The 487,750-nt window shown below is 39.2% G+C and overlaps 1 protein-coding gene and 1 pseudogene across 1 annotated transcript; one reads left to right on the top strand and one right to left on the bottom strand.

The window, feature by feature from the left end:
* Positions 1–12,314: 12,314 nt before the first annotated feature.
* Positions 12,315–12,414, bottom strand: LOC123644220 (annotated as a pseudogene).
* Positions 12,415–74,721: 62,307 nt separating this feature from the next.
* MYO3B (myosin IIIB) lies at positions 74,722–447,974 on the top strand. Its single transcript, XM_045560289.1, has 35 exons — positions 74,722–74,794; positions 75,231–75,445; positions 76,445–76,579; positions 85,256–85,360; positions 85,613–85,712; positions 88,585–88,661; positions 105,490–105,635; positions 180,156–180,221; positions 219,048–219,203; positions 231,207–231,303; positions 232,247–232,363; positions 233,286–233,390; positions 235,781–235,864; positions 236,680–236,882; positions 241,178–241,276; positions 241,628–241,742; positions 248,162–248,288; positions 249,064–249,274; positions 250,137–250,284; positions 251,562–251,715; positions 252,929–253,017; positions 254,764–254,893; positions 289,973–290,052; positions 299,705–299,782; positions 301,854–302,059; positions 327,096–327,207; positions 328,155–328,317; positions 330,205–330,285; positions 343,619–343,720; positions 347,884–347,986; positions 368,451–368,511; positions 369,444–369,540; positions 444,728–444,834; positions 445,209–445,255; positions 446,079–447,974. The coding sequence occupies exons 1-35, from the start codon at positions 74,722–74,724 to the stop codon at positions 446,215–446,217; spliced, it is 4,128 nt and encodes a 1,375-aa protein (XP_045416245.1). The 3' UTR covers positions 446,218–447,974.
* Positions 447,975–487,750: the final 39,776 nt, after the last annotated feature.

Genomic DNA, 487,750 nt, shown 5'->3' with positions numbered 1-487,750 from the left:
GGGAGAAGGAAATGATTGTGTAGATTTGAGAGACACTGCTATGGTCTCTGCTCTTTTCTGAAAGTTCCCAGCTAGACTTCAGAAATTGAAAGTGCTTTATCACGTTTATTTTGAGTTGTCCGTGGTCTTGTTTGAATTGACAGTCCCTACCTCTACCCCTCTATCTCCCCATCCTGTAGCTCACCAGCCATTTATCATCTAGCAGTGCATTTCCATTCTCAGACCTTTCCTTCTGTTTTATGTATTGTAGTATTTATTAATTTCTGTGACTTAGAAAAGATGCTGACTGAAAGCTTAGAGGTAACAACAGTATGGGAAGATATGAGGCCTAAGACTCTGTTGGCTTGTAATTTGGAGGTCATGTCGTGAAAAAACAAAAACAAAAAGCCTGATTTTAACCACTAGAACCAAATCACCAAGGCAAGGTGGGCATTTACTGGTGGGTGTACCTGATAATTGACTGTTATGGGAGAGCAGGTGACTTGTGACTGTTTTTCAGTCCCATTCATAGGACATAGTTCTTTCCTTTGCCTTATGATCTGGGTGGACAATGTTAAGCACTACTAAGTTCAGCAGGGATGAGCTGGAGTGGGCAGAATGACAACATAATCACTTCTTTATTTATGGTACTCCAAGCTCCCTATTAATCAGGCACATCAAATATGGAAGAGCTATTACCTGCCATCTTAGTGCATAGTAGTCACCTAGCAATGGAATGAGTGTGACTCCATCTGATGCAACACAATGAAAAGGCACAATGGGATCTTGTGTAGAGCTGCCTTTGTGTGAGTTAAATTAATGTAAGAGGTAACGATACCAAACTGATGAGGCAGAGCCCAAGACCAGAAGGAATGGGGTCAATAGCATAGATAAGGGTTTCAGCTTAAGGAGAAAGAAAAGATGCAAGAGGAAAGAAAGTCTGGAACAAAGTGAGAGGATTATTATCTGATTTTCTCTTATCTTGGTGACAGAGGAACACAATGTCAACTGAGCAGGCCTAGCATATCTGGGAGCTTAAGTAAGAGGTAAAAGTTTAGACATATACTAAGAGAGAAAATAAGCCAGAAATAAAGAGAAGCACCACAAAAGTCATACTGAGAGAGCCCAGTGAGATTAGAAGCCGTAAGTTTAATGGAGCCGTTTAGAAAGGTTCTGTGACTTCATGGAGCCCCTGAGATCAGCAGTCTAGGACCTGAAGGATAGAAATTAGACTACTAAATTAATTCATGGCTTGGGGATTAGAGAGATGTGTGCAGTATATAAGGGTACAATATAAGTTAAGAGAATTAGGGGTGATGGTTGAATGGGGTTCATGCTGGATTTGTAGGATAAATTGATGGGTGTAGGATTGGAAGTCACAATAAGATTTAATGAGCAGATTTAATGGGACCTTTCAAGGTTTTCTTTTGGAATTATGATAAATTGCTTCAATATTGAAGCATTTAAATTCATTTATTTAGTAAGTATTGAGCTGCTTCTGTGTGCCAAGCATGGTAATAAATATTGGAAATACAATGGAAAAGAAGTCAGATAGTCCTTTCTCTCACATAGCTTCCTGTGTGATTAATGCTACAGATGATGTATGTGTTTAGGGGAGAAGGGGAGTAGAGTAGAAGGTGCTATAGAAGAACCCTCTAAACCAGACTTGGGGAGTATGAGGAGGCTTCCACGGAGTAGAGATGTCTAAAATGATCTCCAGATACTGTGTAGGCATTATATAGGTGAAAGAGGAAGAGTAGGGAGTAACATTTCAGGCAGGCATAGGGAATACCATTTGCAAAATGTTGAGAGAGCACTTGTGGTTGTGGACCTGAAAAGGACTCATTCTGACTGTAAGCATAGGTGATTTTGAGAGATAAGTAAAATCTAAATTACAAAGAGTTTTGTGAACCATTCTAAGGTTTTAGGCTTTTTTCAGAGAGCAGTGGGAAACCATTTTTAGTGTTTTAAACAATGAAGTGAAATGATCAGATTTGCATTTTAGAAAAGTCAGTCTGGCTACAATGTGGAGAAAAATCCAGAGTAGGGAGATTTGCCCAGGTATCTGTTGAAAGAGACCAGACACAACATGGTGTTTGGCTCAAATAAGGGAGTTGTAGCAGGAACAGAGAGATGCGGACAGTATTAAATGAAACTTGACGGAATTAAGTAGAGTGAGAAAAGAGGGAAGAAACGGAGAAACCTAACGAGACTCCAAGGCCACTGTCTGCTTGAATGTGTGCCTGCTCCGACCCCTTTGCAGTGTACTATCTTCTGCTTGCTTTGGGGAGTGGGTTTGCTAAATAAAACTTTCTGCTTATGCTTCACTAAGGAAAAAAAAAATAGGGTGAGAGAGAGTGCAAAGAATATTGATTAAGTACCTGGTGCATGCCAGATACTAAGCTAAGTGCTGGGGATACCGCATTGAACAAGACAGAAAGGGTCAGTGTCTGCTTACAGTGTAGTGGAAAACAACACTGATAATGTAATTGTAGCTCAACTGAATGTTATCAGCAAGTGAGGCTATGGGAACCAATGGACTCATTTAATTTGGGGAGTTCACAGAAGGCTACATGGAAGAAGTGATGTTTAAGCTGAGACCTGAAAAAAGGGTAGAGGTAAGTTAAATGGAGGAGGGCTTTCTAAAAGATGCAGCACACAGACCCTGAAATAAGAGTGAGGAGGTTGCACTCAAGAAACTGAAGAAGTGCAGTATGGTTGAAGCATAGAAAGAAGAAGGGAGTGTGACAAGAGGTGATGCAGGAAAGATAGGAGGAATCAGATCATGGCTTCTTGAGTCATGGTATAGATTTTGGTCTTTATGGCTTTTATTTTGATTATGGCCTCAGTTTAGAGCAGAGGTCAGCAAACCTTTTCTATAAAGGGCCAGATGGTTTCTATCACAGGTGTTCACCTCGGCCATTGTAATGCAAAACATCACAGACATATAAGTGAGTGGACATGGCTGTGTTCTAATCAAATGTAATTTACAAAAGCAGGTTGCAGGCCATAGTTTGCCACCTCTTGGTGTAGAGAATGAGAGGAGTGGAACAGGAAGATTTGAAAAAACCATTGAGGAGGGTAATTCAGTAGCCTGAGGAGAGATGAAGATGGTTATACTAGGGCAGTGACTGAAACAACTTATGTTCTGGCCTGATAGTTGGTAGTGTTATTTCATGAGTTAGGAAGCAGTAGAGGAGGATCAGGCATAAAGTTAAGAGTGATGTTTACAGATTTTTTCATGTTCAGTGTGAGGGTATGTGACAATTGATGGATTTGAAGGGCAGGCACTCAGGATGAAGTTCTGGATGAAGTTCTAGATTGGGGAGTCATCACCCATGATTTGTAACTAAAGTTAGGGAAATAGATACCATTCAGAGAGACAGGGCCTGTGGTAATACCTGAAATAGCATCTTCATTTAAGGGAAGCATCTTCATTTAAGGGAAGCAGAAGATGGTTGAGCCTAAGGACAAGATTGATAAGGAAGGAGGTAGATAGGGAGGGAGGAAAATGGAAATGTGAAATCCTAGAAGGAAGGATATCCTAAGAAAAAGATTTAAGTCAACAAAGTGCTGTGGATTGGTTAAGTAAGATAAGAGCTGAAAAGGTATTCATTAGATTTTATGACAAAGGAAACAATTGATATCCTTGATGAGGATAGTTTTGGTGAAGTGATAGGAGTAGAAGCAGAACATAGCTCCTGGAGGTAAGGAAGTAGAAAATTTTGACAGTAAAGTGGTGGAATAGAGCATGATTTTTGAACTCTCCCTAGCATGGCCAGGACTTATTCCTGTCTGCAGGACACCTGGCCATGTTTGCATCAAAACCTCCTTGCAATTAGATTTAGTGTTTATTTGGGTGGTATTGTTTGCTATCTGAGTCTAGGGCTGGAAGTCAGCAGACCTGGGTTTGAGTTCCCTCTCCTTATGCCAGTATATTAGTTGGGAAACTGCCCTGTTTCAAGCAACAGAAAACCTGACTAAGCAATAGCTTGCAGAAGTAAAGGGTTTATTCATTTCAGGCAAAAGGAAGTCTGAAGGCAGACATACCAAGAAGGGGCAGCTGCTGAAGGAATCATGAATCTAGGATCCTATTTTCCTTTTCTGCATCGTTAGATTATTGGTTTTATCCTCTTGTTGCAAGATGGCTGCTAATCTCCAGGCTGCTGTGAGGATGAAAGCAAGATGGTAGCTAACTTTGTTTTCTAGGCAGGATAAAGACAAAGGCCAAAAGCCTTTTCCTAAGGCTTCGTCCTTTGCTCAGCAAGAGAAGCCCTTTTCCAGCACACTTTTACATACTGGCCACCACTAAATGTAAGAAATCTGGGAAGGTGAGTATTTTAGCTTTTAAGCCCCCATGCTAGAGAAATACAAGGGGAAAAAAAAGATTGTGAGTAGCTCTTTGGTGGCTAATTCAAAATCTGCCACACTGTTTCTCATCTATGCAATGGAAACAGTAGCTAATGTGATGATTTAATGAACATAGACACTTTTGTTTTCTAGTAATAGATTAATTGATTCAGACTCTGTTATCTATTGCTGTGTAATGAGTTACCCTAAAACTTAGTGCCATAAAACAATATACATGACATCGTAGTTTGTGTGGATTAGGAATCCCGGAGCAGCTTAGCTGTGTGGCTGCTGTTAAGGTGTTAGCCAGGGCAGCAGTCATCAGAGGTTTAACTGGGGCTGGAGGATCTTGCAAACTCACTCGTGGCCATTGGCCAGAGATGTCAGTTTCTTGCCACGGAGGCCTCTCCATAGAGCTGCTAAAAACACAGCAGCTGATTTTCCACAAAACAGCGATCCAAGAGAGGGAGAGGGATTGACAGAATACACAAAAAAGGATGCCTAAAATGAAAGCCCTAGTGTCTTATAACCTGATCTTGAAAGTGGTATATTAATGCTTCCAAACATACCAACCCTGGGACCATATGAGAGCAGGGGGTTACACGTGAGTGTAAATACTAGGAGGTAGGGATCATTAGGGGCCCATCTTACTGAAGAAAACTTAAAATGCCAAATGAGGGGACAAAAATTGAAGAAGAGCCAGGATTTGCCTAGTTCAAGTTATGTCCCTCAAGATATATATTAATTACAAAGGGAAAAATAGTAACTTTACAGTAACTTCAAATTTCCTTTAACAAAATGATTAAAATTGATTATTACCAGTAAAAACTTCATGAACCCCTTAAATGATTCACTGAGAAGTACACATTATTTTTGTAATATAACTGCAAAGTTTGCATATCTTCATTCCAATCATGTAAAAACATCAGACAAACCCAACTAAAGGACATTTCTATAAAATAACTTACAGTACTCTTCAAAAGTGTCAAGGTGAAAGATAAGGAAAAACTGAAGAATTCCATGAGTTCGAGGCCAGCCTGGGCAACATAGTAAGACCCCATCTCAACAAAAATAAAAATAATTAGGTGGGCATGGTGGGGTGCACCTGTGGTCCCAGCTACCCAGGAGACTTAAGGCAGGAGGATCACTTGAGCCCAGGAGTTTGAGGTTATGATAAACTATGATTATGCCAATGCACTTCAGCCAGGACAACAGAGCGAGACCCTGCCTCTTAAAAAAAAATGCTAAACATATACTCTGAAAGTATTAATTCATATTACAATTCTACAGCCTATATTTTGACAAATCCTGCCAGGTAATATGGTAGAAAAAATATAAGCATTAGAGACAAGCAGATCTGGTTTCAAATTCAGCCCACCACTTAATGGCTATGTGATCCTGGGAAAGTCAGTCTCACTGAAATCAGTTTCCTCATCCGTATAATCATGATAATACTTCACTTTAGGCTTATGAAGATAGGTGTAATATGTAGAAAATTATTTGTGAAGATCTCAGACAGCTGGATCCTCTGAAATGAACCGAAACCGAAACATCAATATGTGAAGAAGATTGATGTAGTAACTATCTCTACAATAAGCTTATAAAATATTTAGTTTATAATACTTATAAATACATGACATTTGCATAATGAAAAGTAGTGGTCTGAACTTGGAAGATCTGGAGACTCTTCAAAAGAAAAATGGAGTTGGCTTGGATTTAAGCTCTTCAGGACTGGAGACTATGCTACTCATCTTTTTAGCCATGTTGCTTTTTACTTCACCTGATACATGGAGATGCTCCATACATATTAAATGAAAAAAGAAGGTTAATATTAAACCTTGGAAAGTTGATTTCTTGGACAATTTTTAATAAAATCTTTCAAATAGAGTAGAAAGAGCATAAAACTTCCAAACTAATGTGGGAGTAGAAAATGGAATAATAAAAATCAATCTGAAATAAGGAGTGAAAAAGAAATGTAGCAAATAAAGAAAACTGTAAGTACATAAGAAGATGGTGACTTAAGTCCATACTTACCAGTAATTAGATTACATTGCAACTGGTCTGAATTCCCACTTAAAAGACAAAGGATGTCAGACTAGATTAAATAGAAAACCAACATATGCCGTTTATAAGAGATACATCTAAAATAATAATGGCTATATTTTTAAAGAGTACTTTTCTAGAAAGACACAGTGACATATATATGGAAGTAATAATAAAATGGCCTTTGCTTTAAATAATCTCGGGTGAGGGTGAGAAACAGGGAAATAGGAGTATACATGAAAGAAGGTTGACCATGTACTGTTAATTAGTGAAGCTGGAAGATAGGTACATGGGAGTTTTTATATTATTCTCTTAAGTTTCACGTGTGTTCAAAATTTTCCATAATAAACTGTGACCAAGTTTGGACTTGTCTCTCAAATAATGGAAAGATGGTTTAACATTAAATTGACAATAAATTTGCCACATTGACATATTAAGGAGAAACATCTTAGGATCATTTAATAAATGCAAAAGTGATTAACGTGAATTCATAGTTAAAAATTCTAACAAATTAGGAATAGAAGGCAGTTTCCTTGATTTGATAAAGGTTAGCTACTCAGAAAACTATAGCAAATATATATTTAATGGTGAAAAACTGAAAGCTTTTCTTTGAGATTGGGAACAAGATAAGATGTTCTTCATAACTACTCTGTTCAAATTGTACTAGATGTCCAGTTCAATATGGCAAGCAAAAGAGATATAATGATTGAAAATGAACAAATAAAACTCATTTTTCAATGATGACGTAATTGTGTATACATGATTAAGTACACAGAAAATGCAAAAGAATCTACAGATAAACTTCTAATTAGAGTTGATGTAGGTTACTGGAAATAAAGTCAATATGTAAAAATCAATTATTTCTATTTACCAAAAATGAAAAAATTTTAAAAATACTATCTACAAAAGCATACAAGTATCAAATACCTGAGTAATAAAAGATTTACAAAACTTCTTCAGATAAAATAACAAAATTAACGAGAAGAATCAAAGAGGACCTAATTAAACAGAGATTTACAGATTATAAATTGGTAGACTTGTTATTTGTGAAGATGTTATTTTTTTCTTAAATTCATCTATAATCAGTGCCAATGCAGTCAAAATTCAAAGATATAAAAATCAAAGATTATTCTAAATTTTATATGGAAATATGGAGGTCAAAGTTAAGCCAAGACATTCTGTCTGTTATCAAAACTTATTATAATTCAAAAGAAATTAAGGTAATGTGCAAGCTGGGTGAAGTGGCATGCACCTGTAGTCTTAGTTACTTAGAAGGCTAAGGCAGGAGGATTGCTTGAGCTCAGAAGTGCTGGGATTACAGGTCTGATCCACTGTATGTGGTCACCACTCATCTTTTTTAAAAAATGTGCACACAGTATATTTGTTTGATTCTTTTACTATATTTATATATCACCATATTTGAAGTGAGTTTCTTAGAAATAGTTGGGGCATTTAAAAAAATTAATTCTGACAATCTTTAACTGGTATATTTAGACCATTTACATTTAATGTAATAATATGTTTATATTTAGGGCTATAATTTTAGTATTTATTTTCTGTTTATGAATATTTATTTCTATTTTTAGGCTTGTGAAATCCTGAGCAGAGAACCCAGTGAGTCCTGCCCAGACTTCTGACTTACAAAACTGTGAGATAATAGATCTGTGTGGTTTTAAGCTGCTGATTTTGTGGTATTTTATTACACAGCAGTAGACAATTAATACATGTCCCTTCCCACATTAAATCAGTGCTGGCCTATGTGATCAAAACAATATGGAGGAAGTGACAATGTTTGACTCTGAAGGCTGCATCACACAAGTATCATGACAGCTTGTGAAAAGGCTGATATGGAAAGGAACTAAATTCTTCTACCAACAGCCAGTGTCATCTTCCAACCATATGAGTGAGCCACCTTGGAGGTAGATCCTCCAGCCCCAAACAAGTAAGTCTTTAGATGTGTGTAAGTCAAACATCCAACTAAAACTTCATGAGAGACCCTTGGCCAGAACTTCCTAGCCAAGAAATTCCTGACCACAGAAACAGTAAGAGATAGTAAATAACTATTGTTTAAGCCACTACATTTTGGGATACTTTTTAATGCAACATAAGATAACTCATAGATGGGCCTATTGTATGTCTACATGATAGAGATATGGCAATGAATACAGTCAAGTGCCTATGTCATGCAGTTTTTATTCTACTTTAAGGGAAGAGATAGAAACTACACAAATAGTTAAACATATACTTTGTCCGATGGAAATAAGTGCTAAGAGAAAAATTAGAGTAAGAAGTTGAAAAGTGATAGTGGGGTTTCTATAAGATAGCCAAGGAACACCTCTTTAATAAATAAAAATTTGAGTAGTGACCTGAAGTGAAGAATCAAGCCACTCACATATTTTGGAGGAGAACATTCTAGCAGAGGGAGCTTCAAGTATAAAAACCATGAGGTGAGAGTTTCCTTAGTGAGTATGAGGAACTGCCAAAGATGAAGTTTTCTATGTTGAGTTTTAATTGATATACTTCTAGAATGTTTGAGATGAATGTCAGATTACATACAGGATGCCCTTTTAAATCTGAATTTCAAATAAACAATTTTTTAGTATGTTTCAAATATTATAGGAGAATATTTGCTAAAAATTATTTATCTTAAATTCAAATTTAACTAGTCATCTTGTAATTTTATTTGGTAAAGTAAGATGATTACAGAAATGGAAAACATATCTTTTGGAGGAATGGTAAGGGAGTTAATATGTATATTCTGGAAAAGAGAAGGCTAAGAAGATGCTTCCATCTCCACCCCCAAATTAAAGCAACACAGTAGAATTAAAAATGCACTGTATGGGGCAATAATCTAGGCCATTACCTCCTAGACAGCTTCCTTCAGATGTGTTGCAGGAACTGGAAACAAAAACCCACTAAATATGTGCATATCTTGGGGCAAGCATCCTCATAGGTAAAATATAGGGGTACTGCCTGATAATATCTGCAATCTCTTTTGGCTCTAAACTCTGTGATTCAATGAAGGGTTAGAAATCTCCCACTAACTTCTTGTTTTTCCATCTCTACAGAGAATAGAGCAAGAGTTGATGAGTCTTGCAATGAGAGAATTGATTAAATGTTTAAGGAAAAACTTCTTAACTGAAGGACAATTAAACACTGGAATGGCTTTGCATGGGAGGCTGCAGAATCTTGCTCCATTGTGATCTTTGAAAAGAAGCAGGAGCAGTTATGGGCAACATAGACTCACAGAATGCTATCCTGTAGTAGGAGGATTGAACCAGATGGACTTTTGAGGGTCCAGATTCTGGGGATAACTCCTTTTTGGTCAACAGCAGTGGAGGGAACTCCTTTTAGGAGTTGGTTCCAGTTCTCTAAGACTTTGTTATTATGTTGATATAGCCCTAAAACAGTCTTTTTAAAGTGTCTCCTTAATACCTGAATTGAAATTACCTAGAATGACTGCTTAAAATGCAGATTCCTGAGCCCTACCCAAGATCTACTGAATCTGGAAGAGGAGGCTAGGAATACCATGCACTTTATCAAGTTCCCCAGGTGGTCCTTACGCACACTACAGTTTGAGAACCGTGGTCATTGAGAAATGAGAGGCTTTCTTCCGTGCCTAGGCATGGACCTGTAATGACCGTGTAGTCTTACATGTGGTGACTAAGGGCCCCTACCCAAGCTTACTTCCTGCAGGGAAGGTACCTGTGGTAAGAACGGAATGGGAGAAGGGAGATGCTAGAGGATTTAAAAAGAAGTTTTTGATCAAGATGTTCTAGGCCAGGTGGAGGAGAGAGAAAGAAACTTGGATCTACTGCTTCCTACCCATTGCCAAACACTCCTATTACAATTTTATTGTTCTTATGTCCTGAAACCATTTCTCTCCCTCTTTGTTTTATCTTCTTAAAGTTTTCTACCAGTTTCTTTTTAATTGAATGGTGCCTTTATTACGCAAAAATGAAGGATTTTTTCTATTCCACACAAAAAAATAAGGGAAGAGCTCAGGGTCAGCTAGGAAGCAATTCAGTGTCGTTTAATATCACAAAAGGTACCCAAAGGCACCCAGTGTTCCAAACTTCCATTTTGACCCTGTATTTTAAGAGTTGTTGTTGTGAAAGTCCTTGATAAGGAAGAGCTGTGAAGGAAGGACTGTTGAGAATATTTCAGACGTCCCCTCCAAGGTCACTGGAGATCATGCTGGAGCAGTTCCCTCCAGCTGATTTTATGGGTTATACCTCACTTTTGGGTTCCTCTCAAGATTTCTGCCAAGCCTTGGGTTGCCTGTCCCTGTCCTCCTATCAGCACTTACATGTCTGTTTCACTCTTTCTTCAAATGACCTCCTGCTGGTGTGTGACGCTTTCATCACAGATATCCCATGCCTCAAACTCCTCTTACCCTCCTCAGGCATTTTTGCCTCCTTTGAAGTTGATGCAGGATAGGAAACTGGCTTCCTTGACCTTTGTCTCCTCTGTCTTAGACACAGACTGCTGACCCTGTCTCTGTGTGTGGCAGTCAACTTGGGGTCAGGAAAATAGCCTGCTTCTTGCAAACTGTGAACTCTGAAACATGGGGAGTTTACTGTTTGAGCACATCAATAAGCCATGTCAGCTCGAATGGGGTAAACCCCTCTTTAAGCCCAGACCCATGAAACTTGCCCCAGAGAAAGCTACAGCCAGTCTTTGCTGATGGTGATTCCAAACTGGTTCTAAAAGTTGCTTCCAGTAGATTGACACAAAACAAATTTTTCCCCTGGCAGAGCAGCTGGGTTTGATTTGGGTTATTTGACTACAAAAGCCCTAAGGCCAAGCATTTATTTAGAAATGTTAGGAATCAGCAGCACAAATGAGATTGAGTTATTGTGAAAAGTTAAAGATTTCTCATTTAGGGAGGGAGTTCACAAAAGTCCCCATTAGCCAAGCCACACCAGTAATTAGTATGATTTCTCAGGCAAAAGGCAGGCTAATTGTCTGCCATCCATTCCAAAAGACAGAGACACTTTATAATGTACCACCCATTAAAAAATATCCTTGGAGAATTTTCTGCTGTGTCTGCAGTCTTTTCCATTAACTAAATGTTCAAACTCAGATCAATATATGAATTTGTGAACTGAACTGATTACAGCAGGGCATTGTTTGTTTACTGAATTGGACTTGGGGTGGGGTCATATCTGGAGTTTGTCCTCTTTAAAGCCTTGTTCTGAGCCTGATGTTGGCCAAAACCAAACCGTGGGCCAAGCTTGCCTATCTTCACGCCCCAACCCTGCCTTGGGCCCTCCTCAGTCCATGAGGCCCAGTGGCCCCCAAAGTGGTTGCTGTCATGGAGCATCTGCTTCAGAATTATAGGCAAGTTCAAATTATTTCCCAGCTCATAACACTTTATAAGCCTGAGTAGCTTCACAGAGACACGGCCTCATAGCGTCTTTGCCCTGGTTCAGGAGGTTCAGACTTGAAAAATATATGAGAATTGGCATAACTGTGCTATATTTTCGTACTTTTTATTTCAACAATAACTTCAAACTTACAACAAAGCTTCAAAAATAAAAATAGCAGAAGGAGCACCTCTATTGTCATCATTACTCCACTTGCTTTATTATTTGCATGTTTCTCACATGCTCCACATACAGACATATATAATGTAATTTGTTTGGAACCATTTGAGGGTGAGTTACATGCTTCCTGGCCCTTTACTCCTACATTTTCAGTGTGTATTTCCTAAGAAGAGGGATATTCTAATACATACCCATAATACTTGACAAAGTACTTTATCTAATCTACCCTCCATATATCACTTCTGTTAATTAACTTATTAATTGTCTTTATAATATTTTTCCACCTTCAGCACAGGATTCAGTGCAGGGTCAGGTATTGCATTTTGTTGTCATGTCTCTTTCGCCACATTTAATCTGGCTTTTATGGTGTTGATCCCCCACCAGCCCACCCCATGCCATTCTTTGTTCTTCATGAATTTGTGTGTCATCTTTGTGCAGGAGCAATGTTAATCTTCTCTTATCACATCAGTTTTAGTGCTGCCAAAGTGAGCACTACACACCATTTTTTGTTTGAATAGCATATTCCTCATTATGTGTTTATCTGATGTTTCCTCGTGGTTAGACTGAGGTTATGCAATCTCAGCCCGGATACTGTCCGGGTGATGTGTGTTCTATCTAAGGTATGACATCAGGAGACACATTATGTCATCTGTGCTGCAGAAATGAGGTTTATTTTGATCACCTGGTCAAAGTGTTGTGCAATTTCTCCATTGTTTGGTTACTCCTTTTGTTTTTTTCTCCCTTGCAACTAATAAGCAGCCAATAGGGAGTCACTTTAGGACTATGCAAATATCTTAACAGCAACTACTGTAAGAGCACCTTTCCTGTGCCAAGCATTGTGCATTACAGATGTGGCCTCTTTTCATCCTAGGAAAGCTCCTTCCATTTCTCATGACCATAAACCCGTCTTCTCTTGGCCTGAAGCCCTCTTTTGGGTACATTGTGCAGAAGCAGGATCAGATCTGAGGTTGCTAATGTTGTGATTAGGAAGATGTAGATGGAACTGGAGCAGAGAAAAAGAGGGAAGAAGAAATGTTAATTGAGGGGTCCCATAGAGATGGGAAACTGCCTCCAGAAGCTCAGCTCTGCTCCAAGAAAGGGAGAAACAGATTGGAGGGCTGGGACATTAGGGAAGTTGTAGTCACTGAGTCACACTACTGAAGCTTGGCTTTGTTCTGGGAAGCTGAGCTCCTGCCTTCCCACACTTGGTGGGCTCAGCAGCCTGGGCACTGTCTTTGCAGGGTTCTCAGTGGGCAGCAGCATCCCAGGACATCTGAGGAAGGATGCCCTCTAGAGTGCAGCCAACAGCTGCCAAGCCTTTTTTAAAAAGACTACAAAATCCAACAGCCCCAAGACAAAGAAGAACAAGCCACGACTTTCTTTAATTGCTTCAGAGCCCCAGAGGAGCCATTTGAACTCCTGTCCAGAGCCCAGACTGTGCACAGTCGTTCCAGGACCAAGTGGATGCCAAGGGGCCTGACAGAACTGAGCTGTGTAGAAACACAAAACTGTTCAACCATTCACTAAGAAATTCTACCCAGGACCCAGGGAGCCAGGTTTTCATCCAACTCTTCTGCAAGACAAAGCAAAGAAGCAAATAGAAGAGTATTCATTATTAAATTCTATTATGTGAACCCCAGATAGGCTTAAGAGATGCCCCTTTGATAGGTCCCTGAAGAAGAGCTGCCAAGAAGCACTGTGAGGGTTCTCTGCCAAGCTGGGAAGGTGCCCTGGAGGGCAACAATGCAGAGACATTTTTTGTCCATCCATCCATCCATCCATCCATCCATTCTGTCATTCATCCAACCAATTAATATTTCTTTTTTTGAGACAGAGTCTCACTCTCTTGCCTGGGCCAGAGTGCTGTGGCATCAGCCTAGCTTACAGCAACCCCAAACTCCTGGGCTCAAGTGATCCTCCTGCCTCAGCCTCCCGAGTAGCTAGGACTACTGGCATGCGCCATGATGCCCGGCTAATTTTTTCTATTTTTAGTTGTTTCCCTAATTTCTTTTTATTTATTTATTTTTTTTTTTATAGTAGAGACGGGGTCTCGTTCTTGTTCGGGCTGGTCTCGAACTGCTGAGCTCAAGCAATCCTCCCGCCTCGGCCTCCCAGAGTGCTAGGATTACAGGCGTGAGCCACCGCGCCCAGCCCAATGAATATTTCTTAAGTAGCTCCTATGTGCCTAGAGACCCAGGACACTAAGCTGGAAATGGAGAGGGGAGAAAACTCCCCAATAATAAAAGGGAAATAGTCTGTCTGGATAGGATGAACAAGGAAAATCTTTACTTTTCCTGTCATTAAGAAAATGTATAGCCTCTAATGATATTTATAAATATAGAATCTAGAATGTGCTGAAAGAAAAGAGCTTTCTTTTCTTTTACTCTAGGAAAAGAAAAATAAAGAAACAGAAGCTGACGGCTCATTTGAATTGACCACACATCTGTAAGGTGTGGGGCTGCTAAAAAGGTGGTATTTCGCTTTGACATTGAGCTTTATGACTAGGACGCAACACAGACCCTAGAGGGGTTCAACGCTTTTCTATGCCCTGTCTCTTGAGTTTGTAGAAACAGGTTATGTCAACCTGAGCAGCCCAGAAGGAAAAGGCTGGAAAGAAGCTCACAGGCCATCCTGTCTGGGGAGCAGAGGGTAAGGACACGAGTGCTGCAGGGTAAGAGCACCTGCATCTCCAGAAGCCCCTCCACAGCCTGGGGAGGGACATTTGCCTGGGCAATGCCCTGGTGCCAGGGATGGCCCAGTGTCTCAGCAGTCTTATGCTGGGGGGATTTTGGGGGAATAGAAGCAGCAGGGCTCTTTCTGAGCTAGTGCACAGACTGCTGCGAACAGTTGAGATTTCTGCTGTTTAAGGAATTAAATGGTTGGAATCTCACTCACCCATTGAAAATGCTCCCCAGGATGATACTGAAATGTTGGGTAGGGGTTTTCTCCTGGTACAGAAAATTTCAGGGGCTGGATGGTCCACTGCAGGGAGAGGCAGCAGAGGAAGAAGCCCTGCTTGGGAGCCATTTCTGCAGGATGGAAGTGTGGTGTCAGACAGCCTGAGATCCCCTCGTGGGCAATGGGCCCACTCAAAGTCAAACCTAGAAAACAAAGTTCCCTTAGGGCTGGGGCAGACCTCCGGCTCTTAGTAATTCTTTGTAAGCAATGAGGAATCGTTGTGAGGGCCCCTTCTTCTGCACCCCCCACCTCTTCCTCCTCCAGACTTTCTGCCTCCCGCTGCAATCATTGGCAAGTCTTTCCCTGAGATTTTTGGATCAGTCGCTAACCCAAGTAACTGGTTATATTTCCAACCAAGCCGATGCCCCTGACGATATGGCCAGAGCAAAGCACACCTGAAACCTGTGGCCTGCCGTCCTTACCAGTGTAGCATACTGACTCACAGAGAAAGAAAGGCAAAATAAACCAATAAAGCACCTAAGAAGACAGAATTGATGCCAAAAAAAGTTTCATTTGTTTTATTTATTTATACCCAACCAATTTTTTAAAAAACATGAGAGTAACTTTAGTTTATTCACGTGTAAAATCTCTCAGGACTCCATTTGGAACCCATTTACACTAACTTTATACACAATTCTAACAAATTGTCTAAGCTGTCAGATATAAAAAGCAGCAAATAATTAAATGTGGGAGAAGCTACTACAGATAGGTAAACTGATAACAGCAGGAAATGATAGACGCCAACAAGAGGGGAGACAGAAAAACTGCTGTATTAATGGTGAGTATATGTGGTGTACAATACAAGAAAAAAAAGAAAAAATAGAGAAAAACTGCTGTAATAGTCCCAAGAACTTAAAAGCAACTATCTAGGCCCATTTAGTGTGGGTTTAATAACCCTTGGGGTCTTAAATCTATTCTATACTGAGCCATTTATTGATATTTTTATTGATGAGTTTCTAAGAGAAGGTAAAATTATGTTCACTTTAAGGAAGTTGGAATGTATTTCTTTAGAAAGATTTTTGTCTCAAATCACTAAAATTTTTAAGATTTACATTTAAATGATTAAATTTCCAAGTACTTAGAGACTTATTCATTTAGAATGACTCAGCACAAGGTTCAGACAAGCCTGGGCAGCAAGTTTTCAGCTCGAACACAGGTGTATCTGGGGTTTAAATCAGTCTACTCTTGATACAAATTATACTTCCCATCTTGAAAGGTGTAATTTGGGGCTCCACACAGACCTTTGCAAATAGCATTAATATGATTCATACAGCAATGAATCAGAACCACAAGAACCAATTTTTCACCTGGAATCCATGTGAACTTGCAAACAAATAACCAAATGGATTTGGTGTCCTCCCCGCCCCCCCCCCCAAATTAAAAAGAGAATTTAGAAATATGATTCAAGGTGTTTACCTAAATACCATTATTCAGAACCATGATATTTTTGGTTTGGTTGGTTATGTTCTAGGTCCCCTGGAATCGGCTGGCCCGGCCACCCAGGCCACTTGTCTTTGGCTGCTATGAGTCCAGTCCATCTTGTTACTTGGAGGGAATCCTGGTGGAAAGCTGGGCTTTCCTCTCACGAGAAGCCAGAGGGGCCCAAGCATCTCTCCTAGTCCTGATAGAATGTGGACATGTGACCCAGATTGGCCTTGGCCTTTGAGTCTACAGGGAGTGGTAATCATAAGTGAAATCTATACTTTTTTTAATAAGATAGGTAGAGAGTGTTAAGGTATGGGGAATGACTACCCTTGGGGGAAAAAAAGCAAGGTAACCTGCAGGATAGTCTGTGATGTGTGTTTGATGTGTATGTGGCATGTTTGTATGGTATGTGGTATGTGTGTATGTGTTTGTGTGTGTGTGCATGTGTGTGCTTGACAGAAGGATTCCTAGCATTGTTTCTTGGGGTATGGGTGATGATGAGCCAAAGAAAATGGAGACAGTAGGACCAGAGAGGGACTCTAGATCTGCTCTAACATTTGTATATGTAGGGCAAGACAAGGGATGAGTCTAGTGATGCAAAAGGCAAATATATTTAATAATGATAATATTAATAAAAATATATTTTTTGAATGCTTAATATATGCTGAGTTCTGTGCTAAAGAATTAGCATAAATTATCTCATTTAACACATAGGTGGTATAGCCTGTTCATATACCCATTTTACAACATCAGTCATGACTGCTATATTGCTAAATCTAGGGGTCATTTTTAAGTTCTCATTTTGATGCTTAGTGGTATAAAATCTATTCACCGCTCTCTTCTTTGGAAGTTTGCTTACTTTGTTTTCTAGGGCACCATATTCTTTTTGTTCCTGCTTTCTAGCCACTGCCCTATTTCCTTTGTGGTCTACTCCATTTTTGCTCTCATCTCTTATATGAGTGTCTTCTATCGGGTTCCATCCTATGCCTTCACACTCTGTAAATTATCCCATAATTTATAGTACTACCTATACATTGACAGTACTTAAGAATAATAACTGACATTTGTTGAGTGGTTTCTATGTTCCAGATTCTTTTTTAAGTAGTTTACATGTAGTAATTCATTTAATGCCCAACACCATGAGATAGGTCCTATTATCATTCTGGTTTTATAGATGAAGAAACTGAGGTACTGAGGCTGCTCAAGGCCACAGTGGTAGTAAGTAGTGGAGGCAGAATCCTAACCCAAGTGGTTCAGGTCAAGAGCTTGAGTATGGGACTGGAGATTTGGCATCCTCTTTAAGAAAAAGAATGCAGCCCGGGTGCAGTGGCTCACGCCTATAATCCTAGCACTTGGGAGGCCAAGGCAGGTGGATTGTTTGAGCTCAGGAGTTCGAGACCAGCAAGAACGAGACCCCATCCCTACTAAAAGAATAGAAAGAAATTAGCTGGACAACTAAAAATATATAGAAAAAATTAGGGGGGCATGGTGGCGCATGCCTGTTGTCCTAGCTGCTCGGGAGGCTGAGGCAGGAGGATTGCTTGAGCTCAGGAGTTTGAGGTTGCTGTCAGCTAGGCTGATGCCACGGCATTCTAGCCCAGGCAGCAGAGTGAGACTTTGTCTCAAAAAAAAAAAAAAAAAAGAAAGAAAGAAAGAAAAAGAATGCAAAATTACGTATGAAAATGAAATAAATAAGTGAATATTAAGAATGAGAAAAGAAATCATAAGAAATTATAAGTTTGAAAGAGCTGACAGAGGCTTCCACTCTTGACTAAGATGGAGTAACAGAGACCACACTTATTTCTTACCTGAAACAACCAACACCACCACCAAAAAAGTGGACAAAATATATGAAACAATGATTTTTCAAGACAGTGGATATCAAGTAACAAAGGAGCATTATCCCTAAGAAATGGGAAACAAATAAAGTAAATTTTATCTGTCTTAGTCTTTTTGTGTTTCTAAAAAGGAATACCCAAGGCTGGGTAATTTATAAAGAAAAGAGGTTTATTTGGCTCATGGGTCTGCAGCTATATAAGAAGAATAGCACCAGCATCTGCATCTGGTGAGGGTAAAGGAAGTTAGAAATATTTTACCCCAAAATATGTTTCTTTGACATATTTTGAGATAGCTGCCACAGAAGTAATGCCCTATCTTTTGTGGGGGGAAATTTACATCTGTAGAGAATCTCATTTAATGCAGCCAGTTCTTTCCTTATCCAGTTTAGGAAAGATTATATGACAGTCTAGCATCTTTAAATGTCTGAAAAGAAACACTTACCATCTATTCTCTCTGAGGGCTGCTACCTATAAGGTTTCATTACAAAAAAAGACCACCTTGGCTAGCTAGCCAAGCCTCTTCCTGTCTCCCTCCCAAAACCTGTTTTATTGCTTCCAAGCCCCCATTCTTTAGAAACCTCTGTATCTCACTGAGAGTTCAATCTTCATTCTAACGGTTCCCATGTATACATGTTAAATAAATTTGTATCTTTTTCTTCCTATTGGTCAATCTGCCTCATGTCAGTGATTTTTTAGTGAACCTTGAGGGGCAAGACCTTTGCTCCCTGCAAGGGCCACAGGCTGCTTCCACTTGTGGTCAAAGGTGAAGGGGAACTGGTGTGTACAGAGACCACAAGGCAAGAGAGGAAGCAAGAGAGAGTAGGGAAGGCTCTTTTTAACAACCAGCACTTGTGGGAACTAATAGAGCAAGAACTCATTACCATGAGGATGGTACCAAGTCATTCATGAGGCATCTGCCCCCATGACCCAAACACCTTCCATTAGGCCCCACCTTCAACACAGGGAATAAAATTTCAACATGAAGTTTTCAGGAGTCAAATATCCCAACCATGGCATTATAATTGCCCTCACTTACTCATTGAGCATTTCCAGGCTGTAATGCAAAGAAGGGAAATCCAAGTGAAATGTGGTGGACTCCCTGAATTGAGCAGGGTGAGTTGAGAGTTAGCCAAGACCAAGGCAGCTAAAGTGCTACACAGACAATTCCAGAGAACTTCAGAGGGCTCCTCATAAGTATTTGGCAGAGTACTCATCAGTGCAGTGCATGTATATAAGGCTGGAGAAAGAATCACCCAAAAGGATCAGAAGACAATGCCTAGTGTTTGCATAAGACCAAGAACAGTACCTGTTTCTACCAGCCAGACTGGAAATCTTCAGAATTCTCAAAGCATTAGATAAGATATTCATGAGAGCATAGTCTCAGTGGTGGGAAATAATTAGCTCTAGACCAAAGACTGGTCTGGCCTCACCTAAAAAAATCTTAAAAACAAGATGAAAAAGGACCAAATGTCTCCTAACTGCATCCCAGAACAAAGCCAAGAATACTTACAGCAATACAAAATTACCCAGCAGAAAACAAGAAAAATTCAAAATGACTGGCATCCAATAAAAGATTATTAGGTATACAAAAAAGCAGGCAAATATGATCCATAGTAAGGAGAAAATCAATTAAAATCGGACCAGAACTCACACAGATGTTAGAATTGGTAGGCAAAGACATAAAACAGTTATTATAACTGTGTTACATATGTTCACAACAGTAAATAGAAACATGAAAGATATTTTAAAAAGATGCAAATTGAATCTCTACAGACAAGAACTCTCATTTCTTTTTTTTATCTGCAATAAAAAATACATTGGAGAGAATTAATGGTAGATTAGATATTGCAGAAGAAAAGATGCATGGTGACTATACCACTGCATCTACTTGGAAAGAGAATCACCACATCCCTCCCAACTGGCACACTAAGACTCAACTGCAGGTGATAGTTTTTCTTTACAAAAGCCACTCTAGAAAGTTTGGAGGAGGCAATTTTTCCTCCAGATGCACAGACATCAGTGCAGGCACAGAAGAAATATGAAAAAGCAAGGAAATATGACACCACCAAAGGAACATCATCAATCTCTAGCAACAGACCCCAATGAAAAGGATATCAACAAATTGCCAGAAAAAGGAATTCAAAATAATGATCTTAAGGAAACTCAATGAGATATGAGAAAATACAGATATGCAATTCAATGAAATTAAAGAAAATTCACAATATGAACAAGAATTTCAACCAAGAGTTATATATCAGAGAAAAAAACCCAAACAAACAGAAATCCTGCAGCTGAAGAATTCTATAAATGAAATAAAAATACAATAGAAAGCTTCAAAATCAGACTTAATCAAGCAGGAGAAAGAATCTCTGACTTGAAAGTAGATCATCTGAAATTACCCAGTTAAGAGAAAAAAAATAAATAAGAATGAAAAAGAGTTAAGAAAGCCTGCAAGCTTTATGGGACACCATTAAGTGAACAAATGTTCATAGTATGGGAATTTCAGAAGGAGAAGAGATGGAAAAAGGCATAGAAAGCCTATTAATGAAATAATAGCTGAAAGCTTCCCAAATGTGGGGAGAGATATGGACATCTAGATCCATGAAGCTAAAAAGTCCCCATATAGATTCAACCAAAAAAAGTCACATTATTGTTGAATTATCAAAAGTCAAAGACAGGGAATTCTAAAGACAGCAAGAGAAAAGTGCCAGGTCACTATAAGGGAATCCCCATTAAACTAACAGCAGATTTTTTGGAAGAAACTTTACAAACCAGGAGATAATGAGATGATATATTCAAAAGTGCTGAAAGTAAAAACTGGCAGCCAAGTATACTATACCCAGCAAATCTATCCTTCAGAAATGAAGGGAAAATAAAATCTTTCCCAGGCAAACAAAAGCTGAGGGAACTCATCACCCATAGACTGGCCTTACAAGAAATGTTCAAGAAAGCCCTGCATCTGGAAGCAAAAAGATAATCACCATTATGAAAACACACAAAAGTATAAAACTCACTGGTAGACCAGATACACTATGGAGAAAGAGAAACTAATCAAAACTTATCACTATGGAAAACCACCAAACTTCAATGGTAAGCAATAACAGAGGAAGAAAGGAACAAAGGACATATAAAACAACCAGAAAACAATTAACAAAATGACAGCTCTAAATCCTCACCTGTCAATAACAGCCTCAAATGTAAACATATTAAATTACTCACTAAAAATATATAGACTAGCTGAATGGCTAAAAACATGCTCCTGAATGACCAATGGGTCAATAAAGAAATTAAGAAGAAAATTTAAAATTTTCTTGAAATGAATAAATGGATAAAGAAAATGTGGCACATATACACAATGAAATATTATTCATCCATAGAAAAGAATGAAATTCTGTCATTTGCAGCAACATGAATGGAAGTGGAGGTCATTATGTTAGGTGAAACAAGCCAGGCATAGAGAGATAAATATCGCATGTTCTCACTCATATGTGGGAGCTAAATAAGTGGATCTTATGGAGGTAGAGAGCAAAATGATGGTTACCAGAGGCTGGGGAGAGTGTAGAGGGAATGAAGAGAGGTTGTTTAATGGGTACAACAATACAGTTAAACAGAAGAAAAAAAGTGTTTGATAGATCAGTAGAGTGACTATTGTTAATAATTTATTGTATGTTTCAAAATAGCTAGAAGAGAACATTTGAAATGTTCCCAACACAAAGACATGATAAATGTTTAAGGTGATGTGCCTCCTACTTACCCTGACTTGATTATTACACATCATATGCATGTATCAAAAGATCACATGTACTCCATAAATATGTAAATTATTATGTATCAATAAAAAGAATATCATTTCCTAAAGATGAAGAAGTCAATTCTTTGAGAGAACATAAAAATCCTAAATGTTTGTGAGCCTAATAACAAAGCTTTAAAATATGAAAAATGAAAAGTAATATAACTGCAAAGAGAAATGGACAAATCTCCAATTATAGCAGAAGATTTTAAAAACCCTAACTCAATAATCAATAGAATAAGTAGAGAAAATAAGAAAATCAGTGAGTATATACAGATTTGATCAACCAACTTGACCTGATTCCAGGTCACCTGGAATCCATTCCACCTAATTAACAGCAGTCTACACATTTTTTATAGTCCATTTGCCAAGATAAACTATATTCCACAGCATAAAACAAGTTTCAGTAAATTTAAAAGTGTTCAAGTTGCACAAAGCATGTTCTCTGACCATAATGGAATTAGATAAATCCACAAAAGAAAGATTTCTGGAAAATCTCCAAAACTTTGGAAACTAAAGAACATACCACTAAATGGGTCAAAGAAGAAATCAAAAGGAAAATTAGAAAGAATTTTATGCCTTTATCAGTTTGGGGACTCTCAAAAAAAAGAAAGAAAGAAAGAAAGAAAGAAAGACTTGTAGGCCAAATGAAAGTGAAGCCACACCCTATCAAAGAGCAGGTAAGGAAGGTTACAAACGGTTATGAAGAGTCCCAAAGAAAGATTTGAGGTGACGACTGCATTCATTATTTTCTTGATGATGTGGTTAACTCTCTTGATGGTGAGAATTTCATGGGTTTATAGAAATGTCAAAACTTATCAAATTGTGCACTCAAAATGTCTACAGTTTATTGTATGTCACTCATACCTCAACAAAGTCAATAAGGCATTTTAAAAAGCTGACAGATACTACAAAAGTAAAATCATTCAGAAAAATAAGGTAATATTCTTCTTAATTAACCTCTGAAATATTTCTAAAGTACTTTTCCTAAATATTTTTATTGAATACTCTTTAGTTGCCTTTCCCTATGACAAAAGTTTTGAAACATTATTTTCTATAGAGAGAATAGAAAGAATTCAGCATTTCTTTTATCATTGTTCATCAAAGTTGGGGTTTTTATTATTTATATTTCAGGAAAATTTCAAAGTGTTTTGCTCCATTGGTGGCAATTGTGGATTTTGCTTTCGTATCATCAGATGTCATCAGGATAACGTGAGTCAGATATACTGAAATATGATTTTTCTCAGATGCAAAATCATATGTTTTCATCTACAGATACACTTGCTATTTTTAATGCTGCTCCAGCATTGTGCCCTGCCAACACAGAAATGTTAGTAAATTCTATTTTGTGCTATTCCAATTGTATATGCTGCATTTTTAAGTCTAATTTCTGAGGGCTTATAGGCACCAGGCACTCTTCTAAGTGCTTGAGGTATAGCAGTGAATGAGATAGGCAAAAATCCTTGTCCTCTGTATGAAGAATTGACTCTCAGGGAGCCCACATTTTAATGGCAGGAGACAGAAAATACACTAACAAAAATCATAATACATAGTATGATATATTGTTGGGTGCAATGGTGAAAAATACAGTAGAATGAGGATGGTAGTTCAGTTTTACACAGTGTGGCTTGAGGAAGCCTCACTGAGTAGGAGAAAAGATCTGAAGAATCTAAGGGAGTGAGCCATGGGACTGTCTGGAGGAGAATGTTTCATATAGACGATGTCACGTGCACAGGCCTGAGGCTGGGGTGTGCGTGGAGTGCTGAGGGAGAGCAGCTTCAGTGGCACGAGAAACACGAGAGCGGCAGGAGGTAATCAGAGAGGCGAGATGGCTGGATTGTGAAGGAGTATAGATTTTACTCAGGGCGAGATGGGAATCTGTGGAAGATTTTGACCAGAGCGGTGGCATGATCTGATTTGTGTTTTAACACGATCACTGTCATGGGTTGAAGAGTGGCCCCTAAAAGATATGTCCAAGTCTTAACCTCCAGTGTCTGTGAATGTGACATTATTTGGAAATAGGGTCTTTGCAGATATAAGTAAGTTAAGGATGACAAGATGAGATCATACTGGATTTAGGGTATGCCCTAAATCTAAAGACTTGTGTTTTTTATAAGAAGAGGAGTAGACACAGAAACACTCAGCAACACAGAGAAGAAGACAATGTGAAGATGGAGGCTGACGTTGGAGTGATGCATCTATAAAGCCAAGAGATTCCAAGGATTGCCGGCAACCACCAGAAGCCAGGTGAGAGGCATGGAATATTTTGAGATTTTTCTCTCAAGAGCCTCCAGAAGGAACCAACCCTGCCAACACCTTGATTTCAGACTTCTGGCCTCCAGAACTGTTAGAGAATGAATGAATTTCTGTTGTTTTAATCCACCACGTTTGTGGTAATTTGTTATGGCAGCCCTCGTTAGCTAATGCAATCATGTTGGCTTCTGTATGAAGCAAAGGAACCCTCTGAGCCTATTGGGTAATCCAGGTGAGACCTAGAGCTCAGACCAGGATGGTGCAGTGGAGTGGGGAGAAGTAGTAAAACCCTGGAAATATTTTAAAGGTATAACAGTCGAGAGGACTTGTTGGCATGTTGGAGGTGGGGCTTGAGAAAAAGAAGTATTGCAGAAAGGTGCGCGGGAGGTGGGCTGTGCTGGTTCTTAAGTTCATGTTTCCCAGCCAATGTCTGTCTTCAAACGACCCTCAGCTTTGCCAGCTAGCTCTGTGTTCAGCTCTGCTGAAAGGAGGTGCTGGAGGAAGATACAAGGCTAGGAGGGAAAAATGACATGTGCCATGTGTCAATTTCCTGTTCCTGTCAGTCAGTGACACCACCACAGTAGCTGGTTCCAATTTCCAGCTCCTCCCCACACTCCCAGAACCAGGCTCGCTGGGCCCCCTCAGAGGTCCTAGCACCCACTGGCTGTGGCTCCTTCCTCAGAGGCCTGGTGTAGCTCCGTGGGCCCCTCCTCAAGACTACAGGTTCTGATGACCCCAACTCTTCTCCCTGCTCCCCCAGCCCTCGGGGTGGAGGCTGCTTCCTGCAGTTACAACCTCTGTGCTGTCTCAGGGGTCCTCTTTTGCCTGTCGGATCTCTAATACCTGGTTAACAATTATTTTTATTAAGCTCTCTCTGTTAGAGAGAAACTAACTAACAGGGGTTTCTAGTTCCCAAACAGACTTTGAGCAACGAAGAAAGCACAGATAATTCTAAGAAAAACCTGAGCAACAGGAAGCATGGAGTTGCCTTTGATTGAGATGGATACAGTGTGGGAAGAGCAGGTTTGGGGGCTGGGTTTGGACACATTATGTTTCGATGCCTATCAGACATCACGCAATGTGCAAGACAGATGTCAAGTAGGCTGTTGGGTGTGTGAGTTTTGAGTTCATAGGAGAAGCCTGGGCTGGAGACAGCAGTGTGGAGGCCACTGACAGACAGGTATTCGGTGCCACAGGACCGCAAGGGATGCCTGGAGACATTCTGGCATGTCTGTATTTCTTTTTAGTCCCAGTGTCTTAGCACAGGTCTTGGCACATAAATGTGTGCTGAGGAAAGGACACATGGATAGGAGAATCAGTGAATGGTGTTAATTGAGTTACCATGCTTGCCACGGTAAACTGTTTCGAAAATAAGAAGGAAGTTTCCTAGGGACAGATGGACTCCCCAGAACTGACTTGCATGTCAAACCAGATGCAGAAACCAGGGTGACCAGTCTCCAAAAAGGGCATTTTCCCTAATAGAAAGTGTCCCTTTGGAATTTGGGGGCACCCAAGGCCTGGTTTTTCTCAATCCAAAACTAGTATTTGGAAACAGAGGCTCAGTTCCCAGCATATGAACATGAACCTCCCCCTTCTCAGCTTTCTTAGGAATAAAACTTCACCTTTTCCATTTAGTGTTTGTTTTATTCACCCAGACCTCACACTTGCCTTCCGCCTCAAGTTCTGGTGAATTATTAATTATTCATCTCTTCTAGTCCTTTTCTTGGGAGCAGGACTTCCCCAGGTTTAGTCTCATCTTCGGCTGGGTTGAACAATGGCAGGTAAGGCCCTTCCTCCCCTGGCCAGGAGCTGAGTGAGTGAAAAATAATGCCTGGACTCCGGCATCTCCCGCGGCCCCAGCAGGCTGGCAGCGGGGCCTCAGGTGTCAGGTGGCTGTCACGATTCTGCCTTTTTGCTTGTCGTTGCAGCAGCATTGGACGTGAGCAGCGAAGCCGCTGAAGGTGACAAAACAAGGTAAGAGGAAGAATTCCCAAAGCCACTCCTTCTACCTTGCAAAACTAGACTGCAGGCCCGTCTGATGTGCAGAAGTTAGGCTGGTCTTTCTGTCATAAATTGTTTGTTATCATCCTGGAGAATTTTCCTTTTTCAAACATAACAGCTACACCTGCTAGTCATATGGCAACACAAGAAGAGTTAAAATTAGTGAATTTTCAGAAAATTGGACTTAAAATACTATTGAAAACTACTTGCTGTGTACCACCCCCCACACATTTTTTTGTGTAACGTATTCTTGTCAGAAAAATAATGTTCAGCAACAGCTGTGGATTTTAGTGCAATGATGTGTGGCAGTAAACATTCGATTTTCACCTCCGAACCAGGCCTTTTGGTGAAAGAGTGTATGTTGTGCCCTCTTCTCGGGCCTCACCTGCTTTCTCTGTGGGGACCCTTGCAGTTCCCGGCGGTTCCCTTCTCCTAAGAGGAAGGTGTGAGACCTTCCTGTCCCAGAGTAGCCCAGAGTAGCCGTGTCCAAAGGGAGCCACAGACATATCCTGCTTAGCGGGACACTGGCAGCAGGCAGCCCACCGAATGCCTGGACCCCTGGGTGCTCTTGCTCTTTCTCAGGGCTTCGATGAAATAATCTACCTGTTTTTTCCCTTATAGTCCAAAAATTTTAGCATGCAGTCAGTCCCGTGATACGTTTTGAGGAAAAGCTTCAGAGTTCCAAGCACTGGGGTCTTATTCTCTTTTCTGCTCCTGGTGGGCCGGGCTTGCCTGCCCCTTTCCCCAGCGCCAGGGCAGAGGGACAGCTGACCAAAGGCCAGTCGGTGTCAGCGGGAGATAAGATCACAAGGTTTAGGATGGTGGAGAGAGAACACCGGCGTGTGTTGCCTTCCTTACCCTTCTTATAATCCCTGCTCTAAAACTGATTTATGCCAGTGTGTTGGCTGAGAAGCCAGCCGGGGAGTGCTGTCGCTGGCAGTCTGTCTTCAGAAGGGAGGAGAGTAAGGGAGATCGGAGAAGAGGTAATCAGGAAGCATTTAAAGAAAATTCCTTGCCCTGCCAGAGTCATGTTTTAAGGCTTACACAGTGCACTGATGGACACTGTTTGCCGTTTTTGAGAGTTATGATTTTTAAATGACTGCAGGGCATATGATCACAGGTGCGTCAAGTGCTCCGTGTATTCCTCTTGGTAAAGCTGAGCAGCAAAGCTGGTGGTTGGCAGGACCTCGCTCCTCATGACTAGGCAGAGATAGGGCTGAGACAGCACGTTTCCTTCAGCAGCCATGGCTTTGTGAGGGCCGGGAGCACTGCTGGCTCCCACGGCTGCAGGGCTCACTAGGCCGGGGCTGCTTGCCAGGAGCGGCTGTTCCGGGCAGATGTTCCTTCTGGGGCAAAGGAACCTAATGCTTTCGTCGTCGTCTTCCCTACTACCCCAGGTGACCCACAGACCCTGTGAGTCCCCTTTCGAGAGTTTTGCTGGCTGCTCAGTGGCGGTTACTGTCTGCTTTGGAGAAATACCTGGTGTTGTCAAGCCCTCAGTTGGGAACGTAAAGAATGCTTTCCAGGTGGCTGTCAGCATAGTCAGGGGACCCCTTGATGGACAGCGTCGAAGACTTTGCTTTCCTTTTTTAACCAGAATGAAAACATAGGCATTGTCTACTTAACATCAAAACTCCCACATAAAAAGTGAGAAACAAATTGTTATCTGACAATTTTGCTTGGAAAAGACCAGGCATTTAGGTATCTTGGTGCTGATACATGGCCTGGTTGTATTTTTCAATCAAAAAACACTTGCTCTAGTGTGTTTGAATACCTTCAATCCGCTTTTCTACAGTGATGACCTTGGGCTTAGCCAGAATCTTATACCGGGTTGTAAATAGCCATTTTCTTTGCCCTTTTGCCAAATAAACTCTTTTAATGTCAAAACAGGAGGTGACGTGACAAGTTAATCAGATATCAAGGTATAAGCATAAAGAAAAGCAAAATAAATAAAATAAATAAAATGTGGCGTTGAAAATTTATGATAGAAGATGTTCATATTTTTCTATACCTCTATAGGCTGTTAAACCCATAAATCTTTACAAATTTTAAAAAGAATGTTTTTAAAACCAGTAGTCAGGAAACAGCATTGTGTTTTACTGTGAGTAGGCCCTGTGCAATTGTTGGTGGCCTTGGGCTTGTGGGCAGGAGGTTACTGCAAGGTTGGATTAGCTTCTAGGTGCAAGTGTGCTTGGAAAGGGAAGTGGGATAAAGGCTTTTGGCTTATTAATTGGCTGCCCATGACCCATGACCCTGAGACTGGCTGATCATCCCAGTGAGGAAGAAGACCTACATTGATTTAAGGACACTCTGCCAGCGTTTTCTCTCTCTGCCCCCCCCCCCTTGCCTCTCCCCTCTCTCTACCTCTTTCTCTGCTTCAGGCACTATTCTTCCTGCTCTGTTTCTCTCTTCTTTGTTCTTTCTTGTACCTGCTCTCTCCACCAATAAACTTTACAAAATAGTACGTGTAATTGTGTATACATTGAAAAAGTTCTGGAAAGGTATGTCCTCCCCCTAACCCTCCAACGCTTTAACAACAATTATCTCTGAGAGGATTATGCATGACTTTACTTTTCTCCTTCATATATGTCAATATTTTTCAATTTTTTCAGTGAATATATTTTTCATACTCAGAAATTTTTAAGAAAAATGAGGAAAAGGATGCTGAGTCTCACACAAGACGAAGGTGGAAGTGGAATGTGAAAAAGCAATTTGCACAGTAGTCTCCTCGCTCGACTGTAAGATTGGCTGGGGGGCAGGGACGGTGTCTTGTGCACTGTGACCTCCCCGGGCCCAGGAGAGGGAGAGCGGCTTTCACAGAGTGCTGCTTTGATGCATGTTTATGGAATGAATAATTAGAGAAGGAACTACTGTGAATTTTGGAGGAGGCAATTGTTTGATTTTCAAATGATTGCTATCAAAGATTCAGTCTATTTGACATTAAGTGCAAAGCACAATGGATTAGAACTAAAAAGGCTCTGATTTGATATAACAGTCAGGATCTAAAAAATTCATTTTAAACCGTAGTAATCTTTTATGAGAGACAATATTATAGATAAGGGTCTAGAAGTAGCTGTCTCTATGGAAAAATTAATCTGGCAGATATTTTTTAACCAAGAGAGGCCTCTGTGGGAATCCTAAATCCTAAATCCTTATATCTGTGGTATTTGGTCACTTGCTAAAAATATTTATAGAAGCAATTGTGGGTTGTGGGGGAAGCTCCATTTTCTCTGTGTTTAACAAGCCTGTTTCTCTCAAGGAGAAATATTAATGTATTTCCCTAGTGCTCGAACCTGCTTATGGAAGGAGAAGAGTGACCTTACTGTCTGCCTACTCTACATAATCTGGTGTTCAGCCAGCCAGTGCAGATGGGCCAGGACGCCAGGCATCTGCCTGGCTCAGCAACACGCCCTTGTAAGCAGCTTCCAACCTCCCTGGAAGCATCCACCTGCAAGTATCCCGTCTGAAGACTATAAAAGTTTTATGAATTAGTAAAATGCTAAGCTGCTTCAACCAGGACATTCATCTAGCTATTGCCTTGATAGGTGGCTTTAAAGTTCTCCTAAAGGAATCTTTCTAGAAATTCCATCTCTAAAGCAAAGCACTCTGGGACTTTAGTGGTGGAGAATCCACCACACCCTTATTCTTTTCCCCCGAATCACTTGTCTAACTAGCATGTCTCCTCAGCACTCTATTATATCACTCTGATGTGTTTAGAATATTTTCTGCTGAATGAGTTTCTTAGGGGAAAAAAAAAGGAGATGCAATCAGTAATAGCTCACAGAATTTGTGTTAGTAATGATCATTTAAGGGCTTAAGGTGCAATTTCTGCCTTTTGAATAGTCACTGTATTTACTTGGCAGGATGAAAACAATATTGTGAGAAAGTAATTGGTCTAATAAAAGGACCCTGGAATTTTTTTTTTTTTTTTTTGAGAGAGAGAGAGAGAGAGGTGCCCCGAAAATGTATTTTTATTTTATTTTATTTTATTTTATTTTGAGACAGAGTCTTACTCTGTTGCCCAGGCTAGAGTGCCATGGAGTTAGCCTAGCTCACAGCAACCTCAAACCCTGGGCTCAAGTGATCCTCCTGCCTCAGCCTCCTGAGTAGTTGAGACTACAGGCATGTGCCACAACGTCCAGCTAATTTTTTCTATTTTAAGTTGCCTGGCTAATTTTTTTTTTCTATTTTTTAGTAGAGACGGGGTCTCACTCTTGCTTGGGCTGGTTTCAGACTCCTGACCTCAAGCAATCCTCTCGCCTCAGCCTCCCAGAGTGCTAGGATTATAGGCATGAGCCACTATGCTCGGCCCCCAAAATACATTTTTTTAAATGTCAAAATAATATGAAAAATGAAATCTCAACAAGGAAATTTCTCAAGCACATTTTATGCTCCGCATCAACTAAAATGTGTTTCTTTTATGTGGGCAATCTATAGATTGCTATAAGTCTATAAGCTATTGTGTCTAAGATCTCACTAGCATTCATGGAAATATCATTGCGAATGGCCTTTCTCCTAGAAGGCCTGGTATGGATGGGTGACCCTGCATGTCCCTGCTATCATCCCCGTGTGCTTACTGCATCCTTCTCTTCAGCCTCTGGGGCCCATTAGAAAGACCAGAGCCCCAGAATAAAGACAAATGACTCCAGGAATGCCCTGATCTTTGAAAGCCTTTGTGGGCACTGCGGGCCAGCTGCCAACTCAGAAAAGACATCTGCTCATCTTCCCTGCCTCCTACACCCCCTCTGTTTCTCCTCATTCAAGTATAAATTCGCTAAACTGGTTAAAGAGTAAGTTAACCAAGTAAAAGCAGTACTGCTTCCTGTGCAGATATTACATGCTTGTTTTGATGAGGGCCATTTATTTATTAGATGGTTTGCTGCATGTTATATTGTCTTTTCAGTCTGCTGAGCCACCGTGATTGGATGCTAGGAGGAAATTATTTGTTAATGTAATTTTATGCTTAATTTATAGATTTAATGCCTATGTTTTTATCATTATTTCTGCTAGCCTTTAAAACTCTATTAATACTTTAATTATGAGTTTTCTTTGTTTTTATAGCCTAAGGCTATTTGATGAGCAGGCAAATTTTTATAAATTAAATATGGAGATATGGTTCACTTGCAGAGAAAAAGAAGAAAATAATCAGAGAAAGTAAACTATTTGGGGGAATGACTATAATCAGTTTCCTAATTTAAATAAAGATCGGCCCTCAGCACAGAGCTTCGAGGATTGACTAGACCAGCACTTCCTGAAATAATGGAGCCTCCCCCACCAGCCCGCACTGCTTTTGCTCAGACACAGGAAAGCTTTCAACCATCATGTGAAAAAAAAATAAGATACTGCAGAAACCTGACAAAACTGTGAATGCTAGTCTTGACTCTTACTAATTGGCTACGTGAACTTGGGCAAGTTACTTACTTTCTCTGAGCCTCAATTTCCACATGCCTAAAAGTGCTAATAATAATGTCTGTATTTCCTGCCTTTGTAGGGCTTTTATCCTGGAGAAATGACATAGTGGATGTAAAACTGCTTGTTAAACTGTGAAGTGTTGTGCAGATATAAGGCAGAGGCCACCTGCTGGCAGCTCCTGGGCCAAATACTGCACACATATTTTATTTGGCCTGCACCATAGTTTTGAAAACAGAGCTAACATTTAATAATAGTACAATTTACATAACATTTTGGATTTCTGACTTCTCTTGTAAAACCAAGCAATGTGGCAACCTGGGCTCCACTTCTGTGTGGCAACAGTTGGCCTGAGTTGAAATGTAGCAGCCCCTTTCCTATTCCCAGGATCTGCCCCCTTCCCTGATAGCTCTCTGACCATGTGAGTCCTCTCTTTTGCTGTTCATGCAACTTGTCTGGCTCCTGTGTACGTTTGAATTTCTGGTACTTGAGTAAGGTATTAGATAGCCTACTTTAATGTTGTGGCAAAACCCTTTGGATTTGTGAAGGTCAGAGCTAAAGTCCCAGCTCTGGCACTTTTTAGCGGGGGAACTTGGTCAAGTCATTTCACCTTTTCGAAACTTTTTCCTTCTGTGTAAAATGGAAATATGATAACTACCTCATAAGGTTGTATATAGTTTATACAAGATAAGGAGCTCATCTTATGAATAAGAACAAGCAACATACCTATGTATGTATTAGTAGATGTATAGTTATTTATTGCTATAATGATGTTTTATGTAACTACCAGAAAACCTCAGTGGCCTATAGCAATAAACTTATTTTTGCTTATGAATTTATAGGTTGGGGGGGGTGGCATGCTGATCTTGGTTGGGCTGTCTCATACATCTGGGGTCCTTGGCTGGGACAACTGTGCCGACTCAGCTCTGTTCCATGTGTCTCATCCTCCAGCAGGTTGGTCTGGGCTTGTTCTCATGGCAAAGTTAGAGGAACAAAAGAGGGAAAGCAAAAATGTGCAAGTGCTTTTTCAATTCTTTGCTTGTGTTATATTTGCTAATATGGCATTGACCACAGTAGGTCACATGGCTGAACCCAGAGTCAAGGGTTAGGACGGGAAAGCTCATCCACAATGGGAAGGTATTGCAAAGTTACATGGACAAGAGGTCCAGGGAGGGGGCAGGATTTGGGGCCATGTCTGTTGTCAATCTACCATAGTAGGGCAGGCTACACTGCTGAAACAAATACATTCCAAAGCACATAATGGCTGAGGTACACTAGAAGTTCATTTCTTTTCATTTAACCTGGTTGGTGGGTGGCTGGTCCCTTCCATTTTTAGCTCCGTCATCACCCAGGTCCCATTACTGTCTATATCAGGGGTTCCCAATCTTCTTCAAGGGATAGGTAGTAAATATTTTAGGCTTTGAGGGCCATATGGTCTTTCTTGCAACTACTCAATGCTTCCCTCGTAGTACAAAAGCGGCCATAGAGAATATGTGAATAAATAGGCATGGCTGTGTTCCAAGGGTCATGCTTCTCCATCTTGGCATCTGTGGCTTAATCTTTTCAGTACAAAGTAATTATTTGTGTCCTTTGGATTCTGTAACTGGTGTGTTACAATTATGCACATGCCCTCTTTGACTTTTAGAGACCTAGGGGAAGAGAATTAAACATTTGGATTGCCCATTTTACTTAAGTAATTAACTCATTCATCTTGTCACTTAAACGTGCAAGTCAATGGGAAGGAACAAGCAAGAAACAATATAAGAGCAACTGGAGCACAACCTCCTATGCATATAGGGCAGAGCTGTTAGAATCATCTCACAGAATAGTGAGAGAGCATGCCCCACCCTCTCTGCCTTTAAAGTATATCTAAATGGACTTTATTAAGGTCACTTTCATCATAAGACTGTGACATAATTCCACATGGTGCTCTCCAGGTGCTGCCTGTGTCTGGCTGAGGAGGAGGACTCCACACAGTTCTCTCTCTGGCCACACACATTGCACCTCTCTGCTAGGTCACCTCTCACCACCCTCTGCTGTTTTGGTGACTGCGTGGGGCTGTTCCATGTTGGAATCTCAAGATATCCTGGCATCTTCACCATTGAGGACAGTATTAAGGGCCCAGTGGCTGAGGGAGAAATCCTTGTCACAATACTGGACACAATTAATACAGGGAGGGAAGAGAAGGCTGGAGCTCATGGCTGCCACCCTACCTCACTCAGAAGGTGAAGGACAGAGGATGAATAGAGAGACATATTGGTGGAACTCAAAATGATGGGGAATGGGCCCCGGTACCTGCTTTGGGGCCCTGTGTAGCTGCAGGGCTGGTTCAGGCCTGCCCCAGTATACCTAGCAGACTGAGGGGCTGAACTACTATCTTAACCTGACTTTTTCTCTTGGAGTGACTTCCAGTGGTGGGTGTATATAGTCTATTAGACACAGCGAGGACTAAGCAATGATGAAGGATGCCAAGGCTGGGATTCCCAGCAGTGACCTGTGGTCACTTTCTGAAACAGTACCATGGGTACTACCTATAAGTAGGGTATGAGGGTCTAGAGAGAACTGGAAAATAAACACTTTTTAAAAAACCCAATTTCTGAATTATATTGAATCTGGCAAAAATAATATAAAACCCATCTAATTACTTGGGATAAATGGTCTAGGAAAGAATTTAATATTTGTCAATCTTGTAGAGTAAGAGAAAATTTATTTTGTAGCATTTTGATACTCTGGCATTTTGGATTGAGTTGCAATAATGGGCCACAGGCTCCTTTTTATTCCATTCCATTCCATTATATCTTTTTCCATTTTATATTAATTCATACTTAACATTTCATAGTATACTTGTGGTTCACCACTTCAAGTGTAATATCGGTTAAGTTGTAATCACTACAGAAACCACTGGGGAAAAAATTATACAAAGAGATATAGTAAGAAAACAAAATGAATAAATTCAAGTGGAATACTCAAAACTGTTTAAATAATCCAAAAGAAGGCAGGAAAGAGGAAACTAACTCTAGCTAATACTGGAGGCAGTATTAATTAAAGTCAGAGATGATCAAATGGATTAAAATAAAAAAAGATCCAACTAAGAAATAAAAATTAGAACACACAAAAAATAAATAATAAAATGGTAGGTAGATTTAAATCCAAACTTATCAATAATTATATTAAATGTAAATGGTCTAAACACACCAACTATTTGCTATCTATAAGAAATTCATTTCAAATATAGTCTTACAGGTAGGGGATGGGAAAATATTGTACTGTATTAGTTTTCTTTGGTGTTTAACAGATTACTCCAAACAGTGGCTTAAAACAACACACATTTATCATCTAACCGTCCCTGTAGGTCAGAAGTCTGGGTGTGGCTTAGCTGGGTTCTCTACTTCAGGGTTTCACCATGTTGCAATTGGGGTATTGTCTAAAGCTGTGATCTCATCAGAAGCTCAACAGGGGTAAAATCTGATTCCAAGCTTCCTCAAGTTGTTGACAGGATTTATTTCCTCTGGGTGCAGGACTGAAACATTGGTTTCTTATTCATATAAACTTGTTAACTTAGATGAAATTGACCAGTTTCTCAGAAAGCAAGAAACTACCAAACCTAACCCAAGATGAAATAGATAACCTGAATAGTCTTATAACTATCAAAAAATTGAATCCATAGTCAAAACCTTCAAAAACCAGATAGTTTCACTAAGTGCATCAAATATTTAAAGAAGAAATCCATCCTATACAATTTCTTTCAGAAAACAGAAGAGAAAGAAATACTTCTCAACTGAGGCCAGTATTACCCTGAAAACAAAACTAAGCAAAGGCAGTACAAGAAAAGAAAACTACAGACCAGTATCTTTATGGCTATAGATACAAAATCCCCAACAAAATATTAGAATATCAAATCCAGCAATATGACAAAAAAGAACACTACACCTTGACCAAGGGGAGCTTATCCTGGGAATGCAAGACTGGTTCTGTGTGTGAAAATCAATCAGTGTAATCCACCCTATTAACAGTCTAAAGGAAAAAAAAAACAAGTACATGATCATATCAGTTGATGCAGAAGAAGCATTTGAAAAAATTCAACATTTATTCACAATAGAAACTCATAGCAAACTAGGAGTAGAAAGAAAATTCCTCAATTTGATATAAAAGACACCTACAAAAGCCTTGAATGTGGCAAAACCAATGACAAGTATTCATATGCTGGGCAACATTGCACAGGACGATTGCTTTCCTTGTCCTAGCATGGTCATTCCAGCAATAAAATCTCAGGCAACACCATTTTCCAAATTGTGCTTATTTTTCCTAACAATCTAGCAACCAGCAGCAAAAGTGTGCTCTGGTTCTTTATTGAGTGGCACTGGCATCAGGACTGCACACTGTGTGTCTTACTGTGACAACATCGTGTAGGAACTGGGTGGTGAAAGAACATTAAGTTGGTGGCGAAGCAGTTTGCTGAACAAGGATACAGGCTCTGATAACAAGGCTGTGCGGCAGGAAGCTGGCAGTTAATCTGAGCTTGGGCACCTCCTGGGAATCAGAGCCAGCAATCGGCATCAGGCAGGAAAACAGCAGGGAGCTGGAAATGAGATTTCTGAAAGCCAGGAAGCTGGCAGTTGAGTCAGAGCCGCAGAACCAGCTGGAAGGAGAACCGTTAGCTATCAGCACCAAGTAACAAAGCAGCAAGGAAGAGCTCGCTAAAGAGTCCAGGGAGATTTTTTTTTTCCAAAATGAAGGGACTCAGAATAAAACGTTTTGCTTAATTATTGTTACAGCCTGCCAGAGATTTGAAATAGCAAAGTCATAAAGAGAAATGTCTCATGAAGGTTATTCTCTCATGCTGATGAGTACACTTGAGTCTGTAGTCAGGCCCTGCTGCTTTTGAGTTTATTTCTGTCAACAAGACTTCCCACATTTTCTTCTTAATGACCTGGAACTTCTGATTGCCCCCAAACTCTTTCATGAGAAGTTGGGTCTCTCAGTCTTCAAGTAGGAGAAAATGAAAAGTTCAACATTGAACAGTTATAAGTATAATTTTAGGGGTGCTAATCTTCAGCACACACTCAACTATGGGTATATGATATCTTTTTCTTCCCCAGCCTCTACTGGAATTGCTAATAGAATACTTCAGTTTAACTGCTCAAAGAATGTGTCAGCTAAAACTAAGCTTAAAAGTTGTTCTGAAGTTGAGCTGCTCTGTTTTTTAAGGTGTCCTAAGCAAAGAAAAGTGTAAAATTTTGCAGAGGAAAAGAAGTGATACAGCAAAGTCTCTGAAACAAGCCAGCTATTCCTGGAAAGAAAAATCACTGGAGCTCTCAGTGGTCAATAGAAGAACCCCAAGTTTTTATTTGAGACTCACAGCTTTCAAGGCAGTGTGTGTGATGGAGAGCGCCTGGTCTGGGTGTCTGATGACCTGGGTTCACGCCCACATCTGCCCCTATGGGGTAGTGGTTACGGTGGACTCTTGATGCAAGCAGTCTGGATTCAAAGGGTAAATCTGATATTTTCTTGTGTGTCCTTGAACAACTTAGTTCACCTCTCTGTGCCTTGTTTTCCTCATCTATAAAAAGAGATGATAACCATATCTACCTTGTAGAGTTGTGAAGGTTAAATGAATTACTACTGCATGTGTAAAACATCTGAAACCATACCTGGCTCATAATAAGTGCTATACAAATGTCTGCTGTTATGATATACTAACTAGGTCCTAGGGTAATTTACCTCTCTGGTTTCAGCTTCCTCATCTATAAAGCTAGAGGCTGGTTCAGGCCCTGTTTCTCAAAATGTGGTCTGGAGACCTCTAGCATCAAAATAATTTAAATAAAATAACTTAGAGTGGGCCCTGGAAAAGGGCTTGTAAAAATGCTTTCAAAGTGATTCTTGCGCACATTTATTTAATTATAGCAAACGCATATAATTACCTGAATAACAGATGGCACTGAGCTGTTTTGGAAGGAAGAGAAATTATGCCCTGAGAGACACAAGGACCGACCCTCTCAACACTGCATGGGAGGCAGGGTCACAGCTGGAGACAGGCTGTGTCTGTACTAGCAGTGAGTGGAAATTATGGCCTGGAGATAGATGAGCTGTCTTCTTCACAAATGCCTATAGACTAGTCATGAAATTACCCAAAAAAAGTCCCCTTCCCAGTTGTATAGACTCAGGGTGAGCCCTTGAATCTTTGTGACAATGTGTATTTTTTAAAAAGTCACTTGTTGGAAGTCAGAACTAACTGCTTTGTCTTCTGTGCTCCCATTCACATTATTTCTATCCTATTAGAATTTGCATCCTACTGTATCACAGTAAGTACCATGTGTGTCTCCTCTGGAAATGATGAGCTTCTTAAAGTTAGGGTGAATGCTTTATTCATCTTGGTATTCCCCTCTCTTTCTCCTCCCTTGCCCTAGCATTTAGCACAATGATTTGCATGTGGTCATCCTTTCATAAGTGTTTGTTGAATGAATCTGCAGACGACCCCGTTTGAACTGAGTCCGTGGAATGGCATTTACAATTCTGTGATCCCAGACAATGTACGCTGTAATCGATGAGACCCATGGAAACAAAGGCAGTGGAAAAATCCTGCCTCCACCACAAAGACCTTTGCAATATTAATACAGTGGAAGATACAAATCTTAATTAGTAGCAGTAAAAAGTGATGATGTATCAAGGTTCTCAAAATGTCAGCTGGTGGCTGGTCAATCAATTCATTTATAGCCACTAACCATTGCATTGTGATACTGAAACCAATACTGCTAATTAAAGGTGTAATGACAGTCAGCCAGCTCACTGTTAGTTGATTCTTAATACTTCAATTACTTGTTTTTATGCCAGTTGAATTTAATCAAAAGGGGTCAGAGAGTCATACAAGGCTTAAAATTTTTAAATGATTTGCATATATTAACTTCAAAATCCAAGTGAAGGAATACCTGTATTTGCATTTACTTTACTTGATCATTAAAGCTTTTGGAAAATGAAGGTAATTCTTGATGTCAAATAGATATAAATATTTCAACAAGAGGGAAATTTTATTGCACCTCAGACTTTGGTTCCGTATTCTATTTCTTTATCCTCTGCTGGAAAACAACCCCAGGATTTTTTCTAACTTAAGAAAAACTTGCAGTTGATCATGTGGCCCCACCCTCCATCATCTTATTTTACCCTCTTTGTCCTTGACAAATTTTGGGGAAAAAGTGGTTTACAGCTCCTCTATTCATCGCACCTGCAGTATGGCTTCTGCCTCCATTGCACATTTGAAAGTGGTTTAGCCTTTACCAGTCTAAGTCAAATGGCCTTTGCATGGTCCTTAGTCTTCCTGCAGCCTTTAATACACTGACTACTTTTTCTCTGAAACTCTGCCCTCCTTGGCTAGGATCCCTACTAACCTCTCTGCCAGAAATATTTTCAGAAGGGGGTTAACGTAGCCTGCAAGACAGGCAGAGAACGTGAGCATGGGGGCCTACTGGGCTGAAGGGGGTAAGGAAACCCCTGGGACAGAAGTGGTGGTCCCCTCCCAGGGAACGGGCAGTGGCCAGCAGCTCAGAATACTCAGACCAAAACGGAATGGAAAATTCTAGTCCAATTCTGGGCCGATGTCCATATTTAAGGGGGCAGGATGGAAGCAAATCTCTGGGAGGCTGATGTGTAAATTCTTGATGTAGAACCAGTCAAGTCCTTTAGAGATGAGGAGAGGATCACCAGTAAAACAGCCCAGCCTTGGAAACAGGATTGGCAGAAAGAAGAGAAAGCAGGGCCCCAAGTGGCTGCCGGGGGTACAGCCCTGGGCTCTTCCCCAGTGGTGGACATGGGATGGCCCCTATGGGAAGTTGACTGGAGAGCCCCATGTCAGGTAGGCTGTGTGGACAAAGCCATTGCTGTCAAATTCCTCTTTTGACTTTTGGATGTTTTAAGAAAACCACTGCTTGCCAGCTTATAATCACAGTTTGCAGATGGTGGCTATGACTATAGGAAGCTGGGGCAGGGTGGACACCCACGTGTTCCCTCTTGGTCTCTTTTCCCCAAACCTACAGTCCTCATCTGCTCTGTTCCCCCCAACTCTGACATCTCCAGCGTGGTCCTTATCTGTCCATAGCTCCAGCTGAGGAGGCCACAAGCTGTGGGGATCGAAGGCTTTGGACCAAAATCTCCAGCTATGAACTTATCTCCAAGCTCTGGGTCCCATACCTCCAGGGGCTTGCAGACACTGAATGGAACTTTCTCCTTGCCAGACACTGTGCTAGACCCTTAGTTTACGTCATCTCAGTTACATAAAAGTAGCAATCATTCTCATTAGAGACGAAGAAAGAGAAGAGAGAGATGTGTAAGTTGCCCAAAAGTCACACAGCTAGATTCAAACCCAAGTTTGTCTGACTTCAAGGAGCTCATACTTTTGGGGTCAAAATTTGGACTTACCTTCCCTGATCAGACCTGCTTCCCTCCAGGGGAAGCATAAAAATAAAAAAATTCTGAGTTCCTTTTGACTTTTCTTATCACTGCTAGCCCCACTCCCTTGCCCTCCTCACTGACCCATATCCAACCAGTCATTGTTTTCTTCTGTTCATTCTTCCTCCAGTGTCCCTCTCCTCTCCTTCCACCCTCACCATGACTCAGCACTCAGCCCCTGGGTGGGGACTTCCAATCTGGTTCCAGGAAGCACATTCCAACCTGGTCATCTTTGGAGGGCTTTACGCAGCAGTGGTGAGCGGGACAGCCCCGTGAGCATGACTGCTGGTTGCAAGTCCTGGCTCCAACCCTTAGTAGTGGTGTGGCCGTAGGCAAGTTACTGTAACCGCTCTGTGAGTCAGCCTCCTAACATCTACCTCAAAGGGCTGTCATAGGGATGAACCAAGCTGATCTTTAAAAAATACTTGGAATAGCATCTGGAGCATAGTAAGCAATATATAAAAATAAATCAATTGCAGCCAGACCAGTCGTTCTAAAATGAGGATTTCATTTGGGATTCTCTTAAGAAACTTTGAAATCCTGAAGAATTGAAAGCCAGGGTTATGCCAAAATATTCACCCAGCCTGATCCCACTGCTCCCCCAGAGAGATCCTCTGCTGCTTCTCACAGGTGCTTTCCAGATCTAAGCCCCCTGTGTCTGGTGTGAGACACATTTCTGTCACTTATCATTTTTTTAACACTCAGTTGGTACCAAACTGTCACTTATAAACAATGTCCTGACTAATCCGCTCCTCATTTTATAATGAGGACACTGAGCCCCAGAGCCATGAAGTGTCTGCAGTAGCCTCCTAATTAGAATTCTTGCCACCACATTGGAATTGCTCCCTTTCTGCTTTCAACCCACCATTCTCCCTTTCTCTGTGATGCCAGAGTGACCTTTCTAAACCACATGTATGATTGTCTTATTAAGCTCTTTAAGATAACTCTTTGATGACTCCAGTTGCTGATGGTGAATGCAGCTGAGGCTTCCCAGCATGGCACGTGGAGCCTTCACAGTCGGGTCTATGGCCCACACTCCTGCCTCTGCTTCTCCTTGATCTTTATACTCCAGCTATTCTAAAACACTTGGGGCTCCCCATGCATGCCAGGCCATTTAAAACTTCCTTGTTTTGCCACCTAGAATTCCCTCTGTCTGGAATGTTCTTCATGTTCTATGCTAACTTTGAACTTTTTATTTGTTCTCCAAAATTAACCCAATTAAAAAAAATCAACCCAGTCATCATTCTTCTCCCTGAAGGGGCTTAGAAACTAATCTTAATTCAAATGACTTCCCTGAGATGACTCAGCCAGTAACCAGGAGCAGAACCCAAATCTCCCAACTTCCAGCCCAGTGCTCTCCTTATGCCCCATGATGGATTTGATCTGGAAAAGGTCTGCTGGGCCCTAATTCTGCTCTGTTTACAAAAGCACAGCAGTCACACTAAGTCTGTACCATTCTTATTCCCCACCCTGGTATGTGAATGGCAACAGCAGACTTCATTGTACAGAGTTATCAACGTGTCAACAATTATGTGCTATCTTTCAGGTTATGCTAATAGCATAAAATGCACAATGCTGATCATTTTTCTCTAATCTGTTCATATATAGTGCTAGCTCCCGGCTATAAGCATCTGGCCTGTTAACTGCATAGTAAACAATAGTAAACATATTTGTATGAAGTCATTTCTGTATAATCAAGATACTATTGTTATCAATAATAACAGCCATTGCGGACAGGTGCCTGGGCCTCATTCTAGCCCTATGAAATAAGAATCACTGAGGGTGAAGCCAGGCTTCATGTTTTTAAAAGCTCCTGTGGTGATTCCAATGTGGGCCAGGGTTGAGAACCACTGGGCTTGTCTGTTCCTCCTTGACGGAGGTTTGGGCAGGATTTACAAAAGTTTTGAGCTATGGACAAAAATAAGGTCATAAGGGAAAGACATGACTTATATAAATCAACTTCTCTTGATTTATGATGATATTTTAATGAGAAACATATGAAAATGAAGAAAACAGTGGAGACATTTAGCTTTAACAATTAAAAAGGCACTGGGTGTGGTGGCTGAAGCCTATAATCCTAGCACTCTGGGAAGCTGAGGAGGGAGGATCGCTTGAGGCCAGGAGTTCAAGATCAGGCTGAGCAAGAGCCAGACCCCATCTCTACTAAAAACAGAAAAAATTAGCTGGGCATGGTGGTGCATGCCTGTTGTCCCAGCTACTTGGGAGGCCAAGGCAGGAGAATCACTTGAGCCCAAGAGTTTGCAGTTACAGTAAGCTATGATTGCATCACTGCACTCCAGCCTGGTGACAGAGTGAGATCCTGTCTGAAAACAAACAAAACAATAACAACAACAAAACAGAAAAACAATTAAAAGGAAATATATTTTATAACTCCATAACTCTTTTAGAATAAGTCACATTTTCCCCTTATTATCTTATATTTTTGTCCATAGCTCAAAACTTTTATAAATCCTGCCCAGACCTCTCTAATGGGTACAGATATATAATTTGATAGAAAAAGTAAGACTTAGTGTTTGATAGATCAGTAGGGTGACTATAGTTTATAACAATCTATTGTACATTTCAAAATAGCTAAGAGAAAATAATTTGAATTTCTGGCACAAAGACAAGACAAATAGTTTAGGCGATGGGTATACCAATACACTGATTTGGTCTTTACAAATTATAGGAATGCATTAAATTATCACATGTACCCTCCCAAAAAGATATCATCATAAAGTGCTGCCTTATTGCTAGGGTGATGGGGAGGGTTCACCTAGTAGGTTTAAGGTTTCCTGAAGACATGATTCTACTTGATCACACTTTGTGTTCTTGGTTCTCCTCATTCCTGCAGTGGGAAGAATCAAAAACTCCATAAAAGGGTCTTTTAGCATCTTCTTCCACTTTCCTTTGTCTCTCCAAGGTCTCATTGGTCTGTGCACTCTTATCTAAAAGTATTAACTGAGCCCATTTTGTTTTTACATCTAACTCCTCCTAGGTAACAGATTTCTCCTCTAGTTAAAACACCCTGTACAATATTTAAAATTTAAAAAGCAGTTTAAAAAAAAAATCCTTGTTTGGTTTTGCTTTGTGTCTGGTATACACAGCATCAGGCTCAGGGTACTCAGAATCTTTACTTGTCTTGACAAATGGCACCAGGGCTTTCCTGGCTTTGGGGCCCGCATATGGAAAACCAAACTCCTAAGAGCTGCTTCTGTGCTTCTGAATGTTGTTCTATTGGTTTACCCTCTCTCTGTAAACATACTGCAAGTCTTAATGAACTGCTTGTATAAAATCATCTTTCCTTTCATCTGGGAGTAGAAGTCTCATTTCGTATGGCGAACCCATTCCATGTGGCTTGAGTGGGGCAGACCCTGCTCCCACCTCGAAGGAGGAGGTATTGACTCAGACCTGGTCAATCAGAGAGCTCCATTTCCCAGTCATAGTGATCTCTGTGATTCATAGAGAACTCAGATCATTATGATTCATAGGGAACTCAGGTTTCTGAGTTTCCTTTGTCCACCTGTCCATTTTTCTCTTGCATGTTCTGTTCCCGCACTTCCCACCATGGATCTCAGTGCCCAAGCCACGGCAGTATGTAAAAGGGACGACAAATCTATGCATTCCTCTAGAATGAGTTGTGAATGAAATAAAACACACAGCCCTTTATATTTCTAGTATCTGTAAAGAACAAAACAGAAGTTCATTTTAAAGTGTTACTAAATTCATAGTAGTTTGTGATTATATGTTTTGCAACACCAGGTATTGAAAGTACAGTTTCTGTTATGGTAGGAGGTAAGGTGAAAAATTCATGACGTTTTTGGCTTTGGGAGTGTTTCTCTGGAAGTGGTGGGAACCATTGTTGTGCATCAAGACACTGGTACAATGGTGCTCCTCTCACCCTCACTTCCCTGCTGTTTCTGTTCTCTTATTCATACTCTATGATCACCAAAATGGTGAGCTGAGAACAGGGCTTCTGAGTTTGAGGGTTGCAACTCACATCCCTCAAACACAAGGGCTCATCACTGTGGTGATCCTCAACCAGCACTGCGTGTGCTCCCAGGGGGAACAACGGGGATCTGGGGCAAGGGAGCCTGGGACACTGGGGTAAGTGTATATGGCTGAGAAAGAACCACAATGGTAATGTTTATGGTCTCTACTCCTGTCCAGAATGTTGAGGAATGTGATTTGAGAGTTGAAGAGTAATTGCTACTTAAAGTCAGAGCCAAAGTCAGTAAAACAGCTCAGGTAATGATGTTTAGTTCCTGCTCCTCTTTTTGCCTAACCTACCATTCATTCCTTCATTTATTCACCAAAGTCTCCCTGAGTGCCTCTAATGTGCCAGATACTGAACTAGGCAATGGGGTTACAAAGGGAGCAAGACAGACAAGGTAAATATCAAACAGAAAAGGTCTTGCAGTATGGAGAATTGTTGGGAATGGAGAGTCCTGAGAAAGCTCTTTTGAACAAGAGAGTGCCTTCAGTGCTGGCTGTTGTAGCCAGGTCAATAATGTGTGTTTTCCAGGAACCACTACCACTTCCTCCAGATGGCTTTTTTTTGTAAATTTTCTCCCAATCCTGCCCTTTCTTTTTATCCTTGAGGATAAAAGAATTTTACTTGCAATGGTAAAAAGAAAAATGGTCTTGGGATTATTTCCACCTCAAATAGAATTTGCTCTCACAATACAAAATAGTTTTTAAAAATAGTTTAAAATATTTGAAATTATGTTAAATTATAAAGTACTTCAAACTTATAGAAAAGAACATACAGTTTAAATAAAAAATGGAAGGCGATTCAATGACCCATCAATTCTAGATATTTATCCAAGAGAAAGAAAAACATATGTCCACCAAAAAAGCTCTGTACAAAACTGCTCATAGCAGCTCTATTCACAATAGCCCCAAACTGGAAACAAGTCAGATGTCCATCAACAGGAGAATGGACAAGCTCTGACAGATCCATAAAAGGAATACTACTCAGCAAAACAAACAACAACAACAAAAGAGCTACTGTAAATGCAGCAACACGAATGAATATCAAGATATGCTGAATGAAAGAAGCCTATTGTGAAAAAAAAATACATACCATAAGATTCCATTTATATGACATTTTGGGACTGGTGAAATTAACCTATGGTGATAGAAATCTGATCATTAGTAGCTTTTGAAAGGGGTGAGAATTGACTGCGAATGGGCACAAGGGAATTTTCTGGGGTGGTGGAAGTGTTTTGACTCTTGGCATGTATTTGACGAAATTAGATTGAACAGTACATATTAAGATCTGAGCATTTCACTGTAAGTAAATTATACTTTAAAAAATAAAAAAATTAGAGAGATTTTGTAAATATCATATATTTCTGCCCCTTTCCCCATTAGCTTGAGAGCTCCTTGAGGGGAAGCAACAGAGTCTTACTCCTATTTTATGCATTTTTTATTTCAACATCCATCACAGAGTAAAGATAAAATAAATGTTTGTCGAATGAATAAGGAATAATAATATCCTATACTGATAGAGTGCTTCCACATTTATTGTCTTGTTTAATCCCTGTAGTAACCCTGTGAGTTTAGAGGTGAGGCCTGGAGGGGTAATGTGAACCACCGGAGGTCACATGGGCAGCGGTGGTGGTGGTGGTTGTGGTGAGGATGGTGGTATAGGTAGGACTTGAACTGGTTCTTCTATCACAATCATCTAACTGTAAATCTCATGCTATTTCCATGACATCCCAACTTATAACATTTGAATAATTATCCGTATTTTTTTTCGTAAGTCAATCTTGTCAACTTAACATATATTATGTGTCTATGACTTCTAAATTTTAAAAAACATAACAATTCTTTAGAGGTAGAAACTTGGTATTGTTTAATATGAATTCCACCACAATGTATCATTTTCTTTAGACTTCACACATGATTTGGTAGCTCCTGGCTATAAGTATCTCACCTGGGAGGTAACTGAGAATCAGAGATAAAGGGAAATCCTTTCTATTGTCTTGAATCAGGTTGCTATTTGAGCTACTGACTAGAGCAGCTTCTGCTAATGTTCAGTGGTGTTGGCTGACAAAGAAAGCCTGCTAGTCTACTGTCCATCTTTAACTTCCTGGGCCAGAGAAATCCTCGCTTCACTGAATAGAATGGTATTTAACCCTATGTCAATATAATAAAAATCAGCATGTAGTTGGAATTAATGCTACTGTACTCTTTAATGTATAGGTGTGGGGAATTGACTCACATTTATTCAACACCTACTATGAGTGTATGTTTGTTCTCTCCTTTAACCCTTACAACGCCAAAATGAAGTAGGTACTGTGGCCTCATTTTACAGGTAAAAAAACCCTGAGACTTAAAGAGTTTGAGTATATTGGCTAAGCTCACATAGCTAGTAAGTGGCCAAAACCAGGATTCAAATACTGGTCTCCCTCACTCCCCAAATGTGTTCTACCTACCCCTTCTGTGCTGCCTCTTTAGGATACTACACACTGCTAAATGCCAACCACAGTTTCAGAAGGTGTGGTAGGCAGAATAATGGCCCCCAAAGGTATCCACGTCCTAATCCCTGGAATCTGTATGTTACCTTACATGGCAAAAGAGTCTTTGCAGATGTGATTGAATTAAAGATCTTGAGACAGGGAGAGCACCCTGACTGAGAGAGGAGAGTCAGGGGTCAGAGTCAGAGAAAGATTTAAAGATGCTCTGCTGATGACTTTGAAGATGGAGAAGGGGCCACAAACAAGGGATGTTAGTAGCCTCTAGAAGCTGGAAAAGGCAAGGATACAGATTCTCCACTAGAGCCTCCAGAAGGAATGCAGCCTTGGCAACACCTTGAATTTAGGCCAGTAAGACCCATTTCAGATATCTGAACTTCAGAACTGTAAGGTAATACATTTGTGTTGCTTTAAGCTATGAATTTTGTGTTAATTTAAAGCAGCAATAAGAAACTAATACAGGAGGGATAACAGTTAACTGATATATAAATTGTCTTTTTTCTGGGATTTTAAAGAAGCAAATTAAATATTCTCTTTTAATAGCTTGTGTCTTGACTAGGAATCCTTACAGCCAATACTAAATTAAAATATGCTTATATTATAGGAGTCTCAGTGTTATAGGAGAAATTCTACCTTTTCAAGGCTTTTCTATAGAAATGACAATAACAAGGTAGCATTAAAATTCATAGAGTACCCAAATAATTTGGTAATCTGTTACTTTCCCTCCTAGTATTGTGGACATTATCTAAGTTGCCATCTTAATTCACAATATTTATTATATTTATTCATCATTCATTTAACAGTGATCAGGTGCTTACCATGCAGCAATAATCATATGGGTATATGTGTAGGGATGTACATAAGCTGGTAGATAAATAGGCACATCATAAATTCTGTAGTGCCTTAATTTTTGACAGACAGATTTTCATTTTCAGTATTGGTTCACTTACCGTCTCTGAATTAGGTAGATGTATAAATGTTTAAAAGTTTATCAGGTATCTGATTACAAGAGAATATAAATAATTCAATACAGAAAATTACCCCTTTAGAGTTGACAGAAGTGGCAAGTAATATAAATTTAATATAATATAAATGAGAAATTTCGATCTTATACTAAGTTGCTTTGGTGATTAATCATTTTTGAAAAAAAGAATTAGAATTCCTGCCAGAGAAAGAACACTCTGACATCTATTAGATCTTATAAAAGTTTGATTTATTTCTTTTCTATCAGAGTTAATTTTGAAAGTTAGGAAAAAAGTCTTGATGCTAAAAGATATGGAAAATCATTTGGTGCAATATAATGACCCAGTCAGAATTCATTCTCAATCAAATTGCAAAGAGGGCCCCTTCTTCATCTTACCATTAGAGTTGCTTAGCCAGGAATCTAAGGGTTGCTCCTGTACGGTGTGTGAGGGGCTGTTTAGGGCCTAGATTAAAGGTAAAACTAAATTTATATCTTACTTGGCCTAAGAGTGCTATTCTAAGACCCCGGTAATCTAGATGACCTCTCTGAGCCTCTTTTCTCTGATTAAATGAGGACATGTTCTCTGAATTCTCTTCAATTGCTAAGATGTTATTTGTTCCCAAATGAATGAATCATAGTTCTGCTGGGACTACCCCCTTCCTCATAGTAGTCTTAATATAATTATCAATTAACAATCTAGTCACTCAATCTAGTTAATGTGTGTTGATGGAGCACTTCACATTTTTAAGGACTTTGCTACATTTGGTTGAGGAATATGAATAAACATAAACACATAAGACTTGTCCAGTGCTTGTGTGTGAATTATGAAAGGCTGTACAACTTGGTGAGCAATGGTGCCTTTGTTATCATTAGAAAAAGTTGTCCTTTTCTCTGGGCAGATGAAGCCCCACACTGGGACACACATGTTGGTGAACAGAGCCTGGGCTAGATTGCAGCTTCTGCTCCTCTCCTTGGCTGGGTGGCTCTAGGCAGTGTACAGCCTCTCCAGCTGATCTCAGCAACCCAGTCCCCATTTTGTAATCTAGTTGGGGAAATAACACATCTACTCTATTTTAAGTTCTTACAAGTTACTTCTAATGGTGCACTGTTGATTCCTCTAATAAAATCAGAAGAACTAAGATATTTTTCATTCTTAACTGTTTTGAGGAAACCACCATATGGCTGTTTGCAAACTGTTTTGCCAAGTTTATTTTTAAATGTTGAACGTGCCTATGAATTTCACAAGTCTTGCACACATGATGGAGGTTACTAAATTTTGTCTATTCATCTAGCAAACATGTTTTGAGAACTGTTGCCAGGCACTGGGAGATTAGGAGTTGATTGTAAACAGATAGCCACCATCCCTGCCTGCCTGGAGAAATGTGGGGAGGAAATAGTAAAATAGGGACACTCTGGATCCTGATAAAGAAGTCGTGTTCTTTGTTAATATCAGGGCTTACTGAGCAGGAGGAGTTGGGGCAGTGAAGCAGATGGTTGCCAAGGAAACCTTTCCCAGTTGAAAAATAACAGGTGTGGGCCTGGGTGTGCAGACGTGCGTATCCTCATGCTTAGCTTTTCTACCCTGACTTGGAAAGAAAAGGAAACTGAGACTTCACCTTGAAGAGACTGGATAGGCAGTTAGAGAGTACCAGGAGTACTTAGGAGAATTAAGAAGCCTAATTAATTGGTCTCCCTGAACCGGCATAGCATCTGTGAAGCTGCAGCAAAGGTTGTTGCTAGCACTTCCCTGGGAGCAGTGTGTACAAGGAACCTGGAGTGTCTGACATCAAAGTAAGGAAAAGAAAGGCCGTGGTTGTCTTCTATCCAGAAGAATCAGTGATTGAAAACAGCTCATTCAGTGTGAAAAATATTCTTAATATATTCAAGGGTTTTTATTTATTTTGATCATTCTCTAGTCTATGCCATATCTTTTCCTCAAAGAGTTATTCATAAGCCTTAAAAATATTCAAATCCTTTTGCCCAGCAATTCTATATTCAGGACTTTAACCTAAAACCATTAGATATGTACACATGAATGTTAAGATGTTGATTATAGTAGTTCTTAAACATAGTAAAATTGGAAACAATAAAATGTTCATTGGGAATCAGTTACCTAAGTTTCAGTGTACCCACATAAGCGAAACAGTAATGGTCAGTCACAATCTCATGTAGACTAGCAGTTTGCATATGAGAGGCGCATGGTGTTCTTCCCCATCTGTACAGCCCCAACCCACCAAGAAGTCTTAATCTGAGGGTAGATGGAGGAGGGATGTAGCTTGGGAAGGAAGGTGCAATTTTTAAAATGCCTCTGGGTGATTCTGATACTCTGAGAGTGGGCATACTCCCTTTTAAGAATCATGATTGTAGTTAAATGATGTAGAAACCTACTAATGTAATATATTTTTTAAATCAACTATCCAACAGTAGGTAGTCAACATTGGTAAAAAATACACACCCATCCATACATACCCCCACACCAACCCACACGCATTTAAAAAAAGTCTGAAGGAAGGATACCAAAATATTGAGAGTGATTAGTTTTGGAGGCAGGATTATAGGTGATTTTATTTGATTTGTATCCCGTCTGTATTTTCCAACGTCCTGCCTACAAACCATGTGCTACTTTATAATCAAAGAAAAGAAACCAATACGTTCTTGAATTTAAAAGAATGCAAAAGTTAAAATAGTAGTCAGTCTTTTCTGAATAGTATTAATTTTGACAGAAAAAAATAAATTCTTGAATTGTGTATTATACTCGTGCTGTCTCTGTTATCCAGAGTTGGCCCAGCCTCTTGGCTTATGGTAGAACCAAACCCAAACATTACTGCCTCCTCACTGAAGCTACCCAAATTTCAGGACTACGGCCTAAGAAAGTCATCTAGAGTGTAGTAACAAACACCTGAGTTCTCTTCCAAATCAACTTTACACTCTGATTGAATTTCTGGAGAGTCAAATAGTTGTCCAAAGATAGCCAGGGCCCCCTGGAACAATCTCTGGTGACATATGTACAAATGCTACAGGCAGGTGTATATGTTACCATTCTATGTGGAGAGCTGGTTTTCCCTTTCTTTCTTTTTCTCTCAGCACTTTGAAGACAATTTTCTAGGGGACTGCACTTTTCCATTTCGGTGTAGGAGTAAAAGTTTGAGGGTAATGAGTTGTAGTAGAAGATGACAGGACCAGTATTATCAAAACTGCAAGGGGGTTTTGGCCTGGGTCCAGTTGCTTGTCTCACAAAGATCCAATTATTGAGACAACGAGGATTGCGAAGGAAGAAAGGAATTTTTAAATACAACAGACGTCTTGTTGGAAGAATGGGAGAAGCTGCCTCAAATCTATCTCCCTCACTAACAGAGATCATGGACTTTTAAAGGAGGGGCCCCGTGCCTTGGGACAGGCCGTGGTGTACCTAACAAGGGGCTACGTGCACTGGGGACAGGTTGTGGGGGATAGTGAGTCTTGGCATTAAGAAGTCTGCCCAGGGACTCCTTTGTCTTACAGAAAATCCACCATTTCTGGAAAACAACTCAAAATGTCAAATGGTTAGTTAAGGGAGAGGATTATAAAAAACATATAGGGGTCATTGAAATTTATTCATAGAGCCAGTTACACCAGAAGGCTGATGCTGGCAGAATGAAGACAGCAGTGCCAGCCCTTTTTGTGTTTCAGGATTTCTTTAAGAATTGGATGAGATAAGGTTTGTAAAAGTATCATGAAAGCTACAAAATGTTACATCTGCATAGAGTGTTATTACTTTTTAATAAGCCAGCCTGGATTTTTAATAAAATGAGAATTAAGGGGCCTCTTGATTGGACAATACTGCTGTGGCAAATCCTTGTGAAGAGCAGCAGCCTCTCTTGCTTCTCAGAGTCATTTTCTCCTTAGTCAAAACCACACAGGGCAGGACCAGGTTTTGTGTGCACGTATCATTTGGCCTTGACTTGCATGACTCTCTCTGCTCCCTAAATTCTGGCCATACCACAAATCTTTCAGCTCCAGAAATGCCTGCTTGTCCTGGTGCTGTCTCTACTCTGGACCTTCACACACGCTTCTCTCTGTTGGGGACACTCCCTCTGTCTCCTATCCCTTCAGCTCACTTCCTCACCTTACCACCTGGAGCAGTGCGTCTCCAAGTGTGGTCCCACATCACCTGGGAACTTGTTAGAAATGCACATTCTGGGGCCCCTTTCCCACAGCTAAGGTCAGAAACTCTGGGTCTGGGGCCCAGCAGTCTGTTGTTAGAAGCCCTCTAGCGGATTCCAATACATACTAAAGTTTGGGAACCACTGCCCTATAGCAATGCTTCGCACACTTTGCTGCTCCATCTGAAAAGCTTTAAAAACTGCTGGTGCTCAGAGCCATACTCCAGACCAATAAAAATCAGAATTTTCAGGGGTGGGTAGGACCCAGGAATCTGTATTTTTAAATCTCCCCAGGTGATTCCAATGTGCAACTAAGTTGGAGAACCACCCCAGAGACTGAATTTCTGCTTTCATGGGCTCCCAGAGCATCTTGTACTTCTCTTCTGTAACCCTCATGCTATAAGCCCAACTGGGACAAGGAGTTTGTTTTGTCACCAGGCCCTGCCACACCATAGGCACCACTGAATGTTGACAGAATGAATCACACTGTGCTTTGACTAGAGGGTATGTTAGAAGGATTAATTTAAAAATACTAATACCAAAAAGATTTTAACATGGCATTACCCAAAATTAGATTGGGGAAGTATTATGGCAAGATCATAGTAGTTTCACAGTATTCAGGATGAAGGAAGATGATCCTTTACATAGAGAGAAGTATAAAAATGTATACCACAGCCTGTCCCAAGGCACGTGGCCTCTCCTTTAAAAGCCCATGATCTCTGTTAGTCAGGGAGATGAATTTGAGACAGCTTCTCCCATTGTCCCAACAAGACATCTGTTGTATTAAAAAATTCCTGTCTTCCTTGGTGATCCTCGTTGTCTCAATAATAGGATCTTTGTGAGAGAAAAACCCTCTAGGGAGCATGGCCCACATCAAAGCCACAGTCCTCAGTCTTTGCCCCTCACTCTTCACTCATTCTTTCGTGTCTTTTCAGACACTGGTGAGCTCTGTGTGCGCCCAGTGGCACATGTGTGTTTGTATGTCATAAAGCAGGTGAATTCCATATTCACATTTTAAAATCCTCCACACATTTTTAAAATATGAAATTGGACCCATTGTTTGCCCTGTTTTTCAGTGGCTACTCCATTCAGGGCAGACTTAAGATCCAGAGATTCTCTTTTTACCATTAAGATTTTTTTTTTTTTTAAAGTACCAGCTGATGACTTTGGTTAAGTTCTCATTTGACTTAGAATGTCATTTGGAATTGAGGGATAAAACCCATGACATGAAAATGTGGATATTAAAATAGAGCAGAAAATGGATTATTTGGTCCTGCCAAAAATGCATCTCTTTAGACTAAAACTTAATAGGATGTCTCTGGGAAAATGATTCAGGGGAAGAAACCCAAGCATTAGCTCTTTTTTTCCTTTTCTGCAGTTCTTTAGCCACTAAGTGTAGTGCCTGGCACTCCATAAATGAATGGAGAAGACTAAAAGGTTAACCTGCAGTAATTCATTTAAAAATGTTATTAAATGCTTTGCTATTTTTGAAATGTTTCTGCTATAATAAAGAATTTAAGACTTAAAGTCATTTCTTTTTGAAGTAGTTCCTTTCTGGAGGTGTTTTTACTTGAGGAGGGTGCTTGTATGTCCGTACATACATGTGGGTATATATGCTTATGAATGAACATAATCATGAAATTCTTGTTCTTTCTAGCTCTTTGGGAAAATAAATATTATGCATATATTTATTTCTTAGGTATATTAATTGCCTTTGTTTGGCAAAGAAATCACATTTACTCATTCATCTAATCGGTCATTTCTTTCAACAGCCTATAGCCACATGCCAGGCCCTGTGTTAGGCATGGGGTATATAATGATAGACCTGAGAGGCATAGTCCCTGTCTTCTTGCTGACTGTGTAGTGGTTTCAGGATTTGCAAAAGTTAACGATGAGATTATTTTGCTTCTGGGTTCTTGTGTCATTCCTGACTTGATATGTGTATGTATGTTATGTATGTATGTGTGTGTGTATCTTATTCTTAATACCAATTACTGTTTTTTTCTAACACCTTTAGATGACCTTTTTTTTTTTTTTTTTTTTTTTTAAGAGAGAGTCTCACTCTGCTGCCCAGGCTAGAGTGCCGTGGCGTTAGCCTAGCTCACAGCAACCTCAAACTCCTGGGCTCAAGCAATTCTTCTGCCTTAGCCTCTCAGGTAGCTGGGACTACAGGCATGTGCCACCATGCCCAGCTAATTTTTCTAAATATTTTCAGATGTCTGGCTAATTTCTTTCTATTTATAGTAGAGATGGGGTCTTGCTCTTACTCAGGGTGGTCTCGAACTCCTGACCTCGAGTGATCCGCCCACCTTGGCCTCCCAGAGTGCTAGGATTACAGGCGTGAGCCACTGCAACCAGCTTTAGATGAACTTTCTAAAGATGCTACCTTCCAACCTTATCAGTACATCTCAAAACAAGTGGACATCTCAGTATAAGTTGGTGATTCTATAGTGACACAAATTAAGTGTCCATTTCCCAAAATGGCTCACTGGAGAGAATGAATACTACATAATTCCTCAATTTAAAATCTTGCATGTTCTCACTAATATGTGGGAGCTAAATATTTTTTTTTTTTTTTGAGACAGAGTCTCACTTTGTTGCCCAGGCTAGAGTGAGTGCTGTGGCGTCAGCCTAGCTCACAGCAACCTCAGACTCCGGGGCTTAAGTGATCCTCCTGCCTCAGCCTCCCGAGTAGCTGGGACTACAGGCATGCACCACCATGCCCAGCTAATTTTTCTATATGTATTTTTAGTTGTCCAGATAATTTATTTCTATTTTTAGTAGAGACAGGGTCTCACTCAGGCTGGTCTCGAACTCCTGACCTCAAGCGATCCACCCGGCTCGGCCTCCCGGAAGGCTAAGATTACAGGCATGAGCCACCGCGCCCGGCCCTGTGGGAGCTAAATATTAAAAACAATTTATATCATGGAGACAGACAGTAGAATGATGGTTACCATAGGCTGGGGAGGGCACTGAGGAGGGAGAAATAAAGTAGGGACAGTTAACAGGTACAAAAATATAGTTAGATAGTTAGATAGAATGAACAATATTTGATAGAACAATAAAGTGACTATAATCAACAATAAGTTAGAGTATACTTTAAAATATTTAAAAGAGTGAAACTGAAATATTCCTGACACAAAGAAATGATAAATGCCTGAGATGATGAATACCCCAATTACCCTGTTTTGGTTAATTCACACTGTATGCCTTTATCAAAGCATCATATGTACTCCATAAATATATACAACTATTATGTCCCTATAATAATTAAAAGTAAAAAATAAAATTAAAAAAATTAATAAAATCTTATGGTGCTTTAGTGGTTAGCTTCATTAAAGATAGCAGCTCAAGCAAATTTAAAACTAATAGATTCAATCTAGTTTGCCTATTGTTATTTTTGAATTTGTTACAGAACAGAAATTATGCAAATGGCTGTCAAGCTCTCACTGCTGCACTCACACTGGGAATGCATTATATTAAATGACTCTGTTCTTGGATGGAAACGCTTATCGGGAGCAGATCGAGCTCTCAGGCATTTGCAGGAGCGTGTCCCTTCCTTCAGAGGGTCCATTTTGAGCTAATAAATACAGTCAGGGTTGAGATGGGGAGTGGGACTGTGGGGACGGTAAGTAGGATAAATTACTGGGGCCCTATAGTCTGGAGGGGCCCGGGGCAAATCTCTTGTAAAGACAGGTTAGCCAGTCCTCCTTTGCTGAGGCATCTGTATTTTCCCCATCAGCCCTGAGCAGGCTGTCAATGACTGCCCAGACTGCATAGCACTTAACTCCTTGTTGCAGTGGGATCCTGCTGGGCTTCCTGTTCTGCATTTTCCTGCAAAAATCTGCCAGGACAATCTTTCTCAAAGAAAATTTCCAATGTCACTCCACTGCTTAATAGCCTGGTGTGGCTCTCTGTCACCTCTGAGATAAAATTTCAACCCTCTCAGCTTCCTGAAAACTCTGTCATCAACTGACTCCTGTACACAGATCCTTCTACTAGAACCAGGCTTGTCTTTTTAATAACCTGTTCATTTATTCATTAATTTATTCATTTCAGCAAATAGATGGGATGTCCAGTAAGTTCAGTTCAACTATAAGATTCTGTAATTCTATGAGGTATAATGCATCTATTATTTGCAAATAATGTAGGGAATACAGGAATACAGGACACATTATCACCATTCTTAGATTCTTATGGCAGTAAATGGAAACACAAAAGGCCATTATTGACCAGTGGCAGTAAGACCTTCATTCTCTAAACCACATTCTTATTATCTGTGTTTTCTGCAGGTTGTTTCCTGGCTCTGGATTTCTCTCCTGCCTCATCTACACTATTCCTTTTCACTTCTCCCTTCAAAACTGTACCTAGATTTACCTGCTCCAGGAGGCATTCCTACCTGAGTCTTGGTCCTAGGTTGATTTGACTCTTCCTCAGAATTTATAGATACAGCAAATCCAGAGTTATTTGGTGCCTGCTGTCTGCTGCTTTGCACAGTCTTCAGCTATTTCACATGGGCCTGTGGTCATGTCCGCTGGCCAGAAAAGACGTGTCCTGCAGACAGGCAGGCCCTACCTTCCTGTCCCTCACTTCCCCTCTCTCCTCTTAACGTAGTGCTCGGCACACAGCCCACGGCATGCTGCTGAATGCTGTTGAACAGTCATTTTTCCTTTCTCAGGAATTCAGATTCAGAAACTCATGGCATTTCCCCTGGGTGCATCTGCAGTTCAGAAAAGTGAACCTGACTCCATGCCTTGACTAAGCCTTTTGCTCCCAAAAAGATGATTGGTTTTGACTGTGTAGCATCTGGAATGAAAGGGCATCGCAACTTGAAGTTGGAGGAATACAAAATCAGAACCATTAAATGACATGCACATGGGACCAAGGAGAATAGTTTCGATTCTGCTCTGTGTGCTGGTAGGAGACACTAAATAGATCAGGTTCACTACCAATTAACATCATGTTAATCTTGGCTAATAGTGAAGCACAGTCACTAAGGATTTGGTGGATTTATCAGCTCCTCCCACAATAGTCCTCTGAGGCTAACACCTCTTGGAATCTGGGTGGAAAGAAAGTCCTTTGGTAACAATTTGTCATACATTCTGGTCCATACACTCTTCAAAGACACCATTTTCTGGGCCTGAAGCATTCTGCTGTTTTTTGGAGGAATGAGAATCCAATCTCACATAAGCCGGATTCAGAAAATAGGTCATCGATGTGAGTTGCAGTTATTTTCCTTCCAGCTTTCTTTTGTGCTTGCTTTAGATTGCTTTCCTGCAAAGGGTAGATGCAGCTGCCCTGGCTAGTGGGCAGTTAAGGGGGGTAACAGCCACTCTGGCCTTGGGTCCCTGTCAGATATCACCCAGATTCCTGGTTCCTTGCAGCTAGCATCTGCCTTTTGTCTGGGCTGTTAAATTCCCATTGAAGGAGCAGGAGAAATGCCCTCCTTGAGTATTGATTTTTACACACACACACACACACACACACACACACACACACACGGAGCATAGTTCACAGTCACTTGATTTGCCACCTGCAGTTTATAATAGAACGAACCTGTGGGTTTATAAACCACTTTATTTGTGCACAGAATTTCTCAGCTTGAGGCCAAATTGAAGGGCATTAGTCATCAGTAATTTGCAGTTGTTTTTAATGTTTTTCACTCAGGTTTAAGGCAGCTAAAGCTAAGATTAATTTCCCCATGCTTTGGTGAGGAAATGAAAAATCTGATCATTTAGTGAATAATTTGTAAGAGCTATGAGCATGTAGTGTTCCTTAGTGACTGCAACATCATGACAGATTTGTGAATTTGCTAACGTGACAATTTGAACAATATTAGATACATTCCATTATGCCATTTCTCTCTTAATATTTTTATGTTTAATGTTTAAAATTCATAGAACATCAGAGAAAGGAACTTAGAGATCAACTCAGAGATCACTGGACTCATGTACGAAGCTCTGTCAGACACCAATTCCTGGGTCTCTCCCCTGAATCCCTGGAGGTTTGGGGTCAGGTCCGAACAAGCACAGTGAGGGGGTACCTGGAGCAAACTTTGAGAAACAGTAATTGGATAAACCACCTCACTTTTCAGATGAGGAAACTGAAGCACAAAGAGATGAAGGGACTTAGTGATTTGTCAGGATCTCAGAAATACAGGCCTGCCCCTCAAGGCCAGGTCTCTGGCTTTCAGCTCAGGGCATTTCCCACCGCCCTGCCCAAGAGTTGAACCTCGGTTTTCCGGCTGGAGGGAGCCTAGGGCCGCGCGGCCACCAGCCCCGTCGGCAGCAGCTGAGACCCATTTCCTTTCCCGGCCTTCCTCAGACGCCAAAAGGAGGCCTCAGTCCTCCTTCGCGTTAGGACTGGGGCCTCCTCCTGGCTTTATTGCCTCACTTGTCTGAGGGGGCCTTGAAGTGCCACTTCCTGTCCTCTTGCCCCAACGGGGTGACTTTCTGCCCAGCAGGCCTAGGGTAGGAATCAACTGCTGAAAAGCAGCAACAACCCATGGCTCACTTTATTCTCTGCTGCTGGACGCCACAGGCTGTCCCGCCCCTCGGCTAGGGCGCCTCTGGAAGCCCGACTCCGTGCTCGGGCGGCGGGTTCCTCGGGCGGCGGTGCCCTCACGCCTGTTCCGACCTCCTGGAACCTGGTACTTCTGATGGGGAACCCTGACCGGACCCCAGGCGTCCCGCACACTCACTCTCACCCCAGTCCTTGTCCGCGATAAACAAGACGGTTGCAGCAGTCTCCTCAGAGGACGGCGTACGTGAGCAGAGAGCTGAACCCTGAGGAGGTTGTTTCAGAGCTCTGGCGCGATGGCGTGGCCTGGTGTGCGGCCGAGACGGCGCCTGCAGCGGAGCGAAGAGGACGGGGACAGAGAGGGAGAAAGCGGCCAGGTCTGCAGGGTCTCGCGGGCCATGGTGGGAGAAGGTCGGATCCTGCTGTAAATATTGTGGCATTTTATAGGACTTTCAAAAAGATCCCTCTTGCAGCTGTGTGGAGAGGCCATGGCTGTAATCCAGGTGGGAGACGTGGGTGGTTTGCACCAGGTGACCGGTGGCGGTGGCGGGGCTGCCGTCACGTCCCCCGGGCTCTGCCTGCCGGCGTGCACCTAGCCAGGCTGACGTCAGGGATGCCTTTTTAGAGTAGAGCTGACAGGAATTATTGTCCACAAGAAGTGTTAATTAATTATTAATTAACGTCATATTTGTGACGTAATGTGGAACTTGTTGGAATTAGGAAATCGTATACATTTAAAAGATTTCCTTCCCATCATTATAGAGCCTTCAACGATCAAATCACGACGTTGTTTTCTATTTTTATCTATGATGTAACTTGGTGACTGTTCACCCTGGAGCATAAGATTTCACCACAGAAGAACAGAATTATTTCTCTAAGTAAAAGCAAGGATTTAACAGAATGTGCTCTATTTATTAATACTTTTTCAGTTACTCTGGTTTTATAAAGTTTGGTCACTTCCACAAATGAAAAAATTTTTTTAAGTAGCTAAATGAGATTTTTGTCTCTAAAAACTATTTAGAAAAAGAGGCCAAAGTGACACATGACTTTATCACCAGCCCGTGAAAACTATGACTTTTATCTGATTTTTCTATAAGTCTTTAAAAAAATGTTCAGCGCATACCCATTTGTCTTTCCCCACCAGCTCTGTGAGCCCCGGAGGCCCCACAGCTCAGAGCCATCTGCAGACTGAGTGACTGCGTGCTGGGCTGGCAGGTCTGTGGACAGGGTTGGCCACGCTGCCCAGGTAACGTTTAGGAATCCTTGCTTCTGGGTGACAGCTGGTGTGGTTCAAATCCTGCCCATTCTCTCCACCCTCACCAGGAGGCCTCTGTTCTTAAGGAGCTCCCTGTGGAACCAGTATGTGAACAAATAAATGTCAGGCAATGTGATAACTGCTAGAAAAGAGTACATAAAGGGACCATAAAGGAAAGGTCGTGTCTAGTGGGAAAATTAGGAAAGGCCTCCTACAAGAGATGACATTTGAGCTGTACTTGAACAGGCCCTACCTCCTGTGTGCAGATAGGTTGTTTGTGAAGAAGCCAGTTCTTACTCTTATGTCTTTACCATTGCTATGGTTTAAATATCTCCTCCAAAACTCATGTTATAATTTAATTACCACTGTGATAGTGATGCTGTTATTGTGGGAGTGGGCTTCTGATAAAAGGGTAAGTTCAGCCCCCTTTTCCTCTCTGTCTCGGACACTCTAGCTCTCTCGCCCTCTCTCGCCCTCTCTCGCCCTCTCTCACTATGTAATGACTTCCACTATGTTACTCAGCAAGAAGGCCCTCACCAGGTGTGGCCCCTTGTTCTTGAACTTCCCAGCCTTCAGAACTGTGAGACACATCAACTTCTATTGTTTATAAATTGCCCAGTCTGTGGTATCCTGTTACAATAGCAGAAGATGGACTAAGAAACCATCCTATTATGCACTTGTTTATATGTTAATTTGGAATTATTTTCTAATATGTTCATGCTTGTATGGTATGTGTTTTCTCATTTTGTGTATCTCTGAGTATTTATTATATTTAATATTTGTGCAAATTTCCTCTGAATTTTCACTGTTCAGATTTTTTATTTCTTTTTTCTAAAAGCTATTCTCTAGGTTTGAAATCATTCTTCTATGATTTGTGATTAATATATAACATTCTAGAACATCTAGGAAAAGTATTCTGAATGGCATACTCAGCAATGGGAATTTTCATCATGAATTTTTTCATGAGTATAAAATGTTGCTGGGCAAGTTTCTATTTAAATCATACTTGATAGGCTTGACTAACTGCACAGGTTCACAGGGCGCATGCTACAGGTTGCTTTACTTTCAACAAGGTAAGGCTGCACCTCCATTAGGGACTAATTCAGGGTATTCAGCAAGGGTTCAGGCCAGCCTCATCTGGGGTTGTTACAGAACTAAAACCAGCTCAAGAGAAACTCAGATCAGCTCACGAAAAGAGGGGATTCTTAGAAGAATGCAGTAGGAAATTTCACGGACCCAAGGACAGACAACAAAGCTCGAACATAGAATTCATAGTGAATCCTCTGTCTTACTCTCTCAAGCATTGTTGTTTTCGGTTTCTTCTGTTTTTCTTCTCAGGGTGGGCTTCTCCTGCTTCACATGGTTTCTGCTCTCCCATGACCTCAGCACACATCTTCTCCAGAATAATTTCCTCTGTAGAGCTCTCTTATTTGTTTTAAAAAAGATATATTTAAAAAAAATAAAATAATGTATGCACTAGTAAAAAATATGACTATAGAAAGGCATAATATTTTTAAAAAATATACAAATTTCTCCCTTTTCCAACCTCTCTGACTCCTGGTACCTCTCCCTAAAGTTTGTTTCTTGTGTAGCCTTCTGGAAAAAAAAATCTAAAGATATACACATACATAGATATGCACATATAATTATACACATAAAATGAGTTATCATCTCTATATACAATTTAACATTTTTTAAAAAAAGGCCTCAGTTATATATTTGGCATTCTTTCCATATCAGTTAATACAAAATTTACCTTTTTTCTTTTTAGTAGTTACATGTGGCTAGATGGTATTTCATTTTATGTAACTATTATGATTTATTAGATAATCTCTCCATGATGATGGACCTTTAGGTTATACCTGGTTTTCTACTGAAAATAATGTTACAATGAATGATTAATCTAAACTTAAGTTTTATATGTGATGTAAGGATGGAGATTCTTTTTTCTTTTTTGCATATTGTTATACAATTGTCTCAGCACTGTTTCTTGAAAAGTTTTCCTTTCTAGTATATAGAAATACAGTTGATTTTTAAATATAGATCTTGTATTCTGTAATTCTGATAAACTCACTAGTTCTAGTTTTTTGTAAATTCTGTGAGATTTTTAGATCATGTCATCTGCAAATAAAGTACATTTAACTTCTTCCTCTGTAATCTGGATGCTTTTAAATTCTTTTTCTTGCCTTATTGTACTGTCTTCATAATATTGAATAAAAATGATGAGAACAGACATCCTTGCCTTGTTCCTCATCTTAAGGTGACAGCATTCAGTTTTTCACCATTAAATGTGATGTTAGCTCTAGGTTTTTCCTAGATGCCTATATCAGATTGAAGAAGTCCCTTCTACTGCTAGTCTGTTGGGAGGTTTTTTAAAAACGTTCTTAAGGAATGTTGAATTTTTTCAAGTGCTTTTTCTGTATCTATTGAGATGATCAAATGGTTTTTCTTTTACGATCTGTCAATATGATGAACCTAAGTGTGCTTTTTTGATTATATACTTAAGGTAAATGCCTACCAGATTACAGAGACAAAGGGTATGGGTATTTGATAGATTTTGACTAATTAATCCTCAAAAAGATTGTGCCACTCTCACTCATGTTGTCTCAGAGTGCTTATTTGTCCAGATTCTTCTGAACACTAAGAATTATCATGCTTTTAAAAATCTTGTTAGTCTAGTAGGAGATAAATGGTATCTCATTATTTTGATTTGCACTTTAAAATTTATGAGTGAGACTTTAGTATCTTTTCTATGTCTATGACACATTTGAATTTCTTTTTCTATGGGTTGTTCCTTTTCTTATTGTGTATACCCTTGATAAAATAAGAAAATTAGCTTGTGATGAAAATAATTTTTCTGTTTAGTTTTTGGACAAATATTAGTACTTGAAACTTTGGTTATAGAGAAGCTTTTTACTTATATGCAATTATATTTATCAATTTTTTTCCTTATGGCTTTTGGGTTTTATATTCTGCTTGGAAAGATTTGTTGCCTATGTTAGGATTATATTTACCTACTTTTTAAAAAATATTTGAGCTGTTGTAATCTATTTTGGTGACAGAAATGAAGTAGGGTTCTGGCTTAACTTTGTTTCTAAACAAGTTAGCCAGCAAGTTAAGCCAGCACTACTTATTGAATAATATTATTTAGTCCATTTTTTGCCCATTGATTTGAAATGTGATCTTTATCATAAATCGTATTTTCTTATGTATTTGAGTGTACTTTTGGGTTCTTTTCTAACTACCTTTATATTTATATCTACTCCTGTTTGATTACTGTAGCTGTATAACATGTTTTAATATCTGGTCAGATTATGTTCCCTAATTCTTCTTTTTAAGAATTTTCATGTTTTTACTTGTTTAATTTTCTAGATGAACTTTAATAACATTTTGTCAAATTAAAAATAAACTTACAGTATTTACTTTCAGGATAAATTTAGGAAGAATTGACATCCTCACAGTAAAGTTTCCTATCCCAAAATTAGGCATATGTTTTTTCATTTATTTAAGTCTCTTTTCACTTAATCCCATGATTTTTAAGATTTTACTTTGAATACATTCTGCTCTATTCTTGTTAGGTTTGACTTTGAGCATATTCATTTTTCATTCCTATTATAATGATATTTATTATATTTTCTGACTGATTAATTTTTATATATAGAAAAATATATTTTGAAATGTTATTTCTGTATAGTAATTTTATACTCATACCCTCAATGAATTAACTTAATTTCTTCTAGTTAAACTGATTTTCCAGGATTCAGTCATTTCAACTATTGGTTTTTTTGGCTATCTTCTCAGTGTTTATTTCTTTTTTTTTTTCTTTCTTTCTTTTTTTTTTTTTTTGAGACAGAGTCTCACTTTGTTACCCGGGCTAGAGTGAGTGCCGTGGCGTCAGCTTAGCTCACAGCAACCTCAAACTCCTGGGCTTAAGCCATCCCACTGCCTCAGCCTCCTGAGTAGCTGGGACTACAGGCATGCACCACCATGCCCGGCTAATTTTTTCTATATATATTTTTAGTTGTCCAGATAATTTATTTCTATTTTTAGTGGAGACGGGGGTCTTGCTCAGGCTGGTCTCGAACTCCTGACCTCGAGCAATCCACCCGCCTCGGCCTCCCAGAGTGCTAGAATTACATGCGTGAGCCACCACGCCCGGCCCTCAGTGTTTATTTCTATTGTTTTTGTGTGTATGTTTGTCTAATTGCAGTGGTTAATACTTTCAAAACAATTCAATAATACAGTGACTGTGGGAAATCCCTGTCTTTTTTCCCCGACTTTGTTAGTGATGGTTCTAGAAATCCACCATTAAGATGTTGACTTTTGGTTTGAGAGATATGTTTTTATGCTTTTTAAATGCTATAAAGGAATAAACCTATTTCAATTTTTATAATGGTCTAAAAAATTGAGATAGATATTGAAATTTATCAAAGTCATTTTGAGTATCCATTTGTTCATGGGGTTTTGTACTTTGAAATATTAATGAGAAAATCATGGTAATATATTCCCTAATGTTGAATTCTATTGGCTGATTTTTAATTTTTAGGATTTTTATATGGGTATTCTTAAGTGAGGTTTATTGTAGCTTTATTTTTCTGTGCTATTTTTATCTGGTTTTGGTGAGAGTGTTTTGCTATTTTACTCTAAGTGATTTGAAGTTTTTCTTCTTTCTCCATGTCCTGGAAAAGTACAAATAGTATTGTAATTATCTTCTTTGAAGGTCTGAAACAATTTATTTATTTATTTTTTGTTTGGCCCACTGTTTTTATGCTGAGAGAATTTATTATTAAAACCATCTGAGCCTGTGGCTTTTTGGGGGCTAGCTCTTTTTTTTAATATTCTGAATTTCTTCCATTGCTATATGTCTACTTAAGTTTTTTGTTTCTTTTGGGTTCAATTTTTGTCATTTATATTTACCTAAGAAAGCATCCAGGCCATAGTTTATTTATAACAAATATTTATAATTTATTTATTTAGAGATTTGTTTTAGAATAGTCTCATAAATTTTAAATTTCTTATGCATATGTTGCTTTTTGGTTTTATTTCTAATTTTATTTGTGCTTTTTTCTCTTTTTCTTAATGAAGCTATTTTATTATTATCTATTTTATTGTTTTTTCCCCAGAGAACTCTACCTTTAATTAGTTGTATTTTCTATTGCTTTTCTGTTTTCTAATTCATCAATTTCTGCTATTTTTAATTATACTTTCCTTATGCTTGTTTTGTTGATATGTCTCTACCATCTTGAATAGAATATTTTTAAAATTTGTTTTTATTATCATTTGCTTGGTTAAATGTTTAATGCTACAAAGTTTTATCTTTACTCCAGCTTTTTACCCCAAGTTTTTTACTAGGTACTATCTTCAATATTGTTATTTTTTATATATTCTGTAATTTTAGTTTTGACTTTTTCCTTTGTATCAAGATCTGAAAGAGTTTTAAAATTTTCAGATGGCTGTTCCTTCTTTTTATTATTAATACTTAGTTTTATCATAGTGTATTCAGGGAAGATTGTTCTGATTCCATTTTGTACTGAGGCTTTACTTTGTGGCCTAATTATTCTTTATTTTTAAAATTTAAATATCCCATCAGTAATTGAAAAGAAGTTTTATATTAGATATATACTTTGATATACATCTACTGGGTTAACTTTGATTGAATTAAACATTTTTTATTGTCCCCTTGTTCTGTCATAGCTGACAATGTCTGTTACTATTGTGTTTTACTAATTTCTTCTAGCAGCTTATGCTTTTATGAATTTTTACACTTTGCTTTTGGTGCTGAAAGATTTATAACACTTGTAAGCTCATTATGGATTTAAACTGTGGTCCTAACAGTGTGTAATATAGCACTTGATGCCTAGTGATTGCTCAATTATTATTGTTGACTGTAAATTAATCTTTATATTCCCTTTACATTCTTTAATAGTTTTTGACTTGAATTTTTCTAATATATATACATTTCTAGACATATATACATGTTTTTAGAGAAGGGATCTTGCTCTGTCACCCAATCTGGCGAGCATTGGTTTTCTGATATTATTAATAATATGATTCTTTTTGTTTTGTTACTGTTTACCTGGTTTATATTTGACTTTATTTATTTACTTTTAACCTTTCTGAGTCATAAAGAGACTCTTCGAGAGTTTGTTTTAGATATGAATATCTATAGATTTGGTTTTTTCTATTTTGTTTGTTTCTTTGTGGAGACAGGGTCTCACTTTGTTGCCCAGGCTGGAGTGCAGTGGTATCAACATAGCTCACTGCAACGTCAAACTCCTGGGCTCAGGTCCTCCTCCTGCCTCTGCCTCCCAAGTAGCTGGGACTACAGGTGCATGCCAGCGCTCCTGGATAATTTCCCTATTCTTTGTAGAGACAGGGTCTTGCTCTTGCTCAGGCTGGTCTTGAACTCTTGGCCTCAAGCAATCCTCCCACCTTGGCTCCTAAAGTGCTAGGATTATAAGCGTGAGCTACCACACCTGGCCCCAGTTTTTTCTATATTTTGACCTTATTAAAGAACACTATATTTATTGGTATAATAGGTATTTTGGTCTTCCTACTTTTTAATTTACTTTATATTTTCTGTTTTTAATGATTTTTCCCTCTCCCTTTCCCTCCTTCCCCATCTCTTCCCCATTGGATTGTATTTTGTTTGGTGTACATATGTGTGTTTAAATGAGTCAGTGTGGTTTTCTTGTGATAATGTCAAAGATTTATAGTCTATTTTTAGGTCTTTTAGAGATTTCCTTGATAATTTTATATAGTGGTTTTAGCCTCTTTATCAATTTCTCAATTAGCTATTGAATACTTACCGAGATGGGTGAGAAAATTAACATATGTATTTTCTCCTTATGTTAATATTGTCATTTGGCTTGGTTAACTTAATAATTTCAAATAGGATAGTTAAATCTCAATTTCTTGATTTATCATCCTTAAGAAGTAAGAAATATTAGGAAATTCTACTCTCAGTTTTTCTCTGTCTCCTCAAACTGTTGAATTTGGTTTATTTGTTTTTATTGTTGAAATGTATAACAGTTCCCTTCTGTAAACATAGTTCACACTGGTGATTAACTTTATTCTAAATATAAATAGATTCAGTTCTTCCTGAATCTTCCTATCAGACTTTTTACTAGAGCTGCACATTTATCTCTTGGTTTGTTGGATTTGGGACTTAAGTGATTCTTTTTTTAAGGAAGGACTCCTGGAGTCACTGAGCCCTTGCATGTCTGAAAGTGTCTGTTGTTGTCTTCGTACTTGAACAACAATTTGGCTGAATATAAAAATACTTGCTTACACTTTTTTCTTCCCTCAGAACTTTGTACATGTGACTTACATATTTTTCTGATTTTGATCATTAATGTCGAGAGAAACCTGAGCTTTTATTATGTTTTATGTGCTCCTATTTGGTTTTGAGGTGTGTGTGTATATGCGTCATATATATCTTTCTCTGCCTTGACATTCAGTAATTTTATCAGGCACTATCTGTCTTTCTGAGAGCTGTTCATTTTCTCCTCAGATCTGTGGGTTCTGGGCATTAGGGACAATTACCGTTGATGTGTATCAGCTTTGCTCTTCTTTTTGCAATGTCATTTAAAATGGTGTGCTGGGTCTTTCCTCCTGGTAGTAGGCAACTCCTACTGCATGGCTTTGGAGATAATTCTTCTACTTTCTTTTATGAGCCTGGTATTGAGTAATGCATTTGAAAGATTCTTAATAAATTTCTATTAAATGTATAAAATGAGCCTGGGCTCATTTTCCTACAGCTTATTCACCCTGTCTACTTCTCTCTAAATAGGGAGTGTTGCTGAGATTAGATTTTCCAGAATATTTTCCCTTCATCGCCTCCCAAACCAAACCATACTCTGGGAGAAGAGAGTGAGAGCTGGTTTGACAACAGCAGTGATTCCTGGGATCATTTCTCTCTCACTTTCCTTGAATGCTACTTTTCGAAGATTATGGCATGAAGTCATGTTGCTTCTTTTGTTTGATTACTGCTAGCATATTTTGTTTTGTTTGCTGGATTTCAAGTTTTTATTACTAATGTTGTTCATTCATTTGGCTTTAGGGAAAGGAGGTACCTGACTAAACTTTGCCATCTCATCAAGATACCTAACTAAACTTTGCCAGAGTCATAAAGATTTTCTAAACAGATCTGGAACCTCGAGAGAACTCAGTTTCTTCTTCCTCATTGTATTTCTTGTGGAACCTAGCATAGCTTGAATATAATTGGCATTTAATAACTACTTACTGAATGCATAAATAACTTAATGGTAATTTTGGCTAATTTATGACCTGTTGTTGAAAGAAGGGTAGATGGAGTACAAACACCTTGGAACAAGTATGTTTGTTGATTAATCCTAAAATCTGATGGGCAATGCAGCAAGGAAAGAGCAGTGAGACATGGAAGAGTCAGCCCCAGGTCAGAATGGGTATGTTTATTGTTTACTGCAACCCTGGAAGAATAGAGCTCATCTGTTGCTTTTGACCCAGTGTTGGAGGTCAGCTCCTAGGGCCTCTAAAAAGACACAGGTGAATAAGCAGGAAATTTATCAGGAGTGCTTTTCTCCTTTGAGTTAGTTTTTTTCCTTCTTCACTAAACACATCAGTTTTAAGGGCACCACAGGAAATTTGTTTCTTGGATTCCTTTTATTGCTAAAGTCAAGGCTCACCTGAGACTATTCTTCATTTTCCCTCCAGGCCTTTCACTGAATGCTTAAGACAGTCCACCCAGCTAGTTAATGAATGTTTCTTTTTTCTTTTAGATGACTCTGTGTTTAACCTTGGGCAAATTCACCTTGATGCTAGGGGGCAGTTTCTTTTCAAGGACAAGATGAAAAAGATTACAGAGCTTTGTAGTGATGAGTGTTTTGTTCGTCTCAGTTTCTGCGTGTTAATATTCTTTCTCTTTTCCTCCTTCAGGAGGAAAGAACAAGAATTAAATGGGCAGAAGAAAGTCACTTGCATTCTTCTGACTATTGATTTTCCTTGTGCCATTTAGTGTTTCAGTAGTTTTTTCTAACTACAGTTCTGCATTTAGCAGCAGTTTGGCCTAGGCCATCAGCCACAGTGGGGGACTGACTGTGTCTCAGTAACTGAGAGGTGGATTGGGAAGGTGACTTTCCAACAATATGAACGTGGGTGCTGTAAAGTTTTCTTTTCACTCAAATTCTCTAACACAGAATGAGAGTGAAAAAGAATACCAGAAATAGGAGTCAAATGCCTGGGTGTTTTTTGTTGGTTTTACTGTTTCCTACACAAGTAAAGTGCTCACCCACATAGACTTTGAGGCTTCTTAGGATAGTCTCAGGGTAGTGGTAGGGAAATGCTTCAGGGAGGTAAGACTCACCATGTGTATGAATAACAAAATATACACTGTTATACCTTAACTACGCAGATTTAAAAAAACTTTTTGTTATAGAAATTGAAAAGCATGCAAAAGTAAACAGAATATAATCATGCAACCCCATGTACTCAGCTTCAATAATGATCCCCCCATAGCCAATCTCATTTCATGTATGCCCCTTCTTATTTTCTCCTCTCCTCTATATTATTTCACCCATAAATAGTTCAGTGTGTATTGCTAAAAGATAAGGACCCTTTTAAAAAACAATCACAAATACAGCTATTACAACTAAAACATAATTAGCAATGCTTCCTTAATATCATCAAGTAACTAGTCAATGTTCTAATGATCTCATAAATGTTATAGTTTTTTTAGCTTGTTTGTGTGAATCCACACTTTATTTCACATTTGATATGTATTTTAAGCTTCTTTTAATCCCAAGGTCATCTCTTTCAATTTTTGCAATTTATTTGTTGAAGAAAAGTGTCATTTGTCTAGGAGAGTTTCTTACAGTCTGGATTTTGCTCATTGTGCCTCCGTGGTGTTACTTAACACTGCAGTCCCCAACTCCTGGGCTGAGGACTGTAACAGTCCATGGCCTGTGGCCTGTTGGGGGCTGGGCTGTGCGGTGGGAGGTGAGCGCCAGGCAAGCGAGGCTTCATCAGTGTTTGCAGCCGTTCCCCATTGTATCACTGCATAAGCTCTGCCTCCTGCCAGATCAGTGGTGGCATTGGATTCTCAATAGGAGCATGAACCCTACTATAAACTGCGCATGCGAGGGATCTGGATTGTGCTCCTTGTGCGAGTCTGGTGCCTGATGATCTGGGGTGGAGCTAGGGCAGTGGTACTGGCGCTGGGGAGCACTTGCAAGCGCAGATTGTCACTGGCAGAGACGTTTGACTGCACAATGAATGTGGTGCGCTTGGGTCATCCTGGGACCATCATTCCCACCCCATCTGTGGAAGGATTGTCTTCCATGAAACCCGTCCCTGGTGCCAAAAAGGTGGGGGACTGCTGGATGTCACTGTGTCCTTTGTTACTCCTGCTAATTGGTTGTCTAGAAGCTTGATCAGATTCAGGTTTAATTTTTTTGGCAACAGTTTCTTAAGTAGGGGGTATTTTTCCATCAGAAAGCATAATGTCTTTCTCTTTTTTTCTGCGATGCTGGAAATCTACAGTTAGAAATCTCTATAGCACAATATTTGGCAAAAACCTAGCCATAGGCTATTTCATGACTTTTTTTTTTTTTAAAAGTATGTCCTCTACTGACAATTGAATAAAACCACTATGGAAGTATTTAGATATTCAATCCTGATAAGATAAAGCTGTGGCTGGGCTATTAGCTTACAGCCATATGTGAAACAGCTCAGCACAGTATGATGTTTAATAGTAGGCGAGTCACCGCTCTCTTGTGTTCCTGGGGATCTGGAGCTGAGCTGTTCTCTGATGGTGCAAGACCAGCCCCCCTTGCTATTAATTGCAAAGAGGTCATTCATGTTCAGTGCATTTGTTCTTGCCAACAGAAAGATTATAGAGAACCTGCTTTCTCAACCACCATAAGCCTTTGCCCTTTAGGAGTTTGCCTTCTAAAATGAAAGAAAGAAAGAAAAAAGATAAGAAAAAGACAGTTGTTTTTAACTTCCAAGATAGTGTGTTACCACAAGGATAAAGTATTTTATTAATTAAATACCTATCTGTCTATCAAGACAGTGACTCAAGTAATGAGAAGTTTGAGTATTTCCTAGGTATTTGGTTAACGATGTGTAGGCAGATAGGAAAATATTCCTTTAATACCTATGTTACCCTTATTTACTAAACAGAAATATCTTTCCTAGGTGATGTCCTCTTTGCCTTCCTAACAACTTGGCTCTCTCTGGTAGTGGAAGGGTTTGGATGCCACAGGAATATGGGAGACATGAGAATCTGGTTCTGAGAGAGTAGTGACTTTGATGAGAAATCTGTTTGTGGCATTGACTTATGTAATACTACATACAAAAACAAAGAGTATTCATCAAATCTTCATTTTAGAGCAGCTGCACACACAGACACCTCCAGGTCAGCTGAGCTTCTGCTTAGTTTGTTAACTGTGTGAGCTTCCCCCACACTGACAAGTGCCATCACCTACCTCTCCTGGATAGGCCTTGTCCTTCTATGTCTTTCAATGAATGTAGCTTGTGTAACCTAAAATTTCTAGCCTCCTGAGGTCATTCTTTCATTTCATGTCCAAATAAATGCATGGAGCCCCCATTTCTGGGACTGTAAGAAGCCCGGGTGCCTCTTCAGGGACTTCTCAGGGTTCTGTAGAGTTCTTAGGTTTCTAGGTATTGTCCCTGTCACTCCAAACTGCTCCTAGCCCTTTCTTTGGTCAACCTTGGCTATTGCCATGAGGCCCCAGCTAGGCCATGCCCCAAACACAGATATAGGCAGAAGTGCATTCTGCCATTAAGATTGGCATTCTGGCTGGGAGGAGCTTTTTGGCTATCAGAAGGGCTGCTTCAGCTGCCTCCCAGGACCTGATTATCACTACCCTTATCGGGCTGTGTAAGTGGCCACTGTTTGGGTTGACTGTTTAATCAGTTGTCAGAGAGTTTATAGAGTAAAGTATTGATTTTAAAGACAGAAGACAGGCAACACTGTTAATAGTGCACCTGTTCTGTTGCACTTTTATTTAACCTTGTCTGTGGATGCCCATAGAGTACATGAGAGACATTGAGGTGGAATTTGATTGGTCTGGCTTCTGTTCACCAGACGCTTCTGGCGCCAATGTAGATGAATCCTCTGGGTCAGTTCTTCTCGTTTTAGGGGGAGCAAAGATTGTTGTTCATTAGGTTCATGGGGCACTTAGTCTCTATGTGATTGTGGTATTTCCCCCACAGAACTTTTTAATATTTGGTACAGTGGGTTAGAATGAATGAACCATTGTTAACCAGCTGACTTTCTTTATTGTATTGTGTAGAACAAAGGTCACGGGATTGGGCTTAGGGAAGCCTGAATTCCCATTCCTGCACTGCCCCTAAATAGTTGTGTCACCAATCTGAGCTTCAGTTTCTTTACCTGTAAAATGGGGGTATATTGGTTAGCTAGGGCTGCCATAACTAAGTACCACAGACTGGGTGGCTTAAACAACAGAAACAGAAATCTCCACAGTTCTGGAGGCTGGAAGTCCAAGATTAAGGTGTCAGCAGGGTTGATTTCCTTCTGAGGCCTTTCCTTGGCTTGTAGAGGGCTGTCTTCTCCCTGTGACTTCACATGATCTTCCCTCTGTGTCTGTGCCCTAATCTCTTCTTATAAGGACCAGTCATATTGAATTGGGCCCCCCCATATGATCTCATTTTACGTTAATTGCCTTTTTTTTTTTTTTTTGAGACAGAGTCTCACTCTGTTGCCCAGGCTAGAGTGCCATGGCGTCAGCCTAGCTCACAGCAACCTCAAACTCCTGGGCTCAAGCAATCCTTCTGCCTCAGCCTCCCGAGTAGCTGGGATTACAGGCATGTGCCACCATGCCTGGCTAATTTTTTCTACATATATTTTTAGTTCAGCTAATTTCTTTCTATTTTTAGTAGAGACGGGGGTCTTGCTCATGCTCAGGCTGGTCTTGAACTCCTGAGCTCAAACGATCCACCCACCTCGGCCTCGCAGAGTACTAGGATTACAGGTGTGAGCCACTGCGCCCAGCCTCTCTTTAAAGGCTTTATCTCCAAATGCGGTCACATTCTGATGTATTGGGGGTTAGGACTTCAAAATAGGAATTATGGGTGGGCACAGTTCAGCCCATAGCAGGGATGATGTGGTGGTTGGAGTACTCAATCAATAGTTTTCTAATAATGCTCTGAGTAGGTGTATGTCCTTGGAGGGCTCTAGAGGGTAGGGTGGCAAGTTGTCCTAGTTTACCCTCTTATGAGAGTTTCCCAGGATGTGAGATTTCCAGTACTAATACAGAGGCAGTCGCAGGCAAGCAGGATGGTCAATTACCTCATCAGCCTCCCATGGGGGCACAGGGCAGGTGCTTAGTTCACCAGCCAACCTCAGCCGGAACTGTGCCACTTCCTTCAGCTTATACGTCAGCATCCTAAGTGAGATGAATTTAACAGAATAATTTATAGCCAGAAATCATTAGAAAACCATTTGATTTGAAGTCCTCCAAGGTCCTCTCTTGCTGCCACATTCTATGATTTAAATTCATTTGTACACACTTGAATGAATTTCATTTGTACACACTGAATGAATTTCATTTGCACACATTGGAATTCAGGGGGTGAATTCAGAAAAATTCAGTCATTTGTTTGAAACTAATAACTGATTGGAGCAAAACTCATTTAGTTCTCATTTAGTTTGTTGTTAATAGTGAGATAAAACAAAATGGGGAAGTGTTTGTTAAGCCTTGCCTATTCTGAGGCAGATCTTGGTGCGGTGCTGTTGTGATGACAGATGACACGTGCTGAGCTCTCACTATGCTCACTGTATTCTGTTATCTCCTAATCCTAATAGCTGCTCTGTGAAGTAGTAGGCATCACTAACAGCAGCTGCTGCCCCATGATGCAAGTGAAGAAACTGAGGCACAGGGAAGGAGTAACTAGCCCAAGTCTCATGGCTGGTCTGGGCAGGGCCAGGATTGTGCAGGCAGTTTGACTTGAGTGCTGCTATGTCCCAGTGCTAAGCCCAGATGCAGGTGTCCCTGCTAATGGGGAACAGGGCCACACTAGTAAGTGTAAGGTAATGACATTTAGGTTGATGGACTGTCATCTCAGTGCCCTCCTCTGCCTCTCTGGCCTTGACTAGCACCCCAAGCTGGGCTTCTTTTTTGCTCTTACAGAAGCCAAGCCTAGAGCAATGTTCTCAGGTGTCAAGAGGTTTTGAGGATCTTGCAGTAAAGAACACTGAGTCATATCATGACAAAATTATTCCCTTTCTAATTAATTTTCTTTCTGGTCTTCTAATGACATCAAGGGAAAAGTTTGTACCAGCCTTTAGTTCCTTTCAATCATTAGATGATCTCCATTTTCAAGACAAAGAGCAGCCTTAGGCCAGAGCCCAGGGCCAACAATATCTGGATGGACTTGAACAACACTCTATTGTTTGTAGTGTAATCATCTTTTTGTGGTTAATTTTTATATATGGCAAATGATACTGGTTTTGCATTTAGGGTAGTACTATAAAGTGCCTTTAAAAGACATTTAAGTGAAAAAGCAAGTAATTTAAAAGTAGCTAGTAACTAATAGCACAGATGATGTACAGATATGGCAACATTGTGAAGCATGTGGTAAGAAAGATTGGTTTTGTGAGTCACTGGATAGGAGGAAAGTTTACAATTCCTGAGAATCTTGAAACCAGCACATGAAAGGGAAGAGTTGTTTGACTAGCCAAACTTCCAGGATCAGTGCCTCAGCGCAGGGTGGGATTTGCCTGGGCCCTCAAGGTACTATACTGGTTCCAGGCTCCTTTGCTGATTTCTTTGTTTGTTTGTAATGGTTTTGAAATGCTCCCAATCAGACAGGCTTAGGAAAAAAAGTGAATTTTTGTCCTAGGTCAAAAGGCTTTGTGTTGGGAGAATGCAGTCTAGAAAATAATTAGAATTAAAAGTGCAAATTGGAATGCCCAGCAGGAGGCAAAAGTGCTCACCCTGGGTGGACACTAAGCCACAGTATGGGGATCAGATGCCATGGCTCTTGCTGTTGGAGCCTGATAGTCCCTCCCCTGGGCTTTAGAATCAGACCAGAGTTGGGACCCCTCATGTAGCCTGAGAGCAATTGCAATTGAAGGGGCTTTTTCATGGCATCAGTCTTGGGTGACTTTGACTGCCAAGCTTGCTGTTAGTACTTAAACTACCCAGAGCTATGTCCTTATTAAATAGAGTACTAACTAAAGCCAAGTGAGTTTGCAGCTCCTGGTTAATCTTTTAATGTGATTCCCATACTAGGCTATTGCTGTATGGATGGGGTCTGAGCATGGCTAATCTTTGCAGCGCCAAGACCTGTGCAGCAGTGGATGCGTTCTTTGATTGATGCTTGCTGCATGCACCAAATTCTCCTTATTGGCAGTCTACACTTTGTACACAAAGGTTGGGGATTGGTTTCCAGTGGCCATCAGGGAGCCCTGGTCAAGGTTACCATAACCTGGGGGCAAAGGTTTTATAATAGATTTAACCATTGTCAGTCACCCTCCCTGGCAGCAGCCACAGCAGCCTCCATGCAGCAGTCTACCGAGACGATTGTCCAGTCATGACCAGAACATCCTCTTTGGCCCTTTTACTCCCTCTTGCAGTGTGTATATAATCTTCACTTTTAGAATCATGTTTTTAGAATGTTTCAGAGTCATATTACTTCTCCATTCTGTTTTCTATTACCATATCTTAGGAAGGCATTAAGTTCTTTTTGTATAATAAAAAATCTATTTGATAAGAGGAGGAAAATAAAAAGAAAAAGTAACACAAGGTTGCTGGTTAAGAAACGAAAATAATTTTGTTTCAAAATTTCTGCCCCTAATCCTGTGATGAGTTGTGTGTACCAAACTTTTTTCCCCCACCAGGAAACATCTGTATGGATTATTTCACTGCAATCCTATGATGCTTGGACTGGAATCGCTTCCAGATCCCACAGACACCTGGGAAATTATAGAGACCATTGGTAAAGGCACCTATGGCAAGGTCTACAAGGTAACTAACAAGAGAGATGGGAGCCTGGCTGCTGTGAAAATTCTGGATCCAATCAGTGTAAGTAACAGTAGTTAATTGTAACCACAACCCAGTGGTTCATGCACATTGAGTTTTTAACTTCTTTTCTTGATTTTAGGGATTAATTTCTTGAAACCTGTTATGAAATCTCAAAATGAGTTATGATTTGTCATCTTCCCTGAATAGACTCCACTTGGAGTTAAAACTTTCCTTTTGTTTTGTTTTGGTTTTGGGACCTCTGAGCTCTTCAAAAGTTATTCTCTTGGAAAGAGTGTTATATTTTACTATCTGGTCTCCCTGTAAGTTACAAAATGACTCAGACTTGGGGTATTTGATTATCTTTTTTTGTGTGTGTGTGACAGGGTCTCGCTCTGTTGCCGGGGCTAGAGTGCAGTGGCATCATCATAGCTCATTGCAACCTCAAACTTCTGGGTTCAAGCGATTCTCCTGCCTCAGCCTACTGAGTAGCTGGGACTAAAGGCATGTGCCACCACACTCAGCTAATTTTTCTATTTTTTATAGAGATGGGGTCTCATTCTTGCTCAAGCTGATCTCCAACTCCTGGTCTCAAGAAATCCTTCTGCCTTGGCCTCCCAAGGTTCTAGGATTACAGGTTTGAGCCACAGCGTCCAACCAATATTTGATTATCTTAAGCTGACATCTTATTTCACAGCACTGAGGTTATAATGCTGTATGTTATTTTGCACAGTGAGGTTGTATGTGCTCTATCCTATGTTGGGTCCCTTTGAGCTACTTCTCCTTAACTGCTTTGAAAACTTAGATATTTTTTAATAAAAAAGATTTTTATGATAGTATTATTAAAGAAAAAATATCATAAACAAATTTTATTGATATAATAATTAAGAGGTTTAAATTGAGATCTGAATGTCTACTGTTAGGTATTTTGAAGATATGGTAATGATGACATTAAAAATACATAGTAAATATGATTAAGTGATTACTTGAATATGTTATCATATCTGTACCCTTCTTTACAGAGTAAACTTAACCCAGCATGCCTTTTTCTACTCTGTTTAGGATATGGATGAAGAAATTGAGGCAGAATACAACATTTTGCAATTCCTTCCTAATCATCCCAATGTTGTAAAGTTTTATGGGATGTTTTACAAAGCGGATCACTGTGTCGGGGGACAGCTATGGCTGGTCCTGGAGGTAAGAGGCCCCCATTGATTGGATGACCTGTGATTTGCACAGAGGGCCAGTGGCAGGCAGATGTTTTGTTGTCTAAATAGTTTTTTTTTTAAAGAGGGTAGAACTCATGTTAATAAATAGTGTTTTAAGATACACATTTGAGGAGTAGGTCCCTCCTTCGTGTCACAAGTACCTTACCAGGTGTGAAGTTCTCTGCAGGTTCTTACGGGTAGGCCATATGCTGAAAATATTCTTATTCCTCTGCTTCAAAAGTTTAATAATCTTTTCTTCTAATACAGAGTGAATATAGGAATACAATTGGAAACATTTATTTTCTTCACTAAACTGGGAACATTTCATAGTAAACATGTTCCAATTGATTGCAACTCATTTTCAAAAATTGTTAACCCAAGGTTTTCTTGGCTTGACAAGTTTGGATTTGCCCACTCGTGTTCATTAGTCCTCATCTTAGATTAAGTTTCCTGAAAACTGACTCTGAGAGTTGTGTATGGAAGTTTTATTGGAGAGTTCTTGCCAGAGATAGAACTGGAAGAAAGTGTGGAAGGCAAGATCAGGTAAGGAGGCATTGAACAGCAATATGGTTGCAGCAGAGGCTTCAGCTGATCCTTTGGGGAAATGGAGAGCTGGGAAGCTTTTTTAAAGTTGTTCTGAATTGTATCGCCATATGAGCCAAGCGGTGTCTGTGCCATCCCAGGAGGGAGCATGGCCTTGGGGGAGGCAGTTCCCTGTAGTGGAGGGCAATTTTGAGTGAGGTGTGCAGCTGGGAGCTGGGAGCAGGGAGCAGTCGATACTCCTAGCAGCATCCACTCTGAAGAGGGGATCTGAAGGGAACATCACTGTATCCACCGTAGTCCTGCATGTTTTCTTCCTTAATAATGGGAATGAATGTGTGCATCTCAGTGCAAAAGAGTCAATTGCCCACAAATAGAATTCAATAACAAGGACAGTAATGACAATATATAAATTAGTATATTAGGACAAGTCTATTGCCACGTTCTCTCTCAGTCTATCCTCCTTTGTTCTGGACTCTGCCCCTCTGAAGCAGCTCTTGCCTCCATGCCTGAGGTCACATAGGTGATCCAGGAACAGGTAGACACAAGTGGACGCCTTAAGAGAGAAGTACCAAGAGGACAGGACAGTCCTCACTTCACCATCCGGTGCCCGAGCATAGGATAATATGTACTGGCTGCCATGGCAACCATGTATGGGGAGTTCATTTGTTATATTCAAATGGGATAATCTGTAGGGAAACTGGTTTGAATACATTAGTTGCCTTCCTCAGAATATAAAAATGTAAGGGATTTTGGTTTTCAGGAATTATCTTTGTCCCTTTAGTTGCCTGGCTAAGTCGTATAACACATTCTCATATTATCATCTTTTTGGTTTTATTAACTCCCTGCCTCTCCCTCCACACCAAGAATATTAGGATTTTATCTTGCCAGTGAAGCTCTTTAGCACTGTTGCTATATTTATCCTCAGCTCTGTAAGTTCTCTGTGTTTTAAACCTCATTGTAACTTAGTAATAGAAGTATAGTGACCAGGAAATCTCAGTTTCTGCTCATTTTCCCTCCTAACTCAAAAAGACTCTGCATTTAGACATAGAGAACTAGATTTTTCAGCAATTTTCCAGGGTCTAAAAAGGGGCCTTCCCTCTGTGCAACCAGGCAGGCAGGAGGGCTGCTCATACCTAAGGCCACCTGATGAGTGAATGCTCTTCCTGATGAGGAGTGGCCCTCAGGCACAGCACCTCAGTAATGGCCAAGGCAGCCAGAAGGGTACACGTGGCTTGAAAGATGAGAGGGAGCCCAGAGCTATGAACTGAGCCTCGTACTGATACTCAACTGCCAATTGTCTCTTGCTTTTTCAGAGTCACCCCAGGCAGATAATGAGGCTGCCCTGAGACATTGAATTATTCATACCTCAGCAATACAGTGCCGGCACTTATGACTTTTGCTGGCCATTTTGGCCCATGCCAAAGTTGATGGTATGGGATGCTGGCTGTCCTCAGTCTTTTCTGTCCCAGGCTGTGCCATCTAAACCAGTCTACTGGATGGTTATGTACATTCAGTGCCTCCAATAGTCTTATAGAAACACAGGGATTCCTGGACTCCTAATACTGACAGAAGCCTGTCAGTTCAGTCCCCTAGTGTTCCATTGAGGGACAGAGGCCCAGAGAGGGTAGTAACATGCCTAAGGTCACATAACCTGTTACATGGCAGAACTGGAGGGATAACCATGCTTCAGCCTTTTCTGTCATCATGTGCTGCTACTGCCTGTGACGCTATCTGTTGAATCATGGAAACACTGATGTGCAGTTCCTAGCTGGGATTGCAGCACTTCCTGATAACCCCCCCCCCCCAACACACACACAGCTGGATGACAATGACAATCCATGTGGCACCCGGACTATTTTGCTGCCTCTGCAGTTTTTTTAGCCATGCTTTAGGAGACTCACACCATAAAATTACGATCTGTTTAATATTGTTCTCCTCATTCTGTATATTGAGATTAAATTTATGTTGCTTTTGCTCTTTACTTGCCTAACTTGATAAAAGGGCTAGTGAGAAGCTATTCCACAGAGCAATTCTAGAGGGTAGAAAAAATGTTATTAATATTCTACTTAAATCATTACAACTCTGAAAACAAAAGCAAGTAAAAATGTCATTTCTGAAATTCATTACTGTTAGTAGAAAGCAAACAAATAGACACCTACTATATTAGAAAGATATGGAGTGAAAACACTCATATGTGATAATGTTTTGGAAAATTTGTGAATATATTTTATTTTAAGTGAATATTAAATTTTTAAAAATCTAAAAGTCCTATCTCTCACATAAATTAAATATGTATAATAAGAAATTAGACCTTTAAGAAAAATAATACTCAGAAAAGATACCTAATATGTGCTAAGACATGGGCTAGTTTTTCTTTTTCCTTTAAGTGTAAAACCTTCAGCAAGTAGAAACTATTAATTTCAGCATGAACTAAGTATTTTACTTACAAGAAATGGTTTAGAGTACTTACAAATGAGGCCGTGAACAAAGTAAAACAAAACAAAACAACCCTTCAAAAAACAAAACCCCAAAACAAAACCCAAAAATCTTTGTTTTTAAACAAGGCAAAAGAATTAGTTTTTCTAAAATCCTTTTTTTCCTCCGAGAGAGACAGAGAAAGACAGAGAGAGACCTCCATCCACTTTTTGCTTTTACTCAAGGCCCTGGAAAGTACAGTCTGTGCCTAAATATTAGTATCGTTGAAAATGTTATATGTCAAACCATTTTCACCCATTGCTGTTATAGCATGCATTAAATTTACCAGGTTAACAAATCATGGTCTTGGCCAGACTCTGATGGTCTGGAACATAGGACTGGTAGGTTTTGATTGACCAGAGATGGTTAGAAAGCACTGGAGCATTGAATACTGACGTGGACAGTGTGAGAGATACTGGAGTGCTGGGAGTCAGGTTGAAGGTATAGAACACTAGGACTGGAGAGAAGGGAAGAACTTTGAAACGCAACAGAGTTACATCCCGCATGCATGTGCTATGTGTTTAGCAAAAGAGAGTGAGTTAAGCTGAGGAATGGAAGTGATTCTGACCACCCACGGCTCAATAAGAACACGCCCTGGAGAGAAACTGAGGTGGGAGGTAGGAGTCTCATGGCGTGGTGTGAGCATCTTTCCACTCCGACTGAAGATCTAGGATTTCACAAGTGACAAAGCTTTCATCCATCTAGTAAGCTAGTGACTTTACCTGGTATTCAGTAAAATAAGTATGATCTGTCCCAACACAGGAAGAAAAATGGGCTGCTCTGGACTTACTGAGAGGTGGACAGTATTCAACATGATGCCTCCTAAGGGATTTTGACTATCCTTGAGTTTTGCTTTATGTTCTAGAGAACCTAACACCCTTCAAAGACAAAGGATTGATCAAAAGGGCATTGAAAAGAAATTCCTCTTAATTCTGTAATTTGACTAGATCAAATCAATATGCTGGTATAGAATCTACTTGAAAGTTGGAGCCTAGGCTAGAATAAAGGTCTGGTGATTGTGTTGCATGCACCATTCTTTAATAATGTAGAAGAAAGTTGATGGCTTTTTGAGCAAGGAACATTTTATTGCTTGAAATTATGACTGTCTTAGCAAATGCACATACTGTGATTGAATCAATATTCAGCAATGTTAGAAAATAGATGAGGAATGTAAATGATTTTTCTATTTTTCTTGGTTTAGAGCAAAATGCTCATTAAATTCTAGAGGCATCCAGCTGCCACATTTCATGGATGCTGAGGGTGTGGGGAGGAACTGCAGGGATGGAGACACACCTCTCTATTTGAGTCTGATGGTTGGCACAGTCAGTGGGAATAAAGGGTTGATGTGCCAACCCTCAGGGTTGGGGTAGGAGGCTTGGTTGCCTTCTTACAACTCTAAGGGATTATTTTATTTGGTGCATTTAAATATAATTCCTTGTCATGCTTTTAAAATGTTCAACACATTTCACTGAACATTTACTCAGGGTAGACAATTGTCAGTGTGTACCTGCTTTCTTTTTTTATATCCAAGTGCCCAGAGTCTTTTTTCTATAACCCACAGGCTGCCCTTTAAAACCTTGCTGGTGGGCTTATCAACTTCACAGGACAGCTTCCTTTAAAGGTGCCCCAAGCAGTTTAATTATATGTTTCTATGAATCCTGGGAAGTCAGACAGCTCTTAAACTCTGACATTTGGTGAACAAAAGGTACCGACTGAGTAAGATCCCTTTGTTGTTTTTAAATCCATAGTTGAGTTTTGATCCTGCTGACAAATAGCTACTCTTAATCCCTTCGTAGGTTCTAGAGTTACGAAGAAAGTTTGAGTTGGCTAGCTATATAAAATATCCCTGAAGAGGCCCTTGTTGCGAAATTGGCCACACTCAAAGTAGGGCAGGAGAGAGACCAAAATGAGGTGTCAGGGGAAAATTCCAGGGTTGCATTCTCTTGGATCATCACCCAGCATTTAATTTAAATTTTCTGTCGGTAGAATTTTAATAGCATCCTTGCAATTCAAGAAAGCATGTGCCTCCCTGAGATGTGAGCCAGGCTGGGGGAGCAGACCTGATGAAGGTGCTATCATGCCTTTTATTCCTATTACTGCTTTTGTTTTAGAGGAATAAAGAACTGTATCGATATTTTCCTAATTCTCAGTTTCCCTAGATTGTCTCTTCTTCACCTTCCACATCCAGATGGTCAGAAATTTCTATCAATTCTATCTCATAAAAGCCTCCCAAATCTGTCTCCTCCTTTCATCCTCACAGCTCTTGACTTTTTGACCCTGCCTCCCTTGATCACCTCAGCATCTCCTAATGGATGCCTCAATTCCTGGTGTTGTCTTCTGTCCATCCTCCAATCTGCTGCCCAAATCATTTTTCTAGAATGCAAATCAGAACATCAAGACCTCTGCCTTAAATCTGTTGATAGCTTATTTTCCTTATCTAATTTTATATCATGGTTTTATAATGTACATAATGTAGAATAATAAAGCCCATACTTCTTAGCAGGGCATACCTGTCATTCCCTGTCCCCCACCTTCCTTACCCATCTCCCTGCCCTAGGATCCTGGCATCCTTTGTCCCAAAAGTAGCACAGTGTTTAGAACTCTCTCTGTCTCTCTCTCATACACACACACCCCTCCCTCAGTCTTTCATGGTCTGTTTCATTCCACACAATGTCCTCATGTTCCTTTTCCCAAGATGTCCTTCCCCTTCTTGTCCTCCTAACCAAAACCCATTTGTCCTTCATACTCATAGTAAATGTTATGTCCTCTGGGAAGATTTCCTAGACTGTCTGTTCCTTTTCACCTTCCCTCAGCAGAGTTCACCCTTCCCTCTTCCGTGCCACCACATTCCCTGAGGCGTATCCCTGCTTCCACATTCCATACTGTAATTATTCGTGTCCATTTCTGAGGGATGAGCTCTTTGAGGCTAGGGATTGTGTCATAGTCATGATTATTACCTGAGTCAAAGGTAATAAACCAGACAGTCTCAAACTATTGAGAACAGAGAGATGACTTTCTTTTCAATAACTGAACTCAACTTTATTCTTGAGCCCCCAGGCTAACTAGAGGAGACAACTGATTCTAACCCATTTTGTTAAACTTAAGTCCAGTTGGGTGGCTTCTTTGGGAAAGGTCAAATTCCAGTGTTTGTATCCTATTTGCACAGTCTAGTTCAAAGCTCAGTCATTTGGATAAGTACTCAGTTTTTTAGGGTTTCTTTTCTCCCTTGTTCCTCTGCCTTCTCTCTGGGTGGCATGTGGATCTGGGTACAAGCAGATGCCTACATAAAGCCATAGCAGTGAGGGTGGGGGGCTCTGAACCATTTAGTGACCACCAAGTCCTTGTGATGATAAAACTGTACTGTCTGTCTTTGGTATCTTCGAGGTTCCTGGTCCCTGACGCTCACTCCTATCATGAGGTTCTCACTCTTCCTCCTTATTTAAACTTTAACTTTACCCCGGTCCCCAAATGGAACATAAAGTTCTGAATCTCTTACAAGCTGTGAGCAGGCTGTAAGGAATGGTTATTGTAATCTCAGGCGTGGTCTGCCTCACCATGTTAGCTGCCATTTCACTTGACATAGACACTCTTGCTGTTTTGAGGTCTCCCCTTAGGTTTCTGAATGGGGAGAGGGTCATAAGAAACTGAGTTTCTATTATTATTACCCCCTTCCACATACACCCCCCTCCCAGAAGGAGCATCGTCACTCTAATCTCTTCTTTTTCTTGTGGGGTGAGAACTTCCCTTATGCCAAGTCCTGGCTTCTTCCCTGGTCATCAGTTCTGTGGCCAATTCTCCCATTTTTGTTTCTTGATACATAAAATCTAGTTTGGGAAGTTCTAAGAACAGTATTTTATGTTTCTCAAAAGCCTAGCTTTTAAGACTGTTCTACAAATTATGGCACCAAAAGTGCATTCACTGCTCAAGAGGGTATTAGATTGAACATTGAATGTTATTTTTATTTTCAGGTCACGTAAGCTATAGTTAGAATCAAAAGAATATGGAATCTTTTGGAAGACATTATGCTGGCACTCAGCGTTAGGGCCATCAGAGCCATGGTGTTGAGTTGCAAGTTAAACCTGAAGTTGGCGGACAGTGGATTTTAAGGTCATTTAATATAGTCCCAAACTTATGGAATCATATACTTCAATGCATTTCACTTGCTTTTAGGGTCCCTAATGCTTTTAGGGTCCCTCCTAAGTCATTCCTGAGAGATAGTAATTTTATGCTAGTTTTAAAGATTCCCTAATTTTATGTTAAATTTTTAGTCACATGCTGTCACTTTTGAACAATTTAAATGATAAAATCATGGGCAGATTCATTTCTAGGCTATCTTGATTATTATGCATACAAGGTACTGTCAAATATATAGTAGAGAATGATACACATATCTAATAAAAACATCTGCTCACCTTTTATTAAAATGTTGCAGTGTTCCTAATTAGAGTCAACTAGATCCTAATGTGTTATTATCTTGATAAAAGGTTGTCTTCTTTTCAGAAAGCTGTTAATCTGTACTCCCTTAGGTTTCCTTGCTTAAGAAAAGCCAGTTGACTTAAGCATCCATAACCCAGGGGACCCCCTGCTGTTCACTGATTAACTCTTTCCCAAATTTCAAAGTGTCCAGAGGAAAACTAGGTCTTTAAAGTAGGGATTTTACCTTTCTAAGGTCAAGATGACTCTTAGACTATGATGGAAGCTCTGAATTTTCTCCCCAGAAAAATGCAAGATGCATATACAACATGCTGCCTACAATTTCAGGGTATTTACATACCCTGCTCAAAACAGTTAAGAACGCTTGATTTAAGATGGTTTGTAGCAAACCCAAACCTGCACATTGACTTCTGCAGTTAGGAAAAATTATCTTTGGAAATCCTTAAATAGCTGAGAAAGTATCGCGTACTTGCTGTATGTACTCAGACTTCAGTAATGTACAAAGATCAAATATACAAAATATAACTTTGCAGTGTTACTAATTACAGAAAAAAAGAGAGAGAAGAACATAAACTTGCTGAGAGCCTAGAATTGAATATGAAAAGGTGAAATGCACACACAATGCAACTCCATTCCATAAACTTCACCTGCAATGACAACTCTAGTAAAAGCTGCTGGTTGGGCTCCTAATGCCTGCAGTACTAGCACTGGAGGCAGGAAGGTTTGAAATCACTGAAGTGTCTTTTTTCTCATGCATCAAGGGCATCCATCTTGTTGCTTCTGGTCCTTTCTTATCCTTGAAATGCACATTTGAAAAAAATAGACAATATTTATGTAAAGTGAAAGCTATCCAATAAGTCAATATGAAAAATATGCTTTTTCTTTCAAATTTATAAATAATAACTTGTGCTATTATATTTCACTTGGCAATTAAAAAGTCAGCTTTTTGGAATGTGCACTTTCACTCATAAATCATCACCTCAAATAAAGAACACACATACAGACACACAAAGAACTAGATTTGATTGGGTAATAGAAGTTTGAAGTCTAATTATTCCAAGCTAGAGTCTTGCAACCTGGAAGTTAATTTTACTATATTGAGTCGAATTTACTTTATTGAGTCGTAATCAATGGGCTTTTTTTCTTAATTTCTTTTTTTTTTTCTTTTTGTATGTGGTCTCCTGCTCTCTGTGTCTGGAACCTCTTCTCACAGCTGTGTAATGGGGGCTCAGTCACGGAGCTTGTCAAAGGTCTACTCAGATGTGGCCAGCGCTTGGATGAAGCAATGATCTCATACATCTTGTATGGGGCCCTCTTGGTAAGAATGTCCATCAAGCTGGGGATGACAGCAGAGGGGACAATTTGTCCATTGCTTGCATCCTCATTGCATAGTAACAATGGGGAAACTGCCCTGTGATAAGCAAGGATTATTAATAGCAGGAAGGTGTAGCCAACTGTGGACTTTGATGAGACTTTTTAATAGTAGAGTAATTGCTTTAAAATAAGCATGTAAATTTCCAATTTCCCGTTTCTCTTTCCTGTTGTTTGGCGGTGGTGGGACGCCATGCAGGGCCTTCAGCATTTGCACAACAACCGAATCATCCACCGTGATGTGAAAGGGAATAACATTCTTCTGACAACAGAAGGAGGAGTTAAGCTCGTTGACTTTGGTAATGACTGCTTGTCGTTTGTTTTCTTGATGTGTGTAGTTTAGCCAAAGGGAACAATTTATTACAATCTCAGAAGACTGGGGCCTCTCTGTTACACCATAGGCTGCAGGACTTTTCCAGTCAAAGGCAGGCTGGAGAGAGGGGGTTTTACCAGATGGATCACCCTGGGAGATGCTGTTTGTTAATCTATTTTCAGCTTCAGAAGCAATTTTATTAAAGATAGAAAAGAAAAGTGTTTCAAAAGGAGAACTTGATAGGAAAACTTTCTGGTTTTCTAGTAAGAATTTCAAATCTCAGGGCAATTGTCTACAATTTACATTTTGTCATTTCTTCTTTTGCATATGAAAAGAGAGAGCAGTTTCATTTTTTAAATGACTTTCACTAGCCTTAGGCATACTTACTCCCAGTGAGCAGAAGGTAAAAATAGTCCTGTGGGCCTGGGAGCTAACATCCCTTTAAATTGTGATTATTGCTGCTACACACGTGAGGCTGGTTGAACTGGAAACATTAACGGGAAGTGGACATGTGCAAAGAAATGCAGGGCAATTTCACCTAAGGCCAGAGAACTAGTAAATATTTCCTTACAATACTTGTGTTGATATTCACAAAACAACAAACATTTGGTTTTCCTTTTTAGATTTATTAAATGGTTTAATCATCTAAATAAGTTCAACAATGGGTCATTGTTACAAAAATGAGAAAATATTTAGAGAAACATTTTAAAAAATGTTATCAATATCATCATAGTAAAAAATAAGATTGATAATTTCTTTTATTGGTAAGAAAGAATTCAGTGGAAAAATGTGTCAGTGAATAATTTTCTCAGAAGACATTACTTAAAAATAAATGAAGCCGCTTTAGGTATATTGGTCTGTTACTAAAGAGCAAGCAAAGGAAAATAGCAGAGGAAGCACTTTGTTCAAGTCTTATGCTCCTCTCTCTATATAAGGAATGATCTAACTCCAACAATATGCTGCATGTTTAGCATTAGAATGTATTTTCCACACGATCCTGGGGGCAGTAAATATGTTGTGAGGGAAACAACTTAGAAGGATGAGGATGAGATGGGAATTGATAATAATTTATCTATTCACCAGCTTCATGATTTGGCATGAGGGTAAATGTTCCTAATCTTGCCAGCAGAAAGTTCTGAATTTCTAGTTGCTGCAAAACAAATTTTTAAAAACTAAAACCAGAAAGGTATAGTTGTTTTTACCAAAATTGTAGTGGAAGACTTGGTAAAATGGGAAATTATCCATGGCCAATAGAATTTAAAGAGCTCTCTTTGGCTTTCTAATAGAGACTGCAAGCAGCACACACAACCATCACCCCCCAAAAACAACCTGGGGATCCTTGGCAAATTTGCACCTGATATCCTCAAAGGTGTGGTCTTTGCTAATGAACACACAGTAGTCAGGTTTCTAAGTTCTTATCATCAATGACGTTGTGGCAACCCTTGTAATTCTCTTAAGGTTAAGACCTGAACTCCCTGATAGTTACCAGCGAGGGTTCTTAAAGGCAGGAGTGCATTTCAGGAAAGCAGAAGTTATACATTGGTTTGGTGCATGGGTATGACTTTCTCTAGGCCCCTTGGGGAGTTTAGAGCAAAGACTGATGGTCAGAGTTCAATCCTCAGTTCCCCCTTCTCTGAGGGCTAGGTGATAGTGGGTCACTTTTTCTATCTGGTGCAGGTTTTTGAACAACAGCTCAAGAACATATAAGATGTTATCTTTTAGTTTCTTTAGTGAACCAAAATACCTTGCAACTCTGGCTTGCTTGGGAGACTATTGTTACTATCTTTTGGCTTATTAGGTTAATCATTTACTTTTCAAGGCTAGTGAGGTGCTTGGAATTTCCCTTGAAGAGACTCAAGATTTTTCCTTTATTTCCATGATTGGGGGGACCTGGCAGGCCCTTAAGAGCAGACCCTGCTTTGTATCCCTATCATTATCCCCATTTCGAAGATAAAGAAACTGAGGCTCAAAGGTGAGGCAGTCACATAATTAGTAAACGGCATAATTGAGATGGAAAACATTGACTCTTAATCCGGTATACCTTTACTTCTACTTTGTTCCACATAGTATAAAGAAGAGATCTGATTAAAGGACATTGGAATTATTTTAAATTCAGATCCTCCACATTGAACTCTAGATAAGATTATTAGTCAATTTCTTATTCCATTTGACAAACATAGCTTTCTTGCCAGGTTCGCAGGCTTATAGGCAAGAAAAGGCACTGAAATCTTTTTACGTCTACACTGATGCTCTATTATAGATAATACATGCCAATCTTCTTTCTCCATAAGATGAAGCACCTTATTAAGAAAGAAATCACTTGAAATAATTTGGAAATATAAAAGGAAGATATTTTGGGTTGATCCTAGTTGTTGATATTTTTCTTTCATTCCAACTTTGCAGCATTGTGGACAGGAATGTTCATTAGGAAAAAAATATCATAATGATTTAGATGGAATGATACATGTTCCAGCACACAGGCTGGCAAACTGTATAGCTCATGGGCCAAATATGACCCACCTATTTTTGTAGGGCCCATGAGCTAGAAATGGTTTTTATATTTTTAAATGATTGGAAAAAAACCAAAGTCATATTTTGTAACGTGAAAATTATATGAAATTCAAATTTCAGCATCCATAAATAAAGTTTTATTGGAATGCACCCACTCTCATTCATTTATGTATTTTCTATGGCTGCTTTTGCACTATGACAGCAGAGTTGAGTGGTTGTGACAGAGACCAAATGGCCCACAAAGCCTGAAATATTTTCTATTTGGCCCTTTATAGAAAAAGTTTGTCAACCACTGGTCTAGCACCATCCTCTGCTCACAGCCGAATTCTGATACCCTTTTCTTGTAGGCGTTTCAGCTCAACTCACCAGTACACGTCTACGGAGAAACACATCAGTTGGCACCCCATTCTGGATGGCCCCTGAGGTAAGCAGGAACATCTAGTTCTTTGCACTTTTGAGTGCCTTGGTACTATGCCTTTTTATGGGTAAGTCATATGCTGTCCCTAATTTTCGGGGAGGAGAAAATCTTTTATATTCATTGAACTGTGAGAGTTCTAATTTGTGAGTGATCCTGATGAGACTTAATCTCAGAAAAGCAAGATTGAGTCACAGCTAGCCCACGTGGTGAAATTAGAAAAATGTATTCCCTCCAAAAGATGCAGCCCTCTTTAAGGGTCATGACTTGGCAAGTTCATCCAGCCTTTGTATAAATTAGAAAAAGTCAACTTAGCAGGATAGGTACAGCCCCTGAGATATATAGACCTGGTGAAGAGCCAGGTTTCATCTCCAACTGTCCCACAGAACTATATGCAATGGTCCTGGTTGTTTTTTGTTACCATGTACATAACAACTTCTCTTGTGTACTTTGTTGGCTCTCTGTAGTAAAACATGGGATTTGGTCCTAATTTAGTTCTGGCATCATCATAGGACTCTCTGGGAAATGATGCATGTTGAAATTTGAGGAACCTTCTGGCCAGATAAGGCATGCGCTGAAACACCAGTGCAGTTTTGCTTGTCAGGTCAGCATTCAGTTACACAGTATGCTGACCTTTGCTTGAGAGCAGCTCTCTGGGATTAAGCAAATGGGTTCTTTTTATAAGAAGACTCAGGTGGTCACTTGCTTAGATGTCTTTCCATCTCTAGTCTGTCAGCATGGAGGTCTTTGCTCTGTGTGACTGCCAAAGTGGTCTCCTAACAGAGTAACTGGCTCATACCAATCTCTGCTCAGATTTCTTCAGTGACTCCCCATCGTCTATGACCCTCCCTTTCTTACTCGGGTAATAGACCCCTTTTAAAGAAAAAGAAAAACCCTACAGATTCTAGTGTTTACTTAAATCTTAAAAGTGTTTTTAAAATAGGTTTTAAGAAACATGAAACTATATATAAACTCCTTGTCATTCACATTTGTAGAACTATAAAACCAAAAGGAAAAACATGTATTAGGCTATTAAATATGAAATGTCTGATTTCCTTAAGTACTAAGTTTGATAGTTGATATCTCTGACATTTCACTTTGACACTTATTGTTTTATTTTTATTGTGAAGGTACATCCTTATTCTTTTAAAAGTACAGTTTGGCTTGTGATTATCTTTCAAACTTTTTTAGAGGAATTTTTGTGAAACCATGGATAAATAAAAAATGTGAGTTATTTTCAAATATGAGTTCCATTGTGGAGCCAATGCAGTGCAGACAGCTCAAAATATCAACCAAGTGTTTGGGAAGGATGTGGCTAATGAATGCACAGTACGTTGATGGTTTGAGAAGTAGCATTCTGGTGATTTTAATCTTGAAAATGAGCCACATGGGTGACCTGAGACCAAGGTGGATAATGATGAGCTAAAAGCTGTAGTGAAAGTGAATCCATCTCAACCTACATTTGAATTAGCAGCAGGGTTTGACATACAACAATACTGGACCATTTGAGACAAACAGCAAGATAAAGAAGCTGGATAGACGGTCCCGCATGAATTAAATGAGCGTCAGAAGAGAAATTGTCTTGAAGCTTGCCTTTGTTTGCTATCACTACAGAAGGGTGAACAATTTCTACATCATATTGTTACATGTGATGAAAAATGGATTCTTTTTGACAATTGCAAGCATTTGGCACAATGGTTGGATAAAGATTAAGTGCTGAAACACAGTCCAAAACTGAATATTCATTAAAAAAAAGCTGATGGTGTCTGTTTGGTGGTTCAGTGCTGGTATTATCCACTACAGCTTCATGAAATCTGGTCAGTTGATTACAGGGGATGTCTGTTGCAACCAACTGGATGAAATGGTGAGGAATTTTGTGGTTAAGCAGCTGAGATTGGTCAACAGAGACAGGCCAATCCTTTTGCAAGACAATGCTCGAGCACATGTCACACAAACAATGTTGCTCAATCTACACAGGCTGGATTTGGAAACTCTCTGTCATCCACCATATTCACCAGACCTTCCACCAACTGACTACCACTTCTTCCAGGCTTTAGAGCACTTCTTCTTGCAAGTAAAAATATTCAATTCTCAACAAGCTGTGGAAAACGCCTTTTGTGATTTCATCACCACTTGCTCTCCATGCTTCTTTTCTGCTGGCATAAACAAGCTACTGTTAAGATGGCAAAACTGTGTCCGTAGTTTAGGTGCATACTTTGATTAATTGTACTGCCCCTTGTTTGAGATGTAATAAACTACACTTTGATTCAAAATCAGAAATTTCATATTTAATGACCTAATATTATGAAAAAACTATTACAAAGCCAGGAACATTCAAGTAAGGAGCTTTAATTTAGTGAAACAAATGATACTGTTTTGTGGATCTCAGTTGTCCTTTGCAATGTGATTATGTTTCAGATCACAGTAGCACGGATTATTTTGAGTTGGGCATAACTATTCCCATGTACCCTGTGGTGACTCAGCTCTACGGCTTTACTCTATTTCAGCTAGCTTGATCTCTTTGTTCAAATAGCATTTCCTTTGACCGCCAACTGTTACATCTCTATATTGGCTTGGTGCTAACTTAATAGCAAACATAATATTGACACTAAAATTGTGTGGCAAATGGTCATCCGGATAATCTGGAAGATGTTTTTTACTCCTCCTTCCCCCATTATTGTTTTTATAATTATTAATATAATTATCATTAAAACAAAAGCAAAGAAAAAGTTTTCATAGAGACTTTGTGAACTCCACTTTAAGAAACACTGCAGGATAAAGTCCAAACTCCTTTGGATTGTGAATAAAGCCCTTCATATTCCAGCCCCTATCTATCTATCCAGCCTCATTTCAGATTATTTTCCCCCAACTTATTTGTTTTTAATGCTCCAACAGTAGTGAGACATAGCCCTACAGATATGTCATTCGTTTAAACCCCTAGTGTACTGGTATAGCATCCAGAATGGCCCTCAGAGCTCTGGAAAATTCCTTCTTTATCTTCAATTCTCAAATGCTAGCTCTCCTAGGAAATCTTCCCTAATCACTTGCTGACATTGAGGTTGCTATTCCTATATTTCCACTGCAGCCTTATAGCCTTCAGTAGCACACTTTGACCCCTGCATAGTAATTGCTGGCAGACAAGTCTCCCAACTGGATTCTAAGCTCTGGCAGGGACTTGGGATGCCCAGCTCTTAGTGTAGTGTTTAATACAGAATAGGTGCTCAAAAAATATCTGTTGGATGAATGAATGTGTTGGTAAAAAAAGCCAAAGGAATATGACGAATTTGGAGGGCAGTTTGAGGAGGGCTTTACAACCATTGGTATTAGCAAATTTGTCTGTAGATTTTGATTGAGCTGTTCTGAAAGGAAAGTGTAACTGAGGTCCTCCAACTCATATTTGGGTTGTCATAACATGGAAGATGGTGTTCTTGTTCTAAAACATAGCAAACTGGTATTTTTAGAATCAAAAAACATAATTAAGAGAAACCTGCCCTTGGCTTTATACACTTATTAGAGGTATTTCTGACTTTCCAACTTCAGATGGGTTGAATAAAGTATGTGGAGTGTTTCTATAGGGGACAGTTTAGTGGTCTATGGTGAGCACCTATTGCCTGGATTCCCTGGAACTGATTCTGCTCTCAGCAGGGTAAAGCCAGCACTGCATCCTGCCTGTTGCTGTGGGTGAATTGAGGAGTAGGCAGTTTAAGGCGTGGAGACCTTGACAGCACCTTTCAGGAACAAATGTCTGACTGCTCAGTGCAGAATTCTCACAGGACGTGTGCTCATGTCCAATATGCTCCAGGACCCAGGCTGTAGTTCTTGGGACTCAGGCCGGCACCATCCTCATACTTTTATTTTCCAAATGGAGAATTACCTTTTCTAGCAAAGCCTCTTTTTGCTCCATAATCCTCCATAGGAATGTCCAAAAGAACAACCTTCCATTTGTCAGTTCAATTGAACAAACATTTATACTGTCCACTGTGAGCAATGCTTTGGGTCAAGAGCAGTTCTTGAAAGTATAATCAGTAATGGTTCAAATTAACACTGTCTTCATATGATGGCCTACATAGAATATTAATCTTAACATGCTTTCACTTCTATTTATGTGAATAAGTGGTATTTAGATTAAATATGACAACATTGCATGCAACTCCAATGCCAGTAGAATAAAACCATTGCAGATGACTTGTGCTTTTATTTTTTAAATGCAATGGAAAGATCCTTGATCCTATTTTATTTTTGAGAAGTTGAACCAAATTATAATTTTGCCATTTTTATTACCATTTTTATTTCACAAGCTTGAGTAACTGTAATATTTAATTCAAATAGTCTATACTATGAGCTAGGTAGCTAATGGAATGTGACCATACCACAGTCAAATGTTGATAAGCAGTCAAGACACACAGTTCATTGGGGCAGCTCAGAGCTGCAGCATGAATTGACTATCATATTGTCAACCCTCTCTACTAATTTCCTCTCACTGCCTCATTTGGACACTGCTAAAGTTGAAAAATATTGGTAGAGCAGTATCAACTCAGCAATGTAGGAGAAGAATTGTAGGGGGTACCCTTAGTGTGTTAGTACTTAGAAACAATACTACTGGGGAGATAATTGCCTGGCATAGTGAAAGGTTAATCTAAGAATCAAGATCAGTACAATTTTTTTCCTTTTTAGGGATGGGGGGCTCACTATGTTGTCCAGGCTGGTCTCAAAGTCCTGGGCTCAAGTGATCCTCTTGCCTTAGCCTCCTGAGTTGCTGGGACTATAGGCACATGCCACCATGTCTGGCTTAAGATCAGTACAATTTTTTATAAACTACCATGCATGTGGGTAGCATACTGTGACTACAGGAACAATTATCTTAAAAGGGAAAGAAAAAAGTTCAACATAGAAACTATGTATCCTGAGCAAAACAATTTAAACAATAGAAAATTAAGTTTCTCATATAATAAGAACAGAGGTAGGTAATTCCAGAGCTTGTTGATTCAGCAACTTAATAAAGTCATCAAAAACCCAGATTCTTAAATCTCTCTGGCTATGAACACTGCCAGCATGACTTCGTTGTTCAGGGACTGGCTTTGGGGTGGTTATGACAACATTGCCTGTAAGTATTTGAGGGACAGTAGTGGCTACAGCCTTCCAGCAGTCACTGGTGAAAGAGCCCATGGTACAAACAGAATCTTCCTTTTATAACTGTGGGGCTGCTCTCACAGCCAACCAAGAAGTTGAAGTGTGTTCTCTTCCTATCTTGAGGTTGAAGACTTGTCCAGCACTATATTTATTTCCTAGGTTTGCTATAATCAAGTACTACAAACTGGGTGGCTTACAACAGCAGACATATCCTACAGTTCTGGGGTCTAGAAACCTAACACCAAGATGTCAGTTGGGCTGTGCTTCCTCTGAAGCCTCTAGGGGAGGATCCTGCCTTGTCTCTTACTAGCTACTGGAGGTTTGCTGACAATCCTCGGTGCTCCCTGGCTTGCAGCTGCATAACTCCAGTCTCTGTCTTTGTAGTCCCATGGTGTTTTCCTCGTGTATCTCTGTCTTCATATGGCCATCTTCTTATAAGGATACTGGTCACATTGGGTTAGGGGCCCAACCTACTCCAGTAAGACCTCATCTTAACTAATTATATCTGCAATGACTCTGTTTCTAAATAAGTTCTGTTTCTAAATAAGTATTAAATTGTTTTCATTCTGGTTGGTAAATGGCTGCTGTCCAGAACCCCTGAGTTCCCCTCAGTCACAAGAGGTGCCCCGTTTCTTTCCCTAAGACACTCCTGACTTCCTAATGATCCAGCAACTACAGGGGGAAAGTTGTGTCTGACAAGGGAGGAACCTCCAGGACCAGTTCCAGCTCATCTACCTTCTACTGGCCAGTGCCATCTGCTAACTGATCGTCAGGTATTTTGAACACTGTGCTTGCTAAGCAAGTGTATAGAGAGAAGGAAATTTTACTTACTGAGAAGTGACTAATATGCCAGGAATTGTATAAGTGGCTTTTAAAATATATTATTTGATTTCATTCTCATAACAGCTGTCAGTAGTAGATATTATTTCCCCCATTTAACAACCAAGGAAAGTGAGGCTTAAAGAGCTGTAGGAGGTACCATGCCCAAATTTACATACCTAGTAAGTGTTGAAGCAGCTGGGCTTTTCAGAGAGCATAGGAACACAAGTCCCATTTTACAGATGAAGAAACCAAGGCAGGGAGAGGATATTTGTATTCTTTTACTTTACAATGTATTTATATGGGGTACTCAGTGTGGAAAATATGTACCAGCTGAGACAACTCATACAACAAAGATAAGCAGAGATATGGTGAAAGGATACTCTGAAATTGGAGTGTGAGACACATCATTTTAAAAGATGATGTATGTGAAGGCCCTATCGTCTGTAATTGACACTGCACTTTGCAATCCCACCAATGCAAGAAGCAGTCCATGTATTAAGGATCCAGTATACTCAGCATCTTCCTAAAACAGCTAAAGGTCTCTTTCTGTATTGGAAAACAGACTTGTGGATAAAATAAACGTTTGCTTCTTTTTAGAAAATTTTTTCCCCATTTTACTTCCATCTGCTCGTTGTTGCAAACAAGAGCTAATCAACTGAGCAGAGAAACAGATGTGCTGTGAGGGCTCCAAAAATGGGTCTCTTTCTGCCTGGCAAAGGGTGGTTGATGGGACCGTTGCCATAACAACCAGCTTACACCAATGCAGAAATATCACAGGCTTTTTGCAATCACTCTTGTCTTCATTAATTATGTGGTTCCTAGCTAAATCATACAATAATGCTATTTCCTTTGGCATTGCCAGGCCTAGAGATGACAAATGAGATATTTTGTGTTGAAGAGCTAAGAAAACCATAAAACACTATAGAACTGAAATATTATTATCGTCATTGCTACCATTTTGTTCCCTAAGCTCTAGCTAATGGGTTTGGTTCCCAAATAGGAGTTAGTATTTATTGAGTACTTACTATATGCCAGGCCCTAAGTGCTTTATGTTTATTAACTCATTTATAATTCTCACAATAATGCTAAAAAGTCAGTACTATTACTAGTCCAGTGATTTATATAAAGCAGGTAAGTCACAGAAAGTAACCATTCTTGTCCTTAGACAATTTATTAGGTGATGCCACTCGAATTTGAACCCAGATATTTGGCTCCAAATTCCTCACTCTTAACCACTACATTACAACAAACTATTTGTGACCACCAGTGTATAAGATATGAATCTTGGTTTTTTTTAATTTTTCAATTATGTTAGATAAGAATTATCCTTCCTAATATGTTAAGGAAAATATAATATTTTGACATGACATTAGAAGTCAATGTAATTAATGACCAAAGGGAAGAATCTGGAAAAGTAAAATAAAGTGCTTCAGGATTGAATTAGGAGATTTGAATTTTAGTTTTACTTCTGCCACTCATTTTCTAAAAAGTGTTTGTGGTACAGTTATTTTAATATGGGTTCAATGTGGGTAAAGAAAGCACAGATTTTGGAGTCAGATCTAAGAACAAATCATAGATACTTGTTTACCCACTTAACCACTACCTCAGGCAAGTTACTATATATTTCTGAGTAAAATGGGGAGAAGTTAAAAGAGGTAACTGGCTCAAAAGTCAGAATGAAATAATGTACTGAAAGCATTTGGGGCAGTACCTGGCATGGTAAGTGCTTTACAACTTGGTGGCATAGATTGCGCCTACCCCTACCTCTGCCTAGCCTGTTCTCAACTGTAAAAAGAAGAGATTGGCTTAGGTAGTCTCTTCCTCCAAGCCTTTCTATATTACAGAGAACTTCTGCAGTTTTTAGAGGGAAGGGCCTCTTCCTACTTTCATATTCCGTGGCTCTGGTGTTCCACGAACAATGAAGTTGGGATCTCACCAAGCTCTTAGCATGGGTGAACTGATGATGGCGACGTGGTCTGTTTTACCTGGCTGTCTTTTAAGAGACTGGGAATTCTTGGGACCCCTAACTGCCAGTCTTATCACCACAAGGAATGCAGGATTTGGGAGCTCAGGAGGGTCAAGTGAGAAGTTTAGAACTTTAGCTCATTGGATGGAAGACCTGTGTGCTTTCCCCAGAAACATTTATCTCTGAGATTCTGTAGCCTTTTGCTGGTCCCTGGTTTCCCCCGGGTGTTGTGTGTTAGCCTCTAAGAAACAGATTCTTTCCCTTCTTGTTCTGGGGCTGACCCTGCCTACATTTGCAGTGTGCTCCTGCCTTCTAAGGCTCTGAGGCACGACCCAGGGCTCAGGGCTTCGGAAGGTGAAGGGCCCAAGGCAAGGGTGAAATGACTGGGTGTATCACCAGCTTTTCACTCAGCTCCAGCAATAGCTCCCTCTCAGCTGGAGCTCTGTGGGGAGGTTGAGTCATATGTCATGCATCAGTGTGGAGGTGGGGGGCTGGCCCTGGAGGCGGTGGTGACATGTCATCACTCTCTTCCTGGTGGGTCTAAGTATAGGACCTCATCTGAGGGCTTCAGGTCCCAGATGTGCAGAAGCACATGATGCCCAGAACAGAGGCCTCACATCCCCTCCCCTCAGTGCTAAGCAAGAAGTATCAAAGGAATAGCCAACAGGAACATTTGGAACTTTTCAGGCTGTCCCCACCCCCTTCTGGGGAGGTGAGAAGGGTTAAGGCATCTGCTGTTTCTCCTTCTTCATCCACCAAAGGGGAAGAACTGATTCTGTTACTGCAGAGGCAGAAGTGTTTGCTGAAGGAATGTTAGAGTTGACCTTGGTTCTTCCTGAGCTCTGAGTCTCAAATTACCAGGTGACTGACCTATCAATGCCTCTGCGGTCCTGTCCAGAGTACAGAGGCTCAGCACATGAAAGGGAACTCACCCCAAGCCAAACGGAAGATGGGCAGTCAACATTAGGAATAGGACCCCAGAGGAACCTTGAGTAGGATGAAGCAGGAGCAAGTGGAGGTGGGTAGACTAGTATTTATCGTGCTGTATTATGTCCCAGGTATTTTCTATACCTTTTTTAGTTTTAGAAAGTTAAACAGAATCACAGATAGAAACATATGACATTCCCAAGGACATCCTGATTTGCATGGTGCTATCAAGAGACTACTTGCAGAGAAAGGGGTATGAACAAGTAGGAACTTTCAGATACTCTGATTTGCTTCCCTTCCTATTTTTCAGATGCATCACAGAGGAGAAAAACATTCTTTTTTTTTTTCCCCTCACTAGTTTCTTATTGTGAGCTCATGCTTCAATTCTATTACCTACTAGCTGTGTGACCTTGGGCAGGTCTCTTAACCTTTCTGAATCTATTTCCTGGCCTGGGGTAATAATACCTGCACTAAGAAGCTGTAAAATGGACTGAATTGTAGAGCTCCCCTTCACTCTGTCCTTAGCTGTGCTCTGTGGAAGTAGAGCACTAACTGGCAAAGGAAAGGGGCAAGAAAGAGGGGAGCGTGAGGGGACAGGGAAGTGAGATGCGGCAAGAACTCCATCTGCTGAATGCTTAGGTGATGTGCTTACGTGCTCATAGTGTGAAGTTACTGTGGCTGCGGTTTACTGAATACAGAATCTGTTTGGCAGCAGCTCAGCATGCTCCATGTTGTAAGGATTCCCAGGAGATGCCTCACTCAGGCAGGTAGTGGGGAACCATGGAGTTTGCTCTTGGTTTGGCCACAAACCAGCTGCGTGACTTCAGACAAGTCAACTAACTCTCCCCCTAGGGACCTCAGTTTTCTCTTTTGTAAAATAAGGGGGTTGAATGAGTGAATCCCAAAGTCCTTTCAGCGTCTGTCTCCATCTGAGGCAGCTGCTGGAGCAGGGAAGGACAGTGGGATTGCGCTGGACCTCCAAGCAAATGTGCTCCTGCAGGAGCCTCTTGAGGACTAAGAACACACAAACTTTGGGCGGGTTTACCTTTCATAGGGGAATTCTGGGGATATTGGTCCTGAGTGTGTGTGGGGGGACTTACCATGCAAATAAGAATAACTGACATCTACCTAGGGCTTTGATGGAATTTAAGTGTAAAAATCAGTGTTCTATGCTGGCCTCAAATCCAAAACTAGTTCTCTTCCACCCTCCACTAGCCATGGAGGGAAGTTGGTTGTTATGCAAGTATGCTCTGTGTGTTTTAAATTTGAACCTGGTTTTATTTCTCTAAAGGCTGAATATTACAATCCTTGCAGAAGATACTTGTAGAACATTACATTTTAATTAGAGACCCTTCTGAAGTTCTTAAGAATAGTCTAATTTAAATTATTTCTGGCAGTTTCTCGGTATATAAGATATAGATTCAATTCTAGCCTTAGTTTGAGTTTTATAATATGAAAGACCCCTCCCCCAAATACATCAATTTCAGTTCATCTAGTCCATATCTCCTTTACAAAAAAACCCCTTAAATCTCAAATATATCCTGCCTTGAAATTATATTTAATCCTAGGGAAGAGACTTCATTTGTTTATTTCTGAATCTCAACTTGTAACACTTTAAAATGTTTGCAAAACTGTTGAAAAATATTTGCCACTGGAATATTTATACTGTAACAGCAATTTCCGATTCCCGCAAAGTTCCATTTTAGAAATCTTTACAATCAATAACATTTACCAATTATGCTGCATGAATTGTGTAAGCAAAATTAAGAATCCTGTTTGCCTTTCTACCTCTCAGCCCATCTTATTTGCCAGTCTATTGCCTGCATTTTTGGGCTCAAGGTTAGCCAAGGATTAATAGCTTTAGATCTGTTTGCCTTGCCTCTTATTTAGTTGAATTTAGCTCTTGAGATAACAGCATTTCGCCTGTGTACTTGAGTGAAATTTTAATCTTGACCTTTGGTTATAATTTTGAATTGGATGATCAGTTCTAGTGAGGCAAAAAATCAGAACATAGAAGACAAACCTAATTACATTTTTAATGACATTTTAAAATATTAGTGGAAAAATAAAATAGTCTGAATAATATCTATTGTTAAGTATGATAAATTATTTTTATGAAAGCAAAACATTATAATATTATTTGCTGGAAAGCATTGGTTAAGATCACATTATTGAAAGATATTTTGGCTCAGCAGCTCTTTGATATGTAATTTGATAAATTGTTCAAGTTAAATATCTGGAGAAATCTAGGTTTTCTGAATCCAGGAGCTCATATGTTGAGTGTTTTAATTTCCTTTATATGCAGTCTAATTAATGTAGACACTCTTTTAAGATGAGGAGAGGCTGTTCCCTCCGGTTCTTATATAGCTCAAGTGTTTCTGCAAAAGGCAGAGGGTGAATCTTACTTGTATCTTGGGAGCCTTATCAATAAGCCACACTCTTGGTTCAGATTGAAATGAAACTATTAATATAATCCTGGGGTGTTTCCTGGATCAGGGTGACCTGAGAAAGTGAAAGTACTACCTAAACCTTGTGCTTGCAATAGAAAGGGATATAGTTGGGAAGGGAATTTCTTTCATTCTTCTTGTATTAATCTCATGGGGACCTAGTTTTATAATGTGACAACTTGTTGATAAAGAATCCCAACAGTCAACAAATACCTGGGAAGAAGGAACCACACCTTTGAAAGTTAAGGCAAACTTTTGAATATTTAATAACACTTTCAAGACACAAAACAAAAAACTTGCTCCTTTCTATTATAGAAATAATTCATGCTCCCTATAAACATTTTGGAAAATGCAAATAAAAAATATTATGTATGCATGCATCAATGACCCAATCGTATCTACCGTCAGTGTTTCTGTATCTTAGAAAAAGCTGAATAACTAGCATTTTCGTAAACAGTAGTTCAGATGAAACCCATAAAAAGGGCGTGAGGTGCAGGGAGATTAAATATTTTGCCAAAATCACCCAGTGAGGGGGTGGCAAAACCAAAATAAAGATGTCAGGCTCTGGGATTTTCTGGTATCAGCCAGAGGTGCAAGTCTCTCCACAACCCAAGAGCTGCTGACAGTTGTTATTTGTCTGCCATTCTCTGGTTGGTAGCTGAGGAAAGGCGCAGCCATTTTCAACAGAACTCTGTTGACCATGCCCAAGGTTGGATGAGAGGATAAATATGTGTCAAAGTGGTTGTGCTATCAAGTTGTGGGTGTGGTTTCACTCCCTAAACTCCTGCAGGAGAGAGGAGGAGGTGCTGCCTCTGGAGTGACTAAGGATGGATTTAAGAAGCCTGGAAATGGGGAACTTGTTAGTGTAAGGAAGGCTAAAGAGAGCTGCCCCACCAATCAAAGAAAACTAACTGCTGCGTTTTCTCCCAAGACCAGTTGAGCTAAAACATTGGTGAAAATTTGTTTCTTATTCTTAATACCCCCCAGAAAGAAAAGCTTTTGACCGTCAAAGAGATAACAACCAAGATTTGGGAGGCTGAGGCCCACTGCTCGGTAAAATAGCTGTTGGCATTGGGCACTAAGGCTGCCAATGCATAGATATTGCTAGTAATCCTGACATTAGTGTTTTTCCTCTTCCTGAAATAAGCAGCACTGTAGTCTAAGTGTACCAGAAAAGCCATAAGTTGGTATTTCAAGGTAGGAATGTGGACATGCTCCATTAACCAGCATCCAAACAATTGCTCTGTCGCTGAAGCTCATCTTCCTTAACGTAGGCATTATCACAGCAACTGGCATATTTTCACAGATCTTAAGATCTTCTATAAAATATTGGCAATAAAATCCCCTCAAGGTTCCAGCCATCCTGTTCACACCCCAGAATAATGTACTGTTTACTCTAGCTAATTTGCAAGGGAATGTTAGCAATCCTAACCCAAGATCACTTATTTGGAAATAGTGAAGTCATAGAATATTAGAGATAGAAAGGATAGTATAGGTCATTCATTCCCACCTTGCCATTTTATAGATCAAGAGAGGACTTGATAGCATAAGCGATTTGTTTACGCCTGGTTAAAGGCAGCACTCAGACCCAATGTGAACTTGTTATATTGCCTAGCAAACTGATTTCTCCTTCTGATTTTCCTATTTTTGTAAATCATTCTTCTGGTCACCCAGGATCAAAATGTCAGTCTTCCTTGATGTATCCCTCTCCCTACCCTTCCATTTTAAATCCCTTGAACTCTCTCTCACATCTATTCTACCCGCCCCATCCCATGGCCACCATCATCATTGATAGTCCTGTGATTGAAGCCAAGACTCTAAGTAAAGGAGATTAAACACTTGCCTTGGGCATGTCTACTCCTTGAGGCAGTAAAGGTGAGGTGAAGGAGTGTGAGAGGGTGAGGTGTTTGGGGTCCCGGGCCTGTGTCAAAAACCATCTCAACCCATTTTTCTCCCCCCTTAATATGACTTACAGAATCTGGAAAACCCGGTCTCAAAGCAGTGCACCTACTTGCCACTGCCACTCTCCTTTCTTAATAGAGCATCATAACAACTGATTCAGAGAGTTCTTTGTGAGGTCGCTTTATCCTGGGGGCAAGAGAACCAAAGATTATTTGATCATCCAAGCATCCTTAACTCAGCTTTATTTTACCTAGGGACAAGGAGAATGCTGAGCTAAGGGGAATGATATTACTCTTTTCTTCTAAAGAAACAGTTAACAGACTTTGGTGTTATGTTGATAGGGAATCCAGTTATAGCACATGTTGAGCATCAGTTGGGACTCATTCTCTTAAGACTGCTTCTTCAAATCCCATCACACGTGTAACCCACATAAAGGGCTGTTTCCTCCTGTTAAGGAGCAATCCTGAAAGAGAGGCCCTCTGAGAAGATGGAGTTTAGGTGACTAAACCTCAAAAAACCTGGTTAGTTTAGTCAAAATCTGAGTGCAGAAGCTGCTAATTTTAACTGAATATAAACTTTATTATATATAGCACTTATCATATGGCAATGATTTGTTTACTTATCTTTCTCCGTGCCTGGATTCAAATTCTGTCCCTGACAATTACTGGCCACATGATGCTGGGTAAGCTGTTTAACTGCACTATCCTCAGTTTCCACATCTACAAAAGGTGATAATAGCACCTACTTCACAGAATTACTATGAAGATTAAATGCAGTGTGTATTTGACTTTCTCTCACCAGGGCCCACTACCATGCCTGGCTCAATAATGGGTACTCAATAATTATTTGTAAGTTATTTTATTAGCGTAATTTTCTGTAAACTTCCTTGAAAGGCTGAGCTTAAAGAATTTCTTCGTTATGTGATGAATTGACTTTTGGGAAGAGAATAATTTGGCCAAGAGACGCTTTTCTATTAATTGGAATGAGCTGAAGATATCATCTGTTTGTAAAGAGAAATAGAAACCAGATAAAAGTTTTGAATATTTTATGGCAGTACTTGAGAAACGTTAGGATATCTCCATTCCCACATTTGGATGTATTCTTGGAATTGCCTTCTGTGTCCCATCCAAGATGGCTAGAAGTTGATTCGAATTTCTCCTTGGAAGTTGGAGACTATGGGCACTAGATACTTTTTATTTTCTTGCTTAGCCAGCAGTGGTCTCCCTCTAATATCCTAAGCATTTGGAACCCATATCCTTTATTGGACACATTAGTACACATTGTCTGAGGACATTTGTAGTTGTCATGGTTTATCATTTCATTATAATATGTTCACTTTATATTGTCAATTGGTCCTAGCTCCTGTGGGGGAAGCATAGAGTCTTATTTCTCATTCCTTCACAGGGCCCAGCACAACATCATGAAGAATGGTGAACTATTTGCTGATTGATAGGTCTAAAATTATGTTTGCTCCACACTTTTGAAAATGTCATTTCTGAAAGGGAAGGTGTCGAATAGCCTTCTCTAGGGATCTTTAAAAATAGTGTAGGTTCTCACCTGATTGAGATGAGGAAAGTGAGGTCTTTGAGGGCAATGAAATGGCCTCTGGTTCTGACATTGGAATTATCTAAACTTTAGTTTGAATGCATGTTTGAAAATAACGTGTTAAAAGTGAGACAGGATATTCTATGAAGGATATTCTATTTAGAAGATAGGGCTGGACCAGGCCAAGGATGTGGGATTATGGAAAATGTTCTCCAGTTTAGAACCCAGAGGAGAAGGGTAGAGGGCAATTATGGGAGCAAGAGCACAAGGTCTAGGGCAAGGTGGTTGGCACATTTTGCCAGGTCCCGCAAGTATCACTGCCATCAATACCACAAATTCAGTGGCTTAAAACAACACGTTTTTTATTGCCTTAGTCTATTTGTGCTGCTGTAACAGAATACCTGAGACAGGGTAATTTATAAAGAGCAAAAATTTATTCTCTCACAGTTCTAGGGGCTTGGAAGTCTAAGATCAAGGTGTTGGCATCTTGTGTGGACATCCTTATTGCGTCCTCACATGGCAGAAGAAAGCAAAACCCACTCCTGCAAGCCCTTTTTATAGTGGGTAGAACCCTCGTGACCTAAACACCTCCCAAAAGGCCCCACCTCCCGGCGTTGCTGCATTGGGGATTAAATTTCCAACACATGAATTTTGGGGGACACATTCAGATCATTCCAGTTATCTTATGATTCTCTAAGTCAGAAGTCCAGTGTGACTCTTGCCAGGATAAAATCGACCTCTCCATTTGGAAGTCTCCCAGGCATCTGAGACTTCCTCTATCCTAAATGGAGCTCTAGCTTTTCACCCCATGTCTGTTTCTGCTACTGTCTTCCCCATCTCAGTAAATACCAATTCAATTCTGACAGTTTCTCAGGTCAAAAACTTTGAGTTGTGCTCAACTCCTTTTTCTTATAAGCCCCATTCAGCAAATCCAGTTGGCTCAATCTTCAAAATTATATCTAGAATCTGATTATTGCTCACCATCTCTCATGTGGATTCCTGCAGTAGCATTTTTAACTGGTTTTGTTTTTTCTACTCATATCCCATTTCAATTTATCCTCAGCATAGTAGCCAGAGTGATCTTGCTAAAACAAGCCAGATCTGTCACTCCTCTGTTCACTATAGTCAGTTGTCCCATCTTATTCAGAGTAAAAGCTAAAGACATTTTGATGGCCTAGAAGGGCAGCCCTGTCACTCTGGTTTCTGTGTGTTAACCATCAGCACTACTTGTTTGCCTCATAGGTGTTTGGATCACCAGACATCAAAGTTTCCCACCTGCCCATAGCCATGGTTCATCCTGGCAGGCAGATTTCAGGTCAAACAGGGGTACCTGGTCCTTCCACATCCTTCCACCCCTTACTTCTGCCCTCCCCACTGTGATAATCATCAGGGTCTGAGTGTAGAGGCTTTTCCTGCCTGACTCAAAAAGTTGATAGAAACAGATTTCTCTACAGGGTCCCATGCTCTCCAGAGCAATGACAAGCCCAGGGTCATTTTCTGGTTCTGCTGCTCTTGTACCCAGTCAGGCCAATAGTTGAGTAGCAGCTCCTGCTATAATGCAAACCAGTTGTTGGGGTTTGAGGAGGGGGCAAATGTTCTTGGAAAAAGGGAATGGGGATTGGGGTGGTTCCTATTTTATGTTAACCACATCAGTCTTCCAATATCTTTCCCTTCAATTCGTGACACTCCTGGGGATTTTGTGCAATAGACAAGCATCTTTGAGAACAACTGTTCTTTGTTGCTGAATTCAGTAGCTGGTGATGAGGTGAAGGATGTAGACAAAGGCTTTCCTTAAAGGATGACAGGGTGGGGACAGTGTGTTATTTACCATTGTGCTTCCCCTTGGGCTCTTCTTGGTACTTAGAAATTTCAATGCATGTTTTTTTGAGCTGAACTGAAACATTTTTAAAAGTTAACGAACATATCAGGTGATAAATTAGTCACACATAAATAAGGCCTAGAATTCATGCATCTTATTATTACTGGAATTTAATATCACTGTGGCCAAGGGAACTGAGAAGGGGGCTAAGATTGGCCAAGGGCCTTTTTAGGATATCTGAGGTCAGTGGAATTGATGTGTTCTGCTTTTGTCTAATAGGTCATTGCTTGTGAGCAGCAGTATGACTCTTCCTATGACGCTCGCTGTGACGTCTGGTCCTTGGGGATCACAGCTATTGAACTGGGAGATGGAGACCCTCCCCTCTTTGACATGCATCCTGTGAAAACACTCTTTAAGATTCCAAGGTAGGCCACAAGATGGCGCTCTTGACTCATCAGTTCTTTGTGAAAGGGCTACTAATCATAAGCAATTTCTCTCCAAACATGACAAAGCCTGTTTGTAAAATATATTTCCTTTGGAAAAAACAAGGGGTAGGGGCACGGAGAGAGGATGTTCCTGAAAGATAACATACCCCAAGGAATAATAGGATCATGTTGGAACAATTGCATATTTTCAGCATTTTGTTTTTTTATTCATTTTTTTTTGTGCTTTGCATGATAAGACGACAAACACAATTTTGGATTAAGTCATCTGTCTAAATACTGGTATTTTCTTTTTAATTATATACTTTCTCTAGTATTCAGGAAAATTTGGGGGTAAAAAAATATGTGTGTCATACTACTCTATTCACTCAGACCAGCACTGAAATGTATCACAAAAATGTTGTATCAGAGATGTGTCTTACTTTCCATCTCAATGAGAATTTTGCTGAAAGAAAGAAGTCTGTTTGGAAGGTATTTAAATGCAAGTATACGAGTATTTTCTACTCTATGGATGCATTAGGGGGTTTGTACAAAGAGGTTTGGTTGGTTGTCTTTCATTGAAATCGGGCTGATATATGACCAGCTCAAGGCTCTAGTTACGGAAGAAGAAGCTATCTGGGGACTCCTTCCTGGCCAGGGTGCAGATTGATAGATAATTTGTACCTTCCAAATGTCTCTTTCAAAGGAAGGCTCTGGGGCAGGCTGGGAGCCATTTAACTGCTTTAACAATACAAGTGTTGACCTTTCCTTATCTGCACAATCACACAGCTATCACAGCCTTTAAAAATTTCTCATGATTGCAATTTGCATTTCTGATTAGCTCTATTTATATGCAGATGAGGCACTCCAGTGTTCATCATCATAATGTTATCGTTTTATACCTAATCCAGATGTGAACAACCACCAACCACTATTCCAAAAATGATTCTCACCCAAATCAGGGTTAGTCTTTCTGCCTTTTCCAAAATATAAAAATAGGTCATGATGATTAGAGGAGCAGATGAAGCTCCTGGCTTTTTTAAATTAATAGTCTAGTGAGTGTTCAAAAGGATATGAGGATTCAGGAACCAAAAGCAGCATTGTGTACAGTAACATGTCAGAAAATGAGAAATGGTATCTAGAATGTTTTGTGTGTGTGCTTTGATTTTTTACAAATGATTTACCCCTCATCATTTGTTTATTGTGGCAACATAATTTCCCAAAAATCAAGATTAAGATGTGGCTTCTGATTAGCAAGGTAAATGTACTTTTGATAAGAGATCATCTAGCTTGGTATATTTTTTCTTTTCTCTTTTTAGTATGCATTTGCATATAGACCAACTGTTCAAAAATTTCATAAGGTGATAAATGTTAGGCAGCTGAGAAGTGTGTGCATGTATATGTGTGAGTGCGTGTGTGCTAAATAGACCCTTCATCTCCAATGACTCTACTTAGCTTGCTTCTGTGTCCAGCCAAGCCTCTGATCTCTAACAATCTCTGTACTCTCACTCCACTCACTTGTGCCTGAGGACAGAGCAGATCCTCCGAAACAGGGCAGTTGCTAGAAGAGGATCCTTATCCTAACCTAGAGGCTTTGTTTCTCTCCTCCTAGTGTAACTTCCTGCCCTTTTACTGTCTTTTGGTTCCTGTGTAAGTGGTGAACGAAATCAAGGTAGGGAACACCAACATTAACAGGTCAGCAGATTCCCGATGTGATTATGTGTGCTCATGGGTGCTAAACACTTGCCATTGTCACAGCCTTAACAGCTGACTTGACACTCCTGGACACGAATGAGAGAGACATTTTTAAAAAATCTTAGCATATTGGCACATATTAAACAGCTTTTCTCTTCCTGAAACTAGGGAAAATATGTTGGCTTTATATTCACCAAGTTATTTACTTAAAAATTATCCTGTCAATTAGAATTGCGCAGTTCTTACTGAAGGGTTGTGGATTGACCAAGTGTATGTGTGTGCACATGCATACGTGTGTGAATGTGCACGTGTGAGTGTGTATACTATCTTGATTTTGAGTGCTAAAAATGTTTACTTTCCTCAGAAAAGCTCTGTGATGAAGAGTGGAGAAATTTACATATTAAGCATTTACATATTTTTAAAAGGCACTTCAATTATTTACCTGTGTGTTTCATGGGGATCCATCTCACTTTCCCCTTCCCCATCCAGTGGAGAAAAGCAAGTGACAAATAATGATGAAAATCCTTTGAATCCATTTGACTTCAGAATTATTTTTTTTTCTATTTGAATGTGAGTATTTTTAGCTTTCTGGAATTCTCTTCAATTAAACAAGAAAGTCCATTTCAGGGTACTCTGGGATCCAGAATACTGTGTGTGGCTGCTTCTGGTTTTCCTCACTGGCCTCTTCCTTGCAGGGAAGGGTTGCAGCCCTTTCCTTACTGGAAATATATTGAGTAAATTACCAAGTAATGGAAGAAAAGAAAACCTTGATTGAGTCAGGGAAGAAGTGACTTTCACAATTTGCAAAGGACCTTTGAGTTAATGAAGTGCTGGTTACCTGTGAGCCTCAGATATCAACAAAGCAGATAATTACGAAGGTTCCCTGGGCACTGTCAGAAAATGTGAAGCCAGACCTGCCTGGATGATTTGCCTGCACACAGGTCTCCTTGCTCTTCCCTTTTCTGCCTTTACCCATCATCTTCTTTTTCTTGACCTTCACATTAGAAGATGACACACGGGGTAATCGTGACCTATCTTTGAAATGCTGCGTGACTCACAATCTTTCCTACATTGCAAACACAGAAATTATCTGCTGATTGGCAGAGCATCCACTGTTTGCTGAACCTGTCAGCATGTGTCATCTCGTCTAATGCCTTTGCTCCAAAAAAGTCACCCTTCTCTGACTGTTACTGCTCTGTCTGCTGCTATTTTTCTCCGGGAGTAAGAAGAGAGGAAAAGAACGAAAACCGTTTCTCTGAACATCAGTGGATTGAGCTCTCTCTCCCAACTCTTTCCTGAGGACTCCTTTAAAATTCCAAAGGCTTAGAAGAATCTTGCAGATGACCTGGAAACAGTTTTCACTTTGAAGGAGATCTGTTTTATAGATACAATTGCAAGAATCAATAGAATTAGGGGAAATATATAATTTTGTTAGTTTCTTGGTAACCAGGTATCTTTCCTTACCTTAGAGTCTTTGGCTAATGACTCCTTCGACCTCCACGGAGAGGAGTGAGGAAGGCAGTGGGGACCAGTGTGGGTGTGTTTACTGGACAAGCACTGAGAGCTGTGTTGCCTGCCCATTGATTTGGGGCCAGGTAATAGCTGACTCTGTCCAGTATCTCATTGCATATTGAGTACTTCCATTTTATTGCTGTGGGAAAATGCAGAATGTTTTCAAGATTCCCAGCAGAAATGTCCTTGGCTGGAAATGGATGGGACAGACTGGCCTGAATATTCCAATCTCTGAAGCTAGTGATTATCCCTTCATAAAGAGAACTTTCCCTGAAGTACACAATTCGAGAAAAGGAGAACTCGTGATAATTACCAATTTATATTTCGGCTTATTTCCCTCACTAAAATCTAGGTTGTTCCAAAGTCATCTGTGCCCAACTGTATAAGTTTCTTAGGGATGCCACAACAATTTACCATAAACTTGGTGGCTTAAAACAACAGAAAGGTATTCTCTCACAGTTCTGGAGGCCAGAAGTCCAAAATCAATGAGTCAGCAGGGCTACACTCCCTTTGAAGACTCTAGGAAAGAATCCTTCCTTTCCTCTGCCAGCTTTGGGTGGCTCCCGGCTTTCCTTGGCTTGTGGCAGCATGACTCCAATCTCTGGCTCCATCTTCACATGGCCTTCTTCCCTTTGTTTCTGGGTCTTTTCTGTCTATAAGGACATTGGATTTAGGGCCCATCCTAATCCGGCGTGATCTCATCTTGAGACCCTTGCCTTAATTATATCTGCAAAAATCCTTATTCCAAATGAGGTCACATTCTCAGGTTTTGAGTAGAGGTATCTTTTGGGGGCCACAATGCAACCTATTGTACCAGCCAGCTTTTATGTTTACCAGCTTCTCGAGGAAACTAATACAAGACAATTAGCTAAATGATGATGGAAAAGATAATAATGGCTGAGATTTATCAAGTGCTATGTGGCAGGCATAGTGCTCTATGTTTGACAAGTATAAATGCAATAATCCCACAGCAACTCTGTGAAGTAGGTACTATCACAACCCCTTTTTTCCAGATGAGAAAACTAGAAATGCAGGGAGGTTAAGCAGCTTGCCATGGTCATGAACCATGGGGAGGAAAAATGATTTGAATCTGAGAAGTTTGACTCCAAAGCCCACACATTTTGTTGCTACATTGAGAAGTTAAATTTCTTACTTAAATCTTATTTATTTGTTGGTGAATTAAGTCGTGAGCACTGAGGAGACTGGGTTATATAGAAATGACTAGAACATGGTCCTAGCCTTTAAGAAGCTTACAATCCAGCATCCTTACTCCTGCTTCCAGTTTTAAACTGACATTGTCAACCTGAAATCTCTCCCTTCTCCAAATTCCCCTTCAAGCAACTGCCTTTTATTTCCTAATTTGAAACACTTAAGACAAGTGTTTAAACCAAAGAATTGTAGACTATATGCTATGTAAAAGCAGAGATACTTCAGGATATCACTGGTGGTACCCAGAGGTTTTTGTCCTATCTCACCTTCCTTGTAAACCTGCATCTGCCAGGGGTCAGGGCTATTTTTTGGTAGGGCCAACATCTCTCCCCTTGCTTTCCTCATATTTTTTCTCTTCTACCCACTTGCTTTCCTCGTATTTTTTCTCTTCTCTTTTATTTTTTTCAGTAGGAAAAGCTCGATGAGATATGCTTGGTTCTGGGGGAAATGGAAATCTGTTTCTGGCATCCTGAAGTGAAACACATTTTCTGATGAAAACAGTATTTTAAATGGTTATTTAGGAAGAAGCAATATAATAGCTGAAGTTCTCTACTTTGGGTGCATTATTAGATTTTTGTGGCTAAATAGAGTTTTATGGCCTCCTCTGAGGACTTAGACTCCCTCTAGAACTTCATGCTTGTGGAAGTTCATGCTTTTCAAGTTCTAAACTACCAATTTGCAAAAGTGCTTTAGCACACAATCCACTGGGAATTTGGGAATGCCTATGTCTTCTGCCCTAGGACACCTTTTCACTTTGTTCATCCAAACTTAGGCTTAAGTGGGGTGCTTGAGTTGCAAAGATGAACATGACAGAGTTTTTGCTCTCAAGGAGCACGTAGTTTCTCTGCCTTCTTCTCATTCATTGGTAAAGGTGAAATAGGCAGAATTCAGATAACAAAAGGGAGGAAAATCTGACTGGGAATCTAGTCTGGATTCTCTCGCACTGCCTGGATGCTGTGGGTCGTGGGGCGTGGAGGGGCATGTCACCACTTGAAACATTTGTGAGTCTGTTTGAAAGGTCTCCTTAAGGACTCAATGCCTGCAATTGACTGTTGTCCTGAAATAGAATCCTTAGGCTGAATTTTCATCTTACATAGGCATTTTTTTCAAAGATAAAGATTCCTTTTGACTCTGACTTTCCTATTCACAAACCAGTTGTTCCTACATGGGAAGCAGCAGTCCCTGCATGCTCTTCATCTGCGAGATGCAGAGGCAGCAGGGAGCCCTGAGTCACCAGTAATTGTCTTACTATTATAGAATTGTCACAAGACATTTTCCCTTAGGGCTGTGAAATATAAGGAAAAGAAATTAAAACTAAACTATTGTTGTTGAAGTGTAATGAGTGAGGATGGTGGGTGTTTAATGGCACAGTAAGGCTGGATTTGCCCCGGGGTGGGGTTTTGGTTTCTCTTCACCAACCTAGGTCACTTAGCTATTGGCCTTTTAAGCAATGAACCCTCACAATCCCAGCTTCACTCATAAAACAAGAAGTGCTAGAAGAATTAGCCATCATTTAGCATTTATTGAGTGCCTAATAGCAAAAAAAGTTTTGAAATACTCCAATAGAAAAACAATTATCTTTTATGAGTCTTTTTGTTTCTTTGGGGAGATTTCCAGTACCATTTTTAGTGGATTGTTGTCCACATTCCTCAGGATGTCTAGAGTGTGCTCCTCTCTTCTCCCCCTGGGATATCCTTGGCCCAGTACTTGACACTTCATTTCCTTGGGAACTTAGTAGCTGGAGGCAGCTGGCAGAAATGCCCCAGAAGGCTTTCACTCTGTGGAACATGTTTCCAAATTCTTTTAAAATTTGAGTTGAGCAGCTGGGGCTGTTGGTTCCTGTAGAGGTATTGCGCCCCTGAGTCCTGGCAGGCAGGAACTTTGCAAGGTTTCATTGGGGGATCAGGTGGCAAAGCAGGAGCCTGCCTTCAGGGAGTGCTGGTTCCCATCCTGGCTGAGAAGGGAAAGGCCAGGATGCAAGGTGTTGACCTACAGTGCTATCTGTGCTTTATCTTCTCATTACCCTTGTGTCATTATTTTGGCACCACTCACTTTGGCTAATTCCAGTGTTGCTCCTTAAATGATGGAGAGATGGGCAAAGAGGGTAGAGAAGGAAACAGAGCTCAAAATAGTACTAAAGAGTTGAGGCACCCTAGTTTCTTCTCAACTCCAGAAAAAACTAAGGAATAAAGTTGGGGAATAGTTAAAACTGCCTTCATAGGTTGGCGTAGTGGTAGGGCAGGGGCAAGACAGGGATGAAGAGAGATGAAGTGGTAGTCTAGAACTGTGGTGCCCAATCCCCAGGCCGTGGACTGGTACCGGTGTGTGGCCTGTTAGGGACCAGGCTGCAGGGCTCTGCTGCCCCCCAACCCCCATGGAAAAATTGTCTTCCATGAAAGTACCGGGTGGTGGTGGGGGGGGCCGCACAGCAGGAGGTGAGCGGCAGGCGAGCGAGCAAAGCTTCATCTGTATTTACAGCCGCTCCCCGTGGCTCGCATCACCTCTTGAGCTTGGCCTCCGTGCCTCTCTTCCTCCCAGTCTGTGGAAAACTTGTCTTCCATGAAACTAGTCCTTGGCACCAAAAAGATAGGGGACTGCTGGCCTAGAGGAAGGATCTTCACAGCTGGAGCTGTCTATTCCTGAGAATTCTAGAGTCAGGTGAAGCCAGTATCATTAGAAGGAAAATACACAGTAGTGGTCAAACCTGGGTATTTGCATAAGTTATCTACTGGTATGTAACAAACCACCCCCAAACTTAGTTTTTTAAAACAACAAACACTTATTATTTATCTTGAGTCTGTGGGTTCTCTGGTGATTCTGCAGATCTTGGCTGGACTTGCTTATGCATGTGTGGTCAGCTGAGGATTTGGCTGGGGCTGGCTGGTCCAGGATGGCTTTGGCTAGGATGATTTGGCTTTGTTCCATGTGGTTTCTTATCCTCCAGCAGGCTAGCCAGAGTTGTTCTCACATTGGTGACAGGTTTCCAAGCATAGATACAGGAAGGAATAGAAAATTAGACCAGTTTTGCAATCAAATTACTGTAGTGTTCTACAATCAATCTGCATGGGTTCAACTAGCAGCTCCACCACCTTCTAGCTGTGTGACCAAATTACATCATGTCTCCGTGTCTCAGTGTCCTCCCTTATAAAATGGGGATATGAATAGAATCAGCCTCATAGAGTTGTTGCGAGGAGTTAATGAATATAAAGTCCTTAGAATAGTACATAGTAAACATTTGATTCAGGCAGGGTGCTGCCAAAGAAAAGATCTCAAGGGCATATTGATATGATAAGGAATTTTCTTTCCCTTGTATCTCTAGAACTGAAAGATTCCATTCAAAAAGAGCCACCCATGAGATCAGTCACTTGAAAGTTTAGCTAATGGATTGATTGATAATTGTATAGGGAATTGAGAGATGATGAAGGCTAATTTTTCAACACATCCTTACTATTTACATCTCATCTGTTTGAAGGGCTCTGCCATTAGTATCCACAATGGATACTAACAACCCCTTTATTAATAGACACATGTCTAAGAAGTATGGTCACCACCCTATCCGTACATGAATGTTGTGACAGGAACTGCCCACTGGGAAGCAGGGCTGGCCTTAGTCTCCACTCCCATTTTGTCTGCACTCATTACGTCTACAATGAGTGGTGATGCTGTCATCCTCTGAAGAGCACTGAGGCCACAGTGCTTTTCCTTTGCTATCAATTCCATCTTTTGTCGTGGCTTTGTGCTTTGTTGAGGAGTTACATGATTGGGGCTTGGCTATTTCTCTCTATAAGGTCCCTTTATCTCCCTTGGTGAGTTCAATCTTCCCCAAGGTTCTAGAAATATCTTGTCTGCAGGTAAAGGGACAATAGCAGGAGTCCTAGACACAGGATCACTGACTTGAAATTGAGTCTCATTTTACTTCCATTTCTCTTCCAAAGAGAATGATTTTTTTTTCCAGTCTATCCTGGAAAGGCTAAAAACATTGGCAAAGGGAGGCAGAAACAGAAGCCAGGTGAGGGGATTGTAAGGAGAGCACCTAGTTGTTCCAGATGAGTTCAGGTTTCTTTGGCTGGGAAGAGTGATACCCCAGGCATTGAGGGAATATACAAGTGAGACTGGCGACCAACTGTCAGTGATCTTAGAAGAATTCTGGAGAACAGGAATAGTGTTAGAGGAGTGGAAAAGGGAGAATGAGCTTCAATTCCTCAAAAAGGGGAAGAAGGCAGAGTCTGCAAACTATCATCTGGTGAGTTGGACTTGTATCCTGGGCTAATTACTAAGATTCCTTTTTTTCCACCTTGAATAGTTTGTGGGTTCTTAAAAGAAAAAGCTGTAATCACTAGGAATTAGTATGGCTTCACTATAAAAAAGCCACGTCAGATTAATTTCCTATTTGGTGTTATTGTGAGACTGGTATAAATGGGGACTGTTTTAGATATACTATATTTGGGTTTTTGGCCTTAGGTAAAAGCTGTTGTGATACCTTAGTGGCCAAGATGGAGAAAAATAGGCTGGAGAATGATGATAGTGATGGATCCATAACCCAGGAAGGATTGTGTCGAGGAGTACTGCATAATTGTGTCAGTGTGAACATACTGGGTAGGCAAAGTCCTGGAGGCCTGAGGCAGGACTCTGCTGACCATCCTGCTGGCTGAACATTTAAAAATGTTTGATGAGTTGGAGGACTTTGGCAGCCTATCACGTGTAACGAAGGGGTGGCTGTTATGCTGGATGACAGACTTGGAATCCCAAAAGATCTTAGTTGTCAAAGGCAATGGGAAGCTCTCACAAGCAAATAGAACCCTCAGAAACTCTGGCAAACTGTATAGGCTGAGAGAGCCATGGTTTAATAGCCCATGGTGAAAAATGAATTTAACTGGGGCTGTAAGCCCAATAGGGGTCAAACAGTAAGACAATCTTACATGGTTAATATGAGGTTTGATAGAGCACATATTATAGTGCCCGGGTACCACTCCTAGAGATTTCAATTTAATTAGTTTGGGTCAAATTCAACATTTATATAAGTATATAATTAATTTTACAAATAAATATTTGTAATAACATACATAATGTTTTATATTTTCAAGTTCCCCAGATGATTCTAACGTGTAACCAGAGTTGAGAAAAATCCTTCCCTGAAATGACTATCAAACCATTGTTTGTTTTTTGTTGATATCTTAAAACTGCAGCTTCTCCTAGAAATTTTTCTTCCTGCCTTCCCCATGCTCACCCCATGGTTAAGAATTGATAAATTAGAGTTGATACTGATGGCCATGTGTTGTACATTATGAAGAATGTAAAAGCAGAGAAAAGGATTCCAGCAGAATAGTCAGTGGTGACTGCTATGGGCTGAATTATAGTGTGTTCCCCACAAAAAGATATGTTGAACTTCTAACCTGCAGTACCTCAGAATGTGACCTTGCTTGGAAATAGGGTCATTGCAGATATAATTAGACAAGTTAAGATGAGGTTATACTGAAGTAGAGTGTATCCTCAATCCAATGTGACTGGTATCCTTAAAAGAACAGGAAAATGAGGACATAGACAAAGGAGAACATCATATGAAGACAGACACGCAGGAAGATGGCCACACTGGAAGAGGCAAGGCAGGATCCTCTGCTAGAGGCTTCAGTGGGAGCATAGCCCTAGGGACACTTTGATTTTGGACTTCTGGCCTCTAGAATAAATTTATGTTGTTTTAAGCCACCAGTTTGTTGTACTTTCTTATGGAAGCCATGGGAAACTAATACAGAGACTGTCTAGTTTGTAGCCTGTTGCTTCTGGCAGCATCCTAGGGGCTGCCCAGGGTGTGATTAGAACTGGGGCAGTTGGGGGTGGGAGAGAAGTACTTTTTCTAGAAGAATCCTAGGGTTTGGGGGTGAGTTTCAATGGGCCAGCCTTCTACTCCTTCAAGCCCTAAGTGGCATTTCTGTAGAAATCAAGATGCTCTTACACAGCCTGGCTGGTCTCAGTCTGCCTCTAGATAGGAAGTGGGTATGTGAGAGATTCCTCCTCTCCCTTGCTTTAGGCTGCTAAGCCAAAAACTTCTTTCCCTATCCAGGCTCTTCTGCAGTGTTTGGGTTGCAGAAGGGAGCTCTACATTCCTTCTCCGAGTTCTTCCCAGACTCAGTACTTCCAGAGTGGAGCACAGAATGAAAAGACATGGCTGCTAACATTCAGCCTTTCCCTCTCAGAACAAAGTAGCATTTGGGACGCTGAGAAGCAGCTGTTGTGACCCTTCTGGGACAGGTGCTTTGAGGCTTGTGAAGCTTTCTCAGAAGATCCAGGTGTCTACCTGGACAGGGACCAAGCACTTGTGTAGCATGTTCCAAGGGGCAGCACCACCTACTTTCCTTGTCCCAAAGGGCTTTAAAACCTGCAGAGAGCAAGTGGGCATCCTGGCATCATGACTCATCCTGGTCAAGGGAAATGGACATTGACTTCTACCAGGCCTCATCCAGGTTTTGTTCTTTATCTTGACACTAAGTAAGTGGCCCATTCAGGGTGTCTTAGTCCATTTGGGCTGCAGTTCTGAAAGTGAGAAGTCTGAAATGGGTCTCTCTGGGCTAAAATCAAGGCATCGCAGAGTTGTATTCCTTTCTGAAGGCTCTAAGAGAGCATCTGCTTTCTTGCCTTTCCTAGCTTCTAGAAGCTGCCTGCATTCCTTGGCTTGTGGCCCCCTTCCATCTTCAAAGTCATCAATGGCTGGTCTTGTTTTCTCATATTGTATCACTTTGACACCGACTCTTCTACCTCCTTCTGTACCCTTTTAAGGGCTCTTGTGATTATACTGGTACTCCAAGATGATCGTCCTATTTTAAGGTCAGCTGATATTAATTATAATTCCATCTTCAAACTTAATGCTCCCTTGCTGTGTAAACTAACGTATTCACAGGTTCTGGGTATTAGGACGTAGACATCTTTGGGGGCCTTTTATTCTGCCTGCACGTCCCAGAGTATTCCCCAGGAATTCTCAGAAATCTCCTCAAGTGTGCTCCTACGTGCCCACAGCCATTGTGAGCTACCATCATTATGTGGCCTCTGCCCTGTTATTTCTCTCTCATATGGCTCTTCTTTGGCCACATGTACTGCTCACTTATCCACCATCAGAACACCCATGCCTTTGGGGGCTGCTGATCCTGATTACTCCCAAAGCCTCTAGTCCTGGATATCAGAGTACTGGGTTCCACCCAGAGGAAGGAAGTTAGCCATACCTGAGCTCTGAGCCACACTCTGCCACTTAGGTCCTTGAGCAACTAACTCTGTTTGTGCCTCACCATTTGGTCAGCTTCTGGCCCTCCTCTTTTGACAAAGTAGCATCAAATCCCTCTATAAAAAAGCCCCTTCTATTTTTATCCTCATTCTTTTCATTAGTCCAAGGAGCCAGAGAGGAAACAAACTCATACCACACCACTGCCTCCACCTTCCTCCATACTTCCTCTGCCTGAAACCTAACCCTTTTGTCTTTAGCAGTTTCGTAACATATGTTCCTACTCATATCAACATATACTTAAGGGAGAAGAGGAATAAGGGAGAGGTGCTGACTATTCCTGTGGTCTCCAAAGTGTGAGCATCAGAACCACCCTTCTGGGTGCAGAGAGAAAAATGAGGACTTTTTTACCTATGTATTTTTAATCTAAAAAATAAGAAATTATGCTTTCCTATTACTAGGTATAAAGATTGACACTGCTGCCTTCACTCAGTCCAAACATAAAATGGTCCTTTTTGGTTTGGTTTACAGATGAATCATGAGAAAGTGCCACAGCAAAGGGGCTGAAAAAGCCCCACTTGTGGGTTCAATTTTAGAGTTCTGAAAAGCACTGTCATTTAAGGATTCCTTGTTAAGTGGCTATGGCAAATGTCATTGAGTTTCAACTAAATAAACCTTCACAAAATGGACAAAGTAGCTTTAAAAGATTCCTGCAAAGAAACCTCAGACTGAATCTAATTCTACTAACATAAGCACAAGTGAGCAAAAGAAAACAATGGCTGAGATGATGACGTTTCTCCTCCCAGGGCAAGCTCTTCATCAGCCATGTGAGGTTAAGAAAAATGATGAGCTAATCATATCTGCTAAGAAATCATTAAAAAAATGAGAATTACCATAAATACTATTTTAAATATGGATTTATATCCACTGTTATGAACGATGAGCCCTCTTCCTAAGTGTACTTTGTGCATGAGGTTATTAGTGTGACACCATCAAGATTAGTCAGCATTCAGAACAGAAAGATAAACCTCTGCAATTTAACTACAAAATATTTTGGGGGTACTATTAAAACATGTTATTTCATCTGATTCATTTTTAAATTTAGTAACACTTATACATAATTGATAAGAAAGAAAATAATTATTGGAATATGCACTCAAAGTTTTCTACTGATAAAGCATACAATCAAAAAAGTTTGGAGACTGCTGTTCTAAACCAATAGCTTTGGTACCCAGTTTAGCCATGGTAAATAGCTCTTTTATAATGGCTTGTCCTTTCACAATTTACATTTACTGTCCTATGCACAATTTCTTTCAATCTGCACTGCAACTCTGATGGGTAGGGTTTCTTCATGTTAGAGTTCAGAGGATTCAGTGCTCAGATTCATGGTTTGCTCAAGACACACATTTTTAACGAAAGCTAATAAGTGGCAGAGGGTGAGCTTTAAGAGTTCTGTAAATTCCCCAAGATTCAATGCAAAATTCACCATTTTTAGGAAAATGGTTGTTATGAGTTGAATTGCATTCCTCAAAAAAGACACATTGAAGTCCTAACCCTCACTATCTTAGAATATGATCTTATTTGGAAATAGAGTCTTTACAGAAGAAGTAATCTTCTTCTACAAAAGAAGTAATGAAGGTAAAATGAGGTCATTAGTGTGTGCCCTAATTCAGTATGACTGGTGTCCTTATGAAAGGGGTTAATTTAGACACAGAGACAGACATATACAGAGGGAAGATGGTGATGTCACAGGCCAAGAAACACCTGAGCTACCAGAAGCTAGAAGAGGCAAAGAAAGATCCTTCCCCTACAGGTTTCAGAAGGCAAATGGCCCTGCTGACCCCTTGACTTTGGACTTCTAGCCTCCAGAACTGCAAGACATTGCATTTCTGTTGTTCTAAGCCATCAGGTTTGTGGTACTTTGTTACGGCAGCTCCAGGGAACTTGATACAGGTGTCCATAGCACTAAAGTGGCCCCGGACCCCAAAACATTTAAAACCACTGATATAATCCATTGCAGCTGTAAACAGAGGAGGAAACCCAGAGACTGGAAGTGAGTTTTCCTAGGTGATATGGCTAGAGAGATCCATGGCTGCGTCCCACACATTCTGACTCCTAAGTTCAACTTTAAGGCCACGAGAAGTGAATGTGGGGAAATGGGCTTGTCTCCTTGATCACTAGATTTGGTGTTGGCCTTGTGGTCAACCTTGATGTGGCACAGCACACCATTCTTCCAGTGACTTCAAAGGAACAAATGGAAAGCGGGTTGCATCTTTGCCTTAATGATGATGCACTTACCTGGAGATCATAGTCCTCTTCCTGGCTCCACCCTTCATTCCCTTCCTTCCCAAAGTTCACATGTTAACATTTCATTGTTAAAGGAAAAAAAATTCCCAATTATAACTAAGTATGTGCATCAACAAGGAAATAGTTCATTGGCTTGGTAATAATATGTCCTTCAACTGGAAAGGGATTAAAAAAAAATCAATGCACCTGGCACAAAATTACAAATATGGCCAGAATGACCACAGGGGAAAAAAGTTGCCAAGTGAGTTTGGCAGAATGCAAGAAATTCCTGATTAAAACAATTTTAATTCTTTAGGAGCATGTGTGTGAATAGTGACCTACTTACAAGTAGACTGTAAGTTGATGCTTGGAACTAATTTATCCAATGATTTGTTAAATATTTTTGAGTATTTACTATGGTTAGGCACTGTATAAAGCACAGCAGTAAACAAAACAGTCCCTGTCCTCATGGAGCTTACATATTTGAGGGAGGAAAAAATAGTAAACAAAAAGTATATAATATACTAGGTGGTATATAATATACTGAGGAAAAATAAAGTGGGATAAGGGGAACAGAAAGTGGGATTGCTACTAGATAAGGTCCTGTGAAGGCTTCTCTTCATAGGTAAAGAGGTAAAGAGAAAAGTCCCAGGGGAGTAAGGGAGCAGCAAGCCATGGCTGGGAAAAGCCTGAGTGCAAAGGCCCTGAGGTAGGGACATGTGGGCACATTTTAGGAATAGCAAGGAGACCAAGGCAACTAGAACACAAGTGTGAGCATGGAAGAGTGGTAGGAGATGATGCCAAAGAGAGCTGGGGACAGATGATGTAGGGCCTTTTTAGGTCACTGGAATGATTTTGGATTTTTCTGTGAATAAGATGGGAAGCCATTAGCGTTTAGAGCAGAAAAGTAACATAAAATGATTTCTGCTTAAAGGATTCTTTTGGATGCTACATGAAGAATGGAATGTTAGGGAAGGGGGCAGTAGGAGTGGAGGCAGAAAGTCAAGGTTGTAACAAGCAAGTCAGCACAGGGCAGAGGGAAGGGACAATGTGGAACGAGGTGGCTGTGTGGACTTGGTGACTGATTGCGGGGCAGGGTCTGTGGACCAGGAAGAAATCAAGGCTGATCCTTGTCCACATACTGGTGGATATGCTTCCACCAACTGTGCACGGAAGCTACTCCCTAAATCTGGGGTCCCAGTGAAAACCCTGGGCCTGCGCTCTTCCCCGATCATGTTCCCATGCCAGCACCCATCTTTGCATGCTCCTTTGTGTAGCGGGGCCATTTGTCTGTTTGATTATCTGTCTCCCCAGAATAAAGGGCCTTTGAGGGCTAGGAATATATCCTTCTGAATCTTTATATCTGTCATAGCACCTAGCACCACATTTTATGCCTACTATATGCTCAAAATGTTTTCAAATTTAAAAATTATTTTGAGATAACTGAGGATCATTGTGTCATTAAATAAGTCTTAAAATATGGAAGGATAGATTGGTTTGGTAGAAATTAGTGAGGAGATGGTAAAAATGCTAAGTGGCAGGGGCTTTTAGAATCAGATGCTGGTTATTTATGGCTGTGTAACAAACAACCCTAACACTTAGTGGCTTAAGCAACAATTGATGGTTTATGATGACACTGTGGGTCAGGAATTCAGGCAGGGCTTGGAGAGATGGTTTTTCTTCTCCGCATAGTGAGTGTCAGCTGGAGACATCAACTTGGCTGCTGCAATTCAGCTAGCAATTGGGCTGGGCTGGAAGGATCAAGAAGCCTGTGCTCTTCCACATGGCTTCGTCTCTCTGCCTGGTTCCCTCACAGCACAGTGGTCTCAGGGTGGTTGGACTGCCTATGTGGCAGTGGGCTTCCAAGCAGGAGCTGTCCCCGTGCAGGAAGGCAGAGCTGCAGATCTTGTAAGGCCCAGCGTGGAAGTTACATGTATCACTTCTGCCACATTCTCCTGGTCAGAACAAATCACAGGCCCAGCCCAGATTCAAGGGGAGGAAAACAAACTCCACCTCTCCAAGGGAGGAGTGGCAAAGAATTTGCAGCCATCTTTAATCTACTACGCAGGCATTCCTGGATTTGAATCTTGCTTCTACCACTTGCTGGTTGTGTGATATTGGGTAAGGTAAGTTACATGAATTCTCCCAGCTGACAATATCAATGTTATTGGGAAAAAGTGGTATGGCAAAGTGCCCTGGCATGTAGTATGTGCTCAACAATGCGCTTAAAGGATAAATACAATGAAAATTGGAAAGAGTGTGTTTGTTGGATTTGACATTTAAGAGACCTTTGGTGACTGCTTAGTTTTGGAAGAGAGCAGTAGCAGGGTGAGGAGCGAAAGCTAGTGGCAAAAGTTAAGCCGTAAATGGATTTGAGGGTGGTGAGTGCAGCTTGTCAGTGAAAGGGGAAAGCCTGCTGTCATGTGAGGAAATCAGGTTAAGCCAAAGGGGCAAGTATGAAGGTGGAAAACAAAGACAAGTGAGAGGAGATAATTGATGAGGGCAGGGTTTTAAAAAGGATGCTTAAGATTTTACAGAATTTATATTTAGAATGCTGTGATGATGAACCAGAAAGCTGTTGGGATTGGCTTTCATAGCAGGACTCTGTCTCTTTATCTCTTCTTGCCTCCTGACAGAGGGCTTTCTTGTCCTCACCTTCCAAAGTCTCCCTCTGGTTGGAGACAGACACTTAAAGAATATGTAGCACCTCTAGATTTTTAACTCTTGGCCTCAATTTCAGAGCACCATGAATCCTTAGCTTATAAATCACACTGCTAGAGGTTCCAAGACTCTGAAAATGTTCATATGTTCAAAAAGGTTCCAAAAGAAAGCACTTTTCTATATAAGTTGGAAGGTAAATGTAATAAAAATCTCTATCATACATGAGTTTGGGAGTAATTATAGCATGGCTGGGACCAGAATCAGGTAATCAGAGATGTTAGGAGCATACACTGGAACCCAGTTCCCATGCCAAGGTGTGGGTGGACACAGAGACAGAGGCAGGTGTGCTCAGGCTAGGCAGGGGTCAAGGCATGTGGCAGGCAGGGGCTAGGACACAAAGTGAAGGAATTGTCAGGTCAGAGGGATGTCAAAACCAGGAGCTTTGAGATAGGCAGAGATATGGAAGTCAAACGATGTTAGTCCCCTACTTTCATTACAGTCCAGTTAATGACAGATTTTGTTGCTCGAAGAAAGTTTGAGGTCCTACTGATAATTTGTGTTTAGCTTCCACTCTTACACTTTGATTTTTCTCTTTTCTCTAGTTAGGTGTACATTTCTCCATCACTTAGCTCATCCAGAAAGTAGTTAAGGCCATTTGCAAAAATATTTAAGGCCATTTACAAAAATACAGACTATGCAACAAGATGAAACATGTGAGAGAAGGAATTTTGCATGAATAGAAAACAAAGATAGGAAAAAGAAGATTAAGCCAAGGAGAGACTGGTAAACAAAACACGCACAGTACTTTCCTATGTATTTGACAACACACTTACTTCTGAGCTTCCTAGCTTCCGAGACAAAAAGAAAAATATCGGTTACACATTTGCAGTATTCAGAAGACTAAACACAAGCGGAGTGCTCAAGATGAGTAAAATTGTATACCATGTCTTCACTATAATCTTTATGGTAAGTCCAGTAACAGTTTTTCAGTATAGATTGATATCATGATTATAAAGAAAAATTCAATTGAAATTGATAAAACAATGCAGCCCTGCATGTATAGTTCTCTGGTGGCATGGCCTAATACAAAATTAATATTTGGATTTTGTAGAGTAATGGATTGAGTGCCTGCCTTGGCCACAAAACAAAAACTTATCTAAACTCAATAAAGCATTAATTTCTAAACTAGCTTTAATTTATTTCATTTCCTGGTATGCTCCCTGAGTTGAAAAAATGAATTTCTAGGTAACTTATCAAGGTGGCTTATTGTTGGTTATAAGCTCGTTATATTTTTGTGGGATATCTGCCAGAAATTATGACTCTGGTTGTGGAATACTCTTAAGTCATTTTTTTCTACAGCGCATCTATTTCTTAACAGTTTGTGTCAAAAAGGTCAGTGCTCTACATATATTATTGAAATGTGTTCATTATCCTTTTCTTTGTCAAGCAGGGGAATGGGAGGACTCTGATGTAAGTGAGAGAAAGAAGTCCCAGGTTCCATGTAAGCATCACAACAACTTGGGGTCTATAGTGAGTTCATACCTCTTAGTTCATGACAGATTCTCATCCATGGGGTCAAAAGTTGATGGAAAGTCAATAAAAACTGTAAATAGTCCCATGTCATTCCTAAGTGGTTTCTCTGATGGCAATAGAATAAAAACAGTAGATAATGGCAAATGACCATGGTTGGCATCCTTTGCTCTTCTTGGGTAATATCAGCAGAAAATGACCACACTTGCAGTTTTCCAGAAAGGTAACTCATATATATATATTATTATTTTTTAAAACCTTTAAACTGTATACAAGTAATTAGAATACATACATAAGCCCAAAGAAGAAAAAGCAAAAAGCCCACCATCTGGTTAACATCTTGGTGTATATTTTCTTAGATATTTTTCTAGGGTATATTTCCATATTAGTTAGAGTCAGGAAAGCTAGCTAGAAATCTCCCAACCTTAGAGGCTCAACAGATGAAAGTTTATTTTTTGTTCACAGAAAGCTCAAATAGCTGCAGGGGGTGGGGCGAGGAGTGGGCTCCGCCTCACACAGTCTTTGGGGGACCCAGGCTGATAGAGGCTCTGCCATATTTAACAAGTGGACCTGCCATCTCCTAGGGCCTCTTCCTGCTCTGCTAGATGCTCTGTATTGGGCTGGCAGACAGGTAGAAAGAAAATACAGGATTGCACAAGAGTGGCATCCATTCTTTATGACCACATTCCATTGGCCAACACTCAGTCCCATGATGACACCAAATTATAAGGCTGGGAAATGTAATCCAGCTCTGTGTGCAGGAAGAAAGGGAATTGGTGTGGTGGACAACGAGTCTGCACTAGTTGTCCTACTCCCATACACATGTATATTCTTTCAGAAAAATAGTATCATGCTATATATACAGTTATATATCTGCTTTTACCGTAAGGATAAGATATTAAATAAATATCATTATTCCCACTAGATGTGGAGATCAGGTCCTTTTGCCAGTCTTCAGCCCTGTAGAGTTATCCATTCCAAAGGCTTGTGTCAACTAGTCAGGAAAATTCTCACTTTTCCTGTCTTTGGAAAGTTCTTCTAGAAACTTTCTTTCTATGTTGCTATCTGACAGAAGCAAAGTTGTAGATATAATAATAATCTGTGCTAATATTTATTTCAAGGACACAGACGATGGAATTTGAAGATTTAGTCTGGAGACCTAGAGTATATTAGCATCCCAGAAAATCTGGCATGTAGGTGCATAGTTGTAAAAGAGCTTAGGCTTGGAGAGAATCTATGTTGGAGGAAAAACGGATAAAGAAACTGAAGGAACAAAGGTGGCCTGAGGGACCTGAATGGGATGTGATACATAAAAGAGGAATTTGGGGGTGATTTCTAGAGAAAAGGGTACACTCCACTAAATTAGGATCTTGTTGGCTATGATGAAAAGATGAAATAGTTGAGAAAATGACAGAATGACTAGACCTAGTTTTTATGGGTACCGACGTAGTGTGGACACAAGAAAGGATGAACTAAAAAGAAGGGTTTGACCCAAAGAATCCAATTGTAAAATCTTATAGGACTGAGTTATTGAAATAATGATCCTAGTGGAAACTGGCCAGAGTATTAAATTAAATATTGAGTAATATAAGGGTATGTACTTAAAAATTTGATTTTCTATATAGTCATTTATTCAATTTATTGAACATTTTTGCCTACGTGTAACTCTACTACAAACTTGGGTGCTGGGTGAGATGAGGAGATAAAATTTAAAAATCTAATACCATTTACTGCCCTTAAATTTTATAATTATTTAGTTGGAAAGACATATGAAACATAAATAATGTGAATATATAAAAGAGTACCAAATTAGCAACACTCAGACGGAAAGAAAATATGTGCAACACATAAAAAGTTAGTATCCATAATATATAAAGAACTCTTTAAAATAAGTAAGAAAAAGTCCAACTGAAAAAAAATACAAAGGATAGAAATTAGCATTCCACAGAAAAAACCTACAAGTGCCCATTCAAAACATGAAAAAGTGTTTAAATGGTCAAATCACTATACACAAAAATCAAGAAAATGTGAAATAAAATAATAGGACATGCCTTAGCTGCATGATAGGTGCACTTCTATTACCTGGGTCCAGGTTGTTCGAGGGATCAGCATGGGGCAATTCTGCCCAAGTGAAGGTGAGATGCCAGCTGGGAACCTGCTTTCGCACAGGTGGTTGTGCGTTTCACAGGATGCCTCTTAATGTGAGGGGTTCCTGCTATAAAGAGTGTGAGTCTGGTGTTTAAAGATTGTACTTTATCATATGACAATGCCCCCAAACATTTCATATATTTTTTCCTAGCTCCAGAGATAGCCTAGGGAAAAATCTGGCTGGGTTGTACATATTTGGAGTGTGTTGGTCACCGAAGTGGCATATTTCTAAGAGATCTTCAAAGGTAATTTTGACTATAAAGTATGTGGTTTTCACCTTACCACTTTAGAACTTAATCCCCCCTTCTCCTGTAACTGTAATTTTACTCGACTGGTTTTTTTTTTTTTCCCCAACCATCAGATTAGCAAAACTTGGAAAGACTGCTAATTACAAGTATTGGTGAGAATGTGGGGAAATAAGGACTACAACTCTGAATGGAAATATCAGTAAAGGCTTTCAGAGGGTGATTTGGCAGTATCTTTTGAAATTTGAATAAAAATACACTTTGGCACAGCAATTCTATTCTTAGGAATCCATCTATAGGCATACCACGTAAGTTCATTGAGGTAAATATACCAGAATGTTCATTGCAGCACTTTTTTGTGTGTGTCAGGAAGAACTAACCAAAAGTATGGGAATAGCTAAATGATTATAACATGTACATTCCCTGGAATATTATGCATCCATTAGAAAGAATGTGGTAGATCTGTATGTCTTGACATGGAAAGATGTGTATGTTTTGACATGTTTTAAAAACAGGTTCTCAAACTTTAGTGTTCATCCGAATCACCGATAGGGCTTGTTAAAACAGATCAGTGGGCTCCATTCCCAGAGTTTCTGATTCAGTAGGTCTGGTAGGGGGAGAGCAAGAAGAATTTGTATTTCCAAATAAGTATCAGGTGATAATGATACTGCTGGTCTGGGGTCCGCATGTTGAGAACAACTGTTCCACACCATAGTGTTTAATGAAAAAAATGAAGTTTCAGATTATTATGTACAGTATGGTCCTAGTTGCCATGTCTCTGCATATTTGAATGGACATAAACTCATGGAAAAGGGCTCACAGGGTCTATATCAAACCATTAAGGGTACTTCCCTCTGAGGAGGGGCAGTCCTTTTGCTTTTTCTACACTGCGGTATTATTTAAATGTTTTACACTGAGGATATATTTATAAATTACTTGTACTAAAAAGAAAAATCACAAAGAGAAACAGGAAGAGTACAAATCCATTTTGCTCCACCCTCAGAACTAGAAAGTCTATCCAGTAGTTGTAAGAGAAACAAGACTAGAGCTTGGATGAGAAAGAACTGATAATGATAGGGCATAGAACAATATAATTAAAAGTTTCACTTTGAAGTTTTCTCATCTCTCAGACTCTGGACACTTAGCTGGCTTAGATCTGAGATATTTACTTTTCTCTGAGCCTCTTCTCTCAGATTTTAGATTTGACTTTTCTAGTTCTTGGCTTTAATCTTATGTTGTTTAAACCTGTAGTATCTCCCAACTTGTAGAGTTTAGGTTCCTGCCCTGGCCTGTGTAGACAGCCTCTATAGCATGACAGTCACTGCTACAGCATTCATTGACCATTTTGTCTTGCCTCCAGTGGTGACAAGGTCATTGGAATGGTAGTCTAGGGTGGGACTTACTGGGGTTTTCAGGGGTTGGAGCTGTGATCTTAGGGAAGGAAAGTACTCACCAAGGGAGCTACAACTCATGGTTAGCCATTGCATCAATTTAGACATTTGGTACCTTTCATTGTTTATTTAGTCAGCCCTTCTTTAGTTGAAATTGTATGGTAAATGTGAGAGAAGAGAAAGAAAAGTATTTTACTTCAGCTGCCACTACTGCCAGTTCCACAACCATGAAGTTGTGTAACAATTCACCATTTACACAGCATATCCACATGTATTATCTCAGATAATTCTCAGACCCTGAAAGGAAGTGTTTGTTGTACATATTTGCCAGACGTGGAAACTGAAGCCTATAAGGATTGCTACTAAGTCGCAACTTTGGAAGCCACATCCAGGTTTTAACCTCAAGTCTGATTTCCAAGAGTTTATCATTTCTAAACTTTTAGAAATTGGACTTGAGGTTCTTCCTTTTCTTTTCAGGTATTGTTTTAGTATTTGTTAATGGGGTAGAGAAATAAATGGGGTACAAGGAATGCAAAAGTGGTGAACATGTGTTAGCTCTAAAGCCTCTAATTGGAAAGTGGCATAATCTTAGAATACACGTTATTTTGTTTCTCAGTAATGCACATATTTCCTTCAACAAAATGGAATCATATAGGTAGCTCATAAATCTCTTGAATAGGGGCCTCTGGTGCCTACAGATAAAGATAAATCACGCTGAGAGGATGCTGAACCATGAAATGATTCTGCTAACATGTCATCAGTCTAGAATATATTTTCAAATCCCCAACAGAAGAGTGTAAATTATGAAGGGAGGTGGCCTAGCAAAGTTGATACTTTGATATTTGATACTTTTAACCTCCTCCATCTGCTGCCTGTACCTAAGTGTGGAGTCTGGCCCAGCGTGTAAAGTATAATATGCCCTGATGCTGAGTTAGCCATTTTAACATGCAGTGAACCCAGAAACTCCTTAAGCTGTGCTATCTTGTAATGTATCAGTGCTACTCGTCTGGTCTTACTAAGAAATTTTAAAAATTGCAAATAGTCATAATGACAAATTTAAATACCAAGAAGCCAAATTTATTGAGTTTTTGCTTTAAGCCCAGTGCTGACTCTGATACTACAATGGACTTTGGAAACTCCCTACAATGGCTTTTGTTTTTAAGTTGCTTTGAACGTGGTCTCAGAATTCGAGGTGGGGACTAGAAAGTTTTAGTGGTCTGTTTGCACTCAGACTTCAGTATATGATAATGTGAAAATAGCTCTTTGTGTCTAGTAGCCTTGCAAGTGCCAGCTGACTGGTGAGGGACTGCTATGTTTTTACATTTTATCTGAATGCCCCTAGACAAAGTGACAACACTTTCTTTAAATGGGGACAGAGAGAAGCACTTTATTTTTCACTTGGCCCATGGAAACAGGCTACTCCACTGGTTCTCAAAGGTTGGTCCCTGAACCAATATCATCAACATCACTTGAAAACATGTTTAAAGTGCAAATTCTCAGGCTCTATCTCAGACTTACTAAATCAGAAACTCTGGGGGTGGGACCCAGTGACCTGTGTTTCACATCACTGTCAGCCCTCTTAATGAAATAGCAATTTTGTCTTGCCCCCAGTGGAATACTCAACACTCTAGAGGGAGCCTAAGTTTTCCCCTTTTACTCACTCACAAGGAGTCGGCCGAAGCAGGGGATGTGATAGGCTACAGTAGGGATAGAGCATGGAGGGGTGGGAGTGGTAACTGCTATGGTTTGAATGTGTCCAGCAAAAAGCATGTGTTGAAAACTTCATCTCCAGGGCAAGTGTTGGGAGGCAGGGTATAACAAGAAGTGATCAGGCCATCAGGGTGAGTGAATGAATTAGTTGTTATTTCAGGAGGGTTCCTTATAAAAGGACAAGTTTATCCCCTTTCTGTCTCTCTCTTTCACCCTGTCTGTACCCTTCTGTCATGGGATGATGCAGCAAGACGGCCTTTGCCAGATGCTGTCCCCTTGATCTCGGACTTTTCATCCTCTGTGAGCCAATACATTTCTGTTCATCATAAATTACCCAGTCTGTGGTATTCTGTTATAGCAGCACAAAACAGTCTAAGACAGTAACCATTATGGGAAAGGGAGTATTGGGTAATGTGCTCTTTCTCCCTTTTCTTTTAGATGGGGGTGGTGGTGGTGGTGTATATATGTTTTCCTGAGGACCAACGTTGTAAGCCATCTGAGACTTAAGATCAAGAGGGCCAAGATTCAAAAGTGGGTCTCTAGAAAGGATCCAAAGACTACTCAGTCTGCTTTTGTTGTATGCCTGAGGGCTGCCAGCAGCCAAGGCAGAAGGGATCCTCTGCACTCTCTGAAGTCTGGCCCATCTCACCCAATGACCATGAGGTGGTTTGGGGGCAAAGCCTCAGCTAATAATTAAGAGTGATTTAACCTGAAGCATCTCATCTGCATTTCTCTCGTGGGAACTGGAGGCAAAGGTAGGGATCTGAGACTTCTGAGACCCTAGGTCCTTGCTGTATGTTATCCCAACAGGTTTGGGATCTTCCTTTTGCCTCACACCAGAGTGACACACAAGTGTCCAAAGGATGAAGTCCAAATCTCTTGTTATATCCTATAAGGCCTTTCACACTCTAGTTCCTGCGTATTTTTTTTTGACACTGTCTGAATGTATCTTGCTCTCCATCCATATCAAATTAAGTTCTCTAAAGAAGACATACTCTTTGATGGTTCTTTGTTTTTCACATACCATATCCTCAGCCTGGAGTGCTCATTCCCTCTTTTCTTTCACATAATTCATCTTCCACATTCCCCTTGGGCCCTGCTACTATTTACATGATGATCATCCTTCAAAATCCAGCTATATGTCACCTCCTCTGTGAAACCTTCCTCAAACCCATCAGGCAGGATTGGACTCTTGTGTGCATTTATCATATAATGTTGGTCTAATAAATGTTTTGTGATAATTGCCTATTCCTGGAATAAGACATTCCCAGACTCAAAATGACCCCAATTTCCTAGGTCATAGACATTAATAAGAGGCCTGGAACCCCATTTTGAATGCAGAAGGCAGCTGAGGAAGCCACAGATTGTGGAGCTGGACCAATCAGATTTCCCTTCTTGGGAATTTTAACTGGGACATAGAGGTCCAATTGGTGGTATGTGTATGAATTGGAAGGTTGGAAAGCGTTTGAGCTGGGGTGGTCATATTGGACATATATCAAAATGGATAAGGGGGGTGAGGGGAGAGAGAGAGAGAGTGGGAGTGTGAGCAAGCACCAAGCTGCCTTTAGAAATTGGTGAGACAATATGGCCCAGGGATGTGATCCACGTTTCCTGCCTTTCCTCTTTTCTGTTCCCAGCCTTGTTCACTTGAAGCCTATCTGAATGTTATTTTGTGTTCTCAGATTCATTGGAATGTTGTATCCTTTGTATCCTTAAAAAAAACTCCTTTTACTCAAGCTATTTGAAGCAGTTTTATTTTCAGTGCAACCAGAAGAGCTTTGACTAGCACATCTCTGGGAGTTTTCCGAGGAAAGACACAAGGCTTCTACGCTTTGTATCCTCAGTTGCATTTAGGACAGTGCCTGGTACTAGTAGGCACTCAATGAATATTGAATGAGTGAACTAACAGTAGGCACTGAGGATGCTGCAGAGTACCCAGGAAATTATTCTGTGCAATCAAAACCTGAAAGGCACAGGGGTGTGTGGGGAGGAAAGGGAACTGACTACAGAGGGACATGAGGCAACTGTTTGTAGTGATGGAAATGTTCTATATCTTGATTCTGGTGGCGATTCCTTGACTATATTCTTATCAAAATGCACAGAACTATATACCTAAGAGTGACTTTTACTGTATATAAATTATAACTTAATAAACTTAACCTAAAAAAGAGTCAATTGAAAAGAAAAAAGGCAAAGAGCAAAGTAAAATAAGATTTTCTCAACAACGTATTAATTTCCTAATTAAGAATCTCAACACTTTTTTTTTTACGTAGTTTTACCAAATTCTCTTTTTTTCTGTGACCACAGAATCCAGATGATAGGAAAGTTGGTTGTAGAACATGATATTCCTTTTTGACATGCTTGACATTTTTCAAAATGTTGCCAAAATAGAAGATAGTATTTCTCTACTTTCTAGTTTTGAGTACTGGTAAAAAACAAAAGATTAATTTCAAAAAGAAATAAGCCCATATTTCTGACCTTCAGCTTCTGCTAGGCCCTCATTTAATGTTACTGCCAAACTATTAACTATTTTATTTGAGAGCTTTAAACAATATTGATTATACTACCCTAAGCAGGCATCTCCCAGACTTAAATACCGGTTCTTGGCTGTTTAAATAGGGTAACTGAAAATAAGAACAACAATGACAACTTATGAAGGGTGCATTTTCCAAGTGCATTTGGGAAATTCTCGTTCATACAAAGTAAGCAGGTTTCTTTATTTCAGGACTTGCTGATGTCTCAGAATAGACATCAAGCTTCATCCACAATTTCTAGGGTTGCCATTTCTTTCTCACACCTTTGGAATTTGATTTAATGGAATCGTTACTGTTACTGTGGCATTTTTATGTGTACTATGTCCTAAATACTGTATGGTTGCATTAATTTTATTTTATTTTAGAAATACATAAAGCTAGGGCCCCTTGAACTTCTTATTCATATTTATGCCAAACAACACAAATGTTAGCTGAATACTAGCTTATTTTAAAAATGAATCTCTGGCACTGGTAAGGAATATTCATTGCCAGGGCATGAATGGTTTTTCTTCCTTTAGTTTTGACTTCTAAGGCATTTTTCTTTATTAAAGAGTTGTTTCATGCTTTGCAAAAGACATATAGTATCATAAAACCAGTAAAGTCTGTGCAGAAAAAAATTCAAAACAAAATAAATAAACAGATTTAAACTAGTTATTTGGCATTCTGTGGAGGTAAAGGAAGAAATTTTCACCTTAAATAATGGTGTTTACATTTTGTTCACACAGGAAATAAAAAACAAAAATAAGCATCTCTGAGTGATTCTGCATATAGTTATAGTGATTGTGGACCTTTAAATACTGTCCATTATTTATGGGTTTTTTAAACAGGAGAATTTTGTAACCTTTACTAAATCCAAACTATTCTCTCTGCAATGACAGAGGACATTGGAGATACAGTTCTGTACTTTTCCGTGCCAGCCAGAGTTGTCTCCTGGAAGGGATCATTCATAGATCACTTATGACTTTTATTCCTAGAATAGTGATGGTCACTTTAGACAAATGAAATCATGCAAAGAGCTAGTATAGATTTCCCACCTATACCCACTGCCGTTAGAGGAGACTTTCACTCAAGTCAGGAGTGGGCAATGTGGAAACTGGCGTGGGCATGAGTTCAAGTCCTGAGTGAATTATTCCTTGTATGGCCCATTGAAATGGCAAATAAATGAGTCACTTAGAGAATCTTTGAGTGATATGAATGAGTCCTCTTTTATTTATAGACTGCTTATTCATAAAACCCAAGCTATATTAATTCTAGTCTCATGATGCACTAGAGCTTTCTAGTATAGAACCCACAGTCTCTTATCCAAGAGCTTCCAAAAATCCACTTTGGTAAAATGAGGCAACATTTTATGTGGTATGCAAATCCTGTATTCTAACAGTTCTGCCATCTTAATTGTATAGTTTGCTGCTATTAGGTTGTAAGTTTGAAGATAGGCACACCTTGCCAATTATTGGAAGCACAAAAATAAATCATTAAATCAGTATTAGAGCCTAAAGTGATAATATAAATGCAGGTAGAAGTATTTAGCATTCAGTCTTTCACAGGTAGATAATGTACTGCTTGCCCAATATAACCAATTACATTTCTTGTGAATGTAATTCTTTGATCTCTATTCCCTTTTATAGCAGCAATTTCCTATGTCAATTTCACCAGCAGAGAAAGAATCAGGACCCTGTGATATAAAGGGGCTGTGTTATTTGCTTTATAATTTATTTATTTAGATCATCATTTTTGTTTCTGGTTTCTGTATATTCTAGTATAAAAGATGAGTATTGTTCAGTGAGGAACCCCCTGCCAGATGTGGGCCATTTTATGGATTATATACCAAATAGGCTCTGAAAGTAAATTGTTACTATTCAAAACCAGCTGGTCAGGCAGGCAAGGCAGCTGAAATACAGTGAGCACCAGCTCTGTTTTGCTCTAGTGGAAAATGTCATGCTGACAAGGTCAGTGCTGGGAGCCAGTGTCATCAAGCAGCAGGCATGCAGCACCGTGGGGAAGGCAGGGCTGGGAGGCCCTTGCTCTGTTTGCTGCTGGTCAAGTGAGTGCCTGAAACGCAGAGTTCCAGCTGCACATGTAAGCCCAGGCTTAGCAGTGGGTTTGGGGGCTCACATACTATACTAATGACTGTTATTGTTAATCACATCATTACTAGTATGGTTTTAGAGCATATTATGCTTTAAATAGGATTTTCCCAGAAGCTAAAATGTAATGGTATTTTTCATTGACCACAGCTATCTTGTGGCAATCTCTTGACAGTCAACATCTATGTCTGGCATAAAATGTCATTAAATCAAAATACATCAATTGCTGGTTTTCAAAGATAGCCTTGATTTTTGCATAATGTAACTTATATAAGGGTAACTAAATTGTGGCTGAGTGTGATTACTCAAAGAACTCACTGGGCAATGCTTTTACAAATGAAAGGAGGTCAGAGGGAAATTTGTCCTTTATAAATGGCTTCATCTATTCATTCGACTTAGTAAACCATTTCTTCTAGGCTGGTGATTTAAGGATAGCATTGCTGAGGACTAGGAATTTGTTTTTACCTGTACTGTTTTATCTGATTACAAAAGTAACATATGTTGACTGAAAAAAATAAAATATTACACAAATGTTTGTCTTATAGAGAATGAAAGCCTGCTGAAATCCTACCTCTCAGACAGTACCACTGCCAACAGTTTGCTGTATATCTTTCAGCTATTTTCCATGCAGAATACATACACATACATTTCTGCAATTTGCTTTTCCCCCTTAGCATTTAAGGAGACATGTATTTTAGAAGGAAATTTTCTGATATATCATAATAGAAACTAACTTTTCTATATATTAGCTTTTTCAAATTATGTTTGTGCACCTGGAATAGGTTAAGATAGAGGCTTTTTCAATGCCCATTTATCTCCGTTATTATCCAAAGCCCTGAGAGGCCATGGATGGTTTATTAGATAGAGTTAGAAAGAATAACAGCAGTACTAAGCTTTTTGCTACAGAGTGGGCTTCCAATGCACAAAGCATTACAATTATTTGGAGACAATCTGTAGCCTAGGAAACAATATGGCAGTAGTGACATCAGCAGCAATTATGTGTAATTTTTATCCTCAGTTTATCACCAAGGTAACCAGAGCAGGTTTCCCTGCTTGAAATTTTAAAAATGTCGTAGTCCTAAATACAGCAAGGATGTAGGAAAAGATTATACTCAGAATCCCTTCTACAATTCATTCTATTTCCCTTATAAAACAGCTCTTTGGAATTCAAATAGCACACATCTATTTTTGGCAACAGCTGCAAGTTTTTGAAGCTATTAAATATAATTCCAAATATCCTAAATACTAAAAAGAATTCATTACAGTATTTAAATTTCTAATTTTTTATTGATGCACATTATTTGTATTAATACATATTTTGAGGGTACATGTTATGTACATGTATTAATACATATTTTGAGGGTACAATGATATTTCATTTCATGTATAAAATGTATAATGCTCAAGTCAGGATGTTTAAGATATCAGTCACCACAAGCATTTATCATTTCTATGCGTGGAGAACATTTCAAGTCCTCACTTCTAGCTATTTTGAAAGGTACAATACATTGCTATAAACTATAGTCGCTCTACTGTTGAACATTAGAACATCTTCTGTCTATCTAACTGATGTTTGTATCCATTAACCAACCTCCCTTCATCCCCAGCCCCCATTCACATCCTTCCCAGACTCTAGTAACTGTCATCCTACTCTCTACTTCCAACTTTTTAGCTCTCACATGTAAGTGAGTACATGCAATATTTGTCTTTTGGTGTCTGGCTTATTTCACTTAACATAATGATCTCCAGTTTCATCCGTATTGCTGCAAATGATATGATTTCACTTGTTTTTATGGTCAAATAGTATTTCATGGTGTAAATGTATCACATATTCTTTGTCCATTCATCTGCTAATGGACACTTAGGTTGATTTCATATCTTTGCTATTGTGAATAATACTGCAATAAACATGGCATGAAGATATCTCTTTAATATACTGATTTTCTTTCTTTTGGATATATACTCAGCAGTGGGATTACCAAATCATATGGTAGATCTATTTTTAGTTTATTGAGGAACTTCCCTACTGTTTTCCATAGTGGCTGTCCTAATTTACATTTCTACCAACAGTGTATGAGAGTTCCCTTTTCTCCACATGCTTGCCAGCATCTACTACTTTTTCTTTTTTATAATAGCCATTCTAACTGGGCTTTGATTTACATTTCCTTGATGATTAGTGATGTTGAGCATTTTTTCATATATCTGATGGTTATCTGTAGGTCTTCTTTTGAGAAATATCTATTTAGATCTGTTGCCTACTTTTTAATGGGATTGTTTGTATTTTCACTATTGAGTTGTTTGAGTTCCTTGTATATTCTGGATATTAGTCCCTTATCAGATGAATTTTTTGCAAATACTTTCTTCCGTTCATCAGGTTGTCTTTTCAGTCTGTTAATTATTTCCTTTGCTGTGCAAAAGCTTTTTAGTTTAATATAGTCCCATTTGTCTATATTTTTGTTGTTGTCGTTTCCTGTGCTTTTGGGGTCTTTGCCATAAAATCTTTGCCTAGACCAGTGTCCTGGAGTGTTTCCCCTGTGTTTTCTTCTAATGGTTTAATAGCTTCAGGTCTTATATTTAAGTCTTTAATCCATTTTCAGTTGACTTTTGCATATGGTGAGAGATAGGAGTCTAGTTTCATTCTTCTGCATATGGATATCCAGTTCTCCCAGCACCATTTATTGAAAAGGGTGTCTTTTTTCCAGTGTATGTTCTTGGTGCATTTGTTGAAAGTAAGTTGCCTGTCAATACATGGGTTTATTTCTGGGTTCTCTATTTAGTTCCATTGGTCTATGTGTCTATTTTTATACCAAAAACTATGCTGTTTTGGTTACTATAGCCTTGTAATATATTTTGAAGTCAAGTAGTATGATGCTTCCAGGTTTGTTGTTTTGCTCAAGATTGCTTTGGCTATTTGGGCTGTTTTTCAGAATTTCTATCTGTGAAAAATGTCATTGGTATTTTGATAGGGATTGCATTGAACTGTAGAACAATCTTGGTAGTATGCTCATTTTCTCAATATTAATCTTCCAAGCCATGAGCATCAGATGTCTTTCTGTTTGTGTCTTCTTCAATTTCTTTCACCAGTGTTTTTATAGCTTTCCTTTCACCTCCTTGGTTAAATTAATTCCTAGAATTTTTTTTTTTTTTTTTTTTGTAGCTATTGTAAATAGCCCCAGGTAGGCAGATTTCAGGCTCTGGGGAATATGTGCTTGTGTTCCTGGTGGCAGCAGTGGCTGCAGTGCCTGGTGAGGAAAGCCTGTCCTTACCATGTGTGTAAGTACATGGCATTCCTATGCCTGGGGGTGGGGTGGGGTTGTTGTCAGTGACAGTGTCCCCAGGAAGGTGGGTTTCAGGATCTGGGGAGCTGTACTTCAGCTCTGTTTGTCCTGGGGACAGCCTTCCTGGTGCACTGTACCACCCTTTCCCCACAGGACACTGTGTGGGCTGGAGTGCTGGGGACCTTGCCGCTCTGTTGGGTACAGCTGGAGTTTCATCACTGCAGCCCTCCAGCTGGACATGGGGGGATGTCAATGGGGTACTCCATGTGGAGATGCAGGGGCTGTTGAGTTTTCGGGCAGGATGTAGTCTGGTAGGGGCTGGGCTCTCAAAATGGTACTGTTCTGCAACTTCCTGGGACTGGGGAGGGGATGTGAGGGGATGTATGGGACCCAGTGTGAACTCCCTCTCTGGAGCTGTGCCATCGCATGGACTCCAGGGAGCTCCCTATGCTGGTCTCAGGGCCTGCGGAGGTCAAGAGACTCTCCCATGGCTAGGATTACATGGGAGAGTCTGCAGTGGGATTGTGGACTGCTGCAGTTGGATCTCTCATCTTTTCCTTGCCCTGGGGAGCTTATCCAGGCTTCTGGCCTCAGTTGGGATGTCCCTCTTGCCTTCGTCTCCTGCAGTGCCTCAGGTGTTTCTTGTCACTTCTCTGCTTGAATTCCAGGTTCTCTCTTAGATATTCTATTTGAAGTGTGATTATCTACTTACTATTTTGGGGTTTTTTTGTGGAGGATTTGTGCGTCTAGTCAACCATCTTGAACCTTTAACCTCTAGTGTTTAAATTTTATGATGATCTTCCCTGTTAGAATATCTCCTCTTGCTTTGAATAGCAATTATGGGACTTACCCTTTTATAGAAACAGAAGAAAGGAGACAAGTGGAACATTCTTTGGTCCTTCATAAAAGTCACACAAACTGGCTCCTTGCTGAAACCAATTGCCCTAAAGCTATAAGCCACTAATAACAATCATAATTGCCTCTTCATGGATTGAAAGGTTCTGGTCAGTTCTCTGTGTGGGGTTAAATGTCAGAAGGCTGGAGGGGGGCAGTGGTGCCTTTAGTTGAAAATGGCAGTTAAACTGGCACATTTTATTTGAATTCTTTGGTTGTTCCTGATGAGTTTGGATAAGCTGTGTACTGATTCTGAATGAATGAATAAGTGGATGAATGAATGAAAAGATGCATAGATATGCATCATGGCACATTATTGCAGAAGTACCCTGGTTCCTCAGTTTTTAAAGAATCCCTTTTCCCCACATCTGAGCAGTTCTCGTGAATTCTTCATTCACATATGCTACTTCTTGTCCCTCCCATAAGTAGAACTCCATGGAACAAAGATCATAGCAATGACCACTCCACAGTTCCTTGCTGATCTAGGGTAGAAAATGTTGTGCCTATATCCATCCTTTTAAATACAAGGGGAAAAGACTGAGGGAGAGGTGCAGAGGAAATGCCTAGTGTTATGGGATCAATTTAATTCAAATGACCACTGAGCATGCTACACATGCCAACTCCTGTAAAAGGCAGTGAATCAAACATGGACATTCGAGGGGCCCAGAGTAAGGTAGGAAAGACAAATATGTAAATATAATTATCAGTTGAACATATTCAACTGTTTTGACCTATAAAAAGCAGCAATTTCTGTGTTTCAGCCTGGTACCTGTCAGTATGATAGCTAACACAGTGGAGGTGTGTGTGCAAGCAGCAGGAGTTCAGAAAAGGGAGGGGAGAGAGGCAAGGAGAGTGAGGAGTCTGGGAATTTTTTCAGAGGAGTTGAGGCCTATAAAGTATTTTGGTGAATGACAGGGAAGATGGGGAGAAGAGGAAAGAAAAATAAAGAGACCTTTAAGAAAGATGTTTATGTAGAAGAAGTTACTCCCTGAGAAGAGTGGCCTACATTATTAAATTTGATTTTGTTTTTATGTTAAATATTTAAAACATACCAAAAAGCTTTAAAAATAATACGACTTCTCACATATTTGAAATAATGTCTGAACTGCCTACATTTGCTTAAATTCTTTTTTATTCATGAGTAAAATATAATAAAGGTAAAGTACTCCTATTCATCTCATTTGTCTCTCTGCTTTCCTAGAGAGAACTGTCACACTGAAATTAGTGTGTATCTTTCGCATACATCTTTAAAAACTTCTATTGCATATCATATATTCATAACATAAAGCATGGTTTAATTGTTTTAAAATGTTACAGAAACAGTCTCATACTGTGCATATCCAATTGCAGCTTGCTTTTGTGTTGCTAAACATCGTATTTTGAAGATTTATCCATGTTGATGCATACAGATCTAGTTTGTGCATTTTACTTGCTGCATAGTATCCCATTAATGGCCTATATCATACTTTATCTTGCTAAGTCCTCATAGATGACCATCTACATTGTTATTACAAACAATATTATACTTGTCTTCTTGTGAACATGTATGAGGATTTCTCTGGAGGGCATATCTAGAAGTAGAATTGCTATGTCAACTTAATCAGATATTACCAACTTGCATTCCCAAGGATTTTTTTTTGTCTTTGTTAATTTATAGGAACATCTTATATACTCTGTATACTAATCTTTTTTTATGTTTTTCAAATATCTTCACTCAGTTTGTGGCCTGTTTTTTAACTTTGTTTATGATCTTTATTGTTGTGCAGAAGCTTTTAACTTTAGTCAAATTCTTCAATCTTTTTGTTTTTGGTTATGCTTTTTGTATTGTAGAAATCATTACCCACATTAAAGTCATGAAGTTATTCTCTTTTTAAAGTTTTGCTTTTCTCATTCAAGGTCTTTAATTAATCTAGAACTTTAAATTTTTGTGTATGATATGAGGGAGAGACCAAAGTCCTTTTTTATATGAAAAGCCAATTGTTCCAATATCATTTATTGATTAATGTTTTATCTACTGATTTATATCATATTTACCATATATCTAGATTTAATCTATATGTAGGTCTGTTTTTGGACTCTATATTTCATTCCACTATTCTGTTTGATGATCCCCTGTGTGAATACCACACAATTTGAATTATCATGGTTTAATAATAATTTATGATATTTCAAGGCAAGCTCCTTTTCATAAGCCATATCATGGAGTCTGGTCCAGGTTTGAGGATGGATAAGCAGAACTTCCAGAATACCTAACAAGCAATGCAAAGGAAATGGCTATGTCTCTCCATTGTTCTCTTTTATCTCATTGAATTACATCTCAAGTTCAAAATCTTGGTAGCCCCAGCAGAGTGAGATGCCGTCTAGATCTGATGAACCTAAAACTGGAGGCATGAATATATGTCAGTAATCCCTCTATGCTAGCCATGGGGTCTTACTGGTCAGTTCTGGGGCAATTTGTCTCTCTCTGTACCAGAGCTGTATGGTCTAGGATGTTTCCCATTTATGTCTACTTAGAAGCTTTTCCTGGACAGATCTAGTCATGGTCGCTATATTCTTTCTCCTTTTCCTTTTCCTTCTCAGAAATTATTGTGGCTATTTTTGGCTTTTTACTTTTTCATATGAAATTTAGGAACAGGATGTCAAGTTATGTCCTATTTGGAGTTTATTTGGAATGGCATAAAGAATGATTCAGGAAGAATCAACTTCTTTGAGGTATTAGCTTTCAAAAATGGCATAGCCTTTCTTCAGTTTGGGTTTTCTTTTATGTCCTCCAGTGAAGTGTTATACTTTTTCCGTAATTTTTTTGTATGTTAAAAAGATTTATGTTTAGATACTTATTTTTGTTGTTACTATTATAAATGGTATTTTTGCTTGTTCTAATATTTATTTGTTCTTATTAGTTCTAATGCTTATTTCTTGTATTATGTTGAATAAAGTGGTGATAGTGGGCATCTGTCTTGCTTCCCATTTTAAGAGAATGGTTTTATAAATTGTTTTGGTGGTAATACTTTGTCAGGTTATAAATCTTTATAGGGTTGCATTTACAGCCTCTTCTCTCTATGCAATCTCCATGGTAGTATCTGATTTCCTTCATCCTTCCAACCATGAATCTGGGGATTTATTTAAAATGCACTGCTATACACTTTCTATGACTGTACTTGTGTCTGGGGCCAAGTGGCTGGAGGATAGAAAGAAAAAATTAATAGGGGTTCACTGCATCTTTTGGGACCACAGCTTCTCTGATTGGTGGGAAAAGTTCCCTTTCTTCACATTCTAAGTGCCAGTTGGTACTGTACTTGGAAGCCCCTTTCTTGCCTCTGGAACCTAAACTAGAGATATTCTGTGGGAGCTTCTCTGTCCATGCCAATATCCACTTCTAGGTTTCAGCCTGCCTTGGGACCAGGCTGGAGGATATGGAAAAAAAAATGATACATTCACCACTATTTGGGTAATTCTTACAATTCTGGTCTTTCCCCCCAATTTACCTGCTCTCATTTACTTTTCAGAATCCTCAAATGAATGCTCCATGCATTCTGTCCAAAATTTGTAGCTGCATTCAGTGAGAGAGACAAGGCAGAATTTGTTTAATCATCTTACCTAGAACCAGAACCTATTGATCTTTTTAAAGAAATAGCTTTTGGTTTGATTGATTCTATTAATTTTTTTGTTTCTATTTTATTCAATTTCTGTGCTTAAAAACAAACTTCCCTACATACTATCTTCTTTGGGCTTATCTTGCTATTCTCCCAACCGCACCAGCAATCTTGAGTTGTAGACAGCCCAATTTTTCTTTTTTCCTCTTATAATATATATATGTATATATAGAAGTAATATTACAAAATTTCTTCTAAAACTGATTTTGGATATGTTTATTTTCATTGTAAATCAGTTCTAAATAGTTCCTAGTTTCTATTTTTATAGTTTTCTTTGACTCATAAATTATTTATAGCTTATTATACTCTTTGAAGCAAATAGTTTGCTATATTTTTGAAAATTGACTGCTAGTTTTATTTTACTATGGCTATATACACTGTGGTTTGTGTGAATTAATTTTCATATTATTTATTGAAAAAGTGTGACCCAGTTCATGTTCAATTTTTGAATTCATGTATGTTGGAAAAGAATGTATGCCCTTTACGAATGGCAAGATCCTATAATATCGCCATCAAATTAAGCTTGTTAAAAATTCTTGCACTGAGTGAAACTACCCTGTGTGATACTATAATGGAGAATACATGTCATTATAAATTTGTCCAAACCCATAGAATGCGTAACACCAAGAGTGCTTTGGGTAATAATGATGTGTTAACGTAGGTTCAATTGTGCCACTCTGGTGGGGGATGTTGATAATGGGGAGAGGCTCTACGTATGTGGAGCCTTTTATATGTGACATCTCTGTAGCTTCTGCTCGATTTTTCTGTGAAGCTAAAAAATGAAATCTATTAAAAAATTCTCACCAGACTGATCGTGGATTAATTGATTTCTCCTTGTAACTCTTTCAATTTTTATTAGTACAGAACTATTATTTATTACTATTATTTATTACTTTGTCATTATGTAATCTCATATTAATTTTGCTATACCAACTCAATTTTGTTGGTATTTTTCTTGTATCTTATTAAACCCCCCTCCTTTCAACTTTGTTGTGTCACTGTGCTTCAAGTATTTCTTATAAATAATGTATAGTTGGATTTTTAAAAAAATTTAATCTGACACTCTTTAATTGGCTAGTTTATTCTGTTTATACTAATGATTTCTGACATCTTTGGATTTATTTCTACCATTTAATTTTATTTCCTATTTATAATGGTTTTCTTTTTTGTATACATTCTATTGTATTGATTGAGTTTCTTTATTGCTTCCATTTTCCCTCTCCCTGTCATTTGGCAAGTGTATATTAGATTTATATTATTTTAGTGGATTCCCTTAAATTCTTAACATACTATATTGACTTAACAAGGTCTCAAGATGATCTGTATTGTTACCTATTTCCTAAAGCATAGATGGAACTTAAAAAGCTTTAACTCTATAAATCTCTCAATTCTTCTGTGTACTCTACTTATATCTTATATTTAACATTCCCTGACCCCAAATTAGTCATTACTATTATCATTTGAAACAAATTTATCCATGTTTAACCAAATATCTTTGTTCAATATGGTTTCTTGTATCCTATTTTTTTCATTTAAGATCAAAGTACAACCTTAAATAGTTCTCTAAGAGTCTTTGGATAATAAACTCTCTAAGTCTTTGCCTTTCTAAAAATACGTTTATTTCTTCTTTGTTATAAAACAACTTCATGTTTGAAAAATAAACTTAGCTGGGTATGGAATCCCATGTTGAGAATTATTTTCTCTTAGTATGTTGAAGATGGTATTCCACAGAATGCTGGCTGTCTGCTCCAAGTCTTCTCTATATAAAACCCACTCTGAACCTTCTAAGCCAATGGACTTCACCATTTTCAGGGGTCCTGAACCCGTGGGAGCCTGCTGAAAATCATATAATCTTCTCCCTTAAAAAATGGATAAAATGTTACCTATTAACTTAAGAGTTATGGATTCTCTGAAGCTCGTCCTAGGCTTTGGCTTAAGAATGCTTGTAATAGGTCCTCCAAAAGTGGGAGGTCTCTCCAAGTGAGAGGCAGGTCCCATATCTTTCTGTGTAGAAATTTGGCCCTAAAGCTCCTACCTTGATGGACAGTGTTGCTGGACCGTGTAAGAGAGCCTCTTTTGTCTTTCTAGCCTAATGCTTAGCTGAAAGAGACATTAGTAGAGAAAACAAGCTCATCCAATGTGAAATAAATTGCTAAAGGACTATCCATGTAGAAGCTGAAGGTGAAACATGAGTTGCTAAGATATTAATAGTCTGTCTGTATAACCACTAGTAGTTAATGGTACAGTTACACCCACATGGTACACCTCAAGAGGGATGTTCAAAAGGACTTTCCAGTAGGAATTACTTAGATGTCTTCATTTCAGTGTAGCCAATAGACATTGGAAACTACAAAATGGCATTGCGTGGGATAAGAAGAAGGCTACAGAACTGAGCAGAGCCCTATAATGGGGAGATAAGGGAGTCTTTATTGGCCACAAGCCTGCTCTGTATAAGCCCAAAGGAGAGCAAAACCTTTTCATCAATTGATCCCCTTCACACGTTAAATAAGATTATTAATAGGAGGGAGCCATGGGGGAAATTCACAATAAAATGTGCAATTTCTTTGTCATTTTCATCTTCAACAAAGTTTTATCTAACATCCATTGTGACCAAGGTATGTCATTAGGTGCTGGATTAACCTTAGCAAAACATTTTTTTCTCCACTCCTCCTCCCATATTTTATAGGCCTGAGAAACAAAACAGCCCTCCCCACCAACTACCACCCCCTCCCCTGCTGCCGTGCACACACATCACATTGTTGCCACAGACAGTTAAGAATGGGCGGGTGGGTGTTCTCCTTATACCTTGTAAAATGAATTGAGCTAAATTATAGCTTCCCATTTATAAAACAGTGGTAGTCTAAAGCTGCAGAGTGCAAAATTCAGAGATTGCCATAGTAACTTTGCTTTTCCCAGGAAGTAATTGCAAAAAGGCACTTTTTATAAAAATAGAATATTGATGTTCATATCTATAAAGGAATTAATTTACTGACTGATAGAGAGGAAAGAAGAAAGATGAGCCATTGAGCTGCATTTTAATGTGATTGTGATTATCCCCAGGGTGGCAAGCAGCTTAAACTTGTTCTTTTATTTTTGCAGCAAAGAGTGCTTTTCTTTTCAGCTTGGTTTGTATGTAGAAATAGTTTCCAGAAATATATAGAGTAATAAAGAATTAGAGAGCACATTTGGTAAAACACTGAAAAGCTCCAATTTGTTTCTTGTCATTATCAGTTTGATGAATGTTAAAATTGCTTGCAGGATATTTAATCGCTGTTCATGATTAGTGTAGCAGCCATACTAAAGGAATAGCTGAGAATGTGCCATTAGCAATTAGGGAACTCTAGCCTATCACAGGTGCCATCATGAGACCGAAGACACAAATATATGAAGGAAAAATGATTAGGCTAGTAAATAATAATGATGATAATCATGTTCTAGAAATACTATTTGGAGGGTTGATAGAATTTTGATGAAGGCTTATATATGTGTATATTTATATATGTGTGGTATAAATATATACCATATATATTCCAGGGCCTGTTCCCTGGAAATTTTCTTCCAGAGAATTAGAATCATTCTCAAAGTAATTTGTTTTATTTTCAAATCAGGCTCCAAGCTGGCTAAAAAATGCTCCAAATGAATGGATCTCAGATGGTGAAATATTAGGCGCTATGGCAGGAATGGGGAGGAGAGTTTGAGGATATGACCCTCCCTAGAGACCAGTGAGATCACACCCTTGGTAAAGTTGGTCCTAGTTGGCAGGAAGTGGGAATAATGTGGTTTTTCTCTTAGGACTATTTTAATTTTAATAAGAGAGAGAAATTCTTAAACTAGAGGATCAGAACTTTAGATAGAATCTCAGGGATAGATAACCTGGTGTGGGAGTTTTGGATGGATGGTGACTAGGGGCTGCATTGGGCTCTACTTAGGATTTTTATGTACAGCCATACACCACATAACGATGTTTCAGTCAGTGATGGACTGTATAGATGATGGTGTTCCCATAAGATTATAATACCATATTTTTACTGTACCTTTTCTATGTTTAGATATTGTGTTACAATTGCCTGCAGTATTCTGTACAGAAACATGATGTGCAGGTTTGTAGCCTAGGAGCAATAGGTTATACCATATAGCCTAGGTATGTAGTAGGCTAGACCATCTAAGTTTGTGTAAGTGCACTCTCTGATATTCACACACTGACAAAATCACCTAACGATCCATTTCTCAGAATGTATTCTCATTGTTAAGTGACACATGACTATATTATGACGTTTCTTGTACTCTAAAGCAACAGTACTATTATTCATTTATGTATGTGCTTCCTTTACTAGAATATAGCTCACAAAGGAGAGAAGGATAGTGTCTTAATTACCTATAGAATCACAGGCCTAGCACACTTCCTGAAATAGAGTGGTAAATAAATGCCTCCTTGATTGATTGACTGATTAAATGAATGGATTCACTGAAGCAGGCTCGCATGCAATTCTCTAAGGCCATTCTTGCTCCCTGGACATTGCCACTGGCTTGTCTGACATCATAGTTACCTTTACTGCTACCATGGCCCTTAAGAGAACTTTTCAGTAAATTTTTTTTTTCTAAAAGAAAAGAGCCAATATTTACTGAATACTTGCTATGAGCTAGGCAATGGGCTGAGTACTTTACATATTACTATGTACATTTAATCTTTTCAAAAACCCTGGGAGGGGTAGGTGTTGTTAATATTCCTACTTTTCAGAGAATGAAACCAAGGTCCAGAAAGAATAAGTAACTTGTCTAAGATTTTGTAACTAGCAAATGGCAGGATTAGAATCAGAAATCAAACAGTCTACCTTCCATTTTTTCCCGTTTATTCCCAGAGCACTGAGTATAAATGGAAATAAGCCCAATTCTTGGATCTTAGAAATTGGGGTAAAGATCTTTTAATTGTGGGCAAGAGCAGTAAGGAAAATAGGTGCATTGCTAGATCACAGGAAGAATTATGTCAGGTCTTTGATGAGATCTGAAGACCAAGGAAGCATTTTCTAAATAACAGAAAACAATTGTGCTTACATTGTTGGGATTAGATTGTAGCTTCTTAGTGTGGGAAAGGCCACAATATTCTCAGTGGTGTGGTACTCAATAAAATAAATCACTGTTGTCTAGGGCTTGTGGTTTTTAAAAGCACTTTCATATCTTGTTTTATTTGATCTTTACACCCTCTGAGGTACGCAGTGCAGATGTGGCAGTCATTAGAGCTGCTCAGTATTCTGGTTCCCTTCTTTGGGTACAGGGTAGATTGCACTTACCTGCTTCTTTTAAGTTGAATATGACCATATGAGCTGCTTTGGCCAAGAAAATGTGAGTGGAAATAACACATGACATTTCTGGGTGGAAGCCTTTGAAAGGTGATTTGCCATGTTTTCTTTCCCCTGCCACGATGATGGGCAGTGTTGTCCTATATTAAAATAGTGGAGTAACAATCTGCATATCAACGCCTCCTGTATTTTCTACCTTACCAGGTGCCAAAGGGCCACTAGAGAAGACTCATTTCTAGCCCTCAATCTAAGGCTATGTCATTTCCTAAATCCTTATCATATTGCATATTTTATCCCAGTTCCTGCCCCCAAACATGTCCCTCCAGGAACTAACGTGGATAGTGCTGGTCTCCCTGGGAAGCTGGTAATCAGGCATGAGGGCACTCGGTGCCTGGACCAGGATGGCAGAATTAGGCACTTAGTGCTATAGATGTAAGAATACCTATTTTTACTTTTCATGTTTGGGATTTGGAAAATGGAGGTTCAAGCATTTTAGGAAATAATAAGTGTCCAACTTAGAGTTCCTGCTGGCTGTTTTTACCTTGGCACATCCAGTCTGCAACCAGCTTCAATGAGTGCTCATGAAACAGAATATTTTCCTACTTTTGAAAATCTCCCACACTACATCTTCAGTGACTTATTTGGTAAGACTTAGATTTAGGATTTGTTTTTGTTTTTATTGTTCCCCATCTCAAAATTAGCTAAGTGTGAAGATGAAACAGATTTCTGTGTGCAAGATATCTTGGAGATTGAAATCAAATCTCAGGAAGAGGTGCTGAATTACAAAGAGAGTTTATTTAGTTAGTTGACAAACCATGGTGGTTGCTGGTATGTAGGCAGTTTAGATTTTATAGGCTACATCTGCACACACTGCCTATCAAAAAGGCATCCCAGCCTAGGAAAGATCCTCCAACAGGAAGGGGAACTGGACTGTAACTGGATGGCAATGGGAGTAATTTCCTTGAATGTTAAACCAATCTCCTTATCAGTGTATGATGATCACTCAGCTGAACTGTAAAGACCATAGGACCCTTAGTTATCTGTACCAGCTGCTCAACTAGGTTTTATTTTGGGGATTGAAATCCTAGTTTAATGTGTCGTAGTTGACTAATGAAGACAATATATTCAAATGTCAAGTTTAGGCATGTCGATATTTTAGGTTACTTTATACATCAAATGATTTATCTGAAATCAGGAAACAACTACTAAGAGTCATAGTACCTCAAATTGAGTTGATCACTCGAGTTTTATACGTTTCTGGGGCACAAAACACAGTCAAAATAAGATGGCATATTACTAAGAAAATGCTCTGCCTTCAAACTCTTATTTAAAATGGCCAGAAGATGATAGAGGCAGAATCCTTTAAGGAGAATGTCCTTAGTTAGAATCTCAGCTTCCATCAAGCGAAACAAAACAACGGCTGGGAGTTGCTGGGGTGGTTTAATGACTAATCTTCAATAGTATATGTGCAATAACAAATGATAGTTATCATGAGTAATTGTTTCCTGATTGTGTGATACATAATCATGTGGACGGTGGCAGTGAGGACACATGGCCCAGTATTTCAGGGCCATTTTGTGTGTAAGGATCTGTGCAAGATGAGAATGCCTATAGGAAACAAGCAACATAGAGCTGCCATATAGGCAAAGTAGAGGCAGGAGGCTGGATTTCCCCTCTCAGGCACTGGCTAGATAATTAGAGCCAGCAGCAGGAGGCAAATTAAAACCTTATTGGGAAATTCTAAGTAGATAGGTGTTTGTGGGTTTTGGATACTTCTCCAAAGCCCTGGAGCAAGACTAAGTGTGGGAGCAGGCATCAGCAAGTCTTCCCACCAAGCTGGATATATCCTTTAGCAGCTCTCAAAGTTCCTAAAAACCATAATGCTGCCATAGTGAATGAGGTCTGCATGACTTCTTATTTTAAAAAGGAATAGGCACAATGAATAACAATAGTTGATGTTGAAATTCTATGAATAAGATTCCTTTGTATGTGGTCTTGTATTTCTTTAACTCTTACTCCACAAGGCATTTTCTCTTAGAGTTAATACATAAATGTACAGAATTTTCTTATGCACGTACTAATATGTGTTATTTGCACACATTCATTTGTTAATTTGCTTTTTTACCAAAATATGATCATACCATTTGTGTTTTACTTTTTTTCACTTAGCAATTTTATCAAACATATTTTTCCTTATCAGTATTTATAAATATCTACCTTATTCTTTTAAAATGGCTGTGTTATATTCTATAGCAGAGGTCCCCAACCTTTTTGGCACCAGTGACTGGTTTCATGGAAGACAATTTTTCTATGGACTTGGTGGGGGGGATCAGTTCAGGATGATTCAAGCACATTACATTTATTGTGCACTTTATTTCTATTATTATTACATTGCAATATATAATGAAATAATTATGCCAACCTTTCTGCTAATGATAATCCGTATTTTTAGCTACTTCCCAGTGCTAGCTTTACCACCTCAGCTTCACCTGAGATCATCACATGTTAGGTTCTCATAAGGAGCATGCAACCTAGATCTCCCACGTGAGCAGTTTACAGTAGGGTTCATGCTCCTATGAAAATCTAACACTCATACCGATCTGTGGCCCAGGGGTTGGGGACCACAGTTCTATAGTATAAAGGTTTCATAATGTATCTAACTATTCCCCTGTAGATGAGCATTTTGATTGTTTACCTTTTTTGTTGCTATTATAAACAAAGCTTTAATGAGTATTATTGTGTGTATATTTGTGCATCTGTTTATTGGTGTGAGCATTTCTATAGGCTAGTTAGTAAAAAATAGAATCTATGAATCAAAAGAAATACTCATTTTTAATATTGATACATATTACCAAGTTCTAAAAAGTGATTATAGCAATTTATATTTTCCTCCAACAGTGTATGAGAACTCCTATTTTCCTACATTTTTATCAAAACTGGTTATTCCTAATAATCAAAATTTTTTCCAATATGGTAGGTAAAATTATATCTTATTTTCATTACTTTGATTATTGGTGGAGTTGAATATAATTCTGTGTGTTTTTGGTTATTTGCACTTCTAAGTGAATTGCTTGTTCATGTTTTTTATCCATTTTTCTATTGTGGTTTTCTATATTTTCTTAGTAATATATTATGGCTCTTAACCCTTTGAATATTATATGTTGCAGGTGTTTTTTTCTCCCCGGTTTTCTTTTGGCCTTTTAATTTTGTTTAATGTAGGTTTTTTTTCTGTAAGGATTTGAAATTTTAGTACATTTAAATCTGTTCATTTTTCCCTTTATGGCTTTTGAATTTTGTATCATGCTCATAAATCACTTTTTTCTCAAGATTTTAAAAGTATTCTTTATCATTTGAAATTTTATATTAAGATAATATAAATATTTAGGTTTTTAGTCCATCTGAACTTATTTTTTGATTGATTCAAGTAAGAATGTAATTAGACATTAAAATATGAATAACCTATTTTCCCAATAGCATAGGACACATGCTGCATTTACTATCTCTATATAGAATAGTTTATCCCTTCCCAATGATTTGAAATATCTATTTATCTCACAATAAAATCTCTCATATACCTGGATCTGTTTCTGTACTTTTTATTGAGTTCTGTGATTAAAACACTACCATACTATTTTAGTTACTTTAAGCTGTATTTTCTTATCTGAGGGGATGAGTCCTCGTTTCTTTTTTCAAAATGTTTCTGTGTATTTTTCCATATTTACTCTTTCAAAGGCTATTCACTTTAGAATATTGCACTGATAATCACAGAGGCAGTTTCCTTGGGGCTAGACTTGAAGATTATTTAGTCTTGGTCCAACCCTCGCACTTCTAGTTTCCTAAGCTTTCCCCAAGCATTATCATGTCTTGAATAATAATAGAGCAAAAGAGATATAGACTTCCCTCTGTCTGCTAATTAATACCTTCTGAGGACACTTTTCCCTGTGCCTATCATTCGAATAGTTCTAGCCCTGAGATCCGGTAAGCTTTTGTTCTAAATGTCTATTGCTACATGCCAAACCACCCCAAACTGTAGTGGGATAAAACAATAAACATTTTATTACATTTCATGATTTGAGGGTCAGGAATTTGGGCAGAGCTCAGCTTTTATATTATATGATATGAACAGGGGTAACCTAGTGCTAATCTGCTGGTAATTTGTCCAGTCTAGAGGATCCAAGGTAGCTTTACTCATGTGCCTGGTGTCTTTCGTGGCTGCAATGGCTGGAAGCTTGGGTTCAGCTGGACCCCTCTACCTATGCTTATGGTTTCTCTAACAGGATAATTGGACACACATATCTGTTCAATGCTCCAAGAGTAGGCATTCCAAGAGACAGGACGTGGAGGGTGCCATTCTATTAAGATCTGACTTCCCAAACTGGCACTACATCACTTCTGCAAGATTCTGTTGGTCAAAGCAGTTACAGAGCCTGCCTGGATTCAAGGAGTGAGGGTGTAGACCCCACCTCTCAATGGGAAGAGCATCAGAGAATTTGCATGTGGCAGTTTCTAATGATCATTTTGGGCACGCTTCCATAGTGTTTAGAAGCTAAAGTCAGAGCCATGTGATGGCTTTCTTCATTGTTTTATGAACTCCATAAATATACATATACAATTTATGTGAGTGTGTGTGGGTGGTGATATGGGGAAATTTGAATTCAAACAACCTGATCCTTGAAGATAATTCATTGTCATATAGTTACTGGTGACTGGCCGTTAATTTGACTTGCCGTTTTCAAAAATATCCTTGTCAAATAGAATTCAGTTGGCTGGAGCACTGTGCCTGTGAGCTCAAAATCAGTTGTCAGTCCCCATGTCAGACCAGAAAACTTCTGTAGTTCTGGCCCCAAGCTAGCCCATCTGCCATTGCATGTGTGAGTATCCAAGGGGCAAAATGGATAGATGACCATTTTGGGGAAAAACAAGCCCAGGTTCTTCTGAAACTGGGTCTGTGAAGTCATATTAGTGCTTTTATAAAAGCCATTTCTTGTGAATATTTGAGTATTTTGTACATGTGAATAATCTAGTAGAAAACTGTTTTAATTATTTTTTTTGCAAGTAGCTTTGTGTGTTCTCAGGTAAATGGAAATGGGGGACACTTTTTTTTCTACTTTTTGTTCTCATTCACCGAAAAGTGCTATATAATCTTCCTTCATTTCAAAATCTCTGTGATTCATCAGTTTGTTTACTTTAGGTTGATCATAACATTCTCTGTGTTTCTCTTTCCCATTGGCTTAAAAAGTCATGTACTTTCACCACAGAACAGGGTTCTCAGAAACAGGTGGTGAATTGTGCCTATAACCTGAAAAAATTAAAATACTTTGTTCAGTGAGTTGAAATGTTTCTTCTCAATGCTACCTTCCTTGTTATTATCAATACGATGGAGAATGTATTGCATATTAGTGGTATATGTGACCCTCTTAAGCTGTTAAATCCGTTTTAGCTTAGGTTACCCATCCTCCCGTTTGGTGTTGAAGTAGGAAGGCAAGACCCTTTGTGTCACAGATGAAAGTAATGATTTGTCTCAGCGGAGAATAAGAAATCATTCTTTTCTGTGTCTTCATGTCTAGCCTGCTCTGGCTCATAGTAAGTACTCAATAAATATTTATTGAGTGAATGGCCAGGGCAATGATTTGAATGTACTGGTCTCCTATTTCCAGCCTTTTGTTTGCCCTATTGAACCCCATTGTCTCAGAACATGCTGTGATAATAGACTACTCTCAGTTTCTGAGAAAAGGCGAATGTTCTGTTCTAGCAACATGGCAATGGGATGTTGTAATTGCTGTAGGCAGTGCTCTTTGGAGGCCTTTCTGGCATGCAGAAGCCTGAAAGCAAAAATCAAAGAAAAGATTGCTTCCTGTAATTATTTTTGTAGCCATGTTGCTGAGAGAGTGTGACACATGCACCTCCCTTCTCTTTCTCTGTAGAAAGGCACCTCCCTGGGCCTGGTGGGTATAGACTGCAATATACCCACCCAGGACTTACGTTAATGGATGTGCAAAAATCACTGCTTCCATAGCAATAGTGACTTATGTAAAGGTAATGCTGCCTCCTCCTTGATCACAGATAAGAGTCTTTAGTGCTGGGCATATTCCAGGTATATATGGGTCTCTGTGCTTTAAGTCCAAGGGGACTGGTTTCAGATACTCATGTTTAGTTTCTCACTCATCTCTCATGAATCCTTTTATTTCTTGATACATTGGAAATATTACCTTTATTTTATATTATAGGTAATGAATCTCTTCTTATATTCCTACATACCTTTCCCCATTTGACTTTCCCACCTTCCTCCTTCCCAGTCTTCAAGAAAGACAATACCACGAGCTAATCAAACATTTGCTGATATACTTTTTACTTTGAAAGGGGGCACAAATTTAAATGTAGTCAGAGGCCAAGCAAAAAATGAAAATGAAGGAACATCTAGGTGTAAAATAAGGCAATGAAGCAGGTTGGGGCTAGACTGGAGAGATTCTGCCCTCTCTAAAGACATTCAGAATCTTTTGTTTTTAAGGCTATGTGGGCCAGTCAAAATAGGTCTTGTGGCTGAATCTGGTCCATTTGCCAAAGAGTCACTGTCTCTATTGAATCTATAGAGCACTGGATATTCTCAAGGGGAACCTCTTGAGACCTTCAAAATCCTGTATACCACCATGGCATACAATTTCCCCCATAAAATTCCACAAAATATATGAAAATTTTAAATGAACCGTTCAACACTGAATGAAAATATGATAGAACAACAAGGTTGGCTAAGGCCACTCAGCCTCACAATTTGATTGTTATCTCTACAAAATTGTAAATTACTGTTTATAATAAACCAGTGGATTGGTTGCAGATAGTCAAAGCTATTACTGATAAATCTTTCAAATACCAAGGAGGTACTGGCTTCCTTTTTACCTCTGCCACTGGATCTTTGCGCATATTGTTTCCATTGAATGGGATATTCTCCCCACCACTGCCCCAAACCCTCCTTAACTGCTTCATTTATTAACTCTAACTTATTTTGCCTATCTCAGCTAATTTTTACATCTTAGGGAGACCTTCCTTGATTCTCTCAGTCTAAAACCATATCTCACTCTGTCATTCATGCTGGAGAATCTTAGCTCATCATAGCCTCGAATTTCTGGGCTCAAGTGATCGTCCTGCCTCAGCCTCCTAAGTAGCTGAGACTATAGGGGCACACCACTATGCCTGGCTAATTTTTTAATGTTTTGTAGAGATGGAGTCTTGCTATGTTACTTAGGCTGGTCTCGAACTCCTGATCTCAAATGATCCTCCTGCCTCCCAAAGTGCTGGGATTACAGGTGTGAGCCACTGTGCCAAGCCTGGACATTTCAAATAAATGGAATAATATTATACATGGCCTTTTATATCTGGCTTTTTTCATTCAGCATAATGTTTTTAAAGTTTATCCACATTGTAGCATGCATCAGTACTTTAATCCTTTTTAAGACTGAATGATATTCCATTGTATTTATAAACCACAATTTGTTTATCCATTCATCTGTTGATGGACACTTGGGCTGTTTCTACCTTTTGGCTGTTGCAAATAGTGCTGCTATGAACATGCATGTATGTGTATTTCAGTACTTGTTTTCAGTTCTTTTGGTTATGTATCTAGGAGTGGGATTACTAGGTAATTCTATGTTTAAATTTTGAGGAACTGCCAAACCATTTTCCACAGTAACTACACTATTTTACATTCCCACCAGCAATGTATAAGGATTCCAGTTTCTCCACATTCTCTTCAACAATTGATATTTTCTATTTTAAAAAAAGCTGTGACTGGCCAGGCATGGTGACTCATGCCTGTAATCCTAACATTTTGGGAGGCTGAGTGGCTTAAGCTCAGCTTTTGAGACCAGCCTGAGCAAGAATGAGACCCCATCTCTACCAAAAATAGGAAAAAATTAGGCAGGGGTGGTGGTATGGATCTGTAGTCCCAGCTACTCAGAAGGCTGAGGCAGGAGGACCACTTGAGCCCAGGAGATGGAGGTTGCAGTGAGCTACAATGACGCCACTGCACTCCACCCCGGGTGACAGAGTGAGACTCTATCTCAAAAAAAATAAAATAAAATAAAGTAAAAGCTATAGCCATCCTAGTGGGTGTGAAGTGGTATTCATTTTGGTTTTGATTTGCATTTCTCTAATGACTAATGATGTTGAATATCTTTTCATGTGCTTTTTGGCCATTTGGATATCTTCCTTGGAAAAATGTCTTTTCATGTTCTTTGCCCTGTAGGGGCTGAGGAGTTCCCCTTGGTCTTCTGACATTTTGCTGAAAATTCAACTCATAAAAGGCAGATTAATTGGGGAAAGGGGATACAAATTGATTTAACATGTATACATGGAAGCTTTCGGACTGAAGACCCAACACCCTAATGGGGTGCAGAAGCTTATATATGATCTTGAGGTTATAGAAAGAATGGGGGCTTGGATCCTGGCAAAACATGTTATGGGAATGGGAGAGAAGAGGATTCTGTTGAGGGGCAATAAATTATTACTAGGGAGTATTCAATGGGCTTGAAGAACATACAGTGGTCTGGGGCAAAGTCTGTTGGGCCCATAAAGTAGACAACTGTTTCTGACAAGTCTGTCCAGGTTTGTTGATAGACTTTAGTCTTCCTTCCTTGTGATACGTCAATAAAAACTTAGGGAGGGACCAGAGGTAATTATTTTCTTCTTTGTTAGGTCTGGACTTCAGGCAGATAAGGGAACTTCAGAGACCCTATGCTTTGAAAGAGATGGTAAGAGGTAGGGGTGAGGGGGAGATCAGAGGGACCTTGGGGCTTCTTCAGTTCAGCATTTCAAAATGTCATATTTTGGGGTATCGGTTTCTAAGCCCTAATGCACATCTTTAAATTTAACTTTTTGTCTTTTTGTTGTTGAGTTGTAAGAGTTATTAAAATGTATTGGATACTAGACCCTTATCAGATATCTGATTTGTAAATATTTTCTCCCATTCTGTTGGTTGTCATTTTGCTTTCCTGATAGTATCCTTTGAAACAAAAGTTTTCACTTTTGATAATGTCCAATCTACTTTTTCTTTTGTTGCTTATGCTTTTGGTGTCATACCTAAGAATCGATTGCCGAATCCATGGTCATGAAAATTTACTGTTATGTTTTCTTCTAAGAGTTTTATGGTTTTAGCTCTTATATTTAGATTGTCAATTCATTCTGAGTTAATTTTATATTTGGTATAAGGCACGGGTCCAACTTAATCTTTTGCATGTAGGTATGCAGTTTTCCTATCACCATTTTTTGAAAAGACTATTCTTTCTCCATTGAATGGTCTTGGCACCCTTGTTGAAAATCAGACATAGATATATGAGTTTATTTCTGGACTCTCAATTCTATTCCATTGATCTATATGTCTATTCTTATGCCACTACTACCACACTGCTCTGATTGCTATTGCTTTGTAGTAAGTTTTAAAATCAGAAAGTGTGAGTTCTCAAACTATGTTCTTATTTTTCAATATTGTTTTGGCACTGGGTAATTTTTTCTTTGCAGCTGACAATGTCTTATTCCTTTGCACACCCTCTTCTCTTTCCATTTTACCACTCACACAGCCAAATGTCCTAAGATGCACATTTCTTCAGGTGTTTATCTTTTCTTACAGTCACAAATGTTTCCATGGAGTAGTTCAGGTTTGCTGTGATTTCATGGCATGACGACTAGTCTGGGATAGGATGAATTTATAGTAGGGGGCTGAAATTTAACACAAGCATCGTTTTATGATCCATCTAGCTGACCCAGACAGCATTTTTAAATGGACCATTACTTATCTGTGAGCAGAGTGTGAGGATGCACCCCTAATATTTAATATAGCTCCTGGCTTTCACTAGGGGCTTACTGTGCCTATTTAGTGTGTTGCTGAACAAAGAAATCCCTGACCAGATGTGTGTAAGTGTTATTTCGTGCCAAGGGAAGGGTTCCAGCCTCACTGGCAAAGGAATTGCTGCTGGCGATTAATGGACCAGTTCTTAAATTATGGTCTAAATGTGATCTAAACCAAGACGCAAATGCCATCAAAGCAATCCTGCATAGAAGACTGATGAGAAGGAGTGGAAATGTTTATTTTGCAATTAGCTAAGGATAAAGGAGACTCTTCTGATTATTTTGCTCGGCGGCTCTGCAGACCACTGTGCTAACCACCTTTACCCTAAAGGTTGGAGGCCTGTTTAAATCACTTCCATTTCTTAGCCAGGGAAATCACACCTGCCTACAATTTGGGGGGCATGTTTACCTACAGTTGTTGTTTGAGTTCTGGTTGCACTTAAAGCTGGTGAGTTTTTCAGTGCTTTAAATGGAGTGAGGATTTCTACCCATATACCTACAAATGTTTCTAAGTTACACTTAGAGGAGCTATCTATATTTTATTTGTGATGTAATCATGGTGTTTTATTTTCTTAACCATTATGGAATTGCAGGACCTAGACTTTTGCTTTGACATGCCGTTTCAAAAACAGTAATGATTGGATAAGACATCATGGACACATTGCATTTAGCTTGGAGGGTGACCATTAGCAAGTCAAGAGGTATTTGTCCTTCTCTCCCTTCTGCTTTACTCATAGTTTTTTTGTGATCCAGAGCTATCTGGATTGTCTAAAGGAAGCTGGAGACAAAGTAGGAATAAATGGTTCTTGGTGAGGCTCTAATGAAACCTCACACCTGCCAATTAGGCCTGTGACTCATAAACTGCATGCACTTCAATTTGTCAGGAAAAAGGTCAGATGGGCCAGCTACTCCAAAGCAGGGTGTTTGTTTTGTTTTAATCATTTTCTTTTCTATTTTCCTGCATGGGAGGCTAAGGTGTAATTCTGCTAGGAGATATTCGAGGCACATTAAGGAAGGTTTGTGAGGTATCCCAAAGTCTGAGAAATGTATGACAATTGTTATACCTTGATTCCTGAAGACCTGGTTTGTTTTAGGCTGTCTGTCTCACTGAACAAGCTACATCTAAAGATATACCTGTGTCTTCATATATTTGAAAGGCTCCCCCTTGCAAAGACATTGTGCGAATGAGATCATAGAGGACACTCATGTTCCATAACCAAAGTGCCCTTGCCACCTTTTTGAAAACTCTTCAAGCTATAGGAGCAGAATTGCTGGTGTCTAGGATGAATGCATGTGGGAATGTAAAAACAATAGAGTCAGAGCTGTCTAAGGCAACCCAGGAAGCAGATTGAGTTTATCTTTGCAGCTCATCTTGGCCATTATTTCTGGAGACCTGCTCTACTTGTGACTATCCACTGAGCTCCTCATGCAATTCCTGCCCTTGTCTTTCTGTGCCCCAACTAGGCCATTTTCCTGGAACCATACCTTATGCACTGGGCTTTTCTTGTCCTTATGCACCTGTCCCTGTGTCCCACACAGGCCAGCTAATCCTCGATAATGGAATAATAGATTCAGCAATAGGTTCCAGTGGCCTGTGAGATAGTATTTCAGAGAACCACAGAATCTTGTGACCAGACGTAGGCTCAGCATAGTACTGTGGGTGGGAAACACACTTTGAAGTCAGTCTGTCTGGTTCGCTCACCCCTTGAGAGAATTATTTCACCTTTCTAAACATCGCTTTCCTCCTCTATAAAATGAAGGTTATGACCTTTCCCTTGAAGGGAAGTAGTGTGGATTATATGAGATATCATGCATGGCCTAGGGCCAAGCATATAGTGCTCAGTAAGTAAATGAAAGCACCCCCCCCATAGTAAAAAAAGGGTGGGGTAGAGTGGAAGGGAATCTAGAAATCATCTCACCTAACCTCTTTGAGATTAGATAGAACAGGAACAGATTGGCTTTAACCTAGAAAAGTGGTTCTAGACAGAGGGAGGGAGAAACCTGCAGCTGAGCCCTTTGATTCAGAGCTGGGGGCTGCAGCCATCCTCAGGGTCAGCCTTGGTCCAAGTCTGATCTTGCCGCTGTATGATCCAGTGACAGCATCTTGGATTTGAATACTCAAAATGTTCCTGAAAGGGACCTACTTCATACAGCTGTGCAACCAGCCACCTGGACCCCAGATTCAGTTTTAATGTCAGCAACCCTGATCTTTTAAAATGCTCCTTTGAGAGTGTACTGAATTCATTTTGTGTTGTTTCCCCCTCTCCTGACAGGGCCTCTCTGCCTCTCTCCACGCCCACCTCTTGGCCGCCCTCTCATCCTGGCAGCTGCAGGCAAGATTTCTCTCCAGCTGTCCATCAAGTCTTCAAAAGCTAGCCAGAATGTAATTGTAATCTATTTTCTACCCTTCAATAGTAGTGGGTGAAACACGCACACACACATACACACAGCTCAAAATTGCAAGGAGACGGGAGCCAGAGCTGCCTCATGACTCACACAGAGTCCCGCTTGGATAATTACTGCCATTCATTACTGACCCAGGAAAGAAAGCAAGGGTCCGATTGGGTTTTAGTGAACCAGAAGCCTGCCGAGTAAGAAGTGGAAGGAGGGGGCTGTGCTCCCTCTCTGCTGCCCCCCTTTACCCATTTGCCATTTCCAGAAAAGTAACATCCTGATGGCCATTCTCCTTCCTGCTCACATTTTTTATTATGCTTCTTTAACATGCAGTTTAAAATCCGTACTGTGGCCAGATTCTACTAAGCACCTCTCCCCAGAAGGCCTAGATAACCTTGAGCCAGGACCTAATTTGCCTATTTTCCTTCATGAGGGTAAAATAGGCTTTGTTTCATTGATTCATGTATGCGCTTAATCCACAGTTGTCATGAATTCACAGCAACGAGCGAGATTCGTGGGAAATGTCAAAGTTGCATTCATCCCAATGAAGTGTATGTGCTTCCCTCCCCACTGTAACCCTTGCCTACTAACATCTCTTGAAGCCAGGCTAGGGTGCCATTTACTGGGTCATCCTGCTCAAAGCATTTGCTCCCTGCTCTGAATTCCCTTGGTTGTGCTTTCTCTTTTATCACCTTTCATTACATCTTTAACTTGTTGAGGACAGAAAACACTGAAAAGAAAGGGGAAGTATATACAAAAATACATCAAATTAGCTCTCAGCCACAGAGTTTTGTATGTTGTTTGTAGGTTGTTCAGTTAAGCAGTACTGAATGAATGAATGTTCAAGTAAGGAACTACATATTTTAAGCTAAATGTCTTGGAATGGCTATGGTAGGAGGCAAGTTCTAATGGAAGAGTAAGATTTGGGTTAGTTGACAGAGATGGGAAGTCCTTCTAGAATGGGAAATGTTGGAAGAAAAGCATCTTGTGCTGGTACTGGGAGTGAGTCTCTGGAATTAGAATACACAAAAGAATACACTAAGGCTGTATCACTAAACATTGTATTACTCAGCATTACCCAATTTTGTCCCTACTATGCCCCTCAAGGATGGTGGATCAGCATCCATGTATTTCATTTGGCATCAGCCTTCTTTGCAGGAGCTCATTAACGGTATGGAGTTTGTATTGGGTGGTTAAGGCCCTGACTGATAGTTTAAGGACTGTCAAGTTTTGCTTCACATCACAGGCGTCTTGTTCTTAGTATTTTGTTATTTTTGGGTTCTCAAAAAACAGCGCACAATTCCCTATTTCTTTTCCTTTCTTATGATTCCTGGGAGTCTGCTTTACTTTGCAGACTGATTTCTTGTAAATTTATCATACAGTGTCAGGGACAATCTAGAGAAATAGTGAGAGTGAAGAGACTCATGATTTACTTATAATTCTTAATAATGGGGGCAATTTTAACTGTCACTTATTGAATGTTTACTTCATGCTTGACAGTGCTTAATGCTTTACATGAATCATTTTATTTAACACTCATTTGGTTTCTATAATATATGTATCATTGCTATCCTGTTTTACATATGATGAAACTGAGGCGTAGAGGGGTTAAGAAATGAAGATGGTAAGCAGTGAAACTGTGATTTGAACACAGGCAATCTGACTTCAGAGCCCACACTCTGTAGGCTCTCATAGCCATGGCTTCTCTCTGTGTCTGGAACCCTCATCCTGACAGATATCTGGAAAGATCACATTCTTTATCTCTTAGGATCTAGGCAGATCAGTGCAAATGTGTCCTCAAAATGACAGATGTCTGAGCTATTTCAGAGATGATTCCAAAGTTGATTTAATGGATTTTTTAATGCACAGGATTATTGATTGTTATTGAATATTTAGGTGAAATAATTTGCCAAGTGTTCCATACTTACATTTCCCACAATGTTATAATCTTCAAAATTTCAGTCATAGATACATATGTGTGTTTATGAATGATGTATCTGATTTAAACAGCTAATTATTTTAATTATTTTAGCTGTACCTATTCACTAAGCTCTTTCCAAGTTACTGTGAAACTAAGGTATTCCTAGGAAAATCAACTGAAGTTCTTCAAATGATCTCTAAATGAATCATTTGCTCTTCCAAAGAGCTTTTCTTTGTTGTTGTTGTTCCCAAGAATGATTTTCTCTAGCTGCATCTTCTGAATACTTGTAAAATCTTCATTATAAACTTGAAAAGGTCATCTTGTCTACTCACCTATGCCTGGGCAGGAAATCTTAGATCATATTTCAGTTTTGATGACCTACAGAGAGAACCATGTGGCCTATTTTGGCAACTTATTGCCATTCCTAGGTAGTCAGTAGGTACTTCCTGATGTGCAACCCAAATCTCTCCTGCTTCCTTTTCTCATTCCATTTGATTGTCATGAGATTGCTGTTATCTTATTCATGGTCCTTTTCCCAAGCCAGGAAACCATAGCATTTATAACTGAGTTAGTAGTTATGGCCACATTCTCATTTCCTTAAGTGCCTCCATCTTGAACAGCCTTCTGAGTCTCAGTTTTTGTAATGTGGCTGAGGAGCTGTGAGAATGCCATCTGTTTGCAAGAATGAGCCATTGATGGCTGCACACTTGACTGTGGAAAATGGTACTACTCTTCCAAATCAAGATTTGGGACCTAAAGAAGCTGGCCTTGGACACCTAGGTTGACTCTCACTTTGTAGATAAATATGGCCATTTGAGGGTAATTGGATGGAAACATGAGCCTGGAGTGGCATTTATGTAGCATTTTTGTTTATTGAGTATAACTGCTGTACTAAGCTTTGTATAAAGCATGGGAATAATAGGATTGAATTAAGAAAATCTACTTAGATGGAATAGCTGGGAAGTTTCCCTAATGAAGAGATCTGATAGACCATGGAATAGTCTTCCCCAGGAAGGCTGGTCTCCTTGAGATGTGGTTATTTACCGAGGAACAAAATAGTCCTTCACTGGATGCATCTTGGGCCATTTTCATTTTGGTTTGTGACTTTGATTTAATTGGAAAAGTATCTCACATCTGTTGTCAACTACCTACGGCTATGTTTTTCAAATTCTAATCATGTCAGAATCAGTAAGCTTGTTAAAATGTAGATCCCTGGGCCCTATCCCCAGAGATTCTGTTTTATGAGGTCTGCTATAGTCTGGGAATCTTCATGTTCACCACTTTTCCTGGATGATTCTAAGGCAGATGGCTGTAAACTCTATTTTGGAAAACTGAGTTAGGGCCACTTCAGGAAGATTCCAGATCTTATATAGTAAGTATATCTATGTATTTTTCTTTGTCCCTTATCCGCATCATAATAGCCTACTTTGCTCCATCATCAGAGTCCCCTTCCACTTGCAGACAGGAGGAAATGTTTGGTGAAAGGCTGGAGGCTCCTGAGAGAAGAGTGCTCCTTCAAGGAGCCCCTGTCCTTACTCAACCTGACATTCTCTGTGCCTCCTGTGAAGCACCTTGTGTAGGGTAGCATGACATATTAACAGTTATTTGAAAAAAGGGAGTTTCCTCATCAGATAAGTGTGAGAAACACTGTGGAAAACAAAGGTAACCAGATTCCTTTACTGCAGGGTTTCCCAGAGTCTTTGTCAGGATAAAATCTTCACCATGTCTCAAACTTTTTATTCACAGAATTTCTCATGGGACTACTGATTCATGGGACACATTGAAAAGCTCCATGAGTTGAAAGCAAGAAAAATTAGTTTGTAACCTCAACTTTTCACCAAAATAGCTAAGTGAACTTGGATATGTCTTTTATTTCTTTGAGCTTGTTTCGTCATCTGTGAAATAAGAGTATGCCACCATACCTAGGTCACAGAGTTATTGCGAGGATTGAATGAAATACATTTGTGACAGTGCTTTGCAAAATGTAAAGTGTCATTAGTTATCATTGGCGAACTTACAAGTTGCATACAGGTTTGGAGAGTGGAGAGTGAGCACTGGACAATTTGTATTCATCTTTGCTTAGACTTTCCTTAGATTGACCAAATGGGACTGAAAAATCTTGTCTGCTTGATTCACCAGAATTTGTCTTAATGCCATGTTAATGGTTAATTAGAAATTTTCAGAACAATGCTTTCTAAATCATTCCACAGATACATTGATTTGACCAAATATTATAGTCCTGGATACTTTGCAGTCAGTGTAGAACCAGTACTAGAAAGTGATGGTTCATGGTGAAGAAGATGTTCAGGGCCATGAGCCAACAGGATAGGGAAAGCTGGACCTGGGAAGAACTGGAACCTGGGGTGCTGATGTGGTTATTGGACTATTCCCCATGAGATGAATGGTCCCAGGCCAAATTCCATTGTCTCAAGGAGTTTGGCCAAACTTGAACTCAAATAGGTAAGAGTCATATATAAGAGGTCCAATATGGTGGGTAGCAAAGGCAGAGCAGCAGGTACTGCAATGGTACTTGCTATGATTCTGAGTTGTTAGTATGGGTTGGAGCTTGATGACAACTAGCATCTAAAAGCATGAAAATCAATGTCTAGGCCTTCTGGAAATGAGACCAGAAACATCTGTGCCATGTATCAAAGTTCTCACCAAGTGAGCTGAACATTAACCCTAGTGGTGTAACAATAGTATAATTTAGAGAAACAATAGGGAAACCCAAATATACCTATGGAAGAAACATACTGGAATTTAAGAAGAAAGGCTGAAGGGGGTCACATTTATAGGGTTAATCTCTCATATACCAGATCTCTGGTTTGGGGTACAAAACTAATTTCAGACCATATCTGCTAGTGATGACCAACTTCCACATCAGCAGTAATAATAATAATAATATTTATTTATTTATTTATTTATTTATTTATTTGAGACAGAGTCTCACTCTGTTGCCAGGGTTAGAGTGCTGTGGCATCAGCCTACCTCACAGCAACCTCAAACTCCTGGGCTCAAGCAATCCTACTGCCTCAGCCTCCCGAGTAGCTGGGACTACAGGCATGCGCCACCACGCCTGGTTAATTTTTTTAATATATTTTTAGTTATCCAAATAATTTCTTTCTGTTTTTTTAGTAGAGACGGGGTCTCGCTCTTGCTCAGGCTGGTCTTGAACTCCTGAGCTCAAATGATCTCCCCGCCTCGGCCTCCCAGAGTGCTAGGATTGCAGGCATGAGCCTCTGCACCCAGCCAACGGTAATAATAATAGCAAAGAGTTATTCAGTATTAACTTTAAGGCAGACTCTATTCTAAACACTTTATATATTATCTCAATTAATTCTCAAACTGCACTGTGAGTTAGGCACTTTTAGTATTCTTATTTTATAAATGAGAAATTTGAGGGGGAGAGAAACCAGATAAATTGTTTTGGTTCACACAGCTAATAAATGGTGATATGTAGGTCTGAATTCATGAAACTGGACTCCAGAGCTCTCTTTTTCACTATGCTAGGCTGCTTCCATCCCACCAGAATGACAGAAAGGTATAATTGTTGAAATGAAAAAAGTTGCTATAAAGCTCAGCAGATTTGAGATGGTAAAAGAAAGAATTAGTGAACCTAAAGATAGATTTATAGAAATTAGCCAATCTGAAGAACATAGAGGAAAAAAAGACACTGGAGAAAAATACACAGAAGCACAAAGACCTGTGGAACATCATAATGCATTACAACATATAGGTAAAGGAACTCCCAGAACAAGACCAGAGAGGTAAATGTTCATAAAAAATGTTTTGAAAAAATAATGGGTGAAAACATTCCAAATTTGATGAAAAACATGAGTCTATGCAACTGAAAAGGTCAGTAAATCCAAAGTAGGATAAATACAAAGAGATTGACACCTACACATGTCATAGTCCAACTGTTGAAAGACAAAGAGAAAATCTTGAAATCAGCAAGGGAAAAACAATCGGTCATGTACAGGGGAGCATGGGTATGATTAATGGCCAAGTTTCATCTGAAAAATGGAAGTCTGAGGCAGTGGGATGACATATTCAAAGTGCTGAAAAAATTGTCAATCAAGAAATGTATATCTAGGAAACTATCCTTCAAAAAATGAAGTTAAAGAAAATCTCAGATAAACGAAGATTGAGAGAACTTGTTGTTAGCTGACCTGCCTTTTAAGAAATTCTAAAGATTGTCTTTCAGATTGAATGGAAATAACAAATGGTAACTGAAGTTTGCAGTAAGAAATAAAGAACACGGGAAATGGTAAAGATGTGGGTTAACATGAAAGATTCCTTAAATATATTTTTCTCATTTTCTCTTTAATTTCTTTAGAAAATATTGGATTTTATAAAGCAATAATTATAACATTAAGTTCTTAATATTAGGCAGTGTTGAATTCAGGACCAAAAGCATTACATTAGTTCAAGAAGGCACTTTTTAATAGGTGCTATTTTATAATGAAGATGTAAGAAGTATATTTATTTATGGCATTGCATTCATAAATCAGAAACTACAGAAAGTACAAGGAGATATCCATTGGTCACAGAATTTATGTAATGAACTTCTCTCATTCTATGAGAAATGGATTTTTAAAAAAAGATAGATTAAAAAAATAAGCAACAACAGTATATGTTTTTGTGAATGTTTCATGAGCACTTGAAAAGAAATGTTCCTTAATTTTGAGGGTGGGATTTGAGATACCTATATATCTATATATACTTGTTTTTAAATATAATTATATACTTATATATTTATTAAGTTATATTATGTGTATTATATATAAATATAATACATATGCTTATTTTATACCTGTTACAAAGGCTACAAAGACATTCTCAAAATTCAGAAATATAAATAACACTGACAACATTCTCTGATCTCAGTGAACTAAAAATAAAAATAGATAGACAGACATAGAAAACAAAAAGCTTCCACCACTTGGGTATGAAGAAACAAAACCATCTTTAACAGCTCAAGTTAAAAAGAAAATAGAAATGGAAATGACAGAATACATAGAAAATGATAATCATCAAAATACTGCATATTAAAGCTGGATGTGGTGGCACACACTTATAGTCCCAGCTACGTGAGAGACTGAGGCAGGAGGTTCACTTCAGTCACATAGTTCAAGGCTGTAGTGCACTATGAGTGTGCCTGTGAACAGCCACTGAACTCCAGCCTGGGCAACATAGCAAGACCCTGTCTCTAAAATAAGTAAAATACTGCATTTCAGAATTAATGAGAAATAGTTAAAGCAGGGATTAGAGGCAAATTCATAGTTCTAAATACTTAACATTAATAACCAAGAAAGCATGAATATAAATGAATTAAGCTTTCAACCCAAGAAATTAGAATTTTTTGCCCAAGTAAAGCAGAAGGAAGGATTTAATAAAATAGAAGTAGAAATTAATGAAGCAGAATATAGAGAAACAGTAGAACTAGTATATAAATCACGAGCTTTTTTTGACAAAAATAATAAAATAGATGAATTATTAACTAACCTAATTAATAAAAAAGAAAATTTAAATATACAAAATAAAAAATAGAACAAGGGAAGTAATTATAGACACAGAAGAAATTACAAGAATCATGGGAGAGTACTTAGCCAATTCCTTGCAAATGAACTTGAACACCTGAATTAAATGGGTACTTTCCATAGGGAAATACAATTTAGTGAAAAGATGTATACCAGACAGACATGAATGCAGCATTGTTCACTAGTCATTCACAACTAGGATGAAGTGAGAGAGATTATAGGTTCCCCTTGGGCATGGTGTGAGAATTCTTGAGAGAGGATGGTAAAATGGGCACTATATATACTCAATATGTTTCTGATGACTTGATGTTGATATATTTATTTTTCATCAATTAATATGCAATACCAGTGATATACTTCCTCATTTGCTGAAAATGCTTATGTATTAATAGATACAATTGTTGGCATTATATATTCTATTCTCCCTAGAAGAATAGCAGGACTATAATATAGCACAGCCCTTTCACGACCACCCCACCCCTACACCAGGAAGTGACAACAGATTGGTTTTTGAAAAGGTATCTATGAAATAAACACAAATTCACTTATCTGTATGTGTCCAGTATCCCTCTCCCAAATTTCTGTCTCTTCAAAAGGCTGCTATGCATCCAGGTGGAAAAAATGGCTAAAGCCTTTGTAAAGAGAAGATATGTTTACAATGTTAGAAAAATAAATGTGGACTTCCTCACTTGGGCCCCCTTTACGAACTGCCTGGACTTGTGGCATAATCTGTTCAGTAGCAATTATCACAATTAATCTTGAGGTTAGTGAAAACAATTGGCCATATTCTGGCTCAATGGAGACATGACCCAAGCCATCCAGGTGTGAGAGGGTATGCTGCTTTGGTGTCTTTTGCCCTTGAAAGGGGACAAATATTCAATAGTTCCTGCTGGGGCTTATTTCTCTGCCTAAGTCTGTGTGATTCCATTCTTGCAGTTAGTACAGTCTCTATAAAGCCTCCTTAGAGCTCACTGTTATTAACACCCAGTCTTCCTTAGGAACTGCTGCTACGTCTCCTCTGGCATTTCATATATCCACTTGATTTTAAATGGAGCCTGCCTGCCTATGCTTCTGTGGGCATTGGCATGTGTGTTGTCTCTGGTGACTCAGGCTCAGATTGCTCTAAGGAACTACATAGCCTTCGTACCTGGTGTGTGTGCCAGGGTCTGATCATGGTGACAGGTGTTGATGTTCAGCTGCTAATTTCTCCCATTAGAGACAATGTGGTAGGATCTGATGATACAATCTGTTCATCTGTGGTCTGGCCTGATTTTTCCTGTCTAGAATATATTGCCAACTTTATGGAAACAATAAAAGAAGGAGTAGATGCATAATCTGCCCTTTAAATGGTTTTGCTTTGCTGAGGAGAAAAAATCCATAGCAGTCAATTTCTTCTTGTCTATTATAAATTTATTAACAGTGTGTTGTAATTAGGTGCATGGCTTTGCCTTAGAGGACAAATGGTGCTTGTTGAACTGTGACGTTGGTCTGATTGTGGTAAAATGACCCATTTGGTTTTACCAGCTGTGACTTTGGAGGGAGCTAAATGATAGAAAACACATAAAACTCAACAGATGAAAACGTTCTCAGCTCATACTTCCTATCACTGATCATTTTGCATTCCAAACAGAATGTCTTTTGAATTTGCTTGCTAATGTCTTATGATCTGAAAAATACTATGCTTAAGTTGATAGGATGTCAGAAGGGCAACTGGCTTATCAGATCAGGCCCATTTTCCTCATTAATATGACATAAATTGCTCAGGCAGAATCTAAAAATCTAAAGATGTGGTATCTCATTAACCAAAAGTAATTCCCAAGTGGGGAAGCAGTTGTAGCAGTTGCAATTGTGGACTTCAGAGTCAGACTGCATTTGAAGGCTGGCCACCCATTAGCAGCTTCTGAACTTCTCTAAGCCTTGGTTTCCTTATCTCTAAAACAGGGAATTATATATCTACCTCATAGGGTTTAGGTGAGGATTAAGTGAGTGAATTTTTAGCATGGTGCTTACACATATTAAGCTCTCAAGAAATGTTAGCTATTTTTTTTTTTTTTTTGCTACAGAGTCTTGCTCTGTTGCCCCAGCTAGAGTGCAGTGGCATCATCATAATTCACTGAAACCTTTCGCTCCCGAGCTCATATGATCCACCCACCTCGGTTTCCCAGAGTGCTAGGATTACAGGCATGAGCCACCACGCCTGGCCTGCTATTGTTTTTACTATTATGAATGATTCAGACTCCAGAAATAATATTAGAGTCTGCAGAACAATGGTCTAGCTTACAGGAAAGTCTTGGGTTCCTGACTGGGCCTAAGAGAGTAAGGGGAGGAACCATTAATCAGCTCCCCTCAGCCTACTCCCTGAGCAGCACGTGTAACTGAGTTGGTGGGAAATTGGGGTCCAGAAGAAAAAGGAGTTCCCCTTCTATAGCCTTGATCCTAGCAAAAGAGTTTTGAACCACATTGACTTTCATTGATTTCTTTTCTTTTCTATGTTGGGAGAAATCTTAGAGGCAGAGGGACAGGGAAGAGTCAGAAGAGGTTCCATGCTACCCGACTCGACTTTTCACTTTTCAGCTCACACAAAGTTAAAACCATAGGAATGGAAAAAACACAAAGAGATTAAGTCTGTGTTTGTGGTCCTGTCCTCTCACTGGTCCCTGTGCTGGATCCCTTTTCCTAAGTTTTTATTCATGACTGTCATTTATTCCAAAGAAAGTTTTGGCCAATAAAGGTTTACAAAAGGATGCCTCCCAGAACATTCCCATTTCAATAAGGAACTTCTGGGATGGAAAACAATGAGTCTTAATGAGGAAATTTCATGCCCCATGACAAGACAGATTTTTTTTAAATGGGAAAAGGGCTTCTATTATCTCTTCATTACCTCTCAAATAAATTCAGCAAGTGCTCCTAATGTCAGAGGAGACTGGACTCATTCAGTTGATGATAACTTGAAGTTGCCTATTGCAAGCCCCAAATTGGAATTTCTTAAAAGCTGATATTTCATTTTTTTAAAGAAAGAGAATTATAACACTCCTGGCCTTTCTCTGTTCTCTCATTCACTTCATTTGTGCCTCAGTTATCAAGTTATTGTCATTCTACTCTGCTTTGTGATACTGGAGTGGACTCGGTAAACATTTCTCCTTTGTCATGTGGCAAGTGTTAAGCTTTGTCGGTAGAGGGCACTGGAAGGCCACTGCAGGAGGAAAGGACCCTCTTCTGGTTTCAGTGTGCTTTTCCCTTCCCGTTTCTGCGGCCTTTGGCTCCAAGTGGCATTTGGGCCCTCCTGTGGTGCTTGCCCTCTAGCGAGTTCTACCAGCATCTAACCCAGAGGCTTCCCAGTGAGTCTCAAAGGCACCCCACCAAGTGGTCTCCTGTTTGCCAGCCCTGGCTTATGTCACCTCATAAAACTTTACCACCGAGGGCCATAGTCACATCCTTTCCCTTGAGGTTTGAATCTCAGTCTTGGGTTTGGGGGCAGGGGCTCTTTCAAATTTGTTTCTTCTTGGGTACTCTGTCTCCGCTAGAGGTCATAGCTGCTTTCAATATCTGCTATCTGTATTCTTCAGCGTTCTCTTTATTCTTCAGTATTTAATCCTCTTTTACAAATTAATAATTGTTTATATCAAATTTTCCCTGTTCAAATTTCTGATGTGGTTTCTTTCTGTCTTTTGATTGGACCCAAACCGATAGATCCTAGAGGATCAGAGTGCAAATAGTGAGTTTGGGGAGGAACTGGACATGCATAGCCCAGTTTTTTTCCATTCTCCTTTCTCTTGGGAGTCAGCTTGCCTGCTTGATTGTTTTCAACATAGTAAGCTCAGTGGCCAATGCTCTGCCCTGAACGAGGGGCCTGTGGTGTTCCAGCCCGATGCCAAGACTGATCACATAAGTCTAATTCTGCCTGTCAGTTTCAGAAAACCCACAGCCTGCAAATGAAAGCTACATTCTCTAAGATCAGTTCTATCAGTAATAATGGTGTTATTTGGACCCTATCTACTGACTATTTCATCTTGATTCTCAGTTAGTTCAGAACCCAGACAGGGAGAAGTTCTGTTTTTTATTACTCCCTACCCTTTCCCTAATGATTTTCATAGAAAACTCTTTTAAATAACTTACTCCCAGAAAAAGTAATTGATCTTCTAGGATAGCACAACATGTGTAACCCATGGCTTTGCCTATACCCTGACCCTCAACCATATCAGTGTGATTTTTACCCCACTGCATATATACAGCTATTTTTTCCTTAAAATGCTAATCTAATTGGGGAGTGATTCTATATCTCTAAAATACTTAGCTATGCCATAATGATCACCTTCAAAGACTATAATCCCAAAGAACACACATCAACCATCCAGAATTTGATAATGGGAAAACATTTAGAGAACAACATGATCTATTTGAAACACATCCTTTTAAAATCATGAATTAAAAAAAAAATCCTGTATTTAAATATGTGTATGAAAAAGAACAGTCTTGTGGTTTCCATTCTGTGTGTGAAGGACCACCTAGGAAAGGGTCATTAGCCAGCCCTGGGGCAAGGTCTACTTCCCTGACACACTGGACATTAACAGTTGGAATTGATGGTATTGCTGAGTTCTCCTGGAAGGAGGAAATTAAGGAACTGATGTCAGCAAATTACCACATTGGCTCAGACAGCGAGCTACACACCCACTCGTCCCCTCCATCATCTCTACTGACATGGCACCTTCTATTGTCCTTGACTTTCTCCTGCATTCTGCTCACATGGCTGAATTGCTTATGTGTCCTGTGTGTTTGCATAGGAGAGTACAGCAGAGGGAAATATACCCCAACGTGCTTTAGAGAGAATGAGAAAATGCGATTCATGCCTTTTGTGAGCATTTGAAATGTTGGGGTAGTGGCCAAGGATTAATAGAGCTTTGCGACACCCCTCATCTTAAGCATGGGCCTGGGTAATAATACCTGACGTGGGGAACGTGTTGTAATCTTCAGATTCTGAGATGACCTTTGAAGCAGATTCGTGCCGGGCTGAAAAGCCAGAAGTGAACACTTTGTCACTTACTGACTCTAAATGGTTAGGAATGAGTTTATTATGAGCCATGTGATTTGATGTAGTAACTTTACATTTTAATGATTATAGCCTACCATTGCAAATGGCATTATTTAAGGGACAGAATCAAATAGGTTATTAAGAATCAGAATCAAAGAATCAATAGGTTTGAAATTTAAATACGAGTCTTTGCTTTTCTCCTTACTTGGTAATTTCTTCAGTTATTGTGGAATAAAGTATCCTAGTTATTAATCATAAAAGCTCCACTTTCTTAGACAGTGGTGATCTAAGGCTGAGATGTGACTTAGATGCATTTTGTCTTTGCTTCCTTCTAGACACTTCTCCATCTAGTGTTCTCCTTACAAACCTCTTCTTCTGCTTTTCCCTACTTGAAAGGATTGACCTTGATTAGGAGATGCCTTTGTGGTGGACTTAGCACTTAGCATGGATATCTTTTCCAACCTGGACCAATCTTTCACATTTAATGAGTGTATAGTTATAGCATTGTGATACTGATTTCTGTGACTTTTCATATCATCCATTTTCTGATTTTAAAGAAATGTCTTCAGTCATTTCTTTAACTTTTTCAAATGTTTCCTCTTTAGCAGAATTCTAGCATATGTATATTTTGAATAGATTTTGGTCTGTGCCAAGTATATCATGGTCATTATCTAGAGCTACCCACCACTGGAACTACGTAGCAGATTCTTGTAAGCAGATTCTTGTAATAGGGTTCAAAATTTGACACTGGTAGAGTTGAATAACTCAAGGTCACTATTCACAGTGTGTTTGACAGAGCTATGGCCCAGGGAGCACTATTCACAACCCTTTGGGACTATTTGCTGGTTGCTTCCTCCTCGGCTCTGTTGCCCTCACTGCTCTGGAATTGCTCACTGAGCCACACTTAGAAGATGAGGCAATCAGTGTCTACTTTCTCTGCATTTAAGTTACTTGGCAGGATCCTAAGAGTGCACCAGCAAGAACTATTTGCCACCTAAGAAACCTTTTAAAAGTTAGAAATCACAAAGGACATGTGGCATGTGTAAGCCATTTTAGCCTTCTTTCTAATAGTGAGAAAAATAGAAACAACCCAGATGTCTACCAATAAAGTGAATGACTAAATAAACTATTGTATACCCACACTGTGGAATAGCATTTAGGTATGAAGTTCACATGGGATGATCTTTAAGCTGTATTACTGAATGGAAAAAGTAAGTACCGGGACACCTATGTGTAGTGTACAATCCCCTTTCTACTGCCCTCAACTATAAGTATATTATAAATGTTAATATATTATAAAATTTATATTGTATCTATTATATACTTGTAGCACAGAAAAATAGTGTCTGTGTATATATATATTTTATTTTTATTTTTTTTGAGATAGGTTCTTTCTCTGTAGTCCGGGCTAGAGTGCAGTGGCATCATCATAGCTCACTGTAACTTCAAGCTCCTGGGCTCAAGTGATCCTCCCACCTCAGCCTCCTGAGTAGCTGGGACTACAGGCATGTGCCACCATGCCTGGCTAATTTTCTATTTTTTGTAGAGATGGGGTCTCACTCTTGCTCAGGCTAGTCTTGAACTCCTGGCCTCAAGTAATCTTCCCATTTGTGACTCCCAGAGTGCTAAAATTACAGGTGTGAGCCATTGCACCTGGTCTATATACATAAATAAATATTTAGAGCAGATATAACAAATACATATAAAACATCTGAAAGAATATAAGCCTTAGTGATATGGGGAGGAGACTAGAATCAGGGGTTGCAGTGAAGAGGAATTTTGCCTTTTACTCTCTATGTCCCTGTCCTGGGGAATTTTTTACACTGAGATGAATCATGTATTACAAATAAATGTAAACATTTTAAAATTAATTAATTTTGAATAGGTAAGATGCAGCTTAGAGAGAAAAACAATTTTGACTAGGGTTAGGGCATGATACTGAAGGGAGAGACACAGGCACATGCCTAGCTATTCAACTTCATTAATGGGATCTACCAATTGTATCAGAATGGCAGCTCTGTTGCTATAGTTAATAGTCTCAGAACAGTTAATTACATTCAAATGTCTTGCTTTCTTGCTTTTATGAGTAAATAAATAGAATACCTTTTGAACACATTCCTAAGTTTTTAACTATATGTTAACAATTATTAATTAATTATTATACTTCAGTCTTTACATCTTCCCCTCTCTATATCCTCCCTCTCCTTCTCTAACACTCTCCTCCCCTTGTCAACTGGTTTATGTCCCCTCTGTTCTGGACCTGTCGCAAAATTCATAACTTCCAGGAAGCCTTTCTTAATTAACTCAGCCTCATTGAGAAATCTTTTACTTAGCATCTCTGTGGTGAGTGTGCTTTAATATTTGAGGACTTCATTTTGCACCTTGAGGCATTGCTTGCTAATTGGTTTTCTGTCATTTTTTTGCATATATGTTCTCTTAATTCGTCTTCCAAAGTAATGGACTCTTCATGAGATAATATACAGAAAACAATGAGGTATGTGGGCATTGGAGACAGAAATACCTAATTTAAAACCTGACTCTTCCAATTTTTGCTGAATGTTTTTGCAAAAATTTCTTAAGCTGCATTTCCCCCACCTGAAACTGGAATAATAATTCCTGTTTTATGGGAGTGTTGCACTGTTCATGTGACCTATCTGTGAAGCACCTAGCATGAAGCTTTGTAGTAGTGAGCACTAAACATGTGATAGTTACTGATATTCATCTCCTAGTGTCTCCATCCCACCATGTATGGATATATAATGGTCCTGATATCAGATGCTATCTATAATGAGGTTTAACATGATTTATTTGCTCCTTTTGGTTATATATATTCAGGGACCTGGGGATATTTGGGCTTCATAAGTAGAGGGATGAGGCTTATATTGTCAAATCTAACTCAAGTCCACACTCCTTTGTTCTTCAAACCTACTTGCTGTGAATAATTTGTGATATCCAAAGAACTATTCCATATATTTTTAATTTTTATGCTGCTTTGGGGACCAAGTCATATTTTGTCCTGGAACCATTTCTTGATGTACTTACAACAAATGTATATTTGTGTACATTCATTTATGCAGTCACTTATTCAGCAAAAATTTACTAAGGGCTGCTTGCTGAGCACTATAGATACATATGAAGCATGAATAGGAGCATGCCAGGTGGACAAATTGGGGAGAGAACTCTAAACCTAAGGTACAGCATGTACAAAGGCCCTGAGGCATGAAAGAACAGGACCTTTCTTTGGAGCTACAAGTACTGTACGGTACAGTGATATAGCATTGGATCTGTGTGGGGAAGTGGTTTGAGATGAGATTGATTAGACAGACAGGCAAGACCATTTGTATATCATGCAAAGGGGTTAATATTTTATCATGTTGGCAGTGTGGGTCCAAAGAAGAATTTTGAACAAGGAAATAACAAGTTCAGATTTGTATATTACAAAGGAATTCTAACTATCACATGCAAGATGGATTGAGGTAGATGAGGTAGAGGGAGGGAGAAAAATAAGAAGGCTATTGGAGTAGGATGGGTATGAGAGAATGAGTGACCAAACTGGGATGTGAAAGAGGGGATAGGGTGATGTGTAAGGGCCTTAGGAGGTAGAATTGGCAGGACTTGGTGCTTGATTGCTGTATTATTGATAGTTTTCTATTGCTGTCATAACAAATCACCACAAATGTAGCAGCTTCCAACAACACAAATTTATTGTTTTATAGTTCTCAAGATTAGAAATATGGCATGAGTCTCACTGGGCTAAAATCAGAGTGTCAGCAAGACTGTACCCCTTTCTTAAGGCTGAGGGGAAAATTTATTTTCTTGCTTATTCAGGTTATTGGCAGAATTTACTTTCTTGGATTTGTAGAATTGAGGTCCCTATTTCTTTGCTAAGTATCAGCTGAAGCCCGTTCCTGTCTTCCAGACGCTACCTGTATTCCTTGGCTCAGGGCCCACTTCCCCCATCTTCAAAGGCAGCAATGAGAGTGAGGTCTCTTTCATTCTTTGAATCTCTTCTGCCTCTTCTTTTTTCTCTCTATTATCCTTTGCCACTTTAAAAGACTCATGTGATTAAATTGGGCCCATCCAGATAATCCAAGACAACCTCCCATCTCTGGGTCCTTTACCTTAATCAAATCAGCAACATTCCTCTTCCTATATAGAGTAACCTATTAATAAGGTTCTGAGGATTAGAATGTGATCATCTCTAGGGAAATAATTATTCTTCCTTCTCCAGTTGGATGTGGAGTTAAGGGAGAATGTAGAATCCAGGTTTCTGACTTCAACAACCAAATGGAATGCAGCCTTAAGAAAGGAACATGTTTGGTTTTGAACATGTTGACCATAAGATGTTGCTAGGAAATCAAAATGGCACCATCTAGTAAGTAGTTAGATACACCAGCCAAATGGCAGGTGAGAAATCAAGGCAGGTTAGGAAGCTGTTAACATATAGTGAGCCCTCAGTGAATATACAGAATGGAAAGAGAATAGGGATAAGAACAAAATCCTAGGGCCAGTAATATTCTGGGTACAACAGAGGGAGAAGCACTCACAAATGAAACTAAAGAAAACCTAATTTCCCTTTACTGTGTCTCTGTCTCTTTTGTCACATCTCTTCCTTTCCCCTCCACCTAGCATACTTTCTCATTTCCTTGGTATTTGCCTACTCATAGTTTCTGCTTTCTAAAACTTCAGCTTGCACGTGTGCACTGTGGCCTCTCTAGTCTGCCTCATCACTGTGGATCTTTCAGCTTCAACTCCCATTACTAAATTGCCTTATTTTCTTAATATTTCTCAGTTCAAGGTTAAAAAAAAAACTGAAAAGAATTGAGTTTATTCACTTTATCATGTTGAATCATGCTGTGGCACAGGTCACCAGAATAAATTAGGATTGGCTGTCTTGAGGCCAGGTGCCCACACTGGTGCAATCAGCTGCTTCTCTATTTCAGGGACTAGAGTAAATCCAGTATTACTATTCAGCAAATCATTTTGTTCCACAGAGGCTTTGGGGGAAGAAGGTTAACTTTATCTCCATGTATTTACTGGACCCAGGATTATGATGTCAAAAATGGGCATATGATAGGTTCAGGCTTCTCTTCACCATTTACGCCGCACTCCTAGCTTCATGTAGCCCTAATGCTGCCTGTGAGCAGGGGATCATCTTTATAGAAATTGAATTTGGGGTCCAAACTACAGGAGTAAAGTCCAGGCAGGGAATATTCAAACTGAATATAGTCATTTTCCTTCACTGACCAATCTGTATTCTATATTGCCTTGGTATTTTATAAATAGTATCCAAATGAGAGCTAGTTATTCAGATTCATGGGCCTTCCAGCCACTCACCATTCATCGATTCTGCAGGCTCTCAGCATACATATAATGAGCGATGCCTGCATGTCTCTGGCTGCCATGCACTGACTTTTCTGTCACACTGAGTAGGCAGCATCTCATCTCTTAAAGAGAGACCCTCTGGGCAGGGTTGCAGCTTGTGTCAGTAGCACTGAGAAGAGCTGAAAAAGTAACACTGTTAGTATTTGGTGTTTTTCCTGGATTGTGAAAGGACTAGAATTTATATTGCCAGTCCAAACACAGTACTATAAAGTCTTCAAATTCCTTTGCATTTTAATTATACACAGATAATTCTCTTTCACAAGATCTCAATTTACTGAACCAAAGTATGATGGTCCCCAGGAAAGTCAGGGCATCTGTAAGATTAAGTGCACTTCTCTAAAACCAAATTCCTATAAAGCCAAGCTTCAAAGAAGATGTTTCCTTGTGTGGGGTTCATGTGAGGCCACAGAAGGTTGGTGATGGCCCGGGTGAGCAATGGTCTGCAGCTGTTCTCCTCAGGCCAACAACTAAGCAGCAACCCCTGTCCATATTTCCTGCTGAGAAAGAGACTGAAAACAGGAAGGCACATTGTTGTCTACACTATAGTGGACCCTCACCATCTGTTTCTCACTGGACACTTGCCAGGTCATTCTCTACTTGTGGCAGAGGGATGCTCTAGTCCTGCTTGTCTAGCCAGTGTTGAACCTGCTAGTGTTGTGTCAATCAAGTCTGTTCACTCTGTCTACAAATGACTTCTTTGTCATGGTGAACTGTGTTGGGGATGGATTAAATCTATTAGACAACAGATTGCTTAAGCAGCTCTTCTTTGTGGAACTGACCATAGTGAGAACAGAATGAGCAGGAAACCTGAGAAGATCAAGGAAAGTTCAAGTCCTGGAAAGGGCCATAGAGATGATATAGGATAACCTACGTGTTCACTGAAAGATACAGCACCAAGGCTGCCCACAGAGATGAGCTGGGCGGGCATGTGGTTGTAAAACCTCAGATAGCTGGAGCCAATAAGAAAGATCACCCAAACTAGGATTGAAGCTGAAGTTATGTGATGGTACTCTTACTGTTTTTTTTAAATGCAAGGGAAAGATGAAGGCAAATATTGTTGAATGGAATGAATGAGATAAATAGGCAGCCTCCAAAATAACTGAAGGGCAACCTTCAACTGCCACTCTTTCTAGTACACAGATAATTTACTGGTTTTTGAATCAGAAGATGTGAAGGGTAACTGAATTCTTATGCAAAACAGGTAAATCATGTTCTTCCTCTCTTATGATTCTTCCTTCTAACCTTGTCCTTCCCTCCTACTCTCTCTCTTCAGACCCAAAGGGTCATATAGTCTAGCCTCAAAAAATTACTCAGGTCCTTTAGACCTATCAGACTTTTTACACCACTTTGACTTGGTATGTGTTGTTTTCTTTGCCTGAAATGGCTTCTCTCACCTTCTGTATCTTGAAAAATCCAACCTAATCTTCAGGAGCCAGCTCAAATTCATCTTCTTTATAAAATATTCTGGGACTCCCCAGATTCGGTAAGTAGTACCTTAATTATGCTCCCATACATCTTTGTGCTTGTGTTCCTATTATATCACTTACCAAATTACATCCTAATCATGTGATAGGATAATACTCTGAAATATCTGACTCAGGATTAGGCTCAGCTGCATATAACAGTGGCTTAAAGAAGATGGAAGTTTATTTCTCTCTCCTATTAAGGAAGACTAGAGGGACGAAGTCTAGAGCTGGTGTGGCAGCTTTGTAGTGTCATCATGAATCCAGTTTCCTATCTATCTACTTTGACATACTCAGTTCATAGCTTTCATTTTCAAGTTTATCTGATGTCTATAATGGCTGCTCAAGCTCCAGCCATCACATCCATGCTCCAGGAAGCAGGAAGGGGGAAGAAGAATGGCATGACTCCTCTTTTTAAAGGAGATTTTCTGGAAATACCATATAACAATTCTCCTTCTATGTCATTGGCTAGAAATCAGTCATGTAACCACATCTAGCTGTAAGGAACTCAGGAAATTGTAGACTTTCTTATGGCAGCTCTGTCCTAAAATAAAAATTATACCATAAGAAGTGAGAAGAGAATGGTTATTGAAAGGCAATTTGCGATCATTATCTGATACATTTTTTACTTCTGATAATTCTTGCTGCTTCCCATTCCTCTGCCTATTGAAGCTGAGCAATCTATGGCTTTATGAAGCATTAAGAAACCAGGTGAAAACAAAGATCACATGTAATGTGTTTAAAATTTATAGTCATAATTCATGTGTGCAGAAATGTTACTTTCTTCATTTACTGAACTTGACTTGCCCACAAGCCCCTATTTCCATTTATGGCTAGGGGGAAAAAGACTCATTTATTAAAGGTAATGTCATCACTTCTGTTTTAAAATTAAATCTCTTTGGGGTAAATATTCAGTTAAATTCGAGACTCTTCTCTTCCCCTTTTTCCTGCCTTCTCCCCAGGAGGTGGTCTGGTTACCTAAGGGTCTTTCTGCTGTTCTCTTATTCTCTTGGACTTCTAATAATTAGGTACAATGTATGTCTATCTCCTTCTCTACCCAGGAACGTCTTGGAATTTGTGACATTGTTTTGACTGTTTTATATTCTCCAGTGCCTATTACTGAAGTGGAGACATGGGAAATAGTTAAAAATGTGACTGATGAATTTATGAGTATACTTAAAATGCATCATATAATTAATTCAAATGGTGCCATAATGATCTGAAAATTCTGTACAATTAAAACTCTATTTCTCTAACCCCCCTAGCACTATGTTTATAGCTTTCTTATGGCACTAATAATCCTCAGCTCTCAGTTATACTGGTTTGTGTGCTTGCCTCACCCCTTGTTAGAGCGTCTGCTTCCTGAAGAATATTCCTGAACTGTGTAGCTTTCACAGGTCCTGAGAAGGGCAGGGACATAGTAGGTATTCAGCCAATGAAAATGAATCACTACAGAAATAGGGGCTGGAACTTTATAATTTATCACTAATGAATGACTCCTACCAGGGAAAAAACAGAATAGATTTTTTTTATTAAAGCATTTATTATATCAATAAAGATAAGTTGATAGTTTGTCTTTAACAAAATTCTTTCTAAAGAAAAAAATTGCTTGTTTTTCAGAAATCCTCCACCAACTTTACTTTACCCAGAAAAATGGTGTGAGGAATTCAACCACTTTATTTCACAGTGAGTATTTCTACCACTGAAAATTGCTTATCTAGCAAGGCCTTGAACAGTGATTGGAGAAATCCAATCTATGGAATTTACTTGGCACTAGAAGTTGTTATGCCTACTAGCACATAGTGACACAGGGTTTGTTCCAGTAAATGACAGAAAGTGCCTCTGCAGGACGTGAAAAATAAGGAGTTCCATTTGACTCTTGGTTATAATCAGTCCTCCTGATCCTATGGCTCACATTTATCTTAGAACTGACTCTGTCCTTAGACAAATATTGCCAACTTGTGTTGTTTCATAAGGGAGAAGACTCAACATCTAAAAACCTAGTGCCCACACTGGGACCAGAGAGAAGACAGAAGGTAACAGCCTCCAGCAGAGGTTTTGCAGCTTGGCAGTTGGGCTTTGCTCTAGGATCTGTAACTGACTCCATAAACAAATTTCAAGGACCCCTATATGTTTTTTTATAATCCTCTCCCTTAAGCAACTACTTGACCTTTTGTTTCCCAGAAATGATGGATTTTCTCCAAGACAAAGGAGTCGAGATTCTGAAGGCCCCAGAGCAAACTTCCTGATGCCAAGATTTACCATGCCCCATAACCTGCTCCCCAATACATGTAGCCCCTTCCTGGTTATGCTACAACCTGTCCCAAGGCATGTGGCCCCTCCTTTAAAAGCCCATAATCTCTGTTAGTTGGAGAGATGAATTTGAGGCAGGTTCACATGTTCTGCTGACAAGACATCTATCATGTTAAAAAATTCCTTTCTTCCTTGGCAATCCTTGTTGCCTCACTAATTAGATCTTTGTGTAGTGAGCAACTGGACCTAGACTGAACCCCCCTTGCAGTTTTGACAACAATTATGGGGGCTCATCTGGGATGGTGTTGCTCATGGTTGGATGGCTGTGGAGCAAGGAGAGATCAAAAGTTTCCCTTAGCAGCTGTCTGGCTGCATTTGCCACAGGATGGCTTTGGACTCTTCCTGCCAGCTTGGCCATTACCGGCCTCCATCACATTGGTGATTGCCTCCTGATTGCCTCTGAAGAAAGGAACTCTGGATTTGGATTTTGACATTTGCATCCAGTTGGGTGAGTGCCATTTAAAGGTACTGCGCAATGGGGGATGCTCCTCTCTATTTGGGGAATTTAGGGAATTCCTGTTTGTTTGGGGTTAGATAAGCCCCCAGCCATTTGTGAGAGTGGGAGCTAACCTGTTTTGATTTAGCACTCCCAGGACTTATTAGTTGAACTACAGTTCATTCATTTAGAACCCTTTAAATTTCTCTTTATATTGAGCATTTATCAGTATTGGTGTGTATTATATAAATGTACAGTCTGTTAAATTCTCTGTTTCTATTATATTTTCTGTCTACTTAGAATTTGCTGTTGATGGTATAACAAGAGTAGTCCAAGGTCTTGGAGGTTAAAAGACACCTCAATTGTTTGTTCCTCTTGTGGCAGGTTCTAAGACCTCTCAGGTCTAAAGTCTAAGAGGTCTAAGAACCTCTTAGAACCTTAGCACCTCCGTCCTAAGGTTTGGGAGATGAAAAGACATCTCTGTCCTAAGGTCTAGGAGATTAAAAGACATCTCTGTCCATGGCAGCAACCTGGCTGAGATGCAGGGGTGCCCACTGTTGGAAAGTGAAAGAGAGGAATGGAAACATAATGTATACAGATTTATATAGAACTTTAGGAGAGCTCATGGCTAGAGTTCTGAGATGAAAGCTATTGAAACTTTGTGTGTGTGCATATATGTTTAGGTGTATTTTATGTATTTACATATATGTTATGTCTACATGATAGCAAAATTGGCTTATAAATTAAGGGAGCTCTCACAAATAAGTAAATAAGCCTGAAGGCTTTTCAAGTTCACATGAATTTAATAATTAATAGTAAATATGCTGGTTTTTAAAAAATTATTGGAAAAATAGAAATGTCTTCAAAATTGTCAGCATACATTTTTGCCTGGGGTTAGTGGTCATTTTCATATTTGAAGGTTAGTTAGGTTGACGCAAGCTATAAAACTGTAAACTCAGCCAAAACAAAACGATCTATGTGTGATTTTTGGTAAGTTGGTATAATGAAAACAGCTAAATCTCCTGAGTTAATGACAAAGTTACCCATGTGTTTAACTTTAAGATTCTTGCTTAGATAAAAAGTAGACATGCCTAAACAAAAATAATTGTTGGTATTAAAATGGAACTCTAAATAAGTGATAGGATAAGAACAGAAACGTATGGTCAAAGGTTTATAAAGATATTTTGGTTTTAGTCTCTTAATTCTAGTAATTGATGCAGGTTCTTCCGTTGACTTTACTGTCTGTGGGAAGGGACACACAAATATGTTTAAATCAAATTGAAGGCTTCCCTTTGGTCTGGTTCACTTTTGATTTGTTCTGAGTACTGGTTGTAAGACAGTCTGTTATATATATATTGTATTGCTATAGCAAAGGCCTCTTGCCTAAAAAAAATTTTTTTAAATCCCTGAACTGTTAATTTTTGTATAATAATTATTTTTAAAATCCAAAGAGAATCTCAAAACAATCTTACTTTTTGGAAGTATTACATCTACTTGAATTTACACTTAAGTAGAAAAATTGTTTGAGACCATTTAGATTGCTTTTAAAATAACTTGATCTTGATCCTCATATAAAAATATTATGACTTTGTGACATTATGTTATGGAAAATTCGGCACTTGTCCCCAAGGCCAAATCAGTGAGAACGAAGAACAAGGACAAGTGGTTTGAGGAGAAGGAAAGAGAATTTATTAATTTGCCAAAAAGAAAGAGAAGTTTATTAATTTGCTGGCAAATGAGGGCAGTGGACTAGCGTCACAAAGACTGCCATCCTCCTTTAAGCAGAAAGACAGGGCTTTTTAAAAGCGGAGGTTTTGTGGTTGGGGCTATTGTTGTTTAACTGTAATTAGTTGAGCTTGTCTCCAGCGATGACTAGCTCCTGACCCTTATCCAGACAATTTTGTCAAGCCATCTCCTGTGGTTTAAGACACCAGAAAACAAACAGCAAGGAACATTTTTCTTTGGCCTCAGGGAAGGAATGCAGGTTTTAATTCCCCCAAAGGGTAGGGGTTTTAGAGAAACAACTTGTGAAATATTTCATTGCCCTTTTACCGACCTTTACCTCTGTTACAATTATTTGAGATGCTAAGGATTGATGTTAAAGGTTTATTCCATCTATAGTTAGGTGATATCATGTCAATAAATTTTAAGATGTTGACATTTTTAAAAAATATAATTACTTAACCTCTTTAAGCAAGATGTGTTCTAAAACTTCTACTGTATTTATAAAACTTAAAGATGTTACATTATTCAGAATAGCAAGTCTTACTAGATTACCTATGTTTATTACCTTGATAGGTTTTTAAAATTTAAAAGCAGTAACTCAGACTATATTTTGTGATTATATCTCAGTATATATTTTAAAATTCTTTTCCTTATCTTTCCCCTAATTTTATTTAAGAAAATATGTTTAGATGTTAAATTTGTCTAGATATTGAAAGACTCTGTTGAGGACACAATCACTTTGGTTGTATATTTAATATTCACAGGCTATAAAAATGGTTAACAGAAAATAACTTGAAATGCTGATGGACATCTAAGTATTCTGCCTCCCAGCTGTACTGCTGCTAAAATTATATGCTTTCTTTACCCTGTTCCTTTAAGGGGCTTTACCCTAAAGCCAGTAGCCTAATTAAGAAACAAGCTAAATTGAAAAGGCTACCTATCAAATTAAATATCTACAGTTAACTCTTTGTAAAAAAATTTTTTAAAATCTCCATATGTAAAGGCATCTCCCCCTCTGTACCTAAACCACTAAAAACTTTTAGGATAAAAAGGACAATGGCTCAAAGTTTACATAACAAACCTCATCTTTGTTTAAGTCTAAGTTCTGTGCCTTGAGATGTAAATTTTCTACCTGGTGTGTCTGCACTAAGTTCAGCATCAATATGTTGACCTCAAAGAATTAAAATATTTTTTTTATGACTGCTTATTTAAAACATTACTGATTTTTTTTACTTTGTTTTCCAGAGTCAAGACAAATATTAAGTAAATAGCAAAGTTTACTTGCTATCTCCAGAATTTAGAAACTATTCCATTGCCAATGCTCTGCTGCTAAACTACAAATATCCTTCCTCTAGGCCCAGGGACTATCATGGAAGAGAGGGGACATGTGAGATTATCAAGGCCAATTTCGAGGAATAGGATTAGTTCAGACCCTATCCAGATGAAGGATGGACACATAGATGCCTAAATAGCTGGCAAAATGAGAGACTTTGTCTTTTTGGGCCACATGGTCAAGACATCCATCCCAATCATAAAGAATTTCCTGTTTTCCATAGACTTAAAAAAAAATTACAGAGAGAATATCAAGATACCTGGTGACAGAGCTTCCTGGATATAGTTATTCTCAGTTATGAAGTTTATGCAAATAGACATGTAATAAAAACTTTATTGGGTACCTTAGGACAAATTCTTAAAGCAACTGCAAAAAAGTATTGCTGTACAATAAGTCTCTAAATTCATTATCTTAAATGGTTAACAATGTTTATGTTTTATATAACAAGTTGTTGTAAGTCTGTAACTAAAGCCAAGATTACAATAGCTCAATGCTTATAGATAAATTAATTTTATAACCTGCTTTTGACATTTGGTTTTTTACTCTTACATTGTAAAAGCTGATAAATGCCTGTCCACCTCCATTCCCATCTGGCCTAGAACATTTAGTTGGCTAGAAGTCTTTTGACTTTAAGTCCCTTGGCCATGAAGTTCCCACTGAGGGACAGGATGGAGCCAGGACAGGTAGCCACACCACCCTGGCAATGATGGTACAAAATAAGTTTAGCCATTAATTCTGCCTCTGGTAAATCTTGGCCAAAAGACAGGAAATGTAACCTAGACACCCCCTGGACCCACCTTCCCACCATATAGACCCCCTCTTGGCCAAGGAGAACAAACAAACCTTACAACTGAGTTCCTAGCCATGAAGGGAAGGGAAGTTAGGCATGCTTACTGGTTTCTTTGATACGTAAGGGCAATAAACCAAATAATGGGGTATATTCATCTCCTTACCACTTTATCTAAAAATTTTGCCTGGTTTTCAGCAATAGATTTAAAAGACACTTTCTTTTATGTTCCTCTTCCCCCTGAATCCCAAGAACTATTTGCTTTTAAATGGGAAGAGTTAAAGTCTAAAGCTAAATGCCAGTACTGCTAGACTGTCCTTCCTCAGGGGTTTAAAAACTTCCCAACAATCTTTGAAAGAATTCTGGCCAGAGATTTGAGGAAAGTAGTTTTAGGCGAGGAAATGATTTTACAATATATAGATGATACCCTCATAGCCTAAAGCTAAATCAAGACAACATGCTATAATTATATTAAGTTACTGACAATGGATATAAAGCATCTCAGAAAAAAGCTGAGATCTCACTTCCCACTGTCAAATACTTGGAATTTGAATTGTCTTTTGGAACTTAGAACCTCCTCCTAGATTGGAGAGAGGGTATAAATTAAATAACAGTCCCTACCACCCACAAACAGTTGCAAAGATTCTTGGATATGGCTGGGTTTTGCTAGATTTAGATTCCTAACTTCAGGCTAATAGCAAAACGCCTCAATAAATCCTTAAACGGGGAGTGGACCTATTTAGTTGGACCAGGGAATGCCACAGGGCTTTCTCAAGTATTAAAAAATTAATGACTGCCCCTGAATTGGGCCCCTCAGACTTATATAAGCCTTTTGATTTGTTCATTCAAGAAAGACAAGAAATTAGATTCCGGGTCTAATCATAAACGACCTGTACCTTATTTGTCTAAGCGTTTAGGTGTGGTAACAAAAGGATGGCCCACTTGTCTGAGAATAGTGGCTGCTACTTATGATATTTTACAGGAAGCTGAGAAGTTTACCCTTAGGCAACTGGTGACTGTTTACACCATATATTATATATTACCTCTGCTAGAACAAAAGGGAGGCTTTTGGTTAATGGCCAGTGGTTAAATGGATAAATATTAGGCTGCTTTGTGAGATAATCCTAATGTAACTAGAAAGGTTATGTCCACTTTAAATCCAGCCACCTTGCTGCCTATGGACTCCTGTTGCCATTTCTATGATTACATTCAGGTTATTGATCAAGTGTGTTCTAGTTTCCCGAATTTGACTGAGCAGCCCCTGTTGGACCCAGATGAGGAGCTCTTTATAGATGCAAACAGCCGTATGAAACAGGACAATACAAAGCTGGGTATAGGTGGTCACTGGCCAACAGATAATTGAGCCACAAGCCCCACTCCCCAGGATATCTGCCCAGAAAAATAAATTAACTAACTAGACTAATTCTAAATATTCCTTAATGCTGGTACATGTTTATAAAACTATTTAGGAAAAATAAGGGTACCTTACCTCTAAAAACAAGAAAATCAAGTATGGACCACAACTTCTTGAGTTATTAAAAGCCATTTTTACTGCCCATGGAGGTAGCCATCATACACTACTGGGGACATCAGAGAACTGTCTGTGGCAGACTTGAAGGCCAAAAGAACAGTGCAACAATTGTCCAACCAATTGACCTTAATCCCCTCCCTCCGATTGGATAGCAAGGGGACCCCTATTTGTGCAATAGTATGCCAGCAAATAATGTTCCCCCAACTTCTGGGGAAATTAATTACATACCGGCTCTCAGAGGGACAGGCAAATAGGAGCAAGTACTGTTGGTGCACCCTCTGGGTGTGTTTTTGTCTGTGGGGTCAGTGGAAAAGAACGCCTTGGGCCTGTGATTGTCTAAACACCTGGTTAATGGGCAATACTTACTTGTTGGGAATGCTTACCACCCACTTTTCGGTCCATAACAGGTCAAAAGATGCTCATTAAACTAGCTCCCTAAAACTGTTTTCATAAAATAACTAAGGAAATTTTAGATAAAAATTCCACCTGTGGGACACTGGTCCAATATTTCCCAAGAGAGATCCCAGAGGGAAATTTCTTTTGAAATACTTTACTACTTTAGTGGAGAGAGGGTGGCAATTCAACAATATATATTAAAAAGTTTCAGTTACAGGCCCAACACTTTTGTTCTTCCTCATACCTCAACCACCTCCATTTCAGCAGAAAATAGCCAGGTAAATCGACGTCCTGATACATAAGAAAAGAATAAACTAAAACAAACGGGGGAATTGTAACTGGCTCCATAAACAAATTTCAATGACCCCTATATTTTTTTATAATCCTCTCCTTAACCAACAACTTGATCTTTTGAGTTTTCTTCCCGGAAATGATGGATTTTCTACAGGACAAAGGAGTTGAGATTCTGAAGGCCCCAGGGCAGACCTCCTGATGCCAAGATTCGCCATCCCCCACAACTTGTCCCCAACACACATAGCCCCTTATTAGTTATACTACAACCAGCCCCAAGGCACATGGTCCCTCCTTTAAAAGCTTATGATCTCCATTAGTCAGAGAGACAGATCTGAGGCAGCTTCTCCCATTCTCTGGACAAGACATCAGATATATTAAAAAATTCCTTTCTTCCTTGGCAATCCTCATTGTCTCAATAATTAGATCTTTGTGTGACAAGCGGTCAGACCTAGAACAAAACCCCTTTGCAGTCTTAAAAACAAATCTGTGGTGTGGGAACAGAGCTTCAGTTTCCAAGATGATTGAGGGGAAATGTAGGATCTCCGGCCTGGGGCACCAAGATAAGGTGTCCAAGCCAAGGCTCAAGGTATAGAGAACAAGATGAAAACACAGCTGATAGTGTGGCATACCTGGTGAGAGCTATGCCACCAGGTAAGATGTAAAAATACTAAGACAGGAGCAGAACCAACAGCAAAACCAATAGGGTGGCTCAGTGCTGGGATCATGGGCTTTGGCCTGGGCCCTAGCAGAGTACTACACTGGTCTCAAATCTAGGGAAGATGCTTAGTCTGTTGGAGGGGGCTACAAGGCCCCAAGCCAGGGACCTGGTGAATTGTGGGGGCAGAAATCTAGAGCAGGCATTACAAACCATACCCAGGCACAGGAGCTGGGAAGAGGCGTCCCCAACATCTAGTACATCAAAGAAAGTGTTCAGCAGTCAGGGGAGGAGTGCTGGTAATCCTCAAGAATTGACCAAAATAGCTGATAATCAGGAAGCAGGGAAGGGTCAACACAAATTTTTCTAATTTATTGCTCTGTGCAGACCTAGCTTCCACAAAGAAGCCAGGCAATGAAGCAACTGAGTCTCTTGCTTATCTTCTTTAATTAGTCATAATACAGATCAACAATCCCTTATCCACAATTCCAAAATCCAAAGATCTCTGAAATATAAAAATTCTTTTATAGTTGAGTCATGTAGCAGCAAGACTTGACCTTACATGAACTGATTTGGTGGTAACACATGACTTGAACTGATGTGAAACTATTTATAGTTGTTATTTATCTTACTTAATGTGAATATTCATGTGTTTTGCTGCAGATATATTACTGTTTGATTAGTGTACTTCACCAGATCCTGTTGGGGATATTACATAATATACAGTAAATGCACCAATTTACCTTTCTAAAATTTGATAAAATTCTGAACTCCAAAATATATTTGGCCCCAATGCATTTGTATAAAAAGCTGTGAACCTGTATTTCATTTTCATTTCAAATCCAGTATAGTTCAGGGTCTTTGAAATTATTTTCTTGTCCAGTCCCTCCCGGACTAGTGCCATATTCCTCAGGAAAGGGAAGTGGAAAAGAACTCAAAGAACTCTACTAAGAAAGGATGTGTTGGAATGTGACCATGAAATTGAAGGCCAGGGGGTGGAGGTATCTCCTTGACCCTTCAAGTCCACTTTGACATTTTTGCCCTGATTGCAGAATGCACCAGGAGCAGCTGTAAGTCAAAGGTGATAGTTTCAGGCCATGCTGAGAGGAAAAACAGATACTTGCAGGAGGGATGATGCTCACATAAGAGAAGAGAAAGCCACTTCCTGAGGTTTGAGACCCAAAGGAGGAGGTAGAGGGAATTGGAGAGCTGAAGATACCCTGGTAACTAGGCACTACATTTCAGACTGCCCAAGGAAAGAAATCTGGGAACTAAGGTTCCAGTGATTTTTCTGGCAAAGACTGTATTCAAAGATTTTACCTTTTCATTTCATTGCTACACACAGATACCCTTGATTGACCTTGTCTAAGCTGTTGGCCTAGAAAAAGCCATTATATATTCACTAATACACATTCCCATGCCAAGCTCTCCTGATGCCACTAAAATGTGATTTGACTCACAATAGTCTGGCTTATGTATACTTTTTTAAGAATATGTTTGTGTTCTTAAACCAATCACAGTATTGCTTGGCTGGATTTGAGAATGAAAGTATATAATTGATGACAGAGTTTGGACTTCTAGGGTTACACATGAAAAGAGCTCAGGAAATTTTACCCCAAAATATGACTCTGTTTTATAAAGAATATCTTTAATTAAAGGCCATTGAAGATCAAAAAGCATTGGAGGAGGCTTTCCCTCTATCTGCATAAACCAGACCAACCAATCAAAGATCAAAGGGGAATTAACTTCCCTTCCTCTCCCTGTTATCTCAATATATTGCAGGAAAGAAGATCAGGGATGCAACCAGACCTGACCCAAATAATTTAAATATAATACCTGTCTCTCAGGTTAATTTAATTTGCAAAGAGAATCATTTACAAGTCAATCTGTTTCCCCCATCCATTTGTCCTCCCTAGGATCATTTGTTGCCCCTAAACCAAATTACCTGTACTCCTTGTCTGCCCCTCCTCTCCAAAAGGACAGATATAAAAATATCTGAAGTTCATTGGGATATTGAGTAATCACTCTGTGATTCTCCCCATGCACATGGTAAATAAACCTTTCCCTTATTAATTGGCCTTAATTGTGAGTTGATCTTTCAGCAAACTTTCAGGGTGAAGGGGCAGTTTCCCCTCACCCCTAAAACACACTACAGTTTACACTTGAACAATGCAGGGGTTAAGGGCATCAACTCCCTGCACAGTTGCAGAATCACTTATAACTTTTAATACCCCAAAAACATAACTACTGTTAGCCTAGTGTTGCCTGGAAGCCTTACTGATAACATAAACAGTCTTTTAACACGTATTTTTACCAAAAGTTTGGCACTTGTTTCTGAGGCTGCATCAGAAGCATGAGAACAAGTAATCTGGGGAAAAGGAAAGAGAAGTTTATTAAATTACTGGCAAATGAGGAGGATGGCAGACTGTGTTCTTAAAATACCATAGTCCTGTCTATAAGCAAAATACAGAGCTTTTAAAGGGTATTTTCAGCTTCAGGCTATTGCTGTTTAACTGTAGCATCTGAGGTGAAGATAATCTCATGACCTCTGCCCAGACAATTCCGTTGAGCCATCTTCTGTGGTACAAAGAACAAAGGACACGCCCCTGCCCCTCTGATTTCTGGCCTCAGGCAGGGATGCAGATTTTACTTCCCAAAAAGAGTTGGGGGGGTGGTTTCAAAGAGACAATTTATAAAACATTTTGCCCTTTTTCAGGCCATTCCCTCTGTTACAATATCTTATATGTTATATGTATTAACACTACATTCTTATAATAAAGTAAACTAGAGAAAAGGAAATGTTATTAAGAAAAACATAAGGAAGAAAGAATATATTTATCATTCATAGGTGGAAGTGGATCATCATAAAGGTCCTTATCTTCGTCTCCATGTTGAGTAGGCCGAGGAGGAGGAAAAGAAGGGGTGGCAGAAGCAAAAGAAAGTCCACACATGAGTGGACCTACACAGTTCAAACCCATGTTGTTCAAGGGTCCACTGTATAGAAATTCCTTCCTATCATTGATATTTCCTTATGGCAAATCCTATTATATACCAGTGCAAATCTGCTATGTTTTCCCCAACTCTGAGAATTCCAGATGCATTTTCAGTTGCTTTAGACTTGGAAAGGTTTTCAATACTAAAATGGAGGGCTAAACACCAAAAACAATACTTTTGAGTATGCATATTATCAGAGCAAAGCAAAAAGCATCTTGTTGAAATTGTAGGGGAGGGAGAGACTGGAAAGTTTCTAATGAACCAAGGAAGGTAAATAGAAATTAAGTGATTATGTGCTTTATTATTAATTTTAGATATGGAAATATGTCATTAATCATCTCTTTGTTTAATGAGTTGTCTTTATTGGTTTTTATTAATGAAAAAATTATATATTATAGGTGTTCATAGATTCTTGACCTTAGCCCCCAATCCTGTTTTCCCCATGACATCTTAGATTCTTCAACCATGAATTCTACTTCTGCAATAGTTTTAGGAATATTTTTCAAGATTAGAGATTGATTATTATATTTTACATCTTGAAATAGAAACCTGCCCAGTATTCCCAAATAATATCCTTTGGTTCTGTATGTGAGACTGCCTACCCTAGTCTGCCATTACTTAGCCTACCAAATACAGTTTGACCAAACACTATTTCATTATTTATTCAAATCTTTAATTAAATATAAACAATGATACTCACTGGTTTTGAAATGTCAATTTAAATAGAGAGCCTTAGTTTGTTTTTATACTTATCTTGCTTGTATTAGAGGGAAGGGAAAGAAGGATGGAGGATTAATACCTTCAGATCATAAGCTTTTCATTATTGGAAGGACTGAGGTGAAGAAGATGATTATCTGGTAATTTTAGGAAAAGTGTTTCTAACCTGAATTATTCAGATAATTGTTTCAATTCCCTTTGCAGATCAAGACACAATGTATTGTATTAAAGTAAATGAAACTGTTTCTCTCTAAAGAATAGGTAGAACTAGAAATTCCTTAACGGCTTTAAAACCTTTAATACCCTGTCCTCATGTGGCTGCTGAACCATAGCAGAGTTAGTTCAGTACTTTAAGTCTTTCTTAGTCCATGCTGGTCCCTATTCACCAAAAGACCTGTATGACGTCTCATTGGCTTCTCCAGGGGTCTGAACAATTTGATCTGGCTGCAATCTAGTGATCACAGCTGTGTAGACAGGGTACAGATGTGTGTATGCACGTGCACATACATGTGCAGAGGGCCAAGGAGAAAACCATGAGCACTGGGATGTGGATTAGTGTTTGTCAGGTTTTTTCCCAGCTTCTTTAATTTGGAGACAGTAGGAGAGATTTTTAAAAAGATCTAAAATCTAAAATCCTATTAGTAAACCTGTTTTGGGGTTTAAAAAAACTCATAAGCCTGTTTGCTTCTGAACCTTTGGTCGTTAGTGATAATTGACTCATTTATATGTGTTAGTTATGCATTTGTCAAAGCATGACTCCTGACAGCTTAGTTATGATAAATTAAACACGATGCTCACATAAATTCTTCACTGCTTTTTATCCATATGCTAGGACCCTGCCTGATGTTTTCTTGTCACCTCTATAATGTGTGGTTGGCTTTGTAGTGATTTCATTATCAGCCTTTTCCCGTATGACTAAAGCTATTTGCATAACAAGTTTATCTGGTTCAAGTACCAGCCAGGCTTCTGCTTTGTTGGGAGGCTCAATTCAGAAGTAGCCTTTTGATAAGATAAAAATAATTTTCATTTTGCCAACTTCACTTCACTTTGGTCCTAATGGATGTCACCTTTTTTTTGTACATTGAAACTAATTTCAGGTCTTTGGAAGAAACTACAAAAATACTTTCCCAACAATTGGGCAAAAGGTATTTGTGAGCTATACTTTTTCATTTTGCTTCTAAAACTTTGGGGCTTTTATTAGGAATTAGATTTAGACTTCAGCATGAATGGCTCTTGAGCTGATTAGTGAAACAATAAAGATGGATTTCCTTTGGTCAATGGCCAGTCCACCAAGGACATTACAGCTGCTGAGCTTTGGATGTAATGGTGACTTAAACTATGTGGTTCACTCACACATAAACTGTGCTTTCTTTTTTTTTTTTTAATTTATTTTTTCAACCCCCACTCTCCCCCCGCCTGCAAACTGTGCTTTCTTCAGGTGGCTGACTTGGACAGTATAGGGGAGAAAAAGTAATATCTTTTCTTCACCCATTGCAAGGTTTATGGGCTGATACTCGTATAATAAAAGACCGATTAACAAGAGAAAAAGCACAACAAAGTTTTTTAATATAAGTTTTATGTAGGCCAGGCGCAGTGGCTCACGCCTGTAATCCTAGCACTCTGGGAGGCTGAGGCAGGTGGATCGCTCGAGGTCAGGAGTTCGAGACCAGCCTGAGGGAGACCCTGTCTCTACTAAAAATAGAAATAAAAATTATCTGGCCAACTAAAAATATATATGGAAAAAATTAGCCGGGCATGGTAGCGCATGCCTGTAGTCCCAGCTACTCGGGAGGCTGAGGCAGTAGGATCGCTTAAGCCCAGGAGTTTGAGGTTGCCGTGAGCTAGGCTGACGCCATGGCGCTGACTCCAACCTGGGCAACAGAGCGAGACTCTGTCTCAAAAAAAAAAAAAAAAAAAGTTTTATGTGACATGGGAGCCTTCAGAAATGAAGGTCCAAAGACTTATGAAAAATTATTTTTATGCTTAGGTTTGACAAAGAATGGACAGTTGTGCAGAAGTATGATGGGACAAAAAAGGGAGTATGATCTAATGGTAACAAACTGGGAAAAACTTAGCAAGGCCTCAGATGCTTCTCAGCCTCTCTGTGTAACGTTCTTTCCCTCTGGGTATGGGACAGGACACCTGTCACAAGAAAGTTTTCAAGAGAGATGGGGTGGGAGAAAGTCAGAGAGGCCTTTCTGCTTCTGTGGTTTTCTTAATGTCCATCAGCTTTAAATACTCAGTGTGCCGAGGGGCCATATTTTGGTGTAGCATTTCCTGCACCCCATCAAGGGCTAGTGTGCTGGCGTTGTCTATTTCTCAGAGTGAGCATCATGGCTGAGCCCTGCCATTTAGTTATGAAATGTTTGAGGTGGCCTTTCCTGTCTCTCCAAATGACATTCAAATGGGTATAAGCAGTTGCACTGAATGTTAACCAGATGAGAACACTCTGAGCCATAAAATGACTAAAAGTAGTGGGCATTTGCATATGTTTATTTCTAAAAAATTAGAACTCAGATCTGGAACATTTGCTTTCACTGTAGGCCTGAATGTTGATAAAGCTAACCATTTTGGGGTGGTTGTTTCCTTGACATTGATTGTATTTCCCTCAAGGCAACGATTCTCAGCTCTTTGCCTCTCTCCATTTTGTGTTTCAAGGCTGCTTAATTCCACATGGCTTTATAATGTCAATTAACAACACACTTGCAATGATAAATATCCTAACTCAGTGATTAAGTTCCACAAATATTCTTGGCTTTTAAGTCTTGTTGGATTCTCAGGAGGCCGTGCAAAGGGTTAATACTTCCTGGCGTAGAAGGATACAATAACCTTTATTTACGTTACTTCACAAATTGGTAATTTTAATTAAAATGAGCAGTGGTATCTCCAGTGACAGACTCTCTCCATTTTAGATTTATTTAGCCAATGATTAGCTATTATGGCTTCTTGAATTAATTAGCATCTCTTGAGCTACAGGGAATTAGTGAATTAATAAAAACTCATGGAGAAGCTGAAAATAAAAAAAAATTAAGTTAAAACCTCCCCAATTCTCCTCTCCCTTCTTAACATATATTGATCAATATACTTATAAATGCAGCCTAACTCCTTTCTCATTTTGAAAAATTGGGATTTTTGTTTTCCCTTCATAAGAAGAACAAATAAAGCTATGAGTTTCAAGGTTATACCTCCCTGAAGAGTGTCTGATTTAGATTACCTAATAGATCATCTAAAGACACCAAGGACCTGATTTGATTTCACTTATACCCTACTTATAAACTCAGCCAATAAAATATGATTTTCTCATGGTGTAAACCAAGAAGTGGCTCAGTGTGACCTGAAATTTGAAACAGGGTGCAGTATCCACATATACCCAGAATATACTATATTGTCTTCCTAGGACAATGGCAGTGCAAGAGAAATGAGGCTGTTAGCCTCATTCAAGATAAGAAAAAGGCATAGTAAAGTGGGTAATCCAGACTGTAGTCAGCATATTCTGTTTATTTCCTGACAGATGCTGGGTTTAGATCTTGTGAGAAACCAGATCTGTGGCATATGTCATAAATTTTACATTAGTGCTCATGGCACATCATGTTAACTGACTTCTGTGGCTGTGCTGTGGATTTGTTTAAATGATATGTATCTTTTTCTCCATATTGGCTTTTCTTTCTGCTTTTAAAAAAATATATACTTTTTTTTAATAATGTAAATCAGAAAGAGTCTGCAACTGAAATAAATGGAAGTGATAGTAAGCTCTGCATTGTCTGTGTGTGCATGTGTGCAGGGATGGCGGCTCACATGTTTTCCCCGCCCCGAAATGCCACCTGGATCATCATCAGGTAGAGGCAGCTGTGGAAGAGCAGTGCTATGGGTGTGTGTCACTTACTGGCTGTGCAATCTTGGGAAAGATATTTAACTTCGCTGACTCTCCGTCTTCATTTGTCAAATTGGGTCTGAGAATAGGATCACTATGAGGATTAAATTATAAAATGTACGTGTAGAACTTGGCAAATATAATAATAGTGATAACTAACACATGCAACTGTTACACTAGGCATTGTTCTCTACATGTCATATGATTCACTTACTCCTCATAAGCCTATGAGGTAGTTCTAATATTATCCTCATTTTACAAAAATTGAGGTAGAAAGAGGGCAAGAGTCCCCAAGACCACGGTTTGTAAATGGTGGAGCTGGGATTTGAACGTGAGAGTACTTACTTCAGAGTTCATACTTAACCAGCAGTAATGATTATTTTTATTACCCTTTGCATTTGGTCCATGCCATTATTCTGAAACTGCTTTCTGAAGGTGGAAAGGACTTTCTCATCCTTGACACCTCTGCACTATTTTAATCTATTGTCCACTTTTTATTTAGACTTCACTGACTTCCACAGTCCAGGGCTCGCACGTGCACACACATACACACACACACAAATACACACACATTCTCTCCCACTCCCTTCTCAACAGCAGCAGGATCACTTCCTCAATAGGAGTCAAGACAGAGCAATGCCTGGGGTGCAGATTCACCTTTACTTCTTTGCTCTGCAAGCAATTCTACCTCCCCTACCGCCCAGGGCACACCTTTTCGAAGCTGAGCACTTCTCTCCCTGCTGTTAGCCAGACACACAGGCTTCTCCATGGCAAAGGAACAGTGGAAAGAAAAATATTAATAGATGCTAGGACCCTGGGAGGCAGAACCCACAGTGCTTGGCAATTAAATATGGGAGGAGACAGGAACTATAGAGAGGGAAGAGTTTCCCAGTGTTTTCAGCATGGGAAAGGGGCTTTTTAGAAAATATTTAAATGTCAGCGACATTAAGAGTACAAGATCTGAAGTCAGATTGTATTCTAGCACTGCCACTTAGATTTTTGGCCTTGAACAAGTCACTTAACTTTTCTGAACCCCAGTTTCCTCATCTGCAAAATGAGAATAATAATAACTCTGTAATAATAAACACTTGGGATTAAGATCATGTCTGTATGTGATAGAAAACTCCAAAAAGCTGTGGCTTTAAAAAGGTAGACTTTTATTCTTCTCTCACATAAAGCTGGGAGTTAGGCCACACATGTACTGCTGGTGTCGCAGGGCCACATGGCAGCCAAGTAGGCTCATGCCTGCATGCAGCCCCACTAAAGTATGATTTCCATTTCCAAAGGCACCTCGTGGGCCAGGATGGCTGCTGGAGCTCCAACATTTACATGCTTATTTCAGTTAGAGGGAAAGAGAGAAAAAATGCAAGTCTCCTTACTTTAAAACTCTCTGGCAGTTTCACACAGCATATCATTAGCTACAACTACATCACATGGTCATAGCTAGCTGTGAAGGAAGCTAAAATATGTAATCTTTGAAGTGAGCAGCAATGGGCCCCGGTCACTGCCAGGGCTCTATCCCTAAGTAAAGTGGAGGGTGTATAGGCAGATAGTAGACTGCGTCATGCTACTTAAGGTTGCAGGAATTGAGTTACAGAGTGAGAGCTCAATAAATGTTAATGAATATTATATCATTGCATGAATATTATCAAATGATAATGGTGAATACTATAACTCACAATAGTGTGCCCTCCAAAGAAATGTGAGAGTCAGGAAGAAGAGCCTGTAGGTCCCACTGGGTGATGAGTCAAAACGAAGAGGATCTTGAGGAGTGGCAGTCATGATCCCCACCAAGGCTGATCTGTGGCCTGGGAGAGATGGGGAAAGTAAGGACAAGGTGGGAGCAGAGGAATGGCCATGCTGACATCCCTCCTGGGTCTTTTTCTAAAACTGGTGATGTCCTCCTGGTTCAGTGCAAACCCCTGCTTCCAGCCTGCTCTTCCATTCCATGGATGCTGTAGTTTCCAAGGCTGCTTCCACAGGCTCTGGTGCAGAAGAAAATCTGGCTCTGGATCAGTTAGAATTTTAATTAAACATGGAAATGCAGGCTCATGTCACCAGTACTACATTCTTCCAGCCCACTGATGATTACTGGCAGGGATAAAAATAACAGACATAACCCTTTGGCAATAATGAAGAAAAGGCTATGTGATTTTTTTTTAACGAATTCAAAATTTATAATAGCATTTTTAAATACAATATGAATAAGTTGTCATAGATTCTCTTGGTCTTCCATGTGCTTTTGGGTATGTGTGCAGCTTCCATTGATTTCTTAGTATTTTAATTCAGAACTTCCTAAGGTCATTAAATGCAAGATATTTAGCTATTATACTAGGTTAATGAGTGGGGGAAAGAAATCTCATAATTGATTTTGGTATGAAGAGCTATTGGATGTTTTTCTGAAAGAAGAATTTTATTTAAAAGGCTATATTTTAGCAAATAAAGGGATTCTTTTCTTTAAGAGAGGCCCAAAGATTGAACCCTCAGTCTCAAGCTATGCTCCATACACAGATACAGAAAGCTTGGCCTAGATCCCTCGTGTTATGGGTTGAATTGTGCCCCTCAAAATTCATGTTGAAGTTCTAATCCTCAGTATCTCAGAATATGATCTCTTTTGGAAATGGGGCCATTGAAGATGTAATTAATTAAGAAGAGGTCATATTGGAATAGAGTGGGCCTGTAATCCACTATAACTAGTATCTTTATTAAAAGGGATAGTTTGGACACAGACACACAGAGAGGACATCATCTGAAGACTGGAGTGATGCTGTTTCAAGCCAAGGAACTACCAGAAGCTAGGAGAGAGGCCTGGAACAGATCCTTCCTTAGCACTTTGAGAGGGAGCATAGTGCTGCCAACATCTTGATCTTGAACTTTTAGCCCCCGGACTGTGAGACAGTAAATGTCTATTTTTTTATGTAACTCAATTTCTGATACTTTATTATGGTAGCCCTAGGAAATTAATACACTGCATGAATGGGTAGTTACAGTACCTTAAGTCATTTGATCTTCCAAGCCTTTGTTTCTCAAGCTATGGGATAGCAATATTCACCCATCTGCCAGTGAGGATCAAGTGTACCCTTGAATACCATAGTGCATCATTAGAATGCTAAGTATTAATATTACACTATAAAGCCATGGTGTATTTTCTTTCCTTCCTTCCTCTTTTCCTCTCTCTTCTCTCCTTTTCTTCCTTCCTTCCCCCCCCCCCTTCTTTTCTTTTCTTTGTTCAAATACATATCAAATGTTAAGAGTTTATGTTAAATTCCTTCTCCTAAACCTACTGCACAATAGTAAAAGTGAGGAATTTCTGTATTGATTTTCTGGCCTTTACAAAGGACTTAAGGAACTAAATATATGCTCTGCATTAAGATGTCTTTCTTGGTCGCGTGTACCTCTCCAAGAGGAACAAATTGTCATAGAAAGAGATGGCAAATTTGTGTCATCTTGCATCCCAACACTGACCAACTAATCACCTCCTAGCATGTTGTGTTGAGAAGGATTTTGAGGCTGTATCTAGGATAGAGCATCATGATCACTTAGTGATATTTGCTATGGGCCTGAACTGGAGTAGTTGTAGCTCATACCTTTGTGGACCTAGAGTTTACATTTCTTTTTAATTTCAACTAAGTTCTCTATTATGTGAAAGTCTTTGTTCATGGCAAAACTTAGCCAAAAACAGCAAATTAGCTTACATTAAACTATTAATAAAGTAAGTATAGCCTAAAAATATCTGAGAGCTAAAATAAAATTAGTTGAATAAATTTGGAGCTGTCTGTGTGAGGAGTATAGGTAATAATATTAACAGTAAGATTTATTTAAAGCTTACTGTCAGATGTTGTGCATGTGACATGGTGAAACATACTTAACTTTCATGATTTCAGTGAATTGTCAGTGCTACCATATAAGGCAGGTTACTACTCAAATGGGACACTGAGCCTCTTAGAAGTTAGGTGATGGGCTTTAGGCCTTACAGCTAGAAATTGGCAGAGCTGGAATTTAAACCCAGGTCTGTGTCATATTCCAATATATGTTCTTATGCTCATGATGCTGGAGTGTGAGTGTGTGTGTCTGTGTGTATGTGTATTGAAGTGAAATTCAAAAAATGTTACCAAACCAAACTGGGGTCCACTCACCTGGCACAGTAAAGCCAGGCACTGAAGCCGAGAGTTGTAGCAGGAGAAAGAGGCTTTACTGTAGGGTACCGTGCAAGGAGTACTGGCAGCTAATGCTTAAGAACCAGCCTCACCAATGGCTTTCAAGCCATGGTTTTCAAAGGCAGGGATACATTTTAGGCAGGCAAAATTGTAAATCCAATACATGGAGGTTATACATTGGCCTGGCCCAAAAGCCAGGATATCCTGAAGTGGGGGTGGGAGGGATTTGGGGGGGTAATAGGTAGATTTAGAGATTCTTGGATTAAACAGAAGGAATGTTAAGATGAGTGTGAGTGGGCCCCCTCAGGGAGAAATTTAGACCAAAGAATGGTAGTCAGAGTTGACTCCATCAGTTCCCCATTATCTGCCTTTTCCATCAAGAAAAACAATTCGAGAATCTATGTTAAGGTACCATCTTTTAGTTTCCATAGGGAACTAAAATACCTCATGACTCTGGCTTGCCTGGAGGGCCATTGTTCTCATCAGGTTGCACATTTATTTTTCAAGGCTAGTCAGGTACCCAGAAATCCCCCTGAAGGGACTCAAGATTTTCCTATATTTCCATGCTTATGGGGCCCAGCAGGCCCCTAAGAGGTTTCCCTCCTCCATCTCAATAATATTAATATATTAACCATTTTAAAGTGAAGAGTTCAGTGGCATTTAGTATATTCACAATGTTGTGCAACCACCTTTTTGATCTAGTTCCAAAATGTTTTCATCACCCGATAAGGAAACCTTATACCTATTCAGCAGTTACTCCTCATTTCCTTTTCTCCTGTAGCCCCTGACAACCAGAAATCTGCTTTCTGTCTCTATGGATTTTGGATATTTAGTATAAAAGAAATCATACACCAAGTGATTTTTATGTTTGGCTCCTTTCTCATCCATGTTTTTTTTTCTTTCTTTTTTTTTTTTTTTACCGGGAGCCACACCCAAGAAACCTTGAGCAAGTGGACTTCCATCCATGTTGTAATATATATCAATACTTCATTCCTTTTTATGGCTGAATAATATTGTGTATGTGCTTTTGAGGCAGAATGTCAGCGATCACCCCATGCTGTCTCTTCCACCTGGAGATATGAAGAGAATCCAAGTCTGGCTACTCAGATACCTCCCCCGTTCCCCCTGTCATTCCCCACATGGTGCCATGGGTGACAAGACAGCTAAAATAACAGGTGTTCTCCCTCTCCCCCTATGCCCACAAAGTAAGGAGTGTTTGGACATGGTCAAATCATTCAGAGGCTTTAGAAGTAGAAGCCCTGGCTATAGCCTAGTATATGTGATTTCCCTAATTCACTCCCAATTTGGGGTGGTAGTTTTGTTATCTGGCTTCTTCTGGGTGCCCAGAACATCCCATTTTATAAGTCTCTGGTGATTTTGGGTGGTGATTTGGATCTCTGCTCCAACTAGAGTGACAGCTTCCACAATACTCTCTCTGGCTCTACAGCTGCAGTCATTGCAAACCATCCTGCATACAACAGTCAGCATGATCTTTCTTAATCCCCAACTGGATCAAATCAGGCCATACTCATAATCATTCTGTGGCTCTCCAGTGCTTATAGGATACACTAAAACTCTTTAATATATAAGGTTATAAGGGATCTGGCCTCTGTCTATGCAATATTGTTCTCTCCTCCATACTCCCTGCATATTCTAGCAAAATTGAACAAAAGGTACTTCCCTGACTGCAAGGAAGACGTGGAGGCCCCTCCCCTCATGCTTTTATGTCAGCCTGGTGCCTTTTACAGAACTTCATAATAAGAGGGGAGAGGGGTGCAGGCAAAACATCCTGAAATTATTTTTTTGTTTGTCTGTGTCCCCAAATTGTGAGTTCCTTGAGAGCGGAGAGTATATCTTGGGTGTTAGAACTCATGATCTTTGGATAGTATCTCCTAACCATAAATATAATACTAAGGAAGAAAATGAGGGATGGAAAAAGTGATCAGATACACCCCTCTCCCCAATATATATACACTTTCTCAGAGCAAAAACAAAATTTTAACTGTAAGAAACTGATAGCATTGTTAAAAATGAATGATGATAGTTACATGGTTAGCTGTGGATTCTTTTTTAGTTGCTTTGAAAATATGAAATGATGTCAAAGCAAATGTTCTCTGGCAATCTCAGTGGTTATTCCTCTCTAAAACTCTCTGCCCGTCCCTCTTCATCTCCTCCACTTCCCTTATTTCCCACCACCACCTCCGCTATCCCCTGGTTTAGAATTCCATGGAAGGGTTGAAGGGGAGCCTCTTCTGAACTGGAGATTAAAAGGAACAGCTATGTTCTCATGGCCCATGGTGTTTCAGGACTGTGGTCAGTGACATGACATTCTACAGAGATGGTGATTTCCTAATTTAAACATTACCATACCAAGGCTGCCTTAGGGGAATATGTAGGAGTGGTGGATGAAAATCAAGGTGTGGAGAAGTTCAAGTCCTGTGACCTCAACTTTGCTTCCTTACTATAAAATAAAATAAGGTTAAAATCAAAGTGTTGGGAGGAAAAAAAATTAGGGACACCTCTCCCAGATATTAATCTTAGATATGCATTAATAGCTTGATACAGTCTCCACCAATAGATGTTACTAAACAAAAATAATTTGGGATGGAAGTAAGCAGAAGAAATTATTGGATAAATTCGAATTTGAAGGATTTTTGCCTATAGATGTTTCCATGGAAGAGATTTTCTGTCAGGGTGACTCTTTAAGTTTATACTTTCCCCAACACATAACATTGATAGGCCACATATAAAAAGAAAAGGCCAAAAATATATTGTTAAGGCAGGGAAGAGGGGGAAGGGAAGGGAAGGGGGGAGGGAGGAAGGAAGGTGTGTGTGCTGGTGTCAGGAGCAGTGGTGGCTGGAAGTTTGCTGTTGTATAAAAGGACTAAGAGGGCTCCAAGCAAGACAGGATCCAGAGTTGGACTCCTGCTTCAATCCGGTGTCTGCGGTGGCTTTTCTAGGCTGATAAAAAGAGGCGTGGGAAAAGAATGGAATAGAGGGATTATGTGATTCTGTGCTGTAGCTATAGCAATTTCTTCCATGTTGTTCTCCATCACCTGGGATGATACTGACCATCACAGTCACGACTGTGACTTTTAGCCACCTTCTGGCTGAGGGTGGGAGAGGATATATAAGCTACTAGGCCTCCTGCTGCCACAGTGAGAGGCTCTTCCATATACCCAATTAAACCATGAGACAAGAGCACAAAATGCCATTCTAAAAATTGGCTGTGGGCTAGAGGCCCAGAAAGCCAAGCAGACATAACCATGAAATTATTAGAGTAGGAGAGTGGGGACAGAGGAAGTGAGAGGGAGAGGAAAAACAAAATCCTGTTCCTCCTCAAAGTGAGCCTGCCAACTGAAATTTCAAAACACATGAATAGATCTAAGGCTAAGAAAGGCAACTCACTAAAACAGGAAGTGAAGCATAAACTCATTTGAAATAAAATTAATTTCATGGAACACTCTGAAGGAGTAAAATAAGTAACTATTAACTGTAAGGAGGAAAACAATTTTGGATAAAATGTGTAAAAACTATAAATAATCATAAAATTGGGGCGGGGCAGTGTTCAATGTGTGGTTTAGGCATGCATAGGTTTTTGTACTTGGGATAGAATGACTGAAAAATTTATAATTAAGTAAATATGTTAAACTAATTTATAGTTAAGCAAATATGTAAAACTATAGAAAAACAATATCTAGTTTCTAAACCAGTAGAAGAAAAAAAGGTCTATAGAAAATTTTATCAATCCAACAGAAGGCAGGAAATGAGGGAAAAAAGCATTAGAGGAAAAGAGTGGCAAAAAGAGATTTCTATCCATATGACAGTGCTTTTTGAATTATCAGTTTTTATCAGTCAGTTTTTCCCAAAATTTCTAGTACATAAGCAGTGGTATGCTGGTTAAATGTTTTTTTTTTTTTTTTTTTTGAGACAGAGTGTCACTTTGTTGCCTGGGCTAGAGTGAGTGCCGTGGCATCAGTCTAGCTCACAGCAACCTCAGACTCCTGGGCTTAAGCGATCCTACTGCCTCAGCCTCCCTAGTAGCTGGGACTACAGGCATGAGCCACCATGCCCGGCTAATTTTTTTGTATATATATTTTTTAGTTGGCCAGATAATTTCTTTCTATTTTTAGTAGAGACGGGGGGTCTCACTCTTGCTCAGGCTGGTCTCGAACTCCTGACCTCGAGCGATCCACCCGCCTCGGCCTCCCAGAGCTAGGATTACAGGCGTGAGCCACCGCGCCCGGCTACTGGTAAATGTTTAACAACCGTCTGGGTGAGGATGAAGTTAGGGCTGATTTGCAGTGTTTACTGATGTTTGTGGTATAAATATTCTCACCATGACCAATTTCAAGCTACCAATGTGACATCAACCAGTTCACAAAATTCCTCAAAATGTAACAGCAATGTCTAGGGAGCTTGTGGGTACTGGTTCCAGAAAACTATTATTTGTTTGGGGTAGACAGGATTTCCTCCATGGTCTTCATACTACATATAGCTTTTTTTTTTTTTTTTTTTTTTGAGACAGAGTCTCACTTTGTTGCCCGGGCTAGAGTGAGTGCCATGGCGTCAGCCTAGCTCACAGCAACCTCAAACTCCTGGGCTTAAGCCATCCTACTGCCTCAGCCTCCCGAGTAGCTGGGATTACAGGCATGCGCTACCATGCCCGGCTAATTTTTTCTATATATATATTCTTAGTTGTCCAGATAATTTATTTCTATTTTTAGTAGAGATGGGGTCTCGCTCAGGCTGGTCTCGAACTCCTGACCTCGAGCGATCCACCCGCCTCAGCCTCCCAGAGGGCTAGGATTACAGGCGTGAGCCACCATGCCCGGCCTACATATAGCTTTTGACAATAAACTAAAAGATTCAACAATGACATACCTGTATACACCTAATGGAATGAACAAAATCTGGGACACTGACAGTACCAAATGCTAGCAAGCATCAGGAACTCTCATTCAAAATGAGAGTTGTTCCTGTTGCAAAATGGTGCAGTCACCTTGGAAGACAGTTTGGCAGTTTCTTACAAAACTAAACATACTCTTACCATATGATCCAGCAACTACCCTCCTTGGTGTTTACTCAAAGAAATTGAAAACTTATGTCCACACAAAAATCTGCACATAGATTTTTATAACAGGTTTATTTATAATTGGCAACACTTGGAAGTAACCAAGAAGTCCTTAAGTAGGTGATTGAATAAGTAAACTGTGGTACATTCTGACAGTGGAATATTATTCAGTGCTAAAAAGAAATGAGCAATCAAACCATGAAAAGATGAATCTTAAATGCATATTACTAAGTGAAAGGGGCCAATCTGAAAAGGCTACATACTGTGTGATTTCAACTATATGACATTTTGGGACAGGCAAAACTATAGAGACTATAAAAGGATCAGTGGTTGTCAGGAGTTGGGTGGTTGGGTGAGGGGGAAGGGATGAATAGGCAGAACACAGAGGATTCTTAGGGCAGTGAAAATAATCTGTATACTACTATAAGGATGGATACATGTCATTAATTTATCCAGACTCATAGAATGTACAATAACAAGAGTGAATCCTAAGGTAAACTATAGATGTTAGGTAATTATGATGTGTCAGTGTATGTTCATCATTTGTAACAAATATACCACTCTGGTGGGGATGTTGATAACATGCTTGTGTGGGGGCAGGGATTATACAGGAAATCTCTGTATCTTCCTCTCAATTTTACTGTGAACTTAAAACTGCTCTAAAAAATAAAGTCTTTAATAAAATGAAATAAAACAAATTCTCTGCATGCCACTCTTCTAACTGAAACTGTAAGGGGATTTATTGGGAAAGCGGGAGTTGGTGGCATTCTGTTATTAGAGTATTTATCGTACGGTTATGGAAGGCTAGTAATTTATGATCCTTGCTAGGAAAGCCAGATCAATACAGAGATAAATGTCTTCAGCACAATAGAATTTATATCATCCACATGATAATTGACCACTGTGTCATACATTCAATCATTCATCTCATTATCTGATGTAACTAGCAGGAAGGCTAATATGTATGTGATTTATTAACACACAACAGTGTGAAACCCATGACCCATCTAACCTGTTACCTGTCTTTGGCACAATAGTGTACAGTTGTCTACCTCCAGTAATAGGATCCCACAGAAAGAATCAAACAAAGTTGTTTAATGCTAGGTATTTCCTGTTGAATTAGAAGATATCTGAAAAATGCCCAAGCTGGTGTTACTCCCTCTGTTCCTTTCACTTCTCTTCCCTTTTTCCCAGTTGTGTGTTCTTTTTTTTCCCTCCCAGAGCACAAGTGGCTTGTCCTTGAGCAGAGGTGGGTAGGTAAATGGCCCTAAAAGAGACTTTCATGTCACTGATTTGCTGCTGTGAGTATATTTTGTGACACAGTCATTCCACATCACCTATCTATGTGTGTTACTGAGTTACAGAGTCTTAAAGTTCAGGACACACCACAATACCAGAGCAAGGAAGCAGCATGTTCCCTGGGGAAAGACAATGGAGAAAATGACAAAGGAAAACAGAAAGCTAGCCATAACTCTAGCTATGCATAGAGTTAGTTCCCTAACAATAGGAATAGAAACTGTTCCAAACTGTCCCCCCTCCCCCTTCTTTCTCAACCTCTTGGGGACATTTGTTGCCTGCAATGTCTGTGCTTTGCTTTGCAAGGGTTAATTAGATGGCCTATTATTCAGCAAATTAAAGGCTTGGTTGCCTGAGAGTTCCTTTCAGAAAGGATTAGAGTCTCTGATGAGGCTTTGGTATAATAGATGGAGCTGTTCTGCTCCATCATGTTAATGGAGGAGTTTTAAGGACTCCCCAGACTCTCTTTGGCACTCAGTGTCTTTATTCATTCCCTTGCCTAGAAAAGAAAAATATTTTATCTTATGAAAATTTAGTGTGTGAACAAGGCAGTAGATTGACATCCCGGGGGTGGGGGAGCACAGAGTGAAGTGTTCATTTCTTGGTCTAAAAGCACAGAGAAGCAGCGCTTCCTGGCTTCCTTGGGTGGCTGCTTCCTCTGGAAGAACCATCTGGAAGAGCAGCAGAAGCAATAATTTGAGCCTGTAGTTCATTGTCCTTTGAAGCTTTTTTGCTCAGAAGTTGCATGGAAGAGATGGCAGGCGACAGGCATTGTAGTAGTTTGTGTCCTCAGGAACATGAACCAAGGCAGCCAATAACTGCAAAATTCTGATTTGCATAAAACATTTACAACTACATATTATCAGACAAGATTTTTTCCAGACTTTTTAGTAGTGGTCAGGTTCTTATGAAAACGTGGCTTAGTTCATTTTCCTCTATTTGATATTCATACTATCAATAATATTCATATAATTGGCAATCAGCCAAAGAAGTGTTTGGTCTTGACTTAACACAAAAGAATACACATTTAAGGGAAAGGCACAAAATGTGGGTAAACACAATGTCAGCAAGACTTTTGCAGCTCTAGGTCATTATCTTGCCTCTTTATCTAATCCCCCTGATCCCCCTATGTATTATGGCCTGATATTTTAGGTAGAACCATTTTTGTCATCATTTAGGAGACAAATTCAACTGTCCTATTGTTTTCAACACCCACTTGTGTGATGCTCCAGTCCTCTACACCTACTCTTCCCCAGCTTTCACCATTGGGATTTATTGCTCCCTCCTTTGAGTTGCTTTTCATTCATGGGCTCAACTTTTTCAGCAATCTTCTTTCCATTCTTTGCAGTTAATAACACATGGTAGCTTGGCATTGCCTTTTCTTTACTTGATTGATGCCAACATCTGAGCACTCAACATGTTAGGAATCAAGGGGCCTGATCCTATAAAAATTCACCAAGTCATCGGTACATTTAGCCCTGGATTAAGATCAGAGAGTTACGGGCCTCTTTGTATTGGTCACCCAGGGAGAATTTTGTTTTACTAGATAATACAAGGCTTCAGTTGGGATTGAAGAGTGTTGTAAGAAACAGCCCTGTGAAACTCATGGCTATGATTACTGGAAGGTAATAGTATTCATTACATTATGTGGAGTCATTTCTGTGAAAACCCAGGAAAGCTATATTGTTAGTATTATTACCAATCGTCATCACATCAAAGTTCTCCAAGCAGCTGGTCTGTTTTTATATCATGAATTTTAAGAAATATAGAACAGATTACATTTTCTCTTCTACATTGTCTGCTAAAAAGTGCAGACCCAAATTTGTGGCCATGTCTGACAAAGTCATTTATTTGGTATTCTAATTCTTATTTTTCTTCCTTAATTTCCCCTTTGTTTCATTTTCCTCTTCTGCTTATAATTATTTTTTGTCTCATCTTATTGCCTATACTTTTATTTATTTAAGTATGTGTTGTTGTAACTAAGAAGCCTTAAATTATTTCTGAAACAAGATGAAATATTAAAAATCAATTACATGCACTGCTGGTGATAATGTAAAATGATGTAGCCACTATGGAAAACAGTCTGGTAGTTCCTCAAATAGATAAACATAAAGTTACCATATGATCCAGCAGTTCTATTCCAGGAGAAATAAAAACACGTGTCCACAGAAAAAATTGTGCAGAAATGTTCATAGTAGCATTAATTCATAATAGCTTAAAAGTGAAAACAATTCAAATGTCTACCAACTGTTAAGTGGATAAACAAAATGTAATATATCCATATAATGGAAAATAATTTGACAATAAATCAGAATGAAATATTAATATATGTTGTAACATGCATGAACCTTGAAAACATGTTAAGTGAAAGAAGCCAGTCACAGGAGACTATACATATTATATGAAATGTCCATTTAGACAAATCCATAGAGACAGAGAGTAGATTAGTAGTTGCTTAGGACTGAGGAAGTTGAGGGGAAATGGGGAGTGAATGCAAATGAATGCAGAGCTTCTTTTTGGGGTAATGAAAATGTCCTAAAATTGATTGTGGTAATTGTTGCACAAATGTGTGAATATACTAAAAATCTTTGAATTGTAGATTTTAAATGGGTGAACTGATCAAAGCTGTTATAAGAAATTATTTGCAGTAATTAAGCAGTTGTAAATTTTATGGAGTAATTTCACTGGTTTTCTTATATTAATACTTTTGATTTTTACTTAATGCCAGATATGCACATTATAGTTAACCCACTTATTATCGCAGAATCTACAGACTTGTTTGGAATTGTACTTCTACAAGTATGGGGATGGCCCTCTCTGTAGTATGCAAACTCCGTCTATATTAGTTAATTTACTTCATTTGATCCACTAGACAAAGTCAGTCGTTGTTCAGGAGCAAATTCTAAGCCTGGGTGCATAAATGCTGTCAGTTCTATTTCACTACTCTTTATTTTTGCATACCCCATCTCCTCTGTCTGTGTCATTTTATTCTACCTGGTGATGAAAATAAATGAGCAAGAGTGGTCAGAAAAGTAAGAGAATAACTAAGAGATGTAGCATCAGTTCAGACAAGGAAAGAGAATGTTTCAAGAAGGCAGGGCAGGTCAATAGTGGTCATTAGTGACAGCTTGAACAGAGAGGTGAGGGACAATGAAAACTAAAAAAGAGGTCACAGAATCAGTAACTTAGAGGCCTCTGGGGTCCTTTGAGAGAAGTTTCAGTTGGGTAGTGAAGGTAAAAGTTAGACTTTTATGTTCACAAAGATTTAGCCTACATGTCCATCTAATAAACTTAAGTTTGCTTAAGATTCCATTGGTGGCCCCTTCTCTTTTCTTTCTATGCTTTTGACTTGTCTTCAAGTTCCAGGGCTACAACCATCATCTTTCCCTTCCCATTTTCTGAATTCAGACTCTGTACTTCCTAAATGGACCCCTCTAATATACTCTCTAATGTGGTACCAGTTCACTTTCTAAATCAAAGAACTAAACTGGGCATGCTGGCTCACGCCTTTAATCCCAGCACTTTGGGAGGCGAAGGTGGGAAGATTGCTTGAGCCCAGGAGTTTGAGGTTGCAGTGAGCTATGGTGACACCACTGCACTCTAGCCTGGGCAACAGAGTGAGACCCTATCAATAAATAAATAAATAGATAGATAAATAATAATCAGTAAATTATCTAACTATATTATATCGCTGCTCAAGAACCCCAGTTCAATGTGGCTAAGAAAGCAAGCCGAACTTCACTAACAAGACCTTCTAGGTTCTGAAAAGATGTTCCCAGCCAGATTCTCACCCCCATCACTATTACAACTGCATTATTCTATTCTACTCATATCCCATATGAGCCTTGCATTTTCTACCAGTGTGCTTCCCCAAGGGGCAAGCAGTACCTTCCACTTGGAATGCCTCTCCCCTGCACTTCCTGTCAATATCCCTGTCCTTTAAGATTCAAGTGTCATCTTGTTCCAATTCTCCAGAACACTTGTTCTCCTAGCTAGAATTGTTTACTTCATCTGAGCTATTCTAGTACTTATATTTTTTAGCCTTGAATTATCATTATTTATGTCCATGTCTATTCTACTACTTCTTTCTAAATTCTATGTAAGCAAATATCTCATTCCAGATATCTTTTCCCCCAAGCACTTGGTGTTGTGCCATTCACAGTAAATACTTAGTAAGTTTTTTTTTAATGAATCAATGAATTCAATCTCACCTAGTTCTCTAAATATTTCATATGTGTAAGTCTGATATTACCCCAGAAGCTAATACATTTCTTATGGATGAATATAGCATCTTTTGTTTGTTTTGCACTCTCCTAGCCCCCGCCCCAGTCCTGGGGTAGTCCTGATCATGTAATGGTCATGCACTGTGGAACTGGTTGTTCCTTTCTTATAGGGGATGGCTGCGTACTATTCATTCCTTCCTCTTAAATGCAAAATGCATACAAAGGAGAATTGTGGATTTAATTCAGGGCAGGGTGGCAAGTAGGATCAAGGGAAGGAATACAATTCATATGTCCCTGGGCACGTAAGCCCAGACTAAGAAGCAGACCATGACTGTTTGTCAAAATGGAAATTGATTTTTGAATCAAAGAAATGAGCCATACATTCAAAAACAAGAGTACCCAAAGGCTCAAACTTGAAAATACCAAAGTTCTTTGTTTTTGTTGAATTGTCAGACGCTAAAAGTTTTCTTCCCCCCAGAACTTTGAAAATTCTGATCAAGACATCTTCTATCAAATAGGAATTTTGTCCTCAGTTGTAGGAATCATATTGCGAAAAAGTAGCTAATTAATAGGTACAGTATTATTCAAATCTAACTCAAGGGGCCATTGTGCATTAACATTTCCTTGTTGCTGTGGTTTGACTGTGTCCCCTCTGAAATTCAGGTGTTGCCAATGTGATAATATTAAGAAGTGGGGCCTTTCAGATGTAATTAGGCCACGAGGGCTCCTCTCTTGTGAATGGGATTAGGTGCCCTTATAAAAGGACTTGAAGGAGGGAGTTTGTCCCTTCTTGCCCGTCAGCCTTCTGCCATGTGAGTACACAGCGTTCCTCCCCTTTGGAGGAACCATCTTGGAAGCAGAGAGCAGCCCTCACCAGCCAACTGAACCTGCCAATGCTTCCATCTTGGACTTCCCATCCTCCTAAACTGTGAGAAAATAAATTTCTGTTCTTTATAAATTACCCAGTCTCAGGTCTTCTGTTATAGCAGCACAAAACAGAGTAAGACACTTGTGTAGCACTCATCCTGCTAATTAGATGTGCCACAGCTCTCTTCCTCCAATGGACGTATTTACTGTATCTCCAGCAACTAGTACAGGGGCTAGCCCATACAGCTGGCATTCAATGAGTGCTCACTGTGTACCAAACACTATACATGGATTATCTCATTTACTTCCCACAACAACCTTTCTGACCATTTTATAGATTAAAAACTGAAACTCAGAGAATTTAATTAAAACTTGCATACCATCACATATCTATAAGAGTTAAAGTTAGGTTTAACCCCAATACCTGGCTCTTCAAGTTTATATATTACTGCCCCAGTATTAGGCACCAAATATTTTTTTAAATGAATGAATACACGGGTCTTACTTAGGAGAATAATGGGTTTGGTGATTATGTTGTTGTTTAAATATATCAGCAGACTCATTTAAAGATGGTATTTCTGCAAAACAAAAAAGTCTTTAAAAATGGATTTGCCAACTTCTGGATTATCTTGCCCTGACTCATACACATTTTCTACAACCACTGCCTTCTGGATTCAGCCATCTCCTGTTTCAGGTGAGGATCCCACTTCCCCAACCCAGATGTGAAGCTGGATTACAATTTCAGTTCTCACCAGGGAGACTTTAAAATACCACCACATGCGTGATTTGTAGACTTCAGGAAAACTGAAGTGCAGTTCAATATTCCACCAAACAGGGAGGTGATGTTTCACAAAAATAACATCACAATGTCAAGTTTCTCAGCCTGCCTTCTTTTGAGACATTAGTCATTTTGGGAAAATGCCTGTGTTTGTCATAGTCTTGTCTTCCAGAATGGAAATTTTTTTCCAAAACAGAGCACTATGGGCTCTGATATTTTACCTATAATTAGTATATCCTCTGGAGGATTTTCTCCTCTTGATGTAAAGGCCTCTTTGTCAGTCAGGCTTCTGTGTGAGGATGATAGGAACCGCTGGGCAGCACAGTGAATCATGGGGCAGGGAAATGTTTGCTCAGATCAAAAACGTTTAGATATTCTGTGGCAACAGGAACACTTAACAATCTAAGTAGCAAGCCTATGAGGAAATAGCAAGCAGTATAAAAGGCAGAATGTTTATAAAGAAATGAGAAGAGACGTAAATCCCGAGTTTTGATCTAGTTTTTGCCCCAATGTGTAGAATGAGATTGCTTACCCTCACATTTTTCTCACCAAGTTCACCAGTATTTTTAGTTTTTGCCTTTTCAGCTGCTCTATATCCAGTGCTTTATTCATTGGTAAACATCCATCTGAGGCTCTTGATGAATGGCTCCCTCTTGCAGGCATCTGGTTTTTTTGTTAAGAAACGGCAGTTTACAAGGACAGAGTGGCTGTGTCGCGATAGCATTATTGTCACAGAGCACAGGGTGCACAGGCACTGCCAGCTCCAGAGCCTGACCTTGCTTCTTGCTAAGAAATGTCTCCTTTTTGCCTGTTTTTGGCAGAAGCCAGGCTGGGAGATGGCTGCAAATGGCTGCAACAACCTGTGTTTAATGTGGTGACACTAATGGATTCTGAGAATTAATCTTCAGCCAAGAAAGCATGATGGAAGGTAGTAGAATTTCAAATTAGATAATGGATTGATTTCCTTCAAGGCTGAGATTTGCTTCCTTTTTCTTCTGGTGGACTTTTCTATCATATTCAAACCACCCACCATAGCCTTGTAAATCCAGAGTCTCTTATGTATGTCTCATGGTGTAAATAAATTTTTTATTCTGTTGTTTTGCCTCTTAGCACAGAAAAACCACATCTAAATCCAAATTTTAAAGAAAAAAAAAAGATTAAAACTCCAGGAATGAAAGAAAGAATTATTTAGGATTTTGCGGGGGAGAGGGGGCAGTATTTTCCCTAAATCTAGTGTTTGTTTAATTTCTTTTCTCTAAAGTAAAAGACTCTGGGAAGAATTGAGCTTGGGAATGTGTTTCCCCAGTTCAAAACACTGTCTTTTGCAGAAAAGGTAGCCCAGAGGTGTCTCAGATGGGGTGACAATTAGGGGCTCCAAGAGTCTCCCTCAGTCCATTTTTCTCCCATTCTGAAAGCATAGTACTAATTGCTTATAACAGCTTCCAAGACTGTCATATTTGGGGCCCATACAGAAAAGATCTGTGACCAAGTTTGGAGTCGTGGACTCAAACAAATTAGCTGTTTTCTCTACCCTGGTACTCGTAGGAACCTTTGATATGCTTGCGTGCATTATGAAGTTCCAAACTTACTTGGTTTAGAGAATCACCAATGTTTTCTAGTCTCTCTTTTGACTAGGAAACTAGTTTCTTTTTTTGGTGGAATGAATGCTTATGTGTCTAGTGCTTCCCCCAATGCACCTCACACTGGCTGGCCCCCATCTCCCCGACAGAGACAGAGTTCAACATTTTATGCATCATTTCGTAAAAACTGCTCAGTCCTTGGCTGGGGAAGATATTCTGCATCTAGAATTTGCAATCCCTGGTTTAATAAGCTATCATGAAATGAATATGTATAGTAGAACTTCCTTAGTTTTACATGTTCATTCTCCAGATCAGGTTAGAAAATTCTGTCTTGCTTTTTCAAAGGGCATGGAGGCTGTCAGGAGTTTTAAGGATCCTGGCCTTCGGTTTCATCTTCATCCACTAATCCCTGCCAACAGGGGTGGAAGTGATGAGCTGGCAAACTTAAACAGTGACAGTTTGGGAGACCAAACTGCAGAGTCTTAAGCAATAACAATTATATCCTAGTTAATGTTGATGAAGGGACTAGAGCCCCTAATTGTTCTCGGGCATTCAAAATAGATAGCTTAGGAAGGTCAGTGTTCTGGTGGCCTCATGAGTTATTGGCTACACAGCTTGCCTACTCTTGCTTCTTGCATTACCAATCCAGTTCCCTGATCTTAAATTCCTTCTACCATTTCTCCACCCATCTATAATAGTTCAATTTAGTTCCCAAACTTCCTACAAGACCTACCTACCTCAACTTTTACCAGCTCCAGGAAGTCTTCCCTGATGGGCCCCCAGTATTTTGTACATTGTAGCTGTGCCATTTTTAACAACACAGAGTGGAGTAGGAAGGGTTCTCCTGTGGGAGTTGGGGAATTGACCTCATCACTATCAAGACTTGACCTCAGTTTCCTTATCTCTTAAGAGAGGGGGTTAGAATAGACAATCTTGGTCCTGGGGGCTCTAAAATCCTATGCTTTTTTGTTATTATTTCTTATCCTAAATATATAAGCAAACACTGGCTTTTGCTGTTTCCTATGTTTCTCTTGTCATTCCATTTTTCTTTTTTTCTTTCTTTCTTTCTTTCTTTTTTTTTTTTTAGACAGAGTCTCACTCTGTTGCCCTGAATAGAGTACCATGGCATCAGCCTAGCTCACAGCAACCTCAAACTCCTGGACCCAAGCAATCCTCCCACCTCAGCCTCCCGAGTAGCTGGGACTATAGGCGTGTTCCACCATACCGAACTAATTTTTTCTATTAGAAATGGGGTCTCACTCTTGCTCAGGTGATCCTCCCATCTTGGCCTCCCAGAGTGCTAGGATTACAAGCATCAGTCACTCCTCCCGGCCTCCATTTTTCCAAATAGATTGTAGATCCTTGAGGAAAATGGTCATAATTTTTTGTGAGTTAATTTATTTCAGTTAATTCTGGTACTGTGTAATAAATGTTCACTGAGTAAATGAAATGATATGATGCCAATCAATGCCCTGATATCTAGTAATGCAGGACTTTCAGGTATATCTGCTCCTAAGGGAGAACTGTCCTTCATTTATCTGTAAAATATGAATTCCATTTCAGACTGGCTCTTTGCTCCCCATGAGAAAAAAAGAGTACAGCAGTGTAGAATAAGGCTATACCATCAAGGTCTTCATGCCCTTCCCCTAAAAATCCTCCAATACAGTTGCATATTTCACAACTCTGCTTAGCATTCTTCCCATATACACTGACTTTCAGTTTTGCTGATTGCAGTGGTATGACATTCAGCCCACTCCAGTCTTATTGAGAGCACTAACAAATCCTCTTGATCATTGCTTCCAGAGAGTGGAATGCCCACCATCTTCATTTTTTTTTGACCTTTAAGAAACAACAGATTTACTTGTTTGTTTCTTCTTTGTTTCTCTCCATTATTCACTGATTTCTCTTACTCCCTCTGTGATGTAGAGAGAGACCCTCTCAAACATACCAAATGGTCTTGCAACCTTGCTAGAAGCCTCGCTTCTCCAGTGGATGCTAAAATTGTGAAACAGTGTATATCATCTTTAATTGCAGACCTAGACTCCAACAGAGACCTATTTTTATAAGACTGGAGTACGGGTTTCCTAGACTTTCTCAAACCCTATTCAAGGAGATTTACTTACTGAAATCCTGGAAGGACTGTGTTTTCAATCCTCCCCTGGAGCACTGTCCTGAGGCACCTATCCCAAGGGGGAAGAATGAAGCTCCAGCCCACTTTTCTTTTCACATGCTATGAATTTTGTTTTTATTAATTGCCACTCCTCCCACCTTCCCCCCTAGCCTTCTGAGTTTACTCATGTGACGTGTTGGGACTAGTCAACAGAGCATTCTTGACATAAGTGACTTCATCTTAGAAAAAGATGCCATAATAATTATGTTTCAGAAGGCATCATGCCAACAGGGACCAGATGTTCACCTAATATTAATAAATAAACACTACACCCAATCAGATAGGGGTATAAGCCTTTACTATCTGTCCTCACCAGTGGACTCAAGGGCCATAAAAAGAGCAGGACTTTACCAGCTAGACATGGCCACCTCCATAGACACTGTCTTGCTGTCACTTGAGATCAGCACCCGGCATCTGCACCAAAGACTCTGCCCAAATCAAGGCTTCTTTCTTGTAAGACATTGACAACCATCTGAATCTCCCAGGACAGTTTCCTTGTCCATGTTGCTCTTCTTAGACATTGTTCATTGACCCCTTTTTCTATCCCCCTTTCTCGTTTTTTGAAAAATTTTTATATTTTTGTTTTTGTAAATTTCAGAATTTACAGGAGTACAAACATTTTGGTAACATGTCTTGATTTTGTACAGTTTGAATCAATGTTATAAGTGTGCCCATCATCCAGATGGTATGCATTGTGCCTGTTAGTAGGAATTTACTCAACCCCTCCTCCCCCTCCCACCTGCTTGATTTCTGTTGAGTTTTACTTCTATATGTAAAAATTGGAATTGTTGATCAAAAATAATCAAAAAATTATTGTTGATCAATTAGTTGGAGTTTAAAAGTGAGCACATGTGGTGTCTGTGTTTCCATTCTTGCAATACTTCACTTAGAAGAATGGTCTCCAGTTCCATCCAGGTTATTACAAAAGGTATTAGTTCCCCATTTTTTATGGCTGAGTAGTACTCCCTGGTATATCCCCCTTTCTCTTGATGTTAAATGTTACTCTGTTGTGAAAATTTTAATCTATAACATTTATGTATCGATTAAGTATATTACTATGTATGGTTTGCAATATTGACTGACTTGTGAATAGTCTCGAGCCTGTGTGCCTGTAGCTCTGACTGCCCAGTGAACAGGTAGTACGAAGGAGAATTGCCTCCTTGGGAATTCCATTTAGCTCGTGGCTTTTATGATTGCGTATGCATCAGTAAAAGTCTGACCTTGTGGAAAGACCCAAATGTTTGTGGACTTGGTTATGTCTGACCTTGTGCTGCTGACCACAGTGCCCTAAGTCCTTTTGTTCTTTCTTCCTTTTTCAGTGAACACCTACTAGTAGTCAGATGAAGCTTCAACAGTTAATGCAGGAAGCAAGAAAAAAAGGGGGGGGTGGAATATTATATAGGGAAACAAGAAATCTCTCTCCCCATGTTTGGAAAATATTTTGCTACAGGTATGCTTGTTTGGTGATGACAGACATAACGTGACCTGTTCAAGATCACTGGGCAAGCTTAGCTACGGGACCCAGCAGTTTCTCAACTTCCATCCTACTCATTCCCTCTAAGGCTCTAAGGGGTGTGCCAAAGCCACCAGGTCCATTTAAGTAGGAGCTCTCAGAGGACATGGAGACTGTGTTTATTTTAGGAGTTTTCATATAGCATCCTATAAGCCAGGAGGACTGGGCCATACACCTGTATTTCTGACTACCTCTTGGTTCCTTCTTTTTCGTATAACTACCTCCTGGGTTCCTTCTTTTTTTCAGGTAACATGGTTATTAGTATTTATTTTCCTTTTAAAGTCACATATAGAGGTGAATATACATGGAATCAAGGGAAGACTGCTGATGTAAAGACATGAACATAGTCTTTTTAAGCATGTACACTGATTTTTTATTTTTTCATGGGAAATATAATAGATTACACAAAAGGCCCTGAACCTATAAAAGTCAAATGATTGATTTCTTCCATGGCAAGGCAGAGGTGGTATTTATAGTTCTGCAGGCAGCAGAATGGAGATAATTTAGGTTCTGTTGGCTTTTCTAGCTGAAAGCTCCAGTTCCAATAGATAGGGAATCCCCTGAATCAATTCTAAAATGGACTGGCGGGGAAATTTACTGAATATCTTTTCAGGACTAGAAGGTAAAGGATGTGAAAGTGTTTTGAAGTGAAAACTGCAAAGGTTAAAGCTTTTTTTTTTTTTTTTTTGGTAAATCTAACTGTTGAGGATTTCAGGAACTCTGCTTAAATGTTCTGAAAAGATGTTCAAGGTGAGGCTGAACTTTTTACCATTTGTCAGTGTATTTCATTATTTAAAATATGTTGTGTTTTAGATGTTGCTGGCATGCCACTGTTCAGAAAACTAAAGACATTTATTTTATGGAGTGGGCAGAAATGCGTTCATTTATCCTAAGCCTCCGGTGTGAGCTAAAGACTGATAGCTTAAAAGAGTGGATGCTGAAATTTCTTTCTCTCACAGAGGACAGCTACAAAGACTAGAAATGCAATGCTAATTGGAGAGGTATTCATCAGATTCAATTTCAGAGGAAATTTCTTTGTATCAAAATCATCTTAAATAACAGAGCATATAGCAAAATGTACTAAATCATTGTTTTCTTTGAAAAGGTTGTCGAATCTGAAACCATGTAGTTATACCAGTACGGTTTTAAAAATTAACTGCAGAGGAGTTTAAATGCAACCTGATTTTTATCATTTTGAGTGGACTTTTTGTTCCCCATTTGCATAATTCTATCCCAATTCATCTGAATTATATTGTAGTCACTCCCTGTTCTGAGGTTTCTCTGTTTCTTCAGAAGACGTTAGAAATCAAGCTGCTGAACTTCTCTGTGAAGGTTTCTCTCTGATTATTTCCTTTCCTTGCAAACTCTGAAATGCATTTTCTCTACCATCAAATAATGGACATTACACATATTAGGATTTAATTGAAGTGATAGTATTTAAATTCTATATGCTTCTCAAATACATAGACTAATCAACTTGATTCCATTGAAAACATTTTTCTGTGGTGAAAGTTCAGACAGAAAATTGTCTGACTAGCCTATTTTTTCAATGTTTTGAGTACTTCAAATTGATAGTGAAAATGAATTGTGTTAAACTTAAATAGATTTCTGATGTTTTGATTAATTCAACTAATAGAGAATTAGAATTTTTTCCTGTTTTCTGATACATATTAATAAAGAAAGAGCTATGTAAGGTTAATGATCCAGTTTTATAAATGAGCTTTCTCATCTTCTCTCTCCCATATTCACAAGGGAACAGGAAGTCTAAGATTGTACCCTTGATTGTTGATTTTTGGAAACAGGTGTCTTATTAAGGATTTTGAAAAGCGGCCTTCTGTCACACAGCTCCTCTACCACCCATTTATTAAAGGAGCCCACGGAAAGGTTTTGTTTCTGCAAAAACAGCTGGCCAAGGTCCTCCAAGACCAGAAGCACCTACACCCTGTTGCTAAAACCAGGTACAGTACTCAGTGTCTTTCTGCTTTCTCCCTCCGGTTATTTATGAAAATGGCATGCCAAATGCTTTGATTTGCCCAGCGTTATTACTGGTAATTACCCCATCCCTGCATTTTTGAGAGTTTCATTTACATGACATTAAGTACTCCATGCCCAGTGGATGAGAGCAGGAGAGCTTCAGAAAGAACTGCCCGTTTGTGCTCTTACGGCTAATTTCTCTCAGGTGGCCAAAATCTCACTCTGCCCTCATGTTCAGTTAGCTCTAGTTAAAAAACAACAAATATATATGTTTACATTAATATAAATTTGGATTTTTTTTTTTAACAATAAAGGTAACTGTATTAAAGCAGCTACTGCTGAGATTGTGTGAAAAATCTTTACTTGGCTGTTGCAGACTGGAGAGCAGAAATATACCCTATAAAGTGATTTTAGAGAGATTATGAGTTAACACATCGACTGCCACACTAGGAAAAAAAAATCTTTCTTGGAGCCACAGTGTTTTATTAGGAAAACAGAATAAAAACTTCAAAAACAAAATCATCCTTTCTAATTTAATGAAAATTTTGTTTTTTAAGTTGTTTTCTGTGCATGAATTATGTGCAACTTGAAAAATAGTTCTCGTGGCTCCCAAGGTGAAGAGACATAAGTTACATATGCTTCATAAGGTCCTGGGCTCAAAACTAGCATGAGTTAAATACAACTCACATGGCAGTTAATGTGTTAAACACTGGAGGCTTTTTCTGTAATGCGCTCTGGGACCATTTCCTCTTTAGTTAAAAATTTCTTTAGAGTAAACTTATTATTTTTAAATAATTTTTTTCATATATTTTCTGTGCTATCTAAAGCAATGTTTTTATATAGGGCAGATTTTTAAAAAAAATGTTTATTTTCAGGGGCAAATGCTTAAAATAGTATTCTCTGGTAGATCTCTAAGAAATAGATCTTTTGTTTCTGTCCAGAGGGTGGCAGAATTTCTCTTAAAAAAAAAATTAAATGCAAATAAACCTGCTTCCTCTGCTCAGCAATTATTTGCTTTTATAAAACTGGCCAGGATGTACATAAGCTCCAGTCTATTATTATTAAAGGAACATTCAAAGTACTAAGGGTAAAAAATAAAATATCATAATGCACAAGTTCTGGAAATATTCATGTATTCTGCAGAAAACTGTTTACAAATCAAAAACCCAAACATTGGCACCAGAACTCTTGGAGCTGGAGACATAGTTCCAAGGTGACTGTATCCTTTTGGATATCTCAAAATGGATTTTTGCCTACTTTTTCCCCTTTTCCACTGCCTTTTCTGTCTCTATGGATTGCCTATGGGGTAGAGAAATGCAGAGAAATTCTTGTCACTTGGTGTCTTTTTTGAAGCAGTGGGTGTTTAACCACCCCCCCCCAACTGAAATCCCTTTTCTTCCCCTGCTTTTGTTCCTATACACCAGCCAGTGCCCCCCCACCTTCACATTCACACACACACACACACACACACACACACACACACACACACACACACATCACTACCACCAAAAATGAAGATGAAATAAAATAAGATGTAAACTAAGCAAAAAACAAACCCAGCATTTAAATGCTGTAAATCAAATCTGGTGTCTCCTCCTTGTCTCATTGTTCTGGGATCTGCCGCAGAATGATTTCTGAGACTTAGTTTGCCAAGTTATCCAGCTTTTCACATTTGCCTGACTTCACTTCTCCAGATCTAGGTTCTCCCTTTAAAAACTTTTCTCCTTTTACCATAAGGAAATTGCAACTCTGGGCTCTCTCATCTCCTTTCTCTAATTTCTCTTTATCTTTGTTAACTCCTTTGATGTCAAAAGCCTCATACAGTGGCAAAGGCTTCTCACAGGGTCTTTGTAATCTTGAGTTTCACTCAACAGTTTGTGTTTCTTTGAACTATCACTTAAAAAAAATACAACCTCACAAATAGGTATCAAAACTTTAAACAGCCATTTCCTTAGGATGTAGGAAAATTAATTCTAAAGGTAACACAATGGATGTAATTAACACTTAACCTGCCACCTATCCCACACTATTACTTCCTCTTAGCAAGGAGCTGGCTACATAGATGTTTTTTAAGCCCACCAGGAAAAATTCTCAAACATTTTTTGATGCTGGTAAGTCAATATATTTAGAGTTGTGAGTTTCCAAGTTAAGGTGGAAAAAACAAAGAAAAATTAAGGCAAATATCCACTCACCATTTTTATGCACAATGAGGGCCACACAGTAGGCAGTACAATGTGGTGGTTAAAAGCACTGGCTCTGCTGCATTTGGATCCCAGCTCAGCCACTTATTGGATAAGTTATTTAATTTTTCTATTCCAAAGTGTTTTCTATAAAATAGGGATTGTTTTGAGGGTTGAGTCAGTATATGTTAATACACAGTGCTTAGGCTAGTCTTCCACACGGTTAACCCTCCATAAATATTAGTAGTAGTGGTAGAAGTAGTGTACATGGTCTATTTAATTCAGAGTCTCTCATTTCTTTTTAACACTAACTACCTCTTGCCCTTAATCTGTGCAAATTCATCTTTTTACTTACTGTACAAGATCATGAAAATAAAGAGTACTGAAGTACTGAATGTTAAAAATATCCATTTTAATCTCTTATTCAACATCTAATTTATTCATTTATTCATTCAAGAGACATTCATGTGTGTGTATGTGTCAGGTCGTGTGCTCAACAGAGGGACTACAAAGGCAAATCAGATGCAGTTCCTGATAAAGAGCTAACAGTCTGGTGTGTGATACAGACAAGAATCAGATGAGAACAGCTCAGCATGAAAAGTACCTGGATAAAAGAATGCCTAGGGTATCTCTCAGAGCACCTGGGAAAGAAAGCCGACCTGGGGTTGGGATGGTTGAGAAAGAAGACCCTTTGGAACTGGTGGGAAGATGATCCTTGAACTGTCCTGAAGAACAAATAGAAGACAGTAGGGGAAGGAGGTTATTCCAGGTAATGGGGGAAGAATGAGTAATGAGCAAAGGGCAAGGCACAAGGGCTGGAAAGAGCTTGGGAAATCTGATGAACAATTAGTTGGCATGGTGGAAGCTCAGTGTGGGGTAGGTAGGAGGGAGAGATGAAGTAGGCAGGGGCCAGGTCATAATGGGCCTAAGGAGCTTGAATTTGTTCCTTAAGCACTAGGAAGCCACTGCAGAGTTCCAGAAGATTGTTTTGATTGCAGTATGGAGATTGGAATGGAGCTAGGGAAGAGAGTGAGCAGATCATACCAATTAAAAATTGCAGAATATATCGAGATAATGGTATTGTTAGGATTTAGTTTGATGGTTTGATTGAGGGAGATGGGGGAAAAAGAGAAGTATGTCAGTGGCTACCCAAATTGGGCTGCCTCCTTGCTCTGGTTCACACTGCAATCAAATAGAAATTGCAAGACACTAAGAGACAGAGACCCGTCAAAAGATTACTCCCTCTTCCTATCCTATCAAATGTAATACCAAGAACTTCCAGATATTACACGAGACTTCTAGCTTTCTGCCCAAAGTAGCGTTCTTCAATGGTTCAAACAGTTCTGGGCTCCCCATCTGGAGCAACTCTTTTGGATTTGAGAGCTGATACAGAGGAACGAGGCCTATAGCCTGTACTGTTCTGCTGTTCCTGCAAAGGCAAGGAAGGTTCTGTCTACTTTGGTACTTTCCCCAGGGGAGAGAGAAGTCGGTAGCTTGAGGGGGCTGCAGAGAAGAAGGCAGGTTCTTAAATGATGGTGAAAACTTAGATAGGTGAAGGGGAAGGATCTTATGTAGAAGGAGATATTGAAGATACAAGGGAGAGGAGGTAATAGAAGAAGCAAGAGGGAGTGGATCAGGGCCTAAGAGGAAGCTTGGCTTTAGAGAGAAAGAACCTCTAAGTTGGGAAAGACACAGAGAGGTTAGTTGAAAATACTCAGAAAATTTGAGGGGAAGAGGAGGTACCATGAGAAAACTCATGTTGAATGGCCTTTATCTTTCCAACAAACTAAGCAAGGTGGTCTCAGAGTTGGGAGTGGGCTGTGAACTCCAGAGGAGCGTTAAATCATTGAAATAGCCACTATAAGGAATATGATAAAGGATCAATTAAAGATAGACATAATGATTGCACAATAACCTAGAAAACCCAGGTAGGATGTAACTGAATAACATCTGGTTGTAGTGAAGTTAGTTAGTGTTTAAGATAATGCATGTAGAGCATTCAAGACAGCATTTGGCACTGGAAACTCTCAGAAAGTGTATCATCATCACTACCACATTTCCCATCTGTTATCTCAGGTAATTCTTAGTAACAAGGAGTAAGAGTAGAGGAAGCATATACTGTGGTCTTCTTCAGGCTGGAGACTGGCTTCAGTGGACATGATGGGTGGATAAGGGTGCTAGGGAATCAAGGTTAGTGGGAGAGTATCCCTGAGGTCTTTTGGGAGTAGGGAAGAAAGTGAAGCCAGAGTGGCTTACTGACTTTGAGGCTGAGTCTAGTCAGAGCATTGGCAGTTGAAGATGCAGAGCAGATTCAGTGAAAGGATGGTGAGAAAAGGGATTGCTGAACTGAGATCATGGGAACTTTTGAGAGATAATTAGGAACTAGGCATAGCTGAGCTTGTGGTCAACTTCGGAAGAGTAGAAATAAATGTTTTTAAATGTTGACAAGTTGAAGAACCCTGAGATTAAAATTTGAGGAGACTTAATGAAGTGATTGGTGGGATATGGGAAAACCAAAGACTGATATGTGGAGAAGGGGTAGAGAAAAAGGAAAATGAGGGGTCAAGTGCTAGAGAGGATGATAGAAGAGCATGATATGAACTTTTAAAAAGGAGACATTGGTTAGGGAAAGCAATGATTGAGAAAAGGCAGAGGGGAGCAGGGAGGATACACAGTCCCTTTACCCCGTCACAGTAAGTAGATGAAAGGTGGTGCTGGGACAAGAGCATTATGGGGAAGTGGTCCACCTCAGCTGTGATGAGTAGACAAGAATATTCAAGAGCAAGGCCAGGAATCATGGGGAGCCTGTTCACAATAGAGCGAGCTGTACTGTGCATGGAGGGCTTTCGTTGTAAGGCCCCCATCTCACCACTCCTGGGTCTAAGGTGTAACTGAGGTCAAGCTCATACCACTTGCCATGGGACAGCCAATAAGTTGAGAGGCAGGGTGTTGGGGCAAGGAAAGCAACTTTTATTCGAAGAGCCAGCAAACCAAGAAGATGGCCAACTAATGTCCCAAAGAACCATCTTAAGTTAATATGCGTTTTAGGCTCTTTTTTATCTTAAGGGAAGGGAAAAGAGGGGGAGTTGGGTTGCAAGAGGGAATTGAGGACTGTCAGGGAGAATCTGAGGAGGTTGTAAAACTTTGCTCTTGGTCAGTTACCTTTGGAGGATGCAGGTCAGGATGTTCCTAAAAATCTCTAACGTAGCATTGTTACTCTGTATGTATGCTTTCCTTATCTCCCTGGAAGTTAGTTTTGGAAAAGGCATGGTTTTCACCTTTCTCCTAGCCTACATGCAAAGCTAAGCAGAAGTTTTTAACCTAAACAATATGACTACAGGAGGTCAGAAGCAAAATGGAGCTAGTTATGCTAAGCCTCCCTTCCAGTGTTACATAAGCATTCTAGCTTCTCCGATTGCTGCAGTTTTTGGAAAGCCTGGCTGTGATCCATTCCCGTTTCACTATATATACACTATGGATAGATAGTTACAGATACAGCTACAGGATTCCAGAGGCCCCTGTGGAGAGGCAACATTGTGCTGTTTGAGATTTGATAGATACCATTATCTGATGCTGATTACAATGTATGCATGACACCATTGGAATTTAAGTTTTTCCAGTAATTTATAATTTTGCCATAGCATATATTCGATTTAGGTACAATAGAGCAGTCATGAATCCAAGGCTTACTCTCTTAAAGGAGTTAAAAAAGTCCTAAAATTATGTGAATAATAGTTTGAGGCCACATCATTACTTAATGTGGCAGAGGTGCTTTTAAACAATTTGTTCATTTTCTTTGTATCAGCTCCCATTTCCTTGACCTTGAAAAAGGACTTTTTCCCCAAATCAATTTACAAATTCCTGAATTCATTAACATCATCTGGTATGTTGTTTCATCATTAAAGTTCAGAGAAGTAGACTTAAAAACGTGCTTTTTATCACTTTACAAGGGCTATTGAGAGAAGAGCAAAATCACTCTCTAGAATGTGAATGGAGGCAGGGAAGGCACTAGGTTGGCTGCACCATGACTGTGAACTCAGCTATGAGCCTCAGTAAAATGACAAGATCCAGCATGTCATGCCCCTGCAGATGGCTTAGAACGAGCTGAAACCACAAATGTTAAACCTTCAAATGCCAAGGGTCTACTCTAAGTATTACTTGGTAGAAGAATTAAGTTGCTGGGTTTTTTCTGCTCCATTTAATGGATTTTGATTCTGCCCTTATGATTTGCCTGAGGCTGATTAAAACAATGACTTTAGCTTTTCTGATTTCTTTTCAATCTGCAGCAATGACCTTTAAAAACAGATTTCTCACAGTTTAACTGCAGAGCTTTCTCGGGTCCGTCTTGCTCACTCCCTCCCTCTTCTACCTGTAAACACATACATACCATATTACATCTACTCATGGGTTTCCAGGTTCTTGTATAAATGAATGACTCCTGAATAATTACTTCATAATGTGCTGAAAATGTTTGACACATAGGAGGTTAAAGATCCTCCTATACCCCTGACAGAGAAGAAACAAGTCTGTATCTTGATATAAGTAGTATCTGCTATCTATTAATATATACCTATATCTATGTAACTGAGTGAATGAATTAATATTTAATTTTCTACTGGTGTCACTGATTCTTACCGATTAGAGAAGTTACATATATCAAATACTGTTTAGTATGATTGATGATAAAGATTGCTGATTTATTGGGATTCTGGCCAAAACCGTGCTTAGATGAAAAACAGGCAGATACTATAGGATTATTAATAATTTCTACCCAAACAATTCTGTTTTTTGTTTGTTTGTTTGTTTGCCTTTTTTTTTTTTTTTTTTTGAGACAGGGCCTCACTCTCTCACCCCAGATAGAGTGCAGTGGCATCATCGTAGCTCACTGCAACCTCAAACTCCTGGGCTCAAGGGATCCTCCTGCCTCAGCCTCCCAAGTAGCTGGGACTACAGGCATGCTCTGCCACACCTGACTAATTGTTTTTTAATCTATGTAGTGTAGTGTATGTTTGATTGATATAACCTTAAGTTCACACCCAAGATAAAGCTCACATAGTTAAAGGTATCTTGGTGGCATCTTTGTCCATATTTGACTCTCAGTAAAATAGTGCCACTTCTAGATGGTGTGCTATTGTTTTTCTCATTCTAGCTCCAGGATTATGTGTTTTTGTCAAATAAAAGTTTCTCTTTCATCACCCCTGTTATCAAAGATTATATTGAAATGGAAATAATGATTTAGAAGAAATATTCAACATCACTGACTTTGGTATAGTAACAGTACTCTATCCTCAGTTTTCAGTAATGTTTTCCTTGTTCCATGGAATGTAGAGATAAGTCCATGGCCACAAAGGCCTTTGTCATAAACTCTTGAGGACCACCATCTTTGGTCCTGGATTTTTCCCCTCATTCTCTCTCTATCTCCTTTTTCCTCCACCTCCAACAAATTTTATTTCCCTTTATTTATGGAATCTGGTGGGAGAGTCAGTCATTCTCCACTGCTTCCAGTTCCACTCTTGGATGGAGGGGAGGGCCCTGATCCTGGGTATGGAAGAGCAGAGGCAGAGATGATCTTCACAATGGTCCTGCCACATGGTGACTGTCTAAGAGGCCATCAGGCATTTCTCAGGATGGAGACAAACGTCTCACTAGCATAGTGCTTGTAATTATTAGGCTAAAAGAGTTTATTTCCTTCCCATCCCTGAGTTATGATTTAGAACACTTTCTTCCATTGCTTTGTTCTTTGTCATAGTTGGGGAGTGAAGGGAAGAACACATCCTGCCACACCTACATGGAGCTCCTCCAACCCTGTCTGTACCTACCTGCATGGAAGTCTCCACTTCCACAGGCATAATTAGTTGGCAGGTAGGAAGAGGCTAAGGTATTAAGGAGTCACTTTTGGGCAAAATATGTATTTGTCAATATTGGTCATAGGACTTGCAGCTCAAAGAAGTTGGCAGGCCCAGTGATGGGATATTAAAGAGCATTCACACAGTAATGATTTTAACCATGATGCAGGCATAGAGATTAAACTATAGTGAAAGCAGCAACACTTTAGGAATTTATTTCATGAGAACAATTCCTCTAGTATCTGAACTAGTTTGGTTCTAAAGCTCCTTTCCCACTCACTGGATGGCCCAAAAACATTCCAAAAAAACCCTTCATCCTCTGCCTCATCTATGCCCACTGTCGTCTTAAGGGGAACTCCCAGCCTTCACCTCTGGCTTTGTCTCACCCACTCTTCAAATCCTGTTCTTACTCTCTGCCTATTTCCATAGACTTGATGTTTCAGGCTTGCCCTCATTTCCACCTTACTTGAGCCCTGGATTCAGATACCAGTTGCCTGTTTTCCTGATCCCTGAAACCTAAGGCAAACCCTACTGTCTACATCCTCCTCGTCAACTACCACACCAAACCCAAATTCCAGAACCAATCCAAGCCAGAGCTTCCACTTAAGCTCCAACCCTCAAACTCTATTTGTCTGAGAAGGCAGGCTTGGTAGCCAAGATACTTAGAGCCCCATGAAAACAAGTAGGAAATCTAGCAAAAGGCAGTATAGACTTTGCTGGAATTTGAAAATGTCTTCTGAGCCATTAAAACTGTAATACTTTACCATATTCTCTTGATTAAATAGAATGTCTTTGCTGTTTGTCTATTCGTTTATTTATCTCTCCATTCTTCTAAGCTTTGGAATACTCAGTCCAAGTACCTTTTAGTTGAAGATTTGTAATTTTCACATTAAACAAAGAATTCTTCAGCAAAAATTAATAATAGATGCTATTCTCAAGTAAGGCACTAGGTGGAGCTTGTGAATTTGAAGGAAATTTTAAGTCTGTAGTTACTAGTGACAAATCATTTAACTCAAGAAAATGGAAAAATATTTAAGCCAAATTTATTTTCATTAATTTAAACTAAAAATAGGGAAACATAAGACAATATAATGCCTTTTATAAGTATATATAAAGTCTAGAATAATTTTTTAAAAAGAGATAAAAATTGAAGTAAATAATATTTTTTCTCTTCAACCGACCCTCCAGACCCCATAGCCAAAGGAGGAAAATGAAGCAGGAAGCAGTTTCAGAAGAATACTAGCTGGGGAAGGCCAAGATAGGGCTGCAGGTTTTTATTTTTATTTTTTTTTACTGATTGGGAAAATTAAGTGTTTTTTGGAGGCAGAGTCTTGCTTTGTCGCCCCAGCTAGAATGCAGTGTCATCATCGTAGCTCACTGCAACCTCAAACTCCTGGACTCAAGCAATCCTCCTGCCTCAGCCTCCTGAGTAGCTGGGACTATAGGTGCTTGCCACCACTCCGAGCTAACTTTTCTATTTTTCGTAGAGATCGGATCTCTCGCTCTTGCTCAGACTGGTCTTGAACTCCTGACCTCAAGCCATCCTCCTACCTCACCTCCCAGAGTGCTAGGATTACAGGCCACCAAGCCTGGCCCGAAGTGGTCTATCAGAGTGCAAATACCTTGTATCTATAATACATCAACTTCTAGATTGCCTACTTCAATTTTTGGAGCAAATAATTCTAAAGAATTTGATTGCTTGTAAGCAGGGGAAGAGGTCACACATTGCTAATAACAGCAGGTAAAATCTTTTAAAAGTTGTTTTTTTGTTAATAAAATATTTGGAAAAGCTTTTTTTATGAGAATCAGCTTAGATTTACAGACAGCATCTGCATGATTCTTGGAAGTCAAATCTGTGAGATAGATAGACAGATTGGCATACCATATAGACAACATGCTGCAGGCTCAGAAGATAGAATTCTGATACTGGTGATGATGTATTGTGTATGTTCACACTGAAAATCACAACTTTCTACTAGAGTGTATCTATTTGTGAGACTGTAAGTGAAGTATTATCAGTGCTTCCATTTTTAGTTGGCTATAAAAATGTCCTCCAAAATGAAGCTTGACCTCTTTGTACGTAGTTCAAGCGGCCTTTAAGTCCAGGTCAGGAGTTACAGGAAGAAAAAAACCCTGGACAACTCACCATTGGTTTAGCGGTATTGTGAATTCCGATTTCCTTCTCCAATCTGCCTGTTTCTATTTACTTTTCAGAGTCCTGAGATATCTGCTCCATGCATTCTGTCCAGGGTATTTGGTTGCATTCACTGGAGAAACAAGAGCAGAGATTATCCATCTTAACTGGAACCAGATCTATGGATAATTTTTTAAATCCTGATTTTCTTTGTCAAGTGATAAGTAGAATGAACTCTGGCTTAGCTTATTTCACAAAATTATAAGAATTTAGGAAAGAGATAAACTAGCTGAATTTAATATGAGAATTTAATTACTTCATAAAAATGTATTGCAGTATTTTTATGATGAACTTCAAGGAAAATAATTCATAGGTTTTATGTGAAGAAGATTTTGATTAGAAATATACACCCTTTTACTGTTTTATTTTCCAAAATGATTAGCTAGAAGCAGGCAGCATCTCTGAGTCTTAGAAAAAATTGTTATTACAAACCAATTGATTTCTCTTTGACATCACCAATATGTAAAGACACAGATGAAATAATTGTTCTGTTTAGTAATAATAAATGTTTAGGTTATAAATTATTTTTTATTAAATAAAATTAAGCTTCTTCTATTTTGGAACTTTATATGAATTAGCAGCAAAACTAGTTCTAGCACTGGAGATGACTACACAGCGTGCTTCAAATATCCCTTTTTCAAATCTATCATTGATGGGGACTGGAAAGTAAGATTTCATTTAATAGGCTAGAAAGAGAAAAAAAGTTACTGTTTTGTTTTATTTGCTCATTTCTATTGTGTAATACATTTAAACTTAGTATGTAGAGCTAATATGTTTACTTCTTCCTCTTTACCTACTTTTGTAAAATGCATGTAGCAAGAGGTAGGGTGTACATCAAGATTCCATGACTTCTACATGGTACTCACAGCAAAACTTTCAGTCAAAGCCAGCTTCTGGGACCTGACTAGGTAGGATAGTACCAGTGGGTGACATCCTTGTAAGCTGTGGTGATGGCAGGCATAAAAAATGACAAGGGTCCAGGCACAGTGGCTCACACCTGTAAGCCCAACACTTTGGGAGGCTGAGGCAGGAGGATTGCTAGAGGGCAGGGGGATTGCTAGATGCCAGGAGTTCAAGACCAGCCTGAGCAATATAGCAAGACCCCATCTCTACAAAAAATAGAAAAATTAGCCAGAAATAAAAAAAATCATGGGGTATACCGGTAGTCCCAGCTACTAGGGAGGTTGAAGTAGGAGGATTGCTTGAGCCCAGGACTTTGAGGCTGCAATGAGCTATAATGACATTACTGCATTCTAGCCTGGGCAACAGAGCAAGACTCTATCTCAAAAACAAAAAAAAAGTGACAGGGAAGAGCCAAGCAGTGATGCTTCTCTGCTGGTGAATTTATAGTACGTAGGAGGACATTTTACATGTGATTTTGTTTAGTTAACGGTATTCTGAGTAATGTGTGGAGTTATGGAAATTATTGATTCCAAATTTTGACAAGGATGTAACAATAGTACGTAGTACATTTTTTCAATATTCTTACATTTCTGCATCCATTACTGTATGTGCTTTCACAGCCACCTGTGAGATATATAGATCAGTCATGAGTCATTCTTTTTATTGATGAAGAAAACTGAGATAATAGATGTTAAGGGATTTGCTCTAATTTCCTTCTGGTACCTCTACTGGACTTGCTTTTCCTATCCCTGTCTCTGAAGTCTCTGAATATGTAATAAGATTGTGAATGAGCCATCCTCATTGCCTACTTTCTGCTACATTATTTGCTGTCTTGATGGTAATACTCTCTTGTTAAATTTCTAGGCATGAGAGGATGCATACTAGAAGGCCCTATCGTGTGGAGGATGCTGAAAAATACTGCCTTGAGGATGATTTGGTCAATCTAGAGGTTCTGGATGAGGTACTAAGTATTTAGCAGACAATTCTCATTGATGGCATTTGTTTCATGTGAATGGTCTGACCTTTCTCTTGTAGACCATGTTCTCCTAAGGTCATTTGAAAATTTAATTGTTTGCATAGCTGTGGGGTGAAGCTCAGGGAGCATTCAGTTGCTGTGACTATGATCCTGTCTATGATCATTTATAGTTCCTAGAATGATGAAGAGAAAAGGATTTGGATTTTTCCAATAAAGCCTTTTACATTGTAAGCCTAAAAGATAGATTTTATCAGCTAAGATTATTTTCTGTTTAATAAAAATTGCAATTAACCCTTAAGTTAATATAGTTCTTCATAAAGAGGTGCTTCATTTAGGGAAATAGTGGAGTTAATATAGCTTGAATTCTAAATTTGAAAACTGTGATAATCCCATTTAAAATATGCATGTTTAATAGAGCTGTTAATTGCACTGGATCTGTTTATACTGAGTCCAACTCTGGGGATTTTTAGTTTCAATGCCTGAATCACTAAAGTTTAATAAAAACTGTTCTATTATGTATTCCTACCACCTAGCTTTTACATGTAATGCTTTGAGAAATGAAGTTACCATTTTGTCAGTGTTGTTTATCAATAGGAATGACCTATTATATAAAATTCCAAATACAACATTTTGATTGGTTAAGTTTTTTTCATATAACTGTGTTGGATACCTCAATGCCTTTTAGCAAGTCCTTAGTAGGCCTAATTCCTTCAGTATATTCCTATATTCCTATTTTCTCTTCTTTCAAGGTAAATATTGGCATCATTTTAATGATTTAGGATCATTATGGTAACTGTATGATTTAAATGGACTACTTTCATCTTTTAGAGAAAGATATTCTTGTAAAAATAAATTTATTGTCATTTTTAGAATCTCTCTTATGATTGGAAACAACTTTTACTCTCAATATCATTTATCCTCTTCTTAGGATACAATTATCCATCAGTTGCAGAAACGTTATGCAGATTTGCTGATTTACACATATGTTGGAGACATCTTAATTGCCTTAAACCCCTTCCAGAATCTAAGCATATACTCTCCACAGGTAAGGGATGTTTTAAGAGCAGATTACTCCTTAATTAAAGAAAATTAAAAATCATAAAGGCAAATGAAAAGAAGGAAAAAGTAAGAATAAAAATATGCTACCCTAGAGATGTATACCACAAACTGCAGATAATAATGCAATACAAACTGAATTCTTATACTTTGGGGGTAACTTTTTATTTTATTTTATTTTTTTAAATTTTTAATAAAGTCCATTCTCCTTTTTTTTTTTTTTGAGACAGAGTCTCGCTCTGTTGCCCGGGCTAGAGTGAGTGCTGTGGCATCAGCCTAGCTCACAGCAACCTTAAACTCCTGGGCTTAAGCGATCCTCCTGCCTCAGCCTCCTGAGTAGCTGGGACTACAGGCATGCACCACCATGCCCGGCTAATTTTTTCTATATATATATTTTTAGTTGGCCAGATAATTTCTTTCTATTTTTAGTAGAGACAGGGTCTCACTCTTGCTCAGGCTAGTCTCGAACTCCTGACCTCGAGCGATCCACCTGCCTCGGCCTCCCAGAGGGCTAGGATTACAGGCGCGAGCCACCGCACCCATCCGGGGGTAACTTTTTAAAACAAGCTGTAACAATAGCTAATATTTATTGAATGCTTACTGCATGCCAAGCACTGAGTCACTTTACTTATTTCTCACAACCCCATGGGACAGGTATTGTTATTAAGCCTAGTTGGCAGATGAGGAGACTTACCATAGGGTGAACTCCCTTATACAAGCCCACAAATCCAGTCAGTACAGGAGCAGGATTTGAACTCAGGCCTGCAGACTGCAGTGCCTGTGCTCTACAGACTTCCTGGTGCAGCAAGTCCCCTAATAAGTGACAAAGTCTTGGGTAACAAGTAATGAAACACCAGATGGTCCAGTGGAGCATTAGAAGTTTCTTTTAAATTAATTATTTTTTTCTTCAGTTTTCCAGACTTTATCATGGAGTGAAACGTGCCTCAAATCCCCCCCACATATTTGCATCAGCAGATGCTGCTTACCAGTGCATGGTTACTTTCAGCAAAGATCAGGTAAGAACTCACCTTTCTTTCCTTCCAGTCATGTCCTAGCTTCCTCTTCAGCTTATAAGTCTTTCTGAAACCTTTCCATTCTGGTTGCTGATACTGACCCAAAGAAATAGAAAATGAAATAGCAGTACAGTGGAACTGGAACACTGATAAAGCCATAGTAGCAGGAAAATGTGAAAACCCTTTTCAAGAAAAATGAAACATGCACATAAAGAGCACTCATTTTCTCTGATAAAATGTAATAAAGATATTTCTAATATGAATATAATGAGAACATAGTGCAAACATAATCTGATTACATGGCAATGATTGTAATAAAAACAGGACATAGAATGGCATAAGTGAAATTCTTTCCTATTAAGGTCTCAGAATTTTCATGATCTGGTGCTTTTTGTGTGAAATATTGCACAGATTGACAGTGATCATGCACCACACCATTTAGCTGCTGAGAAATTATGATGGATTGGGTAAAGACCGAAAAAACTTTAAACTCAATGCTAGTTAAACCCAAATTTTCCTCATACATTTTACCTTTCTAGACTTCTAATTCACAGTGGTGACATATCCAACTTTTGACCCCGCCTTTACTTTCAATAGATGGGCATATTTTCTTTTGTTTCTTTATTCAGTTTGAAATAGAAGTAATCTAATCTGGCAAGCAAATTTTATGAGCAAATAACTGTGTGTACTTCCTGATTCTTGTAAAGTCCCAGTTTTGGGGTTTATTTGTGGAATAGATGAGATTATAACAGTGCAAGTTATAAAATGGAATACGTGAATTCACCGTAGGTTAGAAACTTGGCTTCTTCAAATTCTTACCTTTCCCAGAGACTTGTGAAGTGTCCATAGATTTCATAAAGAGGAAGTAAATGGAAAGAAATATATGTGGTTTTCAAGTTAAAAAGTTGCTGCACTGTGTTGCCTTTTTTCTAACACCACTTCTGACATCAAATGTGTCTTTTTCAACACCAACCAATTCTCTGACACTAACTGGGTGTCCAACAATTCAATTCAGTTCTGACACTAACTATCTGGAGTTGGTGCGGACTCTACAGATTAGGTGATCAGTCCTACAAAACTCTTCCCACTTTAGATACCAGCTGCAAATGGTGTACCCAGTCTTCCCACACTTCTATCCAGCCAAATACAAATTCAGGGGTTCCCACAACATCCCTCAGGTTTGATAATTCACTAGAATGACTCATAGAACGCAAGAAAACAGCTTATTTATGTTCACTGGTTTATTAAAAGGGTACAACTCAGGAAAAGCCAAAAGGAAGAGATGCATAGGGCTGTCTATACGGGGTGGAGGGACATGGCACACAGCTTCCATGCTTTTTCTGGGGACAGTCCCCTCCCAGGACCTCAATGTCTTTACCAACTGGGAAGTTCTCTGAATCTTTTTGTTTAAGAATTTTTATAACTCCATCTCTAAGCGTCCTCCCCTTTCTGAAATAAGGAGGTGGAGCTGAAAGTTCCCACCCTCTAATGACATATTTGGTCTTTCTAGTGACCAGCCCCCATTCTGATGCTGTCTAGAAGCCCTACCTTGAACCCTCTTGTTATCAATAAATAAACTGAGGTATGGTTGAAAGGAACTCCTTGTGAGTAACAAAAGATACTCCTATCATTCCTATCACTCAGGAAATTCCAAGGATTTTAGGAGCTTTATGCCAGGAACCAGGGACAAAGACCTAATATATAATTTTATTATGCCATACTCACTAATTTCCTTCTAAGTTCCTACAAATGAATGATGAAAAGATCAACAATACAATAAAAAATAAACAAAGGATATGGATGGGTCACAAAAAAGAAAAGCTTCTTAAGCATATGGAAAGAGGCTCAACCTCACTCATAATTTTAAAAATACAGATTAAAACGGTACTGAAATGCCATTTTTTACCTACCAGATTGGCAAAAGTCCACCATACTCTATTGGTGAGGCTGTAGGAGAGCAGGCACTCTCCTATATTGGTATAGTCCTTAGGGGAACAATTTAGTAGTGTCTATCAAATTTACAAAAGTATTAGCTTTTGATACAGCATCACCATTTCTAGGAATGTATTCTGCAAACCTGCATATAAATATGACTTATATATAAGGTTATTCACTACAATATTGTTTGTAATAAAAAAATAAAAAACCTCAAGTGTCCATCAATATGGGTCTGGTTAAATAAATTATAATATATCTGTATGATGGAACAACAAGTAGCAATATAAAAGGTTGAAGCAGCTCTCCCTGTACTGAAATGGGAAGATTCCTAAGATATATTTCTCAGTGAAAAATTAAGGTGTGCTGTAGTAGATGTTATATGAAAACCATAGCTAAACACACAAGTTGTTTCTGTGCTGTGAATGCTTCATTTGACACTCCATTTTCTGTGTCAGTGCATTGTCATCAGTGGAGAAAGTGGATCCGGGAAGACAGAAAGTGCCCACCTGATTGTTCAGCATTTGACTTTCTTGGGAAAGGTATTGACTAACCTGCTTTATGTATCAAGTTCCTACAGAGTAACTGCATATTTTACAAATGATGAAGGTACTGGGTTTTTTTTTATTAGGGGTTACATAAAAACATTCCATCATTGTTATGTTTGCCTCCTGGTAGTGAGGCCTCTTACGATGTCAGCATGCTCTCCTTCTTTCACGTAGGGAGGAGAATAATGCCAGCATGAATTTACTAGTTTATTGGCAATTAATTTTCATGTTTTCAGTGTAATAGAAACATTTAGCCATTAAATAGTAAAAGTGGTTAAGCACTAGGAACAAGATCAGGGAGAGCCACTCCAGTGATTAAAGGGATGGAAAATAGAAATCTTTGAGCAAAAGTTGAGGGAAATGAAAATTTTTAGCTTAGTGAAATGGACATTGAAGGAATGACTTCAAAAGTAGTCTAGTAGTTACTTATACTCAGAATTAGTGTAGTAGGTGACTAAGAATTTATGGAATTGTCTTATAGATAAGGTTTATTGAATATTATAATAGATGACTGAGAAAAGTTAGGGGATCTGTTTAAAATTCTGTCTAAGGATTTTCATCTGTCAAGGATTTTAAATGAAGTGTTGTTGAATTTAAAATGCTGTTCTATTGAGCTTCATCTGGTTCATATGCACCTGGGGAGGTGCTCACCTGAGAAAACGATGCTGGCGGTTGATGCTAATTTCTCCCAAATGGAGCTCTTCGTAAAAGAACAATGTGAATTTTGGTGGGCAAGGGAGGGGTGCCTGGCAACTTTGCAGGAGTAATGTTTCCAGGGGTTCCTCTTGACTGTTCTCTGTTTGGCGCAGGCCAATAATCAGACCTTGAGAGAGAAAATTCTACAAGTCAACTCCCTGGTGGAAGCCTTTGGGAATGCATGCACTGCCATCAATGACAACTCGAGCCGTTTTGGAAAATATCTGGAAATGATGTTTACACCAACTGGAGTTGTGATGGGAGCAAGAATCTCTGAATATCTTCTTGAAAAATCCAGAGTTATAAAACAGGCAGTGTAGGTGAACTACTTTATCACTCTGTTTTTGCTCTGCAATATAAACTGGGCAGCTTTGGGAATTTCAATGGTTCAATTTTTCACCCCTGTCCTTAGCATTTCCCAACTTCCCCAAGAGCAAGGAATTATTTAAGCAAAGGATCAGTGGTAGTCTTTGACCTAAAAAATGTTATGGTGTTAAGGGGCAGAGTACGAAGGGGCAGGGTGGGTGTGCTTTTGGGATAGGTATGCCTGTTTCTCCTGAGTTGGCTGTGTCAGGTAGAATTTAGCAGTATTGCAGACACTTTTAAAAATCATTAGGGCCCTTAAAATTGAATTTGTCTATTTAAAAAAGCGCTGAGAATACTCCACATGCTAATTATTTCCCTAGATTGAGAGAAAGAGAGAGAAAAAACCCAATTATTCTATTTTTAAGGAAAGCAGTATGGTAATAGTAATCAATAGCATGGACTTTGCTGTGGGTTCAGATGCTGGCTCTGATACTTACCTTGGACATTTCACTAACTTTCTCTGTGCCTTATCTGTGAAATGGAGATGCTGCTAGTACTGACCTTGTGGATTTGTTGTGAGAATTAATGAGTTCATTTATATAAAATTACCTGAAAGAATGCCAGATATGGTACATGCTATCGGAGTATTAGCCACTCTTCCTATTATCATTATAATAATAATTACTATTATTGCCAGACATCAGAGTTCCTCAGGAGCGTGGTTCTATACATACATATCAGTGCATTATTGAATGCCTGCTGTATGTCAGTGCTGTACTTTCTGCTGAGGTTGCAAGAGTAAGCAAAATAAAAAAGATTTCTGTTTTCATGGAGCTTGGAGTGTGTGGTGTATGGGGGAGGAATGGGGGAGGATCGTAGGCATTAAACAAATAAACTGAAATGTGGAACAATTGTGATAAGTACCAGGAAGCAACGTAGGTGCTACAAAGATGAAACAGGAGAAAGGAAGGGCAAGTAACCTAGTCCAGGAAGAAAGAGGAGCTCCCTGTGTATGAGACATTTAATCTGACATCTGAGGATCACTGGGAGTTAGGCAACAAGGTGGGGATAGGGTGGGGAGGGAGAGGGTGGCAAAGATGAGACTGAGGCCAGATGATGTAGGTCTTTGGAACCAGTCTGAGGATTTTGAACCTTTTTCTAAGGGCAACAGGAAGTCGCTGAATGTTTTCAAGCAGGGAGGTCACCGAACCCAACTTGCATTTTGAAATGATCACACTAGCTTCAGAGGGCAAATGGATTGGAGGAGATGTAAGAGGAATTGTGTTGATACTGTTAGGAGGTTGATGCCAAATCCACATGAGAGAGAATGTTGGCCTGCACTAAGGTGGTAGCCGTGGAGATGGAGAGAAGTTGAGCAGTCTGAGAGATACTGTGCAAGTGGAATCCACAGGACTTGTTCTAAGTTGAGAACTCAAACCTCTCTCTCTGTCACGCCCTTGCAGTTTCCTCACACAGTAGGGACTGGTGTGAACATTAAACAAACAAACAAAAAGGTAGAGTGAGAGTCATTTAAGCTTCCCTGTGGCTTCTTGATTAATTTTTATGAGGTCCTCCAATTCTTTCTCCCCAAATTAGGATGATTTTAAAGTTTAGGGAGCTACCTCTGACAGAATGAAAAGAATAGTGTTCTGTGTTAAAATGTAAAATGATCTTTTACAAAGATGTGAGGTCGATTCCACTCACAGCTATGTCACTTGTGATATGTCGATAATTAACATAAATATCCTCATACTTTGCTTTTCTCATATGCAGTATGGACATAATGATGCCAACCTCACAAGACTGTTATGGGAATTAAATGAGATAAAGAGAATATGGGCCTGTGCAAGTCCTGTTCATCTGACCTTTGTGGGTCAGCCCACTTCTGGGCACACTATAGATTCCCCCTTAGGGCTGGGTGTGGTCATGTGACCAGTGCTGGCAAATGGGCAGGTAATGACAACTCCAGAGTCTGGCAAAGTGTAAGGTGGTGGCTGTCCCATCCGTGACTACAGTGAGCACAGCCCCACTGCTGAGCCCCCAGGACATGTACTCTGAGCAAGAAGTAAGACTTTGTTGAGTTAAGCCACTAAGATCCTGGGACATTTGTTACTGCAACAAGACCAAGCCAAGCCAATCCTGATAGATAAAGGGATGAAAATCAAATTGAATTTATCCTAGGGATGGATGTTGGCAGGAAAAGCATGGAAGAATTGAAAAGTAGAAGTATCTGCAGAAAAACTATAGGAAGGTCAGACCAAGACGAGTCAGCCAAAGCCTGCACATTTAATGAAGGTTCAAGAACCAGTGATACTCATCCCAGGCATACTGGTTCCTGTCTCAGTAAATGGTGCTAGCATCACTAGATGCTCAAGTTAGAAACCTGGGAGCCAGACTCCAAGTCCCTCTCCTTCACCATCCTCAAGCTGCTATACTTTCTCAGCTAGACCTCCTAATTGGTCTCTGTGTATACATCTTGACTTCTTATAATCTAGTCTTCCATCCTGCACCTGGAGAGTACATTTTCTAACACAAGTCTATTCATGTCACACACTTATAGTGCAACCCGGCTCCAGTTTAAAACTTCAAAGAATTCCAATTGCTTAATCAAAAAAATCCTAATTATAGCCTAAAAAGGCCTTGTGTGGGCTGGCCCTGCCTGCCTGTCCACCCCCTTCTCACTAGCATTGTTTGGTCCACCTACCATACGTGGGTATTGTGCTCAGAGCCTTTTTGTCTGTGCTGCTCCCTCTGTGTGGAATGCTTTTCTTCCTTCTCCTTGTACCTCCTTCCAGCTCATTCTCATGCTTCAGGGTTTCACTTAAGTGTTATATTTTTAGAGAGTCCTTCCCCTGACTTGACACAAGTAACCTACCCTTATTCCCCAACATGATTCTTTATCTCAGCCCCTTGCTTATTTCTTTCAAATTCAACAAATCTTGTTGTTTCAACTAAATGCATCCCTAGAAGGGATGCTCCAAGAGGACATGAAACCTCTTAGTCCTGTATCCCTAGCCCCTGGCTTAGTGCCTGCCATGACTGGCACTCAAGACATTTATTAGTTGAATAGTCAGCTTTTTACTATCTATATGTATCCCATAACATCATGTGGTATTCCTCAAATATACCCAATAAAATTTATTTTAAAAAATAAAGATGAATAAAAAAATACAAATAAATTTATTAGTTAAGTGAACAACTGAATGAGAAATGGCAAGTAAAGGCATCTAGAATGCAGGGCAGGGATTAAAATGCACCAGAAGAGCTTTGACAAAATAAACAACCAAAGGAAGACGAAGATGCCCAGCAGAGGCTGAAGATGGAGGCCATGTCACAGATGGGGACGAGGGGGAGAAGGGAGACAAGATTCCTTTCCGCAGAGCTAGATTGCCCAAGGAGAGATTTGCCAAAATTCAAGGGTATCAGTGGAAGAGACTGTCCTCCTCCAGAGGAAAGAAAAGGATCTGGAGCAGTGCTTTTCAAACTCTCTGTGCTGAAGGACCAGTTTTTTTTGTTTGTTTGTTTGTTTTTTTAATCCCCAATCCATTGTGAACCTTTCTAAAATACAATGAAAATTATTCATCAGAAAAATTATCATGCTCTTAGATGTCATCACAATACCACTTTCTATAAAATGTCTGGGCATGTATTTTCTGGTTCCTTCTATTGTTATAAGCTGATGTCTGTCCACAGACCATGCTTAGAGTAGCACCTATCTAAAAGGACTCTGGCCAGAGTGGCTTAAAAGAGGTAGATGGCAGGAGACCAGGGGGACTCATGAATGACATTTTGAATGGTATTTGAAAGAAGACCAATTTGGAAGAGTGGAGACCTCAGTTTTGGGACCATTGCTGCTCCCTAATCTGCTGTATGACTGACTAGCTACTTCCTGTCTGGGGCTCCAATAAAGTAGGGGATTTGGCTGATCTTTCTATGCTGGACCTCACTGTCTCTGAAACAACAGGGGCTACAAACAGAAGGCATGTGGCACAGATGCGTAGATGTTTTGGCTGAAATGGAAAGATGTCAACATGTGTAACCTGAGCTGTTTCCTGTAAATGTCCTATTCTCTAAAACCTCTTTCTGCTTATAGTAAAGTTAAGTGTGCTTAATAATGCAGCATTGTGACAATTACCATAGTAATCCCGTTACTATTACTATTCTGTAATTAGGAGGTAGCTTATTTAATTGCCTGAAAATGTGAACTTGCTATGGTATAATATTTTGCACAGAAAGAAAATGGTGTAAATTACTTGGGATGGGGAAGCACAGAATAGGTTATTAATAAAGTTCCTTTTTTTTCAGGGGAGAGAAAAATTTTCACATATTTTACTATATTTATGCTGGTCTTTATCACCAAAAGAAACTTTCTGAGTTTAGGCTTCCTGAAGAGAAGCCTCCTAGGTAAGTGTCAGGGGTTTTGATTGTTCATGTTTAATAAATATATGATTAGCAATTGACAAACTTGGAAGTAAATGGTGCTATTTTCCTAACTGGAAACTCACAGTATATTTAAGTGAAATAGTCAGAACAAGGTGGCAGGGACTGCATCTCACCATTTGCGTATTCTAGAAAGTTAAAAAACTCAACTGTAGCCATTTTACTCAGCCCTCCATACCATATTCAGAGGCAGTATTAGACTATAAAGGAAATGCCCTTGCAAAGAAGAGGCTCAAGTGGCACCTGCCCTGGCATTTGAGGTGCCATTTTCCAAGTCAGTGCTCATTCTGCTTGTTCATGCTTCACTTTATTTAGGTACATAGCTGATGAAACTGGAAGGGTAATGCATGACATAACTTCCAAGGAGTCTTACAGAAGACAATTTGAAGCTATTCAACATTGCTTCAGAATTATAGGGTTCACTGACAAGGTAAGTGATCATCAAGAGAAAAAGAAACTCAAGCGTTAATATTCTTAGATGAATGTGAGTGAAGATGTAGATGTTCTAACTTGGGGTAGGATACTTGCTTTTCAGATACCATGGTGGTCTTGCTACTCCAGGTGTGGTCCAAAGACCAGAAACATCGTCATCATCTGAGAGCTTGTTAGAAATGTAGACTCTTAGGTCCATGTAAGAATGACTGAATCAGAATATACATTTTAGCAAGATGTTCAGGGGAACATCAAAATAGGTGAAGTACTGTTGTGAGGACCATGTGCCAATGAATTGTTATCATTGTCTTCAATTTACTATGCCGGTAATAACAAATACCAAAGCAACACTGCTTTTTCCTGAGTTGAGGGTTGTTCCAACCATTAAAGTGAATTGTGAATAGGAGTACAGAAATATGTAGGTTACACCCAAGCCACAGAAATATATTTATGCAGATAGCTTCTTGGACACCAAGACAAATTAATTATAACCCTTTCAACTTTCTTGCCGTTGCTTCCTTCTCCATGGTACACAGTTGCACATTATTAACTGTAGCTCTAAGTACTGTACTACTCTTATCATCCTAGATACAGGCTGTCTCTATTAAATATATGCTAGGGGTGACAGACAATATTTATACCCCTTGGCTCAAATATTATTCTGTGATACATTATGTCATAGTTTCTGGGCTTCATGCCATCAATTTTGCAAAATATATAGATTCTTTTGCTTTTCCAACAAAGGGGGTGAATGATTAGGAGGTAGGTGAGAGTGTTAAATCTTAAGGGATTAGATTACAAGACACTCCAGTTACCCTGGGACAGCCACTCCAGATAAAGGATTGCTTCTGTAATCCAATGAGTTTGGCTAGCCCTTCCCTCCCCTGCATGGTTGATTTCAGTCATAATAACACCTTTTTTTTCCCCCTAGCCAGCTGTTAATTTTCTCTGTCAGCCTCCCACAGACTTTAAGCTGACAGACAGTGGAAAATCCCAAAGGTCAGATAAAAATAAAAATATATTTCCCTTGGCTCCTTAGAGGAGAGCAATTAAACAGGTTCCAGCATTGTTAAAGGACCTTTATGCTTATTAACTTATAGACCTGCTTTTTATCAAAGAAGAGTCAAAGCATGGTAGAGATGGCAATAGAGCAATTTAAAATCACCTGGGTCATGCCAGAGTGTTTGGAGGCATACTTCCTTAAAAGGGTACAGGAACCATAGAGAAGTCAGGGTTAATAGTAATTATTAATAGGGTTAATATTTTGCTTTTGGTGAATACAGAGATGGTTACAGAATACTATGAAGAGATTGGTCCTAGCTCTAAAAGAAAGTATATAATGGTGCTGTTCTAATAATAGAAATGTACTGCTAATAATAATAAAACAGATGCTGTTTTAGGATAAACAACATTAAAAACTGTTAAAATCTATTTTATGATAACAACATTAAAAGCAACATTAAAAACAAGAAATTAAGTATGTTCAGCATATGTCCTTGAAGTACGCCATGGCTAACCTCTGTGGGAAAAAGGTACAATAGAAATGAATGAATGATTGTATGAATGAATATGAAAAGAAAGAAAAATAACAATGGTGAGCATTCTTAATTTGTGCATGGGCTGGACTGTTCTGAATAACCAGAATGTAATGGTAGGGGTGTGTGTGTGTATCTTTCTGTCTTCACCATATCCCATATTATTATAATTCATACTGAAAGTAAAGCAATTTATGTCAGTTAGCAACCTTGGAAATGAAGGGAAGAGGCTGGATCTTGTTTCTCTGACCCTGAATTCTGTGGTTCTATCTCTACAGACAACCTGTTTTGCTTACTTTATGTTGTTCAGCTTACTTTATGTTTATAAAATCAAAGTACTGTGAATAAATTCAGAAAGATTCTTTGAATGCAGTCAGGCAGCAGAGGCCAAATGGCTGATGTAACAGAACTTCCTCTTAGGTTTTTCTGGCAGACATCTCTAGATAGAGCTTAAATGAACTGGTCAATTTGTTAAAATTATGGTTCTTGTCTTTTCTTATAATGTCACTAGTTCCCTGCAGGAATTCCTTCTGTTTTTCCCAAACCCTTACAGCAAAATTATGAGTAGCAAACCTTAGTGTGGACTCAGGAGCATGAATTTTAATTCTGGGACACCAGCCAAAAGTATCTGGAAGAACATTTGACCCTGAGTTTATTGTAAAGAAACTTCCCTGGTGGAGGAGTTTTCCACTAATGATGATGGCTCCTTGCACAGAGGTTTGGGGGATTATACCTGAAATCCTATTGTGAAGATTGTAGTTTTCAACTGTTATTTCAGAAGCCAAACCATACTATTTTTGTTCATACTTGTCTTGCTGGTAGGAATTATCATAACATGTTAGATAAATTGAGTTTTAGATGTGTTTATATTTGATGTTAGTTGAAAACTTTTTGGACAGATGATCTATATGATGGTCAAGATTGAACATATATTGCAGATCTCTGGATGCAGAGGTTAGGGAGAAGCCTTTAAGACCAAGGCAAAATTTCTTCCCTCTCTTCAAAATAGATTATGAATTGAGAGAGTACTGCTGGAGAGAGATTGAAGGGTTATGTGTTAAAGTATAACTTGGGAGTCTTGAGGATTTCCAATGTCTTGATGACAGATAATATGATACCTCTGAGTTTTAAGAAGCCAAATGTTGTGAGCTTCTGCAAAGGAGACTGAGTAAAGGCATTGGAATATAGCCCATAGGGAGAAGGCCCTTCAGCTTATTCTATTACAATGCTTATGGCAGAACTGGTGAAAAACTAAAGAGACTTACAAAAAAAAAAAAAAAAAAGACAGTAAAGAGAGACTGGGAGGGAAAGTAAATTCCTAGGGAGACACCAGAGAAACAGTGATCTGCCATGCTGGTCAGCCAGGCAAGGGTGATTTCCTGAAATCAGCACCAGCCTAGCAAAGAAAACCAAGGTTCTTTTCAACTTGCAACTTAACCTCAACTCTATTTAGGGACTACCTGTGTCAGTGAAGGAAATGTCTTCTGAGAAAAAGAGATGTAGCTAAGACCATATATCCTACAATGGGGCTTTGATGGAGAAATGCTTTCTCTTCTCCACTTTTGCTGGTTGAGGGAAACTGAATTCATACTCATCAATGATAGATTGAGAAACCCAGTTGGAGGACTTGTTAGTCTTCTTGAGTGAGGGTATCCCATTTTATCACAGAAAGTTGGAAATTCGTAGAAAGAAAAAGAGGTAGCTGCATAGCAAGATTCTGTAGGAAAGGCAGAGATGTCAGGGAAGGCTGCATAGCAGATGAGGCAAGAGAAAATGGGCAAGGCAAAGAAGGCAAAAAAGCCTTCCCAGGCTGTCTGTGGGGAGAAAAGGAGAGAGATATGATCAAGAAGTTTCAGGGAAGGGATGAGTAATCCCACAGATGGACATACAACTGATTGAATTCTACCATGACTATATATAGGTGATGTTTTGACCTGAGCACAGAGGTGGATATAAGTTCCTAGGTCAGAAACGAAAAACTAATTAACCCAAGGTTAGGAGTAAAGGAGTCAAGGAGGTGGAATAGTCCAGAAATATAGCATAAGGAGCACCCTAAGGCTAGTAACTCCTTAATATATTGAACATTGGATACCCCTCTGTAATTCCCTTTACTAAACCAAGGACGGAGACCCAATCTACCATTAACTTCAGTGATTCACATGGTATTTGAACATAAAAGTTTTTGCTCAAGGTCATAGGTAGTTTTCTACTTTAAATGACTGTCTAGGCATTATGCTGAAGAGGACATTGCCAGAGAAGCAACAGGGTGAGATGCTGGTCTCAAGGATGTGGTCTTTGATAGTCATTTTCTTTGGTGATGATCATCCCAGGGGTGAAATGCCTGAAGGCCTTATGTTGGGAGGTTCTGTGGCTCGTACTGTAATACGTGGTGTATGTGTGTGTGTGTGTGTGTGTGTGTGTGTGTGTTAATTAGAGGAAATACATTTGTTTTCTAAGAGTACTGAGAGTTTTACATAACCTCTTGAGATAACTGGATATAGAAATAGAAGATGTAGAACTAATTGCAAAAGAGTGTCTGTTTTACCCTCTGGGACCTGCCTCCATGGGAAGTCACTGTATGTATTCAGCAAAACTCACACTGTATTGATCAAGGTAATTTGGTGCTGTCATGTTAAATCCAAGGAAGTCCCAGAAAACCCATTTAATAGGTGTTTTCCTTAGCCACTCTTAAGCTGTGTGGTTAAACAGTGATTCTTGAAGTAAAAACATGACATCTTGCCTTTGATTTAGAAGCTGAAAGAAAAACATTTATCTCTAGTAGAAGCCTGGTTTAAAAATCATTTGTCTCTGTAGCATTATCAGGTATCCAGCAGATGTCACTATTACAGTCTGTGTTCCTTTTTCTTTTTTTTTTTTTGACTTTACTAATGTTTACAGGAAGGCTCAATTTGGGGGGCAATATTTTATCAGTGGTCTAATGACAGTTCCTATTAGTTTCCTGCTACGTATAGTACTAACTCAAATTATCTGCCTGAGTGTTTTATGTATAAGTATTTTTTTATCTATCTATAAGCATAACATGCACAAATTTCATGGCTATGTATTTTATTGTTTCACATACAGAAAATGTAATTTTTAAATAAATAAATATGCTTTTTTTTTTACCATTAATGGTATTCAACTTTCAATACAAAAATATGAATTAGATAATCTCAACTTTTTAAATTCATATTTCTGACACCAAATAAGTGGGGTTTTCTTTTATACACCAACAAACACCAGCTGGGTGTCCTACTGTTCAATTCAATTCTAACACTACTTACCTGGATTTCGCATCAGATCCCAGAAGTTAAAGGCTCAGTCCCGCAAGACTGCCCAGACTTCAGACACCAATCACAAGCCCCACACCTCCCGTACTTCTGACTGACTGGCTAATAAATTGGGAGTTCCTACAACCCCTTCTTCGGGTTTGCTAAAATGGCTCACAGAACTCAGGAAAACACTTTACTTATTATTACTGGTTTATTATAAAGGATACAACTCAGGAATAGCCAAATGAAAAAATGCATAAGGCAAGGTATGTGGGAAAGAGTGCAGAGCTTCCGTGCCCTGTGAGCACACCACTCTCCCAGCACCTTCAATATGTCCACCAACCTGGAAGCTCTCTGAATCCCACTGTTTAGGGATTTTTAGGGAGGTTTCATTACATACTCATGATTGATTAATCCTTGGCCATTGGTCATTATCTTAATTTCTGCCCTTCTTTCCTCCCCAGAGGTTGGGGAAAGGGGGACCTGAAAGTTCTAACCCTCTAATCACATGATTGGTTCCTCTGGCAACCAGCTCTCCATCCTGGAGCTATCTAGAGTCCCATCAAGAGTCACCTGATCAGCATAAACTCAGGGATGGCTGAAAGGGGCTTGTTGCAAATAACGAAAGACTCCTAACACCCCTATCACTCAATTATAAGGATTTTAGAAGCTGTTATGCCAGAAACTGAGGACAAAGACCAAATACAGTCCTTTGGTCTACATGAGGGATTGGTTCCAGGATACCCCATTCCCCCTATATACCAAAATCTGAGCATACTCAAGTGCACAGTTGGCCCTGTGGAACCCACATATATGAAAAGTCAGCCCTCCATATATGCAGGTTTTGTATCCCGTGAATGCTGTATGTTTGATCTCCATTTGGTTGTATAAGTGGATCTGTGCAGTTCAAACTCATGTTGTTCAAGAGTCATCTGTATATATTTTTGTCATATAACAATATAATTTCACAGATAATTTCTAGTGAGTCTTTCAAAATATTTCCTGACTTCATAACTATGTACTCCATCCTTTAACTTCAAAATGTTCTAGTAAGCCATCAATGAATGCCCTCCCAACGATTCCATAAAAACTATATTCAAAAGAGGTTAAAGTCAAAAGAGATCTCTTGCTTTAGACAAAAGAGTGAATTTAGAAGCTGGTATTGGTTAGGGTAAAAGTCTAAAAGTGGCTTAAAGAGAAAAGAACATCAGTTCTCTTTTACATAATCATTGCAAGGTAAGGGATTCAGGTTGCAGAACAACTCCATTCCATGTGATTGTTGGTGTAAAGCATCCTTGTCAACAGCATGGCTGAGGCTGGGTTGCTGGGAATTTCACACAGCAATGAGAAAGAAAGCGTGGAGGAGGCATTCTCATTCCTGTAAGGCCTGGGCCCAGAAGTGGCCCACATCATTCTGTTGGCTTCATTGTTAAAATTTAGTTACATGGCCAACTCTTACTACAAAGAAGGTTGGGAAATTTGTCTAACTTTGTGCCCAGGAAAAGGGAGAGAATGGACTTAGGTAGACCACTAGCAGTTTCCACCACAGGATTGATTCATTGGTTTGATTGGCAATGACCTTCATACATGGCTCTTGATGTCCTTTTCAGGAGGTGTACTCAGTGTACAGAATTTTGGCTGGGATTTTGAATATTGGGAACATTGAGTTTGCAGCCATTTCCTCTCAACATCAAACAGATAAAAGTGAGGTGCCCAATGCTGAAGCTTTGGAAAATGGTAATTATTTGATGCTACTTTAATAGTTTTTCAAGACTCTGTAAAATATAATGCAGGTCTTGCTGGTGCTTCTACGACTCTGGATGTTTTCCACTAGTCAGTATTTTCCCCAGGGATGTCCTATGGAACATCAGTGTTCCTTCTATTAGCTGCAAATGATGTTCTGCAGGAAAGAATTCCATGGCAGGTAAATTTGGGCAGTGGGTCTTAACCTTGGCTGCTTTTGAAAGTCATCTACAAACTTTGAATAAAATACAAGAGGTTGGGCCCCACTCTGAATCCACTTACTCAGCATCTGCAGGAGAGAAAGCAGGCATCTATTTGTTTTTAAAGTTCTGCTACAGGCAATTATGGTGACACAAGGAAGGAAAATCCTCACTTATAAAAAACAAAAACTGATTGAAGTAAAATAAAATCTTTTTGTGTTAAATGACAGCACATTTTATAGCCTTTAATATACTGATGTATTTTGTGAGTCTCTAAGGGGAGAAGATAGTCTGCAGCTATTCCTACAACTTATTTGACAAAAAACCATTTCCCCCCTCCTTTTTTTTTTTTTTTTTTTTCATCAGATGCCAGTGAAGAGCTTTCAGAACTGTGTCAGTCTGGATGTTTGTTGGGGTTAAGGACATAGCATTTTTATCTTTGACTCTGAAGTCCTAGGATAGAGCCTGGCACATAGTGAATGTTGAATAAATGCTAATAGACTGAATGAAGAATGAATGAATGAAGGTCTGCCCACATTTCCTAGTGTCATCCTTATTCCTTGTTCCAGCTGCCTCCGTTCTCTGTATTAGCCCTGAAGAGCTCCAGGAGGCCCTCACTTCCCACTGTGTGGTCACCCGGGGTGAGACCATCGTCCGTGCCAACACTGTTGACAGGGCTGCGGATGTCCGAGACGCCATGTCAAAAGCCCTGTATGGGAGGCTCTTCAGCTGGATTGTGAATCGCATTGATACGCTGCTGCAGCCAGACAAAAACATATGGCAAGTTCCCCGGGGAGCAGAGGCCTGGAGAGAGCTGTCACTGCCCCCAGTGTCGCGGCAGTGTCGCTTAGATTTTGCAAGTGGAAGTGTTTGGTCCTCTCTGGGGGTTTTCTTTAGCAAAGCTCTGAAGCCTTCTCCTTTAAAAGACACAGTGAGATCCAGGAGAGCTGAAGTGTTTATACCTGAGAGGTGAATGATTGATGGAGCCATTAAGTGTAGAGTTTAAGAGAACAGGCTTGGCGGGGAGCTGTACAAACTAGGTCCACACTCAATCTTTACAGCTTAATCAGCTGCATGTTCTAAGTCACGGTTTTCTCATCTGTAAAATGAGGATAATAATACTCTCCTCATAGTGTTGTTTTTAGAATCAAATGAGACTTTTCATGAAAAGTTTTAAAGCACAGTATCTTACGTTATTATTACTATTACTTCTATTATACTACTTTTTCTTTCCTAAGCATTAGTGGTTTCCTACATTGTAGAAGAATTGACAACGTCAAATTGGGAAGAGCACTGCTCCAATTAAGCTTTGTGGGTAAATAGGTGGGAGAATAAATAAGCAGCAGCTGCAGCCCCTTCAAACAGAGTGGCTCCTCTTTAATCTGTTTTGTATATGGAGCTTCTGAGTAAGATTTTAAAGGATTCTATAGGTAAAAAAAAAAAGTAGTTGGAAATACTGTTGAAAGATGGAAAGAATAAATTGTTTAAGACACAAACTGTTTCTTCCCTTAGGGGTGGCAAGATGCTGCTTCCCACATGTGGGTGGGTAGATGTGTTGATGAACACTCAGGCACATATATTCTCATCATCTTGAGATGGTTATTTCCTCCCCTAAAGAGCTTTATTCTTCTCTTTCATGCAGTCGTGCAGATGACAGAATGAATGTAGGTATCTTGGATATTTTTGGATTCGAGAATTTTCAGAGAAATTCATTTGAGCAGCTCTGCATAAACATCGCCAATGAGCAAATCCAGTACTACTTCAATCAGCGGGTGTTTGCTCTTGAGCAGGTAATAGTGAACTCTGAAGTAACTAAACCTGCTGGGGGGAAGGTGTCTCCAAGCTGCCCCCAATTTGAAGCAGAAACCCTGTTAGGCTAACAGCTGAAAGATTCTAGAGAAAAAATAGGATGAGAAAAAATAGGTGTCTAAATAAATAAGCAATCTAAATGTAGTCTAAAAAAAGTCTTGATTTCTGTGGAAAGGTACATTTCCTCATGAATGGAGCTGATGACAAGCCAATTATTTAAATCCTGCTTCAAAACTCTTTCATGCATATTTCCCCAAATGCTGCATTCTCTTCTATTTTATTTAGCTGAAAATATCTATGATTGTGTCCAGAATGACACAGGATGATCTTGAATTCAGGACATAGGTTCTTAACTCCTAAGCTAGCCATCTCTATTCCCCATCTTCTATGTACCAAATCCCACAGGAACCGGAGGGGTGTTTCCAGGGAGGAGTAAGATATGTTCTTGGCTTTCTAGAAACAGAAGTCTTTCCCTGATGAGCTTAGTGGTAAATAAAACTAGTGGACCCAAGGATGGGGGCCCTTTTCCTGCAGCAACAGCCTGTGTAGCAGAGACTGCCCACCCAAACCCTTACTTAACCCCCAAGATTCTCTTCTATATGAAATAGTTACAATAACAAAACATTCTTACCAAGCCTCTTGGATGCAGGGACAATTGTTTTAATTCAGGAGTGAGGACACACAAACTATACTGTGATTAGATAAACACAAACTTATTTGAGTAAAAATACCAGCATTGGTTGTATCAGTGGAGCTGGATAAATCTGAATAGCACTCCTCTCCCCACCCACCTCGCACAAAACTTGACCTTGTTTCAGTTCAGGGTCCTTTCATTTATTTTTCCTTGGGAAATCTGGGATTTTTCTAGTTTTCCAGGCATAGGTGACTCCCTTACAGAATCCCTGAAGAAGAGAAGTCTGTTTTCTTCCTGGTTTAAACCATATTCACCAAACTAAATCTTTTTTCAGCTTTATTTCCTTTCTGCGTTAGTTTCTGAATTAGGGGTTACTAAATCTGTGTTTGAGAGACAGCTTTTGGCAGCTTTAGCTGCCTGCCATGGGCCACCTGTAAGTCAGATTAAAACACACAGCTTCAACAGTGTTATATGCAGAAGAGTCCTTTACCACACACATAAAACACACTATTTTCCACATATACATTCAATGTTGCCACACCTAGAAAGTCCATGCCCAAGTATCTGGGTGGTACCAAGCCCGGTTTTGGTGCCAGGAGAGATTCACAGTCCATTTCCCTCCAGATGGAATATCAGAATGAGGGCATTGATGCTGTACTGGTGGAGTATGAGGACAATCGCCCGCTCTTGGACATGTTCCTCCAGAAACCCCTGGGACTGCTTGCGCTTTTGGATGAGGAGAGTCGGTTTCCCCAAGCAACTGACCAGACCCTGGTTGGTAAGTACCTTTTGGAAGAAAGGCGTATGCACTTAGAACAGAACTTGACTCATGTCATCAAATGAGTATACTTTAATGAATTTACCCTATATAGTTTGGCTACCTGGTGGGTTGTAAGAGTATAGACCCTGTTTTTAATGGAATTGAAGTGTGCTGGTAGAATTTGCATATTGAAGCAAACCTATCACCATCCTTAAAGCCTCCTCATTGTCTAATTCCTGCCAAAACAAATACTGTTACCCTATGTTGATATCATTTTTACACCTTCCTTTCCTTTATTTCCCATAACCAGTATTTGCTTTCCCTCCTTTTCGTGTGCTCACCTCATATCTTTGCCTGGACCCTCATCCATCCCTAGTCTGAGTTAGTGCAGAGGCCCTTCTAGCCTCCTGGCTTCCAGGCTCCCACTTTCCGCCTCTACCCTGGACACCTCAGCTAGTTTAGTCTTTCTAAAGCCACTTTCTCATTAGGTTATTGTTATCTACGGATAAAGATAGGGCACTCCTCCTGGCATCGAAGGCCCTGTATTTTTTTACCCCTGTTCCTCTTGAACTCTCCTTCTTCATCTTGCATCTTTAGAGTTTTACATGAGCTTTGTTTCTCACTTAGATTGTGAGATGTTGGGGGACAGTGAAGCCCCAAATCTTGCATCCCTTTAGTGTTTAGCATAGTTCCTCACACATAGTAGCCTCTTAACCATAATAACAGCAATAGTAAAAATTGTTTGTTGAGAGAGGAACAGAAAGTTTCAAGCCTTTTCCCCAGATGGAAAACTGACTTGTGGCAGAGATTCACTTCTAGGAGTTGAAATTGTTACCCTCAGTGGTTTCTTTTTATCTATATTGTCACAAGTTGCCAAAATGAGTTTAAACTAGGGTTATTTGCCTTATGTAGGATATTCTCATGGTTTTGAAGCTAATTGGCAAGGCTGCTGGTATCATCAGTGTCTGTGCTAGGAGTTCTTAGAAACAGCAGGATAACATGCAATCTTAGAGCGCAGCCTGAGACTCAAGACAATACTTAACAACTAAACAAGGATCCAATCATAAATCCCACCATATGACCAATCTTTCTCCACCTTTGTACATACAATGAAAATATCCTACTGGTCTGAGAGCCCTTGTTCTGATTCACTCATGGATGGAGGAGCATGTTTTTGTATGAAAGAACAAGCAATTCATATTGTAACTTTCCAATATGAAAATCCACACAGATAAATTTGAAGATAATCTACGATGCAAGTACTTCTGGAGGCCCAAAGGAGTGGAGCTGTGCTTTGGCATTCAGCACTATGCTGGAAAGGTGAGACACGTGTGGCAGTTATTAGACCTGAATTTGACAAAGGGTAAGCGTTCATATTACCCTGTCTGTGCTGCTCATGAAATTGCTTGCAGATTTCTTTCTTCTTTTAATTCTACTTGAACACCTAATAATAATTCTCAAACTTTCTCAGTGGTGCTGCTCACAGAAAGTTGCCCCTGGCATAGAAGCAATTTCTCGCTGGGGTGGCCCACAGAGTTGCCATCTGCTTCTCACCTGAGGTCTGGCCTAGAACTGACAGCTCTCCAGAGAGCTAACATATTACAGCTTTTTGCAGTGTTTAGTGGTGAATGTTCACATTCTAAAGTCATTTAGAGATGTGTAGGTAATGGAGGAGGGCTAATATCACAGTGGGGCTCAATTTTTAGTACTTTAATCATATGTCTAAGGCCCCCAAAAACGTCCAGATGAAAAGGAAAAAAATCACATCATTATCCAGATGTTAAGTTTTTACAACATTAACTGAAATTTCCACTTCTCATACATTATGCCTCAGTCTCAATTTCAAGTTCCTGAAGCAGATTAGTGACTGATTCAGGAAATTCTCCAGTCCTATAGCCAAAAACTTGTTGCTCATGTTACTCCCAAAGGAGCCATTTGAATTATGGCTAATTGGTTCCTGTGGGGTCTGCTGAGGCCCTAGGTCCAGAAAATGGGTAGGAGTTCAATAAAAGGCATTTTGTATTATTTTGTTGATTTAAGATGTATCAAAATTATCTTTCATGTTTTTATCATGACATTGAAACTAATTTTGCCTGAATAAATGTTGGCTGAAAGGCAATTCTTATACAAGGAAAAGGGATTGTTTTTCTCTACACATAGTACTTTATGGCATCTATTTTGGATCTTTTTTAGAAATTGCAATTCAATTTTTGTCTTTAAATACTTCATTTATCTTAGCATTGATGTCTGACTGCATATTAATGTCCTCCTCTAAGTCTGGGATACCAGAATCTACCCTTTTCCCCTCCCCATTCTTCTCTTCTGTATCATATTCTTGTCCCGTTCCTCTCACCTCTTCTTCCGTCTCTCTGTCCTTTTATACCTATCTCTTACTCACCTCTCTTCTTCCTTCTTTATCCCCTATCCCCTTTCTTGATTTTAGGAGGGGAGGAAAGGACTTTTTTCTCTCTGTGCTCTGTGTCTTTTGCTGAATTTATTTGCCATTCAAAGATTATTTGGTAGACAAGGGATTCTCTGAACTAGATCCTCTCTGTTCTGAGACCCAAGAACTGCTTAGCATCTTTGAGTGATCACTCAGATCTTGTGAGTACCTTCGGAGGCAGTGAGAGTACAGTGGTTATGAGCATGGAGTCAAACTGCCTGGGTTTTGTTGCCTGCCTACCACTTGTGAAATGTGTGACCGTGGCACGTTATTTAGCCTCTTTTTAAGACCCTGTTTGCCCACCAGTAAAATGAAGATAATATTGTTTACCTCATAGGATAGATGCTTTGTACATAATGAGTGTCTAATATATTTTAATAATTCTTCTTTTGTGACATCTTTGATAGGACTCTATTTGTCAAAGAGCAACTGGACAAGAAGTTAAGATAAACTGATCTGCCAAAATTATAATTTTTTCCCCTTATCTGCTGCTCTGGATTTAAAAGCATGGCTATATCAAGATAAATTCTATGTAGAGGTCAATTAGCGACTGACCAGACAACTTGCCAGTGTCACCAGTGATGAACATTTGGCTAACTTGCTATTTGCTATTTATATTGCAGGTATTATATGATGCTTCTGGGGTTCTTGAGAAAAACAGAGATACTCTTCCTGTCGATATTGTTGTAGTCCTGAGAACGTCAGAAAACAAGCTTCTTCAGCAACTCTTCTCAATCCCTTTGACTAAAACAGGTACCCTGGGAATGCCCTGACAGCCCTGGTTCTGATGCTTGTATAAGATCAGCTGGCATTTTCTAGTATTTCTAAATACTGCCAGGGCTTCACTACTAACATCAAACTTCTTTAAGCAGTGGTCAGGTCTTGGTTCAAGAAAAGGAAAGTGATTGAATTGCACAGCATCAGTATATATGTAGAAATATGTACACACACACATGCACTTGCATACACGCATATACTTTCCATAACATCAACTCTTAGACTTCTCACTTGCTCTATCACTTTTCATCCTTCCATTTATAAAACCATATGACATCATTAATTCATGCTAAGCACTCTCGAGTAGTCTCAGTTTACCTAGACTTACTAGGAAGATTACTTCTATTCACGTATGATTCCAAGTAAAAGGAATGTGGTGAATCAAAGGTCGTCTGATCATGGGATCCTCAAAGGTCACCTGGTCCAACTTCTCACTCTGTCATTGACCCATCCTACCACTCTGCTAACCAACTTGGAACAGGTCTGTCACTGGCCTACATACATGGCCTTTGCCTACTTACAGTCAACTTCTATTTAGTTGCTCCGTCAGTCCTCATGCCAGAAGCAGGAAACTAGGGCCGAAGAACAGAACTTCCAGGTCTCTGCTGTTTTGCCAAATGCATCCTAACTGGGTCAAGCTCCTTTGATTTACCTGTGATTCTGCTGCTTTTGGCTGGGCAGCCAACTCAATCTTCTCACAGTTCTATTCTCAAGGGCTTTATGTTTTTGAGGCTATGTCTGGAAACAGCAGTGGTGTGCTTTTAATAAAAGACGGGAAAGTCAGAAGCAGTGGCATGTGCCTGTAGTCCCACCTACTTGGGAGGCTTGAGGTGGGATGATCACTTGAGCCCAGGTGTTTGAGACCAGCCTGGGTAACATAGTGAGCCCCTACCTCAAAACAAAACAGGAGGAGAAACCTCTTTATTAATCTCTCTTCTTTTCATTATTTTCTGTTCTTCCCACATCCCTCTTGAAATCATTGGCACCTGTAGCTAGCATGGGACCTTTGCATGCTAAAAGAGAGTGGCTGCCAGGTCTGATTTTTAGCAGTTTGCAGAGGAATGAAAAGCCTAGCTAAGAAAAAAATCCATAGTCTACAACTTTTGTTTCATCTTAACTTGGAAGGCTCTTAACTTTCTTCAAACATGCTCCTATAAATAAAACTAGTAGCAAGGTGTGTATCAGAAGGCTGCCCTCCAGCTTCCTTTCCAGACCTTCCTTGGGGCAGCCAGAATTTAATTCATTATGGATGAATTAACGCTGGGGAGCAGGTGTGGGCAGGGCTAGCTGGTGTTTCCTCACCAGAGACTCAGGAATGTAGACTCCTTATCAGATGACTTCTGTGCAGAGGCGAAGAGACGGCCATTATTAATAGGGGATATACTCTCTGGGAAAAAAAATAAATCCAAATAACTCTTCAGCTGTCATTTACACCCTCCCATAAAAATGAGTAACAACTTGTGAAATCTGTTTACAACTTTGGAATTTCCAATTTTTCCACCTTTGGCAAAATAAAAACAATTTCGTGGCTCAGACCACTAGGTGGCGCCGTGCAGAAGGTAAGCTCTGCAGCAGCGTGGGGGAGGAACAGAAACAAAGAGCCGCCGCCGCTGCGCTGCAGCTTTTCTTTTTTCTTTTCTCTTTTGCTTTTTTTCCCAAAGAGCTTTTCTCCTGTTTTGTAGCTCTTTCTGAATCTTGTCTTAAAACTGCACACCACACCACCTGATGGAAACAAAAGGGGTAAAATAAAATAAGACTAGAAACAAACGTGCTGTGCTGACAAGCTTGCTTGTATTCCTGAGTTGTACATTATATATAATCATTTCTTTGGAAATCCTAAGCTTGATTTTATTCACATTTTGAGTATAATTAAAAAGCCACAGGTAAACATCAGAACTAATAAGCATGATTCTATTTTCTTTTTCGGGAATTATTTATGTAAAAATGCATTCAGTCAACAAATGTTTATAGAACAGCTTCTAGTAATAAGGCACTATTTAGGCTACCAGGGGTATGTGGAAGCAAAGGTAATACGGCTTTGCCATAAAACAACTAGAACTTTCTTTTACCTTCATGTTCTGTCTAGAATTGGGCACTAATTATCTTCTTACGACAATACCTGCCCTGAAACTTCAATTCTAAAGTGATTGTGCATCCTGTGTTGAATGTCAGAATATTAATAAGCTTCTAAATTTTAAAAATATCGACATTCTATATTTTTTGGTTTTATTGTATTACAACCTTTGAAGATGGGAAAACCTCACTGGGCAGAAATAGATTATGCTGTTAATTGCAAATACTTGTTTCAGGCATGTGCCCCTTTTGAAAAGGGAAGTGGCTATACATCTTGGCATTCCCACTGGAAACAAGGTCACACACATCCTGGCATTTTGGAAAAGAATAGACTAATATTGTCAGTGTACGAGAAACTATTTTCTTATCATTTTTATTTTTATTTACCCTGAATCAAAGCCTTAAATAATTGTTTTATTAAAATTAAATGGAGCACTAGTTCAGTGAGCATAAATATTATGGGCAATTACTTTACAAATCTCTTTTGGGAGATGAACTATGGGGAGGAAGGATAAAGATCAAAGCTGGGGAGCCGGAGGCTGTTAGCCACAAACTTAAGAAGAGGGCCATTGTTGGACTCCTCAGTTTCAAGAGGAGAGGGCATTTGTTAAGAAGACCCCTAAGGGATGTTGACAGTGCTCTGGCTCCTGATCTTGATGGTGGTTACATGGATGTTTGCTTTATAATATTCATTATGTTGTCCATTTGTTTTACGTACTTTTCTGTATGTGCATTCTATTTCATAGTAATTTTCCCTCAAAAAGATAAAGAAAACCCCTTAAAATGCAAATAAAATCTTTAATTTCTTTATCAAAGGATTCCTTACAGTTAAGTTAAGGTTTCCTGGTAGCTACACTGCTGCTGTCTTTGCTTTCAAAAGCAGGCGTCAGAGAGCTCCAGGCTGACTTTCCTGTCCTTTCAAGTTAGCCTCCTCCCTGGGCTGCTGGGCAGGTAACAGTCTCTTCATAGTGGATATCAAAAAGAAGTACAATCATGTGTCAGATAATGATGGGGATACTTTCTGAGAAATGCGTCATTAGGTGATTTTGTCATTGTGCAAACATCACTGAGTGTACTTACACAAAGCTAGATGGTATAGCCTACTACACAACTAGGCTATATGGTATGGCCTATTGCTCCTAGGCTACAAAATTGCACAGCATGTTACTGTAGTGAATACTGTAGGCTACTGTAACACAGTGATAAGTATTTCTGCATCTAAATGTATCTCAACATAGAGAAGGTACCGTGAAAATATATTATTGTAATGTTATGGGACTACTACCATTGTATATGTGGTCTGTCGTTGACCAAAATATTGTTATGAAGCACATGATTGTATTGGGCTTGGTTTAATTTCTTATCAAGGTTGAGAGGATCAACCTCTGTGTGTGTGTGTGTGTGTGTGTGTGTGTGTGTATGTGTAACCATAATATAAAATCGGAGATGGTAAGATGATAATCGAATTGGTATTTCCTATTTCCACCCCCCTGCTTTCCTGTTCATGTACATGAGTACTGAAGAGATTAAAAACCATGGGGAGTGAAATCAGGAGGCCCAGGGTTGCTGGGAGACAGGACTCCTCCCAGGTTTCTGTAGCCCCCATACCCAGCGGCCCCTTCTGCCGACACAGATGCATTTGGTGGCAGAAGTGTCTGTGCCTGAAGGGCACACTCTTGTCCCAAGGTTTTCAGTGGTGATCAGGTAAAGGGAGGCTGATCAGTCAGTATGGATTCTCTCTGTTCTCTTACGCTTATACAACCACCCTTTTGCCTACAAATGGCCTACTTCAGACGTGATGAACTTTTCTTTGTAATCCTTCCTATTGACAGGAAATACTCTGAAGATTTTATGCCTGAAAATATGATGTGGCAGCAACACTGCTTTCTAACCCCTCAGCTGGGACTTTTCAAACTGAATGATTGAGGTAGAAAAAACATTAAAAGGAAAGATGTTATAACAGGGATTCATGGCATATTTTCCTGTTTGGGAAGTGTTCTGCTTGCTACTAGGAAGCTGAGAGAAAAGTTCAAAAGGCTGAGGGGAAGAAAGAGAAAAGGTTTCAAAAAGAACTTGAAAAAGTCACTTGTGTCTTTAAATAATGAATTCTGACTTCCAAAGAGTAGTTTGGGGTTTTTGAAGGAGTTAGGAACTTGGGAGAAACTAGAAAAAATTAGAGTAGCACCAGAGGGAACATTCTCTGAACCTCAAAGTCTAATTTGTTTCAGAACCTAGAACTGAGTTTTGCCTCCATTACCACCTTCTGTCAGAACGCTTAGGTCTCTCCCTCAGGATTTTATTTTCAGTGAAAATCAACAGTAAAGTCTGTCTTTGACTTCCATTTGTTCCTCTTTCTATTTGGATAATGGGACAAGATGAGCTCCCACATTATAATATCTGCAAAGAATTACAACGTCACTGCTGAAATTCTTGCTGTCAATGATCTGATTCCTGATTCTCTAACTCCCAAAATGAATGGCATTAAGCTCTTAAGAGAATGCCTTTTGATAACCATTTCTCAGTTTCCATTTTCCACTTATGGCTACCCCTCTATCCTGACAGTTTAGCCAAAGGGTCTGGCAGATGAACTCAATGTAAGTGACAAAATTTCAGGGCTACAGACATGGACAGTGCCCAGCTCTTCTTAAAACAGAGGCTCTGATGAGCCGGCCCCATCAAGAAGCCCTGGGGAGTGAGTTCCTCCTCACACAGAGACCTGCCTCTTTCTATTTAAGAGTGTATTTCAGTCAATAGATAATTATACATTTAGAGTCTGTCTAGATATGGTGCTATGCACAGGTACTTTCTAAAAGGAATAGAAGGAAGTCCCAGCCAGAATGGGCAGAGACAAACAGTGCCAAATCCCCAAATGTATAAAGGATGCACAAAAAGTGTAAATTCTCAGAGGTGTGTAAATCAGTAAGTGAGGTACTATAAACACATATTTTTAGAAGTAAAAATAGAAGGAAAAGTCAGGGAAATATCATGGATTAAGATGGGGACAAGACTTCTTTTACCTAAGAAAGACTTCTTAAAATAGATTTTTAAAAAAATAGGAGACCGGAGAAAATTGGGTAGTCTGGGAGTAATGAGGCAATCTAAACCAGAGTCTACAGCACTGGAAAGAGAGGGAGGTGGAAGTGGGATAATTAAGTGAGTAAGACACTGAGGAATGAACTCCTAAGGCAGGGGGAGGGTGTGAGGAGGAAAAGGATGGGAAAGTGATGCAGGCTGCTGAGTGAAGGGTAGCTCCTGATGCTGATCTGAAATGCTATGGGTGGTCAGGTTGGGCTCCTGAAGAGCACAGCTTTGGGGTGAGAAAGGAAACCTTGAGAAGCATGTTAAAGACAGATTAGTGAGAGCCAAGGAGTCTATGTGTAGCTGTGTGTAAATAGGTGTCCAAGAAATACTTTTATATTCTAGATTTAGATCTAGGATGTTTGGGTTAATTTTTATATAAGATGGGAGATTGAGGTTCATTTTTTTTCATAAATATATCCAGTGGTTCCGAAACCATTTGTTGAAATTACTGTCCTTTCTCTCTAAATTGCTTTTGCACCATTGTCAAAAATCAATTGATTATATACGTATGGATCTTTTTCATTGATCCAGGTATCTGTCTCTTTACCAATGCCACACTGTCTTGACTATTGCAACTTTGCAGTAAGTCTTAAAATCAGGTTGTGTGATTCTTCCAACTTTATTCCTCTTTTTCAAAATTGTTTTGGTTATTCCAGTTTCTTTGCCTTTGCATATAAATTTCAAATGCAGCTTGTCTATGTCTACAAAAAATATTGCTGGGATTTTGAGTGGACTTGCACAAAATCTACAAATCAATTTAGGGAGAATTGGCATCTTTGCTATGTTGAATCTTCCAATCCATGAATGTGGTATGTCTGTTTATTTGGCTCTTCTTTGATTTCTTTAATCAGTATTTTGTTTTTATCAGCATGCAGATCCTGAACATGTTTTGTTAGATTCATACCTAAGTATTTCAATTTTTGGGACTAGTATAAATTTTAAATTTGATTTTCAATTGTTTTTTGCTAATATGCAGAAATACAGTTGATTTTTGTGTATTGACCTTGTCTCCTACAACTTTGCTAAACTCACTTATTAGATCTAGAAGTTTTTTGTTTTATTCTCTTTTTTTTTGTAAATTCCTTGGGATTTTCTACATAGACAACATATTGTATGTGAATGAGAACCTTTTTTATTTCTTCCTTTCCAACCTTATGCTTTTTATTTCTTTTTGTTGCCTTATTCACTGGCTAGAATTCCAGTATAATGTTGGATACAATAGAAGTAGTGAGAGAAGATATCCTTGCTTTGTTCCTGATCTTGGGGGAAACATATTCTTTCACCATTATTCCTTCTCTCTTCTGCATGTCTCTTTATTCCTCTCAATTTGATCATTTTCATCAACATAGTGTCGTTCATCTTTTTGCCCCCTTTTATGGGTTGAATTGAGTCCCCTCCAAAAAAAAAAAAAATACATTCAAGTCCTAACCCATAATGCCTCAGATTATGATTTTATTTGGAAATAGGGTATTCACAGAGGTAATCAAGTTAAAATGAGACCATTGGAGTGTGCCCCTAATCCAATTTGATCTTATAAAATCCAATCCAATTGGTGTCTTTACAAAAAGGGAAAATTTGAACACAGAGACACACAAAGGGAGAACATTATGTTAAGATGAAAGCAAAGTTCAGAGTGATGCAGCTATAGCATCTCTCACCTGAACCCCCTAAGTGGATTCTACTTCTCTTCTTGCCTCATATGGTTTAACAGCTAAACTGCAGTCTTTTAAAAAGTACAAATCAGATCATATCACTCCTGTGTTTAAAGCTTTCAGTGGATCCTCATCACATCTAGAATAAAATCCAAACTTCTTTTCTTACCTGCAAACTCCTACATGATCTATCCCTGCTTGCCTCTCTGCCACTACCTTCTTAAAGTCTTTTGTTCACTCTGTCTTTATTCTGTTCTTTAGATATTCCAAGCCTTTTTCTACCCCTGCTCCAGCTGCTTATTCTACCTGGAACATTCTTTCCTCAGATCTTTATAGGTCCATCTCTATCTTGTGATCCATAATTTAGCTCAAATGTTACCTCCAAAGAGAAGCTTTTTCTGTCTACCCAATGGAAAGTAGCCCTACGCTTTCCCACTCACTCTATCACATCACCTGTTTAACTGTCTCCATCAGGAGCTGACATACGTCTATCTCTATCTCTCCCCCATCTCCAATGCTAGCCTGTGAGCAGCTTGAGGATAGAGCCCTTATTGGTCCTATTTACTCTATATAGTCATGACTCAGAGCAGTGCCCAGTGCATAGAAAGTACTCAACAAATATTTTCTAAATAACTTAGGAACTACTAAAAGTTGGAAACTAAAGCTAAAATACAAGTCTTGACTCCAAATCTAAGGCTCTGTATTAGTTTGCTAGGGCTGCCATATCAAAGAACTACAAACTCAGTGACTTAAACAATAGAAATGTATTATCTTGGTTCTGAAGGCTAAAAGTGCACAATCTAGGTAAAGGTGAGGTTGGTCCTTCTGGATGACTGAGGGAGAGTTTGTGCCAGGCCTTTCTCCTAGTTTCCAGTGGCATTCCTTGGCTTCTGCACCACCCCTCTCTCTGCCCTCACCTTCACAAGGTGTTCTTCTTGTGTGTGTCTCTGTCCATGTCAAAGTTTCCCCTTTTTATAATGACACCAGTAATAATGGATTAGGGGTCTACCCTAGTCTAGTATTACCTCATCTAAATTTATTACATCTGCGAAGACCCTATTTCTAAATAAGGTCACATTCTGAAGCACTTAAGGGTTAAGACTTTAACATATGAAATTTGGAGGTGAGACAATTCAACCCATAACAGGCTCTTTCTGAGTTGGGGAGAAGGCTTGGGAAAGTTTAAGGTCCTGGGTAATGAGGCATCGCCAAGAAAGAGAAAGTGGGGCTGCCAGGCCCTAGGCCTGAGTGAGGTTTGAATGGCCCAGGCATGAGGGGGTACTGTAGCCTTCAGTGAGGCTAGTCCCTAGTTTGACCTTCATGTTAAGGTCAGGGTATTGCCCCCAGAGAATTGAAATTGCCGTTATTTAGGCCAAAAGAGCGAGGGAGTCCCAGTTTCCTTGGCTGGGGGACCTGTGTGTCTGGCTTGCAGGGCAGGGGAGGGTCCATGCTCCCGATACTTCCCTTGGTCTCTTGTGTTACTTTTGAGTCTGGTAATGAAACATGGTTGGTTTGTTTTTTTTAAGTAAGTGTGCCATGGGAATGCATCTTTTCATTACCAGAGACATTATTGTATTAATATCATCACTGTTACTAACTTTTGTCTTTGCAATACTAGAATTTTGCACTGGATTCTGGGGTGGTGCAATTTCCCTGGAAAATAATTCCCTAGACCTCTTGATTTGTGAAAAATTCATCACTAGATCTTTGCAAAAGATCTAAAGATCTGGAAAATACAAGAGCTCTCTTTAGACCCTTCACAACAGTGAGTGTGTACAATAGGATAGAGTCAGGTGCTTTGTCCTGTCCTATTTTCCTGGAAATAAGGCCCATGGGTGAGAACAACAGTTCCTGCACCCCACATCCTAAGTTCAGAGAAGGTCCAGGAGTTGTTGCAAGTTACCTCCATCCTCTGACCCTGGGCCTCATGGGGCAAAGGAAAAGTACACTTTTACTACCCCCATGTTAGGGGAAGGACAGAGTTCCCAAAATAATAACTTGTGAAATTGGGAGGCAATTATTTTCTTAAAAAGATACTGACACTTTTGTCCCCTAATTGGATGACTGCCTAGCTAGCAATATGTGTAGCCTTTCCCTTCATAGGGGAAAGATAACTGGAGAGTGAGAGATTGTCATGACGGGGAACTGCCCCCCTTTGTGTTTTCAGTTCTTCAGAAAAATGGAAGACTCCTTTATGAGCCCACAGCCCCACCATTGTCTGAGGACACAGAAGAAATTGAGGGCTACTATCTCGTTAGGAATCAGGTAGCACAGGGCCAAGAGATGGACACATCAGATGAATGCAGTGTGTGTGCTGAGCTCAGGGGGTCAGCCAGAAGATGTGGCCTAATCTGTCAAGGGGGGTCATGTTACAGTTTGTTAGAGCTGCTGTAATAAATTAACATAGACTAGGTGGTTTAAACAATAGAGTGTTTTTTCTCATAGTTCTGGAAGCTAGAAGTCCAAGAACAAGGTGATAGCATGTTTGGTTACTTCTGAGGCCTCTCTCTTTAGCTTGCAGATGGCTTTCTTCTCATTGTGTCCTCACATGGTCACCCCTTGGTCTGTGTGTATGTTGTCTGTGACCTAATATCCTCTTCTTATAGGTACACAAGTCAGATTGGATTAGGTCCCACCCTAATAGCCTCATTTCAACTTACCATGTTTAAAGGCCCTGTCTCCAAACACTGTCACATTCTGAGGTACTGGGGTTAGGGCTTCAACATAGGAATTTTGGAGAGAATACAGCTCAGCCCATGACAGATCACTAAGAACTGGGGTAGCTGTTGCCTGTGAGCTCCTTAACTCGGGGGCTTCTGGAGGCTATCACTCCCCCCATAAAGCCCAAGGACCATTATGACCAGCCAGAAAGGGTCTGCAGCATCACCTAGTCAGGGAAGGAGAGCTCTGTCCTCTCGTCCTTCCCTCACGCCCTCACCCACACCCAAGGAGCTAGCCCAGAGATGTGTGTCAAAGAAGAACGCCCCAAGCCATGAAAGCCACACATCCAGCCTGGGGGGAGCAGGAGTGGAAAAAAAAAGCTTTGAGTTGATATGATATTATGGGTTAAAAATAAACAAGAGTGGATCATCAAAACCATAAATAATATTTGATAACGGAGAATCTATGAAATGGGGCTGAGAAACAGTTAAGGAACTGCCATCCTCATAGAAAGCTGGATCGGCAGGGGTGGGGGGAAGTTAGAGGGAAAAGGCAAACTGTTTTTTGCTTATTCTCAGTGAACTGAGATGCCTCAATACACTGATTCCATGCCTAAGATGCAAGCAGAGAACCACAAAGCTTTCTGCAGACTTGGTCCTGGGAGACTGGCAGGTTTTATCACTATCTGGGGATTCCTCCCAGCTCCAGCCTGGAGTGGATGACAATCAGATTCTTATCTCGGGGGAAAAGGGCAATGACACTGAGAGTCACTTGCAAATAATAGAAATAGTAAATGTTAATTACATGGACTCCTCATCTCCAACAATGTACAATCGAAGCTGTACAATTCAGCGCCTGGATCCACCCAGCTGTGCAATTCTGTCTCATGTGACCATCTTGTCTGCCTGACAAGATCTTAAGCTCCATGAGAAAAGAAACCAGGTCTTCTGTTTTGTTTATATACAGAACTTATCGTCATATTACTAGTCATATTACTCACAGCTCCATACTAACTCTGCTTTCTAGAATTACTTCTGTTCCTCACCCCACCCCTCATCACCACACCTTCCATCCCTGCCCCTCCCCTGCCTCCCAAATCTCTTTTTCTTCAAAATTCAGTCCTAGCATCAGCTCCTCCAGGAGGTTTCTATCAGGGTTGGGTGAAATTCCTAGCACCACTAGAATATAAGTTCCATGATGATGGGGATTTTGTCCCATTAGTTGGCTCCTCTTTTAGCTCCTAGAGAGGAGCCTGGCACACAGGAGGTGTTCAGGCAGAGGGTGTGATTTGTGAATAGAATTTTCTAGTAGTCCTGACAGCATTTGAAGCACATCACAGATGTGAATCGTCCTGTGATTTATGGTGCTGGCTGGAAGCCCACCAGAGTCTGAGATCTATTTTAACAAGTTGTGAAATTCAGAAGAAGCAGCTCCATTGAGAACGCCATATTCTGAATGTAGAACGATGGGTATGAAGGCTTTATTAGGATTCATGTGCAGAGGAGTGCAGATGCGATTGTATTTACTTCTGGCATCTGAAACTGATTGCTGGCTGCCTTCCTGGGGTGGAGTGAGTGGGTGGGGTGGGGGCTTTCCCAGAAGCAAACAGCATACTCGTGACTCAAGTACAGACTGTGCTGGGAAGCCACGTACTCCCTTCACATCACATCCTCTCTGAAATGTGCCTGCTCTGGGGGCCCCTCCCATCCTTCCCCACCATGCTGGCTCTGGGTGGATGTGTGAGTTCATGTCCCACCTTACTGCTACAGCTTGCTGGGAGGACCAGTGGGGAGGCCTCTGCTGCATCTGTGAGATTCTGTGAGGGCCGTGTCTTCCTCTGCCCTTGAACAGGCTGGAGGAGGTGGCAGAGGGTCTTGGCATCAGCTGGACAGCCCCAGGAGAAACTTCACATAATCCTGGCTCTTCTCGTGTTAATGGTTTTCAGCCCTTGTCTAGAAGAGTCTGATTTTCTTTGTAAAGCTTATTGAGGGCAAAATTTATGCGTGGTGTGGTTGTGGAGTGGAAAGAGCATCTCTTGAAATTCTTTTTGCTTTTTTTCCCATCCCTCAAAGGTTGTAGATTTTGAATTTGTATTCTCCAATTGCTGTTTTCTTTTTGTTCAAATGTAAGCAGCTTAAGTGTTTCTTTCTTTTTTTAAATTCTGCCTGCAGTTTCTTCTAGCCTATCAGCTATGGTGGAATAAAGAGCCCTGGACTATAAGTCAAGAGACAGGCTGAGAGCTACCTGAACTGTGCTTTGCATCTGGCAGGTTTGATTCAAAGCTCTGACCAGCTTCCACATCTGCAAAGTGAGGGGTTTGCAATAAGAAGAGCCTTCAGATTAGACGGGACCTTAAGGTCGAGCAGACCAACCCCTAAAAATCTCTAGCCCGAATGTTCAGTCTTGCATTTCTCTGGTTTGAAAGTTCTCACTTGGCTCTCTTTAGAGAACCTTATAGGACAGCGCTATCCAGTGTAGTAATATAAAATGTTCTATTAGCCACACTTTTTTATTAGCCACATTTTAAAAAGTAAAAATTAAGAGGTGAAATTAATTTTAATAATATATTCCCTTTAACTCATATATCAAAAATATTATCAGTTAACATGTAATTAATATAAAAATAATTGAAATATTTTATTTTTCTTGTGCTAAGTCTTCAAAATCTAGTGTGTGCCCTTGTGGCACATCTCAATTAGACTGGCCACATTTCATGTGCTCAGTAGCCATCATATTGAATAGTGTGGCTACAAAGAATCGCTGCCCTGGCCACAGAAGTACCTCATTCCTGCCCTCAAAGAGAAATCAAAAATGCCAAGGAGCCCTTCTTGTTGGTCCTCTCAAAGAAAATAAGGTCAGGTAAAACAGGACAGAATGGCGGTGCAGATTCATTTCTTCATAAAATATTTTACTGTGTACAGACTTGACTTCAGACTGTCTGCCAATGTATAAGAGAAGTTATTGTTCTGGATTTGCAGAGATGGAAATGTTTCATATTATCAGTATTGAGCAATGTTTTCAGAAACACTAGGTTTGTGGGATGTGAAGAGTTGTGAGCTGAATAAGAGATTTCCATGGTCAAAAAGTGTGGGGAATATTGATTAGGAAAATCCAATAGGTATCTTTAGTGCAGAAATACCAAGAGATGCTCCGTGTATGGGAAGGACTTCTGAAACTAGTAAGATCCTTTTTGTGAAAAGTACCTTGAGGGTCAAGAATCTTGTGGGACCCACTAAGGCAATGCTGATCAGAGGATTATCTCCCTGAATCTTTCTTTTTCAGGGCACCTTTCCAGTGTGGGTCTTAAATCCATTTCTGAAAGTTCCTCCTGCTATCCTAGCTCTAGAGGTCTTGTTGCTGCTAAGTCTCCGAAAAAGAAAAACTAAAAGAAACTTCAATATTGAGTTTTGATAATGACTCTAATATTGTGGAAGTTAGTATCTGCTGTGAATCAGGTTCACTATCTTTCCCTAACACATTGTAGTAGTTCTTTCATAGCTCCTAAATAAGACAGTGAATGTACATTTTTATTAAGTGGCAGTTCAATTTAGAGCCATTTTGTTTTATTTCTTTAATGATCCTGTCAAGTATAGCAAATATAGCAGCTTTGATTTTTCAAATGGTCAGAATATAAGAAAAATAAATTCTGCTGCTTTCTGCCAGTATTCTTCTCACTGATTGAAAAGGAAAAATGGTTCCCATTTAAGATTAAAGGTTCTATACTTTTATTTCCATATTTATTTCATATTTCAATAGCTCATGTTGGAGAAAAAGTCTCAAAGCTATTTACAGTTTATTAATTCATCCCTCTATTAAATTTCTTTATAATGGGGCTTTTGGGTCATTTCCTTCCCTTAGTAAAAGATACCTTCTGGCATTTTAAATCAAATAAATGGAAACAAAGCCATTATAATTATCATCTCTCTACTTAGAGATGGATCAAAACTTAACATTTTTCCTCCCAGGAATTTAGGTCATGTTAATAGAAACTGTACTTTTCTCTTCAGAACACAAGACCAGCTTCTAACAGTCTGGTCCATATGTTAGAAGCATATAAAGTTAATCGTTTTGCTTTGGTGCCAACGTGTTGTGAGAGAAGAGAGGCTGTAAACCACAGCTGTATGGAGTAACAATTGTGAACTTTACTGACTCGCACATGTGAGACATCAGTAAACTAAATTAAATGTTGTTTAACTGAACTTAAGAGTTGGAGGTTGGGGGAGAGGACTGCTACAATTTTATTAAGGCTTAAATTTAGTAAAGTGGTTCCATTCTTTGCATTTCACAAAGGTAGTTTAAGTTATACAAAAACCAAATCAACTTGTTTCCAGATGATTAGGTTTGGCTTAGCCATAACAATAGTGATTGCTGGGTAATCAAAAGACTGCTGTTCAGTTGACCTGGTTTGGTGCATAAATGACCAAAAAAAATCTAGACATCATCTAAAATCAATTGGGCTCAACCAGTTTGACCAGGCAGCAATCCCCTCAACTACTCAGTGGTCTTCCTCGAATAAGATCAAAATCCATGAAATGACCACGATGTAATTAGTGCATCTTTGATGGGCTCTCTCAGTGTTACTGCTCAGTCCTCTGACCCTGGGCAAGAGACTTGAATACTCTTGCCTCAGTTTTCTTTCTGTGTGGACTGGTGACTTGCTGTAAACACTTATTATAGCACAGTATCTACTATATTGCAAACTCTTAATAAATGTTAGTATTTAAGTGTTAACTCTTTTCTGACCTGGAACAGAGTGAAAAATACAGGGCAAAAAAGTGGATTTTTATATTTACTTCCTTAATCTTCAATGGATTTTTTTTATATACAGTAGATAACATTATACTATAGTATGGGTTAGTTCTCTCTCTGTCTCTCTCTGTTGAGAGTTTGATATTTCTGTGTTTTAAGAATAATACCTTAAGAAGATAAACAAGAGAGAATAAAATAAATTCCCAAACCTTAAATCCTCAATTTATTTACTTTCTTTCCTAGTCATTCAACCCAACATTTAGTGGGGCTCTAGGCAATAGAAAATTGGATAGTCTGTAAAACTCTGATTAACCAAACCCTCCTCTAATTGATGGCATTTTTGTAAATCTCACGATATATGCTGAACCCCATAAATAAGTACAACTATTGTGTCAATTATAAATAAAAAATAAACTTAAAAATATACATGTGTATATATATGCTGAAGAGATTGTCACTAAGCTGAACCAAATGATTTAGCTTAAACTATTAATAAAATCTGTTGGCCAACTAGGACCTCTAGAAGTTCCATGTGACTCCAATCAAATCTCCTGCACCACCAACATCTGCATCTTCACTCACCACTGAAACCATGTTAATTATAAATTTAACAGGAACACGTTATATTCCCTAAGCTCAGTAAACATTCATTCAGCCCTCTGCATAATGAAACCAAGATACTAAAGACAAGTAAGTCATCCAAGCTCTCCTAACAAGAAAGTGGCAAAACTAAGACAAACTCTAGGCAGTTTGACTCCAGAACTCACATTCTTAACCACTGTTCCTCTGAAATCCACGTATCAAAGAGCTTGAGTGAAGAGTCTGAAATATGAAAGGATCATGGTATGGCCAGAGAGTTCATGGTACATGGAGGGCAGTGAGGTGAGCTGGGGCCTGCTCCTAGAGGGCTTTTGATGTTATGCCAGAATTTAGTGCCACACAATTCATTCATTCATTTACTCATTCATTCACAAATAATTATTGAATGCTTACTGTCTGCTAGGTATATTGTGGTAAGCACTAGGTATATGTTGGTAAATAGAATAGATTTAGTGTCTTTCCTCATGCAGCTCAGAATCCAATGGGGAGTCACAAGGCACACTGTTAATTATTAATAAATTCATGGGTACCTTTCAGTGTGGCACCATTAATGAACATCTTTGGCTTTGGTGAGATGTTCTGTAGAAATATTTAAACCATAAATCTATTTCATTCAGTTTTATTATTCCTCCATAGTGCTACACAAACTCTGCAAAATGGTTCACAGTCAACTGCTTATCTCCTCAGGATAATGAGCTATAAGTGTTCTTGGATGGCTGAAAGAAGAATCTGTGATACTGAAGTGTGCCAAGAGATGGTAGATATAATCCATCTTTAGGAGGCAAGAGTAGACATATGCTAAATTGTTATTCTCACGCCTTGTAATCTTTTCAAGAAACTTTTTTTCTAGTATCTATGCAAGGGCATAGACAAAGGATACTTTACAAGTCTTACAGGTGATAAAGAAATATTTTTTGAATTAATCAATGGGAATAGAAATAGATACTTGGTGTCTGGCTTCAAAGAGCTCGTAACCTCTATAAGGAATTGAATCATTTCTAAAGATTAATCCTAATGTAAGATAGCATATTTGCGTTAACTTGAAAGGACTCAGACACAAGTGTACTGACTAGCTGTAGCCACTAGAATTAGTGTAGAGTTGTGATGCTTGTAGAGTTCCTTCATCAGATAAATAATCTTTCTTGGCCTTTATTCTCAATGGGTTCTAATCTTTTTTTAAAAAAATCAGTAATTAGTTGTATCACCAGTCTGTAGGATAAGACTAATTTAGAAAGTTTTTTGAAATCAATCAGTTATTTTTGATATAGTATTACAGTTCCACAAAGTTAAGTTCTCAAAAAAACAATGACTATACTTAATAAATTAGTTACATTAACTTTATTCTTCAATACACTATGACACATATAAGGTTCAGAAGCCTTTCTGGGCACTGACATTTTATGAATTGGAGATACACACACACACATAAAAATAAGTGTGTGTACATAAGTGTCCAGAAACCTTATGGCAGTGTAACTTAGATATGAGTAATGCTAGCCAATTAGGCATGTTGCAAGTTTTGTTTCCTGTAGAATACTGCCTTTCTCAGTGTGCCTCTCCTTATTTATGGATTCTCAAGTTGCTATAGTTTTTCTCAAGGATATGCATATGGATGTTCAGACTAAGTCCTTTTATGAAGGAACTAGTGATAGGGAATTGTCATTCCTTGAAATAAAGCAAAAATAATTGATAAATGTGAAAATTAGACTTGGATACCTGCAGATCAAAAGCTAACCTTGGGTGCTTTCAGAGACCCAGTAGAAAGAAGGTTCCTATAAGTGATGATTGCCTTCACATTAGAACCCAATTTTTCAAAAAGGCCTGTATTTGCCAACATGAAAGGTGAAAGGAGCATAATTTTTTACTAGGAGAATACATACTATGTTGAAGATGAGCCTCTTGAATTCATTAATCTTAAAAACATTGTTGAGAGGGAGCAAAAAACTATACTTCTGTCCTCTCCCTCATGTGCTAAGGAACAAGATTGATATAAAAATTAGAGAACTGAATAGGCTCACTTTAACCACAATAGCAAAGTGAAGGAGAAGGAATAGTTGAAGAGATCATAGCAACAGAGCCATTGCTGTTGCTCATGATCAGCTCTAAAGTGAGCACTGGCAAATCAAATATCTCAGTAAAACCATTATCTAAGCTTCCTCCATTTATCTAAGCCATGCTATCATCAAAACCTCCTCCCCCTTCTACTGCCTACCAAATTGCTAAGAAATACATTTTGTAGGTTTAGTTTTATCTTCTTTATTTTGTTCTTTCTTATTTCCCTGACCTCAGAGGTCTTTTAGGATGTATTTCACAACAACAGAATTCCAGAGCTGGATGGAAGCCCAACACTGCTCAACTTTTTAAACTCTAATTGGCATCCACAGTTACTACACGGACTCATTTGCATGATGTTGATTTTTGAACAATACTGCTTATGGCCCTGACTAGCTCTCTAATTTACAGCTCAGGTAAAGCTCTCACATGGTCTGGCCACAGATGTCACACGTTCTTTGTTTTTGGACCAGTTTGACATTACACTATTCCTTGTAGTTCTCTATCACAGAAGTTTCCATCCCTGTCTATACCTCATGCCTGATATGGATCTAGATGAAGCTGCATGGTCACAAAAAGTGTGCACCATGGGTGCCATGGCACAGTGCTGTGGCACACAAAGTGCAAGATCACTGATCTGCTCAAGCTTCTCATTTGACATATAATACAAGTGAGTCATAGAGAGTAGATGTGATCTCCTTAAGTCAATGGCAGGACTGGGGTAAGAATCCAGGTATCTCAATTTCAGGTTTAGTGTCCTTTTTATTGCTTCCATGCTGAAGGGGGAGACTCAGAATGGTGTTTTTCGTTCCAAGCACCGAATCATCATCCCACACAATAGGAAGTTAACAGCATCTTGTTTTCTGAAGCCTTGTATGGCTTTCTCAGACTTAATTAAAAACACAAGGAATCATAGGTGTTGTAGGAAATCACATGACTGAATCAATAGATAAGGTGTGTTGAGCAGATCTAGGCAGAGAGTTTTAAATCTGCAGTAATCAGTTTATTCTCTCCTGCCTGAGCATTTTATTTAGGCTTCTACTCTTAAACTATGGAATATCACTTCTCAGTGTACAACGACCTGCCCCATATGAGATTTTGCTCAAGATTTTGGCCTCATTAGCACTGTGTGCTAACTGGAATGAGTCTCTGTGTTAGTCCATTTGGATTGCTATACAGAAAATACCTGAGTCTGGGTAATTTACAAAGAAGAGAGGTTTATTTTGCTCACGGTTCTACAGACTGTACAAGAAGCATTGCACCAACATCTGCTTCTGGTGGGGGCTTCAGGGAGCTTCCAATTAAGGTGTGTCACATGGTGAGAGAAGGAGCAAAGAGAGAGAGGAGGTGGTGCCAGGCTCTTTTAAAACAGCCAGATTTCATGTGAACTAATAAAGCGGGAACTTATTCATTATCACCAGGAGGGCACCAAGCCACTCATGAGAGATCTGGCCCCATGACCCAAACACCTCCCACCAGGCCCCACATTCAAAACTGAAGATCAAAGTTCAACATGAGATTTGGAGGGGGCCAAACATCCAAATCATATTAGTCTCCTAGTAGCTTGTATCCAACCCATCCACCTTTGGCCATGTGGATGGGCACCCTACCTGAAGGCCACGGGAAGAACACAACAGTGACTTATGATGCCTTAACAAAGCCTTCTTTTCCCGTGATTTCTTCTTCCTAAAATTGTCCCCATAGTTAGTATTTCCACTGATAGGGAGTGACAAGTAACTTGTTTTTATGCTTGCAAGGATAAAATAGCAACTTTTAATGTTATTATTAAGTATCTGATTTAAAAATGAGAAGCTTCCTTCAAGTTTGCCTTACAGACTTGTTCTCTGGAACTTTCAGGTTCACATTCTGTCTGTCTTGCTCATGGCTTCCAGATACAGTCCTTTCCATTTCCTGTCAAACTCCTGTTAAGCTGTCAAAGTCTAGCTCATTTATTGGCTACTGTTCAGGGTTTTTTTTTCCTTATTCTCTCAAGAAAACTTAGTATTCTGTCCTCTCATCACTTTATTCAGAAATTTATCATAACACTTTCCAGTCTAAATTTCAATGAATTGTTTATATGTCAGTCTTTCCTCCTCCCCCAACATCTTCTGTGAGCTATCCTCTTTTTAAGACAAGGAATTATACAGTTGACCCTTGAACAGCACAGGTTCGAACTGTGCAGGTCCGCTTATATGCAGACTTTTTTCAACTAAATGTGGATTGAAAATACAGTATTTGCTGGGCGTGATGGCTTGTGCCTCTAGTCCTAGCTCTTGGGAGGCTAAGGCGGGAGGATCGCCTGAGCCCAGGAGTTGGAGGTTGCAGTGAGCTATGATTGCACCACTACACTCCAGCCTGGGTGTAGTGAGAACTTATCTCTAAAAAAAAAAGAAAAAGGAAGGAAAGAAAAGAAAATACAGTATTGGGGGGGATATAAAACCCACATATATGGAGGGCTGACTTTTCTTATGTGTATTCCTGAGGGATGACTGCAGGTCTTGAGTATGTGTGGATTTTGGTATAGGTGGGAGTTGTGGAAACGATCCCATATATACCAAGGGAGGACTGTACTTTTTTTTTTTTTTTTGAGGTAAAATATACATGTATAATTTATCATCTTTACCATTTATAAGTATACAGTTCAGTGGTAATAAGTACATTTATATTTTTTCCCATTCATCCCTCCTCCTCTCACCACTTCCTGGCCTCTGGTAACCACCCATCTACTCTCCCATCCAAGTATTAACCAGGCCGAACCCTGCTTAGCTTCTGAGACCGGGCGTGGTCAGGGTGTACTAGACACACTATAGACACACCCATCTACACTCTGGCTTCACAAGATCCACTTTTTTAGCTCCCACATATGAGTGAGACCATGTGATGTTTGTCTTTCCGTGCTTGGCTTATCTTGCTTTTCTTTGTCTATTCATCTGTTGATGGGCACTTTGTTTTATGCCATTATTTTGCCTGTTGTGAATTGTGCTGCAGTAACCATGGGAGTGCAGATATCTCTTTGATACATTGATTTCCTTTGTTTTGGATACATACACAGTAGTTGTATTGCTGGATTATATGGTAGTTCTACATTTTGTTTTTGGAGAACCTCTATACTGTTCTCCATAGTGGCTGTACTAATGTACATTCCCACCAACAGGGTACAAGCGTTCCCCTGTCTTCACATCCTTGCTGGCATCTTTTCTTGCCTGTCATTTTGCTAGAAGCCATTTTAACTGGAGTGAGATATCTCATTGTGGTTTTGGTTTACATTTCTCTGATGATTAGTGATGTTTAGTATTTTTTCATATTCCAGTTGGCCATTTGTATGTCTTCTTTTGAAGAATATCTGTTCAGATCTCTTGCCCATTTTTAATTGGATTATTTGGTTTTTTTGCTCTTGAGTTATTTGAGCTCCTTTTATATTTTGATTATTAATCCTTTGTCAGTTGGAAAGTTCGCAAATATTTTCTCCCATTCTGTGGGCTTTCTCTTCACTTTGTTAGTTGTCTCCTTTGCTGTGCAGAAGGTTTTTTTTTTATCTCGATACAATCCTAATTGTCTATTTTTACTTTGGTTGCCTGTGCTTTTGAGGTCTAACACAAAAAATCTTTGCCCAGATCAATGTCCTAGAGCATGTCCCCAATGTTTTCTTCTAGTAGCTTCATAGCTTTAGGTCTTTGATTTAAGCCTTTAATCCATTTTGATTTGTTTTTGTGTATGGTGAAAGATAGGGGTCCCGTTTCATTCTTCTACATATAGTTATCCACTTTTCCCAACACCATTTATTGAGAAGACTGTCCTTTCCCCATTGTATTTTCTTGGTGCCTTTTGTTGAAGATGAGTTGATTGTAAATGCATAGTTTTATATTTGGGTTCTCTCTTCTGTTCCATTGATCTCTGTGTCTGTTTTTATGCCAGTACCAGGCTATTTAGGTTACTATAGCTTTGTAGTAAATTTTAAAGTCTAGTAGTGGGTTGCCTCCAGACTTGTTCTTTCTTCACTGGATTGCTTTGGCTATTCTGTGTCTTTTGTGGTTCCATATAAATTTTAGAATTTTTTTTTTTCTATTTCTGTGAAGAATGTCATTGGTATTTTGATAGAGATTATGTTGAGTCTGTAAATGGCCTTGGGTAGTATTGTCATTTTAACACTATTAATTCTTCTAGTCCGTGAATGTAGAATATCATTCTATTTTGTGTATGTGTTCTCTTCTATTTCTTTCATCAGAGTTTTATAGTTTTCCTTGTATAGATCTTTCACCTCTTTGGTTAGATTGATTCCTGGGTATTTTATATTTTTTTGTAGCTATTGTAAGTGGGATTGCTTTCTTGATTTCTTTTTCAGATTATTTGCTGTTAGCATATATAAATGCTAATGATTTTTGTATGTCATTTTGTGTCCTATAACTTTACTGGGTTTGTTTATCAGTTCTAACAGTTTTTTTAGTAAAGTCTTTATGTTTTACTAGGCATAAGATCATGTTCCTTGTGAACAAGGCTAATTTGAGTTCTTTGTTTCCAATTTGGATGCCTTTTATTTCTTTCTCTTGCCTAATTTCTCTGGCCGGGACTTCCAGCATTACATTGAATAATAGTGGTGAAAGTGGGCCATCCTAGTCTTGTTTCAGTCCTTAGAAAAAAGGCCTTCAATTTTTCCCTGTTTAGTACAGTGTTCGTCGTGGGTTTGTCATATATGGCCTTTATTGTTTTGAGATATGTTCCTTCTACACCCATTTTGATAAAGGTTTTTATCCATAAAGTAGTGTTGAATTTTATCAAATGCTTTTTAGGCATCCATTGAAATGATCATATGGTTTTTGTGCTTGATTCTGTTAATGTGACTTGTGATATTTATTGATTTACAAATGTTGAACCATCCTTGCATCCCTGGGATGAATCCCTCTTGATCATGGTAAATGATCTTTTTAATGTGCTGTTAAATTGTGTTTGCTACTATTTTGCTGAGGATTTTTGCATCTGTATTCATCAGGGATATTGGCCTATAGTTTTCTTTTTTTGTTGTGTCCCTGTCTGGATTTGGTATCAGGGTAATGTTGGCCTCATAGAATGAGTGTGGAAGGATTTTCTCTTCTTCCTTTTAATACCAATGGGATTGGTATTAATTCTTCTTTAAATGTTTGGTAGAGTTCAGCAGTGAATCCATCAGATCCTGGGATTTTCTTTGATGGAAGACTTTTAATTACAGCTTCACTCTCATTACTTTTCATTGGTTTGTTGAGGTTTTCTATTTCTTCATGGTATAACCTTGGTAGGTTTGTATGTGTCCAGGAATTTATCCATTTCTTCTAGGTTTTCCTATTTCTTGACATACAGTTGTTCATAATAGTCTCTAATGATTCTTTGTATTTCTGAGGTCCCAGTTGTTATATCTCCTTTTTCATTTCTGATTTTATTAATTTGGGTCTTCTTTCTTTTTTTCTTAGCTAGTCTAGCTAAAGGTTTGTCAATTTTGTCTATCTTTTCAAAAAATCACTTTTCATTTTGATCTTCTGTATTTTTTTTTAGTCTCAATTTCATTTCTCCTCTGACTTTATTATTTCTTTCCTTCTGCTAATTTTGGGTTTGGTTTGTTCTTGCCTTTCTAGTTCCTTGAAGTGCATCATTAGGTTGTTTATTTAAAGTCTTTTTACTTTTTTGATATAGGCATTCATTGCTATAAAATTCCCTCTTAGTACTGCTTTTTCCAAATCTCATAGATTTTGCTATGTTGTATTTCTATTTTCATTTGTTTCAAGAAATTTTTAAATTTCCCTCTTAATTTCTTCATTGATCCATTGTTCATTCAGGAGCATAGTGTTTAATTTCCATGTGTTTGTGTATTTTCCAAGTTTCCTCATGTTATTGTCTTATTTCTTTATCCATTCAGCCACTTTATGCATTTTAATTGGAGAATTGAGAACATTTACATTTGGCATTAGCATTGATAAGTAAGGACTCACTACTGCCATTTTGTTACCAGTTTTCTGGTTGTTTTGAGACTCTTTCTTTCTTCTTTTGTTACTGTCCTCCTTTGTGGTGAGGTGATTATCTCCAGTAGTATGTTTTAATTTTTGCTTTTTATTTTTAGTGATTCTATTATAGGTTTTTATGCTGTGGTTACTGTGAGGTTTACAAAAAACATCTTATAAGTGTAACAAGTTATTTTAAAGAGATGACAACTTATCTTAGAACACAAATAAAAGAATAGAATCAAACAAAGGCAAAAAACACACACAAAAAACTCCATCCCTCCTCCATTTTGACTTTTAGTTGTTTTCATTTACATATTTTTATATTACCTATTCCTTAACAGGTTGCTGGAAATATTGTTTTTGATAGATTTGTCTTTTGAGTTTTATACTAGTTATGAGTGGATTGCACATCACAAACATATTTACTTTTTTGTAGTTTGAAAAATTTTGTTTTGCATGTTAGTGTTTTTTTCCTTTCAGATTGAAGAACTTCCTTTAGTACTTCTTAGAAGATGGGTCTAGTGGTGGTGAATTCTCTAAGCTTTTATTTTTCTAGAAAAGACTTTATCTCTCCTTAATAGTTGAATGATAATTTTGCTGAATACAATATTCTTGGAAAGCAGTTTTTTTTTTTTCCTTGAGCACTTTGAAAAAGTCATTCCACTTCCCCTGACCTATATGATTTCTGTTGAGAAGTCTATTGTCAGACAAACTGGAGCTCCTTTATATGTTGTTTGCTTCCTTTCTCTTGCTGCTTTTAGGACCCTTTCTTTTTCCTTGACCTTTGAGAATTTAACTATTCTATGCCTTGGGGTAGTCTCATTCGGTTTGAATCTGTTTCAAGTTCTAAGACCTTCCTGTACCTGGATATTTATACCTTTCTCAAGTTTTGGAAAGTTGTCTGTGATTATCTCTTTAAATAAGCTTTCTACCCATTGCTCTTGCTCAGCTCCCTTTTGAAGACCAATAACACTTAGATTTGATCTTCTGGGGTAATTTTCTACACATCATAGGCAGTTTTCATTCCTTTTTCTTTTTCTTCTCTGACTTTGTATTTTCAAATGTCTGGTCTTCGAGCTCACTCACCCTTCCTTTGCTTGGTTCATTCTGCTGTTGAGATCCTCTAAAGAGTTCTTCAGGTTGGCAAATGTATTTCTCGGTGCCAAGATTTCTGTTTGGTTTATTTTTTATTATTTCAATCTCTTTGTTAAATTTCTCTGATAAATTTCTGAATTGCTTTTCTGTGTTATCTTGGAGATCAACTGAGTTTCTTTAAAACTGCTATTTTGAATTCTTGGTTAGAAAGCTCGTAATTGCTATTTTGTTAGGGTCAGTCATTGGATTTTTGCTGTGTCCTTGTGGGGAGGTAACAGTTCCCTGTTTGCTCTTGTTTCTTGTGGGTATATGTTTGTGTCTGCATGAAAGGATTAGTTATTTATTCTGGTTTTCTCTGTCTGGTTTGATTTGGGTTTTTTTGTTTATGCTTTTGTTTTTTGAGATGGGGTTTTACTCTGTCACCCAGGCTGGAGTGCAGTGAAGTGATCATGGTTCACTGCAGCCTTGAAATGCTGGGCTCAAGCAATCTTCTTGCCTCAGCCTCCCACGTACCACCATGCCCAGCTATTTTTTTTGTTTTGGTAGAGATGGGGGCGTCTCACTATATTGCCCAGGCTGGTCTTGAACTCCTGGCCTCAAGTGATATTCTCACCTTGGCCTCCCAAAGTGCTGGGATTATAGGTGGGAGCCACCATACCCAGTCTTTTTGTTTGTTTGTTTGAGACAGGGTCCCATTCTGTCATCCAAGCTGGAGTGTAGTGGTGTGGTCATAACTCACTCTAGCCTCAAACTCCTAGGCTCAAATGATCCTCTTGCCTCAGCCTCCTGAGTTGCTAGAACTACAGGTGTGTGCCACCATACTCAGCTAATTTTTTAATTTTTATTTTTTGTAGGGACAAGTCCTTGCTATGTTGCCCAGGCTGATCTCAAACTTCTGGTCTCAAGCAATCCTCCCACCTTGGCCTCCCAAAGTGCTGGGATTGCAATGTCAGCCACCATGCCCAGTCTGTTTGGGTTTTTATTGAATATATTTGTTTGGTAAATCTTTGCTGCTGGGTCACTGCCTCCTTTTCTGCTCTAGGTGGTGCCTTAAGCCTAGGTTTGCCTTGGCTCTAGTAAATGGTTGGTGCACTACCTGTCCCAAATGGGGGAGGTCTCAAAGGGATGACACCAGTAGTGTGGGAAGGCTGGCTACGGGTTTGTGCCTAGGAGACCTGCAGAACATACCTCCTACAGTGGGGTGGTGCTGAATAGCTGCTCTGATTTAACATCTCCTTTGTCTGAGTTACAAAGCAGTTTCCAGGGCTGGGGATAGGAGTTCCATTTCCCCCCTTCGTCTCTGACTGTCCTCAGGGATATTTCTCCTTTCAGGCAGTCATGATACTTTCCATGGGTTAAGAGAAAACCAGTCTCCTGCCAGGGAACCCAAGAAGGTAGGGAAGCTGGTTGACCACCTCAATTTCACTTTCTCCCATGTAGAAACTGTGAGTTGGGGTAGATTTTCTGCATGGTTGGTGCTGGGCAGAATGGGGGAAGGGGTGTTGTGGATGTGGAAATCCAATTCTTCTATCATTTGCTCAGCATTTTTCTACTTCTCTGTGGCTCTGGGAAATGTCTCATCCTCATACTTGAATTCTGAGTTGTTGCTGGTGAAAATCTCTAAGTTGTATATTTGTTTTTTTGGTTCTCAGTTGAGGGGAGGAAATCCAGCTTGCCTCTATGCTGTCATTTTGGAACCAGAAGTTCCAGGACAACTGTATTTCATTCATCGCTGTAAGACCCATAGAAGGGCCTTAATGTATTATTTCAAAATATGAATAACTTCAGCATTATTAAATGGAAGTTCCCCTGTTTCAATACTATCCCTCTTACCTGGACACTACATCATCTGTAGGTACTCAACATTCCCATCAGTAGAATCATTCCATAAAAATTTTGTTTCTAGAAAGTTTTCCGTGCCATACAAACATTTCACCTAAGTGAAGTAATACATTTATCTATCCATTAACAAATTATACCTGGATTAACTGTCAGAGGAGAATAGTACCCTGAAGGTTTAGAACAAAGACAAAAAGAGGTTTGATGGGAATGTGCAGGAAGGTGTGTACTGCATGGAAACATTCAAGGGTGGGACAAAGAAGTAGGGGGAATTTGTTGTCAGGATAGGGAGGAGACAGCATTAAAGCCATGTTGTACCTTCAGAAGTGAAAATAGGGAAGTGAAAAGGGGTGTGGGGAACTTGAATACATCCTTTGCCTAAATTGCAATTTTTCCCAGGACTTGCCCTAGTTGGACAGAAAACCATTGTGCTATGTGGTTGGAGATTGGAATAAGCCATTCTCACACCTCAGTGACAAATGCCTGTTGACAGACATGTGTATGTAGGTTTTTTTGTTTTTTGTTTTTTGTTTTTTGATTGGGTCAAGTCTTCTTAGGTAGTTGTTGGGTAAATGTCAACAGTTTAGGCTGGCTAGTATTTTGTGAAAACATGCCATGTCATATGTCAACCATGTTATTTCCAAGCAACTCCACCAAAAAATATATGGAGGAGCTTTCTACAATCGGCTTTATTTTTGGAAATTTTTGTTTGGCAATTTCTACCAATGTCACAAGAAAATGCAGGAAACAGAGTACAACTTCACCATTGACTATGTTAGGAAAGAGAAGCCTTGTTAGCTATTTGAAGCAGTCTAGGATTCTGCACAGTTGTTTGCTAGGCTGACATCCTGTTTATAAGTTTTAAAGCTTAAGGAACGGGGAGGGAGTTACTATTTTTTCCCAAGCTCTACAATTTGAGATCTCTGGGTCACAAATCTTTAAAGCTGTAGTTTACATTCTAAATAAAAATTAAACAGGTCAGTGAAAACGTTGATTTGGCTTCCTTCAAGCAGATAGTCTAGAAATGTTAATTATCTAGAAATTCCTTAAAATACCAGACAATTGCCAATTAAAAGTCAATACAGAAATTGGGAAGGGGTTTCTTTTGGGCTTTGAATTTCTCACTTGCACAATAAGGGCAAAGTTGTGTATTCAGAAAAAGAGTGAATTTATTATCTGTGCTTATCTTTTTTCAATAAAAAAGGTGGTAGGACAGGCTGGTCTCTTAGTCCCGATTTCTTCACTCCACAAAACTACAACCCTTTCTATATATAGTCATGCACAAGATAATAACATTTCAGTCAATTACAGACCACATAAATGACTGTGGTCCCATAGATTATAATGGAGCTGAAAAAATTCCTATTGCCTAGGGATGTCATAGCCTTTGTAAAGCATTACTCATGTGTTTGTGGTGAGGCTGGTCTAAGCAAATCTACTGTGTTGCCAGTTGTATAAAAATATAGTACATACAATTATGCATAGTACGTAATTCTGGATAATGATAATAAATGACTATGTTACTGGTCCATGTATTTAGTATACTGTATTTTTATTGTTATTTTAATATGTGCTCCTAATTATTAAAAAACACAAAGTTAACTGTAAAACAGCCTCAAGCAGGGCCTTCAGGATATATTCCAGAAGAAGGTATTATTATCATGGGAAATGACAGCTCCATGTGTTATTGTCCCTACAGACCTTCCAGTGGGACAAGGTGTGGAGGTAGAAGACAATGATGTTGATGATCCTGGCCCTGTGTAGGCCTAGGCTAAAGCGTGTGTTTGTGTCTTAGGTTTTAACAGAAATAGTTTAAAAAGTAAAAAATAAAAGATTTTTAAAATTAAATAAAAGCATATAAAATAAGGATATAAAGAAAAAAATTTTGTACAGCTGTACAATGTGTTTGTATTATTACAAAAGAGTCAAAAAGTTTTTAAAAATTTAAAACTTTATGAAGTAAAAAAGTTACAGTAAGCTAAGGTTAATTATTGAAGAAAGAAAAATATTTTAAAATAACTTTAGTGTAGCCCAACTTTACAGTGTTTATAAAGTCTGCAGTAGTGTACAGTAATGTCCTAGGCCTTCGCGTTCACTCACCACTCACTCACTGACTCACCCAGAGCAACTTCCAGTCCTATACGCTCCATTCATGGTAAATGCCTTATACAGGTATACCATTGTTTTAATCTTTTGTGCCATATTTTACTATATCTTTTCTATGTTTAGATATGTGTAGATACACAAATACCATTGTGTCACAAGTGCCTACAGTATCCAGCACAGTAACATGCCATACAGGTTTGTAGCCTAAGAAGCAATAGGCTATACCATATAGCCTAGTTGTTGTCAACCTAAAGAAAAACATAGTAGACAAAATTATCTCTAAATATCTTGGGTTAATTTGGGAATAGAAATAAGGATTATAATCTGGAATATATGAAATGGCAAGCCCCAGTGCACTGGGTGAGGGGAGTTTTTATTAGCAAAAAGAGATTTATATAAGCTGCTTAGAAACAGAGTTCATTGCTACCAGAAGTTCAAAGCTGGAGGTGTTGTCAGTTAATTGGTGAAGATACTGTTACTGGGCAAGGATTCTTCTGAGAACATCTTAATTGAATTATTGTGGTCCTAAAGAATGTCTAGTGATAAGCCTTATCAAAGGAGGAGATGAGTGAAATATGCAAAAGGATTTCTTGTGGGGTTTTTAGAAAGCCCTTGGAAACAGTTCTTATCTCAGATATGTAAGCATGAGCTTCCTCTCCTTCAGGCCTTCCTGGGCACTATTTTGTTTGGGTTTGAAAAGTGATTTCATCCTGGTATCTACAACTTTCACAGTGTGTAGGCTATACTATCTAAGTTTGTGTAAGTACACTCTGTGATGTTCCCACAATGATGAAATCATCAAATATGCATTTCTCTGAATACATCCCTGTCATTAAGCAGCACATGACTGTATATATTAATAAATTATCCATGTTCTTTTTATAAGAGATTAGGCCATGTCCAAGTGGCCTGAGAATACTTACAACCTACTCTGCCCATTTATTGATATTAACCCTTAAAGCCATAGATAAACACCAGGGGAGAAAGTAAAAACTGCAGAACAAAATTTAACATCACACATGATCTCCCTTTTCTTGGCTTCCTACAGCTGTGTCATATTTTGTGGCTATCTTAAGTTATCTCAATGTATCAAATCTAAAATAAGTCCCAGAGATAGATGGCTATGTAAAGACAAACTAAGTTTTTTTTTTTAGCATACAAAATACTATAGTATGCTTTTATACAACTATGTCCTGAACTTAATTCCTTGCATTTGATTAGCTACAGTTTTGTGACTGAAATTAGAACATTTTAATCACTGCAAGTATCACACTAGCATAGGTCTGTCCCAAGCTAGCTCCCCAAATGTTTCTAACACAACCATTTTTAAGACAAAGTGCAGTTTATTGCTTACTGTGGTAAGGGAGAACACCACCTCTTAAAGCTTTGGTGATGGGAAGCCAAGGTCAGAGTTTGTTGAGAAATCAAGTTTGAGTTAAGGCAGGTCTTTCAACATGAGGGCCCTTGATTAGCATTGGGTAAGGATCACAGTACAACAGGATTGGTGGAAACAGCAAGGGGAGGATTTTAAAAGGAGGGATTCATAGAGTTACAGAAAGTGTTACAGCAGGTGGTCCGGAGGACAAACCGAGCGGCACACGGAGAGTCGGAGAATCAAAGTTTATTCGCCGGCGGGCTCAGAGGGGTCTCACCACCACAATTCTGTCACTGTCTACCTGATTTTTCCCACCTTTATTAAGTTGGGGTGGTCCGAGGGGTGGGGTCTCAAGTGGCTAGGGTAATAAGTTAGTTAGTATGATGCTGAGGTGGGTCTTCCATGAAGGGTGGGGGTCTCAGGTGGCTGATGGAGGTTTTCCTTATCAATAGAATCGTAGAGTATGAACTGTCAGTTGTTACTTTCCGTGGAAGAGTTGATGGGTCTTTAAAGAAGTTCCTGTAATGAGCAAACCATTTGCTTGGGCAGGAGACTCCTGGAAAAAGAGTCAGGCTGATAGAGACAGGAATTGCACAGTCTTTGTAATGTAGACAGTAAGATGTGGTTTCAGTTCTCAGTATCCAAGCTGACTGTGGGGTTTCAGTTCTTAGGTCCACTAAGATAACTCAGTCTTGTAACAGATGAACTGAAGCATTTGATTTTTTATTTACAGCTCCTTATGTTTGTAGCAATTTGACACAAACAGCTTTTTACATTTCAGCATTGCTTTGCAATCATTTCTCAGTTTACTAGTCTATTTCTTGTGTTTGGAGGGAAAATCAAAAGAGAAAAACATCCCAAATAAATGTCCTTTAAATCCAGAGGCGGAAGCAGAGGGAGACTGAATGCTATGCTTGATTATTTAAAACAACAACCCATCATTTGGGGCAACTTTTTAAAGGTTGAAGATGAAATCATTGGTGCTGGGTACTTTCCAAGTAGATGAAAATCCTCTGAAGCAGGTGGAAAATTACCATCTTTTAAACGTTCCAGCACTGTCTTCAGACCACTTGTCTTTCCCTTTAAATTGGAAGCAGGGAAATTGTCTGAGATCATTGCAAGCTCCAGTTCAGATTCTCTCTTAACCCAGTTACAGAACAGGTTATACATTCCATTAGATGCCTGCAACTTCCGTTTTCTCTCTCAGAGATGGGACTCTTAGGACACAGTTGGTAGTCACAGTTCTGAGAAGCAGGAGGTTGTTCTGAAGCAATGAGGGATACTTAGCTGAAAAGAGGCTGTCTAGGGGTGAAGCACTAAGGATACTTAACATTTGAAAGAAGTGTGAACACTGTATTTACATTTAAATTAAAATGGAAACTTTGTATAGGTTATGTTTCTGAAAGGTGTGTGTGGCACATCTGCTGAGGTCTATTGTTTATTCATGCTGTAAATCCTTTGAAATGTGTTAAAATGCTTCCCACTCATTAGAAAGCTCCTGCCACCCCTGGATTAGGACTTTGATGTCACCAATCCTGCTTCAAAGGGTTCTTTCTGGGCTATTAATCACAGTTTAGCTTCTGAAGATATCGCCAGAGAAAACATTTGGACATCTTTGTGCTAGACTTGCTAAAACTTTGAAATCTTGAGTGTCTTGCATATGCACAAATTACAGCACTTCCTTTCATTGACAACTTTTTATTTTGCTACAGAATCAAATGACACTGTAGATAAAAATGCAAACAAATCTCTTCACACACTTAGTTTGGGGGGCAGGGGATAAGAGAGGTGGTGAAGGGTGAGTGGGTAGAGAGGAGGGGAGAAGAGAATCTGAACAGGCCACTCAGACCCTTCAAAGGTAAAAAGGGATAGGAATCGAGTGACTAAGAGTTGCCTTATTTTTTCTTACCTTATATATATATATATATATTTTTTTTTTTTTTTTTTTTTTTTACTAACCAGTGCTCACATAGAGAATTGGTGAGATTCCTTGGTCATCTCTTGCCTTCTACTCTCTGCTTTGAGACCTATGTGAACTGTTCACAGCAAATAACAATAATAATAAAATATTAGTTAATGTTAAGTAAGTACTTGCTTTGTACCAATCTTGTGTGGACAGTGCTTTTTGTGAATTATCTCACTGAATCCCCATAACAATGCTGAGAAGTAGGTAGTACTGTCTTCTTATTATAGACAAGGAAACTGAAGCTCTGAGAAGTTAACTTGTTCAAGATCACGCCTCTGGAAAATGCAAAGCCCTCAAAGCTCCTTTAGCCCCCAGCAATCAGAGGCTGCTTCCTCCCACTTCCTACTCCACTGGTTCACTGGGAGTGGCCAGGTTCCTCCCTATGTGCTGAGGGATTGGTGGGATTCAGGACTCACTATCCCAAAGTATAGTATAAGACCTTCGTGTGAGAGGTGCCATCCAGATACCCAGATGAAAGTAGTGTCCTTATCTCTGAAGACACAGGAACATGGAGAAGAATCTGAACAAACAAGACTTGCCATGTTTCCCCAGTTTATTACCATTAAATCATATTCTTTTTCCTATCATATTTCTCCGTTACACTCCCCTTTATTTCCTTATGAAGGCTCACTTGTCACCTAAAACTTACATTAAATAAATTTGTGTGCTTTTGTTTTATTAATCTGTCTTTTGTTATAGGGGCCTCAGCCATGAACCTAGGATGGGTAGAGGAAAAAACACTTTCTCTCCCTTACAGGATCCTTACTGTCTGATCTGCCTATCAGTGTCTATGTCTCTTGTTCTCTGTCAATCCAACTTCTTTTTCAGGAAAACTCCCTTCAGCATCTTTTTTCTTCCATATTCATCTCTGTGAATGACTAGCAGTACCCTAATTGGACTATTTGATGTTAATGTAGTGAAAGAGACATAACAGGAAATCTATCTTCTGAACAAAATTTGTGTATAATACAGTGTCATTAACTATGTGTATGTTGTTGTACAGCAGATCTCTAGAACTTTTTCATCTTGCGTAACTAAAACTCTATACCTACCAAGCAGCAGCTCCCCATTTTCTCCTGCCCCCTGCCACTGGCAGTTACTGTTCTACTCTCTGCTTTTGAGTTTGACTACTTTAGACACCTCGTGTAAGTGGAATCATGAAGTATTGTGTGCCTCTCTGACTGGCTCATTTCACTTAGCATAGTGTCCTATAGCTTCATCCTTGTTGTAGCATATGACAGGATTTTCTTCTTTTTTAAAGGCTGAATATTCCATTGTGTACATATACCACATTTTCTTTGTCCATTCCTCTGTCCATGGACATTTAGTTTGTTTCTACCTGTTGACTATTGTAATAATGGAGAATGACTATTTCTTTGAGATCCTTTTTTCAATTCTTTTGGATAAATACTCAGAAGTGGGATTGCTGGATCACATGGTAGATCTAGTTTTAATTTTTAAGGGGACTTTCATATGTTTTCCACAGCAGCTGCACCATTTTATATGCTACCAACATTGCAAAGGGTTCCAATTTCTCCACGTTCTCTTCAACACTTGTTATTTTCTGTTGAGTTTTTTTTTTTTTTTTTTTTTGATGGCAATCCTAACAGGTATGAGGTGATATCTCATCTCATTGTGGTTTTGATTTTCATTTCATTTCCCTGATGATTAGGGATACTGAGTATCTGCACATTTACCCATTAACCATTTGTATGCCTTCTTTGGAGATATGTCTATTCAAATCCTTTGCCATTTTAAAATCAGATTACTTGCTTTTTTTGCTATTGAGTTGTAGGAGTTGTTTATACATTCTGGATATTAATTCCTTATTAGATATACGGTTTGCAGATATTTTCTCCAATTCTATAGGTTGTCTCTTCACTCTGTTGATTGTTTCCTTGGCTGCACAGAAGTTTTAGTTTTATGTAGTCTCATTTGTCTGTTTTTGCTTTTGTTGCCTGTGCTTTTGGTGTCATATCCAAACAATCATTGCTAAGACTGTTATGAAGCTTTTCTCCTATGTTTTCTCCTAGAGTTTTATAGTTTCAGGTCTTACTTTAAGTTGGCTTGTGTATAATACAAGATAAGAGTTCAATTTCGTTCTTTTGCATGTGAATATCCACTTTTCCTAACACCATTTGTTGAAGAGATTATTTTTGCCCATTATATAGTCTTGGCACTGTTGTCAAAGATCACTTGATCATATATATATGAGTTTATTTCTGGGCACTCTGTTCTGTTTCATTGGGCTATATGTCTGTCTTTATTTCAGTACCATACTGTTTTGATTACTGTAGCTTTGTAAGATGTTTTGAAGTCAGGAAATGTGAGACTTTCTTGAGCTTTGATCTTCTTTCTCTAGATTGTTACAGCTATTCTGAGTCTTTAGTGGTTCCATATGGATTTTAGGATTGTTTTCCACTTCTGGAAAAGATGTCATTGGGATTGTGGTAGAAATTGCATTGAATCTGTAGATCACTTTGGGTTGTATGGACATTTTAACAATATTAAGTCTTCCATTCCATGAATAGTGATGTTCTTCCATTTATTTGTGCCTTCCTTAATTTCTTTCAGCAATATCTTGTAGTTTTTATTATATATGTCTTTTGCCTCCTTGGTTAAATTTATTCCTATTTTATTTTTGATTCTATTGTAAATGGAATTGTTTTCTTAATTGCTTTTTTGAATAGTTCATTGTTAGTATATAGAAGTGTAACTGATTTTTGTGTGTTGATTTTTATGTCCTGCAACTTTACTGAAGTTAGTTCTAACATTTATTAGTTCTAACAATATTTTTTTATATGGGCTCTTCAGAGTTTTCTACATATAAGATGTCATCTATGAACAGAGATAATTTTACTTCTTCCTTTCTGATTTAGATGCCTTTTATTTCTTTTTCTTACCTAATTGCTCTAGCTAGGATTTCCAATACTGTGTTGAATAGAAGTGATGAGTGTGTGCATCATTTGAAGGAAAATTAGAAATATTTAACACAAAAATGTATTTCTTTGACATGTTTTTGAGATAGAAGTAACACTGCAAAACTGACTTTTGGGGGGAGGGGGGAGTTTACATCGGTAGAAAATGCGGCCAAGTCTGTCCTTTGCCAATCTAGACACCTTTATAGGTGTGGGGGGAAAAAACATTTACCATCTATACTATCTATTCTCTCTAAGGGTTGCTACCTGTAAGGTTTCATTTACATAACAAGACCAGCTTTGCTAGTTAAGCCTCTTCCTCTTTCCCTCCCTGTTTTTCTGCTTTCAAGCCCCTGTTGTTTAAAAACCTCTGAACTTCACTGAGGAGTAGAATCTTCATTCTGAGGGTTCCTGTGTATGAACATTAAAATAAATTTGTAACTTTTTCCTCCTGTTAATCAATCTGCCTCATGTCAGTGATTTTTCAGTGAACCTTAGCAGGGCAAGAGCCTTTGCTCCCTACATCCTGTTCCTGATCTTAGAGAAAAACTTTCAGGTTTTCACTGTTGAGTATAATGTTAGCTGTGGGCTTTTCATATATGGCCTCTATTACGTTGAGGAAATTTCCTTCTATTTCTGATTTGTTCAGTGAATTTAATAGTTGTATGCTGTTTCTTTTTGTTTATAAAACTAATATAAATTTTATTTTATTTATAATTTTTAAATAAACTATTTAAAACTTATAATTATTATAATTTATATCATTGAAGTTTCAAAATTCAAAATTTTCCAATTTTTTCAAATTCAGAGCAGATTATTTGGAAAATTCAAAAAAATACAAGGACACAAGGGGAAAGTTCCTGGTGATCCTATTCCTTAACCTTTCCTTCAATTTAAGTTCATGTCTTTTTTTCCTCAGGTAATTTGGCCCAGACAAGAGCCAGGATAACAGTGGCCTCAAGATCTTTGCCTCCACATTTCAGTGCTGGGAGAACCAAGGTGAGTAACAGAATTGCACCAAAAATGTTATGGGCCAGGGGGGTACTCCTGCCCCAGAGATGATCCTAGGGTGGGCAGCATTAGTTCCCTTCATCCAGCCCACTTGCCTGGACATTCTGGTAACGAAGTGGAAGGTGTTTAGGAATTCAGGGATTAGGATATTTGAAATAACATCAAGGAATACTTACAAACCTGATTCTCAGAAAGACCACTTAAGATAATGCACAATGCCACCTGATAATAAAGTCCATCTAAGAAGAGATAAAGCATTTTCCTTGAAGCTGTCACCAGCCTACACCAATAACAGGGACAAATGGAATCAGCAGGAAAGAAACTAGACTGTTTCCTACTGCTCTGCTTTGCCCCCTGAAGAATGAGTTGTATACACTTGTCTGTGCAAGGGGGATGTTAGAAGGGTTTATAAATATCCACATGTAAAATAATGTTTTTAACTGTTCTACCCTTCTCGCTAAAGCTTAGCAAGGGTCTCAAGGACTGCTTGGGTAATATTCATTGTATATTCTAACACCAAAAAGAATTATCTTGAAGTAATGGAATGATAACCGGGTCACATCTGTGAATTTTCTTACGTTTTTCTTTACAATGAATATTAATTTACTTAATAAAGAATAAGTAATTAGCCATCCATTAATACTGTTGAATATTATCCCCAAATTGATGCAGACATACCCATTTATACTTACTTACCCTGAGAAGAAAAGACTTACTTGCGCATAGTAGGAACTCAAATCATTTTTGTTAACAATAATTTTTACACCAGATTGCTATTATAACTCACTATATGCCCTACTTTTCAACCTTGCTAATTTATAGCAAGATATTGGGACTATTAAACATGGACTATATAGGCCTCTATAGGAGATTTACATACGAGTTTCAATGGTTCTGAGAGCCACTTGATATTACATGTAAAATTTTATTTGTATTAAATACAGTTGATTCTCATTATTTGTAAATTATGTTCTACAAAGTCACCTCCAGCTCTGAATCAGCAAATACTGAAACATTTTGGTCCTAGGGTAAATATGGGGTTAGGATCCCGTGACACTCTGGTCTCAATATTTTTGTCAACCGGTCAATACATAACCTCATTTTATGTGTACTTCTGTTTAAAAAGAACTTATTTAATATATTCCTTCCACATAATTAATTATATTCAGTATTTCTTTATATAAAACAGCATTTTAATTGCAGCATTTGTGTTGTTGACTCACAACCAACAAATCTTATCTAATGTACATGTTTTAGGAATAGGACGGTTCCATGAACTCCAGTTCCATGGGCCCATCACAACCTTCTTGTGCTTAGGAACAGCAGACAGCACTTCATCACTATACTTGGGGGACCATTTAAACAGCAAAATTACCAACAAAAAACACAAAAATACAAAAAATGTGGCACTTAAATAGACCTCAAAAAGAATACCATGTTTATAGCATTAGAGCTAAAACAAGAAGACAGAGCATCACATGTTTGACCTCAGCTGGAACCATGTGCCTCAGGGGACTCAAATTTTTCTGCCCTCTATGCTTGTCTGTGAATGACCATGACTTTGGGGTAACAAAAAATTTTAGCAAGTAGCAAGTATCCACAAATAATAAGGATGGACTGTATGTGTGTCTTTTGGAGTCATTGGCTTCCACCAGATTCTAAAAGGGACAATGACACAAAAAGATTAAAGACCCCCATCTTTAATAGTAGTACTTCCTGTCAGCTCACATGCCCACATTCCTCTCCTTTCCTCAGTTTGTTTTTTGACTACTGGTGCCTGCCAGAGCCTGTTCCTCTATCTTCCATACTTACACAGTATTGCCTGTCTCCCTGCACTGTCTACCATTGTTCAGACACCACCCACATGAAGAACGTGCCTTCTAGTATGTGGCATATATTTAGATCATTAAAATAATAATAATTTGTGTGGGTAAGATGAAAATGACTAGAGATTTGTTTTCACTTAGAAAGGAGATGAGAGTTGAAAGTTCTAATTAAGGCATCCAAAAATATGAAGGGCAACAACAGCAATAAAAAACAAAACAAAATAAACAAGTAAAAAAACTAACTCCAGCTACTCTCTACCTTACCCAGTGTAAAATAACAGGAGTGCCCCTGGATCGAGCTGAGCTCTGTAAGGGAGAAAAAGTAGTATCTTTTCCTCACCTATCATGAGGTTTATGGCTGAGACCCCTATAGTGAAAGACAGATTAATAAGAGAAACGTGGCCAGGCACAGTGGCTCACGCCTGTAATCCTAGCACTCTGGGAGGCCGAGGAGGGAGGATTGCTCGAGGTCAGGAGTTCAAGACCAGCCTGAGCAAGAACAAGACCCCCGTCTCTACTAAAAAAAATAGAAAGAAATTACCTGGACAGCTAAAAATATATAGAAAAAAATTAGCCGGGCATGGTGGCACAAGCCTGTAGTCCCAGCTACTTGGGAGGCTGAGGCAGGAGGATTGCATGAGCCCAGGAGTTTGAGGTTGCTGTGAACTAGGCTGACACCGCGGCACTCTAGCCTGGGCAACAGAGTGAGACTCTGTCCGGGAAAAAAAAAAATTATAAATAAAGAAACGTATACAAATTTAGATGACATGGGAACCTTCAAAAATTAAGGCCCAAAGAAATAGGGCAATCTGTATTTTTATGGTCAGTCATGCAGAAATATGATTAGAGAACAAAAAGGTATGATCTAATGATAATAAACTAGGGCTACTTAGCAAGGCCTGTTTGTTCAGATTCTTCTTGGTGTCCCTGTGTGATATTCCTAACCCATAGGTATAGGTCAAGATATCTGTCACATAAGGGTCTTCAGAGGAGAAGGGAGGTAAACGGTTTTACAGCCTGCTTCAGAGAAGAAGGGCAAGGGGAAGGTGAGAATGACCTTTCTGCTTCTGCTGTTTTCTCAAGTGCCAAGGTCCCGTATTTTGGGTTAGTGTGTCCTGAACCCTTTCAGCTCTAGCACATTGAGCAGCACTGCACAGGGCCAGTTTTCAGTGCCAGTCTCGCCTTCCCATTCAGCACTATAGAGGCTTTTGAGAGGGGTGATGCAGTTCGTGGTTTTGTTTTTTTTTTTACTTAAGAAATGGATGTATCACTTGATAACAGTAAAAATTCTTGACAAAAGGCCCTGTCGAGAAGATAATAAATATACACACCCCTGAGATTTCAGGATGCAAATAATGAGTACTTACAGAGACCAGGAGAAAAATTCTTCAGTTTTTCATTTATTGCTGTTTTATAGATGGTTTATGGGACTTTGGGGAGTCTATGTCTTTATCCAAGAGTAAATTTAGCTGACAGATAAGGCAAATTTTTTATTATGATAAAGGAATTAGTTTATTAAGAAGACATAACAATTTTAAATCTTTATACATCTAATAACAGATCTTCAATATACTGACAGAACTGCAAGTATAAACAGACAAATATGCAATTATAGTCATAGATATTAATATCTCTCTAATACTTGATAGGAAAATAAACAGATTTGATAAAGACTCAAAAATGTTAAGATAAAAATTTTATCCAAATATATTTATAGATTCAGTGCATTCCCAGTCAGAATTCTAGCAACCTTGTGTGTATGTGTGTGTATGTAAATAGAAAAACTGATTCTAAAATTTATGTGGAAATGCAAAGGACCTAGGATAGCCCAAACTTCTTTGAAAAAGAAGAATAAAGTTGGAGAACTTAAAAGACCTGAGTTTGAGGCTTAATATAAGTCTGTGTATTCAAGACAGCATGGTGATTGTGGTAATGGTTTCCCAGGTGTATACATATGTTAAAACTAATCAAAATTGTATACTTTAAAATATGTCCAAATTATTATATCCCAATTATACCTCAATAAAGCTGTTAAAAATTATTACTGCTAAGAAATCATGAATTTTAAGTAATATCAATGCAAGAAAAAAGCAAACACCAAAATATGACAGAACTACACTTCTCCTACTCTCAGTAAAAATCTATTGTTACACACAGTAAGGTTAAAAACAGTAAGCTAATAAAGTAAAAAAATTAGTAGGCTGAAAAATAATTTCTAGGAAACTGTATGATATGTGGTTTGAAGACACAGTTATTAATACATCACATTCTGTTTATTTTGCCTTGAGTTTTTTTAACATTTTAAATTTTTAATTATTAAACGTACATAATAGTTGTATACATTTATAGGATACATGTCATATTTTGATACAGACAATAATGTGAATTAATCAAATCAGGGTAATTGCCATATCCATCACCTCAGGCGTTTATCATTTCTTTATGTTAGAAACATTCCAATTCCATTCTTTTACTTATTTTAAAGTATACCATAACTTATGTTGATTATATAGTAACTTTGTTATTGCTATCAAATACTGTTCATTCTAACTATATAACTATATTTTTGCACGCATTAACCATCCCCACTTTATCCCCCCTCCCTGCTATACTTCCCAGCCTAGTGGTCTCCATGAGATCAATTGTTTTTAATATTTAGCTCCCACATATGAATAAAAACATGTGAAATTTGTCTTTCTGTGCTTGGCTTATTTCTCTTACCATAATGTTCTCCAGTTCCATCCACATTGTTGCAAATGGCAGGATTTCATTCTTTTTGTGGCTATGTAATGTTCCATTGTGTATATGTATCACAATTTCTTTATCCGTTTTTCTGTTGATGGACACTTAACTTGATTCCAAATCTTGGCTATTGTGAATAGTGCTACAATAAACTTCGGAGTGTAGATATCTTTTCAATATAATAAATTCCCTTGTTTTGGATATATACCTAGCAGTGGGATTGCTGGGTCATATGGTAATTCTATGTTTAGTTTTTTGAGGAACCTCTGTACCATTCTCCATCGTGGTGGCACTAATTTATATTCCCACCAACAGTGTATGAGGGTTCTCCTTTCTTCTTATCCTTGCCAGTGTTCATTATTGCCTGTATTTTGATAAAAGCCATTTTAACTGGAGTAAGGTAATATCTATTGTAGTTTTGATTTGCATTTCTCTGATGGCTAATGATGTTGAGCATTTTTTCATGTACCTGTTGGCGATTTATATATCCTCTTTCGAAAAAAGTCTATTCAGAGTTTTTGCCCATTTTTTAATCAGATTATTTGATTTTTTCCTATTAAGGTGTTGGAGCTCCGTATATATTCTAGTTATTTATCCCTTGTCAGATAGGTAGTTTGAAAATATTTTCTCCCATTCTGTGGGTTGTCTCTTTCCTTTGTTGATTGTTTCCTTTGCTGTGCATCAGAAGTTTTTTAGTTTGATGTGAATTTGTTGAATTGTGCTTTGGCTGCCTGTGTTTTGAGGGTATTGCTCAAGTAGTCCTTGTCCAGACCAATGTCCTGAAGCATTTCCCTATGTTTTCTTTTAGTAGTTGCACAGTTTCAATCTTAGATTAGTCTTTAATCCATTTTTATTTGATTTTTCTATAGGTGAGAGATATAGGTCTAGTTTCATTCTTCTACATATGGATATCTAGTTTTCCCAGCACCATTTATTGATGAGACTGTCTTTTCCCAACTGTATGTTCTTGGCACCTTTGTCAAAAATGAGGTCACTACAGATGTGTGGATTTATTCTGTTCCATTAGTCTGTGTGTTTGTTTTTATGTCAGTACCATGATGTTTTGGTTACTACACCTCTGTAGTATAATTTGAAGTCAGGTAATGTGATTCCTCCAGTTTTGTTCTTTTTGCTCAGCATGGCTTTGGGTCTTTTGTGGTTTCATATAAATTTTAAGATTATTTTTTCTATTTTGTGAATAATGTCATGGACTGGAAAGTTGTTCTGGATGAGTCAGTGAGTAAATGTGAAGGCCTAGGACATTACTGTATACTACTGTAGACTTTATAAATACAGTCCCCCTAAGCTGTACTAAATTTATCAAAAAAAATTTTCTTTCCTCAATAATAAGTTAACCTTATTTACTGCAACTTTTAAACTTTATAAACCTTTAATTTTTTAAAAAACTTTTTGATTCTTTTATAATAACATTTTGCTTAAAACACAAACATACTATACAGCCAGACGAAAATATTTTCTTTCTTTATATCTTTTTTCTGTAAATTTTTTTTTTTTTTACTTTTTAAACTTTTTTGTTAAAAACTAAGACACCAACACACACATTAGCCTAGGCCTACACAGGGTCAGGATCATCAATATCACTGTCTTCCACCTCCACACCTTGTCCCACTGAAAGGTCTTCAGGGGCAATAACACACATGCCTTCTACTGGAATACCTCCGGAAGGACCTGCCTGAGGCTGTTTCACAGTTAACTGGTTTTTTTTTTCAGTGTAAGTAGAAGGGTACACTCTAAAATAATGATTAAAAAAAGTATAGCATAGTAAATACATAAACCAGTAACACAGTTGTTTACTATCATTACCCAGCATTATATACTGTATGTGATTGTGCTACATGTGCTATACTTTTATATGACTGGCAGCACAATAGGTTTGTTTACATCAATATCACCACAACATGTGTGTAATTTGTTGCACCATGGTGTTATGACAGCCACAACATCATTAGGCAATAGAAATTTTTTGGCTACATTCTAATCTTATGGGACCACCCTCATGCATGCAGTCATTGACTGAACTCTTGTTATGCAGTGCATGACGGTAACAAGTCCAAGGCCACACAGCTACCAAGTAGAGGAGCCAGAATTTGAACCACCTATGTCTGATTCTGTCACTCCCTGAGCCTAGGAAAGTTTTTCTAGTTTTTTTTTTTTTTTTTTTTTTTCCTGACTGAGGTAAAAACATATAAGATACTTTGGAGAGGTCTTTTGAAATCCCCATTTTGGGGAAGAAGTATTTGCTAGATGATGCTCCTAATAGAATCCACTGACTGGTTGTTTCTAAGAGACTTTTTAAAAATTAAATGATACTACTGTTATCTAAATGAACTCAGGAAGACAAATTCTTAGATTAGACAGCAGTCTTCTCAGTCCTTTTTGGGCTGGCTTTGGAGTTCTCTGGGAGGCCTGGTGCAGACAGAGATCTAGTTTAAAGGGTTGAGAGAGGCAACTTCTGGTTTGTTGTGTCTCTGAAATTCTCTCTTTTAGATCCATACCAAGTTCAGGAGAACCTTGTGACTATGCAAATATATAAGAGACCCTTGACCAAACCCAAGACCTTTCTAAATTCTTAAATTAGACAGTACCCCAATAGCATATCATTTATTCTGTCAAATACAGTCAGTACTAACAGACAAGCATTAGCATGTTGAGGTTTTGTATAACAAAGAATAGGTTTTTACTTACATACCAAGCTGTATATGAGTGCAAGGACAGGACTATGTTATATTGAAACACAGATTCTGGGTGGTTAGACAGGGGCTCCCTCCTGCCCATACAGCCTTATAACTTTTGGAGTGCAAATTGGCACTTCATTCTGTATTTGTCCAATTTGCTGGAGGGGACGGGTACTGATCTTGAAAATAATGCTGATTCGTTTAAATTATGTCTCAGCTGCAATAATACACATCAAGGATTTTCTGGTCACTAAACTGTTACATTCTGAAATACCAAGGGTCTGCTGTGTGTTCTGAGGGAGGGTAATAGGTCAATTCATCAATACCTACTAATAGAGAAATATGGATGAGCTATTCAGTTGCTCTTTCAAGGTACCTGTGGGGCTGGTGCTCACTGGCTAATTTGAATAAAAAGGGAGGGAATGAAGGAGGAAAAGCAAAGTTCAAAGTAAGAGGTGCTTTTTCAGGGAGGATCCCTGAATAAAAGAAAGTAGTAGAGAAATTCTCAAAAGTTTTCTGTGTGTGTGTGTGTTTGGAGGTCAGGTGGTGGGGTAGAGTGTGGAAGAAGAAAATAAGAAGAAAAAAGTTGAAGAAAACTCTTAGAATTTACAATTCAGCCAAAGTCCAATCCTAGCCAAGATCTTTCCTTCAGTCCTGATTAGCTTACCTCCAAACCTCACCAGCTCTGAGCTCTGTCCTCAAATGGGGATGAAAAGGGGTAAGAAACATCCCAAGTATACCCATCTCATGACCTTGGAGAGAATGCAACACCATCTGAGCAGGTGGGGCGGGTATGTTGTGTTTGTCTTCCCTTTTCTTCATTAGAGCAACCTTCATTCTAAACACAGAAGCTTTCCTTTCCTCCTTTCTTGCTAAAAAAATTGTTTTTTGTTTTTTTTAGAGACAAAGTATCACTCTGTTGCCTAGGCAGAGTACAATGGCACAATCATATCTCACTGCAGCCTTGAACTCCTGGGCTCAAGAGATCTTCCTGTTTCAGCCTCCCAAGTAGCTAGGACTACAGGCCCACACCACCATGCCTGTCTAAATTTTTTTTTTTTTTTGGTAGAAACAGGGTCTCATTATATTGCCCAGGCTGGTCTTGAACTCCTGGCCTCAAGCAATTCTCCTGCCTTGGTCTCCAATCATTAAAGAAAGTAAAAAGTCAAACCTATCGGTGGTTGTATCATTGTTTCAGCTGCATATGAATGGACTGATGGCATCCAAAGTGCAGCCCATAAAAAGAAAGCTGCACTATCCCTCATATGTCATATTCCTGCTCACTGTTTAGGTTGCCTTCTAGTTTTTGATAACATAACTCCATGGTTTGTCCCCTTCTTAAATAAACCTGTTTTTTCTAAATCCAATTGAAATATTTCCTTTCATTTTGCACACAATCTCATAAATATCCCTCCAGGTAAGCCTCATTATTTCCCTTCTCCCTGTGCCCCCACCCCTTACCGCAGCCCAGGTCCGGCCCCTTTTAGCACCCATTTTTCATTTTCACTGAAGAAGGAGGCAGGCATCCTTACCCTATGGGGAAATTGCTGCCTGGACAACAGTACACCAAGTCAAAGCCATGTGCTGACAGCAGCATCTTCCAGTTCAGACATTCCTACTTCATACCCTTGCCACCTGTTCAAAGTAGATGGAAAGCTGCCACAGCAAGGCTGGTGCTAAATGCCACTCATGTCTTCTGTAAACCAAAGCAGAGTTTTTGTTGTTGAGTTACCATACTGAATCACAGGCTGCTTGCATTCGATCCCTGTAACTGTTTTCATCCATAAATTCCTTCTAGTCAGCCCAGGTAGTTGGGATAGATGATTGGGAACATGTATATCCCACTAGGTTCCTGAGTATTTGGTACCTTAGCTCGTCTGCAGTGAGCATGTGGGAACTATAGGAGGCAAGGGGAGTGTTACAGCATCAGGATCTCATGGCATGGAAGGCAACCGGTGCTGGCCTCATTCCCTGCAGTACAACCTGGGCTTTAGGTCTATCATGTTTTTATAAATGCTCAGCCTCATGGGCCTTTGCCCAGTTTTCCTTTAAGACATAGGTGGTCTCATGTGACATTACTGGAAAATTTAACAGGTGCCCGTTAAAAGATGGAGAAATATAGAAATAGCATTAATAGGAGTTTACACTGAGACCATATGGTACTTCACAGAATGCAGTGGTATTGTCAAATGAATAGAACAGTGCACATTACTTTTTTTGTCTTTTATATGGTTTTAAAAATTCTCCCCACAGTGTACATTATTGTGTCCATGGTCCCTCAGATGTTTGACCAAACAGTCTTTCAGATTTTGGAAAACCTGGAGAAGAATTAAGTGTTTACATCCTCAAACCAATTCCTTCTACCTATGCTTCCAGGTAGACACTCTGGAGGTGATACGGCATCCAGAAGAAACCACCAACATGAAGAGGCAAACCATGGCTTCTTACTTCCGGGTATGGAGTCTTCTTGATCTCTATTCTGCCTCCTTCCAGAAAGGACTCTCCAAGCCTTCTATGAGAGGCCCAGATAGGAAAGAGTCATTAAAACAAGGGCAAAATACAGGAGCCAGTTAAGGAAGGTAGGGGGAGGGGGAAGCATGGCAGGGAGAGACCACTGGGCACACAGTCTTGTCCATTGAATGTGGTGATTCTCTTAGCATTTGAGTTGCTTCTTGGCCTTAAAGCTGTTGGAGTCAGCCACTTTTCCAGCGTACTGAATAATAGTTAATAAAATTCCAGAAGGTGGGTTATCAAGTTCAGATACTGAGAGAATCTTAGCATTGACTTTATTTTCCTAGATTGAATTGACCTATTATAAAACCCATTACTTGGGCTGTATTATTTCCCGTTTCTGCCACCTCGATTTCTATTTCATCTAGTACAATGTCTCCTTTGGGCAAAAACATTGTCTCTGGAAGGGCTCTGTTAAATGTACGTTACATAGCAAAGATAAGACACATGCATTCTTGTAAAAATTTGCACAGATTTGCTTATCTTCAAATTATAAAGCATTGGAGTTAGAAACCCTTTAGAGATCATGTGCCACGGGGAGCTAAGGTCCAGGTAGCATCGTGGTAGAAATGCTGTTTGGACAGAGTTGGAACTGATCTTAGGGAGAGCAGAATAAGGTGGTAAGATGAGGCTGGCACAGGAAGGGACTTGGCAGGGATAAGAGGTCAGCAGGAAGCTGGAGGAGCGAAGCAGGTTGAAGGGTAGGACCTGGAACCCAGCGCTGTGGATAGGAGGCACCATGGAAAGCTAGTGATGCCAAGAAGGATCTAAAGGGAAGCAGTCCAGCTTAGCCAACTGTGCTTCAGAGGCAGACTAAAATTGGGCTCAGGGTATGAATTGCAGAGGCCCCAGACCTTTGGGTCCAGTACTCCATCCATGCAGTGTTTCCTGCTATAGCATCTCTGGCAGGTGGGCATTCTGCCCCTGTCTCATCATTCTAATGTCTGGACATTTCTACTTGTTACTTGTTTCTTGAGACCCACCTGGTCCTGCCCCATTTGGTAGCTCTATCTTCATCCTCATCCTCCTGGTAACCCTTGGGGTGTGTGTGTGTGTGTGTGTGTATGTGTTTTACCATGGGATTTGTAGGCTATACTGACTCTGTGAGATTATCTTCAAGATTCTAGGGCCGCCTCTATCAGTAGAGAAGCCTCTGGCTTATAGTTTTTCAGAAACATACCCATGACAGCTCATTTGGTGTCCTCAAAATACCAGTTTCCAAATGCTAAACCTGAAAAATAAGGTGCCTTGATAAGCTAGGTTACACCAATTTTGATCAGTAGGAGGAATGATTATGAAATAATGGAACTGATTTTCTGTGTAGCTTGTAATTGCCCATGAAGGCATGCCCAAAAGAGGACCTCCAACAATGAATGTCCCTGAGGAGCAACTGAGGCTTCTGTGCACAAGCACCCTTCTGGTTTTCCATGTCCTTTCCTCTTCTTTCTGTGAGATCCCTGTACCAGCTGGTTGGTATATGTTTGTTGATTTTCATTATAATCTTCCTTTTTTCCAATTGTCTTGTTTTATTTGCCTTCTTTTTCTATCTTTCTTTTTTGTTCCATTACCTCATTAGCAATAGTATCAGTAGGATTTGCTTAAATTTTCTGATGGTTCTGAGGTTAAAGAAGCAATTAATTCCTTCCCCCGAAGCTGGACATTTTAAATTACAGTTACAGATTGTGGAGTATTGGCTTGGCATACCAGAGACAAGCATTCTGCTTCTGGCAATGGAGTTACAGGGTAACCTAGAGTATGTTCTTAGCTAAAGTTCTGCCATGTAGGAATATTGCTTGGTGCTAGGTAATGTTTAAAGAATGCTTTTGAATCTGCAGGCAGCTATAAGTAGAACTTATATTATCATCTCCGTTTGCTAATTTCATGTTCTGTCTCAAAAAGGTCCATGAGTCGTTCACAAGCCTCAAACTGCTCTGGAGGCCCCTGCAGACCTGTGTTGTAATTATCTGTTACATTACTGGTAGCTTCATTTCATGTGCGTTTTTCTCCCCTGTAGTATTCTCTGATGGATCTGCTCTCCAAAATGGTGGTTGGACAGCCCCACTTTGTGCGCTGCATTAAGCCTAATGATGACCGAGAGGCCCTGCAGTTTTCCCGAGAGAGGGTGTTGGCCCAGCTCCGCTCCACGGGGATCTTGGAGACAGTCAGCATCCGCCGGCAGGGCTATTCCCACCGTATCCTCTTTGAAGAGTTTGTGAAAAGGTCAGACCAGCATCTTTGGAAATACGTTATTGTAAATGTAGCTCTACCCTGGCCGTCTCTGTCCCTTGGGGTTACTCCTCCTGCCCCCTTCCCTCCAAACATGCAATTGGCTAATTACCAGCTACCACTTACTTGCTTAAATGTTGCATTTTTATTGTGATCCAACTAAACTGCAGTGATCCAGGGGACAGGTTAAGCTTCCTTCTGATTGTATTTTTTTAAATGTCCACAGGCATTTGTACGTTATAAATCGTTAGTTCTCAAATTCTCCGGATATTTAATTGTTATGATGAAAATACTCTCCATAAGTGGGTCCAGGATTCTGGTGAATTTGAATGTACTCAAGCACCCACTCCTCTTCTAGACTCTGGCATAATATAATACGGTAATTAACACATACATAGCACCTAAACACACTTACACAGTGCAGGACATTTTAGGGCACTGTCCTAAAATGTATAATCTCATTTGATCCATAGACCAACCCCATAAGCTAGGCTCTATTATTATCCCCATTTTTATCCCCATTATTATCCCCATTTCTGGTGAGAAAATTGGGGCACAATGAAATTAAGTGAGTTTCCTAAAGTCTCATGCTGGTAGACGGTAGAGCCAGGATTTGAACCCAGGCAGTCTGGTTTCTGCATCCACGCTTTTAATCTCCTCAGTCCACTGCATTCAATCAATTTTTTTGAAATAAATTGCATGGAGCTTTCGAAATCCAGAAACTGACTTGTAAGAATGAAATGCTGCTCTTTTCTGCACAGCTGCCGTAGGAATGCCTTATATACGCATGGGATCACAGGTAGAATTGTCACAGAATTTCCTGTGAAGAAATAAAGAAAACAATAACAACAACCAAAAAACCCACCTCTGAGAAGCACTGCTATCTGAAGATACTCAGTGAAGAATATTATTATAAAATCCATCATAGAATCTGTCTCACCCCAATAGCCATCGTTAGTATCTTTTTACCTCTATTCTGAAACATGTACCCAAGGTCATTTTTCCAACTTTTTCTCAGGAAAGAATGGATCCTAAATACAGTAGCTTGCTTCATAAAGTCTTTCAAAGTGCTAAATTCCATGGAAAAGAAAAGCAAAAACAAGTTCCTTGTGGTGAAAATTTTTAAATTAAAAATAAGAACGAAATGGCTTCTATTTTTTAAAAAAAAGTATCTTTGTGCTTCTTTTCTTCCTCTTAAATTTGAGGGTAGAAGAAGAAAAAAAGATTATTTTAGTTCATGAATGTGACTAGTCAAGTATTTTTAGCAATGAAGTGTTTGAATACATAAAAATATTTAAGAAAACAGGTCACCTGCTAAACAGATTGGCACTTCTTTGTTCGTAATCATAAAGCCATTAGGCAAGTATGAACAAGAGTTTCAAAATGTCAGTAAATCTGAGGATATCAAAGATTTCTGAGCCAGCAAGTTAATTGGTATTTTGATCCTTTTGAGCAACTTAACAAAATGGATGAGCTTGCAGTTTTCCCCCTTGATGTTATTCAACAAATAGGTGCGCTTCTTATCTTCCTGTTCAAGAGTGTTGTTTTGTAAACTCTTAGCTGGAAATATGTAGACAAAACAATCAAAGGCAGGGAGCAGAGCCATTCAGGGTTTATCAAGTGGAGGTAAATAAAAGACACAGACTCATTTAATGTTACTTTTTACATTTTTTTAATATATTCTGGCATTCAGGACTGAAACCCTGACACCTAAAAGGTGGTGTTCTTGGGATTATGTTGTTGGGTTCCAGAAAGGGGAAGGACTTCCCAAACCCCATATTGCCCAAGTCTACAGACTTGACAAAACCAAAAATGCTTCCTTGCCCCATCATCATTGAATTTTCTAGCAAAATGACTTAGAAGTACCCTTACTTATCCTCTAATCATAGAGCCTTTGAGGAAGCAGGTGTCCCCAACACCATCTCACCAATGGAGCCAAGTGAGTTAGAAACCTTTATGCTCTGTAAGGGCCGAGGGCATGGCCCACTGAAGGTTCACGGAAAAATCAACTTGCAAAAGGCAGATTAATTAGAGAAGAGGCACTTAATGTGTATACGTGAGAACCTTCAGAATGAAAATGCAAAAATACAGGGGAAATTGTCCATTTTTATGTTAAGGTTCAATAAAGTAAGGACAGCCATGTAGTAACATGATTGGGGAAAAAGGGTATGATCTAATGCTAATAGTCTGAGTGGGGAAACCCAGGAAGGCCTGTCTGTCTAGATTCTTCTTGGCCTCTCTGAGCATGCATTCCTTCTTTCTGGGTATAGGGCAGGGCCCTCTCTGGAATGGGGGTCTTATAGCCTACAGTCAAACAAGGTAGGTCAGATAATTTCTTTATGGCCAGTTTTTACACAGAAAGGCAAAGGGAAAGTTAGAGTAATATTTTTAGGTTTTATGGTTGGCTTTGGGGAAAAGGGGTTCTGGTTTCTATGACCCTTCTCGGGGAATAGGATTTTAGTTTCTATGGCTAGTCTTGGGAAAGACTGAGACTGAGAGATAGAAAGGCAGGAGAAAGTCAGAGAAAAACTTTTGCTTCTGAGGATATTTCTGAGGCCTTCATTTGGGGTATTGTTTTCTGAGCCTCAACAGTTCTTAGCTAATCATGAAAGAGGCTACCTGGAAATGCTGGGCATGTACATAGTTGAAATCTCCTTAAAGTCATGCTGTTGAAGGACGTCACAAAAAACCACTGTGAATATTGATTGTCTTCATGGTCAATGCACTCTTGAAGTATAGTATCTCACAAGGTCTATACTGGACAAACACATGACTGCATGTGCTGGGATATGTTCTGGAAAGTGTCTAAAGGATAGGGCTGAGTCTAATGTTTTGTTTATTAAACTGTTACAGTAAATAGTACCATTTAATAAGGAGACCTGAGTTCTAGTCTCCTTTTAGACGTAATATTTGGCAAATAACCCAACATTTATGTGAAGGATGTTTCCTCATCTGCATGACAAGAAGGCAGGAATACCCAGAGCCCACCCACAACCTGAAGATTTTCAGGGATTGCTTGCAGATGCCTGGGCATTACTTAGTCTGTCATTCTTCCAGGGTTGCTCACCTTCGCCCAGATGAGCTCACTGGGTGGGAGACCTTTATCTACCAGGACCTAATTCATGACAGTTGTTATATCATTGTTTGTTGAGCAACATGAAGCTCTTCCCTCTTCTCCTTCATTGTCATCTTCTATTTCTTCTCATGATGGCATGGAGAGCTGTGGTACCCTGGTGTCTCCTTCATCTCATCCTCCCTTCTATTCCTCCTCTCCCTTTCCTCTAGAAACTAGAAGTGATCTTTGACTTCTCTCCTCCTCACTTCCTTTAAACAATCCAAAGCCCTGCTGGCTTAACTTGCTGAAGTTTCTCAATAAGGTTCCTTTGGGAGTCTCTTGTCCCTTCTCCCGAGGCTTTAGTCCAGGCCTTTTGTTGTAATTATTATTAACAGCTTAATTAAGATATAATTCACATATGGTAAAAGCTAAGTTTTAAAGGACAAAATTCAATGGTTTTTAGTATATTCGTAGAGTTGTGCAACCATTACCATCTAATCCTAGAACATTTCAGTATCTAAAAAGAAAGCCCATACCCATTAGCCATCCTCCCTTTTTCACCAACCCCACCAGACCTAGGCAACCAATGATCTAATTTCTGTCCTGTGGATTTCCCTATTTTAGACATTTCATATAAGTGGAATCATACTACATGTGGCCTTTTATGTCTGGCTTCTTTCACTTAGCGTACTGTTTTCAATGTTCATCCATGTTGTACTATGTATTAGTATTTTATTCCTTCTTATGGATGAATAATATTCCGTTGTATGGATATATCACATTTTATTTACTCATTTATCAGTTGATGGACTTTTGCACTGTTACCGCTTTTTGGCTGTTATGAATAATGCTTCTTTGAACATTCATGTACAACTTTTAATGTGGACCTATGTTTTCTTTTGGGTATACAGCTATGAGTAGAATTTCTGGGTCATATGGTAACCCTATGTTCCAAGTGACTGTACCTGTTTATCTTCCCACCAGCAATGTTGTGAGAGTTCCAATTTTGCTCACCCTCTTGTCAGTTTCCTAAATGTGCTTTCTGTTTTTCAAAGAGCCATGAGAATAGGATTTATCTAAAATTCCTATCTGAGCATGTTGCTTCCTTGATTAAAATGTTGATCCAGACATCCACTGCATGAGCTTTAGCTCCCCTGCTTGGTATAGGGAGTCTACTTGATTTGGCTCCGGCCCACTTTTCTAGCCTCTTCTCTCTCATGTCCCCACCTCTCAGCTTACACTCCAGAAAAAAGGAACCACTTATACCTTCCTCACACAGCATAAATATATCTTATGATAGCACTATTCTGTAAAAGGAGGCTGGTTACTTGGTATATTAGTCAGGAATCTCTCAATAACAAGTGACCTAAACTCAACTCAAAATAGTTGAAGCAAGAATTAAAAGGGGGTGATATATCAGCTTATAAAACTGGGAAGTTGAAAAGATATGTCTGAATCCAGAGAATCAAACAATTTTACCAAGCCACTGTCCTTTTCCTTTCATCAAGTTTGTTTTCCCCTCTTTTGAGTCTCTTATCAGCCAAGCAGGCTCTACTTACATGTTGGCAAAGATGGTCCCTGGAGTCTTCTATGGGCTTAGCAACATCAGCAGCAAGAGAGTTTCTGAGAGTTCTTACACAAGGAACTCTGTGATGGTCCCAGCTTGAATCACATGCCCACTCCTGAACCAACCACTATACCCAGGGACATGATTGGCAGGGCCTCAGGTCAAATGCCAGGGATGGAGTCAGCCCCACTTAAACCATAGCCTAAACGGCTCTGTTAAAGGAAGGAGAGAGGGGTATGGATAGGCTAAAACAATAGGCATCCATTACACTTTGTTTTGACCATTCTGTTTCCTAGAAGCAACTGTAACAATGCAGAAAGGTCCACCCCAGCCCAGGTATCTACCTATCTGTAGGAGCCCTTTAATTCAGAATTTTCTGAGAACAAAAATTTTGTTGACAATAACTGAATTTAACCTTAGAATAAGAATTATGTATAGTTATTATAGCTTTAAGTTAAGCATATTTTGTTTTGTTTTTATAGAACTTCACATACAATATAGTGGGCTATTGAAAACAGTTTCCAGCTCCACTTCACTAAGGGGTTAGAGAGAACCCAGTCTATTCTGGCCCAATTTGGATTCATCTTCTTGCATTTGACACATTTCTCTGATCCTTTCAGTGTGGTCCATTATGTTCTTGTCCCACATAGGACCATGCGGGATATCACTCCACTTTGTCAAGGTCTCTTCTCCCAGCCTTTGTACTTTACGTATAGTCTTTAGTAATTGCTTTGCTCAAGAAGGCTGCTTTTTCCTGTCCATACTGGAAAATTCTTATCATTATTTCTTATCCTCTTGACAAAAGTGTCTTTCTGTTTGTTTGGGTCTGTAGATTTTCCTTCTTCCTGTACAATCTCTGCCTTAAGTTGTTGGCCAGCTGCCTTTGGCTTCTGAATTTACCTGCTGCTTTCTGCCTCTTTGGGGCATTAAAAGGAGACCCCCTCTATTCCTTTTGGCAGCATGTATAATGTCCTAATGGGGTACAAGCTGAATCAGATTCCCCTTCTGTGCAGAATTAGGGTCTTAGTAGCACTCCCATGACATTCTCCCTGGGTGTAGCAGCTCAATCACAGCATTGATGACCAGCTACCCAGATGAATACAAAGATTCTCAAATGTTGATTCAATGAACAGATTTATGTTTAGCCTCAGAAAAATTCTAATAGGCCAGTCTTCTGCATAGATTTAGGTACCAGGGTTCTAGGAGTCCAGTGGCAGAAGAGAGCTGGAAGTCTCAACATTCAGTATGTAAAAGCATTCACTTGCTTTTCCGTTTTTGGCTCAGTACCACTCAGTTCTGGCTGATTACAGGCAGAATTTTCTAGAAAATCTGGCTCTAGAGTTGGGGAGGAAAATCTGGGGATTTGACTGCTGCTTAAGTATTAGGTTATTAAGTATGAAATGTCTGATTTCCTTAAGTACTAAGTTAGTTGATATCACTGACATTTCACTTTGACACTTCTTGTTTTATTTTTATTGTGAAGGTACATTCTCATTCTTTCAACCACACGTTTTGGCTTGTGATTCTCTTTCAGATTTTTTTAGGGCAATTTTTGTGAAATCATGGATAAGTCAAAACTGCATGTTATTTTCAAATATGAGTTCCATTGTGGAACCAATGCTGCTCAGACCGCTCTAAATATCAACAAAGTGTTTGGAAAGGATGTGGCTAATGAACACACAGTATGTCGATGATTTGAGAACTTCTGTTCTAGTGATTTTAATCTTAAAAATGAGCCACATGGGTAACCTGAGACCAAGGTGGATAATGATGAGCTGAAATCTGTAGTGGAAGTGAATCCATCTCAATGTACGTGTGAATTAGCAGCAAGGTTTGATGTTACTATTCCAACAATATTAGATCATTTGAAACAAATCGGCAAGGTAAAGAAGCTGGATAGATGGGTTCTGCATGAATTAAATGAGCTTTAAAAGAGAAATCGTCTTGAAGCTTGCCTTTCTTTGCTGTCACAACATAAAGGCAAACCATTTCTATACCATATTATTACATGTGGTGAAAAATGGACTGTTTTTGACAATTGCAAGTGTTTGGCACAATGGTTGGATAAAGATGGAAGTGCCAAAACACAGTACAAAACTGAATATTCATCAAAAAAAGCTAATGCTTTCTGTTTAGTGGTCCAGTGCTGGTATTATCCACTACAGCTTCATGAAACCTGGTCAATTGATTACAGTGGATGTCTCCTGCAACCAAATGGACAAAATGAGAAGGATACTTGCGATTAAGCAGCTGAGATTGGTCAATAGAGATAGGCCAATCTTCTTGCAAGACAACGCTCGACCATATGTTGCACAAACAACACTGCTCAAAGTACAGAGGCTGGACTTGGAAACTCTCTGTCATCCACCATATTCACCAGACCTTGCACCAACTGACTACCACTTCTTCCAGGCTTTGGACCACTTCTTACAAGGAAAAATATTTATTCTCAACAAGCTGTGGAAAAACGCCTTCTGCAGTTTCATTGCCACTCACTCTCCAGGCTTCTTTGCTCCTGGCATAAACAAGCTACCATTAAGACGGCAAAACTGTGTTGATAGTTTAGGCACATACTTTGATTAATTGTACTGCTTCTTGTTTGACATATAATAAACTTTTGATTTGAAATTAGGCATTTCATATTTAATGACCTAATAACTTATAAGAAATTCACCTGTTTTAGATCTTCCCTTACCCACATTTTCAGAGCTTTCTGGGCCTGTCAATTTCTGAGTCTTTGCAGAGGGGTAGAGGGTTGGTATAAATCAGATTCCTTCTCATTTTTCCCCGTTGTAATTTAGGATTTAGCTTTCTCAGTTCTGCTAAATCTGTTACCATTTTTCCTCCTGCTTTCCTGTTATCAAAATCTTTTTGTGCTTATCTTCTCTCTCTTCCTTATCTCCTTTTCTCTTTCTTCACAAAACATTTATGCCTTTAAAAAAAATCCCCTTGCTGTCATTTTATTGGAGTTTCAGGAGGGAGAAAAAGTAAATGTACGTATTCAATCCACCATTTTTACCTCGTTGTCCTTTTCATATATTACCTGCTTATAGTATAAATGAATAAAAATAAGAAATAAGAAAAAATAAAATAAGTACAAAAAATAAATTCATTAATGTATATCATCTTTCTTGTACTGTATATCCGATTTTCTTTTAAAATTTATTTTTACTTCCCTGACCCAGGACATCGTAGTTGTGCATATAATGTAGGAAATTTCCAGCAAGAAAGATAGCTTCTCTTTTTAAAGACAAGGCCTTGCTCTGTTGCCAGGATAGAGTGCAGTAGTGTCATAATAGCTCATTGCAGCCTCAAACTCCTCAGCTCAAGTGATCCTCCTGCCTGAGTCTTTGGAGTTGCTGGGACTACAGGCGTGTGCCACTATACCCAGAGAATTTTTCTATTTTTTGTAGAGATGAGGTCTCACTATGTTGCTTAGGCTGTACTTCACTATTATGTGGGATTTTGTGTACTGTAATCTGGGACTATATGAGATCTACCCAATGTGAATAACACCTTAAATTTTCTGTTTTTCAGATCTTCCCTTTCCATAGTGTAATATTTCTGATTACTATTTTCCTATATCTTCCCATTGTGATTAAAATGAAATTAATGAAGGGTTGTAAATTTGTAGAATTCCCTGGCAGTGTCAGAGAGAACATACAGCTGCATAAAAGAATTAGAGTCTAAATGCATACATGGCATAATGGAATGGACACTAGATTTTCATATTCTTTGAGGTTGGGGTTGGTCCTCTCAACAGCTTCAGAAATTATTTGTTCCAACAATCCTCTGTTGCTCACAATATTTCATATTTGGAGCTTCCTTCAGACCTCAGCACACAATTATCTTATTTGACTTATAGGAACACCTAGTTTGATCACCTTTTCTATTAGACTTAGCATTGAATTAATCTTGGCTATTTTCAACAACTAACACACAACAAAAATTTACCAACTTTGAAGGTAATTTTTAAATAGAAGCTCAGATACTGATTCTTAAAATGAGATCCCAAAATGTTTGTGGCAATAAGAGCATTTTTAAGGCTGTACTTTCCTGGGGAGTTGGGGAGAGAATGACATTTGGAAAGGAACCAAATTTACTGGACATATTAGTTCTGTTGTGATCTTTTTGTCAGTTGGGTAACCTGATTTTATAGCCACCTTCTGAGTAGCAAGGTCTCTAGCAGCTACAGGAAGCCATGTGAATCCCAGGGATTATGGACACAACTGTTGCTGTTTAACATTTGTGAAGAACCAAAGTGTCCTCACAAGATATGTCTCCTAAAAAGATATGTATACACCTCTGCCTTTAAGTGTGTGTACTCATCTCTAATAAAGTCCTTGCACACAATAGGTGCTCAAAAAAAAGTGGAATGAATGATTCTATCTCCTTACCCTCCAACTAAGGTACTTTATTATTGATGCTTTTATCTATTTATACTCTAAGGGAGAAGATCCACAAAACTCCTCGTTGAGGTCATCCCCAGAGTTGACCAGTTGACTTTCTTGGATTCTAGAGTAATCCTTTGAGATTCAGATATTCTTGCCAGTGGAGGGCCTGGAATGACTCTAGACATCCAGACATTCTTAGAAGTGACCACTATTTTCAAGTCTTTCCTATTTGGACTCTAATCCTTGAATTCATGTTACTAAGGCTCATCCCAGGTTGATCCTTGGATGAATCCAAGAAGCAAGTATGCCTGTGTCATTACTGAGTCAAGCCAGCAACCCACAGGCCCTGTTAGTTCTTCATTATCGACAAAGCCTCCCTGTTGTCAAGAGAAAAATGTGTAATGATGACCTAGCAATATGGCGAGCTCTGTCCTGAGATGCTGAGAACACAAATATAGAGAAGGCACATTCTTGCCTTCAGCATAGTTGACTTAATAGTACACATGGAATGGACTACAAAGGAACATGACAAAGAGTATCCTAAACATTTATTCTCTCTTTTTGACTATTTCCTGCCATACTTTCAGAATACTGATTTTAGTCTCTCAATGAATTTTTGCCTAGACTTTGAATATGTCTTCCTAACTCTAGTCTTTGCTGACCTCATATGATTCTTTACACCAGAGTTATGTTTATAAAATGTCAAGATGATCATGTCACTCTCATGAATACAAATCTGTGCCTGTTCCTCATTGCCTATAGGACAAAATCCAAAGCTTTTAGTGCAGCAGGCAAGTCTTTTCATAATTGGCCCAAACTAACTATTCTCATTTTTTTGCCCACCATTTCCCCTCACACATCCTAGACTGCTGCCAGCCTGACATTGTCCTAGGCTTATGCATGATGGTTGGTCTTTGTACCTCCTCTTCTCCATGGTTAAAAGCCTTCATCACCTGGTAGTCTCCTCCTCACCTTTCAATCCCCAGCCCAGGTGCTTCCTCTTTGAAGCCTGCCTGGCCTCTGCCAAGCTGGTGGTTGCTCCATCCTCTTGCTCCCACAACTGGATGTTATTATCTCTTTATAAGAAGCTATGCTCTCATTTTTATGCTAGCAGTGCTGTCTGACCTGCTAGACTGTGAACTTTTGAGGGGATGGCATGAACCTTACTCATTTTTGTATCCCTAGCTTGTCACATGATATGATGTCTGGCTCATGGAGTGTGTTCAGTGTTTCCTGAATGAAGGACTCTATTAGTCAGAAATGCATTTGATTATGAATAGCAAATACATAAACATGTTTAGTGGCTTAACCCAGAGTTTTTCAGCCTCTACATTATTGACATTTTGGACCAGATAAAGCCTTGTTGTGAGAAGCTGTCCTATGCCTTGTAAGATGTTCAGCAGCATCTTCCCTGGCTTCTACTTACTAGATGCCAACACCGGCTCCCTAGATACTGTCAAATGTCTCCTGAGGTGCGGGGGAATGGCCTAAGTTGAGAACCACTGACAAATAGATCGTTTGTTCGTTCTCACATAGAAAGAAATTGAGAGGTAAGCTATTTCTAGCATTAGCTCAGCTGTTCAATGATGTCATCAAGGACCTGGACACCTTCTGACCTTCTGTATCACTTTTCACTATCGTTAATGTGTGAGATGGCTTATATTACCATGATCGTGAGATAGCAGCTGCCCCTCCAGCTACATCTGCACCACTTTTATCAGGAAAGAAAACATTTTTCTGAAGCCACTTCACATATAATTCATTGGCCTGACCTAGATCCCATTTCTAGCTGCAGGGAGGTTCTTAGAACTGGGGAATAGGACTAGGGCTGGGTACATTATCATTCAAGGAAAAATCGGTGTTCAGTTAGCCAGGGAGAAGTGAGTGTGGAAGTGGGAGAGACAGCTAATCATGTTTCTCACAGAGAAGAAATCTAATATTTATTAATTAAATGGGGGAGTGACTGAATGAATATTAAATAAATACTTCTAGTTCCTCACAACCCATTCATTTCTTACTCCTTGCTACCTGGCTTCTTCCTCAACATTGTCGTTTAAGCATTAAGAGGTGTAGAAGTGCCTGAAGAGAAGCAGGTGAGATTCTGGGAACCTTCTAATTCCGTGGCCATGGAAAAGATGTGTTTGCAGTTTTAAGCCTATAACACATTCTTTAACTTTTGCAAAATAAACTGAATAGCAGCAGTTATCACTGTGAAAAGTGCCTATGAGGACATAGTCCCCAATATTCCCTTACAGAACCCCAAGGTTGGTGCTGGTGGATAGGGCAGGGTTGAGAGAGAAATCAGCAGTACGGAAGAATCTAGATCTGAAGAAAGGCTGAGACTCAAACTTCCATTTTGAATGAATAAAAGCCTCTACTTTTTTTCACTGGGTAGTCAACAGTGAATAAAAAACAAGAAACAAAAAACCTCCAGGACATCACTGGATTTTTCTTTTCACCTGTAACTATATAGGTGAGAGTCTGATATAAATAGATCTTAATGTGTCATTCAGGTGAGCTAGTATATCTGCAGCAAAGTGAACAGCATCCTCAATTCCCTGGAAATCGATTTACATGGTAGTAAGGGACATGTTAAGAGACAATAGGGAGGATAATGGGCAATTTCAACATTATGAGTAAAATATATTGCATGCCTGTGTGCACAATTTCCACATGTACCTTCTAGGGGCAGCAGTTGCATGGTGGTGGTCTCTGGGAGGGGATCTCTAACAAGTGCTATCCTTGCATACTGTCATTCCCACCCATTTTTCCTTGTTTAGCTGAGAGAATGAGTTGCTCCCGCCTCCCCAACTATGGGTGTGTGTGTTGGTGCCTTTTAGGTAGTTTCTGCATTAGAATATTAGGGAGGTGAAACCTTGGATGACTTCTTTTCTCTCTTAACTCTTACATTACCATTATAACATTGGTTAGTGCAATAAACAAAAAAAAAAACTTTTAAAAAGTGCCTTTTACAATATCATTGAAAGACTCTGAGAGATGGCTTGATCTGATTTCCTCATTTACAGGTGAAGAGTCTGAGGCCAGAGAGGTGAAATAGCTTCCCCAAGGTCCCATCTCTAAGAATTGGCAATATCAGTCTCTCTAGGTTGTTGTAGACTGAAGAGAATTTCTTAGGGGCAGGATGGGTTTAAGTTGATATTGCAGGCTGAGGAGGCTTCCTAATTTGCCTAAGGCAATTGAGACAAAATCCCAAAACTAATTCTTTTAAGGCTCTGCCTTTCTCATGAAGCCCACACTGCTGTCAACTGCGTTTCACATATTCAGTTATCATAAAAATCATTTCTGTAGTTGCTAGCTATGCAAATTTATCCAGGTAGCTATGGTGGTGATTTGAAAAGTAGATACAGGGGGTAATATCAATCACACTGTTCTGCAAAGATACCGAATGGTGGCAATAATAAGTCCAGGCTATATTTCCTGATTTCCCTAATGTTCGCTGTTATGTGCATCCTCATGAGATAATTGAGTCATAGGGTAGAAGAAATAACAAAGGAAAACAAGAAGAAAAATGTTATGAAGGTGTTAGACAATTTCTGGCCATTTGGGTTGGCTTCCCAGCTTACCCTGTGGAAATCAATGACTGAATTAAAACTCTATGTCCTTGCTTGGGGATTCCTTAAAACAAATATTGATGGGGCTAACTTATGTTGGAAAATGATAATAATGAAGATGCACAAAGAAAAAAGAATGAAGAAAATAATGAACAACATGGAGAAAAAGGGGAAGAGGAGAAGTGGAAGAAGGAAACCTCCCAACACAGGGATGGCAAATCCATGGCCTGTGAGCACTACATCACTCTCCAGTCCCAGCTGCAGACCTGGCTCCTCAATCAAGGCATGTCTCCTTCACAGGCTGGATGTGACCTCAGAATTCCTCCCAACACAGTGCTTCACGAAACCACTGCCCTGTCCATGAGCTGACCCCCAGTTGACCTCTTAGCCATTCTTGTAGCATATTCTAGCTACTTTATAGTAAATACCTGCCTATCCTTGAGCACCAGGGTTTAGATTTGACTCAGAGAAAAGATTCCTATCTACTTTCCTCACACATTTGGTTGGGAGAAGAGAAAAATAGATTTTTCTCAAAGAAAGGAAAGGAAGAAGGGAGAGATGGACGTTTATTTATTGAGCACCTGCCTATGGCAGGCTTCATGCTAGGTTTTTACCAATATCATCTCACTTAACGCTGGTAATAGCCGCCTCATAATAGATGATATTATTCTGCTTTTACAAATGAGGAAATTGGCTCAAAGTCACACAGAGAGTATGTGGTTGGTACAGTCAGGATATAAAATGAGGGTCTATCTGTTTTCAAAGCCCATCCTCAAAATAAATAAATGAGACAGTTGAACACATCTGAATATTCATTGTGAAATCAATCTGTAGAATTCAGTCAGAAAAAAATCCATTAATAATTTTCTTAATTGTAAAATAGAATAATCAGTTCTAAGTTTAGCTTTTATTACAAATTAATTTGTGAATAAATTCATCCTCAATTTCCAAGTCCCAGTGTCATTGAGTTTTTTCCCCTTTAGAAAGGCCTCTTATTTAAAGTTTATGAAGGGGCAGCATCAGCAGCCTCGGAAACATTTATTAAGCACCCATTATGTGCAGAATGCTGTAGTGAGTAATACTGCATCAGAAGGAATTTATAATTTCAGGACTTTTGCAACCTAATAATAGTACAGATCAATGTGATTTCTTATCCCAAGGCCCAAATTTAGGAGTCTTCCTAAGGATATAATGAATATAATGGCTTTTTTTTTCTGGCAGCAGATGGTGGCCAGCTGTTCTCTCTCTTTACTCAAAGCGAAACACGAAGGGAAAAAATTGAAGTAAGGGGGCTTATAGTAAATATAAGAGAGACTTAATAAATTAAATCTGGATTTTTATACACACAAAGGGAAATGGGCAATTGGGAGTAATTATCATATTATCCAAGCCAAAATAGCTCTGCTACTTCCATTATCTACATAAGAGAAAATTATTTATGTGGATTGAATTGTTCAGATAATTGTCCAGTAATTTGGGTGTCTGAATAGATAGTCTGGGTTGTCATTGATGTAGATTGAGGGTTCCTCAAGGAATATTTTAAAATAGGAAAAGTGTTGATGCTCTTTGCCATATGACTAGAGATGTTTCTACTTAGGTGTAAGTAATATTGATCAAATTAGTAGATCCATGATACTTTGACCAGATTTGGGCCCATTTTAATTAAACCATATGGATTTTGACCTAATGTTTAAAATTAATTTTTAGTTGCAAAAATAATGTATGAGTACCTTTTCCTCTAAAATTTTTAAGTATTACATATGAGGTTAAAATCTTTTTGTTCTACATCCCTAATTCCATTTCCCAGCATCTGCCCAACCATGGCCCCTTTCTAAAGAATAAAGGCACTGTTATTCTTTCGGTAGTTTTATCCTTTCAGAATACACACACACACACACACACACACACACACACACACACACACACACGTGTGCACAGCTAGAGAAGGAGGGGGGATTTGCATTTTTAGCTTAAGGTGAATCGTATTTTTTTTTTTTTACCAGTTGGCAACTGCTTTTCTGTTTAACAATATGTATTAGAGATAAATCCATGTTGTTCCATAGCTCTAACAACTTTTTTTAACCTCCTCATTGGAATTGTGATATTTATTTAGCCATTTCTCTACTGGTAAATACTGAAATTATTTATAATGGTTTGCTAGCAACTCTCAGTAAACAATCCTAAATATTAAACACGTGTGAGGACTTCTTTAGGGTAGATTCTGAGCAATTGACCTTTTCCAAGGGAAAATGATGTGCTCCAGAAACGCTGTAAGTCATTTGGCCCTAAGATGACAGACGGACATGGGAGCCAGTTTCTTTACTCAGATAGACTGTGTCACTGGATAGAAGTCACTTCACTTCCCTGGGATTCTGTTTCTCTGTTCTGTTTCTCCTGAAGGGCTTGTTAAAATGCAGATCGCTGGGCCCCCACCCTCAGAGTTTCTGATTCAGCAAGAGAGAGAATATGTGTGTGTGTGTGTGTGTGTGTGTGTGTGTGTGTGTGTGTGTGTGTGTGTGAGAGAGAGAGAGAGAGAGACAGGGAGACAGAGAGGGAGAGAATTTGCATTTTAAAGAAGTATCCAGGCGATGCTGCTGCTGCTGCTGCTGCTGACCAGTATGCTACACTGAAAGCCCCTGTTTTAGGTGTATGTTGAGGACAGTATCCTATGAAAGATATCATAGTTGAAATTCTGAGAGCCCTAACAGACTATCTAGGGAAATTTGAGGAGTCTTCCAACTTATTATCCAAATATAAGACAGTAACCCAAGATTTGTCACAGTAACAATATTGAAATAATTATAAACCCAGTTTTAAAATCACAGAAGCAATTCTTTTATTCCAAGGAAGAAGTCCACATAGCATCTTTGTTAGAAGGAATCTTAAAGGGCCATCCAGTCCAACTACCTGGCTAGAATTTCTTCAACACCATTCTTGATTTTGTCAACAAACTTCCTGTTGAACAGTTCCAAAGTCTAAGAATTCACTCCCTGGCTCCCGGGGAAGCCCCTTCTGTGTTTATAGATGTCTACTCACCACCATGTCCTTTCTAACTCTGACCAAAACCATCCTTCAGAAACTTCTAAGCATCCATCCCAGTTCTACCTTGTGGGCCTTACTGAACAAACTGTCTCTCTTCTCCACTTGATGGCAGTGAATTATCATGTTCCCCTAAGTCAGTGTTTCTCATACTATACAGCATGTCAAAATTGCTATAGGGGCTTATTAAAATATGGATTCCTAAAGCCCAAGCCCAGAGATTCTATGTCTGGAGGGTGACCCAGGAATCCACATCTTTTATGAAATCTCCAGGTGATTCATTCTTTCTTTCTTTCCTTTCTTTTCTTTCTTTCTTTTCTTTCACAGAGTCTCACTTCATTGCCCTGAATAGAGTATTGTGTGGCATCAGCCCAGCTCACAGCAACCTCAAAATCCTGGGTTCAAGGGATCCTCCTGCCTCAGCCTCCCTAGTAGCTGGTACTACAGGTGCACACCGCCACACCTGGCTAATTTTTCTATTTTTAGTAGAGATGGGGTCTCATTCAGGCTAGTCTTGAACTCCTGACCTCAAGTGATCCTGCAGCCTTGGCCTCCCAGAGTGCTAGGATTACAGGGGTGAGCCACCTCTCCTGGACTCCAGGTGATTCTTATGCAGATCGTTTGCACGTGGTAGTTTAAGAGACCTTGCTAAGTCTTTTTGTTTCTAAGCTCAATGCTCCCTGCCACTTCAGCAGTTTCTCATATGACATGGCTTAAATTTCCTCACTATCCTTGTTGCTTAAAGCTGCCTGCCAAAATACACTTCCAAAATATACTCACTGACCCCCTCATTTTTCTTTATAGCACTTATCCCTATCCAGAATCATGTCCTTCATATTTTTGTTTAATGTTAGTCCTCCCCACTAGAATATAAGCTTCATGAGGGCAAGGAAATTGTCTGCACTGCTCACTCATGTCACTCAGCACTTCTCCCATGCCTGGCACATCGGTAGATCCTACATAAAGTTTTATTTTATGAACAAATAAATGGAGATGAAAAGCTGATTTAATTTAGAAAGTGAAGAATGGGGACAGCATGGTTATACCAAAGCCCTGAAACTATACAGAATAAATGATCTATTCTAAAAGAAGAAATTTGCTTAAAGTTTTTAGAAATAAAAAAATGTTTCAGTCCATATAATGAACCTTGAAAAAAAGTTTTCACTATTGACTTAGGTCTGTGCAAATTTCTATGCAGAGGTACAGATGTTTTGTATTCCTTTGAGTGCAAAACTCAAATTGGAGGGATGAATCAAAGCAGAGCTCATTCATTATAAGAAGGGATTTCAAACCCATCTTTAGAATATATGAATCCTTTCCTAATGTAAAAATACAGGAGCAGATGAGAAGTGCAAATTTATAATGTAAGGGGTTACAAAAATATAAGCAATCTCCAAGGCTAATACAATTTTTATCTAAAATGAGTGACTCTTCTCCCCTCCAGTAATAAAAGTAATCATCAGAAAAAAACAGAGGAATTAAATTTATTCTATATATTGTTCATTGTCAGAGAACATTACTGAAAATAAAAGTCCAGCCCCTTACATTAAGGAAATGAAAATTAAAACCACAGTTGAGTACCGTTTTATACCTATTTTGGTGATAATCAATAAGTCTCATAATTCCTTATATTGTCATGGATAGAGTAAGACTTTCATACTCTAATGGTGAGGTTATAAATCAGTGTAATACTCTAATCTCTTCGGAAAACAGTTTGAGTTTCTTAGTAAAGTCTAACCTGAACATATTCCAGGAATATTTCCACTTCAAAGGTTGTAAGTAGAAAAATGGCAGTATTTTTGAGCCTACTAGGCCTTTTAGGACTGCTTGGTAGCGTTATGTCTACCTACGTATGAATTCTTCCTGCCTCAAAACCTGCCCATATGTGTGTGCCCCTTTGGGTCAAACCTCTATAGTATAGATTTTTGTACTTCTTTCTTTCTCTTGTTAAAAGATAATGTTCAGAAGAAGATAACATCATGACATGAATGTGTTAAAAGAATTTATTTTACGAGATATGAGGGAACCAGGCAGATGTTATAAGTTCAAAGGAAAAGTCAAAATAGCACAGCTTATGTGAAATAAAGGAATGTTGAGATAAATTGCAAATGGAGATAAAACTGGTTTTCCACAGTGGGGAGGAAGTCAATTAAAATCATCACCAGACTGGATAGAATTTATGTATCTATCAGTTGCCTGGAATTTAGAAAGAGTTGCAAAGAGGATGAACAGGACTAGAATCTGATAACCCAGAAGGGTATATCAAAGATGATATATAGAGCTTTCTACTGAAACACAAATGTCTTACCAACACACTAGTCCAAATAGAATATTCTTTGGATCTCTCACACATCTATCAAAGAGAGCTTGACAGCTGGTGCTCAGATATAAGAAATGGACACTTCTAAATCAAAAGTCTAATCAGATCCCTATAGACACCTGCAAGTTCCAATGAGGTGAAAGGTGCTGGAGCAAATTTATTTATTAAGTCATGTTTTATGACCAAGAATATGGTCTATCACGGTAAATGTTTCATGTACACTTGAGAACAGTATGCATTCTGTTGTTGTTGATTGCAATGTTCTATAAATGTGCGTTAAGTCAAATTGGTTGTTGAAGACTTCTGTGTTCTTGATGATTTTTCTGCTTACTTGTTCTGTCAATTATTGGAAAGAATATTGAAATCTTGGACTATAATTGTGGATTTGTCTATTTCTCCTTGCAGTCCCATCAGTTTTAGCTTCATGTATTTTCAAGCTCTGTTATTAGTTGCAAAAATGTTTAGGATTTCTTAGATCCTCTTGATGAATTGAACTCTTTATCACTGTAGTAGTTTCTTATTTTTTATATCCCTGGTAGTTTTGGTTTTTTCCTCTGAAATCTACTTCGATATTAATACAGGTGGTCCAGTTTTCATTTGGCTAGCGTTAGAATGATATATCTTTTACTTTTGACTTATTTGTGTCTATATATGTGCATGTTGGGTAAGTAGCTTATAGTTGCATTTCACTTTTTTTTACCTTGTCTGAAATTTTCTGCCTTTAAATTAGAATGTTTTGACCATTTACATTTCACATAATTATTCATATGATTAGGTTGAATATATCATTAGGCTATTTATTTCCTATTAGTCTCATCTGATCCTTGTTTCCTCCTCCTCTTCTTGTTCCTCCTCCTTCTCTCTCTTTTCTTCTTTTTCAGGATTTATTGAGTATTTTGTGTAATTTCATTTTATCTTCTTTGCTGACCTATTAGCGTAGCTCTTTGCTTTGTTATTTTAGGAGTTGCTTTATGATTTATAGCATACGTCTTTACCTTATCTTAGCCTACCTTCAAACGATATTATACCACTTCACATACAGTATGAGAATCTTACAGTAGTCTACTTCAATTTCTTTTCTCCTGACCTTTATACTGTTGTTGTCATACATTTAATTTATCTATATGTTATAAACCTCATAATACATTATATTTTTGTTCAGTCAAGTATATTTTAAACAGATTTAAATAATAAGAAAAACATCTTATATATTTACTGACATAGTTTCCCTAAGTTACCCTTCATTCCTTTATGTAGATCCACATTTTCATCTGGTATTATTTTCTTTCTGCATGAAGGACTTTCTTTAACATTTCTTATAGTGCAAGTCTTCTGGTGATATATTCTTTCAGCTTTTGTATGTTTGAAAAAGTCTTTATACTGCCTTTATGTTTGAAAGATATTTTTACTGGATATAGAATTATTTATATTTCACTACTTTAAAGATTTAGCTCTACTGTCTTTTCATTTGCATTGTTTCTGCTGAGAACTCTGATGTCGTATTTATCTTTAGCCATCTAAATGTAACTTGTCTTTTTTCTTTGATTGCTTTTTAAGATTTTCTCTTTATCATTTGTTTTGAACAAATTTGATTTGATGCCCTTTGGTGTAGTTATCTTCAAGGTTTTTTGTGGTTGGAATTTATTGAGTTTCTTGGATCTGTTGGTTTTTCCTTTTCAACAAATTTGGAAATTTTTAAGTCATTATTTCTTCAAATAATATTTTTGTCCCCTTCTTTTTCCTCCGTTCCTCCAGGGACTCCAATTACATGTATTAAGGCCCCACAGTTCATGGATGGTCTTTTATATTTTTTAAATTATTTTTTCTCAGTGTTTCATTTTCTATGGTTCCTACTGTTGTGTCCTCTCTGCCTTCTCTTTAAGGTCCTGCTGCTTCTGGAGGAAAGTCTGGAAGTTTTGGGGAGACCTGACAGTCTTTGTTTCTTTTTCCATGTTGGAAAGCCAATTTGGTCATTACAGTTTCTTAGACTTAATGTTGGTCATTCTGAGTGGAACCATGAATATGACCAAAAAACCTTCCTCTTGCTGAGATAGACCAGGTTTCATAGGACAACTTTGGTGCATTTATACCAAATGTCTCTTTCTCTACTTTGTCTTACCAAAGACTTTCTTCATTTTGCACTAAAGAGCACAAGAAAGAAGTGTGAAGAGAAGTAAAAGCTCCTGTCTTCCTCAAAGGTAATATTTATTCTTCAAGTTAAATGAGTTATATTTAACTTGAGGCTTTGAGGGTCAGTGGAGAAATTTACCACTATTAATTGGGTGAGAGATGCATGCACATTCCAAACAATAGTATTTTGTTGGGACCTTTCTATAAAGAGCACAATAAAGGGTAATATGGAAAAACCATAAAAGTCTGGGAAGTTCTTGCATCTAAGCAGACAATGTATCTAAACAGACAATGAAGTTAAAAAAAGGTCAATTATTCCCAAATTTTCAGATTTTTGTCATGTAGAAAAATTTTTATTTTTATGTAGGCAAATTCATCAATTGTTTCTTTTCTGGTGAGAAGTAGCATTTAACTTTACTCTTTTTTGTTTCTTTCCCTTGCATCAAAAATTAAACTTCATTGGCAGGAGTCATATCAGTTTTTAAAAAAGAAAAATTAATGAATGACCTGGAAGTCAACTTAAATAATAATTTTAGCCTTTGTCATTTACTTTTTATCATCTTGGATAAGTCATTTTATGTCACTGAGAGTGGTTTTCTTCATCAGTAGAAAGGAGACTTAATAACCTAAAGAGATCTTTTGTTTTAAAATAAGTCCACAAATTATTTGATACTCCCTCCCTTCAAGAGATGGAACTTAAATCCTCTTCCATTGAATGTGATTGGGACTTAGTGACTTGCTTCTAACAAATAGAAGAATATGGAAGTAATGATGGTGTGTCATTTCTAAGCCTAAGTCATAAAAGGCATAGCAAATTCCTCAATGCCCTCTCTCTCCCGGCCCCCCCACCCCCCGCCGTCTCTCTGTGATCCCTTGTTCTGAGGGGATCCATATTCTATGTCATGAAGCAGTTCAAGCAGTCGTCTGTTTTGTGTTTGTGTGTGTGTGTGTGTGTGTGTGTGTGTGTGTGTGTGTATGTTTTGAGACAGAGTCTTGCTCTGGGGCCCTGGGTAGAATGTAGTGGCATCATCATAGCTCACTGCAACCTCAAATTTCTTGGCTCAGGTGATCCTCCTGCCTCAGCCTCCCAAGTAGCTAGAACTACAGGCAGGCACCAGGACTCCTGGCTAATTTTTCTATTTTTAGTAAAGACAGGTTCTCACTCTTGCTCAGCCTGGTTTCCAACTCTTGAGCTCAAGCAATCCTCCTGCCTCAGCCTTCCAGAGTGCTAGGATTACAAACATGAGCCACCATGCCCGGCCTTCAAGCAGTCTTCTGGAGAAGCCTGTGTGGCAAGGAGCTGAGGCCTCCTTCCAACAGCCAGTGAGGAACTGAGGCTTCCTACCAACAGTCATATGAGTGAGTCATCTTGGAAATGGATCCCCAGTGCCATTCAAGCTTTCGGATGACTGCAGCCATGGCTGACATCTTGACTGTCATCTCATAGGAGACCCTGGGCCAGAACTGCCTAAATAAGCTGCTCCTGAATTCCTGACCCTCAGAAACTTTGAGATGATAAGTGTCTGTTTTTTAGGCATTAAATTTTGAGGTGATTTGTCATGCAGCAATAGAAAATGAACATATCCTAGAACCTTATAGATCCTTCCATTTTATGAGTCTATAATTTAAATGCAGAAGGATGAATCTCCAGTTGCCTGTTACTTTTACTAATACTTCCCAAATTGCTTTGCCTGGTATATTTAAAAAGTCTTCCTTGAACAGCCTACATTCCATACAACAAAACATTTTAGCAAAAAAACTTAGTGACTTTTTTCAAATAGAGATGTTTTTCAACTGGGTATTTACTATTTTGAGAGTTTTTATATTTTAATAAAATGAGACCTTGGGAAATTTATCACCTTCCATAGAGTTCTGGAACAGGAAGGGCTCTTAGGTCCTTGGAGGGCCATCAGGAGCTATGTGGATCCCTTGACATGTACGCAATGTGTTGTAATAGAAGCATTTTCTAAGATAGAACGTGTATAACTTTTACCAGATTTTCATTGAGTCTTGAGCCCCATGTCTCCCCCACAGAAAGAGTTAAGAATTACTTGTCTGGTTCCTGTTCCCACCTGTAGGAATTCAGGCACAGAGAGGCGAGTGACCTACCCACAGTTAGAGGCAGAGATCTTCTGACTGTTAACTCAGTGCTCAGACTCCAATCTGTGAGATAAATTCTACCTACAAGAGGCAGCTCAGGGAAGAACTGTTTTTGCAATGCCCTCCCATGTCCAGACCCTCAAGACAAACTTTTACATTGATTATTTTGCTATTGCATTATTTCCTGTTTGTTTAACTCATCAAGCTGCTTCAGAAAGGAGATGGAATGAGTCTCTCCGAAAAGATCTCCCCTCCTGGCAGATCTCTTGGCTTGGTTCCTTTCAGTTTCACCTTTATATTGAAGCATACAGGAGCTCAGTCAAAGTGATTTTTCACCATGGTACCTGCTGGAATCTAAAATTACTCCATGAAGGAAACACATGCTTCTCTGACTTGATTACTATAGATATGTCACATATGTTTCTTCAGTATATTTTGAAACCTTCACTTCTTTGCAGTGCTGTTACCCATCTCTTTCTGAATTAAGCTAGATATGATGATGATCATCATCATATTAATAAATTAAGAGATTTGGGTTGATGGACTAAAAATCAAAGTTATGTTCTAATATTTATATTCATTCAGAATACATTCTGCCTATTTAGAGATTAGCAGGTGTTAAGAAATACCCACAGATGCCTGAAACATAAGTATAAATCTTTGGAGGTGAGAATATACCTTGTATTCCTCTTATATCTTGCAAGGTGCTGGTCATTCCTTGGGTTCCTTTTAACTACTCCATCACCAATAGCATTGAGCATTAAGCATGAACATGCCTGCGCTGCTTAAAGCCAATAGAGCCATATTATCAATGGCTGGGCCTAAAAGTATAAGAAGTTCTTGTTTTACCACTGACTTTTCTATTTTAAGCTATCTGTACTTCAGCTTCCCCATAGACACTCACCCCATATAGATTTGTCAGCTATTCCCACCATCCCTGTGTACTCCAGGACCCAATCTTTTTGCTGTGGCCAAGGCCAAGTCAGAGAAACCATGACTAAAACTACAGTCGTGGAGAACATGGGGCTGAAGAATCTGTGCTGACACTATCAACTGCCCAGAAAGGCCTAAACTTAACTCCTGGCTGTCCATCCTCCCACTTGGCTCCAGAAGATAGCCTCTGTGAACAGGTTTCTAGGTTTGGTCAAATGATCTAGCATCATCTGGTCCACTGTTCAGGTTCAGAGAGCAACTGCCAAAGGTGGAAACAGACTCAGAGCCTTGGAAACAGTCCCAGGATTTCTAAATGCAAATGTTTCCATCAAATCCAGCATTATATCCTAACTTGTAAAACAATCTTACAGCAAGAAGATAAAGTTAAATGACTCAAGTACTGATCAGGTATGTTTATTTTTCCATAAACAGAAAGATATGGGTATAATTGGCAGGAGGAAGGGACATATTTCATATTTTGGTGATTTTTTTTGAAAAAGAAAAAACAGCTCTATATTTGAAAGTAATTTCACAATAGCACATTAGCCTTGTCTGAGGAATGGCAGAAAAACCCTTTGACAAAGAATAAGTTTATTTTTAAGCTTCCAAGGGGTTGAATTTAATTATAGATGGCAGCAAAGAGCAGAGAAAAGATCCTTGAAGTTTTCTAAAGAAAACTTAAGGTGAGATTTCATAAAAGGATAATATGTTCAACAAGTTATATTTTTTAAAAAAACAGAAGAAAAAAGAAGAAAGGAAAGGGTTGTAATGAAGAAAGGAAATGAAGTTCAGGACACATTACCCCAAAATGTGGCACCATGGCATTTGAGAAAATAGCAGAGGGAGGAAGGTCACTCTCACCTTCCCCTGCTCTCCCGAAAGCAGGTCATAAGACCCAGGAAGGATTTTCTGACCTTCCCCTGAAGCAAGACATAAAATCCTCATGTGAGGAGTACCCTCCCTATACTCAGAGAAAAGGAACATTCTTATCCTTAAGGACAAAGGACACAGAGAAGAATCTGAACAGGCTTTGCTAAATTCCCGCAGTTTATTACCATTAGATCATACTCTTTGTCCAATGCTATTTCTCCATGACTATCTATTTCTTCGTCAAAGCTGGCATAAAAATACAGAAGTTTAATTGCTACTTTGAGTCTTTATTCCCTTATGAAGGCTCCTGTGTCACCTAAAACTTATGTTAAATACATTTGTATGCTTCTTTCTTGTTAATCTGTCTTTTGTCATAGGGGCCTCAGCTGTGAATCTAGGATGAATGAGAAAAAGATATTTTTCTTCCCTTGCAGTGGTCCTCTTTGCATCTACCCAGAAACTCTTTCATCTGAAAGTTTGGAAGTACACTAAAATGATGTAATTTAAGAAAACAAATATAGTTTTGGTGATTGTATCAACACACCTACTCTATACCTTGAGTAAGACACATGGCTCAGCAGAGAGAATCAGCAGTGATAAACTATAATCATTTCTGCTGTCTACAGATGGCTTCAGATGGGATTTTGCAAAGCAGATTCAAAATATGTACAATGGGATTTTAATTATTTTTATAATAGTAATATTAACATTTAAAAATTTTTGACTTTTACTAGGAGAGCTTTCTAAATTTCAGCTTTCCAAAAGGATTAGATATTTTGATTTTGCATTCACAAGATGCAAGTATGCATTGAATATGATCTACAAAACAATATTAAAAGGGAAATATACACATTTTGCAGAAAATATGAAAGTACATAAGAGCCAAGTTAAGTATAAACTATGTATCTTTTACTACCTAGTATGCTACTATTGGTGCTTGAGAAATATTTACTATTAAAAACAAGGCGTGTCAATGGTTTCCAGAGCAATTCTGCTATACAGAATCAAATGATGATGAAAAATGCTTCATTTTACTCTTTTATTTTATAGGTATTACTACTTGGCATTCAGAGCACATCAAACACCTCCTGCTAGCAAAGAGAGCTGTGTCTCTATCTTGGAAAAGTCCAGATTAGATCACTGGGTGCTGGGAAAAACAAAGGTAGTTCTTTATTTATTGTTCAAATTGTCACCTGTGATGCTCTACTGCCTGCCTTTGTTTCTTGTCAGTGATAGCACCAGCATGAATGGCTCTGTAACTTGTGTAGCTTAGCAAAAAAGACCCCAACCTAACAATGGTCTTTGCTGGTCTCGAGTTGGGGGTCCAGGGACCTCAGGGACCAGAGGAAGAAGGTTTGCCTCCTGTTCTGAATGTAATTGGAGAGCATTTAGCATTTCTAGAATGAGCTAGAAATCTTTGAGCTCATTTTAAAATGTCCCCTTTTTCAATGCTACTTATTCCAGTATCACATGTAAATACAAAAATCATACTAATGGCAGTGATGAGTTTCTTTTACAGTTTTTTGTTTTTTCATTAGTCTCATGTTATGTTATATACTGGGCACCTTGATTATTAGTGTCATCTGTGTGGCTTTTCATTTGGGAAAACATCACATCCCTTTAGGATCCCACGTTTTTATGGTCCATTCTGATTGCCCACAAAGCCAGCTTATCCCGAGTGTTGATGGCAACACCACGGCTCCTCAGCCGAAATTAGATAATGTGGATCACCCAGGTCCCTCTCCTTCCAGACTTCCACTGTAGGTCAGTCCTGCTGGTTAGCACTGTCATCAGTGGCTGTGGGGAAACAGAGTAGAGCTCAAGCTGAGAATGAAACTCCTGGCTGACATGAGACAGGCCTGATATCACTGGGATCACCTACAATCCTGTTAACTTCATCATCTGTTTACATCAATAATCAAATATTGTCTCATCCTTAGAAGGGGGATTGCATTTGTCCCCAAGAAGTCAGTAATATGAGCATAAATCAATCACTATAAACTTTATTTAGATAGTGGTTTTTAATATTTTCATTAAGAATATGTTGCGGTTGAGTGAATTTCTGTTAAGGAGCCCATATGTAATGCTAAAACTAATGTCTCATTCCAGGTTTTTCTCAAATATTACCATGTTGAGCAATTAAATTTGCTACTGCAAGAAGTCATAGGCAGAGTGGTTGTGCTGCAGGCATATACCAAAGGGTGGCTTGGAGCTAGGAGATACAAAAGAGTCAGAGAGAAGAGAGAGAAGGGAGCTGTTACCATCCAGTCAGGTAAATGGTTCAGTTCTCATAATACTGCCCCACATCTTGGCATTTCTTTAAACACTGGGGCCTACTCACTTGTTACTTTTTTCAGTGGCTTCTTCTCTTTCTCTTTCCCCTCCAACCTTCCCTCCTTTCTTCCTTCCTTTCTTTCCTTCCTCCTTGCTTCAGCAAATATTTATCAAGTGCCTACTATAGGTTAGGCCCTGTGCGAGGTGCTGAAATAAAGCCATGAGCAAGGCTGTGTAAGGACAAAAGGAACTTTCTTTCCTTGTCCTGAAAGTTCAATAATTTCAGTCTACAAAACAAATTGACAATAGACAGAAAAGGCATGCAAATTTTATTAACGTACAAGCACATAGGAGTCACACAAAGTATGAAGGGCTAGGTAGTTGAAGCTTAAATACCGTGTTCATAGGGGAGACGGAAGTGGAGGATGTTGGCAATTGTAGAGGAAGATTAAAAGATTTTTAGGGGAGATCAATGGGCCCCCAAAATAGACAATAGCGTGGGACAGAGTTTGTGTGGGCTCTGGGTGTGGTGTCAGCTCTAGTCTTCCTGAGCTATGCATCCGTTTCCTCCAGTGAAAGTGATTCACAACAATTTAATATCTTCTGGAGGATGCAGCCTTTAGGTAGACAGAGAACTTTAGAGAAAGCCCTTCCCTGCATTTGCTACTGCACAGGTACTCTCAATTTGAAGAACATTATTTGAGCCCCAACAACCACCATGATTCCTGAGCTTGCAAATAAGCAAACAAGTCTTCACAACATACTATGTCAAGATAGAGGCAGTATGAGTGGGCCAATGATGTAAAACCCCACTGGCACAGACACGGTGCCACATCTCCCAGAATGATTGAGATAATATATACTTCGGGTCCAGGTTTTCAGCATCAGAGTTACTAATGCTGTTTCCAGAAGGCTTTTCTAGCCCAGATGATACTTGTAAACCAAAAGACCAAATTGCTAGACTCTCTCATACTGCTCTTTGTATACATGTATGTGCCATTTGTGTTACAAACAGTATTGGAGCTCCTGTGCTATGGATGAGTGGTTGTGAAAGCACCAGATCTTGAACAGGGTGGACGATTTCCTCTGTGCTTCCATAACCCAGCATCATAGTGTACCTTAGTCCACTTTGGACTTTTTGAGCTCACCCAGCAACTTGGAGGGTTGTGATGTTCAGACTGAGGTGGGAGGAACAAAGAGAAGACACTTGTGCTCCTGGTGGGTGGCTTAATGCCCCAGTTCTGAATCTAAAGGACTTACCAGCCCCACTCCAGAGAGTCCCTTCCTCTTTTCTCTCCTTCTCCTCACCTGTCTTCCCTGCTTTTCCCCTTCCCATTGCACATTTCCCTCTCCCTCGGCACAGCTCTTGGCACAGAGTCCGCATCACAACAAATCTAGTGTTGTGCTACTTATTATTTCCCCTGACTGCTCTCTTTATCTTCCTCATCTTCGACTTTCATGTTTATATTTTTCTCCCAAATAAAAAAATATTGAAAGGGTCAGGCTATTCCAGTTCGCTCCCACCGTCCCTCGAAGCCCCTTTCGGCTACACCATATCACCAAGTCCTGAAGACACGGCTTCCCCCAAGGATTGGAATGACAGGGAAACATCTCACCTGGGTTAGGGGTCCCACGTGATTCATCAGTGGAATATAGAGTATTCTGGAAACTCATTGCCTGAACATCTTTGGAGCCAAGCCCTGAGCACAGAGAGGCCCTTCCTTCTTCCCCACCGTAGCTCACGTAGCTCTGCTTATTTTGTTCAGTGAGAAAGCAGAAGGGAGGAGGAGAGGGGTAATAGATTGGAGGGGGAAACAGCTTATATCAATTCTCTGGCGCGTTCTTAAATTAATGTCATTCCTTGCACATGGTTTTATATTTTTAGCCTGGAGAGGATATGATGCTCGGAAGAAATTTAAGAAAATAAGCAACAGAAGAAGTGAGTCTGCTGTTCATATTCAAGCAGGTAATTAAAACATCGTTTTCACAGTGTCCACTTGAAAATATTCTGTGACTAAGATCCTATGAGTTTAGAAAAACTGAAAGGTTAATAATTCAGGAGCTCTGGGATGAGTTGAGAGTTCTTTCTAGTGGGGGGGTCCTGGTGCTTGTTCTGGCACCCACTTTGTGATAACGATGAGACTAATAGTGAGCATTTGTTGCATGCCATACATGGCCAAGGGTGCTCTGAGAGGTACTCTAATATTACCGATTTTATAGAAAAGGAAGCCATGGCACAGAAGTGAAGTGATGTGTCCACAGTCACACAGCTCATTAGTGGCAGAGCCAGCAGTTGAACACAGGCAGTTTGGATAGAGTCAACTTTGCATACTGCCAACTGAACAAATCTCTTTCCCTCTTCACACGTCCCTCATCTGTGAAATGAGAGTACTGGTTAAAAAGGTCTGGAAAGTGCCTTCCAACCTTGAAATTCTCCTACTATATGCAAGACCTCTCAGCGTAACAGAGGAGGAATAACTCAAGGACTTTCCCAGCAAACTGACTTTCCCAAATCCAGGCCTGTATGTGGCTAACATGGTCCTCTGGGCCCCACAGCGTGAGCATACCATGGCTCTAATGGCTCATCTTGCCCTTGGCAGCTTGAGAGCGGGGAGCTCTGGTTACTGGCTCATCTGTCCCCTCCCTGGCTCTCAGGTCACTCTGCTCCTCTGCAAATGTCAGTGTCCACTGTGGCTGCCTGGCCTGGCTCCCACCCTCATTGAAATTGTGTATTCCTAATTGAGGCTCTGGAAGAGACAGGCCCCTGAGCATGCCAGGAGCTCCAGGAACTGCAAGAAATCGGAGATAGAACAATTGGAGATAGAACGAGAGAGAAGTAGCTAGGCCAGTGGACGCAGCAGCAAGGAGATAGGGTTTCACGTGCTGCTGAGCTTGAAGCAAACGCTTAAATAAAACAGCTGCGACCTTTTCAAGGAGGTCTTTCCCCAGAACCTGATGTCTTCATTCAAAACTAAAATATTTGGGAGGAAGGGGTCCCATTTAAATGCAAATGTTAATTTTTAACACCAGGCCCCTAGGAATTCTAAGCTCTACAACTTCAAAGCCTCGGGATGAGGCTGAAATTCTTGTTGCAGCTTAAGAAAGACAACTCAAAGTGCATCATTGGCGCCCCACTTGCCGCCTTTCAACACACACACACACACACACACACACACACACACACACACACACACACACACAGAGGCACACATGCGGTCTCCCATTAAAAGAGGATTTTGGACTGATTTCTGATCTTGCAGTTTAGTCCAAAGCCAAACATGCATCATGCATTTTAAAATATAAACTTTGAGCTTGTATATTATTGACCCACTGAATCCAGTATATAGGAATCATAAATCCAATTTTCCCTACCTGAAAATCATCTTTAGAGAGCTCCCTGTTTTGCACTCTGTTGCTGCCAAGGGAACACTGTAGTGAAACAGAGATAGGTCTGCTTCATCATCATGGTATCAGGATAGTAATGAGTACATCTTTTCAGTGGAGCACTTATGGGGTAGGTGCCATGAAAGGATGATTTTGCTTAGTAGAACTAGAGAGAACACATTTCTTTAAGGTGTCTCCTGCTTATATCCTTACAAGCAACCCACCTTCCTTAAGCTTTGCAGCCAAAGTGTTCCCACCTATCAAGTGGTGTTGGAAACTTTCACTAACCAAGTCTGCAGGGGCTTAGGCAGGCATGAAGGTGGCACTAGAGCCCTCTCTGCCATCTTAGAAGTAGAGGGTGGCAGCCAGAGCAAAAGCAGACAGAATCTCCTTTGCCTTTCAGTCAACCCCATGGACAGGAATGGACATGCTGGTTTTGTGCTGGTGTTAAAGATGCACAGAAAGGGGAACGAGATTTGAAGGCACAGTTGTGTTTATCTAAAAAGCAAAGCAACTCATTCTGACTTTTCCTATTTGGGGTTGTAATCTTTCCATTACAAACTCCTCTTCGAGCCACTAGGACATTTCCAAGTAGAACAAGACCCAGAAACAGAGGTTCCCTTGCTTTAGAAACCTATAGGAAGTGGCTTAGGGATGTTATCTTAGCACAACCATTTCTGATTGTTTCTTAGGTTATTCTCTAATTTATTATTTTTTAAACAAATCATTTCATTTGAAATTTAGATTCTGTGGAATGCATTTGTTTGTATTTCTAGTTCTGGCCCATAGTCTTTTTTTACATGGTGTTGCTAAGATATGTTATATATTTTTTTAAAAAGAGCAGACCTTGAAATTTAGGAAGCATTTGGCCTACATGTTGCTACAGAGCAGTGCATATTGAAATTTGTTTTCCTTTCATCTCCTTCCCAATAAAAGCAGCCGCTTGGCTTATCCCTTTAGCTTCCTCAGAACTTCCTTTCAGAATTCCCGATCTATTACGGCACATTCACATGCCAGAAACAAGATGCCTTTTCATGCTGTCAACCTTTTTCATCTGAAATGTAAATTAATTCTTGCTGGTATGCCTTGACAGAGATCAAAGTCAGGGTATTAACCTTTCTGGGCTTTCTCCTCATAAGGACTGGTCAGCCCCTGTTAGGACCGGGTGTCCTTGTTATGTTATCGGGGCCCTCCTCCAGGCAGCCCTCAGTCTAGGAGCCACCATTTCAAAGGCTCAGAGTCCTTTTGGAAATGTCCTCATCATTACTTTAAACTGGGTGAGAAATGATCTGCCTGGTTAATTCTGGAGAGATAAGCATGTTCATTTTAATTGTGGGCCCTTCACTCAGATTCTAGGAGCTGGTTTAAGTGGTTCTGACAGCAAGTGATCTTGGTGTGATCAAGGGAGGGTCAGGGCTCCAGATTGGAAACCTCTCTGCTCTATGCAGTGGGTCATTTCTTGCCTGTCAGTCTTTGAGGGAGGCCACATTTGCATTTTCAAAATAAACAGATGCCTTTCAAATACATGAGCTGGTGGTCTAGAGATCTCTGTGGGCCCAAACAGTTCACCAGCCAGTGATCAAATGCTGAAAGAGAAAACAAACAGAAAAAAATACCCTAGGTACACAAGGATACATTTCCTATGTGTATAACATTACATAGTCAATAAGGGGCCTTTATGAGATGCGGGGAGGTAAGGGGAGAGGGGGTGTGGGATCCTGAGCAAAGGGGTTTTTTTGTGGGGGTGGGGGGAACAAGTTTGAATGTCACCTTAGTGAGAAGTGCCATGTTTTATTGTTTTTATTATTGATTGATTCTGATAATGGGTTCTTGCCATAGGAAAACACATTCCTTTATATGCCAAAGAATTAAAAATATGTACTTTTTTAAATCAGAAAAATATAATTGCATGTATTAGTGTCCAGATAGATGGAATATTCTCAATAAAAACTAACAGTTACCCTAGTACTCTGGGAGGCCGAGGTGGGCGGATTGTTTGAGCTCAGGAGTTCAAGACCAGCCTGAGCAAGAGCGAGACCTCGTCTCTACCAAAAAAATAGAAAGAAATTGTATGGACAGCTAAAAATATATATAGAAAAATTAGCTGGGCATGGTGGCGTATGCCTGTAGTCCCAGCTACTTGGGAGGCTGAGGCAGGAGGATTGCTTGAGCCCAGAAGTTTGAGGTTGCTATGAGCTAGGCTAACACCATGGCACTCTAGCCAGCGCAACAGAGTGAGACTCTGTCTCAAAAAAAAAAAAAAAAAAATTAACAGTTACATTTATTCCATTACTAATCTATTATATTTAAAAATTAACTCAAGTTTCAGAATATAGACCGAACTAGACTTATTCAACTATAAAATATATCCCTCAGTGAATATATTATCAAAACAAACAAACTGCAGGGAATTTTTAAAAGATCTATGGTGTCTCTCTGTTAATTTTTTTGAAAGCACTGGCTTTAAACTGCACCTCTAATTCAGGATTTTTTTTAAATGGGAGCAAAGTTGTAGGCCTCCCTGTCTCAAAGGGGAAAAGCCCTCCACATAGGTGATAGCCCCTAGGGGATGGAAACAGAATTTCAGAGCATCTCCCAGGAGGAACTGGTCTTCCAGCACCACCTCCCTACCCCGACCCCATACATACACACAGGAGCAGGGAGAGCCCAGTGGTTTACAGCACAGTTTCATCTAATTGCTGCAGTGCTATGGAAATTGTTTTTACTTTCTGTCTGTTCTCTGATCAGCTTCCTACTTCCTCCCCTCCTTGGCCTTACCAACAACACAGATGTTATCAGAAGATAACAATAGTGCTAACAATGATGGCCATTTCTCCTCTGATGCTCTTTGGGGAGAGTGCTTTTCAGAGTGTCAGCAGGGACTCTGCCAAGGCTGCTGGGACACCTTCCTTGAGCCTGCAAACAGGCATTTTACACCGCTGTGGCTGGAAACCAACTGGGTGTATCATGTGACACCCACAAAGTGGAGCTGCTTTAAAGGCTGCTTCCAGAAGGGAAAGTAGGCATTGCATCCAGACAGGCTGACCCTACACTGTAACAGAACCAAGTTTTTAGTGTTTAAAACTGCCTGAACTTTTGTGTTTTTTTTTTTTGATCCTGAAACTTTAGAAGGAATGCCTGAACTTTTAAACCTTTTCAGGGTAAGGGTTTCTCCTAGCATTTTCTAACTTTAAAAGGCTGTTTCCTTTAGCATTATTGGTGGGTTGGCAATGACTAGGGGGCTGCAACAATTTCTGGAACTAAATTTCCAGAAATACCCTGTAACTATATTTAAATTGGAGATATTTCTTTCATTCATTCACTTAACTACGATTAGGTCATTAAATATGAGATGTCCGATTTTGAATCAAAAGTTTAGTTTATTATATCTCAAACAAGAAGCAATATGATTAATCAAAGTATGCACCTAAACTATCAATACAATTTTGCCATCTTAACAGTAGCTTGCTTATGCCAGCAGCGAAGAAGCCTGGAGAGTGAATGGTGATGAAATCGTGAAAGAGTTGTTTTCCACAGCTTGTTGAGAATTGAATATTTTTCCTTACAAGAAGTGGTCCAAAGCCTGCAAGAAGTGGTAGTAAGTTGGTGCAAGGTCTGGTGAATACGGTGGATGACACAGAGTTTCCAAGTCCAGCTTCTGTAGTTTGAGCAGTGTTATTTGTGCAACATGTGGTCGAGCATTGTCTTGCTAGAGGATTGACCTGCCTCTATTGACCAGTCTTGGCTGCTTAATCACAAGCATCTTCATCATTTCATCCAATTGCATGCAGTAGATATCTGCTGTAATCAACTGACCAGGTTTCATGAAGCTATAGTGGATAATACCAGCACTGGACCACTAAACAGACAGCATTAGCTTTTTTTGATAAATATTCAGTTCTGGACTGTGTTTCAGCACTTCATCTTTATCCAACCATTGTGCCGAACGCTTGCAGTTGTCAAAAAGAATCCATTTTTCATCACACATAACAATATGATGTAGAAATTATTCACCTTTAAGTAGTGACGTCAAAGAAAGGAAAGCTTTGAGACAAGTTCTCTTCTGATGCACATTTAATTCATGTGGTACCCATCTATCCAGCTTCTTTACCTTCCCGATTTGTTTCAAATGGTCTAATATTGTTGGAATAGTAACATCAAACCTTGCTGCTAATTCACTAAGTTAAGATGGATTCACTTCCACTACAGCTTTCAGCTGATATTCACCTTGGTCTCAGGTCACCCACGTGGCTCATTTTCAAGACTAAAATCACCAGAATGAAACTTCTCAAACCATCGACATACTGTGCATTCATTAGCCACATCCATCCCAAACACATTGTTGATATTTTGAGCTGTCTGCACTGCATTTTTTCCATGATGGAACTCATACTCAAAAATAACTCGAATTTTTTACTTATCCATGATTTCACAAAAATTGCTCTAAAAAATATTCTGAAAGATAATCATAAGCCAAAACATGTGTTCAAAAGAATGAGGATGTACCTTCATAATAAAAAAAAAAAAAAAAAGGCCGGGCCGGGCGCGGTGGCTCACGCCTGTAGTCCTAGCCCTCTGGGAGGCCGAGGCGGGTGGATCGCTCGAGGTCAGGAGTTCAAGACCAGCCTGAGCGAGACCCCGTCTCTACTAAAAATAGAAATAAAAATTATCTGGACAACTAAAAATATATATAGAAAAAATTAGCCGGGCATGGTGGCGCATGCCTGTAGTCCCAGCTACTCGGGAGGCTGAGGCAGTAGGATCGCTTAAGCCCAGGAGTTTGAGGTTGCTGTGAGCTAGGCTGACGCCACGGCACTCACTCTAGCCCGGGCAACAAAGTGAGACTCTGTATCAAAAAAAAAAAACAAAAAACCCAAGACGTATCAAAGTGAAATGTCAGAGATATCAACTGTCAAAATTTAGTACTTAAGGAAATTGGACATTCCGTACTTAATAACCTAATATTTGTTAAGCAACTACTTTATGCTGGGGCTACCATGGTAAACAATGAGATTTAATTTGGAGCTTCAAATTCTCGCACTCCAATACAGGGGGCTCTAAAATATGCTCTCCATCAAGGGGATACTGTCTGAATAAACCAGGTACTCTATATTAGACCAACACTCATTGAAAAGGAGCTCTATAAAATCTAAAACAATACAAAGAGTAAAAATCATTGTAAAACACAGCCAAGGGTATGCATTGAGATGACCCATGCTTCTTGAAGGTAAAAATGACCACAGTAGATATTTTTCATAATGATAAAGCTGTACGTAGGTAGATTGTTGATCACAAGCCAAACAGGAGAGTTTCAGTGACTACACCATTGAGAGAAAAGGTCCACTGTGAACAAACAGAAGGAAAACAAACATGCCCTCTGTCACTCCTTTATTTGTTGTTCTCCTTTGATTCCACTTTTTCTTCACTCCATTTCTATTTCTTTGAAAGATCCCTAGTCATTTCAAATAAAAGCTTGATTCCTCAAAGTGAGTCTTTGTCAGAGGAAGTACAGGTGTGAGAAGAATGTTCCAAACTCTTCTTGGCCCTACGGCAGGAGCCAGCTGCCTCTCTTTTTCTGGTGTTTTAGGCCATGTCCACACCATAGCAAAGAAACATCTAAGGAAAGAACTACCTGGTGCACCTGAGCTTGAGTTGAGTTCTGAACTGCAAACTAGTTCCCCTGTCTTCTAAACCTCTGTTTGATGGAAGACAGAGTGCCCTTCAGACTTAGGCAAGGGGTCAGTCCACTCTCATGCTATCTTGGTTTCTGTAGCTCTCTGTAAGTAAAGAGCTGGCGCTGTTTCTGAGAGCTATAGGCTTAACATTTTGGAGGGGAAAATGTTTGGGCAGCAAGCATTATGATTTACTTTGGGAAAACTTGCCTTGTCTGTGATAGGCTTAGAGCAAGTGGTTTATAGCAGAGAGAAGAGCGTCCTGTGGCTTCAAGGTTTCTGTCAAGAAATGAGCTCTGCCAAACCTCTCTTTGGCACAAACAATAGAATTCTTGTCATGGCATAGCTTAGAATGCAGAGAAATGTCCTTTGCTGTGGAATAAAATTATTGACCATGTTATGATTAAACAAGCTAGAGTGCAGGTACTGTTTACCTAATGCACAGAGAGGAAGCTACAAAGTCAATGTGGGTTTGAGGTCCACTGGTGACTGATGTCGTATTGACATGGCATGGAAATATGGTTAAGACAAAACTTTGGTGCAGCAGTTGAACTCCACTCCCACCCAGGACTCAAAATTAAAACTTCAGAGAAAGCCCATGGTCAGAGCCTCTTCAGTTTGGAATCAGTTTTCTCCATTGTGGTCCTCATATAGAGCTCTAGAATGTGGCCACAAAGAGGTAGTGCCTGAAATGGTATCTTAACTACCTCAACGTTGAATAGAGCAACATTATTGTGATTGATAACACACCCGAGTTGCCTTTATGTCTTTAAATTTAAAATATTTTTCATGTAGAATCATAAAATGTTATGACATATTATAACTTTTATTAGTTGTTTAGACAGTAACCACATAATATTATAGTAAAGAAACATAGGCTGGGCAAGGTGGCTCATGCCTGTAATCCTAGCACTCTGGGAGGCCGAGGCAGGATGATAGCTTGATCTCAGGAGTTCAAGACCAGCCTGAGCAACAGGAGTTCAATACCAGCCTGAGCAAGAGAGCAAGAGTGAGACCCCGTCTCTACTAATAGTAGAAAAAATTAGCTGGGCTTAGTGGCACGTGCCTGTAGTCCCAGCTACTTGGGAAGCTGAGGCAGGAGGATCACTTGGGCCGTCCTAAGCATGTGGAGAGTCAAAGAGTTTAGAGTCAGAACAATGGACTTTAAATCCTGGCTATGCCATCATTTGCCATGTAGTTTGGAGAAAATTATTTAACTTCTGAGCCTTAATTTTCTCAGCTGTAAAATGAGACTCATTAAGGCTTAATTCTCAGGACTGTTGTGAAGATGATAGTAGGTAATATATGCAAAGCATCCTGCATAGTACCTGGCACATAGTTGGTATTCAGTCAATGAAACATTAGTTACCTCTCTCTGCCCCCTTCCTTAATGTGAACTTCACTGGAAAAAACAAAAAGTCTGTGAAATACTCTTCTACGGTGAGCGTAATAATGTTGTAACTTCAAAAAGATGAAACAATTTCACTTTTGGAGAAAAATAGTACCTGTCAGATCTCAAATATGGTTATAATAAAATCTTTATAAAAAAGAGAATTTTCTAAATCTTAACTTATGTCATGTTTGACAGGGAAAAATTAGAATACAACAATAACATGTGAAAGATTTCAAGTGGTTTTGGTTTTGTTTCCAATTTTCCAAAGAACTGTGCTCTATCATGCTGAGAGCTTGACTCATTTGCGTAGATAAATTTTTCAGGGACCTCACAGTTGTTAAGACTTAGGTGATGTGCTACTGACACCATTTCCCCCCCTCACTGATTTGAGACCTTTTTGTAACTTATTCTGAAAGATAGCGAGTCTCCCCCTTACCCACTTTCATGAAGCCAGAGATTCTAAAATCCAGGAGCTAAATATCACCCAGATTTGTTGCCCGCTGGTGTGGAAAGTGAGTGGCCTTTTAGATGTCTGAATAGTTGGAAGATCTTGGTGTGTCTATCATGTTTAACCCACAGTGACGGGTGATTGGCAGCATAACAGCTGAGCGACAGCCATTTGGCCAGGAGTTCAAACCCCAACACGATGAGCCATAGCAGGATCACAGTTTGATTTGCTGTGGCCATGAAGTCTGAATCACCAAATACAGAGACAGAGGCAAGGGTGACAGCTGGTAGCCATTCTCGTCAATAAAATTGTGATGGTTGAGATGCACAAGTAACCAGAGCCTGCTAATTTCGTAGACTTTGAGCCAAGTGCTTAGTGTCAAAACCAGCTATGGTCAATGATGCAAATGGTTGTGAAGGGTCCCTTGTCAACAGCAAGGCTCACCCATCAGACTCTGTCCTCCTAATGGATTAGAAGCAGATTGGATCCTGCTTTCCAGGAATAGATCCAGTTTGAAGAGGAGGCCTTATTTTTTAAAATTCTAGTAACTTCTTAAAAGTGAGATTTATTAAGGTATAATTTACATGAAGTTCAAACAGTTTGATAAAATTGGACAAACACATACAATCAGATAATCCCCTCCACAACCAAGATAAAGAACATTTCCAAAAATTCCCTTGTTACCTTTTTGTTATCCATCCCTCCTTCACCCTCAGACCCTGGTGACCACTAATGGAGTTTCTGTCCCTATGGTTTTACCTTTTCCAGGGTGTCCTATAAATGGAATTTTACAGTATGCTAACTTTTGGGTTTGGCTTCTTGCACTTAGCATAATGTTTTTGAGATTCATCTGCACTGTTGCGTTTATCAGTAATTTGTTGATTTTCCTTGCTGAGCAGAATTCCAGTGTATGAATGGCCACAATTTTATTCCTCTACCAGCCAAAGGACATTTGGGTTGTTTCCAGTTCTTGGTGATTGTGAATAAAGCTGCTATAAACATACAGAGCTTTATCTTTCCAAGAAAAATTTCTAAGAAAGTAAATAACCTTGCTTCATAGGAAACCAGAACTGTATGAGCAGGAATGATCCTACAGGTGGAAATTGTTTCCTTTTTGATTAGAGGACGGACATCCTTATTTTCCTAACATCTTATACTTTTGTATAGCAAGTTACAGTTTATACAAAGCACTTTCACTCACCTTACTTCCTGCAATTGTCATTATAGTAACCCTGAGAGGTAGGCTCGCAATCTTTCCTCATTTTACAGATGGAAACTAGGAAGTCTCCTGGAATCCAGACTTCCGAATCCTGATCTGCTGTCCTCCTTCCCAGACATTTTCTCAACATCCTGTCTGTGCAGAACATTCTGCTAGGTTCTTTGGAGAGGGTCACAAAAACAATGTAAAAAAATGTTTTTATTCCCATCAAGAGAGGACAGTCTCATAAGGAACCAGGACCAACACTCCTGGCCCAAGCTTGAGAGAAGTACTAAACTAGGCCATCTAAGGCAGCCACAAGAAGCAAACAGTCTATGAAGTTACCTCCAGTCATTTTTGGAAGCAGTCAGGGCATAGATTATAAGAGATAAATCCAACCTGAAGCTGACGGGAATCAGAAGACAATAGAGTGACAGTTGCTAGGTGCTTGGAGGGAAGGAGAATTCCCCAGACAATGATGTTCCAGGGCAGGCAAAACACTGATTTCTAGGATCATGGAAAACCTCCCTCCTTGGCTTCCAAGTTGGGGAAAGCAGTTACCAAGCAGGACTTTCCTTGAACTCGGTCAAAGTTTAACTCATATAATGATTGGAATTAAGTGCTGGAGAATCAAAGTGGAAAATGTTTTCATAGACCTGAAATTACTGGGCTTGTTTTGTGTAGTAGAGATGGAGGCCAGGATTTTTGATGGGGCTGTAGAACAAGAAAAGTGTCAATTCTTTAAGAAAACGATTTGACTTTTTGAGTGCTGCTTTTGGTGGCGTTTCCCTGTCAAACCTCCCACAAGTTGGCCTTTTTATTCTTTATATTCTGATAAGATGGCTGATGACCAGCTGTCACTCCAGCCAGAAACCACACTGGCTCCTTGTGAAACCTGCCAGCTGCGGGTAGGAGGCGAAGGCTGGGCTTTTGTGCCTCATCTATATGCACCTTCTGTGCCAGATACAGTGGGTGCCCTTTGCCAGGCCCATTATGAGGGCAGGAAAGTTTACCCAGCCTAGATTACCAACCAGGAAATCTACCCGGACAGTGTTTCTGTCCTCTGGGTGGGTCACCAAACGCCCGGCCAAGCCAGAGCCTCTTTCCACAGCAGCTGATCTGCGGGACCCTTAGAGACCCAGGCATCTGAAAGAATGTGGGAAGGTCTGAATTTTTGTTTCTATTTATTAAAAGAAAAAAAAGAGAATAAGGATTATGATTTTTAAATGTTTAAATAAATGGGGCCACACCATGTAATATTTAGGGACTCAGACTAAAGGACAAAACTGCTTAGGTTGGAACCCTGGTTCTTCCACTCTCCAGCTGTGTGACTGTAGGCTAGTCATTTAACCTCCCTTTGTCTCAATTTCCTCAGCTGTAAAATAGGAATAATAATTTTCTCTACCTTTTAGGGTTACTATGAGGACTCAATGAGTTAATTTTTGTAAAGGGCTTAGAACAATGCCTAGAACATAATGATTGTGTTTGTTAAATAAAAATAATGGAGCTTTTTTTATGTCCTCTTCCTAAATTTTCTTCCTCCCCCCCAGCCAAATGAAGCTGAATGTACATACTTGATCTTTTCCTTATCTTTCTTCTTGTGATTTCAATCCTTAACATCTGACATGCCCCTCCACCTCCCCACCCCAAATTAGAGTTCCAGGGATGCCATAATAAATTACCACAAACTTTGCGGAAATCTACTCTCTCTCAGTTCTGGAAGCTAGAGGTCCAAAATCAAGGTGTCGGCAATGTTGGTTTCTACTGGAGGTTCTGAAGGAAAATCTGTTCCATGTCTCTCTCCTAGTTTCTGGTGGTTCCTGGCAATCCTTGGCATTCCTTGGCTTGTAGTCCCATCACTCCACTCTCAGTTCCCACTGTCACGTGCATTCTCTCTGGGTCTGTCTGTGTCTTTACATGGCCTTCTTGTAAGGACATCAGTCATTGGCTTTAGGACCCGCCTTAATCTAGTATGACCTCATCTTTAATTAACTAATCACACCTTCAAAGACCCTATTTCCAATAAGGTCACGTTCTGAGGTTCCAGGTAGATGTGAATTTTGGGATGACACTGGTCAACCCAGTACACCCCCTTAAAAGTTTCAGGGTGCTTTCATATCTTTTATCTCTTTTTATTCTTACTCCCTAATTAGAATGATGCTTGTTGAGGGTAGGGCCTGTGTCTCTTTAAGTTTAATATGAGGCAGCTGGTGTTACTTAACATGGGAATGTTTACTGGGCCACCTTAAAGGAATGGAAAGACTGGAGTGACACCAACCTGGGTGTGGGAAAGTGATGCCTGGGATAGGGGAGGCAACCAGAAGGAGGGAGAAAGGCAGGATTTTAAAAATCCCATCTGAGCAAATAAGAAAGGAGAAAGGTCAGAGATCCCAAATATTCTAATGTGGTACATCTGGAAGTATGCTGGCAGAATTAGAAACATCCAGAGCCAAAAGGAAGGTGCATGAAGAGCAAGAGCAAGGTCCAGGTCACAGACCAGGAAGGAAGGAGGTGGGGGCGGAGTTAGGGTTGACTGCCTCGGGGCAGAGCCTGAAGACTATCTCTTCTGTGAGGAGGTGAGGCCCTGCTGCCAGTATGGTTTCCATTGAAAACGAAGAGATCCAATTGAAAGAACCCACCCCCTCTAGATAGCTGAGCTAGAAGTTGTTGGAACATCTTCAGCCCCTTGTGACTTTGAGGTCATGGAGAATGGAAGAAGAAATGTGACAGCTGGGAAAATCCCTTTGGTATTTTTCCAATGGAGCCATTATGTTGGGGAATCCAACAGGAAGTAAGCTGACTGGACAGTGAAAAGCTGCAGTGGGATAGTCCTCAGCTGAATAGTCCTCAGTAGTGTGTAGCCTGTCTTTTCCCTGACAGCACAAGAAAGGTTGGTTGTCCACCCACAATGGTCTGTGATCAGGGCTGCAAGATCAAAGGAAGGGAAGGGCACTCCTGAGAGGGAGAGATGTGGAGGAGAGAAAAGAGCAGCTTCTTAGGAGAGACCTAGCTCCTTTTTTTACCTCTCTGGTAGTGGCAACTGAGGGACAGCAGGAAGGCCATCCAGTGGTCAAGCCAGGAGTCCTGTCTCAAACCATTAAAAAAGTGTGTGTTTCCCTAGCCAAATGTTATCACCCAGGTTGGTAATTCATCTAGGTGTGCGAGCATAATCTTGAGAAATTCTTCTTTTGTTTCATTCCTCAGGGGACACTTCAGACCAAAGCAGTGATCTACATCCCACTGTTGCAGGGAGCAGCAGTAGAAGTACCAAGGCTCAAGACTGCAGAGAGCTTGGTGACCATAAAGGTGGTGTCATTAGAGGTTTGGGATGGGTGTTCCCTATTCAGGGGCATTCTGGATAAGTTTCCAAAGCTGGAAATGATCACCTATTATATAAGGACCTTCTGTCTGCCACTCTAACTTTTTTCCTACAAGTGGCAGCTGATTAAATTCAGGGACAACCTTGCCAGGGGCCCTGAAAGGTGATTTCACAGAAGGGAAAAGAGTGGACAGAAATTAGCTCAGCTCCTTTGCAGCTGCCCCTCTGCCTCCTTAGGAGACTGGTCTAGGTGCAGCTCTCCTTACCAGCTGCTTCTCTTCAACCCATCCTCTTGGGGAAGACCCTGGCATGTCTATATAAAATTTACCTTAAGACTTAGGAAAGTTTAGCTTCTTAGGAGAATCTTTCTATGACCCAGACATTGATGCAAAGACCTCAAACTCATTGAGAACAGTCATGGAGGAAGGAGCACTATGGACAAGAAATTAAAACTTGGGCTTCTAGTCTCAGCCCTCCATCAACTGACATCCTTAAGCTTCAATCATGGCAAAATGAGAGAATTGGATTAAATCAGTGTTTTTCAAACATAAAAAATATTGGAGTCTCACCCTTTTGAAGTTCGAAGGTCCCTGGACCTCTGCCTGAAGAAGCAGCTATAATTATTGAAATATGGCCTTTAACGCCAACACCTGCATTTCATGAAAAGTGAGGATAAGTTGCCCAGATTTTGCAGTGGAGTTTACAGTTAGTTTCTCTACTAGGCCCAGTGCCACTGCCCAGAGCATAGGAAGAGAGACTGGGCACTTCAGAATCCTTTGCAACCTCTCACTAGACCTATGTTTCAAGGAAATACAGAACTGGGGCTTCACCTTGGGGCAAAGAGGTTAGGGAGTAGGAGAGAAGAGAAGCAGCAGGAAGCAAGGGAGCAGCAGTTCTTGAACTTGAGGAGCCTTGAGGGAGGAGACAGACAATGAGAGAATTTTCATTTTCAAAAGAAGCGTGTCTATCTTCTACTGATCTAGGGTCTAGACCACCTTTTTCCCGTAAAAATCACAAATAGGAGGTCCTCTGGTGTAGGAGGTCACAAATAGGAGGTCCCTAGCAGATGTTTTATGTTTGGCCAGGCACAGTGTTTTTAAAAAAAATTTGAATGTGAATGTCTCTAAGTGGGGCATGCCTCTCTGGCTCATCACAAACCCCAGCACTCCCCACTCTCTTGGCCTGATGCTCCACACATTTATGTTACCTAGGTGGTCCCAAAGGCATTTACCTTGCCAACACCTGCTAATTGTATTTTCATTTTTTTCCCCTGACAGTCAAAAACTTTCCCATCTTATTTCAAAATGATCTAGTAAAGACTTGGCTCAATTTCCCTGAAAAATATGAATGGCTCAATCAGATTGTGGAAGGACTCAGTTCCTCCAGAACCACTCCCAGTGTTGCTTTCCTTCATTACGCCAGAAACTACTGGGGACCTTCCCTGAGGAAAGGTGACCCATCTCTGGAGCTTTATTGGCCACACCTGCACATTCCCCAAGTTTGGCATTTTATGAACATTTCTGCTATTCAAGTTTGTATTTTATTTTTCAACCATGTCATTGGTCTAATTCCTTTAACTCAACCTAGTGACTTAAAATGAGTCACCTTATTTCTCTCTCTCTCTCTCTTTTTTTCTTCCCTCCATCCCCATGTCTCCATTTCTCTAATGTTGCTCAGCAATTAATTTGCCGGAAAAATGCCAGGTGATTCCAACTATCACCAGGATATACCTTAAAATATTTGGCCATTTTGGATCCTGCTTTGAACTCAATGGTTTGATAATCTTAACTTATTTAAGTTTGTCTTTTTGGTCTGACCCAAAACCTTCTCCTGGATTTTCAGGCAAAGCTGGAGGATATGAGAGCAGACTTCATCTAAGCTTTATTAAGAATATTCTGTAAATTTCTGTTTGGTTTTTGTACTTCAAATAACTCTTGAAATCAATATTTTGATGACTGAAGTGTAAATGAATAAGAAACATGGAATAAGTTTTCCCTTCAATCACAGGAACAGAAATTCTATGGGTTTTTATTGAAAACCCAGGCAAAGTAACTGGGGGTATTTGCTGAGCCACATTAAAGATGTTACTTGCTCTCTTTCTGATCTTGGACATAGCACCTTTGAAAGGAGAGTCCCAAACCAAAAGGGATTTTATGTTTTTTTTTTTTTTTTTCTGGATTTCCTTGTGCTTTTTTCCTGTTTGGATTGTTTTTAAATTGCTCCTTTTTTTACTAAGGACCTCAAAATAGGTGCAGTCAAAAGCTTGCAATCTCAGCTTTCCACACGGGCAATACCACTGGGGCTTTGATCAGTGGTAGCTTTTGGTGCTGTTGAATTGGGCCAGAAAACAAGATTAAAAATTATTTGTGCTAATTTCCCTTCTTAATAGGGAAATAGAAAGATATTTGTGTCCCTGAAGTAGGCTCCTCTTTTTTCTTTTTATGTCAATTCTTGCTTTTATGTTGCTTATCACAGTATTACAAGTGAGCCTGGACCAAACGGTGTTTTAGAATCTATCCAAGAGGGAAAAAACCTGCCGGGTGCTCTAACTGGAGAAGTTTATCTATCAAGAAAAGGCAGGAGAGTGAGGAGCAGGAAACCAGTTAATGAAATTCTAAAAAGCTGTGAATATTTTTTTTTATTTCTTTTTTTTTTTTTTCTTCTTCTTTCAATATTGTTTCACTGTGTGGTCAAAATTTTGGGGGGAATAATAAAAATGTAATAATGTCTCATTTAAATTTTCTCTTTATCCTTTTGGTGTTTATAACAATAATAATAACAACAACAGATGGTTTTATCTACCACTATAGCTCAAAGAATTGCATTACCTCTACACGAGAGGAAATGTATAAGGAACCAAACTAATGATTTAAAATCAGAACATACTCTCTCCAGAACAGACAACACGAAAACAATTGATTTCTATGTTTCTGTCTTTTTCTACACTCCATCTCTGTCATATGTTCTATCATTATAACATCAACTATTTCTATTCTATGCATCTTCCACAATATGTCACAATTGCCAAATTCATAAATTATCTTTTTTGGTTATATTTCGTTTTGGATGCTCCTAGATTATCTAAAATAAGGATGGCAAATAGGTGCAAAGTCTCTTTCCAATCCTAACTGAGTGGTAGTGGCTACTTGGAGCCCTGGTTCTCAGCTCTGGCCACACATTAAAATTATCTGGGGAGCTTTTAATAATTGATGCAACCTCCACCCCAGATAACTTTCAGAATCTCTAGGGACTGGGCCCAGGCACGTTTAAAATCTTCCCAGGTGTTTCTAATGTACAGCCAGGATTAAAAATCATTGATCTGGAAGCAGTGTCTCTTAAATTTCAACATAGATCAGGATCACCTGCAGAGTTTGCTAAAAACACAGATTGCCAGGCCCTATCTCCAGATTTTCTGATTCACTAGGTCTGGGGTGGGACCTAAGTATTTTCATTTCTAATGAGTTTCCAAGTGGTGATGATGCTGGGGGGCGGGGTTCCACACTTTGAGAATCACTGATATGAAGCTGGTGAAGTTGAATTAAGGTTCAGTGGAAAAGAGGGCTGTGATTGGTTAGTCAATGGCTGCCATGGGCACAGGAAGGAGGAATTGTGTTATATTTGTTGCCTTTACTCATCAGTAAACTGTTCTCAATCAAAATGTAGAAATAGGTTACTTCCAGTTAATCCTACCCACATTGTATTTTGTTCCCTGACCTACTCTCCACATCAGCAGACAGCCCAGCCAGGCCTGGGAGCTGGTCTGCTAACTCTGTCTGGCACAGGGCCATTCCAGCTGTTGTACACTGCTTCTCCTAGGACCTACCTGACCTGGAGGCTTTGAATCTCTGTCCACTATTTATATCTATTGCCAGAGAGAGATGGCTTGTTTTCCTGTAAATGAAAACTATAAAGCATGAGTTATTTTATCCAATTTGCTGGCTGGGACCTAGCACCAGGCAAGACCTGTAGTCCCAGAACAGGTCAGTTTTAATGACATCTCTTAGAAAAAGAGATGACCACCCAAAGTCAAAGAGATGCATGAGGGCAGGGAGAAAGGAGCTGCAGAGAATGTAGATGGGCACCAAAACCTAGTCCTGCCTACTTCTGAGTTTATCCTTAGACCTCTAAGTACTCGTTTCTTTTCTCTCAGTTCTGAAGGGCTCTGTAGATCATAAGAGCCATCCACAAGCAGAATCCAACAATGGCCATTCAGAGACTTCAAGCAACTCTTCTACTGTGACTGAAAAAAATGGGTGAGTCTCACTCATAAGGGTTCCCTCAGGTGCTCTGTTCCAATGGACAATGTTTCTACCACTTTGGTATTTTGATGAGTTGGAGAGAGTGGAACCAAAAAGTATTTTCTATCAGATTCTCCCATGTCAGAGGTCATTACCCTGTGGGCAGAAGTCTTTATTCTAGAGTAACTGGAACACAATCCTGCTTTTTGGATTCTCTTCTAAAACCTGTTTGTGGCCTCATTAGGTTAAAGCAGTGGTTCTCAACTAGGGGCAATTTTTCCCCCTCCAGATATTTGGCAACATCTGGAAACATTTTTGGTTGTCACAACTTTCGGGGAAGGGTTGTGCTACTGGCATCTAGTGGATAGAAGCCAGTGATGCTGCTAAACATCCTACATTACATGGCACGGCCTCCCCACAACAAAGAATTGTCCAGCCCAAAATGTCAACAGACCCAAAGTTGAGAACCCCTACAGCCAGGCATGGTGGTGCACACTTATAGTCCTAGATACTCAGAAGGCTGAGGTGGGAGGATCCCTTGAGCCCAGGAGTTCAAGTCCAGCCAGGGCAGGCAACATAGCAAGACTCTCATCTCTAAAACAAAATAATTTGAGAACCCCTAGATTTAAGCTAAATCAGAAAGGCAGTATCATTTCTTGTTTGCCTACAGGTTTTAGTGAAATATAATTCAAAGACAATAGAGCAGAGTTTGCCTTTCAATGGACATCTGAGCTGCTCAAGGTCTGCAGCGCCTGTTGTTACCCTGGCTAAATGGGGGCTCAAGTCACTTTAAGCCAGGCCAGGCCATGACACCAAGGGCTGGAGGCTCAAGGACCTCCCAGGCCTGTTCTTCAGGGAAACCTTCATAATCTGCCTTCTCTAAGAAAAGGTTTCCAGGACCATCACCCATATCACTAGAAGGAGGACACAGCTACAGGAAGGAGTGGACCATGCAAAAGGAAGGTCTTAATAGAATGAAGCTTGATTTCCCCCCAAATTGATTGTGGGGAACTTAATTAAAAGTTTAGTCAGGGATTTGGAGAAAGGTCATTAGATGGTTTTTTGAAATTTTTCCTCTGGAAAAAAGGGCAGTCTTGATTTGTCATTTTAAAAAATAATTCTTAATATTTTGAGACTTCCTAATATTTTTGAGACTTGAAAAATTCTCAATATGTCTGCAGTGGTCTCAAAGTGCCATTGGACTACTTTTAAGTAGACTACTTTAGACTACTTGCCTAAATGGTCAGAATAGCTCATTTAAAGATACTTAAGGAAAAGATCTATTACAATATCTCAGAAAACAAAGTTTACAATTTCTGATGTGGCAAAAAGATCACTGAGCTTGGCAGGTGGAAGACTTGCGTTCTGGTCCTTGTGCTAACGTTTTCCGACTGTTTGACCTTGGACAATTCTGTGACCCAGTTTGGAAAATGACTTCAACCCCAGAGTAGTTCCCCTTAACCTTAGCTGATGAAGGACTTTGCTGAGAATGTTAGGACAGTGCTCTGAACTCTTCCACTGCCCTTCTCTCCACCTTAGAATCTCTCCTTATCTTCAGCTGTCCTTTCCTCCTTTGCTCCCATCTCCCAGACCGCAGATCCTCTTCCTTGCACAGTGTTCCTACCCTCCAGGCCCTATCCCTATTAATTAGCACCGTGTTCTCCCCCACTTTGCTTTCCCATCTTTCCCACTCTACTATCTCTTTCCCTTTTGCTTATGTCTCTCCCTGTTCCAACAAAAGGCTTACCTTGTCCCTGTCCCTCCCTCTTCTTACTTTTCCCACCAGCCTTCTCAGACCTGACATCAAGGGTTGTTGCCTCATCTTCATCCTTTCACCAAACCAACCCCTTTACCATTAATACTGCAATCTGATTTGTGCCCTCACCATGTCCCTAAAACTATCCTTGGGAAGCTCAGCTCGTAGTTGCTGGAGCCTCATCTTCAATAGATGCTTTGCAGGATTTAGTTCCAGGGGCCATGCATGCTTTCTTCGAAGAGCCCTCTTCCACGGGTGTCTGTAATACTGCATTCTTCAAGTTCTTCCCCAGAGATATACTCAGTCTCTGTTTTCTCTGGCTCCATTTTTCTTCTTTTTCACCCACCATTAAAATGAAGGCAATTTTCCAAGTCTTGACTTTCTTCTTTCTCTAATTCTCAGCTAGTTGATAGCATTTCTCACTGTATATTCTGATGTCAACTCTCAGCTGTGTGAGCACGAGTCCCACATCTTTGCTCCGTGCTCCTCACTCCTCCACCCAACTCCTGCTGGACATATATTCCAGTATAACACACCAGAATCTCAACAGAAAATCCCCCATTAAAGGACCTCTTCCACCAGACCTTAAATGGCACAAACATTATCTTGTGACTTGGCTTTGGAACCTGGCACAGTCATTCTTGATTCCTACCTCTCACTTAACCCCGCCTCCAATCATCTGCTATGTATCCTTCCCTGGTCCAGGCCTGCCATTATCTCTTCCTCTTTATCCTTCTCTCTTTACAGACCAGCTTTCATTTTTGACATCTGATCAATTGTCCTACAACATATTCTGACTTGTTTAAAAACCTTTAATGGCTTCCTATTTTAGACCAAAAGAGGTTCAAACTTCTCAATCTGCTGTTCCACGCCTCTCCCTAGCTTGCTTTAGTTTGTCCTCCAGGCTCACCTCTGCTTTGTCCCTATATACACTCTGTGGCTAACCAAAATCAAACTTCCTATTGTTCTACCAATGTACCTACTTCTCTTCTTTCTGCCCATTCCTCTCTGTTCGATTCTCACATTTTGTCAAGATACATTGTCATATCTCTTTCCTCCATGAAGACATTGATTCTTTTTATTACTCCTCGAACCATAGCCCATGTGTAACTGTACTACTCAAGGTGCTATTTCACAACAAGATTATAAACTTGTGCCCAAATATGGATCAACTCAACTGCTTTCTTCATCAAGAAAATCTTGCTACTAAAAAAAAATCAGCTGAACTAAACAAGGTACTTGGTGATGAGTTGATTTACATTGTGGCACAAACTCCTTATGTCATTGTGAGTGGTAACAGTTCACAGACCGGGTCCTCACACCACACCCTGGTGCTTTTCATGTTTTGCCTGGTGTCATGGCTGACCGTGTGCTAGCTAGTTAGCTTTTCAGGTGTAAAGACTGAGTCTTACTCTTTCTTGTATCTAATACACACAATAGGTACTCAATAAGTTTATTCAGCTAATTTCCAAGGCCACTTCTCAGCACTCAGATTTTTATGAGAGAAATGTTCTTCCTGCTCAGTCTTTGGGCGGTGGCAGCAATAAGAGGATCCAGAATAATTTATCAGATGTGTGTTGGGGCATCCCTCCTCCAGGGGGCTGGGGTCCCATTTTCCCCTTTGTGTTTGTCAACTCACTGTTCTGTGAATCAACACAAGGGTTTATAGGAGGGCAGTCTTGGGGAGGGGATTGGGATGCATAGAATAAGAAGAGAGCTGGGTCGTGCCAATGGTGATGTTCTCAGTGCCAAGTAACAGACCCCCAACCAATAGATTCAAGTATCCCTCAGGAAGAGAGGTTCAATGACAGAAGTTCCAGAGCTGGGTCAGCTATTCAGGGACATCATCAAGGACACAGGCCCCTTGTATCTCTTTGCTTTGATACTCTCAGCATGTCAGCGATGCCCCCATTTATGGTCACAAGGTAGCTAAAGCAACACTAAGCATCACTTCCTCACATGGCAATGTCCGAAGCAGGAAGGAGGAAGTGGATGGAAAGGGGGCTTGCCTCAGGAGTCTCCCTTCGTCTGTTAGGTGGGAAACCTCTCCCAGAAGCTCTCCAAGAGACTCCCCTTGCTTCTCTTTGGTCAGAATCTGCACTGGTAACTGCAGGGAAGCTGCAAAGGAGACTGGGAAAGTGAGCATCAGCATTTTCAGCCTCTACAGGAGAGAGCAGGCAAAGAAAAAAAGGATTGGGAAAACAACCAACAAGGTGTGCCACAGGAGTCCTTGAGGGGCAATGATGGGAGTAGATAGGTACCAGGGAAAGATGAAGGGAAGGCAAAGTCAGAGGGAAGAGTTCGTAAGGAAGACCCAGACATGACAAGAAATAGTGCTGAGAGTAAGAACAACAGGGAAGTGGTGAGGTCATTATTCAGATTCACCCAACATTTATTGCTATGCCGGGTCATTTCCAGCACATTATCTCATGTAATTCTCACATCAGCCTTTTGGGTTGGTGTTACTCATGTCATGTCACAGATGTGTAAACCAGACAGGGGAAGGCTAAGACAAGTAGCTCACAAATGCTATCTCAGAGACCACTGCTGGGTGGGATGTATCAGATTTACCTACTTCTGCCCCCCATCAGCAAGTCTTGGAATCGCTGGGTCATATAGTGTCACACAGAGAATAAATGGCAAGTCTGAGGTTTGAATCCAGATCTTCTGTCTCTAACAATAATAGCAACAGTTAACATTTAACATTCATTAACAACTCCTTGGGTGCTGTGCTAAGTGTTTTATGTGCATTGTCCTATTCAATCTATGGTAGAAGTACACATCTTATAATTTCCGACATTGAGAGACTACAAGTAACTTGCCAATGTTACTTAGTAAAGTGACAGAGTTAGGATCTGAACACAGGCCTCTGACTCCAGTACCCATTAACTGGTACATTCTACCACCTCTCTAAACTCTGGACTCCAATTAGTCCAGGGCTTTTTTTGCTTTATCCATGTTGTTTCTATACCTGTCATTGCTTAAATCTTAAATCAAAACCAGTTAAGGAATACACCCTGATTGGTATAAAACTGTCCCCCTGTGATTGATGGAGAAAATTCCAGCATCTGGTTCTTGGGAGAAAGCCTAAAAGCCTCATGGGAAATGTGCTCCCATCTGTGCATGACAGGATGGGATGGGGTTAACTTGGCTGGGGAGAGAAGCCTCAGGTTAGGGTGATGCTTCTCTTCTTCACTCCCGATATGAGCCTGTAACCGTGTACAGTGAATGGCAGAATGGAAATAGTCTTTAATGTTGTGGGGCTTTGTTCCCATGATAGTAATCCTCCATTTTAATGCTGATAAGTACAATGGTGAGGATTATGCCCCTTAATTTAATTTGGTCTGCATATGGCAAAGCCCTCACAAGGCTTTTATGTGACATTCTTTAGCATAGCTAGTCTGTTGTCGTGTAAAAGGAACCCGTATGAAGGAGGCAGGAGATTGATAGTGCTGGTGCAGATGTTTTTACACGGCAGCTTGTAACACACCCCCAGAGAAGCTGCTTCATTGTGGGCTACTCCAATGAGGATTCAGACTCAGAGTGATGGGAACCTCTGTGACTCAGGCAGCTTGAGGAGAGCTGGCACCTCACAAAAGGGGAAAATGAGTGCATATTTCTCCTGTGTGTCATCCTTGGAGCTCTGGGGCTTGGAGCCAATTGGGCTGACCTCAGAATTGATGAGCCAGAGAAACAGCCTCCCAGTCAGCAGGGACGACTGTGGGCCAGATTTTCATGTGGGCTGTGAAGTGAAGTACAGATTGCCACATATCTTGACAAACACTCTGCGTGGGGGGTCATTGCAGAAATACGTGGCAGTTCTAAGACAATTGAACAGAACAAATCCTCCAGCAAATTAGCTACCACTGTGGCCAAGTTAGTACAGTAAGATTGGAGGACCTTGTATGGGACCAGAGGGAAAATGGCAGCATGGTATGGAAGTGGTGGTAGGAATAGTAGCTTTCTTTTATGAAGTGCTTATGATGTGGTAGACACTCTACGTGTTATTTCATTGAGGTAGAAAAATGATGGACTTTGGTGACAGACATGGGTTTGAATCTTAATTCAACTACTTACAAGATATGAAATGTTGGGCAAATTCCTTCCTCTCTCTGAACTGCAAAAAGAGAATAATTGGGAGGATTAGAGATAATCTATGAAGGGAACTAGCATAGTTCTAGACACATAATTACTCCATAAGGGATATGGTGAGCCATTGTTGGTCATAGTAACAGAAGTAGTAGCAATAATAGTAGTAATGTTAGGATTTAAAAGGTTTCTATAAGACTAAACTCATATGAAGGGTCAAGACCTCTCTGACTTAGCTCTAGAATTGTAAGCTAAAATAAACATTGAAGTGTCCAACATTTTTGAAACTTCGAATAATGTTCACTCTCTGTTTTAACTTGAGAGACAAATTTTATTTTCTTATGTTCCTGGCCCTTCTATCAGGGGTAAATCTGAGGTTGACTTTGGACCCAGTACGCGCCCTTACCAACATGGCCAGGATGCCACTAGCACACCCTGAAACAATAACTTTCAGAGTGTAGTTGATTGTTAGAGCCTTCTTAAGCTTTCTAGATTTTTAATATACTAATTGGTCACATTTATTTTTGAATCCATTTTGAAGCTTGAAACCTTATCACCAGCTGAAAGGAACTTCAAGGAAAAGTCTGTTTTGAGTTATATTTTTCCTTATGGATTTGCTTATGGCTGTACATAAATATTTATCTGAACTATTTCAACAAACCCTAAATCATCAATGATCCTTGTGCAAAGGACCCTTTTAGAAGATTTGTGTATGTCAAGAATGTCAGTAATCTCTTTATAGGACCAGATTCCAGGGACCAGAGGCCTCTTTTAAAATATTTGGAGCTGGTTGGTGGTTTTCAACATGTCTTTTGTTTTCTTATTCTGTGTATCTGTTCATACTGTTCCTTCTGGATAGAATTGCCTTGCAGTCCTTTCTTTACCTGTTGATATTTCATCTGTCCTTCAAGGTTTAATTCATGTGGCACCTCCCACAGGGCCTTGAAGCAGACAAGGGCAAGAGAAGAGCATCGCAGGCAGGAGAAACAGAGTGGGCCACGACCCAGAGGCAGGATGGACAGGGAGGGGCCACTTTGAGGAAGCTGAGAGGTCCAGTGGGAGGAAGGCTGAAGGTGGGGTGTGAGTGGAACGAGGCAGGGAGAACTGTTATGGGGAATAAGGCAAATGAGAGCTAGGATATGAGAGGCCTTAAAATGTTTTGGACATTATTCTATAGGCCAAAAGATGTAAACCCGTAGTCTTTGGGTAGAATATGGTCTGCAGAAATATTTTGTTTGGCCTACACATTGTTTTTAAATTTTCTTAATTAGTTTCCAACATATAAAAATAGAAAAACTTCATGTAACAATTCAGATATCTGATAGCTCTTGAAAAATTGGAGTATCTGGCAACAATCTGCTGGAAATGAGTAGGAGCTATCTTATATAGATCCCTACTCGCTGGCCTGTTTAATTTATAGCCTGGCCCTGCTAGCATCTGAGTTTGATTCCTGCCCGCTGTGTGCAGGGGCACCATCCAGGTGGAGGAAATGATTTAGCTACAGGCTCTGAACCAGACAACCTCTATTCTGGCCCAGGTTTGTGTCCAACTAGCTCAATGACCTTGAGCAGGTATGTTTCTAATAATGGTACCACCTCATATGGCCACTGTGAGAATAAACTATAGGAAACATTTAGACAACTACCTGGCATGTAGTAAGTGGACAAACATGTTAGCTGTTCTTACTATATCCCACATGAGATAATAAACTCTAGGGCTAAAACTGTCACTTATTTTTGTGTCACTCACAGAATCAAAAATCTAGAATCTTTGGTCATTGTCATAAAATAATTGATGAATAGATGAATATGTTTTCCTTGAATTTTTATTTCTGTGAGGCCCAAAACCAAATTTAATTACTTTTTTCTCAAGAAATGCTTCCTATTTATCTTGAGTTTGACTTGAGCATACTAATTAATTTTTGCTAAAGTAAGGAGCTGGCTTTCTCAAAAAGCCAACAATGCTAATTAAACAAGTAAAGGGAGATGCTGTTAACACTGTGCAATTTTTCTGTAATGGATCTACCTTCCTAACTCAAAAATAAACCCAAAGTTTGGGAAGATGCTTAATTATGTGTTTTCTTTAGGAAGCTAAGTTATTGGCTGGTAGCTGTTTATGGTTAATATCTCAAGTTAAGGGTCAGTTGCTAAGAAACTAGGACAGAGTGAGCTTTGGCAGAAATGATGTTAGAATGCATGTTTGACTTGAGTTTTCTAGCTACCACCCTCCTACACCTACCATGCAACCCACACTACAGTGTAATGTTTTTGTGCCCGGTGCCTCAAAGTTTGGCACAAGAACTAATTTTTGGTTTTCCAACCTATATATAACTGAAGTCACAATACCATCCCACTAAGGCCTTCAACGTGATCACCTGTGGACATGAACTTTTGTGGTTACATTAATCTATCCCTAAATACATTTGCTACTGACAAAGTTGCTTTGCAAAGTTGACCTGCAAGGTTGGGTTCATGTTCTCTCTGCAAAACTTGCACATTTACAAAGCCACTTTTTATTTTTATGTGGATAAACATCATCTAAAACTGAATGATGTATTCAAGATTCTAAAAATTTACTCTTTAATTTTGTCAGATGGATCTCTTCTTTCTTATTAAAAAATCAATTTTTTTCTTTAAAAAAACTCAATCTCTCTTTAGCTCTCTCTTTTCCTTCCTTTCATTTCTTCCTCCCTTCTTTCTTCTCTCATTCCTTGCCTTCCTTCATTCCTTCCTTTGTCTCTCTCCTTATACAATTGATACCTATCATCTCTAAAGTTCTGGGTTCTAATCTAAAAGACAATTTCAAGTAATGACAAAATCTGGTAAATTCTCTGATCATTTCTCCATCCCTTAGTCCCCTTCCTACATTACCCATTTTGTGAGTATAGGAAATTCTAGAAATTCAGCACATTGCTGATACCTACTTTGTGTCATCATGAAGACTTTTGCTATATTCAGGCTGATAATGAGTTTCTGCCCAAAATACCTTATTGAGCCTATTGTGAAGATTTTGAGAAAATAAAATGTACTCTAGTGGAAAATAATACAGGAAACAAAATTTTTGTAAAAATAAATTTAATGTAAGAATGCTTCATTATCAACACTTAAAGAAACGTAGATTATAATTCTACAGGTTGAAAGATTAACTTTGTACATTTCCACAATCTTATCAACTTTATTTTGCTTTCTTCTCTCAGTCAGAAGGAAAAAATATTAGTATTTCATTTGCAAGAATATTTTATGAATGAAATGGCAGCTGGTTTCTACCTGTAGAGCACAAATATGCCAATATATTTCCATTAGCATTACCCCAGTCACTTTAAATTACGAATTAAATTGAGCAAGTATTTGCCATAAAAGCTATTGACAGTGTTAATGCCACAATCTTTCTGTGTGCATCTTACTAACTTCTCAGATATGTCTCCTTGATGAGTAGACAAAACAGGGAGAGGGACGAATTTGTTCTTTTCAGCTGAATGGTGAGGTCAGGAAGACAGAGCTTTGCTGAAATAGAGCTCTAGTAACTGCTGTGATTGGGAAATTAGATAATAATATCTTGATATCCCTGATATCAAGAATTCTAGTGAACTAAGATTAACACAGTCTGGAGATGCAGGCAGGAGTGGCCTTCCTCACTCTGGTCCAGACCCTCCCTGGAGAGCTCTTTGTGTCAACAAGAACAGCCAGCTCTCCTGGCCGGCTCCCAGGACTCAGAGTAGGGCTATCATTTTTGTTTGCTTTGCAAATATCTTAATGGGAAGTGGTTCAATACCACCTATGGGTTAATCTGAGGGGTTCTGCTTGGCAGCTGTTAGCTCTGAGAACCACATGGCCGCTCTCTTGGGTGGAGAGAGTCAGGCTAGCTGTTAACTGCCCAGTGCCAGGTTGAGGCATCATCTTTGCTTATTGGATTTATGGACTGGCAGGAAGCACCTTGTTGACTTTTATTTTTAGTTTGTTCCTCCTGTGAGAGTAAGGATGTTATTCTCAGATCCAATTGTGCTTTTCTCTCTAAGGCAGGGCAGTTGTTTAAATTCTTTTCCCTAGCATGAGGCATCCTTTCACTTAAGCTCATTCTTATAGAATCTGAAATTTAATATTAAAACTGGTGGTATGGTAATGGTGGAGGTGGTATTGTTGCCAGAAGAAGGATCTAGTGTGTCAGCCTGCAGGGAGGGCTAACAGTGGCAGCCACAGCCCTGTGTCTTTACTCGGGATCTAAACAACAGAATAGATAGTGAACTTCCCTGCTCTACTGTTCCCTTAGTCTCCCCCCATCCCACCGCTCACCCTTCCGCCCCTGCTTGAATGTGGCTTTCACTTGTCTTGACCCATAGGAATGTTTCCCTGGGTGACATGACCAAATCATGCCTTTCTGGATCTGTGTCTGCTGACACTGATGCAGATGATCTCTTTCTTTATGCTTTCCTCCCTGGATTTCAGGCTTGGTTGGATAGTTTCCAGAAAGCAGGTTAGGGAAGTCCCTGGAGTGATGACAAACTTGTAGACAGCTAGCTTCCAAATGCCCCATTTGTAAAAATGCAAAAAGTTTATATTTCACTGTAGATCCAGGGAAAAATGTCCAGCTACCCTCAAGAATGGTGCAACCCTGCTTCTAAAACCTTGTTCTTTCTTGGGAGGTTTCCACACCTGTTTGTACGAGTACCTGTGATTGACATCAGGGGCCCTGGAGTCCAGTAGACTTGATACTGTGGAGGGTAAGAACCTCATGAACCCACTTATTTTCTCAGAGCCTCAGTTTCCTCATCTTTAAATGGCAGATCAAATGGCACAAAATCTACCTCACCAAGTTGTGAAAGTTAAGTGAGATAACATATGCAAAGTACATAGCATCTTATCTGACATATAAAAAGCACTCACATATAGTAATGAGAGGAAGAATTATTGTTCTTATCTCTGAGGCATCCACCTTTCTTTACATAACCCTTAGTATTATTCATTTTTTTTCCCTGAAGTACTCATTTTGAAGTCTGTTACTCCCAATCCTTTAAAATCAAGCCAGTGCCAAATTGAGGACAATGTGAACAAAGTAAAGTAAATAATGATGATAAAAGAGTATAATATGTTGAATAAAATAAGAATTCATGAATCCACATTGATAAAAGGAAGGCAGGAAGGAACAGGGTAAGCTCTTCCTTGCAATAAAATGTGAAATAATAAAGGTAGATGGAATGATGGAAACAGAAAATCACCATTTGGCAACTATTAAAATAATAATTGTTTGAGGTAAGAATCATGAATGGATGCTAAAACTAGTAGGTGTCAGTTTGAGAGTAATAAGCTATTTGCATAGGCTCAGAGTAAATCCCCATAGGAAACTTACTGATTGCAAAAGGACACTGGAGAAACCTGGCAGAAACCACGTTAGCCAAATGATGAAACTTAGCATCACCAGTCGTTGGACAAATTGACAGTTGTGCCTCCTGATGTGATGCACTGAGAAGAAGACAACCTCACTTCCGTGGATTTCTTGCCAAATATGCATAACCTGAATTTAATCATGAGGAAACAGCAGACAAACCCAAACAGAGGAAGCTTCTACAAAATGACTGGCCTGTGGCTCCAAAATGAAACACAAAGGAAGACTGAGGAACTATTCCAGATGAAAGGAGACTAAGCGAACATGACAACAATGACAACTGAGTGTAATCTATGATCCAGGATTTTCTTTTGGTGTGGAAGACATCACTGGCACATTTGGCAAAATCTAAATACAATCTGGAGATTGGATAATAGTATCATATTAATTTCCTGATTTTGATCACTGTACTCTGGTCATGTAAGAGAATGCCCTTTCTTTTAAAACACACACACACATTGAAATATTGAGATATAAAGGAGTATCAGGTTTGCAACTGACTCTCAAATGGTTTAGAAAAAATTTAAGTATATTTGTATGTGTGTATGTATATCAGTATGGAGAGAAAGGGAGAGACAGCAGACAAAGAAAATAGGTAAAATGTTAATGGTTCGAAAGTCCAGTGAGGAATATAGAGAATTTCTTATACTATTCTTGCATTTTTTCTATAAATATGGATGTAAATCAAAATAAAAACTTACAGTAAAACAATCAAGTCAGTGCTATTTCTTGTCCTTTAGATAGGGAAATTCATCAGCTACTTTCTCTTTAGACTCCTGATGCCTCTCTATTCACACCTAAATATCTATCCACATCATTGTTGCCCTGCTTAATTACTGTTCTCAAGTTTTTCTGCTGTGACATTTTTGACTAGTCACCACCCACTGCATACAACCTTGTTTAGGCTTTTCATTCTTAAAAATTCCCTAAAATGCCTCTCTGTCCTCTCACATTTCCTCTCTCACCTGTCCTTGGGCCCCATCATTTAGTGCCATGCACATCATGCACTTCATTTCAGCACTTCTTGCTTCTCTTTGTTCAACCTGAACATTACTTTCAGAATTAAAGGAAAAAGACTGGGTTAAATATTATCTTTTGAGGGCGCAGTGATAAAAAGAACATCTCCAAGGAACATGGATGTTGGACGTATCTTTTCCTCTGACTCACTTGGACAAGTGATGTCACCCCTCTGCACCTCAGTTTCCCTAGTTACAGCACAAAAAGGATGTAGTATATGGTCTTTGAAGTTTCCTTTATCTCTGCAAGCCTATGCCCTGGCCTAATCCAGTCTTTAAAGTGCTAGAACTGTACATCAAAAGTAGCTCAACCCACAAGTTACCTTAAGACCTTCCCCAAAGGAAAAGCATAGCTTCCAGAAAAGAAGCCACTCAGATACCCCATCGTTATTATTCTCCTTTGAAATTTCCATGTTTAGGGATTTGTCTTTCGGTGCAAAACCATAAACAATAAGTATAATACCTTGTTAAGTATGCATTTTATTTCTAACTTTTGACCATGTATACGTCTCTTAATTTAATCCTTTTAAAATCCTATTGTCTCTCTGAGCTCCCTTGGTTGCTGTAAAGAACTGAAGTAAGCTTCATGGCTGGCTCTCAGTTGAGTGTCCTTTTTTCCAGTAAGGCAAGCATTCTCAGCAGAATGAAGAAAAGCCTTCTGCTCCTACCTTAGACTTCTACACAGTGACAGCTGCCTTCTAGAAAGTAGTGAAGGAGGAAAAAAAAAATAAATGAGAATGCAAGAACTGGCAAATTAAGACAATGTGGGCTCTCAGTTGGGGAAAAGCAATGAGGCAAACAAATATGATCAAATTTAAAGGGCTCGATGGGATTCGGGAAATTACCATAAGTGCATAAATCTAACTACTGCTAACTTGGAGCAGCGGCATTATGAGACATTTATTAGCCTTTTTGAGCCCTTCTAATGATTTGTCCTTGAGCCATGTTCTAAAACTTAAAATAATTGTTTGTTTTAGAGAAAACACATTTCCATATATTTACATATAACTTGTATATTTAACTCATTCAGCAAAGATACTGATTGGGGTGGGATATGGTGTATGAATTCAGAATTGTTATAAAAGTTACCAAGTATCCAAACCTAATGGGAAAAAAAGTAATACAAAAGCTGTGAAGTTCATTTCTTCTTGTTTCCCTTTCTTCTCCTGCAATAATGGTGTTCTTATTTCTCACTGTTATTGTTTCTCTTCTCTTGTGTTCTTTGTATTTCCTTCATATCATACATTGAAGCCCAGGAATGTTTTTCCTTTTTAGAAATCAAAAAATACCAATTATAATAATAATGAGTCACCACCTTTCACCTTTCAAAGAGGTAAAGATTCAAAAGACTGATAATACCCAGTGCTGGAGATATGATAGGAAATGGATCCTTTCATACTTTTGTGGATACGAGTATTAATTTTTATTGCTTTTTAGAGGAAAATTTGGTGATACAATGCAAAAGCCTTAAAATAGAAAAAAATTTTCTCACCCTTTAACTCAACGGCTTTACATATGAGATTTATCCTGTGGAAATAACTAGATGAGTACTCATAACTGTATGTACTGAATAGTTAATGATCCATTATTTATAATGTGCAAAAATTGGAAAAAATTAAAATATCCAAAAATAAGAGATAGTTAAGCCACTTATGATAAGCACTCAACAGAATACTGTATAGCCATAAATATGATGATATACATGTACAGTTGCATATGTGTATATCACACACTCACAAATATGTGGAAGGATGCTCATAATTACCAAGGGTAGGTTAAATGGTAAATATAGCATGAACCATTATTTTTAAAAATGTGTTTTATATGTATAGAAAAGTATCCAAAAAGATATACACAAGATATTAGCTAATTATATCTGAGTGTGGGCATTTTCCCTGATGTTTATTTTCTTCTCCTTGAATATCTGTATTTTATATAGTACCACAGTGAATATACATTATTTTTAACCATATAAAATAATTTTTAATTAGAAAAAGGGGAAAAAAGGCAACATTTTGCAACCAGTTCTTTTAGTCATTTACTTTGGGGAGAATGGCAGATATTACTATATTTTTACTGATTAATGGTTAGTAAATATTCAGACAACTTGGGAATTTAGAGCATTTTTATCAGCTGAAAGATAATGAAGAAGAAAAAACAAATGAGCACAGCAATATCTAGAGCTCTGATATCTCAAAAGCCTAGTGGCTTATGGTACTTGCTCTTGTTTGGTCTCCTGCCTTGATCAAAACCTGATAAAGCTCACCTTCAGTAGGTGATTTGCAGATACTTTTAATTGGTCAGAAGGTGGCACCAGACAAATCAGGTACACACCAAATTTTCAGTATGTTTATGCTCAATATATTGTGTGAATATGCCAGGGAGCCTCCAACTCTGCCTAGAGTGGAAGTGGGTAGGATGGGAGTCAGGACAGGAAAGACTTTTCAGAGGAGCTGACACCTAAGCTAAAGGGTAAGAATGCAATGGCTAGGTGGGCAAGAGAGGAGACAGAATTCAGAACCGTGGAAATAGGAATACAACCCTGGGAGATTTCAGGGGTGTTTGACAAATGCTTATTTATTGTGGTGGAAGTGGTAGTAAATAGGAAACAGAAACATTCTAGAAATCCTAGCTTTCCAGTCTTTGTAATAAAAGATAAATTAACATATACATTTTGGATGCCTTTGAATTTAACACAGAATAATACACAATAGTACATAACAGATAATTGTGCTCTTCTTAAGACATTTTGATACCTTCCACTCCTCTGTGCCTTCAAAGCTATTTAAATAAGTACACAAAGTAAGAAGAATATGCAGTTACACCCGGGTGATGCAAACCGGGGAAGAGTAGATGCATAGTGACAATGCTGGGGGATTCAGATCTAGGTGTTGTTCCACATTTATATCCTCAGCCCTTAGAATGTTCAGATGACACATAAGAACTAAATAAGAATGCTTGAGTTACCAGTTGTGATTCGACCTATGGCCAGTTCCTGTGGAAATCGAGTTAGCACTCAAGTCAGCATGGGATCTTTAACAAAGGACATTGTCTTCTTCTCTGATGTCATTACTTAAATGTCTTAATTTACCTTCATAACTTGAATTATTGAAATCATTTGTGAAGATGTTTATGTTTTCTATTATCTCTCATGGTAATAACTTCCATAAAGAAAGTTATATGACTTGTTTACCTGAAACTTGCCTACCTCAAGATTTTTGAGGGGGCCCTACTGTGTTAAAATATCCTTGTCTGAGCATATCTTCTGCAGGGTGGTTTGGCTGCTGCTTCTTGGGAACAAGAAGTTGACCTCTTTTTGTTAAGAGCTCTGTGTACAAAACATTTTTGTGCAAAGTAATCAAAGAAGCAGAAACAAATTTACTTGGTTATGCTGATTAGCCTTTCTTCTACGGCTACCAAGTGAGACACAAGTTTATGGGAAAAATACTCTCAAATTTAGAGACAGCAGGAAGCTAGCGAAAAATCAACCAACAATGAATTAGCTGTAACCTATCCTGTTTTGAAATTAGAATATGCTTTCAAGTGTGAACGACTAATGAATTTCTCAGTTTGTCTAGAAGCCATTCTAAATTATAATTGATAAAAGATAACGCATAATCTTGAAAACTTTATCAAAATTAATAAAAAGTATACAAAGAAACTAATTTAAGTGAAGTTTAGAAAATGGAGAATCAGAGGGTAGCCAGTGTGTCTCAACCCCTATGCAAGACAAAAGTTACTGATTCTAATCCTAAAGTAGAAAAAGGCCAGTTATGAGACAAGCTCGATTGATCGGCTACATCCCCAAAGAGTACCCTGCTTCCTTTGCTCTAATTCTAATGTGTAATTTGGTCTCCAGAGTATATCAGCCAACTAGTGAGGGGAAAAGTATCATCCGGATTATACCATCCATTGTAAAATCACACACTGGCATGCTGCTTTTCAAATATGACTCTTCTGAGTTTGGTTAGTGCAACTCAGCTCTCCCAAAAATCATCACCCCTCAATGAACTGACAAATTGAATTTTGGAGCCTGTGAAGCTGAGGCCCAGTCCCTGGACCACGGTGACTTCACCTAGTGCCGCCAGCGCAGCATGACAGAGCCAGCTGGCCTCATGTAACTGTGCTGCAGTAGTAGAAGGGAGATGCTGGGCATTCTCAGCAGCCCGCTACTCGGGGGCCAGCCTTCACCCTGCCTCTCATCCGGTCACACTGGGACCAGGGTTTAAGAAGAGGGAATTAGACGTGAGTTTTGTTTGGGGGCTTTCTCAGGACAGATGCCCAGCAGAAGGGTTCTCAATGGTGACTGAGAGTTTCCGTCTCCCCTAGACCCACAGTTCAATGAACTGACTTCAGCGAAGCAGCCGAGTCCTGGAGGCAATCTGTTTGAGACTTTAGTTATGCTTCCAAGAGGCCAGTGGAGCCCTAGAAATATGCAGTGAATTATACAAAGAGAGAAAACTACCTCCTATTTATTCACCACCCTTTGATAGCCAGATTTATTGCTTCTGCCATTTAGCATGTGATTCCTAACAGAGGCTGATGACAGTATTTTTTTAATAAGTTTTCCTACAGATTCAAAAAACAATATCACAATTCAAAAATGAATACTTCCTTAATATCATCTAATACCAATCCATAGTCAAATTTTCCCAATTGTTCTAAGAATATCCTTTGTACATGTTTATCCAGGCCAGGATAAAATCTAGGACATTACATTAAATCAAGTTGTTATATCCCTAAATCTCTTTTAGTATAGAACAGTCCCTTTTTCTCTCATAACACAGACTTATTAAGAGATTGGGGCCGGGCTTGGTGGCTCACGCCTGTAATCCTAGCACTCTGGGAGGCCGAGGTGGGCGGATTGTTTGAGGTCAGGAGTTCGAGACCAGCCTGAGCAAGAGTGAGACCTCGTCTCTACTAAAAAAAAAATAGAAAAGAAATTATACAGACAGCTAAAAACATATATATATATATGTGTGTATATATATATATATATATATATATATATAGAAAAAATAAGCCGGGCATGGTGGTACATGCCTGTAGTCCCAGCTACTCGAGAGGCTGAGGCAGGAGGATTGCTCGAGCCCAGGAGTTTGAGGTTGCTATGAGCTAGGCTGATACCACGACACTCTAGCCCGGGCAACAGAGTGAGACTCTGTCTCAAAAAAAAAAAAGAAATTGGGTCTATTCTAAAATAACTCACCTTCTGTATTTGCCTGCTTGCTTTCTTGTGGTCTTAGCTTATCCCTCTATGTGCTGTGTTTTGTGTAAACTGTTAGACAAAAGAGTAGATTCAAATGAAATGTTTTTGACCAAAAGGAAAACAAAACATCCTGGGTAATTTTAAATACTTCGTGTTGCTTCACATCACAAGACAATGCTGTCCTGGCATTAGTGGTGCTAAGATTGAGCACTGGTTAAAATGGTGACTTTCTGAGTTCTCCACTGTACACTGCTCTTCTTGTGACCTGAAGGAAGGAATCTGTATGGTGGTACTTTGGCACCGTATATCCTGTTGCCCATCAATCATTTGTCTAATGCCTTTATCAGCAATTGATAATTCTTGCCTGAATCAATAATTTCCCTCTGGCATCTCCGTTTCAATAGTCAGCAAGTCTTATGGTGCACTGCTTACTAGTTATGGTATGAAACAAGTCGTTAGCTTCTTGATCCTTAATTCCCTCATCTGTAAAAATGGGGATAAAAATAGAACCAATCCACATGGCCATTGACAGTATTATATGAGATGACTATGTGTACATGCTTTGCCCAGTGCCTGGTGGCATGTGTGCATGTGATAAATAATAAATAATAAAAAGTTTTGCCCATTATTTTTCTTGTTTTGGTGGTGACATATTGCAGAGCATTAGCCACTTGCTGCCAGTCTCATGTACCTGAGACAAAAAACACAGAAAAACAAACAAACCAAAAAAAACCCTAAAAAACTAATGAAATCTCTGAAAAGGAATTGAGGCAGTTAGACTTTGGAAGAAAATTAACTTGTACCATTTTTTAAAAAAACAAATTGGAATTTGTTTGGAATAAAGACTGCTCAGATCATTGTTTCCGCAGATGATTTCTAAAAACCAGTAGTCCCTCAACATGCTCCACAGGAGAAGGGTCCGTTGTTAAAATAATTAAAATAACGTCTAGAAAATGTTTCCCATTCTTTTCCTCTCTTGGAGTTTCATTGTGCATATTATTCGGTTAAGGGCTCTAGGAAAGCCGTCAGGAAAGAAACCTGCTTAACTTTGGTTAATCAAAGATTTTCTTATTTATTTGCCTACTTCCTCACTCCCACCCCTCCCATTTTTTTATACCAAGTAACACACATAAAATTACATTGAGCTGCCTTAGATTCTTCCAAAGGCTTGAATGAGGAGGGAATCAAACCGATGAGCCGACAACCTCTCCCTCTGCGGAGAGATGGGAGGTGTGGGAGGTGTCTGCCACTGGCCTTTGGATCCTGAAAAGCCACACAAGTTAGAGGAGTTCTCAGGAAGTTCATTTCTTTGTTGGAGCAGAAAACGCAGAAATTGGGGACCTGGCAGTAATCCAAAGCTAAACTCTCCTCCCTAGATTTTCTCCTAGAGGACCTCAGAATCCACCCCCTGTAGGTGTTTTGTAGCCACTGCGACTTGCCTAGGCTGGACAGGAGTGAGTCCCTTGGGCCAATGCATAGAGACAGAAGGGCATGGAGTGTATCATGGTTCAGAGGAAGAGCAAAGATTTGGGGTCAGATGAACATGGGTCAAAGTCTAAGTACTACAAGGTATTCCCCATAATACCTGAGAACATACCTTAAGCTCTCTGAACCTCAGTTTCTTCCTCTGTATAATAGGTACAATTGAAGTCCTTAGCTCAAATGGTTACAAAGCTATCATTAGATATTTAAAAGCATTTAAAAAATATGTACTGCTATATAAATGCTAATTAATTTACTTGTAATGCCAATGGTATCCTTACTGATCCACGTGGCCCCATATTTTGTGAGTCCACTAGTCATTCATTTATTCATTCAACTTGTCTAGTATTTATTGAGCATTTACTATGTACCAGGCAATGGGTTTGGGGTTGATATCAAGTATGGAATAAAGTAGATCCGGTCCCTGACTTCATGGAGCTTACATTCCACTGTAGGAGACAAATGTGTAATTATAGTCCCCTCCCCCCAGGTACTGATGTGGTATTTTTTAAATGGGCGTATTGCTTATAATCTATAAATAGATGCATTTGGAAGGTAATATCCACAAAAAGATATATGGAAATGAATTTGTCAGTTTATGTAAAGAATAAGATTATTAATGTAGAGCTGGAAGAGACCATAGGAATCATTTAACTCAATCCTCTCATTTTATTTATGAGGAAAACTAGGACCCAGAATACTATGGAAATTAAGCCACAGTGTGTTTGGTGTGTGTGCAATGTGTGATCGTGGATATTGGGGCAGGAATCGGAACACAGATTTCCCTTTTCTAGTCAGTGCTTTCCTCTCTGCTGGGTTCCATCTGAAACGCATTGTAAAGGCAGCTCGTATTTTAACCATGTGTTATAATCACACTTTCATACAGTGTGTTCCAATTACTAGAAATTAGGGACCCAGGACAATTGATTTTTCCAAACTTTGTTTCATGAAACAATATTTTACTAGATGTTAAGTTATCACTTTAAGCTTCTTGGTCAAATTACTTTTGGACACCTGCATCTTCCCTGTATCTCCACTTCAGAGATCTATAAATGTTTATTGTGATTGTAAAAGATTATTCCTGTAATCTTTTAAGGAAACCTCTGAAACTATGTACCATCCAGAATTTCCCAAACTTATTTGACTACAGAATCCATTTTAAATTCTGTAACCTTGAATGTGATTAATGTCCTGTGCAAAAAGTATAGCTTCAGCATCGACTTGACTGGCTTCTTGGTAAAGTTTGTGGAAGCCTAATAGTGCTCACTAAACCAAATTCAATCACACAGCTTTAAAAACGGCAGTTCCTGGATCTTAGGAATTCAGGCAGACTGTGGATGTGTAGTGACCTGTAGGAGCAACACCTACTGGGATACACTACCCTAAGTTAACCGTGTTTTTTAAACTGAGGACTGGAATGGGAAACAATGAAAGCTTAAAAGATACTTTCTGATACATCTTTGAAAAAAAGCAACCCTCTTTAAGTTTTTTAAAAAATTATTATTTTCATGCCTTTTAAAAATTATTATTATTGTTGTTGTTTTTTAGGCATTCACAAGCCCAGAGTTCTCCAAAGGGGTGTGATATCTTCACAGGACATGCAAAGAAGGTAGCTGGACATCTTGATTCCAAGTAACTGTGTCTCCTTCCTTCGTACTCATCCAAGTCCATGGGCATGAAGCCTATCTGTGCCTGCTTGGTTGGGCCATCCAAACCTGAAACTGTTAGTGATATTTTGAAGTCTTTGAGACAAAAGCCCAGCTTGCTAAAGAGCTTTGGTTCAGTAGAGAGACAGGGAGGTACAGTGGAGAGAGAATCAAAAGCCTGGAAATTTGCTGCTGAGAATAAATGTTAGCTGTTCCCCGAGGTGATTTGTCTGTGCACTCCACTCTCTACAGATGTTAGAGCCTCTTTCTGAGTAAGGACCCCAGGTTCTTTGGTAGCACTTTGATATCCTGCTCGAATTCAATATGTGAAATGGAGGCGTCTCTCTGTGACTTGGAGCCCACAGCAGGCTTTGAAGTCTGATCCAATTTTTGCTGCCTACTATTTGATGTTGAAAGGATGAAATGAGGAAAATGTACAGTTTTTGCCAGTAACTCTGCTGAGCATATGTAAGATTAAAAAAACAAAATCCTTTGGATGATGTACTTAGAAATGTTAAGTAGATTAATACCTTCCTATAGGTTTTCTATTTTCTTTCTCAAGGATAAAAATTAAGTGTAGGTGAAAATCAGTGCATAGCTGTTTTTATATTCTGGGCTATAATTAATTTAAGAGAGGGCTGGGTTGACTTACTGTGAGGACGAAATAAATGAATGAAGCAAAAGGTATTGAGACTTTGCTTCTAATTGCCCCAAGGAGAGGACCTCCACTCAGTTCTATACAAGATGGGAGCAACGTACAAATGACTCCAATATACGTAGCCTCTTCCCCTTACAGTCAGGGTTAAGGGTCCCTTAGTTAAATAGAGACCCATGTCCTTAAGGCTGCTTTATCAGAGGATAAGAATAATATTTCTCTTACTGGGTCTTTCTGAAGCACTCAGTTTCTGGGACTGATTTGCTGTCTTCTCGGACATGCCATCCTGCTCCAGATCACCAAAGACTGGGTCCCTGGGGAGCCTCTCAAAAACCTGGTAAGGAGAACATTTTGAATTGCATGCTGCTTCTACTGTTTGCATGTTTGTATACTTTTTAGTGCATTGTTCGGATAGGACTGTCCGTCTAGAAGGCAGAACTCAGTTACATGACCTAATGTTAGCAAAAAGTTCAGGTTTTGGAAGCCATACAGGCGGATGTAAGATTTGTCTTAAAGGAAGGAGTTTATAATCTACCGATGCCACTTAAGTTTACCTTTCTGAGGGAAGATAATGAACAGCAGAAGCTATTCTTTTCCCTTTACTTGTAAGAACCTTAAAATTCCAAAATTTTATTTTTTTAAAAGAAAGACAAATAGCTGACCAGCTTTTAGTGGAGCAGATCACTCAGGGCCAAAATCTAGGGTTTGATAAAGAATATGGATTTAGAGAGTAGTTCTGTCCTTTTGGCAACATGACCATTCTTTCAGCAAAAATGTAGACATCTTGTTATATGCCTTTGAGAAATGACTATTTCTGGCCCCTTTTCTAAATTCTTTGCTACAGAATATGGTAAACATCAGTTTCAGGGTTGTGTGTAGCTATAATCAGTACTTCTGGAAGGTAAAATAGAAACATGATTGTAAGAAATATTTACAAACCGGAAGATACTAAGGACAATGTGGACCATTCCAAGGAAAGAAACCTTTTCAACTTAAGATATTGATGTCTCACTTAATGTCAACTCATCTATTTTTCTGAAATACGTAGTAATTTCTCAGGTCTCTCCACATTTCTCCTTAGCCTGTTTTTCAGTGACAAAGTAGTTCAATACAAAGTGGGAAAAGCATAATAAATGTGTTATGAACTTCGGTCCATATGGAACTTAAACTCTTGGAAAGAATCAAGAAAGAATGATTCCATTAGAGCAGAGCCTTTTAAATGGACATGTAGTAAATGATAAACTTGTCAAGGAAATATTTTCCTCACAGCCAGAGAGTGTTCGGGAATAAGTCCACAATGAGGTAGGGGTAGGAGTAGTACAAAAGAAAGGTAAATTTAGAGGAAAGATGGTATGCTGGAGCAGAATCCATTATGCAATAATTTGGTTGGTACTTTGCTCTATCCAAAGAGGCAATCTCTATCTTTTATTTGGAGTATTTAGAGCATTTACATTTAATATGATTATTGATATGTTTTAGTTTAAATCTGTCATCTTGTTATTTTCTATTTGTCCCTTCTAGTCTTTGTTCTCTTTTGGCATTCTACTTTAAAATAGATGTAATTCCTGAAAAGAAAAGCTTTAAGTATGGTTGAGCAGCTACACCATACTGACAGGTTCCGGAGTCAGACATGCCTGGATTTGAATCTCTACTCTCCTATGTTAATCAAGTTACCTCAGAACCTACACATATAAAATGGAGGAAATGTAGTTCATAACTGAGAAGGTTTTACTGAGGATTAAATGAGCTAGTGTTAGTAAAGCGCATAGCATAGTGTCTGGTTCATAGCAAGGGTTCAGTAAATGTCACCTGCTGTTGTGGTAATTATTGTTATTGATATTATATAAATACAAAGGTAATCAATGGGTATGAATAACAGGTAGAGAAAGTTCTTTTTGTTACGCATTAAGTTTTGGTGGGCTAGGGTTCAGGAGGAGTAAAAGTACATTACATTTTGAATTAACAGTTATTAAAGAGAAAGAGACTTGTTGGATTACAGTCATCTTTCCTATTCTTTAGGGAAATATCTCAAAAAGTCAAACTTATTAATAAGTTACACATCTGATTTTCTGTAAATGGTTCATATGCACTTTCTTCTTACTACTGTCCATTCCTTCCAATTTAAATGATTTTCTGTTGGATCTGCCACCATCACCATTACCTCCCCTTATGCTCTTGTGAACAGCATCCTAAATGGTCTTCCTGTCTCCATCCTTCTTCTCCTCAACTTCTCTTATGCATAGATGCCTACAGAGATTTTCCAAACCAAAGCCCTGATCATGACATTCCCTTCCTCCATACTCTTTAGTGACTCCTCAGCATCAACTCTAACTTTCTTGGCATGAGCTTCAAGGCTTTCTCTGTTCTGGTCCTAATCTTCTTTTCTAGCTCTAACTTCCAATAATCTCTCTTCCTCATTCTCTGCTTCAGAATATGTGAACTATTCTCTACACTTTGACCATGCCTGGTATGTTCTTTCTCTCTTCTGTGACTGTTCATGCTGCCCTCTCTGCTCCACCTGTCCTTCCCCATTCACTGTCAGAATCCTCACCATTCTCCAGGGTCCACAATGGCTGCCTACTCTATGACTTTTTGAACAGTACTTTTCACATCCTATTTTGTATTATAGTTATTTTCATGCATCTACTAGATTTTAAAATCTCTAGATTCACGTCTTTCCATTTATGAGTTCTCTTCTCACAACCTAAGTCCTCAAATTGAATTCTTGAGCATCCAAGGCCATGATGAAATGTAATGAGAGCAAGAATGAAATGAAACTGGAGGAAGTGAGTCAGAGAAAAGTTTTAAAATGTGTTTCTAGTAATCCTGGAACAAAATAAATGTCTCTTAGACACCCCCCCCAAAAGATATAACCTACTAATGGAACAAATTAAAACAATCCAAGCTGTTTCATTTTGTAGCTATTGTTTTGAACAGGGAGAGAAGGAAAGAAAGTTTAGGCAGGAAAAAGCATTATATGTAAATCAAATTTCCTTTGACCTTGGAAAGCGACAAAGATGAATTGAAGAACAAAAATTTTTCAGTTTTGTTTATGGTTTGTTTATATTATCAGTTGCAGAAGCAAGGGTATATATTCTTTAAGAGGCATTTTAGCAAATTATACCTTTATATTTAATTCTTTGCCTTATTTCAACCCATATTTTGTGGAAGCCTGAATGAGAATATTGTGACTTTTTCAGTTTTTAAAAAACTACTAACATCCAGCAGGTTTGCTTTCTAACTTGCAATGAGAACTAACTTTGTTGTTCTATGTAGAGTTCTGGTGGGGTGAGTATGAGGGGCACAGAATGAATCTAAAGTTACTCAAGCTCAGCTCAGAGCAGCCGTGCACAGAAGTCTGTAAATGTGAGGTTTGGACAAGGCTGTCTTTAGCCCCTTAATCAGAGAATATAAGAAGTGTCCCTAACTGGCCCATGTGGGCTGACTCATTGATCACATATGAGAGAAAAGCACAACATGCCCAGGAAACGCATAACACGAATCACTTTGTCACTGATCTAAGCAGTTAAATTATTTAACAGGACTGCCAGGAATGTATACAAACATGATCTAGTTTTACTATGCAAACAATTATACTTTAGGCATTTGTTCTTCTATTTATTTATTCACTCATTTACTCAAAAAATAATTATTAACACTTACTAAGTGCTAGGAACTGTCCTGGGCCAATATTTCTCAAACTGTTTTGAAATACCAATTTTGGGTTGGTTGTTTTCCAAATTTCCACAGTCTGATACTTTTGTAAAATATAATAAAAATGAATTACTAGAAAAATAATCATGTACTTGGTTATTGTATCAATATCAAATTCATGTCCACACAATGCTACAGTGTGGCAGAGGGAGACAGACAATAAACAATAAGCATAGCATGGCTGGGTGGGTGCAGTGGCTCACACCTATAAACCCAGCACTTTCGGAGGCGGAGGCAGGAGGATCGCTTGAAGTCAGGAGTTTGAGACCAGCCTGAACACCATAGCAAGACCTCGTCTTTACAAAAAATTTTTAAAAATTATTCAGGCATGGTGGCACATAACTATCTGTAGACCTTGCTACTCAGGAGGCTGAGGTGGGAGGATTGCTTAAGCCCAGGAGTTGGAGGCTGCAGTGAGCTATGATCATGCCACTGCATTCCAGCCTGGGTGACAGAGCAAGACCCTGTCTCTCTAAAAAAAAAAAAACCAACAAAACAAAACAAACAATAAGCATAACAGATAAGGCAATTGTATGAGATGTTAGAAGGGTGAAGTGTTATCAGGGAAAAAACACAGCAAAGGTGACTAGGAGTGGCCCAAGAGGAGGGTAGGTTGCAGGTGGCTGTGGTTTTAAACAGGGTGTTCAGTGTGGCTTCACTGAGAATGCGAGGCTTGAGGCTTGAATAAAGGCTGGAAGACTGCAAGCCAGTTTGCCATGTGGGTATCTAAGAAAAGAGCATTCCAGGCAGAGGAGTGGCCATGACAGAGGTCCTGAGGAAGAACATGCATGAGCTATAAATACCTGAAGAGTGGAAAGAAGCCCATGTATTAGAGCTGAGAGAGAGAAAGGGAGAGTTGTAGGAGATGAGGAGCCAGGTAGTGTGGAATCAGTACTTCTTAATGTCCTAACAAACACCCTGGGCATGTCGCTAAAATGAAGTCTCTGATTCAGCAGGTCTGGGTGGTTCCTGAGATCATGCACCTATAAAGAGCTTCTGTGTGGTGCCAGTGTTGTTGATCTGAGGCTCACATTATGAGTAGTGGGAAGCCAATGTGTGGAGGAGTGACATGGTCTGAGTTATGATTTAAAACAGTCACCCAGCTTTGGGGTTGAAGATTGACTACACATCATGAAGGAATGAAATAGTCTGTGTAAGCACATTTTCCAGACAACTGAAACTTTCTCAAACCTATAACTACCTTTCACATTGATTGTACCAAACACAGTTCTTATTTTTTGTGTCTTGGGGCATGATTATTAACGATTATCACACTGGGCTGTAATGCAGAGCAATCCTCAGAGACCATTGTGAAATGAGGCCACCTACTCTTACATTAAATGACCCTTGACCATTATGATTTTTAGTTAATGAGGCAGATTCTATTTCTTCTTCTTTGTCAACACAAAGCTGATGTTTCTTGCTATTGTTAACATACTGACTTTTCGTGACATACTTTTCTTTCCCTTCTTTCTTTCTTTTTCTTCTTTGCTATGGTCTAAAAAAACAGGGTCCAGCAGTAAGGAAAATGGGACTGAGTAGGGGATCCTCTATGAATAAAATAACTCTCACATATGTGGTATCTATATTAGGCACCATGCCAGGTCCTTTACTTATATTTTCTTAGTGTAAAGTACACAAGCATTAGTTTAACTTTGTGACCTGTGCCTTTTAAAGAAAGTTCATTACCTGCCCCTGGGTTTCCTGTTATACCTCTTCTAGGTGAGATACCTCTGTCCTTGGTTATCTTCTTGTCTATATGAAGTATACCTTAATCATATTTTAAAGATCAAAAGGTTATTGTACTTAGAGTAACTGTAGTGATAGTGCATCTTAAATTTTTAGGGTGCTGAGGAACAAGCAGTATTGTGCCAGCCTCCTGAGGGGCTCATGGTTGGCAGTCACAGTGTTGGGTGTGGTAGAGCCACCAGAGAGCATGTGGTGTCTGGCATTAGGCTTCAGTGATTGATTGCAGGTCTTTCGTGGCCTGTCTGCCCCACGACTGCTAAGCAAATCACACACACTTTCTTTTGCCCAGCTGCTTCTTTAACATCATCTACTTCATTATTTTCCTTTACCTTTCCAGTTGCTCATTACTAAATTTTGTTGATCTTGGCAGAAATTCAGCAATCAGAAAGCAAATTTGGGCTATATTTTGTCCTTGCAACTCTTAATCCTTAAGATAATCAAACATCTCCATTTTCCTGAGACTGAAGGGTTTCCCAAAATTTGGACTTTTCAGTGCTAGCACCAGGACAGTTCTAGGCAAAGTGGGATGAATTGGTCACCCTGTAATCATACTGGAAGTTGAGCTTGATGTGGGCAAAAACTTTTTTTTTTTAATTAGATAACTACATCTGACAAGACTATGCCTTAGATCCATCCATGCTATAGAGTCGCTTCCCACAGGCTGCCTGTGTTTGGAAGGAACTAGAAGCAGCTTGCCAAACAGCAATGCCATGATCACAAAGGGATCAGATGTCTTCCATTTGACAGGAGAGCATGTTCGTGTAACAGAGTCTTAAAGGCCATGTAATCTCCCTCAAGAAAGGACATGGAAACTAGACACTATACCGAGGGAAGGCTACTGGGCCTCTCTGTCTCCTACCCAGTCTCATTACTGAATGCCACACACAAGACTGCGAAGCCACTATGTGTCTTCATTTATGGGTAGTCTTCATTTATGGGTTCTGAATCCCTGCTTTTTTGGCTCCCTTGGGCTGAAAACATCTTTCCTTCTTGCCTGGGTGCCATTGAATTCACCTTAACTCCTCATTAGTAAGTTTTGGTAAAGTCTTATCTTAGGACGTTTCTCAGTGAGATGGCAAAGGAATTACAGGTATAGGATTCTTATTGTTAGCATGTGAGGTGGGAAAAACACCTTGTTAAGGGCTCCTTTTAGACAGGTGGTTCTTGGACTTCAGGCTTGCCAGAATCTCCCAGAGGGCTTGTTAAAACACAGATTTCTAAACCTGCCTTAAAGTTTCTGATTCAGTGTGGAGTAGAGGGTAGGATTTATATTTTTATCAAGTTCCCAGGTGATGAGATGCTGCTGGTCTGAAACCTTCCCTGTGAGAACCACGGCTCTGGAAATTCTCTGTGATACTATATTGAATCAGAAATAGTGGGCTTTACATATGTGGTTTTCGACTCATTCGTTCAACAGATATTTATTGAGCACCTACTATATGTCAACCACAGGGCCAAGAAATGAAATAAGACACTTAAGAGACTAGGGCAATTCTAATATCTTGATCTTTGCAGCTGTTATTTTCCAAAGCAGGTTTGGTGACAAGTTGAATGCCTTCATGTATCTCAAATGGTCTCATTAACTTCTCAGGAATTTGTCAAGACCAAAGTTACATTTACTTGTACAAGCTTTGCTGTATGAGAGGAAGATGGGAGTCTTCCAAACTTCTAAAAAGTCTATAAAATATTCCAATTTCTAAAATTATTAGGAAATTTTGCCTTTAAAGGTTATTTCTATTAAATATTTTGTAAATTATACTCCTCTGCTAGTCTGGCCACGGTATATTCTCCTGCACAGCAAAATCATTCTAAGCCCCACCAGATCTGAATGTTTTCACATATCTCTAATGTGTATGTCATTACCATAATATTTGTGCCCTGGCTTTTGTAAAGGAATTTAGGCAAGGCTAATACAAGGAAGTACACAGTTTGTGGGCATGAGGGCAAAAGGATAGAAGAAGGAAGAGAGAAGATTATAGTTCTCCTAATCTCAAATTTAATTTCTAATTTAGCCCCATTTATATTAACCATACATCTTTCCTATTTTGCTTATAAGACTTTTCTCATTTTTACTAGATCTCTGTTTTTGTTTGTCTTTTGTAATTTTGGAGAATATGAACAGAGTGCTTGGAACATCAATTATAGTCCTGGCAGTTAACCCCAACTGGGGCTCTCTAAAGGAACTTTGTAAAATACCTAGATTCACTATGGTGTCACATCTTCCCTGAAATGTGGGGATCAGGATGATAAGGAAGAAGGAGGGATGTACTCCACGAAGGTCAGTGGTATAGCCACTCCTTAGCCAGCTGAATCAATATCAAGATTCTGATGCCATTCGTGGAGCTGAGGCTGGAGGAGACTAGAGGAGGCTGGCGGGGAAAGAAGCCACAGCTGTGAGAACAGGCAGTTAGAAGCCACGGAGGTCATATGCCAGGCCACCATTCCTGAGGCCACATACCTCAGGGAAAGCCTTTCAGCAGCCTGTTCTCATTCCTGCAACTCATTAAAGCATGTTACAGAGTTGCATAGTTTTTGACATTATTTCTGCTTAGATTGTTACTGCAAACATATCTGAGAAAAGTTATTGCTGAACTTTTCCAGTGCTTTCCTGAGTTCATGAGGTCATGATGAACTTATTGCCAACGCCAAGTTAGGTTCTGGCGTTGACCCAGGACATCAGGAGTGCAGCTGCCAAACAATGAAAGGCGGGTGGTGTGTGAGTCGAGTTAGGGTATTTGGCTTCCAGGATTGGATGTTGATGGCACAGCTGTAAAATGTGCCTAGAGAATTTTTATTTTTAAATTCTTTTCTTATTTGATGTAATTGAAACAGCACATACTCTCTAGGCTGTCCTGTTAACCTTAGCTGCCTGGTTTATTTTATTTTAAAGGATTCTTTCAGCTACTAAAGTTCCAACAGTTAGGCTATTCATTTAATGGACATTGGGTACTTTTCTATTTATTTTAAAGTAAGTTGCTTCTTAACACTCTATGGACCAACCTTTCAAGATATTGGTAAGGAAAGATCATATTTTGAAGCAGCAGGTTCAGGTCACTTTGTATATAGAATTTTGTTATGTTTAATAAATGTATTTGGAAGAAAAAAATTAAACATATATAGTTGTTTAATGGTAGGAATAGAGTGATTTTTCTTCTTTTTTACTTTTTGGGGTTTTTTTCCCAAAATTTTTTTGGTTTACAGAAATACTGAGCATAAAGTACAGAACTCCCATATATCCTTTTACCTCCCTCTCCCAGTTTCTTCCATTATTAACATCTTGCATTAATGTGGTTAATTTGTTACAATTGATTAGCCAATATTGATATATACATGAGGTTTGATAAATGCATAATGACATGTATTCACCATTACAGAATCATACAGAATAGTTCTACTGGCCTAAAAATCCCGTCTCCACCTATTAATTCCTCCCTTCCCCCAAGCCCTTAGCAACCACTATTTATTTATTTACTGTCTCCATAGTTTTGCTTTTTCCAAAATGTCATATAGTTGAAATCATATAGTTTGTAGCCTTTTCAGATTGATTCTTCCACTTAGTAATATGCATTTAAGATTCCTCCATGTCTTTCCATGGCTTGATAGCTCATTTCTTTTTATTACTAAATAATAATCCATTGTATGGATGTACTACAATTTGTTTATCCATTCACCTATTGAAGAACATCTTGGTTGCTTCTAGGTTTTGCCAATTATGAATAAAGCTGCTACAAACATTTGTATCCAGGTTTTGGTGTGGATGTAAATTTTCAACTCATTTGGATTAATCTCCAGAAGTGAGATTGCTAGGTTGTATGGTAAGAGTATGGTCAACTTTGTAAGAAACTGCCTACCTGTCTTCCAAAGTGGCTGTACTGTTTTGCATTCCCACCACCAACGAATGAGAGTTCCTGTTGCTCTGCATCCTCGCCACCATTTGGTGTTGCCAGTACCTTAGATTTCTGACATGTTATTATTAGGTATGTAGTGGCATCTCATTATTTTAATTTGCAATCCCCTAATGACATATGATGTGAAACATCTTTTCATATGCTTATTTGACATCTGTATATCTTCTTTGGTGAGGTATCTGTTCCGATCTTTGCCTATTTTTAAATTGTGTTGTTTTCCTATTCTTGAGTTTTAAGAGTTTTTTGTATGTTTTGCATATCAGTCCTATGTCAGATATATGTTTTGCAAATATTTTCTCCCAGTCTGTGGCTTGTCTTTTCATTCTCTGAACATGTCTTTTGCAGAACAATAATGAATTTTTAATGTAGTAATCAGGAGAAAAATTTTTTTAAATGATTTGCACTGATTCCCACCTTGGCTTGGCATCTACTACCTACCAAAGAAAATGAGAACAGTCCGAGAGGAACAAGGTAGTTTGCTGTATGGAAGTTGAATATATGAAACTATGACAGGAATGTGATCCCTAAATTAAATGTAGTCAATTTTAAGTGCTATAGGGAGGCAAGATAGATATAGTCCCAAATTAGAGAAGGAACAAAAGGAACTTGGTTACATGACTGTGTGTAGAACCATGAAAAGATTTTTCTTTCATTTTTCATTTTTATTTGGCTCTCTTGGTTTCCTCACTATTTATGCTCTTTAAGTAACTATTAACAGAACTCCAAGAAGGACTGGGAAAACTCTGGGGTTGTTTACTTCCACTAAAAACAGTATTTAGGAAGTAATAAACTTTTGGTTTAAATCCAAAGAGGCCTGGGAAAGAGTGAAATGTACCTTTATTACTCATTCATTTGCATAGTTATCCAGCAGATGTTAATTTAGTACCTATTAAGTGGCAGACATTATGTTTGATGCTAGGAAGATGGACAAATGAATCTGAAGTCAAATCTCCTTTGACTTAGGTGTTGATAGGAATGAGCACAGGAACTCTGGGAGCTTCAACAGAGATAACTGGTCTCTGGGAAGCAGACATTTCAGACAAGCTTACCCCAAAGGTGAGACATGCAGGGGGATCAGGAATTGAACAAAGAGTAGGAAAAGGTGTTTCCAGCCCTCTGCTTGTTCCTTTTCCACATTGGGAAGAGCTCAAATTGAGAGAAACAAGATTAAGGTGGTTTTTATTTTTTACTTTTTAAAAAATTTTGAAATGTAACATGCCTCTACAAAAAATGTTTAAAACAGAAATGGACAGTGTAACAAATTATTATAATGCAAGCACCCATGTCAGCAAGACCCTGTCTCCAAAAAACAAAAATACATACATATATCTATATCTATCTATCTATATATATATAGCACCAGGTATGGTGGCTCGCGCCTATAATCCTAACACTTCAGGAGGTTGAGGCAGGAGGATCGCTTGAGGCCAGGAGTTTGAGACTAGCCTGGGCAACACAGCAAGACCCTGTCTCTCAAAAAATTAATAAAAGAAATTAGCCAGGTGTGGTGGCATGGGCCTATAGTCTTTGCTACTTGGGAATCTGAGGCAGGAGGATCCCTTGAACCTGGGAGTTTAAGGTTACCATGAGCTATGATCATGCCACTGCATTTCAGCCTAGACAACAGAGGAAGATTCTGTCTCTAAACAAAAAGAAAGGAAAGAAACTGCTACATGAAGTAGGGGCTCCATTAGTTAACTGAATAAGAGAGTACGAGTCTAAAGCAAAGAATAAGCAGCCCACAAGAGATGAGAACTATCCTGCTTTCCTAATTGGCAACCCAAGTTGAAAATCAGAAGGCGGAGTACAAGTATGATATTTTGATCTGAGCTGCTCTGGGCATGGGTAAATATAGCAGTAAAGGACAAATGGAATGGACACTTTGTAATTTGACCCTTGAAAATTTGGAATGGAGCCTTGGATGTTCTATCCCCCGTTGGTACCCCAAACATTCAGCCCTTGTGTAATTAGTTAGCATGGAAACTGTCCTTTGGACGACAAATCAGTTAAGAGCAGAAACAAACCTAGAGCTCTTTGCATTTATCTGATTTCTGCACAAATGCAGAATTTGACATTTAAAGTGAGTGTATGTCCACTGGGAGAACCCAGCCATTGTGTCCTGGCATAAAAACTTCTTTGAAATTAGGATAGTGTGTAAACTCATCCACTGAGAGCTATGTAGATCTCTTGCATTTGTTTCTTGGACCTGTTTGAATTTGTTCTTTTAAATAGGCTGCTTGGGAAAATACCTGGCACCGATTTAACAAAAAAGGATATCATTAATTTCTTCCTTTAAAAAGGAAGAGTCCCTTTGGAAACTCTGAGTCTTCTTAGATAAGACAAACCAGTCTGATCTCTGGGTAGACTGGCTGTTCTAATTGCTCATTGCTAAGCAGCCAAACAGTCCTTTTCGGATGGTGGAGAAAGAAAATGCGGATCTGAGTCAGTGGGAACTCTAAACATTCCTTATACCATTTAGATGGATTAATGAAACATAACTCCCTCCCATTACACAACGTGCCAGACACAGAAAATACCAACAAATTGGTCCTACTCTTAAATGCAGTAAAGATTCAAGGTGATAAACTCTTGAGACTTGTAGCAGTACCAAGGGAAAACCAAGTGCAGTGTATAGAAATCTTAGCACACTCCAGAAGACTTAGCAATTTGAATGGCAAGAACGAAGGAGTTGTTAACTTGGAAATTAGGTACTTTCAAGGTTGGTTCTCATTGGAGGAGTGAGAAATAGCAATGGCAGCAGCTAAACTCTATTAGATGCTTAACATGTACCAGGTCTATTCTACATGTAGTAAGCAAATAATTTGGACTCTTATTTTTGAAGGACAAGTCCTGATCCAGAGTCCCCTCAAAGCTGCCAGAGCATCACAAATGCACATAAACTCGCACACACATTCTTAGGAACCTAGGAGCACAGATCACAGAACAAAGAAGTTTGGTGCAATAAAAGGCTTAAATACCAGCAAAGCACTGGAAAAAGGGGAAAATATGGGACTGGAGGAGTTTCGAGGTGGTGGGGGACAGTGCTCAGGCAAAGCTCTGATCTAAGATAGAATACATGACTTGAAGTGGGAGGTCACGAAATCATTGTGAATTGTTCTTTATTGGAAGAAAAATTACAGACTCATTTAATATCCATTATTTATGTTGAATTTCTCTGTCTTGTCATTAACCCAACTATATTTATAGTTTCACAGTTTCATAAGAAATATATCTATTCTTTTTTTTTGTAATCACAAGTAATGTTAATCCAAATCCAACAGCAGTCCAAAGTAAACAAAATGCGTATACCTAACGCCAGTAACTCCCCAGGCATGGCTTTATGTCCTTTATTTTGCTCTCTTGCCTTGATCCTAATTAGGGTAGAGTACTTGAAATCCTAAACTCTGACCAATGATCAAATAATCAAGTAACTTGGCTATAATGTAATAGACTTTACAGTCTACAGCTAAACATAGAACTACCTGGCTAGCCCTTTGAGGCTTCTATTTTCCCCTGTGCTTTTATAGAGCAAAGACAATCTAAGAAGCTAAAATGACCATCCAAAGAACCCTCAAGAATAGTCTGGGCCAGAGAGCTGATCCAAAGGTATTACTCCTCTATGTCTCCCTAGGACTCAGCTCTGGGTTGAGTTTTAGCTTTGGCTATTAGTTAATAAAGGGATTACTTTTAAAAGTTGGGGCAGGATATAGGGAAAACAAAAGGGATAGTGTAATCCTCTAAGGACCAGTGAAAGTGGAGCAATTATACACATGTAAAGGGGCAAGGAGAAAGCATGGCATCTGGAACCCAAAAAGAGAGAGTCATGTGGGTATAGGAGTCTTGAGAAGAGAAGTGACCTTCAGGTAAGAATACAGTCAACACAAGACAACCCCACAGGAAGGGAGCTGGGGAACAAAAGAGAATATTCTTTCTCTGTCTCACTCTCTTTCTTCTCTCTGATTTCCTGCTAGGGCTCTTTATTGGCCAAGCCAGTGGGAAGCCAGACCAGTCCATATAAGTCAGCTTCTGGGGCCCAGAACATGATAGAAATGGAAAAAGAATGGATTTGGAGGAAAGGAATGCTACACCATTTAAAAGGACCCAATATAACTTCAATTCCTAATATAAAGTTCACACCCTCTCCCACAGAGATGAAAAATACTTCTTTGGAAGATATTTTTTTAAAATAGTGCTTCAGTTAGGAATTGTTCTCTGCTTCAAGAAACACATACTGGAATACAATGACTTTAATAGATAAAAATTTATTTTCCTCATGTCACCAGAAGTCCAAGGGTAGGCAGTTTTTGACATTGGTTCAGAAGATCAAGAATGACAAGCAAGGCCAAGCCTCTGTAAATCTCTTCACTTTTCTTTCATGGTCCCAAGAACAAGAAAAATGGCTATTGCTGGAGCTCCAGCTATCATGGCTGCAAAAGGATTTTCCTGGAAGCTCCTCCCAGTGACTTCTGTTTATATCTCATGGGCCTCCTTTATCTGCAGGAGAAGCTAGGAAGCATATTTGAGTTGATTACATTGCTGCCATCTGTGATTTGAGGGTTCTGTTAGGAAGGAAGCAGGGAAGAATGGATGTTGAGTAGACAATGAGTAGTTAAATACTATCCTATCCTATTCTATACTATAAAGATAGAATTTAATCATCTGAGGCGCATATGCCCAGGGCATTGTTTCATGCTAGTTTCTGAACTTGAGAATTTTCAAGTCATGTGAATCAGATATTCCCTCCTGAATTATTATCATATTTCACTGTGGGTCCTTCGTGGAATATCAATTCATGCAGGCAAGATAAAGGCCACTTATAAGAAATGGTTATAAAATTCCAAGGCACATATTCAGGTGTTCCTTGTGCAAACAGTTTGTGCAAATAAAATGAAGCTATCTCTGGTAGAGTTTAGAAATAGGAGAAATGGAAAAGATGTACTTTGTTACCATGCTGGTAGAAATTTAAATGATATAATTTTTGTACAAAAGTATTTTGCACTGTATATTGAGAGCCTTAAAAAGAATTTCAGACTTCTTATCCCAACAATTGACCCAGAACCTGTTTTTAAAAGTCTAGAAAAAGTTAAGGAAAAAATTAAATAAATTTGGTATAGCCATATTGTAGAATAATATGTAATTATTAAAATTATATTTACTAAGCATTTAGGATAGAATAGGAGAATTGTTTTATTATCATAATAACCTAAGGTTCTGCCGCAGTTTTTCCTGAGTATTCCAATCCTCTAAGGTCTCTTTTACCTTTGATATCCAACTAAAATGGTTTGAGTTCCCATCCCATTTCATAGGACTTCCACTTTCTGCTCCTTTGTTGCCTGTCACCACCTCAAACTACAGGGGAAAAAGACATACCCCTTTAGAGAGAAATTGACAAAGAACTTTAAAGGGCAGTTCATAAAAGGAGAAAATACAAATGATCTATGACTACATGCAAAAATATTCAACCTCAAAATTTAATGAGAAATGAAAATTTCTTGCATATCAAACAGGCTAGGATCAAAAATAATAACATACAGATTGTCAAGAATACAAGAAAACGAGCATTAATAATATTGTTTGTGGCAGGGTAATAGCCTTTTTAGAGAGTAAGCTGCCAATATATTAATATCATTTGACCCAGCAATCAATACCTGCTCTGTAAACTTATCCTCTGTATATAATTAGATTAAGCTATGCATAATATTTTTGTGCCTGGTTGTATTTAAATATAAAAAGAACTCAATGGTGTTCATTCTGGGTCACTCTGAGCATAGTGGTAAATGAACAGAGGAACAGGGAAGTGTTTGACATGATACCTAGCACACAGTAGGACTTAGTAAGTGTTTACTGAATGATCAATTAATTCAGATGGATAGTTTCTATGGGGGAATTAGTTTTGTTTCAAATAGCATCTTGCATTTTAGTCACATGTTGTAAATATTTCTGGTCAACAGTTGTAGCCATTGGACTGTAGCTCAGGAGATGGGGCACAGACATCTGCCTTGAACAATGGGAGACTATAAGAAAGTGCACTTCTTTCTGTTTGTCTGCTTTGGGGTTTTTTTGCACAGTCAAATTCATTATGAAAATGAATGAGGTCTCGAAGAGTAGAAGGAGAGATTGGCAGTGGGCCTTGAAGAAGTCTGTAGGGGCAAAGTACAGTCAGTCAGGTTGTTCTGTGGTTTATTTACCTATATGCAATGCTTTGGATGAGAGAAAAATTAACTGGGTTATCTGATGGATAAGCATAATCATTTTAGAAAATTTGCATAGTCTAGAGGAGAGATGGTCTCAGGCCCTACTGAAAGGAGGGTAGAGCTTGCTTTAAAGTCTTTTCTCCTCCTCTGTTCAAATACTTTTCCCATAACACACCTTAAAAATCTCTGAACCTTTGTTGCAAAAGAGCCTGACTACAATAATCAGTGAAGACAACTTGAAATATTTGGTCTTCATATCAGTAAGTTACAGCATATTAAAATACACTTGGATTTTAATGATAAAAATATGTTGAATTAGAAACTTCTGCAAGTTTCATTATTTTCTCAGTAATTCCCAACAGATTACATTCAAATCACTAATGTAAGAAAACATCTAAAATAGGAGATTAAAGGATTTATTCTTAACTGTTTATGTTACAAAGAGAAGGATGAAGTAATGTTGCTCAGAAAGATTCTTTGGGTTGAAAGTGCAGCTTAAGTATATGGTGACTAATAAAAACAATGAGTTCTAAAATATGGCCATTGCATTATTATTTTGTTATTGTAATGCTTGAGAGTTTTTGCCATGTGAAGCATGTAGGCAATAATGTTAAAATAAAATTTATAGTTTAGTCTCATTTTCAATATGCATTACAGCTAGAATTCTATCATCTAAATTTTTCTAGGTTCTGCTTACCCTGGCAACTAAATATTGTTATTGATCTTATGGAGGGAGTTTTGAGTGGCCAGTGAGAAAATTCTAATTTCTTCAACGGCATTTTTCATTGATCAATTTATTATAGATATCCCCACTAAACTTAGTAAAATATTGAAATTTGTGAAGTTACTAGATCATGTGGATAAAAGAAAGCTCTGATTTTTAAAAACTATATACCAAGTGTGAATGTGTTTGGCATTTTGAAAAGGATCTCATTCCCAGTAAATAAATCTTCTCTGTATAAATCTGAAGTTCAAATGGTTCTGATTAGTGCCCTGCTGTCTTATTGGTACCTCCTGGAAGGCAACAAGATTAATAGAATGCATGAATTCCTCATATCTTGTCATGATTGAGTCCAAGTTTGAGAGCAGGACAGTAACCCTGATGAAGAACCACAGCATTCTATACCTGAGTCACAGGCTCAGATTCTTAGGACTTTAACATGGATATATGTCAACCATCTAACCTTTAATATTGTCCTATTTTTAAATGAGACACTCAGCCAAATGGCATCTGAGAAACAGGTCGTAGAATCTTTACAAGCAACCCTCAGGTGAAACAACAATTTCAGCTTTATTTATTGTATATATTGTCATGAAGAAGACGTCTTATTATTAATATCTTTCCAGAGTCTTTTCTAACAGCAAAAATAAAATAATGCAGTAGAGGAGGAATAGGAAGTGATTTAGTTAAAAATTTGATGCCAATTGTAATAATGTACTCTATCGAAATCGTCATTCTAATGCCAAAATCATGACAAGATGAGTATTAATGAAATGAATATGAAATTCAGTAAGGTCTTTGTGAATTTCTTTGAGATTCTCAAATGACCATGTAAATTTTCTCCCCTAACCATGGATTTTAGGTGATGCTAGTGAAGGTTATGCAAGATCCAAAGCAAAAGACTTACAGAAATGTTTGAAACTCCCTTTAGATCTGAAAGGATGATGTTACTTTGCTTTTCTTTTTTTAATCACATAATGAAATGTTTAAGAAAGTTAACAGGATACAGCTCCAATCAGAGCAATAAAGAACAAATCACTGAGCTTTTCTTCTGAACAGCAGAAGATGCTTTATTTTAGCCTTTGGCTGAGGTTGGCAGGGGAATGACCTGCTGAAATAGTTCTTGTAATGCTGACAGGCCTCCAGGCTGAAAGTCCAGTGGAAAAAAGTAAAACAGAGAAAGAGTGACAAACTGAATGTCATTGTGAGGAAGCCACACCTTTTATTGCTTCTTAAGAACCAGAAATAACTACAAGTGTTTGGGAAGTAGTGTCTTAAATAGTCTTAACACAGACCAAAATTCTGAAAAGCTTGATGAAATTTAGGAATGGGATCATGATGAGTCAGAGTCATGCACTTTTTTTATGTACTTTTAAGTAAAATTTTATATTCCATCTAGCAGCTTTTTAAAGAGCTTTTTTTTTTTTTTTTTGGGTGGGGGGACAGAGTCTCACTTTGTTGCTAGAGTGAGTGCCGTGGCGTCAGCCTAGCTCACAGCAACCTCAAACTCCTGGGCTTAAGCGATCCTACTGCCTCAGCCTCCCAGGTAGCTGGGAGGCTAACCTAATTCCACCTACAGGCACCATGCCCGGCTAATTTTTTCTATATATATTTTTAGTTGTCCAGATAATTTATTTCTATTTTTAGTAGAGACGGGGTCTTGCTCAGGCTGGTCTCGAACTCCTGATCTCGAGCAATCCACCCGCCTCGGCCTCCCAGAGTGCTAGGATTACAGGCGTGAGCCACCGCGCCCGGCCTACAATAGAGCTTTAAGCAATGTGCTGAGGTGCACTGATGGGTCATGGATGGGTTATGGTTGTGCCAAGATTATCGATGTCCTCGGCTCTCAGAGCAGCCAGGCAAGACTGGGCAACTGGAGCTGCCTCAGTTTACCTTGTCTGTGTTTACCAGGCCATACAAATATTAATATCACCGTGTTCTGTGTGTGCCGTGGCTTTGCAGACATACTTTGCAAAATTCCTGAATCCTATAAGAAGGGGTATGTAAAATTATCTTATGTGTAAATAAATGAAGCAGAAAGAATGTAGTGTGCATCTCCAAATAGAATGCATGATATGTTTGGTAATAATGGGGACAGAGTGTAGAAGAAGATGAGTGGAGGAAGGCTAAGGACTTCCCATCTGGGCTTTGCTCCTTCTTTTGCTTGACCACACTGACTCTCTAACAATAAATACCCAGAAATGTTCTAGCAAATGTTCAGGAGTGAAGGCATATGGAACATTTGATTTTGTTTGTTTTTAAAATATGGTTTCCACACAGATGGCATTGGTTTAGCTGTTGTGTGACTTTGTTTGGATCTTCTTTTGCTCAAATAAGAGATGAGAACCGTAGCTCTTTGAAACTCAAGCTCCCAGGTTTGTGTGCTGCAGTTTGCTCACCATGTTCTGCAGAGGTACAGGCTTTTGTCCCTGAGAGACCTTTGCTTATCAGTGAGAGTACAGTGACTTTCAACAGTGGTTTCTGTTAGCTCTTGGAATATTAGCATTAAGGCATTAAAAGAGGCCATGAAAATCGCATAGACCATGGGTTTAGATGTTTAGATATTTAGATTCCAGAATGTAGTTGCTGTCACAGGGATCTGGCCATGACACCAGGGCTGACAAAGCCAACTAACTATTTCTTTGAAAGATTGGACAGTCTTCTTAAAACATGTCCAGGGACAAAGTCTACAAAAATTAAGTCAGTGGCGTATGTATCCTATTAGATAAGTTGATGTTTTCTATCTGAAGATATTTTTAGACAGCTAGTCCGCCACTTTTCCCTTCTAACCTTGTTAGTGAGGGTGGGTGGGAGGAGAGAAAAACAAACAAACAGAAATAACACCTTAAAATACTAGAAATATATAAAATTTTTTTGTTTGTTAATCATCGCGCCTATTACTTTCCCATTGCCAGGGATCTGATAACCACCTGCAGGGAGCACTACGGCGCCAGCTTCATTTCCTCTTCCCTGTATTCGGCACTAGCTTCGTTTCCTCTTCCCTGTATTCAGCTTCCCGTAGGTGGGCTCTTCACTCTTTCTTTCAAAAGTTAATTAAAGTCATTGTCTCACTTTTGCATTTTCCCGGGGTGTGTTAAAAGGGTAATTTTTAATAATACTTAAGTAATATATCTTTCTTCACACCAATGTAGTAGCTTAGGTAATGACTGTATGATACGATAAAATCACTAACAGACTGTGAAGGATGTTCCAGTGGGACCCATGGACCTCACTTGACTTGTGTGCTACTCCATAAACAGAACAGTCACTTCCTTCTTAGAAACTTGTGAAAGAGAGAGACTCTGTAAAACCACGCTGGGTTATTTTTTCAAGCTTTGCTTTTTGAATTGTGATCCATAGAACACTGAGAGTCATGGAAATGTTTTGCTCTTTTATTCCCTAAATCCTAGAATTCAGATTATTTTGCCAGGTCTTTCTGTAGGACCTGGCTCTTTTTGAAAGGTCCTCATAATAACAACATGGATTATTTGAACATGAGGGTATTCCACCTACCTAAACCCTTTTTAACTAATTAGGAAGGGGATTAAGGAGACTCAGACACTGGTATGATCCTGGAGGAAGACCCAAGATTAATAGTTCTGAGCTGCCAGAACTATTGTTTCAAATGTTGTGAAATCAGATATAGATGTTGTATGAAAATGCTTGGCTGAAGAAAAAGAATTTTCGAATTTGGAGAGAAAACCAACTTCTCCCAGCTGCTATAACAGGAGTAGAGAAATGATGTTTAGAGGCAAAGGAGATCTGAATGTAAAACATTAGTTTGAGGGGTTGGAGTTGGGTTGGTTTGTTTATCTTCCTTTTTATTTAGCTCTTTTTCTTATGCTAGGTAGCCTTATGTAATAAGACATATAATTAATATTTTTCCTGTTGGATCTCTGTAAATAAAATAATAGAATATTCCCATTTCACAGATGAGAAAACTGCTGCTTATAAAGGTTGGATGCATTGTCCGAACTCATACAGCCAGAAAGTATTAGAGCCAAGATTCAACTCAGTCTTTTCTTCCTCCAAAGCCTGGGCTCTGGAGGGCCTTGCTATGTCATCTTCCACAGCAAATGCATGTTACTCTGTCCAGTGTTGTAAGACACCTAACCCTGCGTTTTGGCAGTTTTCCTTAATCATTATTGTAAGGCCAGCATGGCTGATTTTACTTAGCAAATGACCATTCTGATTATTTGTCCTTGAAGAAACAGTCATTTGCACTTTATTCTGGCCTTGTTTTTGGATTCTTCATTTGAAATTTTTCTTAGTGGTTTTACAGATATCCAGTCAGTTCTCAATTGTTGTACAAACATCAGAATAAATAGTTATTCTACAAATTAGTGTTACCCCAGCAACCTATTCTTGTAATGCTGAGAGGTCTCCAGGCAGACAGTCGGGTGGAAAAAAATAATAGGCAGAGCACTGGAAGTTCCCACATCCTTGTCCTTGAGGCTCTTGCTCCCTCTGTGGTACTGGGAACATAGATAGGGCTCAGTCTCTGTGAAATGAGTGATTCTATCCCATCATCCTAAAAGGCTCACCAATAACATCTCTCTTGCTGATTTAGGATTACCTTCTGAAAGCATGCTGTTAACATAACCTTGTGTTTCCTGAAATAGATAACATTTATATAGATTTAATTTATCACACTAGCTGGCTAACACCAAGCAATGAATAATTTCTGAAGGAATAAGAGATTTTGGTGGATATTTTTGAGCATGAACAACAAAAGGATTTGTTCATTCCTGAATATACATTTGTTTGTTCTTTGCTGTGATCCATACCACAGAAACAGAAATACCAAAGTGATTCTGTACCTGCCCTCAGGTGGGATAATTGTTATTATGTTATGTGCCGGATGGAATAGGATCCCAGTAGAAAGGCATTTAACCTGGACTTCGGAGTTAGAGAAGGTTTCTAGGGGAAGATGAGCGTGAGGTCGTTCTTACAGGGGCTAGTAGTTTGCTGTGTGGAGTATAGGCTGAGCTCTGAGGAACAGCAGAAACGAGTTGGGGAGGTAAACAGGTGTGAGATCAGGAACAGCCTTGTGTGCTGAGCTGAAGAGTGCCATCTTTGTTCTGAACACTATGGAGAACCTCTGAGGATATTAAGCAAAGGAATGATATGCTCATTTAGAAAGTTATATATGGCTACTATGTGGAGAATGGATAGGATGGGGGCAAAACTAGAGATGAGACTACAGAGAGGCAGTCGCTATGGTCCAGGCAAGAGCTGATGAGAGCCTTAGTTAAAGCAGTGAGACAGATGGGATGATTCCTGCGGGGAGAATGACAGTGGAGTGTACAGGGCTTGGTGACTGATGTGTGGTGGGGAGTAGTGGATAGAGCAATCTGGAATGAGAAGCCTTTGTTTCTGGTTTATGTTCTTCCTGAACACATTGCAGAAAAGTGATACCTTTCAACAACTTTTTAATGCAGTGAGTTTCAATGACAGCTGCTAAAATTATGAAGAAATGAAGCTGGAGAAGTAAGTGTGAGAAAAGGGTTAGTCTTTTTAAAAAAATTTGAGGCAAAATACACATATATAATTTACCTTCTTTACTATTTTTAAGTGTACAGATCAGTGGTAATAAGTACATTTATATTCTTTTTTATTTCCCTTTCTCTCACCATCCCCCTCCCCCTTTGCCAACCTCTGGTAACCACCAATCTAGTCTCTATTTTCATGAGATCCACTTTTTTTAGCTCCCACATATGAGTGAGAACATGTGATATTTGTTTTTCTGTGCTTGGCTTGTTTCACTTAACATAATGTCCTCTAGTTCCATCCATGTTACTGCAAATGACAGAATTTCGTTCTTTCTTATGGCTGAATGAATATTCCTTTGTGTATATATACTGCCTTTTCTTTATCCATCCATCCGTTGTTGCGTACTTAGGTTGATTCCATATTTTGGCTATCGTGAATAGTGCTGCAGTAAACATGGGAGTGCAGATATCTCTTTGATATATTGGTTTCCTTGTTTAGTATATATCCAGTAGTGGAATTGCTGGATCAGACGGAAGTTGTAACTTTCCCTTTTTAAGGAACCTCCATATTGTTCTCCATAGTGGCTGTACTAATGTACATTCCCACCAACCGTGTATCAGGTTCCCCTTTCTCCATACACTCTCCAGCATCTGTTATTGCCTGACTTTTTGATACAGGCTATTTTAACTGGGGTGAGATGTGGTTTTGACTTGCATTTCTCTGATAATTAAGGCTCAGGCTTTCAGTTTGCCATTGAAACATTGATTGCTGGGTGATAGAAATGTGGAGGAGGCAGTCAAAAGTGAGCACCTCCTCCTGGCGTCAATAGCACAAGGCCCCACCCTCAAGGCCAAGGTTGGCACCTTTTGATGTGATGCACTCCTTGTGCAACATGGCAGTTGTTTCACTGGGCGATTTTCTTTTCAAAATAATTTCAACAAACATAAATATCTACAAATATATTTCACTTAGTTTGAGAAACAAATGCACAATACAATGCATGTTGTGAATCTATGTTTGGTTTCTCATTTATTCCAGGCCAACCCAAGAAATAATACACGACTGGTTTTCCTCTGGATAGTCCTGAGCCTCTTATCCCTTCAGTAATTTGTCATATAAACTCTCATGTCCCATGTTCGATATTTTGGCTGTGCCTTATAGTTGGTCTCTGTGTTTTATCGATCAGGGATAGGGCTCCATTAAAAGGTGTATATTTTTTAAAGCTACATTATAAATCTCTAAGGCAGAACCACTCTCTATGGGAGAATTCTGCTATTCTAGAAATTGGACTGCTTCTAGGAGACACTGTATATAATATGTACACTATGTTGTTCCAGCAAAGTTTAACTGAATTTAAAATCGAACCACAATATCTAATAACTAGTAGGATGTAGGATGCTTGTAAGTCAAAGTACAAGAAGACTGTAGAGTAACTACCTATGTGATTAATTCAAAATAAGTTCTTCCAAAAAGAAATGTATCTAGGCTTAAGAACATAAGCGTATGGCCCAAAGAGGGCTATCAGTGCCATTTTAAGTCTAGGTAACTGTTTATTTTCCAAAGTAAAATGAACAGCTGGCAAAAGGCCATTAATGTTGTAAGTAAATAGGAATAATGTGTACCATTTAGTGGCATGCACATGTCACTTTAATTGACCTTTCATTAACACAAAATTCTCCTAAAAATAGTCTGTGACATTATTGAATAAGCTCTAAGTGGAAGGAATGACTGTCCCAGAACAAGCTGGAAGAACATTTCAAGTTAAGAGGTGAAAAGGTAATGCTAATATATATTTATTTTTTTAAGAAAAGGAAAAAATTTTATCAAAAAGACACCTACACATGAATGTTCACTGCAGCACAATTCACAATTACAAAGATGTGGAATCAACCCAAGTGCCCATCGATTCATGAATAGATTAACAAAATGAAGTATATGTACACCATGGAGTACTACTCAGCCATAAAAAAGGATGAATTAATGCCTTTTGCAACAATTTGGATGGAACTGGAGACCATTATCCTAAGTGAAGTATCTAAAAAAAGGAAAAACAAAAACCACATGTACTCGCTATTATATTGGAAGTAACCAACGAGCACACATCTGCACAGAGGGTAGTAAAACTCAGTGGAAATCAAGCAGGGGGGAGGGAGGAGGAGGAGATGGGAAAAAACCCTATTTAAATGGTACAGTGAACACTATTTGGGTGATGGGCACACTTTTAGCCGTGCCTCAAGCATCACAAAAGCAATCCATGTAACCAAAAACATTTGTACCCCCTTAATATTTTGAAATTTTTCAAAAAGGAAAAGGAGCTTTTAAAAGACTAGATGTGATCATTAATAAGATGTATAAATGATCCTGTTTAAGATTAATTTCCATCAATCAACCATAGTTGCCATTTTCCCTCCCTAGTCACTCGAGATAATTATTAACTATAGTCCCAGTTATGTTCAGTGACTTCCTTGTTATTGTTTGTTATTAGTGCTTAGAGCTACAATATGCCTTAGAATTCACCAGCTTAATCTTCCCATTTTGTAATATAAGAAACTAAGGACCAAGAAAGCAAAATGACTTGCAATAGCTCAAAACAAAGAAGACCCTCACCCTACACTGCTTCAGAAAGCACTTAATACTGCATACATGTATATATTCATTAATCAAAAGCACTTTATTGTGTTCTATTTACTAAAGATAAGCAAATCACAAAGCCTTAACTAGTTTTGTCCTGAAATGTGACCATCTTGACAACAGGCACATATGGTGGGCTCTCATTAACCTTCATCAGTTTTAAGAAATACTTAATTCTAATTGGCTTTATTTTCAGTTGGCCATTATTTGATTTATTGAGATTGACCAGTACAATATATGGTTTTTAGGATTTTAACACAATATGGGGATTTTTTTGCAATGCAGATATTTTCCTTTTGCCCAAGGTAATAATAGACAGGGATGAAAACACTGCTTTAAAGAGAGTGTCTGCTGATTTACATATTTTAAAAGTATTAAGATCAAAGGTAATGAGAATTTAATCCATATGGCATGCAGAAGATAAATAAGAATATTAATACTGTATCAAATACTAATTAAAAGAAACACATGGATCTAATTTTAAGAATGTAATGCAAGGATGAAATTCTCTTTGTAAAGTTAAGACATGATTTTCTTGTAAAAAGGATAGTTATGGTGAGTTGTTTTTTTCCCCTCAGGGTGAGAACTGGCTAGTTCATATATATAGCTTTCATAGAATCAGGATAATAATTATGAGCACAGTGATTGTGCTTTAACAGTTGACAAAGTGCTTTCACATCTTTTTTGATCCTCAAAGCAAACCTTTTAGTTCCTAGAACTCTCACTTCCATTACACTGAAGAGGAAATATGCTCATAGAGGCAAGTGAACCTGGACCTAAACAATCAACCTCAATCTTAACCTCCTCTCTCTCCCTCTTCCTCTTCCTCTTCCTCTTCCTCTTTCCCGTTTCTGCTTCCCCTCTCCACCTCCTTTAATAATTATTCAGAAGGCTCCAGGGAGATGAGCACTCTCATTCTCTGAGAATAATGGGTATATGAACTGGTTTTTAGTGTATCTACAACGGTTCATACACTTTACTATAATCATCTCACTTCTAGGAATCTAACCTTAGAAAATAATCAAAGATATGGTCAAATATTTATGCCTAAGTGTATTTGCAGCATTTCCAAGTGAAAAATTTTAATAAATCAAGTGTCTAACAAAAGAAGGTTTGAATTATAATCTATCTTAAATGATCTAATAGTATGGCCCTATTAATATTAATAATTAAGATTGTGTTTACAAAGAATATTTACAGTTACTAGCAAGTGTTTATATTTGTATGTTGAGAGAAAAAGTACAATATAAAGTAGATAATGTAATTTTAATACTTATTTTATTATACTTATTTTATCTATATCAGGATCAGCAAACATTTTCTGTAAGAAACCAGAGAATAACTAATTTAGGTTTTGTGGGCCCTAAAGCCTCTGTTACACTTATGCACTCTGCCATTGTAGGGTAAAAGAAGCATAGACAGTACATAAACAAATAAGCATGGCTGTGTTCCAATAAAACTTTATGCACACTGAAATTTGAATTTCATATAATTTTTATGTGCCATAAAATATTATTACTCTTTTGGGGGTTTTTCCAACCATTTAGAAATGTAGAAAGCATCCTTAGCTCATGAACTGTACAAAAACAGCCTTGGGCAAATATGGCCCAAGGATCATAGTTTGCCAACCCCTGATTGATATTATGGACAGAAATACCCTAAAATAGTTACCTCTGGGTAACAGGATTATGAGCAGTCTTTATTTTCTTCCTTAATATACTTACCTATGCTTTCTACATTTTCTCTAGTATGTGTATTATACTTTAAAATTAGGGGAAAAATAAGCATTATTTTTTAAGAGAAAGATGTCCAAGTTTAACAAATAGTAACTGGCAGGGGTAGGTTTTGAATAGAAAACCGCTTTTTACTATGCCCATTGCCTCCTAGAATCTCATAGCTGGAAGGATATTTGGAGATCTATGAACAGTAACCCTTTATTTTACAAAAAGAAGACTCCAGAAACTTAAACAATTTGTCCAAGATCACATGGCAATTAGTGACAGAGTCCCAGCTAACCCCAAGCCCCCAGACTCACTATAGGGTGCTCTTTCTTTAAACAATTTAACAATTTAACAATTCTTTAGTTAACCAGTATTAGAGAACTGGAAAGGCAAAAGGGAGATACAACAGTATCCCAGAGGTAATAACTTTGGAAGCAGTTACTACTCCTAAAGCTTGAGGAACAGAGAGAAGATGTGATTGTTAGAACTTAGGCTTGGAAAAGGGGCCTGATAAAGTTGAAATCCAGACCTCTGAGGAGAGTTACTGACCAGATGGTCTCTGGGGACATTACTGAGGCTAGTTCTGGGAGTGTGGGGACACTGCAAACTGGAACTACTGCCACTGCTGGAATCAACTATTGCTGCAAGGATAAAGATCTGCTGCTGTGGTGACACTGGTAGGAACAAGAAATAAATAGGGAGAAACAAATCCCTTCCTACCTTGTGGTCTCCCTCTAGCACCCCCTGCTGGCAGTCTAACAGAGTTATATGGCAAAGGAGAAGTATGATTTTTAGTGTCCCATTCCAGCATCAAAAAGAGGGTGGAAGGGCTGGGTGCGGTGGCTAATGCCTATAATTTTAACACTTTAGGAGGCTGTGGCGGGAGGATCTGTTGAGATCCAAAGTTGGACACCAGCCTGAGCAAGAGAGAGACCTCATCTCTACAAAAAATAGAAAACTTAGCCCAGTGTGGTGGTGCACACCTGTAGTCCCAGCTGCTTGAGAGGCTGAGGCAGGAGGATCACTTTAGCCCAGGAGTTTGAGGTTGCAGTGAGCTATGATGATGCCATTGCACTCTAGCCCAGGCAACAGAGCAAGACCTTGTCTCAAAAAAAAAAAAAAAAAAAAGGTAAGGGTGAGAGTAAATGTAATATTAGGACAAAAAGGAAAGAAAAAAGAAATTAGTGTTCTTATGTATACATACTTGTGCATTTAAAAAGTAAGAAAAAATGTGTATGATTGCTATGGTCCTTGTACCTGCAAATGGAATGGTCACAAAGCAATAGTTGATGCTTATAATTTCCTTATTCCGTACTGTGTGATCTCTCAGCAAGGAACTCAGCTTGTTGAACTTTTTTGCCTGGCAAGGCGACCCAAACCTTATTCCTGAAGGGTCTGAATCTTCAATGGTTCTGTATATTTCTGCTTGCTGTAGTTTTCCATTAATTTTTACTATGGAACATGCAAGTACTAAGAAGTACTCAAAGAATCTCCTGGGTTCCAGACATAGTCTTCCTTGCCCCCATTGTGTAGCCCCAATTCCTAGCTAACCGGGATCAATACATGGAGTAATCTCTTTCTTTGCCTGCTGTTTCGGTACCATAAGGAGCCCAAAATGCCAAGCAGCAATGCCGTCTTCTAATTCAGTGGATCCATTGCTGCATCTCCCGGTAGAAGCATTCCTTTCTTAATTACCAAGAACTTCAAAACAGCAGAACTCAAAGTTGTGGTGGGAAGGAGCAAAAATTGTATATAAAACTATTTTAATTATTTAGAAAGTAATTTTAAAAATCCAGAGTGGACTAATCATCTCTGATCTATCACCTCCCTGAAAATATATTTTTACCCTCAACTTTAATCTCCTTGAGGGCAAAGTCTGTAGCTGTTTCATGTTTTATGCCCAGTTATAACATCTGTTACCTGGTAGGCAGTCAATAAATGCTGGTTGAATGTATAGGTTGACAGTTCGCTAGATATCAGCTAACTGGTTAGTATTTACAGACTAAAAATTTTTTAATTTTCATTTTTTTTTTTTGCTACCTCACATATGAAAACTAGGTTTCTTCAGTCTTTGGATTTATGAATAAATGCTACTAATCTGTGACTCAGCGATTCCATTTATCAGTATTAGGTTGGAGATTATAAATATATGAATTCCTCAGAGGAGATAGTGTGTCTCAATTCCCCATTAGAGTATCATGGCTTTTGGGTAGTGCTTAATATTACTGTTTACTTTAAAATGGAATATTGTAAATGTTAGAAAATTCATTTTCCTGTAAGTGACTTTAAACAGAGAAACATTTCATTAGCTCCTCTTCCCAAGTCCTGAGGAGCCTCTGAATTGTGAACCAGAGCTCTCTCCCACTGCCTGGAGCTCCTTCACAACATCAAACGCTTAATGAAAATGTTTTCCTCAAACCTCAAGCATTTCCAAATATTAAATGTGAAGAGGAAAGATCTTGCTCAAACTGCAAAGTGTTCTAGAACTGCAGGGTATGTGGGAGTATGTGTGTATGCTATGTGTGTGCGTGCACATACAGGTATGTTTTTCCTGTTTAAGATTTTGGAAATAAATTTAATGGTATGCCCAAACCCTCTCTAAACAAGGTTGCATAAACAGACATACCTGTTTGGGTTTGGCTGGTCCCCAATGTTAACCGCAGGGGTTCATTATGAAGAAGAAGGAGGGGCATATGCTCTCTCCACAACACAGACAAGCTGTCAGCCTGAGAGAGAAAGGCGTTCTCACAGACACAAGGTCGCAGCCTGCTGCTCTTGGGGTTGTAAAGTTTGGGGATTATAGCTTAAAACCTAAGGGAGGTTGTTTGTGGGGATGGGGCAGAGGTGGCCAAGAGGACAACAAAGCAGATTAATTTGGATTATATCCATCTGACTAAAGCACAATTTTAAGGGTTGATCTGGACTTTTAAAATAGAACAGCTGTTGAGTATTTGAAGTTTCACCCTCTCCTGAGGTTCTGTGAAGTACTTTAAATAAATAATATCAAAAGTAGTTCCCAATGAGTGGGTATTGGAAACTTAGTGTCCATTTTCTGTTGAAGTATTTCAAAAGCATCCTTAGTTAAACACAGTGAACACTCTCAATTACTGATGAAATTTGCATGTTACATAATTTCTGCTTTGTTAAAAATGTACTAAATATTCTAGGCTAGTAATATATTCACTGTATTATTCACAATTTGCACTCATTTCTCTGAATTAACTGCTAAAACATTCCCATTGTTCACTTGTGAAACTTACTTTAATGAGTAGATGTTGTGATCTAAGTGAACAGACCCCTCCCCTCAGGAACTGTGCCACCCTCAGCCTGTGGTAGCATCACATGGGGGCCTGGGAAGCTTACCCCAGACCTGAGTCTCTAGCAGTAGCTCCAAAGTGCTTAGCACTTTCTTAGAAAAATGACTTTGTAACTGAAATCCTATATAGTCTGGGAGCAACAAGTTATTGTTTCTGAGAAATCTGCTTTCTAATTAGTCTACAAATCCTGGGCAAACTAAAAGTTATGGATTGAATTTAATTACTCAGCATGTTTGTAGAGCATGTCACTATATAGAAGCAATTATTCCTATAAAGGCAATAGAAGTGTGCTTCTTGGTTGTATAACTAGTTAGATGGAGAAACCATGACTAACAAGAGCTGGAGAATCAGCATCAGCAAACCTAAAGTTTTGTGATCTGTAAACAATATGCTTTCTTTGCACAAGACCTTTTCAAGTTATTTGAGCACAGTCGGGTGCTGTCAGTTATAATCCCAATAGTCAGTGCTTTGATTTTTTAATATGATTATAAAATATTTCAAACACCCAGAAGAGAAGAAAAAATAAAAAATACCCACATAATAGGTCTAACATTCTATCATATTTGCTTCATGTTTTGTTAAATTTAAATTATTTTGAACCCCCTTCCATTACCCTGTCCCAATTCTATCCTTCTTCTCTTATCCCTATAGTAATACTATGCTGAACTTTCATTTCATTCCCTACCATGTTTTTATGTTTTTGCTAAATAGGCAGAAGCCAATTTGTTCTGAAGCTAAGGAATCTTGGGCTTCTAGGCTACTCAATCCCACCAGTGCCTCCAATGCCCAGAAGTTGTCAGGGCTATTGTCAGGGAAGCAGCCATAGCCACTGGCTGGAACTCTGGAGCCTCACCCAAGCCTGGGGGGCAACTCCAGGTCTGGAGTTGGTGGTCCTGGGGCTGCCAGCACTACCTCCATATCTTCTCAACTCCAAGGAGAATCTGCTCTTGGTGGATCCCCCTGTGCCTCTAATTGCCATATTTAACCTTACGAGAAGGATCTGCTCCTGGCTCAAAGGCCGTAGCAGAGACTGCCCTGGCAGTCCTGCCCAGAGGCCAAATGACCACTCTGCTATGCAACAAGAACAGAAGTTACAGAGTTGTGATACTTAAAGAATCTTTTCTAAAGTACCATTTTTTCCCTTAAATTTGTTGATCAACCATGCTAGAGAAAAGATGGAATTATCTTTTTACTCTCTATAGAAAAATATATTTACAAGATTGGAGTCAAAAAGAATGCAGCTAAGAAACGTAAGGAAAATGGTATTATAAAGGTATGTTTAATAATATTAATATTACATTGTTTTTCTGGATTTTATTGTTTGTGGTATTTGTCAGCTTTTAAAATTCATAATTTGTTGTGCTTTTTGAAAATTTTTTATGTGCTTTTTTCTTATTCAAAATTAATATTCAATTTTGTATCTAATTTTATATGTATAATTTTATATTCTTTTTCTTAAAAAGAACTCCCCAAGCTGTATAAGCTTCAGGTCCCCCAAATCTTATATATATGAAAACACAAATAACATATGTTTTTAAACTTTGTATACATGCAAATTATATTTATCACTCTGCAGTTTTTTTTCCTTGAAATGTTTCCATATTTATCCATGTTGATAGATATAGCACTCTCAGTAACTTCACGGCTACAACACAATATCTATTGTCTTTTTCATTGACATTTAGGCTGTTTATGATTTTTCACTGTCATGAATGATGCTGTGATGGATGTTCTTGCACATATCTCCCTATGTGCAAGCACAGTGAGTTTTCTGGGGTATACACTTCCCTAGAAAGGAATTGCTGAGCCATGCAGGATGCACATCTATTGTTCAGAATATTGCCAAATTGCTCTCCAAAAATGTAATACAAATTTTTTTTTTTTTTTTTTTTTTGAGACAGTGTCACTTTGTTGCCCTGGGTAGAGTGAGTGCCATGGTGTCAGCCTAGCTCACAGCAACCTCAAACTCCTGGGCTTAAGCGATCCTACTGCCTCAGCCTCCCGAGTAGCTGGGACTACAGACATATGCCACCATGCCTGGCTAATTTTTTCTACATATATTTTAGTTGGCCAGATAATTTCTTTCTATTTTTAGTAGAGACGGGGGTCTCGCTCTTGCTCAGGCTGGTCTCGAACTCCTGACCTCAAGCGATCCACCCGCCTCGGCCTCCCAGAGTGCTAGGATTACAGGCGTGAGCCACCACGCCCGGCCCAAAAATGTAATACAAATTTGCATTCACACCAGCAGACTAAGAGCCTTCCTTTTCTCCATATTCTCACTAACTCTTGGAATTGTCACATTAAAAATAATAAATCTCCCAGTCAGAAACACAATGGCATATGGCTTTCTTTGCTTATCTCTGATTAATAATAAAGATAAGTACTTTCTCATATGTTAATAGGCATTTGAATTTCTTTTTTGTGAACTGCCTATTCATGTCCTTTGTCCATTTTTGTATGGAACTATCTTTCATTTTTTTTGTAAGAATTATTTCTATATTATGGCTCTTAATTCTTTGTGGGTTATATGCTTTGCATGTATATTCTCCTAGCCTGTGTCTTGCCTTCTGTATTTATGTATAGTATCTTCTATTGAACAGATGATTTTAATTTTAACATAGTTTTATCAGTTGCTTTTCTTTATGGCTTGTGAGTTGTGTGCCTTATTTAAAAATGTTCCCTCCCCAAACTCATAAAGATATTAAGCACTATATTTTATAAAAGTTTTAACAGTTTGTTTTTCACATGTAGGTACTTGCTCCACCTCAAATTTATTTTTATATATGATACGTGGGATGTGTTTAATTTTCTTTTTTTCTATATGCATAACCAGTTGGTCCTGCTCCACTTATTGAATAGTGCATCCTTTCCCTGTTGATTGTAAACCATCTCTATCATAGATTGTTTTAGTTTTCTATCACTGCTATAACAAATTACCACTAATTTGGTAGCTTAAAGCAGCACAAATTTATTATCTTACAACTTGTGAGGTCAGAAGTCCAAAATGGGTCCCACTGGGCTGAAATCAAAGTTGGCAGGGCTGCATTCCTTCTGGAGGCCCTAGGGGAGAATTCATGTCCTTGTTTTTTCCAGCTTCTAGATGCCTCCTGCATTCCTTGGCTCATAGCCCCGTTCCTCCATCTTCAAAACCAGCAAAGCCAGGCCAATTCATTCTCACAATGCCATCTTTCTGACACTGACTTCTTCTGCCCCCATGTCCAGTTTTAAGGACCTTGTGATTACATTGGATCTACCCAAATAATCTAAAATAATCTCCCTATTCTAAAGTCAAGTCCGTTGATTGGCCACCTTAAATCCATATGTGACCTTAATTCCCCTTTACTGTATAACCTAACATATTCACAGATTTGGAGGACTAGGATGTCGACGTCACTGCGGGGGAACCAAGGAGAAGGGGCATTATTCTGCCTACCACATAGATCAAGGTTCCTAGTCTGTTTCCGGGCTTTCTATTCTGTTCTGTTGATTTGTTTGTCTATCTCTGTGCCAATATCACACTGTCTTAACACCTTTATAATAAATAAAAAATAAACACCTTTATTATAACACCTTTATAATAAATTTTGGTACCTAGGAATCTGGGAGGCAAGTCCCATCTCCCTCCACATATCTGGTATTGTTCTTCAAAATTTTCTTGAATATCCTTGCTCTTCTAATCTTCCATATGAATTTTAGGATTAGCTCATCAAGTTGCACAGAAAGTAGGTTAGAATTTTGCCTTGAATATGTAGTTTAGGTTGGAAAGAATTTCTATCCTTGTAAGAAAAAAATATTATACCTATTCAACTTACTCAGTTTATGTTTTATGTCATTCAACAATGTTTTTAAAATATTTTTCCTATAAAAGTATTTTATATCTTTTCTTAAATGTATTTATTGATTTTTGTTAAAATTATTTATCTATTGCTGCCTAATTATTTACCCCAAAACTTAGAACAACAATTTATTGTCTCACAGTTTCTGAGTGTCAGGAATTCCGAAGCAGCTCAGCTGTGTGATTCTGGCTCAGGATCTTTCATGATACTTAAGTCCAGATGTCAGCCAGGACTGCAGTCCTCTGAAGGCTTGACTGGAGCTGGAAGATCTGCTTCCAACATGGCTATTGGAAGCAAGTCTCAGTTCCTCACTGGCTGTTTGCCAGAGTCCTCGGTTCTTTATCTCGAGAGCCTCTCCTTAGTATTGCTTTAGTGTCCTCGTAACATGGTGGCTGCCTTCCATCCACAAGGAATTCAAGAATTCCTTGGTATCTCATATGACCCAACCATGGATGTTACACCCTGTTATTTCTATGGTATCCTATTGGTTACATATATCAGTCCTTTTATATATGGTAGGAGAGCACAGAAGTACATGAATACCAAGAAGGTGGTCAAGGTAGGGAGGAATCACTGGGGACCATCTTGGAGGCTGGCTACCACACTTTTATCTTCCATTGCTATTGTGAATGCAATTTTCTTGTATTATATTTTTGAATTTGTCATTCGTGGGATATGGAACATTATTGATTTTTGTATGTCAATTTTGAACATCAACTTGATGGACTCTTATTAGTTTCAATAGTTTGTAGATGGTCTCAGATTTCCTATATAACCTATCATATTGTTTACAAAAAAGAAAAATATATTTCTTCATTTTCAGTTGTGCTCTTCTTGTTTCTTACCTTATCACATTGTCTATAAGTGTCAATACAATGTTGAACATAAGCAAAGTTAATAAGCATGACTGTCTAGTTCCTGACCTTAATAAAAATGCCTCCAAAATTTCACCATTTAGTATGATTTTTGCTGTAAATTTTTAACAAATTAATTTTATGAGATAAAGTAAATTACCTTCTATTCCTTGTTTGATAATACTTAAGAGTATTATATTTTATCAAAAACTATTTCTGTATCTATTTAGATGAACCACAGAACTAAAGTTCTACTTTAGATCATATAGTTTATCTACTGTAACTTTCCAGTAGGGTAGCATAATTGGTATTGTACATTAATATACTTTTTAAAATGTTAAACCATCCTTGAAATCCTGGAATAGATTCTAATTGGTCATAACATATTTTTTATTCACTACTGAATTTTACTTGCTAAGGCTTTCCCTAACACATTTGTAGTTTCTCCCCATAGCTTAGTAGAGTTCTGTGGAATCAGTGACTTCAGTGTTTTGCAGAAATTTGTATGCAGAACACTGACTGACAGAGCTCTTGGGTGCCCTCTCACCATGGTGCTTTCGGTCTGTTATAGCCAACATGCTATCACTTCACTTTTAGTCATAATTCCCCCAGACAATGTGCATATGCAGGAAAAGCTGAGTTAAGTCTGAATGCTGTGCCCCTAAAAATATATAAGCTTGAACTATATAGAGGAATAATATTTAGTGCTCAGAGATTGGGGTTTTATAACTTATTCTCATTAATAGTGGTTAAATATCTGCAACAGTAGCAATGAACATAAATAGGATTTAAAACCACATGACATTATTGAATATTAAGAAAACCAGAAACTGGCAGGTCTTAGTATGGGATTTTTGTCTTGGTGGTTGTTGGGTTTTAATTTGGGTACTTAAATATGTACACACACATACATATACGCTGGCATTTACCTACTTTTTCCCCCTTTCCTATTATAGGAGCCCTTATAGGCAGAGATCATGCTTTTCTATTAAATAATAATTCAATAAACAGGAAGCAACTACTATGCACCAGGCATGAAGTATTGGAACACCGTTATAAACAAGACAGAGATAGTCCCTGCCCTTATGAAATTTGCAGACGGAAAGAAAGACGTTTAAGCAATAATAAGCTTGAAAGGGTTGTTTGAAAGGGGGCTTTCAGGATGTTTTGGGAGCACATAGCAAAGGAACATAGACTCATCCGAGGGGTCAGAGAAGACTATCATAGGTAAATTATAACTAAGCTTAGACTTAAAGGATGAGTAAAAATTAGCCTTGTACTATACAGTGGGAAGTGTGTTATAGGCAGAGGGAGAAGTACAGAGGCTGGGAGAAAAAAGAAAGCTGGGAACAAACAAGAAACTAGAAGTCCAGTCCACCTGGTACATGGTGTACCATAAACCTGGAGAGGAAGGCAAGGTTCAGTTTTATAAACAGGCTAAGGATTTTGGATCTTATTTTTTGTATTTTCCATGACACTTTAATAAGCCCCCTTGCTCACTGGTAGATATTAATTAATGTTTGTTGAATGATTCGATACAAATGTCAAATGGATTTCCTCCTCTCTTATGCATATCCTCAGCAAATGGAAAACTCCAAACACTGCTTCTCTAATAGCTACAGCCAGGGCTGGCTCCAGAGTCCCCATGTAGGCGGATACTAGGAACTGCAGCCGGTTAGAGAGCTGCTACAAGGCTAACCATGAAGCTGCATTTACACTTAGGCCCATTGCTTCTCCTGAGACTGTGTGTTTATTGAAGTGGCTGTGGAAGGGGTGCTGGCATAGATTGTAGGGAGGGGCCCCTAAAACCATGCCAAACTTTCATTTGATCCTGTGATTGATTGCAGGCTCTTGTGCAAATTTGGATCTTGCTCAACCCTCACAATTTTAGCTAAACAACTTAATCTCTATCTGATTTATTATAAAAGTTACTGTTTACTGTATGTCTAATAATAACATCATGCTTTTGATGATGATGGTGGTATCATGGTATATATTAGGGAGCTATCTTTTCAGGCAGTTTTTGGGGCAATTTTAACAAAGCTGTAAAAAGTGTGCAATGGAAAGGAGCCAAAAAGTGTGTGTCATTAACAACAGGTAACAACAACCCAAAAAGTTGAGGATCATCTTAATCTAATGTAAGATACACTCCAGGGTTGTATAGACCAACGATTCTAAAGCAGCCTATTGACCTTCTACCCATTTTTCAGGAAGGAAAAAAAATCTTTGTGGGGGCAAAGTCTCTTTCATATAACTTAACTTTGTGGAGAAATAGTTCTAGGACTGTAATCAGATTCAAGTTCATGTGGTTAGAGACCTACTAGCAGTAGGTCTGGGAAATTCCCAGAAAGCAAATAGACAGGAACTTCTGGGGTTTGATATCACTGCTTGAGGGTGGAAATATGAAGTTAGTGTAACAACTGTTACTTCATTTCTTAGACTTTGGAAATAAAACAGAATAATATAGGCTTTGGGGAAACTGTGTGTGGGATAGAGTCAAGCTTTGGGGGCGTAGCATCTTTTAGGGAAGATGACCTCATTGCTTTCCTCTCCAGTTCTGGGCTCTTTTCTGGGGTTGCTGCATTCCAACCACACATCTCTGGTGGGGGGTGCTCTAAATGGCTGCCAAGATGGCCAATGGACAGCACCAATTTACAGGTGCTCAGCAAGGACTTGCCCTCCTCCAAACCCAGGAAGGGATCCAGTTTCCCTCAGTGGCTTGCTTTTCTCACAATTCCCCCTCCCCCACAGTGCCCCCTTCCTTTCTTCTACTCCTTTCTTCCAATCTCAACTTTTTCTTTAAAAAACAACAGCAGGAGTTGTGGCTCCTAGGACCCCCAGAATAGTGAAATAAGTACTCAGCAACAGGCATTACATGTTTCAACCTTTTGTTAAGAAAAACAATTGTCATTATGGCCGTTCTCTCTTGAGGCCCAGGGGAGAGAAAGAATGGGATTTTCTCTTTCACTCTTCCACAGAATCCCCTCCTGAGCTTATTCTCTGGAGAGCAACAGATCCTTTTCAGCCACATCTCACTTCAAAGGATGTAAAAGTAGCAGCTTGTCTAGAAGACACAAGCCCCCTGCCACAGAAACTAGCCTCTGGCCACTCCTGACAGCTCCCCCTGCCCCTGGACTGCAGAGTCCACACCCCACGTCCTAAGGGAACTGATTGGACTCTAATTTTATCAAGTGTTTGAGTGTATTTGTGTGTGTAACTATCACTTGTCTCCCCTACCAGAATGATAAATTCTTGAGAGCAGGGACAAAGTCTAGTTCCACCTCTGGTCCCCACTGAGAGCCTGGCGCTCAGGGGAGAGATCTCATCCTCCCTCACCTGTTGTCATGAGACACAGGCTCTCAGTTAGTGGTTGGGTCCTTCTCCCTCTAGGAACAGTGCATCATTTCTAAGTTTGCCTCCACCATTCTTTGGCCACATCCAAAGTCTCCATGAGAAATGGGAATGACGGGTCGAGGCTGGAAGCACAGTTTTTCTGAATTCCCGTTTTATTTAGGGCCACTGGTCTCTATCCATATATGAGCCCACACCTTTGCTCTGAGGACTCCATTTCTATCATAATTGCATTTCTCTGTAGAAAAATCAAGACAGGTATTGGCATTGTCTATGCATAGTGCTTAACAACAACAACTATTTCTTGAGCATTTTATTTGGCACTTGCACCTGGGTTCAGTGTTTTTCACAAAATATGGTATTTAATCCTGACAGCATCTTTATAAGTAGGTAGCATCATTCTTCCCTGATGAGGAAGCAGGTTCAGAAAGGTTTAGCACCTTTCCCCAGGTCACACATCTGGGAAGCAGTACATCTTGGCTTCAAACTCAGGTCTCATGGTGAGGAAAAAGAAAGTTTTCTGTCTTGAAGATGTTATGTTTCATATGTGGCAGTAGCTTTTTTAAAAAAATTAAACCTCAGAAAGCAAACTTATTTGCAAATGACCTTTTTGTTTGTTTGTTTTCAAGATATCCTGGCAAAGAACTATTTATTTAGCTTCTCCTGTCCCTGTCTTGCTTTCTTTCCCTCTATGTATAGTTATATTTACATACTACAAAACTAATGGATCTAAACAATAATATGGTAACACCCAGATTTAGAATGTCTTATGTGCATGCCACTGGGCATCTGGGTAATTAAATGAATCTGAATTTTTTATTTGATTTTAAACTTTTCATCCCGGATTGTGGTCCCCTATGGGGCTCTAGTTTTGTGGTATATCTCCCTCCAACAAATTCAGAAAATATTATAAAATTGAAGTGGGTGAGGTGTGGGTGTCTATACCAAAGCAATAGATAAAGCTTTTTTCTTTTTTTCTCTTTTTAAAAGAAAAACAGAATCTCTACACCCATCACCATTTTCATGAAGTATTTATTTACCAATTAGTCAGCACTGTGAACTGGTTGATTTAATGATCTCGCATATGATTTATGCACAACTTTTATTAATTGAGCCTGTGGAGATGAAGGGAAGATATAAATTAATGTGGAAAATGTATCATTTGTCATTCCTTTAAGGAAATACAGTTCTCTTCAACTATCTTTGCCATTTTTTTCCTGTTAAGTGTTTCTTAGATTTTAGGTAAAGAATTACATAAGTACCAGAGAATACTCATAGGGTTTGGTTGTTGGATTAGACCTTTCACACTTGTTAACATGATTAATAAGATATTTTATTGATCTGTAACTTGATTCTTAATAGTTACAGTATTTCAAAGGGAAAAGGCAATAAGCTTAAGTTAAAAGGCTACTTAGAATTTCCAACATTGCCATCAGCCAAGCAAGCTGCTAATGAGTTATTTTTAGGCTGTCTTGCTTTGATTCTGACCCTTAGGAGAAAAACTGAAATAAGTTTTCAGTAGACACTAGGTAGTTACCCTAGAAATCTGGGACATTTCCAACAAGTCAGCCTGAGAACCTTTCCACCCTTCTGTTCCCAGCTCCTGAGCCCCAGGCCCATGCTATTGACTGTTTCTACCATTTCTTCTCTCATGCAGCAGTTCTTAACCTTGGCTGCATGTTGAAACCACCAGGGGAGATTTAAAAAATATTGATCTGCCTGGGTTCCACCTTCAGAGATTCTGATGTAATTGTTCTGGGGTGTGGCCTGGCCATTGGGGATTATTTTAAACTTCCCCAGATGACTCTAATGTGCAGCCAAGGTTGAAAATTACTGCTTTAGGGACATGCACAGAGAGGAAACCTGATAAATAAGCCCTACACATAAATTTCACCGTGTCCTCAGGTTTCTACTAGCCTGAAAAATGCATCCCAGGTGAATAATGTATTACTCGTAGTGATTCTTTGGTGTGCTGAGCCAAGAAGAGTTTCAGGAGTTACTTGAGCGTGTCTTCTTTTTATACGGGGACCAAAAGAGTATCTATTCTGATACCTAGCTCACCTCTGAAAGCCCAAGGCAGAAAGAAGCAGCATGAGTGAGCAATCGGCTTGCCTCCACGCCCTGCCTACATTGTAGAGCCTTGAGCTCTTGCAGAGCCACTCTCAGTTTTGCACACCCTTTTGTGGTTTTCTAGGAGGGGACACCGAGTGACATTGGTCACAGGCATTCTCTCAGCCTGGCCCTCTTATGACATATATGAGATGACCAGCCAGCATTAGGGGTACCATTTGCAGGCAATGCAACAGTTTAGGTGATCAGAACACCTATAGCTGTGGCCTTATCAGCATAGCCTCTGAACAAGCAGCCAAGGAGATAAATTAGAGTTACAGCTCTTGGAGTTAGAAATCATTTCAAGAAATCACACAGTGTTTGCTCAGGAAGAGAAGGTTTTATTGTCCCCACTGAGGAAAGTGGTACCTTTGGCAAAGTGAATTTACTAAGCAATGGAGTGAAAACTGAAAACTAATATGTAAGTCTTCTTCTCATAGAGACTCTATTATAATCCAATAGTACATCTCTGTATTGCTTTGCATTTAATCTTAGACTTTGTGGCATGAGGCCATTTGTTTTGGTTGCCTTTACTTTGTGACCTAAAATTCACAAGCCCAGTCATTTTGTACTTCCTTTGCACTAGACTCTACAGAAACACAAGGCTGAGAGCAGTAATTTTCATAGCAGCCTGGGCCTCACCAACATGATTTATGTGTTTTTACTTGGAGACTATATTTTAATGCTGAGATTTTTCTGATTATCTTTTTGTGTGCACCCGCTCACCACATGGGCTCTTAATTTAGAAAATATTTAGCAATTACATGTGGAATTGATACTTCACATAAAAGCAAAAATGGTGCCTGTTTATGTATGTTACTAAAAATTTTGATGTCTTTTATTTTTCTGGCAACAGAGATATGTGACCCAAAGAAATTGCTCATTATTTTTCATTTTCTGTGAGATGAAAAGTTAGTTCTTAATTTAAAAGTAGATCTGCCGCCAGAGTAAAGGTCACATGGTAGAAGTTTTGGTTTCACTGGGCCTGAAGCCTTTACCAGGCACCAGAGATTCTGCTGTGTACTCATAAATTATAATTACTGGTGGCTCTGAGTCAAATATAAATTTGATTTGAACTAAATCTAAAATTTTGTGAAATTAATTTTGATGTCAAAATCAGATACCTTGCCAGCTTCATAGAACATAATTCTTTCAGAAACTGCTACTTAGATAAGTGATGATCCAAATATTTAACAGTTTGTATAAACAACACTCAAGTAAAAGCTTTGGAACTCAATTGAGAGGGATTTTCTTTTTTTAATGAATGGGTATGTTGGTTTTCTGTCTTGCCAAGTCTTCCCAATGCCAACAATGCAAGAATTTTAGCATTTTTGCTGAAGAGTCACTTTGTGATATAGAAAAATAATGTAAACAAACCTGTGATGCCAGTCGTATAAAAATACAATACACACAGTTACATACAGTACATAATATTTGATAATGATAATAAACAACTATGTTGCTGGTTTATGTATACTATGCTATACCTTTTATCATTATTTTAGAGTGCACTTCTCATTATAAAAAAAGTACACTGTAAAGCAGTGTGCCATGTTACGCTGGCAACAGCCTCATACATCTCATATTTATGGCATGTTGTTTCTTGATTGCGTCACTTTCTCTTGTGCTTGATTTAATCTCATGTTTTGCTCATCGTGGCCCCTAAGCATACAAAATCCATGGCTAATGTTGCCAGTAGAGGCCATGTTGTGCGATTGACTTGGAAACAAAATTAAAAGTGATTAAGGACTACAAAGGTGGGAATTCAGTGATGATTTTGGCTTTCCAGTCAGACATGTCCCATTCCACTGTAGCTACAATCTTGAAGAACAAGAACAAAGTGACTGAGGCTGTAAAGGGATCTGCTCCATTGAAAGCAACGAAACTAACAAAAATTTGAGAAGAGCCTGTATCAGCTATGGAGAAACTTCTAATGACCTGCACTGCAAAGCAGACGCAGAAGTGTATCCCTCTCAGCACCATGGCGATCGCGGCCAAAGCAAAAAGTGGTTTTATAAAAGAAAAGGCTGGACCTGACTATGATGTTGAATTTACTGCTAGCTCTGTGTGGTTTAAACGATTCATTACATAATGTGAAAGTGAGTGGTGAGTCTGTGAATGCTAATGTGAAGGCAGCTGAACAATTTTTGGAAACTCTAGATAATCTGATTGTGGAGGAAAATTACTTGCCAGAGCAAATCTTCAATATGGATGAAACCTCCCTATCTTGGAAGCAGATTCCTGAAAGCACTTTCATCCATAAGGAGGCCAGTTCAATGCCAGGTTTCAAGGCTTTAAGGACAGGGTAACAATCTTGCTTGGGGCAATGTTGCAGGCTACAAATTAAAACGCTTTGTAATCTGACACAATGAGAACCCCAGGAATTTCAAGCATATCAATAAGCACACACTGCCAGTGTACTACAGGAGCAATAAGAAGTCACAGATGACTCAACTTCTCTTCCAAGATGCCCTCTTGAATTGCTTTGCCAGTGAAATGAAGAAGTGCTATTTAGAGAATAACATACCTCCTAAGATATTGCTTATTGTTGATAATGCTCCCACATATTAGCCATCTTCATCCCAATATCAAAGTGGTGTTTCTCCCTGCAAACACCACTTCTTTGATTCAATCAATGGTGCAAGGAGTTATAGCAGCTTTTGAGGCCTACAACCTCAGGAGGACCTTTGCCCAGGCTATTCCTGCAACTGAGGAAGACACTGATGCAACTATGAAAGGATTACAACATCTATGACTACATCAAGAACCTTGCCTGGGCTTGGGGTGATATCACCTGGGACTGTGTGAATGGCATTAAGAAGATATTTGCCCACTAAAGAGATTTGCCCATAACTTCAAAAGATTGCCAAGGATGAAGAAGTTGCAAAAATCAACAAGGCTGTGGCTGAGAAGGCAAACGACTTTAACCTGGGCATGGATGAGGATGACATTAAGGAGCTCCCAGGGGTGGTTCCTGAGGGATTGACTAATGAGCGGTTGTTGGAACTGGATCAGGAACACATAGCTGAAGAAAGAGAAAAGGAAACTGCAGGAGAAGAAAAAGAACTACCCCTAAGAAAATTCAGGGTTCAGCAGAAGCTTTTGCAGATCTCAACAAGTTCCTTAAAAAGTTTGAAAACATGGACCCCAACACTGAAAGGTTTTCATTATTAGAAAGGAATGTTCATGGTGCATTATCTGCTCACAAGCAAATCTATGAGAAAAATGAAACAAAACAAGCAAACCACCAATGGGCGTATTTCTGAAAAGAGTGATGCCTTGTCAAGAAGCGCCACAGACAGGACCTCAGGAGGTATTCCAGAAGAAGACATTGTTATCATAGGAGATGACAGCTCCCTGTGTGTTATTGCTCCCGAAGACCTTCCAATGGTAAAAGGTGTGGAGGTAGAAGACAGTGATATTGATGATCCTGACCCTGCTAGGCCTAGGCTAATGTATGTGTGTCTCAGTTTTTAACAAAAAAGTTTTAAAAGTAAAAAAAAGTAAAAGATTTTTAAAAATATAAAAAAGCTCAGAGAATTAAGATTTAAGAGAAAGAAAATATTTTTAAACAGCTGTATAATGTGTTTGTGTTTTAAGCTAAGTGTTATAAAAAAGTCAAAAAGCTTAAAAAAGGCCGGGCGCGGTGGCTCACGCCTGTAATCCTAGCACTCTGGGAGGCTGGGGCGGGAAGATCGCTTGAGGTCAGGAGTTCGAGACCAGCCTGAGCAAGAGCGAGACCCCCGTCTCTACTAAAAATAGAAAGAAATTATCTGGACAACTAAAAATATATATATAGAAAAAAAAATTAGCCGGGCATGGTGGCGCATGCCTGTAGTCCCAGCTACTTGGGAGGCTGAGGCAGGAGGATCGCTTAAGCCCAGGAGTTTGAGGTTGCTGTGAGCTAGGCTGACGCCACGGCATTCACTCTAGCCCAGGCAACAGAGCGAGACTCTGCCTCAAAAAAAAAAAAAAAAAAAAAAACAACAACAAAGAAAAAAGCTTAAAAAAATTTAAAAGTTTATAAAGTAAAAAAGTCACAGTAATCTAAGGTTAACTTATTGAAGAAAGTTTTTTTTAATAAATTTAGTGTCGTCTAAGTATATAGTGTTTATAAAGTCTATAGTAGTATACAGTAAAGTCCTAGGTCACCTTATTTACTCACTCCCTGACCACCCAGAGCAACTTCTAGTCCTGCAAGGTCCATTCATGGTAAGTGCCTATATAAGTATGTAATTTTTTATCTTTTATGTCATACTTTTACTGTAACTTTTCTACGTTTAGATACACAAATACCACTGTGTTATAATTGCCTACAGTATTCAGTATAATCACATGCTATATAGGTTGTAGCCTAGGAACAATAAGCTATAGCATAACCTAGAGTAGTAGGCTATACCATCTAAGTTGTAAATTGTAAATACACTTTACAGTGTTCACACAATGACAAAATCTTCTAACAAGGCATTTCTCAGAACATGTCCCCATTGTTAAATGATGCATGACTATATATATATGATATGAGAAGTTACTTTCCAGGACAAAATCTTGTTAGAGTTACTTTCTCTAAACAGAACCAAAGGCATAGAAGAGTGAATGTTTCCCATGAGTAAAAGGACAAAGATTCAAAAAATGAAGGGTTTTTTCTCTCAAAATTTCTATCTTAACTTCTTTTCTTAGAGCATAAGAGTAGACACCTTAAGATGCTTGAAAACATGGAAAAACTCTTCTATATTCTGGTTTTACATCTAATGAAATTTCTCATTATATCCCTACTCTACCCACTCCCTCACCCCCATGTTAATATATTTCATTTTAAGCCACATGTAGGGAGGGAGTCAGACACAAGGCAGACTCATCTCCTCACACCAGCTGAGGCTACTGTCTTCAAACTTTTTTCCAAACATTTCCCTTTCCATTACCAGAGCAGTATACCATATGAGATTGATTGATTGATTGATTTTTTTTCTTTTGGCCTCAAAACTCTCTGAATCTACAAATCCAATTACCTAGAACTTCATCTTTGTGTTTTCCCTCCATGGCCAGGGCATGGAACTGAGCTAAGAAAATCTATCTGGATTTGGAGAAGAAAAAGTGGTCTGATGCTCTCTTTGAAACCCAGGAGGGGAGGGTAAGAGAGGGCACCACACTTTGACACCAAAGTTCGAATTCCCTGGACCCTGGGCTGTCAAGTTCCAAATGGCCTCTTTCCCTCAGGCCCTCTAGGGCGCTGCTGGGACAACACTTGGCTGCACTCTCTCTTTACACCCACAGGGCCTCAGAGTTTTAACTTTGCAGTGAGATCTTTGAGTCAATTAACTGGACAGACTATGTCCCAATATTCAGAGGACACAGATTCCTGCTAAAATGGGCTGGTAGAAGAAAAAGGTCATAATACCACATTTGCTCTCAACACATAAAAGTGAACATGATCAAAGTGGGCCTTTGGATACTTTATTCTCTCTTGCTACTTGGAGCTTATTTTTTCCAATTGCCTCAGGCATAGATAATTTTTTTCTTTCCTTAGGAAAATCTATTGACATAATTATTAATTTAGGTTCTGATTGCTCTCCTTTGAGCATCAGCAAATTCCTACGGACTTAAGAGCTTGTATGGTATCAATATGTGCCTGCAATTTTAGACCTTCACGAAGGCTCATCTCATTCCCAGGAGACCTAAAACACTTGGGTCTCTGTATTAAAGGTTCATAGGACCTCCAGTATTTCTCATGATCATGCTAAATGAGTTCAAACTACGTTCTCTGAGATCAAAAATAAAAAAATCAAAGAGATGTCAGGGTTGTAAATGACACCTTTTCACATTTCAATGGACAAAAGTGATTTTCTATGAAAACGTGAAGTTAATGACAACAGAGTCTAGTGACAACAAAGGGTTACTAACACCCATCAGTTGGCAGGCCTAGTGTGGAATAGGAGGTTAAAGCAGAACAGGACAAAGACTTTTTTTTCTTTTTTGGCAAATTCTCCCACAGATTTTCAGCCCCATAATCATAGAACATTAGCATTAAAGAGGATCTTAGAGATCATCTAGTCCAACCCTCTTTTTTCACAGGTGAGGAACTGAAGCCCAGAGCATGCAATTGACCCAAGGCCCCCACACTTCCTGGTTAGCTTCCTTTCTTTTTTTTTATTTGAGACAGGGTCTAGCTCTGTTGCCCAGGCCAGAGTGCAGTGGAATCATCATAGCTCACTGCACCCTCAAGCAATCCTCCTACCTCAGCCTCCCGAGTAGCTGGGATAACAGGTGCATGCCACCACACCCGGCTAATTTTTCTGTTTTTCTGTAGAGACGGGGTCTTGCTCGTGCTGGCTAGTCTCAAACTCCTGGCCTTAAACGATCCTCCTGCCTCAGCCTCCCGAAGTGAGCTGGTTAACTTTCTTAATGTCTCTTCCCCCAGCCTTCTGCTAAAAGAATAATGTACATACAGAGTACACTAATATTATCTATGAACTCAGTAAAAACATATTAATCTTGATAGTAGAAATCTAGAACCAGCTGCAGGTGCTTTACTTCCCAGCAGAAGTTCCTTTCAGCTACCATTTTATAATGAACATGCAGTCATTTCCCAACTCAAGGCAGTATATTAGTAAGCAGCTACTCCACACCAAGCACCCCTTCTACATTATCTTATTCAATCCTTACAATAACTCTGTTGAAGTATATTTTTTAATTCCCACTTACAGATGCTTAAAGTGAGATATAAAGAGGTTAAATCATTTGCCCAAAATCCCATAGCTAGCACAAAGGTTTCAACCACATCTTTCTAAACCAAAGCCTTCACCATAACCATGCTATCTCATATATACAGTAAAAATCACTGTTATGTATGCCATTCTATTGATAGAGGTATTTTTTGGGTATGTTTCAGGTAGGGCAGAGTAGAAATATTTCTAAGAAGCTTCATACTGGGGTGAGGTTGATGGTGCAGGGCCCCCCTGCTGACAATAATGAGGCTGCCCTTCAAAGATAGGATTCAAGTGACAGATTCCCTTCAGTAAGCCCATTTGCTATGCTCTGGGTGAAGAGAGAAGGAAACCAAATATTTGCAGAATTTTAGGGTAGAAGAAAGACTAAAGTCTCTCCAAACCCCTCAATAAACTTATGAGAAAACTGAGGCTCAAAGAAATCAATGCCACCATTTCTAGGTTAAGAAAAGATGAGTGAATGGATTGGCAGGGAAAGAGAAGAGAAGGCAATTCACATTTATTGAGCACTTACTGTGCACCAGGCTCCATGCCAGGTGCTGTTTGAATATCCTTTCCTTTCATCTGCCTCCCTCACTTGCTGTAAGGTTCATGAGGGCAGGAATCATGTCATTCTGTTTAGTGATGTATCCTTGGTGTCCATCACATGACCATCATAGATGCTCAATAAATATTTCTGACTATTTGAATATAATAATGAGTGAATCCCTCACTCTTTAAGAAGAGTCTTCTAATCTCCATTTATAAATGAGAAAACTGAGGTGCAGTGACCCAAAATGGCTTATCCAGGTTCACAGAGTTTAACTAAGTCAGCAGACTCCAAAGCCCGTAGCCCCTTGTACACATCAGCGCAGAAAAGGTACGTCACCAAGCAGATATGCAGACCTGAATATAATAGCAAGAGCTGAAGAACAAAGACTCAAGTGAGGTCTGTTAGTCTTAAGATGTTATTATTATCACAAAACACACTGGGATCTACTTATAATATGCTGTGAGGTATCATAAGTAATTAAAAGAGAACTGCACATCTTAAAGTAAATGAGTTCCATACACTTGAATGTGGTGCAGCCTTGGCTTTCCACTGTTTTGTTTCCAGCTCTCTCTGATGTGCCCCCTGGTAGTCATTAGTCAGAAGCATCTGTGAGATTTTCCTGTATCATGAAATGTCTGACCATTTTTCATAGAGAATCCATATTATTTCATGAAGCTCACTGATATTCACAATGACACAGTAACCAACACCTGTTAGTGTTGTCAGCCCAGCATTCCTTCTCCTCCACTTCTTTGATCATGTCACCTTCCTTCCTTTGGGAAATTGTCCCCCAACATACACACTTTTTGTTGTTCTGATGGAACTCTCAGGCAAATTACATTAAACCCTGGCCAAAACTTTGGGTGTGTGGCCCAAGCCTAGTTTATCAGAATCACATATCCCCCAACCACTGTGATTGGCCCCGGGTAGGACAAATGCCTCCAGTTAGGCATCTCTGAGATTTTATGTATGGCCACCTCTTACCCTCCAAATCACATCCTCCTGCCCCACCACCACCACCACCACCACCACAGCCGAGCAGAGAAGGCCATATGAAGTGAAGGAGAGTGTGGTCAGTGCATAGGGGGAACAGAACTAAGAGATGGGAAGAGGGGAGGCTGTAGGCTTACAAGGGGCAGTAGGAGAGAAAAAAATCCAGGTTACATGATTTTAGTCCCTGAGATACCTGACACAGTTTTTCAAGACTATTCTCTCAAGTAAACCAATGTTTTCCTGTGTTGGATAGATAAATTTGAGATGGTTTCTGTCATTTGCAGCTAACGGACATCTAACAGATTTTCTAATAGCAAATGGGAATTTTACCATGGGGCACAGGGAGTGAACAACAGGATGGAATAACTTTGTGCTGCGAATTCATTGCCCTGAGGCTGGCAGGGCCTGAGCAATCCCCTGACATAGCACCCAGTGGCAGTTGTATTCAGGTAAACTATGCCACAAGCTAAACCCTGCCTATCCCTCATGTGCCAACCCCAATCGCATCTGTCTTTCAGTCCCACCTCCTCCTTGCAGCCTTCCCCACCTTGCTTTTCTCTGGTTGTTCATGGCTGCCCAGTGCCTATGCTCTTTCCTAGCACACACACATCTTTGTTGCTGAACTGGATTTGCATACCTTCATCTGTCACTTTTCTGAAGGCAGCCCAGTACTGGGCACAGAAGGTGATTAATTATCAAATCGATACTGGCTGCACTTGACACAGTTGTGTGGGTAGTGTGGGGAAGGCCTAAGGACAGGGTTGTGCCACAGGCTTCTGAAAAAGAACCTGTCCAGGACAGTGACACAGGATGAACATGGGCTCTGGAGCCTAACAATCACATCTGGCCCTGACATGGACAAGCCATGGCATCTTGGGCAAGTCACTTATCCTTCCACAACCTAAGTTTCAGTCTCTGTAAAATAGGAACAATAAGTGCAATTTTGCAAGGTTGTGGTGAAGGATAAAGATAATGCACACCAGTCACTCGAGGAAATCCCTAGCATGTAGGAGGTGTTCAAAAAATGGCAGTAGTTCTCACACCACTGCCTTAACTAAAGATGGCCAGATGGTTGATGGGAATCTTGTGGCCCCTAGGGACTATAGCTTTAGACAGGCAAAACTAAATTATGAGGTCAAAGCCATTATCTCTGCCATGCTTTAATTTTTCTCTTCTTCTCATTGTTTACTATTACTCTTTACGTGCTTTAAGGGTATTAGTCCCAGCTATCCAGGGTTCTCCAGCTCCAAAGAACATGCCATCTAGGCCTCTGTAGGCTTCTCTTGTCACTATTACCCCAACCAACTTTTCCCCTTGCTCAGCTAGCCTAATTAATAAGTGAAGTTTCTGTGGTCACTGTTGCTAATGATAATGAATTCACTCTTCCAAACATCGCTGCATCTTAATGGGGACCTTTTGTAATCAAGATGGCTGAATCCAGATGTTTTCAATATTTTTGCCACCTATGACACCTTTTGTTATTATTCTCTCTCTTGTGGATGCTATATTTTGAAATTTATGTCTTCTCCCAAGGATATAATTTATTTAGTAAAAGTAACTTTTCTACTTTATTTATAAGAATGGTTACTACTAGGGCTTAACCCACCAGCATGAGACAATCAATATTACCATATTAAGTTAATTTCTGGCCAAAAGGAAAGAAATTTGAAGTTCTAATTAGCCTATTTGTGATCTGGCTGGGTATGTTTTAATACTGCAAATAATCCAAGAAGCCCATTACAACCTTTCTGAGGGGCATCCCTTCCCTAACTCCCTGAAAAGCTGTCATTTCAGGTAGAGGCGGGGAGGGGGCTGGCCCATGAGCCTCTCACATCTCACCTGGTAGGTGGTCCCTCTGTTGGCTGTTACCCATTTCCAGCCCCTCTGCCTTCTCCTCAGCCAAACAGGCTTTTACCTAAGTTCAGCTGGGCCTCAGAATACAACGTAAATCATGCAGAATGATGTTTCTAACTGTTCCACATAGCTAAGCATTACCACACATTCCTAATTGGACATGATTTGGCCATGAAATTCCTTAATTCTGACTACATGTTTTCTCCCAACCATAAGGTTGGTAGGGGAAGAACAACTCATTTAAATAAGCATCTCTTCCTCTGTTCTTTTTCCATCCTCTGCTCCACTGAGCAACACACCTCACTCTGCCCTTCAGGGCCTGGAGAAAGCCCTTTAAGGGAATAAGAAATGACACATTTTGCAGAAGGCAACCTCTAAGCTGAATTAAGTTTAAAAAGCCATTATTCTTCACACATGGTCACCAGCCACAGCCTGTGAAATGAGCTTAGATTCTTTCAGAGAAGGAGTCCCTTTGCTTGTTAGCTCCTGCTAACTAGGTGCTGTACCCTACCTTTGCCTCTTCTTGACCCTCATGGAGTTGGTTTTCTATCTACACATTTTCTGTGTAGGCAGGAAAACATGGCTAGGTGAGGGTGGGGAGGAGTTGACATTTTAGGAGTATGGCATCAGGATTTTGGGGCTGTCCAGCATTTGTCTTGCCTTATTACTCTCAGCAACCCCATCTCCCTTGGGAAATCTCACTGTCCAAGCAGGAGTAGGGGCCATCTCATCTCTCTTCCACTACAGAGTCACCATGGAATGAGCCCTTAAAAGAGGTCCTGCTAAACTGGTGCTCCTCCTAGTCTCTGGAGCCCACTGGGAAGGACATGGGACAGCTGTAGAATAGCCCCACCCAGGCCTGTTTTTGTCACCTGGCCCTCCAGGGTGCCTCTGGATCCTGCCTGTTGTCCAAGCTGGGTTCTCTACCCTCCCATCAGTTCTGTGAGTCTCGAACTTCCTTCCAGTGAATTCCCTTTTTGCTTAAGATGGTCTCAGTTGGTTTCTGATGACTGTCGTCAAGAACCCTGACTGACTCTGGTGTTCACCTCAAGGTGAATGAATCTTCTGGACGAACATATGTAATAGTATCTATTATTAGTGGTTCTGCTGCAAACACTTATGGCTCTGTGGTTCTGCTGTTTATTGCTCATGGAACTGAAAAGCTTTACATTCTATTAATAATACAATGACTTGGAATAAGATAGCTAGACAAACATCAGGACAATGTTGGAGTAGAGAACAAACAATTCTAAAAGGGTCTGGTTGTGCAACCTATTTCTCAACATAACATCTAAACATCATAATTATAGCATTTGGGGACAGCTAAAATGATTGATTTTGCAGAAAATATTTGTTGTTTAATTACAGGATCATATGGGTCTTTTGGCAACCAACAGATGCCAAAACAGACTTTACGCACCATCTTGAGAAACTTGTGATTTGCTTAGTGTGCTTTTAATTTAAAGCATATGGTTTCACATTCAACTGCAGTGTCCAAAATGAAGACATTAGCAATGAATCACTATTGGAGAAAACACAGTGCTCCCAGATCAGGTTTTTTGGTCTGTGTACTCAAATGGTTCTGTTTAGAGGCATAAACACGAAGCAGCTCTCCCTGTTTTAGCCAAGTGTTCCAGGGATGCATGTGACATCAAAGGCCCTCACAAATGAATTCCCCGGCAATGTACAGTGCTTGGCACCATAGCCTGCCTCCATCTGAATAAACAGTGCGGCTTGGTCACTGGAAAGTAGGATTGGAGTGATCAGAAGGCTGAAAAGATCATTTATTTTGTGGCAATTCTTCTTTTATTAGTCTCTTGGCCTCCTACCTTAGCCTGATGTTTCTTTGCCCTTCGGGAATCCAGCCATTCTGTGTAGAAATTCAGAACCTGCAGGTGAGGTATGGCCACTAAGGATGTAGAGTGTAGTGGTAAGAATGTGGGCTCTGGAGTTGAATGGCCCAAATTTGAATCACTTAGCCATTTCCTAGTTGTGTGAGCTTGAGTAAAGTGGTCCTGAGCTTCAGCTTCTGAATCTGTAAAATGGGAATAATAGTACAAATCTTTCAGAGTTGTTATGGGAATTAAATGAAATTACCCATGTCCAGAGCTGAACTAAGAATCTGGTACCTAGTAAGCTGTGATAATATAGTTAACTATTACTGTTAAAGGCAAGACCTATTTCACCTCTACCTCTTTCCCTCAAGTCCTGTCATGTCTCTGCTTAAATTCAATACACATTTAATGAAGTGTCTACTGCAGGCCGGGCCCTGTGTATTAGGTGCTTTTACATACTTCTCAGAATGCAGTGTGGCTTAAAAAATAGCTTTTGTATTTCTCTATTCATTTTCTTCATCCTCATTTCCACCATCCTGTCTTCATTTCACTCTAAAAGACATTCTCTCACCCCCCCATCTCCTCCCCACCCAGTAGAAGGGACTATAGCAACCCAAAGCCCAGAATTCTGTTAGTATTGGTAGCACCTGTTTGGCCATACTCCGGGCAGTTACATCAAAGGTATATTTCAGAAGGTGTATCCAATCTGCTTTATTCTCCAAAGAGAGCTCTGGGTAGGAAAATTTCTTCCTCCCAAAGAGTTGTAATAGTTCTTTACATATAAGGCATAGTGCTCTGTTGTTAAGTACAGAGGTAACAAATATTTTTCCCACTTATCACTTGCCTTTTAATTTTGTTTGGATTCTATTATTATTGATTTGTTTGTTTTTACTGTTAAAAGAGTTTTGTTTTTTCTCATTTTAATGTAATCAACTAAATATTTTAGAGTGCCTGCCTTTGGTGTCAATGTTTACAGAAGTCTTTCCTACTCCATGATTATATATTCACTCATATTTTCTTTTATCATTTTTCAAACTTTTTAATATTTAGATTTAATACAAATATCCTTAAACTATTTATCTTTGAACTCTCCAGAACTTACTAGCACAAATTATTAACTTAACAGGTCAGCCATCATTGTTGATTATTTTCCCTTCCTGGAGGTCTTGCCTTGCTACTTTATGACAATGACAGTTCACGGAAGGCACCAATGAAAGAATGCAAAAGCAGCCCATTGAGTGTAAGCAAGAGAGAACTCTGAAGACAAGCACTTCCTTGTTTATAGATAGTTTAATGATTTGTGGCAATACACTTGGACAGCTTAGCCTTTTAATTTGGGTTTTCTGTTGTATTTATAACAAAATTTTGAATACAGAGTAAATCACAAATTAACATGATTTGTCTTACTTGTCAAGGATGCTAGGGCAGTAAAAAAGGTTAAATTCACTCTTAGGTCCATTCTACTTTTTATTTCTGCTATTCTCATTCCAGCCAAGGCTTTCAACACCTCAGCTTGGACTATTGTTATGTCCTTTTTGATTCTCTCTCTTCCATCCCTCCTCTAATTTATTCTACATGCCACTGCCAATTACTATATGTCATTCTCCTGATCAGAAGCCTCAATGTCTCCCCAGGGCCCATGGGATAAAAGACAAAATCTTTAAGAATGACTTCAAACCTTCACAATAAAACTTTATTTTATGCCTCCATCTTAAAATCTTCACCTCCCTGACCCTGAAACACACCCTTCTAATTTAGGGGTGATAATAGGGGCAAGGTCTGTGAGCACTTTAACTGCCTCCAGAATACATGAAGTAGAGTCATGAAAAATCTCCCCCCCAAATAAAATAGTAGTATTATTTGAAATTAAAGTATTAATTGTCTACGTAAAGTATGAAAGAAAGCATGTTTAGGAAACTTTGCTATTTTGAAAGAATTTAGTAGCGTATTATCTATAAAAAACAAAACACTATGCACTTGCTATTTGATAGTCCATATAATATTCTCTGTATTCTAAAGGATTGTTTTTCTAAATATCTTAAAACTTTCATATTTTTCTCTCCTCATTATTCCTTTGGCATAGGCTAGCGTTGCTGATATCCCCAGATTTCATAGATGAAAGAGTCACAAAAACATCAGCCATCTTTCCTTACCACAAAATATGAAAACAGTAGTTATTCCCAGTCCAACCTTCTTTGGGATTTAGGATGACAGTCGTTTAGTTAACATTGTGTGTTCTTAAACAAAGATTTTGTATAATCATTCAAGAAAATTTTTGGTTTGATGATTTTAAAATGCTAAGAAAAACCTAAATGTCCATCAATAGAATACTTGTTAAATAATGGCACATCCACAAATGGAATACTATGAAGCCATGAAAAAGAATGAGTTATAGCTGCCACACAATGTTCTGGTTAAAGACTTTGCATATACCACAGTGATCCCATAAAGTTTTAATACTATATTTTTATCATAACCTTTTCTATGTTTAGATATACAAATACCATTGTGTTACAATTGCCTATAGTATTCAGTACAGTAATATGCTGTATAGGTTTGTAGCGTAGGAGCAATAGGCTATACCATATAGCCTAGTTGTGCAGTGAGCTCTACCATCTACGTTTGTGTAAGTACACTCTATGGTGTTTGAATAGAGACAAAATCATCCAACAATGCATTCCCCGAATTTTTCCTCGTTGTCAAGCAAGGCATGGCTGTATTTATTCCTGTGCAAAAGCCTTCATGTTATATTGAAACGTGAAAAAAGTAAGGTTCAGAGTGTATAAATATGCTCACATTTGAGAGTTTTATTTTTATTTTTGTTTTACAGGCAGGAGATACTGCCTTAGAATTGTATATACATAGAATATTTCACGCAAGATGTCAATGGCAACAGTTTTCTCTGCAGCAAGGACTAGGGTTCTGGGGAGGACTTATTCATTCTATAATCTTTTGTGCTATTTGATTTTATTTCTATACCTATTTTTAATTTAAAATGTTAAACTTTTTTTTACTAAAATTTATAATGAAATTTTATCCTCATTTAATAACCTTTAAGCTAAGAGGGAAGTCAATTATATCTTCTGTATCAAGAGATACAGAAACCGACTAGGTCAGCATTTTGGATAGAGAGGAAAAATAATTCCTTCTGAAACAGAACATTCTGCAATGACTGCATATCGTTCAGAATAAAGAGACCAAAAAAAGATAAAGCAAGGATAGAAAAGCTATCATAATTAAAGCAACCAAAACAGTCTCCTTCCAGAAAATAGAAAACGAAAGTAGAGGAGATGACCCTTGAGGAATATGGCAGTTCAGAAAGAGGCCACACAATGCAGGTGTGCACATTTACAATTATCATAGGTAGCTAGGTCTCAAGCCTCCGTTTTTGCTGATGGTAGAAAACAATCTGGTAGCTTCCAGGAAAACTCAGTCCCTTCAGGGATTTTTCATAGTCTCTCTTTAGCAGGTGCTCAGGTAATTCAGGCTTCTTCTCCCTCAATCTTCTTCTCTTATCCCCTTTTTAGCCAAATTTTAAAACATTTTTAACTGTACCTGTTGTCTGTATTTTCCTCCCCTACAGAACTCTCTTGAGCCCCACCTGAAACACACTGTCAGGGTAGCCAAAGACCAGCAGGGTGCCAGATCTAGAGGGCCTTCTCTGTCCTTTTCTTATTCCACCTCCTAGCAGCATTTGACAAAGCTGAACCCCTTGGCCTTCTTAAGCCATTTTCTTTTCTTAGCTTCTGTAAAGACTCACCCTCGTGGCTTTTTCCCAACCTCATGGCTGCTCTTCATTTCCTAGCAACCCCCTAAATGCTAGAGTTCCTTGGAACCTTTTTTCTTCTCCCTCTACGTTTATCCCCCAAACCTGAAATTCCATCCATGTGTTGATGATGCCTGGTTCACATGTCTAGCCCAGATTATTTCTCTGGATTCCAGACATGCATGTGGAGCTTCCCACTTGACATCTCCACTCAGATGTTTCACAGGCCTCCCACGTGTAGCATATCCAGAAGTGAACTCTTGATCTCCTCGTCGTCTTAGAAAACTTAATCCTCCCTTGACATTCCTTGTTTGAATAAATGGCATCATGATCCACCCGAGAACCCAAGCCAGAAGTCTGGAAGTCATCCTTGATCATTCCCTTTCCCTCATATTCCACATCCAATCCATCAACAAGTTCTGTTTTTTGACCTCCTACATACATCTTAATTTTGTCCACTTATTTTCCTCTTCACTGCCACAACCCTGCCGCAGACAACCATTGCCTCTGACCTGCGGGAGCCTCCCCACTTGTCCCCTCCTTTACATTCTTATGCCACTATGTGTACAGGACTCCCACACATACAGACACTGATCTGCATTAAAGAAATAAACTGCCTCATGTCTTTCTTTTCATTCTTCTTCAGTAGCTTCCCACTGATTTAAAATTCAAACTTCCTCCATGGCCATCAAAGCCATGGCTGTCAAAGTCATACACCTGTCCACAGCCTATTTCTTCAGCTTTATCTTATGTCATTGTCCCCTTCCTCACTATAGTCCAGCCACACTGGGCAGATCTGATCTGCCTCAAGGACATGGGTGTGGTGTTTGCATATGCTGTTCCCTCAGCCTGGAATGCTCCCCACCCCCACTTTTATCTCTCCTCATGTGGCCTAGCTGTCATTCTTTAGGCCTCAGCATAACCGTCAACTCTTGAGAGAGGCCATTACCTGCCACCATGTCCTCTAGTTCCCTTTCCTCTGTAATTCAAACTTGCAACAACCTATTTGTTTCCTGTCTGCACTTATAATATGTGTAATAATTTACCTGTTTATCATTGAACTCCATCACTGGAATGAATGAAATCTCCATGAAGGTATGAGTTGTGTCTGTCTTGCTCACCAATACATTCCTAGAAACTGACACATGGAAGACACTCAATTTATGATGAGTATTGCCATGGACTTAGGAGTGTATATTGTTTTGCAATCATTTTTCTAAGTCTGCTATGATGTTCCTTAAAAAATAAAAGTAATAAATATGCTCTTCTCTTAATAAGTAATTGTAGTTTGGGAAGAAAAGTATTTATGAATAGAAATTTATATTCCTATTTTTCCCAGTTATAATAAGGTGAATCATATGATATTGTTGCTATTAGTTTGTCACCACCAAATGACAATTTCATAAGGTGCAAACTAATAAACAGTTAAAGAAGTTGCACATATTTAGTTTAAGCTGTTGTATCAGTTGGGAAAGATTAGATTATGATGCAGAAACAAATATTCCCCACAATTTAGTGGCTTACAGACACAAAGGCTTCTTTCTCACTCCTGCTATACTATGTGGGTCAGCTGTGGCTTCCTCTATGTCCTCTTCTCTCCAGGACCCAGACTGATGTTGCACTTTCCAACTAGATCATTGCTGTTGTGGCAGAGACTTGGTGAACCACATTCTAGTTTCTGTTAGAAATACACACACTCTTTTGACTCACATTTCCCTGGCCAGTGGAAGTCACATGATTTCTCCTGAGTGCAACAGGGCAGAGAAATGAATCATTCTCCTGGGAGAGGCACTTTAGGGATACAAACAGGAAGAGTTAGTGTAAAAGTGATACCGTCTACCACAGTTACCCTGAGCAGCAGCTCTCACTTTTACCTAATAGTAGCTATCTGCATTTCAGCTATATGTCCTAGCAGTAAACAGGACTGGACTTATGCCATTTAGTCTGCTCATAAACACAACATTATGTAGTAAAAATATCTACATTAGTGTTCTGACCTGTATTTAGCATTTTATAAGTAATAACGTAGGTTTGTTTTATCAGAAGTTCTAGGTGAAGGAACAAAACTTGTAGAAATTAAGAATTCCAGAGTGACAAAAATCTCTCTACTCTGATGATTTGAAATATCTGTTTAGTGAAGGGGAAATAATATCATTAGGGGTCACTGACTTTTGATGTTCTGCTTTAAACTTTTACACTTATAAAGATGCCTATAGACAAAATCGAAGGATGCTTAAGAAGTTGCCTGAAATTTGAGGACAGGTACATTTCTGGAGGCTTTCTATTCTACCAAGTTAATCTTATGATGTAAAGAATAGTTAACAAACATAAGGATTGTTTGGAAACATATGGGTTCTGGGCTAATGACTTGCATAGTTTCTCTTTCTACAACATACAGATATTTACAATGTGTAAGTGCCACTGACTTCTCAGTACAGTCCATGGGCTACAAAAGAACTGATACTCAATTAATAGACATTAAAAGGATGGCACTTTGTAATCATTACTTTGATTTCCCAGTGGGATTATACAAGATTGAAGGATCCAAAACCCATTAAGAGAAGTTTCTACTAATGAAAAACAGCATTTTTCATATCTTCTCCTTTGCTTCTCCAGAGCTGATACTTCAGATTCTTACTACTGTCCAAATGTCTTTTACATAGAAGCTCTCAGAAAGACATCACGCAATAGAAAAAAAAAATGAGCCCCAGTTAGCTCATTCGAGCCTGAAGAGTGTGTGTGTGTGTGTGTTTCAGCACTCTTAGCCTCTCATGAAATTAGCCATTGATCTAAAAGTCAGAGATGCAAATCCAGAGAAAACTGGAAGCATTCCAGGGCCTACAATAAAAAGTTAATTACCTAAGGTAAACTACAAGAAAGACTTTTGTTTTCCACAAAAATCTCCTCCCTAGGCTGTTAGCTATGTCGTACTTGGGCCCGATCGATATATTAGCGCTTGAGAACCAAAGTCCCTTGGAATAAATTAATCTGTCAGGGAAAGAAATAAACAAAGAACAAATTAACATGTTTTAAGACATTGCTTAAATTTTCATAAATATAGACCTTGAGATGGGATGATGAGTTCCCAGGAGCCAGAGCTAATATTTGGTTGTAATTAAGAGTTGCTCTTTCATGTTTCCTCTGATGTAGGTGGGAAATCACCCACGTGATTGCTGAGTTTCTTGCTCGTGCTTCCTCACAAATGCCACTGTTTACTTCATTAATAAGAAATGGGTGTCTCACAAATTATGTTGGCACACTTAGTTTGTTTCACCTCTAGCTAATAGTAAAATAATGAAATACTATACACACACACATATACATGCACACATACACACACACACCCCCCCACACATATACCATACAAGCAGGTATTCTTTCAGGAACCTCCATACATTAACTTTTTGGTGGCTCAAAAGGACCTAATGACCTAATACATGATAGACTAGACTCATCCAAAAAGCCTAAGCATTGCTGACCAAGAACCCTGATGTGCCCCACACTGTGTGCAGGTGTGGAGTGTCATTACTGATGATTAGCACGAAGAACAATAACTATCTCAGTTACTCAGTTGGAAGGACTCATTTAGATACAAGAACCAGAAGCTTAGACCAAAATGCAATTTATTCAGGTTCCGATGATGTCATTAAACTGCTTCAGCACTGCCCATTGCTCAGTGCTACTTATTCTCAGCAGCTAGCATTTTCAATACTAGTAAAATGGCCACTGCCAGCCCAGAGCCTATATCCACAAAGTAGAACTCAGGATCCCAAAAGACAAGGGGGTGTCTCCCTTCTAGTGTCCATACCTCAGATCTCTTAGACTAGTGGTCCCCTCCACCGATGGGTGAGAGGGGGATGGTTTTGGGATGATTCAAGTGCATTGCATTTATTGTGCAGTCAAAACTCTCTGCTAATGATAATCCATATTTGCAGCTGCTCCCCAGCACTAGCATCACTGCCTCAGCTCCACCTCAGATCACCAAGCCTCAGATTCTCATAAGGAGCACACAACTTAGATCCCTGGTGTGTGCAGTTTACGGTAGGGTTGGCGCTCCTATGAGAACCTAATGGCCACTGATCTGACAGGAGGCGGAGCTTATGCCGTGATGCAAGCGATGGGGACCGGCTGTAAATACAAATGAAGTTTTACTTGCTCGCCTCCCACTCACCTCCTGCTGTGGGGCAATTCCTAACAGGCAGTGGCCGGCCTGGGGGCAGCAGTCCTAGAGGAACTTTGACTCTGCTTGGGTGGTATGCCCACCCCTAGACTAATAACTGGGTGGGGAGGGGAACCAGGCCTGGGCCATGGTTCAAATTTATTTGGGAGGAGATGAAGGAGGAGAGATCAGCCACATCCAAATAAGTAGAATGTGTTTTCTAGACTTTCACCACAGCAGAGGGCTAGAGATGTTAGATAAGCCAAAACAACCGATGTCCACCTCAAGAATTTTATTTCTAATGTAATGTATTCATTATGCTCAATTGCTCAGAGATCCCTGTGTTTATACAGCAAGTCTGAGCTCTGTTGAGAAAATTGATTACCCTCTTTCAGGTGCTCAAGTCATTTTCTATCAAGTTCTAAACAAATACTCCCTAGGAGTCTTGAATAGCAGAAGTGAGATACCCACATACATTCCTTTTCCCAGCTATGATAGGTCTCACAAATAAATTAACTTCCTACTTTCCACCACATTCTTCTTTATGGAATGTATTTATGCTAAATATCTTATGACTTACCATTATTAAAGCATACCCAGGAAAAATAAACAGAGTACAGTACTTTTTATCAGTTGAGAACTTTTAAAATGCTAATTTCTGTGTTTGAATAATTTCATAACTCAGCACTCTTGAGGATTTTGCATTTGAGTAGTAGATAAAATTTGAATTGCATATTTTGATGTGAGATGCTTGTTCTAATTATTGGGCAATTTATATATTGTGAATTTAGCTTATATAATTCTCAGTACCTGGAAACACAGCTGGAAATATACTCTCCAAAGCTATATTATCACCGAAAAGAGACAAAAGTCTCTGAACGAAGTATTATAGTTGCAGATCTGGAAGGCCAGAGAAGTCAATGAGTCTATTGGCCTTTTGGGAGGCAGGATAAGCATAGCTTGTGCTTGACTAACCTCCATGTAGGACTCAGATTAACCCCCGTGAATGGCATGGCAAATTCATCAGGACTACAAACAAACCATGTTCTGAGATGGATGGAATTAGCAGGTCAGCCCCTGGGCAATGAGAGGGGCACCACCTAGATCCTTCTGAAGCAGAGATTTGGCTGATTAAAAACACTCTGCCTCATAATTACTTACATAACTTCATATAGAAGCAGTATATTTAACCCATTATTGTGGTATCTTGTCTAAATATTCTATCAACAAGTGATATGTCTTAAATGATTAGGCATTTTTGTTTATTTTTTTAAAGGGCAAGGGCCGGCGTGATTTAATAAAACAGAATCTCCAACAACCAGCCCCAGGAATATCACTTGTTGCAGAAAAACTTCACACAAAATGTGTATGAAAAAAAATTATGCACAATGGGGGTGTTGAGGACAGTGGGTGTAGTGGGACCTATGGGAATTCTACAGATTGGAAATGGAATCAGCATGAGTAGTTCAGTATTTTCTTCTTGAAGGCTATATTCCTGGGGATGGGTGAGGACCAGGCAGGAGAATTCAAAAGCCCCCTACTACTGCATTCAATAAAATAAATAAAAGACAGCATGCTAAAGAGACTAGCAATAACATTTTATAAATATTTGAAAACAGCAACCATGAGTATAGCACAATTAATTTCTAAGTATTTTCCTTGGTCATAGGAAACTTGTCAGATTCTCCCTGTCTATAGTGTGTGTCAATGAGGGGTTTATGGATATATTTTACTTTCCTACAGAGAATGTGCATACTGAAGCAGGGTTTTTCCTTGTGTGGACTTACATTTAAATGTACAAATTTCACAAATCAATTTTTGAAATCCATTTCCTCCTTGGCTCAAGAATCCTTCTTGAAAATTAGAAAAATACAATGTCTTTACCATTCTAATGGATCTCCAGGCTGGCTGTCAGGGACAGAGTCCCATGCACATAGCAGCAGTGGACTGCTGGGCCATAGCTTCCCGTGACATCTGGGCAGGATACAAAAGCCCAGACTAAGCCACCCCCTCCCTACAAAGCTACACTTCCACCAATTATTACAGCATAAATCAATGCATTATCTTGTCTTTCACCTGCTCCACTCATGAGTACAGCTTTCATGTACCCAAACATTTTACAAGAAAGAGCATTACTGGCCAAGTGGTTGGGACCAGGACCAACACTTAGCTTGGTGTGTGGACGGGTGACTCTGGTAATGGGAAAAAAAGGAGCCATAGTCCAGCCTCTCTCACCATCCGCCTGGACTTCTTCAGGAGCCTCCCAACTGCCCTTCAACTCTCATAAACTTTTCCATGGGCCGACACCAGATTGTTTGTTACTCTCACTCACTCTCAGTAATTACTTTTCAGAAGCACAGACACAACCTCCTATCCACTTTTAGTTTGGAAGGCTGAACACAATCCCACCTGCTAGCTCTTAGCTCCCAAACCTGCCTGGGATCTGAGTTCACTCTGCTGCTGATGGGACTTCATTGCAAAGATTGTTCCATTAGCTACTTTAAGCATTTTGGCCTGAAAATAGTAACTTTTAAATATCATGGACAGTAATACATACACATGTTTAAAAAGCAAACAGAAACCTTAAACAATATAAAAAAGGAATACAGTAAGAACTACATTTCTCTTGCAAGCCTTACCCCAAGTCTCTGTTAAGTCTCCTATGCCATTAATATGCAAGCAAATAAACATGTACTTTCATATATTCCTAGAAATCATAGTCTGAGATTATAAAACCTGCAGTCACTAAAAGCATCAAAGCCACCCTAGATGTTTACTTTACCAAGAATCATCCATACTAAATCAGTAGATAAAATCTTTTATGAAGCTTTAGTGTGAGATAGGCTTCCAGTTTGGATATTTTTACCTAACAATTTTTTTTAAAGAAACCTTTCATAGCCATTCCCAAGAACCCTGTAACTCTGATCAAGGCTGGGTTTCCTTTACTTAAAAGTCATGTTCCTATAGTCACACACATATCCTAAGGAAACTGAAATTCTCCATGAGAACAATGAGAACCGTCAAAATCAGAATGAGCCCAGCTACAGAACTTTAAGCACGGGATCTGTCTGTGCCTTTTATTACACCCACAGTGTTCTATCCCTGGGACTTGCATGTCTCTTTTTAAATAAGCTCTGTTCTGTGTGATTGGACCTTCAATTAATATGCCATCTCTAATAGGCTGGCCAATTATGGAGATAAATTGGCAAAAGTTTAGGATTGGGTGATGAAAAATGATCCAGGTATTTTGCGTTTCTGCTGGGCTGCCAGCCACCTTGATTACCCCTCCAAATTATGCCTACTGCCTGGATCAGCAGCCAGTATCACCTGACCCACCCTCACTGGTGAGCCTGTATCTGAGGCTATAGTCCTAGATCTTCCCCGTTACTTTTCCCCCTATCCCAGGCATCTATAAACTTGCCAAAGCTTCATGAGGGTAATTGTAGCAATATCAGAAAAGTACCTTCACCATCTAAAAATAAATATACCCTGAGTCCTTTTCCGTGCACTGGCTCCTGTGATATCAGAACTAAAGGAATACTGAAGACTAATGTTAAAACTACACAATAATGAACTGGAATGCAAATTCATCTTACGAATTCAGCTACAATATTAATGATTTTCACAGTAAGATTAGAAGCTTGTTTAAATTAGCATTGTAATATATCTTAAAGATCACATTATAGGACATCATCTCTGTTCTCTAATAATCTGTGATCAAAAGAAATAAAATTCTGCATTTTAAACATTTTTTTCTTTCTTACATATTTATAGATAAGGGGGAGGGGAAAGGGAGACCCAAAAGTCTAAAAGAAAAAAAAGGAGAAAAACAATTTAATCAATAATGTAAATTAAATTAGTGACGATGCAATATGCAATACCTCTGACTACCATCTTCTTGTACAAATTGCCTTAGAATTACCTTAGAAGGTGAGCCCAGGCTTGTTTTAAAATTTTCACTGTGTCAAAAATTACAACTTAAATGATCAACGTGGACACAGCCTTAGTAAAGCTGTCTGTTTTTTTCTTTTTAGTGACAGATCATATTGTGGTGTGTGAAATACAATTAAACACGTAGTTTGATATGAGCCCTATCCCATACTTCAGACCTCACATATTCCAGTCACCTCATTATGCAGCATGTGTGTTATGATCTCTAGCCTCTATCAAAGTATTAGAAAGAGTTTCCTGGTCATACACTGGTCCTAGGCTGGTCCCAACCTAGACGCCAATAATTGGTCCATCATGGCCAGGGATTGACCTGGAAATGTGACTGCCTGGCGTTACTCTCTAAAATGAACCACTTTGAAAAAAACATAACTTTCAGTGAAGGATCCACATTGGAAATAACATAACCATTCATGTTTGTATCTCTGCGAAAAGGTCTCCATGAAGTTTTTATTTTTTTTTGAATCCAACTTTGACAGCCTCTCTCCTTCCAGATGGTGCCTGGAGCCAAGCCTGTCAGAGACCCTTAGTCTCCTGCTGCCTTTTAATGCTGGTCCTTGATTGCTAATGACCCCTGGCTGGACTGGCTCCTTAACCCATTTAACCCCTCTCTGCTGGGTCCCCATCTCATGCAGGATGAGAGGCCATGAGAGCTGGAAGTGGGAAGGTGCCAAGTCAGCCAGGGCCTCCCAGCCTTTCAGAGCTGGTGGCTCGTTTCCCAGCACCATCACGGATGTCCAAGATCCCTCCAGTGGAGAGCTCATGTTAATATGATTTCTTCTGTATTGTCAGATAAATGGTACCAGGTTTCTGATTGTTAATATTTTATTTGACTAAGCCAAGACAACCAAGTCCTTGAAAGAATGTTTCTTTCAGGGGCCAAGAGCTCCAGGGACCACTGATGAACCTCCTTAAATATGTTCATTTGGAAACTTAAATTGCACTGGAACTATCTTTTAGTCTGGTCAAACTTAGTGGCCAGAGCAGCTTATATTTGTGTGTATGTGTGTGTGTGTGTGCGCGCATGCATGCGTGTACACACACAGAGCAAGTGTCTATGTGTCAGTATTCAAGTAGCAAAGAAGCCTGAGAGAAGGCGATAATTAATTTCCTTGTCAAGGCTTAAATCACTTGTGTAACACAGGAGATACCCATTTTCAGATATGCTGGTAACAGCTGTAAGTATTTACTCGGGTTAAGCTTGGCTTGTTTTTTGTGACATGTTGGACGGTGCTTATAGCTATACCGATGGGATAGGTGACTCAGAGAGTGGGGATTTAAAAGGAGAAAAAGGTGATGATGCTGATTTGTTGAGAAATCTTGAGTCCAGGGGAGAGACTCAGGTCCGTTATAACTTCCTCAGAACAGGGAGGGCATGAGAAGTCATCATCTTATGCATTGTTTCCATAATGGATATTTTTTTAACCTCATATTGGATTGTAAGAAAACAAGACAAAGAAATTTAGCAATCTTGTGACTCTGAAGAACTGAAGCCTAGTCTCTTGACTGGAGCAGAAAACTGAAAGCTTTGTGCCTGCTATGTGTATAAATGTTTAAATGTTCACAGGATAATTGGACCAACTTGAATTTTATAATGTACTCAGGAAATTTTTTCCAAAATTCAGTACAAAATAAGAGAATAACCCAAACCTAACTACTTTTTATTTAATCTTTGTTTCTCTCAGATACTTACTATTTTCTTGGCTTTTTTGGATTAAGATTAAAAGAACTACAGTGATTGAATTTTTCACCACTAATACTTCATTGATTTCATTATTACATCTCCTTAATTTAATGCAAAATAAAAATTATGCCTGTGATTCCATTTTGGCCTATAATTCACATTCTATTCTATGTCTGATTAATCACACACACACACACACACACACACACACACACACACACACACACACACACACACACACACACCTGCCAGGCATTTGTAAGTGTAACCTTCCTAAACCATGTCATTCACACTAATGACTGCCCTCTCTATGTGTAAAAATATTTTTGAATTTATGGACCTGTGTGGGTGTTTGTACAGCTGTGCAATATTAATCTATGCATTGCAGTTTTTGCTCACAGCTGTGCAAAGGGGAGTAGCTAAGATTATAATGAGGTCTTTTAGTCTATCAGCAACCAAATGACCCAGAAAGGGGTTCAGATGAGCCCACCTTGTGCAGCACTGCTCTTTGAATGAATGAATTGTGTTAGAAAGAAATTCTGGTGTATTTATGGAGAACTTTTTCCTCTGAAGCCTGAATATATTTTGATTGGTCTTCTTTAAATTCCACAAGCTGAGGGGCAAAAAAGCATTTATGTCAGTTTCACAGATGAGGCCCCAAGAGGTTAAGTGGCTATTACTCTGCAGTTATAGCATCTTAGAGTTGGGAGGGACTTTGAAGGGCCTCTTGGCTAATGGTTCTCACCCTTTTCCTGCCTTCATGCTGGCTTCAGGCAACAGACCCCCATCAGGCATGTCTCCCACTGTACACAGACGCTCACACATTGGGAGGGAGTGTGACTCTAAGGAGAGCAGCTCAGAATCTTTGGGTGAGAACACGTGTAATTTACCGCACCACCATCCTCTTTTTTAAAAAAATCGCTACATCAGTCCAACCCCCTCTTTATTGTTTTACAGAAGAAACATGGCATCCCAGAGAGGTAAGGGATTCACTTAAGGTCACATATCAATAAGTGACAGAACTTGAACTACGTATGCCCAGGTCTTCTGACCCTCATGTCCAGTCCTGGTTTCACCAAAGCTGACCAGCCCTTTGCACACTAACAGCAGGAACTGGAACCGGGTCTTCAACTCAGAGAGTGAGGCAGCAGTGGGGATGAGTGCTGCAGGGAATCAAAGGCCCAGTCACAATTAGTTTAGTAAAACCAGCACTATCTGGTGTCTCATATCCTCAAGCATTTAAAATGTCGTTCCAATCTTCAAAGAAATTCTTTTATTCCATTTTTATCTGCATTTACCCAGGACATTGTTTCCCAGCTCCCCACTAGTTCACTAGGTGATTTGCATCTCATTAGGAGCTCCAGAAATGCCATCTCTCAGACTGCTGCTGCCTGGCATTGTGGGTCCACTGAGCATCAGATGTAGGTTTTAGATTTTTCAAGCTGACATTTTTGAAAAAGCTGAGTTAATGCTGTTTTCCCACTGGGTGCAGTTTGGGTGGCCATTTTCACCTTAATTCCTGTCCCCAGGTTGGGCCCAGGTTAGGGACCAGCCCTTGTCAAGATGACTTCATAGTCAGTCATCACCACGTGAAAGCACCTGGGTGGATGGGAATATTGTGAGGCCTCAGAATAAGCAGTTTCAAAACTCCTAAAAATAGAAAGATGTGACATGATGCAAATATTCTGAGCATTATACAAAGTAAAACAAACAAAGAAAGGAAACCAATAGCAAACCATTGCTGAAGCTATATAACTCCCTCTACACATTTGTCTTTTAAACATTTTCGACTAGTTCCAACTCTCCTGAGACCCCAGAGTTTTTGCCCTACATTTATGTTTTACTTTAAAGAAAGTCTCACATGGTCAGAATGGCTTTTCTGCTTTGTCATTTATTCATACCCCAACTTCCAAAAGAGTGCTGAACAGCATCATAACTCTGGAAACCAGAGAGGATATGTCCATGGTCAGCAAAATTGTTCTTTTCGAATAAGAGAAATGATTTTTCCAGTGTCCAGGGAAATAAGGAGCCCTCACGTCTGCTTTGGGCTCAGGCCCTTTGATGCAGCTTCCAAAGCAAAGCAAATGCCTGCCAGTGCCTGGTGACAGCCCTTTCAGGGACGCTTCCCCTTTCCAGAGTTCCTTTTGCCCAGTTATAACAAAACTTCTCTGAGCCTATGCCAGCTTTTCAAAATGGCAGCTAGTTAATCTGCAAAATCGATCTAAGCTCTTAGGAAAGTGTTAAATCCCTGTTTTTTCCAACCCCTGGCTACAAATTAAAATCACCTGGAGGGGGAAGGGGCTTTACTTTAAACGATAACAAAGCCAGAGCCCTACCCCAACCAACTGAATTAGGATCTCCAAGGGTGAGGTTGGGGTAGCTGTGTTTTAAAAAAGCCCTTCAGGTGATTCTAAAGGGCAGCCAGGGTGGAGAACCACTCTGGTGTAACAAGAATTACAACCACCCTTTAGCAGCACCTGCGGTGCCTCTGGTACTATGTTTTTTCTTTGCATAGATTATCTGTCATTCTCACTACAACCGTACAAGGAAGGGGTCATCATCACCAAGTTCAGGCCTCTAGTAAGTGCTAGAGGTGGCTTCCCTACTCTAGTTTTCCTGACTCTAGTGCTTTTCTCTCCCCTCCCATCCAACACTCATGTTTCTCAAAGTGTGATCACCAAGGTGATTTTTGATGATGTGATATTAAATAACAATGAATTATGTAAAAAAAAATTACTCCTTTTTCAATTCTCAATTTAAATTCTTCAGATTACTTCAAGGGTAAAGACTTAGTGGTGCTACTATGTCTTAAATTCTTCTCACATTTACTCATCTCTCTTTTTAATAAACCTTTTAAGAGGCCCAGAGCTTTCTGTGGAAAAAGGAATCTAGCTCAAGTGTGATAATATTGGTTCATTTTCATTGTATTTACCCTGTGGTTTGTTTCTGTTTATGGCAAATGACACTGGCTTTCTATTTACAGTGGTGAATAAAGTTTCATTTTTAAAGAAATGCATTTAAGCAAAAAAATTAGTTGATTTTAAAATATTAAATAAAGAATAGTACAGCTAATCTTCAATATAGTAAAAAAAATGTTTAAGAGGTAGATGAATGAAAGGAGTTTGAGAAATACTCCCCTATAACATGCTAATTTTTAAAATAGGCATATCCACACCTGTTGGCCCATGGAACCGTTCACCTACCATCCCCCCACCAGACAGCCAACAACCTGTTCCATCCATTTTAGGTCCAGCTAGGACCTATGAACTTTGCTGCTGCTCCAGCTGAAGAAGAATCCTGAAACACAAATAGCTAATAAACATAGACAATAGGGAACATTCACCCTTTTCCAGTAATCAATGAAATGCAAATAGAAACAAAAATAAGGTGCAGTTTTTGTCTCTATTGAATTGTCTTGCTTTATCTTAAAGATCTGTCTCATGCTGGTGAGGGCCTATGGAAATGGGTAATCTTTGGTACAGGTGGTAGAAGTTTATTTTGCTGCATACTTTCTGGATGGCAATTGAAAAAACAAATCATAAATTTTTAAAATATGCATACCTTTGGCCAATAATTCTACTTTTAGAAATTTATCCTAAGAAATAATGGGGATTTGTCAAAGATCAAACTGTGAGTATATTCCTCAAAGCACTGTATATTATAGAATAACATTGAAAACAACATCTATGCCCAAAATAAGAAATTATATAAATTAATCATGGTTTGCTCATAAATGAAATATCATGAAACCATTAGCAATGGTGCCATTTAAACTATCTCTGAAAGACAGATAAGAAAGTTGTCCCAGCGTTGGCTATTGTTGTGGGAATAAGATCAAAGGTACAAAAAATGACAAACTTTTCACGGCTTAACTTATTTGAACATTATGTTCATTTATTACTTAAAATATAACTCTAAAAGAAAGATATTAATACTATTTTAAAGTAGGCTGATAGCATGGAAAAATATTTATGACTTTATTGTTAAATGGGGGGAAAGTTGTAACCCAAATTAGATGAATGACTGAATTTTTTAATTAAAAAAAGTAATACATATTCCTAGAAAAATATTGAAAGGACATTAAGAAAAAAATACTAACGGATTTGTTTTTTAGAAGGTTGATTTCATCTCCCTCCTTGGTAGACTACAGGTTCCTCAGAGCTGTCCCAGGATAGGAAAGGCCCTCTTCCTACGGGAAGCCTTGACAACAACATCCCAATTGACAGGCTGAGAGCCAAAGAATAGGCCACAGAGGTGGAAGAGAGCTCAGCAAGAATGGTGAATAGTCAGTATTCATTCATTCATTCATTAGTTGCTGAGTGCGTGCCAGGCCCTGAGCTATGAAATAGTTTCAGGGGAAGTTATTGCCACCTCCCTAACTAATAAGTAGAAAATTCCACAGGCACTAATTTAACTCGGGGATGTTTTCTTTGTAGCAATTTTGCAATTTTGAAGAAGATTGTTCATGACATAACATGGCAAGTGGGAAAATTTGTAGCTTTCCTTTCATCTTAGAAAGCAAGATCTGAATTACATGCACCCCAGGAGAAACTCTCTCTTTCTGGTGTGTGTGTGTGTTTTACAAAACCCCACTGCATTCCTTAGTTCCCCCTGAAGTTGGTGAGGTGAAAACTTATGAGAATATCTCAGTAAAAGAGCAAGCATCATAATAGAGGCCATATCCTAGGCCTTGAGATTTTGAGTCAAGAATCCTGAGTTCTATTTCCATCTCTGATGGGAGACCCAGTAGAGGGGCCTAAGTTCCCTGGGCCTCAGACCTCTCAGATATCAAAGCAAGGGGCCAAACCACAGAGGTTTATCCCCCCAGTCGTGACTTAAATTTGAAAATCCTGACTATTAAGGCAGAATTTCCCGCTCCCCTATTCTACCCTCCTCTCCTCCCTGTCAAGGTTCTGAGCATCCCATGCCTCAGGGCATATCAGGGGCAAGAGGTTTACAACACAGGGAAGATTCTTCCACAGACTGCATTTTGAAGGTAGTGTAGATTATTGGTAGACTTTCTGTCAATGTGGGTGTTATTGGGAAGGAAAGATTTAATACGGTCCAGTACAGTGGTTCTCAACCTGACTGCACGTGAGAACCACCTGGAGACTTTTTTTTTTAATCAATATCCAGGCCTTGATCTGAGCATTGGTATTTTCAAAGCTGAACAACTGGTATAGCATAAAAAGAATACAGTCGGTTGGACATTGAAAAACCTGAATTCTCATTTGGGCTTTGCCTCTAACTTGCTATGTAATCTCTTAATCTCACTATGCCTCTGATATCTCTTTGCAGTTATTTGTCCTTCCCAAAATGAGATAAATTAAAGAAAAAGATACTTTGCAAAATAAAATTTGCTACATAAAAATGAAATGTTAAGGGGAAGAGACATAGAGTCAGAAAAGACAGGTCCTCTTCTCTTTGGAAGCTATTTCATGGAAGTATCCACTAGTATACCATGCAGCATGGTTAACCCTCATTGAGGAGAAAGATTGTCCAGCTGACAGCTAGGTTATTGTCACCTCCAAATGCCCTGAGAACCTTAGTTGGAGAAATGACGTACCTCCCTTTATGCACAGAGTTGGCAGAGCTCTGTAAATTAATTGCATAACTCTAATCCCATTTAAATGCCCCAAGGGTAGAGCTCACAACCCCATATAGGATTTTCCATCTGTAAATCTAGAACACTGAATGCTCTGTTTGCTTTAAGGGGATGTTTTACTTGGCAAGTCACCCTGGGAATGCCTCATCCACAAAATGGCAATCAGATCAGCAGAATGTGATACTGCTTAGAAAGTATCCACACCTGCTGAGGGCCCAGAGGAGGGTGCCAAGGACTGTGGCTCTCCCTGTCTTCCCAGGACCCCTGTGCACTGGTTGCCCATCCCTCAGGGGCCAAGAACCCATACTGTCCCACCAGGCCAGGGAATATTTGGGCTGTATGCCCCTATCCTGCCCCTACCTTACCGTTGTCCCTCCCTTCCTGCAGTCCTGCTAGGAAATTTACGAGAATTGGCACATCTGTAGCAGGTGATAAAAATTGAAACATTAAGTTTTAGAGGACAGTGTAGGAGGGAGCATTTGTAGCCAAAGTAACTGTCACTCTGCCATTTCCTTTTTCATCTCTGAGACCCTGGAAGAGAACAAAGAACTTCATATGTGTCTTAACATTGTGCATGAATTAGGGTTGCCAGATTTAACAAATAAAAATGCAGTACACTCAGCTAGATTGGAATCTCAGATAAACAATCATTTTTAATATGTCTCAAATATTGCATGGGTGTAATAAAAAAAAAAAACTATCCGTTGTTTACCTGATGTACCTGATGTTCAAATCTGTGTGTCCTGTATTTTATCTGGCAACTCTAGTTCGAATATACCTTCATGTTCAACAGAGAGAAAATAAAAATTAAATTTCAAAACCAATTGTTTGAAGTTATGTAACAAGTCCACTGAATTCGACTATTTGTCTCTCACCAAGGGCTTGGATACCTGTACAGCCATGCAATGTGATGGTTTGGGAATAGGGAGTAAGGAGTATGCATTTCCCAGTGCTCCTGAATTGCTATTCAAATTTCTTCTGTTTTCTGATAGATTTAGGGCCAGTTTATTATAAAGTTCTACAACTAGAAGAGAATGTGTGGAAGTTCTCAAATATTAAATCAAAAGGTGCGAGGGGGGTAAAAAGACAGAGATTCTTGAAAAGGGAAGAGACTTATGTTAAATAAAAATTGGTATCCATAACACAATGTACCTCTAAAAAGCACAATAAGGAGGTAGCCCCCAGTGTATTACAAACTAGAGAGTTTGGTTTGGCGTACAGACATTTCTGTGAGGTGGAATTAGACCACTTTCAGAATATGAACATCATTGTCTTCAAAGTAAATAACTCATATTCTAACGTGAATCTTCAAACTTAAATTGCCTGGTTGATCTACATAACTAATCAAACAAACTAGGTAACCATCAGATAACCATATTGTTTTGTATATTAATGCAAACTGACTGGCTCAAAAGCCAAAAGACAGGGGTTCAAGTCTTCACTCTGCCACTTCAAGATTTAGCTCTGCTTAATTATTGTTTCTTCATCTATTGAAAGAAGAAATAATTTTTGTCCTATGTGCCTTATTGATTTTTTAATTTTCAAATTTTTAAAGGAAAAAAAGATGACAAACTTCTCAGTGCACGTACATACATAGATTTAATCAATGTGCTGTATGCTATTTTGTATTTTACTTCTTTTTCCAAAGTTTGAATTTTCCTGTTAGCACCATACATATTTATCAGTGCCTTGTTGGTGCCTTCATAGTATGACACAATACTTATATCTCAGCATTAATTTCTCCCCAATTATTAAATATTTATCATGTTTCTAGCTTTTTTCTACTACAAAAAGTATTATTATATCTGTCTTCATACAAACATTTTTTTCTTTCGGTTTACTTCATGGGAATATGTTCCTTAGAACAAGTTGCTCAGCTCTTGTTATTTATTGTCAAGTTGCACTTCAGGAAGGTAGAACCTGTGGATTTACCTGTTTAACTGGGGCCCCTCCCACATTGTCTTTTGACCTTTGGCTTATGCTAATTATTAATATAGAAAAGCATAGTAATTGTTTTAATTGAAGTCTTTGTCAGGTAGTTGAACATTTTTCAGTATCTCATTTTCTAACTGTATTTCAACATATATGAATATTTCTCTGTCTCTCTCTTGCCTCAGCCTTTCTACGTCATGGATATAGACTTTTATGGGTATATATCTTTTGACGGGCATATATATCTTTTAATTGTTTTTATCTTTCTGTTGCTTTTTTTAAATTTTAGTTTTGTTACTGTCCATCAAATAGAATATTTTTCTTTAATATAATTGAACCCATCCTTGCCACTAATATTTTCTTTGACAGTTGAGATAGTCTATTTCCTTCCCTAATAAGGTTTTTTTTTGGGGGGGGGCGGAAATGTTTAAAATGTTTATATAACTAATCAGAAATTTATTGTGGCCTGTGAGAATCAAGAGGTATATTGAGGAAGGTAGAGGATTTAGAATTTAAAAAAGAAAAAAACAAAACAAATTTGAGCCCAGCAGCCCTGGCTTACAGACTGAAACAAGTCACTTAACCTCTTAAGACTCAGTGTCTTCTACTAGATCGAAAGCAGAGACTTCGTCTTATTTTTCTCTTTGCCATTCCCACAATATCTAGCAAAGTGCCTTTGCATGTAGGATAAATGTTATGTCTGTATTTAAGTTATATTTTTTGTGTGTTGCTATTGGATTTTTCCAACAGCATTTATTAAATAATGATTCACTTCCCAATTATTTATTTGGTTGCTTACAGTTGGTCATATATCAATGACACCCAGACTTGTTCTGATAACAAAGAACATGGAACATAACATCAGGAAATATGGAGATATTAAACTTAAAAACTATGAAAATTAAAATTTGATGCTAAATCAGACAACCAGTTTATACAAGATTCTAGTATAGTATAGATACCATGTGATTAGACACCAACAGTTTTTTTAAATTTATGGGAGAAATGTTGAAATTGAGAAAATTCTATCCAATAACTTGATTCCTTCTGAGAATCAGGAAGAAAATGCCAGCCTGTGGAACAGCAAGTACGGCAAGAGCAAAAGTTGAGAACCACATCTTATATTAACCATTGCCAGTTGAGAAATTATAAATAAAAGCTTCTGATCAAGTGTAAACACCAAATAAATATGAAGTCCAGCTGAACTGGGCTGAACTCCAGCTGAACCCAAAAACTATTTAAGATCAGTCTTTTTGAGTTGCCATGGATGGGAATTCCTGCAATATTAAAAAGTCTAAGAGAGAGTAGATGTCAGACCTCCAATGCATGTTCACACCAGCAATCGAACCTCTGGAGACTTCTGTCCATTAATCTATAAATCAGAACCAAGACAACACAAAAGGGCTTCACAACCTCACACACTACCATATTATAGAATATGGATTTCGCAAAGCAAACAGGGAATAGGTATGTTGGAACCATCAGATGAAGATGTGGACAGGGATGCCTCTTGAGGTTACTGGAACCTTCTGCAAGCAACATCATTTTGCTATGCTAATAATGTTTTTTCATTGAGCTTACTTCTGCTTAGACCTCTGACTTAAAAAACAAGTTTCTTGTTAATAAAGACAATATGCTGTAGTTTAAAAAGAAAAACAGACCTGTTAGAGCAGAAAGTAAGTGATCTGGGGCAGGCTACCCACCCTGCCACTTGATCTGAGATGAATCATTCAACAGTTATTGGTCTCGGTTTCTCTTCTGAGAAAAATTGGTATTTAGAATGGATGGTTTCTAAAATCTTGTATGGTTCTAACAGTCTTGTCCAAACATAGATATGTCCCAGTCAAGAAAAATCAAGATACAAAACTTTATACTTAGGAAACAGATAATTTTCCATTCATAATGATCCTTGCTAAGTCACTCTCTGTTTAAAAAATTCCCTCAGAATTTTTCCAAGTAATGGCATTCTCTAGTGAAGTTAAAATATGATTCCAAGTAAAATCTTCAGCTCTTTTTTAATGAATAGTTTATGATAAATACCCTGTCCAGAAAAGTGATCTTTTTTCTCTAAACAATGACATTCATGGACAATATCCTATGACGGGTGTGTCTGTGTGTATTTGTGTTGGCAAGAAGTTAGAACTGCTGAATCCTGATTCAGATGTAGAGCCACAAGGATAGCAGATTCCACAAAAATCATTTGCTTAGAAGGGAAATGAATCATGACTTCATGTGACACGTGGTTTCTTAATCTCCAGTGCACTCTTGGTCCAGGGTTCTGAAATCAGGACTGAGTGGGAGAGACTGCTCCATGAAATCATGCAATCATCCTTTCCCTTCTATTTTACCACTGCATGGATCAGTGGTATTGTTCAAAGCATTTCAGTAAATACTAGCTCAAGCAATTTTCCCCCCAAAATATAACCCACCAAAAGGTTTGCTTCTCATCTCCCCAGGAATATGTGTGCTCCAGATGTCTTTGAACTCTCACTGTAGGATGTGGTGCCAACAATCCCAGATTGCCCTGGCTGTCCTGGGTTGTCTCACAAAGGGCATGCTACTCCACAAAGGCTGACCACCAACTTCCACTGCACCAGCGTAGACAAACCAGTTTGCTTTCTGTTATGCTGGACTGCTGATTCTGACCAGAAAGATGAAGGCAAAGTTACAGACAGTGGCCCTTGTTTACAGTTAGCAATTCCTACGTGTGTGTGTGTGTGTGTGTGTGTGTGTGTTAAGGATGATTATCTCCTAATATTAGCGAAGCTTCTAACATGCCCATTAAAACAGGACACAATTTCTACTAAGTACATTCTATGTGAAAAGCTGTTTTTCACTTAATTTTCCCAACACCTGGGATGGTTTACAGTAAAGTTTTGCCATCTTGTTGCAGGTTTAGAAAATGGTCTTGCACAGAAGCAGCGAACACCTCGCCGACGATGCCAGCAGCCCAAAATGTTGAGTAGCCCTGAGGACACCATGTACTATAACCAGTTAAATGTGAGTTCAAAGTGGCCATAAAGCTGTTTCACTGGCTTTGTTTCCAGTTAATAATTCTGTTATTAATACCTGTTCCAGCCCCTCCAGCCCCACCCCCACTCTCTTATGCTCTCGTCTTGAACATGTGCTTAGGCTCTTTATCTGTTGCTTTCATGTCAGGATGTCTGCCTTCACGGTGAATAATTGATGTGGTTTATCAAAGACGAGCAAGATGCATGCTTCATCAGGCTCACTTGAGCCCTTTGATCAAAAAAATTATGCTGTGACTTCTGATATTATCAGCATCTGCTTGCATTCAACACAAAATCACTTTGAATTAAAAATTAACGACTTGCTGCTTTGCTTTGACTGTGTGTTCTTGGCCCTCTCCACAGGGAACTCTAGAATATCAAGGGAGCAAGAGGAAGCCAAGAAAACTTGGGTAAATATCTGTCTTCTTAGTTCTAAGCAACTGTAAACAGAAGGGGTCCTTTGTGATATTACAGAAAATGCAAAACTTTCCAGAGAGGCTTCTAAAAATATGCAATCCAGATATTACCACTATTATTGACATTGGAAACTACTTCTCACAGTAGCAAGTATACAAAACTTGAATCTATTCTGTCCAAAAAGGCTGAAATTGTCACCTAAGGGCAATTGTTATTTCTCATAATTATTCCAGGGAATTGTACTTTCTTCATAATTGGAGACATGCAGTGAGTTGCATAAAACCCTCCGTCCACAAATAAGAGCTCTCTACAAAGTACAAATAGGCCACTTCCTCCACATTATCCTATCCCTGGGCCTTAAAACATGCACAAAGAAGAACTTTCCTCAATGGTTAGAGGATAGTAAGGAGTTTGTGGCTCATTTGCTTATTAGCATCTCAACTGAACATAGCAATGAAGTAAATAAGCAGTACTAGTTTGAGAATTGGGGGAGATCAGGAGAACTTTCTTATCTAGAGGGAACCAGACGGAGACAGAAAATTTAATCATATACATCAAGTTATTATACAACATGACCACAACTTGCAGACACTACTAAGTTTGACCCATCATCCGTGTGTGATCCAGAGGTGAGCTTTTGTGGACCAGACCCCAGTACTTGTGTGCGGGGAGACCCTGAGTTACCTAAGCTGTCCTTCCCCTCCGGTGTTGGGACCCAACCCTGTTCCAACTACTCACACAATTTTATCTCCCTAGTGATGACTGTGGCATTTGTTTCTTTTTCTTTTGAAAATCTTGCTCTTTTCTTTGTTGCAGCCAAATCAAAGTGCTTGATGGGGAAGACGAATATTACAAATCTCTTTCACCTGTGGACTGTATTCCTGAGGAGAGCAACTCAGCCCGCCCTTTCTGTTTTTCCTCGGCCTCCAAAGGAGACTCTTTTGCCCAACACTGACTTGTACTTCCTGAGCCCAGATCTGTCCAGGGTAAGAACAATCGTGGTAATGGGCTGACTGTCATTGAATAAGAAAGCACTGACATGGGGTTAGCTTCTCTGGGCACACGGTCCATGTCTGAGTCTTCCTGACAATTTTCAGATTCCAAAACATCTTCTCATGTCTCTGCCACTCTCCCTCCCACATCTGGTGTGCAGCCTGACCTGGGCAAGCCCTTCTGTTCTCATCCTACGTGTCCCTGTGGGATACTAAGAACACCACAACGGTGGTAATAACAGTCATTCACGCCCCCAACATCTAAAGAGGTAACAATCTCACCATAGGCCAGTCATGAACTCTGATAATTTTTCTTTATTTTTCCTACCAAGTCACTTTTCAGTCCATGCAGAATATGCCCCAGTGGGAACCCAGCAGTCCCCTTCCTGCTCACTCCTCCTCTCTCCCCACTTCCCTGGGCTTTTCTACCTCTCCAGCCTCTCAGGGTCAGGGCTCCATTGCTGAGTGCCCCTATCCTGAGGAGTACACACACAGTCTCTTAGGACAGGATAATTTCCTATGTTTAGGCAGAGAGGCCTAAATCTTTCCAGTTCTTTCTATAAGGCAAATACCCTTCTCTTGGTAATTATTATGCTGAGAAAGGCTTTGCCTCTTTATTCTGCCTTGCCAAAGCACCCCTATCACTTTAGTAATAAAAAGAAAGGAATGAAAGGAAATGAAGATTTGGACCTGTCCAAATCTAGGTGATGTTGTTTTGCAACTCTCCATTCATTGGTCAGCCAACTCTGTTAGGCTTTGAGTGGCTGCAGGGGAAGGATCTTATCTTGTCCATCTTTGTGTACCAAGAGCCTAGCATAGTGCCTGGCAAAGTGGACACCCAGTGAATGTGGAATGAGTGGACAGACTTCACTTCATTCCACAGACATATTACTTTCAGTTATATGTTATACATGATTAATTACTTTTCTTATACCCTAAGCTCTGACTTTTTACTCAAGGTTGAGCTAATCCTATTGTTGTGATGTTATATATTATAATACTCGATATGATTGAGTATGACAAACTTTTTTGAGCACCTACTCTATATAAAACAATATGTGAGATTACTATGTGATATATAAAAACAAAAAACACTATAAGATCCTTTCTTTAGAATAGATGTTATTAACATTTTTCTTACTCTAAAATACTTACTTGGTAGATAGTATGAAGGGAGTACCTAGATTTTGAGAAAAATAACCTTGAAGAAATAGAAAAAAACAGTTTTGAAAGGAAAGACATTACTAAGCATTTTATGAACATAAATAATGACATGAGGCATTTAATGATCTCAAAATTATAAGTTTACAAGGAAAAGAAATATAACCAATTTTTCAATAGCTAAACTTTACTTGTTTAAAAGTGTGTCTTGATTTTTTTCTAGATCTTCACCCAAAAGGTAATGTTTATAAGATATGCAAGTAGAACACAAGAAACACAAATTTTATTTTATTGTTTAAAAAATAATCCCTAGAATATATAGATTTTCCTTCTTCTTCTTAATATATGAGTGCTTTTAGAAGTTTCACTTTTATCATTGATTTGTCTACTTTTGGTTTGATAATATTAGCTGCTCTTCAAACTGTTGAATTGGAAATGTTCACAACTTCCCACCTGCCCATGTACAATGTAATTATAAACCTGCCTTGTTTCTAATTAAAATATATCTATAGTGGCGCATGCCTGTAGTCCCAGCTACTTGGGAGGCTGAGGCAGTAGGATCGCTTAAGCCCAGGAGTTTGAGGTTGCTGTGAGCTAGGCTGATGCCACGGCACTCACTCTAGCCCAGGCAACAAAGTGAGACTCTGTCTCAAAAAAAAATAAAAATAAAATAAAATAAGAATAAAATATATCTATAAATAAAGTTTAAAATAAAATATAAGTAATTATAAAATTATAATTCAGAAGCTCTGCAATAGTTAGTGACTGATACAGCTATAACTCTTAACAGTACTTTAGAAATGGTATTCATTATCAGTGCAGCATAGATAAGACAAACAGACTATAGACATTATTCTTGGCTAGTCACAATGCCACAAACTCCAAAAGCAATTCTTAAGGCAAGCATATGAGAATGATGCAAACTGGAATCTTGTAAATGTCTTATTAGATTTATCAAAGTATTATAATATGCACATGGCAAAAATCAAATAGTCCAGAGGGTTTATAGTGGACAGCAGTCTTCTCCTTGATTTCCCCCAAGAAGAAACCAATTTTTTTTACTATTTCTAATTCTTCTAACGGTTTCCACCATGTCTCTGAATAATTTGCTTCTACCTTCATGGATTATCATCTTAGACATTTATTCTCCCCCTTTTGAAAAATGTAATTTATTTCAATCCCCCTTCCCCTCTCTCTTCACTTCTCCCAGTATTATAATTTTATTTTTAAATAGTTGTTGACTACCTTTTAAACTTTAAATTAGGTAATTAAACATTTATTTTTTTGTGCTATCAACTTTCCATAGTATCTGTATGAGGGTGAAAACCACCAGACTAAAAGACAATGTCCAGACAAACAGAAATAATTCTGGGAATAGGACATTTTTGAAAAGCTCCACTGCAGACCGTTGGTGTTCATATTCTGAGCTGCTGCTTCTTCCATTTTGTTTCATCTGCAGATTGCCTCTATCCATTTTTTAAAACTTTCTTTTAAAATATAAAACATATACAGAACAGGGCACAAATCAGAAGATTCAGCTCAATAAATTATCAGAAACCGAACATCCATGTAACCACCTCCCGCGTAGAATAGGACTGCAGTCCCCAACGCCCTGGGCTGCAGACCGGTACCAGGTCCGTGGCCTGTCAGGAACCGGGCCACACAACAGGAGGTGAGTGGCAGGCTTGATGATCTGAGGTGGCACTGAGGGGGTGAGGCTAGCACTGGGGAGCTGCTGCAAATACAGATTATCATTAGCAAAGAGGTTTGACTGCACAATAAATGTAATGCACTTGAATTATCCCGAAATCATCTGCCACCCCCCCCAACCCCGGCCATCAGTCTGTGGAAAAATTGACTTCCATGAAACCGGCCCCTGGTGCCAAAAACCTTGGGGACCTCTGGAATAGAACATCGTCAGCACCCTAGAAGCCTCCCTCCTGTCTCTTCCCGATTACATACTACACCTGCACCTCCCCAAAATAAACATTCTCATGACTCCAGTGCTAAACACTTCCTTGATTTTCTTTATAGTTTTACACTTACATGCATCCCTAAACACTATAGTTATGTTTTGCTTCATAGTTAGGTTTGGAGAACTTTATATAAATAGAATCATACCATGAGTAATTTTTTTAGGTCTTATTTCTTTCATTCAGTGTTATATTTGTGAGGTTCATCTATGTTGTGGAATATAAATGCAGTTCTTTCATTTCATGACTGTGTAGTATTCTGATATATGAATATAACATAATTGATTTAGCCATTCTACTTTTAATGGACAAATATGAATTGTTTCCAGTTTGGGGCTATTTTGGAAATTGCTGCTGTGAACATTATTGTATCTGTCTCTTGGTGTTTATTTGCATGCTTTTCTATTGGCTAGATACCTAGGATTAGAATGGCAGAGTCATAAGGTATACTTATCTGCACTTCAGTAGATAATGCCAAACTGTTTTTCAAAGTAGTTATACCAATTTGCAATCCCACCACTGCTATAAGAAAGCATGCGTTGTTCTGTATTTTCACCAACTCTTGCTATGTTAGTCTTTTTCATCACCTATGTATGTGTAGTAGAATCTCACTGTAATTATAGCTTATATATCCTTGATTAATAATGACATTGAGCACATTTTATGTGTCTTGTGGCCATTTTAGATAAGTTCTTTTGTGACATGCCCATTTTTAATCGGGGTGGCTAATTTTTTTAATTTTAAGAAACATATTATATATTGTCAGTTATATGTGTGGCAAATATTTTCTCCACTAAGTGTCTTGCCCTTTCACTCTCCTAAAGTGCCCTTGATGAAAAAAAGAGTATGTAATATTAGCATAGTACAGTTTATCAATCTTTTCCTTTCTGACTAGTGCTTTTTTATGACCTGTTAAGAAATCTTTCCCTAACCCAAGGTCACAAAGATATTTGCCTTCAGGATCTTCTGGAAGCACTATTGTTCTGCCTTTCACATTTAGATCTTTAAACCCCCTTACCACTACCACCACCACCAACTGATTTTGTGAATGGTATGTAGTAAGGGTCAATTTGCATGTTTTGTATATGGATATTCAGCTATCTCAGCCCCATTTAACGAAAAGATCATCCTTTTCTTATTGCTCTAAAATACTACCATTTACCTAAAGTGTTCATGAGTCTGTTGGAAGGTTGTCTATTCTGTCCCATTGATCTATATATTTATCCTGTCTTAAATACTAGAACTTTAGTGTATGGTAGAGCAAATCCTCCAAATTGTTTTTCTTCTCCAAGAGAAACTTCATTATTCTGGGCCCTTTGCATATTATAGAATCAAATAGTTAACTTCTGGGGAAAAAAAAACTATTGGTATTTCTTTGAAATTATCTTGAATCTGTAAGTCAACTTGAAAGGAATTGTCATGTTCACAATATTGAATTTTTCGATCCCTGAATATGGTATATTTAGTTATTTTCTTTTCTTTCTTTCTTTCTTTTTTTTTTTTTTTTTTTTTTTTTGAGACAGGGTCTCACTCTGTCACTTAGGCTGCAGTGCAGTGGCCTAATCACAGCTCATTGCAACCTTGAACTCTTGGCTCAAGAGATCCGCCTCCCTCAGGCTCCCAAAGTTCTGGGATTGTTACAGCCCAACCAGGTTCATTGCCTGCTGCTCAAGAGGAAGCCAATACACTGAGACAGCAGGGGTTACAGTGGAGAAAGAGTTTCATATCACAGGTGCCATGTGAAGAGACAGGAGGAATTTCTCAAATCCATCTCTCAGAGAATTTGGAAGAAAGAGTTTTTAAAAATAGTTTGGTAAGCAAAGGGCTAGGCAGACTGGCTGAATTCAGAGTGGAGTCATACATAGGTAACGTAGAAATGATCTCCTTATGCCTTGGTATGGGCCACTGGTGTGGGTAGGTCAGCCAGTCCACCAGAATGCAATTCCTGGATGGTATCTCAAACACTAGCCTAGGTTTTACAAGTGTGATATTTACAAGGGTGATATTATCTATGGTCTGAGAATCTTTATTATAGGAAAGCAAGCTAGGGAGTAATGGCTGGTTATATATATATTTTTTACCCCTACCACAGTCCCCACCTTATGGCCCTTTATTAATTTTATAAAGGGTGGTTTCACAGTTACAGGGATGAGCCACCATGCATAGCCTAAATTTACTCATTATTTCCAGTAATGTATCTAGATTATTTTGGATTTTTTACATATACAATTTTATCTTTTGCAAATAACTATAGATTTTTCTTCTTTCTTTTCAATTTATACTTTATTTCTTCTTAAGTTGCTGCCTGTATCAGTTAGCTATTGCTGCATTACAAACCACCCCAAAACACCACATATTTCTCATAAGTCTGTAGGTTAGCCGAGTATTTCTACTGATTTGAGCCAGTCTTGCCAGGGTTCACTTGTGTATCTGCAATTAGCTTCAGGTCAGCTACGTAGCTTTGCTGATCTTGGCTGGGTTCCTCACATATCTGGGGCCACAGCAAAGACAGGTGGGCTCACTTAGTTCTGTTCTACATGGTCTCATCCTTCAACTTGCTATTATCCCCAGCTGCAGAGAGAGAGAGAGAGAGAGAGAGTTGTCTATTGAGGCTTAGAACTGATACATTGTCAATTCCACCACATTCTTTTAATCAAAGCACATCAGTCACAAGGCCAGTCCAGAACTAAGAGGTAGGCAAATAGAATTCATCTCTTGATGAGAGGAGCTGAAAAGTTGGTTAAATTGCAAAGAGCAGGGATACAAAGAGAGAGAGAGAAAATTGGGGCCATTTTTGTTATCAATCTGCAACAGTGATCTGGGTAAGATTTCTAGTGCAATGTTGATTAGGAGGGTTAGTAGTGGGTACTCTTGTCTTTTTCCCCAATCTCAAAGGGAAAACTTTCTATATTTTACCATTAAGATATTTCTTGTTCCTTTCTATTCCTAAAAGGATTTTTCCCCTTAAAAATGGTTGAATTTTATCAAATACTTATTCTGTATATATTCTAGTAATCTCATGAGTTTCTCCTTTATTTTGTTAATGTAGTGAGTTACACTAATTTTCTAATGTTAAACCAACCTTGCATTCTTGCAATGAATCCAACTTTCTCATGCTGTGTTATCCTTTTAATTATTGCTGGATTTGATTTGTTAATTTTTTAAATTATTTGCTTATGATGAGATTAACATATACATTATTCTCATAATATTCCAGTTTGTCTTTCTCTGGAAGAGCTCATGTAAAAATGACATTCTTTCTCAAAATTTTTAAACTGATGAGGGAAGCTATATGTGCCTGCAGTTTTTTATGAGGGAAGGTTTTAATTATGGATGAAATTTCTCTAATAATTTATTATTTTGGTACGATATGGCAGCTCACACCTACAATCCCAGCACTTTAGGAAGCCAAGGTAGGAGGATCACTTGAGGCCAGGAATTTGAGACCAGCCTGGGAAACATAGCGAGACTCTGTCTCCACATAAAAATTTAAAAATTAGTCAGATACAGTGGTGCATACCTATAGTACCAGCTACTTGAGAGGCTGAGGCAGGATGATTGCTTTAACAAAGGAGTCTGAGGTTGCCATGAGTTATATGACCCCAGTGCACTCTAGCATGGGCAACAGAGTGAGACCTGGTCTCTAAAACAAAACCAAACAAACAAAAAAAAAACCTTATGACTTCATATTTCCTATTTCTTCCTGTGTCGGTTTTGGTACATTTTATTTTTCTAGAAATTCGTCCATTTCTTCTACATTTTTTAATTTGGTTAGAATTTTTCAAAATATCTCATAAGGTATTTTTAATATTATAGAATCTATAGTAAGATCCTCTTTTTCATTTGTGATGCTGATTATCTCTTATCTTTTTGTTGAGATCTAGCTCAATTGTTTTTTGTTTTTTTTTTTGAGACAGAGTCTTACTCTGTTGCCTGGGCTAGAGTGCCGTGGCGTCAGCCTTGCTCACAGCAACCTCAGACTCCTGGGCTCAGGCAATCCTCCTGCCTCAGCCTCCCGAGTAGCTGGGACTACAGGTATGTGCCACCATGCCCAGCTAATTTTTCTATATATATTTTTAGCTATCTGTATAATTTCTTTCTATGTTTTAGTAGAGACGGGGTCTTGCTCTTGCTCAGGCTGGTCTCAAACTCCTGAGCTCAAACAATCCGCCCACCTCGGCCTCCCAGAGTGCTAGGATTACAGGCGTGAGCCACCACGCCCGGCCTCAATTGTGTTTTGAACAGAGAAAAAGTTCAGTATGATTTCAAGCCTTTGAACTTTGTTAAGACTTTACAGCCAAGCATAGGATAAATTTTTGTAAATATTCCATATATACTTAAAAATTAGGTGTATTCTGCAGACTTCTATAATATATAGTAGGTCAAGTTTGTTAATTGTCATCTCCTCCATGCTAACTGATATTTTTACTGCTTTTTCTGTCAGTTAAGAGAAGTATATTTAAATTTTCCACTAAGATTATGAATGTGCCTATTTCTCCTTTTATTCTTGTCAATTGTTAAAATATATTTAAGACTGTATTATTAGGTGCATACAAATCATTCTCTCGTGGCTACCCAAGAAATTACAGTATGCATCCTTTTTTTGTTTTATATTTTCATTTTTTTTTATTTCAGCTTATTATGGGGGTACAAAAGTTCAGGTTATATATATTGCCCATGCCCCCCCATCCCCCCGAGTCAGAGCTTCAAGTGTGTCCATTCCCCAGACAGTGCGCATCACACTCATCATGTAGGTATACACCCATCCCCTCCCCCCACCCCCCACTTCTGTCCGATACCCAGTTGGTGTTATTCCCAAATGTGCACTTAGGTGATGATCAGGGAAACCAATTTGCTGGTGAGTACATGTTGCATCCTTAACTTATCAAAATCTAAATTACTTGATACTTTTGCTCTATTCCCAGACAATTCAATGATTCAAGGACCTTCAAACACTATATATATGTATGTCTTTGTGTGTGTGTACATATATATACACACATAGTAAAAAAATACATATATATATATATATTCCTCGATTATATTGCCATTATTGTGGCACAATTTAATTTCATACATATTTTAAATCCCACAAGATATAATCATTATTGTTTTCATTGCTCTTCATTTCTTCTCACATCTCTGACCTGCTATTCTGAGATCCATTTCCTTCTGCCTAAAGAACCCTCTTTAGTGTTTCCTTTAGTGTGGGTCTCCTTTTATAAGTTTTAATTTAACTGAAAATATCTTTATTTCACCTTCATTTTTGAAAAATATTTTTGATGAGTATAGAATTTTATATACTGGTAGGTATTTTCCTGTAGCATTTTGAAGTTAGCACTCATTATCTTCTGGTTCTCATTGTTTCTGTTGAAAGGTCGGCTATAAGTCAAATTGTTGTTCCTTTGAAGGCAATCTTTCTTTTTCCCTGACTGCTTTTAAGGTTTTCTCTTTCTTTGGTTTTTAGAGGTTTTACTATAATATGGTTGTCATTCATATTTTCTTACTCCCTTGGTTATTTATTGCATGCTGGAAATTATATTTGCAAAATTATTTATAAAGATAATTTGAGGCCCAGGATAATATTCCCTTCCCCCACAAAATAGTAATAATTGCTGGGGAACATGAGTAAATCAGGACCACTTTAATCCAGCCTCAGAGCCTGTAATGGTTTGAAAGGGGCCTGTAATCCCTAGATTGCCGGCATGGTGTGCCCCTGTAGTCCTAAGAGCAGTCTACACCTGGTTCAACATCGGCAAGAGTGCAGCTCTTTGTACTCCTAAGTCAAAGTGTGTGTGTGTTGAGAGGTAGATGTTTAAGACTCCAACTTGTGGCCCCACAGCCCCACACCATTCAGCCTCATAGCTTCTTAGTTATCTCTTCTGGAATTGACAAATGCCACACAGAAGAAAAGTTGCTCCAAATGCAGAATTTCTGTCTTCTCCTAGACATTGGTTCAGTATTCTCTTGCTAGCTCCCTAAAGCCTTCAATCAGGTATGTTTTAAATTGTGCCCTAAGTTTTAAGGATAGAGCAGTTTGAATCACCTAGTCCTTTATTACTGAAAGCAGGTATCTTCTTCCATCCATTTTTCACCTTCTAGAAATATGTTGAAATGTCTTTTCTCTTGAGTCCTTCTTCCAGTCTCATCACTATTTTGAGTTAATTCTCTTTAGTTCTTCTTTACTGCTATTTAAGTGAGGTCTCAGGAATCTGAGGAGACAAATGTGTGCATGTTATATCTACCATGTTGTACTAGGTCCTACTTAAAATTATTTTTAAGTTAATCATTATGAACATTAGTATTTGAACTATTATTTTATAACAGTTTTATTGAGATATGATTCACATACTATACAATTCCCCCTTTTAAAGTCAACGTACTTGTACTGTTATTAAAAATAAGTTACTTATGCCAGACCTCACGACAAATCTCCAGTTCCCTGCTGACAGTTAACATAACCTCCAACAGAAATGGCCTATTATATCACATATATCATTTTATAGATATTTCAAACTTTAAAGACTACCCTTAAAGTAAATGTTTGGGTATTCCTTTTTTTTAATTGCATATGGTGCCCCTTTTCTATGTAGCTATGACAGAATTACATTAATTTTCATCCTAAATCAAATTTGTGTGAAGTGGAAATTTTAAAGGGATGTAGAGATATTTTCTCTTAAATATTTTCTTGTTTGTATCCATGACTCACTCACAATACCATATCTAATCACACCTGGTGGTTCAAATCATTTGATCAATGGAGGACCTCTCAATAAAGTCACTAACTTGTTATTGATCAAGTTAATTGGTTGAATGACTGAATGGACCATCACTTCAGATTGTATCTGTGTATAAAAGCTGGTTTGACTGTTTTTATTGAAGTGCCCAGTTTTCAGTATACTCATGTTAAAAGTAGAGAAAGATTCTGTGTATTTACATATGACATACATGAGCCAGCAACCACCTCTGAATAAAATTGGAGGTTGGGGAGGACCCTATACTTGTTTAGTTAGGTAGTGCTTCTCACTTATGTGGACCTCTGGTATTTACTGTTCTCCAAACCAGCCCCTTGGTCAAAGACAGCAAAGAATATTAGTCTTTTGAGTCACACAAAATGTTTTCTTCATTCACACACTCTTGAGGTTTTACTGGGCCATGTATCATTCAAAACAAAAGGAGGGGAACAAAAATAAAATGACAATGGCAAAACTCTATTGCCATTCACCCCATAATGTTAAAAGCAAAAAAAATATTCCTACTAATTAACATTCCCTTGATAACATTGGATGGTTGAATGTCACTTGCCAGATCAGTGTAAGGACATAAATAATGACATATCACTGCCCTGTACACAAAGAAGGTTCTATTTTATAACAGTAAGAATCCTTAGAAAATACTTAGGCCAATCCACACTTTGCAGGTGACAAAACAGATGACAAAACAGAGGGCAAGATGACTTGCCCAGGGGTCACACAGTCAATCACTAACAGAGTCAAGACAAAAATCTAGGTCAGTTTATTCTACACTCTGGGCTCTTTGTACCAAACTGCCAGGCTTCCCAGTGATGTCATACTACCCAGGAAGAGCCTTGTCAGTACACAGAATAGACAGCTTGCTTAGAAAGGAGATATTCTTCTTTCCAAACATATTTCCCTAATTCTCCCAACATGTAAGATATTGATACCAGGCCTAGTGCCTTGTAAGGACTCCACAGCTATGTACAGATATAATCTGAGGCCATCTAAGGCCATTACTGAAATAAAAATATTTAATAAGAACTGGCAATTTCACTAACATTCTCCCATGATATGCTGTTCGTACTATGTTAAGTAGGTAAAAATTATAAATGGTAACTCAGTAAGGTTATGTTACCTGACCATGGTCAGACAGCTAGCAGGGAAGAGCAATGTGCAAATGCAGGTGGGTCAGAGTCCTAAACCATGCTTTTTCCAGGAGCCAAGCAGTGCGCATTTCAATGTCTTTAAGGAACACTTATAGTTAAAAGACGATCTGCCTGTGGCCAGAGTAACGCAAATGCAGTTCAATATAAAATATGCTGATGCTTCATCTACTTTTTATCTGAGGATACTACTCACTGACATGTATTGAGTACTAATTATGTGCCAAGCTCTGGCTCTACCCCTGTTGTTCCATTTAATCTTCATAGTAACCTGTTAGATAAATGTTGTCATCATCATTGGTACCATTTTTACAGGAAATTGAGGTGAGGAGCAGTTTAGTGAGGTGGGGAGCAGTTTAGTGACTTGCCCAAGACCCCACAGTTTGCTGCAGAGACTGATCCTGGGCAGTTTGGCTCCAGAGCACTCTGTAATCACTACTCTACACAGCCATGTAGACGCCTCCAGCCTCCATGAGAGGCCTGCAGAAGGGGCCTGATACTGACTCCATCAGGAAAGTTGTGGGGACTCTAGATTACCAAAGGCTCAATGGAGGCAGTGTTGGAAAGACACCTGAAGCTTTTAGACAACTATCATATGAACTATGAAAGTACTGGATGTCTTAAGGCAGCGTGGCACAGCCTCGATAGGAATTTGCAGAGAAATTCCTGATCTCCTGGTGATAATTAACAAGGCAATGGAGACCAGCCTGAGCCGTCTTTCATCTGAAAGAAAAATGCCTAAAATTATTGTTATAATCTATACTTTTGTTATAATTAGTTTCTCAGATGAGTTAACTTTTGAGAGCTGGTCCTCAAACAGTGAACTGGGTTGGACAAGTTTGTTGGGATTAATGGGCAATAAAACATCTGGGGCGTGTTGTGCAAAGGCAGCTAGAGCCACAAAGAATGCTTATGAGCAAAGAAAACCTGAAAGGATAAAGGGAAGCAGGGAAAGCTTCCCTATCAGTTCTGGCTGTAGTTCTGACATTTAGAACCTACCAATACCCAACTGTTGTGCAAATATAACTCTAACTTAACAGTCTTTATTTTCAAAAGTCTTTTTTTAGAAATAGCATGCTATTCCTATGTCACATGATTTTTGGTTGAGTCATTTCTACTTTCATTTACAGAACATTCAGACTGAAAAATCAAGCATATAACTCATCAGACTTTCCCTCAGCAACCCAGTAGTAAATATATCCAGGTGGTAAAATAAATAAGATCAACTTTCTTAATTACTGATATGCAAAATTTGTTACTACTCTTGGCCATTCAGGGAAATGGCACTTCTCAATGCTAAGGTGCTAAGGGTTAACAAAGCACAGCCTAAATAGGCCAAACCTCCTGACCCACAGCCTCTTTTTTTTTTTTTCTTGAGAGACAGTGTCAGCTGGGCAGGGTGGCTCATGCCTGTAATCCTAGCACTTTGGGAGGTCGAGGCGGGAGGATAGCTTAAAGTCAGGAGTTCGAGACCAGCCTGGGCAATAGTGAAACTCCATCTCTACAAAAAAATAGAAATATGAGCCAGGCATGGTGGCACACACCTGTAGTCCCAGCTACTCGGGAGGCTGAGTCAGGAAGATCGCTTGAGCCTAGGAGTTTGAGGTTGCAGTGAGCTGTGGTGATGCCACTGCACTCTAGCCTGGGTGACAGAGCAAGTGTCTCTCTGTGTTGCTCAGGCTGGCCTCCAATTCCTGGGCTCAAGCGATCCTCCTGCCTCAGCCTCTGGAGTAGCTGAGACTATAGTCACATGCCACTGTGCCCAGCTCCACGACCTCTTTTTATAAAGTTTTATTGGACACAGTTATAGCCTTTAGTTTATATATTGTCCATGGCTGCTTTCACACTACAACAAAGTAGTTATGACAAAAACTGTGTAGCCACAAAGCCTAAAATATTTACTTTTGACCCTTTATAGAAAAAGTTTGCCAACCCCTGTTCTAGACCATTAATCAGAGGAATAGAGGGAAAATTTTTTCTAACAACTTTCCAGCTATTTGAGGAAGACATCAAATAGATTTGGCCTAGTAAAAAATTCTTGGACTAGAAGCCTGATAATATAAGTTGCATGATTAATATTATAATATATAAATGTGCCTATGGAATATGAGCCAGTGAGGTAGTCTTATCCTGTGACCTATGTATTGATCAATAACTATGGGAAAAAGGAAGACAGTATGGAATGCTTAACAGCTCACCAGGCACCCTTCAAAAGAGAAGTGGAAAAAAATGGGTGAAGGAGCCAGCCCTTTGGGGAAAGAACAGTAAAGAATCCTTTCAAAGCTGTGTATTTCCTCATCTGTTGAATGAGAGCACAGGGCTTCTCCATGGGGCCTACACCTGGGTTTCCAAGGACTCTCAATCATTAGCTTCATTGGCTTTCGTAAATCACCACAAAATCCCAAGATGTTATGTCCTGAAATCCAGTATCCTATATTCACTCCCAGATTTGGATGTATTCTTGAATAGTACCATCAACAATCATCAAAGCCCTGAAGCATCTATTCAGTACACTGGGTCTCTCTGGTTACTTACTACTATTCTAACATCTTTAGTTTCTACATGAATACTACATCTGAGTACTTAACTTTTAATTATTAGCAAATTCACATCTTTCTCTCATTATTAATATATACAAGCTAGCTGTAACAAGAAACCATTCTCATCTGAGCACTACAAGATTCCCAAGTTCTCTAAGACCTCAGTAGTATATTGTTAACAATCAACTGAAAACTAACCTATGCATTTGGGTCAGTTTAGGAGTGGCTAATAATTATACATGTAACTGGGTAGCTATAGGTTCTGGACAATCATGGCAGGTAATCATGTGACCAAATAGCAGCTGAATTGAGATTTAAAAAACTGTCACAGCTCTCTGAAAGGTATGTGGATGGAAAAATCCAAACTCTGAAATATTTGAAAGAAGTTTATTCCGAGCCAAATTTGAGGACCATGACCAGGAGCCACGCCCAAGAGGCCTTAAGCAAGTGGACTCCCTGTGGCTGGGTTACAGTTTGGTTTTATACATTTCAGGGAGACAGGGGTTACAGGTAAAGTCATAAATCAATATGTGGGAATCCACATTGGTTTGGCCCAAAAAGGTGGGACATCTTGAAAAGGGGGGCACTGACAATTGGCTGAGAGAGTTAGGCTTTATCTGAAAGACCAGAAAGGAAATGCTTAATTTAAGACAAAGGTGCAAGCACTCTAGGAGGTCCAGACAGGAGAATCTCTCAAGTTAAGATAAGGATCTGCTGGGATACTTGAGTTAAGATGGGGGCTTTCTATCTTTTAGGTGATGTTAATGCCATATCAGAATCAGGTAGGGAAGTAAACCACACTATATCTGGCTAACAAAAACCTGCTTAGTGGGATTTTACCATTTGTGAGCCGGACTCATCTGGCCTCCTTAGGAAGGAATTTGAACAAAAGGAAAAAAATCAGAGTTCAGTCCTCAGGTATAATAGAAATTATTTGTGTATCTCTTATGTCTATACTTGAAACAGGGCTTGGGTCTGTTAAAAAATATATTCATTTATTCAATGAATATATATTGAATGCCTACTCTATGCCAGGAATTGTGTTAAACTCATATTGCCAACTATGTATTACGACATTATTATTATTATTACAGAACCCTTGCATTATTCTGAGTTTCTTGTTTTTCCTGCATTTTTGCTAAAATAAGCCACAGTAGACAAGTTCTCTCATTTTTATGATAAATATTGAGCTGTCCACTTGATGAGAGTTTCACATAAAGATCACAGGCAAAAATAACTTCCTGCCAGGACATCAGAGGCATTACCCACTTTCTCTTGATGGCTTTGGCTCCAGGGGGTCAAAATGTCACATCATATTTAACCGACACTGTTCCCTCAGTGATAGTGCCCACTTTTTTCTATCCCAGTTGTAACTGAAAAGGAGCCTGCTATTTTTGGCTTCAGGATATGTGTGAAAGAGCCATAAGAGTACAAGAAAGGGATGGGGAGGGGACAGTGTTACAGGAACCTGACTGTCCCCTTCACCTCCAGAGGGCAGAGAGAAGCATTGGGGGCAAGAGCCACCTTTCCTTCTTCAGAACTAGGAGAGACATGAGAGGGGGTTCTTGGGAGTTAACCCAGATCAGAAGGGGTCAAAATAGTGACGGCTTACCCAGTGTTGCTTTGGTGCGTCCCAGCTGAGTGTGGCAGAGCCACCTGCAGTGAGGCTGCAGCAGGCCTTCTCCTGAGCCCCCGCAAGCCTGGGGACTGGGCGCCCCTGGAGGTGGGGTATGGGAGATTCTAGACTCCAGGTGATTCCCATGCACAAAGAAGTATAAGAAATCCTGTTGAAATCTTTATGAATTAGGTTAATTTACAAGTCTTTAACTTTGGGTGAACTATTAAATCAATAAAACATTGATTTAAACAGGTGTGGAAAATATTAGAATGGAGTTTATTAAAACTCAAGTCCTTACAACACAATGTTGAGTGAGAAAAATTTAGGGTCTGACTTTCTTCCCACCCTCTTGTCTCCAGCTTCCCTCTCTCTCCCCAGCCCTCTGTCCCTGCCTTCCTATGGGAAGGGCCCTAGGACTAAACACTAAACAACAGTAGCAGCAGCAGCAGCAATAGCAGCAACAAAGACTAAAGGCCAGATGCAGAGCAGGACTCGGCTAAGAAAATGTCACTGAAAAGATAAAAGCAGAGAAGGCAAAACATCTACATTTCTGTTGTGGACATTTCCTCATCATTCATACAGATAGATATAGAAACAAATATATCCCATTCACTCTGTAAAGATTAACAAGACTGGCAGAATTTATCCCTGAAATAGGAATTTCCTTCTAAATTATCCCTGAAGCTAAACTTCTGAATAATTATTACAGATGATGTATGCTATTATCCCTCTTACAAGAAGTAGTTTTCCTTGATCTCTCTTTCTGTCATGTTCTTGGGTTGCCTAAACAGACTGACACCGGCTGGTGCCTTTCCTCCTCATCCTACTGCTTCAGAAGCCTTGTGCTCCATGTGACCCCTCTTCCTCCTTGGCCAGGTTCTCTCTCTATCTTCCTAACTCACCTATGGTCCCCACAGTCCTTCTACACACTCTGTATTGTTTTAGAAAGAGAGATGAAGAAACATCCTTGCCCTCGAGTTTCGTGCCATCCACAGGAGACGGCAGGCAAAGATGCCCAGATCAGATGTTCCATTCAACACAGATCTTCCTGGCCACTCCTCAGCATCTTCTCTTGCTCCTCTCTCAGCTCACCCTTTAAGTCTGCAATTTTTCTCCTATGCCCCTTCCTTTTCTCTAAATGCTATCTCTCCCACACATCACTGAAAACATTTTGCTAATGAGAAAGAGCTTCCTTCGGGGACATTAGATTAAACAAAAGGTTATTTGATGATGAAGTCATTTTAAAATTTTAAATCTTTTTTTAAAGTAAGTATAAGTACCACCTGGACTTTGAAGAAAGAAAATATTAATAGTTGGCCAGGTACAGTGGCTCACGCCTATAATCCCAGCACTTTGGGAGGCCAAGGTGGGAGGATTGCTTGAGGCCAGGAGTTTAAGGCCAGCATAGTGAGACCTTCTCAGTGCAACAAAAAATTTTTTAAAGATAGCTGACTTCATGGTTTTGTTTTATTTTATGGGGTAATCAAGACAGCTTTTAAATTACACCAAAATAAAGAAGAGGGATGAATGAGAGAACAATGTATGTTCCATCCTATATATGTTTTCTGGCAGTCAAACAGCTAAAACACAGTCTTTCCTATATCCCTCCTGACCGTAGTGGAAAATACATGTTGGTGTTAAGACATATATTTATATATATACATATATATATATATGATAAAGTAAGAAATTTGAGTGGAAACTATGCAGGAACTAATTCAGTATGAGTTATTGGTTAATACCTGAGGGGAAAAACACTAGGAAGACCATGAAATCAGACCATGTGGGAAGATTGTCTGTAAATTAATATTTTAATTCATGCCAAAAAAAAAACCATATGAGAAAATGTTACAATGTAAATGGAGATCTTTTCCTACTGAAAAGTAAAAATAGCTCTCCAAGTGAGCAGAAAGGGAATAGGGAATATTTAAAAAGGTTATATTACTGTACAGTAAATCAATCTTTATTTATCCATCCCAATGAAAGAAAAGAGCAGCACATCAGTCCAGAGTGGGCAACCAAAAATATCACTAGTATTAGACTTTAGAATATATGTAAGTCATTCATTTCAACAAGGATCAAGGTTCTGTTCTTGGAATTCAACAGATTTCAAACCAGATAATCAATTAACCAGGAAATATTTAGCATGTTCTTGTTATGTACAGAACACTCAATATAGTGTCTTGGGAGTGGCAAAGACTTGGCTTCTTATGGTATAGTTTAGATATTCCTTCACATTTATATAACACCTTTTCCAAAATGAATTTTTTTCTCGTTCACTCACATATCACCATTTAACAAATCATTCTCGAAAACCTACTATATGCCAAGCTCTGCTCTGGCCCTTGGGATACATTGGTAAACAAACAGATAAAAAGCTCTGCCCTCTCACTCCTGTGGAGCTTCAATTTAGGTTAGAGGCTGGCCAACAAGCAATAAGCATAATAAATAAATCAACTACATAGTATGTCTAAAATGGTCAAATATCCTCATTTGCTTGGGAGAGTCTCAGATTATAGACATGGTCCTGAACCCCTGTTCCAGTTGATGTCCCCTTTCACTCTCAAAAGTGTTACATTTATTCAATAAATTGTATAGTCTAAGTATGTTTGAAGTTAATAAGGACCATAGAGAAGGGGGGCAGCAGAGAGTGGATTGCAGTTTTCACAGGGTGGTCAGGGTGGGTCTGATTGAGCAAGAGACACTGGAGCTAAGATTTGAAGGAGGTGAGCAGGTTGGCCAGAAGAATATGATTTTAAAAGTTTACATATTTATTATAAAACATTGAAATAATATCAGCATGTAAAAAGTTAAACAGCCTTTCTCCTTCCCCTTCCCACCTTAATTCTACTATTAAACAGTTTCTTTTACACATTTTCATGCTTTTAAGGCATATATCAGCTTTTAAAACATAAGGTGTGTCATATTGCATACCATACGGCATTTTTGAATCAACTTATGAAAACATCGCATTCTACATTTTAAATATATAAAATTTTTATTCTAAAATAAAATGAATAAAAGCCAACTTATTATGGACATTTTTTCATGAATATATAGGCACAGTAGTCTGCTATGTAAGCATAGCCCTTTCCACAGCTCAGCTACCTCTCCATCAAAATCGAATCTGCTCTAGTTAAAGAAGGGAGTGGGGAATTTGGAAGACCAGACAGGGAGAAGGGGGAGGGGGTTAAATCTTCCTTGATAATGGAGTTGATGCTACAACTCAATGTATCTTGCAGGCTACAGCAAGTTTCTAGAATAAAATATGCAGAAATGGCAAGAGTGACCACACAGCAAGCAAAGCAGATTAAGAATGCTTTAAGAATAATGATATTTCCCCATGCAGAAGTTGCAGGATTTGATCATCTCCATAGAAGTGAAATCAGTTAGTGAAGAAGTGTTTGGGAGATTTTATCAGAATACCATGAAAGCATTTGGGTCAGTTCTCATCTTCACTTGGGGTTCCCTCCTCTCCCCCTGCACATAGGAAATGGGGTAGGTGTCACTGACTTTATAGATATGTTTTGATTTTGTTTCTCCTCCTTCCTGACCCCTCTCCTACCTCATCTGAGGACTAGAGCCACCATGATGATGCAAGCTAAGGGTGTGTCCTTTGGGACAAAAGGCTGGGGACAAGGTCATAATTTATAATAGAAACATTTCTCCCTGACCAGTATATTGTATGCTCCAGCTGATCAAGTTATGTCATGGCAAGTTAAGTGTGTAATTCATTTCTTTGGGGGAAACTAGTACTATAATCATAGTACATTTTATGTGCAATCTGTCAATAAGGACTGATTTAATAAAAAGGCTGTATCACTAAGACATTTATAGAACCAGATTCAGTATGTCCTGGTAATTGATTCTTGTCTTTGGTGACTTATATTATTATTATAAAGGCATACAGGCTGATATTGGATGTTTAGGACTTCAAAAATATCAAAATGAAAAGTTTTAAAATTCAATACATCATCTGGACATTATGGTCTATTGTATGCCAGTCACAGTCTGGCTTTTTCTAAATAGTATCAGCATGTTCCCCAAGTTTCCAGAAGACAGAGCACCCAGACTGAAACCTCCACTTGTCAGTGTTGAGTGTAGGCTCTAGGGTATGTAGACATGGCTTAAGACCATAATTCTTAGAAAGAAGTGGGGAAAAGCTTTAACAAATAGGATAAATCCTTGTTAAATCAGAATTCTCTAATTAGACAGAGTATATAAGACTTTCAGCAGTTTAAATAAAATTCCCTCTGAATTGTCAATATCTTTTTTATGAATAAGAGTCTATTTAACTTTAGTAGCTTTTCCAAATTACAGGTTTAGGAAAATAAGATGTGCCCTTAGAGTCTGAGTCTAGTAATTTAGTCTCATAAAGGGCTGTGTTTATTATTATTTACAATAGTTTGTAAAATGTCTACTATGAACTCCAATGTTTTTATTAGTGGCTTAATTTTTCTAACTAGAGTCCATTTTATATCAGATGATATTTTATATTAATAAAGTATGCTTTTCTTTTTTAAAATTATATCATCTAGGCCTTACACAAAATCAGATTAACCATTCACAGAGCTCGCACGCAGACACACACACACACACACACACACACACACACACATGCACACTCATTTTAAAGTCACGAAATTTAACTACACTAACATCATTATTTAAAGCAATGTAAAATAACATGTATTGCAGCATGTATTTAACTGAGCTTTTGTCCACTGGAAAATCTGAGAAGAAACAAAATGGGTGTCCATTCCTAATTCCTAAAGTGAATATCCTTCCCTTTGGACCTTTCTGTGTTGTGGGACAGGAGGAGAGAGATAAAGATGAAAATAACAAGGAATAAGAACACACAGGGCTGAGATGAAAGAAAGTTTGCCATCCACCTGCCAGATGGGAAAATCCTTACAGTTCATGAGCATCTGAATTGCCCAAGATTTTTTACAGAGAGACTTAAGTTATCCATAGAAGATCAATTGCCTGAGTCTCTGATTCACAAAATCTCTAAGACCACCTAATGTTATTTTACAAAATGTATGAATACATACATCTCCATTTTTACTTTATAATCTGAGCTACAGAAAATCTACTGCATTATCATCCGGGCCTCATTACCTCTTTGTTAATTAGCCAACATTTGTAAAGTGCTTTGAAGATGAAAAGCATCCTATAAGTGCTAAGAATTATTAAATAATATGAAAGGAAAATTATAAAATAGATACATTGTTAACATTAATTTGTATTTTATCTTTTCTTATTATCTTCTCCCCAGCATTTGACATTTAGGGCTTTACTACATATAAAGGCTAAGGGAGCTGCCGTGTCTATTATAGCTGTGACTCAGTATTTCAGCTTACTCCCATGTCTATTATAGCTGTGACTCAGTATTTCAACTTACTCCAAGTTAATACTTGCCAAAAAATGAGTTCTCAAGCAAAAAAATTAACTGTCCAGAAAGAACCCCACTTATACTGGTTAAAGTGTTAACTAGTTGGACAAACAATTCACTGTCCCCCCCTTTTAACACATACACAGTTAAAAGGAAAAGTATATTAATTCAGAAGCAATTAATAAGCATTTCTCTTTGTGCAAAACAATGCAACATACACTGATGAATACTAAGATCAGCCAAACCATTTGGTGTGAAACATATGATTCTACTCTGCACCCACTGTATGGTTGAAGGTCCTGCCGCTGAGTAGCTTAGGACAGTATATTATGTAGTATTGACTGTTCCCTACATTTTGCTGTCATCAAAGTGAGTTAAACAAACTTTTCTGAAGCTGTACTTCTACTCCCTGTCAGCTCACCTCCTCCTTCCCCCAATCCTAAACGGACAGGACAGACAGGCAAACTTGCTTTAGAAAATCTTTGGCAGCCTGCCAGGGGCTGACACAAGGAAGAAAAAGCTATAGTAAAATATTCTTAAAATACATGTATCATGAAAGCCTTCAGTAAAACAGGAAATAATAGATCAAGTACATTCAAAGTATTTGCAAACTGTTTAATTGGGTAAGGGCAAGTCAAACTCTTCTGATCACAGCCACATCCTTATTGTAAAGCCCACTTCAGTGATACTAAAGTTAATCCCAAGTCCTGTTACAGGAAACGCATCCTTATTAAAGTAACATTAAGTGCTCCTTTTTTATTGATCTTTCCCTTCAGCTTAATGATAGAAACTTACTGATGTTTTAATAATAACCTCACAAGCTTTATCTCATTTTACTTTGCCTTGGTACTAAAAGATGCAGTGGAAACTAACTTAGCATAAACATTTTGCAGATGTCTTTAAAGGCCAGGGGGAGGTGGGAAAAAAAGATTCAATTGAGCTGTGTGTTAACAAAGATGGCTGAAAAACTAAAAGATAAAAGGGAGGCTCCAGTGTGAACATCAAAGAATTGTTAATGACAAGAAATACCATTAGGGTTAGCATCTCTTTTGTTTCAACCCTTTCACACCTGCAGTGTGTGGTGAGTGAAGCCTTTGTTCCAAAATCTGAATTACCTCCATTAGCATTTATAGAAAAATGGCTGCAAAACAACAGAAACATACTTTTGGTTCTCCCCTTTTGCTTGAAAAGTCAGAAATTAGTTAGGTATCTGTGGATTTCTTTCTAGTTACTGGATGCAACTATGGAGATTATAGAGGTGGAAGGTAATGGGCTGCAAATGAGTTTGGTTGCATTGTGAGAATAGCTTTGTAACTGAAAAAGAGAGTAATATAAGCAACATGGAGCAGCTCACATAAGAAGCTCAGACATTAGCAATAGCAAAATCAGAGCGTGAAATTCAGATTAGCCCTCCCCAGGCTGTGAGAGGAAGGGGGTATTGCAAGACTTGGCATGGCTAAAGGTGTAACCTGTTTTATTTGGCCCCTGAAAAATTTTAACAGATGGTGGGACCAGCTGTCTTTTTCAGCCATTTAATAAACTCTTCGGTGGTAACAGTTTGGAAAGTGGGGGTTTTTCGTTTTAGGCCAGAGGAGAAAATAAAGAAATCTGTCCCAAATTGCCTTTGCCAAGTGGTGAAGCCTAGAAACATTATGAAAAGTTAAAGGGAAAAAAAATCTAATCGACTATACTATTGTCATTATATTTTTTAAGGGAGCAGCAACAACAAAAAAAATACCTCTCTGTCAAATTGGGTGATTACCTAATGACAAAATGTATTAATGTTTTATATATCTGGGATTTTAATTTTGGTCTTTCAAAAAGAGATGCCTGGTTATCCTGTTTAATGCTCATTGACAAATTAACAGCACTTTAGGACAACTATCCAAAGCATTACAAAGCATTTGCTAGAAGTTGGCATTCATAGAAGGTAAATTCTTTGTCATAATGAATAAAGGGGTGACTTTTATTCAGTTTCCATAATTGGTCTAAAATGGCAAACAACCCTCCTAATCATGTCATGTCGATTACAGAGCCCAGCTCCAGACCTCAGGAAATGGGAAAAAATTCTCACGTTAATTTATTTTCAGAACAGGATCTGAGAGATTTTACAATTTTGTAAAATTGGCATTGTTTTTTCCACCAATAAGATGGCAACTCTCAATTATGGCAGAAAGAGTTTACTTAAAAAGATTCTCCCTGATATCTATAAATACAATTCTTTTTGCAAACGCTCATGATTCCTGGCGGAGCAACAGCCTCTTCATTTGACAAAGCTTTGTTCTGTCCACAGGCCTAAACACTAGATCTATATTGTCCCAAGTAAATTGCAGCAGTAAAATGTAAACTCTTTTTAAGTTAAGAGAGATGTTTTGACACCTTTTTGGATACCTAAAGCATATGCAGCATTCACGGTATCTAGTAAATCTCTTTGCTTAGCTTTCAGCTTGCTTCCTTTCCGGATTGCTAGTGATGTTTGCCTTCTTAAACACTTAGCAAAGTGTAGGTGGTTGAGAAAGGAAAAACAAATAATTCTACCTGGAGTAAGGCATATAGTCACCAAGCTAGTTACCAAAATTAACAGAATCCCATTTCTAATCTGCCAATTACCGTGATTTGTGAATTGCCTTAGACAAATTACAGTTCTTCCTTTAGGGGGTACTTTCTCTAGTCTGTATCAGCAGACTCCCATTCATTCAACACATCCTTAAAGAGCCCCTTCTATGCTCCAACCACTGGGCCAGGAGCTGTATGAAAGTGACCAAGACAAACAAGATCCCTGCTCTCTTGGAGCTGATACAGCTTCCTGTCTTCACTGTACGAGGAGGGAGAGAAAGGCTATGAACACAAAGGCCTTCATAGCAGAATGTTCAGGCTCCATCTACGTACTTTTAAAACTATCTAAATGACGCAGCTGAATTTGACTATTAAATGTAGGGGAAGGGAATTTGCCCTCCACCTTCAGGAAGAGCAGTGGAAACAATTGCAAGTTCATCTAGCAATCCCTAGCAAAGCGTCTGGCTTTTCAGTGTAACTTTTTCGTTTTCCAGCCACTGATTTCAGACGGATGTCACAAGCCTCTCACTAAAGTATAATTATCTAGAAATTATACGTATCTAGAAATTACAAGTATTTTCCTTACATATTACAAAGTGCTTTACTACATTTTGGGAATAAATAGTTTCAAGTGGGAAAAACGAAAGATAAAGAGCCTTACTTTATGGAAATAAAAGCATTAACACCATCTGAAAACTAGCTTGACCTTGTGACTGGAAGGCGGATACTTTCAACTACTTCTAGTCCCTACCTCCAAACTTTTAACACCTTTATTTCCTGTGAACCATTTACAGGTACCAAAGTCAATTTAAATACTGACAGTAACTCTGTCGGATTTTCAAGAATGCAGAAATGTAATTCACCTTGAAAACAAGAGAAAAATGAAGAAATTCATGTGAAATCCAACTAAATCTGTATTGGGAAATTCATTTGTTTCTTAGAGTGTTATACTCGTATTTTTCTTTCAATATCATCAAATCAACAGGTCATCTGGGATTAGTGAACATGGAATTTTGGACTACTTGCCAACTTTAATGTTTTCAGGTCAACAAAGTTAGGATCCCTGTCTGTCTGCGAGGCATCTGCCCCAGACGTTGCAGCCTTGGCCAAGGACTTAGACACCCACACACAGGACACTCTGCTGCGGCTGTCCGTGCCACCTTCACAGATGCCAGGTGTGTCCCCAGCAGTGGCCATGGACCACCAGAGTAGCCCATGGAAAAAGGCACCAAAAACAGCAACTCCTAAGAATAATCTCAGTGACACCTAAGTAGCAGTTCTTCTGATAGACTAAGCCCACATATTTATGCTGGTTCCTTAATGCCCTTCATAAATAAATGCTGCATTTGACATCAATTTTTTTTTAACTAAAAACTCTCTAGCCAAGACAAAGCAATATTTTACACGAATGAAAAGCAGGAATGATGAAATTATGAAGCCCATTAAAAAGTGATAAATAAATACAGACCTGTAAATTTCCTGAAGATTGTTGAGAAATGTCATTACTTTCAGAATTCTCCAAATATCCAGGAAACTGACAGAAGAAAAATAGTGCAAGAACCCTTTATATTAGGCATTTTCTAATAGGATAAATTCTTTTCTTAAATTGTATAATCAGTAACAGTTAAATTGTTAACATTTAAAGGAATGATTTAACAACTTAGTTAACAAAATACTAGTATATGTGAAAATTAAATTATTTCCAATTTCAAAGCTGTAATTGATATAATTACAAACATTCAAAAAGGACTGAGTACTGGACAAAATAATTCTCAATTTCATGGATATTGTTTAAAACATATTTATTGAACACTTGCTGTGTACCAGATACTGTTTATCTGGCACAAAGAACCTTAAAAAATTCTGAAGGTGACAGGGAAGAAAAAAAAGAAGAAAACAAGGAGGAGGAAAAATAAAGAAGGAAAGAGGATATTTACTACTCTATATTAAAATACACTATAAAATTACAAAAAAAAAAGAGTATTTTGCTGGCACCAAAATAGAGAAACAGAACAAGAAAGATACAACATAAACACAAGTATATCTAAATATTTCTTATGATACAGGTGAAATTTCAAATCAGTCAAGAAATGACTCAATAAATGGTGCTAGAAAAATTAAATTTTTGGAAAAAATAAAGTTCATCCTTGTCAAGAACTGTGAGAGCCTCAGGCTTTTTACCTACCTGCAAACCACCAAGTTAGCCTGTCATAGTTTCATGGATGTTGGCAGAAGGCACAAGATTCCTGCGTCAGGGACAACCTGTAGTAGCAGTAGCCCGGAGGTCAGCATTTGCACCAGTTCCCTGAGCTTCTAATCCCGGGGGTGATGTGAAAAGGGACAGATGCTACCTGCAGGCAGTGGAGGGGGTTATAGGAGAGGAACCGCAAGTTTAAGGAGCTAGATTCTTTTGTAATGGGCAGTAAGCCTACCCAATCTTTGCCCTTAATGGAGGTATTATTTTTATTAAACGCACAAGCTACCAACCTGCCTTCTGCTCCTAGCGGGACACTATCTCTATTTTCCAAGGCTGTTCGCTATACCAACATCCCTGAAAAGACAGTTGAGGGCAAAGGCAGTGCCTTTGCTCACAAGACATGCAGCAATACCAGGAGAGACTCATGGAAAATTGTCTCCCAGCAGTCATTAACTGTGTGCTTTATTTTAAAAGAATTCTAGATAAAGAAAGAGCTCAATGTAAAAAAGAAAAGAGCAAGAATAAGAAGAAACCATAAAAAGTGAGGAGAAAATACATATGAATGCTCCATACTTTTCAGATAGGGAGACCTTTCTAAACATAATATCAAAGACAGCTTAAAGGAAGAAGAAGAATATGTTTTACTACATAGAAATCTAAAACCTCATCATGTCAAAGACACTGTAAAATAAATTAAATGGCACTGGGGAAATGGAGAGTTACTGTTTAATGTGTACTGAGTTTCAGTTTGGGAGGATGAAAAAGTTTTAGAAATAGATAGTGGTGATGGTTGCCCAACAATGTTGATGTATTTAATGCCACTGAACTGTACACTTAAAAATGTTTGAATGGTAAATTTTATGTTATGCATATTTTACAATAAAAATATTTTTAAATATGAAGTTGCAAATGTAAGCTGGAAATAAAATGGTTGCACATATGATAAAGGCTAATATCTTTACTATTTTTTCATTTAACAATATGTATTGACTGCTATGATATGCTAAGAATGCAATGGAAATCAAGATGTTATGATCTTGCCTTCAAGGATAATAATGAGCTTCTATAAACTACTTAAAAAAAGAAAAACATCCCAATAAAGAAATGAAGAAAAGAGGCATGCACAGGCAGTTCACAAAAGAATACAAATTGATACATATGAAAAAGTATTCAAACTTACTAGTAATAAAATAGAATTTATAAACAAAATACCACTTTTACTTTCAGAACAGCAATTTTTTTCTTAAAGTGCTTAGTGTTAGTAAGGATACTGGGAAATGGGTATTCCTAAACTCTGCTAGTGGGAGTATAAATTGACATGAACTTCACCTGCAACCTAAGTATATATATCAGAAACCTTAAAACCGCACTTACTCCATGCCCAGCTATTCCCCTGATAGGAAGGCATCCCAGGAGAATGGTCTGAGATATGTACAGAGTTGTTCTTTGTAGCATGATATATAATAGCAAAAAAAAAAAAAAAAAACCCACTGGAAACAATTTAAATATTCAAAATTAGAGCAATAATTAGTTAGGGGGCAGCTACACACTAGAATAACATAAAATCTTTAAAATGGCTCAAAAAGGTGGAAAAATAAGTCTGGCTATTAAAAGGGCACAAAATGACACTATTTTCAATGTTCACAAAGGCCTGTGTAGCCATGAAAAACATTAGAAAGACTTATATGAGAAGGTTGAAAATGTTTCTTTTTCTGCATTGAGTGTTTAATAGTAGTTGTCAGGAAAGAAATGTTTAAGGGAAGAAAGTAGCTGGCTCTTTTCACTTCATTCAATTTATATTATTTATATTTGAAGAACCCTAAGTACAATTTAGTCTATTCTCTGATGCAGAATGCTTTTCTGTGTAATCTTTTTAACATTGTCCAATTCTGTTTTAAATCTTTGTTTCCCATTAAAAGGTTCTGGGAATGGACTCTCCATCAGTCATCTAGAGGAAAGGCCTTACGAACTATATAATTAAGATAATGACTAAATTATGGCACATTATTATAGTGGATCATTGCACAACTATTAGAAATTACAACTTTGTTAATTATATAGAAATATGGGGAAATATTTATGATAAAATTAAGTGACAGATTGGAAGGATGTATGTGTGACGTACATTATGGTTGCAATGATACAGTAACATGTAAGGAGGCCTTGGAGGTAATAGATACAAAGACAAGTGCAGATGTGCCAGGAGGTGAAATGATGGATAATCAGGTTGAAGTTTACTTTTATGTTCTCATTTGAACTTTCAATAAATACAAAAAAGGGCTGTGTGAGACTCAGAAATGGATTCATGTGAGAGAGAAGGTACAGGATTCAGACCAGGACAGACCGGGCCTGCCTGCACCTCTGTGGGTCACCACAGCCTCGGCCTTGCCAGCTCAAGAACTCAGTTTAATCTGTGCGTCAAGGGACCTTCTGCCTCTGGGGGGCTGATAAATATAATCTAATGGTTTTCAGAATGTTGTAAGTCAAGAGCCTTTTTTTCTCATGAAGTCTCACGAAAGTCCTTTAGGCAAGTAGAAGCCCCTGCCTAATCTTCCAGAAGAGAGATTTATAAAACAAACAGCAATTTACTGTCAATAGGAAAATCCAAGCAAACTCTAAGATCAAGTAAGATGACCATGTAGGAAGGAGGAAGTCAACAGAGAAGCTGGATGTACATTTCTCAAAGTGCTTGGTGAGAACCCCCTGCATTACAGCCACGCAGGCCAAGCATGTGCTCGCAGAGCTCCGGACTCCACTCCAAGCTTACTGATCCCAGTCTCCAAGGGTGGGGCCCAGGCGTCTGCACTGAGGCACACTCTTCAATGCAGAGGGAAACGGTGGCCTGGTGCACCAGCCCCATCAACTGCCCACCTAGAAGGCAGAACTGTTTGTGTCAGGCCAGCAGAACACCGTCTTCTCATGACTGACAAATGCTTCATCCTTCAAGATTGTTTCCGATATTTTGCCTCTGTCACCATGATCATCTGGCCTTACAACATTGTCTCATGGCAGACAAAACACGGCTAATTAGAATATTGCTTATCCTGCACTAGTCACCTGTTCAGATGGGAGTTTGGAGAAACAGCAGTCTCATCAGTCATATTTGCAAATCATTTCTGGGGGTAGTCTGAGAGATTTCCAAAGATGCAACAATTTCATACATACTGATGTTATTTCAATTTCAGAGGGAAATATTTTCTTACTGTGTTCCTAATTTGGGGTATACACTCTACTTAGGTTCTGATAATCTCTATGTATTAATAAAAACAAATACTTTAAAATTGAGCTCCTAATAGAAAACAAGGACAAGATAATTCAAAACTCCTTTCCTTCCCCAAAATCTCTTTTTCTTAAGTGAAATAAAAAACTTCTAAAGAAAAGGTAATGTCCGTGGTACTGATTTATTTCATTTCTGACAGCAGAATTCAGGACCTAAAACTTTGCATTAATTACATTATTCTTTTGATAATAAAAGAGATGCATCTGATTCTTTGAAACAGTTGTGGCCAGATGGAAGTATAATGTGAATATGACAATATCTATGAGAGTTGCTGGACTGACTGCTCTGGGGACCAGAACTTGAGATCTCTCTGTGAAACAGAGCATAAGCAACAACAGTGAAGGTTTTCTCTCTGGTTGCCCAATCTCTGTCACTGAGCCTCCGCCTTGTCCTGCTGGGGCTACCAGCTCCAGGTGGAAGAGCAATTTGGTCTCCCCTCGACTTAATCCTCGCCTGTCTGTGGAGACCTCACTGAGGGTGCCAATTGTAAGGATGGCTCTTGGTTTCAAACACCTGTCCACCAGGAACTGCACTTACACCCCCAACTTCCCTTCATGCAGCCACAAGACAGACATCAGATGGTGGCAACTTCTGGTCCCTCCTGAGCAGATCGGTGCCATGGCGTCCGACAGCTTTCTGCTACAGCTTCGCTATTTTCCGGATATTTATCAGAGTGTGGAATTTTAAATGTGGACTGAAATAGCGAGCAAAAGCTTCTTCGGGAAGCCTTGCCAGAAATCATAAGCAACATGACTACACTTTCCTTTTGATGCTTACAACATTGCTTTATTCTCATCGTATTATTTGTGTTTTTAAAATTTGACATTAACTTTGTGTGTTATTCTAAGCCCTTTCCGTGTATGAATTGTTTTGATCTTCACAACCCCATAGGGTAGGTGGTGTTATTATCTCCATTTGACACATGAGAGCATGAAGCACATGAGGCACAGAGAGGTTAGGTGAAGTGTCCAGGGTCACAAAGTAGTAAGAGGTCGGGCGGGAGCCAGGCAGTCTAGCTCCGGCATCCGTGCCTGTGGATTATACCAATTGCTTCCCACAGTTTGCAGGTAAGCTCAGGTACTGAGAGGTTACCTAATTCACCCCATGTCACACAGCTTGAACTTGCCCCTTCTAACTTGAAGTCCTAACTTGCATTGTTCTTACAGCCTTCATGATGTTTGTGTCAGTGTCCTTCTGTGTCCTCTGGTCCCCTGGGGTTTAACTCCAGGTGCTCACCGTGTGAATCTGACAGCCTTGAAACTCCCAGCAGGAGCAAGTCAGCCACTAACTCACAGCCCTGCTCTCTGCCCAGGCTTCCCTAGCCTCCACCACCCTAAATGAGGACCTCCTCAGGGAACTACGTGGGGACTAAATCCTTTCCTGCCACACACGCCTACAGGACCCTTGGATCATTCATTTGTTGATTCATTCAATGTATATTTAATGAGAACCTACTGACAAGCACCGTGCTAAGTACCAGAGACACAATGCGAACCAGATGCACAGGGCCTGCCTCCGAGGAGCCACAGTGCACGTACGGACAGAGGCAGTTCTAACATCCAGGAGAGCGTGTTGTAAGAGGGACGGGTAAGCTAGGGTGTTGCAGTGCGCAGCAAACAGGCAAAAACCAGTAGAAGGTTCTCAAGAGGAAGCGCCTGCCACCCTCAGACCCCACGTGCAGAGCTCCACAGCAGGACACGGACACACAGCTCATTAAGGCTTGTGTGTAGGACCTGAGGTGATGCATTCGAACAGCCATTGAGGAGTCATAAGCCCAGAACTGACATGACCTAAGTTTGGTTTCCTCACAATTATAATAAGCACTAGCATTTATTGAGCTACGTTCTAAGCCTCTATATGTATTTGATTCATTGTATGCGCACAACAATACTACGAATTAGTGTTATTACCTCATTGTATAGATGAGCTACTGCATCCTCAGGAAGTTAAGCCATAGAGTGGTGGAGCCAGGGTTTGAGCCCAGGCAGTCTGACCCCAGCACCCTGCTCGTATTTACTCTGATCTACTCCTGCGACAAGCACAATGTCACACAGGGGATTTAATAAGTGGGAGATTTAGTAGCCACTTTTTCACTTTCCCCCTAGTCCAAGGATTCTTAGCCCTGCTTTTCACTGGAATCACCTGGGAAGCTTTTTAAAAATGAAGAAATGAAAACGTGTCTTCATGTCCAAACACAAATGTGTTTATAGCAGCTTTATTTGTAATAGCCCCAAATTGGAAACACTCAAAATGCCCTTCAGTAAGGCGAATGGATCAACCGTAGCATCTCCATCCGATGGAATACTACTCAGCAGTGAAAAGGAACAAACAGTCGATGCACAACAACCTGAATGGGCATTACGTTGAGTGAAAAAAGTCAATTTCAAAAGGTCACATGCTGTAAAATTCCATTTATATGATATTCTCACATTAGAGAGATGAACCAGATTAGTGGTTGCCAGAGGTTAGAGGCGGTGGGATGTGGGGAGTAGATGTGACTGTAAAAGGGTAGCAGCACGGAGTCTTGCAGTCAGGGAGGATTTCTGTATCTTGATTGCAGTGGTGGTTACACAAGCCCACACACATGATAAAATGGCACAGAACTATACACACACGGTACCAATGCCAGTTTTCTGGTTTGAATATTATACTATAGATACATAAGATGTAAGCATTGGGGGAGCCTGAACAAAGGGTACATGGGACATCCCTGCACTATGTTTTGCAACTTTCTGTGAATCTCTTTTTCAAAATAAAAGCTAAAAAAAAAAAAAAAAAAGCCAGTGCCTAGGCCTCACAGATTCTGATTTAATTAGTCTGTGTGGGGCCTGGGTACCATGTTTGAAAAGCTCGGGAAATGATTCTCACCTGTGGCTAGAGTTAGGCTGCTCCCAGCCAGCAATGGGAATCCGAAGGTTGGAGGCACTCTTTTGGGTTGAGATGTTGTCTTCAAGAGACTGTGATAGAAGGTCTGTAAGAGGAAGCTTATGAGGTTTGCTCGCTGTCACCTGGCAAAGGACAGGTCCCTGAGAGGCCAGGACACCAGACACATCCTTATTACTTAAGGGGTGGAAAGGAAGGCTGTCCTAAGACAGGAGGAACGATGAGCAAGCAGCAGCATAGATTCCCAATTTGCTTATTTGTCCAGCTCCCTGCTCGTGGTGCCTCCGAAAGAGTGAGCCCAGATGCCCACGGATGGATGCCAGGTCCTGCATTAAGACTATTTCCCCTCCTGGAAGCCCCAGTGGCCAGGTCTAGTTTCAGGGCCTTGTTGATTTTATCTTGTATCATGGCCTCGTAGAAACGATGGCTGAGTCCCAGATGGCCAGCACTGATTTACCGTGTGATAAACTGTCTCCGGAACAGGACTGACACAGAAAGGTGCCAAGCGTGTTTTTACCACCTTGCACCAGTGTACACTAACATTTTCAAAGGAGTTATTAGATTGGTATTGATTAAGAGCAGGTCAAGAAATCAACCACTTCTGCTTGGCAGCTGGCAGCCCAGATTTCTGCGGGACGTCTCCAAAAGCTCCAAAAGGGTTTCAAATCAAGGACAGAAGTAGATACTGGGTGTCTGGGCCCCCCCAGTTTCCCTGGGCCCCGCTAGTGAGATGGGAGCCACGTGTGCCCCAAGTTAGCACAGCGGCCACCCACGGAGGCTCCGGGCAGCTGTGGAGCCAGCCCTGGAGTGCATTTTCTGGTAGCTGCATCTGGGTAAGTGGCAGACTTCCTGGTGGCCTCTTTTTCTTTTTTTATAGCCTCTTGGCTGTCAGTGTGCAGAGATGTTCCGGCAGCTGGGGACCTGCCTTGGGGCGGATTTTAGGTCGGAGTCCTGAGGAGTGACTTTGTTCTCTTAAACACCATTGTCTTCTGAGTCACTTATTACTGTGAATAATTTGCTAATTTTGGCCATAGAAACAAGTTCTTAGACAATCTCCAGTAATGTGTCTTTTTGTGTGGATCAGGGGAGTATTTTCCTGCCTCCTCATTGTTTGATATGGAAATGAGCCTGAATAGCTTTCTAGCCAGCCGGGAGTTGAACATGGGAGAGAAAGAAAATTGTGCCCACCATAAAGGTGGCTTCTGCTCTCTTCTGCAAGTCTTTGAAGAATTGGTTCTTAGAAAACAAAGTCTCTCAAAATAAATGAACATCAAATTAGAGTTCCCATGGGGGTGCATGAGTACGTTCTGGGTGTCTATTAAACATACATATTATGTAATGTGTTGCCCGATACTGCTATTTATGAATCACCTGACAAGCTTTCTTGTTAAAGAAATTAACTGAATTAAGAAGGTAACATCATCATAAATCACGCAAATCTATGGATTCACAGTCACATTGTCTGGCCAAGGCAGATCTACTGCCAAATACCCAGGCCCACAGCACCTGCAGACAAATGAGGCTGAGACCAGGCAAAAGTGCACATGTGCCCTTGATCTGGGCATCCCCTTCACTCTCTCCTGCATTAATACAGGGCCTCCCTGCTCCACAATCCCTGCAACCCACCTGTCTGCTCAGTCTCTGCTGCCAAACAAAGCTTCTGATAAAATCACTTACACTTGTTGAAGGGTTGGTTGATTATACTTTAATGGGCCACAGTATCAATCAATCTGTTACTTCAATAGGCATTTGCAATTTAAAGCTTCTCCTTCCAAAGCCTTAAAGCTGTTGTCCTATTTTCAGGTATTTCAAGCAACAGTGGACAGGTGGCAAACACTAAAGAACACCATGATTTTTTATTAAGCTTAGCTTATCGTAGGAGATGGTCCCAAAGTAAATTTGATTTAGCTGCTCTAGTGAAGAGGTGTTTTTTATCCACTAGCACCTTTTAAAGCCTGGGTCTTCCACCATCACCAAATTCCCATCTGACCCCTCTCCTTCCTCCCACCTCCCTTCCCCCAGTTCACTGCCCCTCCCCATGTCAGTCTTCCCTCTCCCCCTCCCCCCCTCCCCCCTAGGCCCTACCCCCTTCCTTGCTCTGCCCCACATTCCCAGATGCATATTTCCTTGTCTAGCACAACCGAGGCTATTTTTGCCTTCTACCTAATGCTATTTTAAACCTTGTAATCTTTCCTTTAGGATTTCCTGTAATGCAGCCCCTCTTCTCCCATAGTGGAAAGAGTGCTGCTGTTGAATGTCCTAAGAGCCTGGCTTCTGGCCAGACTCCTACACTAACCTGCTAGGTGGCCTCTATCAGTCACTTAAGGTCTCTGGCCCTCGGCTCCCACATCTGCAAAATTTTATGATCCTGTATACCTTCAGGAGCAAGGTTTCTTTAAAAAAAAAAAAGTGTCAATACTTCAGCCTTAAAAAAGAAGGAAATCTTGACACATGCTTCAACACAGAGGAAGCTTGAGGACACTATGCTAAGTGAAATAACACACACAAAAGGACAAATCTGTGTGACTCCACTTATACAAGGTATCTGGAGTAGTCACATTCATAGAAACAGAAAGTACAGTGGTGGTTGCCAAGGGCTGGAGTTTCATTTGTCAGATGAACAAATTCCCGATATTGGTTACGTGACAATGTGGATATACTGAACACGGCTGAATTGGTTAAGATATGGTTAAGATGGTAAATTTTGTTTTATCACAATTTAAAAAAAAAAACTTCTCAAACTTCATGTATATTTTTTAAAAGTGTTATTACTGTGTTGTTGGAATCCAGAAAAAAAAAACAACAGGCAATAAATGTGTCCCTTATTTCACTGGTGAAGAAAATGAGGCCCAGAGCGGCTGGAGCCTGCGTGCGTGCACAGGGGCCGGGGCTTCCTACTATCCTGCAATCAAACTAGGAGAGGCAAGGAATGTGGTGGTGCCCTGTACTGCTTTTAGAAGAAAATGGTGTTAACTCTTCTCATGATGCCAAGAGAACAGAGCAATATATATTTTTGTCTACTTGTGTCTACTATTTTTGCCTAATTATTAATTAGGTTAGTAGAGAACAAATACACAGGTATTTTATATAGTTCTCCCTTTTAGATTTAAATGAAGACATCACATTCTTAAGTCGTTGAGGTCTGAAGAGTGATATTACCATTATAGCAAATGATGTGGAAAGTTATTAAAACCTTCTCCTGTTCCTGGGATGGGAGTTCAGGGCATCACTCACTTGGCAGAGGCTCCCTGGTAAAGAATAACAAAGCAGGCAGCGGGCATGTGCCCATGAAAGGGGCAGTGACTAGCCTGCCTTGGGCCGCACTGAGATGCCCCCAGCTGGGGTTTTGCTTTGCCTCAGTTCCAAAGGCATTTACCAAAAGTGCTTTATAATAAGGCACGTTTATTTCTAAAATATCAAGAAAAAGTAATGCCATCTGCATCTTAAAAACTCATCCTAACTAAATAAGCAAATGTTGTGGTTGAAATAATAATTATTCTAAAACGACAGCTAAGTTAGGAGAATGGCCCAAAGGTATTCAAAAAACACTGAATGTAAAACCAAAGAGCAATGCCCTAATTTTCAGCATCTATTCCAGAAACAGGTAGATAAATTCCCATTTATTATTGTCAGATGAAAGTAATTGAGTAACTGAAAAGGGGCTTCTGGTTACACAGTCCAGGTTTTATATTTAAAATAGAAGGTTTAGACTGAGTAAATATTAACTTCAGAAATGTCCCAGGTTTAATAGGAGTTCACGCAATGGTTATGAGTGAAGGGAAACGATAACAATAAACACTGTTAACATGAACACACAGTGTCATATATAAACATCGTCAAAGCTTATCTCTTTATGGGGCTTGTAGAAGGCTATGTTTATGAACACAGGGCATCTAGAGCATGCCTAATAGCTGTGCTTTATTGTACATGTGAAAGCTTAGACGGTTAACTTTAAAATATTCTTTTTCTCTCTACATACACACACACACACACACACACACATACACACACATACACGATGAAGATGTAGTTTTGTCACATAGTATATAATTTAGGGTTCAGTTTGTTGTGCTTTATTTGTATGAACTTAATGATTTATGGATTGTTAATAACCTTTTCTTAAAGTGAATGAATGTCATCAGTCTGATAATTAGTTGTTCCCATCTCCTCCTTGGTCAGAGGAGCAACAGTGAGAAGGAAATTCCTCCTTGGCTAGAGTTGGCAGGTAGATTAAGACATCATGAGGACTAGGCAAAGAACTGGCATAATTTGAGACAAAACAAACACACACACACACACACACACACACACACACGCCAAAATAATTAAATCCCTAAACTAGCTATCGGAGAGACTAGAAAAGGCAACACTGCAATGCCCCTCTCAAAAGACCCTCCTCCCAAATAATTTGTGATTTGAGAAATAGCTTTCCTGGAAGAGTACATGTTGTTGAAGATAACTGATTTTTGTTGTTTGTTGAATATATTACTAGAAAGGATCCTAAGAAATCATTTAACCGAAACTCCTTGGTACAGAGATTCATTGTTACTTCCTTGAAACTCAGTGTTTAGCACTTTAAATTTAAATAGCCATCTGTGGCTACTGGCCACCATATTGATCATCACAGTTTTAGATGATGTGAGATTTGAGCTAGGTTGAAGGAAAGCTAGGTAGAAATTTGATAAATATCGAAAATGAAAATTCCAAGCAAAGGCCAGAGTTTGTGAAAGTGTGGAGGTAGGACAGCATCAGCCATGGCCAAATGAAGACCTAGTATCTCGTAAGATTGGAATAAAAGGTGAGTACTGGGTAAAAGAGAAAGATAAGGTAGTAAGATTCAACACTATGCAGCATATTGAATGCAAGCCTGAAGAATATACAATTAATTCCATGTTCACTGTTTCTGAGCAAGGAAAAGGTTTTTTAAGGAAGGAAAAATATGAGCTGCTTGGTGTTTTAGAAAGATAATCATCAAATAATCTGCAGTATGGATTTGAGGGCTGCTTTGATTCCCTATTGCTATATAACAAACCACCCTATGCTTACTGGAGTAAAACAACAGCCATTTCATTGTGGTCATGGATTTTCTGGGTCAAGAATTTGGACAGAGCACAGAGAGGATGGCTCATCCCTGCTCCATGATGTCTGGCTAGGGTGGGTCCCAGCTAGGGTGACCCACAGGGCTGAAGTCTGGACTCACCTGAAGGCTTCTTCACTCACATGTTGGCTCTGGGCTGAGATGACTTAAAAGGCTAGGTTCTGCTAGGAATGTTGACCAGGGCACCTGTCTGGCTTTTCAGAGCTGGGTTCCAAGAGAGAGTGTTCCAGGCAGAGCATCTGGAGGATGAGAATTCCAAGAGAACCATATGGAAGTCACTTGGCCTTTACTGGCTTTGCCTCAGAAATCACCTCTGCTGTATTCTGTTGGTTATAAGTGAGTCACTACAGCCAGCTAGATTGTGGGATGAGAGATATTGTCATGATCATCTGTGGAAAATACAGTCTGCCATAAGGACCATGAAATGGGAGTTGAGAGATAATGAAGATTTCAACCAGGAAAATGGAAGTAGGAAAACAAACAACACGTGAGAATTGGACAACAGCATGGAAGCAGAACTAGCTAGAACTAGTAGTGATGAAAGTGGAGAATGAAGCAGGAGGAAGCTCAGATGAGTTTGAATTTCAACCAATTTAAAAACACCAATCAGAAATCTTGGGAAGACAAGTTGATTTGAAAAGTGGGAAGAGGAGGTATGTTTACTTGGGATATATTTATTCTAAAGATTGAGTGGAACATTCCTGAGGATATATCAAGAGGGTAGTTAGTAATTCAGGGCTGGATCTATAAAGAAAGGTCAAGGTTAAAGCTGGAGACAGATTTGAGTCAAGAGAGATGGAGATGGTCAAGGGACTGCATATGGTAAGGACTCAACTGTTGGGTGAACATAGCTGGGACCTGACTGTCTGAAACATAATTAGTGTTTGCAATGAGAAGAAAGAGCATATTGGTTCTCAGACAATTCCTTAAAGGAGAGGTAACAGTCTAGGAATGGAGTCCAGGAATTAAAGCAAAGAATATGTGTAATCAGAAAATGTAGCAGATATTTGGATTGGCTCATTCAGTGGGTATTCCAATCTTTTTCTAGGCCAGAAAGCTAAAAACTATATTTCCCAGACTCTCTTGGAGCTACAGTTCCAGACATATGATTTAGACCATACAAATCAGATGCAGCATACTAAATCTGGAAGGCAGAAGTTAACAATTGTGAGGCAGGAACTTTGCTTTAGCTATTCCCACTAGTGAATGCAGTGGAGGTACCTTTGTTTTTTCTATGGCACCTGTAACAGAGGTCCTAAGTCCCAGCCCTATATTCATAGTTGTCAAAAGACAAGATATAGATCATGGTAGATGTGGCATGATTCTGGGCAGGTGTCACCATGGCTTCCGAGTGGGCAGGCAGCTTTCTGATTCCAAACCCCCAATCCTGGCAGGACAGCAGCTCCCTTGTAAACCCAGGTCTGTGATGTGGCTTTGAGAGTCATCCCTGAAAGCTCAGCAGAGACTCTTTCTTCAGCCCTCCAGTCACTCTGTAAGACATTGATACCTTGTAAGAAGTCCCTTTTTGCTTAAAGTAGATAGAATGGATTCTGTTCACTGCAAATGAACCCTGACTGATACAATAAGGAAGACACACAAGGGGATCCTGGCATAGATCTTAGAGCTTCTTGTAGTAGCCACCTAGGAGAACCTTATAAAAATAACAAATGAGAAAGATTTCAGGGAGCAGCCATGAAAAGACTAGAGAAAGAGAAGAGAGCAAATGGAAAGGAGAATTGGCGCTGGGACCCTGAAAAGAGGACCTAAGACTGAGTGATTCTGCAGGGGAAGGTGCAGAGTAAAGAGGACAGTTCCAACCTGAAACTAGACCATGATACCAGACCCCATATAAAAAGGATGTTGCTTCCTCAAGGCAAGGCTCATACCAGTCCTAGAGGAAGTAGAAATGACCTTTTAAATGGAAATGGGGGACAGAGACTGGTGTTTATGACAGTCTGTCCCCAGCTGTACTCCTAAAGATATTAGACTAATATTTACCTATATCCTCAAAATTGGTACCTTAAAACTTTCAAGGTGAATAGCTGATTCTGTGAGAAAAGAGTAATCTAGAAGAGAAAGAAAAGATCATGGATCTGGACTACACCCCTTGAGGGCAAGGGGTGTATTTCTCCTTGGGTAAAACCAGACAGCAAACATTTCACGTGGGACTAACATTTTCACCACGAGGCAAATAATAAACAACCAGTAATGTAGCCAGTATATTTTGTCCTTGACTTTGGATTTAATAGTGTCACTGCAGACCCATATACACATTTAATTGTTTTTCCAATAATAGAGATTTGTATTCACCCAGGGAGGCACTCTATTTGATGGTTAAAAGGTTGCCTTCTGGAGTAACAGTACCTGAATTCAATTCCAAGAACAAGATGTGGGATCTCAGGTAAAATTCCCATCTATAAAATAGGGTCAGTGAGAGGATTCAGTGAGATCCCACACTGCTGTGATTGGCAGCAGCATCACAGCCCTCCAGCCACACAGCCATATAAGCACACTGAGTGTGCACAGACAGGACGCAAGCTGTGACCACCCAACAGAACACTGCCAACAACCCATGGCCTCACCAGCACTCCTTTCTCCAGCCTGTTAGCCAGCCCTGCCTGCTCTACCCCAGGGTGCTAGACTTAGAGGGGTGGAAATGGAGAGTCCAGACTTTATTTGCATTTCTTGATATGCAGAGAAAATGTTTTTCATTCAGTCTTTACTAGGCTTGCATCCAAAGTAATTTTCCTATCTACTAATGCATGGTTTTATTTTATTGCCATACCCAGATCAAATTTCAAGAATTTTATATGTGTAAAATTATTGCTTAGCTTAAAAGAAAGATTTATCATGTTCATCTCTCTTCAGGGAATAGATGCCACTGCAAATAGGACATGGAGAAACTTTCAATACTCACATTCTCTATCAGCATTAGAAAAATGATGTCTATGTGACTTAGTTCCTTCACTGTGCTCTGTGATCTCAGGAAGCCACCTCACTTCTTTGGACCCCAGTCTCTTCATCAGTCAAAGATAACTGCCAGGGCCCTCCCAGCCCTCAATATCCTCCCTGTGGTCCTGGTACTGTGACAAGGCTCCCTGCAACCTCCTCCCTCAGGACTGGATTATAAACCCCTGAGGGTAGGGCGCCTCTTCTTTACCTCTGGGGTCCTCTACAGCACCTGGCCCGGTGCCAGTGCCCACCTGGGCATGCCTCCAGGTGCACTCCATAAAGATTTAATTACTTGTGCCTGGAAAGAAAGATAGGAGACAAAGCCACAGAGTGGTACTTTGAGCTTCTGCAGGCTCTTTCTGTGACCTCAGTCCATGGATTTCCCTGTGCCTTTATTTCTTCTCACATCAAGTGGTACTTGACACAGGGTCATTCTGAAACATGAATATTAATGATGAAACTAAATAGGAAATTATATGCTCAATCAAGGAAGTTTGGCACTATCTTTTCCTAACAAATGTCTTTTGGAAGAGGGCTTGTCTGTACGTAAAGAGCATCCGTATCCATAGCAGTGCAGTTGAAAGCAATTTCCCATGCCTAAGAGAAGCATGTTTACTGGAGGACCTCCTTCCCTTGGGAGGCAGGAGGCACCCCAGGGCTCCTCCCCCTGCCCCATATCACAGCCCCACAGCAGGACATTAATGCCACCCCTCTCCTTACCTTCTTGTCTGAAGGAATCCGAATGGCAGCAGGGTGGAGGAGCAGGCAGGCCTCACGGGAGTGAGGCTACAATGTGATCAAGTGAAGTGTCCAGGACAAGGCTCGCAGGAGCAGGTGTAACCATCCTGATCTGTGACCATTTCCTGTGTGTCCTCCCCTTTCACTCTCAGCAGTGACTGTGCCTTTCACTTTCAAATAAGTAAGAAGCTTCCCCTTGAGTTTTGTCTCACGTCCCTCAGGTCAGAAGGTATCTCCTGCGGTTATACTTGCTTCACACCAGCCTAGGAAAAAGAGGTTCCTCTGGCCTTGCTCAGTCTCCCACCTCTACTTTCTTTGTTTCCTCTTGCCTCTAACTCTTTTCCTCCGGCCACTTTAATGTCTCCTCTTCCTCTATTCGTCTTCTATTTGTGGTTTCCCTCCGAATCTGTTGCAGCTTTTCTCTACCTGCCTGATGTCCACACGCTGCTACAAGCTCACTTGTTCAGCCGTCCCTAGTTACCGAATGTTCACGAGTCCTTCTCTCCAGCACTATCACAATGCCCACTCCCCACATTTCCAGCCTTCTGCAGGCATTTCCCCAGGAGCAGCCAACCCAGATCTCAGATTTAACAGCCCAAACTGAAGCCAATACTTTACATAACTTCAGTCTCCCTTCCTTATTCTCCCACTGTTGTCAGCAACTAAGCTGTTCCTGCTGCCTGACAGGCTAAAAACCTTACAGTCCTTTTGATTTTTTTAAACAGCTTTATTGAGATATAATCACATATCATATCATACAAGTCATCCATTTAAAATGTACAATTCAATGTTTTTTTAGTATATTCAGAGAGTTGTGCAACCATCAGCACAATCCGTTTGAGAACATTTTCGCCCCCACCAAAAAGCCTGTACCCATTAGCAGTCATTCCCTATTCCCCAAGCCCCAGTCCCTGGCACTCACTAGTGTACTTTCTCTCTCTGGATTTTCCATTCTAGATATTTCATATAAATGGAAACATACAATATTCAATCTTTGGTGACTGGCTTCCTTCCCTTGGCATAATGTTTTCAAGGTTCATCCATATTGTAGCATGTATCAGTACTTCATTCCTTTTTATGACTGAATAATATTCCATTGCATGGATGTATCATATTTTATCCATTTGATCCATTTATCAGTTGGTGGACATTTAGGTTTCCAACTTTTGGCTATGAATAGTGCTGCTATGAACATTCAGGAACAA

This window comes from Lemur catta, chromosome 8 (genome assembly GCF_020740605.2).
Source record: "Lemur catta isolate mLemCat1 chromosome 8, mLemCat1.pri, whole genome shotgun sequence".
NCBI lineage: Eukaryota > Metazoa > Chordata > Mammalia > Primates > Lemuridae > Lemur > Lemur catta.
Note: the sequence above shows the minus strand (reverse complement) of the source record. Positions and strands in the feature narration are given on the sequence as shown.

What these genes read in the sequence shown, in the direction of transcription:
- MYO3B (XM_045560289.1), top strand. Translation starts at nt 74,722, where the DNA reads ATGCGTTCTTTGATTGATGCTTGCTGCATGCACCAAATTCTCCTTATT. An exon ending in AGAGTTATAAAACAGGCAGT is followed by an intron (nt 236,883 to 241,177) that starts GTAGGTGAACTA and finishes CTTTTTTTTCAG; the next exon opens with GGGAGAGAAAAATTTTCACA. An exon ending in AGAGCTTGGTGACCATAAAG is followed by an intron (nt 343,721 to 347,883) that starts GTGGTGTCATTA and finishes CTTTTCTCTCAG; the next exon opens with TTCTGAAGGGCTCTGTAGAT.